The sequence below is a fragment of the Stomoxys calcitrans genome, chromosome 1, assembly GCF_963082655.1.
Source record: "Stomoxys calcitrans chromosome 1, idStoCalc2.1, whole genome shotgun sequence".
In the NCBI taxonomy this organism is placed as follows: Eukaryota; Metazoa; Arthropoda; class Insecta; order Diptera; family Muscidae; genus Stomoxys; species Stomoxys calcitrans.
In genome coordinates this window covers 143,172,328-143,646,911 of record NC_081552.1, presented here as the reverse complement: position 1 = coordinate 143,646,911, position 474,584 = coordinate 143,172,328, and the positions used below count along the sequence as shown (strand labels likewise).

Sequence of the window (474,584 nt, the reverse complement as noted above, 5' to 3'; positions counted from 1 at the left end):
CCACTCCGATTGAGGCACCTCCAAAAAATGGTTATTGAACGCTTTAATAACCTGGCGACGAAAATCGTTTACTATTTCTCACTGTGCGGAAATAGAAAGAAGCCATTGAGTGCCAAGTCGGGGCTGTATAGCGGATGACCCAACAATTCGACGTTTTGGTCGGTCAAAAACAGAACTGGTTTGAGCCGATGTGTGAGAGCTCGCATTGTCATAGTAAACAATGATTCGTCCAGTTTTGTTCGTTTTTCGAATTTCACCGAGGCAAACAAATTGCGGTGAACAGTCGCCACGTAACCAATTTTGCTGAAGGAAAAAATAGTGCTTCCTTCACGATCCAGCGAAGACCCACACGATCGATTGCTGTTTTGTTTCGGGCTCATACGTATAGATCCATGATTCGTCACCTATGACGATCTTATTAACGTCTTGTGAAACAGTGCGATCGTATCTTTTCACCAATCGACACGAGCCTTTTTTATGCCGGATCCAACGAGAAATTTACGGCCAGGTGTTCATGCAATACCGAATGTATGCTGGTGGGATAAATGTTCAGAGATGGCTCTAACTCACGGTATGCCGCATGACGATCTTGGATTGAATGGCATCAATGATCTCTGGTACAACGGCCGTTTTTGCATGACCTTCACGGTGCAATAGGATGGTGCTTCATCACCATAGAAACATTTAAGTTAATCAATGCACTTTTGTCGTAAACAAACACTGCAAACAGCACAAATGTTGGTTGTTCGTCAAAACATTCTGAGTGCATCTGGCAACACTTAGTATTGCCTAGGCCATACATATATTGGGTTGTCCAAAAAGTAATTGCGGATTTTTTAAAAGAAAGTAAATGCATTTTTAATAAAGCTTAATCAAATAATCAAAGCTTTAATCAAATATACTTTTTTACACTTTTTTTCTAAAGCAAGCTAAAAGTAACAGCTGATAACTGACAGAAGAAAGAATGCAATTACAGAGTCACAAGCTGTGAAAAAATTTGTCAACGCCGACTATATGAAAAATCCGCAATTACTTTTTGGGGTACCCAATATATAGCAACCCTAGTTTTTGATTTTATCAGCAGACTTTTAAATTAAATGCTGTGCACCGATTCATTTCAAAAAAAAAATTTTTTTTGACTACAAAAATGATACCGAATATTAGTATTAATTACTTTGAAGTAGAATAAATCGATGATGACGGTTTAGAATGTGTATCACCTAGTCAAAACGAGGTCCACGTAGCAGTAACCTCGCTGAAAAATACGCTGATTGGGCGTATGCATCAGCTCGTCTGCGCATTTTGGCTTGAAGAACGCATACCCGATGATTGGAACCTCAGCATACAAGATGTGCCAACTACAGAAGAATAAGTCTCCTCCACACCGCATATCAGATACTATCGAGCGTACTTTGGGCAAGATAAATGTCTAAAGTCACCATAGACCAGATATTTACACGGCGCCAAATTCTGGAAAAGACCCGAGAAGAACAAATCAACACCTACCATCTTTCCGTTGACTACAAAGCGCCAAATTATGGAAAAGACCCGAGAAGGATAAATCAACACCTACCATCTTTTCGTTGACTACAAAGCCGCCTTCGATAGCCCTATACGTTCAAAGGTATTTCAGGCCATGTCTGAGTTTGATATCCCTGCAAAACTGAGACGACTTTGCAACATGACGCTTGTTCAATACCAAACGAGGTTTCAGACAAGGAGACAGCCTATCGTGTGATCTCTTTAATATCCTGCTGGAGAAGATTATACGAGATGCAGCTGCGAATAGGCATGACACACCACTCACAAGAGAACACATGCTTCTCGCCTATGCCGATCGCAGCAGCCTTTGAAAGTAACGAAAGAGAATCAACGAAAGTGGATTTGGCAGTAAATTGATATAAGACAAAGTGTATCAGCCACTTTGTCTTTGTCAACTCCTACAAGGCCAAGTAAACCCGAGCAGGTTAAGTTCAAAGATGGGCTATATCGGACTATATCTTGATATAGCCCCCATATAGACCAATTCGCCGATTTAAGGTCTTAGGCCCATAAACGCCACATTTATTATCTGATTTTGCTGAAATTTGGGACTGTGAGTTGTGTTAGGCCCTTCGACATTCCTCTTCCATTTGGACCGATCCGATGACTTAAGGTCTTAGGCCCATGAAAGCCACATTTATTATCCGATTTTGCTGAAATTTGAGACAGAGAGTCGTGTTAGGCTCCTCGATGTCCTTCTTCAAATTGGCTCAGATCGGTCTAGATTTAAATATAGCTGCCATATAGACCGATCTCTCGATTTAAGGTCTTGGGCCCATAAAAGGCGTATTTATTATCCGATGTCGCCGAAATTTGGGCCAGTGAGTTGTATTAGGCCCCTCGACATCTTTCTTCAATTTGGCCCGGATCGGTTCAGATTTGGATATAGCTGTCATATAGACTGATCTCTCGATTTAAAGTCTTGGCCTCATAAAAACACGATTATAATCCGATTTCGCTGAAATTTGACACAGTGGCTTATGTTAGGCTTTTCGACATACGTGTCGTATATGGTTCAAATCGGTCTATATTTGGACTCAATGTCCGTGCGAATTTGATCCAAATCAAACCATATTTCGATATAGCTGCTATGGGGACATTAGTAATGCATTTTTCACCGGACTATGACGAAAGGTGATTTACATATATACCCGAGGTGGTGGGTATCCAAAGTTCGGCCCGTACGAACTCAACGCCTTTTAACTTGTTTTGTTTTGTTTTATTACATAGTGATCGCTTCCGTTGTAAATCGGTACATATACGTGATGAAAATATATCAAAATGTTTAAGAACTTATCCGTTAGGATCGTTATTTGTCAAATATTTTTGAAAAGGTTAAAACACACACAATACACAATTAGCGCGTACTGGCACCAATGTTCGGTCACCTACATGACCATTCTCGCAAAATGCCATCAGCATTTTTATACCCTACACCACCACTGTGGCACAGGGTATTGTAGATTTGTGCATTTGTTTGCAATGCTAAGAAGGAGAAGAGCTAGACCCATCGATAAGTATACGGATCGGCTTAGAATCACTTCCTGATTCGATTTAGCTATGTCCGTCTGTCTGTCTGTCCTTGTAGTCTTGTAATCAAGGTACAGGTCGCATTTGTTGTCCGATTTTCACAGCATTTTGCATAAGTCTCTTTTTTGGTTCAAGGACGAACGCAATTGGGCTGAAATTCTGCACGATGACTTTTACTATCACCTCCAGCCATGAAGTATGCTCCGAATCGGCCCGAAAGCTGATATAGGTCTCATATAGAGCGATATCTCGAATATGCTTCTTGAGCCTCTAGAGGACGCAAATCTTATCCAATACGGTTGAAATTTTGCACAATGGGTTTTCGTATGACCTCTAGCAGTTATTTTCAGTACAGTTCGAATAGGTTCATGACCTGATATCTTTGATGCAAACCGATCTCCCGATTTGACTACTTGAGCCTCAAGAATGTGCAATTCCTATCCTATATATATATATATATATATATATATATATATATATATACAATTTGGCCAAAATCGGTCCATAACCTGATGTAGGTCGCATAGACATCTTGAGCACCTACAATAAGCAATTCTTATTCAAGCATATACAAAATCCATCGGAATTTGTTCTTATGACATTCCGTTATTGAAAAATGCGATCCACAGCTACACCTGGGTGACCAGAACTAAAACATACAAAATGGTACTTTCTTTACGAACTGAGCTAATGAGCTCAAAAGTGGTATTAATTTATACCTTGATAATATATATTGGGTGACTTATTGATTTGTCCAATGCTTTGGTACTCTCTTTACAGAAGGGAATAGATTTCTGACATTTTATACGCAATTATTACAAAACTTTATAATCTTAAAAAATTAGTGACTACCTTGAAAGTTTTTGGAAGCCATACACTTAAAAAGGGGATCAAAAATGGGGATAGCGAAGCAGACCACCGTTTTCCACCAATAAGTGGGCCAAACTAAAGTTTATTAATTTTCTATACGCTCCCCCATGGGATGGGGCTATACTAACTTCATCATTCATTTTGTAAGACCTCGATACCGAAGTGTGTATATTTTCTTAGTCGCCGTGAGAATCTAACTATTCCGACAGTCTGTTGCCAACGACAAATTTTAAGCAAATACTTCTTATTGATAAAGGTCGGTTGGGATTGCCATGTCAACCGTTGTCCTGATTTGACTTCTTCAGGGCCTGCAGTGAGGTTATGTTATCTAGCACCCAGAAATCAGATTCGTGAATTCAAAAAATTTTTTACAACAGAACGCCGATGTTTCCACTTTTTTTTATCGAAAGTTATAAAACAAACCAACTTTTTGAAAAAATAAACTAGAAATAAAATGTATTGAACAAAGAATCTCCCAAAGCCGAAGAAATCGGTTTGAACATTTTTGAACAACATCTAAGTTGAGGATATGGTGAAGTAACATCACATGCGCAGCAAGGATGTGCACAAACATCTAAATTTTTTTCTTAAAACATGTAAATTTATGCAATTTCCAACGTTAATTTCAATGAAAATTTTCAAATAAGTTGTATGAAAGATTTTTCTCTATTTTATAGACGGCAAAATAATTTTTCAACAGTATACAAATTTAAGTCATATGATTAACGCAGTAAACGCTTTTAAAAAATTAAAAGTTTGTCGACTTTGTCCGTCATATGCTTGCATGCCTGTATTGTGTAACTAACACAGCAAATACCTATCTATTGGGTTGCCCAAAAAGTAATTGCGGATTTTTTAAAAGAAAGTAAATGCATTTTTGATAAAACTTAGAATGAATTTAAATCAAATATACTTTTTTACACTTTTTTTCTAAAGCAAGCTAAAAGAAACAGCTGATAACTGACAGAAGAAAGAATGCAATTACAGAGTCACAAGCTATGAAAAAATTTGTCAACGCCGACTATATGATTACTTTTTGGGCAACCCAATATTTTTGAAATGTTTTGTCAAGTGGGCTCATAGTATGCAGATCCACTTTCGTTGCCTAGTTTATGTTATTGCTACAGCTAAAGTTGGACCAGATTTTAGGATTTTTCCTTATTCGTAGGATTTTAACAATGAAAACGAGCCAAAGAGCCAAAACTTTAAAATAGAGGTGCTATCTTTGATCATGGTCATCAGTTTAAAATTTTCATTGCTGATTGATACTTATTTTATTTCATAGATGACTGTCCAATCAATATTTTTTGAAAAATTCTTATTTTAAACTTAGCACATCTTTACCCTTAAAAAATTAAACACTTAAAGACGCTCCTATTTGCAAGACTATTTTGCATCTTTAGCTACGGTTCACTGTTGTCTTGTGCCAAGATCAATTTCCGAAGTTTCCACGATATTTTGACCTTCATTTAAGATTTTTGTCTTTAATAACAAGACGCAAAGTTGAGGATTAATTAACCTGCCATTTAAAATAAAAATCCTTGATATGGAGGAAACTATTTTTTTTTTGCCACAGGGAATGCTTCCTTAAAAAGTTTTGGCCCATTGTGATACCAGTTTCCAGAGAGAGAGTGTGTGATATAAGTTTCCAGAGAAATGAGAATCTAAAGTGGAACTCCTTTTGACTCCCAGTGCGGGACACACACAGCAGATGTTCCATAGTTTCTTCCTCCTCGACGTCCTCACAGCTTCTGCAAAAGTCGTTTCTGGCAACCTTCAGTCTGTCAGCATGTTTTCCGATCAGACAGTGACCTGTGATGACGGACACAATGACTGAGACGTTTGATAGCAAAGCGGTAGACCTCGTCAAGTCTAAATTAGGCCACATAATTTTGGATTGCTCACAGCACCCCTTTATGACCAAAAATCATTCGTTGCCCTTCGAGTCTGATCCTGAAGGTTTTGCTTACATGTCGCTAGAGGCGCAGATTCCACTTGCCCTAGAATGTGTATGTGTAAGGTAGTTCATAGTCTCGCAAGCTTGTCCGCTTTACAAATCCCTGGGATATCACTGTGGCGCGGCACCCAGAACAGGTGAATATTGAACTCTACAGCGAGATCGCTGAGGAATCTGCGACAGTCGAGGGCGGCTTTTTAATTCAGAAATACGTTCTCCAGGTATTTAATGGCTATCTGGCTGCCTGAGAAAATATGTATGCCAGATGTCGTTATAAGATTATACCTTAGCCATTCCACCGCTTGATACACACTGCAGTGGTCGGGTAACCTTCTCGATATGACCAGTTCTAGCCTCTCCGAGTATACCCCAGTTTTTCAGAGAGCACCCCCACCCCAAAATTTGACCCATACGATACATATTTTTTATTTGAATACAAATATAAATACCGCTCAGGAATTGATTATGAGCATCTATATTTAATCTTTTCAATTGTATTGCAGATCAGGTTCAGCGTGAAATTTTTACCGTTGTTAAAAAAAGTAATTTTTAATTCTATTACAAATTTAAAATATAATCTTTTTAGTTTAACCCTTAGGAAACCAGTTCAATGAACTTAACAAATGCGACCCACGATGAGGGCGGTCAGGACGAACTAAACACCCGTTTACTTTCTAATGAACATATTATCCCCTCGGGGACGAAAAGTGGTCCGTTTCTACAACGAGTTACCCATTACATCGCCTTTATGGGAAACATAAGGATTGCATGATCGGTTTATTTGGGGGCAGGACTTAAGTGTTGTTTACTTAGCAAATTTCGCCTTAAGTGGAAAAAAATTAGACTTATAGAAGCTAAAGATAGGTGTAAATGGGGATAAGAGCTTATGGATGTTATATCTAAATATTATCCGAAATAGTCCATTTTAAATCCCCGATATACATCGAGAAAATACAGATGTGTAAAGTTTCAATCGAGCGGCTTTATTCGTAGAGCATTATTGTGTTTTCGACAGACAAGCATGGATAGCACAAGAATAGACAAGATTATCATCTTTCTATTTATTGAGCTAAATCGTTAAAGATCCCTCAACAGACGACTCGTATGGATTTCAACTTAAGGGTGATTTTTTTTAAGAGCTATAGAAAAGTTTTTCAAAAAAAAAACGCATAAAATTCAGAAAAATGCATGCATGCTTTATTTGAATCGATAGTACGGTTCATATACTTTAATATTTGAAGATTATTTCATGAAAATGTTGACCGTGATTGCGGCTCAAAAGGTCCATCCGCTTAGTCTAATTTCGGGATACTCTTTCCAACATTTCGGCCGGTATCTCACGAATAAATGCTTCAATGCTGTGTTCCAAAGCGTCAATTGAAACGGGCTTGTCTGTATAGACATGAGCGTGAAATAAAATGTTCACCGAACTCGGAATTTCAATAATTACATTGGAATTTCAATAATTCCATTGTTACGCATGCTATGTGGCATGTGACACCGTCTTGTTGAAACCACATGTCATGCAAGTCAAGCTCTTGCATTTTGGGCAAAAAAAAAAGTTGGATATCATCTCACGATAGCCTTAACCATTCGCAGTGAGGTTACGATTCGTAACATCTTTGAAGAAGTACGGTCCAATGATGCCACTAGCCCATAAACCGTACCAAACTGTGACTTTTTCTAGATGCATTGGTAGGTCTTGCAATGCTTCTGGCAGATCTTTACACCAAAATCGCCAATTCTGCTCATTTACGTACCCATTGAGCAAGAAATGAGCTTCGTCATATAATGGAAGAAGCGGGCGATGAACTTTCTTTACAGAGCACGCATTTTGATAATAAAAATCAATAATTTGCAAGCGTTGTTCGTTTGTAAGACAATTCATGGTAAAATTATAGACCAAACTGAAGATGTTTGTCTGGGAAACAAAACACGAAACGTGCGTGAGCTGTTTAAACCAGTGTTGCCAAAAAGATAAAAGCTAAAAACTCACCCTTTACATTAATGGAAATTGAAAATTTTCTGTTTAGCATAACATGAGTTCCACCCTAATGTTAATAGTAATGGCATACACCTTCACTTGGACGCGCTGATTTAAATCCACCCCAAAACAGCCATTGCAAAACATGAAACCCCCCAAAGCAGACAAAAGAAATCGATTTCATGGTCATTCATGTCTAATGCCTTAAACTTAATTTAATTTGTTGTCCTAATAATGTTTCAAGTCTCTTGTAGCGACTAGCAGCACTTCCACTGTGTCTTTTTGTCTTTTGTTTCCAACTCGGCGCGCTTGGTCGACATATAGTGCCAGTGTCTCCTGGAATGTATATCTCTTAGTAATTTCTTTTAGTTAGTTTGGTTTTTTTCGAAAGAAACAGTATAACATAGGTATATATATGTACATACATTTTATTTTACTGAGCATTCTAGCGTTCTACTTATGAATACGTAAGCTGCTATTTACTTATTATAAGTGTTATCAGTGATTGTGGTCATCATACAACAACAAGTGCCAAAAAATTTCATAAAAAGAGAAGCAAAGTGTGCCTAAAATAATAACACGGTAAGTTGTCATCGATTTGCGCATACATTTAGTCTTTTAAAAATAATTGAAAAAATTGAAAATTTGAAAAAAACCTATTCAATGGTTCGTTTATGTTTGTTTGAAGATATGATGTGTATCAAATTCTCCCCCGATCCTGTCTCATTCTGGTATTTCCTACTTCTCTTACGCTATTCTTAAACAATTTATTGTACAATTTTTTGTACAAATTAATTGCGAAATCAAGTATGTACGGTGGACGTTTCATTAAATTACACCTTGGTTTCTTAGATACTAAAAAAAGCGTACATACGACTTTGACTTTGAGATCGGTATTGTGGCTACCATTATAGCATTTTTCTGCATCTTTTTCTTACATTTTCGTTCCTTTTCGATCGGTTGGTATGACAGTGCACAACGGAATATTTCTTTTACGTAATCGATCTAACAAGCCTGTGACGCTGAAAGCCTGGGTTTGCATCCCAGCGAGAACAGAATAATTAAAGTGTTCAGCGGGGGCCATCCCATCCTAATGCTGACGACGTGAGGTACTTTGCCGTGTAAAAACATCTCCTCAAGTAGGTGTCGCCGTTCCCACTCGACTCCAAAAAAGGTCCTTAGCCTTGAATCGGATAGCACTGAATGTTCATGGGCAAACTAACATTTGCAAACGATCTAACATAGCCGTTTTTTAAGTAATATCAGCAAATAAAATTCGAAAGTCTGCAACAAGTGCGACAGGCGTTTTCGTTATTATGACACCAGGTTGAGTTCTAGTCTTATTCTTAGTGATTATTAGGTTGGGTTTATAAGTGCATCCGATGACAGACGGCCACATAAACCTAACCTTTTACTTAATGATACCTGCTTACTATATGCCAGAAATTTTATTTCTCCCTTCCGGGGAGAGAAAACAGTAAAAAGAGGGAACGCCGTTGTTGTGCTTCAGATATTTGTTTTTTTCTAAAAATACTATCTACACTCACGGTGCGCCTGAACCAACTTTAACTAAAAAGGCCTTACACCGGGAATATTATGTGAGATTCTGAAACGTCAATGTTCATAGACGAGAAAAAACATAAAACAAAACAAGTAAAAAGGCGTTAAGTTCGGCCGGGCCGAACTTTGGATACCCACCACCTCGGGTATATATGTAATCCAACTTTCATCAAAATCCGGTGAAAATTGCATACCTTATGTTCCATAGCAGTTATATCGAAATATTTTCCGATTTGGAAAATATTGGATGTCGGAAAGCCCAACATAAGTCACTGTGTCAAATTTCAGTGAAATCGGATTATAAATGCGCCTTTTATGGGGCCAAGACTTTAAATCAAGATAAGGATCTACATGGCAGCTATATCCTAATCTGGACCGATGTGGGCCAAGTTGCAGAAAAATGTCAAAGAGCTTAATACAACTCACTGTCCCAAATTTCAGCAAAATCGCATAATAAATGTGGCTTTTATGGGCCTAAGACCCTAAATCGGTCTATAAGGCAGCTATATCCAAATCTGGACCGATCTGGGCCAAATTGACGAACGATGTCGAAGAACCTAATACAACTCACTGTCTCAAATTTCAGCAAAATCGGATAATAAATGTGGCTTTTATAGGCCTAAGACCCTAAATCGGAGGATCGGTCTATATGGCAGCTATATCCAAATCTGGACCGATCTGGGCCAAATTGACGAACGATGTCGAAGGGCCTAACACAACTCACTGTCTCAAATTTCAGCAAAATCGGATAATAAATGTGGCTTTTATAGGCCTAAGACCCTAAATCGGAGGATCGGTCTATATGGCAGCTATATCCAAATCTTGACCGATCTGGGCCAAATTGACGAACGATGTCGAAGAGCCTAATACACTGTCTCAAATTTCAGCAAAATCGGATAATAAATGTGGCTTTTATAGGCCTAACACCCTAAATCGGAGGATCGGTCTATATGGCAGCTATATCCAAATCTGGACCGATCTGGGCCAAATTGACGAATGATGTCGAAGAGCCTAACACAACTCACTGTCTCAAATTTCAGCAAAATCGGATAATAAATGTGGCTTTGTGACCCTAAATCAGTCGATCGGTCTTTGAACTTAACCTGCTAATGGACAAAACAAGAATCTGTGCAAAGTTTCAGCTCAATATCTCTATTTTTAAAGACTGCAGCGTGATTTGATTTATATGTATGTTATAGGGTCGGAAATGGATATTTCGATGTGGTGCAAACGAAATGACAAAATTAATACACCCACATCCATCGGTGGTGGGTTTAAAAATATGTGGAGAGATTTTTAAATAAATCCACTTTGAAAATTCGTGCCCACGAAGTACGATAAATTTTTATTTTTTGAAACGAACACTCAAATGATTTTTTCTGCGCTTTGTGGATAAAAGTATCCTTAAAAATAAATTCAACCCAAATTTTTTCACAAACATACGCAAAATACCCATTTCAGGCAAAATACCCATTTCGCCATTTTTATACCCACCACAGAAGGATGGGGGTATATTCATTTTGTCATTCCGTTTGCAACACATCGAAATATCCATTTCCGACCCTATAAAGTATATATATTCTTGATCAGCGTAAAAATCTAAAACGATCTAGACATGTCCGTCCGTCTGTCTGTTGAAATCACGCTACAGTCTTCAAAAATGGAGATATTGAGCTGAAATTTTGCACAGATTCTTTTTTGTCCATAAGCAGGTTAAGTTCGAAGATGAGCTATATCGGACTATATCTTGATATAGCCCCCATATAGACCGATCCGCCGATTTAGGGTCTTTGGCCCATAAAAGCCACATTTATTATCCGATTTTGCTGAAATTTGGGACAGTGACTTATGGTAGACCCTTCAATACCCTTCGTCAATTTGGTCCAGATTTGGATATAGCTGCCATATGGACCGATCCTCCGATTTAGGATCTTAGGCCAATAAAAGCCACATTTATTATCCGATTTTGATGAAATTTGGGACAGTGAGTTGTGTTAGGCCCTTCGACATCCTCCGTCAATTTGGCCCAGATCGGATCAGATTTGGATATAGCTGCCATATAGACCGATCCTCCGATTTAGGGTCTTAGGCCCATAAAAGCCACATTTAATATCCGATTTTACTGAAATTTAAGACAGTGAGTTGTGTTAGGCCCCTCGATCTCCTTTGTCAATTTGGTCCAGATCGGTCCAGATTTAGATATAGCTGCCATATAGACCGATCTCTCGATGATTTAAGGGTTTTTGCCCATAAAAGGCGCATTTATTATCCGACGTCGCCGAAATTTGGGACAGTGAGTTATATTTGGCCCTTCGACATCCTTCGTCAATTTGGCTCAGATCGGTCAAGATTTGGATATAGCTGCCATATAGACCAATCTCTCGGTTTTAGGTTTTGAGGCCAGAAAAAGCCCATTTATTGTCCGATGTCGCCTCAATTTGCGAAAGTGAGTTGTGTTGGGCCCTTTGACATCCTTTTTCAATTTCACTCAGATCGATCAAGATTTGGATATAGCTGCCATATAGACCGACATCTCGATTTAAATCTTGGTCCCAAAAAAGACGAATTTATAATCCGATTTAACTGAAATTTGACACATTGACATATGTTAGGCTTTTCGACATCCATTTTGTATATGGTTCAGATCGGTTTATTTTTAGATATAGCTACTAAAAAGACCAATATTTTGATATACATAATTGAACATTGACTTGTACTTATTAGTATTTGGTCAAAATCGGATCATATTTCGATATAACTGCTATCTGACAAAAGGTTTGCAAATTTCACTGGATTTTGACGAAAGGTGGTTTACATATATACCCGAGGTGGTGGGTATCCAAAGTTCGGTCCGGCCGAACTTAACGCCTTTTTACTTGTTTTTAAATTGGCCGTAAAAGCCACAAATATTGTTTGAGGGAACAAATTGTGTGCATGCGTTTGGGGGACATATGAAGTAATACAAACAAGTGAGAGCGTGCTCGGCCGAACCGAATTTCACATACCCTCCATCTTCTCTTTTTATGCAAACAAAGAATAATTAATAAGGACGGAGGAGGAGGAGGAGCTATATCAAGTTATAGTCCGATTCGGGGCTCAAGAGGCAAAATCGGGAGATCGGTTTTTATGGGAACTGCATCAAGCTATAGATCGATTCAGACTATATTGCACACGTATATTGAAGGCCATGGGAGAAGCCGTTGTACACAATTTGTGCCAAATCGGATGCGAATTGCGCTCTCTAGAGGCTCAAGAAGTCAAGATCCCAGATCGGTTTATATGGCAACTATATCAAGTTATGGACCGATTTGGACCATACTTAGCACAGTTGTTGGAAGTGATATCAAAACACATGTCAAATAGGACGAGAATTGCGCCCTCTAGAGGCTCAAAAAGTCAAGACCCAAGATCGGTTTATATGGCAGCTATATCAATACATAGACCGATTTGGCCCATTTACAATTCCAACCGACCTACACTAATAAGAAGTATTTGCGCAAAATTTCAAGCGGCTAGCTTGACATACAGACGAACGGACATGGCTATTTCGACTTAAAATGTCACCATGATCAAGAATATATGTACTTTATGGGCTGTTAGACGCATATTTCGAAATGTTACAAACAGAATGACGAAATAAGTAAACCCCCATCCTATAGTGGAGGGTATAAAAATAAAACATAAGCCCAAATGGGGGATCTGGGCTTTGCGTTTTGAAAACTCAAGGGTTTTCCCAATTTTTTAACAAAAAATTGCACATATTAAAGTGCATATAGCACTCGTTAAAGTTTCACTTATAACGCTCTTTACAAAAGAAGAAGAAAAAGTTGAGATATTTATCGATTTGGCCCATTTACAATGCCAACCGATCTACATTATTTGGAAGTATTTATGAAAAAATTCAGGCGGTTTACTTTACTTACTTTACTTTAATTGGCTATGACAGAATATTTGTTCCACCAGCCGAACGTAGAATAGCGTTCCAAGCGCCTCGATCGGAGATTTTAGAATGAGCGCAGAATCATTCTAAAATCTGTGACACCAAGTTTCGAGGTGTCTCGGGCTTTTGGTCTTCCCGGTTTGCTGGTACCACCGTGTTTGCCTTCAAAAGACTTCTTTGCTGGTGCCTCTTCATCCATTCTGACAACATGACCTCGCCAACGCATGCGTTCAACTATGCTGTCGTCGTCATACAGGTCGTGGTTCATACGTCGCCTATATTCTCCATTAATGCAAACTGGTCCATATATTTTACGAAGAATCTTTCTCTCAAATACTCCAAGCACTGCCTCATCTGCTCTCGGAATCATATAACAACACGAGTAGTATCAGTGTTTTGTATAGTGTAATCTTCGTCTGTCGAGAGGTGGCCTTGTTTCTAAACTGCTTACTTAGTCCAAAGTAGCATCTGTCTGCCAGTATTTTTCTTCGCTTAATCTCAAAACTGGTGTCATTCGTTTCGGTTACGACGGTGCCGAGGTAGATAAGATTACTGACTGTCTCACAGTTGTGGTTACCTATTTTCTCCATTTTTTTTTATCTGCTCGGTTATGCAAGCCTCTTTGGGAGTTGAAACCATCCATTTCGTCTTATCTCCATTTACTGCCAGACCCATTTTCACTGACTCTCTTTCGATTCTTTCAAAGGCTGCAGTTACTACCTCCGGTGACCGACCTATGATATCGATGTCGTCGGCATAGGCGAGTAGCATGTGTTCTCTTGTGATTCGTGTGTCATATCTATTCACATCTGCATCTCATATAATCTTCTCCAACAGGATATTGAAGAGATCACACAATAGGCTGTCCCCTTGTCTGAAACCTCGTTTGGTATTAAATGGTTCGGAGAGATTCGTTCCTATTCTTACTGCAGAGTCTTATGAATTTTGCAGGGATACCAAATTCAGACATGGCTTGAAATACCTTTGAACGTAAAGGAGTATCGAAGGCGGCTTTGTAGTCAACAAAGAGATGGCAGATGTTGATTTGTCCTTCTTGGGTCTTTTCCAGGATTTGGCGGATAGCTTTACTCCTTCGAAAGTTGGCATGCTTTCGACAGACAGACGAACGGACATGGCTGGTTAGACTTAAAATCTCATGACGGCCAAGAATATACATATTGTATATTATTTGTGGTGTCTTCGCATTGTTACAAACGGAATGGCGAAATTAGTATACCCCCTGTCTTGAGCTGGTTTTTACAAATATTCCAAAAGCAGAATGGACTACCCTGCTTTACTTTTGAAAATAATTTTGCGCTTTTTTGGCAAATAAATCCCGATATTTTACTATGTTATATAGGCTGTATATAAGGATTTCTGTTGTTCATTGACCTTTATTTAAATTGGACAAATAATATTTGTGGCATTGACATTAATAGCGAGAATTTGTTGAGCATATTTATACCTGATACAATCCGGCTTGAAGAAGTTTGCAATCCTTTTTTGAGGTAGGAAAATGGGATATATTGAGATATTTGTAAAGAAATCTTTATCTGCTAAAAAATTTGGAGTTTTCCGCTGTTTTCTTTTCATATCCCACTTGCGTCAGTCGATCAAATTCGTTTTACTATAATTCACAAACCATTTTGTGGATTCCTTGAATGCTTTTTCTCTATCAATACGGAGGTGGCTAATAAAGATTTTTTGTTTTTAAATCTTGTCATAGATTCAAGAGACTTGCTAAAATGTACCATAGCGGGTAAAATGGTCCACTTTAAACGGCAGTTTTGTAAACAGATAACGAAAATAGCTCAACTGTGAGTATGTGGTAAAGAGTCTTTAACAAACGCCAACATTTTAAAATATATTACGTTTTCCCCTATTTTGAACGATTTATACTTTTATGCAAAAACAAAAAAAACTAGCCACGTTCGATTCGGATTATTCCCTCCAAGTTCTCGAGAAGCCTAACCGAAATTTCAACGCGGGAAGACATCTATCTATCAAAAAGTCAGTCCGACAGGTTGAAAAGTGGGTGTAGATATTGATCCGCCCCATGCCACTCAGGACATACATCTAAGCCAGTAATCGGCTTGTTGTGCGCTATAAATACTAATAAAGTATCCTCGAAAAAGAAAATCTAATTGAGGAATTCCGAGCTACTTACAATATCCTTATTGTTTTCCATGCCACACCCATAAGTTGTTTCATGTCTGGTATTGTGTCGCCACCTAAGTACCGATGTCTGTTAGCCATGAAAGCCGGACAGTGACATAGGAAATGCTGAGTTTTTTGTTGTGCTAGTTTCTCTTCTATAGCGATTGCAGATTTCGGTGAATTATCAAAAATATAGTGGTCCAGACGACAAAAAAGAGCAAATAAGTTTAATCAATTAATCAGAGCAGTACCATAATGTCTATGAATGAGAACAGGGGCTTTCAGGAACATGCCTGAGTTCGGTTTCCATGTACTTTGGCTACGGCAATAAGAAATGCAGGAAAATCTAATTGCTGTAAAAATCGACTTTCGCCGCTTACATTAAACCGGATGGAATACAGAAAATTTCCAGATTCTCTCTTGCGAAAATAAGAGGTCGAAACACATGATTCCAATAAATTGTGACCTAGTGGTTTCCATTCGTGAAAATAACATTTATTGAAAATTCGGGAAGACATCTATTTATCAAAAAGACAGTCCGACAGGTTGAAAAGAGGGTGCAGATATTAATCAGCCCCACGCCACTATGGACATACATCTAAGCCAGTAATCGGCTTGTTGTGCGCTCTAAATACTAATAAAGTATCCTCGAAAAAGAGAATCTAATTGAGGAATTCCGTGCTACTTACAATATCCTTATTGTTTTCCATGCCACGCCCATAAGTTGTTTCATGTCTGGTTTTGTGTCGCCATCTAAGTACCGATGTCTGTTAGCCATGAAAGCCGGGCAGTGACATAGGAAATGCTCCAAAGTCTCATCATCTTTCCCACATGACCTGCACATGCTATCACTTGCCGCACCTATTTTGCATATGTGAGCTCGTAGTCCCATGTGTCCTGTTATGATACTGAAAGCTGCGTTGCAGACCTTGGTATTGAAGGAATTTTCTATTTTATGCACAATCTCGCTCAGGGCAGTCTCCACCGACATTCCCTATACATAAACGGGCGGTTTTTACTTGAGCCGTTTGCTGGATTTCGTACTCTTTATCATGGTATCCACGATACGTTTCATGGTTTTGAGTAGAGAGGACGCAAGGCTTATAGGTATGGAGGCCTTTGGTGTCGCATATCTTGCCTTAGCGGACTTAATAAATACCACTCTTGTCTCCTGCCAGGCTTTCGGAGTATATGCAAGTGCTAGGCACGCTGTGAAAATAGTGACCAGATGGGGCGCCAGATAGTCGGCCTCCTTTTGTAGTAACGCCGGAAGTATTCCAACAGGGTGACTTAAATGGTTTAAAGCTCCTCAAGGCTTCCTTTACCATAAATTCTGTAATGAAAAGCCTTCGATCTCCGTCAGTCCCGTCGTATCCTGCGGAAAATGCGTTATTATTAAAAGCCTCAACTTGTCCTCCGTTGTTGTCCTCAGTTTCGACATGGGTTTTTGAGAGAAACTTTTTCATCTTGGCGGCGTCATTAACTTTATCTACCTAATACACACCCCAATAAGCTTCACGCTTTTTTACGACGTGCTCTGTTTTAAAGTCTTCCGACATCTAACCCAATATTTCGAATCTCCCCGGTCATTCAGGTTTTTTCGTGGGCTGATATCCTTCTCGAAGAGGAAAGTGCAGTCGTAATCCTGTTAACGTTGTCGTCAATGTCTTCTATGCTTGGAAAACCTAAATTAAACCTAAATTCCGAATTTTGTCCAGTTGGTATTTAACACCTTACAGAAGCTAATCAGATTCGACGCTGGCCGTGCTATTCAAGACCTAATGTAGCAATGGTCTGAGAAGCAATGCTCCATGGAGACCCACCAATCCTGAACCTCATCGCTTAGGTTTTCCGAACACATTGTAACATCTTAAATCTCCTAGTAATCAACTCTGCGGAAAATATATAATTTACACTTTTTTGGCAAATAATACCAAATAACCAGTAGAAAATATAACTGGAGGTTCATAAATCTCCGTTCGTCATATGACATGTGGGCAAGGTCCACTTGAAGGCTGCACAATTTATTGACTCAACAAAGAAAAAAACAAAAAAATTTGGGAACAATTTTCTTTATTTCTCAACATAATTTCCTTTTAGCTTTACACACTTTTCCCAGCGATTTTTAATAGCTTTGATACCCCGATTGCAGTAAGAACTGTCTAGCACCTTAATATAGCCATCAACCGCAACTTACTGCTCTGGCAATTTTTTTTTTTTGAGGGAGCTAAATCTAGCGAATAATGTGGGGTTTTACCATTTCCGCCGCAGAAGTTGAGTTTTTTGCTGTGCTAGTTTCTCTTCTGTAGCGATCGCAGATTTCGGTGAATTATCGAATTTGGCTACGGCAACAAGAAATGCAGGAAAATCTAATTGCTTAAAAAATGGACTTTCGCCGCTTACATTAAACCGGATGGAATACTGAAATTTTCCAGATTCTCTCTTGCGAAAATAAGAGGTCGAAACACACGTTTCCAATAAATTGTGATCTAGTGGTTTCCATTCGTGAAAATAACATTTATTGAAAATTTTCAAATTATTAAAAACAATTAAGTTTACACAAAATTGCTGACTTAACGAAAGACACTTCGCATGTGGTGTAGGTCACTGCCTATACACAAAAACAGCACTGGCAGCATCAACCGTTGGGCGATCGCCGTGCGAAAAACAAAAGAGTTTTGCAAGAGATGTTTGTGTTTGTTGCTATTGGCATCGTTGGATGGGTTCGATTTGAATAAGGGAAGTACGATCTGATTTGTTTTCCATTGCACTTACGAATCAAGTCGTCTTAAAGAGCCCTGTTCAAATTCAGATGTGTGCTTTACAACCTACTCTAGTTGGGATGGTTGTAAAAGCACCATGATCCATTTGACATTTCCCGCTGATGATTTTTCTTGGTCGAAATTGAAATTGCGAATCGGGGGAAACCAGTTAAATGCTTCTAGCAGCAACACACTTTTGCTGACATTTGAATGTTTTTTTTTTTTGCTATACTATTTTTTTGAATAGAAAGAATTAAACAATGGTCTAAAGCCGGACAATATCCTGCAATGGAATCTCTACAAAATTAACATATTTTAAGAGCGTAGTGATACGTTGCATGAAAAATTTCAGACAAATTGGATTTCCAGGGGCTCAAGACTTCTAATCGGGATATCGGTTGATGTAAGGGCTTATAAGACTATTCACCGAATTAGGCCGATCTGGACCATACTTGTCACGACTGTTGGAAGTTGTTATAAAACACTATGAGTGTGTATATAATTTCAGCCCAAACGCATAAACATTGCGGCTTTCAGATGCCAAATCGGAAGATATGATTGTATGACAGCTAAATCAGACTATATACTGATTTGGACCATACTTGCCACGATTGTTGCAAGTCGTAACAGAACACTATGTGCACAAATTTCAGTCCATTGGGGTATTAATTGCAGCTTCTAGGAGCAGCTCAAGAAATCAAGTCAAAGTATCACTTTATATGGGAGCTTTATCCAAATCTAAACCCGATATGTCTCATATACAATGCCCTACGACCTACATCTGTGCTATATTTCTAGTAGTTAGCTTTACGCGTTCAACAGCGGACGGCTGTTGAACCGATGCCGGCGATCAATGTCTTAACTTAGGTTAATCTTCTTAGAACATGTCAAACTATTTAACTACGATCATTTTTCGATATTTATAACAGAACTTCGGTCTAAACGCTCCATAAACACAGTTCTTTTTTCACCAAATTATCGCATTTGAAAAAGTAGGAGAAAGGTGTTTCCAGAAAAAAGTGAATGTCTCCGTGAAAGAAAAAGTTTTAAATGAATTTTTAAAATGGAAGTTTTAGAGCAAGGGAAAAGCTTTCTTTCCATGGAACTACATGTGCATATGGTGTAATTTGGATACTAACAATATTAGCTGAGGAATAATGCCAAATTTTGAATTATTTATATTTTTTGACAGCATGTCCATGAAGTTTTAACAACTCGCACAGACTGATACAGCGACCGTACATATATTGTTTGAAAGCCTCGGCCCTCTAGAATACGAAAATGTTGAAATTGACTGCAGTCGTTCGCAGCTGCATGTGTAGTATTCGATTTAGTGACTTAACCTCAATGTGAGAACTAACTAAATATTGAGTTGGTACATGAGTTTAGCTTTAGTAATTCTCTTAAAATGGCAGTAAATGTTATAAAATTTTTGTTATTTCATGAAGTATTCATAAGTATGATACAATTTATTTCGAGTCGTAGATAATTTTTGGTTAGCTGTAGCCTGAGTTTAACCATTTCGTACTATTTTTGTGACATCTTGGGAATTTCAATGAGTCAGCGAGGCAGCTCTTTTTCATATATAAAACTCTTTCCTAAAATAGGGTCGACATCGTATATTTGCATTTTATGTTATCCAACTTCAAACCTAATTTACTTACTTTCTTTCATTCCTTCTTGAATTGAGACTTTAGCATCAATAGCTATATTTAGGTCTTCATAGAACTTTTTTCATTGTTAACAGCATCAAATCAGAATATTACAACATTGCCGTAAACAAAGTTTTAATGTCACATTTAAATCTGCTGCCTGAACAGTGAAAATTTTATGTTTTACATAACTGGTACTTCTCAGCGCTAAATAATAGTATTTTGTGCCAAATAGTACTTACTGGTACACAAACTGTAGTTTTTGGTATCAAATAGTACTTTTTGGTACCAAATAGTAGTTTTCTGTACCAAATAGTACAATTTGGTACCAAATAGTACTTTTTGGTACAAAACAGTACTATTTGGTACCAAATGCCACGATTTTCATACAAAATTTCTAGTGCTGCAGACCAATCCAAATGCAAATTTTGCCCATGAACATTCCACTAAGGAACAGGTGTGAGAAGTTTGTCACATATCAATGAGTGCAGTCCGATTCAAGTTTGAGCTCAATGATAAGGGGCCTCCTTTTTATAGCCGAGTCCGAACGGCGTGCCGCAGTGCGACACCATAGTACCTCACTAATGTTCCAGCATTAGGATGGGAAAACCACCGCTGAAATTTTTTTTCGGATAGTCTCGCCAGGATTCGAACCCAGGCGTTTAGCGTCATATACGGACATGCTAACCTCTGCGCTACGGTGGCCTCCTGCAGACCAATCCATAAAACCAATTTCAGATTTCCTGCTCCATCCGTTAAGTGTTATGGGAAAAATTACAATTCGAACAGGTGTACGAAAAATGGTACATTAGTACAAATAAAGATCTTTCTGGCCCATCTCAATTCGTAACAGCCTTCATGTAAAATTTCAAAATTCTTACTTTAACCGTTTTGTCGAGATGTTGCCTATTATTCCTAATTGAAAGATACGTATGCATATACTGTAGTACAGGTAAAACATATCCAATCATGCCCAAATTTTAATATTTTTTACCTTTGTACCAATGGCCCTTACTTATAAATTTGCAGTCGATAGCTTAACTATAACCTTCCCATACAAATGGAACCAGTGTGGGATGGCCGAATATGGCTAGATCGACTTAGAATGCCGAGACGATCAAGAATATATATACTTTATAGGATCAACATTTCGAGGTGTTACAAACGGAATGACTAGTGTACCCCCATCCGATGATGGTCTGTATACTACTACTACTAAATATCCTATGAACATTCCATTTTGGAACAGGGGATACGTATCTCATATCAATGAGTGCAGTCCGATTAATGTTTAAGCTCAATAATTAGTGCCCACCACTTGGTAGAGATGTTTTAACATGGCAGGATAGCTCGCAAATCTTAGTTAGGGGGTAACCACAGCCGAAAAATTTTCTGATGTTTACGCCGGGATTTGAACCCACGCTTTCGGCGTGATAGGCAGTCTCTATAAAAATGCTAATTTCTCTTTACTACATAAAAATCTGTTGAACAACAATAGAGTTTTTGCGAGACTCCTTTAAGTTGCCAGGCCCTGGTAATGTATTACCGGCTGAATTACAAGCTGTGTCTGACAGACTTGTTCCCTGGCTTAGGGAGATATACTCTGCTTGTATCAGAAAGGGCCTGGGATGGAAGAACACGAAGGTCATTTTCATTCCGAAAGCAGGAAGACCCTACCACACGAAGGCGAAAGATTTTCGTCCCATTAACAATATATTAATGTCTGATGACGTGGAAATTGCGGTTAGAGGTAAGTTTCCCAGCACTCTAAGAGATATACTTCAGGAAGCTCTACGTGCAACAGCATAATGGGCTACCGAAAGTGGTCTAAATCCGTGCAAGACAGAAGTAGTTCTTTTCAGCAGGAGATACAAGTTGCCTACAATGCCACCTGTCTCCTTGGGTGGAGAGAATGTTCCACTTACAGAAAGCGCAAAATACCTGGGTGTTTTGCTGGACAGGAAATTGGCAAGAAATGCAACTCTTGCCCTATACACTTGCAAGCGAGCCATTGGCAAAAGTTGGGGGTTTAGACCGCGTGTCATGCATTGAACAATACTGCAGGTGTCAAAACTATAATGCTGTATGGTGTTGTGGTCTGGTGGACGGCGCTTCAAAAGTCCACCTACTGCTTAACCGGATCCAAAGGATGGCATGTTTGTGCATAACAGCCTCACTGAGGACGACACCATCTGATGCACTGAATTTAATGCTACATCTTATGCCTCTGGACGTTGTGGCTACCCAGTTCGTTATAGAGAATATCGACTGTATTTAGAAGTAATTCATTGATGAACACGATTTTTTTACTAGGCTTTCCTACTTATATAGACCTTCACATCATCCGTATACATGTGGCCCTTACAAAATGAGAGCCGGTCTGGCAGATCGTTATGATATAAAGAAAATAGAATAGAGTCACTCCTCGAATAACAGGCAAAGGACTTGAAACATATGTCGTCGAAACCACGGATAGGGTACGATTGGAGAGATACGAAATGATTAAACGACCAGACGAAGGCGAGAAGCCAAACAGGTGTTTTAACTTTGCCGCCAACATATTTTGATCGAATTTATCGAATGGTCGAGAAGAACAAGCAGGTTCAATTCGTCATTCTCCAAGTTATTCCTAATATTCTCCACGACATCTTCTAGAGCGCTTATACAGCTACGTCCGGGTCGGAAACCTGACTGCTTCTCACATAAAAGAGAGTTTACGAAAACATCTGCCTTTACAATGCAAATGCAAATTTGCCCATGAACATTCCATTAAGGAACAAGGCAAACTTCTCACATATCAATGAGTGCAGTCCGATTCAAGTTTAAGCTCAATGATATACATTATTTTTTCAAATACTTTGGACAGAAAACACAAAATGGAAATAGGGCGAAACTCTCTGGAGTTCTTGGGTAAGGGTATAGCCTTACTGTACTTCCATGCCACCGGAAATGCACCCCTAGTCACCCCTGTTAAAAATGGGTAATGTGTGGCAAAACAGTGCCCTAAAAAAATGCCATCGAATCCAACTGCATATGATTTCACCTTTGAGAAACGAAATCACATCACTATGTTCTATACCCGAGAATTCAAAACTTTCACTGTGACGATCCTCAAAAGTCAAATCAAAATCATAGAAACTATGATCTATGGGGTGTGCTGGGATATATGTTAAGGTAGCATTGTCGTGAATGGCCTTCCAAGTCTTATCCGAACCAATCGCAGACGTGAAACGTCTGAGGTAGTAGTTGATTTTGGCAGATTTTATCAACCTAATAACACGAGATCTGTTTGAGCGATATTCCTTTCGTAGGTGCGGCATCCTAAAATGCTTCCATCTATGATAGGCAATGTTTGGGGTCTCAATGGCAACATGAATATCTGCTGAAAACAAGGTTTATTCTTCGAACAGATTCGTCTCATTCTGACCGGGAGCATAAGATCCTGGAGCAGGCACACATTTCTAGATAAAAAGTTCACCAGATCGTCTACCCATTCCATATGGAACAGCAAACTCCAATCGATGTCAGAGATTAAAGAAGACAAGGCTTCGTAGTCCAGACTATTAAAATCTCTCAATAAATAAGGCTCCTCCCTTCTAAGGATCTCAAAGTCGTAGGACAGAAAGATCAAATCAGAAGCACGATATGAACAATTGGTCTTACAAAGAAACATTAAAAATCTCACTGACAAAGAACAAATCTAGAAGGGTACTAGAACTGGACGAAAAATGCGTCGACATGGATATGTTGGATTGTAATAAGCCCAATGAAGTCATATGATCGGAGAAACTTGTTTCTAAAAGGATGTTGGAATTAAAATCACTTGCTATAATGACATCCTTGAAGCCAGCGGTGAGGTGTTCCACTATTTCCAAGAATGGTCGCATGTCAATGTTGTGTTTTGGCCTATAAACACAACCAAGTAACAGCTTCGTTTCCGTAGCAGATATTTCGATTAACACATATTCAATGGAGGCCACCGTAGCGCAGAGGTTAGCATGCCCGCCTATGACGCTGAACGCCTGGGTTCGAATCCTGGCGAGACCATCTGAAAAAATGTTCAGCGGTGGTTTTCCCCTCCTAATGCTGGAAACACTTGTGAGGTACTATGCCATGTAAAACTTCTCTCCAAAGAGGTGTCGCCGTTCGGACTCGGCTATAAAAAGGAGGCCCCTTATCATTGAGCTTAAATTTGAATCGGACTGCACTCATTGATATGTGAGAAGTTTGCCTCTGTTCCTTAATGGAATGTTCATGGGCAAATTTTGTATTTGCATATTCAATGCTATCATTAGCTTCTGATCTGGCACACAGGCAAGTCCGTAAACCGCTACGGACATAAATCGCTGTGCCACCTCCTTTGCGTAGTCTGTCAGCCTTAAACACCGTATACTCCTCAAGATTAATGAAAGAATCAGGAGTTGTCTCCTTCAGCCACGTCTCTAATACACAAATAGCACCCAAATCTGAATTCTCAAAAATAAATCAAAGTTCATCAATCCCATTATTAATGCTCTGGGCCTTAATGTGAAAAATCTTCAAACCACTTCGTTGCCCAGTCAGAACTTGAACTATTGGGTTGCCCAAAAAGTAATTGCGGATTTTTCATATAGTCGGCGTTGACAAATTTTTTCACAACTTGTGACTCTGTTATTGCTTTTTTTCTTCTGTCAGTTATCAGCTGTTACTTTTAGCTTGCTTTAGAAAAAAAGTGTAAAAAAAGTATATTTGATTAAAGTTCATTCAAAGTTTTATTAAAAATGCCTTTACTTTCTTTTTTTTTAAAAAATCCGCAATTAATTTTTGGGCAACCCAATATATTTGCCGTCAAGTCCAAAGTTGCCTGGTTAGCTAGGAGAGAATTGCAAATGAAAATTCTACCATCAGTATCGCTGCAGGGGAATAAATGATCGCAACTAATGTTATAAATGATGTAAAACTGAAGAGAGTGATGTAAAAAGTAAAATGTTAATATTTATTAGGTAAACAAGTTAAAAAAAGGAAACACCACAAAAAATGATTTAAAAATAGTTGTGAAGTTTGAAAAATGTATTATATAATCTCCAGTGAGTTTGAGAAATTTACTGCTCGAATTCTCACCGCTCGTGCGTGAATTCGTTATGGCGAAATCTATTGTAGGCGTCGGCATGTTCGATAACAATATAAAATAAGCTAATTAGTATACATTTTCGGTAAAGCCGAAAATAATCTCTCATACATATTATTAGCATACCAAGGCCGACACATGTGCTTGCGTGCTTATTAAGCTGTTATTACGAGCAGACATGTCAAATGAGCTGTCACTTTCTGTATTCATAAGACTTGTCTTATGTGCGTCAAATACGATTGAGCGCTCTCTAGTCGGCATGCATTCTCATATGTATTTTATTTTTGTATTAAATTTTTCGTACGTATCACACGGTGTGTACAGCTTTCAGAGTTGCTATTTTATAAGTTACATGTAACCAATGTAACCAATGCACACGGTCTGATTTGAATTCAAATCTAAGCAATATTCACAAAAGCTTTTCTTCCCAAGTGTCTATTTATCGTTGAGGCTAAATGGGACATACCATGTGTATGTCCCACGACTAGAGTTATGCTAATGAGCGGTTAGTACTTCGTCTTCAAAGGGTTAAGATCTGGTGCTGTTATGTTTCATTGGATTCCATTGCCGCCAGCCATGTTGCGTTTCTACACTAAATGTAAGCAAATCAAATATTTATGTTTGACAACAAATTTAATTAAGATAAACACTTTGTGAATAATGATGTTGTTGTTTTGCTGTATCCTGTCGAAACTCCTCAACGATTATGTTTAATTTTCCATATGTATGTATATATATATATATATTATGAACGGATTGCCAATTTAGTAGTATGTATACTGAATGCAACTGTATATACATACATATACATATATATCTCTCTAGATATGATATTTACACATCATATACTCGTATATAGGTGCGATGCAAGGCCGCTTCCGATTTCCTTTGAAGCCAGAAATGACAGCTCATGGATTATGTGAGCAAATATTTTATATCTTCTAATTAAAATCCTTACAGTAATCAGCTGGTAAAATCGCAAACGGCTTGGGAATTTTGCCTTTTTGCTACATTGGTTGTGGAAGGAATCCTGCTTTTGGAGATGTCATGTACATCGAAATTCTACCACCAATCGCACATAATAGAAGCATTAACAAGCATTCAGCGCATCAACCGAAATGTTCATTTCATATTTTGCAATTGCATTCGATTTACATTTGTTTTGTTTTAGTTTTATTTTAATGCAATTGGCCTTTTTTGTATTGTTTAACACTTTCGACGCTTTTTTCTGTTATTCTTTGTCTCTTAGATTTGAATTTGAATGGCTTGAGCTAAACTAATTTTATTCAAACTCGATGGATAGTAGAATCTGGAGAAGTATACGGTATATGAAGTCGTGGCACAAAATGCTGCACCCAAATTAAAATGCCTTTATTTTTTAAGTTGTATTCTTTTTCAAGTTATTAAATTAGAATTAGGTTTTGCGCATAGTTACTTGAGCATAGTAAGTCGTACTATTAATGAAAAGCGGAATACTTTCTTACGCATTTTCCAATATCGGTGTAAGAAAAATTGGGCTATTCGCGCTTCTCTCATACCTAGAAATATAATATGTCATTCTGTTTATATGAATGTCTGTCTCATATACAAGATTTTCGATATCGTTGTTGCTGCCAAACCCAGAAATAAAGATAGTTCTACCGAAATATCGTTAGGTCGTACAAATTTCGCCTGATGAAATTTAAGATGATATGCTAATTTTGCATTCCTAGTGTCCATAATGAATATGGTTAAAATAGATCTTTATTTGGTTTATACAGTTCTAAACGAAATTTAAGGAAGTAGCTCGTCCTCCTAATGCTGACGACATTTGTGAGGTAAATCTTCCCAAAGAGGTGTCGCACTGTGGCACGCCGTTCGGAATCCGCTATAAAAAGGAGGCCCCTTATCATTGAGCCTACACTTGAATCGAACACCACTCGTTGATATGTGAGAAGTTTGTCCCTGTTCGTTAATGGAATGTTCATGGGAAAATTGCTATGTTTAAGTGGTCCACGTGGCGACTTTAAATGCACCATTTCGAGTACATTTTGTCGGCAATAAGTCTATCTATTATGATATATGCATACTACAAAGAAACGCATACCCTCCATTATTTTCCATTTGATCCCAATAAGCAAAATACAATATTTTAATGCGGTCGGTTAACGAAATCCCGAGGCGTCTGGATGTATGAAAAATTAAAAAATTGTGTATGCATATGGAACTTATTATAAAATGTATAGTCCGACTCAGAAATTCCTCCTGATTCGGCTTAGCCGGGTCCTTCTGTCCGCATATCCTTTATGTGCCGCCTGTCCGTCGTTTTCTTTGTAATCAAGGTAGCTATTGCATTTGTTACTATATATATTTATGCCATCACGAAATTTTTCACATTTCACTTGTTTGGCCCAAAGACAAACGCTGTGAATTTTAGAAATAATCGGTTTAGATTTAGATATGTCGTCTATAGCTTCCATTTATAAATTTCGCCCCATTTATATTCATAAAGGCGTAGTTGCTGCAATTTCCAACCGATTTGGATGGAATGTTGTATTGTCCAACTCAAAGCCTCTATTGAATTTCGAATTTAGTTAATGCGATTGACATTTAAAGTATCCATGACAGCCTATACTGAGAGAAGATTTCTTCAAACATGTATTTGTGCTAGTTTTATAACCTTTTCTTTATAAGTATGTAATATGAACAATTGTATTACAATTGTATAAAAACTTCATAAATATTATGAAAATTTTCTATGAAGAACCAATGTATACCTATGAACCTTTAAAAAAAAAATTCACATGTTTATGAACGTTTTTTTTAACATGTAAAGAAAATGTTTATCATATTTATAATTTTTTTTTATTTTTATTTTTATACTCCATGAAGCATGTTTCATAAATTTTATAAAAGTTTCATGGGGAAGAATTGAAATATTTTTTCATAAATGTTATAACAAGATCATAAATATCACGAACATGTTTCCTTCTGTTTATTGTGATTGGTACCTTGTTGCGAAAACAAAGCACTAAATAACGGTTCCACATTTTATAGAAATCGCATGAGATGAAGATTTCGAAACGGGACTATGAGTCTTTGAGACAGTGCTTATGGGACTATAGGACAATACAGTATTTGAAACTTTTATTGAGGAGTACACCCCTCACAGAACTGAAGTATCCACTCTTCCTTAATGGAATGTTCATGGGAATTTTAGTATTTAGTAATATAACTTACTTTTTCGAATTTCACAAATGTGAAGCAGTGATTACCACAGATAAAAGGTTGGACCGATAGACAGGGCTAGGTCGTCTAAAAATTTCATGTTGATCAAAAATTTATAAACGTTGTAGGGCCGATAATATATATTTCGATGTATGATTGAAAGGGGTAAAGAGGATGTATTGCAGTTATTAAGTTCGATTTTAATCATATAAATGCCTCATTAGAACTCCTTCTGTACAATGATCGAATCTCAGGAATTCCTTACGAAGACTACTTAATATGTCTTAACTATTGCTGGTCTTTTAATTCTATACGCACGCTCAGCATAATTATGCACGCTTCATTCGACTATACTTCTCCATCCTTTCAAATCGCTCTGATATATGTCCTTTTCCAGTTGCAGCTTCTTTTTTCATGATTTAACATACAAATATATAGTTTTATCTTTTCGGTTGCAGTAAATATAAAATGACTGATATACATTTATACCTATATTTATGTGTGCATCATGCATGTGCGTTAACTAAGTTACATACTCTGTAATGTGCGGCTCACATGGCGTCGTAGTATGTATGAAAACTGAAAACTAGTATCTCCATGTATGTCCATGTGTCATTATGAGACGATCATTATTTTGATACACAGTGTCACGTCTCATTTTTCAAATCAAATCAAGCATCAAATAACATATTTATGTCCTTCATATATTGATTGATATTAAATATAAGGTACGACATGGAGAAATATTTAGATAAAAAGCACCAAGTCAATCAGATGCAAGAAAAGGCTTTTCTTTTGCAGCACTGTGTTGCCAGATGTCACATTTTGTAACATTTTCAATTACAAACACCTCTGTCTCCGTTGTGTTTACCATTTAATCAAATTCCTGCAAGTGCTATGAAAAGATTAAATTACTGGGCAATGCAGGCTACCAATTCTTTCATGTTTGCTACTTCGCATGTATTGCAAAAAATTTGTTTCGGAGTACGTTTAAAATCGTATAGTACGCTACGTTACGACTGCGCTATGCAGCTGTTTCAAAATGCGGAATTGTGCTGTTGTTCTCGAAAGTAGTTTGCCAGTTTTCCACCTCCTGGATGACACCTCTTTATGAAGAAGTTTAACATGGCAAATGTCATATAAATAGCCAAACATTAGTGAGAGGATTTTCGATAGGATTCGAACGCGTTCGGCCACATAGGCCATCATGATTGTCTCGGCGTCTCTGCTACGTAAACAGGACATACAAAGAAAATAAAAATCGGTTTCAATCACGAAATTAATTGATCCAATTAATTTTTTACTTGAAACTGCTTCAATCGCGAAAATGATAATACCAATCGCCCTTTTTTGAAGGAGTAATTGAAAAAATGTGCAACTTAAAACGTTGCACATTTAACCAAAAAAAAAAAACAAAAATTTAAATATTGAAAGTTTATTTAAAATCCGGTTCGTGGAACCGGCTGCCATGGGATTGGTAAAAAATTACCAAAATGTGGAACGTATGACCCTTTGAAATCTCCTTCCAGTTATATCGTACGGGACGATATGTAATATGATGTTTAAGTAAAATCCATTACAGGATGTGCAGACATTATAAAAGAAGAGTGTAGGGTCTAAGATAAATTTGTAACTCAAACATTTATTGATTCAATTAAAAAAATTATTGATTCAATCAATTGTTCAATTGAAAATTAAACAAAATTCAATCACGATTGTGTTTGAATTTTTTTCCTATTCAACTAAAAAGTTAATTGAATCAATTAATTTTTTAATAGAAAATTACAAAAAATTTCAATCACAATCAAAAAAATCGTATTCAATTAAAGAAACGTTATTGAAGTTTTTAATGGAAAACGAATTTACTTCCAATTAAATTTTTAGTTGAAACATTTTAAGGATTTTTTTCTGTGTACACAGAATTTAATTCAATCAGTTTTTAATTGAATATTATTTTTTTCTATTACAGTCGTGATTACAATTTTAGCCATTATAAAAATGTTTAATTGATTCAATTAATTTTAAAGACCCATATGGGACATATTGATTTCCCATTGATATTGAAGATCCATATGTCCTATATTTCGACAAATCTATAGCATAATCATGATAGCCGGTGCCAGATTAACCTCATGTATTCCTTTATCGGCCAAGCGCAGCAGCCTCAGTGGAGGCTGGGGAAGATTTTTTTGTTGTTGTTTTACACGGGTGTCCACGGACCTTTGTCCAAACAACCCACCTCAAGTTCATGTTCTAGGAGGTAAACATCTGTGTACCTTATAAAGAAATTAATTTGAATTTTCAAAAAAATTCAATCGTTTTTTAATTGATTAAATTAATTAATTAAAAAATTATTTGAAAATTTCAAAAAATCAATCATTTTTTTAAAATTGGATCAATTAAAAAATGAATTGAAATTTTAAAAAATTTCAATCATTTATTTAATTGAATATACAATTTTTTCAATTACTTTTCCAAAAACAGTGATTGACATTATCAATTTCTGGATTGAAGCAGTTTTAACTAAAAAATTAATTCGATCATTTACTTTCGCCATTGAAACTAACATTTATTTTTTTCTGTGTACGTTTGTTATAGCCACTACCGAGGGATGGGGGTATATTGATTTTGTCATTTCGTTTGCAACACATCGAAATATTCATATATATATATTCTTTATCGTCATAAAAATCTAAGACGATGGCCGTCTATCTCTTGAAACACCCATATAAACCGATCTGCCAATTTAAGGTTGTAGGCTCATTAAAGCCAATTCATTATCCGATTTCGCTGAAATTTTACACATAGAGTTTTGTTTTGCCTTCCAAGATTTACGTACGATCAAAAGCGGTTCATAGATTGATATAGCCCACATATAAATCGACCATCTGTTTCGACTTCTTGATCCTCTAAATTATTATTACCCGATTTGGCTGACGTTTTAAACGTCGTGTTTTTATATGACTTTCTGACAGCTCCTCTATATTTGAAAAGCAAAAATTCTTGAAAGAACTTGTCGAGTGCGATCCATGTTGGAGGGTGTACAAGATTCGGCCCGACTAAAATTGACGCGCTTTTTCTTAATGCTGTTATGCTATGCAATCGCTTAACCGAAAATACCGTTGAGTTGAAAAAGCGTTTACAGTCTAAATTTCCTTTTTATATGATACTGGTAACGCATAAGTTAAAAATTGTTTGCTATAGGACACTATCTTGATATAGAAAAGATTGCATCATAATAAAATTTGCGATAACATACATTATCATCTCTTTAATTAATACCTGTAGCTCTTTAATTAATATCTCTTTAATTAATACCTGCTTAAATGGAAATGGCTGATAAGTGTAACAAAATAGCAGTAATAATAGGAATAGACGCATTTTTAGTATATCACTTATCGGTTCGATATAAGCATTAAAATGGCAAACATTTTTTCCATATTCGGTTCTGATAGGGTTCTGTTAGAGAGACCTTTTGTAGTTTTTTTTGAGACATTTTGAAGCATTTTTGTTTGTTTTTTTTTTTAATATTTATTTGTAGGTATATACAATGGAGGCCATTGTAGTGCAGAGGATGTGCGCCTGGGCTCGTATCCTGGCGAGAATATCAGAAAAAACTTCTCTCCAAAAATGTGTCGCACTGCTGCACACCATTCGGACTCGTCTATAAAAAGGAGGTCCCTTATCATTGAGCTTAAAATTGAATCGGACAATACTCAACACTGAGAAGTTTGCCCCTGTTACTTAATGGAATGTTCATGGGTAAATTTGCCTTGGCAGTCCATAACCAACATCTAAAGGGCCAAAGGGGCTATGAGACGATTTTTGTATTTCTTATGACTTTCCCTATGTGTGTCAGTTGCGAATAGAGCGCGCTCTAATTGGTTTATATAGGAGCTATATCAGGTTCTTGGCCGATTTGGATCGCACTTGCCACAGCTGTTGGCAGTCATAACAGAAATTTCAGCCAAACAAGCTAAAAATTGTGACTTGTAAGGGCTCAAGTAATCAAATCGAAAGATCGGTTTATATAGGAGCTACATCAGGTTATAGACCGATTTGGACCCTACTTCAAATCGGTCTATAACCTGAGATCGGTTTATATGGGAGCTATATTGAAATCTAAACCGATATACCCCATTTGCAATCCCTAATGATCTACGTCAATAATAAGTATCAGTGCGAAATTTCAAGCGGATAGCTTTACGCGTTGGATCGCTATCGTGATTTCGACGGACGGACATGGCTAGATCGACTCAGAATGTCGAGACGATCAAGAATGTATATACTTTATGGGATCTCAGGTCAATATTTCGAGTTGTTACAAACGGAATGACTAGATTAGTAGACCCCCATCCTATGGTGGTGGGTACAAAAATTACACAATCATGTGTATAACTTTTAATATGCTAAATTTGACATTTCATATGAAAAATACATGTCGTCTGAAAGCACCTTAAACGTTGCCGGAATATTCATTAACACATTGTTCAAATACCTACTAAATTTCACATGCTTGCTAAGTTTGGCCGGGCCGAATCTTATATACCCTTCAACATGGGCGGCATTTGTCAAGTTTTCTGCCTGGTATCTCTCTATAGGCAAACAAAGGATATGGGATAAGAATTGTTATGCTATTGGAGCTATATCAGCTTATGGACCGATTCGGACCATACGTGGTTTGGTTATTGAAGACCATAGTATATCGAAATTGATTGACGTATACTGAAGGTAATAGGAGATTTTGTTGTGTAAAATTTCAGCCAAATCGGATAAGAATTGCGTCCTCTAGAGGTTCAAGAGTTATAGTCGGGTGACCGGTTTATATAGGAGCTTAATCAGGTTGTGAACCGACTAAGACATACTTGGCACAGTTGTTGGAAGCCAAAAAAAAAAAGACCTCATACAAAATTTCAGCCAAATCGAATAATAATTGCGCTCTCCAGTGGCTCAAGAAGTCAAGATCCAAGATCGGTTTATATCAACCATTCTTAGCATAGTTGTTGGAAACTGTACCGAAACACTTTAGAGAAAATTTCAGCCAAATCGGAAAATAGAGGCTCTAGAAGTAAAGAATTAAAGACCGCTTTATGCAGCAGCTATATTAGGTTATGGACCGATTCGAACCATACTTAGCACAGTTGTTGGAAGCTGTAACAGAATACTTCATAGAACAATTTCAGCCAAATCGGATTAAAATTGCGCCCTATAGCCCTTACCTGAAAAATTCTAAATAAAGTTATACCTGGTGGTAGCCTTAGAAGTGAAAGCATTGATTTCAGTAACAAACATTTATTTAATCTCGTTATAAAAGTCATACAAGTTCTCGCTTTTTCATGAAAGTAATATAAGTTGAAAATCCACCTTATAATAGACCGGGTTGGCATCACTGTTTTTCAATAATGGCAAATCCTTTCAATGCCAGTTTTGCCATAGCAAAATAATGATGTTTACTATTGAATATATGTCCTTGAACAACGCCAAGATTTAAGGCGCTAGTCAGTCCTACCACATTTATATTGAGATCGAAATACGCAGCGCCCGTTACAAAAAAAAGAAGAAGCCAAAAGTTTTTTTTTCAAATGAACCACTTCAGCTTTGGTATGAAAATTTCCGCAAATTATTAATTTTTTTAAAAATAGCGTATATCTTTTTCAATAAACGTACGTATATTAATATGGCCCATAATGTTTAGTACAACAAGAACATGAAATGCAAAAAGAAATGCAGAAATTTATTTCAATTACCCTATTCAACTATGAAAATGCCTGCTTTTAGTACGCAACGCCCGTTAATTTAATCAGAAAATGAAAGACGACAGTAGAACTCGCATTCTTGGCTAATTGCAATATAAAACAAGTAAAAAGGCGTTAAGTTCGGCCGGGCCGAACTTTGGATACCCACCACCTCGGGTATATATGTAAACCACCTTTCGTCAAAATCCGTTGAATATTGCATACCTTATGCCCCATAGCAGCTATATCGAAATATGTTCCGATTTGGATGAAATACTAATAAGTAAAAGTCATTGTTCAATTGTGTATAACAAAATAGTGGTCTTTTTAGTAGCTATATCCAAAAATAAACCGATATACGACACGGTTGTCGAAAAGCCTAACATAAGTCACTGTGTCAAATTTCAGTGAAATCGGATTATAAATGGGCCTTTTATGTGGCCAAGACTTTAAATCGAGAAATCGGTCTATATGGCAGCTATATCCAAATCTGGACCGATTTGGGCCAAGTTGTAGAAAAATATCGAAGAGCCTAACAAAACTCACTGTCCCAAATTTGGATATAGCTGCCATATGAACCGATCTGCCGATAAGGGGACTGAAACTCATAAAAGCTTTATTTATTATCCGATTTCGCTGAAATTTGAAACAGTGAGTGAGTTCTTCTGAGCCTCCCGATATCCGACCTTATTATTGTTCAGATCGGTTTATATTTGGATATAGCTGCCAAAAAGGCCAATATTTTGCTCTACAAAATTGAATAGTGACTTATATATATTAGACCACTCAATGTCCGCTCCGAATTCGGATGCTTAAGTTATCCAATTTTCACCGGATTGTGACGAAAAGGGGTTTACATACATACCCGACGTGGTGGGTATCCAAAGTTCGGCCCGGCCGAACTTAATGCCTGTTTACTTGTTGGATTTCTTTTAACTTTAGTTTGCTTAAACTATCGGCCCTGTTCGAAAAATGTTCTTTTGTTTAATGTTCGCACATAAAACTTAGAATGTAATTGTTTGGAAAATATACTTAAAACAACTTTTTTCGTTTTGGGAATTCGAAAAACGGAACAGGACTTTCAATCAAAAAAAGATAATAAAAAAAAAAATAAAAAAAAAGATAAAATAATAAAAAAAAGATATTTAAGATTAGTGTATGAGTTGAGTATTTTCCAATCAAGTGAGTGGGAGCATAAACAAAGAAAATCTATAGACTCAAATTCTCAGTCGTTTATATGTGTGAGTGCGCAAGGAACTTGGCCGACATGACACGAAGTACTTTTGAGTTATCTTCAGTAGCATTTTGACTTTCAAAGTCTATACCTTTCCTTTGACTGTGGTGGGAGTGTACATTTTGTCATGGCTCATCTCCGGAGAAAAGTTTCGTGTAATTCTGTTTAGAAAAATCATAATATTTTGTTAAAGTTTTACGCATCTGTTCCGAAAGCCAAACATAATACTCCGCTTTAAGCACGGAGTTGCAACGCCGAGACAAGTACGAATGTAGGCGTGCAAAAGCCGTTTGGATTTGTTGACGATAAGAAAATTCAGTATGTGGTTACCAAAGCTATTGGTTATTGATATTAATTATACCAGATGGACTGTGTTGTATGAAACTGAAAAATATGGCATGTCAATCAACTGATCTGTGAATTAACAAAAGGAAGAAAAAGATCGATATGTTAACTATGGAACTATGAGAAAAAAGGTATGAAACTAGTTCCCGCAGTTCCTTATTGGGATTAGTTCAAATGAACTAGTTCCATCCGAAACTATCCAACTCTACTATATTGGCAATGCCTACAACATTAATTTATAGTTCGTTAAAGGGAAAAAATTGCTCATATATTCGTATGTATATTTCAGGTAGATAATTTAAACTTAGTGGATTTGTTTGAATAGAGAACCACCACAGAGCTGTGTTTTAATTAGATTTACCTATGTCCATCTGTCTGTCCACGTAAATTTGTGTTCAATGTTCAGATTGGAATTTTCATCCGATCATTTTCAAATTTGGCACCGAAGTTTGCGAAGATAAAGCATTCTCTTATGACTGCGAAACAAAATGTAGAATTAAAGATCATGCAATTTTGTCGTAAACATAATACCAAAATTTTCTAGAAATGCTGCTTTTATGGGCTCAATATGAGATCGATCTTTATGACAGCTGTATTTTAATATGCTTCGATCTGGGCAACATCCGACAAAGGAGTGTGGAGATGTACCAAAGCTCACTGTTTCAAATTCCTTCGAAATCGGATGGAGAATGCTCCTTTTATGGGCTGAAGATCGGGAGATTGGCCTTTGTGGCAGCTATATCCAAATATGATCCGATCTAGGACACATTCGACCAAAATATGTAGAGGTTTGCCAAAACTCACTGCTAAAAACCTTATCGAAATTTGATGACAGTTATATCTAAGTGTGGTCCGATCTGGGCCACTGTTTTTAAAGATGTGTGGATGTATTTCAAAATTCACTGTTTCAAATTTCATCGATTTCAGGTACCCCTTATGGCGTTACTACACCATATCGGGAGGTGAGGAGATCGGTAAAATATTTTCTAGAACCAAAATTTGGCTCTGTCCTAGGCCTCTGGAATTCTATGATTCTAAAGAATTTTTAAAGATTTTTGACATTTTTTCTTATGACAAAATTTAATTTTTTTTAATGACGAAATTGCCTAGAGGCATGAATTTAATGAAACTTTCTCTCAAATTTCAAAAAAAAAATTAAATTTTTTAAGGACAAAATAAAATTCTGTGGACACAACTTTAATAACATGTTTTATAAATAAAAAGCAAATTTGTTCTAAAGTCACATCTATGAAAAATTGTTCTAACACAAAATGTTGTTAAGGCCCGAGCTCCACTAAACTATTGGGTTGCCAAAAAGGTAATTGTCGGTAATATAGTAGTAATATAGTCGGCGTTGACAAATTTTTTCAACGGCTTGTGACTCTGTAATTGCATTCTTTCTTCTGTCAGTTATCAGCTGTTACTTTTAGCTTGCTTTAGAAAAAAGTGCGCGAAATTTTGTTTACATTTGTTTGTTTGGCGTCAATTTTAATATGGGTACCACATTGAAAGAAATTCATTTAACAAACCGGTCAACGCTTGTGATATGCACCTAAAAAGAAGGTTATGCTGTCTGTTTGGTGGGATTGGCAGGGTGTGGTATATTTTGTGCTGCTTCCAAGAAACCAAACGATTAATTCGGATGTTTACTGTCAACAATTGGACAAATTGAATACAGCCATCAAGGAGAAGCGACCAGAATTGGTCAATCGTAAAGGTGTCATATTCCACCAGGACAACGCTAGACCGTACACATCTTTGGTCACTCGCCAAAAACTTAGTGAGCTTGGCTGGGAACATTTGATGCATCCGCCATATAGCCCTGACCTTGCACCATCAGACTACCATTTATTTCGATTTTTGCTGAACTCCTTAAATGGTAAAACTTTCGGCAATGATGAAGCTATAAGATCGCACTTGGTTCAGTTTTTTGCAGATAAAGGCCAGAAGTTTTATGAGCGTGGAATACTAAATTTGCCAGGAAGATGGCAAAAGGTTATCGAACAAAATGGCAATTATATATTTGATTAAAGTTCATTCTAAGCTTTATTAAAAATGCATTTACTTTCTTTTAAAAAATCCGCAATTACTTTTTAGGCAACCCAATATTTTTTCTTTTGACAAAATTTTAATAAATTTTTTCTTTAAATCAAATTTGAATAAAATTTTCTCTTTCGACGAAATGTCAGTGAAAATTCCTGTTAAAAAATGTTTCTAATGACAAATTGACAAAATTCAAAAAAAGAAAGTCGAAATTTCAACAAAATTTTTTAAAGACAACATTTCAATTAAACTTTTCTAAAAAAAATCATTAAAAACAAAATGTCAATATAACTTTTTCTATATACAAAATTTCAATAAAATTTTCTCTAAAGAGAAATTTTCAATTAAAATTTTTTAAGACCACATATCAAAACAAAAAAAAAATCATTTAAACCAAAATTCAATGAAATTTTTTTCCAACTATAAAACCTCAATGAATTTTTTTCTAAAGACAAAATTGAGCTGCCTGGTCCTCGAAATAAAAGACAACATTTTAGTTATCTTCTTAAAAACAAAATTTCAAGGAAATTGTTCAATGATAAAATTAGAGTAAATTTTTTTTGAAGACAACATTTCAATGAAAGAAAATCTTCAAATGAATTTTTTCTAAAGACAAAATCTTAATAAAATTTTTTTAAAGAGAAAATTTCAATGAAAATTTCTCTTAGAAAACATATCAGTGAAAAGATGAAATTTATCCCGGCCCACCCCGAAATTATTTTTTATAGACAAAATTTCAATATATTTTTTTTTCTTAATGCCATTGACTTGTTTCCAAAAAATTACAAATTTTGGCCATGAATATTCCATTCCACAGGAACAGGGCCAAATTTCGCACATATCAGTGGGTGCAGTCCGATTCAAGTTTTAAGCTCAATGATAAGGGGCCTCTTTTTTATAGTCGAGTCCGAATGGCGTGCCGACACCTCTTTGGAGAGAAGTTTTACATGGCATAGTACCTTACAAATGTTGCCAGCATTAGGAGCGGAAAATGTTTTCTAAAGACAAAAATTCAATGAAATTGTGCCAAGACAAAACCTTGCTCAGGCTTGGGCCTCAAATTATTTTTGTAACAACAACATTTTAATAAAATTTTTGGGAGGCCCTCGGGCCCGACCCCAACAAAATAATTTTGTCTAAAGAAAAAATTTTATTCAAATTTATTTTGAACCACAAATTTCAGTAACATTTTTTAAAATGACAAAATTTCATTTTAAAATTATTTTCATTAAGAACAAAATTGTAATGAAATTCTAAGTGAATTTTAATGATTTTTTTAAGAAAAAATGTCAGCGTAATATTCGTATTCTCTGATGACAAAACTTCAGTACGGGCCGAACACCCCTCGAAATTATTTTTTAAAGACAAAATTTCTTTAAAATGTTTTCTCAAGACAACATTTTTACATTTTTTCTAAATACAAAATTTTTATGAAAAAAATTTTATGTTATAACTAAATTTTAATGATTTTTTTATGGACTAAATTTCAGTAGGGTATTATAAAGTCGGTACCGCCCGACTTTTGCCTTTCCTTTTTGGTTTTTTTATGCTTATCTGTCCTTAACAACATTTTCCTAAAATTGTTTCCGTAGACAAATTTTAATCAATATATTAAAGACAAAATTTTAACCCATTACGCCTAACCCTCGATTTCATTGTCCGATTTTGATGAAATTTTATATATTCATAGTTTGGAGAATTTATATTGACGTAGCAATTTTTTTAAATATTTTGAATTTTAAAAATTTTTGCAAAAAAGCTGGATTTAATGATTTTGGCATAAAATGTCAAAGAATTAGGGATATTGTTGCCATACATTTATTTTTTATACCCTCCACCATAGGATGGGGGTATACTAATTTCGTCATTCTGTTTGTAGCTACTCGAAATATTCGTCTGAGACCCCATAAAGTACATGTATTCTTGATCGTCGTGACATCTTATGTCGATTTAGCCATGTCCGTCCGTCTGTCTGTCGAAAGCACGCTAACTTTCGAAGGAGTAAAGCTAGCCGCTTGAAATTTTGCACAAATACTTTTTATTAGTGTGGGTTGGTTGAGATTGTAAATGGGCCATATCGGTCCATGTTTTGATATAGCTGCCATATAAACCGATCTTGGGTCTCGACTTCTTGAGCCTCTAGAGGGCGCAATTCTTATTCGAATTGGCTGACATTTTACACAGGTCTCCAACATATAATTTAATTGTGGTAAGTTTGGTTCAAATCGGTTAATAACATGATATAGCTGCCATATAAACCGATCTTGAATCTTGACTTCTTGAGCCACTAGAGGGCGCAATTCTTATTCGAATTGGCTAACATTTTACACAGGTCTCCAACATATAATTTAATTGTGGTCGGAATCGGACCATATCTTGATGTCGCTCTAATAGCAGAGCAAATCTTTTCTTTTATCCTTTTTTTGCCTGTGAAGAGATGCCGGGAAAAGAACTCGACAATTGCGATCCATGGTAGAGGGTGCATAAAATTCGGCCCGGCCAAACTTATCACGCCTTTACTTATTTAATATAGAAACCATCAAATGCAACAAGGCATTAAAATGGATTCCAGAAATCTCACTCTTAAGAATTTTTTTCCTTTGATTTTTGGGATGTAAAAACTTGGCGACTTTCGAAGCCAATTTGCCTCCAAAACTCGCCGGGAAAAATTAATGTAACTGGTTTCAGTCGTCCACTTTGAGCCAAACTAAATTTCATTAAGATACCCCTTTCCATTGTGGTACAGGGTATTATAGATTTGTGAATTTGTTTGCAACGCTAAGGAGACGAAGTTGACCCATTGATAAGTATACCGATCGGCTTAGAATCACTTCCTGATTCGATTTAGCTATGTTCGTCTGCCTTTTGTTTTTGTAATCAAGGTACAGGTCGCATTTGTTTTCCGATTTTCACAAAGTTTCTCTTTTTCGGTTCAAGGACAAATGCTATTGATTTAGAAAAAAAATCGGTCCAGATTTAGATATAGCTCCCATATATAACTTTCATCCGATAAGGCTGTAGAAGGCACAATTTTGGTCCGATCTTTACCAAATTTGGCAATTTGAAGTTGCTTTTGTGATGTCCTAATATGTGTGAAAAATTTCATCAGAATTGGATCAGATTTATATATAGCTCCCATAAATATCTTTCATCCGATATGGTCTATTAAGGCTGTAGAAGGCACAATTTTGGTCCAATCTTTACCAAATTTGGCACGAAGTGCTTTTTTGACGTCCCAGTATGTGTGCAAAATTTCATCAGAATCGGATCAGATTTATATATAGCTCCCATATGTATCTTTCATCCGATATACCCTTTTAAGGCTGTAGTAGCCACAATTTTGGTCCCATCCTTGCAAAATCTATCCGTAATCTATTCTATTCGATATTTCAATAGGTGTGCAAAATTAAAGTCTGACTAAATTTGGATATAAGTGCTATAGATTAAAAGTATTACGTGGAATCGGTGGTGTAGGGTATTATATAGTCGGCACCGCCCGACATTTGCCTTTCCTTACTGGTTTTTATGTTGTGTCGTTAATGGGTTAATGCAATTTTTCTTTTCAAAGATACAATTTTTGTGATGGTTCTAAACGAAAAGTTATTAAAAGTTTCTTTATGCCAAAATCTTAATTGAATAATTTGACATAAAATAGTTGGCAAAGGAAGAACAATGTTTTTTTTTGTTACCGGCCTTCTTTTCCATCAGAAACAGATTTTCGATCGATTTTAATAAAGTTCGAAGAAGAATTTGGCGACATCATTTAAACAGAATTTAGATGGCTCTTCGTAAAAATTGGTCGAAATTTATTTTTTTAAATGTTTAACCATTATAGTTGCTTTTCAGTTTGTTTGCATACAATTTTATGGAAATAAAGGTCTTTAAAACCAATGAACCGATACAAACAATAACCTGTTAAAATCATAAAACTGAGGGCAAAAATAAGAGCAAATGAAAAAATTTCATTAAAATACTGAAGCCGTTTCGCCGTAACTTTGACTATAAAAGTAAGATATACGCAAAGACATCTACATTTTGAAGGCTCTGAAAGATGAGGATCGGCCAATAAATAGTGTGTTGTGCACAAAATTCAGTTCCGACTTTATGACCACCGCCGATGGGTCAGTTCCTGCACCCAGTAGCAACCAATTCCACAGTAACAGAAAAGTTTGGCAATTTTCGGTTTTGAAAAAAATGTGGGTGGGCCCCCAAAATAAAATCCTAGAGCTATATCCAAATCTGAACCGAGTTTTATTAAATTCAATAGCAATACGGAAAGTCATAAGGGAATCCTTTGTGCACATTTTCGTGTGAATCGGTTAACAAATAACCAAATTATTGCAATACTGGTGCAAATCGGACGAACATATATATGGGAGTTATATCTAAATCTGAACCGATTTCTAGAAATTCACTTATATGTCGAGACTTATAAGAGCATCGTGCAAAATTTCGTGAGAATCGGTTTCCAAATGACGATATAATTGCTATTTTAGTCAATTCCAATTTCAATAGGTTTCGTCTCTAGGCCCAAAAAATGCTTGTGCCAAATTTAAAGACCATCGGATGAAAATTGCGAACTGTACTTTGTACACAAATTATCATGGACAGACGGACAGAGAGGCGGACAAAGCTAAATCGAATCACTGATTCTAAATCGATCGGTATACTTATCATTGCGCTTATCTCTCTTCCTTCTAAGTGTTACAAACAAATTCACAAAATTATAAGACCACAGTACCACAGTAATAGTGGTGTAGGGTATACAATACCCTCTGGATAGTAAATGTTATAAATTGAATGGAAGTAAAACACGTGCGACTTCGTTTAATCAGGTATAACAAACAAGTGGCGCGATTTTTGTTTAAAGAAACAGAAAACCAACCATCCAACAACAAGTGATATAACATAAAACATACACTAGCAAATAAAGCCTACTAACGAGCAAAGCATAGATTGTTAAACCAATGACAGTCAACTTAACATTGCTCGATCATATAACACTTGGTATGCACAGTAGTTCCAACAGTATAATATATAAATCAAATTTTTCATAAAATAAAATTTTGATCAAATAAAAAATTTTCTAAGACAAAGTTTCAATGAAAAATCACACAATTTCTATGATGTGGTTTTTCAAAAACAAAACTTCAATCACATTTTTTGCTATATACAAACAAAATTTTTTTGTAAGAAAAAAAATTTATGAGATTTTTTGCAAATTTACAAAAAAAAAAAAAAAAAAAAACAAGACAAAGTTTATATTTTCATGAAAAAAATGTGACTAAAATTTGTTTCGAAAGAAACAAAAAACTTAATGTAGACTTGAAATAGATTTCCTTTATAGAACCGTAAAAAATCTATTTCAAATATACATTAAGTTTTTGAATAAGGCAGTTAAATTAAAACAAAAAAAAAAAATACAAAATTTACAAGTTTTGGATTTTTTTTATTTTCTTTAAAGTCTTTTATAGATAGCAATAGATCTATTGAGCATTACTTCCATGTAATTTTTCAATTTTAATGAAATTCAAAGGAGAACTTGAGCAGGCTGTAGGTATTTCTTTTATTTTTTAATTGTTTAACATTTATATTCTAAGTTTTTTTTTTGCAATATTTAACAAAAGTAAAAAATTGACACCAATTACTGAAGCCAAAGTGCCGAAATGTTTAGCAAAATGTTTGAATAGGTCGATCTTACTTAAAAACTAAGATATTCGCACAAAACCTTCACAGTTCAGCGCTTCTTTCATAACCAAATATCACCGCCGTTAGATCCCTTCCTGGACCCATTAGCGACTTCAATTTTCCATAAAAAATTGAGATATTTTTATCCATTTCACAGTTACAAAAGGATTTTGAGAATTTTTCGATTTTTAATCATAGTACAACACAAAATGAAACATTTGTATTTTTTTATCTGGATAGAAAAAATGACAGGCTTGGGTACAAAATGAGAAGCTTAGCACTTAAAAACTTTCACTTCTTTATCGCCAAAAATGGCCGAGGCCTAACTATCTCTACTACTGGTGTTTGAGAATGATTTTATAGTAGACTCACCAGTCCAAAGACCTCAGTTGCAAATTGCAAATTTTGCCCATTTACATTCCACTAAGGAACAGGGGCAAACGTCTCACATATCAATGAGTGCAGTCCGATTCAAGTTTATGCTCAATGAAAAGGGCCCTCCTTTTTATACCCGAGTCCGAATGGCGTGCCGCAGTGCGACACCTCTTTGGAGAGAAATTTTACATGGCATAGTACCTCACAAATGTTGCATTAGCATTAGGAGGGGAAAACCACCGCTGAACATTTTCTTCTGATGGTTTCGCCAGGATTTGAACCCAGGCGTTCAGCGTCATTGGCGGACATGCTAACCTCTGCGCTACGTTGGCCTCAGTTACATTGCCTCAAATGTGGAAACCATACATTTCGATTGAGGCCGTTGAATACCCTTGGGAACTTTTATAAAATCACCAGAATGTTATAAGTCGGTGTCTGTCAGTGTATCCATCAATCGAAACACACATAAATTAATCGGCTCGAACTTTTTGCACAAATACTTCTAATGTATGTTAGACGGTTTAAATTGTAAACGGAATGAAATCTTCATATTAAGTTCAATTATGATTTCTAGCACCAATGCCAAGTATGGCCCAAGTGCAGACAAATGAAGGTATGTTTAGAAGTGTTTTCAGACCCAAACGGTAAATCCATTATGATTATTTTCAATTGTTCCAAAGGTCACGAACATTCGATCAGTCGATAATCGAAAAACGACTAGTCATGTGCACACCCTATGGGTCAAACTGGTGTTCGAGTGAACTCAAGTTTTTGGTGGACTACTTACTTAAGCCTGAGGGAATCGTACATACCAATCAATCAATTTTAGAACAAAGAAATTAATAAAAGACAAGTCAAAAGTTCAGTCGGCCCGACATTCTGACATTCCCTCCAACATGGATCGCATGTGTCAAGTTCTTTGCACTGTTTCTCTTTGTAGGCTGAAATTTAAAAAGGTCAAGTAATGGATCCCACGATTTTTATACCCACCGCCGAAGGATGGGGGTATATTCATTTTGTCATTCAGTTTGCAACACATCGAAATATCCATTTCCGACCCTATAAAGTATATATATTGGGTTGCCCAAACAGTAATTGCGGATTTTTCATATAGTCGGCGTTGACAAATTTTTTCACAGCTTGTGACTCTGTAATTGCATTCTTTCTTCTGTCAGTTATCAGCTGTTACTTTTAGCTTGCTTTAGAAAAAAAGTGTAAACAAAGTATATTTGATTAAAGTTCATTCTTAGTTTTATTAAAAAAGCATTTTCTTTCTTTTAAAAATTCCGCAATTACTTTTACCCAATATATATATTCGTGATCAGCGTAAAAATCTAAGACGATCTAGCCATGTCCGCCCGTCTGACCGTCTTTCTGTTGAAATCACGCTACAGTCTTTAAAAATAGAGATATTGAGCTGAAACTTTGCACAGATTCAGGGTCTTAAGCCCATAAAAACCACATTTATTATCCGATTTTGCAGAAATTTGGGACAGTGAGTTGTGCTGGACCTGCGACATCCTACGTCAGTTTGGCCCAGATCGGTCCAAATTTGGATATAGCTGCCATAAAGACCGATCCTCCGATTTAGGGTCTTAGGCCCATAAAAGTCTCATTTATTATCCAATTTTGCTGAAATTTGGGACAGTGAGTTGTGTTAGGCCACACGACATCCTTCTTTAATTTGGCCCAGATCTGGATATAGCTGCTATAAAGACCGATCCTCCGATTTAGGGTCTTAGGCCCATAAAAGTCTCATTTATTATCCGATTTTACTGAAATTTGGAACAGTGAGTTGTGTTAGGCCACACGACATCCTTCTTTAATTTGGCCCAGATCTGGATATAGCTGCCATATAGACCGATATCTCGATTTAAATTCTTGGCTCCATAAAAGGCGCATTTAAAATCCGATTTCACTGAAATTTGACACAGTGACTTATGTTAGGCTTTTCGACATCTGCGTTGTATATGGTTCAGATCGGTTTAGTTTTAGATATAGCTACTTAAAAGATCAATTATACACAATTGAACAATGACTTGTACTTATTAGTATTTGGTCCAAATCGGAATATATTTCGATATAGCTGCTATGGGGCATAAGGTATTAATTTTTCCCCGGATTTTGATGAAAGATGGTTTACATGTATACCCGAGGTGGTGGATATCGAACGTTCGGGCCGGCCGAACTTAACGCCTTTTTACTTGTTTTTTATATCTCCGCCTGTAGGTGCTTAAGAAGTCAAATGCAAAGATACAATTATATAGGAGCTATTGTATATCAGCTATATCGTTTAGACACCATTCTGATTTCCACAGACGGACGGACATGGCTAGATCAGCTTTTAATGGCATGGCAATCAGGAATATATATATATATACACATTATAGGGTCTCAGATCGATATTTTGAGGTGTCCCAAACGATTTGATTTTTTTATACACCTTTCCAATGGTGAAAAAAATTTTCAGCGGTGCTTAACCTCCCCCCCCCCCTCAATTCTTGCAACATTTGTTAAGTACTTTGCCACGTAAAAACTTTTCCCCAAAGAGGTGTCGTTCTGCGGCACGCCGTTTGGACTCGACTATTAAAAGGAGGTCCCTTATCATTGAGCTTAAACTTGAATCCGACAGCACTCAGTGATATGTGAGAAGTTTGCCCTGTTCCTTAAATGGAACGTTCATGGGCAAATTTGCATTTGCATCCTAAATTCATTTTTTCCGATTTCGCTGAAATTGGGGACAGTGAGTAGTTTAAGGCTTCCCGACGTCTGACCCAAATGTGCTTCAGATCGGTCTTTATTTAAATATAGCTGCGATAGCGCAGAGGTTACCATGTCCGCCTATGACGCTGAAAACCTGGGTTCGAATCCTGGCGAGACCATCAGAAAAAATTTTTCAGTGGTGGTTTTCCACTCCTAATGCCGACATCATTGGTGAGGTACTATGCCATATAAAACTTCTCTCTAAAGAGGTGTCGCACTGCGGCACGTCGTTCGGACTCGGCTATAAAAAGGAGGTTCCTTATCACTGAGCTTAAACTTGAATCGGACTGCACTCATTGATATGTATGAAGTTTGCCCTCGTTCCTTAGTGGAATGTTCATGTTCAAAATTTGCATTTGCCATAAAAACCGATCTCCCGATTAAGGGTCTGAAGCCCATAAAAGCTTTATTTTTCAACCGATTTCGCTGAAATTTGAAACAGTAGTTTTACCCCTCATAACATAGGATGCAAATATGGTTGAGATCGGACTATATTTTGGTATATCTGTCATATAGACAGATATATTTATTACCCGATTACGCTGAAATTTGAAACAGTGGGTTATTTTATGCCTCCCGACATCTGACCTGAATGTGGATCAAATCGGACTATATTTAGATATAGCTGCCATATAGACCGATCTCCCGATTGAGGATCTGAAGTCCGACTCAAATAGGGTTCAGATCGGACTGTATTTAGATATAGCTGTCATATAGACCGATATGACGGTTAAGGGTCTGAAGCTCATAAAAGCTTTATTTTTTACACGATTTTGTGGAAATTTTAAATACAAAATTCAACAGTGGCCACTCAATGTCCGTGCCGAATTTGGATGCATAATTTATTTAATTTTCACCGTATTGTGACGAATAGGGGTTTACATATATACCCGAGGTGGTGGGTATCCATAGTTCGGCCCGGCTTTTAATTGTTTGAGCAATTTTTTAAAATGACATTTTCTAAAAAAAGTCAGGAGGCCATTGAAAATTTGTATTTGTATTCTGTATATCAATTAAATATTTGATTAATCTGGTCCCATGCCATGACGCAGAGTAATGAGGCAATGAATTTTGGCATATGAATCTACAAAGTACATTGTAGTCTATAGATAATTGTCAAGGGGCAAGAGTAATACCCAATATACTGTTTTAAGTTGTATAAATGGATTGGTTATGTATACGGTGGAGATGCACACATAAATGTAGGTACGAAACGCATTTAATAATTGATAATTTTCCATTAGTATGTATGTATGTATGTATGAATGTAGTCTCGAAATACTCTCTATAGAAGTACTCTAAACAAACTTCTATTATTTCTATGTAAAACTGTAACACTAACATGTTCTACTCCGTGTAATGCTCGCCGTTTTGTGTATATCTAATGCTACTGATCCAAACAATACCAAACCGTATCGAACCGAAACAAATCAAACTTCCCATACCGCTTGTAATGCCCGTTACTACTTCTACCGCTTCTGTCGCATTGTGGTCGTTGTAATTGCTTTGCAACCGTTGTTGTTGCATTGGTAACTGCGCAACTTTGGTTACTAACGTCATGTTTAAATTTGTGATTGGACATATTATCGAAACGCCCGTAGAGCACTTCAGCATTCAGAATGTAAAGCCTTATACATACACTACTAGTATTACAAAGAATTTAATTGAATCTAAAAAGTTGCCTGAAGAAATGGTAGAAACTAGGCAAAGCAGTCGCACAGAATATTTTCAAACAACTAAAGACACTCCCTCATTTACAGAAATGAGTGAAAGTAGTCAGGAGAAGTTGCCGGATTTGGCTCGACCTGTCAGCGTGGAAAGCAAAAGTGCAAACGTATCATCAGAAATCGCAGGCGCAACAACGATAATTACAAACAGATCTCGGGAGACTGATTCGGCGTTGAGTGATAGGAAGTATTTGGAACAGATAATGGGTTGTGGTGGTGTGAAGAGAAAAATCAAGGAGCTGGAAACTCAGGGAGTAGGAAATGTCGCTGCTTCAGCTACTACAAATAAGGTTGGCAGCTCAGAGCCAGATGCAGGCGCTTCCGTTAAGGATGCCATCCATGCCATGGAAGAGAAAATCGGCAGCACAACAGTGGAGGCAATTCCGTTTGCTGTGAGAAAACGTGATTCCCTGCGAACCGATTGCGATCTACCTGCATTGGAAAAATCAATCCTCAGTGAGATGGATGTGCAGTTGACTCAACTGACGAGCGTGGAGCCGCCGGTTGTGGTTGTGAAACAGTCGCCTATCAAAGCAATGGAGAAACAATTTGAGCATTTACAAAGCATTGATGAAGCTGTTTGCGAAAAGATATGCCAAAAGAAAAAGGCATTCGAAGTTGCTGAGGAACATATGACAACAGTCAGTTCACATGAGGACGGTGGCAAAGACGATGCGAAAGACCATGCGCATATCGACATGGAATCAATGCCTAAGGTCAAGGAGGTGGTAGAGTCCTTTGAGAAGAAGAAGCCAAGTTCTCTTAACCTGGAGGCAACACCGTTTAGTCCAAGGAAAAGAGAAAAACGGAACAGTGGGGATGTGGATTTGGCAGCTGTGGAGAGAACTATTTTAACTGAAGCTGACATTATCTTAAACAGCCTAGCCCTTAAAGATCCCAAGGAGACGGCGCACAAAGCACCGACTCTCCAAAGTCCCCTTGAAAGTAATGTGACTCCCGTAGAAGAAGCTTGCGAAGTTATTTGTTCCAAACGTAGAATAAGCGAATTAGCAAAACTTTTTGAAAGACAAAATCAAACTCAGGAACATGATGCTAGTGATGCTAGGTCTGATAGAAAACATAGTGATAGCAAAGAAACCGTAACAGAGAAGACTGCTCATGAGAGTCAATTAAAGGAGACTTTAACTTCCACAATTAGTATTAGTAAGCTTTTAGATAATAGGAACAGAGCAACACAACACACCTCATTAAGTTTACACGATCCCGAAGGGTTCCATAGCAAAACACATTTTACAGTTAGCAAGGACACTTGGGATAACAAGGCTAGCTTATCTGAGAGTGACCAACAAGAATATCTTGAAATTTGCGAAATAACAACCGACGGATTTGCTAATGTCACAAACTTAGCGGAGACAGACAGAACAACTAGCAAGAAAATTGCATTGATAGACCGTTCCACTTTAAGTAAAACAGCCGTTGAAAAATTTTCCTATGTAGAACAGCAGCCCCACGAGACACGTCTTTCAGAAGATATGAAAGACAGGACCTCGTCATCAATCTATGAAGATGTCGTTATAGTTCAAACCCACTCTTCTAAAGTTCGCGACAAGAGGGGAATAAGCTCACAGAAAGCTACATCAGAAACACCTAGACAGCCTACTGACAGGGATGCGTCCGTTGCAATCGATATAAAATTGTGCCCTCTGTCAGACGAAATGAAACCAACAGATTTGGACAAATCCAAATTTGAAAGTCATACTGCAATTGACCCTAAAAGCACATCTGCAATTCCTGGGAACTTTCCCAATAGTGGGGAATTTTCAGACGAAATAGGTACAATTCCACCTAAATTCGACATATCCCGACAGTCTGTCGATAGAAATTTTTCCGGGCTGAGTACCACCAAAACTAAAATTATCACTACAATTGACCAAAAGTCGGCTTCAACAATCTGCGAAAGTGACATCGACTTAAGAGATTGCAGCGAGGTACTCACCTACCATTCAAATGTCCCATGTAAGGAAGAGAAAGCTCCTATCGAGCATTTTTCAGCAATGTCCCGTCAGATTTCTGGCATGGTTACTTCTGAACAAGACGTGACCAGAGAAAAAATTTTTACGACAATTGACAGGAAAGTGACTAATCGATCAAATATTGTGCACCATCAGTTTACAGATGTTCGGAAGCACGTTGTTGACGTTCCTTCCGAGCAGCATTCTGATAGGACGATCACCAGTGATAAGCTCTTACAGGAAATTGACGAAAAACCTTCATCTCTGGCAGACGATAAGAAACAAACGCAAGAGACAACTTCTGTTGCAACAAACAAAAAATTACCATCAGAGACTACTGCCCATTCTGAAGACGCAAGTAGACACTTTACTGATATTCAAGACAAGACAGAAAGTCCACTACCATTGCATATACAATATGCCAAAAGTGATGTCCATGCCTTGGATAAACGGATAGGCGTTCAAGAAGAAGAAGGAGAAAAAATAACGAATCTACAGTATTTTGGCAAAGATCTTTCCAAATTGGATGCCACCCCAGAAAAACTTACCCTCTTAATTGATCAAAAATCTATATATAAGCCAGACACTAGCAAAATCACAAGTCCAACAGAGTACGCTTCAGAAGCTGGAATGGAGATTTCATCCACTTTCCCTCCACTTTTAGAAAAAGATATCATGAAACTTGACTCCATCGAAGGCAAAGACTATAAATCAGTTGACCAAAAGTCCATATCTACGACTCAACAGGGTATTGCACATTCGAAAGACTTTACTGACTTTGCACAGCCTACGGATGTAAAAGACAAGAAAACTCAAATTGAAATGGAAGCTCCCAATAGAGAAATGGATCGTATAACAAAAAAAAAACAAGAAGAAACCACACTTTCTAGCACCGATAATGTGACAAAACGGCAAGAAGACGAAATATTTCGACAATATTCCGATGGAGATTTTTCCGTAGGGAATAAATATTTGAGGGAAGATGCAATTAAAGCCGAACCTTCTTCAGAAATACATGGGCAATACTATGGTCGAAGTGTTTTTGGATTGGAGGGCGTAGCGGGACACATTGAAATGAAATTTTACCCACAAACTACCCACAAAAGGGAAGAGAGTAATGCCCCCCTTAGCAATTTAGGATTTTTTACAACGTATGACACGATAGAAGTAAAGTCAATGGAACCACGTTCCGAATCTTTGGGACAAAATAGTGCAAGTGAGATAGCTGGGCTCGTCCCCATCAAAAAAGGTCATACAACATTCGATACAAAGTCTGTAGTGGCGAAGAGTGAAAAAGATGTCCTTCTTGAACCGGTGAAAGTTGTCAGGGATAGAACATTTGCGACAATTGACGGATTGTCGTATTCCACATCTACAAAAAACATCAGTCATCTTGATGATGGGAGAAAAGAGACAAAAGTTTTACACAAGGAAGAAAAAAGCTCTATGTGCTTTGATTTAGGCGAAAATAAAGAAGCAAGGACGTTCGAAGGCACAAGTGCAGATTCAGATGATCATTACAAGAGAGAAACGAATTTGATCTCTTCAGAAATACTTCGAAAGTATTTTGATGACACAGCTTTTGACAGCAAAACTGTTGAAGACAGAAGTTTTGCGTCTAAAGCAATTAGTCAAAAATCTGCATTTGCTTCGGAAGCAGAAGAAATAGTACAAACAAGTTTGAGAAAAGAACGCACCTTAAGTAAGTATGAAGGAAGCACCCTTAAATATTCTGAGATGGAAACGTTATCTACGGAGTTGAATATTGGCTCTGAAACGCATCAGGCTTTGCAAGACTTCATTCGCAAAGAACCATCCCAAATAGTTTTACCTACAACTACCCACCAGGATTCGGAAAAAGAAGACCCATCCGAAATAAGGCTGTTTGAGGGAAGTAAACAGGATAGCAATATATCTCTGATATCAACAACAACTTCAGAAATGCAAAGAGATGTGAAACCGATTGCAGCAAAGCACGAGGAGAGCGTTTCTCGTGGAATAACTTCGCGGGTCAATGAAACCTTAGATCGATTGACATCGATATCTAATGAAACGAAATCGTCTTTGCTTATAGCCAAGCCTCAATTTGAGGGGAATTCTGAAGCAACCCCCGCTTATAAAACTGATAAATATTTGCCTTTAGATGAAAATAGTTCTCTCCAGGTTCAGACCTCTTCACCTAGACCGACTGAGATTGTGGATATCAAGTGTTCTGAGAAGACAAAAACTTCAGTTAAATTAAGAGATGTCAAATCACCATTGGAGCTATTTGATGGTGAAGATACTAAAGATTCACCCAAAGACAGTGAACCTGAAGAAGTGCTGAAAATTACTGACAAACCAAAATCTTCGGTTAGTGTTAAACCTTCGGAACAGCCAAGTTCTTTCGCTGTTTTAACCGAACCTGAACAATCAGAAATCTCTAAAAGCGAATCAGATGATGATGGTGATAAGGAAATGTCCGATTTAGGAAGCAAACTGTCCTTCCCCGACCCTTCTTTCCGTAAATTGCCTGAAGTTTCTGATAGGAAATTTTCTGACAAACCAAAAACCACTGTCAAGAGCATAACTGGACTATCTCCTCTAAAAACACTTGATTCTGAAGAGACCAAGCCTTTTAATGAAGTGAAGCCTACTCAAGAATCACCAAAAGTCGGTGACCCAGGAGAAGTGCTCAAAACTACTGACATACCAAAATCACCGGCTAGTGTTAAACCTACGGAACAGTCATGTTCTCTCACTATTTCTCCCACACCTAAAAAATCAGAAATCTCTGACGGCGAATCAGATGATGAAAGTAGCAAGGAAATGTCCGATCCAAGAAGAAAACCGCCCGTCTCTGACCCCTATTCCCATAAACTACCTGAAGTTTCTGAAAGAAAAATTTCTGACAAACCAAAAATTCCTGTTGAGAATATTACTGGACTATCTCCTCAAAAGACATTTGATTCCGAAGAGACCAAGCCTACTTACGAAGTGAAGCCTACTCAAGAATCAACAAAATTCGGTGAAAATGGAGAAATGTTCCAAACTACTCACAAACCAAAATCTCCGGTTAGTGTCAAATCTACGGAACAGCCAAGTTCTCTCACTATTTCTCCCAAACATGACCAATCAGAAATCTCTGAAAGCGATTCAGATGATGATAGTTGTAAGGAAATGCCCACTCCAAGAAGAACGATGTCCTACCACGACCCATCTTCCCGTAAATTGCCGGAAGTTTCTGATAAGCAAATTTCGGGTAAACCAAAAACCCCTGTTGAGAATATAACTGGACTATCGCCTCAAAAGACAATTGATTCTGAAGAGACCAAGCCCTTTGATGAAGTGATGGCTACTCAAGATTCACACAAAAACAGTGAACCTGTAGAAGTGCTCAAAACTACTGACAAACCAAAATCGCCGGTTAGTGTTAAACCTACGGAACAACCAAGTTCTTTCACTATTTTACCCGAACCTGAACAATCAGAAATCTCTGAAAGCGAATCACACGATGATGGTATTAAGGAAACGCCCGATTCAAGAAACAAACTGTCCTTCCCCGACCCTTCTTCCCGTAAATTGCCGGAAGTTTCTGATAGAAAACTTTCTGACAAACCAAAAACACCTGTTGAGAGCATTACTGGACTATCTCTTCTAAAAACACTTGATTCTGAAGAGACCAAGCCTTTCAATGAAGTGAAGCCTACTCAAGAATCACCCAAAGTTGGAGACCCAGGAGAAGTGCTTAAAACTACTGACACACCCAAATCTCCTGCTAGTATTAAACCTACGGAACAGCCAAGTTCTATCACTATTTATCCCAAACATGAACAATCAGAAATCTCTGACGGCGAATCAGATGATGAAAGTAGCAAGGAAATGTCCGATCCAAGAAGAAAACTGTCCTTCCCCGACCCTCCTTCCCATAAATTGCCTGAAGTTTCTGATAGGAAACTTTCTGACAAACCAAAAACCCCTCTTGAGAATATTACTGGACTATCTCCTCTTAAGACACGCGATTCTGAAGAGACCAAGCCCTTTGATGAAGTGAAGCCTACTCAAGATTCACCCAAAGACGGTGAGTCTGTAGAAGGGCTCAAATCTACTGAGAAAACAAAATCTCCGGCTAGTGTTAAACCTACGGAACAGCCAAGTTCTCTCACTATTTCTTCCAAATCTGAACAATCAGAAATCTCTGAATCAGATGATGAGAGTAGCAAGGAAATACCCGATTCAGGAAGCAAACTGTTCTTCCACGACCCCTCTTCCCGTAAATTGCCGGAAGTTTCTAATAGAAAACTTTCTGATAAACCAAAAACACCTGTTGAGAGCATTACTGGACTATCTCTTCTAAAAACGATTGATTCTGAAGAGACCAAGCCTTTAAATGAAGTGAAGCCTACTCAAGAATCACCCAAAGTTGGTGACCCAGGAGAAGTGCTTAAAACTACTGACACACCCAAATCTCCTGCTAGTATTAAACCTACGGAACATCCAAGTTCTCTCACTATTTATCCCAAACATGAACAATCAGAAATCTCTGACGGCGAATCAGATGATGAAAGTAGCAAGGAAATGTCCGATCCAAGAAGAAAACTGTCCTTCCCCGACCCTCCTTCCCATAAATTGCCTGAAGTTTCTGATAGGAAACTTTCTGACAAACCAAAAACCCCTCTTGAGAATATTACTGGACTATCTCCTCTTAAGACACGCGATTCTGAAGAGACCAAGCCCTTTGATGAAGTGAAGCCTACTCAAGATTCACCCAAAGACGGTGAGTCTGTAGAAGGGCTCAAATCTACTGAGAAACCAAAATCTCCGGCTAGTGTTAAACCTACGGAACAGCCAAGTTCTCTCACTATTTCTTCCAAATCTGAACAATCAGAAATCTCTGAATCAGATGATGAGAGTAGCAAGGAAATGCCCGATCCAAGAAGTAAACTGTCCTTCCCCGACCCTTCTTCCCGTAAATTGTCTGAAGTTTCTGATAGGAAATTTTCTGACAAACTAAAAACCCCTGTTGAAAATATTACTGGACTATCTCCTCAAAAGACATTTATTTCTGAAGAGATCAATCCTTTTGATGGAGCGAAGCCTACTCAAGATTTACGCAAAGACGATGAACCAGGAGAAGTGATCCCAGTTTCTGACAAACGAAAATCTACGGCTAGTATTAAACCTACGGAACAGCCAAGTTCTCTAACTATTTCTCCCAAATCTGAACAATCAGAAATCTCGAAAGGCGAATCAGATGATGATAGTTGTAAGGAAATGCCCGATCCACGAAGAAAACTGTCCTTCTCCGACCCTTCTTCCCGTAAATTGCCTGAAGTTTCTGATAGGAATATTACTGACAAACCAAAACCCCATGTTAAAAATATTACTGGACTATCTCCTCAAAAGACGCTTGGTTCTGGAGAGATCAATCCTTTTGATGAAGTGAAGCCTACTCAAGATTCACCCAAAGACGGTGAACCAGGAGAAGTGCTCAAAACTACTGACATACCAAAATCTCCGGCTAGTGTTAAACCTACGGAACAGCCAAGTTCTCTCACTATTTCTCCCAAATCTGAACAATCAGAAATCTCTGAATCAGATGATGAAAGTAGCAAGGAAATGCCCGATCCAAGAAGTAAACTGTCCTTCCCCGACCCTTCTTCCCGTAAATTGTCTGAAGTTTCTGATAGGAAAATTTCTGACAAACCAAAAACCCCTGTTGAAAATATTACTGGACTATCTCCTCAAAAGACATTTATTTCTGAAGAGATCAATCCTTTTGATGAAGCGAAGCCTACTCAAGATTTACCCAAAGACGATGAACCAGGAGAAGTGATCTCAGTTTCTGACAAACCAAAATCTCCGGCTTGTGTTAAACCTACGGAACAGCCAAGTTCTCTCACTGTTTATCCCAAATCTGAACAATCAGAAATCTCAGAAGGCGAATCAGATGATGATAGTAGTAAGGACATGCCCGATTCAAGAATAAAACTGTCCTTCCCCGACCCTTCTTCCCATAAATTGTCTGAAGTTTCTGATAGGAAACTTTCTGACAAACCAAAAACCCCTGTTGAAAATATTACTGCACTATCTCCACAAAAGACATTTATTTCTGAAGAGATCAATCCTTTTGATGAAGCGAAGCCTACTCAAGATTTACCCAAAGACGATGAACCAGGAGAAGTGATCACAGTTTCTGACAAACCAAAATTTCCGGATAGTGTTAAACCTACGGAACAGCCAAGTTCTCTCACTATTTCTTCCAGACCTGAACAATCACAAATCTCTGCAGGTGAATCAGATGATGATATTAGTAAGGAAATACCCGATCCAAGAAGCAAACTGTCCTTCCCCGAACCTCCTTCCCATAAATTGCCTGAAGTTTCTGATAGGAAACTTTCTGACAAACCAAAAACCCCTGTTGAGAATATAACTGGACTATCTCCTCAAAAGACATTTGATTCTGAAGAGACCAAGCCTTTTGATGAAGTGAAGCCTACTCAAGATTCACCCAAAGATGGCGAGTCTGTAGAAGGGCTTAAATCGTCTGACAAACCCAAATCTCCTGCTAGTATTAAACCTACGGAACAGCCAAGTTCTCTCACTATTTCTCCCAAATCTGAACAATCAGAAATCTCAGAAGGCGAATCAGATGATGATAGTAGTAAGGACATGCCAGATCCAAGAAGAAAACTGTCCTTCCCCGACCCTTCTTCCCGTAAATTGTCTGAAGTTTCTGATAGGAAAATTTCTGACAAACCAAAAACCCCTGTTGAGAATATAACTGGACTATCTCCTCAAAAGACATTTGATTCTGAAGAGACCAAGCCTTTTGATGAAGTGAAGCCTACTCAAGATTTACTCAAAGATGGTGAGTCTGTAGAAGGGCTCAAATCGTCTGACAAACCCAAATCTCCTGCTAGTATTAAACCTACGGAACAGCCAAGTTCTCTCACTATTTCTCCCAAACATGAACAATCAGAAATCTCTGAATCAGATGATGAAAGTAGCAAGAAAATGTCCGATCCAAGAAGTAAACTGTCCTTCCCGGACCCTTCTTCCCGTAAATTGTCTGAAGTTTCTGATAGGAAAATTTCTGACAAACCAAAAACCCCTGTTGAAAATATTACTGCACTATCTCCACAAAAGACATTTATTTCTGAAGAGATCAGTCCTTTTGATGAAGCGAAGCCTACTCAAGATTTACCCAAAGACGATGAACCAGGAGAAGTGATCCCAGTTTCTGACAAACCAAAATCTCCGGATAGTGTTAAACCTACTGAACAGCCAAGTTCTCTCACTATTTCTTCCAGACCTGAACAATCACAAATCTCTGCAGGTGAATCAGATGATGATAGTAGTAAGGAAATACCCGATCCAAGAAGCAAACTGTCCTTCCCCGAACCTTCTTCCCATAAATTGCCTGAAGTTTCTGATAGGAAACTTTCTGACAAACCAAAAACCCCTGTTGAGAATATAACTGGACTATCTCCTCAAAAGACATTTGATTCTGAAGAGACCAAGCCTTTTGATGAAGTGAAGCCTACTCAAGATTCACCCAAAGATGGCGAGTCTGTAGAAGGGCTCAAATCGTCTGACAAACCCAAATCTCCTGCTAGTATTAAACCTACGGAACAGCCAAGTTCTCTCACTATTTCTCCCAAATCTGAACAACCAGAAATCTCTGAATCAGATGATGAGAGTAGCAAGGAAATGCCCGATCCAAGAAGTAAACTGTCGTTCCCCGACCCTTCTTCCCGTAAATTGTCTGAAGTTTCTGATAGGAAAATTTCTGACAAACCAAAAACCCCTGTTGAAAATATTACTGGACTATCTCCTCAAAAGACATTTATTTCTGAAGAGATCAATCCTTTCGATGAAGCGAAGCCTACTCAAGATTTACCCAAAGACGATGAACCAGGAGAAGTGCTCAAAACTACTGACAAACCAAAATCTCCGGCTAGTGTTAAACCTACGGAACAGCCAAGTTCTCTCACTATTTCTCCCAAATCTGAACAATCAGAAATCTCTGAATCAGATGATGAGAGTAGCAAGGAAATGACTGATCCAAGAAGTAAACTGTCCTTCCCCGACCCTTCTTCCCGTAAATTGTCTGATGTTTCTGATAGGAAAATTTCTGACAAACCAAAAACCCCTGTTGAAAATATTACTGGACTATCTCCTCAAAAGACATTTATTTCTGAAGAGATCAATCCTTTTGATGAAGCGAAGCCTACTCAAGATTTACCCAAAGACGATGAACCAGGAGAAGTGATCTCAGTTTCTGACAAACCAAAATCTATGGCTAGTGTTAAACCTACGGAACAGCCAAGTTCTCTCATTGTTTATCCCAAATCTGAACAATCAGAAATCTCAGAAGGCGAATCAGATGATGAGAGTAGCAAGGAAATGCCCGATCCAAGAAGAAAAGTGTCCTTCCCCGACCCTCCTTCCCATAAATTGCCTGAAGTTTTTGATAGGAAAATTTCTGACAAACCAAAAACCCCTGTTGAAAATATTACTGCACTATCTCCTCAAAAGACATTTATTTCTGAAGAGATCAATCCTTTTGAAGAAGCGAAGCCTACTCAAGATTTACCCAAAGACGATGAACCAGGAGAAATGATCCCAGTTTCTGACAAACCAAAATCTATGGCTAGTGTTAAACCTACAGAACAGCCAAGTTCTCTCACTATTTATCCCAAATCTGAACAATCAGAAATCTCAGAAGGCGAATCAGATGAAGATAGTAGCAAGAAAATGTCCGATCCAAGAAGTAAACTGTCCTTCGCGGACCCTTCTTCCCGTAAATTGTTTGAAGTTTCTGATAGGAAAATTTCTGACAAACCAAAAACCCCTGTTGAGAATATAACTGGACTATCTCCTCAAAAGACATTTGATTCTGAAGAGACCAAGCCTTTTGATGAAGTGAAGCCTACTCAAGATTTACTCAAAGATGGTGAGTCTGTAGAAGGGCTCAAATCGTCTGACAAACCCAAATCTCCTGCTAGTATTAAACCTACGGAACAGCCAAGTTCTCTCACTATTTCTCCCAAACATGAACAATCAGAAATCTCTGAATCAGATGATGAGAGTAGCAAGGACATGCCCGATTCAAGAATAAAACTGTCCTTCCCCGAACCTTCTTCCCGTAAATTGTCTGAAGTTTCTGATAGGAAAATTTCTGACAAACCAAAAACCCCTGTTGAAAATATTACTGCACTATCTCCACAAAAGACATTTATTTCTGAAGAGATCAGTCCTTTTGATGAAGCGAAGCCTACTCAAGATTTACCCAAAGACGATGAACCAGGAGAAGTGATCCCAGTTTCTGACAAACCAAAATCTCCGGATAGTGTTAAACCTACTGAACAGCCAAGTTCTCTCACTATTTCTTCCAGACCTGAACAATCACAAATCTCTGCAGGTGAATCAGATGATGATAGTAGTAAGGAAATACCCGATCCAAGAAGCAAACTGTCCTTCCCCGAACCTCCTTCCCATAAATTGCCTGAAGTTTCTGATAGGAAACTTTCTGACAAACCAAAAACCCCTGTTGAGAATATAACTGGACTATCTCCTCAAAAGATATTTGATTCTGAAGAGACCAAGCCTTTTGATGAAGTGAAGCCTACTCAAGATTCACCCAAAGATGGCGAGTCTGTAGAAGGGCTCAAATCGTCTGACAAACCCAAATCTCCTGCTAGTATTAAACCTACGGAACAGCCAAGTTCTCTCACTATTTCTCCCAAACATGAACAATCAGAAATCTCTGAATCAGATGATGAGAGTAGCAAGGAAATGCCCGATCCAAGAAGTAAACTGTCGTTCCCCGACCCTTCTTCCCGTAAATTGTCTGAAGTTTCTGATAGGAAAATTTCTGACAAACCAAAAACCCCTGTTGAAAATATTACTGGACTATCTCCTCAAAAGACATTTATTTCTGAAGAGATCAATCCTTTCGATGAAGCGAAGCCTACTCAAGATTTACCCAAAGACGATGAACCAGGAGAAGTGCTCAAAACTACTGACAAACCAAAATCTCCGGCTAGTGTTAAACCTACGGAACAGCCAAGTTCTCTCACTATTTCTCCCAAATCTGAACAATCAGAAATCTCTGAATCAGATGATGAGAGTAGCAAGGAAATGACTGATCCAAGAAGTAAACTGTCCTTCCCCGACCCTCCTTCCCATAAATTGTCTGATGTTTCTGATAGGAAAATTTCTGACAAACCAAAAACCCCTGTTGAAAATATTACTGGACTATCTCCTCAAAAGACATTTATTTCTGAAGAGATCAATCCTTTTGATGAAGCGAAGCCTACTCAAGATTTACCCAAAGACGATGAACCAGGAGAAGTGATCTCAGTTTCTGACAAACCAAAATCTATGGCTAGTGTTAAACCTACGGAACAGCCAAGTTCTCTCACTATTTTTTCCAGACCTGAACAATCACAAATCTCTGCAGGTGAATCAGATGATGAGAGTAGTAAGGAAATAGCCGATCCAAGAAGCAAACTGTCCTTCCCCGAACCTCCTTCCCATAAATTGCCTGATGTTTCTGATGGGAAACTTTCTGACAAACTAAAAACCCCTGTTGAGAATATAACTGGACTATCTCCTCAAAAGACATTTGATTCTGAAGAGACCAAGCGCTTTGATGAAGTGAAGCCTACCCAAGATTCACCCAAAGATGGCGAGTCTGTAAAAGAGCTCAAAACGTCTGACAAACCAAAATCTCCTGCTAGTATTAAACCTACGGAACAGCCAAGTTCTCTCACCATTTCTCCCAAACATGAACAATCAGAAATCTCTGAAAGCAAATCAGATGATGATGGTAGTAAGAAACTGCCCGATCCAAGAAGAAAACTGTCCTTCCCCGACCCTTCTTCCCATAAATTGTCTGAAGTTTCTGATTGGAAATTATTTCGAATTATTTCTGAAGAGATCAATCCTTTTGATGAAGTGAAGCCTACTCAAGATTCACCCAAAGACGGTGAACCAGGAGAAGTGCTCAAAACTACTGACAAACCAAAATCTCCGGCTAGTGTTAAACCTACGGAACAGCCAAGTTCTCTCATTATTTCTCCCAAATCTGAACAATCAGATGATGAGAGTAGCAAGGAAATGCCCGATCCAAGAAGTAAACTGTCCTTCCCCGACCCTTCTTCCCGTAAATTGTCTGAAGTTTCTGATAGGAAAATTTCTGACAAACCAAAAACCCCTGTTGAAAATATTACTGGACTATCTCCTCAAAAGACATTTATTTCTGAAGAGATCAATCCTTTTGATGAAGCGAAGCCTACTCAAGATCTACCCAAAGACGATGAACCAGGAGAAGTGATCCCAGTTTCTGACAAACCAAAATCTATGGCTAGTGTTAAACCTACGGAACAGCCAAGTTCTCTCACTGTTTATCCCAAATCTAAACAATCAGAAGTCTCAGAAGGCGAATCAGATGAAGATAGTAGTAATTACATGCCCGATCCAAGAAGCAAACTGTCCTTCCCCGACCCTTCTTCCCATAAATTGTCTGAAGTTTCTGATAGGAAACTTTCTGACAAACCAAAAACCCCTGTTGAAAATATTACTGCACTATCTCCTCAAAAGACATTTATTTCTGAAGAGATCAATCCTTTTGATGAAGCGAAGCCTACTCAAGATTTACCCAAAGACGAAGAACCAGGAGAAGTGATCACAGTTTCTGACAAACCAAAATCTCCGGATAGTGTTAAACTTACGGAACAGTCAAATTCTCTCACTATTTCTTCCAGACCTGAACAATCACAAATCTCTGCAGGTGAATCAGATGATGATAGTAGTAAGGAAATACCCGATCCAAGAAGCAGACTGTCCTTCCCCGAACCTCCTGCCCATAAATTGCCTGAAGTTTCCGATAGGAAACTTTCTGAAAAACCAAAAACCCCTGTTGAGAATATAACTGGACTATCTCCTCAAAAGACATTTGATTCTGAAGAGACCAAGCCTTTTGATGAAGTGAAGCCTACTCAAGATTTACTCAAAGATGGCGAGTCTGTAGAAGGGCTCAAATCGCCTGACAAACCCAAATCTCCTGCTAGTATTAAACCTACGGAACAGCCAAGTTTTCTCACTATTTCTCCCAAACATGAACAATCAGAAATCTCTGAATCAGATGATGAGAGTAGCAAGGAAATGCCCGATCCAAGAAGAAAACTGTCCTTCTTCGACCCTCATTCCCATAAATTGCCTGAAGTTTCTGATAGGAAAATTACTGACAAACCAAAAACCCATGTTAAAAATATTACTGGACTATCTCCTCAAAAGACACTTGGTTCTGGAGAGATCAATCCTTTTGATGAAGCGAAGCCTACTCAAGATTTACCCAAAGACGATGAACCAGGAGAAGTGATCCCAGATTCTGACAAACCAAAATCTATGGCTAGTGTTAAACCTACGGAACAGCCAAGTTCTCTCACTGTTTATCCCAAATCTGAACAATCAGAAATCTCAGAAGGCGAATCAGATGATGAGAGTAGTAAGGACATGCCCTATCCAAGAAGAAAACTGTCCTTCCCCGACCCTTCTTCCCATAAATTGTCTGAAGTTTTTGATAGGAAACTTTCTGACAAACCAAAAACCCCTGTTGAAAATATTACTGCACTATCTCCTCAAAAGACATTTATTTCTGAAGAGATCAATCCTTTTGATGAAGTGAAGCCTACTCAAGATTCACCCAAAGACGGTGAACCAGGAGAAGTGCTCAAAACTACTGACAAACCAAAATCTCCGGCTAGTGTTAAACCTACGGAACAGCCAAGTTCTCTCACTATTTCTCCCAAATCTGAACAATCAGAAATCTCTGAATCAGATGATAAGAGTAGCAAGGAAATGCCCGATCCAAGAAGTAAACTGTCCTTCCCCGACCCTTCTTCCCGTAAATTGTCTGAAGTTTCTGATAGGAAACTTTCTGACAAACCAAAAACCCCTGTTGAAAATATTACTGGACTATCTCCTCAAAAGACATTTATTTCTGAAGAGATCAATCCTTTTGATGAAGCGAAGCCTACTCAAGATTTACCCAAAGACGATGAACCAGGAGAAGTGATCTCAGTTTCTGACAAACCAAAATCTCCGGCTTGTGTTAAACCTACGGAACAGCCAAGTTCTCTCACTGTTTATCCCAAATCTGAACAATCAGAAATCTCAGAAGGCGAATCAGATGATGATAGCAGTAAGGACATGCCCGATTCAAGAATAAAACTGTCCTTCCCCGACCCTTCTTCCCATAAATTGTCTGAAGTTTCTGATAGGAAACTTTCTGACAAACCAAAAACCCCTGTTGAAAATATTACTGCACTATCTCCACAAAAGACATTTATTTCTGAAGAGATCAATCCTTTTGATGAAGCGAAGCCTACTCAAGATTTACCCAAAGACGAAGAACCAGGAGAAGTGATCACAGTTTCTGACAAACCAAAATCTCCGGATAGTGTTAAACCTACGGAACAGTCAAATTCTCTCACTATTTCTTCCAGACCTGAACAATCACAAATCTCTGCAGGTGAATCAGATGATGATAGTAGTAAGGAAATACCCGATCCAAGAAGCAGACTGTCCTTCCCCGAACCTCCTGCCCATAAATTGCCTGAAGTTTCCGATAGGAAACTTTCTGAAAAACCAAAAACCCCTGTTGAGAATATAACTGGACTATCTCCTCAAAAGACATTTGATTCTGAAGAGACCAAGCCTTTTGATGAAGTGAAGCCTACTCAAGATTTACTCAAAGATGGCGAGTCTGTAGAAGGGCTCAAATCGCCTGACAAACCCAAATCTCCTGCTAGTATTAAACCTACGGAACAGCCAAGTTTTCTCACTATTTCTCCCAAACATGAACAATCAGAAATCTCTGAATCAGATGATGAGAGTAGCAAGGAAATGCCCGATCCAAGAAGAAAACTGTCCTTCTTCGACCCTCATTCCCATAAATTGCCTGAAGTTTCTGATAGGAAAATTACTGACAAACCAAAAACCCATGTTAAAAATATTACTGGACTATCTCCTCAAAAGACACTTGGTTCTGGAGAGATCAATCCTTTTGATGAAGCGAAGCCTACTCAAGATTTACCCAAAGACGATGAACCAGGAGAAATGATCCCAGTTTCTGACAAACCAAAATCTCCGGCTAGCGTTAAACCTGCGCAACAGCTAAGTTCTCTCACTATTTCTCCCAAACCTGAACAATCACAAATCTCTGAAAGCGAATCAGATGATGATAGTAGTAACGAAATGCTCGATCCAAGAAGAAAACTGTCCTTCCCCGACCCTCCTTCCCATAAATTGCCTGAAGTTTCTGATAGGAAACTTTCTGACAAATCAGAAACCCATGTTAAAAATATTACTGGACTATCTCCTCAAAAGACACTTGGACCTGGAGAGATTAATCCTTTTGATGAAGTGAGGCTTACTCAGGATTCACCCAAAGACGATGAACCAAGAGAATTGCTCAAAACTACTGACAAACAAAAATCTCCGTCTAGCGTTAAACCTGCGGATCAGCCAAGTTCTCTCACTATTTCTCCCAAACCTGAACAATCACAAATCTCTGAAAGCGAATCAGATGATGATAGTAGTAACGAAATGCTCGATCCAAGAAGAAAACTGTCCTTCCCCGACCCCCCTTCCCATAAATTGCCTGAAGTTTCTGATAGGAAACTTTCTGACAAACCAAAATCCACTGTTAAAAATATTAGTGGACTATCTCCTCAAAAGACACTTGATTCTGAAGAGACCAAGCCTTTTGATGAAGTGAAGCCTACCCAAGATTCACCCAAATACGGTGAACCAGGAGAAGTGCTCAAAATTACTGACAAACCAAAATCTCCGGCTAGTGTTAACCCTACGCAACAGCCAAGTTCACTCACTATTTCTCCCAGACCTGAACAATCAGAAATCTCTGCAGGTGAATCAGATGATGATAGTAGTAAGGAAATACCCAATCCAAGAAGTAAACTGTCCTTCCCGGACCCTTCTTCCCATAAATTGCCTGAAGTTTCTGATGGGAAACTTTCTGACAAACCAAAAACCACTGTTGAAAATATTACTGGACTATCTCCTCAAAGGACACTTGATTCTGAAGAGACTAAGCCCTTTGATGAGGTGAAGCCTACTCAAGATTCACCGAAGGACGGCGAGTCTGTAGAAGGGCTCAAATCGACTGACAAACCAAATTCTGCGGCTAGTGGTAAACCTACGGAACAGCCAAGTTCTCTCACTATATCTCCCAGACCTGAACAAACAGAAATCTCTGAAGGTGAATCAGATGATGATAGTAGTAAGGAAATACCCGATCCAAGAAGTAAACTGTTCTTCCCGGACCCTTCTTCCCATAAATTGCTTGAAGTTTCTGATGGGAAACTTTCTGACAAACCAAAAACCACTGTTGAAAATATTACTGGACTATCTCCTCAAAAGACATTTATTTCTGAAGAGATCAATCCTTTTGATGAAGTGAAGCCTACTCAAGATTCACCCAAAGACGATGAACCAGGAGAAGTGGTTACAGTTTCTGACAAACCAAAATCTCCGGCTAGTGTTAAACCTACGGAACAGCCAAGTTCTCTCACTATTTCTTCCAGATCTGAAAAATCAGAAATCTCTGCAGGTGAATCAGATGATGATAGTAGTAAGGAAATACCCGATCCAAGAAGCAAACTGTCCTTCCCCGAACCTCCTTCCCATAAATTGCCTGAAGTTTCTGATAGGAAACTTTCTGACAAACCAAAAACCCCTGTTGAGAATGTAACTGGACTATCTCCTCAAAAGACATTTGATTCTGAAGAGACCAAGCCTTTTGATGAAGTGAAGCCTAGTCAAGATTCACCCAAAGATGGCAAGTGTGTAGAAGGGCTCAAATCGTCTGACAAACCCAAATCTCCTGCTAATGTTAAACCTACGGAACAGCCAAGTTCTCTCACTTTTTCTCCCAAATCTGAACAATCAGAAATCTCTGAATCAGATGAGGAGAGTAGCAAGGAAATGCCCGATCCAAAAAGAAAAGTGTCCTTCCCCGACCCTCCTTCCCATAAATTGCCTGAAGTTTCTGATAGGAAAATTATTGACAAACCAAAAACCCATGTTAAAAATATTACTGGAATATCTCCTCGAAAGACATTTGATTCTGAAGAGACCAATCCCTTTGATGAGATGAAGCCTACTAAAGATTCACCCAAAGATGGCGAGTCTGTAAAAGGGCTCAAATCGTCTGACAAACCAAAATCTCCTGCTAGTATTAAACCTACGGAACAGCCAAGTTCTCTCACTATTTCTCCCAAATCTAAACAATCAGAAATCTCTGAATCAGATGATGAGAGTAGCAAGGAAATGCCCGATCCAAGAAGAAAACTGTCCTTCCCCGACCCTCCTTCCCATAAATTGCCTGAAGTTTCTGATAGGAAAATTACTGACAAACCGAAACCCCATGTTAAAAATATTACTGGACTATCTCCTCAAAAGACACTTGATTCTGAAGAGACCAAGCCTTTTGATGAAGTGAAGCCTACCCAAGATTCACCCAAATACGGTGAACCAGGAGAAGTGATCACAGTTTCTGACAAACCAAACTCTCCGGCTAGTGTTAACCCTACGCAACAGCCAAGTTCACTCACTATTTCTCCCAGACCTGAACAATTAGATTTCTCTGAAAGCGAATCAGAAGATGTTAGTAGTAAGGAAATGCTCGATTCTAGTACTAAACTGTCCTTCCCCGTTCCTTCTTCCCATAAATTGCCTGAAGTTTCTGATAGGAAACTTTTTGACAAACCAGAAACCCCTTTTGAAAACATAACCGGATTAACTCCTCAAAAGACACTTGGTTCTGAAAAGACCAAGCCTTTTGATGAAGTGAAGCCTACTCAAGATTCACCCAAATACGGTGAACCAGGAGAAGTAATCACAGTTTCTGACAAACCAAAATCTCCGGCTAGTGTTAAACCTACGGGACAACCAAGTTCTTTCGCTATTCGTCCCAAACCTGAACAATCAAAAATCTCCGAAAGCGAATCAGATTATGATAGTAGTAAGGGACTGCTCGATCCAAGAAGAAAACTGTCCTTCCCCGACCCTTCTCCTCATAAATTACCTGAAGTTTCTGAAAAATCAAAAACCACTGTTGAGAATATTACTGGACTATCGCATCAAAAGTCACTTGATTATGAAGACATCAAGCCTTATGATGTAGTGAAGCCTATTCAAGATTCACCCAAAGATGGTGAACCAGGAGAAGTGATCACAGTTTCTGACAAACTAAAATCTCCGGCTAGTGTTAAACCTGCGGAACATCCAAGCTCTCTCACTATTTCTCCCAAACCTGAACAATCAGAAATCTCTGAAAGCGAATCAGATGATGATGGTAGTAAGAAACTGCCCGATCCAAGAAGAAAACTGACCTCCTCCGACCCTTCTTCCTATCAATTGCCTGAAGTTTCTGATAGGAATATTTCTGACAAACCAAAAACCCCTGTTGAGAATAGTACTGGACTATCTCCTCAGGAAACACTTGATTCTGAAGAGACCAAGCCTTTTGATGAAGTAAAGCCTACTATTGGATCACCCAAAGACGGTGAGTCTGTAGGAGGGCTCAAAATTACTAACAAACCAAAATCTCCGACTGGTTTTAAACCTACGGAACATCCAAGTTCTCTCACTATTTCTCCCAAACCTGAACAATTAAAAATCTCTGAGAGCGAATCAGATGATGATGGTAGTAAGAAACTGCCCGATCTAAGAAGAAAACTGTCCTTCCCCGATCCCTCTTCCCATAAATTGCCTGAAGTTTCTGATAGGAAACTTTCTGACAAACCAAAAACCCCTGTTGAATATTGTACTGGACTATCTCCTCAAAAGACATTTATTTCTGAAGAGACCAAGCCTTTTGATGAAGTGAAGCCTAAACAAGATTCACCTAAATACGATGAACCAGGAGAAGTGCTCAAAACTATTGACAAACCAAAATCTCCGGCTAGTGTTAACCCTACGCAACAGCCAATTTCACTCATTATTTCTCCCAGACCTGAACAATCAGAAATTTCTGAAGTCGAATCAGATGATGATAGTAGTAAGAAAATGCTCGATCAAAGAAGTAAACTGTCCTTCCCCATTCCTTCTTCCCATAAATTGCCTCAAGATTCTGATAGGAAACTTTCTGACAAACCAAAAATGCCTGTTGAATATATTTCTGGATTATCTCCTCAAAAGACACTTGATTCTGAAGAGACCAAGCCTTTTGATGAAGTGAAGCCTACTCAAGATTCACCCAAATACGGTGAACCAGGAGAAGTGATCACAGTTGCTGACAAACCAAAATCTCCGGCTAGTGTTAACCCCACGCAACAGCCAAGTTCACTCACTATTTCTCCCAGACCTGAGCAATCAGATTACTCTGAAGGCGAATCAGAAGATGATAGTAGTAAAGAAATGCCCGATCCTAGAAGTAAACTGTCCTTCCCCATTCCTTCTTCACATAAATTACCTGAAGTGTCTGACAAACCAAAAACCACTGCTGAGAATATTACTGGACTATCGCCTCAAAATACACTTGATTATGAAGACACCAAGCCTTATGATGTAGTGAAGCCTACTCAAGATTCATCCAAAGATAGTGAACCAGGAGAAGTGATCACAGTTTCTGACAAACCAAAATCTCCGGCTAGCGTTAACCCTACGCAACAGCCAAGTTCACTCACTATTTCTCCCAGACCTGAACAATCAGAAATTTCTGAGGGCGAATCAGAAGATGATAGTAGTAAAGAAATGCCCGATCCTAGAAGTAAACTGTCCTTCCCCGTTCCTTCTTCACATAAATTACCTGAAGTGTCTGACAAACCAAAAAGCACTGCTGAGAATATTACTGGATTATCTCCGCAAAAGACACTTGGTTCTGAAGAGACCAAGTCTTTTGATGCAGTGAAGCCTTCTAAAGATTCGCCCAAAGACGGTGAACCAGGAGAAGTGATCACAGTTTCTGACAAACCAAACTCTCCGGCTAGTGTTAACCCTATGCAACAGCCGAGTTCACTCACTATTTCTCCCAGACCTGAACAATCAGAAATTTCTGAGGGCGAATCAGAAGATGATAGTAGTAAAGAAATGCCCGATCCTAGAAGTAAATTGTCCTTCCCCGACCCTTCTTCCCATAAATTACCAGAAGTTTCTGACAAATCAAAAACCACTGTTGAGATTATTACTGGACTATCGCCTCAAAAGACACTTGATTATGAAGATACCAAGCCTTATGATGTAGTGAAGCCTATTCAAGATTCATCCAAAGATGGTGAACCAGGAGAAGTGATCATAGTTTCTGACAAACTAAAATCTCCGGCTAGTATTAAACCTACGGAACAGCCAAGTTCTCTCATTATTTCTCCCAAACCCGAACAATCAGAAAGCTCCGAAGGCGAATCAGATGATGAAAGTAGTAAGGAACTGCTCGATCCAAGAAGAAAACTGTCCTTCCCCGATCCTTCTTCTCAAAAATTACCTGAAGTTTCTGAAAAATCAAAAACCTCTGTTGAGAATATTACTGGACTATCGCCTCAAAAGACACTTGATTATGAAGACACCAAACCTTATGATGTAGTGAAGCCTATTCAAGATTCACCCAAAGAAGGTGAACCAGGAGAAGTGATCACAGTTTCTGGCAAACTAAAATCTCCGGCTAGTGTTAAACCTGTGGAACATCCAAGTTCTCTCACTATTTCTCCCAAACCTGAACAATCAGAAATCTCTGAAAGCGAATCAGATGATGATGGTAGTAAGAAACTGCCCGATCCAAGAAGAAAACTGTCCTTCCCCGACCTCTCTTCCCATAAATTGCCTGGAGTATCTGATAGGAAACTTTCTGGCAAACCAAAAACCCCTGTTGAGTATATGACTGGATTATCTCCGCAAAAGACACTTGGTTCTGAAGAGACCAAGCCTTTTGATGCAGTGAAGCCTTCTAAAGACTCACCCAAAGATGGTGAACCAGGAGAAGTGATCACAGTTTCTGACAAACCGAAATCACCGGCTAGTATTAAACCTACGGAACAGCCAAGTTCTCTCACTATTTCTCCCAAACCTGAACAATCAGAAAACTCCGAAGGCGAATCAGATGATGATAGTAGTAAGGAACTGCTCGATCCAAGAAGAAAACTGACCTCCTCCGACCCTTCTTCCTATCAATTGCCTGAAGTTTCTGATAGGAAACTTTCTGACAAACCAAAAACCCCTGTTGAGAATAGCACTGGACTATCTCCTCAGGAAACACTTGGTTCTGAAGAGACCAAGCCTTTTGATACAGTAAAGCCTACTCAAGATTCACCCAAAGACGGTGAACCTGGAGAAGTGCTCCATACTACTGACAAACCAATACCTCCAGCTAGTCTTAAAACTACAAAACAGCCAAGTTCACTCACTATTTCTCCCAAACCTGAACAATCAGAAAACTCCGAAGGCGAATCAGATGATGATAGTAGTAAGGAAATGCCCGATCCAAGAAGAAAACTGTCCTTCCCCGACCCCTCTTCCCATAAATTGCCTGAAGTTTCTGATAGGAAACTTTCTGACAAACCAGAAACGACTGTTGAAAATATGACTGGATTATCTTCGCAAAAGACACTTGGTTCTGAAGAGACTAAGCCTTTTGATGCAGTAAATCCTACTCAAGACTCACCCAAAGACGGCGAACCAAGAGGAGTGCTCAAAACTACTGACAAACTAAAGTCTCTGGCTAGTGTTAAACCTACGGAACAGCCAAGTTCTCTCACTGTTTCTCCCATACTTGAACAATCAGAAATTTTCGAAAGCGAATCAGATGATGATAGTAGTAAGGAAATGCCCGATCTAAGAAGAAAACTGTCCTTGCCCCACCCTTCTTCCCATAAATTGCCTGAAGTTTCTGATAGGAAACTTTCTGACAAACAAAAAACCCCTGTTGAGTATAGTACTGGACTATCTCCTCAAACGACACTTGGTTCTGAAGAGACCAAGCCTTTTGATGAAGTGAAGCCTACTGCTGGATCACTCAGAGACAGTGAGTCTGAAGAAGGGCTCAAAACTACTGACAAACCAAAATCTCCGGCTAGTGTTAAGCCAACGGGATATCCAAGTTCCCTCACTATTTCTCCCAAACCTGATCAATCAGAAATCTCTGAAAGCGAATCGGATGATGATAGAAGTAACGACATGCACGATCCAAAAAGAAAACTGTCCTTGCCCGACCCTTCTTCCCATAAATTGCCTGAAGTTTCTGATAGGAAACTTTCTGACAAACCAAAAACCCCTGTTGAGAATATTACTGGACTATCTCCTCAAACGACACTTGATACTGAAGAGACCAAGCCTTTTGATGCAGTGAAGCCTATTAAAGATTCACCCAAAGATGGTGAACCAAGAGGAGTGCTCAAATTTACTAACGAACTGAAATCTCCGGCTAGTCTTAAACCTACGAAACAGCCAAGTTCTCTCACTATTTCTACCAAACTTGGACAATCAGAAATCTCTGAAGGCGAATCAGATGATGATAGTAGTAAGGAAATGCCCGATCGAAAAAGAAAACTGTCCTTCCCCGACCTTTCTTCCCATAAATTGCCTGAAGTTTCTGATAGGAAACTTTCTGACAAACCAAGAACGCCTGTTGAAAATATTACTGGACTATCTCCTCAAAAGACACTTGATTCTGAAGAGACCAAGCCTTTTGATGAAGTGAAGCTTACTGATGGATCACCGAAGGACTGTGAGTCTGTAGAAATGCTCAAAACTACTGACGAACCAAAATCTCCGACTGGTGTTATACCTACGGAAAAGCCAAGTTCTCTCACTATTTCTCCCAAACCTGAACAATCAGAAATCTCTGAAAGCGAATCAGATTATGATGGTAGTAAGAAACTGCCCGATCCAGGAACAAAACTGTCTTTCCCCGATCCTTCTTCCTATAAATTTCTTGAAGTTTCTGATATGAAGCTTTCTGACAAACCAAAAACGACTGTTGAATATATGACTGGACTATCTCCTCAGGAAACACTTGATTCTGAAGAGACAAAGCCTTTTGATGCAGTGAAGCCTATTAAAGATTCACCCAAAGATGGTGAACCAAGAGGAGTGCTCAAATTAACTGACGAACTAAAATCTCCGGGCAGTGTTAAACCTACGAAACAGCCAAAATCTCTCACTACTTCTCCCAAACCTGAACAATCAGAAATCTCTGAAAGCGAATCAGATGATGATAGTAGTAAGGAAATGCCCGATCGAAGAAGCCTGAACAATAAGAAAAAAATATCTGTAGGCGAATCAGATGATGATAGTAGTAAGGAAATGACCGATCCTAGAAGCAAACTGTCCTTCCCCGACCCTTCCTCCCATAAATTGCCTGAAGTTTCTGATAGGAAACTTTCTGACAAACAAAAAACCCCTGTTGAGAACACTACTGGACTATCTCGTCAAACGACACTTGATTTTGAAGAGACCAAGCCTTTTGATGCAGTGAAGCCTACTCAAGATTCACCCAAAGATGGCGAGTCTGTAAAAGGGCTCAAATCGTCTGACAAACCAAAATCTCCTGCTAGTATTAAACCTACGGAACAGCCAAGTTCTCTCACTATTTCTCCCAAACATGAGCAATCAGAAATCTCTGAATCAGATGAGGAGAGTAGCAAGGAAATGCCCGATCCAAAAAGAAAAGTGTCCTTCCCCGACCCTCCTTCCCATAAATTGCCTGAAGTTTCTGATAGGAAAATTATTGACAAACCAAAAACCCATGTTAAAAATATTACTGGAATATCTCCTCGAAAGACATTTGATTCTGAAGAGACCAATCCCTTTGATGAGATGAAGCCTACTCAAGATTCACCGAAGGACGGCGAGTCTGTAGAAGGGCTCAAATCGACTGACAAACAAAAATCTACGGCTAGTGTTAAACCTACGGAACAGCCAAGTTCTCTCACTATTTCTCCCAAATCTAAACAATCAGAAATCTCTGAATCAGATGATGAGATTAGCAAGGAAATGCCCGATCCAAGAAGAAAACTGTCCTTCCCCGACCCTCCTTCCCATAAATTGCCTGAAGTTTCTGATAGGAAAATTACTGGCAAACCGAAAACACATGTTAAAAATATTACTGGACTATCTCCTCAAAAGACACTTGATTCTGAAGAGACCAAGCCTTTTGATGAAGTGAAGCCTACCCAAGATTCACCCAAATACGGTGAACCAGGAGAAGTGATCACAGTTTCTGACAAACCAAACTCTCCGGCTAGTGTTAACCCTACGCAACAGCCAAGTTCACTCACTATTTCTCCCAGACCTGAACAATTAGATTTCTCTGAAAGCGAATCAGATGATAATAGTAGTAAGGAACTGCTCGATCCAAGAAGAAAACTGTCCTTCCCCGACCCTTCTCCTCATAAATTACCTGAAGTTTCTGACAAACCAAAAACCACTGTTGAGAATATTACTGGACTATCGCCTCAAAAGACACTTGATTATGAAGACACCAAGCCTTTTGATGTAGTGAAGCCTACTCAAGATTCACCCAAAGATGGTGAACCAGGAGAAGTGATCACAGTTTCTGACAAACCAAAATCCCCTGCTAGTGTTAAACCTACGGAACAGCCAAAGTCTCTCACTATTTGTCCCAAACCTGAACAACTAGAAATCTCCGATAGCGAATCAGATGATGATAGTAGTAACGACATGCACGATCCAAAAAGAAAACTGTCCTTGCCCGACCCTTCTTCCCATAAATTGCCTGAAGTTTCTGATAGGAAACTTTCTGACAAACAAAAAACCCCTGTTGAGAATATTACTGGACTATCTCCTCAAATGACACTTGATACTGAAGAGACCAAGCCTTTTGATGCAGTGAAGCCTATTAAAGATTCACCCAAAGATGGTGAACCAAGAGGAGTGCTCAAATTTACTAACGAACTGAAATCTCCGGCTAGTCTTAAACCTACGAAACAGCCAAGTTCTCTCACTATTTCTACCAAACCTGGACAATCAGAAATCTCTGAAGGCGAATCAGATGATGATAGTAGTAAGGAAATGCCCGATCGAAGAAGAAAACTGTCCTACCCCGACCCTTCTTCCTATCAATTGCCTGAAGTTTCTGATAGGAAAATTTCCGACAAACCAAAAACCCCTGTTGAGTATAGTACTGGACTATCTCCTCAGGAGACACTTGATTCTGAAGAGACCAAGCCTTTTGATGAAGTGAAGACTACTGATGCATCACTCAAAGACGGTGAATCTGTAGGAGGGCTCAAAATTACTGACAAACCAAAATCTCCGACTGGTGTTAAACCTACGGAACAGCCAAGTTCTCTCACTATTTCTCCCAAACCTGAACAATCAGAAATCTATGAAAGCGAATCAGATGATGATGGTAGTAAGAAACTGCCCGATCCAAGAAGAAAACTGTCCTACCCCGACCCTTCTTCCCATAAATTGCGTGAAGTTTGTGATAGGAAAATTTCTGACAAAACAAAAACCCCTGTTGAGCATAGTACTGGACTATCTCCTCAAAAAACACTTGATTCTGAAAAGACCAAGCCCATTGATGAAGGAAATCCTACTCAAGGGTCAACCAAAGTCGGTGAATCTGTAGAAATGCTCCAAACTACTGACAAACCAAAATCTCCTGCTAGTGTTAAACCTACGGAACAGCCAAGTTCTTTTACTATTCATCCCAAACCTGAACAATCAGAAATCGCCGAAAGCGAATCAGATGATGATAGTAGTATGGAAATGCCCGATCCAAGAAGAAAACTGTCCTTCCCCGACCCTTCTTCCTATCAATTGCCTGAAGTTTCTGATAGGAAAATTTCTGACAAACCAAAAACCCCTATTGAGTTTAGTACTGGACTATCTCCTCAGGAGACACTTGATTCTGAAGAGACCAAGCCTTTTGATGAAGTGGAGCCTACTCATGGATCACCCAAAGACGGTGACTCTGTAGGAGGGCTCAAAACTACTGACAAACCAAAATCTCCGACTGGTGTTAAACCTACGGAACAGCCAAGTTCTCTCACTATTTCTCCCAAACCTGAACAATCAGAAAACTCTGAAAGCAAATCAGATGATGATGGTAGTAAGAAACTGCCCGATCCACGAAGAAAACTGTCCTTCCCCGACCCTTCTTCCTATCAATTGCCTGAAGTTTCTGATAGGAAACTTTCTGACAAACCAAAAACCCCTGTTGAGTATATGACTGGATTATCTCCGCAAAATACACTTTGTTCTGAAGAGACCAAGCCTTTTGATTCAGTGAAACCTACTCAAGATTCACCCAAAGACGGTGAACCAAGAAGAGTGCTCAAAACTACTGACAAACCAAAATCTCCGGCTGGTGTTAAACCTACGGAACAGTTAAGTTCTTTCACTATCTCTCCCAAACCTGAACAATCAGAAATCTCTGAAAGCGAATCAGATTATGATAGTAGTAACGAAATGCTCGATCAAAAAAGAAAACCTACGGAACAGTCAAGTTCTTTCACTATCTCTCCCAAACCTGAACAATCAGAAATCACTGGGAGCGAATCAGATGATGATAGTAGTAATGAAATGCTCGATCAAAAAAGAAAACTGTCCTTGCCCGACAATTCTTCCCATAAATTGCCTGAAGTTTCTGATAAGAAAATTTCTGACAAACCAAAAACGGCTGTTGAGTATGGTACTGGACTATCTCCTCATGAGACACTTGATTCTGAAGAGACCAAGCCTTTTGATGAAGTGGAGCCTACTGATGGATCACCCAAAGACGGTGACTCTGTAGGAGGGCTCAAAATTACTGACAAACCAAAATCTCCGATTGGTGTTAAACCTACGGAACAGTTAAGTTCTTTCACTATCGCTCCCAAACCTGAACAATCAGAAATCTCTGAGAGAGAATCAGATGATGATGGTAGTAAGAAACTGCCCGATCCAAGAAGAAAACTGTCCTTCCCCGACCCTTCTTCCCATAAATTGCCTGAAGTCTCTGATAGGAAACTTTCTGACAAACCGAAAACCCCTATTGAGGATACTACTGGAATGTCTTCTCTAAAGACCCTTGATTTTGATGCGACCAAGCCTCTTGATGAAGTGAAGCCTACTTATGGATCACCCAGAGACGGTGTGTCTGTGGAAGGGATCAAAACTACTGACAAACCAAAATCTCCGGCTAGTGTTAAACCTACGGAACAGCCAAAGTCTCTCACTATTTCTCCCAAGCCTGAACAACTAGAAATCTCTGATAGCGAATCAGATGATGATAGTAGAAAAGAAATGCCCGATCCACGAAGAAAACTGTCCTTCCCCGACCCTTCTTTCCATAAATTGCCTGAAGTTTCTGATAGGAAACTTACGGAGAAACTAAAAACCCCTGTTGAGAACATAACCGGATTATCTCCTCAAAAGACACTTGATTCTGAAGAGACCAAGCCCATTGATGAAGTGAAGCCTAGTAAAGATTCACCCAAAGTTGGTGAACCTGGAGAAGTGCTCGAAACCACTCACAAACCAAAATCTCCGGCTGGTGTTAAACCTACGGAACAGTTAAGTTCTTTCACTATCGCTCCCAAACCTGAAAAATCAGAAATCTCAGAAGGCGAATCAGATACTGATAGTAGTAACGACATGCTCGATTCAAAAAGAAAACTGTCCCTGCCCGACCCTTCCTCCCATAAATTGCCTGAAGTTTCTGATAGGAAACTTACTGACAAACAAAAAACCCCTGTTGAGAATATTACTGGACTATCTCCTCAAACGACACTTGATTCTGAAGAGACCAAGCCTTTTGATGCAGTGAAGCCTATTAAAGATTCACCCAAAGTTGGTGAACCTGGAGAAGTGTTCCAAACCACTGACAAACCAAAATCTCCGGCAGGTGTTAAACCTACGGAACAGTTAAGTTCTTTCACTATCGCTCCCAAACCTGAACAATCAGAAATCTCTGAAGGCGAATCAGATGATGATAGTAGTAAGGAAATGACCGATCCTAGAAGCAAACTGTCCTTCCCCGACCCTTCCTCCCATAAATTGCCTGAAGTCTCTGATAGGAAACTTTCTGACAAACAAAAAACCCCTGTTGAGAACATTACTGGACTATCTCCTCAAACGACACTTGATTCTGAAGAGACCAAGCCTTTTGATGAAGTGAAGCCTACTAAAGATTCACCCAAAGTTGGTGAACCTGGAGAAGTGCTCCAAAGCACTGACAAACCAAAATCTCCTGCTAGTGTTAAACCTACGGAACAGCCAAAGTCTCTCACTATTTGTCCCAAACCTGAACAACTAGAAATCTCTGATAGCGAATCAGATGATGATAGTAGAAAGGAAATGCCCGATCCAAAAAGAAAACTGTCCTTCCCCGAACCTTCTTTCCATAAATTGCCTGAAGTTTGTGATAGGAAACTTACTGAAACCCCTGTTGAGAATATAACCGGATTATCTCCTCAAAAGACACTTGATTCAGAAGAGACCAAGCCCTTTGATGAAGTAAGGCTTATTCAAAAGTCACCCAAAGACGGTGAACCTGGAGAAATGCTCCAAACTACTGAAAAACCAAAATCTCCGGGTAGTGTTAAACCTACGGAACAGCCAGGTTCTCTCACTATTGCTCCCAAACCTACACAATCAGAAATCTCTGAAAGCAAATCAGTTGATGATAGTTGTAAGGAAATGCCCGATCCAAAAAGAAAACTGTCCTTCCCCGACCCATCCTCCCATAAACTGCCTGAAGTTTCTGATGGGAAATTTTCTGACAAACCAAAAACCCCTATTGAAAATGTTACTGGGATATCTCCTCTTAAGACACTCGATTCTGAAGAGACCAAGCCTTGTGATGCAGGGAAGCCCACTCAAGGATCACTTAAAGATGGTGAACCAAGAGTAGCGCTCAAAACTACTGACAAATCAATACCTCCGGCTAGTGTTAAACCTACGAAACAGTTAAGTTCTCTCGCTATTTCTCCTAAATCGGAACAATCAGAAATCTCTGAAAGCAAACCAGACGATGATAGTAGTAAGGAAATGCCCGATCCACGAAGAAAACTGTCCTTCCTCGACCCTTCTTCCCAACAATTGCCTGAAGTTTCTGATAGGAATATTTCTGACAAACCAAAAACCCCTGTTGAGTATAGTACTGGACTATCTCCTAAAAAGACACTTGATTCTGAAGAGACCAATCCCTTTGAGGAAGTGAAGCCTACTCAAGATTCACACAAAATCGGTGAACCTGGAGAAGTGCTCCAAACTACTGACAAACTACAATCTCCGGCTAGTGTTAATCCTACGGAACAGCCAAGTTCTCTCCTCATTTCTCCCAATATTGAACATTCAGAAATCTCTGAAAGCGAATCAGATGATGATATTATTAAGGATATGCCCGATCCGAAAAGAAAACTGCCCTTACGCGTCTCTTCTTCCCATAAATTGCCTGAAGTTTCTGATAGGAAAATTTCTGACAAACCAAAAACCCCTGTTGAGTATATTACTGGACTATCTCCTCTTAAGACACTCGATTCTGAAGAGACCAAGCCTTGTGATGCAGTGAAGCCCACTCAAGAATCACCTAAAGACGGTGAACCAAGAGAAGTGCTCAAATCTACTGACAAACCAAAATCTCCGGCTAGTTTGAAACCTACGGAACAGCCAAGTTCTCTCACTATCGCTCCCAAACCTGAACAATCAGAAATCTCAGAAGGCGAATCAGATACTGATAGTAGCAAGAAAATGCCCGATCCAAGAAGAAAACTGTCCTTCCCCGACCCTTCTGCCCATAAATTGCTTGCAATTTCTGATAGAAAACTTTCTGACAATCCAAAAACCCCTGTTAAGAATATTGCTGAACTATCTCCTCAAAAGACACTTGATTCTGAAGAGACCAAGCCCTTTGAGGAAGTGAAGCCTACTCAAGATTCACCCAAAGTTGGTGAACCTGGAGAAGTGCTCCAAACTACTGACAAATTAAAATATCCGGCTAGTGTTAAACCTACGGAACAGCCAAGTTCTCTCACTATTGTTCCCGAACCTGAACAATCAGATATCTCTGAAAGCAAATCAGATGATGATAGTAGAAAGGAATTGGCCGATCCAAGAAGAAAAGTGTTCTTCCCCGACCCATTTTCGCGTAAATTGCCTGAAGTTTTTGATGGGAAACTTTCTGACAAACCAAAATCCCCTGTTGGGTATAGCACTGGAATATCTCCTCAAAAGACACTCGATTCTGAAGAGACCAAGCCTTGTGATGCAGTGAAGCCCACTCAAGAATCACCTAAAGACGGTGAACCAAGAGAAGTGCTCAAATCTACTGACAAACAAATACCTCCGCCTAGTGTTAAATCTACGGAACAGCCAAGTTCTTTCAATATTTCTCCTAAACCTGAACAATCAGAAATCTCTGAAAGTGAATCAGATGATGATGGTAGTATGCAAATATCCGATTCAGGAAGCAAACTCTTCTTCCCCGACCCCTCTTCAAGTAAATTGCCCGAAGTTTCTGATAGGAAACTTACTGACAAGCCAAAAACTCCTGTTGAGAATATTGCTGAACTATCTCCACAAAAGACACTAGATTCTGAAGAGACCAAGACTTTTGATGAAGTGAAGCCTACTCAAGATTCACCCAAAGTCTGTGAACCTGGAGAAGCGCTCAAAACTACTGAAAAACCAAAATCTCCGGTTAGTGTTAAACCTTCGGAACAGACAAGTTCTTTCTCTATTTCTCTCACACCTGAACAATCAGAAATCTCTGACGGCGAATCTGATGATGATAGTAGTAAGGAAATGGGCGATTCAAGAAGAAAACTGTCCTTCCCCGACCCATCTTTCCGTAAATTACTTGAAGTTTCTGATAGGAAACTTTCTGACAAACCAGAAACCCCTGTTCAGAAGACACTAGATTCTAAAGAGACCAAGCCTTTTGATGAAGTGAGGCATACCGATGGATCACTCGAAGACTGTGAGTCTGTAAAAGGACTCAAAACTACTGACAAATCAAAATCTCTGGCTAGTGTTAAACCAACAGAACAGCCAAGTTCTCTGTCTATTCCTCCCAAACCTGAACAATCAGAAATCTCTGAAGGCGAATCAGATGATGACAGTAGTAAGGAAATGCCCGATCCAAAAATAGAACTGTCCTTCCCCGACCCATCTTCGCGTAAATTGCTTGAAGTTTCCGATGGGAAACATTCTGACAAACCAAACACCCCTTTTGAAAATATTACTGGAATATTCCCTCTTAAGACACTCGATTCTGAAGAGATCAAGCCTTGTGATGCAGTTAAACCCACTCAAGAATCACCCAAAGTTGGTGAACCTGGAGAAGTGCTCCAAACCACTGACAAACCAATACCTCCGGCTAGTGTTAAAGTTACGGAACAGCCAAGTTCTCTCGCTATTTTTCCTAAATCTGAACCATCAGAAATCTCTGAAAGCAAATTAGACGATTATAGTAGTAAGGAAATGCCCGATTTAAGAAGAAAACTGTCCTTCCCCGACCCTTCTTCCCATAAATTGCCTGCAAATTCTGATAGAAATCTTTCTGACAATCCAAAAACCCTTGTTGAGAATATTACTGAACTATCTCCTCAAACGACACTTGATTCTGAAGAGACCAATCCCTTTGAGGAAGTGAAACCTACTCAAGATTCACCCAAAGTCGGTGAACCTGGAGAAGTGCTCAAAACTACTGACAAACCAAAATCTCCGGCTAGTGTTAAAAATACGGAACAGCCAAGTTCTCTCACTATTGCTCCCAAACCTGAACAATCAGAAATCTCAGAAGGCGAATCAGATGATGATAGTAGTAAGGAAATGCCCGATCCAAGAAGAAAACTGTCCTTCCCCGACCCATCTTCGCGTAAATTGCCTGAAGTTTGTGATGGGAAACTTTCTGGCAAACCAAAAACCCCTGTTGAGAATATTACTGGAATATCTCCTCTTAAGACACTCGATTCTATAGATATCAAGCCTTGTGATGCAGTGAAGCCCACTCAAGAATCACCCAAAGACGGTGAACCAAGAGAAGTGCTCAAAACTACTGATAAACCAATACCTCCGGCTAGTGTTAAACCTATGGAACAGACAAGTTCTCTCGCTATTTCTCCTAAACCTGAACAATCAGAAATCTCTGAAAGCGAATCAGATGATGATGGTAGTATGGAAATATCCGATTCAGGAAGCAAACTGTGCTTCCCCGACCCCTCTTCAAGTAAATTGCCCGAAGTTTCTGATAGGAAACTTACTGACAAGCCAAAAACTCCTGTTGAGAATATTGCTGAACTATCTCCTCAGAAGACACTATATTCTGAAGAGACCAAGCCTTTTGATGAAGTGAAGCATACCGATGGATCACCCGAAGACTGTGAATCTGTAAAAGGACTCAAAACTACTGACAAAACAAAATCTTTGGCTAGTGTTAAACCAACGGAACAGCCAAGTTCTCTGTCTATTCCTCCCAAACCTGAACAATCAGAAATCTCTGAAAGCGAATCAGATGATGACAGTAGTAAGGAAATGCCCGATCCAAAAAGAGAACTGTCCTTCCCCGACCCATCTTCGCGTAAATTGCCTGAAGTTTCCGATGGGAAACTTTCTGACAAACCAAGCACCCCTTTTGAAAATATTACTGGAATATCTCCTCTTAAGACACTCGATTCTGAAGAGACCAAGCCTTTTGATGAAGTGAAGACTACTGATGCATCACTCAGAGACTGTGAGTCTGTAGAAATGCTCAAAACTACTGACAAACCAATACCTCCGGCTAGTGTTAAACCTACGGAACAGCCAAGTTCTCTCACAATTTCTCCCAAACCTGAACAATCAGAAGTTTTTGAGCGTGAGTCTGTTGATGATGGTTGTATGGAAATGCCCAATCCAAGAAGCACAATGTCCCTCCGCGACCCTTTTTCCCATAAATTGCCTGAAGTTTCTGAAAGGAAACTTTCTGACAAACCGAAAATCCCTGTTGAGAATATTATTGGACTATCTCTGCAAAAGACACTTGATTCTGAAGAGACCAAGCCTACTCATGGTTCACCCAAAGACGGTGAACCAGGAGATGTGCTCCAAACTACTGACAAACCAAAATCTCCGACTAGTGTTAAACTCAGGGAAGAGCCAAGTTCTCTCACTATTTCTCCCAGGCCTGAAGAATCGAAGTTTTGTGAAAGTGAATCACCTTTCTCTAAACCATCTTCCGTTAAATCGGCGGAAGTTGCTGACATGAAGCATACTAAAAAACCAGATTCTTATATCGAGATGAAAGCTGAATTATCTGCTCAAATGCCAATTGAACCGAAAAATAGACATGAAAAACCAACCGCTGATTTAAAATCTAAGCCTTTTTCTCTTGAGCAGACTCATGCTCTTGATTTTAAACAACCAGACAAATCGACTACCACAGATCGCGGTGGAGATTCTCGTGGTGTTGCTTATTTTGTTAACTTTACGGAAAATGACACTTTAAAATCACAGCGACAAAGCAAGGTAAGTTTAAGCTCCAGGATGACTAAAAAAACAACTGCTTTGGATAGGGAGACTAGCAACACTCATTCAGTTAGGAACTCTAGTTTAAATAGATCTAAAGTAAGCACCAACAAGGCTGCTGGTAGCGAAAAACCAAAAGATAAACGACCCTCAAAGACTCCTGTAAAAGACAAATTAAATCAGGACATGAAAACCAAGACTGGTAGGGGAACCAAAAGCTCAACCACTCAAGAACGGGTTATTACAGATACGACAAGGATTTCGGCCTTAAATAATCAAATACGTTTGGAAAGAACATTGAGTCCATTGCCTAAGCAGACCTTTTCTGAGTCCATTGATTCCAATAGTCGTAGCGCTACTCCTAGGTCTCGCATCAGAACAGATATTACACGAGTTCCCCAAAACCAAACCTTACGATCCTTCAGTCCACCACCAAATCATGCAAAGACTAATTACTCCTCCATAACAAGCGTGTATGCGTACAACAGGAGAACACAGACCTCGTCAACGCGCATTAAAAAGACAACTGAGAACATTATTAGTTCCAGAAGTTCCACTCCCAATGACGACTCCCAGCGAAGGCGATTAAGAACGCCGGTCCAATCCTCGGCAATGCATCACTACATGCAACCCACTATTGCCCACAGCAGACGATATGAAAGTTTAAATCGCGCCGAAAGCAACATTAGCTTGGATGACAAGTCCTCAACTAGGTCACCAAGTGCGACTCACTCCTCAAGAGTCACTTCACATATCAAAACACGATCGGAAAGACTTTACTATCAATCGAGTAGACACAGCTCCAGCAAAGAATCCGTCCAAAGTAGCATTTCAAAGACCAGGGAGGAAAAGAGTGCTCCCGAGAAAAAACGGCTTGCGATCACATCTAAGCAGAAGGTCACTATGAAAAATTCGAAAGGCACCGATAAGCTGAAGCACGAGACCAAATCTACTAAAGCCTTCTCTCCCTCCGTCATATATTCAAAAGATGCGTCTCAGAACACAGTAAGTTTGGAAAGAAAATCCTTATTCTCGAAGCAGAAGTCCAAGAGTATACCAGATAGTAATCGTCTAAAGGAAATCGAAAGTTCAACTCCTCGAAAAATGGCTAAAAGCGCAGCGTCCAAGGTTCCAGTCCGGCTTTCAACTCAAAAAAGCTCCCTTGCAGATGACAATAAAAAGAAAAAAACTGTGACTCGCCCTGAACAACGCCAAACACCTGGCTTAAAGCCGAAAGGCGGCGGCGCCGAACACACGGAAAAAGCAAGTGGTGCAGTCGATGTAAAAGTGCAGAAAAAGATTAAAAATACAGTTAACCAAGCAAGCACAACAAAATCGACGTTTAATGCCAGCTTTTCGAGGTCGATTCAAGTGCGGAAAACAGCCGCAACTGTAACCGCTACAACAAGAAGAGATACTCAGTCTGCAAACAAGTCGGAGAAGGATCTTCTCAATATTAGACTAACGGAAAAGAAGTCCACTGTCCATGCAGCCACGACAAAAGTTTCCACCGTCAGGCTGCACCGGGAACCAATTGCAACGACTTTGGTGAGCACTGTCATCGTAAACGACGACAACGATTCCGAGAGCAATGCCCGTTCGATGCGATCAAACGAGAGCACCAAAAGTTCAAGCTCCTCCGCAGGAAGCCGCAAAGTTTTAACCAGCGAAGTGTTTACTAAAACTTGCGGGCCCGACAAACCATTTGAAGTAATTTACCGCCAGCCCGATGTAGATTATATGAGTATAATGCGTCCCCAATCTGTAGAGCAACGTTGCGTTTACGAGCACGATGTTAGCTTCATAGATACCACCGATTCAAGTTTGTCCGATTCCGTGGCTTTGCCGATATTTACCTCGGACCAAGACCGACTGTGTATGGCTAGTCCGGGCTCACCCAAACCAACGAGAAGTCCATTTGCCCTGATTGAGGAGACGTTGCGGAAACAACAAGCTGGAGGTTTCGCATTAGACCCCACTCTACAAAGGCAATTCGAAGCGGTTGACATGTTGACGTCAGCTTCAGGAAGTCCTCTGCCCACTACTGCAGATGAGCCAACGAAAAAAGGTAAACTACAAAAACTTTGCACTCCTTATTTTATTTCATTATTCCATAAACACACACGTACAATTCGGTAAGTATTAGGAAGAGCGTTAATGTTGACGCTGACCCCGATTTATATCCTCGCCTAATGTAACAGAATTTGATACACACATTCTTCAACCAGTCGAGAAATAGGTCATCTTTGTTTAGGTCAATGAATGTCTTCCTTAGTTTCAAGCACTGTTGAGATGTTGTTAACTTTGATTGAAGCATTTGCAGGGAACTTTCATAGCTGTCGAACTTAATATAATTTAACTATTTTTAAACACAATCTTTACTAATTACATATTTTTCAAAAACGCACACAGAAACACATATACACCCAAAAACACAGCAACTTTAAAGCTATTCAACAGATCCAATATGTCCACAAACGTGCCAATTATATCAGTGACGCCGCACCACCATACTTCATCATCATCTTCTGACTCGGATTCCGATTCGTCGAACTCTCATGACAATGACATGGACTACTCTACGAGGTTGGGAAACACTACGGATGTGGAAGACTTCGATAGCCAGGCCGATATATCGCTGCCTCCGTCCAGAAGATCTTCAACAAACGGTCTGAGGCATATACAACAAGATTTGACTGATGTGGAAGACTATGATGCGTCCGATTCGGAGGGCGAAGTAGAGGTTTTTCCAGAGCTTAAGTTGTCGCTGGAAGAGTTCCTATCACAAGGCACTCAATGCCACCAAACAATCACCAATGGCATAAAAGAGAGAGTAGAACGACGCTCTGGCAACTTTCTTAAGGCTCAGAATCTTACCCACGCCAATGACTATCTAACTGATTGTGAAGATTATAACACTGATTCGGAGTTAGAGAACGAAGCAGTTAAGTCGGTGTGTGTCGACTTGAATGAGGCATTTGTTGACCAAGGACGTGTAAATATTGCCGATGCTACAGGTACACCGAACAGTATCGATGGCTCGGATGAGAACGACGAGGACGTCTCAATTGCAAGTAACATAAGCGATTTGCATTTTGAGGAGGCTGGGGGGGCATGTGGCCCACTGGCGCAAGCTTTATCTGAAGATGAACTCTTAGAACTTTCTGGCGATGAAGAAATCTGCCACATTGCAGTTTCTGATTCAGAATCTAAAGATGACGATGAGAATATATCGGAGGACGATATACTGAGCAATTCATCTGCACCACCTCTTGATGTCACATTCGTTAAGCCCTTGAGTCCTCTAAAGCGTTCCAGTGCTAAGTTAGAATGTCCCTCCACTGCTTCCAATTGTGCGAAGAGTTGCATGTTCCTCGAAGTGCAAAGAGATAAAGAAGAAGTGCTAACCGATATAGAACAGCTGGACGAAAACAACGACGAAGACAGCTATGACGATGATGACAATCCAATACCACAAGCTGTTATTTTAGCTGTAGGTGATGATGGTGGCTGCCAAACCGATTGCGAGGATATCTCATATGATGATTTGTCGAACCCAGAATCCTGTGCACATGAAGGAGTTTTGACAGTTGATGCAAAAGTTTTGCCCCAGCCTCAACGGGAAGTGATCCTACTGCAAGAGGATAAATACGGAGATACTACTACCAGTGTCATGCCCATGAGCGAGCAACATAAATTTGGAATCAACTCTTGTGTTAGAGAGGAGTGTGTTACAGACTCAGAAGAGTTTTCATATGCCGCTGACGATGAGCAGGCCGATGTGTCCGCAGAGGAGCCAATAAATCCCCCAACTAACGTTCTAGTCGAATCCGATGTGACGGTGTCGAATGAACAAATGAAACCTCACATCAGCAAACGCCTCGGAATACAATCCAATAATGAATCCGTAACCGATGTTGAAGAATTCTACATGGATGGTACAAATATTCGCAAAAAGAAGCCCAAAACCCGTGTCATAAGTAAGGGAAAGTCTAAGTATTTAGACATTCCCAAGGCCCCAGAAGATGGCGGTACTGATGTAGAAGACATCGAGCTATCGGAAGCCGAATTGCCTCCCGAACTGAAATACTCGCCCTTGCACAGCCTCAATGATGGTGCATCTTCCATCCAAGTCGATAAAACGACTGATGTCGAAGAACTCACTGCTGACGATGACCTATCGTCAACTTCTGAATCTGATTTGCCTCAGATTAACAGAATCGCGTCAAATCTAAGGGACTACGATTCCTGCAGTTCACATGTGGTCACCGCTTTCGAAACCTGTGCTTCGGTACCATCCGGTTTAAAGAACAAGAAACCTACACCTACCACCACTACTTTCAACATTGCCACACCACAACAACAACACACCGATACCGAGGATGTACAACTTCCCTCCGACGCTGAAGACTACTGTCCACCTGAGTTACCCTCTACTTGCCTTCCAAATGAGTTGCATGAACTGCTAAATGCCGGATGTACCACAGTGCACGAAAAGTGCCAAAACAGTTTCAATGTCGATGGCGAGAGACTACATATCAAGGGTATGGTTCGTGAAGCTCATACAGACGTTGAATATGTAGAATCTGATGAATCGGCCGCTAGAGGCAGCAAGTAAAGCGTCATGCAACACCTTCAACTCTTTCTAAAATTCAACATCTACAATTCTTTCCAAAAGTCAGATATAACTCTCATTTCTATTCTATCAATCAGACATACATCAACAATTTTGTAAGTAATTAACATAAACATTCTTCTAAATTCCCCACTATTCCCACAAAACATTTACAAAACTAAAAGCATAACAGCGCATCAGCGTTCGTCACTTGCAACTTGCCAGTTCCAATAGTGTTACTATACGTTTTGTTACGTTTTTGTACTAACCAATATCAACTAATCAATAACTACTAACCGCAACGCACACGTACATATGTATGTATAACTACGTGGTTCGTTAATACTTGATTCGAAAGTACTAACTCCACTTCCATCCAACCCAACCCTTATTCCTGGCTAAATTAATTAGTACCAATAATTGTAAAGGATTGTATTACATACGTATACACACACACACACACACACACACACACCCGAACACACAAATCAGTCTTTGGATATCTGGCAACAATACAATTCAAATGTTGTGCTCTGACTTAATGTACATGACTTAATTTCATTCAATTTCTTATTTTAATTTTTATTTATATCTAGTGGCCATTACAACGTAATACATACACACACACAAACACATGTGTATTTGTGTTTAACCACATATATAATTCGCTCCCATCTACTCTTTAGCTCTAGTAAATAATTCCTTTTTTCTTTTTTGATTTGTCCGTTTACATTACAGAAACAATTCAAGAATATATACCAGAACCCCAGATTGTATCGATCGAATCGGTTACACGCCAAGGTACGTACGTATATATGCATACATAAACACCACCCACACATAGACATTTAAGCTCATCATCCTTTTTATGGTTTCGTAACTTTTCATTTCGGCTATTGCTTTTTGTTCTCCTCATATTTTTATGTCACCTTTCAGCAGCAATGTTATCTCACGGCGTGATATTTAGAGCAGTGGTGCACAAAAATAAAATTTCCTTTACGCTAGCATTCATGCTCAAATCACACGTACACTGATGATCTTCGTTTCGTCGTTGTTGAGACAGCAACGGGTGAACATGTGCACGGGTGTACGAAGCTTTTTCATGTTTTCTTTTTAATACCCTCCACCATAGGATGGGGCTATACCAATGTCGTCATTCCGTTTGTAACTCCTCGAAATACTCGTGTAAGTTCCCATAAAGTATATATATTCTTGATCGTCAAGACATTTTAAGTCGATCTAGCCATGTTCTTCCGTCTGTCCGTCCATCTGACTGTCGAAAGTACGCTAACTTTCGAAGGAGTCAAGCTAGCCGCCATGAACCAACTTAGGGGCGTGGCATGGAAAACAATTAAGGATTTTGTAAATAGCAGGGAATTCCTAACTTATATTTTCATTTCCGAGGTTACTTTTTATTGCATTTAGAGCGCACAACAAGCCGATTACTGGTTTAGTTGTATGTCCATAGTGCCATGGGGCGGATTAACATCCACACCCTCTCTTCAACCTAACCTAAAGCTAGCCGCTTAAAATTTTGCGCAAATACTTCCTATTAGTGTAGGTCGGTTGGGATTGTAAATGGGCTATATCGGACCATGTTTTGATGTAGCTGCCACATAAACCGATCTTGGATCTTGACTCCTTAACTCCTCCTTAGGACGCAATTCTTATCTGATTTGACTACAATTTTGCATGAAGTGTTTTGTTCTGATTTCCAACAACTATTCTAAGTATGGTTGAAATCGATCCATAACCTGGTATAGCTGCCACATAGATCGATCTTGGATCTTGACTCCTTAAGCCACTAGAGGACGCAATTCTTTGATGATTTGACTGAAATTTTGCATGAAGGGTTTTGTTATGATTTCCAAAAACTATTCCAAGTATGGTTGAAATCGGTCCATAAATTGATATAGCTGTCATATAAACCGATCTGGGGTCTTGACTTCTTGAACCTCTAGAGGGCGCAATTAATATTCGATTTGGCTGAAATTTTGTACAATGACTTCTCCCATGACCCTCAACATCTGTGTCAAATATGGTCTGAATCGGTCTATAGCATGATACATCACCCATATAAACCGATCTCCCTATTTTACTTCTTGAGCCCCTAAAGGGCTCTTATTGGAATTGGCTGAAATTTTACACAATGACATCTACTACGGTCTCCAACATTTAATTCAATTAATCGGACCATAACTTGATATAGCTCCGATTGCATAGCAATTCTTTTATTTTATCCTTTGTTTGTCTAAAAAGAAATACCAGGAAAAAACTCGACTAATGCAATCCATGGTGGAGGGTATATAACTTAGCACACTTTTACTTGTTAATGAATATGTTTTCTGATTTAACGCTAGACAAGAAAGGAAAACTTTTCAAGGTCACTAATTACTATGCCTATGATTAAAATTTGGCAAACGTTTAGACAAATAAATAATTTTTTAATGATAGAGAGAATAATGAAAATTTGAAGAGAGGTTTTCACACATACAGTCTCATTTTCATTTTGTGCACCACTGATTTAGAGATTTTCGTCTACACATGTCATAGTGCTTTCTAAAAAAAAAACAGCAACAACATTAACACCAAATAGAAGACATTGTTTCATGTTGATCTTAGCCTATATTTCGTTTGTGAACTAATTTGAGCTAAGTTAACTCCCACATAACGGAAAAAAATTTTCAAATATTAACAAAATACAGAATACTTTAAATAAAATTTGCCTACGAACAAATTGCATTAAGAATCAATGGTTGCTATCCGATTCAAGTTTAAGCTCATTGATGGCGGACCTCCTTTTTATTATAGTTGAGTTCGAGCGGCGCACACTGGGGTAGAATTGAAAAAAAAACTATTACAAAATATGTCATTTCAGAAAGGATAACCCTTTGAAATGTGAAATGGTTCGAGTTGAGGTGTTATCGAGGTCATATTCACAATTTGAAGGTGCTCCGGGCGCATCCTGTTAAGGCTACCATATCTTCATTATTCATATGGCAAAATGGTATTAAGAACTAGGTAAATCGGTACTTTTTGTAGCCAAAAGATGAACTTTTTACTGACTGACATAAAATCGGACCCGTTGTCAAAAGTAGTAGGCTTATCTCCATAAATGTATTTTTTTTTACATAGAAATCATCAAAAGAGTTTCAAGAAATGTCACTTCCAAGAATTTTTGGAAAATTTTCGTTTGAATTTTCGAGGCATAAAAAATTTCCGACTTTCTACAAACCAATTTTCCCCCAAAACATGACCTGCTTGACGGGGACATTTAATTTAACTATTTTCATTCGTCCACTTTATGCTAGCCCTTTTTTTCCCAACTCGAACTAAAATTTGTCTATTTTTCTACCGGCATAACATAATTTTTGTAAACATAATTACATGAAATTTTTTGTACAAACTCAATCTTACCTTCATACTACATTAAAGTTAGTTGGTTTTAAGTGCTCTTTTAAACGATTGGCAATAAAAAGGTTTTTATTTATTTCACATGTTTTTATCTATACTTTTTTATATGGAGTTTGACAGATTTTCGCAAGAAAAGAGGAACAGAATACCAACCCTTAAAGAACGCCGGGGTATTGATAAGGGGAGATCCCTTGTTACAGCCGAGTCTCGGACTATAGCTAAAGATAGCTCTAACAGACCCCATTGTGCATTAGATTGCTTTTAAACTAGGAATAATATATCTCTTACCTCTTCCAAACCTGGTCCCAAAACAATTACATTTCGTCAACAGTACTACAATAATATTAAGCAAATAGTTTAGAAATATGAAATGATTTTTCTAATGCTGATAAGTTATACTAGTGCCAATTAGAGTATTCAGAATCTTTAAGTATTCAAGATATATGAAATAAAGGGTGATTTTTTAAGAGCTATAGGAAAGTTAAAGAAACACAACACATAAAAAAAATCATGAAATCTTTATTTGAATGGATAGTACGGTCCATATAATTTAATGTTTGCAAATGTCCACAAAGTCCAATTTTGGCATACTTTTTCAAACATTTCGGCCGGTGTCTCACGAATAAATGCTACAATGTTATCTTCGAATACCTCAATTGAAGTGGGCTTGTCTGCATAGACATGAGCTTTACTTTACTTTAATTGGCCACGACCGAACATTTGTTCCACTAGCCGAACATAGAATAGCGTTCCAAGCGCCTAGATCTTCTGCGCTCATTCTAAAATCTTTGACACCAAGTTTGGAGGCGTCTCCCACCACTTGATTCTTCCATTGGGCTTTTGGTCAACCCGGTTTGCGTGTACCACTGTGTTTGCCTTCAAAAGACTTCTTTGCTGGAGCTTCTTCATCCATTCTGACAACATGACCTAGCCAACGCAGCCGTTGTATTTTGATGCGTGTAACTATGCTATCGTCGTCATACAGCTCATACAGCTCGTGGTTCATACGTCGCCTATATTTTCCATTAACGCTAACTGGCCATATAATTTACGAAGAATCTTTCTCTAAAATACTCTAAGCATCTGCTTTTACAAGTACCCATGCTTCAGGACCATATAACAACACGGGTAGTATCAGTGTCTTGTATGGTGAAATGTAGTGGAATCTTCGTCTGTCGAGAGGTGGCCTTGTTTCTAAACTGCTTACTTAGTCCAAAGTAGCATCTGTTTGCCAGTATTATTCTTCGCTTTATCTGAAAACTGGTGTAATTCGTTTCGGTTACGGTGGTGCCGAGGTAGATAAAGTTACTGACTATCTCAAAGTTGTGGTTCCCAACTTTATCTGCTCGGGTGTACAAAGTGAAACCATCCATTTCATCTTATCTCAATTTAAGACGAAATTGACTCTTTTCTGATTCTTTCAAAGGCTGCAGTTACCGACCTATGATGTCGATTTCATCGGCATAGGCGAGTGGCATGTGTTCTCTTGTGATTAGTGTGCCATATTTACATCTCTATAATGCATCTTGTATAATCTTCTCCAGCAGGATATTAAAGAGATCACACGATAGGCTGTCTCTATCTATCTCATTGACTTTAGGTTTTAATCTTTCACACAGTACGCTCAAGAGTATCTTGTATGCGATGGGGTGGAGACTTATTCCTCTATAGTTGGCACATTCCGTCTTGTTTCCTTACTTGTGTGCGGGACATAGTATGCTGAGGTTCCAATCATCGGGTATGCGTTCTCCTAGCCAGATTGCACAGATAAGCTGATGCATACGCCTTATGGTCGTGTCGCCACCGGTTTTAAATAGTTCAGCGGGTAACCCATCGGCTCGTGCTGCCTTGTTGTTGTTTAGTTGGGTCACTGCTACCTGGACATTCTGACTAGGAGGTAAACATTCTATACTTTCAACATTGAATGGTTTTGCGGTATCCTCTTCGACGCCAACATCGGACACTAGCAGGGTAAAATGTTCTTTCCATATCCTCAGCATGTTACCTGTGTCAGTTACCAGATTTCCTTCTTTGTGTCTGCAGGAGGATGTGCCTGCAACAAAGCCATCGGTTTGATGTTTAATTCCTTGGTAGAATTTCTGAACTTCATTCTGACTCCTGTACATCTCAATTCGCTCACATTCACATCTTTCCATTTCCTTTTTCTTTTTTGCGGAATAGACGTTTCTCCTCTCTCCTTTTCTCCCGATACCTTTCTTTCATCTGACGCGTTTCTACTGATTGCAGGGTTGCTCTATATGCCGCTTTCTTGACTTCAGTAACATGTCGACACTCTTGGTCGTACCTTGGGTTTCTTGGAGCAGGCTTCCGGTACCCAAGTACGGATTTCGCGGCATTTTCCACGGAGTGAGCAATAGTTTGCCACTGCGCCAATATATCATCGGATTCAGTCGAGTGGAGCATACCGCTGCCATCTGTTGTGTTTGCAGCTTTTCAATGTCCTGCTTGCGTGCAGTGTCAGATCGTACTTTAATCGCTATGTTCAAACGGGTGCGAACTTTGGCTGCAACAAGGTAATGATCCGATTCATCTGTTGTGTTTGCAGCTTTTCAATGTCCTGCTTGCGTGCAGTGTCAGATCGTTCTTTCCTCGCTATGTTCAAACGGGTGCGAACTTTGGCTGCAACAAGGTAATGATCCGAATCTATATTCGCTCCACGGATCGATCGCATATCTAACACGCTGGAGGAATGCCTTCCATTTATCACAACGTGATCAATTTGGCTCCTCGTGTTTAGACCGGGTGACAGCCAGCCAATAATCACCTTTTCTGGGTGCTGGGCCACAGAGATATCCCAGCGAATTGCAAAGCGGACCACCTTGCGATACTAGAAACTACCTTACACATTCTAGGGGAACTGGAATCTGTGGGTATGCTTCTGGTTCCAGGATCAGGCCCGGAGGGCAACGAATGATAAGGCGGGGCTGTGAGCATTCCAAAACTATGTGGCCCAATCTAGATTTGAAGAGATCTACCTCTCGTCATGACAGGTCACTGTCTAATCGGAAAACATGCTGACAGAGTGAAGGTTGCCAGTGAAGACTTTTGCGAAGCTGAGAGGACTTTGAGGAAGGAGAGACTGTAGAACATCTGGTCCGTGTGTGACTCGCACTGGCAGTCAGAAGGGTTCGAGTTTAGGTTCTCATTTTTTGAGAACTTGTCTGATTTAGCGGATGTGAACATTCGCAAAAGTTGGTTTTTCAGTTCAGCAACGATACGTCTTCAATATTTCAGCAGATTTTGTAAATTGAAATAGCGGAAAAAATGTCTGCTTTTCCATTTCCAGCGGACAAAATCTCTTGTGCTAGCGAACATTATTGCTATTTTGAATAACAACTTTCGTTGAGTGAAGTTATGGTTGTCATGAAGATTGATATCCTGATAAAACTTCTTGAGCTAATTTAAGACCAATTGTTTATCCAATTTAGCTGATATGGCTGCCTTGTAGACCGATTTCCCTATAAGACGTTTTAAGCTCTTTTGAGATGCATTTTTTAACCAAGCATTTTGTACATATTTGCACATAGGTACCATACAAATCACCATTGACATTGAACTTCTTAAGCTCACAAAATACGTATTTGTTACCCGGGTAAGAAATTCATAGTGGGTGATTTTATTGAGTTAAGTTTTCGGGTTGGCTGCACTGATGATAGTTGTGACCAAAAGTTAGTTGTGAAAGTAAAGATTATTCAGGGCTTAGAGATCGATGGGAACAGACTGCTTTGGAACGTACAAATAGACCATTTGAACCGGAAGTAAGTAATGAAGTAATTTTTTTGAAGTAAATGCCAAAGACCAATTCGTCGATTCCAATAAAAATTTTGAATATATGATGCAAATATGAATCGAAGCAAGAGGAAATCAAAACGAAGGATCATTTCATATGGAGGATATATCCAAATCTGAACCCATATGGCCAATTTGCAATCCCCAACAATCTACATTAATAAGAAGCAACTGTGCAAAATTTCAGACTTATGTCTTTATTCCTTCGACCACTATCGTGATTTCGACAGACGTAGCGACATGGTTAGGGCGACTTAGAATATCAAGATGAGCAAGAATATACATTTGCCATAACCACAGGAATCTGAAATACCTTAAACAAATTTTTAGGAATAGTAATGTAAATACATTAATTATTCCCTCAACCATAAGATGGGGCATACAATTTTGTCATTCCGTTTGTAGCGCCTCAAAATATTGATCTAAGATCCCATTAAGTAAATATATATTTGATCGTCTTAACATTCCAAGTTGTCGAAAGCACGCAAATTTTCGAAGGAGTAAAGCTAGGCACTTGAAATTTTGCAGCTACTTAGTACGACCTACTTAGTGTAGGTCAGTCGGTATTGTAATGGGTTCATGTTTGGATATAGCTGTCATATAAATCGATCTCGGATCTTGACTTCTAGAGCCTGTAGAGCGCGCTATTACTATCCGATTTGGTTGAAATCTCGCATATAATGCTTTGCCATAAATTCCAACAGCCATGGTTCCAATCGTTTCATAACCTGATATATGTTCCGCATGAACCGATCTCCTAGTTTGACTTCCTGAGGCCGCAATTGTTACTCGATTTGCCAGAAATTTTAGAGGTGGTATTTTTCTTTCCATAATTCTTCGAACATCTTCCAGCTCGAGATCAACATCAATACTTTCTACGAACTTATAAAAGTTTGAGCAAGTGTGTGTTATTACGCCATGTAACTTCATCAGCACCTTTGTCAAATTGATTGAGGTGCACTACATTCCCAAAGACTATTGAGAGCCCTATGTTAGGCTTTTCGACATGTGTGTCCTATATGGTTCAGATTGGTCTATATTTGGATATAGCTGCCAAAAAAACCAATATTGAACCAAAATTGAACAGTGAGCTGTATTTTTTAGACCACTCAACATCCGTGCCGAATTTGGTTCAAATCGGCCCATATTTTGATATAGCTGCTATGGGTACATAAATAATGAATTTCTCACCGGATTATGACGAAAGGTGTTTTACAAATATACCCAAGGTGGTGGGTATCCAAAGTTCGGTCCGGCCGAACTAAATGCCTTTTATTTTTTTCTCACTAATAGGGTGCCGTGCGAACTCTTACCAACATCATTAAGTGGGTCAAGCAGAATTCTTGAATACTAACGACCCAATAACACTTCATATATATACCACGGCTACCTTTGTTTTTAGGATTTGGTAGGAGGTTTTAGGTGTGACAATATGTTCGGAAAATCAAATCGATGTGGTTCAGGATTGGAGGGTTTCTCTCAAGAAACCCATGTCCAAACTGAAACGTTAGTAGACGACATGGGAGTGAGAGCAGGCACAACGGAAGACATGTTGAGGCTTTTGATGAAAACACATTTTCCACGGGATACGACGGGACTCGCCGAAATCTTGGAATAATGATGTTGATCGAGGGCTTATCATAACAGAATTTATGGGAAAGGAAGCCCTGAGGAGCTTCAAACCATTTAAGTCACCCAAACATGATGGAATATTTCCAATCCTTAGACCAGTACTGGGTGGACCAGGTCCTTAGAGACTGGATAAACCATATGCTAAGGAACAGGTTGATAAATTGCCGGTCCCATGACATAAATATAAGGGAGATAGTGGCACATGGCACGCCACAGGGGGGCATTTTATCGCCACTCCTATGAGTGACCACCATAAATAACCTATTACGAATGCTGACTGAGGAGGTATTTGAACCTGTCTGCTACACAGACGATGTTATAATAATTCTAAGGGTTAAGGACGCGAACTGCATTGCTGGTCGAAGGGCCGAAAGGGTATTGCAGATGGCATACGACTGGGCTAGACCTAGGGGTCTCAATGTTAACCCAGAGAAGACTGAAATCTGACTGATCACGACGAAGACGAAGGTAGGCCAATTTGACGCACCACGTATACTTAATAGAACGATTTCGATATTTGAAAAGGTGATATACTTAGGAGTTATCATGAACAGGAAACGGAATTGGAAGTGTCACAATCAGAGCATACCGAAAAGGCCCACAGATATTGGGTACTATGTGGATGGGTCGTAAGCTCGAAATGGGGCCTAAATCCGAGGATAGTCCACTGCTCTACGGAACATGATTAGACCAATACTTACTTACGCCTCAGTAGTTTGGTGGACTGCAATGGAAAAAAGTGCAAATCTTTGAATAACACAACGGGTTCAGGAAACATATTGCCTTAGCATAGGCGGAGCGATGAGAACCACGCCTACTAGGGCACTGGAGACTATTCTAGATATCCGATACCTGAGACAACACTTGAGTCTTGGACTGACGGAAGCATAGTATTGCCATCTGGAAGATCATGTTACACGGATGGATCAAAGCTAGGAGACAGATTGGGTCTGGAGATCAACATTCAGAACCCAGGGACTAAGATCTGTTATAGACTGTCTGACCGTAATACGGTCCAGAAGGCGGAGATCAGGGCGATCACGGAATGCGTGAGGTGGTGAGTGGCTAACGCGAGAACGTCGAGTATGAACATCTTTACGTACAGTAAAATGGCCATAAAGGAAATAACCAGGCCGGTAGGGTCACGAACAGTCTTGCAGTGTAAGAAGGAGATTAACGCTTTCTCTGAGGATGGCGCAATCCGTATCGTTTAGGTGCGGCCTTAACGGAGTAAGGGGGAATGAAGAGGTAGATGATTTGACAGTAAAGAACAGAGGACTGCCGTCAATAAACTCGGTTAACCTGAAGCCTCAGGGGCGACGCAGTCCGAGTTAAGGGCATGGGTGACGAACGCGCATGTTGAACACTGTTTAACAGCACAACAGTCGGTAGGACGGCGAAATTCCTATGGGGTGATCCGGATCGCGAAAGGACGAGGTAAAAGTAAAGTAGGAAGGAGATCAGTATTGCTTTTGGTATCATAACAGGACACAAAGGACTAGGAGCTCACTTATGCATAATCGGTGCGGCAAGTGATAGCATGTGGGGAAGATGATGAGACGTCGGAGCATTTCCCATGTCATTGCCCGGCTTTCGTGGCTAAAAAAAACAGTACTTAAGTGGGGACACAAGACCAGACATGAACAAACTTAGGGGAATTCTGTATAAAAACAGTTAAGGATTTTGTAACTAGCACGGAATTCCTAACTTAAAATTTTTTTTCGAGGTTACTTTTCAGTTTAGGTGTATGTCCATAGTGGCATTGGGCGGATTTATATACGCACCGTCTTTTCAACCTAACCTTACCATAGTTAAAAAATCAATTAGTCAAAACATTTGCAACTAAAATAAATGCCTCAATGCCAATTGAGTCCTTCAAAATTTGTTCGGGTTGCGAAAGGATTATTTGTGGTCCGATTTTTGAATTTGTTTCCTCGTGTTAGTGCTAGCCAATTTCTTTAAAAGAATATCTTTTATAGTGTACTAGCACCACACACCAAATTTCACTTGTCACACCTTTAAACCCGGAACCTATATGACCGGAATTTTGTATTGGTGTTGGAAGATATAAACTCACTTCACATATCAAAGTTGTCGGCTCAATCGCGTACGAATGGTGGCTTCTAGGAGCTCAAGAAGCCAAAACGAGGGATCGGTTTATATGGTGGGGATATATCTATTTATTGACCTATTTAGGCGGTATTTTGTGTGGGTATTGCAGGGAGCAAATGTACTTGACATGATAAATTTCAGCCAATTATTGAGGTTTTCAGGTGCCACAAAATTCAAATCGGGGTATCGGTGTATATGGGGGCTGTCTCTTTTTATGGTTCTATTTGAACGGGATTTTGTGTGGGTATAAAGTTACACATCACATGCCAAATTCCAACCAAATCGGATACAAATTTACCCTTTAAAATATCAAATCGGAGGATCTTCTTATATGAGAGTTATATTCAAATGTGAACCGATATAACTCATTTGCCATCCCCACGCCAACATCAATAAAAAGTATTTGTTCAAAGTTTCAATTGCTACATATTTGTGTTCTCGATAGAAGGACGTCCATGGTTAGAGTTTATATCACCATGGAGTTTATATCACTTGCCATTTATAACAGCTATGCTAAATGAATGAACTGCCGATAAGTTCGGCCGGTACGAACTTTGGATACAGGCCACCTCGGGTATATATGCAAACCACCTTTCATCAAAATCCGGTGAAAATTGCATACCTTATGTCCCATAGCAGTTATATCGAAACATGTTCCGATTTGAACCAAATACTAATAAGTACAAGTCATTGTTCAATTGTGTATAACAAAATATTGGTCTTTTTAGTAGATATATCTAAAAATAAACCGATCTGAACCAGTCACTGTGTCAAATTTCAGTGAAATCGGATTATAAATGCGTCTTTTATGGGGCCAAGACTTTAAATCGAGATATCTGTCTACATGGCAGCTATATCCAAATCTGGACTGATTTTGGCCAAGTTGCAGAAAAATGTCGAAGAGCCTTACACAACTCACTGTCCCAAATTTGGGCAAAATCGGACAATAAAGGCTCCTTTTATGGGCCCAAAACCTTAAATCGAGAGATTGGTCTATATCACAGCTATATTCAAAACTGGACCGATCTAGGCCAAATTGAAGAAGGACGCCGAAAAGCCTAACACAACCCACTGTCTCAAATTTCAGCGACATCAAACAATAAATGTGCCTTTTATGGCCCCCAAACCGCGAGATCGGTGTATATGGCAGCTATATCCAAATCTTTACCGATCTGTGTCATATTGCAGAGGTATGTCAAAGGGGCTTAACTTAACTCACTGTCCCAAATTTCGGCGACATCGGAAAATAAATGCGCCTTTTATGGGCCCAAAGCCTTAAATCAAGATCGGTCTATATGGCAGCTATATTCAAATCTGAACCGATCAGGGCCAAATTAAAGAAAGATGTGGAAGGGCCTAAGATAACTCACTGTCCTAAATTTCAGGAAAATCGGATAATAAATGTGGCTTTTATGGGCCTAAGACCCTAAATCGGAGGATCGGTTTATATGGCAGCTACATCCAAATCTGGACCGATCTGGGCCAAATTGGCGAAGGATGTTGAAGGTCCTAACACAACTCACTGTCCCAAATTTCAGCAAAATCGGATAATAAATGTGGCTTTTATGGACCTAAGACCCAAATCGGAGGATCGATCTAGACCAATCTGGGCCAATTGACGAAGGATGTCGAAGAGCCTTACACATTTCACTGTCCCAAATTTCAGCAAAATCGGATAATAAATGTGTCTTTTATGGGCCTAAGACCCTAAATCGAAGGATCGGTTTATATGGGGGCTATATCAAGATATAGTCCGATATAGCTCATCTTCAAACTTAACCTGCTTATGGACAAAAAAAAAAAAAACGAGTCTGTGCTAAGTTTCAGCTCAATATCTCTATTTTTAAAGACTGTAGCGTGATTTCAACAGACAGTCGGACGAACATGGCTAGATCGTATATATATACTTTATAGTGTCGAAAATGGATATTTGGATGTGTTGCGAACGGAATGACAAAATGAATATACTCCCATCCTTCGGTGGTGGATATAAAAAGCCAACTGAGTCATTTGATAGATACACGAAGTCAATGAACATAAATATTTGTTTAAATGAATGCAACATTTCATCTCAATTAATATAGGAGTCACAAACTTGTAAATTAGATTTCAGGTTTCTCACCTAGCCTACGTCAGCTAGCATTTCTTGTGGGAACAAATTTTTTGCTAAAGCTGCGTACAGGCCTTGATGTGTAAGGACATTACTTCAAAAGTTGAAAATGCTACCTCACATGTCGCTGTAATGGATGGTATGGGTTCCTGAGATATATTTTGAAACAAGATTGCCTTAATACCTCAAAAACAAATTCTATACTTTCAAAACATTTCTGATGAGACTATTTGCTTTATTCATTCAGCTTCATTCAGGCATTCAAGGAACGAGATATAATGACACATATACAGAGGTGGAAAAATGTTAATGTCGTTTTTTCGTAGTATTGACGTAGAACAATGAAAGTATGGATGCATTAGCTCAATTGTTAACAAAGTAACTCAAAACATTTTCCGTTCATGTTGTCTGTTTTATTTACACGAATGACGGCACAATTTACTTTCTTCTATTTGTCTTTTGTTTTTTTTTTTTTTTGAAAATTTATTTAGAAGTTTATAGATTTATTTGTCTATGCCATAGGTATATTTACTAACAGATGTACTAGCATTTTATTCATTACTCACATGCTCAATCACATATATCATATATTTTATTACTACACATATTACAGATCTGTTGTCGGTCACCTTTATCCACCACCAACCATCTCATCTACTCGTTGTTTGATACCTTTGCATTAAGAACCTCCTTTTCATTATTCCAAATGCCAGACTCAGTTTCAATTATTTCAATACATAAAAAGTTTGCTACATGTGCGAATCGGTAGGTTCCCCCAGAAATTAGGTTAGTCACAGGGCTTACCGTTATTTCGCCAAAAAAAAAACTAATTCTTGCAATGTTTGTTCTGTTTGCGCATTTTTCGCCGATATCACCGCCTTAAGGGCACAAGGACATTTTCTAGTAAAATTTATTTTTGTTGTTGTGATAAATCGCCAAGTGGCTGCCCATGAACATTCTATTAAGGAACAGGGGATACTTCTCTCATATCAATGAGTGCAGTCCGATTAAAGTTTAAGCCCAATAATAAGGGGCCTCCTTTTTATGCCGAGCCCGAAGGGCGTGCCGCATAGCTACACCACTTGATACAGAAGTTTTAATATGGCACGATACTTCACAAATGTAGCCAACATTAGTGAAAACCACCAACCACTGAATATTTTTTTTGATATTCACGCCTAGGTTTAACTCGAGGCGTTCGGCGTCATAGGCGGACATGCTAACCTTTGCGTGTTGAATCGACGCTGGGCTGTTGGCGTGCACCAGAGAGCTGCAACGAGTATGATTGTGTAGGCTTCATCATCTGTTTTGAAAAACGAGTAAAAATCAATCATGTGCACAAGTGAAACCAATCTATTCAACTCGCTCAGAACGTTACGAAAATCTTGTGATTCAAAAACGAAATGATTGAAGCACTAGGATCCAATCGAGCAACTCACATCTTGTTTTGGTTAGGAGCCTGTGAATGACTCTGTTGAACGGGGCGCTCAATTTAAAGGGTCGTGCTTGATATGATTTTTCTGATTGTTGCATTCGATTTGATTTTTTTAAAGTGCCAACGAACAAGTCTGATTGGAATCAAGCTACATAAATTGCCCTTCGCTTCCATAAATTAACAAAGATTTAGAAAAAAAAATCCTTTAATTTCATTTGGTTTTATGGCTTAATTCTAACATTATAAATTTAATTTCATTAAATTAATTAATAATTTAAAAATGTTACTTTTTCGATATATGGAACACCGAAGTCATTAAAAATACATATGAGCTTCCTTAGAATGTTTACGCTGGTTGACCACTCAAAATCCATTGAATGCATGTCACGTCTAGAAAATTTCGCTTAAAATAATTGTCCGTCCACACGTCGCTGATGCACTACTTGAACCGTCAGATTTAATAATGTCGGTCATTTTGGCTTCAAATAAAAAACCTCCGACCCTCGGGATTGTCAAACGGTGTGTAAATTCCACTTTCAACATTTTCAGCCACACTCTCAGAGTGAGTACTAACATTCATGTTCGATTACTAATGAAGTGATTCGAACTAAATGTTCAGTTCGAGCAAATACGAAAGCAATCACTTTTCGTTCATCCAGCCAAACAAAAGCATCAACATAAATCGAGACGCTGAACAAGTGTGCTTGAAAATTTGGCAACTCGCTGTAATTCTCCAGCGTACTCCTTTTATTTCACGTGGCCCCAAGCAAAAGAACTTGCAAGTTGATAAACTCTTCCAGAGGTTTAGGTTTAAGTGGCAGTCTGCCATCAGACTCAATTAGACGTTTTCGTCCATTGTGATACCACAGGAACAGAAGAAAGAAGATGCCTCGTAGTTCCTACCGTTGAACCATCCACATCGCTTTAAAAAGCCCAATAACTTGCGAATGTTCACATCCGCTAAATCAGACAGGTTCTCAAAAAGATGAGAACCTAAAGTGGAATTTCTTCTGACTGCTAGTGTGGGACACCCTCACAAAAGGTGTTCAATAGTTACTTCTTCTTTGATGTCTCTACAGCTTCTGCAAAAGTCGTTGCTGGCAACCTTCAGTCTGTCAGCATGTTTTTCGATTAGACAGTGGCCTGTCATGACGGACACAATGACTGAGACGTCTGTTCTAGCCAATGACAGCAAAGCAGTAGAACTCTTCAAGTCTAGATTAGGCCACATAGTTTTGGGAATGCTCACAGCCCCCTCTTCGTGACCACCTATCATTCGTTGTCCTTCGGGCCTGGTCCTGAAAACTTAGCTTACATGTTGCCAGAGGCATATCCAGAGATTCCAGTATCCCTGGAATGTGTAGGGTAGTTCTTAGTCTCGCAAGCTCGTCCGCTTTATAATTCGCTGGGATATCTCTGTGGCCCGGCACCCAGAACAGGTGAATCTTGAACTGTTTAGCCATCTCGTTCAGAGATTTGCGAAAGTCGAGGCGGTTTTTGTGTTCAGAAATACATTCTCCAGGTATTTAGTGGCTTCCCGGCTGTCTGAGAAGATATTTATGCCAATCGTTCTAATGACATTATATCTTCCTTAATTGCGAGAATCTCCGCTTGATACACACTGTAGTGGTCGGGTAACATTTTCGATATGACCAGTTCTAAATCTTTAGTGTACACCCCAAAGGACACATTTAGTCATTTAGTTTGGAACTATCCGTATAAAAGTCTATGTAACTTCTGTAACCAGGGATATCGTAGTTCCAATCGGTCCTATCAGGAATAGTGGTACAGTAATTTTTATGAAAAAGCGGCTCAGGTAGGTTGAAATCCACACTGCCTGGAACATATTGAATCAAGGATAACACAGTGTCCGTAGCGCCACATGGCCTATTAGGAAGCTCCCTTAACCTCACGGCAGTGGTCGCTGTAATTTGGGTAGCTACAATGTCCAGAGGCATAAGATGTGTCGTCCTCAGTGCAGCTGTGGTACAAACAAGCCTTCCTTTGGATCCGAATAAGTATTGAGCAGTAGGTGGACTTTTGAAGCGCCGTCCTCTAGACCACAACACCATATAGCATAATAGGTCTGACAACTGCAGTATATACTCAATGCATGACACGCGGACATAATCCCCAACTTTTGCCAATGGCTCTCTTGCAGGTGTATAGGGCAAGAGTTGCATTTCTGGCCCTTTCCAAAATGTTGAATTTAAAGTTCAATTTCCTGTCCAGCAAAACACCTAGGTATTTTGCGCTTCCTGTAAATGGAACATTCTCTCCTCCCAAGTTGCCATTGCAGGCAACTTGTATCTCATGCTGTAAAGAACTACTTCTGTCTTGCACGGATTTACACCTAGACCACTTTCTGTAACCCATTTCGCTGTTACACGTAGAGCATCCTGAAGTACATCTCTTAGAGTGCTGGGAAACTTTTCAATAATCGCAATGGCTACGCCATCAGACCACTTTTACATATTTTTCTTCCAGAGACAATAATATATTGTTAATGGCTATATTCCAAAGTAGAGGAGACAGTACACCTCATTGAGGCGTTCCACTTTAGATCCACAGATACCAAGCCTGCCATAATGCATCTTTTAGTAAGTAAGTTATTAATAAACTTTCTTAGGGTAAAGTTGATGCCTAGAAACTCCAAATTCTTCATGATTGACGTCGGTTTTACATTATTGAAAGCACCTTCAATGTCAAGAAAAGCTACCACTGTATATTCCTTGACGGCGAGAGAACCCTCTATGTAGCCGACTAGGTCGTGAAGGGCTGCTGGCGCGACAGGCGATCTCCAGGTATCTTTGCCCTTACATCCATCCCACCAGGGAACCAGTCTATCATCGCACAAAGGATTTTCGGCTCAGACACAATTTCCCTAATAACCTCCGACGAATGCATACCAGTGACAACCTCTTCTGGCGCCACTTTGTCCGTTGGAGAATTTCCCGGGAAATGTGTATCAACGAGTAGTTCTCGTGTTTCGTCACTTGGCATTGTTCATACATTCTCTGACTTCTAATATACCCCACCGTAAAAGGTCTCGAGAACGGACTCTTCCTTAGCCTAGAGGCCTCAGATGTATCCTCCACGGAGCTGCAGAATTCTATCCAGGATTTTTTCTGAGCTCGCACTTATATTTTCTTAGCTCAGCCATTTAGATGTCCCAATCATGTCATGCTCTTGTGGCTTTTGCTCTGTTGAAGAGTTTTTTACAGTTCTTCCTTAGACCAACCAGTTCTGGGGTCCATCATGACGGTCGCTGTTAGCCCCTTGGCTTGGCACTAGGACATGCTGACACTAACGAGTCATTCAGGGCCTTCGTGATCCGCTTGACCACTTCGTCTATATCCTCCGCCGTTTCCACTTCCTTTTCTGGTCTAGAAGGGATAGGCGTGCAGAATTTGTGCCGAAATTTATCCTAATCCGCCTTTCTTCTGTTTAGCGGAGGGACCACTTCTGCAGTATTTTCTCCCAGGCTGAAACTAATATAACGATGATTATATTAGAGAAGCTGTGATCATCCAACACATCCCAGTCGCATATTCTTCCACTTATATTTTCCGATACAAAGGTAATATCTAGTACCTCCTGCCTATTCCTGGTAATAAAGGTCGGTTTATCCCCTTTATTACAAATCGCCAGATTGCAACTTATAATATATTCAATAAGCAGCTCACCCCTTTTGTTGACATCCGAACTTCCCCATATCTGGCGATGTATATTAGCATCACTTTCTACAATGAGGCTATTCTTCTCTACAGAAGCGGCTTCAACCAGCGGCTTAAGGTTTGAAGGCGGGATCTCTGAATCGTGTACCATATAAAGGGATGCCAGCTAGTAATGAGACTTGTTAATATCATGGCTGGCTACAACTAAATCTTCAGTGCTAAGCGACGGAAGAAGAAAACCATTTAAACTACTCTTTGCAAGAATACAGGCTCTGTGTCTCCTATTCCCCGTACTCTTGAGATGTTTAAATCCCGGAATTCACAGTCCACGAACCATTCCAGAGAATCTCGTCAAATCCCCCTGCCATCAAGAGGACATTTAGTGCCGCCGAAGCGGTCTTACAATGGTGGAGATCTGTGGAAACCGGACCATAGTCAGGATTCAGAACTTCCAACACTGTTGTGTTAGCCTCGTCATCTGATTCCACCAGGAATTCGTTCTCACCATACTCGATAGAACTTGTCATTATGAGCTTCCATACGCATCGAGGGGCAGGTGTGGACGATTCCTACTTAGATGCTTCAATAGTTGCTACTGTCGAAGTACTTTTTAAATTCCGTGCTTCCCCGCTGGCGCACCATTTGAGCCCAGTCTAACTGGATGACCCACCCACACAGGGCTTGTCGGGTCCGTTTCGATGCCATCCCCTCCTGTCTCGATTGTGGCAGGGGATATTCAGTCTCCTGCAATCAGCCTGACTTTAGCGATGTGGTCGATAGTTCCTCAGGCAAGTGTTCAGCACCAACTGCTGAGTCGTCTACTGATTCCCCAACCCTACCGCTTCTATAGACCTTCAGTTTCAACTTGTTGAAACCGTAGGATACAACCCCTTCAGGCTTGTTGAGGTCTACGAGACAGCCGGAGTTTAGTACGAATACTGCATGTCTCCGGTCACCATCAGCCTCATTCAATCTACCAATCTTCCAGTCGGTGGTTGAAAGATTGGGATTACATTCCCTGAGGGAATCCTCGGTATCCAAGCATGCGCCATTGGTCGAGAAGGAATATCTTCCATCTTGATTAAATCTAGTGCTGCACCTGGCTAGATCTCACCAATCTTTTTTAGCACACAACCATACATTTCAGCCGGTACAAACTGGAGGAGACTCAGGAAATTCCGCAAGGACATCGGAGTATACTGACGACAGTCCATTGACTATTCCACTCCAATTATTCCTAGGTATGCAGCCCTGTTCTTCTCCCTTGTCGACAACTGCCATCATCAAACTGTCCTTAGCGACATTACCAAAGGTTCTTGGACCCATCCTACGGTGCAGTTCCCGAATCAAGATGTGTAATATTTGGGGTAGCCTGTGCAGCGAATCCCCGAGCCCAATTTAGGGAGTCTCTCTCCCTATTAGGATCATTCGCACCAATCCTCTCAACAAACCTGAGAGCGACACATCGCTCTATTCTATTCTATTATTACAACCTCTGAAAGAGCGTGTTGGTTTGCCGGGGAAGGCCCAAGGCCTAGGCAAATTATAGGCATGCGAAGAAAGAATAGGTTCGGCCTTGTCCTTAGGTGTCTTCGTCAAAAGCTCCTGCTGACCAGTCGTCTGTCGCCTAGTGGAGCCTGGAGCAGCCGCTCCACCAGTCGAGGTTTCAGTAGCAGGCAACATGCTACGGCCTGATACCATCATCGCAGCTGTTGGATCTTTGGAGTCCATTTTAAGCCTACTCCCGGGCTCTAGATCTGGGGACTGACGAAGATCATCAACCGCCTAATGGACCTGCATCGTAGCTATCCTTGAGTGACTTAAATTTTTCTTCCAAAAACAATGACCTACATTATTCTTGAGGAGCGACAAAACAAAATGTCCGCTTCACTGAACTGTTCAAACCAGAGATAACAATGTCCGGAAATTGTTTTCCTCAAAAGAGCAATGGTTTCGTTGCTTGTGTGGCACTTAGCGCCTTCTTATTGAAAGTAAACGTTGTGCAGATCAATACTCTCCAACTCCGACCATAGAATCATTAATCATCTTTTGATAGCGCAATCCATTCAGCGTAACTGTTGATAATTTTCATAAATGTAAGGCCCATAAAGCGCATCAAACACTTACACATTGAGGATGGAGAGGTTTGTCAACAATAATTTTTGGGTTCTCCGAGCCCCAGATGCCACAATTTTGCTGTATTGCGGTCCGACGAGGTGCTTTTAATATTTTCAATGCGTGTTGAGACATGTAAGTTCCATTTTTTTTTCAATGACGTAGTTTCTACTAGTCAAATGTCAAAGAATAATAGCTTCAAAAGTGGCAGCTACCGAAATACCGAGTGATTCAATATAACACCTCGTGTTGGAAAATCCGACGAAAACGTCATACGCTTGTATAAAACGCATAAGAAAATAGTGAACGTCATAAGCCTCGAGAAAACTCTGCCACTTTTTATGCTTCGACATCATATAATTTTATGAGATTGGTGCTATAGTGCCTAAATATGTAGACAAATCCACCTTGCGTAGCAGTATGTCCTCGTTAATATATTCACAAATACCAGCATAAGTGATCGGAACAACAGCTGAACATGTTTCTGATGATCTCGTCGCGATTTGAGCTCAGAGGTTTTCTGTTATAGACGATCCTTGTAACCTTTGGCCACCCCGGGCCATAATCATAAATTCACGAATGTTTGAAAGCGCTGGTTGCGAAAATTTTTTCAATCACACTGTCCAAGAAAATATTTTCTGTTTTTTTTTTTGTAAGGAACGGTTACAGTAAAGCCTAGTACTGACTTGGAGTTTTCGCGCGTTGACAAATGACAACGAACTTTTTTCAGATAAGCAGTACTAAGTTCTTTTTACGAAATGATTTCAACATGTTGCCAACAGCATTGTCAAATTTCGTATGTTTTAAGCGAACATGTACATTAAATGCAGCGAACAATTAAAATCACCCGTTTACAAAAATTGTTAGTTTCACAGATCGACGGACATAGCTACATAGATCGATAGAGAAAGAGTCAAGACGATAAAGAATATAAATACATATATATTTATCGAGTCGCAGATCAATATTTAGAGGTGTCACAAACGGAATAACTAGCTTTGTGTACCCCCCATCCTATGGTGGATCGTCTTGAGGTTTTATTTAAAAAAGATTTGTCCTACATAACATCATTTGCATATTGGATGGGTATTAGCCACAAACAAACCAATCCGCACCCATTTAAATCAACCCCCGCCTTATCGGCTCTCAACTCTGCGCAGAGCTATTTCTTGATTTTACGTCCATCTCGGCTGAAATGTGATTCGAGCATGGCGTTGAAGAAACTATATAGTCTATATAGTAGATGCATAAATGTAGCACACGTATGTGTGAGAGTATATGGATGATTTCATTCCATATAAACGGGGCAGGACAAATGAAATGCTTGGAGAGTGTGCAAAAGGCTCATTGCTATTTTGTATGCAAATTTACATATTTAACGTTTGTAGTAGTCAAAGTGAAACAGGATTTAATTTAAATATCCGAGCCTACTTTCCTTGGGCGAAGAAAGTGGAATGAGCAGTTGTTTGAGGGCGATGGGGAAAGTAGCGGAGTAGGGTGGTGACCAAAGCAGCTTTAAAAGAGATAAGAGGAGTTGAAACTTCAGACTTCACCCAAGAGCAAACGATGGACTGTATAAGATTTGTTGTGCAGAAAGCAAAAAAAAAAAAAAAAAAAAAAATAAGAGATTGACTCAAGTCGAGTTTTAGAGGTGTGGTTTATTCCAGATTTTGGGTGTTTTTTCTTACCGCCCACGTTACAAAATACAAGTGAGTTGACTTAGGCATAATACCCGCCAAGTCATAAGTATATAAATACTAAGTGATTTTCTAACTGTAAGTTAACTTCATATTCATATAACGTATGAATTCAAATGTTTGTTATACATATATAACTTTATAAAGAATCCAAATTACTCGTAAGTCTAAAGTTCACTTTAGCCAGCAGTCATCATTAAGATTGCGATGTAATGCTTCCACCCACGCCTTTATTTTAAATCTAACCATCGATGTTACTCCGATACGAACAAGTAAAGTGAAGTTAGATCATAAAATGCCAATTACACTAAAGTGGAGAAATTGAAATTCATATAACCAAACTGGGGGGAAACGGTGTAGGAGTCTGGCAATGAGGATTAATCGATTTCAGGAAGTTTCTCTTATGTTGGTATTAAATACTCTAAAAGATTTTTTCACTTGCACTGCTCCCATTTGCCATTGCCATTACCATGCATATGTATGTACATTTTAAGCGTTGAAACCAATTGAACAATATATTGAGAAAGAATATTTCTCTTAACAAATGAAAAAGACCATTATCGCGCAATAAATGTCACAAAAATGTGCGATTGTTTTTCAGGCACCATAACATATGATACTATCAATGATAAATATCGAAAGGAGCGTGAGGATAAAGACCATGGCAGCGATAACGATGATGATGACGATGGCGATCACAGTGTTGGTGATGACGATGATGAAGATGAGGATGAAGATGACCGCAATGGATCGGTTATTGATAAAGATTCGAATGTAGTAAAAGGTATACAGAAAACAACTCAGTTGGAGAATGTGCGACGCGAGGCAACAGTATTGGTCGATCGTGTCCTTGAAGAAAGTATCTACATTGTTAATGAACAGGAGGATCGCAATGACAGTGATCCGAGGAATGGTGATTCAAAAGAAACTGGCAACGTTTCCAGTGTCCAGTTGGGCTTAGCAACGTCCTCCATCAATGATGGCAACTACCGACAGGAATACAATTCTGAAAGTGAAAATTATGCCATAACTTGCGATATAGTAGGCGGTGTGGACGTTGTTAAGTCCCCCACCATTGAGTCAATGTCGGGAAAGTCTTTCGATGACAACTTGAGTTCTTCCGATGACCAGCAGCAACAACAATCGATTGGGCCACAGGAACCACCATCGCGGAGTGGTGATGATATTCGTGGCGCCAAAATAACAGTGCAAACATCTCAAACCAAAGGTAAATCTTACATATATGTCTTGGAACCGAGATTGTTGTTTTTGAAAAGTTCGTCAATATTCGTGATCGTTAGCGACTCGTGTCGTAGCAGCGGTAGTGTAAACCAGACCATTCCACTACAGTGGTGAAACATTAAGTTTAACATTTTCAGTACATTTGTTTTTGAGAACAAGTTTTTCTAAGAACAGTTATTTAGACCGAATGAAGTGCAGAGTGATACTTAGTAGATAAGTTTTATCCGGCTAAATACCTCACCAATGTCGCTAGTATTAGTATTACCCTCCAGCATAGGATGGGGTATACTAATTTCGGCATTCCGTTTGTAACGCATCGAAATATTGCTCTGAGATTCAACAAAGTGTATATATTCTTTCTTGATCGTTTTGACATTCTTAGTCCATGTAGCCATGTCCATCCGTCCGTCCGTCTGTCGAAAGAACGCTAACTTTCGAAAGAGTAAGGCTAGGTGCTTGAAATTTTGCATAAATACTTCTTATTAGTGCTGGTCGGTTGGGATTGTAAATGGGCCAATTTGGTCCATGTTTTGGTATAGCTGCCATATTAACCGATATCGGATGTTGACGTCTTCAGGCTCTAGAGGGCGCAATGCTTATCCGATTTGGCTGAAATTTTGCATGAACTGTTTTGTTCGAACTTCTAACAACTGTGACAAGTATGGTTCAAATCGGCTCTAACGTGATAAAAAAATGCAAAGTTTGCCCATGAACATTCCACTAAGGAACAGGGGCAAACTTCTCTCATATCAATGAGTGTATTCCGATTTAAGTTCAAAGCTCAATAATAAGGGGCCTCCTTTTTATAGCCGAGTCCGAACGGCGTGCCGCACCTCTTTAGAGAGAAGTTTTACATGGCATAGTACCTCACAAATGTTGCCAGCATTAGGAGGGGAAAACCACCGCAGAACTTTTTTTCTGATGGACTCGCCAAGATTCGAACCACGTCGTTCAGCGTCATAGGAGGACATGCTAACCTCTGCGCTACGGTGGCCTCCCCTAACGTGATAAAACTCCCATATAATCAGATCTCGGACCTTGACTTCGTGAGGGCACAATTGTTATTTGCTGAAATTTAGAATAAAGTGGTTTGTTTTGACCATCAATAACTGCGCCAAGCATGGCTCAAATCGATTCATAGCTTGATATAGCTTCAATATAAGCCGATCTCCCGATTGTACTTCTTGAGCCTCTAGAGAGAGCAATTCTTGTCTGATTTGGCTGAAATTTTGCACAGTGACTTCTTGCATGACCTTTAACTTACGAGTTAAATATGGCCTGAATCGATTCATATAAACAAATCTCCCAATATAGCGCTCAGTTTTTTTCCGATTAGGCTGAAATTTTACACAATGAATTCCACTTAGGTCTCCAACAGCCAAACCAAGTATGATCCCATATGGCTTGCTATAGCTGGCACAGCATAGCAAATCTCATCCATTATCCTTTGTTTGTCTATAAAGAGATATCGGCCAAAGAACTTGGCAAATGCGATCCATGATGGAGGGTATATAAGATTCGACCCGGCCGGATTAAGCACGCTTTTACTTGTTTTTTATGTTCTCGCCAGGGTTTCAACCCTTACGTGCGACGTTACAGGCGGACATTTTCTGTACCACGGTGACATCTTTTTGAATGTGATTGATCGAAAAAGAAGAATTGATTAGTAAATTGTCATGCCGGCTAAATTTTTAAATTACATAGCCTATTTATTTCGAAGAGTTTTGAAAAAGTGTACCCATGTCCTATATATTGTCGGCCTATGTTTGTTCCATACGCCATTTTATCTTATTATACCCTCCACCATAGAATGGGGGGTATACTAATTTCGTCATTCTGTTTGTAACTACTCGAAATATTCGTCGGAGACCCCATAAAGTATATATATTCTTGATCCTCGCGACGTTTTATGTCGATCTAGCCATGTCCGTCCGTCCGTCCGTCTGTCTGTCGAAAGCACGCTAACTTCCGAAGGAGTAAAGCTAGCCGCTTGAAATGTTGCACAAATACTTCTTATTAGTGTAGGTCGGTTAGTATTGTAAATGGGTCATATTGGTCTATGTTTTGATATAGCTGCCATATAAACCGATCTTGGGTCTTGACTTCTTGAGCCTCTAGAGTGCGCAATTCTTATCCGATTGGATTGAAATTTTGCACGACGTGTTTTTTTATGATACCCAACAACTGTGTCAAGTATGGATCAAATCGGCCCATAACCTTATATAGGTGCCATATAAACCGATCTTGGGTCTTGACTTCTTGAGCCTCTAGAGGGCGCAATTATTAACAACTGTGCTGAGTATGGTTCAAATCGGTTTTTAACCTGATATAGCTGCCATATAAACCGATCTGGGGTCTTGACTTCTTGTGCCTATATAGGACGCAATTGTTATCCAATTTGGCTGAAATTTAGCATGACGTGTTTTGTTATGACTTTCAACAACTGTGCTAAGAATAGTTCAAATCGGTTTATAACCTGATATAGCTGCGTTATAAACCGATCTGGGGTCTTGACTTCTTGAGCCACTAGAGGGCGCAGTTATTATCCGATTTAGCGGAAATTTTGTACAACGGCTTCTCTTGTGAACTTTAGCATACGTGTCGAAAATGGCATGAATCGGTTTATAGCCTAATGCAGCTCCCCTGTAAACCGATCTTCCTATTTTACTTCTTCAGTCCCTAAAGTGCGCAATTCTTACTAGATTTGGCTGAAATTTTACGCAATGACTTCTACTATGGTCTCCAATATTCAGTTCAATTATGGTCCGAAATGAACCATAACTGAATATTGTTCCAATAACATAGCGATTCTTTTCTTTTATGCTTTGTTTGCCTAAAAAGAGATACCGTGGCAAGAGCTCGACAAATGCGATCCATGGTGGAGGGTATATAAGATTCGGCCCGGCCGAACTTGGCACGCTTTTACTTGTTTGAGTTAGGATCACTTTCTAGGGTTTTAAGCTACGAACTTTGTGAATTTTCAATAATTTTTTACGTATCTCTCTTACTTTCCGAAATATAGAGATGTAAGTTTGTTGCATATCTACTTAAAAAAAAAATGTGATTTTATTCCATATCCAAAATTTCTGCACGTGGAACAAAATTACAATTATTTTTGACAAATCAATTTTTGGCAATAGTGCTGTCATGTTCCACGTGCTCAAGTTTTACTCACTCTATTTAAAAATGTAACTACAAGCAATAATAAAAAAAAAATTCATTGGAATAAATAATGCCAGATGGCGCTTATATTCGCCAATTTTTAATTTGAGATTTACTATACGGGTTTGAAAACAATGAGAAAGGAAAATAACAAGGTTTTGATTCTAGAAGAAGCCCCCCATAATGAATGCTATTGGATTTACCGAATGTGAAGTGTGACTAAACTAATGCAGCATTTCTTCATGCATTCATGTGTACCATAAAATTGCAATCAAGAATCCAGAACCTGAAGCAAGCAATTCTATTCTCTTTCTTGAAAATATTAGAAGTCACTCAAAAATTTGCTTTTGCCTGACCGCTCTAATATAGACGAAATCGATGGCATACATTCAGTTATCAATACGCATTTAACACATCTGGAGATATTTGATCACATCATCTTTTTGAGTTGTTATTAATGATAGATCTACCGAGAGAAGGCTTTCTATCAAATCAAATGATCTTTACGGCTTTTCTAAATTACTTGTATATAGTTTGCAGCCCACCACCGAACAACTCGTCTCGTCTCTCCTAGACTCGTCAAAATTCTTGTTAATTATGGTCCAGATCGATGGGTGTAGTGGCCGATAACACCGATCTCCCGATTTAGGGTCTGGAGCTCATTTATCACCCGATTTCTATGAAACGTGGAAATGTAAGATGTGTTGAATGCCTTTACAGTCGTGTTGAATATGGTTGAGACGGAACCTTATTTGGATATACATGTGTGCCATATACGGCGACACCCCAATTTAAGTTCTTGGGTCCATAACAGACGTATTCATTACGCCATTTCGCCGCAATTTGGATACGTGAATTGTATTAGACCTCTCGATAGCCGTGCCAAATATGGTCCACATTAGAACATATTTGGATATTGCTGTCATATAGACCGGTCTACCGATTAAAGATTCTTCGCCCATTAAAGGCTTGATACCCGAATTCGCCGAGGGCTTTATTAGGCAAATGGTTATCCTTGCCGCATATGATCTGTGTCGGGATCAAGTCTCCAAAGTTCGGCCCGACCGAATTAAAAAATTTTTTCTTGTTATATATTTTTTAAGAAAAATCCAATGTTTTTCACAATATAAACTCATTAATGAAAAAAAAAATAATTTTTTAATTAAATAATATTCTACAACGGAGGTGGAACACATCTCTAATGTAGAAAATTATATTAGATTAGCAAAACTTAGATGGGGAAAACAACGCAAAACTTCAGTTAAAGTCGGAGCAAAGAAAAACAAATCCATTTGCCATAATAAAGCTTTTACAAAATTAATGAGGAAAAAACAGTTCTGGTTCAGTAAAAAACACGATTTTCTTATGTCAAACAGAATAACGCAAAATATCCTTAAACAGAATAGAGGTTCCACTTATTGAATATGTTGAAAAACTTCGTATTCAATTTAGAATACTTTAATAATATATAAGACATGTATGTTAAATCATTCATGTAAATTATGTATTGTATTTTTGTATTTTATTATGATAAAACCCATACAAAAGACAATCTTATATATGAAAATGAATTTGTGTTTGTTTGTATGTATGTTCCGTATGGGCTCAAAACCAATTTTCTTGAAATTTTCACAGATGGTGCATAATGATCCCGTGGTGAAAATAGGGTACTACATTTTTTAATATCTGAAGGGGGAGCGGACCCTCTCCCATACCCTAATTTTCAGAAATGCCAGATCTCGGGGATGGATGGTACTGTTTAAGCGAAATTTTGCATGCTCTCTTATAGTACCTAAAAACAAAAAATTGGTATCCAAATTTCGGATGGGGTACCTAGGGGCTCAACCCGTCCCCCAAAACCTACCAAATATATATATATATAGACCATTCACGCCAATATGGGACTCAAATGAAAGGTATTTAAGAAAAAAAAAATGGAAGGCACTTGCGAGTAGATAACCAATCATATATTTAAATGAGAAAAAAAAGGTATTTGAGTGTAGAATACAAATGTGGGACCAAGTGTTTTGGGGGCCAATTTTTAAGCCAATGACAATGTGTGTTTCAAATAAATGATATTCGAGAGTATTGCAACATGCTGCTAATTTTGAGGTCTTAGAGCTTGGGGTCTCAAATGGAAAGTATTGGGGAGTAGAGCGTAAAATTGATACCCACTTTTAGGACTAATTTTCTGGGGGTCTACCCCTTCCCTATAACACCCCACAAGCAGTAACTATGGGGCTCAAATATAGGTATTTGAGATTAGAAAACGAACTTCATAACGAATTGTTAGGTCGAAGTGTTTGGGGATGCCTCATCCCATAAACTCCTCTCTAACCAATGCCAATATGGGGAATAAGTAAATGGTATTTGAGTGTAGAGTACGTTTTTTATATCAGCATTTTCTTAGCATGGCATTTCAGTAAAAGCTCTTTAATTGTCGAAAATTAATATTCTAAGTATAGTTTTGCTCCATATAAAGTAAAAGAAGGCGTAGCGGAGCGGGCCTGGTTCACTCGGGTGACATATAAAGCATGGGTTGGTGAATTGATAAGTACAATGAGTTCAACAAGTTTTCATTTAAATAGAACAAAAATTGGCAAAAATTTTTAACAATTTAAGCAAAGTTACTGATACGATATATAAATAAAAACAAGTAAAAAATCGGAGAAGAAAACTTTAAGAAAATTTAACAGTTTAATCAAAGTTACTGATAAAATAAATAAATAAAATTTTTTAAAAAAAACAAAACCAATAATTAATTAAAATGATTGTAAATCGAAGATTTGAACTGTCGTTCATTACTTATAATTTGAATACTATTGGGAAGATTATTCCAGAGACGTATAGCATTAACAAAGAACTGTTGTTGAAACACACGATATTGTTGACGTATTTGTATTACTTGTTTACCTGTTGTAGAGATGGCGAAACGCAATACAAAAGCCAGATATTATGGTTCATTGGTATAAATAATCTTGTGGATCATTTGCAATGATCTTAAGGTACGAGTTAAATGAGACGCCATATACTTGTCTGGCAAAGTGAAATACCCAGTCTTTCCCACGCAAACCAAAAATGTGTCTAACGACATCGTTAAAGGCTACGTGCAATTTGTTTCTATGAGTTACATCACTTTTCTCTTTCTGACTGCTAGTGCGGGAAACACACAGAGAAGGCATTCTATAGTCGTTACTGGCAACCAAGAGTTTGTCAACATATTTTCCGATTAGACCGTGACCTGTCATAACGGACACAATGACTGAGACGTCTGCAAAGCGGTAGACCTCTTCAAGTCTAGATTAGGCCACATAGTTTTGGAATGCTCACAGCCCACTCTTTGTGACCATCAATCATTCGTAGTCCATCGAGCCTAGTCCTGAATACTTAGCAGCTGTGCTAAGTAAAGTTAAAATCGGTTCATATCCTGATATAACACCCACATAAACGGAAACTGGTTTTGAACTTCTTGAGACTCTAGAGGGCACAATTATTATCCGATTTGTCTGAAATTTTGCATAAGGTGCCCAAGTATGGTCTAAATCTATATGTGCCCTTTAAACCGATCTCCCGATTGTACTTTTTGAGCCTCTAGAGAGGACAATTGCTATCCGATTTGGGTGAAATTTTGCATGAAGTGGTTTGTTTTGACTTCCAATAACTATGTCAAGTATGGTCTAAGTCGGTTCATAACCTAATATAGCTCCCATATAAACCGATCTCGGATCTTGACTTCTTCAGCCTCTAGAGATGTCAATTCTTATCCAATATGGCTGAAATTTCGTACAACGACGTGCCAAATATCGTTTGAATCGAATCGGTCTTCAACCAGATTTAGCTCCCATATAAACCGAACTTCCGATTTTACATCTTGAGCCCCTTTAGAGCGCAATTCTTATCCGATTTGGTTGAAATTTTGCACAATGATTTCTACTATGGTCTTCAACATCCAAACTAAGTATGGTCTGAATCGGTCCATAACCTGATATAGCTCCAATAGCATAGCAATTATTATGCATTATGCTTCGTTTGCCTATTAGGAGATATCGGGCAAATAACTTGACTAATGTAATCCATGATGGAGGGTATGTGAGATTCGGCCCGCCCGAAATTAAGATACTTTGACTTGTTAGCATCCAAAAAACGGAAACTTACCTATGTAGAAATCGCATATCATGGTCCCGAGCTTTGCCTCAAAACAAAATCTGTTGATAAAACCTATCGTATTTTATAATTTAAAAGTACGTTTATATTGGCCACTTATTCCGGATTTATGGTCTTTTCAAGATTTAAGTGCTAAATCCTTTATTTAATGGCAGCTTTACCCATACACATATAAGTCCGATTTTTTGCTGCATTTATTTTTAAATCCCAAATAAAACGGATTTCATGGCTGAATAATCGATAAAAGTACCAAATAATGCAGCTGCTGCGAGAATTGCAAAATTTGAGCACAATTGGAAGATGTTAACACGTGCTGCTGGGGCCTCAAAGTTTGGAAAATCTCATTTTTTGGGTATTTGGCGACTTTAGGGACTTTGGCGACCCATATCTCTGAAACGGCTAAACTTAATTGCCTGTGTCATACATCAAATGAAAAGCCATTATCATTTTAGCATTTTATATTCAATTAGGAAGAACGTTAGTAGAATTGAATTCGAGATAATGAAGCCAATGTCCCTAAATACGTGGAAGGTAACCCTTGTGCTGATAGTCAGTCTGTCGTTTTTATGTAATTAAGATAAAGATCGGAGTTTGGCATAAAAATGCGCCAATTTTGCATTTAAAACCTTTTCTTAATGCCTCCCCTTATGAAAATACAAAGAGATGATTATAAGTTGATGGCAAGTTTTTTTCAAAAAGTCGAAAAGTCTACTTTTTGCAAATGTCGACTTCCTGATAAGGTCAAAAAGTCGACTTTTACAAAAAAAAGACTTAAAGTCGACTTTTGCCATTTAGATAAAAGTCGAAAAGTCTAGAGTCGACCTTTCGTCCCAGTTTGGAATCCCTATTGGGTACCCACCACCATTGATTCTGCTAAAAATGTATACAAAATAAATTTAGTTGAAGAGCATAATTTTATTCTCATACTTATCTTCTGTCAAACCAGCAAAAATTAAAGCTTCTGCGAATCGAACAAGGATAGATCAAGGACAAGGGATCTTATTAGGCTATAGACTGCTTGGGACCGTATTTGGCACAGTTGATGGAAGTCATAACAGAACACCGCATGCAAAATGTCAGCCAAATCGGACAAAAATTGCGGCTTGTGAGGAGTCATGAAGTCAAATCGCGAGATCGGGGTCTATGGGAGCTATATCAGGTTATATACCGATTCGAATCGTACTTAACACAGTTGCTGGAAGTTTTACAGAACACTATATGCAAAATTTCAGCCAATTTGGATAAAAATTGCAGCTTCCAGGGGCTCAAGAAGTCAAATCGGGAAATCGGTTTATATGGGAGCTATATCAGGTTCTTGACATATTTGAACTGTACTTAACACAGTTTTCGGAAGTCATAACAGAACACTACATGCAAGGTTTCAGCCATATCAGACAAAAATTGGAGCATGTATGGGCTCAAGAAGTCAAATCGGGATATCGGTTTATATGGGAGCTATATCTAAATCTGAGTCGATGTGGCTCATTTGCATTCCCCAACGACCTACATCATTTATTAAGTATCTGTGCAAAATTTCAAGCGCCTAGCTTTATGCGTTCGACAGACGGACGGACGGACATGGCTAGATCGATTCAGAACGTCGAGACGATCAAGAATATATATACTTTATGGGGTCTTAGACGAATATTTCGAGGTGTTACAAACGGAATGACTAGATAAGTGAACCCCCATCCTATGGTGGTGGGTATAAAAAACACTATTCAATCCAAGACATGGCTTGATATATGTTATTCAGATTCTGCTCCATGGAAAACAAAAACGGTAGAGCAGTGATTTGCTGACTTCAAACATGGCCGCGCGGACACAGACAATAATCCACGCTCTGGTCACCTAAAAGATAAGGTCACACTATTAATAAGTGCACAAAATTGTTTTGGAAAACCGAAAAGTTAAGTTGCAGGGGTTAGCTGACATTGTGAAGATATCAAAGGAACACCTTTGTTTTAGATTGCAACAGCATTTGAGTATGAGAAGGCTGTGCTCAAAATGTGTACTGCGTTAGCACTCCAATGAAGAGGTTATTGCTGTAACTGAAGCATATTTTGAGGACAAAGACAAATCGTTCCACAACAAAAGTATTGAAATGTCAGAGAAATGCTGAATCGACTGTATCGTCCTCGACGGAAACTATGTTGATGATACAATTAAATGTTGATCAAAAAGGTATTTTTGTACCCTCCACCATAAGATGGGGGGTATACTATTTTCGTCATTCTGATTGTAACTACTCGAAATATTCGTCTGAGACCCCATAAAGTATATATATTCTTGATCGTCGTGAAATTTTATGTCGATCTAGCCATGTCCGTCCGTCCGTCCGTCTGTCTGTCGAAAGCACGCTAACATCCGAAGGAGTAAAGCTAGCCGCTTGAAATTTTGCACAAATACTTCTCATTCGTATAGGTTAGTTGGGATTGTAAATGGGCCATATCGGTCCATGTTTTGATATAGCTGCCATATAAACCGATCTTGGGTCTTGACTTCTTGAGCCTCTAGAGTGCGCATTTCTTATCCGATTGGGATGAAATTTTGCACGACGTGTTTTGTTATGATATCCAACAACTCTGGCAAGTATGGTTCAAATCGGTCCATAACCTGATATAGCTGCCATATAAACCGATCTTGGGTCTTGACTTCTTGAGCCTCTAGAAGGCGCAATCCTTATCCGATTGGAATGAAATTTTGCACGACGTGTTTCGTTATTATATCCAACAACTGTGCCAAATATGGTTCAAATCGGTCCATAACCTGATATAGCTGCCATATAAACCGATCTTGGGTCTTGACTTCTTGAGCCTCTAGAGGGCGCAATTCTTATCCGATTTGAATGAATTTTGGCACGTAGTATTTTGTTATGATATCCAACAACTGTGCCAAATATGGTTCAAATCGGTTCATAACCTGATATAGCTGTCATATAAACAGATCTGGGGACTTGACTTCTTGAGCTTCTAGAGGGCACAATTCCTATCCGATTTGGCTGAAATTTCGCAAGACGTTTTTTATTGTTACTTTCAACAACTATGTCAAATAAAGTACAAGTCGGTTCATAACCTGATATAGCTGCCATATAAACCGATCTGGGATCTTGACTTCTTGAGCATCTAGAGGTCGCAATTATTATCCGATTTGCCTGAAATTTTGTACGACGGATTTTTTCATGACCAACAACAAACGTGTTTATTATGGTCTGAATCGGTCCATAGCCTGATACAGCTCCCATATAAATCGATCTCTCTATTTTACTTTTTGAGCTCACAAAGAGCGCAATTCTTATTCGAATTGGCTGACATTTTACACAGGTTTCCAACATATAATTTAATTGTGGTCCAAACCGGACCATATCTCTCTAATAGCAGAGCAAATCTTTTCTTATATCCTGTTTTGCCTAAGAAGAGATGCCGGGAAAGAACTCGACAAATGCGATCCATGGTGGAGGGTATATAAGATTCGGCCCGGCCGAACTTAGCACGCTTTTACTTGTTTATTATCCTACGGACTTTTCAACCTATGTGTTACGTTGTTTTTGAACGAGCGTCAGTACAGTCAAAGTCTTTTGACTGTACTATTGCTACAACATTGAGTTTAAACTATCGCCACGAGTGCTGCCGAATTTTTCTTTGATTGAGATATATGTGATGGAAATCTTACAAAGTATTTTCTCTTAGCTGATATCGGTTATAAGAAGCAAAGATAAAAAAAAAAAACAAAACAAAAAAATCGATGACACAGTACACACACCGTAGGAATTTATTTTACCAATGCATAGAGTACATTATATTTCGTAGCTAATTTATATAATAAATCATATAGAATTACTATTCAAAATTGTCAAATATATGAACCGTACCATCCGAATGTCAATTAAGGTTTCTTCATCGTTATTATTTCTGTTTCTTACCACTATCTATGCTTTGATCGCTAAATTTACCAAATCGAACTGAACCATTACCGTAGTGAGTAGCTTCATAACTAACGTCGAAGAATCTGTGCCACAAGGCGAGGACTATGCTACGGACGAACGAAATGCCATGAGAACTCGTCGCATTGAGCACAAATTCGAAAAGATCTCATCGATGGTTGAGGACTTAGACATAGAAGCAGACAAATTTGACGAGCAATTTGGATCTGTTGTTGCAGAGGACGAAATTAGTAACTTGCAAGGCGAATTTTCTAAATTAAGCTGGGATGATAGTCTATCTCCCACAACCAATACATTGGCTGACGTTGGTCAAAGCACGCCAGACTGCGATTCTCTAGACTTTGTAGCAGGTATTCCCTATTCCATTCAAACATCAGCTAATCACATTTTGCTGTTCACACACCAACACATTCATCTGTATTGTAAACAACTACTGCGATGTTTTTATTTGTCGTTACTATCTTCAGTTTTCAAAAGGACCTTTTTAAACATTTTAATAAGTTTATGTACATTCGCCAACGAAATACCGCTTTTGATTCCTGGATTGGGTTTTAACTATCGTTCCGGGCATTACAAATGCCGTAAATTTTCATATTTTACAGTTAATTCAATTCTTTTTATAAAAGTCGGTGGTGTGCCATGTGAAAATGTATCTGCGCATTTGGCATTCCATGCGGAACAGAGAAGACATTTTGCAGTTAAAATTGAATTGATGGCATGCCTGTATTTATCGTAATATGTACCTATGACGCATGCATACACAAACATTACCATTCACACATACACTGAAAACAAGTTTGTCCTTATAAATGTAACAGAATGTATCGATGTCCAATATTACAACTTTTAAGAAAAAATTTGTGTGGTGCAAGCTTTTTACTTCATATAAGAGCATTTTTTTTTTCTTAAATTGCAATCTTAACTTTTCTTTCTATTGGGAAAGACATTTTTATAGTAGGTCAATATATTGCAGTTGTTTCTTAGAAAAAGAAACAGGAAAGCAAGCCGTTGATGACGTTTTCGTATAGTTGTCGCGAAAATAATGCTTAATATTTGAAGCAACATTGTGAACGATCATGCCACCAAGGAATATATAGATGACAGTATCCCTCATATATTCATTAACGACAATATTCCAAAATATTCTGCTTGCTTGTCTTCAATGACAAAATAGAGGAAAGGATCCAATAATTGTCATTGAAGAATTCATTTATTATAAAAAATATATTTATAACTAAGATAGAATATTTTATTAAATAAATTGTTTAATTTTTGTTGTCGCTTTGTTCAGGGGGAATTTTGTTAATGGCTGGTGTTAGTTTTTCGCATTAATAAATGCAGTTTTTGCACACATATCCAACGCCTCGCTTTGACGTCTTCTAATAAAACAACACAAACATATATGAACATTTACCTACGCGTAGGGAATCTTGTTGGATCTGTTGAGTAGAGCGGACGTTTTGCTATTTTACTCCGCAAGAATTTTCCTACTATTCGTAATAGGTCATTATTTTTGGAAGAAAAATTTAAGTCAATCAAGGATAGCTGCAATAGATGATCCATGACCATTAGGCGGTTGATGATCTGCGTCCGTTTCCAGAGGAGCGGCAGATCTAGAGCCCGGGAGTAGACTTAGAATGGACTCCAAAGACCCAACAGCTGCCGTGATGGTATCAGGCTGTAGCATGTTGTCTGTTACTGAAACCTCGATTGGTGGAGCGGCTGCTCCAGGCTCCACTAGCCGACAGACGACTGGTCAGCATGGGCTTTTGACGAAGACACCTGGTTCTAGTTTGCCTAGGCCATCGGCCTTTCCCGGCAAACCAACACGCTCTTTAAGGGGTTGGAATAATAGAAGACGCATCGCTCTCAGGTTTATTAAGAGGCTTGGTGCGAATGATCGTAAGACTCTCACTAATAGGGAGAGAGATTCCCTAAATTGACTCGATAATTCGCTGCACAGTCTACCCCGCTGCACAGGCTACGCAGTCAACCAAAAGGCTGCGATCACCTGGAGGGCATACCATGCATAAAAGAACTAGGACGTACAACAGTAAGATGGGTCCAAGAACCTTTGCTTATGTGGCTACGGACAGTTTGGTTATGGCAGTTGTCGACAAAGGAGAAGAACAGGGCTGCATACCTAAGAATAATTGGAGTGGCATAGTAAATGGACTGTCATCAGTATTCTCCGATGTCCTCGCGGAATTTCCTGGGTCTCCTCCAGTTTGTGACGATGCAGGCTGGTATAGGGGCCAATACAGTCTAATTGCCTTTGGGGATCAACGCTCAATTGAAGTGTATCGTTGTGCACTAAAAAAAAGTTTGGGGGAGATATTCCTTCTCAACCAATGGTGCATGCTTGCATACCAAGGATTCCCTCAGATCTTGAATTGATACTTGGAAGACTAAGGGAATGTAATTCCAATCTTTCAACCACCGACTGGAAGATTGATAAATTGGATGAGGCTGATGGTGACCGGATACATGCAGTATTCGTACCAAACTCGGGCTGCCTTGCAGATCTCAATAAATCTGATGGGGTTGCATCCTACGGATTCAACAATTTGAAACTGAAGTTCTATAGAAGCGGTGGGGTTGGGGAATCAGGAGACGACTTGTCAGTTGTTGCTGAGCACTTGCCTGAGGAACTATCGACCACATCGCTAAAGTCTGGCTGATTGCAGAAGACTGAAAATACCACTGCCACAATTGAGACAGGAGGGGATGGCATCGAAACGGGACCCGGCAAGCCCTGTGTGGGCTGGTGTCCAGATCTCTGGAGATCGCCTGTCGCAGCAACAGCATGCATATAGTAAAGGCAATTTTAATGAAACAGCCCTTCACGACCTAGTCGGCTATATAGAGGGATCTCTTGCTGTAAAACCGACGTCAATCATGAAGGAGATGGAGTTGGACCGCAAAAAAGTTTATTAATAACTTACTTACTAAATGATGCATTATGGCAGGCTTGGGGTCTGTGGATCTAAAAAGAGGGGTCAGCAGAGGAACCCCTCAAGGAGATGTACTGTCTCCTCTACTTTGGAATATAGCCATTAACAATATATTATTGTCACTGGAAGTAAAATATGTAAAAAAGGTCGCGTATGCTGATGACGTAGCAATTGCGGTTAGGGGAAAGTTTCCCAGCACTCTAAGGTATATACTTCAGGAAGCTCTACGTGCAACAGCAAAGTGGACTGTCGAAAGTGGTCTTGGTGTAAATCCGTGCAAGACAGAAGTAGTTCTTTTCAGCAGGAGATACAAGTTGGCTACAGTGGAACCTGTCTCGTTGGGTGGAGAGAATGTTCCATATACAGAAAGCGCAAAATACCTAGGTGTTTTGCTGGACAGAAAATTAAACTTCAAATCCAACATTTTGGAAAGGTCAAGAAAGGCAACTCTTGGCCTATACACCTGCAAGAGAGCCATCGGCACAAGTTGGGGGTTCAGACAGCGTGTCATGCACTGAGTATTTACTGCCGTTGTCAGACCTATAATGCTATATGGTGTTGTGGTCTGGTGGACGGCGCTTCGAAAGTCCACCTACTGCTCAATACTTAACCGGACCCAAAGGATGGCTTGTTTGTGCATCACAGTCGCACTGAGGACGACAGCATCTGATGCAATGAATTTAATGCTACATCTTATGCCTCTGGATATTGTGGCTACCCAAATTCCAGCGACCACTGCCGTGAGGTTAAGGGAGCTTTCTCATAGGTCATGTGACGGCTACGGACACACTGTGTTATTCTTGATACAATATCCGATTACACCCTACCTGTGTCGGTTTTTGATAAAAAGTACTGTACCACTATTTCTGATAGAACCGATTGGAACTACGATATCTCTGGTAACAGAAGTTACATAGACTTCTATAAGGATGGGGCGTACTCTAAAGATCTAGATCTGGTCATATTGAAAAGGTTAGCCGACCACTGCAGTGTGTATCAAACGAAGATGCTTACAATTAAGGAAGTGGTGGTATGGCTTAGATATAATGTCATTAAGACGGTTGGCATAAATATCTTCTCAAGCAACCATTAAATCCCTGGAGAACGTATTTCTGAACACGAAATCCGGCCTCGACTGCCGCAGATCTTTCAACGAGATGGCTGAACAGTTCAAAATTCACCTGCTCTGGGTGCCGGGCCACAGAGATATCCTAGAGAATTGTAAAGCGGATGAGCTTGCGTGACTAGGAACTACCCTACACATTCCAGGGATACTGGAATCGGTGGGTATGCCCCTAGCGACATGTAAGATAAGTTTTCAGTACCAGGCCCGAAGGACAACGAATGATAGATGGTCACAAAGAGGGGGCTTGCTGTCATTGGCTAGAACAGTGCTTTGCTTTGCTGTCATTAGCTAGAACAGACGTCTCAGTCATTGTGTCCGTCATAACAGGTCACTGTCTAATCGGAAACATGCTGACAGACTAAAGGTTGCCAGCAACGACTTTGGCAGAAGCTGTGAGGACATCAAAGAAGAAGAGACTATGGAACACCTTCTCTGTGTGTGTCCCGCACTAGCAGTCAGAAGGAGTTCCACTTTAGGTTCTCATTTCTTTGAGAACCTGTCTGGATTAGCGGATGTGAACGTTCGCAAGTTATTGGGCTTTTAAAAGCGATTTAGATGGTTCAGCGGTTGGAACTAGAAGGCATCTTCCTTCTTCTGTTCCTGTGGTATCACAATGGACGAAAACGTCTAAGTGAGTCTGATGGCAGGCTGCCACTTAAACCTAACCTAACCTACCTACGCGTAAAATTAAAAGCATACCTACCAAAAATTTCATTTAAAATATTTCCATATGTCTTTGCAATTTTGCCATCGACCTTGTTTTCTATTACAATGGCTCTCTCCAAAATTCGAGCAATATTTATGGGGCTGCTAAATAGAATTGTTCGTATTTTTAGATTTTTTTTTAAATGTGGTATTTAATGGTTGTTTTCTAAATACTTACTATCCCCATACACTTATCTGAACATAACTTCAGTTTCTTGAGGTCCTCATTTGATTTAATGCAAACTAGGATCGGATGTTCATTTCATTTATTATTCGCTTTCGCCTTATAAAAATAATATAACAAAAGTTCTGTTCTCGTCAGACATTGAAACTCAAATGACTTGTTCGCTTTCTATTTATAACATTTTTCTTTGTTTTAATATTTTGTACAGTTAGATTTCTTTTACCTTGATATACAGAACAAAGATGTTTTCTACGGAGTAAAGTGTTTTTCAATGAGAGAGAGAGAGAGAGAGAGAGAGAGAGAGAGAGAGAAAGAAAATTTATATTTTTTTGCGTTTTATGGTGAAGATTATTTTTATTTCATAATTCTCAGTTTATCTCTCTTACGAGACGAACTTAATGATCGAAGATTATTTTGCAATAGAAAAGTACCCAGCAGGCCGCAACGTCTTAAAAGAAGGGTGTATGACCATGTTAAATCGTTGAAGACATATAGCCGACAGCCCATACAAATCATTGAGGCATTTACATATAGTTGTCTCGAAAATCATTATGTCTCATGGCAATTCAAGTCACAGGTCTGTTACGATGTCCTTTAGTGATCGTCCATTTTCGAAGAAGCAAATAAGAAAAAATGTAAATTCAACCGATTGCCACAAAAATTGGCATATATAATTCTGTGATAGCTGTTTAAATTTTTGTTTAAAAATCAGTTCGGATTAATATCAACATTCTATGTATATACATATAAACATACATCCTTCTATTTGCCCTTTAGAGCCATATTTATTACAATTTGAACATATTTGCCTCAAATTTGAAACGGATTGTTTTTTAACCCATCTGAAAACCTTCGCCGACGTCCATCAAAATTTATTCAGAATACTACCGCATGTAATCTTTTAGCGGCAAAGTAAGTAAGGCGAAATCGCTATCACTGTAGCTATTCTATTTTAAACAGATATAAAAACAAAAACCAATGACTAGCCATAAATGTGGTCGTGGGAGTCAAAATACAAAAAAGTGGCCTATCAAGTAGTGCCATTTGCACTGTTAAATATTGGATTTTTCAATAAAAGAGGTACAAACGTGTTTTTTTTTAACAAAAAAAAAAAAGGTTGAAGATATCAATGAAATTCTTTATTTCTGTGAAAGTACGTTCGATGCCATTATGTATAAAACTAGAATTCTTTTGCATGGCCACCACGGGGACGCTTGCAGAAGTCCAGACGCTGATCCCAATTTTCGACGGCTTTAAGCATAAATCGGCTGATACTGCCGCAATGAAGCGTTCGATATTCGTGCGAAGTTCATCATTCGTCGCTGGCTTGTTAGCATAGACCATAGACTTGAAGTAGCATCAGAGGAAATAGTCTTACGGCGTCAAATTGCACGACTGAGGCGGCCCATCGACTGGACCATTTCGTGAGATAACACGTTTTCCAAACTTTGTTTCCAATAAATTGATTGTGACATTGGCTGTGTGGCTTGTGGCGCCGTCCTGTTGGAACCACATGTCTTCCGAGTCCATATCATCCAATTGGGAGCTATTCCTATCCACAATAGTTCCGGTCTTGATCTTAACTAAAAAATTACGGCCCAATGACGCCACCAGCCCATAAACCACACCAAACCGTAATTTTTTGGAGCTGCAATGAGTTTTTTCCATTTTATTTATCACAGCTGAGTCACACTCATCTAGTAATTTTAAGTTAATAATTAACAAGACTTAACTGTCACTTAAAATCTAGCATTTTATAATTGTTGAGACGCAATTCAGAAATTACACTCTATTATAATTATGTGTGTTTAAGGGGAATAAATCCATAGGAGTTGTCTTTTGAAGCCTTCTAGCAGAGTTCACGTATATCCTCAGTTTTTTGGCGTGGCTCTGTGCGGCGCAGGAGATCTCTTCCACTATTGTTTTCACTTTTAAGTCTCTGTGAAGATCGGCATTTCTAATATACCACGGTGCATTGACAATCGTGCGCAGGATTTTATTTTGTGTTTTTTCTACATTGGTCTTTGAAGCACAGCCCCAAAGCTGAATTCCATACTCCCATATGGGCTTGATCATTTGGTTGTATATCAGGAGTTTGTTCTTTATTGATACTCTCTGATACTCGACTAGCAGCCAATACAGTTTGCTATATTTCAATTTTATTTCTTGGTATTTCTTTTTTACATATTCCTTCCACCTGATTTTGGTATCAAGGGTCATTCCAAGATATTTGGCTGTGTTTGCATAAGGCATTTTTACATTGTTTAAACAATGTCAAATAATGACTCGTGGATTCCGTGTGAATTGCTTTCTGACCAATATCGCATATTTTGAATATTGACGAAGCCATTCGCCAGAAATGAGCCCTCTCAACGTTGAGGCCACTGACTCCGAATTTCGGTAGCAGATTTTAATAATTTCGACTCGTTGTTGGCTCGTATATCTTTCGATCATAAAATGGCAATTCTTACTGAGAGAAATGTCAAAGGAGCGGCAAAAATATGATGTCATTTGCTGTCCCTATCGCTCTACTTTTGAAGCGTCCCCGTTGAAAACCCCTGTGCGTCAGATTTTTTTGCACACTTGTGTTGGGAACATTTATTCTGTATCATTTATTTTACAAAGCTCAAGAAGACTTATGCAAAGACTAGCCGGCAATAAAAGTCTTTTTCCCAACTTATTTTCGTTGCCGTCACCATAAAACATGAAAGACGACCACCTTATTTGCGCAATCTTATTACCTTATTTCAAAGGAATTTTCCATTCCTTTGCAGCGATGCATAACACATTCCCTAAATCGGATTATGTCGAGTCTAAATCAAAATATTTATCGATTCGTTCATGGGTTGGAATATATTTTTGCCATGCCTAGAAAATGTCGGAAGTTTTAGAAAAGTTGGAAGCATTTTGTGCCGCTCAGACAACAGATAAAAAGTTGCGGACCTGTTTACATTTATTTCGACCTTTGGACCACTGTGCGACGTCCAATACTTAGGTAACAGTGTTTTATTTCGAATCTAAAAAAAAAAATGATTTCATACAATGAATGCTACAATTAAAGAAATGTCCATCATTGGTTCACAATTAATTTAGAGCACGTGAATTTAAGAGCAAAAGTGCTATGGGCCACCCATTCAACTTTCTGTTAGTGCAAATCGAAACGTTAACAAATCAAAGCAAAACGCAAAATAAGTATGACGAACACAGTCAGTATCTGTTACTGTATGGAAGAAAAAAATAATTTCACACTTATGATTTTAACTTAAAACATATAGAATTTATATCGAAAAAAAAACTAAGTTGATGATACCCAATCTCATGGCGGCCTTTGCAACTTTTATTCGAAAGTGACAGTTTCAACGACCATTGAGCTGTCACTGTGTATAGAAATGTTGTAGTTATGAGTCCAGCATCAATGGCAAACCCAAAGCGACTTTTTCATACAATTGAAATTGGAGGGCATTGTAGGATTGGTACAGAACGCATTATTTTGATTTCTCCCAATACCGTATAACATGCAGCGCCATATATAATATATACTATTTAAACTGCATTTCATACTTACACATGAACACATTCTCGTATGTACATATGTTGATTGCTCTCGCTGTGTTGGTATTTGTGCTTGAGGTATTGTTTGTTCTTTTTTTGTTTAGTTTTGATTGCATCCTTCCTTTTTTACACACATGTATAGCCGATGTAAATGCTGTCGTTTTTGCTATCGATATGATTTAATATAATTTCCTTCCTATACTTCTTCTTCTTGATCTCTTCAACTTCTTGTTTCACTTCACTACGACACTTTTTACGATGCTTTTCTTTTGTTCTCACAATCATTATTTTTTATAGAAACAGGTGGTGGTTTCTTGAAATCGACAGAAATCACACCCGTCCCACAACCGCCTTCGGCCCCAGTCACAGCCACAACAGAACCTACCGAGAGCACCCCCATAGAAACACCTTCAACTACAATGACATTTAAGGCAGATGCTGAAGCTGCTCCGAAGCCAAAGCCGCGCTGTGTTAAGGCGCCGTCGCCAGATATTGAAAGGGCTGAGCAGGACGAACGCGAAGTGAATAAAGCTATAGATGATTTAGTGTCTGTCCCAGTTCCAAAACCCCGATCCCAAATGAAACCTTCCGATTCTTATAGGAATCTTGTTGCCCTAGATGAAGCGTGTCCACCAGCGAAAGCCCTTCAGGAATTACATCAAACTGATAGTGTAAATGAGTGCATTGAGGAGTCATCGCATACCGAGGAAACCTCTGTTGACATCTCAGTTAGATCACAAAATATTGACAATGCAACAACAGCAACAACTACTGGTGCGACAACAACATCTGATGATCCGCAGACTGAATCACTAGATCCGCCGAGCGAGTTGCCCATCGATGGAGGAAATGCTGTCATTGGTGGGGGTGAACGCAAGACTAGTTTTTACATAGGGGAATCTAGCAATAATATTATCGTCAAAACAACTCCCACAAAGCTTAGTGTCGGCGATGATGATGAAGACGACAATGATAACTGTATTGATGATTCCGAGGGTCCTCTGCCTCATAAAATATCTGAACTTATTGCTGCTACTGATATTTCCCTAATGAAAGAGTTTTCGGTCGATTCCGAAGAAGACAATGACGTATTTAAGGAGTATGTCACAATTAAACCTACAGAAGAGCAAGGTGGAACTAGAATTCGGCGTCAAAGTTCAGAGACGCGCAACGATCTCTTGGAGGAAGATGTAGTAGCCAAGGAAGCTGTGGAAGAGGGCATCAAGGAATTTGAAGAGGATAACGCCAAGGAAACAAAAGGCTCGCCAGCACAGAATGCAACGATGGACAGTAATGGCGGTATGGATCAAGTTGATATTATATCAGCTGGTACTTCAGTGTCTCTAGAAAATGCAAAAGCTACAGAAAAGAACAAGTTCGAATTAGAAGAAGTAGCTGTCAAAAGACCAACTGAGTTGGATATATCTTTAGAGAAAAGTGAATGGGAGACGACTGAAAAGGAAATTCCTCCAACTGGAAAGAGTATACTTAAATACTCCCCCCAACAACAGGCACCAATTGCCTTAACCAAAGAAGAGGTCACTCAAGAGCTGGTAACCAAAACCCTCGACGAAGTGCAGGAGTCCCTGGAAGCAGCTAAAAACGAACTTAAATCTGTGCTCAACGATGGAAATTCAATAAAAGAGTCTCCTTCAGAGTTCGAATTTCGTTCATTTTCCCAAACTCTGTCGAGCAGTGCTGCATCCAATGTCCTTGAGAGGGACTTAAAAACGGGAAAAATCGTCGAAGAATGTATAGAACTGGTGGAAGCTCATGATATTTCATCCTTCATAGGCATACCGGAAGCGTTGCAGCCGCAACTAAACCCAATTGAGGGACTCTTCGACAGTAGTGTTCCAGAGAGTCTGGACCGAGCAGCAGCCATGATCCATTACGCCCACCATGAGTTAGAAAATGTTAAATCAGATATTGATAGAGACGATCGGGCTTCTTTGGGATTTATATCAACGGGAACCGACGAATGTCCCGAAGAGAATGCACCTAAGCAAGAACAGGCTTCCTTGGGTTTTGTTTCCAACGAGACAGTCGAAGAATTTAGCTCCATGGAAGATTACTTTCAGGAAACGCTGGCAAAAGCCGACACTATGCGAAATAAAGTGGAAGCTGACAAAGAAACGGCTGCGCAAGAAATTGTCTCTTTTCCAGAAATATCATCGGAATGTACTATAAAACCGTTTGATGACGTAATACATCGGGTCAAACCGAACACTAGTGATGTTGCGACCAATCGTTGGTCTGTGCCCGAGATCGATCAGTCGAGCTCCAGTGAAAGCTATTATAAAAGCCTGGAGAAAAGCGAAAGTCGTCCTCTGTCTACCGACGTTGACAATTTAACCACCCAGGGTACGTCGGAGTACAAAACTGCGGCAGAAGGTTCATCTACTTATCGCGAGACCACAGAATATATGAGTGCTGCAAGCACTTTAGACAGCTTGTCAGGCAAAACCATTAGCTCCCACGACAGCATGCGCAGTTTCGATTCGCATTCGGAGACATCTGCTAATTTGATAAGCATGGACAGTTCAGAGCTGACAGAGACCTTGGTCGCATCGTCCACAGATGATGTAGACGACCACCTGCGTGACTTGCTCGACGAGGACGACAGCGAAGAAAGTCTCGACCTGGAGGCGGCTGATTACGCTGTTACTGAAAGCAAAACAAATCAGCAATCCATGATGAAACGATCCCAAGAAATGATATTCAAGCCCAAATCGGAAGATACAATGACAGGTGTTTCCAATAATGAAGAAAGGTCGAAAGAAGGGCGCATTGAGAGCATACAAATTGAGGAATACGCAAAACCGAAAGAGGCCGAAAGAACTTGGGGGTTGACCTACCCAATGGAGGATGCCAAGTCTGAAGACATTAAAGAAACAGATGACATTCTACTGTACCATGGGGATGTCCGGCGGTCTATTGACGAGTCTAAATATGCTTCCAGTTTGGATGATGGCAGTGTACTTTCTGTCAGCATGTCCAGTGCTTCAAACATTGACACTGTTGTTGAAAACTTTGAAGACATAGCAGGATCCTTCGGAGCGTCTTCTTTAGCTGGTATCGAGGGTTTTGGTGCTTCTTCTTTGCCAGAGGAGACTACGTTCGTGTTGGACATGGATGGCAGTAGAGACCAGTCGCCACAAGAAACGAGTTCTATGTCACCGGCAGATGAACTGAATTTGAAACGCGGTCACAAGCGCACTGAAAGCACAGATGTATCTACTAATGAGGAGAAAAAGTTGCCCGAAAAGGAAGGCGTGGCTGTGGTAGGCGAGGGCAAGGAATCCGGCAGTGAATCTGATACGGATCCTTATGAAACGGAATACGCTCGACAGTTTCGCTCACCGACGGATCGAAAGTCGAAAAAAAAGAAGCAAGCCGCGGCGGAAATGGACCACAGTTTTGAAACAGAAAAGAGACCATTCACACCATCTCAGTTGGTGGCAGAAGTTATTGTTGAAGACGTTGCAACGGAGGAGCTCGAGGCTGAGGCCGCCATGGTTGAAGATCGGCGACCTTCTCAAAATATGTTGGACTACTCGAATATTCCAGACATCACAGTTACGGAAGACGTCCAACAAAAATCTCCAATTTTAGAAGAAGAAACGGATACATTTGAAGAGAAAATCCTTTACAAAGTTAAAACTCAGGAAGAATTACACAAGGTGACGGACGACAAGCCCATCTATCAAGAGCCCAAATCTGATGCCAAGGAAGACAGTTTCCAGAAGTTAGTTCAAGAACAGTATAAACAAAAATTAGCCGAATTAAAACAAGCCGAAATTGGAGACTCGGACTACGATGAACACAAAGCTCCGGATTCACCGGATTCCTTCGAAATGGTAGACCAGCCCGATATTTCTGACGACTTTGTTATCATCGAGGAAGTAGCTAAGGAGGCTAATGAAGATGATCTCGGCGGCAAGAGTATACGTATTCAACCCACAAAGTACGAATCGAAGCATGATGAAGAAGTTGAAAAAATGATTATTAAATCTGCCCCAGCCGATCCAATGTTAGGTTCCCAAATCTTCCGGGACGATTTGAATTTCGAGTTTGAAGAAAGTCCTCCTACTGCCAGCAGTGGAGGTACCGGAAGTGAAACACACGAGGAAAGTGATTCGGGCTCCGACTTGGCCGCAACTAACAAACGTTGGGTCGAAATGCAATTGACCGATAATCAACTACGCTACCCCTACGAGCTGACGGGTGGCGTTTTGGAAGACATTAAAGAGGAAGATGGTGAATTCGAAGTAGGAAGTAGTCGCATAAGTAGTTTCAAGGACTCTTTTTCAAGCACGCCCGAATATGATGCAATGGCTGCCCGTCGCTATTACAATCGTGGAGAGCACGACGATGTCTCCATGAGCAGTCTGCAGGAGTTTGAGTCGCTGGAGCAAGCCATTTCTTTGGAAAATCGCAATCGCACACATCAAGGCTCTACAGATTCCAGCAATGGCAGCTTCCAAAGACGATATCTGGTAAGACATAGCGGCAGCGGAGCTGGGCCTGGAGACGATATATCAGTTTCCAGCCTAAAGGAATTTGAGGGGCTGGAGAATGCATGCATCGAAGCCCATCTAATTGAGATCAAGGCCAAAGAAGAAGCAGCTCTGTTGTCACGTTCAGACGAGTCCAATAAGTCAAATGGCAGCGATCGTGAACCATCGGCTGACTCCAGCAATGTCGTTGTCTCCAAGGTGACCAGAACCGTTACGCACACTGAAGTACTGACAGGCTCCCAATCGCCAGACATTGAGACCCTATTGAAACAAAAGCTTCAGGAATGTGAACGAGTTCAAACTGCATCCAGAATTCCTCATGTTCTTGATGCCCAATTCAAAACTGACTCAGACAAGGGAAGTATTGACAGCTTGGAGATGAACAAAAGTCTCGATTTGGCATCTAGCAGTGCCGACGAGAGTTTCGATATATCTAAGGATGCTACAAAGTCCGATATAGATTCGCTAGAAGTAGACAAGCCCCACACTACCCGCGAAGATAGCTTTGAATCTACGGATATGCAACAAATGGACGATCTCATATCCAAGTTCGGCGTCACAATTGGAGATGGCCTAACAACCACCACCACCACAACCACAACCAGCACTGATGCCGATGGGCAGGAGCACACCACCGTGACAAAACGAGTCGTCACCACAACCACTTTAACAGCCAGCGGGCCAAGTTCGACCTCACTAGATCTGCAGCTGCCTCAGGCTCTGCCTAAAGATATTTCCGCCGATTCGTTAAACCAGATCAGCATCATGGACCATACCACAACGAGCTCAGCCGGCACTACAGCTACATACCAGACAAGTGCAGGCAATTCCCAAATGTCCGGCAGCGTCACAAGTTGTGCATCCAGCACTCTAATGGAGGACTCCACAACCAGTATCACAACATCAGGCCTCACAACTATACATTACTCGCCAGAGCAACACATATCCGTTCACAAAGAGGCCGATGCAATAACGCCCAAAACAGACGAACTCAAACGCTAAAGATTTTAAATGAGCGCAGGATTGATTATTTGATTCCAAATAATTTGTTTTAGTTTTTATACTTTGATAAACACTATTAGGTAAGATGGTTATCCTTATTTACATTTACATTTACCTACTTATGTATGCATTCGCTTAAAATATTTGCTAGTCCATCCCATCGTCCCTTTCGTTGTGCATTTGCAAATCCATTTTCAATTTCGAAAATCAATAACCATTTCCCCCGAAGCTTGTTGGTGTATTTGCTATAAATAACAAAAACCACTTACAATGAATTCTACAATCAGTCAGTGTTGTATTGTATGCAACAACGCCACAAAATCTTCTGGCGCATTCAACTTCAACAACAACAAAACATTGCAAAGCATTAGAACTCCCCTGCTCGAAATGTATTAGCTGTTTGTGGGTGTTAGGCCATTTGGCATACTCTGTCAAACGAAGAGGTTCCAATTTCTATTCACAATCGCATCATCAACAACAAACAAATCTAAAGCAATTACTGGGTCACAGGGCTCTAAGGGAAACATTCGATTTTGTTACTTAGAATTCGGACAATTTGAAGCGCGATGACGCAACTCTAGCCACATCGTATATACATATACATTCTTCATTCTTAACTGTTTAGCCACAGAATCTTCAATTTAGGTCACCTTTCCTTAACACACCCAAAATTTCTAATAATATTATGCCTGATGGCAGATATGGATTTTAGATATCATTTATACAATTTGGATCATTTGCATAAAATGTCGACTCTTGCGATAGCACCGGAGTAATTCATGAATGTTTTATTTATTTATCTATTTGCAGAATTCAAAAATTAGGAATTGCATTACAGAGCCTGATCATTTTTCTAATAGCGGAGAGGGCGGACAGAGTTGCTGCTGTAAGCTGATGTTCAACTATGCTGAATACCCTTACATCAATCATCCTTGGAAGTACCCGGCACATTAACAGTGAATAGAAAAGATTTCCTCCAGCTGGCACACCTTTTCAATGTCATAAAGTATCGCTTAGAACGCACCAGTTGCGTCAATCAGAACACACCATCGAATAAGGCGTGACGTACATGACGTACTAGCCCGAAGTATACACAACACTATCCAATACCTTTTAGTTTTTAAAACTTAATTGTATTTTCTCGAAAGTCGCATTGCCCCATTCACGACGTCCCTTCAGGCCGACTTTCAAAGGATATATGAAATAAAATTGCTTTAATTATTCTATTCGTCATAACCATATGAATGATAAGAAGGTACAGCCAGTATTATCTTCTTCTCAGGCGAGAACATTGAATGATCTCCACTAATATGCAAGTTCACACACACACAGGCACACACACATCATTCGTAGCTTTCATCGGAAATACTCGTATGCTTAGAAGGATATTTTACATCCAACCACAATTACCCACATTAATAAATCAATGACTTCACGGATGTGATCTCCTCCACATCAATGCTACATTAAGAGAAAAAAAAAACCAAATGTTTTTAACGTAATGTATTGTTTTCTTTTTTACTTATTAAAAAAAATAAATGTTTTAAAATTCGCTTACATTTGAAGATGATGAAAAATGCCTAGTCCCTTAAATATTCCCATTCATGTTGGTAAGGCACAGGGCCAACCACTTGAGAACCTAGTCTTTGGCGATCTTGATGAAAAAAGAGGACGGAGCGGATTTCTGCTCACAGTCCCATTGCAAAGTAAAACAAATGATCCAACCCAAATATTATTCATCATTATTATAACCATAAGAAAACTTAAGGCAAACAAAAACAAAACTCCACTTTTATTAGATGTACTATTTAATTACATTAAAAATTATATATATGAAAAAAAGGAAGAAAAATAAATATGAATTCATACACGAACATTTGAAAACGTAAATAAAACAACAGCCACGCATATATGATTAATCAAATAAATGCTTAATGAAAAATAATTGCCATACTTTGCACTTATTCGGAGCAATTTCAATGTCTACATTGAAATTGTCTGACTCTCCAATGAAAGGACCAAGAAGAGGTAAGTGATAAAGGCTAAGAAGACAATTCATGAGTACTATTAATTTTAATGCCCATCACCTTAGTATCGGGGGTGTACTATTCTAGTCATTCGCTTTAGAGGGCCTAAAAATATTAATCTGCGACCATAAAATGTACTAGCTGGACAGGGTGCGCTCCGGTGTGCCTACTTTCACTCTCTTTTTTTATCTGAGCCCTATACGGTCACGTCAGGAAAAAAGTTTTGTTTGGGGGTGCTGGTATTATATTGGTGGTCTTCTCCCAAATACCTTTCATTAGAGCCGTATATTGCTATGGTCGGTAAATATGTCCGGTATGGGGGCGTTTTTGAGAGTGAGGCGGATCCCCATATATCAGATTCGTGGTCTCAAATACCTTTAATTTCATTCCCATATTGTCATTATTGGCTTATATTCCATTTGGCTGGTGGCTTTGGAGGTGGGGCGGCCCTTAGATATCCCACCCATCTCCGAGATCTGGCGTTTTTGCAAACAGGGTAAGTTTGGATGTTAGATCTACTTCATTCTCTTGGATTTGGTGGTGGATTGGAGTAGACAAACACTTTGCCCCAAAGGTGAATATCAGATTCATACTCCACTCCCGAAAATCACATTGGATTGGATTGGTACATATTGTATTGCTATAGTCGGTATATATGTGTGGTATAGGGGGAGTTTATGAGGTGCGGCGTCGCTAAAACAATTGGCCATGAAACAGATATAGGTTTGAGCCCCTTTTTATCATAATCCACAAATATGTCCAGTTTGAGGGGTACACAGGGTAGGGCGGCCACTGAAAAAATATCAGCATCATGCTCTACTCTCAAATTACCTTAATTTGAATCCTAATTGCCATTGGTTTAGAGGAAGTTTATGGGTTGGCACGACTCCCAAACATTTGGCCTCAAACTTGGATATCAAATTCGTTTTCTTCTAACAAATACCTATGTTTTATCACCATATAAGGCAATCATGAGCGGTTTGAAGGGAGTTTAGAGGCGGATTTTGTTTGAGTCCCATAATGTCAATCATTTTGAAGGAGGCTATCAAGATATTCAGAACTAGGGGGTCTCGTTCAGATGCACACTAATTAAATTTTTTGAATTGGTTATCTATATTAAAAATCATATTTCAAAGCGACCACTTGGGATACTGCATTCTTAACGATCCGCAGGTCCTCCTGCTCCCCAGGTCCTCCTGCACCCAATTTGAACGTAAAAAGTGTACTCTACTACCAAAAACCTTTTATTTCTGTCCTATTCTATCCTGAACGGCCTTCGTATATTATTTCATATTGTTCTTAATTCCTTCTCTGTCCTCTAACACGACCTTTCATTTGAGTACAATATATTCTCGGTCATCCTACATGACAGTTTGGAGAGGGTCGGCATGGGGGAGGGTCCGCCCCGCCTTCGGATATCAAAAAATGTAGTTCACTATTTTCACCGGGGGCTTAAACTCTACCATCTCTGAAAATTTCAAGAGAATCGGTTCAGCCGTTTTTGAGTCTATACGGAACAGACAAACAAACAAACAAAGCGCAACAATTTCATGTTTATATTGTATAATAGACTAGCTGAATCGGGCCCGCCCCGCTGCGCCTTCTTTTACTTTATATGGAACAAAATTATTCTTTCAATAATTATTTTCAACAAAGAGCTTTAAGTGAAATACCATGCTACGAAAATAAAATATGTATATTGCAAAAGCTTACAATATAAATGCTTTTATCTGAATTCCGTATGATCTTTACTGGTCTATGAATTCGCTCGCAGGGTTAAGGGTCATTAACGTTTGGGTGTTAGATATACCCCATTATTAAAAGCCTTCATATTATCATGATGACCGATTAAAGGGTGTTTTCAGGGATGAGGTGGTCCCTTAGACTCTTGGCCCAGAAAAAAATATCAGCATCGTTCTCTTCTCTCAAATACCATTTATTTGAACCCCATATTGCCATTGGTTTAAGGGGAGTTTATGAGATAAGACGTCCTCATTTGTTGTTTGTGGGGTGTTTTAGGGAAGGAGTCGACCCCAAATACCTTTCATTTGAGCCCCACATTGACGTGGTTGGTAAATATCCCCGATTTAGGGAAGTTTTGCGGATTGGGGCGATTCTCCATACACTTATCCCTGAAAATATATCAGCATCGTGCTCTACTCTACTCTATCATTTATTTGTACCCCATATTGCCATTGGCCTCAAAATTGGATATCAAATTCGTTTTCTAATCTCAAATACCTTTCATTTAAAGCCCTTATTGCAAAAGTCAGCAAATATGTCCAGTTTAGGGTATGGGCTCTAAAAACTATCAATAACGAAATCCACTCTTAAGACCCGAAATTGTCATGGTGAGAAAATACGTTTTATTTGGGCGTTGTTACAGGGGTGGAACGTCCTCTAGGCAGTTGATATCAGATTCATGGTCTACTCCCAAATACCTTTCAGTTGATATCAGATTCGTGGTCTACTCCTAAATACCTTTCATTTGAGCCCCATATTTCCATAGTCGGCAAACATGACCAGTTTCGGAGGTGTTTTGGGGGATGGAGCGGTCGATCAGTGACTTGGCGCTGAAAATATATATCAGATTCGTGTTTTACTCTAAAATATTTCTTATTACAGCCCCATATTGGAATCGTCAGCAAATACGTCCACACTTTTTCCCGAATATTGATATCAGATTCGTGCTTTACTCTCAAAGACCCTCCATTTGAGCCCCATATTGCTATTGTAGTAAATTTGTCCTCTTTGGCGGTTGTTTTTGGAAGGGGGGGCCCCCATACACATGGTCCTACATTTGGATATCAGATTCGTATTCTACACTTAAACACCTTTTATTTGAGCCCCATGTTGTCATGATCAGTAAATAAGTCTTGTTTGGGGGGTGTTTTGCGGAAGGGGTGCACCCCCAGATCTTGGTCCCACATGTGACCTCTTTTATTTACAGTTTCTAGTATTTTACACACTTGTTGGGAAATAATGAGTTTTATTAAATTTTTGTTTTATTTATTAAAACATAATGTGTTTTGAAATTAAAAGCTGTCTATATGTCTATACAGAAAATTTTCATTTTCATTTCAATTTGAAAGACGATTAGTGTTAGACGTGTCAGAAAATATTTTATACGAAAAAAAAAAATAGAATTATTCGAAGATTTAATTGAGTAATTATTAAGGAGATAAAAGGATCACGAGCATACCACATCAATTTATTTTCAAATTTCGGACGACGAAATTAATTTTTCGACTAATTTTTATTTTCCTGTAGTTTGGGTAAGCATTTAATCTTTAAATATTGAAGTTCTTTCCTCTAAATTGCATCCCCGTTATTTTATCGCAGATCGCCGATTCCTCTGTGAATCGGCGCTGTCCACCAACAAAAGAAGAGGAAATCTCCAATCTCAAATTATCTGTATTGGTCCCAAATTGCCTTAGACATCAATCCCTTAATTATTATATAATCGGCCCCAAAGACCAATTGATGCCTTTTAAAGGCGGATATTGAGATTATTGATTCTACTAATATCAAGATCGAAGTCTTCTAATCGATGCTTTGATTGGAGCTCAAAGAAAGCAAAATTTTCTTAATTTGTCAAACGAAAATATCAAGACAGGAGTCTACCAATCGATAGTTTGATTAGAGCTCAATGAACCCAAAATTGACCTAAAATCCTGACTTGTCAAATCAATACATCAAATGCTAGAGTCTTCCCGTCCATAGTTTTATTGGAGCCCAATGGACACAGCATTTCCCTATTACCGAATTGTGTCAATTAAAGAATTCTGGGGATTCTCATTCTTTTTCAATTGGAGATAAAACAAGAATTATTTATAGTATATACATTTAGTTTATTTTTCCCATTATTACATTCAAAACAATTATTAAATTTATATGTTACTTTGATGCACGAGCAAAGCAAATTTGAAGCCTTAAATTTTATAACCACCCAGAACTATAGGAATTTCAAATCTCACGTCTGAAGGCCTAAGGACATCGTGGATATTAGCTGGTGAGTTTACATAATATTATTTAATTTGTTATGCTCATGTCACATTTTTATAATAACACAAATTCACGACACTTATCTTTGCTAAATGCTAGGTTTAGTTTTTATTTTTACGTAAACTATAGTTCTTTCTTTCAATATCATTCACTTTTAAAGATTACCTTTAATACAATCACTTTTTATTTGACTAAGTTTTATACCTTTAATTGCCACAAATCGATTACTATTATTTTTTGAATATATTATAACGATGTTTTAAATTTTTTTTTAATAACTCACAAAAGGTGAACTGTATGTCCATTAGTAGGAGATAAAATGGGCTGAAGGATTCGTCAGCATGGTTGGGTGGGTAGAGAATGGCAGTCAAATTACATCTAGACTGCTCCTGAGATCAGCTTCACTCTAATTTCTTCTACCCTTTATTTTTCTTTTATTTAATACCTTTACTATTCTTCTTTTCACTTACTATTCTTTTAAACTACCTTATTTTTACTTATATGGCAGCGAAACCAAGCCTACTTCCAACGGGAAAGAACCGCCCCAGGACTGAGCACGGCCGGCGGCGAGTAGGTAGCGACTCCCAGAGGAATTAGGGCCCAAGATGGTGGTTCATTACATTCTACTCTCAAATACCTCTCATTTGAGTCCCATATTGCCAAGGTCGGTAAATATGTTCGATTTAGGGGTGTTTTGGGGTTGGGGTGGTCCCCAAACACTTAGTCCGACAATTATATAGCAGATACGTTTTCTACTCTTAAATACCTTCAAATCAGTTAATAACCGGATATAGCTGCCATATAAACCGATCTGGGGTCTTGACTTCTTGAGCCTCTAGAGGTCGGAATTATTATCCGATTTGCCAGAGCAAATATTTTCTTTTATCCTTTTTTTGCCTAAGAAGAGATGGCGGGAAACGAACTCGACAAATCCGATCCATGGTGGAGGGTATATAAGATTCGGCCCTGCCGAACTTGGCACGCTTTTACTTATTATATAGAAGAAGATATAGAGTGCGCGAAATAAATATAAGTTCACCCCAACACATGGAGAAAAAAGTTAAAATTTTAGGAATTAAATACAATTTTTTTTTATTATTTATAAGTGTTTTAGTTATTTACAAAATTTTAACCGAAAGTTTTTAAATTTTTCAATAAAAATAACTTAAATATTTCAAATATACGGAAAACGGGTGCGAAATAATTATAGGCTAAGTTCGTTTTAGAGATTGGGCATGCAATTTTTACGAAAATTGACAAAAAGAAACACATTATTTCTGATTTGTTGACGATCAATGGATGTGATATTTGGTAAAATGTGGATTTAAATCTTTTTTTTCTTAGAAAAGCCCGAATACCTAGAAACCCTTTATTAGCGAAAGATAAAAAAAATTTAAGATTTTAGTTTTTTTTTTCGATTGTGAACATCTTCACCGACAGTATTAGGGCAGTATATAGGGCAATTACAACCAGGACGGTAAGGTCACGAACAGTCTTGCAGTGTTAGAAGGAGATTATCGCCTTCTCTGAAGATGGCAAAATCGGCATCGTTTGGGTGCCGGGCCATAACGGAGTAAGGGGAAATGAAAGGGGCAGACGACTTGGCGGTGAAGGCCAGAGGACTGCCGTCAATAAATTTGGTTAACCCGAAGCTCTTCGGGTCGACGCAGTCCCAGTTAAGGGAGTGGGCGACGAACGCGCATGCAACATTGTGGAACAGCGAAACGGTCGGTAGGACGGCGAAAATCCTATGGGGGATCCAGATCGTGAGAAGACGAAGCTATTACTGAAAAGAAACAAGAAGGAGGTCAGTATAGCTATTGGTATCATAAGGGACACATAGGACTACGAGCTAACTTATGTATGTAAAATCGGTGCGTCAAGTGATAACATGTGTAGGGCATGCGGGGAAGATGATGAGACATTGGAGCATTTCCTTTGTCATTGCCCGGCTTTCGCGTCTAACAGATACCGGCACTTAGGTGGAGACACAATACCAGACAAACAATAAAGGATTTTGTAAGTAGCACGGAATTCATAACTTAAAATTTTCGTTTTAGAGGTTACTTTATAGTTTTTAGAGCGTACAACAAGCGGATTACTAGCTTAGGTGTATGTCCATAGTGGCATGAGGCGGATTAATATCTGCACCCTCTTTTCAACCAAACGTAACCTAACCTAGATGTCAAACGTCTTTGAAATCGGACGATAGGGAGATCCGTAAATGTTTTTGAAAATTTCTTAAAATTGGGTTTAAATTGTAGTACAAGGTGGAGTACTTGGTGAACCCCGAAACTGTCGCAATGTCAAAACTCGATAATTATTTTGACAGATTTCATAAAAACTATTAGGAATAAGCAGAAATTTGGGTAGTGGTACGTCATGATTTGGGAAGCAAGCTACACCTGGCTCGGAATGCAACTAAAATAATCTCTGGGAATCATGAAGAAATGTTGGAAATATCGTTGTTGTAAAATGGTGAAACATTAGCAGCTTTCTTTCAAAAGTTTTGAAGTTTTGAATTGGCCTGCATGTAGTCCGGATATAAGTCCAAACGAAGTCGTAAAGGTAATCTTAGAACGAAAGGATTTTACCAATGGGAAGTAGAACGAATTCCTTCCGTGCGGAGTTCCAAGCTTCTTCTCCCATAGGACGCCTCCCCAGGTGGTGGATTGGAACCAACAAGTTAGCACAATCAGCGGGTGTCCCGCTTGCTCGGGTACGAATACGATCACGATGGGTTCGTGCAACAGGGTCGGCAGCGGATGAGCCAAAGGAAATGGGGGACGGTGGCGCTCGCAGATATTCAGAAGATTCACTATAAAAAAGCCCCACCTAGAGGGTCGCTGGCAGCCCCAGCACTAGATACCGATGTGATGGCCCAATCAGCCATCCATGTAAAAAAATAACGATTACAGAAACATAGAATGACAACCCCCCGATGACGGAAGCAGAACTCTCGCAGAAGCATCGAGACTTTACGAAGCCCAGAACAATATGTCACACTACAACCTAGACATCCTCGGTTTAAGTGAAGTACGATGGTTACCACTTAATTTTTTCAAGCCTTTTACTGACGCCGAAAGCAAAGCGAGCTCGTCTATCATACAATATTATATCTGAACGCATCATGACGGCAAAATTAAATTCAAAATTACGCAAAATATCGATTATACAATGCAAACAAAAAGCACAAAGTTCAACCTCTTAAACCCAAAAGACCCCGAAAGAGCGCGCGAATACAAAGCAACATTAACGGAGAAGAAGCAGCATGTACAGAGACGGCCACCTCTGTCATAGGTATTGCTCGACGATCTCAAAAACCATGGATAAACAACGAAACAATAGAGGAAATAAAAAACACCGAAAACGTCTACGCAATGGTCTGCTACGGGCAAAATCAAGTGTAACCAAAACCTCGGCCAGGACTGAATATCGCGCCTCCACCTTGCTGGTCAAGAGCCTAGTTCGCAGAGATAAGCGAATATATTTTAATATGCTGGCAGACCATACCGAAAATTCAGTTAATATTGAAACATGCGTGGTGTCTACGAGTCAATAAAACAAATGAGCGTTAACAATATACGGCCAACGGCAATAATAAAAGACGAGGACGGATCAGAATTAACATCACCCGAACAGCAATTAGAGCGATGGTGCGGTTTCGCTCCAAAGGACCAGCAACCGATGAAGTAAGCTCCGACCTTCTTAATCCCCCTTTGCGCAAAATCCCACGCTGGGATATATCTATGGCCCCACCCAGCTGCAAAAAAATTGAGGGCGTTCTGGTCTCACTTAAAAACGGCAAATCAGCCGGCCCTGATAATATACCTGCTTAACTGCTGCGGTATGGGGGACACCCCATAGCTCAAGCGATCACCCCAATAATCAGGGACGCCTGGGATACAAACGCTGTCCCCACGGTATAAAAGAAGGGGTAATGGTCACAATCCCAAAGAAGGGTGATCTCAACCAGCGTAAGAACTGGAGGGGGATACATTGCTAAACGCAATAAATAAGGTGATGGCAAGCCTTCTTCTGAAGCGTATTTCGCCTGCACTTGACAGCATTTTGAGGAAGGAACAGGCAGGTTTTCGACCAGGGCGTTCTTGTGCCGACCACATTAACTCCCTGCGCATAATCATTGAACAGTCTGCAGAATTTAATAGGGAGCCGACTTTTCGGGATCGACAAAGGAGTGAAGCAGGGTTGCATCCTGTCACCGACACATCCAGAACCAACTAATGCTTAGGCACCCTATGGACCCCCATTTATATATATTATATACATATTCTATCTGGACAGGGCCTACTCCGCTGTGCCTTCTTCTATTTATATAGAACAAAATTATCCTTTGAATATTTATTTTCTATAATTTAAGAGCTTATAGTGATATACCATGCTACGGAAATAGTATATGTATATCGCTTTACTAACAGTATAACAATATAAATGCATTTAGTCTATGAATTCGCTAGGATACTTAAGGGTCGTCTAAGTTTGGATGTTGGATGTTCTCCACTTAAAAAAAGCTTTATACTCTCATTGGGATGTTGGGAGTGGGAACTCCCTCAGGAAGGTGATATGTGGGTTTTGGGGTGGTGTGGACTAGGACCTTGAACCCTCTTTGGTGATGGTTTTGGGGAAGGGGCGTTGCCTCAAATACATGGTCCCACATTCGGATATCACATGGTAAAGGGTAGACCCCCAGAAAATTGGTCCTGAAAGTGGATATCAATTTCGATTTATGCTCCCCAATACCTTTAATTTGAGCCCCATATTGTTATGGTCTGAAATACCTTTCATTAAAACCACTTATTGGAAAATATGTCCGATTTGGGGTATGGGCCTTAAGAAATATCTTTATCGAGCTCTACACTCTTTAAGACCCAAATTGTCATGGTGAGTAAATACGTCCTATTTGGGGGTGGGACGTCACCAGACAGTTGGCCTCAAATGTCAATATCAGATTCGTGGTCTACTCTCAAATACCTTTCATTTAAGCCCCATATTTCTATAGTCCGCATACATGTCCTGTCTGGGGGGAGTTTTGGGGAATGAGGTGCCACTCAATGATTTGGCCCCGAAAATATATTTCAGATTCGTGTTCTACTTTAAAATATCTATTATTAATTATCATAATTTGGTATTAACTATCATAATTTGGTGGTGTTACCCTTTTTCCCGAATATTGATATCAGATTCATGCTTTTCTTCCAAAAACCTTTCATTTGCTGTCCATATTGCTATAGTCGTAAATTTGTCCCCTTTGGCGGTGTTTTTGGGAGGGGACACTTGGTCGCACATTTAGGTGTGTTTTGTGGGTTGGGGTGATCCCCCAAACACTTAGTCCCACATTTGGGTATCAGATTCGTATTGTACTCTTAAATACCTTTCATTTGAGTCCCATATTGTCGTGATTGGTCTATATATATATTTGGTAGGCTATGGGCTGGGGCGTCCCGGCTAGGTACCCCATCCCAAATTTGGATACCAAATTTTTGGTTAATATAAGAGAGCACACAAAATTTCGCTTAGAGTTTCTGAAAATAAGGGTAAGGGTCCGCCCCCCTTCAGATATCAAAAAATGAAGGACCCTATTTTCACCACGGGTCATTATGCACGATCTATGAACATTTCAAGAAAATCGGTTCAGCCGTTTTTGAACTAAACAAACAAACAAACACAAATTGATTTTTATATATAAGACTAGCTGGACATGGCGCGTTTCACTGTGCCTTCTTTCACTCTATTATTTTAGCTGAGCCCAATACTGGCACGGTTAGGAAAAGTCCTGTTTGGGGGTACTGCATTACGGTTATGACGGCCTTTCAGATATTTCGCCCCAATCTGGATATCATATTGGTGCTCAACTACCAAATTTCTTTCATTTGAGGCTTTTATTGCTATGGTCGGTAAAAATGTCCGGTATGGGACACTTTTTTGGAGGTGTGGTGCACCAGATTCGTGCACTATTGGTTTAAATTTCCATTCGGCCACCTTAAATAAGAATATATTAAATTTATATTTTTGGGTTATGATAAACAAACACAATTTCGCGTAAATCGCCCTACCAATCTCCGAGATCTGGCGTTTTTGAAAATACGTTAAGGGGAGGCTCCTCCCATTAAAGTTTGGATGTTAGATCTACTTCATTCTCTTGGTTTTTGATGGTGAATTGGAGTAGCCAAACCCTTTGCCCCGAAAGTGGATATCCGATTCATACTTTACCCCAAAAACCATATTGGAGCTACATATTGCTAGAGTCGGTATATATATGTGATTCAGGGGGAGTGTATGAGATGAGACCCCTTTTTGCCATAATCCACCAATATGTCCAGTTTGGGGGGTATTTGAGGTGGGGCGACCACCCTCGAACTTTGCCCTGAAAAAATATCAGTATCGTGCTCTAATGTTAAATACCTTTTATTTGAGCAGCAGTTGCAATTGGTTTAGAGGGAGTTTATGGGGTGAGACTACCCCCAAACACTTGGCCTCAAATTTGGATATCAAATTAGTTTTCTACTTTCAAATTACTTTTCTACTACGAATTCCTATTATTTATTTCCATAGTAGGCAAACATGGCCAGTTTGAAAGGAGTTTAGGGGGCGGACCCTGAAAGTGTACTCTACTACCAAAGACCTTTTATCGGCCTTCATATATTATTTTTAATTCCTTTTTTTTTGGGTAGGATAGGAGGAGGGGGATGCCCTCTGACAAATCCTTTCATTTGAGTATATTATATTCTCGGTCGTCCTACATGACAGTTTGGTGTTGTTTTTATTTTGAGTAGAGGGTCGCTCCTCCCGACGCTAGGACCCAAAAATAATTTATTTCAGTCCTTTATTGTTGCGATATACATGTCCTGCTGAATGGCTGGACGTGACCCAGATCCTTGAATCCTTTTATCGACATTAGATTCGAACTCTACTGACATAGACCTTTCTTTAATTCACAAGTCCTATTGAAGGGTATTTAGTGGGGGGCCTGTCCCAGACTCTATCCCCAATATGAATACCAGATTCGTAGTCAACTCCCAAAGACCTTTCATTTGATATCCATTTTGTGACGTTGGACATTCATGCCCGTGGATACCTTGGACCAAATTCTTATAACAGATGTGTACTCAACTTTCATTTGATATCCATATTATCCCAATTGGTAAATAAGCCCTGCTGGGGAGTTTTGGGGGTTGGGAGGCGCCTCAGATACCAAGGAATACATTTTTATGAGTTTTTAACTCTACTTTTAAAAACCTTTCATTTGATATCCATATTGTCCTAATTGCTAAATATGCCCTGCGGGGAGGTTTCGGGGGTAGGGAGGCCCCTCACACACCAAAGAATAAATTTTTATTTCAGATTTGTACTCTGCTTTTATTTACCTTTCATTTGATACCCATATTGCCCAAAGCGGTGAAAGAGTCCTGTTGGGGGGTCTGTTTAGGGGTGGGGGACTCCCCTGAACACTTTGGGCAAAATTTTTATAGCAAGTTCGTACTCTACTCTTAAATACCGTTCACTTGATACCCATATTGTCCCAATCGGTAAACATGCCCGTCCGGTGGGTTTTGGGATGGGGCGTCCCTCTAGGTTATTTGACCAAAAAATTTTATACCAATTTCGTGTTTTTGGGGTACCATAAGGTGGCATACAAAATTTTGCTTAAATCGGTGCACACATCCCCGAGATCTGGCGTTTTTGAGAATTGGGGTAAGAGGGAGGTGTCGTCTCAGGTATCCGATCGGAAACCTCTTCCCTTCCTTCCAGGTTTCCTATCGTCGCCTCGATTATACCGCGATGGTATGAGCTACTCCCATCCTCGATCCAATCTTCCATCGCCTCAAGTCTCTTAGCCGTAATGGCTGCCTCACATATAATCTGTATATCAATGGGTCGGATATGGAATAGTCTCCAGTGCCTTAGTGGTCTGTTTTCTGAACCTGTTGTGTGGTCCATATGTTGCACTTTTTCTCCATAGCAGTCCACCAAACTATTGAGGGGTAAGTAAGTATTGATCTAATCATGCTTCTGTAGAGTCAGTGGACTATTCTCGGATTCAGACCCCATTTCCAGCCTACGGCCCGTCTTCATAGTGCCCAATACTTGTGAGCCTTCTCAGTACGCTCCTGAATGTGACACTTCCAATTAAGTTTCCTATCCAAGATCACACCTAAGTATTTGAACTTGAACTTATCAGATACATCGCAATCGTTATATTGAGGAAACGTGGTGCATCAAATTGGCCCATTTTCGATTTCCTCGTAAACAGGCATATGTCAGTCTTCTCTGGGTTAAAATTGGATAACAGTTCGCTGGATGTCCTACTCTTTACCATGGTATTCACAATGCGTTCGGTTTTGAGTATAGATGAGGTATTGCTTATAGGCCTGTAGGCCTTTGTGTCGCATAACTTGCCTTGCCGGGCTTGGGAATAAACATCATCCTTGCCCCCTGCCAGGCTTTCGGAGTGTATGCAAATCCTAGACACGCTGTGAAAATAGTTGCCAGATAGTCGGCGTCCGGAAATATTCCATCAGGTTCGGGTGACTTAAATGGTTTGAAGCTCCTCAAGGCTTCCTTTGCCATAAATTCGTTTATGATAAACCTTCGATCCACCTCATTATTCCAAGATTCAGGTGTCTCCGTGAGTCCCGTCGTATCCTGTGGAAAATGCCTCAACAAGTCCTCCGTTGTTTCTGCTCTCACTCCCATGTCGTCTACTAACGTCTCAGTTTGGATATGGGTTTTTAAGAGAAACTTTTTCATCTTGGCGGCGTCGTGGACGATATCGACCTGTTCGCAGAAAAGCTTCTAGGAGGCACGTATTGCCGCTCTGGTAATCTTATTTTATTCCTTGAGACGTGTGGAATACACATCCCAATTTACTTCCGCTTTGTTACGACGTGCTCTGTTAAAAAGTCCTCTTTCCCAATATTGCGAATCTCTCCTGTCAATCTGGTTCTCTTGAGCTGACTCCACTAGTGCAGTTGTAATCCAGTTGACATTGTCGTCAATGTCTTCTATGCTTGGACAATCTAAATTATCTTGCCCAAGTCTTCTTCTGAGTATTCTTCCGAATTTTGTCTAGTTGGGTTTTAACTTAATCCGGAAGCTTATCGTATTCGGCGTTGGCTGTGCTTTTCTAAACCTAATGTAGCGATGGTGAGAGAAAGAGTGTTCCATGGAGACCCTCCAATCCTGAGCCACATAGATTAGATTTTCCGAACATATTGCCACATCTCTTACTCTCATCACTGATACTCCCACCCATGGCTTTGCACACCCATAACGAATGCTTAAGAAGAAAGTAAAAAAGCGTTAAGTTCGGCCGGGCCGAACTATGGATACCCACCACCTCTGGTAAATATGTAAACCATCTTTCTTCAAAATCCGGTGAAAAATGCATACCTTATGCCCCATAGCAGCTATATCGAAATATGTTCCGATTTGGACCAAATTCTAATAAGTATAATTCATTGTTCAATTGTGTATAACAAAATAGTGGTCTTTTTAGTAGCTACTATATCTAAAAATAAACCGATCTATCGACGTTAAATCGAAATATCGATCGACTTTAAATCGAAATATCGGTCCATATGGCAGCTACATCCAAATCTGGACCGATTTGGGCCAAGTTGAAGAAAAATGTCGAAGAGCCTAACACAACTCACTGTCCCAAATTTCGGCGAACTCGGACAATAAATGTGCGTTTTATGGCCCCAAACCCTTAAATCGAGAGATCGGTCTATATGACAGCCATAACCAAATCTGGACCGATCTGTGTCATATTGCAGAAGTATGTCAAGCAGCTTAACTTAACTGACTGTCCCAAATTGCGGCGACATCGGACAATAAATGCGCCTCTTATGGGCCCAAAGCCTTAAATCCAGAGATCGCTCTAAATGACAGCTATATCCAAATCTAGACCCATCTGAGCCAAATTGAAGAAGGATATCGAAGGGCCTTACACAACTCACTGTCCCGAATTTCAGCGAAATCGGATAATAAATGCGGCTTTTATGGTCCTAAGACCCTAAATCGGCGGATCGTTCTATATGGGGGCTATATCCAGATACGGCCCTGCTTATGGACAAAAAAAGAATCTGCGCAGACGGACGGACATGGCTGGATCGTCTTAGATTTTTACGCTGATCAAGAATATCTATATTCTATAGGGTCGGAAATGGATATTTCGATGTGTTGCAAACGGAATGACAAAATGAATATACCCCCATCCTACGGTGGTGGGTATAAAAAAACCAACCACAATTTGGTGTGTCTATGCTTCTTCTTGTTGTGATTGAAAATTAATTCCTCATTTTCATTGCTTTTCTTTAAGGAAAATTAATTTTCATATATATTCGTCGCTTCTCTGAAAAATATCTTTCGGTTGATGCCAATTTCATTAAAATCCATTCAACCGTTTGGCCGTAATATGTACTGGGTGATTTTTTTGAGGTTAGGATTTTCATGCATTAGTATTTGACAGATCACGTGGGATTTCAGACATGGTGTCAAAGAGAAAGATGCTCAGTATGCTTTGACATTTCATCATGAATAGACTTACTAACGAGCAACGCTTGCAAATCATTGAATTTTATTACCAAAATCAGTGTTCGGTTCGAAATGTGTTTCGCGCTTTACGTCCGATTTATGGTCTACATAATCGACCAAGTGAGCAAACAATTAATGCGATTGTGACCAAGTTTCGCACTCAGTTTACTTTATTGGACATTAAACCAACCACACGAATGCGTACAGTGCGTACAGAAGAGAATATTGCGTCTGTTTCTGAGAGTGTTGCTGAAGACCGTGAAAGACCGATTCGTCGCCGTTCGCAGCTATTGGGTTTGTGTTATTCGACCACATGGAAGATTTTACGCAAAGATCTTGGTGTAAAACCGTATAAAATACAGCTCGTGCAAGAACTGAAGCCGAACGATCTGCCACAACGTCGAATTTTCAGTGAATGGGCCCTAGAAAAGTTGGCAGAAAATCCGCTTTTTTATCGACAAATTTTGTTCAGCGATGAGGCTCATTTCTGGTTGAATGGCTACGTAAATAAGCAAAATTGCCGCATTTGGAGTGAAGAGCAACCAGAAGCCGTTCAAGAACTGCCCATGCATCCCGAAAAATGCACTGTTTGGTGTGGTTTGTACGCTGGTGGAATCATTGGACCGTATTTTTTCAAAGATGCTGTTGGACGCAACGTTACGGTGAATGGCGATCGCTATCGTTCGATGCTAACAAACTTTTTGTTGCCAAAAATGGAAGAACTGAACTTGGTTGACATGTGGTTTCAACAAGATGGCGCTACATGCCACACAGCTCGCGATTCTATGGCCATTTTGAGGGAAAACTTCGGAGAACAATTCATCTCAAGAAATGGACCGGTAAGTTGGCCACCAAGATCATGCGATTTGACGCCTTTAGACTATTTTTTGTGGGGCTACGTCAAGTCTAAAGTCTACAGAAATAAACCAGCAACTATTCCAGCTTTGGAAGACAACATTTCCGAAGAAATTCGGGCTATTCCGGCCGAAATGCTCGAAAAAGTTGCCCAAAATTGGACTTTCCGAATGGACCACCTAAGACGCAGCCGCGGTCAGCATTTAAATGAAATTATTTTCAAAAAGTAAATGTCATGGACCAATCTAACGTTTCAAATAAAGAACCGATGAGATTTTGCAAATTTTATGCGTTTTTTTTTTTTAAAGTTATCAAGCTCTTAACAAATCACTCTTTATCACAAAATCGACTTTATAAAACCTTGACCGTTAAGTAATATAATATTCTTGTCTCTGGAAGAAAAATGTGTAAAAGTGGTGGCGTAAGCTGATAACGTGGCAAAAGCGGTTAGGGAAAAGTTTCCCAGCACTCTAAGAGATATACGTCAGGAAGCTCTATGTGCAACAGGGAAGTGGGCTTCTGAAAAGGGTCTAGGCGTAAATCCGTGCAAGACAGAAGTAGTTCTTTTCAGCAGGAGATACAAGTTACCAACAGTATCCTTGGGAGAAGAAAATGTTTCATATACAGAAAGCGCAAAATACCTGAGTGTTATGTTGAACAGGAAATTGAACTTCATATCGAACATTTTGGAAAGGGCAAAAAAGCCCTTGGGGGGTTTAGACCGCGTGTCATGCGTTGGCTATATACTGCAGTTGTCAGACCTATAATGCTATATGGTATTGTGGTCTGGTGGACGGCGCTTCAAAATTCCACCTACTGCTCAATACTTAACCCGATCCTGATTTAATCTGATGCACTGAATTCAATACTATATCTAAAGCCTACATCTAATGAATTAATGGTATATTTAACTTAATGCCTACATCTAATGACATTTTAGCTAGATAAATTGCTGCGACCACTGCCGTGAGGCTAAGGGAGCTTTCATGTGGCGGCAACGGGCACTGTGTTGGTTCCAAAATAGACGGCCAGATGGGCTTTGGGGTGTATTCTAAAGATCTAAAACTGATCAAGCGGAGATCCTTGCAGTTATGGAAGTGGTGGAATAACTATGATTTAATGTCATAACGACGATTGGCGTAAATATTTTCTCGGATAGCCAGGCAGCCATTAAATCCCTGGAGAACGTATTTTTGAACACAAAAACCGCCCTCGACTGTCGCAGATCTTTCAACGAGATGTCTAAACAGTTCAAAATTCACCAGTTCAGGGTGCCGGGCCACATAGATATCCCAGGGAAGTATAAAGCAGACGAGCTTGCGAGACTAGGAACTACCTTATACACTCCAGGGACACTGGAATCTGTAGGTATGTTTCTAGCGACATGTAAGCTAAGTTTTCAGGACTATGCCCGAAGGACAACGAATGATAGATGGTCACAAAGAGGGGCTGTGAGCACTCCAAAACTATGAGGCCTCATCTAGACTTGAAGAGGTCTACTGCTTCACTCTCATTGGCTAGAATAGACGTCTCAGTCATTGTGTCCGTCATGACAGGTCACTGTCTAATCGGAAAACATGCTGACAGACTGAAGGTTGCCAGCAACGACTTTTGCAGAAGCTGTGAGGACATCGAAGAAGAAGAGACTATAAAACACCTTCTGGGTGCGTGTGTCTCGAACTGGCAGTCAAAAGGAGTTCCACTTTAGGTTCTCATTACTTTGAGAACCTGTCTGATTTAGCCGATGTGAACACTCGCAAATTGTTGGGCTTTTTAAAGCGATCTGGATGGTTCAACTTGGAGGCATCTTCCTTCTTCTGTACCTGTGGTATCACAATCGACGAAAACGTCTACAGAGTCTGATGGCAGACTGCTACTTAAAGCTCACCTAACCTAATTATTTCTACTACATAATGCAAATAAAACCTTACTTTCGTTTATACTCCTTATACCTGATATGTTAGTTTTCATCAAATAAGAAAAAGAGAATAGTTTTCAAGAAATACATGAATATGTCCATATTTATATGTAATTAATTAAGGGCTATCATACGATAAATTTGTGTGAAATTGGTATTAATTTCGAATTATGTCCAAAACATGTTGAAATTGGGTTCAGATATCACAATTTTTTCAAAATTTCAACTAGATTTTGGGTCACCCGCATATAACTAAAATAAGGAATTGTGTGTGCTAAACGGGACAGAAAAATCTTAAGGGTCAAATCATGTTCAATTTTACTACCATTTAGTTAAATTTTCATTCACTTGGCGTTAATTTTTTGAGTGCAAGTGCCATAGAATTCCTCAGAAGTCCCGCAAAATAGCGAAAGCGTGCACAGATGTGGGTTGTGTACATAAACTTATTTGATTTATTTTCATACTCTCCACAATAGGATGGGGTGTACTTATTTCGCCATTCTATTTGTAACTCCTCGAAATATTCGTCTAAGACCCCACAAAGTATATATATTCTTGATCGTCATGACATTTAAGTCGATCTAGTCCGTCCGTCTGTCAAAAGAACGCTAACTATCGAAGGAGTAAAGCTAGCCACTTGAAATTTTTTGCACAAATACTTCTTATTAGTGTACGTCGATTGGGATTGTAAATGGGCTATATCGGTCCATAACCCGATATAGCTGCCATATAAACCGATCTTGGATCTTGACTTGTTGAGCCACTAGAGGGCACAATTCTTATCCGATTTGGCTGAACTTTTGCATGAGGAGTTCTATTATGACTTCCAACAACTGTCTTGAGTATGGTTTAAATTGGTCCATAACCTGATATAGCTGCCATATAAACCGATCTTGGATCTTGTCTTCTTGAGCCACTAGAGGCCTCAATTCTTATCCGATTTTACTGAAATTTCGCATGACATGTTTTGTTATGACTTCTAATAACTGTGTCAAATATGGTTCAATTCGATCCATAACCTGATATAGCTGCCATATAAACCGATCTGGGATCTTGACTTCTTTAGCCTCCAGAGGGCGTAATTATTATCCTATTGGGAACGGCTTCTCCCATGACCTTCAACCTACGTGTCAAATATGGTCCGAATCGGTCTATAGCTTGATGCAGCTCCCTTATAAAGCGATCTCTCTATTTTATTTCTACATCATGAGCATTTCGTAAATTTATTTGACTGAATGAAAAATGCAATTCTGCAACAAATGTAAAACAAAGCAACCCGCAAAAATTAAACAAATTTTAACTTTGAAAAGCAAAAACACTACTCCAAGTGTGGCAACACCGAATAACACTCGGTTTCAAGCGTCAAAGATGACAATTTTTTTTAACTTTTCCGCGTCGGTTTTGTGGAATTTGCGCTTATTCTCTTTTGGCCTCTAGTACTGCCCCTATTTATAACCAAAAGTGGTAGGCTGATCTCAAATCTTGGTAGGTTTTTCCAACATACATATACGAAAATACCAAGTTAATTACTGAAACAATCGCCGGAAAAAACTCAAAACTAATTCACTTCAAGTCGTTTCTGTGTATTCGTAAGGATTGCAGAATATAAAACCATGGATGTTACTGTTACAAGGGGTCACTGCTTCCAATTTCAGGAAAAAGGGCGTAAGTTTGGGTATTGACTTTAACAGGTACGAGTGTTAAGGAATCTCTTCTAGATTTCATAAATCTGGGTAGGAAATGGGGGTTTTGTGTTTTTAATACGTTCAGTCGCACAACAGGCATATGTGGCAGCTGCATACAAATATGGCCAAGTCTGGCTCATACTCATGGTCCATTCAAGTCGAAAATGGGTAGTGAAAGCGCCTTTCTGGGTTCAAACTCTTAAATTGGGAGATCGCTCTATCCAAACTCGGTATGGTTGTTAATGGAAATCGGGACAGAAATACGACTTTATGAACCGAAGATTTCTCATGGGGAGATCAGTATAAAGGCTGTAGAGTGATTTCATCAAACAGAGGGACGGGTATGTTTAGATCCGCTATGAGTAACGACGATCTAGTGCTTTGTAGAGTTGAAAATGTATATACATAATTTGATTTGATGTGTTCAAAATGGAATCTCAAAATGGCCAACTGTTCGGCGGTGGCTAAAAATACACATTATACTACATTGTTGGCTTGTAGAACATTTCGTTGGTTTTGGTCTGGTTTGGTTGGATTTTTCTTAAATTTTGGGAGAAGATAATTTTCTGTTGTGGCAACACTGGGTATAGGTAGTATCTATTTTTATACACACCACCATGGGATGGGGGTATACTAATCTAATCATTCCGTTCGTAGCATCTCAAAATAATAGTCTTAGACCCCATGAAGCATATTTATTATTGATTGTCTCGACGTTCTAAGTCGATCAAGCCACGGTCGTCCGTCTGTAGAAATCACGATAGCGGTCAAACGCGAAAAGCTAGCCTCTTGAAGATTTGCACATATACTCATTATTAAAATAGATCGTTGGGGATAGCATAGGCGCCAACAACTGTGCCAAATACGGTCCAAGTCAGTGTATAATTTGACATAGCTCGGTTCCTAGATGCTTTAAGTTTTGCTGGTTTAACAGAAGTTTGGTACGTGGAGCAAAATGATGCCCTTCAACTAAATTTATTTTGTATAAATTATTGGCAGAACCCATGGTGGTGGGTTCCCAAGATTCGGCGCGGCCGAACTTAGCACGCTTTTACTTGTTCTATTTTACAATACCGATTGAATTAGAGCTAGTTTACCTCCGTTCAATGATTCACACTGGCATTTATGAATTCATATTAAGTACGTTGTGACTATTATATTTTTGATATTGAGAAATTGTTTTACAAATATTCTTTTAAATGTCGTTTGACCATTTGGGCCATTTTTGAATTTCTGCATAGAGAGCATCGCCCGGACTTAGGGTGGGCGACATTTGACGATGGCCAAACAGTTTGTAGTCTTCTTTCAGTTTTTGATCAGTTTGAAGTTTAACTATCAACGATTTTGCAGCATTTAAAGCCTCCAGACTGGGCAAGTTTTTGGTAAAGACTCCCATAAAAGCTATACTAATTGAACCAGCATTAATTCCTCTGGCTATGGCGCCTTGAAATCTCCATCCTCGACCTTCGTAAACATTGCCGTCGTTTCCCACAAGGTAATTGTAGGCGATATCATCATAGGCACCTTTGGTCATGTGAAAATTCTGAATTATGCGCATTTCTTGTGAGCACGCCTCCTAGAAAATCGTACAATAAAACATTTTTCCATGTCGAAAACCCTATTTTATCACAACATACCTTTCTACTGCACTCATTGCCGGCAGTGTGGGCCACTATTATTCTAGACACAGGCAATTCCAGCGGTGTCATTTCCGCGGTGGTCGGCTTTGCATTCCATTCCTTTCGAGTGACAATACTGGTCTCTCCTTTAATATCGCGAATAAAGCAAAACGTAGCAACGAGGCAAAGCCACAGGCATAATTTGCCTTTGAAAATCATTTTACGAGTTTGAAACGATTGTTGTGCTCAAAAGCTTATGAGGTCTGTCCGTTGGATCAGACTTTTATATGTACACAAATTTCACTCAACTACAGTGTCACCTAATAACATTGGAGATACTATTAGCAAATTTGTGTGTCGGTTTATATGATGGCTGTTACTATCTACCTATAAGGGCGATATTTTCATAATCGTTTCCTGGTTTTATACAGAGGTTTTCTGACACGATTTTTGTTAAATATCTAGTGGCGATTATCGCTGGATTTCTTTGTCCAGCTGAAACCAGGGTTTGAATTTGCAGCTATTTAGTGAGCCGATAAATGAGTATGCTGCAATACGCACATATTGCAAGGATACTCTTTGGCAATCAAAAATTGCTGAGTAACAGGTTGTGGCTATTGTGTGTGATGCTAGATGTTGCTTTTGGGTGGAGGTTCATTTTCTTACTGCCCTCGAAGTTATGATATGATCCAATATTCGTATCAAAGAGGCATAAGACAAACATTGCACAGCTCACACATTAGTGAGTAGGTGAAAGCATGTTACCTTTCTGTCGCTTAGCGGTCTGATGAAGCCTTGGTCAGCTTCGAAATCGCGATCTCCGTAGCCAGCCCAATGCATTTAAAGCACACCACTTTGCGCCTTAAATTTTTAACGGGTTTTTATTTAGCTTTTTATCCTAAATAGAAGCAAAATCAAAGCCTATTGGTTTCAGTTGGACAAATAAATCCAACAAAATTAAGAGTAGCGCAAAAAAAGATATCTAGTATATACAATAGCTTTAAAACTGGAGTTACTAAAAAGAGAGACCCAACAAAGCCTAACAAACAGGGACCCGACGACGGACCCATCACCGACTTCAAGATTCGGAAGACAAGGATAGGTAAAGATCCTAAAATTGAAACATTAGGCAGCGCAGCGATAGGAATCTCAATACGCTCTAACGAACAGGGAGCCGACGATGGTTCAATTACCTACTCCCAAGAAGCCAATTTACTTAAGATTTTGAAGACTAGTAAAGGCAAAGTTCCTAGTATTGAAACATCAGGCAGTACTGTGATTGGAAACACAATACGGCCTAACGAACAGGGACCCGACGATGGAACCATTGCCGACTTTATAAAGATTCGAAAGACAAGGATACGCAAAGAACCTAATACGATTACATCAGGCAGTGCAGTGACAGGAAAGTCAATGCAGTCTAATGAACAGGGAGCAGACGATGATGATCATCACCTACTCCAAAGATGCCCATTTAGTGGAGCACCAATGATTGAGGTAATCCAGATAAACCTCTACCGCAGCGAGACTGCTACACACGCTCTGATTGAGAAAATCAGCAAGGACAATATTCATATTGCCTTAATTCAGAAGCCATGGACGACACGGAACAAAGTTTCTGTACTGAACCATATCAACTATCAATTAATCTAAGCTAATAATGGTACTCGGCCGAGAAGCTGCGTTATTTGCCATACAAATTTAAATTATATATTTTCCCCAGATTTGCCAACGTCGGATGCAACAGTGGTGAGACAGGGAGACGATGGAGCATACCTGGCATCACTTTATCTGCCTTTCGACTCTCAGACACCGCCTCCCACATCGGAGCTGCAACGGCTGGTGAGGAAAGTAAAACTGAGAGGAAACGACGTACTAATAGGGTGCGATGCGAACTCTCACCACATTTCGTGGGGTAATACCAACAATAATAACCGGATCCAAGCCACGGCAGAGTTCTTGAATACTAATACGACCTAATAACACTTAATATTGGTAACACCGCTACCTTTGTTAATAGGATTAGGGAGGGGGACGATATGTTCGGAAAATTTAATCGATGAAGTTCAGGATTGGAGGGTCTCCATGGAACACTCTTACTCTGACCATTGTTACATTAAGTTTAGAATACCACGGCAAGTGCCGAATCCGATAAGCTTCCGGAATAAGTTGAAAACCAACTGGACAAAATTCGGCTCAAGGAATACCAGAGTCGAAAAATGTGCCTCCTGGAAGCTTTTCTGCGACCAGGTGGTTGGCATTGATGACGCCGGCAAGATGAAAAAGTTTCTCCCAAAAAGCCATGTTCAAACTGAAACTTTGGTATACGACATGTGATGTGAGAGCAGAAACAACGGAGGACATGTTGAGGCTTTTGATAAAAACGCATTTCCACAGGATACGAAGGGACTTACGGAGACACTGGAATCTTGGAAAAATGATGTTAATCGAAGGTTTTTCGTTACAGAATTTATGGTGAAGGAATCCTTGAGCAACTTCAAAACATTTAAGTCACCCGAACCTGATGGAATATTTCCGGCGTTACTACAGAAGGAGGCCGACTTTGTGGCGCCCCATCTGGCCAATATATTCAGAGCGTGTCTGGGACTTGCCAATACTCCGAAAGCCTGACAGGAGGCAAGGGTGGTATTTATACCCAAGCCCGGCATGGCAAGTTATGCGACACCAAAGAACTATAGACTTATAGGCGTTACGTCCTTTCTACTCAAAACCATGGAACGTATTGTTAAAACTATGATAAAGAGTAGGACATCCAGCGAACTGCTTAAATACAAACAGCATGTGCATGTCAAGGGGAGTTCGGTGGACATTGCCCTGGCGGTATGAATTAACATCGAGGGGCTTCAACGGACCGACACATTGATCCAATACTTAGACCAGTACCGGGTGGACCAGGTCCTTAGAGACTGTATAAGCCATATTCTATGGAAAGGTAGATAAATTGGGGCTCCCATGACATAAATATAAGGGAGAAAGTGGCAAAAGGCACGTCACATGGGACATTTTATCGCCACACTTATGGGTGACCCCCATAAATGACCTACAACAGGTTCAGAGAACATGTTGTCTTGGCATAGGCAGAGCGATGAGGACCACTCCTACTAGGGCAAGGGAAACCATTCTAGTTATTCGACCCATAGACATAAATGTTAAGTGTGAGTCAGTCATTACGGCTATGAGATTTAAGGCGATGGGAGAATGGATTGAGGATAGAAGCAGGTCATAACATAGCGGTATAATCGAGGCGACAGTAGGAAACATGGAAGGAATGGATGAGGTTTCCGATTCCATCGAATACCTGGGTCGACACTTGAGGTCGAATACGAGGAACTGCTGCCAGCGGCACAGTCATCGATTAACGTTACTCTAATATTGTCATCTGGAAGATCACGTTATACGAATGGATCATAGCTAGAGGTCAGAGTGGGCCTGGGGGTCTCCATAGAGAACCCAGGGACATAATATGATCCTGCAGGCAGAGATCCGGGCGACCACGGAATGCGTGAGATGGTGTAGTATTAACGCGAGGACGTCGAGTGTGTACATCTTTACGGACAGTAAAATTGATATAAGGGCAATAACAACCAGGACGGTAAGGTCACGAACGGTCTTGCATTGTAAAGAGGAGATTAACGCCTTCTCTGAGGATTGTACGTTCCGGATGGTTTGGGTGCCTGGCCCTAGCGGAGTAACCGGGAATGAGAAAGCAGATGATTTGGCAGTGAAGGCCAGCGAACTGCCGTCAATAAACTTGGTTAACCTGAAGTCTTTCGGGTCGACGCAGTCCGAGTGAAGGGTGTGGGCGATGAATGCGCATACAACGCTGTGGAACAGCGAAACGGTTGGTAGGACGGCGAAAATCCTATGGGGAGACTCAGATCGTGAGAAGACGAATGAGGTCAGTATAGCTCTCGGTATCGTAACGGGACACATAGGACAACGAGCTCACTTATGTAAAATCAGTGCGGCAAGTGATAGCATGTGGGGAAAATGATGAGATGTTGGAGCATTTCCTATGTCATTGCCCGCCCTTCGCTAACAGATACCGGCACTTAGGTGGGGACACAATACCAGACACGAACCAACTTAGGGGCGTGACATAGAAAACAATTAGAGATTTTGTAAGTACAATGGGATTCCTAACTTAGATTTTCTTTCACAAGCCGCTTACAGGCTTAGGTGTATGTCCATAGCGGCAAGGGACGGATTAACATCTGCACCCTCTTTTCAACCTTACCTGACCTAACCTAAAAAAAATGCAAAGATAGGCAATGTCAAACTTTATTCGGTCGACAGAGGCCTGGCCGTTTTTATACATTATACCACTGCTGTGGCATAGTGGGGGATTGAAAGAGAAGACGATTTGGCAGTGAAGACCTGAGTACTACCGTCAATAAACCGAAGCTGAATCCTTTCGGGTCGACGCAGTCCTAGTCCGAATAACGAAACGGTCGGTGGGACGACAAAAATCCTATGGGGAAATCCAGATTGTTTGAAGACGTGGCTATTGCTGAAAGCAACTAAGCTTGAGGTAGAACTACAGGCTCTCTAATGCAAAATCGATGCGTAAGTGATAGCATGTATAGGAAAAGGGGGGATGATGATGAGACGTTGGATCATTTGAAATGGAATTGAATTTTATTTAGGCCTGCACTACAAGACAAAGTCTTATAAATTACAGTACAGGTTTCTAATTTTAGTAGTACATTCGTCTTAATTTTATATAATGGGATTTTATATAATGCAAAAATGTACACTCATAGAAATTTGTTTGTAGAAACAGCAAATACGTTTGCTGAAACAGCAGAAAGTCTGCTAAACATGGAACAGTAGTAATTTCTTGCTAAAACAGCAAACATTTTCTGCTATTTTCAGATACAAAAAAGTTTAAAAGAGCTCAAAAATGTCGTAAATATTTCAAAAATGTTTATAATCTATATGGTTTTTAATTTTAACAAACATATAATTTAAAATTTTTTAAATGTTGTACAATTTGCTATTTTTCGATAGAATTTAAATAACAGCAGACAAAACTACTACTATTATATTTATGCTTTTAAACAATAAATGTACGCTTAAAATTGGCAAAATTATTTTTTTATGTATATCAAATACCTCAATCGTTGTTAAGAAGTTCAAAATTTTTTAATGAATTTATTCAAAATTTTAAAATGTCAATATCAGCAGATAGTGTTTGCTGGTATCATCAGACTAATTTTTCTGGGTGTACATACCCCATAAAACAGATACAATCAACCTTCACAAACAAGATAATAATCACGATTGAATAGAATTATAAACAATTTCTGAAGGAGGCAAATAGGTCATTGTCCGGCTTTCGCGGCTAACAGACATCGCCACTTAGATGGAAACACAATACTAAACATGACCCAACTTAGAAGCGTGGTATGGAAAACAATGAGGGATTTTGTAAATAACACGGAATTCGTGACCAAGACTTTTTTATACCCACCACCCAAGAATGGAATAACCGTTTGCACATCGAAATATCAATTTCCGACCCTATAATATATATATATATATATATTCGATCGTCTTAAAAATCTAAGACAAATTAGCCATGTCCGTCGGTCAGTCTGTTGAAATCACGCTACAGGCTTCAAAAATTAAACTTTGCACAGATTAAGATGGGTTACATCGGGCTATATCGTGACATAGCCCCACATTGACCGATCTTCCTATTTAAAGTTTTAGGCCTATTGAAACCACATTCATTATCGGATTTCGCTGAAATTTGGCACAATGTTTTGCGTTAGTCTTTGACATTTGTACTGAGTATGGTCAAGACCGGGCTATATTTGGAAATAGCTGTCATAAAAACTGATCTCGCGATTTAGGGTTTTGGGCCCATAAAAGGTGCATTTATTACCCGATTTCGCTGAAATTTGGCACAAGGATCTATGTTGGCTTTCCTAAATCTATATGGTTAAGATGGGTCTATATTTGGATATAGCTGCCATAAAGACCGATCTCTCGTTTTTAGTCCTTGGACCCATAAAAACAGTGTTTATTACCCTATTTCGCTGAGATGTGACACAGTGAGCTGTATTAGGCCCTACGACATCCGCATTCAATATGGCCCCCTTCGGTCTTTATTTGGATATTGCTGCTGAATAGAGCGATCTCCCGTTTTAATGTCTTGGGCCCATAAAAAGCCCACTTATTACCCGATTTCGCTGAATTTTGACTTGGTGACCTATGTTAGGCTTTTCGACATCCGTGTCCGACATCCAATATGGTAATTCTTTTTGAGTTTTACAAATAAAAGAGCCCTTAAAACACCAAAACTAAATTGTGCCCAATTTTTTACATAAAACTCCAAAATACCCCTTTCGGGCAAATATGGTTTCGAAATCGCCATTTTTAGTAAATTTGCTGTGAAGGCTGCATATATTGTTAGGTGGAAAACATTTTTTGCATGGGTTTAGGGGACATATGCAGTAAAAAAAACATGTGCCCAATTGGGGGATCTGGGCTTAGACATTTTTGAACTCGAGGGATTTTTCCAATTTTTTAATAAAAAATGCCTATTTTGAAGTATATATGTCACCAGTTTGAGTTGACATATCTTGTTCAAATGTCACTTAAATCGGCCCAGATTTAGATATAGCTGTCATATATGTATATCGTTAAATTTTCACCCCAAGAGCCACTGCAAGCGCATTGTTTGATCAATCTGAGAAGTTTGCTCGAAATCGGGTCAGAATTAGATGTAGCTCCCATATATATGTTCGTCAGATTTTGGGTAATTTGCAATAATGTTGTAATTTTTCAACCGTAGTTATTACAGTTTCAACATAATTGCTCGAAATTTGATAGGGATTGTCTGAAAACATCCGTTGAGGTCCATCAAAATTGGTTCAGAATTGGATATAGCTCCCACAATGTACTTATAGGTTAGGTGTAGGGTATTATACAGTCGCCACCGCCCGATTTTTGCGCACAACAAGCCGATTACAGGCTTAGGTGTACGTCCATAGTGGCATGGGATGGATTAATATCCGCACCCTCTTTTCAACCTAACCTAACAAAGTATAATATGTCATCGCCGGATAACTTTCGTAAATGAAAATATATTTCAAGCAGATGGGGGACTAAAATAGGGCGCCACCAAATAACTTCCCAAAACTGAAAATTGATTAAATCTCCAAAATTGGGAATTTATAACTCCCCAAAAATTCAAATGAGACAATAACCCAATGAATGAAACAAATCCCCAAATAGAAAATGAAATTGCCCCAACATTTTTGGGGGCGTATTTTATTTCCTTTTAAGGTTGACACAGATGTTCTACATGCCGTTCCCTTCGCATGCTATCACTTTCCGTACCAATTTTGCATAAGTGAGCTATGTATCCCGTTATGTAACCGAAAGCTATACTGAATTCCTTCATACTTCCTTTCAGTAATAATTGTAATCGTTGTTCATCACCCACGCCCCCAACTCGGACTGCGTCGAACCGAAAGGCTTCCGTTTCGGTTTATTGACTCTGGCCTTCACTGCCAAATCGTCTGCTCTTTCAATCCCCCTTACTGCGCTGTGGCCCGCCACCCAAACGATGCGGATCGTGCCATCCTCAGAGAAGGCGTTGATCTCCTTCTTACGCTCCAAGGCGGTTTGCGACCTTACCGTCTTGGTTGTTATTGCCGTGATGTCCTGTTTACTGTCCTATAGATGTTCGAAAGCCTCGCGTTAACACCACGCCACCTCACGCATTCCGTGATCGCCCGGATCTCCGCCTGCAGAACCGTATTATCAGGTCAGGCAGTCTAAAACAGATCTCAGTTCCTGGGTTCTCAACGTAGACCCCAGGCCCACTCTGACCTCTAGCTTGAATCTATATGTGTAGCATGATCTTCTAGATGAAAATACCTGAGTTCGGTCAATCCAAGACTGTGTAGCTGGCAGCAATGCCTCGCACCCGACCTCAAGTGTCGTTTCAGGTATCCGTTCGGAAATCTTTTCTATTCCTTCCTGGTTCTGGTCCTACGTCGTAAAAATTTTATCGCGATAGTATGACCTGCTCCTTTCCTCCATCCATTCTCCCATCGCCTTAAGTCGCATAGCCGCAGTGGCTGCCTCACACTTAATCTGTATGTCTATGAGTCGGATATCTAGAATAGTCTTGAGTGCTCTGGTGGGAAGTTTTTTAATTCTAAAGCAATCTTCAAGCGTATTCGCATTGTGGACTCAAAAAATTGCACAAAATCTCAGATTAATAAACCGTTTATAGTCATGCAGTATTCATTACGTCGACTCCGTTACGCCCCTGACCACTAATTACTTCACAATTCATTTCAGTAGATCCTCGCTCTTTGACGTTTTCAAACAAACTTAATGATCCCTTTTGGAACACGTATTGCTGTTGCTATGCGAAATATGTAATGGTTCTTCGATATCAATTTTTCAATTATTGCTTGTTATAACAAAATGAAATAACTGCCTAAAAATTAAGTTTGGGGATTTGTTTCATTTTTGAGATGGGGAGTTATTTCATAATGAAACAATGATAAGGGACCTCCTTTTTATAGCCGACCCCGAACGGCGGGCCGCAGCTGCGACACCTCTTTGGCATATTACCTAACAAATGTCGGCAGCATTTGGGGGATAACCACACCACTGCCTAATTTTTTTTTGTGATGTTCTCGCCAGGACTCGAACACATGCGTTCAGCGTCATAGGCGGACACGCTAACCTCTACGGTACGGTGGCCACAAAAAAAAAATAACTCCCCAAAAATAGTTGTTTTTGCTTTCTATAGAGCATTTTGGGGAGTTGTTGCATTTTCGATTTTGGGGGCTTATTTCATGGGGACTTATTTCATAGAGCCCAAAAAATAGTCACCCACCAGGTATTTCAATTTAATTATTTGGAAGGGTTAATTTTTCCAGCATTTATATAGTGGTTCTTACTTACTTATGTATAATGTCTCTATATGAACCTTTCTCTATGGAAATTAGCGATAGAACTGAAATCCTTGCTCCACCATTGCACGATGGAAACCCATAATGAAAAGTTTTTTTAACGTTTTCATAGCATTTCTGATTCTCGTTTTAGGTAAACACAAAATCAAAAACAAAAATGAAGATAATTTTCTCATTTCATGTTTTCAAAAAAAGAGAATTGAGCCCCAGGCTTCTGGAATGTCTAGGCAGGTCTGAAAAGAGGCCTTCTAAGGACATGAATTCTGCAGCAAGGATATTGCATAAACGTGGAAGTCTAGTATATTTATGAACCCTTAGGTAACTGTTGAGCACAATAAAATGGACTGTTGGAAGGTCCCATGGTTTCAAACAGATGTCCCATGGTTTCAAGGCTTCAGAGATTCTTGGAGAGCCGTACTCTTCTATTACTCTGAACTATCAGAGGTGTATTAATATCATTAAGTATGGATTTCAGTTACGAAGCGGAATAGGAGCTCAACTCCCCCCATTATAAGCTCCATGAGATTTTAGACTGAGTCTGTTTGCCATGATTTTTTTTTTCATTTTATATGTACACCCATTATTTTTAGTTGCGGGCATTGTTCAGTTACTGGTTCCTAAAATAAATGCTATCATTCTCCATCACTTGCGGATAAGAAACCAAGTAAGAAAGGGGGTTCCCTTATCATGACACATGCACAATTAAATGGTATTCTCTTAAAATGAATATGAGTACTCACATTTATGCACACAAATGTACGAAATTCTATTTTCATATGCATACGAGTACAACTAATGACAACAATTTACGTCAAAAAGGGTAAACATTAGGAAAAAGACCCAAATATGTCATTGCTTGCTCAGAACTAGTGCATGCGTTGGCGGTCATTACGTCATTACATTGGCGGACGGAATTTCCAGGGCATCCTATAAAATGGAGCCGTGTATAGCGGCCTAGCCAACTTGTACCGATGCAGCCTTTGAAATACTGGTGAAATATCGCCTGGATCAGCTCATTATATGGTCAAGAATGAATATATAACGTTCTCTACCAATGGCAAACGGATGGATATTGAAGGATCTTTCAGGTCCCGAATCCTTACTTGGGAGATTGGGGGAACTCAATCCCAATCTTTCAAGCAACTCACAGTGCAAAATTGTGGAAATAAGTCTGCCATTTTTAAACGGATGAAGGTATATTCAAGTTTTAAATAGTTATAGCTAAGGTTTTAACCAGATTACGTGCAAAATTTCAGGGCCCTAGAAGGCTCGAGGTCCCAATGGTGTGCCTTCAAATTAAGTCACCTCGGTTTTACAAAAGAACTAAGGCGAACATAAGAAATATGTAGAAGATAAGTGTTGGAGTGGGATAGTTACCTAAACCTCCCACTTGTGACTCGTTCGCGGATGACAGCAACCTCTGTCATTCATTTCCATTCGACCATAGGCCGAGTCTTCGAGAGATTGAAGACGGATTATGGACGTAACACTCTGCCAGGATTTGCTGGTCATTTCTAAGTGGGGTCGAATGAACAGAGTAGATTTTAATGCACGCAAAACGCAGTGCTGTCTGTTGTCCCACAAACGATTCACTGACACTTTACAATCGTCAATATATATCGACGGTGTATATATCAAGCATTCAGAGGCACTTGATGCTCTGGGCATGAAGATTCAATGTGATGTTCGTTGGTCAAAACATGTAATCGAAGTGTCGGAAGAAGCATTCATGTGCTTGGGCTTTCGTAAGCGGTGTGAGAAATATTTCATTGATCTTCTTCTGCTGATCTTCTAAATATCTACACTACGTACATCAGGCCGAAGATGGAATATAACTCGCATATATGGGCCGGAGCTCCAAAATCATCCTTGGAGCTACTTGAATGTGTCCAGAGGCGGGCGTTGGTGTTGATTGGAGATGGAAAGGGATCCAACTCTATTGTTTCCCTTGAACATCGTCGTAATGTAGGTTGTGTGGCGCTGTTCTATCGATTCTTCCACGGTGTGTGTTCTTCGGAAATCAGTCTTCTGATTCCTGACTTAAGGTTGTTTGTCAGAAATACAAGATTTTCTAGAAGCGCGCACCGGTTTGTAATCGATTGGCCAGCTGATCGAACCATGTACTATCGAGAGAATTCTTTTTCGCAATGACGGTTCATATGTGGAATCGAATTCCAGCGGATGTTTTTCCCGCTACATGCGAGATTCAGAAATTCAAAGCAAGTGTCAATAAACACTACTCCCTCTTTCCCCCCTGCTATCCTCTCCAACGCAATGCACTCCATACATAGGGGAAATCCTCTGCGTGTTGGTCGATTGAAAAAAATAGGCTATCAGCTGTATGGTATCACTGTGGAGTTACCTAAGGCTCCCACTTGTGACGATGTAGGCTGGTATCGGGCCGATACAAACTAATTGCTTTTGGGGATCAACGTTCAATTGAAATCTATCGTTGAGACCTAAAAAATGATTGGTGAGATTTGGCCAGGCGCAGCACTGGATTTAGCCAAGAAGGAAGATATTTCTTTTCGATCAATGGCACACGCATGGACATCAAGGATTCTCTCGGATCTTGAATTCATACTTGGAAGACTAAATGAATGTAATCCCAATCCTTCATTCACTGACTGGAAAATTGGTAGATTAGATTAGGCTGATGGCCGATCGGAGACATGCAGTAATCATGCTAAACTCCAGCTCTCTCGCAGACCTCAACCAATCTGAAAAGAGTTGTATCCCACGGATTCAACGAGTAGAAGTTAAAGGTCTATAGAAGCGGTGGGATTGGGGATTCAGGAGACGACGCAGCAGTTGTTGCTGAACATGTGTCTGAGGAACTATCGACCACATCGCTAAAGTCTGGCGGATTGCAGGAGACTGAAACGGGGTCCAACAAGACCTGTGTGGATGGTACATCCGGTTGGATTGGGTTTAAGTGTGCGCCAAAGGCAAGGACGAAACTGAAAGGGTACTTCGATAGCAGCAGCTAATGAAGCATTTAAGGCAGATTGTTCACACACAAGTGTCCAGTGTCCTGCGGGAAAGTGGGTCCACTGCTTTCTCGACTGCCCCTGGATGCGTAAGGAAAGAGGAAGAGCTCTTGGTGGACTCAGAAGACCAGGATAACGCAATAGTGGAGGAAAATCTGAATCCTGGCTATAGTCTTATATTGTAAAGCCGCTTCGGAGGCACTAAAGGTTCTTCTGGAACCATGGGCGTGTGGAGGAATGGTTCGTGGACTAGGTTAGGTTTCAGTGGCAGCCTGCCATCAGACTCACTTAGACGTTTGCGTCCATTGTAATACTACAGGAGAAGGAAGATGCCTTCTGGTTCCTACCGTTGAGCCATGCAGATCGCTTTGAAAGGGCCAACAACTTGCGAATGTTCACATCCACTAAATCAGACAAGTCCTCAAAGAAATGATTACCTAGACACAGATGTTCCAGGCTATACGAAATAAACCCCAATGAAATAACAAACAAAACAAGTAAAAGCGTGCTAAGTTCGGCCGGGCCGAATCTTATATACCCTCCACCATGGATCGCATCTGTCGAGTTCTTTTCCCGGCATCTCTTCTTAGGCAAAAAAGAATATGAGAAAAGATTTCCTCTGTTATTAGAGCGATATCAAGATATGGTATTGTGGTCCAACAATTAAATTACATGTTGGAGAACTGTGTAAAATGTCAGCCAATTCGAATAAGAATTGCACCCTTTGGGGGCTCAAGAAAATAGAGAGATCGATTTATATGGGAGCTGTATTGGGCTAATGACCGATTCAGATCATAATAAACACGACCTCTAGAAGCTCAAGAAGTCAAGACCCAAGATCGGTTTATATGGCAGCTATATCAGGTTATGGACCGATTTAAACCATACTTGGCACAGTTGTTGGATATCATAACAAAACACGTCGTGTAAAATTTTATTCCAATCGGATAAGAACTGCGCACTCTAGAGGCTCAAGAAGTCAAGACCCAAGATCGGTTTATATGGCAGCTATATCAGGTTATGGGCCGATTTGAACCATACTTGGCACAGTTGTTGGATATCAAAACAAAACACGTCGTGCAATATTTCATTCCAATCGGATAAGAATTGCGCACTCTAGAGGCTTACGAAGTCAAGACCCAAGATCGGTTTATATGGCAGATATATCAAAACATGGACCGATATGGCCCATTTACAATACCAACCGACCTACACTAATAAGAAGTATTTGTGCAAAATTTCAAGCGGCTAGCTCTACTCCTTCGGAAGTTAGCGTGCTTTCGACAGACAGACGGACGGACGGACGGACGGACGGACGGACAGACGGACGGACATGGCTAGATCGACATAGAATGTCGCGACGATCAAGAATATATATACTTTATGGGGTCTCAGACGAATATTTCGATTAGTTACAAACAGAATGACGAAAATAGTATACCCCCCATCTTATGGTGGAGGGTATAAAAAGTGAAATAAGTCCCAAAAAAAAAATTCATACATGTTTGGATTTATTGCATAGTGAAATAAGTTTAAAATTTTTGGGAACTATTTGACTTTTCTTGGGATTTACTTCGTTGTCTGGACACAAACACAGAATGTGTTCCATAGTCTGTTCTTCCTCGACGTCCAGCAAAGTCGTTACTTGCAACCTTCAGTATGTTTTCCGATCATACATTGACCTGTCATGACGGATACATTGAATGGGACGTCTGTTCTAGCCAGCGACAGCAGAGCGGTAGACTTCTTCAAGTCTAGATTAGTCCACATAGTTTTTTAGTGTTCACAACCCCTCCTTTGTGGCTATCTTTCATTCATTGCCTCTCGGGCATGATCCTGGAGACTTAGCTTACATGTTTCTTTGATTGCATGGATCTTCATCTGATATAAACTACAGTGGTCGGGTAACCTTCTCGATATGACCAACTATAGTCTTCAGAGTACACCCCAAAACACACCTGTTCGTCTGATTTGGAACCATCCGTACACAGATAAAAAATACAAAACCAGGTTTATTTAAGAAATTTGTACATTCAATTGAAAATTTTTGCCGAAATCGGTCCTGTATAGGAATTTGTATTGTTGATTAGGAATTTCGCTATCTGGATTTATGATAACCTCAAAATTCTAATTAAAGTTGTTATTAACTCCATAAACCATAAGACCCCAAAAAGTACATATATTCTTGATCGTCCTGACATTTTAAGTCGATCTAGTCATGTCCGTCCGTCCGTCAGTCTGTCTGTCGAAAGCACGCAAACTTTCGAAGGGGTAAAATACTTCTTGTTAGTGTAGGTCGGTTGGGATTATAAATGGGTCATATCGGTCCATGGTTTGATATAGCTGCCACATAAACCGATTTTGGATTTTGACTTCTTGAGCCACTGGCGGGAGCAATTCCTAACCGAATTGGCTTAAATTTTGCATGAGATGTTTTGTTATGACTTCCACCAACTGTGTCAAATGTGGTTCAAATCGGTCCATAACCTTATATAGCTGTCATATAAACCGATCTGGGATCTTGACTTCTTGAGCCTCTATAATGCGCAGTTATTTTTATCCGATTTAGCTGATATTTTGTACAACGGCTTCTTTCATGACCTTCAACATATGGTCTGGATTGGTCTATAGCCTGGTACAGCTCCCATGTTATATTCTTGAGCCCCTAAAGGGCGAATTGACTGATATTTTACAGAATGACTTCTTCTATGGTTTCCAACATTCAATTCAATTATGGTCCGAATCGGACAATAACTTGATATAGCTCCAATAGCATAGCAATTCTTTTCTTTTATCCTTTGTTTGCCTAAAATGAGATACCGGCAAAAGAACTTGACAAATGCGATCCATGGTGGAGAGTATATAAGATTCGGTCCGGTCGAACGGCACGCGATAACTACAAACATCACACAGGCTGGAACTTTTAGCTCCAATCTGTGTGATGTTCGTTTTTGTCACGAGAAACTTAGCTGAGAGCTACCAGGTGCGTCCACTAATACTCAAGGGTACGGGGAATGGGAGACACAGAGCCTGTATTCTTGCAAAGAGCAATTTAAATGTATTTCTTCTTGAGTCGCTAAACACTTAAGATTCAGTAGTAGCTAGTCTTGAAATTAAAAAGTCTCATTATGGCCGTTTTCCTAAGTTGTTGGTTAAAACCTCTCATGCAGAAAAAGAGCCTAATTGTGGGAAGTGATGCTAATGCACATCACTAGATATTGGGAAGGTCGGATATCAACGAAAGGGATGAGCTGCTTATCGAATATATTTAGGTTGTTTTTCCTAGGTAATGGACAAATAAAATACCCTATGTTTTGAATCAACACTAGAACTCATCCGAAGAAATTTAATATCAACAAAACAAAAAAAGTAATATTAATTATAAAAAAAATGTTTCTCGGAGTTAATTTGCTTAATGGGTAAATAAAATAAACCTGTTATAAGTTCAATCTGGCAATTTGTAATAATGGAAATAACCCGATCTTTATTTTTACCGGGAATAGGTACTAGCTGTTGCCTGTGAATAAGAAAATATCAGTAGAAGGATGTGTGACTGAGATGTGTTGGACGACCACAGGACATAGACATAATGGTCGAGCGAATCACGAAGACTCATAATGATTCCGCATGTCCTACTGCCAAACGAATGGGCTAACAGCGACCGCCATGGTGGACCCCAGAACTGATTGATCAAAGTAAGGGCTACAGAAAACCCTTCAACAGGACGAAAGCCACAAGGGCACCACACGATTGGGACGTCTATAAGGCTGAGCTATGAAAATACAAGAGCGAGCTGAAAAAGGCTCAGAACAAACCTGGGGTGGATTTCTGCTGCTTAGTGGACGATAAATCTGAGGCCCTTAGGCTAAGGAAGATCCTATCCTTGAAACCTATTTCGGTACGATACATTCAGAAGTCACAGAATGTATGGACAATGTCTAGTGAGGAGACACTGGAAATACTCGTTGATACACATCCCCGGGAAACTTTCCAACGGACAACGTGTCGCCAGAAGAGGTTTTCTCTGAATTGTGTCGGAGTAGAAAATCCTTTGGGCGTTTAAAAGTTTTGACTCATTTAAAACGCCAGGTCCTGAAGATGTATCTCCGATAAGCTGATGCCTTGGCTTAGGGAGATATGCTTTGCTTGTATCAGCATGTCGAACATGCCTGTGGGATGGCAGTATCTAAAGGTAGTTTCCATTCCGAAAACTGGGAAACTGTACCACACGAAGGCGAAGTAATTTCGTGCTATTGACCTTTCATCCTTTATGCTGAAGACTCTTGAGTATCTTGGAGATTGCCAGTTTCGGCAACATCATTCATGTAGTTAGGGTAAGTTTACTGAATCAGCCTTTACGACCAAGTCGCCTTCATAGAGGGATCTCTCGCTGACAAGGAATATACAATGGTAGCATTTCTTGACATTGAAGGTGCTTTCAACCATGTAAAACTGACGTCAATCATGAAGGAGCTGGAGTTTCTTGGCATCAATACTACTGTTTAATAACTTATTTTGGGATCTGTAGATGTAAAAAGATGGATCAGCTTAGGAACAGCTCAAGTAGTTGTACTTTCTCCTCTAATTTCGTATATAGCCATTAACAATATATTATTGCCTCCTGAAGAAAAAGGTGTAAAAGTGTATATTGCGGCCAGAGGAAAGATTCCAAGCGCTCTTAGATATACACTTCAGGAGGCTCTACGTACGACAGCGAAGTGGACTACCAAAAGTCGTATAAGCGTAAATCCGTCAAAGGCAGAAGTTCCTTTTAGCAGGAGATACAAGTTGCCTACAGTGGAACCTGTCTATTTGGGAGGAGATAATGTTCCATATACAGAAAGCGCAAAATACCTGGGTGTTTTGCTGGACAGGAAATTGAACTTCAAATCCAATATTTTGGAAAGGGCCAAAAAAAGGCAACCCTTGCCTATATACCTACAGGGAGCCACTTTTTGACAAAAAAGTACTGTACGACTATTCCTGATATAACCGATTGGAACTACGATATCCCTGGCAACAGAAGTTACATAAACTTCTATAAGGATGGTTCCAAACTAAACGAACAGGTGGGCTTGGGGGCGTACTCTAATGATCTAGAACTGGTCATATCGAAAAGGTTACCCGACCACTGCAATGTGTATCAAGCGGAGAAGGGGTGGAATGTCTAAGATATAATGTCATTACGACGATTGGCATAAATATCTCAGGCAGCCAGGCAGCCACTTAATTCCTGGGGAACGTATTTCACAAAAACAGCCCACGACTGTCGCAGATTTCTCAACGAGATGGCTGAACAGTTCAAAATTCACCTGTTCTGGGTGCCGGGCCACAGAGATATACCAGGGAATTCTAAAGCAGACGATCTTGCGAGACTAGGAAATACCTTACACATTCCAGGGATACTGGAATCTGTGGGTATGCCTCTAGCGGCATGTAAGCTAAGGATTTCAGGATCAGGCCCTAAGGACAACGAATGATAGATGGTCACAAAGAGCGGGCTGTGAGCATTCCAAAACTATGTGGCCTTATCTAGACTTGAAGAGGTCTACCGCTTTGCTGTCATTGGCTAGAACAGACGTCTCAGTCATTGTGTCCGTTATGACAGGTCACTGCCTAATCGGAAAAAATGCTGACAGACTGAAGTCTGCCAGCAACAACTTTTGCAGAAGCTGTGAGGACATAGAAGAAGAAGAGACTGTAAAACACCTTCTCGGTGTGTGTCTCGCACTAGCAGTCAGAAGGATTTCCACTTTAGGTGCGGATGTGACCATTCGCAAGTTGTTGGGCTTTTTAAAGCGATCTGGATGATTCTAGGAACTAGAAGCCATCTTCCTTCTTCTGTTCCTGTGGTATCACAATGGATGAAAACGTCTAAGTGAGTCTGATTGCAGGCTGCCACTTAACCTAACCTAAGTTTAGACTTAGGCCCCAATGTGAGCAATATTCCCATATTGCATCAATCATCGACTATTATTCCACAGGGAAGTCCGATAAAAGGACTATATCATATGTGTATATCAACAGCCTAATTTCAACATCCCCAATTCGAACACCCGTGGGTAAAACATTGTGAAGATCATTTAACAAAACTGGACTCAGTAAACACCCTTGGCTTACCTCCTGAGTGAGCTCAAAGGGCTCGGATGATGATAAGCCGTCCCATACCGGTATCGTAGTGTCGCCATAAATAAATAAGTCGCAATATATTTATGACCTTCGTAGTTTCGCGGTATCATGTTAAAAACGGCAGAGAAGTCAACAAAGAAAGCGTATGCGTTCTTTTTATTCATCCAGTTCAAATGGATAATACTTATATTAGATTGAATATGTTGTCGTTAGTCGAATAACCACTCTATCCACCAATTAATACGGTTCAACACTCCACCAGTAAATATAATAAATATCTTTTAAGCGTATCCAGTAAAGACAACCCTCTGTAGTTTGCCACTTCATTAATATCGCCCTTTTTGTGCTAAAGAACAATAACAGATCTACGGAAGGAGGATGGAAAAGTCTCGCGGAGGAAAATACAGTTCAGTAGATGTAAACCTTCCAGTAGAAATTGTGCAGCAGCGTATTTATAACATTCGAAAGGGATTCTATCAATACTCGGCGCCTTGGTACTTTTTTTATTCCCAAGTACAAATAACAGCTTATGCGTTAGACGCAACGCGCAGTTTATTTCGATGGACAGCGTCACAGTTAGCATTAATCTCACAACAACATAGCAGTTTTGAAAGGAGATAGCGATGGGCGATTCCATGCCGTATATTCCCGGAATGAAGTATTGAATCTTCCACATGACGCGAATCTTCCAGCTCCATAGCCCGTCTGGATATCACCAGGCACTTAGTCTTGGTGGGGTTCAACTGAAGGCCATTTACTCTGGCCCACTGGCTTACAAGACACAAGTTTTCCTTTAAGTCCCTAATGCAGGAAGTTAAGCCATTTAACGAGCTCGAAAAGCAAAGTTGGACATCATCTGCATAAATATGGGTAACACAACGTCTTGGCATATTGACAATATCATTAATATACAGTGAAAAAAGCAATGGTCCCAGCACTAACCCCTGGGGGACACCACGTGAACATGTCAAGTCACCAGAAGAGCAACCATTTACGGAAAGAGATTGTATCCTTTCGGACAGATATGATTCCATAAGTTTCGCCGCATAATGGCCGAAACCGAAGTAATTCCTAAGCTTTCAAATTAAAATATTATGGCATACTGTGTCAAAGGCTTTAGAATGATCTAGGAGAACTAGGAATGATATATTATTATTATCAATGGTAGAGCGAATATTCTCCATACTTATATGGCAGCTATATCAAATCATGGACCGATTTGGCCCATTTAAAATCCCAGCCGACCTACACTAATAAGAAGTATTTGTGCAAAAGTCGCGCCTAGCTTTACTCCTTCGAAAGTTAGCGTGCTTTCGATAGACGGATGGACGGGCGGACATGTCTAGATCGACTTAAAATGTCAAGGCGATCCAGAATATATATTTCGCATATTTCGAGGTGTTACAAACGGAATGACGAAATTAGTATACCCCCCATTCTATGGTGAAGGTTATAAAAATGGGATGAACATTTATCTCTTTTATCTTTGATAACATGAGTCTCACATGAAAAGAATATATCAAATTTGTTTACATACGTTAAGAAATTGTCAAAATTCGTTGTACCATTTAAGTTTGTAACATTGATTTATAGTACCTGACACACAACTGGTTGTTAGTTATTTGATGTAGAAGCGTTCAATGTGGTTGCGTTTTCGGCATCACTGTCCTTTAAGGCTACAAAAATACCATTATCCCATTCGTAAGATGCGAGAACGTGCGGAGTGTTGGTTTTTATTTGTTTTTCAATTTGCCGCAGGTAATATAGCTTATTTCGCTCATATACTGTAGTGACTCTTTGTATATATATATGTTGATTCATCTGTTATGTTGTAATTTCAACCAAAACCCACCCCTTCGTAATTAATAAATAATCAAACATAAAACAATTTAAAAGGAGACAAATGCAGCATTTATTTGTAAAAATAATAAGATTTTGTAGAATTTTCACTGTCGTAATGAGCGCAACTTTCCAAAAGCCTTTGCCAGCATCTTCCACTTTTATCCAAATATTGTTGTTGTAATTGCAGACCAAATGCACAACACATTCTTTCAAAAAAAAAAACTTTTTATTTCGTACAGATTGATTGAGTTGCTTGTAGTCAAAAAATATTTATTTTTCTTTCGGGTGTATTTATTCATATGTAAACAAGAAAAAAGGCGTTAAGTTCGGCCGGGCCGAACTTTGGATACCCACCACCTTGGGTATATATGTAAACCGCCTTCGCCAAAATCCGGTGAAAAATGCATACCTTATGCCCCATAGCAGCTATATCGAAATATATTCCGATTCGGACAAAATATTTACAAGTACAAGTCATTGTTCAATTGTGTATAGCAAAATATTGGTCTTTTTTAGTAGCTACATCTAAAAATATATCGATCTGAACCATATACGACACGGATGTCGAAAAGCCTAACATAAGTCACTATGCCAAATTTCAGTGAAATCGGATTATAAATGCGTCTTTTATGGGGCCAAGACTTTAACTCGAGATGTCGGTCTATATGGCAGCTATATTCGAATCTAGACCGATCTGGGCCAAATTAAGGAAGGATGTCGAAGGGCCTTACACAGCTCACTGTCCCAAATTTCGGTGACATCGGACAATAAATAGGCCTTTTATTGGCCCAAAGCCTTGAATCGAGAGATCGGTCTATATGGCAGCTATATCCAAAGTTGGACCGATTTGGGCCTAACACAACTAACTACCCCAAATTTTGGCAAAATCTGGCAATAAATAAGCCTTGTATAGGCGCAATACCTTTAATCGAGAGATCGGTCTATATGGCAGCTGTATCTAAATCTGGACCGATCTGAGCCAAATTAGAGATGGATGTCGGGTGGCCTAACACAACTCACTGTTCCAAATTTCAGCAAACTCGGACAATAAATGTGGCTTTTATGGGCCTAAGACCCTAAATCGGAGGATAGGTCTATATAGCAGCTATATCCAAATCTGGACTGATCTGGACCATATTGCAAAAGTATATCAAGGGGCTTAACGTTACTCACTGTCCCAAATTTCACCTAAATCGGATAATAAATGTGGCTCTTATGGGCCCTAGACCCTAAATCGGAGGATCGGTCTATATGACAGCTATATCCAAATCTGGACCGATCTGGGCCAAATTGATGAAGGATGTCTAAGGGCCTAACACAATTCACTGTCCCAAATTTCAGCCAAATCGGATAATAAATGTGGCTTTTATGGGCCTAAGACCCTAAATCGGCCATCGGTCTATATGGGGGCTACATCAAGATATAGTCCGATATAGCCCATCTTCGAACGTAACCTGCTTATGAACAAAAAATGACTCTGTGCAAAGTTTCAGCTCAATATCTCTATTTTTAAAGACTGTAGCGTGATTTCAACAGACAGACGGACGGACATGTCTAGACCGTCTTAGATTTTTACGCTGATCAAGAATATATATACTTTATAGGGTCGGAAATGGATATTTCGATGTGTTGAAAACGGAATGACAAAATGAATATGCCCCCATCCTTCGGTTGTGGGTATAGAAATACTTTCTTATGCATCCACAAACACTTTATATTTTTCCACCCAGAGTAAATACATGTGAGCAATATCACTAACACTAACAAACACTCAGTTACAATTAGAGGTTTGGCGATCGCGTTTATTTTGCGTAAGAAAATGACTTCTTGCACAGCGACTGTGGCTGTGCTTTCATTGGGCGTCCCGAAATGTAAATTTTCCCTAGATGAAAAACAAGTTATGACGAAACGAACACATTTCGGCTAATTTTTCCGTTTGTATTTTTATATGGAGTTTCAACGCGAAAACCGAATACAGTACCGGCCTAAACTTTGTTTTTATACCTATAAATAAATAAAATGTTTTTATACATATAAATAAATATACCCTATACTAAATGATAGGGGTATACTAATTTTGTCATTCTGTTTGTAACTACTCGAAATATTCGTCTGAGACCCCATAAAGTATATATTGTATATTCTTGACCGTCGTGACATTTTATGTCGATCTAGCCATGTCCGTCCGTCTGTCTGTCGAAAGCACGCTAACTTTCGAAGGAGTAAAGCTAGCCGCTTGAAATTTTGCACAAATACTTCTTATCAGTGTAGGTCGGTTGGGATTGTAAATGGGCCATATCGGTTCATGTTTTGATATAGCTGCCATATAAACCGGTATGATATTCAATGACTGTGCCAAGTATGGTTTAAATCGGTCAATAACCTTATATTGCTGCCATATTAACCAATCTTGAGCCTCTAGAGGGCTCAATTCTAATCCGATTGGAATGCAATTTTATACAACATGTTTTGTTGTGATATCAAACAACTGTGCGGAGTATGGTTCAAGTCGGTCAATAACCTGATATAGCTGCCATATAAACCGATCTTGGGTCTTGACTTCTTGAGCCTTTAAAGGGCGCAATTCTAATCCGATTGGAATGAAATTTTGCACGAAGTGTTTTGTTATGATATCTAACAACTGTGCCAAATAAGGTTTAAATCGGTTCGTAACCTGATATAGCTGCCATATAAACCGGTCTGGGATCTTGACTTCTTCTAGAGGTCGCAATTATTATCCGATTTGCCTGAAATTTTGTGCGACGGATCCCCTCATGAACATCAACATACGTGTTTATTATGGTCTGAATCGGTCTATTGCCTGATACAGCTCCCATATAAATCGATCTCTCTATTTTAATTCTTGAGCCCCTAAAGGGCGCAATTCTTTTTCGAATTGACTGACATTTTACACAGGTCTCCAACATATAATTTAATTATGGTCCGAACCGGACCACATCTTAATATCGCTCTAATAGGAGGGCAAATCTTTTCTTTTATCTTTTTTTTGCCTAAGAAGAGATGCCGGGAAAAGAACTCGACAAATGCGATACATGGTGAAGGGTATATAAGATTCGGCCCTGCCGAACTTAGCACGCTTTTACTTGTTATTAGGATAGTATTTTCTTCACGGAGTTGGTGCATCTGCACGTGTCAATTAGCTACATCTGACTTCTTGGCGACATCACTCCATTCAGCATCCAAAACTTTATTCAGCTTATCATCAAACACTGCCAACGAAAAAACATCGGCTGTCTCATTGATGTACTGCACTGTTGTTTGCGATTGCGATGAGTTAATGCTGCTAGAAGCACGAGAGTCCGCAGATAGTTCATATTTATCCATTGTTGACATCGTTTTTGTTATACCCTCCACCATAAGATGGGGGGTATACTAATTTCGTCATTCTGTTTGTAACTACTCGAAATATTCGTCTGAGACCCCATAAAGTATATATATTCTTGATCGTCGTGAAATTTTGTGTCGATCTAGGCATGTCCGTCCGTCCGTCCGTCTGTCTGTCGAAAGCACGCTAACTTCCGAAGGAGTAAAGCTAGCCGCTTGAAATGTTGCACAAATACTTCTTATTAGTGTAGGTCGGTTGGTATTGTAAATGGCCCATATCGGTCCATGTTTTGATATAGCTGCCATATAAACCGATCTTGGGTCTTGATTTCTTGAGCCTCTAGAGTGCGCAATTCTTATCCGATTGGAATGAAATTTTGCACAACGTGTTTTGTTATGATATCCAACAACTGTGCTAAGTATAGTTCAAATCGGTCCATAACCTGATATAGCTGCCATATAAACCGATCTGGGTCTTGACTTCTTGAGCCTCTAGCGTGCGCAATTCTTATCCGATCAGAATGAAATTTTGCACGACGTGTTTTGTTATGATATCCAACAACTGTGCCAAGTATGGTTAAAATCGGTCCATAACCTGATATAGCTGCCATATAAACCGATCTTGGGTCTTGACTTCTTGAGCCTCTAGAGTGCGCAATTCTTATCCAAATGGAATGGAATTTCGCACGACGTGTTTTGTTATGATACCCAATAACTGTGCCATGTATGGTTTAAATCGGTCCATAACCTGATATAGCTGCCATATAAACCGATCTTGGGTCTTGACTTCTTGAGCCTCTAGAGGGCACAATTCGTATCCGATTTGAATGAATTTTTGCACCAAGTATTTCGTTATGATATCCAACAACTGTGCCAAGTATGGTTCAAATCGGTTCATAACCTGATATAGGATATATAAACAGATCTGGGGATTTGACTTCTTGAGCTTCTAGAGGGCGCAATTCCTATCCGATTTGGCTGAAATTTTGCATGACGTATTTTATTTTTACTTTCAACAACTGTGTCAAATAAGGTTCAAATCGGTTCATAACCTGATATAGCTGCCATATAAACCGATCTGGGATCTTGACTTCTTGACCCCTAGAAGTCGCAATTATTATCCGATATGCCTGAAATTTTGTACGACGGATCCTCTCATGACCATCAACAAACGTGTTTATTATGGTCTGAATCGGTCTATAGCCCGATACAGATCCCATATAAATCGTTCTCTCTATTTTATTTCGTGAGCCCCAATGGGCGCAATTCTTATACGAATTGGCTGAAATTTTACACAGGTCTCCAACATATAATTTAATTGTGGTCCGAACCGGACCATATCTTGATATCGTTTTAATAGCAGAGCAACTCTTTCTTATATCCTTTTTTGCCTAAGAAGAGATGCCGGGAACGAACTCGACAAATGCGATCCATGGTGGAGGGTATATAAGATTCGGCCCGGCCGAACTTAGCACGCTTTTATTTTTTTTTTGCCTAAGAAGAGATGCCGGGAAAAGAACTCGACAAATGCGATCCATGGTGGAGGGCATATTAGATTCGGCCCGGCCGAACTTAGCACGCTTTTACTTGTTATGGTTTTCTCACCTTCCGTAGCAGAATGCTGTTTAGTTGTTTCTTTATGGTGGCAGCTGCGTATACCTCTGGTGATGTTTGGTTTATTGTTCGTTTTTTAGTCGCAGACATAGGTTATGTGCGCGAGCAATTAGTATTTTTTTTTTGATTTGCCTTTCACTTCACTATTTGTTTTGATTTGGTTCGGAAACCATAGTAGTAGTAGTAGAAGCCATTGTGTAAAATTTCAGCCAATTCGAGTATGAATTGCGCCCTTTAGAGGCTCAAGAAGTAAAATAGAGAGATCGGTTTATATGGGGGCTGTATCAGGTTATATACCGATTCGAACCATACTTGACACTTATGTTGATGGTCATGGGAGAAAGCGTTGTACAAAATTTCAGCCAAATCGGATTATAATTTCACCCACTGGATGCTCAAGAAGTCATGATACCAGATCGGTTTAAATAGCAGCTATATTAGGTTATGGTTTGAAATGAACCATATTTGACACATTTATTGGAAGTCGTTACAAAACACCTCATGCAAAATTTCAGTCAATTCGGATAAGAATTGCGGAATCTAGTGTTTCAAGAAGTCAAGATTCAAGATCGGTTTATATGGCAGCTTATAAGGTTATGGACCGATTTCAACCATACTCAGCACAGTTGCTTGAAGTCATAATAAAACACCTCATGGAAAATTTCAGCCGAATCGAACAATAATTGTGCCCTCCAGTGGCTCAAGAATTTTAGATCCGAGATCGGTTTATACAGAAGCTATATCAAAACATGGACCGATATAGCAAATTTACAATCCCAAACGACCTGCACTAATAAGAAGTATTTGTGCAAAATTTCAAGTGGCTAGCTTTACACCTTCGAAAGTTAGCGTGCTTTCGACAGACAGACAGACGGACGGACGGACATGGCTAGATCGACTTAAAATGTCATGACGATCTAGAATATATATACCCTATGGGGTCTCAGACGAATATTTCGAGGAATTACAAACAGAATGACGAAATTGTATACCTCTATCCTATGGTGGAGGGAGCTGGGAATTTTTGTAAACATGCAGTTTGACTCGTCGAATTTTAATGAGTTTTTAGTACATAACACTTAAGAAAATTATTATTCGCCAAATCTTTTCTTTGGAATGAAAAATTCAAATAGCAAATTTTAAAAGTTTTTAAATATTGATGACTTCGAACGCTAGTCAACAGCAACGGCTCTCGCTGTTACTCCGTGCGCCCACGGAAAAGCACAAATTTTTCACGGTTACTTTTATGAAACGGTACAAAAATCTCTATGAAAACTTATTGCTTTTATGAATATTTTTTCATAAGTAATGAGTGAATGTCGTACCGAATGAAATCAGCTATTTTTTTTTTGCTTCAAAATCTATTATCTAAAGAAAGCAATCACGAAAAAATGTGGCGAAAAAAGAACATAGCACCGGCCATAACAAGCAAAATAGTTATAGCGAAACTGACCAAACCTAAAAATGTCTAAAAAAGTCTGCCGTTTGAAAGCGGGTAGATATAACTCTTGGAAATCATGAATACTTATTATGCGCAAAATCTGAAGGCCTTAGGTGGTACGGGCACCTCTTGTCACGCCCCTAATCAAATCATGACTTGTGGTTCGATATTCAGTTTTTTGAAAACGACAATTTTGAATTTTGTAAATAAAACCGTCCTTATACAAAAAAACTTACTTTACTTTAATTGGCTATGACAGAATATTTCTTCCACTAGCCGAACGTAGAATAGCGTTCCTAGCGCCTCGATCTTCTGCGCTCATTCTAAAATCTCTGACACCAAGTTTCGAGGTGTCTCCCACAACTTGATCTTTCCATCGGGCTTTTGGTCTTCCCGGTTTGCGTGTACCACCGTGTTTGCCTTCAAAAGACTTCTTTGCTGGAGCTTCTTCATCCATTCTGACAACATGACCTAGCCAACACAGCCGTTGTATTTTGATGCGTGTAACTATGCTATCGTCGTCATACAGCTCGTGTTTCATACGTCGCCTATATTCTTCATTATCGCAAACTGGACCATATATTTTACGAAAAATCTTTCTCTCAAATACTCCAAGCACTGCCTCATCTGCTCTCGGAATCATATAACAGCACGGGTAGTATCAGTGTCTTGTATAGTGTAATCTTCGTCTGTCGAGAGGTGGCCTTGTTTCTAAACTGCTTACTTAGTCCAAAGTAGCATCTGTTTGCCAGTATTATTCTTCGCTTAAACTCAAAACTGGTGTCATTCGTTTCGGTTACGTCGGTGCCGAGGTAGATAAAGTTACTGACTGTCTCAAAGTTGTGGTTCCCAACTTTCTCCCTTTTCTTTATCTACTCGATTGTGCAAGGCTTTTTGGGAGTTGAAACCATCCATTTCTCCATTTACTGCCAGACCCATTTTCACTGACTCTCTTTCGATTCTTTCAAAGGCTGCAGTTACTACTTGCGGTGACCGACCTATGATGTCGATGTCGTCGGCATAGACGAGTAGCATGTTTTCTCTTGTGATTAGTGTGCCATATCTATTCACATCTGCATCTCGTACAGGATATTACAGGATCTGCATCTCAAACAGGATATTAAAGAGGTCACACGATAGGCTGTCTCCTTGTCTGAAACCTCGTTTGGTATTAAATGGTTCGGAGAGATTCTTTCCTATTCTTACTGAGGGACGCGTATCAGCAAGTGTCATTCTGCAGAGTCTTATTAATTTTGCAGGGATACCAAACTCAGGCATGGCTTGAAATACCTTTGAACGTAAAGGAGTATCGAAGGCGGCTCTTTAGTCAACAAAGAGATGGTAGGTGTTGATTTGTCCTTCTCGGGTCTTTTCCAGGATTTGGCGCAGTGTGAATATCTGGTCCAGGGTGGATTTACCAGGTCTAAAGCCGCACTGATAGGGCCCAATTATATCATAGACTTTAGGTTTTAATCCTTCACACAGTACGTTCGAGAGTATCTTGTATGCGATGGGTTGACACCCCTTTCTTGTGTACGGGACATAGTATGCTGAGGTTCCAATCATCGGGTATGCGTTCTTCTAGCCAGATTGCGCAGATAAGCTGATGCATACGCCTTATCAGCGTGTCGCCTCCGGTCTTAAATAGTTCAGCGGGTAACCCGTTGGCTCCTGCTGCCTTGTTGTTCTTTAGTCGGGTTACTGCTACTTGGACCTCATTCTGACTTGGAGGTAAACATTCTCTACCATCATCAGGGATTGGTTCTGCGTGTCCTCTTCGCCGCCAACATTGCCGCTGCCATTTGTTGTGTCTGCAGCTTTTCAATGTCCAGCTTCCGTGCAGTGTCAGATCGTACTTTCCTCGCCATGTTCAAACGGGTGCGAACCTTTGCTGCAACAAGGTAATGATCGGAATCTATATTCGCTCCACGGATCGACCGTACATCTAACACGCTGGAGTAATGCCTTCCTTCTATCACAACGTGATCAATTTGGTTTCTCGTGTTTTGATCGGGTGACAGTCATGTGGCTTTGTGGATATTTTTATGTTGAAATCAGGTGCTACTAACTACCATGTTTTTTGCCGCGGCGAAATCTATCAGCCTCAACCCATTACTGGACGTTATCTCGTGGAGGCTAAACTTTCCGACTGTTGGACCAAAAATGTCTTCCTTCCCTATTTTCGCATTAAAATCTCCCAGAACGATTTTAATATCATGGGCGGGGCAGCAGTCATATTCTCTCTTTAGGCGCACGTAGAAAATATCCTTGGTCTGCTCGTCTTTGTCTTCCGTCGGGGCATTGGCACTTATAAGGCTGATGTTGAAGAATTTGGCCTCTCATCCACCGAAGTAAAGCTGGAGACTAGGTGTTTCAGTCTCCGACTAACCACAAATCCGCAGCCATAGTATACGTGTTATGGCAGCTATAGTATAGTTCGTCACCGTTTGGTGTTGTAGTGACGCCATTCCCAGCCCATCGCACTTCCTGTAAGGCGGTTATATCTGCCTTGTACTTCTCTAATACATCCGCCAGCGCGTATACTGCACCTTCTCTATAAAGAGTGCGGACATTCCAGGTGCAGATCCGCAAATCATGGTCCTTTTTTCGTTTGCGTGGGTCGTCAACGTTGGGGGGGGTCCGTTTTTACTATTCCTTTGTTTTTCATAGTAGTTCTATGTTTTCCGGGGCGGGTTACTGGCCCAGCGCCCCAACAAGATGGGTTTGTGGGATTGCATGTATCCCTCGTTGTGGCGAGCCGCTTGCTCCAAGATCCGACACTCGCCGCCAGTCGCCTAACCTGGGAACAGACGCTGATGGTTATTTGAAGGCGCCAATAACTCGCCTTGTCATCTCGAGTATCATTGGCACTTAGTATTTAATTAAGAGCCAGTGCCACCTGACTCCTCACTGAGACTCTCCTCTCGAAAATCGCTGATTGCCCGCGGCCGCATTTGCAGTTACTCCTTATAAAAACGGAGCTTTCCACCATCCGCAACCTGTGGACGCGCCCGGTAGCTTTCAGCTAAGCTTCCCGTGATAACGATGGGCCCCACACAAGTCGGAGCTCAAAGTTCTAGCCTGTGAGGTGCGCATAGTCATCCCGTATCGGCCGGATATAGATATAGATATAGCTACTAAAAAGACCAATATTTTGTTATACATAATTGAACAATGAAGTACTTATTAGTATTTGGTCCAAATCGGAACATATTTCGATATAACGGATTTGGATGAAAGGTGTTTTTTTTTTTTTTTTTTTTTTTTTTTAAGTCCATAGATAATAAATACCCAGACTAATTACAATATATTTACAAATGTATTAACCTAAGAATTTAAAAATAAAATAATTCTCCTTTTTAAACTTTCTCGATTCTCAGATAGATCTATTAAATCTTTCAGTTGATTAAATTGATAACATAAGTGCCGAAAAGGATCGTTATTGGCATATCGAGGTTTTATAATAAGAAATGTTCAAAAGATCAAAATATCAGGTAGGTCTGATAGGAACGTTAAAGAAAATTCGACTCAAAAGAAAGCAGGAATCTATTTAGCCATGAATTAATTTAGTCAAACACGTAATTTTTAGCATGGTTCTACGACTTTTTAATGTAGGAAGCTTTATAAGATTTAATCGGTACTCATACGAAGGTAATGAACTTCTGTCTCACCCATTTCGACGGAGACAAAATAGTAGAAATTGTTTTTGAACTGCTCCAGGGTTTCATGAAGCCAAGAGCACTACGTGCTTTGTTTACAACCATTGAAGTATGTTGACGGAAGTTTAAGCGTTGATCTAGAAAAAATCCAAGGTCTTTAAAGCTATAGACTACTTCAAGTTGATTGGAACCCAAAAAGTAGCTATTCTTGAAAATGATATGTGTTTGCATTTGGAAATATTAAGTTCCATAAAGTTCTGGTTGCACCATTCGTAAAGAGTATCAAGGTCATACTGAAGATAACACTGTTCATCAGAGTCTCTGAAGATCTTTACATCATCTGCATACATCAAAATATTCGAGTGTTTTAAAGCAAAAGGGATCGTTTATGAACAAACAAAACAGCACAGGGCCAAGGTGACTACCCTGTGGAACACCTGAAGATACAACAATTGATTTGGAAACTGCAGTACCAAATTTAACTCTTTGAGTACGTCCAGTCAGATATAATCTGATCCACTTTAGTAAAGATGGACTGAAACCAATAAGATCTATTTTTCTTAACAGAAGGTTGTGGTTGACTTTATCAAATGCTTTACTAAAATCGGTATGTATAGTATCCGTTTGGTAGCGTTCCCTAAAGCCATCGTTGACTAAACAAGTAAATTCTAAAATATTTGTTATCGTCGATTTCGATTTCCGGAACCCATGTTGGTAGGCAGTCAATATAGAAGAGACTTGATGTGAAATAGTGTCAGTCTGAATTTTCTCTAATAGCTTCGGAATAGCATTCAAAATTAAAATGCCCCTATAATTAGATACCTCATTGCGATTTCAGGCTTTAAATAACGGTCTTATATAAGATTGCTTCCACAATTCCGGCAGATATCCATGCTTTAATGAACTGTTGAAAAGTGTACAAAGGGGATACGAAAGTTCGAGAGCGCAATACTTTTAAATGTTTGATGGAATTCCACCTGGACCGGGATTAAAAGTTATCTTCAGTGACCTTAAATTTTCAAGTACTACGTTTTCGCCAAAGCTGAATTGTTGATTGTGTATGGATATGTTCCACATAAATCATAATAATTATCTAAGTAGGTAGTGCTAAAAGTGGTTTACATATATACCCGAGGTGGTGGGTATCCAAAGTTCGGCCCGGCTGAACTTAACGCCTTTTTACTTGTTAGTTTTTAGAAGGCACAACAAGCCGATTACCGGCTTAGGTGTATGTCCATAGTGGCATGGGGTGGATTAATATCCGCACCCACTTATCATCCTAACCTAGCCTATAAAAAAAGTCAAACAATTTTTTTCTAAAGGCTTAAATTTAAAATTTTTTAAATTTCACTGAAAACTTTCTAACGACAACCTGACACTCGATTCCGTTGTTCGATTTTGATAAAATATTATATATTCATAATTTAGAGAATTTATATTGACGTAAAATTTTTTTTAATATTTTGAATTTTAAAAATTTTTGACATAAAATCCCTATGAATTGACAACAAACAAAATCATTTTTATATTATACTAGCTAACCCGGGCCCACTCCGCTTCGCCTTCTTTGACTTTATATGGAACAAAAGTTTCCTTGGTATATTTATTTTCGACAATTAAAGAGCTTTTAGTGACATACCATTCTACGAAAATAGTATATCGCTCGACTAACAATTTAACAATATAAGCGCCTTTGTCCGCCACTGGTTTAAGGGAGTTTACACGATGAGGCGTCCCCCAAACACATGGCCCAAAATAGGTTATCAAATTCGTTTTCTAATCTTAAATACCACACTCCTTTGCGGGGTCCTAAATTTGGATATCAAATTCGCATTCTACTCCCAAATACCTTTATTTGAGCTCCATTTTGCGATGGTCACTAAAAATTTGCTGCTTGTGGGGTATTTTGGGAAAGGGGTTGATCCCCAGAAAATTGGTCCCGAAAGTGGGTATCAATTCTTGCCCTACTCCCCAATACCTTTCATTTAATCTCCACATTGACATGGTCGGTAAATATGGCCGATTTAGGGGTGTTTTGGGGATTGGGGTGGTCCCCCAAACACTAAGCCCGGAAAATACGTCAGCAACGTGTTCTACATGACCATCAACATACGTATTTATTTGAGCTCCTGATAAAACACTCCATACTCTGTTCATAAACCACAAAAATATACAAATAAAAGGAATTCAACAAGTGGTACACCCTGTGTTTAATAATAATTATTTTCGAGTAACAGAAAGTGTTATGTGTTACAAACATTTGCAATTTATTGTTTTGTAAAATAAAAAGCAAAGACGAAATTACAAACAAGTAACATTACAAGAACAACGAGTGAGAAGCTTAAACACATAAGAGAACTGACTGTGAGAGTAAAAGAGAAGTGTCAAGCGAAACGTCAGATATAAATTGCGAAGTCGCTTAAACATAATTCACAATAGTAATTTGACCGTTAAATTTAAATTCTACAGTGGCTCAAAGCGAAAGTATTGTTTACCTTGTATCGTTCGGTAGTATTATTGGGTCTTTATAATTAAAACTCAAACCTTGCAACACCTATCACGGAATTGCTCAACCCCAATAAGAACAACTTTCTTCATCGTATTCAATACTTACACCGAGAAAAAAAAAAAAAAAAGATGAATACCCCAACAATGCCATCCCAATCTTCGAATCCAGACGATTTTGCAGGGTCCCTCGACCCTAATGAAAGCATCAGCATGGATTCCAAGGCAGTCAAGAGGAACCGTGATAGCGTGTTACACCGCACATTGGTTGGTAACATCACAAAGACACCAAGGCTCTCTGACTCTCCACTTCGCTTGATGCAGATATTGGATGACCGTTTTGAGAAGCTAAGCGGTAGAATCGAAGATCGTATGAAATCATTGTTAAAAGAATCTGAAAACCGAATCTTTAATGAACTGGACAAAAGATTATGCGAGTTACGTGCAGACATTGCTGATATCAGTGATAGAGTCACGAAACTAGAGACTGCAGTATGTGAAATCGATGTGCTCAAACTGGAATTAAAAGAGATCAAACTGCAAGTCTTACGTCAAGAAAATGCTCCGGTTACTGCAGATCTTCGTATAAATGGAATCCCTTTCAATGAAAATGAAAACCTATATAACATTTTCACAAAAATCTGCACAAGCTGTAATATTCCGACTCCAAAACTCAAATCTATACACCGGCTAAGAAACAGAAACAACACTAAAGAAAGAAATTCACCGGATGGAGTAATTATTGCTACATTGATGTCTCCGTATGACAAAAATTTCCTTTTGAAAGGACTATCTGAATTTCGGAAGAGAAACAATACCACCTTATCTCTCAACCTGATTGGATTTGACTCAACATGTCAGTTCTATATAAATGAAAACATTTCGAATTCAAATTATAGAATCTTACAAGATGCCCTCTCCCTAAAAAGAAAGAAACTTTTACACTCAGCTTACACTTTCAAAGGACTAGTGTATGTGAAGCGTGATCCCAGCGACGTTCCGGTATGCATTGAAAATTCTGATGCTTTAAATGGGTTTCGTCATACTAACCACACACAAAATTCTACTACTAACATCATCTCATAAACCACAACTAATCTCATGTCATTTATGTTATCCTATATTTAGTTCTTTTGCCATGCATTTCTTACATTTTTATTATAGTACCTTATCATTCATCAAAATTAATTTATCTTCACCCATAACATTTATCATCTTCCGAGTTGCTGAGGATTTAATTAAATCTTTTTACTTCTTTAAATATGACTGCTACAACTAATACTAGAGATACAACGGCGAATATGATCAGGATATTGTCTAGGCTACATAAGGGATTAAATATCTGTCATATTAATGCCCAACGCCTGAATAACAAGCTTTACGAATTCAAGATGATTTTTGAGAACTCTGATATTGATATAGTGTGTGTATCGGAGACATGGCTGAATCAATCAACACCTAATGCGTTTATTGATCTCTCAGGATATAGCGTGCATAGAGCTGATAGATTACGTCGTGGGGGCGGCACCGCTCTGTATGTGAGAAACTACCTGAATACTCAGTTATGTACAAAGTCTAACCCAGGTGGCCCAATTGAGTATGTTTTTGTTGAGGTGTCTGCTGCCGATACCAAGCTCCTAGTGGGGTGCGTTTATAGACCGAACAACCGTACGGATACGCGAGATTTTTTCTCTGTCCTTGAACCTCTCTCTCTTGCTTACTCAGACATTGTGGTTGCTGGGGACTTCAACTCTAATGTTTTACAGGACACGGGCTTGACGTTTGAAATGTCTTCCTTGGGGCTTTTGCCTGTCAATTCAACAATTCCCACGCATTTTTCCGCATCCTCCAGCACGCTTCTCGATCGATCTGTACTTTGTTAGTGACACTTCAAAAGTCCTCCTATACGACTAACTGTCAGCCTCATGTTTTTCGAACCATGACTTGATCTTTTTATGTTAAGAATTTGAGCTCACCAGGACTAGGGAAACTTATTCATATAGAGACTTTGCCCGTCTCGACCATGATTTTTTGCTTTCGAGTTCTGTGCTCATCGACTGGGATCTGATATTTCGTATAGAAACTATCGATGAACAAACTGACTTTCTACAGAGAAATATCCGTGACCTACAGGAACTTACGGTTCCACTAAAGACTAGAGAAGTGTCCTCCAGATCGAAACCGTGGTTCTCCCGGGATATTCGTTCGGCTATTCACGTGAGGAATATGTCGCATCGCAGGTGGAGACGTTTCAGGACGCCTGAGTTACATGATGCCTTTCGCTTAGCAAGAGACCATGTCAATAAGTTGATCAAGATAGCCAAGAAAGACTACTATTACAGATGCTTTACTTCTACAATAGGCTCCAAGAGAACGTGGAAGGTTATTCGAGACATAGGAATTGGGAAAGATACTAATAGATGTTCAACAAACTTGGACATCAATGGGCTTAACGATGCTTTTGTTAATGTCCCACAGATCCCAGTTGATTCCAATTTCTATGGCTTCAATGTCTCCCCCTCCCTCGATGACGACTCTGGTTTTGGCTTCAGCTGTATTGGTCCCACCGATGTCCTTGAGTGCGTCGCGACTGTAAAGTCTAACGCTGTCGGATCTGATGGCATTGATCCTAGATTTGTAAGACTCTTGCTCCCCCTTATTATTCCTCATGTAACCTATGTTTTCAATAGGATTTTGACCACGAGTTACTTTCCATTAGCGTGGAAACATGCCAAAGTCATCCCACTGCCTAAAAATTCCAAGGAATATAGACCAATTGCGATTCTTTGTTACTTGTCAAAGGTCTTTGAGAAATTGTTGTATTTGCAAATGTCGTCTTTTGTCAACGAGAACTCTTTGTTATATGTGAGACAGTCCGGATTTCGACCTTACCACAGCTGCGTAACTGCCTTGACAGAGGTCACTGAGAGGATCAGGGTCAATTTGGAGAATGACAAGATAAATTTCCTTGTTCCTCTTGACCATTCTAAGGCATTTGACACTGTGGATCATTCCTTGTTATGTGATAAGATGAGACATCTTTACAATTTTTCCTCTACGTCCGTTCGTCTTATTTTGTCGTACATGTCACACCGCACTCAGTCCGTCAGTTATAAGTCTCCTCTATCGGCACCTCTGCTTGTTTCAAAAGGTGTTCCTCAGGGATCAATTCTGGGTCCTCTTCTCTTTTCATTGTACAGTAACGACTTGGCGGGTCAATTGTCTTATTGTGAGGTACATATGTACGCTGACGATGTACAAATATATATCGGCAGTCCGAGGGATGAGATTGCTGAAAACATACGTCTGCTTAATCATGATCTGTCGAGAGTCAGCATGTGGACGAAAGCCAATGGCCTGCGTCTCAACCCTGTAAAGTCCAAGTGTGTGGTTATCAGAAACAGGCTGTCTCGTTTCTCATGTGATGTCGGTATATACATTAACGACTCTAGACTGGAAATCGTTCCTCATGCAAAGAACTTGGGCGTGGTTATTAACAGCACTCTGACTTGGAGTAATCATATCGACTCTGTCGTTGGTCAGGGATATTCAAAATTGCGTGCTCTCTGGGCCACTCAGTCGGTTACTCCGCTGCGGGTTAGGTCTCTCTTGGCAAAGACTTATCTTGTTCCTGGCATTCTCTACGGCTGTGAGTTGTTTGCTAATTGCGACTCGGTAAGTAGACGTAAGCTTAACACCTTTTTTAATAGCGTTACTCGTTATGTATTTGGCTTGAGACGGCGCGATTCCATCTCTGAATACTGTTTATCTCTGTATGGCGTCTCCTTACAGCAATTGTTGTTCCTAAGATCGCTTACTTTCCTGCATAAACTGATCTACACGCAGGCACCACAATATCTGTATGGATTTATTGATTTCGCCAGATCTACTAGAGGTAAAAAAAATCATTCCCAAAATGTATCGGAGGCTTGTTTCTGAATGGCATATGTTCATATTCGCTGTACGTCTCTGGAATTCTCTTCCTAACGATCTGCAATTACTCAGTAACTCGGCAAGACTTTGGAAACATTTTACTGCATTAAGTTGATGAATGTTAAGACTCATTTATATATATATTTTTATTCTTCTATACTTACCTTAAATTCTTTTTTTTCGGATCAACTAAGTCTACTAATTCCTCTTTAATTGATAAATTCACTTTTGTTTTTTTTTTTTCTTTTAAATTCAAATCTACAAAGCCACAATTGTTAGTTTTTTCCGTAAGTTATTCATTCAAAATCTGTGATGTATTGTGTAGCTATAGATTCTTAGTTTTAAGTGTTTACTATGTACAATTGTTGGAGATATTATCCGCACTTTAATTATAAGAATTTTATATTCTTGTTGTGCGGGTGTAAATAAATAAATTACAAAAAAAAATTACAAATTTACACAGGACTTCAACATATAGTTTAATTGTGGTCCAAAACGGACCATATCTTGATATCGCTCTAATAGGAGAGCAAATCTTTTCTTATATCCTTTTTTTGCCTAAGGAGAAATGCCGGGAAAAGAACTCCACAAATGCGATCCATGGTGGAGGGTACATAAGATTCGGCCCGGCCGAACTGAGCACGCTTTTACTCGTTTTAAGTTTTCTTCGTTTGATTCTTCCAAATACCTTTCCCACTTAAATTAGTCATACGTATTATGCCATCGGATACAATAGCGCAGGATGTGTTATCACCGTCGAGCTCCATCTACTTTGAGAGGCTATCAATTGAACATCCAGGTGTTATTGCAATATTTAATTGTAAATGGTGATTTTTTAGCTACTGTCTTCTTTTCAACACTGATTTGAACAGCTGATGCACGTTTCGTATTTTGCTTCACTGTCAAACATCTTCAGTTTATAATTTAACAATGAATAGTCTTCCAAACGAACAACGCATGCAAATTATTGAATTTTATTATCAAAATGCGTGCTCTGTTAAGAAAGTTCATCGCGCGCTTCTTCCATTGAGCGAAGCCAGAAGCATTGCAAGAGCTAACAATACAAAGTTTGGTGCGGTTAATAGGCTGGTGGCATCATTGGACCGTACTTCTTCAAAGATGATGCGAATCGTAACGTAACTGTGATTGGTGAGCGCTGTCGTGAGATGATATCCAACTTTTTTTTGCCCAAAATGCAAGAACTTGACTTGCAAGCCATGTGGTTTCAACTAGATGGTGCCACATGTCATACAGCATTTTTTTGGGCTATGTTACAGCTAATGTCTGTACAGATAAGCCTGCTTCAATTGACGCATTGGAAGACGACTTTGAAGCATTTATTCGTAAGAAACCGGCCGAAATGTTGGAAAGAGTATGCCAAAATTGGACTATGTGGATGGACAATTTAAGGCGCAGTCACGGTCAAACTTCAAACATAAAACTATATGGACAGTACTGTTGACTTAAATGAACATTTAATGCATCACCCTTTATAATAGCAGCATAAGATATATCTACTGCCTTGATATTCAAAGATTTGGCGAAATTATGTTTGCTGTCTGAAACCAAAAGTTTTTGGGTGATACATTTACGGTGGTTGAAGTTTCGGATTGTCCCTTGAACAATAGGCTGAATTAAGCATGTGGAAAAAATTGTACTATAACTTTTTCAGATATCACTGCTTACATATATCTGGAAACAAAAGTATTTTGCACTCCTTATCTAAGCAAAAGTTTTGTAAAATTTCTAGAGGCATATTAGAAAATTATTTTCTTCTTTTGTGTTAAATGCCGTAAAGTTTGTTTGCCAACATCATATTTTTCTGATAACAAACCAACGTAGATTTACTGTCATCTTATTCAGTTCTAATTTTTCTTGTGTTGAAAGAACGTTACGTTCTCTTTTTCTTGTAGTTGGAGCCTTTTTCGAACAAACACCATGACCGATTTACTTTCAATGACAGACTGAATGCTTTTAGATACTCAACTTTAACTCCAATTAAAAAGGGGAATCCCAGAATTTTACATCAAAAAATGTGAATGGAGCACGGATAATAGAGGAGGAAAGCACGGTTAATAGAGGTAGCATTCTTGAAGCATGGATGATAGAGGTTCAACTGTACAACAAGACACTAAAACCGATTCCAAAAATCTCACTCCTAAGAATTTTGAAAAAATTTTTTTGTTTGATTTTTGGGATACAAAAAATTGCCGACTTTCGACAAGCTAATTTTCCGCCAAAACACAACGAGAAAATTATTTTAACTGGTTTCAGTCGTCCACTTTACGCCAATCCAAATTTCATTAAGATACCTCTATCCTAACTCGAGCTAGAATTTTTCTAAAACAGCTCTATTCTTGGTTATTTTTCGTCGTTAATGGGTTAATGCAGTTTTTTAAAGACCTAATCGCAATGTAATTTTTTCAAAAGATAAAATTTTTTTGTAATTGCAAAACGTAGTTAAAATTTTATTTAAGGCAGAATCTTCATGGAATTTTTTCCAATAGAAAAAAATTTTTCCGAAAAACAAACATTTAACATTTTTTTTAACATATACAAACATCTCTATAACGAATACTTCTCTGCAGCGAATTGTTTTAAAAGCGCAAGTTGAAATTTTCACACAACCTTTTTTCATTGAAGTGCACACAAAAAAAGATGGAACAAAACGAAACTCCTTCAATGTTGATCATTAAAGCACTTGCATTATTAATGCACTTACTACGCCTAGTTTCTCGTATACGCAAGCGCCTTTGTGCTTGCTTTGCGGGTTCAAAAACAACCAAAGCAGCGATGCGTAAAATAGTACGAGTTTTAAATAACTTTTGCGACTAATTGAAACATTACGAAGAAAAAATATCAGTTAAAAAAAAATTGGTTAGTGATCGGAAGACAAAGAATTGCAAAACGTAAAGGTTTATCAATTTTTTTGTTAGTTTCTCTTTCGAGAGATCGGTGATGGGAGATTTTCTTTGCAAGTTGAAAAGGTTTATCCATTGAAGAGAAGTACCATATTATATCCATAGATAATGAAAGCTCTAAAAAAAGGAACCGAAACGCCTTGTGCAATTTACTGTATTCAGATGCTTTGCAGTGGAATCGAAAACACAAGTTAAAAATCTGCCGTTTGAGAACGGGTAAAGAGTTAACGGGACTATGTGCAAAATTTCAATGCCGTAAGTCGTCCGGGAGCCTCTCAGCAGGATATCGAAATTGGTCACCTCGGCATTCCGAAATCTTAATTTGTGCTTCGATTTCCAACATTTTTGCTGGAAAGTGCTCAAAAATCATTACAGAAAAGTCCGCTTGAGGTCTGCAATATCTCTTTTGGTCTCGGGAATTTTCGGCTTTTGTTTTTTTGCACCAAATAGTATTTGTAGCCTCCTCCAGAGCAAATTTAATAAAAAATTTAGATTTTGAAACCATCTTTGTCCGAATTGGGTATTTTAGTGAAAAACTTCAGGTAGTTGGATCTTGGAGCAAGCGGCTCGCCAAAACGAGGGATGCAATCCCACAAACCCATGTTGTTGGGGCGCTGGGCCAGTAACACGCCCCGGAAAACATAGAACTACTATGAAAAACAAAGGAATAGTAAAAACGGACCCCCCCCCAACGTTGACGACCCACGCAAACGAAAAAAGGACCATGATTTGCGGATCTGCACCTGGAATGTCCGCACTCTTAATAGAGAAGGTGCAGTAAACGCGCTGGCGGATGTATTAGAGAAGTACAAGGCAGATATAACCGCCTTACAGGAAGTGCGATGGACTGGGAATGGCGTCACTACAACACCAAACGGTGACGAACTATACTATAGCTGCCATAACACGTATACTATGGCTGCGGATTTGTGGTTAGTCGGAGACTGAAACACCTAGTCTCCAGCTTTACTTCGGTGGATGAGAGGCTAGCCACAATCCGCATAAAAGCCAAATTCTCCAACATCAGCCTTATAAGTGCCAATGCCCCGACGGAAGACAAAGACGAGCAGACCAAGGATATTTTCTACGTGCGCCTAAAGAGAGAATATGACTGCTGCCCCGCCCATGATATTAAAATCGTTCTGGGAGATTTTAATGCGAAAATAGGGAAGGAAGACATTTTTGGTCCAACAGTCGGAAAGTTTAGCCTCCACGAGATAACGTCCAGTAATGGGTTGAGGCTGATAGATTTCGCCGCGGCAAAAAACATGGTAGTTAGTAGCACCAGATTTCAACATAAAAATATCCACAAAGCCACATGACTGTCACCCGATCAATACACGAGAAACCAAATTGATCACGTTGTGATAGATGGAGGGCATTCATCCAGCGTATTAGATGTACGATCGATCCGTGGAGCGAATATAGATTCGGATCATTACCTTGTTGCAGCAAAGGTTCGCACCCGTTTGAACATAGCGAGGAAAGTACGATTTGACACTGCACGGAAGCTGGACATTGAAAAGCTGCAGACAAAACAAATGGCAGCGGCGTACTCCACTCCTTGTTACGATGATATAATGGCGCAGTGGCAAACAATTGCCCACTCCATGGAAAATGCCGCGAAATCCGTACTTGGGTACCGGAAGCCTCCTCCAGAATGAGGTCTAAGTAGCAGTAACCCGACTAAAGAACAACAAGGCAGCAGGAGCCGATGGGTTACCCGCTGAACTATTTAAGACCGGAGGCGACACGCTGATAAGGCGTATGCATCAGCTTATCTACGCAATCTGGCTAGAAGAACGCATACCCGATGATTGGAACCTCAGCATATTATGTCCCGTACACTAATCACAAGAGAGCACATGCTACTCGCCTATGCCTATGCCGACGATATCGATATCATAGGTCGGTCACCGGAAGTAGTAACTGCAGCCTTTGAAAGAACCGAAAGAGTGTCATTGAAAATGGGTCTGGCAGTAAATAGAGGTACGACGAAATGGATGGTTTCCACTCCCAAAAAGCCTTGCACAACCGAGCAGATAAAGAACATGGAGAAAGTTGGGAACCACAACTTGGAGATAGTCAGTAACCTTATCTACCTCGGCACCGCCGTAACCGAAACGAATGACACCAGTTTTGAGATAAAGCGAAGAATAATACTGGCAAACAGATGCTACTTTGGACTAAGTAAGCAGTTTAGAAACAAGGCCACATCTCGACAGAAGAAGACTACACTTTACACGACACTGACACTACCCGTGCTGTTATATGGTTCTGAAGCATGGGTACTTGTGGAGGCAGATGAGGCTGTGCTTGGAGTATTTGAGTGAAAGCTTCTTCGTAAAATATATGGACCAGTTGTTAACAGAGAATATAGGCGACGTATGAAGCACGAGCTGTATGACGACGATACTATAGTTACACGCGCCAAAATACAACGGTTGCGTTACAATGGCTGCGTTGGCTAGGTCATGTTGTCAGAATGGATGAAGAAGCTCCAGCAAAAAAGTCTTTTGAAGGCAAACACGGTGGTACACGCAAACCGGGAAGACCAAAAGCCCGATGGAAAGATCAAGTTGTGGGAGACACCTCGAAACTTGGTGTCAGAGATTTTAGAATGAGCGCAGAAGATCGAGGCGCTAGGAACGCTATTCTACGTTCGGCTAGTGGAAGAAATATTCTGTCATAGCCAATTAAAGTAAAGTAATATCTAAAAATAAACCGATCTGAACCATATACAACATGGATGTCGAAAAGCCTAACATATGTCATTGTGTCAAATTTCTGTTAAATCGGATTATAAATGCGCATTTTTTTGAGGCCAAGATTTTAAATCGAAATATCGGTCAATATGGCAGCTATATGCAAATTTTGATCGATCTAAACCAAATTGCATAAATATGTGGAGGGGCTTCACTTAACTCTCTGTCCCAAATTTCGGCAGCCTTCGGCCTTTTATGGGCCCAAAACATGAAATCGAGAGATCGGTCTATATGGCAGCTATATCCAAATCTGGACCGATCTGAGTCAAATTGAAGAAGGATGCCGAAGGGCCTAACACCACTCACTGCCCCAAATTTTGGCGACATCGGACAATAAATAGATCGGTCTATATGGCAGCTATATCCAAATCTGGACCGATCGGTGCCATATTGCAGAAGTATGCCAAGGAGCTTAACTTAGCACACTGTCCCAAATTTCGGCGACATCGGACAACAAATGCGCCTTTTATGGGCCCAAACCCTTAAATCGAGAGATCTGTCTATATGGCAGCTATGATCCGCTCAGGGCCAAATTGTACAAAAATGTCGAAGGGCCTAACACAACTCACCGTCGCAAATTTCAGCATAATCGGATAATAAATGTGGCTTTTATGGCCCTAAGACCCTAAATCGGAAGATCGGTCTATATGGCAGCTATATCCAAATCTGGACGAATCTGGGCCAAATTGACGAAGGATGTCTAAGGGCGTTACACAACTCAATGCCCCAAATTTCAGCAAAATCGGATAATAAATGTGGCTTTTATTCGCCTAAGTCCCTAAATAGGAGGATAGGTCTATATGGGGGCTATATCCAAATCTGAACCGATCTCAGCCAAATTGAGGAAGGATTTCGAAGGGCCTAACACAACTCACTGTCCCGAATTTCAGCGAAATCGGATAATAAATGTGGCTTTTATGGGCCTAAGACCCTAAATCGGCGGATCGGTCCATATGGGGGCTATATGAAGATATAGTCCAATATAGCCCATCTTCGAACTTAACCTGCTTATGGACAAAAAAAGAACCTGTGCAAAATTTCAGCTCAATATCTCTATTTTTAAAGACTGTAGGGTGATTTCAACAGACAGACGGACGGACGTGGCTAGATCGTCTTAGATTTTTACGCTGATCAAAAATATATATTCTTTATAGGGTCGGAAATGGAAATTTCGATGGTGGGTATAAAAAGTAATCTCGAAAAAGAACATTTTTAAAGTTAGAAATTCCGTTCTACTTACAAAATCCTTATTTGTTTTCTATACCACTCCCCGAAGTTAGTTTATGTCTAGTATCGTGTCCCCACCTAAGGTCACTCCTTCTTACTTCCTTTCAGTAATAGCCTCGTCCTCTCACGATCCGGATCACCCCATATGATTTTCGCCGTTCTACCCACTGTGTTGTCGCCCACGCCCTTAAATCGGACTGTGTCGACCCGAGAGGCTTCGGGTTAACCAAGTTTATCGACGGCAGTTCTCTGGCCCTCACTGCCAAATCGTCTGCCCTTTCATTCCCTCTTACTCCGTTATGGCCCGGCACCCAAACGATGCGGATTGTGCCAACCTCAGAGAAGGCGTTAATCTCCTTCTTACACTGCAAGACTTTTCGTGACTTTAACCTCCTGGTTGTTATTGCCCTTTTGGTCATTTTTTCTGCCCGTGTAACATGATCTTCCAGATGGCAATACTAGGGTTCCGTCAGTCCAAAACTGTGCCGTGCATGCGATCCAAGTATCGTCTCAGATCAGAAACCTCTTCGAAAAAATAATTTCGAGGAGGGTCTGCCCCGGGCTGAAGTTTTGTCATTACAAAATTTTACGCCAAATTGTCTGTAAAAAAATGTCAGGAAAAAGTATAGAACAAATTTTATTAAAATTTTGCTTTAAGTAAGAATTTCATTATAATTTTGTCCTTAGGTTAGGTTTAAGTGGCAGTCTGCCATCAGACTCACTTAGACGTTTTCATCCATTGTAATACCACAGGAACAGAAGAAGGAAGATGCCTTCTAGTTCCTAGAACCATCCAGATCGCTTTAAAAAGCCCAATAACTTGCGAAAGTTCACATCGGCTAAATCAGACAGGTTCTCAAAGGAATGAGAACCTAGAGTGGAACTCCTTCTAACTCCTAGTGCGGAACACACACACAGAAGGTGTTCTATAGTCTCTTGTTCCTCGATGTCTCTACAGCTTCTGCAAAAGTCGTTGCTGGCAACCTTCAGTCTGTCAACATGTTTTCCGATTAGGCAGTGACCTGTCATGACGGACACAATGATTGAGACGTCTGTTCTAGCCAATGACAGCAAAGCAGTAGACCTCTTCAAGTCTAGATGAGGCCACATAGTTTTGGAATGCTCATAGCCCCCTCTTTGTGATCATCTATCATTCGTTGCCCTTAGGGCCTAGTCCTGAAAACTTAGCTTACATGTCGCTGGAAGCATACCCACAGATTCCAGTGTCCCTGGAGTGTGTAAGGTAGTTCCTAGTCTCGCAAGCTCGTCTTCTTTATAATTCCCTGGGATATCTCTGTGGCCCGGCACCCAGAACAGGTGAATTTTGAACCGTTCAACCATCTCTTTGAGAGATCTGCGACAGTCGAGGGCGGTTTTTGTGGTCAGAAATACGTGCTCTTCAGGGATTTAATGGGTGCCTGACTGTCTGAGAAGATATTTATGATTACTGTCCTTATGACATTATATGTAAGCCATTCCACCACTTCCTTAATTGTAAGGATCTTCGTTTGATACATACTGTAGTGGTCGGGTGACCTCTTCGATATGACCAGTTATAGATCTTTAGAGTACACCACAAAGCCCACCTGGTCGTTTAGTTTGGAAACATCCGTGTAAAAGTCTATGTAACTTCTGTTACCAGGGATATCGTAGTTCCATTCGATTCTATCAGGAATAGGGTGCAATAATTTTTTTGAAAAAGCGGCTCAGGTAGGTTGTAATCCACACTGTCTGGAACATCAGATATTGTATCAAGGATAACACAGTGTCCGTAGCAGCCCCATGTCCAATGAGAAAGCTCCCTTAACCTCACGGCAGTGGTCGCTGCAATTTGGGTAGCCACAATATTCAGAGACATAAGATGAAGCACTAAATTCAGTGCATCAGATGGTGTGTTACTGAGTGCGGCTGTGATGCACAAACAAGTCATCCTTTAGATCCGGTTAAGTATTGAGCAGTAGGTGGTCTTTGATGTGCCGTCCACCAGACCACAACACCATACAGCATAATAGGTCTGACAACTGCAGTATATACCAAATGCATGACACGCGGTCTAAATCCCCAACTTTCGCCAATGGCTCTAGCAGGTGTATAGGGCAAGAGTTGCCTTTCTTACCGTTTCCAATATGTTGGATTTGAAGTTCAATTTCCTGTCCAGCAAAACACCCAGGTATTTTGGGCTTTTTGTAAATGGAACATTTTCTCCACCCAAGGAGACAGGTGCCACCTTGGACAACTTGTATCTCCTGCTGAAAAGAACTACTTCTGTCTTGCACGGATTTATACCTAGACCACTTTCAGTGGTCCACTTTGCTATTGCACGTAGAGCTTCCTGAAGTATGTCTCTTAGAGTGCTGGGAAACTTTCCCCTAACCGCAATTGCCACATCATCAGCATACGCGACCACTTTTACAACTTTTTTTCCAGACACAATAATATATTGTTAATGGCTATATTCCAAAGTAGAGGAGACAGTACACCTCCGTGAGGTGTTCCTCTGGTGACCCATCTTTTTAGATCCACAGATCCCAAGCCTGCCGTAATGCATCTTTTAGTAAGTAAGTTATTCGTAAACTTTCTTACGGTAGAATTGATGCCTACAAACTCCAACTCCTTCGAGATTGATGTCGGTTGAACATTATTGAAAGCATCATCAAAGTCAAGAAACGCTACCATCGTATATTTCTTGACAGCGAGAGAACCCTCTATGTAGCCGACTAGGTCGGGAAGGGCTGTTTCAGTCGGTTTGCCTTTACTTATGCATGCTGCTGCCGCAATCTCCAGGGATCTTTGTCCTAAGATATGTTTCTATCAAACTCTCAAGAGTCTTCAGCATAAAGGATGACAGACTACTAGCACGAAAATCTTTCCCCTTCGTGTGGTAGGGTTTTCCTGCTTTCGGAATGGAAATGACCTTCGTGTCCCTCCATCCCACAGGTATATATGACATTCTGATACAAGCAGAGTATACCTCCCTAAGCAAGGGAACCAGTCTATCAGACACAGCTTGTAATTCAACCGGTGATACATCATCCGGGCCTGGCGACTCAAAGGAGTCGAAACTTCTTATTGCCTAAAGGATTTTCGGCTCAGACACAATTTCCCAATGGCCTCCGGCGAATGCATACCAGTGATAACCTCTTCTGGCGCCACTTTGTCCGTTGGAGAATTTCCCGGAAAATGTGTATCAACGAGTAGTTCTAGTGTTTCCTCACTAGATATTATCCATACATTCTGTGACTTCTGGATATATCCCAACGTACTAGGACAGGACAGAATCTTCCTTAGCCTTGAGGTATCAGATGTATCCTCCACGGAGCTGCAGAATTCTACCCAGGAATTGTTCTGAGCCTTTCTAAGCTCGCCCTTATATTTTCTTAGCTCAGCCTTATAGTTGTCCCAATCGTGTGGTGCTCTTGTGGCTTTTGCTCTGTTTAAGAGTTTTCTGCAGTCCTTCTTTAGACCAATCAGCTCTGGGGTCCATCATGGCGGTCAGCGAGTCATTCAGGGTCTTCGTGATCCTCTTGACCACTATGTCTATATCCTCCGTAGTTTCCACTTCCTTTTCTAGTCTAGAAGGGATAGCGGTGCAGAATGTGTGGCGAAATCTATCCCAATCCGCCTTTCTTCTGTTAAGCCGAGGGACCACTACTCCAGTATTTTCCCAAAGGCTGAAACCAATATAACGATGATCAATCAGAGAAGCTGTGGTCATCCTTTTGTCCTTAAGAAAGATATTTTTAAGGCGGTCCTGGCCCCAGCAATATGTTGTTTTTTTAGAATATTCTGAATAAGAAATTTTGTCATTTATTGTCTACACAACTAGATAATAATCTTATAATTAAAGTGTAAATTTATTGTTATATAATATATCCAACTAAAGTAGGTTCTCAATAAATAAACTAGGTTATAATAAATAAAAAGTGGAATAAAACAATGTTTACAAATAAAAAGTGTTGAAAAAACAGCCGTATGTAATTGGGAATTTAACAAAACAAAACAAACAAATAAAAATAAATGCAAAAACAAAACAATTTAAACAATTTTTGAGAAAAATTGAATAAGCCGTTTTTTAAATGTAATCGTGTTGCTGATGCATTGAATATCGTGTGGTAGATTATTCCAAAGACGTATGTTGCTAATATAAAATAGTCGTTCAGACATAAGACTCCGTGTTCTAAAAGGTTTTAACTTTCTTTCTCTATCAGATTGGCAAATCTCAGTCTCTCAATGATCTGGTATTTAGAAGATTGTTGAAACTAAGTCCAAATAGAGAATCTACCTACATTTTGTGAAACGTGCTGACTCCTTTTCAAACCATACACATAACGGACTATCCTGTTAAAAGCTACATTCAATTTTCGGAGGCTCGAAGAATCACAATTCGAAAAAAGTTCATAACCATATATCAAACCTGGAACTAGGATAGATAATACATTCCCTGCGCATACAGACTGCCGTCTATCGCTTAGATACGACATAATCAGACTCGTTGCCGTTGATGTGAAGTTAAAAAAATTCCGTAGTTAAATTCATGTGATCAACCGTGTCGAAAGCTTTGGAGTGATCCAAAAGAACCGGAAAGCCAATTTTGTTCTCATCAATGTCCTTCCTGTTCGATTCAGCCATTTCAACCAACGCAGTAATGCAACTATGATCAGGGCGGAAACCGGACTGTCTTTCTGACAACAGGGACTCTTGGTGAAAATATACCAACATCTGTACATGAAGAATTTTCCCGAAAACCTTAGAGAAATAGCATAGAATTGATATCGGCCGATAATCAACGTTGGATTTGGGAATGGGGATAATCTTAGCATGCTTCCAAATAATAGGATACACACTGGAGCCCAAAATTGAATTAAACAGGTACGTAAAGTACGGTAGGAGATATGGAAGTAACATTCGTACAAATCTCGGATCAACTCCGTCCAAGCCAGTTGCATTTGACTTAACATGGACAAAACTCTCATAAACTTCCTCATGGCTAACACATCTAAACTCAAAAGGACTACGGGCATCAAAAACGAAAGCCGGCCCATCATCATCACTGTAAAATTGCGTGTCCGTTTGTTTATCGGGTATGCATACGAAGGTCTTCTTGAGTTCATCTAGATACCCATGGTATCGAGTGTTTGACTTGGGTTTACCCACTCCGATTCTCCGCTCCACTCCGCATTGATAAAACTGTTAACTTTCCTCCTGGCTTCACGGAATTCTTCTTTCAGCTCTGGAGACTTGAAACGCTACCATCTACTCTAAGTCAAGTCTCTATCATCATAGAGAAATGATTTCCGTAATGAAAGCTGTCAGCTGATCGACAGTTAAAAGTGTAAATATGTCATCCCAGTTCACCTGGAAGAACATACAAACTAAATGTTCATAATTCAAATTCACCGATAAGCGCCTTGATTCTTGATTTGAACCATGGCTTTGTTTTGGCCGAAGCCCTTTTATTCTGTATTGGAACTGTTGCATCATAGAGACGTAAAATGTCATCCCAGTTCACCTGGCAGACCATACCAACTAAATGTTCATAATTCAAATTACCGTAGTCACGATAAGGTAGGTCCTTCTCTTCCTTCTCCAAATCAAAATCGTAGGCGAGATAAATGAGATCATGCTTAGAGAAACATGGAACAGAAATCTAATCATACAATGATATCTTCAAAGAATTATTGACAAAGAAAAAATCTAAGAGTGTATTGACGGTTGACGTGAAATGTGTGGGGTTTATATTATTGGTGGCGAATAGGCCAAGTGTCAACATAGCATCGGTCAAAGCTGAATCTATAAGTATGTTTGAGTTAAAGTCCCCAGTGATTATAACATCACTATAACCCAGTGCTACGGACTCCAGTACAACCTGAAGCCCATGTATGTCAATCGTATTATTCGGACGGTATATACAACCAACTAAAACTTTCTCACGATCTGAAGATAGTTCAACAAACACGTCCCCGAATTCAGACTTTAAACGAATTCTAGCTTTCAGGTCTCATCTGACATAAATGGCAACACTACCTCCGCGATTTCCCCTGTCAGATCTGAACACAGTATATCCATTTAAGTTAACGAGACTGTCAGCTATGGAAGGACTAAGCCATGTTTCCGAAAGGCATATAATATCAATGCCTGATCCTTCAAAAATATATCCAAATTCATCAATCTTCCTTACCAGACCTTGAGAATTTATGTGGCATATCTTTAAACCATTTCTTTGCCTAGCCAATATTCGAACCAAGCTTTTTGTTCCGTCTATGGAATTTGTATTAACATATTTGCATCATTTATCAATGTTAAAAAATACATATAGAATTTCCTTTAAATATAAAAAAATATTACTGCAATTTTTTATTAAGAATAGGTTTAATTTCCATATTTTGTTAGCCAAAGAGACCTCCCCCCCTGCTACGTCCCTGATGGTAGCTATATATAAATCTGAACCAATTTGGATCAAATTACATACACATAGCAGGTGTCATAGAAAATTTGATAAAGTTCGGATGATAAATGCGCTTACAAACGCTCTAGAAGTGAAAATTGGCCACCACATATATATGAAGGCTATATCTAAATCTAAACCGATTTCGCGTGCCAAATTTCGTGAAAATCAGTTGATAAATGACAAAATAATTGCAATTTTAGTCCCAATTGGTCTAACATTTATATGGGAGCTATATCTAAATCTAAACCGATTTTAACCAATTTTTGTATTTTCTGTTGAGGCATAGCCCAAGAGTCATCTGTGCCAAATTTCAAGATTTTTATGAAAGTAAAACAAAATATTTTTCTTTCTTATAAAAATGCTTTAGTAGACGTCTAATATCAAATTTTAACGGCCAATAAAATAAGAAATCAATAAAAACAGTCTCCTGTAAAATTTGGATTTTGTCGTTTGCATCGTTTTCGCGGGAAGGGCTCGATATTATAACTTACATACATATCTTTTGTGGTTATTGCCTGATTTGCTTTGAGGTTCTTGCGTTGTAAAATCCCAACGGTTTAGATTGTCGACACAAAATTTTAACAGAAGTTGGAAATCGATCGAATTTTATTAAAAACTGAAAATATCCAAATGAAAAGTGTATATGATGGACATTTTTTTGGGTCGAATATTGAATCCATCTGTTCTCTGTTCACGAGAAAATTTCCACAATATATATATCTGTGGCTATGTAAATTGGAAATACACACTTACGTATTTTGCCAAATGCATTCAAATAAAAGATCTCTTTTTGTCTCTTGATAATTATAACTTTTAATGTAAACTATTTTTTGGGAAATGCTTAACGAACAATGAATTTACAAATATGAAGGGATGGACTTTGCTTCTTAAATGAGTGTACGAAATATTTCATAATCTACAATATTAACATAATGACAAACAAACGCATAGTCGCGTGTATATTCTGAAGCACATAACGTCTATTGCAATTGGCTTACTAGTGGGCGAGTCGATATGAAATATGTGGTTCTCAGGCCACATAGACAGGACAACCTAATAATCTAATTACCCGATACCAAAGTTGCTGATCAATCAAATGGATGGAGGCATCTACTTAAATTCTAATTAACCTATTCAATGCTCCGACCAATGTGGCCAATTCTGAAAACTTTCATATAAACCATCAGCTGAAGCTGCCGTCGATGCAGGGTCCAATTTATTTGCGCCCACAATTCTGTAATCCGGCGAAAGCTTATCCAGGCGTACACCTTCCTCGAGCAGCAGCTTAGTGACCTTGAGCTGCTTGTCTGAGGGTTTAGTTGTTTTGAATGATCCTATGTAGGCCAACGAAATGCTGTCATCGTTGTAACCCTTGATGGTTGAACCTCTGTTATCCCAACCGCGTCCTTCGTATACATTGCCATCGCCCCCTATCAGAAAGTTGTAGATAATGTCGTCTTGTCGTTGGGATTCAATGTTGAAGGTTTGAGTATTGCGCACCGTAAATGTACAGGCCGCCTGGAAGTATATATAAGTTAAAGAATTTTGTGGATTTTTGGGACTAATTGTAAGGGGGCCCATACAAACCTGCGTTTCGCAATTCGTAGTCTTGGTGTCAATTACTATGACTCGCGCAACGGGAGGATCGAGTTGTACCCACGGATTTATAGGTGGTTGAGCTAACCAGCCATCTCTAGGAACTATCCGGAGAATAGTACCCCCACCAAGGTTGTCTTGAGCTGTAAAAAATTAAAAAAATAAAATAAATCCATTGTTCTTTTTGGATTGAAGAGCAGTGTGTAGGCTGTAAAAAAATGTTTGTGTTCATGGAAATTCATAAATTCCAAAAGTGAGATTTAGATGTGCTATTAAGGGAAGCATAATTTTACTGATTTTAGTCTTACGTGATATGATAACGTACGTACGTTGAAAAAATTTATGTTAAGAAAAACATATAATCTGGCAAATGAGTAAAACAAAAAAATTGAAAATTAAAAAAAATTTTGTTCGTATTCATATAAATTTACAACCCTAGTAAAATTTTAAAAATTTTGGACAATTTGAGATCAAATTTTATCCAAATTTATATTATTGGATATATTTACGTTAGGTTAGGTTTAAGTGGCAGTCTGCCATCAGGCTCACTTAGACGCTTTCGTCTATTGTGATACCACAGGAACAGAAGAAGGAAGATGCCTTCTAGTTCTTACGGTTGAACCATCTAAATAGCTTCAAAAAGCCCAACAACTTGCGAGCGTTCACATCAGCTAAATTAGACAGGTTCTCAAAGAAATGAGAATCAAAAGTGGAATTCCTTCTGACTGCCACTGAAAGACACACACACACAGAAGGTGTTCTATAGTCTCTTCTTCTTCGATGCCCTCACAGCTTCTGCAAAAGTCGTTACTGGCAACCTTCAGTCTGTTAGCATGTTTTCCGAATGGACGGTGACCTGTCATGACGGACACAATGACTGAGACGTCTGTTCTTGCCACCGATAGCAAAGCGGTAGACCTCTTCAAGTCTTGATTAGGCCACATAGTTTTGTCATGCTCACAGCCCCCTCGTCCGCTTTACAATTCTGCTAAATCAGACAAGTTCTCAAAGAAATGATAGACTAAAGTGGAACTCCTTCTGACTGCCAGTGCCGGACACACACACTGCAGATATATATTATAGTCTCTTCTTGCTCAACATACTCACAATAGAAGTCGTTACTTGCAACCTTCAGTCTGTCAACATATTTTCCCATCAAACAGTGACTAGTCACAATGACGGAGACGTCTGTTGTAGTGAGCGACAGCAAAGCGTTAGAACTCTTCAAGTCTAGGTTTGGCCACATAATTTTGAAGTTTTCGCAATCCCCACTAATGGCTTAAGGATACATGTCGCAAGAACATAGCAACAAATTCCAATTCCCCTGGAATGTGTAAGATAGTTTCTTGTCCTGCAAACTCATCTTCTCTACAATTTCCTGGGATGTCTCTTCTATGAAAGATCTGCGGCAGTCGAGGGCGGTTTGAGTTCAGAGAAATTTAATGCCAATCGTCGTTATGATATTTTAGCCATTCCACCAGTTTATTGATTCCAAGTATCTCGGCTTGATACACTACTTGAAGACTTGAAGAGTTCTAACGCTTTGCTGTCGCTCACTACAACAGACGTCTCCGTCATTGTGACTAGTCACTGTTTGATGGGAAAATTTGTTGAAAGACTGAAGGTTGCAAGTAACGACTTCTATTGTGAGTATGTTGAGCAAAAAGAGACTATAATATATATCTGCAGTGTGTGTGTCCGGCACTGGCAGTCAGAAGGAGTTCCACTTTAGTCTATCATTTCTTTGAGAACTTGTCTGATTTAGCAGAATTGTAAAGCGGACGAGGGGGCTGTGAGCATGACAAAACTATGTGGCCTAATCAAGACTTGAAGAGGTCTACCGCTTTGCTATCGGTGGCAAGAACAGACGTCTCAGTCATTGTGTCCGTCATGACAGGTCACCGTCCATTCGGAAAACATGCTAACAGACTGAAGGTTGCCAGTAACGACTTTTGCAGAAGCTGTGAGGGCATCGAAGAAGAAGAGACTATAGAACACCTTCTGTGTGTGTGTGTCTTTCAGTGGCAGTCAGAAGGAATTCCACTTTTGATTCTCATTTCTTTGAGAACCTGTCTAATTTAGCTGATGTGAACGCTCGCAAGTTGTTGGGCTTTTTGAAGCTATTTAGATGGTTCAACCGTAAGAACTAGAAGGCATCTTCCTTCTTCTGTTCCTGTGGTATCACAATAGACGAAAGCGTCTAAGTGAGCCTGATGGCAGACTGCCACTTAAACCTAACCTAAGTGAGCCTGATGGCAGACTGCCACTTAAACCTAACCTAACGGAAATATATCCAATAATATAAATTTGGATAAAATTTGATCTCAAATTGTCCAAAATTTTTAAAATTTTACTAGGGTTGTAAATTTATATACCCCGAAACCCACCAGGTCGTCTGGAACCATCCGTACAGAAATCTGCGCACCTTCTATTGCCTGGTTTATTATAATTCTACTCGATTTTAATAGGAACTAGCTGACCCGGGCCCGCTCCGCTGCGCCTTCTTTTACTTTATATAGAACAAAAGTTTTCTTGGAATATTTATTTTCGACAATTAAAGAGCTTTTAGTGAAATACCATGCTACGAAAACAGTATATCGCTTGACTAACAGTTTAACAATACAAGTGCCTTTATCTGAATCCCATATGGTCTTTATTGGTCTGCGAATTTAAGATTGGATGTAAGGTGTACTCCATTCTTAAAATACTTTATGTCAGTCCGATATTCTCATGAAATCTGATTTAGGGGAGTTTTCGGGGGTGAGGTGGTCCCCCAGACACTAGGCCCTGAAAAAATATCAGCATCGTGCTCTTCTCTCAAATACCATTTATTTAAACCCCATATTGCCATTGGTTTAAGGGGAGTTTATGGGATGAGGCGTTCCCCAACCACATGGCCCCAAAATTGGTTATCAAATTCGTTTTCTAATCTAAATTTACTTTCATTTGAGCCACATATTGGCATGGTCGAAAAATTTTTACCCTCTGGGGGGTGTTTTGGCAAAGAGTTGATGCCCTTAATACATGGTCCTAAATTTGGATGTCAAATTCGTATTCTGCTCCCAAATTGCGATGGTCACTAAAATTGGTGTTTGTGGGGAATTTTAGGGAAGGGGTAGACCACCAGAAAATTGGTCCCGAAAGTGGGTATCAATTCTTACTCTATCCCCCAATACCTTTCATTTACGCTCCACATTGACATGGTCGGTAAATATGCCCAATTTAGGGATGTTTTGGGGATTGGAGTGGTCCCCCAAACACCAAGCCCGGAAAATATATCAGCAACATGCTCTATTCTCATATATCTATATATCATTTGTTTGAACCCCATATTCCCATTGGCCTAAAAATTGGCTATCAAATTGGATTTCTAATCTCATTTAAACTCCTTATTGCAAAAATCAGCAAATATGTCCTATGCCCCATACCGGGGCATTGACCCTAAAAACTATAAATATTTAGTTCCACTTCTTTAAGACCCAAATTGTCTTGGTGAGCAAATACGTCCTATTTGGGGGTTGTTATGGTGGTGGGACGTCCCCTAAACAGTTGGTCCCTAATTTTGATATCCGATACATGGTCTACTCCAAAATACTTTTAATTTGAGCCCCATATTTCCATAGTCGGCAAACATGACAGGCTTGGGGGTGTTTTTGGGATGGGCGGCCACTCAGTGAGTTGGCCTTGAAAATATATATCGGATTAGTGTTCCACTTTAAAAACCCTCTTATTTGAGCCTCATATCGCAATAGTTAGCAAATACTTACTACTTGGGTGGTGTTGTGGGGGTGGGGTGGCCCCATAGACATTTTTCCCGAATATTGATATCAAATTCGTGCTTTACTCGAAAAGACCTTTCATTTGAGCCCCATTTTGCTATGGTCGTAAATTTGTCCCCTTTGGGGGATGTTTTTGGTGAGAGGAAATCAGATTAGTATTCTACTCGCAGATACCTTTCATTTGAGTCCCATATTGCCATGGTCGGTAAATATGTCCGATTTAGGGGTGTTTTGGGTCTTGGGTTGGTCCCCCTAACACTTGGTCCGAAAATTGGATATCAGATACGTTTTCTTATCCTAAATATCTTTCATTTGAGTCCCATATTGTCGTGATTGGACTAAATATATGTTTGGTAGGTTTTAGGGTGGGGCGGCCCCCCTAGGTACCCCATCCAAAATTTGGATACCAAATTTTTATTTTTAGGGTACTAAATGAGAGCACACAATATTTCACTTAAAGCGCACCACCCATCTCCGAGATCTGGCGTTTCTGAAAATTATGGTAAGGGTGAGGGTCCGTTCCCCCTTCAAATATCAAATGCACCATCTGTGAAAATTTCAAGAAAATCGGTTCAGCCGTTTCTGAGTCTATAACACACAAACATACAAACAAACCTACGAACAAACACATATTGATTTTTGTATATAAGATTGATTGTTTACATGTTTTTCTCGTTCTGTTCCCGAAATCTCGAATCGGACTTTGACTGGACCCCATTAGAACACTTTTAAACTTGCCAAACTTAAGAATAAGATAATAAAGTTATTTAGGATTTTTTTTATGGTTTAAAAGTCTTCTAACCAAAGAAGAAACGCGGCTTGGTGTGTGTGGTTGGTGTGTGTTGCTATCTTTGGCTTTCCTTTTCCATTTGCATCTGCGCTCATTGAGCTCGTCTCGACAGAAAAACAAATAAAAGTTGTAAAATTTATTGATTTTCGCCCTAACAGGCAAAAAACTTGAAAAATTAGTTATTTAGGAAATATAGAAAGTCTGGTTCCTCTACCGATTTTTCCGGGTATTCAATTTCCAGTTCGGAATATAATACCGAAAATAATATTGCCTACCGTAATTAAAGGGTGATTTTTTTGAGGTTACGATTTTCATGCATTAGTATTTGACAGATCACGTGGGATTTCAGACATGGTGTCAAAGAGAAAGATGCTCAGTATGCTTTGACATTTCATCATGAATAGACTTACTAACGAGCAACGCTTGCAAATCATTGAATTTTATTACCAAAATCAGTGTTCGGTTCGAAATGTGTTCATTCACCGTAACGTTGCGTCCAACAGCATCTTTGAAAAAATACGGTCCAATGATTCCACCAGCGTACAAACCACACCAAACAGTGCATTTTTCGGGATGCATGGGCAGTTCTTGAACGGCTTCTGGTTGCTCTTCACTCCAAATGCGGCAATTTTGCTTATTTACGTAGCCATTCAACCAGAAATGAGCCTCATCGCTGAACAAAATTTGTCAAAATTTGAACACATTTCGAACCGAACACTGATTTTGGTAATAAAATTCAATGATTTGCAAGCGTTGCTCGTTAGTAAGTTTATTCATGATGAAATGTCAAAGCATACTGAGCATCTTTCTCTTTGACACCATGTCTGAAATCCCACGTGATCTGTCAAATACTAATGCATGAAAATCCTAACCTCAAAAAAATCACCCTTTATTTGTGCTTCATGAGGCAATTCAAATCCACGGAAGTTTTATAAATTTGTTAATTCGAAACAAAGGTGCTGTGTTCTTCCTAACACGCTTAAACACGGATCACTAACGGCTAAAGGACATAAAAAAAATATTTGCAAACTTTTGTGCTTCGACTTATTCTGATCAAATGTATGATATATATCCATACGAGATTCAACGCTCCTGTTTAATTAATATGCCTCGAGTAACTATTGATATCGTTTGTAAGAACTTGAGAACTCTGAAATGCTCTTTTAAACAAGGGCCTGATGGGATGCCGGCTAGTATACTTAGATTTTGCGCCCATTACGTTATATTTCCTTTTACTGAGATTTTCAATAGAACCTTAAAATTAGTACCTGAAGTATGAAAAAAATCTATGTATACTATTCCTCTATTTAAATCTGCAAAGTTAAGCGCTATCCTAAAAAGCGTTATATGAAAGATTGAAACTGATACCATCTCCCGTCAGGTTTCGTCAATTTACTCAGATGCCCAAGATGGGTTTCGCAAAGCTCGATCAACTGTTACAAATGTTTTACAGTAAGTAACTCTTGTTAATGATAGATTTAGGCAGAGGAAACAGACTGATGCTGTTTACACCGACTTTAGTAAGGCGTTCGATAAAGTCAATCATGGTCTACTTTTGTTTAACCTGGTTTAGATCGGGGTTTCACCTGTATTTTTTAATTGGGTTAATTCTTACTTATCTGCACGTGTTCAGAATGTATACTTCGGTGATACTTGGTGTTCCACAGTGCAGTCATCTGGGTCCAGTTCTTTTTATGAACGTTTATTAATTATTTACCTTGTGTTATTAAAAATTCTTAATGTATGCTGATGATGTCAAATTTTTCCAATCGTTCTGCGTTCCTTCTGAGGATTTGTTACAACTCGATCTTGATAACTTTTGTTTGTGGTGTAATGTATATTTAGTGCAACTAAATATCTTGAAATGTAAATTAATGTCTTTCTATAGAACGCAACACTTGTCAAAAGTTATCATCTTAATGGTCGTGAAATTAATATGGAAGAATCTTTCCTAGATCTTGGCATCCTCCTAGATCGTGAATAAATAAATCTCTTGGTACTCTTGAATTCATGAAAAGATGGAGTAAGGAATTTGATTTTGCTTCTGTTACTAGGAACTTATACATTTCTTTTGTCCGGAGTACACTTGAGAATGGGTCCGTTATTTGTGATCCGGTTTATACTATTCACAGTAATAAAATCAGAGTCTGTACAGAAACAATTTCTACTGTTTACCTTCGTAATAGTGGTTGGAATTATCAAACACTTCCTTCCTATTCGTTGAGATTAAATTTAACAACGCTTCCTACTCTCAGTAGCCGCAGGAAAATTTTAAACATCACATTCATCTCAAATACTTTATACGGGAAATTGAAGTCCGAATTTTTGTTGAGACGGCTTAATATTAACGTTCCTTCTAGAACAACGAGACATTTTCAACTGCTTAGTATTCAGTATCATCAAAGCTATTTTGCAAATAATGATCCTCTTCGTCGTATTTGTTTAGATATTATTAAGAACATATTAGCAATTTTTTATCTTACTAAAGACAGATATTCATTAAAAAGAAAAATTTTACTTCATTTTAACACTAATTGAATACCAATGTAGTTTGGGTATATGTATATTTGTATTAGTCTGTTAGGATATACTCATCTATAGACTTAATAATAATAATAAAAAAAATCCTTCTCAAAAAAAAAACCAAACTCGACATCGACTCTCGCGATTCGAATAATGTACAATACAGGGCCCCAGCTTTAACCAACAACTTAGAGAGCGCAGCTGGCTACTACTGAATCTTCAGTGGTGTGCGACGGAAGAAGAAATACAATTAGATTACTCTTTAGAGGCCACCGTAGCGCAGCGGTAAGCATGTCCGCCTATGACGCTGAAAGCCTGGCTTCGAATTCTGACGAGAATATGAGAAACAATTTTTCAGCTGTGGTTTCGGCTATAAAAAGGAGGCACTCTGGCTCAGGCTCTGTGTCTCCTATTCCCCGTACCCTTGAGTAATTGAAATCCAGGAATGCTTAGTACAAGAAGCAATCCTCTACACACCTTTAGTACCGCCGAAGCGGCCTTATAATAGTAGAGACTATTCTGCAGAGAACAGACCATAGTTGGGATTCAGATTTTTCACCACAGTGCCGTTAGCTTCGTCTGCCGAGTCCGCCAGGAATTCATTCTCACAAGATTCGTTCGATCTTGCCATGATGAGTTTCCTTACGCATCTCACTCTTCCTCAGAACGCTCGTCACTTACGGTGTGGACGACTCCTTCTTAGTTGTTGTTGTCATTCTAGCAGTGTGTTGTACACTGAGGCGGCAGTCCTTGCCGATGAAAGACTCCATCGGGCCAATCCGGTGCGTACAACCGGCTGCAATGGGATTGACTTCTTCTTAGATGCTTCTCCAGCTGCTGCTATCGAAGTTCCTTTTGAGTTCTATCCTTTCCCACATGTGGCATACACCTTGAGCTCAATCCAACTGGATGACCCGCCCAAAAGGGGCTTGTGGGGTCCCGTTTAAGTTTCACATGTGGTCGATAGTTCCTCAGACAAGTGTTCAGCAGCAACTGCTGAGTCGTCTCCTGATTCCTCAAGCTCACCGCTTCTATAGACCTTAAGCTTCAACTCTTCAAATCCGTAGGATATAACTCCTTCACACTGGTTGAAGTCTGCGAGAGTTTAGTACGAATACTGCATGTCTCCGATTGCCATCAGCGTTATCTAATCATCCAATCTTCCAGTCAGTGGATGAAAGTGCCTTAGTTCCACAAGGTTGGATTCAGGAGGGAACATACGTTTGCCATTGATCGAGAACAAATATCTTCCTTTTTGGTGAGAAATTTTTACATGGCATAATACCTCACTATGCCATAGGAGGGGAAAAATTATTTTCTGTTCTCGCCAGGATTCGAATCAAAGCGTTCAGCGTCGTGTGCGGACATGCTAACCTCTGCGCTACGGTGGCGTGGTTTATAACTACAAAATGGGAATAAAAGCAAATAAATAAAACCATAAGCATAATATTTACTAGGTCTCAGATGTTGTACTAGTTTCTATACCCTTCACCATAGGATGGGGCATGGAGCCACGGGACAGAGACGTGATTTTATCTATGGAAAAAAATTAAATTAAATTTATTCTACACACAAAATTTTAGTAAAACTTTTTTAAATGACCAAATTTATTATCTATAATATTCTAGAAGGACTGCATTTTGATCAGACCAGGACCGCCTTAAAATTATTTTTCTTAAGTACAAACTTTTAATTAAATTTTTTCCAAACAAATTTTAATGAATTTTTTTCTAAACAAATTTTAATGAAAAATTTAAGCGTAACATTTTTAAAGACAAAATTTTTCATAAGGACAAAATTTAATTGTTTTTGCATTACTTATATCTTATTTGCATATCTTATATATAAAAATCAATTTGTGTTTGTTTGTTTGTATGTTTGTGTGTTCCTTATAGAATCAGAAACGGCTGAACCGATTTTCTTGAAATTTTTACAGATCGTGCATAATGATCCCGTGGTGAAAAAAGGGTACTAAATTTTTTGATATCTGAAGAGGGGGCGAACCCTCCCCTTACCCTAATTTTCAGAAACGGCAGATCCCAGAGATCGGTGGTGCGATTTAAGCGAAATTATGTGTGTTCTCATATAGTACCCTAAAAATAAAAATGTGGTATCCAAATTTCGGATGGCGTACCTAGGGGTGTTGCCCCACCCTAAAACCTACCAAATATGGGACTCAAATGAAAGGTAATTAGGATAAGAAAACGTATCTGATATCCCATTGTCGGACCAAGTGTTAGGGGGACGACCCCAAGCCCCAAAACACCCCTAAATCGGACATATTTACCGACCATGGCAATATGGGACTCAAATGAAAGGTATTTGCGAGTAGAGTACGAATCTGATATCCAAATGTGGGACCACGTTTCTGGGGGTCGACCCCTTTCCCAAAACACCCCCAAACAGGACCATGGGAATATGGGGCTTAAATAAAAGGTATTTGAATGTAGAATTCGAATTTGATATCCAAATATAGGACCAAGTGTTTAGGGGGGCGCCCATCCCCAAAAAACATGCCCAAAGGGGACAAATTTACGACCATAGCAATATGGGGCTCAAATGAAAGGTCTTTTCGAGTAAAGCACGTATTTGAAATCAATATTCGGGAAAAGTGTCTATGGGGCCACAACACCACCCTAATAGTAAGTATTTTCTGACTATTGCAATATGAGGCTCAAATAAGAGGGTTTTTAAAGTGAAACACGAACCCGATATATATTTTCAAGGCCAACTCACTGAGTGGCCGCCCATCCCAAAAACACCCCCAAGCCGGTCATGTTTGCCGACTATGGAAATATGGGGCTCAAATCAAAGGTATGTGGGAGTAGACCACGTATCTGATATCAACATTAGGGGCCAACTGTCTAGCGGACGTCCTACCACCATAACAACCCCCAAATAGGACATATTTGCTCACCAAGACAATTTGGGTCTTAAAGAGATTGGAACTAAATATTCATAGTTTTTAGGGCCAATTCCCCAAACCGGACATATTTGCTGACTTTGCAATAAGGAGTTTAAATGAGATTAGAAAACGAATTTGATATCCAATTTTGAGGGCAATGGCAATATGGGGTTCAAATAAATGATATATAGATATATGAGAATAGAGCATGTTGCTGATTTATTTTCCGGGCTTAGTGTTTGTAGGAACATCCCAATCCCCAAAACACTCCTAAACCGGGCATATTTACCGACTATGTCAATGTGGAGCTTAAATGAAAGAAATTGGGGTTAGAGCAAGAATTGATATCCATTTTCGGGACCAATTTTCTGCGGGTCAACCCCTTTCCCAAAATACCCCACAAACAGCAATTTTTCACTGACTATCGCAATACGGTGCTCAAATAAAGGTATTTGGGAGCAGAATACGAATTTAATATCCAAATATGGGACCATGTCTTTAGGGCGTCACCCCTTTCCCAAAACACTCCCAAAGGGAAAAAATTGTTCGACCATGCCAATATGTGCTTTAAATGAAAGGTATTTGAGATTAGAAAACGAATTTGATAACCTATTTTGGGGCCATGTGTTTGGGAGACGCCTCATCCTGTAAACTTCTCTTAAGCCAATGGCAATATGGGGTTTAAATAAATGGTATTTAAGAGAAGAGCACGATGCTGATATTTTTTCAGGGCCAAGTATCTCGGGGACCTTTCCCCTGAAAGCACCACTAAATCAGACATCATGAGAATATCGTGCTGAAATGAGGTATTTTCGAATGGAGTAAACCTTACATCCAAACATAAATTCGTAGACCAATAAAGATCATTTGAGATTCAGATAAAGGCTCTTATATTGTTAAACTGTTAGTCAAGTTTGCATGGTATTTCACTAAAAGATATCTAATTGTCGAAAATAAATATTCCAAGGAAACTTTTGTTCCATATAAAGTAAAAGAAGGCGCAGCGGAGCGGCCCGGGTCAGCTTGTAATTTCAATAAAAAAGACTACATTGTAATGATTTTTTAAAAAGACTATTTTTCAGTGAAAAATTTTCTAGAGATACATTTTTGCCCAGCCAACCTCGAGATTATTTTAAAAAGCCAAAATTGAATTAAAATTTGCTCAAAGCATTTCGCGACACTACTTTTTGCTTAAACATTTCTAATTTTTTTTTCATCATGCTGTCTCTTCTGTCCCCAATAGAAACAAAAATAAAATGAAAAATCACAATGTACAATACAAAATGAAAATTTTTCTATGTAAAGATAAAATTTGAAAGGCATTTTTTTCCAAAAGGCTTTTTCCGGCTTTAGACCATTGTTTGATGCTTACTATTCAAAGAATAGTACAGCAAAAAACATTAAAAATCAGTAAAAGGGTGTTGTTGCTAGAAGCATTTGACTGGTTATCCCGTATCGCGATTACAATTTCGACCAAGAAATATCATCGTATTTATATTGACATAGTGATTTTTTTTAAAAATTTTTAACAACAATTAAAAAAAAAAAATTATTTCCAAAGCCACAATGTGTTTACAACAAAAAAATAATTTGTTCAAATATTTTTTAACATTTAGCGAAAAAAGGTGGATTACATGGACATAAAATAGTACCTGCTGGCTTATCGCCATAAATTTATTTTGTTGATATAGAAACCATCAACCATCCCCTTTATGCCAATTCAAATTTCAGTAAGATGACTCTGTCCTAGTTCGAGCTAAAACTTTTCTATGAGAGTTCCATTGTTGGATATTTTAAACCCATTCGTTTTTAATCGGTTAATGAAATTTTCGTTAAAGACCGAATCACCCATATTAACTTACACTTTAAAATAATTATTTCAAATGAAACCATTGTCACAATTGATGCGGAGCTCAAAGTGGGATAGGATCGAAATCTATCAGCCAATAGCAAGCAGCGTTCATTCTAGGGTGATTGTTTAGCTGTTATCTTTTTGGCAACACTGGTTTAAACAGCTCACTGTCAAACATCTTCAGTTTGGTCAATAAATTAAACATGAATCGTCTTACAAACGAACAAAGCTTGCAAATATTTGAATTTTATTATCAAAATCCGTGCACTGTTAAGAAAATTCATCGCGCTCTTCTTCCATTGACAGACGAAGCTCATTTTTGACTCAATGGGTACGTAAATAAGCAGAATTGTCGATTTTGGAGTGAAGATCAGCCAGAAGCGTTGCAAGAGCTACCAATTCATTTAGAACAAGTCACAGTTTAGTGCGGTTTATGGGCTGGTGGCATCATTGGGCCGTACTTCTTCAAAGATGATGCGAATCAAAACGTGGTAAACGCTACCGCTTTTTTTGCCCACAATGCAAGAGCTTGACTTGCATGACATGTGATTTCAACAAGACGGTGCCACATGCCACACAGTACGCGTAACTTATTGAGAGGCGAGTTCGGTGAACATTTCATTTCACGTTCGGGACCGGTTAGTTGGCCGTCTAGAACGTGTGATTTAACGCAATTAGACTATTTTTTGTGGGGCTATGTTAAAGCTATGTCGCATTGGAAGACATCATCGAAGCATTTATTCGTGAAATACCGGCCGAAATGCTGAAAGCAGTATTCCAAAATTGGACTTAGCGGATGGACCATTAGATGCGCAGTCACGGTCAACATTCGCATGAAATAATCTTCAAACATAATATTTTATATGGACCGTACTATCAATTCAAATAACGATTTCATGCATTTTTCTGAATTTTATGTGTTTTTTGTTTTTCGAAAAACTTTCCTATAGCTCTTAAAAATTCACCCTTTAATAGAAATTTATTAGCTCTGTAGGCTTTGGCCGTGGTGTTGCTGATACAGTTTAAAAATTACTTTTTGAATTATTGATTTTCTTCCAAAAATAACTTTTTATAATGAAAAGATCCCAATACCCACCATAAGCAAGGAAATGTATTAGAATAATATTAGTCGGCAGACTTTTATCTATGAGAGCAAGTTTTATATTACACTAACAGCTGTCGCTAGGCCATGTGTTATCAATTATTTATTTATTTCATCTATCGAGTAAAAATAAGTGGGCAAAGAAAGAAAAAGATTTAAAACTGCAATAACACGAAAATCTCTTCGTATATCTGATTTCTAGTTCTAATACCTTTTCTTATTTTATCTTCGTAAGTTAGGAAAACTTTAGGACTTAGGACAAAGACATGATGAAAATTATAGCCATATACGGCAATAGTTGAATGCAGTTTTTACCGGACATCTTTTCCATTAATAACGGATTTTCGATCGATTTTAATAAAGTTCGGAGAATAAATTACCGGCATCATATAACCAGAACGTAGATGGCTCGTCGTAAAAATTAGCCCAAAAAAATTTTTTTTTAAATGTTTAACATTTATTATTTCTTTTATATTTAAAATTAAGCAACTTATTTTTTCAATTTGTTTGCGTAAAAATGTCAAGCGACAACAATTTTCAAACAAAGTTTAAGGTATCTTTCCCAATTTCACAGCAGCAGAAGGATTTTGGCAATTTTCAATTTCGTACGAGGTGTTTTGCTTTGACTTCCAATAACTATGCTTATTATAGTCCAATAGCTGACCCGGGCCCGCCCCGCTGCGCCTTCTTTTACTTTATATGGAACAAAAGTTTCCTTGGAATATTTATTTTCGACAATTAAAGATCTTTTAGTGAAATACCATACTAACTTGACTAACAGTTTAACAATATAAATGCCTTTATCTGAATCCCATATGATCTTTATTGGTCTACGAATTTATGTTTGAATGTAAGGTGTACTCCATTCTTGAAATACTTCATTTCAGCCCGCTATTCTCATGATATCTGATTTAGGGGTGTTTTCGGGGGTGAATTGGTCCCCCAGACAATTGGCCCCGAAAAAATATCAGCATCGTGCTCTTCTGTCAAAAACCATTTATTTAAAGCCCATATTGCGATTGGCTTAAGAAGAGTTTACAGGATGAGGCGTCCCCCAAGCACATGGCCCCAAAATAGGTTATCAAATTCGTTTTCTAATTTAAAATACCTTTCATTTGAGCCACATATTGGCATGGTCGAACAATTTTTTCCCTTTGGGAGTGTTTTGGGAAAGGGGTGATGCCCTAAATACATGGTCCTACATTTGGATATTAAATTCGTATTCTACTCCCAAATACCTTTATTTGCGCACCGTATTGCGATGGTCAGTAAAAAATTGCTGTTTGTGGGGTATTTTGGGAAAGGGGTAGACCCCCAGAAAACTGGTCCCGGAAATGGGTATCAATTCTTGCTCTACCCCCCAATACCTTTCATTTAAGCTCCACATTGACATGGTCGGTAAATATGGCCATACTGCCATTGGCCTCAAAATTGGATATCAAATTCGCTTTCTAATCTCATTTAAACTCCTTATTGCGAATGTCAGCAAATATGTCCGGTTGGGGTATTGGCCCTAAAAACTATGAATATTTAGTTCCACTCTCTTTAAGACCCAAATTGTTTTGGTGAGCAAATACATTCTATTTGCGGGTTGTTATGGTGGTGGGACGTCCCCTAGACAGTTGGCCACTTATGTTGATATCAGATGCGTGGTCTACCCCCACATACCTTTAATTTCAGCCCCATATTTCCATAGTCGTCAAACATGACCGTCAAATATTGATATCAAATTCGTGCTTTACTCGCAAATACCTTTCATTTGAGCCCCATATTGCGATGGTCGCAAATTTGTCCCCTTTGGGCCTTTGTGGGATGTTTTTGGCGAGAGGCGGCCCCCAAATACTTGGTCCCATATTTGAATATCAGATTCGTAATCAACATTCAAATACCTTTTATTTAAGCCCCATATTCCCATGGCCAGTAAATAAGTCCAGTTTGGGGGGTGTTTTGGGAAAGGGGTCGACCCCCAGAAACGTGGTCCCACATTTGCATGTCAGATTCGTATTCTACTCGCAAATACCTTTCATTTGAGTCCCATATTGCCATGTACGGTAAAAATGTCCGATTTAGGTTTGTTTCGGGGCTTGGGGTGGTCCCCCTAGCGCTTGGTCCGACAATTGGATATCAGATATGTTTTCTTTCCTAAATACCTTTCATTTGAGTCCCATATTGTCCTGATTGGTCTAAATATATGTTTGGTAGGTTTTAGGTTTTTTATTTTTAGGGTACTATATGAGAGCACACAAAATTTCGCTTAAATCGCACCACCCATCTCCGAGATCTGGCGTTTCTGAAAATTAGGGTAAGGGTGAGGGTCTGCCCCCTCTTCAGATATCAAAAAATGCAGTACCCTATTTTCACAACGGGGTCATTATGCACCATCTGTGAAAATTTCAAGAAAATCGGTTCAGCCGTTTCTGAGTCTATAAGGAACCCACAAACATACAAACAAACACAAGTTGGTTTTTATATATAAGATATCAGTTTATTGCTTGCTATAGCAGCCATCAGGGAGGCAGCAATGATTTTATTTTGGGGGCCCACCTCACATTTCTTCAAAATCGAAAATTGCCAAAATTCTTGTTACTGTAAAATTTGGTGAAGATAACTCAATTTTTTTTCAATTGTGGTAGCTATGGGGTTCAGGAACAGACACATCGGCGGTGATATTTGGTCATAAAGTCAGAGATGAATTTTACACTGATTGCCCACACAGTGCAAATATCTTGCGGAAGACGTATTAATGGATTCGAACGCTACACAAGGGCAACGGCTCTTGCTGCTGCTCCGTGTGCCCAGGTTCGCATTAACGACGAAAAAGGCCCAAAAATAGAGCAGCCTTAAAAAAATTCTAACTCGAGTTAGGAAAGAGGTGACGTAATGAAATTTTCATTGGCGTAAAGTAGACAAGAAATCAGTTACAACAATTTTTCCCGTCATGTTTTGGGGGAAATTGACTTGTCAAAAGTCGGCAATTGTTTATATCCCAAAATTCAAACGAAAAATTTTCGCAATTTTCTTAGGAGTGAGATTTTTGGAATCCGTTTTAATGCCTTGTTGCATTTGATGGCTTCTATAAAAAAATGAATTGAGGGCAATAATCCTATTTTTTTGACAGCAACTTCTATTCTATGCCAAAATCATTAAATCCAGCTTTCTTCGCTAAATGGTCATAAATATTAAGAAAATGATTTTTTTTTTTTTTGTAGGAGATTGGGAAATTAAAATATTTTTTTTTTCAAAAATTTTTGAAATTCAAAGTACTTGAAAAAAGTTGCTTCGTCAATATAAATTCTCTAAATTATGAATGTACTAGCATATGCCCGGTCGTTTTGCTGTTCACCCAATATTAAGGTATAACTGTATCGCAATTTTAATAGCTTTAGCCTTATCCGTAAGGAAAGAATATTTTGAAAGTTTTATTGCCTAAATGTACGAATTAAAAAAAAAACTCCAGTCGGCCAATAAATACTGTCAAGTACTATTTTTTACGTTTTAGATAAATGTACAAATCTCAAAACAATCTTATGGTCATACGTTGCATAGTACCAAGATGTAGGTGTATTCCTAATTTTACAGATGTAACTCAGTCGGTAAATAAAGTACCAATTGTATGTTTTAGTACCAAAATAAACGAATACCCAAAAAAAACTTCTAGACGTAACTGTATTCCAAATTTCAGAACTGTAGCTCAATCCGAAAAGAAGGTACCATATTGTACGTTTTTGTACCAAAATGTGCGAATATCAACAACATCACTAAATAGTACCAATTACAGCACTTAAGTACTTTTTATTCCACTGCTCGTACGATTTCAACATTTCATATTTGGTACAACTTGTCGTATATTTGTCAAGGCATCTATCATTTTTAACAATTTTTTTTAATTTTACCCTTCTCCGTTCACTGTAAAAGTACTTTTCGGTACCAAAATGTATGACTTGTTAAAAAATCACATATTTCTTAGTAGAATAGACTTATTAAATTTCAGGGATCTAGTTCAAACCGAAAAGACAGTATTAAATGGTACCAAATACGGTACTAAACGTACGTTTCTTCCGTTAATTATTTTTCATATTTTTCTATCTACCCCTTTACTTCGCAGCAACAATCATTTAAGCAAAATTTCAAAGTTCTAGCTTTACTCGTTCGCCCTATGCCAAGATCTCCTATCTCGTACCTTTTTTTTAGTAAATTTTGTCCAAAAAGTACCAATCGGCAACCCAATTTATGTTGCCATAGTGTACTTAACTTCCAAAATTCAAAGCTCTAGCTCAATTAACAAACAAGGTACCAAAAAGTACCAATTGCTATAATAAACGTACCATTATTCCTACTTCCGGTACTATTTTGGGAAATATTTGTCGACACCTCTTTAATTAGAGCCGAAATCTTGATTCTAGCCCCATCCTTAACGTGCGAAGGTCACAAAACCCCGTCTTATCTCGCGGCTACGATCCAAGACCCATATTCGAGCCAAATTTCAGGACTCTAGCTTAAGCCGTTTGGGCTGGAAGTTGTTAAGTCAATCACGCGTCTCTTTTACATATAGAGATGCAAATTCATCAAAATGGGACAACGGAATCGAGGGTCAATCGTAGTGGGTTGAAATTTTGCCTTTAAAAATATTTATTGAAATTTCGCTGAAAATTAGTCCTCGAAAAAAAAAATCATTAAAAAAAAAATAAAATTTTATATTTAGAAAAAAATTTTAAAGAACTTTTGTCTTAAAAAAAAATTTCGAGTGGGGTCCGGCCCGTGCTGAAGTTTTGTCATAAGAGAATATTACGCTGAAATTTTGTCTCTTGAAAAATATCACTAAAATTTTTTAGAAAAAATTTCATTAAAATTGTGTTTTTACTAACAATTTCATTACAATTTTGTCCTTAAGAAAAATAATTTTAAGGCTGCCCTGGCCTCAGCAAAATATTATCTTTGTAGAATATTATAAATATAAACTTTTGTCATGACAAGTGAAATGGTGTTCGGCCGGGCCGAACTTTGAATACCCACCATCTCAGGTATATATGTAAACCAACTTTCGTCAAAATCCGGTGAAAAATGCATTCCTTGTGCCCCATAGCAGCTACATCGAAATATGTTCCGATATGGACCAAAGTTAATAAGTACAAGTCATTGTTCAACTGTGTATAACAAAATATTGATATTTTTAGTAGCCATATCTAAAAATAAACTGATCTGAATCATATACGACACGGATGTCGAAAAGCCTAACATAAGTCTCTGTGACAAGTTTCAGCGAAATCGGATTACAAATGTGCCTTTTATGTGGCCAAGACTTTAATTCGAGATATCGGTCTATATGTCAGCTATATCCAAATCTAGACCGTTTTGGGCCAAGTTGCAGAAAAATGTCGAAGAGCCCAACTCAACTCACTGTCCCAAATTTCGGCGAAATCGGACAATAAATGTAACTTTTATGGGCCCAAAACCTTAAATCGAGAGCCAAAAACCTTAAATCTAGAGATCGGTCTATATGGCAGCTATATTCAAATTTTTATCGATCTGTGCCATATTGCAGAAGTATTTCAAGGGGCTTAACTTAACTCACTGTCTCAAATTTCGGCGACATTGGACAATAAATGCGCCTTTTATGGACCCAAAGCCTTAAATCGAGAGATCGGGCTATATCCAAATCTGGACCGATCTTCGGCAAATCGAGGAAGGATGTTGAAGGGTCTAACACAACTCACTGTCCCAAATTTTTATGACCCTAAAACCCTAAATCGGCGGATCGGTCTATATGGAGGCTTTATCAAGATATAGTCCGATATAGCCCATCTTCGAACTTAACCAGCTTATGGACAAAAAAAAGAATCTGTGCAAAGTTTCAGCTCAATATCTCTATTTTTGGAGACTGTAGCGTGATATCAAAAGACAGACGGACAGACGGACGGACATGTCTAGATCGTCTTAGATTTTTACGCTGATCAAGAATATGTATACTTTATAGGGTCGGAAATGGATATTTCGATGTGTTGCAAACGGAATGACAACATGAATATACCCCCATCCTTCGGTGGTGGGTATAATAAAAAATTTTAATAAAAATTTTGTTTAGAATAAATTTAATTTAAATTTTTTCTTTAGACAAAATCTTGAGCCTGAAATTTTGCACGAAATCTTTTGTTTTGATTTCCAACTATTATGACAGGTATGGATTAAATCGGTTCATAACCTACTATAGCTCCCATATAAACCGATCTGCTGATTATACTTCTTTAGTCTATAAAGGGGCCAATTTGGCTGAAATTTTGTGCAACAACTTCTCCTATGGCCTTCAATCTGAATGCCAAATATGGTCTGAAAAGGTCTATAACCTGATATAGTTCCCATATAAACCGATTACCCGATGCGCCCTATGGGGCGCAATTCTTATCCGATTTGGCTGAAATTTTGCACATTGACATGCACTATGGTCTCCAACATCCACACCATGTATGTTCTGAATCATACCATAATCTGATATGGCTCCAATAGCATGGCAATTTTTATCCATTATCCTTTGTTTGTCTATAAAGAAATATCGGGCAATGAACTCGACAAATGCGATCCATGGTGGAGGGCATATAAGATTCGGCCCGGCCGAAATAAGCTCGCTTTAACTTGTTTTCATTCTGTCCCACTTAATTGACGAAGACTCATGAAGACACACTGGCAGAATTTGAAGTTTTATGATTAAATATACCAATTAATTTTATTAAAACTTTGGCGAGCTCGACTTCTTTTGTTCATAAAACTAATTAATTTTTTTGTTGGTTGAATATAAAAAAATATTTTGATACTTATCCTACATATTATTCGCAAAGAAATGTAATTGAGATTATAAATCGAATAGTGGCATGTGGGTGAGATGTTCTATGTGGTAGTACCCATTTTGCCAACAACTGACTCAACAGAAGAGTTTGTCCATAACATTCATTATATGTGAAATATTTTCTCGATCGATCGATCGATCGATCTTCAGACCTATGTCAACAAATTGTGTCTTCAATTCAATGCTACAAATTGTTGAGCATTAATTGTCTCGTTTTTTCTTGGAGTTTTTTTTTTCTGTAGTACACAGAAAAAATTAATTAAATGCCGTATTCGTAAAGACCGAACTAATGTATTAAGAATCGGACATAAATACGAAATCAGGTTTTATTGTTTAAAATGGAAAATAATTGTTTACATATTATGATAGTATAATGTGACTAATAATAACCATAAAAATAATATGACCAATAATAATCTTAATTGTATTGAGATGCACTGAAGCTTTTCTCAAACTTTTAGCCAATCAAATGCTAGAAGCTTTCTCAATAAATCACATGCATTTAGTGTTGGCTTGAAAGATTGTGCCTGAATCTTCAGTCTGTATGTTAGTGCAGGTTTTACATACACACATGACTAAATGGTAATCGATAGAAAATTCCAGATTTATATAACAGTTTCTAGGGTCCAGTGGTCCCACTTTCGAATTGCATTGTACAAAAACTTTCCGGGACTTCTGGTGGCACTTAATTGAAGGGCGCCATTTACGATGTAGTTGGACACCAATTTCTCGAGGCGAACGCCTTCCTCTAACAATTGGAGGCAGGCAGTTAGTTGAGCTTCGGTGGCCTTGTCTGAGTCAAAATTTCCTATGAATGCAATGCCAACACTATCATAGTTGTAGCCTCTTACAACTGCGCCTACATCATCCCACCCACGTCCAACATAGACACGACCATCGCCTCCAATAAGAAAGTTGTATCCGACATCGTACCATTTATAGGAATCCATGTGATAGTTCTGAATTTCTCGCACTCGATCGCTGCATATATCCTGCAAAATAAGGTGAAAAGGTAAGATGGCTAAAATCAAATTTTGTGCAGACACTATACATACTAGGGAGTCACATGTATTCGAAGCTGTGTGGGCAATTACCACTCGATGAAGCGGTAGCTCTTGTCGATCCATTTTACCACCTTGTGGACGACCCCTCCAAATGTCCCGCTCTATAAGACACAACTTTCCTTTGACACAGACCTCATCTTCAAATGTATCATCAATTACATCGCCAGAGATTAAATCTACAATATAATGACATAAATATACTCGTTGGACAATAAATAGCATAACGCTCCCTTAACTTAGTAGTTTTCACTTATTTGCTAGGAGCAAAGCCTACAAAAATGATCGAAATGTGTTATACTACCTTTCATTGCACACTAAATGATAGGGTTTGAGCAAAACCACGAAAAACTCCAGCCCGTTTCACTGCATTTAAGGCTCCTTGAATGACGTTCCTCTGATGTTTGGTAACATAACCGCCTTGTTATACTCTAGTAAACATTACGTAAATGTGAGAGAACATGACGGTTGTATTGTTTTGGCTTATCAGTACACATGCAAATGATTGGAGGCCACCGTAGCGCAGAGGTTAGCATGTCCGCCTATGACGCTGAACGCCTGGTGGTTTTCCCTCCTTATGCTGGCAACATTTTTGAGGTACTATGTATGATGCCATGTAAAACTTCTCTCCAAAGAGGTGTCGCACTGCGGCACGCCGTTCGGACTCGGCTATAAAAAGGAGGCCTCTTATCATTGAACATAAACTGGAATCGGACTGCACTCATTGCTATGTGAGAGTTTGCCCCTGTTCCTTAGTGGAATGTTCATGGGCAAAATATGCATTTTTGCAATTGATTACCGAAGGACTGCCGAACTGCTAAACGGTACATAAAATGCAGCAAAAACAATATTCTTCGTTCTTCGTTATTTAGTATTAGATGACTAAGTCTGAACGGATTTCAAATCTGTGCATTTGTATTTAGAAAACTATTTATTATATTCGATCATGTCTATGTGCATTTGCTTAATAATATGGACTAATCTCAAAATAGATTTAAACCGAAGCGAAAATCGGATGATACATTTGTTTAAATAAGGGAGCCGTACTTAACTCTGGATTGATTTCTTTCAATTCTAATATGCCTCTTTGTGGGCCTTCAATTTGTGTGCCACCATTGCAAACTAAAACACGATCATCTATCTGGCTTTTGAAAAAAAAAAAAAAAAAATGAAAAAAGTTTCTACATTGGCCTTTTAGAATTCACGGCCAGGTTTTCATCTTTCTTACAGTTAACATGCACGCAAAAAAATAAAACGTTTGTACTTTTTTCACCATAAACAAATCTGTTTTATTGGGGAAGTACTATTTATACCCAACACCAGGTACTATAACTTTGTACATTTGGAGAAGAGCTATGCCGATCGGCTTAGAATCACTTTCTGATTCGATTTAGCCATGTCCGTCTGTATGCCCATGTATTCTTGTGATCAAGGTACAAGTCGCATTTGTTGTCCGATTGACGAACGCTAGTGATGTAGATGTAGCACTCGTTTATATCATTCATCTGATAAGGTCTATTAAAGCTGCAGTAGCCACATTTTAAAACAGATCTTTTCAACATTTTACATGAGATGTTTTATTTGACGTCCCAATTCGTGTTCAAAATTTCATGCAAATGGGTGCAGAATCAGATGTAGCACTCATATACATATTTTTTATTTTGTATCTTAGCAACACTAAACTATTTGGCCAACAATTCGCATTGCACTTGTAACAATATGTCCAAGTACAAAACTCCCCAGCCAATGACCAATTAGAGCAGAAATACTGAAAACGTCCTATGATGATAGCAACAACATTGCGGTTAGAAAAGAAAAACCATCTACGTAGAAAAAGGTACCTCAATCAAAAGCTAAAGGTTATGATTAAAGCGAAAGTCAACATAAGAGAGCCAAAAAGTAGAAATCAGGATTCATCAGAACTGAAATAATTTGAAATGTCCAATCGAATGGTTTGAATGGGAGAAAACTCTCATATCAATCGGTAACAAATTCCAACATCGAGCAATACGCACAACGAAAGATTTTTCGTGCGACGAACAAGATATCCTAGCAATTACAATTTGGGTATTTCTAAACGAACGAGAATCATCCAAAGGTGATTCTCAAAGGAAACGCCAAGAAACTCTCTGATGAATTCTGTTATATGTTCACGCCTGCGAACATTAAATACAAATCTAACAATGTTATTCATAATAGGCCTTAACTTCCGAATGTTGCCCACCGCAGTACCAGACACAACCTTCAGACCATATCTAATAGTAGGCATCAACATAGCATAAGCCATTCGTTTCCTCACTCATAGAGGCTTATATATATTTGTAGAAATTACCTAAGCAAGACATAATACACTCTACTATGTACATGGTCAATATGAGCTCTAAAATTTAGGTTCTTATCAAGTACTAACCCCAGGCACTTGAGCTCATCAACAAGGCTAACCTCATTATTTTCCAACAATGAAAATCAATCATTTGATTTCCAAACAACAAGGCTTTAGTCTTTAACGGGTTCATTTTGAAGGCATTATCTCCCATCCATTGACTAAACAACGACTAATTCCAATCTCCAAAGCTTCATGCTTAAAAAAGCAGAACATCGTCTGCATATAAAACAAGTAAAAGCGAGCTAAATTCGGCCGGGCCGAATCTTATATACCCTCCACCACCGATTCAGACCATAATCAACACGTATGTTGATGGTCATGAGGTGATCCGTCGTACAAAATTACAGGCAAATCGGATAATAATTGCGACCTCTAGAGGCTCAAGAAGTCAAGAACCCAGATCGGTTTATATGGCAGCTATATCAGGTTATGAACCGATTTGAACTTTATTTGGCACAGTTGTTAGATATCATAAGAAAACACTTCGTGCAAAATTTCATTCCAGTCGGATTAGAATTGCGCCCTCTAGAGGCTCAAGAAGTCAAGCCCCAAGATCGGTTTATGTGACAGCTATATCAAAACATGGACCGATATGGCCCTTTTACAATCCCAGCCGACCTACACTAATAAAAAGTATTTGTGCAAAATTTCAAGCGGCTAGCTTTACTTTTTCGAAAGTTGGCGTGCTTTCGACAGACAGACGGACGGACGGACATGGCTAGATCGACATAAAATGTCACGACGATCAAGAATATATATACTTTATGGGATCTAAGACGAATATTTCGAGTAGTTACAAACAGAATGACGAAATTAGTATACCCCCATCCAATGGTGGAGAGTATAAAAATTCAGCATAGATCTAAGCATTCAGGCAAATCATTCATATATAAAAGAAATAGCTGAGGCCTCAAGACCGGACCGGAGGCAAGTGGGAGTATAGATGCTATTCAAGCCAACACATTGAGATCTATCACATAAAAAGGATAAAATAAGTCGGCATGCAGACCTACAAAAATTGAATTTCAAGCTAAGTTTCTCTCTTAAAATTTTAAAACAAATAGAATTAAAGGCTTTAGTTAAACCAAAATACAAATTATATGCAAATTGTTATTCATTCTTATGGAATCCGTATATATTTCGTCCGATATGGCCTTTAAAAGCAGTAGAAGCCACAATTTAGAACCGAAACCGAACCGAACCGAAATTTTACATGGATGTCTTATTTGACGTCCCAATACACAGAAAAAAATTGCAAAATGTCCAATTAATAATTTAATTGAAAATGAAATCATTTTTAATTAAAAAATTGATTGATTCAATCACTTTTTTAATCGAATGTGAATTTTATTCAATTATAGTCGTAATTGAAATTTTTGCCATTTTCAATTAAAATTTTAATTGATTCAATCATCAAATCTTAAACATTTTCCAAATATGGTGCTTAAGTAAATCAAATAAAAGGCTATTTTGTCCCCTACCAAATTAAAGCAAGGAGATTTCAAAGGCCACATGTCACACATTTCGACAAATCTATAGCAATGCCCTGGCAGCCGGTTCTATGTGCCGGATTTACCCAATGGTGTCCTTCATCGACCAAGGGCTACTGCCTCAGTGCAGAACATATGCCAACCACAAATTATACGAAAATTTCAATAATTTTTTATTTGGATCAACTAAAAAATTAATTGCAAATTTTTAACATTTTAATTATGTTTTAATTGAATATGCAAATTTTGTCAACTACTTTTCTAAAACGGTGATTGATATTATCACTTTCGTGATTGATGCAGTTTCAATTTAAACATTAATTGGATTAATTAATTTCGTGATTGAAACCGATATTTAGTTTCTTCTGTGTACGTGTGCAAAATTTCATCCAAATCGGTGTAGATTTAGATATAGCTCCCATCTTTTAGTCGACTAAAAGCATTCTCATTTTTGTCTGTATCTCTCTACCAAATTTTTGTACATTTGGGCACAATGATATCGGTATCATTCGGTATTAATTTCTTTTACCCTAAAATGATATATGAAACACGTTATTCGGATTTTCAACTAGTTTTTATACCCACCTCCATAGGATGGGGGTATACTTATCTAGTCATTCCGTTTGTAACACTTCGAAATATTCGTCTAAGACCCCTTAAAGTATATATATATTCTTGATCGTCACTGGTCATTTTGAATCGATCTAGCCATGACGGTCCGTCCGTCTGTTGAAATCATGATATAGTTCGAACGTGTAAACCTAGATGCTTGAAATTTTGCCGAGAAACATTAGCATCGATGTAGGTCGTTGGGGATTGCAAGTGGGCCATATCGGTTCAGATTTAGATATAGCTCCCATATAAACCGATCTCCCGATTTGAATTCTTGAGCCCTTGGAAGCCGCAATTTTTGTTCGATTTGGCTGAAATTTTCCCTGTAGTGTTTCGTTATGACTTCCAATATATGTGCCAAGTACGGCAAAAACAGTCTATAACTTGATATAGCTCCCATGTAAACCGGTCTCTCGATCATCCTTGTTCGGTTCCCTGAAGCTTTAATTTTTGCTAGTTTGACACAAGTTTGTTATGTAGAGCAAAATTATGCGCTACAACTTAATTTATTTTGTGTACATTTTTAGCAGAATCCAAGGTGGTGGGTTGTCAAGATTCGGCCCGGCCGAACTTAGCACGCCTTTACTTGTTCTTTATTTATAAATTAATTTAACGTCATGCTTATGCATATTCTTTTAATTGTTAAAATAGAATGTGGACATTGAAAATGATGCCAAGTTCAATTCAAATATTGCAACAAATTTAAAACTCAAAATTATACCAATTATAAACAGATCTCAGCAATTCAATCTTTTAGATTTTATTTGTATTTAATTCGATGCTACGATACACAATTATATTAAAAGCTATAAACAAAACAATAACTCCTAACGGGAATTGTTTTTTCGCACACTTAAATACCTACTTTGTTGTCAAACAATCTATGTATGTGTCTTACAAATACTTGTTGTGTACCTGGCACCTTTTTTATACCCTCCACTATAGGAGGGGGTATACTCATTTCGTCAATCCGTTTGAAACACCTCGAAATATGCGTCTAAGATATGGGGTCGTCATGACATTTTAAGTCGATCTAGCCAGATTTAGATATAGCCCCCTATTTGACTTCTTGAGCCCCTAAAAGCCTCAATTCTCATACGATTTCCTTGAAATTTGGATCAAAGACTTGAGTTATGACTTCCAACATCCATACCATATATGATCGGAATCGATTTATAAACAGGTATAGCCGGCATAGAAACCGATCCCAGGATTTGACTTCTTCAGCCCTTAGAAGTCTTAATGTTCACCAGATTTGGCTGTAATTTGGCCCAAACCCCTATCTTATGACTTGCAACATCAGTACCATAAGATAGGGGTTTGGGCCAATCAGTACCCCCTAAGTAACTATAACCGAATATGACTTTTTGAGTCCAAAATAATTCAAATGCAAACTCAGTTAATAAGGGTAAATTTTTAGCGGAATCCATGGTGGTGGCTACCCAATATTCGGCCCGGACGAACTTAGCACGGTTTTATTTGTTATTTAATTTCATTTGTAGATTTTTATGCCCACACACACACGTTTTGAAGAAGGATGACTGAACAGGGCTAAAGAAAGGAACGAGAATAAGATAGAGTGTAACGAGAACGAAATGGAGGAAATGTTAGTTATCCGATGAAAAATTCCCGAAAGCTTGAACTCTTTCATAATGCATTGGAATGGCCCGAACGCATTAAGGCTGATAAACGAGATTTGAGTGAACTGAAACAGTTAAGAGAGCGTGCCGTTTTAAAAACGATTCTACAAAAGGAACAGCAAAGAAAATCACGGTAAGAAGAAGACGATCTATTGTTAAGTTTACCGATCGACTTAGAATGTCCGTATGTCTGTCCGTCCATATTGACTAAGGTATGGGTCGCATTTGTTATCCGATAACCATCAAATTATCTTCATGTCCTTTTTTTTTTCTTGGCCCAAGTTCGAACCCTTTTGATTTTGAAAAAAATTGGTCCAGACTTAGATATAGCTCTCATGTATATCTTCCATCTGATAAGCACTGTTATGGCTACTTTTGGTCTGACGTTTACCAAATTGAGCATGAAGTGTTTGATTTGACGTCTAAATTTATGCGCATAATTTCATTGAAATGCGTCTTAAGAACGTTACTCCTAATTTTATTTTATACCTACATAAAAACATTTAAGACAGCTGATCGCAACTATAGAATGTATAATTCACGAAAATTTTTTTAGCGAAATCATGTCATTAACAATTGTTGAAGTGAAAAGAGACAAATTTGTGCAATAAAATGCTACTCAAAAAGTAATCCCGAAAATTATGTGTCCACTTCAACATCAAACCCAATGCTCCAAATTTGTGCATCCGAAAAAATAAAAAGTTAAAAATATTTCAGTTGATATATTTAGTTTACTCACCGTTGTTTCGAAAATTTCGCTTCTTCGTTGAGTATTTTGATGTTTTCGCGATTAGACACAATTCAAGAAATTACTGAATGATATATCATCTTGGGCCTATTTTGTTTTCATTATTTTTTAATGATATTCCATCCACTGTCACTTTCTCCCAAGTTCTTACGTATGCAGATGTTGTTAAACTCTTTAAAACCATTCAGAAGGATATAGATCAACAAAAGTTACAATCCGACCTTAATCTTATGGAATTGAACACAAAAAAATTTAAACAAAATTCGTTTTACAGATTGAATAATCTAATCAAAGACTTGGGACTGTGAAATCAATGAGAGATGTGCGCATGTTGATTTTTCACTCACGAGATTGAATTTTACTCACGCACGACATTTTTATGTCGACTCACGTTCACGCACGCTCCAGCATGACTCACGACACAATCACGATTCTCGAGGCACTCACGGGAAAATCCCGACTTACGCGGCACTCACGAGATAATCACGACTAATGAGCCAACCACTCATGACTGAGGAGGAAATCACGCCACTCATGACTCACGAGTAAATCAAGACTCACGATAAACTCACGGGTCACGATTAAACAAATATTATTCCATGAAGCGAATAACAATTTTTTTTTTCATGCGTCTCAAATCATACAGCATTTGAACGTACGAATATTAATTTATAAAATGTATCAGCCCTGCATAACCAGTTATTTGATCCCGTTCCGCTGTACCATCTTTCACTCTTTTGTTTTATCTGAGCCCTATACTTGCAAGGGCAGGAAAAAAAGTTCTGTTTTGGGGGTGCTAATACAGCCTTTCAGTGTGTATATCATATTGATGCTCTATTCCAAAATTTCTTTCACTTGGGCCTTATATTGCTATGGTCGGTAAATATGTCCGGTATAAGGGGGTTTTTGGCGGTGAGGTGGTACCCTATGTATCAGATTTGTGCTCTAGTCTTTCACCTTTCATTTGCGCCTAATATTGTCATTATTGGTTTAAATTTCCATTTGGCGGGCTTTGGAGGTGGAGCGGCCGCCTCTGTTTTTGACTTATTATAAACGCACCTAATTTCTCGTAATTCGTCCCATCCATCTCCGAGATCTGGCGCTTTTGAAAATAGGGTAAGGGATCCGCCCATTAAAATTTAGATCTACTTCATTCTTTAGGTTTTGGTGATTGATTGGAGTAGGCAAATCCTTTGCCCCGAATGTGTATATCAGATTCATACTCTACTCCCAAAAACCACATTTGAGCTACATATTGCTACAGTCTGTATATAAATGTGGTTTAGGGGGAGTGTATGAGACGAGACCCCTTTTTGCCATAATCCACCAATATGTCCAGCTTGAGGGGTGGGGCGACCACCCACACACTTAAAATAGCAGCAGCGTGCTCTAACGTCATTTTATTTGAGCAGCATTTGCAATTGATTTAGGGAGACTTTTTGGGGTGAGACGATCCCCAAACACTTGGCCTCAAAATTGGGTATCAAATTCGGCTTTCTACTATCATTTACCTGTTATTTATTACCATAGTAGGCAAACATGGCCGGTTTGAAGGGAGTTTAGGGGGCGGACCTGAAATAATATCAGCATCGCGTTAGAGCACGATTTTGTTTGGCCCTATAATGTCAAGCATTTTGAAGATGGCTACCACCATATTCAGGGCAACGGGTCCCATTCAGATCCATACTAATTAATTTATTTTTGTTTTGATTATCTACATTTAACATCATATTTCAAAGCTACCACCTGGGAAAGCACATTTTTAAAGATCCGCTGGTTCCCCTGTAGCTATCCCAATTTGACCGTAAAAAGAGTACTCTACTATGAAAGAACTTTTTTGGTGTCCTATTCTATCGAGATCGGCCTTCATATATTATTTTTAATTCCATTTTTTTGGGTAGGATAGGGGGAGGGGGATTGCCCTCTGACAAATCCTTTCATTTGAGTACAATATATTCTCGGTCGTCCTACATGACAGTTTGGTGTTGTTTTTATTGAGAGGAGAGGGTCGATCCCCCCGACTCTAAGACCCAAAAGACAATTTATTGGAGTTTGAGAAATACCTCTCATTTGATACCCTCATTGCCCAAAGCGGTAAAAGTGGCATTTGGGTGGGTGTTTTTGGGGGTGGGAGACCCCCCGACGCTAAGGGTGAAATTTGTATGCCAAGTTTGTACTCTACTATTAAATACTTTTCATTTGATATCCATATCCTGATTTTCTCGTGAGTCGTGAGCATGATTTCACTCACTCAAGCACGAAGAATTTGATCACGTGATCGAATTTGGATCGCACTCACGAATGACGTGACTCACTCGTGACACGACTACTCACGACTCATATGTGGAGCAGAGACCTGCATGAGACCCAAAATTTGGCAATCAAAAGCCAATTCGGCCAAAGCAATTGTCTGTATAGAATGCCACGTAACAACAAAGATAGCTAGAAAAGCACGTTTAAGGAATCGTTCAGTGGATGTGATTGTCAAATTGGTCGACGGATATGGTGTGTTGTATGCAAATGAACACCACTCAGATGAGTGCCGTATGAAGCCAAAGCAAGTAGAGGAATGAGACATCAAGTCTTGTTGATCAGCATAGATACACTCCTTTGTTTTTTTGTAAAGGGTGATTTTTTTAACTATTATCTTTTTGGCAACACTGGTTAAAAAAGCTCACGCACGTTTTGTGTTTTGTTTCACTGACAAATATCTAAAGTTTGGTCTACAATTTAACCATGAATCGTTTACAACCGAACAACGCTCGCAAATTATTGAATTTTATTATCAAAATGGGTGCTCTGTTAAGAAAGTTCATCGCGCGCTTCTTCCATTGAACGACGAAGCTCATTTTTGGCTCAATGGGTACGTAAATAAGCAGAATTGTCGATTTTGGAGTGAATATCGGCCAGAAGCATATATATACATCCCTTGTACGACCGATTCTGGAGTATAGTTCAATAATATGGTGCCATAATTATCAAATGCAATGCAATTCAATTGAGTCTGTGCAAAAATAGTTCGCGTTATTTTGCTTACGTGGACGTAACTGAACATTTATTACTTTACTAGCCTATAAGCAGAGATTAAATGTGATCAAATTGCCCACTTTGAAAGGTCGGCGTATTATTCTGAACCTCAATTTCATATTAAATGTACTACAATAAATAGAAACCTGAAGTCTGAGTTTCTATGGGACTAAATTTACTTAAATGTACCGCTGAGACCAACACAAAAATTTCCTTTCGTCATAATCAGGTGACAAATGCACAATTTATGCCCCAATAGCTGCTTTATCGAAATATGGTCCGATTTGTTCCAAATTCGGCACGGACTAATATATACCAGTCATGTATAACAAAATATTGGTCTTTTTGGTAGCTATATCGAAATATAGACCGATCTGAACCATATACGACACGGTCCCACATTCCGGACAATAAATGCGTCTTTTATGGGCCCAAGACCATAAATCGAGAGATCGATCTTTATGAACAATCAGCACGGATCTGGGCCAAACTGAAGAAGGTTGTCGAAGGCATTAATACAAATCACTGTCCCAAATTTCGGTGACATCGGGCAATAACCTCTTATAAGCCCAAAACCTTAAATCGAGAGAGCGGTTTATGTGGCAGCTACGTCCAAATCTGGACCGATCGAGGTCATATTAAAGAAGGATGTCAAGGGGCCTCACACAACTCACTGTTCCAAATTTCGGCGAAATTGAACAATATGCTTCATTTATGGGCCCAAAACCATAAATCGTTAGAGCGGTCTATAGGGCAGCTTCATCCAAATCTCGACTGATCGGGGCCAACTTTAAGAAGGATGGCGACTGGACCAACACAACTCACAGTCCCAAATTTCGGTGACACCGGACCATAAATGGGCCTTTAATGGGCCCAAGACCTTCAATCGAGAGATCTGTCTATATGGCAGCTATATCCAAATCTGGATCGATCGGTGCCATATTAAAGAAGGTTGTTGAGTGACCTAGCATAACTCACTGTTCCAAATTTCAGCAAAATCGGATAACAATTGTGGCTTTTATCGACCTAAGACCTTAAATCGGCGGATCCGTCTATAAGGGGGCTATATCAAGATATAGTCCGAAATAGCCCATCTTTTTATCCTGCCTATGGTCAAAAACAAGAATCTGTGCAAATTTCCTGCTCAATATCTCTGTCTTGAAAGGACTGTAGCGTGATTTCAACAGACAGACGGACATGGCTAGATCGTCTTAGATTTTTACGACGATGTGTTGCAAACGGAATGACCAAATTGAAAATACCCCCAATCCTTCGGTGGTGGGTATAAAAATTACCTTTAGTTGTTGTTCACACATATTGAGAAAATAAAAATTGCAGCATTGGTTCTATGAGCAATAAAACAAATATACGGTGGTATTTAAACCTATTCAACAGGAAGTACAGTCGGACCTCGATTATCCGGAATGCTCGCGCCCGGAGGCATTACGGATACTCGATTTTCCCGAATAATGGAGTAATAAACATTTTTATTGGTCTGAAATGTCATTAACCCATTAAATACGAATGGATAGAAAAATACCCAGGAATGGAGCTGTCATAGGAAAGAGGAAAGTTTTAGGAAAATGTTTTCGTTTGAAAAGATATTAATATTTATCGAAATCTTTCTTTTAGAAAAAATAATTTTGAGGATACCCTTGCCTGAACGACATTTTACCTTTAGACTATAATACATTGAAAATTTTTTTGTTTTTAGAAAAAGATGTCTTCCAAGTTTTATCTTCATAAAGAAAAAATTTGATTTTGTATTTTATTTCATGATTTTTCATTTTGTTTCTATTTGAGACAGAAAAGCATAAAAAACTTTATATATGTTTGAGCAAAACACAATGTCGCAAAACGCTTTTGACTTTTTAAAATTATTTTCAAGAAATCAAAAAAAAAAAAAAGTTTGGGGAACCAGATAAAAAATTTTACTTCAGAAATTCATATTTTTATGATAAAACTGTTTTTGAAGGAAAATTCGGTGCCATTTGCAAATATGAGCAATCTTGCAAAAGTGATCTGGCTTGGTTTTAATTAGTTCATATATATCGCGTGCGCACTGCATAACCAATTTGTTTCGTTTTTATACCCTTCACCACAACTGTGGAACATGGTGTATAAAATTTTTTATTATTCGGCCGGGCCAAACTTTGGATACGCATCCCCTCGGGTATATATGAAAACCGCCTTTCGGCAAAATCCGGTGAAAATTGGATAACTTATGCACCCAAATTTGACACGGATACTGAGTGCGCTAATAAATATAAGTCACTGTTGAATCTTGTATTTCAAATTTAAACAAAATCGGGTAATACATAAAGCTTTTAAGGGCTTCAGACCCTTAATCGGTACATAGGCCAATATGACAGCTATGTCTAAATACAGTCCGATTTTTACCATATTTGGGTCCCATAAACATTTCAAATTTCAGCAAAATCGGTTACAAAATATAGTTTTTATGGGCTTTAGACCCTTTATCTGGAGATCGGTCTGTATGGCAGCTATACCTAAATATAGTCCGATTTGATCCATATTTAAGTCAGATATCAGGAGGCTTAAGATAACCCTTTGTTTCCAAATTGGACAATAAATAAAGCTTTTATGGGCTTCAGAACCTTTATCGAAAGATCGGTCTATACGGCAGCTATATCTAAATATAGTCCCGGGGTCAAATGTCGGGTGATCGAAAACTACTCACAGTTTCAAATTTTAGCCGAATCGCATGAAAAATAAAGCATTTATGGGCATTAGACCCTTTATCGGAAAATCAGTTTATATAGCAGCTACATCTAAATATGGTCCGATTTGGCCCGCTCAAGAACTTAACCAGCGTGCATTAAAAAGACGTATCTGTGCCAAGTTTCAGATCAATATCTCAATTTTTGAAGGCTGTAGAGTGATTACAACAGACGGACGGACGGATAGACACACGTACATCGGTAAATTGTCTTAGAATTTTACGACGAAATTGATATTTCGATGTGTTGTAAACGGAATGACTAAATGCATATACCCCCTATCCTACGGTGTTGGGTATAATAATACAGTTTGTCTCTCCTTTACCTATCAGTGACTGCTTCACCATGACCTACCAAACAGCTTAATTGCACACACTTGCAAAATGGGCAGTTTCATAATCTCCATTATAATTGCTTTGTTTTCCCTATGTGTATGTCCATAGTGACATGATGCGGATTGTTATTATCCGCAAACTCTTTTCAACTTAGTTTTTCCCTTGAAATAAATGAATTCCATTTTCCACAAAATTTATGGCAACTTCAACGTCAGCCTTATGCCAATGAATTTGATTAGGCTTTTTAAACATTTGCAACCAGTCGTTAGAACTTTTACATTTCAAACTTATCTTCAACTTTGAGTGGAATATTTTAGCCTTTTCCTTTATCAATGTGCCTGTTACTGAAGTTCTCTTAAATCGTTCCTGACGACCATTCTCAAATTTCTAAGTCCACTTTTAGTTCTTCTGTGTTTTCTAAGGCTTTTAGGTTTCAATACCCACAAACAGGGTCACTTTCTGCACAAACAAATGCAAATTTGCCCATAAACATTCCATTAAGGAACAGGGACAAACTTCTCACATACCACTGAGTGCTGTCCGAAACAAGTTTAAGCTCAATGATAAGGGCTTCCCTTTTATAGCCGAGTCCGAACGTTTTTTTGGGGAGAAGCATTTATGGGCATTAGACCCTTTATCGGAATATCGGTCCATATAGCAGCTATATCCAGTTATAGTAGCTATACCCGATTTGGCCCGCTCATGAACTTATTCAGCGTGCATCAAGAATACGAATCTGTGCCAAATTTCAGCTCAATATCTAATATTTTTAAGCCTGTAGAGTGATAACAACAGACGGACGGACAGATGGACAGACGGATAGATGGACAGACACACGGACATCGATAAATCGTTGTAGAATTTTACGATGATCCGAAATATATATACTTTGTAGGGTCGAAAATTGATATATCGATGTGTTGCAAACGGAATGACTAAATGAATATATCCCCTATCCTACAGTGGTGGGTATAAAAATAAATAATTATTTTAAAATACAAATTAATATGAGTGATTCGGTCTTTATAGAAAATGTTATTACATACGAATGGCTCGAGCTAGGAATGAGGTGTCCTAATGAGATTTGGATTGGCGTAAAGTGGACGACTATAACTAGTAAAAACGATTTCCCCATGATGTGAGGTCATTTTTTGGGGAAATTGGCTTTTTACAAAATCCATATTTGTTTTCCATACCACTCCCCGAAGTTGGTTCATGTCTGTTATCATGTCCCCACCTGATTATCGATGTCTGTTAGCCGCGAAAGCCGGGCAATGACATAGGAAATGCTCCAATGTCTTATCATCTTCCCCACATGCCCTACACATGTTATCACTTGCCGCACTGATTTTGTATAAGTGAGCTCGTAGTTTTATGTGTCCCGTTATGACACCATATATATACGGTGAACTCTTGTTAAGAAAAGATTTAATTTACATTTTTTTTCTATAGACAAAATCATTATGGGGAGGGGGCTCGGATACACAGAAATATTTTTCAAGTTTGCAACATCTCGAAATATGCGTCTGAGACCCCATAAAGTATATATATATTCTTGATCGTAATGTCATTTTAAGTCGATCTACCCATGTCCGTTCGTCTGTCTGTCTAAGGCACGCAAACTTTCGAAGGAGTAAAGCTAGCCGCTTGAAATTTTGCACAAATGAGCCTTGAGCCTCTAGAGGGCGCAATTCTCGTCCGATTAGACTTAAATTTTGCAGGTGGTGTTTTGATATCACTTCCAAAAACTGCGCTAAGTATGATCCAAATCGGTCCATGTTTTTATAGATGCCATATAAACCGATCTTGGGTCTTGACTTCTTGAGCCTGTAGAGGGGGCAATTCTCGCCCGATTTGACTGAAATTTTGCACGTAGTGTTTTAGTATCACTTCCAGCCACTGTGTTTAGTATGATTCAAATCGGTTCATAATTTGGTATAGCTGTCATATAAACCGATCTTGGATCTTGACTTCTTGAGCCAATAGAGCGCTCAAATCTCATCCGATTTGGCTGAAATTTCTCATGAGGTGTTATGTTATGACTTCCAATAAATGTGCTAAGTATGGCGCAAATCGGTACATAGCCTGATATATCTGACATATAAACCGATCTGGGTTCTTGACTTCTTGAGCCTCCAGAGGGCGCAATTCTCATCCGATTTGGAAGAAATTTTGTACAACGGCTTCATTTATGACCTACAACATACGTGTCAAATATGGCCTGAATCGATCAATAGCATGATACAGCTCCCATATAAACCGATCTCCCGATTTTGTTGAATGAACTGAAATATAACATGATGACTTCTACAATGTTCAGCATTTATTTATGGTCCGAATCGGACTATAATAGCTCCAATAGCATAACAGTTATTATTCAATATTCTATGTTTGCCTAAAAAGAGATACTGCGCATAGAACTCGACATGCGATCCATGGTGGCAGGTATATAAGATTCGGCCCGGCTCAACTAAGCACGCTTGTACTTGTTTTATTTAATGAAAAAATTACAAAATGTTAACATCATACCGCAAGTAAAAAATGGCAGTTCCACACATGTTTAAGCCTTAGTTGTGGATTTATAAGAAAAGAAGACCAAGCGGTTTGTACATCTAGTAAAATTCCCAATGAAGGTAAAATCAGCTACAAGTTTTAGCATAATTTTGATATCCAGATGAGGAAAAAATAATAGGAACAACAGTTACTAAGAATAATATTGAACAAAAAGAGAAGAAAAATATGTTTACTTATGTAAAAGGCTGAGTCTGATTATTTGTAGACCTGTGAATTTAAACTTTAATGTTATGTTAAATCTTGTTTAATTCACGTATGCTCGTAATAGTGATATCTTCGGTGAATTCACTTTGAAAAAGTAATAGGGACTCTTATCAAAGTATAGTTATTACCTTCGAATTCCCTTCTATTTGTAACTCTAAATGTAGGAGGAGAGACTGAAAGGGTTAATGCTCATTCACATGGTTTATTGCAATATTCGTTTCGTAAGTGTGAGCATTAACTCCTAAAAATGGTAAGCTGAGTTCACACAATTGGAGAAGAGAAAAGTGTGACTACAAATATAAAAAAAAGAAATCATAAGGGAAATGTGAAATCTTTGCTTTTCTTTCTTTCTTTCTTTCTTTGCCTTCAGAGGTTTTCAATGAGGTTTATGCCTGATGATTGCGATGGGATTTCCACAATCAACACAGAAATCTCTTGAAACTAGAATTCCGCTAGTACTTTGAGTCGTTGACTTACATGAAATGCTACTTAAGTGGCATGTCTTCCTCGATAAATGAATGCATTTGATTCCTTAAGATATCTTCGTAATTCACATCACACATTTTGATCCCAATCAATAAAACGTAACTTTTGTCAGTCGGAACAAGCTAATTAATATAAGTTTTGTCGTACCAGACTACACTTTTTCTAATTTGAACGTTTTTGGTACTGCTTGGCAAATATGAATCAATTTTTTATACCCCCCACCATAAGATACTAATTTCGTCATTCCGTTTGTAACTACTCGAAATATTCGTCTGAGACCCCATAAAGTATATATATTCTTGATCGTCGCGACATTTTATGTCGATCTAGCCATGTCCGTCCGTCTGTCCGTCCGTCTGTCCGTCCGTCTGTCCGTCCGTCTGTCCGTCCGTCTGTCCGTCCGTCTGTCCGTCCGTCTGTCCGTCCGTCTGTCCGTCCGTCTGTCTGTCTGTCGAAAGCACGCTAACTTCCGAAGGAGTAAAGCTAGCCGCTTGAAATTTTGCACAAATACTTCTTATTAGTGTAGGTCGGTTGGTATTGTAAATGGGCCATATCGGTCCATGTTTTGATATAGCTGCCATATAAACCGATCTAGGGTCTTGACTTCTTGAGCCTCTATAGTGCGCAATTCTTATCCGATTGGAATGAAATTTTGCACGACGTGTTTTGTTATGATACCCAACAACTGTGCCAAGTATGGTTCAAATCGGTTCATAACCTGATATAGCTGCCATATAAACCGATCTTGGGTCTTGACTTCTTGAGCCTCTAGAAGGCGCAATTCTTATCCGATTTGGCTGAAATTTTGCATGACGTATTTTATTTTTACTTTTAACAACTGTGTCAAATAAGGTTCAAATCGGTTCATAACCTGATATAGCTGCCATATAAACCGATCTGGGATCTTGACTTCTTGACCCCTAGAGGTCGCAATTATTATCCGATATGCCTGAAATTTTGTACGACGGATCCTCTCATGACCATCAACATACGTGTTTATTATGTTCTGAATCGGTCTATAGCCCGATACAGATCCCATATAAATCGTTCTCTCTGTTTTACTTCGTGAGCCCCAATTGGCGCAATTCTTATACGAATTGGCTGAAATTTTACACAGGTCTCCAACATATAATTTAATTGTGGTCCGAACCGGACCATATCTTGATATCGTTTTAATAGCAGAGCAACTCTTTTCTTATATCCTTTTTAGCCTAAGAAGAGATGCCGGGAAAACAAGTCGACAAATGCGATCCATGGTGGAGGCTATATAAGATTCGGCCCGGCCGAACTTAGCACGCTTTTACTTGTTTTTTGTATATATTGTTTGCCCAACAACGGAGCTTTTCTTTGACTTCTAGCCATTAATCCTTCGTCTATATGACCGTTCTTCTAAAACTCCGTTGCAGTTCATTGGGGGAAAAACGAGGATTTGTTTTAGATCAGCGCACTGAACTTTGGCCAATCCAGTGTGAAATTTTCCGCCTCCTTTATCTATTTCCCAAAGAGGTTGTTAAATGAGTGTATAAATGTCTCGAAAAGTAAGTAAGATTGGTCAATTCCCCCGTGGTTTTTATGTTGGTTTTTGTTTTAATACAATCGGATATGTCGGACTCTATAGCATAAAATTTGTCTCTTCTGTTTCGTGAATTCTGCGAACCATTTTTAGGAGTTAATGCTTACATTTACTCTTACTCTTTTTGTTCAATATTATTGTTAGAAACTGTTGTCTCTTTTATCTGTTCCACCACTGTATTTGCAATTTTAGGTAAAATGTCAATTTCGAAGGGTTCTCTGCTTATAATATGGCAGCGAAAACTTGTCTTCCAAAAAATTGTTTGCTTTCATTAGGCTTTAACTTTAATCGGACAGCACTCTGTGATATGAGAGAAGTACCCCCTGTTCCTAATACAATAGAATGTTCATGCGATATATGAGAGAAGTATCTTCTGTTCCCTAGTGGAATGCTCATGGGAAATTTAGTATTTTTTAATTAGACAATCAACGCTATGGAATAAGTGAAAAGATAAGAATGTTTAAAGGAAAATTGTAGGGATAGTGGAATAATTTAGCCGAGATTTAAATATTTTCGAGGATAAGTAAAATGACTGGCTATATGAAAACCTTGATTGCATCAGACATTTCCAAAAAATTTTGGTGCAAGAAAAAGTGTTATTATCATGTTCTGCTCGTTATACGTTTAAACAAGCAAACACGTGTAATGTTCGGACGGGTCAAATCTTATATACCCTCCACCATGAATCGCATTTACCAAGTTCGTTGTCTGGTATATCTTTATAGGCAAACCAAGGACAATGAATAAATATTGCTATGCCATTGGAGCTATATCAGGTTATGAACTGATTTGGGGCATACTTGGTTTGGATGTTGATGACCATAGTAGATGCCATTGTGCAAATTCCAACCAAATGGGAGTTTCATCAGGTTATGGACCAATTGAGACCATATTTGGTACGTATGTTAAAGGTCACAGAAGAAATCATTGTACGAAATTTCAGCCAAATCGGATAAGAATTGAGCACTCTATGTCGGAGCTGTATCAAAACATGGACCGATATGACCCATTTAAAATCCCAAGCGCCTAGCATTACCCCTTTGACAGTTAGGGTGCTTTCTACCAAGAATATATACACTTTATGGGGTCTTAGACCAATATTTCGATGTGCTACAAACAAAATGACATTTGATACCCTCCACCATCTAATGGTGGTGACAGGTCTCCAAAAAGCTTATAAAGAAGAGAAGAAATCTGCATCTAATGTTCTATTGTTGTTGGACTCAAATGAAAGTATTGCTTCAAAATTTAAGTAAATTGAATGTTGGTGTCAGACAGACCATCAAAAATTTCCCCGAAAAAGCACTTAGTCTTTGTATTGATTGATAAAACACTAAACATTCATATTGCAATCCTATGCGAAGACACAAAATGTTAACATGTACCCAAGCTATGAGGCGTTTCCAATTGCTAAGAAAAATTGTAATCCGAGCGGAGTGTTGCTAAAAGAGAAAAACCTTTTTGCCACAACTTAAAAACAGACAACCCTATCTGGCAAAATTTTACCTTAAACAAAGCTTGAATAGCACGAAGCATTACCACCAATTTTAAGGCATCTAGTATCTCTAATTTTGACGACATTGATTTTATACAGCTCAAATGGCCGTTTCGACCACGGTGCGCTATCGTGATTTCTGCACACCGATGGATGGACGGGTAATACTCCTATCACGACGATCAAGAATATATACATACTAGCTGGACAGGGCCCGCTCAGCTACTTTATATGGAACTAAATTATCCTTTGAATACTTATTTTTGTCAATTAAAGAGCTTTGAGTGAAACACCATGCTACGAAAATAGTATATGTATATAGTTTAAGAAACAGTATAACAATATAAATGCCTTCATTATGATCATTATTCGTCTATGAATTCGCTCGTGTGGACCCGTAAGTGGGTATGAATTTCGTGCCCTACTCCCAAATATCTTTCATTTGAGCGCCAAATTGCCAAGATCAGTTGATATGTTTTGTGAGATGGTGAGGGTCAGGTGGTCTCCCAGACACTTAGCCCTAAAAAAATATTAGCATCGTGCTCTACCGTAAAAAAAACATTTTTTAAACCCCATATTGTCATTGGTTTAAGGGAGTTTATGATAACAGATTCGTGCTTTACTCCCAAAGACTTTTCATCTGAGCTCCACATTGCTATGGTCGTAAATTTGTTCCCTTTGGGGGGTGTTTTGGGGAAGGGGTGGACCCCTCAGAAACTTGGTCCCACATTTGGATATCAAATTCGTAATCTACTCGCAAATACCATTCATTTAAGTTCCATATTGACATTGTCAGTAAATATGTCCGGTTAGGGGGGTTTTGGGGGTTGGTGTGGACCCTCATACACTTGGTCCGACAATTGAATATCAAATACGTTTTCTACTCTTAAATACCTTTCATTTGAGTCCCATGATGTCGTGATTGGTGTATATATATATTTGGTGGGTTTTTGGGGGTGGGACGGCCCTCTAGGGGACCTTCTCACTTAAGCCCCACATTGACATGGTAGGTAAATATGTCCGATTTAGGGGTGTTTTGGGACACTTAGCCCTGGAAATATATCAGCATCTTGGTCTTCTCTCAAATATCAGTTATTTGAACCCCATATTGCCATTGGCCTCAAAATTGGATATCAACTACGTTTGCTAATCTCAAAAACCTTTTATTTAAAACCCTTACGGCAAAAGTCAGTAAATATGTCCGTTTTGAGGTATGGGCCCTAAAAACTATCAATATCGAATGTTAATATTACATTCGTAGTCTACTCCCAATTACCTTTCATTTGAGCCCCATATTTCCATAGCCGAAAAACATGACCGTTTTGGGGGCTGTTTTGAGAGATAGGGCGGCTACTCAGTGACTTGGCGCGGAAAATATATATCAGATTTTTGTTCCACTCTAAAATACCTCTTCTTGGAGCCCCACATTGCAATGGTCAGCAAATACGTCCTATTTGGTTGGTTATATGGGGTGGGGGTGGCCCATAAACACTTTTTCTCGAACATTGATATAAGATTCGTGCTTTACTCCCAAAGACTTTACATTTGAGCCCCATATTGCTATGGTCGTAAATTTGTCCTCTTTGGGGCGTGTTACGGGGAAGGGGTGGATCCCCAGAAACTTGGTCCCACATTTGGTAAATATGTCTCATTGTCAGTAAATATGTCCGATTTAGGGGGATTTTGGGGGGTTTGTGTGGTCGCCCAAACACTTGTTCCGACAATTGGATATCAGATACGTTATATACTCTTAAATACCTTTCATTTGAGTCCCATATTGTCGAGATTAGTGTATATATATATATATATGGTAGGTTTTGGGGGTGGGGCGGCCCCTAGGTACCCCATCCGAAATTTGGATACCAAATTTTTGTTTGTAGATTACTATAAGAGAGCACACAAAATTTTGGTTAAATCGCACCACCCATCTCCGAGATCTGGCGTTTCTGAAAATTGGGGTAAGGGGGAGGGTCCGCCCCACTTTAGATATCAAAAAATGTAGTACCCTATTTTCACCACTGGATCATTTGGTGGGTTGCACCATCTGTGAAAATTTCAAGAAAATCAGTTTAGCCGTTTCTGAGTCTATAAGGAATACACAAACAAACAAACAACCCTACAAACAAACTCAAATTGATTTTTTTATATAAGATATAAGAGATTGAAAATAACAGTAAACCAAATCTAGAAGCTTTCATTAGTAATAACTTTGAGACGCTGTTAAACCATCTATTGGCCGAATCCTAAAGCAGTAAGTCAAATTTAAAGTGTGATGCAAGGTGCAGAAATTTTTGACGGTATTTCACCATGAAAACCTGACAGCACTAAACTACGTTCACATCACATAATTCTCTCTTAGCTTGAACTGAATTTACTAAATCGGCTATTCAGATACATATACAGTCGAACTTCCCGCTAACGAATATAACTTGACAACACATTTTTTCACTCATTTTCAATTATATAATCTTCTCTATAACGAACATTTCCGTAACGAATTAGAGATGTGCGCGTGAGCGATTTTCCACTCACGCTTAAGAGAAAAAAATGTTACTCACGCATGAATTTTTTACGTCGACTCACATTCACGCGACTCACGAGACACTTACGAGTTAAGGTTAAACAAATATTTTATCCATGAAACGAATAATATATTTTTTTCATGCGTATCATCATACAACATTTTCCTCGTGATTAGTGTCGTGAGCATGATTGCACTCACTCACGCTCACGCACGATGGATTTTAATTCAATCGCGATCACGTGATTGGATTTAGATCTCACTCAGGAATCACGTGACGCACGAGTGATTCACGCTTGACACTACAACTCACGATTAATGTGCTCACCTCTATGTAATGATTTTTTTTAAAGGGCAAGTTGAAATGCTCACACTAGATAATCTCTCTATACTGAATTTTTGGCAAACCTTTGTTTTTATTAAAGTTCACATAAAAGAGAGGAACAAAACAAAAGTCAGCCTCAAAAAAAAAAAATGCATTAAATTGCGTTGCATTATCAACGCTATGCACTATGGGCCCAATGAGCACTTTTAGAGGCAACAAATCCTAGGAAGCAGATAGGACTCTAAAATTTTGCACCAGCGGCTGTGAGAGCATCAAAGCGACGCTGACAAAATTTGGAGTCTATATGATCTATGACACGCCTACTTTTAGCCGTGGACGTTAATTGACCTCCTTGCAATTGCTTTCTTGAGCTGCTACAGGGCGCAATTTTTATCCGATATGACTAAAATTGTGTATACCGACCTCTCCTAAGACCGCCAACATCCACGACAAATATGGTTCAAATCGGCCCATAACCTGATATAGCTCGCAAATAAACCGATCTCCCGACTACACTTCTTGAGACCTGGAGCAATGCCTATCCTAATGGGCTGAAATTTTGAAAGTAGTGTACTATTATTACAACAATCTTGCCATGTACGGGCCATATCGGTCTATAACCTGACAGCTCCCATACATATTTCTAAGGTTTGTACAGACTTGACAGACAAAATAATTGAAATTTTGTGCATTTTCAACAAATTATAATGTTGAGTAAGTTGTTAAAATACGTGTACTAACATGTAGCACACAAGGCCCTTAAGTACTTCCAAATACAGGTTCGAATCCCCCGGCCGGTCAAAAAATTTTATTTTGTTATTTTTTAAAAGTGGTTTTTATATATTTTTTAAAATCGAATTTTATTGAGACATTTATTACTGTGCAATAATGCTTAGTGTGTTATTTCAGCATGAATAAAGTGATGTCGGTTGGCTAGAGGATGCGTGCAAGACTGCCGGACATGAAATCATGAGTGCAAATCACGCGGCGGCAAAACTTACAAAATTGGATTTTAGGTTATTAGTAGAGAGAGAGAGAGGGAGTGGGACAGAAAAAACCTGAGAGCCACACCGAAGCTATGCAGCAAAGCACATGTGGTGGCTGGTTAAATCGCTCTTTGTTATCGTTATGGACATATTGTTGTTGTTGTTATATGTTGGCTCGCAAAGAGTGCCTTTCAACAACAAATTTGTACTTTGGGTTGTTGAAATTCAGAATAAATTGTTGCAGGAAAATTAACAAATTTCGTTGTGGTTTTTTTGACGAAAGTTGTTGTTTTTCAAATTATTTTTACTTGTGTGTATTCGTTAAGAGTGCAGAATTAAACCATGGATTTTAAGGGACCAAACACTGATACATAGCGTCTCACCGCTTTAAATTTTAGAAAAAAGGCCGTAAATTAAGTTGTTGACAGTAACTGGTACGAGTGTTAAGGGATCTCTTCCAAATTTTGTAAATTATGGGTAAGAAATGCGGTTTTTGTGCATTTAAAATTCACCTGTTCAATGTCTTCAATCGGAAAATAGGGCTACATGGCAGCTGCATACCAATATGTTCAGATCTGGTACATACTCAGATGTTAAGGGGTGTATGCAACTTATGGTGAAGGCGAAAATGGGTAGTAAAAGCGTATTTCTGCGTACAAACCTTTAAATCGAGAGATCGGTTTATCCAAACTCGGCACTGTTGTTCATTGAAATCGGGTCAATAATATACGACATTTACGAACTCAAGATTTCTTATCGGGATATCGGTATGAATGGTGCTACATCAAGATATAGGCATTAGAGTGATTTCATCAAACGACGATCTAGTATGCAAACTTTGTACGATTGGAAAAAAAATTGATGTATGATTGTTATAATTTGATGTGTTGGAAATGGAAAAGCCAACTCTGTGTATAGAAACATACACCACATTTTTGGCTTGTATGACATTTGGTAGGCTTAAGTGGAATTGGTTAGGATTTTACTTAAGATTTGGTAGGAAATAATTTTCTTGAGTGGCATCACTGGACACAACTTCAATAAATAAATATTTTTTCTAAATTTTAACGAAACTTTTTGCTCAGGCCCGGTCCCCTCTAAATAATTTTTTCTATACACAAAATTTTAATAAATTTTATCGGAGGACATAAGGAAATTAAATTTCCTTTAAGGAAAAAATTTCAATCAAATCTTATATATAAAATTCAATTTGTGTTTGTTTGTTTGTCGGTTTGTTTGTTTGTTCCGTATAGACTCAAAACCGATTACCTTGAAATTTTCACCGTTTGTGTAGGTTGATCTGAAAGGAAACATAGGCTATATAATTTTTTGATATCGGGAAGGGGGCGGACGCTCCCCTTACCCCAAAAGTACTACCCAAAAATAAATAGTGGGATTCAAATGAAAGGTAGTCAAGAATAGAATATGAATTTCATAATAAAAGTAAGGTCGCAAAGTAGGCCCCAAATCCCCTTAAAATAGGTTTATTTGACGATCATGACAATATGAGACTCCAATAAAAGGTATTCGGGAGTAGAGTAGATTACGAATATGGTCAGGAAGTTATCAATAAATTATATTGATAACGGAAGGATAACGGAACGGAATCAAAAGTTGGCAGATAAGGACAATATGGGTATCAAAAGAAAAGTATGCGGGAGTAGATAACGAATCTGGCATACAAATTCATGTCGAAGTATAGCGGGTCACCCCACCCCCACAAAAACGCCCAAAATGGGCACATTAGCCAATCACGGATATATAGGACTCGGTTTGTTTGTTCCGTATAGACTGAAAAACGGCAGAACCGATTTTCTCGAAATGTTCGCATATTTTGTAGGATGGTCTGGAAGGAAACATAGGCTATAAAAGGGGGAAGGACCCTCCCCCTTATGCCAAAAACACAACCCAAAGTCAAAAGTGGACCGATCGGGACAATATAAGTATCAAATAAAAGGTATTGGAAAGTAGAATACCAATATGGTATTAGAATTTGAATCTAAGTACCCTTCGGGCCGCCCCAACCCCAAAACTGCCCCAAACAGACATATTGGGCGTTCATTTCAATATAGTGCTCAAATGAAAGTTATTCGGGTGTAGATTTCGAATCAGGCATTTAAAATCAGATCGAAGTATAGGGGGTCAGGTGACCCCTCAAAAACGCCATTCTTAAAATGTTCATAGATTGTGTACGTTTGTCTGGAAGGAAACATAGGCTATATAATTTTTAGATATCGGGTGGAGGCGGACCCTCCCGTTTACCGCAAAAACGCCACTCTTATCCGAAAGTGGTCCGATGGGCACAATAAGAGTACCAAATGAAAGGTATTGGAGACCAGAACATGAATATGATATTAAAATTTGGGTTCAAGTACCCAAAAAAATTAAAGACAAAATTTAAAAAAAAAATCACTAAGACGAAATTTCAATAAAATCTTTCTAAAGACAAATTGTTAATAAATTTTTTCCCAAAGAAAAATAAAATATCTCTAAAAACGTAACTTCAATAATTTTTTTTGAGGAGAAAATTGTAGTAAAATTTTTTCTAAATTTGTGATTATTTTTAAAGAGAATATTTCAATTGAAATTTCTCTAAAGAAAACATATCGGTGAAAAATCCTATAAAGATATTATTTGGCCCGGCTTACCTCGAAATAATATTTTTAAAGGCAAAATTTCTTTTATTATTTTTTTTTATGTCAATGAAATATTTCCAGAGAACAACATTTTACATAGGATTGGGCTCCCTCAACATTTATTTCTAACGGCAACCTTTTAACAAGTTTTTTTATAGACAAAATTTCAATCAAATTTTTCTAACTTGTTATGCTATAACTTGTTTTTTCATCTAGGGAAAATTTTCATTTCACGACGCCCAAGAAGAGCACAATCGCAGTCGCTGCGCAACAAGTCGTTTTCTTATGTAACATAAACGCGATTGCCAAACTTCTAATTGTCACTAAGTTTTTGTTAGTGTAAGTGATCTTGCTCACATGTATTTATTCGGGGTGGAAAACAATTTGTATGTGTGAATGCATAAATAAGAAAGAATTTCTGTATAAATATTCTTCTAAAATAAATAAAAAATGGTTTTTTTCATAGCAAGCTATTGCAATAAATCTGTACGAAATAATAACGATTGTGAAAGCTAGTGTTTTGCTTTTGGTTTGCAATTACAACAACATTAGTTTGGAACAAGTGGAAGATGCTGATAAAGGCTTTCGGAAAGTTTTGCTTATATAACTTATACCAATGAAAATACTACAAAATTTAACCACATTTACAAATAAAAGCTGCATTTGCTTCTTTTTAAATAGTTTTGTTTTTCATTATTTTTCCTAAAAAAAACGTAGTACCAGACAATATCAACAGAGTTTTAAACTTCATACCCCAATTAAACATGATTATATAAGACTGTAAAATAATAACAATTAAATATTTAGCTGAGGGCCCAATGCCTTTTTTTTGTTCCTACTATCTTGAATTTGACAATTCTTCTCCATGTACTGTCTTGTATTGTTGTATTTTACTATAAGTTAAGTATAATTGAAATAAATAAATAATCAAATGTTTTCTAAGACAAAGATTCACTAAAAATTTACCTAAAGACAAAATTTTAAAAAATTGATTATAAGAAAATATTTTTATGAAATTTTTCTAAAAGCAAAATTTCATTAAAATTTTTGTACAAACTTAATTTCAACAAAAACAAAAATTCAATAAAAACAAAATTTTAATGAAATTTTTTCTAAAAACCAAAATATTACATAATTTTTATTTCAAGGAAGGATGTTTAAATTTTTTTAAGCAAATATTTTCAACAATTTCTTTGAAGAATTCTCAAAAAAAAATGTGTTCATATATGAAATTTTTCTTGAAAGACAAACATTAAAGAAAATTTTCGCTGTGATGAAAATTGAGCATTTTTTAAATGTTGACAAAGAAGTTTGAAAATTTCCAAAATTGGGAAATGTTTTCAATCAGGTGAGATATATATTGGGTTGCCAAAAAAGTAATTGCGGATTTTTCATATAGTCGGCGTTGACAAATTTTTTCACAGCTTGTGACTCTGTAATTGCATTCTTCCTTCTGCCAGTTATCAGCTGTTACTTTTAGCTTGCTTTAGAAAAAAGTGTAAAAAAGGTTTTTTGATTAAAGTTCATTCAAAGATTTATTAAAAATGCATTTACTTTCTTTTAAGAAATCCGCAATTACTTTTTGGACAACCCAATATTATACGCAATTAGTCAGCATACTTTCTAACATCTTCTTTGTTGTTTCTCCAAAAATTAGCAAAATATGGAAGCAATAGACACATTGAACAATAGTTGCATGCAATTTTTACCCTATCTATCCATCAAAAAAGATTTTCGGTAGATTTTAATTAAATTAAAGGATAACTTAAACACGCCATTGACATTTGCACGTCATGCTAAAAAGTACTTTTTTTTATAAAAATTGGCTATATATTTTTTTTTTGAAATATCTAAAAATTTTATATGCTTAACGTTTCCAGCTTGTGTGGGTGGTATTTTATGGAAACAAATGGCATTTAAAACCGCTTGCCGAGATCGGGAAATTAATATGTGCAAATATTATTACTAATTTGAGACAAATCAAAACTAGGGCAAATTATGAATTTTTCTATACTAAACAAATGTAAAAAATCGCCATCAAACTTCTAGCCAGTTCGCCTAAATCTCACTAATATATCTTCACAAAGATATCCAATAGGCAAGTAATATAAGCTTAGCTCTTGTTTTATGAGCAAATGTCACCGCCCATGAGTCCCTTCCTGGAACCTTAGCGACTACAATTTAATATTAAAACAAGTAAAAACGTGCTAAGTTCGGCCGGGCCGAATCTTATATACTCTCCACCATGGATCGCATTTGCCGAATCTCTTCTAAGGCAAAAAAAAAAAAAAATATGAAAAGTTTTGCTCTGCTATAAGAGCGATATCAAGATATGGTCCGGTATTACGTTTCGTCATAATCCCATGCAAAATTCATAATTTATGCCTTTATAGCAGCTATATTGAAATATGGTCCGATTTGGACCGAATTCGGCATGGACATGGAGTGGTCTAATAAGTGCAAATCATAGTTCAATTTTGTAGATCAAAATATTGGCTATATTCAAATATTGACCAATCTGAAAAATATACGACACAGATGTCGAAAAGCCTAACATTAGTCACTGTGTGTGTGTGTGTCGCAGAGAAGTCGGATTATAAAAACGACTTTTATGGGGCCAAGACTTTAAATCGAGAGATCGGTCTATATGGTAGCTATATCAAAATCTGAACCGATCAAGACAAAAATGAAGAAGGATGTCGAAGGGCCTAACACTATTCACTGTCTCAAATTTCGGCGAAAGCAGACGATAAATGCGTCTTCTTTTATGGGCTAAAGAACTTAAATCAAGAGATCGGTTTATATGACAGCTATATTCAAATCAGGACCTATCTGGGCCAAATTGAAGTGGAATGGCGAAGGCCCCAACACAACTCACTGTCCCAAATTTCGGCGACATCGGACAATAAATGCGTCTTTAATGGACCCAAAACCTTAAATCGAGAGACAAACAAATTAAGGTGCGGGTAACATTTCCAACAGTTGTACATAGTAAACACTTAAAGCTAAAAATCTGTAGCTATACAAAACATCCCAGATTTTGAATGAATAATTTACTAATGAAAAAAAACTAACATTTGTGGCTTTGTAGATTGGAATTTAAAAGAAAAAACATAAATGAATTTATCAATTAAAGAGGAATTAATAGACTTAGTTGATCCGAAAAAAAAGAAATTAAGGTAAGTATATAAGAATAAAAATAAATAAATGAGTCCTAACATTCATCAACTTAATGCAGTCAAATGTTTCCAAAGTCTGGTTTTAAATGTTGCCGAGTTACTGAGTAATTGCAGATCGTTAGGAAGTGAGTTCCAGAGACGTACAGCGAATATGAACATATGCCATTCAGAAAGAAGCCTCCAATAAGTGTTGGGAATGATTTTTTACCTCTAATAGATCTGGCGAAATCAATAAATCCATACAGATATTGTGGTTCCTGCGTGTAGATCACTTTATGCAGGAAAGTAAGCGACCTCAGGTACAACAAGTGCTGTAAGTAGACCCCATACAGGGATAAAGAGTATTCAGATATGGAGTCGCGCCGTCTCAAGCCAAACACATAACGAGTAACGCTATTAAAAAAGCTGTTTAGCTTACGTCTACTCACCGAGTCGCAATTAGCAAACAATAAGTCTTTGCCAAGAGAGACCTAACCCGCAGCGGAGTAACCGACTGAGTGGCCCAGAGAGCACGCAATTTTGAATATCCCTGAACAACGACAGAGTCGATATGATTACTTCAAGTCAGAGTGCGGTTAATAACCACGCCCAGGTTCTTTGCGCCAGGAACGATTTCCAATCTAGCGTCGTTAATGAATATACCGACATCCCATGAAAAACGAGACAGCCTGTTTCTGATAACAACACACTTGGACATTACAGGGTTGAGACACAGGCCAATGGCCTTCGCCCACGTGCTGACTCTTGACAGATCATGATTAAGCAGACGTATGTTTTTAGCAATCTCATCCCTCGGACTGCCGATGTATATCCGTACTTCGTCAGCGTACGTATGTACCTCACATTAAGACAAATTACGCCGAAAACGGACAATAAATGCGCCATTTATGTATGGGCCCAAAACCTTAAATCTAGAGATCAGTCTTTATGGCTGCTATGGCTCCAAATCTGAACCGATCTGGACCAAATTGAAGAGAAATGTCGAAAGGCCTAACACAACTCACTGTCCCAAATTTCAGCAAAATCGGATAATAAATTAGGCTTTATGGGCCTAAGACCTTTAATCGGGGGATCGGTCTATATGGGGGCTATATCAAGATATAATCCAATATCGCCCATCTTCGAACTTAACTGCCTGTGGACAAAAAAAGAAAAAAATATATATTTACTTTATAGGGTCGGAAATGAATATTTCGGTGTGTCATAAGGGAAATGACAAAATGAGTATACCACAATCAATCGGTGGTGGGTATAAAAAGCAGACTAGTGTTGCTTTATTATCTGCGGAAGCGGATTTTATCGCCCCGTCAGAAGCTTTTAAAGAAACCATTTGGATACGAAAATTATTGGAAAATGTGCATGTTAAACAAATTGCGCCAACTGTTATAGTCGAAGACAATCAATGCTGTCTACTTATCATAAAGGAAGAAAAGTTAAGCAATCGAACAAAGCACATAGACCCAAAAAGGAATTTCGTCACCTGCAATTATTGTCCCATTAAAAAAATGTTAGCAGACATAATGACGAAACCATTACCGGCTCAAGTTCTGGGAAACTTTAGATCATCCGTTGGAGTTGAATTCGATTGAGGAAGGATGTTGGAGAATAAATCTTATTCAAACTATTTCAAATTTATATACTTCATTATAGTTTAAAACTCTTTCTTAAACAAGTGTGCTTTGCCTTGGTCATATTTTCGTTTTACACTTTGAACATAAAGGGTGATTTTTTTGAGGTTAGGATTTTCATGCATTAGTATTTGACAGATCACGTGGGATTTCAGACATGGTGGCAAAGAGAAAGATGCTCAGTATGCTTTGACATTTCATCATGAATAGACTTACTAACGAGCAACGCTTGCAAATCATTGAATTTTATTACCAAAATCAGTGTTCGGTTCGAAATGTGTTCATTCGCCGTAACGTTGCGTCCAACAGCATCTTTGAAAAAATACGGTCCAATGATTCCACCAGCGTACAAACCACACCAAACAGTGCATTTTTCGGGATGCATGGGCAGTTCTTGAACGGCTTCTGGTTGCTCTTCACTCCAAATGCGGCAATTTTGCTTATTTACGTAGCCATTCAACCAGAAATGAGCCTCATCGCTGAATAAAATTTGTCAAAATTTGAACACATTTCGAACCGAACACTGATTTTGGTAATAAAATTCAATGATTTGCAAGCGTTGCTCGTTAGTAAGTCTATTCATGATGAAATGTCAAAGCATACTGAGCATCTTTCTCTTTGACACCATGTCTGAAATCCCACGTGATCTGTCAAATATTAATGCATGAAAATCCTAACCTCAAAAAAATCACCCTTTATAATTATTTGAATTTTGAAGCCCATAGCACATCGTAAGAAAGTCTTACAAGGATCGCAATACGTATGCAAAATTAAAGTCTGACTAGATTTGCAGATAAGTTCCATAGATTAAAAGTAGTACATAGACTCGGTGATTGAGGGTATCAAAGGGTGATTTTTTTAGCTATTATATTTTTGGCAATACTGGTTTAAACAGCTTACGCACGTTTCGTGTTTTGTTTCACTGTCAAACATCTTCAGCTTGGTCTATAACTTAATTATGAATCGTCTTACTTGATCGTTTGTAAATTATTGAATTTCATTATCAAATGGAGTGAAGATCAGCCAGAAGCATTGCAAGAGTTATCAATGCATCCAGAAAAAGTCACAGTTTGGTCCGTTTTATGGGCTGGTGGCATCATTGGACCGTACTTCTTCAATGATGATGCGAATCGTAACGTAACTGACGATGCCACATACCAAGCAGCACGCGTTATAATGAATACGAGTTCGGTGAATATTTTATTTTACGTTCGGGACCGGTCAATTGACCGCCAAGATTGTGCGATTTAACGCCTTTATACTATTTTTTTGTCTTGACGCTTCAATTGACGCATTGAAAGACAACATTGAAGCATATATTCGTGAGATACCGGCCGAAATATTGGGAAGAGAATGCCAAAATTGGGCTAAGCGGATGGACCATATGAGGCGCCGTCACGGTCAACATTTGCATGAAATAATCTTCAAACATTGTATTATATGGACAGTGTTATCAATTGAAATAAAGATTTCATGCATTTTATGTTGTTTTTCAAAATATTCTCCATTAAGATCTACACACTTTTGCATGCGTTTTATCCAATTGTCGAAGTACTTTTGTCACTCTGATTGAGGTATCTTCTTCAGGGTTATGCGTACGGGAATAAATAGAAGTCATTCGGTGCCAAGTTAGCCCTGGCGGCGGATAACTCATCAAATCGATGTTTTGAGTGCTAAAAAATGCAGTTGTTACGTATTTTTGGAGCATTTCTTTCGACCAATCGACACGAGCCTTTTTTTAAAAGATTGACAAATTGTGTGGGATCCAACGCGTACAAATTTTGTTGACGGTTATATGTTCATTCAATATTGAATGAACTCGTATGCTGGTCCCACTAAAGCCTAAGGTTGTCTAAATCTCACGAAATAACGATCTTGCGATATGAGTTGGCGCACAGCATCAACGACTCTTGATTTTGGACGACCTTCACGAAAATCGTCTTGGAGTGAACTATGGACCTCGGTTGAATTCACCATACCATCGATAAACAAGGGCCCTTGATGGAGCTTCATCGCCAAAAATTTATTTAAGTTCATTGATGTACTGTTGTTGAGTTAATCTACGTCGAAAGGTATGAAAACAAGCAAAAGCCCTCCACCATTGATCGCATTTGTCGAGTTCTTTCCCGGTATCTCTTTCTAGATAAACAAAGGTTAAAAGAAAACAATTGCTATGCTAATTGAATTGAGTGTTGGAGACCACAATAGAAGTCTATGTGTAAAATTTCAGCGAAATCGAATAAGAATTGGGACTTTTAGGGGCTCAAAAAGTAAAATATGGAGATCGGTTTATAGGGGATCTGTTTCAGGCTGAAAACCGCTTCAGACCATATTTGACACGTATATTGAAGGTCATGGCAGAAGCCGTTGTACATAATTTCAGTAAAATCGGATAATTATTACGCCCTCTTGAGGCTCAAGAAGTCAAGATCCCAGATCGGTTTATATGGCAGCTATATCAGGTTATGGACCGATTTACACCGTACTTGGCACAGTTGCTGGACGTCATAACGAAGCAAAATTTCAGCCAAATCGGATAGGAATTGCGCCCTCTAGAGGCTCAAGAAGTCAAGACCCCAGATCAGTTTATATGACAGCAATGTCAGGTTATGAACCGATTTGAACCATAATTGACACAGTGGTTGGAAACTACAACAAAACATCTCATGCTAAACTTTAGCCAAATCGGATAAGAATTGCGTCCTCTTGTGGCTCAAGAAGTCAAGATCCCAGATCGGTTTATATGGCAGCTATATCAAAACATGGACCGATATGGCCCATTTACAATCCCAACTGACCTACACTAATAAGAAGTATTTGTGCAAAATTTCAAGTGGATAGCTTTACTCCTTCGAAAGTTAGCGTGCTTTCGACAGACAAACGGATGGACATGGCTATATAGACTTAAAATATCATGACGATCAAGATTATATATACTTTATGGGGTCTTAGACGAATATTTCGAGAATGACGAAATTAGTATACCCCCATCCTATGGTGGAGGGTATAAAAATAAGATGAGACGTTGGAGTATTTCCTTTGTCACTGCCCGGCTTTGGTGTCCAACAGATACCGATACTTAGGTGAAGACCAACTTAGGGGATTGGTATTGAAAACAATTAAGGATTTTGTAAGTAGCACGAATTCCTTACTTCCCATTACTGTCTTAGGTGTATGTCCATAGTGGCATGGGGCGGATTAATATCTGCATCCTCTTTTCAACCTAACCTAACCTATAAAAAATAATCGCACGAAAATTTTCACGATTTCATTCCAATTTTGTGGGCGATATGAATCTCGTAAGTTACTTTAAACAACACAAACAGCGCTCCTATGTCAAAACGTTCTGAGTACGTATATCCTCGGAAATGTCAAGCTATACGATAGAGCTGTCAGTTGACAGATTGCAACACAAGGGGTATCCAATCCCGAAATAAAACAGGCAACCCTCGTATAATACAGACGTCATAAACTTAGTCAGGAAGCTAGTTTTCAACAGAATTGAAAAAACAAGTCATTGTTCAATTGTGTATAACAAAAATATTGGTCTTTTTATTAGTTATATCTAAAAATAAACCAATATGAACCATATACAACATGGATGTCGAAGGGCCTAACATAACTCACTGTCCCAATTTTCAGCAAAATCGGATAATAAATGTGGCTTTTATTGTCCTAAGACCCTAAATCGGAGGATCGGTCTATATGGAGGCTATATCAAGATATAGTCCGATATAGCCCATCTTCGAACTTAACCTGCTTATGGACAAAAAAAGAATCTGTGCAAAGTTTCAGCTCAATATCTCTATTTTTGAAGACTGTAGCGTGATTTCAACAGACAGACGGACGGACATGTCTAGATCGTCTTAGATTTTTACGCTGATCAAGAATATATATACTTTATAGGGTCGGAAATGGATATTTCGATGTGTTGCAAACGGAATGACAAAATGAATATACCCCCATCCTTCGGTGGTGGGTATAATAATTACGAAATCGTACAATTATATTTTAGCTTTTGTGAATTTATGAATGTGGCAACACTGGTGCATAGGTTAGAACGTGCTCCTAAAACGGAAAACGTACGAGTTTCACTCCTGACGAGAACATCAAACACATTTTTAAAATGTGTTTCTCTACCACCAGTACATACTGGCGGAATTGTGAATGTCTGAATATCTTAACGTGGTCAAGCTTCTCCAACAGGCAGAGCGCTGATTATAAATAGATTTAAAATAAAAATATTTCTATCATATTTAAAATTTTGAAATAATCATATAGGCGATAAAAAAAATCTAAAACAATGATATGATGTCGAAACTAAACTAGTAGAGGACCATAAAAAAACCGACATACAGACCATCTCTGGTGGCCAACCATTCCTAGCAAAACGCGATAAGAATTGAAGATAGTTGTAACATTTACAATAAAAAATTTATTAAGATCTTGCACATAACTTCATAAATAATTCCATTTACTATAATATGCCATTCAGTACTAAAATAAAACAGGGCTACTTTATTTGCCCCCAATTCATTGCAATTTGTTCAACAGTTTAACAGTTTTCTTCAAGTGTGTTTGAACTAGGCCGACCAAATCTGAATGTTCTTCTTCTTCTTAAAAAATCGGTTTCTTGCCGAGAATACCGACTTCTTGTGTGTACCAACCAATTCTGATGGTTGAAATAACTATCACTTTTTACGCCTAACAAATATCTCTAAAGACAATATCTTAATAGCAACTCCAAAGTCATCAAATAGAGTTTTTTTTAGGAAAATTTTGCAATAAAGACCATTTCAAGTTGAATTAATTATTAAAATTTTATCTTTAACTTTAGAAAAAATTTCGCTAAAATTTTATTCTCTAAACTAATCAAATTTTAAGCAAATTTTATTACAATTTGCTTTTAAAGAGAATTCAACTGAGTTTGCATTTAAATTACAACTTGTTCTTTGGAAAAAATTTCATCCAAATTTTTCTTGAGTGAAAATTGCATCAACATTTTGTATTAAAAACAAATGTAATCAATATTGTTTCATTTTGAGAATATTTTATTAAAATGTATCTTATGGATAGTTAATTATTAATTAGGAATATGCCTTTATCTAAAGGCTTTATTTAATTGAATTTATACCGGGTCTTTAAACGACGAAATCTTGCACTGGGTTTCTAAAAAAGCTCATTTTCTGAATACTTTGAAATCCAGTTGTAAGAAAAATACAGTTTCTTGATCACCCTAGTTTGAACACTAATACAAGGAAATATAATACAAAGGAAACTACGAGATTTTGATTTGTATGTTTGCCGACCAGTTGGGCCACTTTCGAATTATATAATACAAAGCATCTCCAGGACTTTCAGTGGCACTTAGTTGGCGGGCTCCATTGAGGATGTAATCAGGCACCAATTTCTTGAGACGAACGCCTTCGTCTAAGAGCAGCCGGCAAGCATTAAGTTGCGCTTCTGTGGGCTTATCTTTTACAAATGTTCCGATAAATGCAATACCAACACTATCGTAGTTGTAGCCCTTTACAACGGCACCCACATCGTCCCAACCCCGTCCCATATAGACACGCCCATCACTGCCTATGAGAAAGTTATAGCCAATGTCATCCCATTTGAAGGAGTCCATGTGGAAGTTTTGAATTTCGCGAACTCGATCGCTGCAAGTCTCCTGCGATGTAAGACAAAAAAAGTTACAAATACTATGCAAATCCAATACTGGCCACCCCATTCTACTTACTAGGGAATCACAAGGCGTAGAGGCTGTGTGAGCGATTACCACGCGATGTAATGGCAAGTTTTGCGGATCCAATTTCTTTTTTTGTTCACGGTGTCCCCAGGTCTCGCGGCTTATTAGACATAAATGACCCTCGCTGCACGGAATATCTACAAGGTAACAGAATTAATACATATTTAATGGATGTATTGTGAACCACTTAGCTCCTTAAGCTGAATGAAATGAGTGTTGTGCGTAAGTAGAATTCCCAGAACCATTTGAAGAAATGAGCCCTAAACTGTTGACATAGCTTTGCATTGGTCAAAAGTTGTGTTGTTCCATGCCAACGACTTTCTAAAGGCATTCTGAAGAAAAAGCAAACAGTTTGATGGGTCCATTTATATCAGAACTCAAATATAACTTCCAGCCATCGATGGAAATCTTATGACGACAGCAATTTGCAACATTCCAAACTTCTCTATGATTGCGGTTGTCTACATAAACTCAAACTATTCTAAACAAGTCTCGAAGAACAAGAATTTATTCTTATGGACCAATCCGCATGCGGGGAAATATTGTTAATGTTGTTACAGATACGTCATTGTTAAGCGTATTAAATGGAATCTGGAAGTGTGTTACAAAGAGAGGAATGACCCAAACCGAAGGAAAGGCGCAGAAGAATGATGTGTCGTGTAGAATAACTTAGTTTCATGTCGACACTTTAGCAACAGGACACGAACATCAGATTCTAATGAGAACTTCCAAGTTTTTATCTCAAAACTATAAATGAGTGGTTTCTAGCATTGAAATACCAAATATCTGAATTTATAACTTGCCTTAAACAAATAGGCAAATAAACAAACTCCGGCAATATTTTTTATATGGTTCAGCTTTGACTAAATCGTTCACTGAAGATCCCTGTAACTTGCAGTTGTTTAGTTCTACCGACGCACAACACTCACGATTTCATGAGGATGATTATTATAAAATTCAATTCAACTTATCTTTTGATTTTACACTGATGTTGAGTAGGTTGCCATCATGTTTAACCATTCTCCCAAAACCGTATAGTCGTCAAGTTTGCATTATCAAAAATAACAGCTACTCTTAATTCACTGGAGTTCTAAAATTTGCTCTCCTCAATAAAAAACCTTTTTTATTTTTTTTTAATTTTTTTTTTTTTTTGTTTTTATCACAAAACGAACAAAAAAAACATTGGTCATACTCGTATGAACAATGAGAGAAATATAATTTGACACTCTCTTTTATTAGAATTGATCAACACCGGTTCTAGTCTTTACTCGTCGACTTCAGAAATGCGTATTAACAATTTGAAAATAATTGTAGATCTGTTGTTTCCAAATGTTTGAGTTAGTTAGGCCTGAGGTCATTTAGAGGAAAAAAACAATTAGTTAATTTTTATTTTCGCCAATATTTCGAGAATCATCGTTTCAAAATGCAAATTTGCCCCTGAACATTTCACTTATCAATCAGTGCTGTCCGATACAAGTTTAAGTTCATTGATAAGGGACCCCCTTTTTATAGCCGGGTCCGAACATCGTGAAACAGTGCAACAACTCTTTGGGACGAAGTTTTTAACATCATCGTTTCACCTTATCAAATTTTTAAAATTAATTTAAGCTCGCGATGTCAGCGAAGAAGTAATATACAAGTGTCAAAAGGACGTAGGCAAGTTGAAGTTTTATAAATCATGGGAATCAGGGGATTAAGAATTGTGCGGTGCCAAAGATATGCATATCTTTCCACGTAGGCTCCGTAATGTTATAGTGGGAGTCTTCAATCAGTCTTCCTTATACATTTAACTTGTTGTCATATCACAGAAACAAGAGAATGAAGGTGCCTTCTAGGTACTATCGTCGTACAAGCCAAATCGCTTAAAAAAGCTTTATTATTCCATTAGATATTCTACAGTTCCTCTTCCTGCGGAACTCAGATACCTTTTTCATAATTGCAAGTGCAAATTTGCCCATGCAAACTTCTCACATATCAACGAGTGCTGCCCTATTCAAGTTTAACATCCAATAGCTTTTAATAGCTGAGTCCGAACGGCGCACAGTGGGGAATTTGACCTCAAAATGTAGTTTAAATCAACTGCGAGACCGATCTTCGTGAAATTCGGCATATATGTCTTTTGGGTGCAGAAAGAGAAAATTTCTAAATTTGAAGGAAATCGGTTCAGATTTAAATATATATCAACTTTGTGTTTTTGTTTTTTGAAATTTTCTGTAAAATTGATAATCAAGTTCGAGGTTTAGTTGTGGATGTTCAAGTTTTATTTATTCTCCCAACATTTCGCAATTTTCATGAATTGCAACTTTGACGGCGGGTTTTTTTTTTAATGCTAAATAAAATTACAACATAAACACACTTACTCTATGGTAGTTAGACTACCATCGTCAAAAGTGCAAAAATCAAGAGTGCAACAAAGACTTTTGACAACAGTAGTCAAACTACCATAGAGTAAGTGTGTTTGTGTTGTAATTATACACTACAAAAGAGGTAGACTCACTGATAAGTATACCGATCTATCTCCGTCCGTCTGTCCATGTTTATTTGTGTGCAAACTACAGGTAATTTTCATCCGATCGTCTTTGAGTTTGGCACAAGCAAATCGGTTCATATTTGGATGTAGCTTTCCCATATATATGTTCGTCCGATTTGGACTAAAATTGCAATTATATCGTCATTTGTTAACCGATTCTTACGAAATTTTGCACGAGGGGTTATCTTCTAAATCTCGGCATTACTGGTGAATTTCATAGAAACCGGCCAAGATTTAGATATAGCTAACATATATATGTTCGTCCGATTTGGACTAGAAACGCAATAATTTAGTCTTTTGAATTTGATAACCGATTCATACACACGAAAATCGGCACAAAGTATTCCCTTATGACTCCCGATATTGCTATTGATTTAATATAAATCCGTTCAGATTAAGACATATCTCCCATATATATGCACCTCCCCATTTTCTATTTTAAGACCTTTGCTAACCCATTTAGCAATCGATATTCTGAAAATTTGCAAAACGATTTACTCAATGGCTCCTACAATATGTACGGATTTTGATCGAAATTCTACATATCAAATTTAAGCAAATTTTAGATTCGACGACTTAACTTGCATATCCAATGTGGTGTAGAGTATTAAAAGGTCAGCATCGCCCGACATTAACCTGCCCTTATTTAATTTATTCTCTAAAAGATATACTTCAGGAGACTCTACGTGCAGTAGCAAAGTGGGCTACCGAAAGTGGTCTAGGTATAAATCCGTGCAAGACAGAAGTAGTTCTTTTCAGCAGGAGATACAAGTTGCCTACAGTGAAACCTGTCTCCTTGGGTGGAGAGAATGTCCCATTTACAGAAAGTGCAAAATATCAGAGTGTTTTGCTGGACAGGAAATTGAACTTCAAATCCAACATTTTGGAAAGGGCAAGCAAGGCCACTCTTGCCCTATACGCCTGCAAGACAGCCATTGTCAAAAGTTGGGGGTTTAGACCGCGTGTCATGCATTTGGTATATACTGCAGATGTCAGACCTGTAATGCTATATATATGTTATGTTCTGGTGGACGGCGCGGTGCTCAATAGTTAACCGGATCTAAAGGACGGCTTGTTTGTGCATCACAGCCGCACTGAGGACGACACCATCTGATGCTTAATGCTAAATCTTAAGCCTCTGGACATTATGGCTACCCAAACTATGTCGACCAATGCCGTGAGGTTAAGGGGCTTTCACATTGGTCTGATGTTCCAGGCAGTGTGGATTACTCCCAACCTGATCTGCTTTTTGATAAAAATTATTGTACCACTATTCCTAAAAGAACCGATTGGAACTACGATATCCCTGGTAACAGAAGTTACATAGACTGGTACGGATGGTTCCAAACTTGAGGACCAGGTGGGCTTTGGGTGTACTCTAAAGATCTAGAACTGGTTATATCGAAAAGATTACCCAGCCACTGCAGTGTGTATCAAGAGGAGATCCTTGTCATTAAGAAAGTGGTGGAATGGCTAAGATATAATGTCAGCCATTAAATCCCTGGAGGACGTTTTTTTGAACACAAAAACCGCCCTCGACTGTCGCATATCTCTCAACGAGATGGCTGAATAGTTCGAAATTCACCTGCTCTGGGTGCCGGGCCACAGAACTATCCCAGGGAATTGTGAAGCGGACGAGCTTGCAAGACTATGAACTACCCTACACATTCCGGGGATACTGGTATCAATCGGTATGCCTCTAGCGGCATGTAAGCTAAGTTTTCAGGACCAGACACGAAGGACAACGAATGATAGATGGTCACAAAGCGGAATGTGAGCATTCCAAAACTATGTGGCCTAATCTACACTTGAAGAGGTCGACTGCTTTGCTGTCATTGTCTAGAACAGACGTCTGAGTGATTGTGTCCATCACGACAGGCTGTCAGCAACGACTTTTGCAGAAGCTGTGAGGACATCGAAGAAGAAGAGACTATACTTCTGTGTGTGTGTCCCGCACAAGCAGTTAGAAGGAGTTCCACTTTAGGTTCTCATTTCTTTGAGAACCTGTCTGATTTAGCGGATGTGAAGATTCGCATGTTATTGGGCTTTTTAAATGGTTCAGCGGTAGGAACTGGAAGCATCTTCCTTCTTTTGTTCCTGTGGTATCACAATGGACGAAAACGTATAAGTGAGTCTGATGGCAGACTGCCACTTAAACCTAACCTAACCTAAGCTACTTGAATAATTTACCATTGAAAATAAAAACCCCGTTGAAGATGCAATCCATGGAAATTGTAAAACAATTTAACAGTTTAATGTGTTACGGGTGCATTTTTTTTTATTTATTTTTTTTACACTGTTTACAGTTAACTTTAGCTTTTGGATTTACATTTTTATACCCACCACCATAGAATAGGCGGTGTATTCATTTAGTCAATCCGTTTGCAACACATCGAAATATCCATTTCCGACCCAACAAAGTATATAAAAATATTTCCGATCGGCTAGAAATTCCAAGGCGATTTAACGATGTCCGTGTGTCTGTCCGCCAGTTGTTATCACGCTATAGTCTTTAAAAATATAGGTATTGAGTTGAAATTAAGGTAAGTTCTTGAATGGGCCAAATCGGACTAAATTTGGATATACCTGCCATATAGAGCGATCTGCCGATTAAGGGTCTTGAGACCTTAAAAGCTGCATTTATTACCAGATTTCCCTTAAACTGTGAGTTGTTTTAAGCCGTCAGTCATCACATCCCCGGATCGGACAATATTTAAATATTTCTGTGATTTAAACCCATCTGCCGATTGAGGGTGTTAAAAGCCGCAATTATTATGCGGTTTCCATAAAAAAATAGTTGATTAAAGCCTCCCAATATCGGACTCAAATGTGGTTCAGATCGGACTTTATTCAGATATACCTGCGATATATCTGCCTGCCGATCTGCCGATTAAGGGTCTTAAGCCCATAAAACCTGCATTTATTGCCCGATTTCGCTGGAACTTGACACAGTAACTTGCATTAAGCCTCCCGTCATCCCATCAGCATATGGTTTAGATCAGACTCTATTTGGATATAGCTGTCATATACACCGATCTTCCAATTTAGGGTCTTAATCGTATACAAAGCCGATGTGTTGCGCGATTTCGCTGAAACTGTGACTTGTATAAGAGTTATTAGGACCTGAATCAAATATGATCCAAACCACCCCCTTTTGCATATTACTATGGATGTGATTGTGGAGTCGTTATAAAAGAGGATGGTTAAATTAGCCATGTGATGGGTATTTAACACATATTTTTGCCTATTCAATTTAAATTAAAAATCTATTACACCTGCAAGCAGCAACCGATTGGAACAAAATTTGTCTCTGATGATGTCTGTGACGATACCTAAGATAAGATATACAGTGAATTTCAAGAATATCGGTTCAGATTTATGTATAAAGTTGATATTTCAAGAGCTATTCTTTAAATCTTTATTTGAATCGATAGTACGGTCCATATAATTGAGGATTATTTAATGCAAATGTTGACCGTGACTGCGCCTCAAATTGTCCATCTTAGTCCAATTTTGGCATACTCTTTTCAACGTTTCTGCCGGTATCTCACTAATAAATGCTTCAAAGTTTTCTTTCAATGTGTCAATTGATGCGGGCTTGTCTGTATATACCAGAGCTTTATCATAGTTCCACAAAAAATAGTCTACAGGCGTTAATTTGCACGATCTAGGCGGTCAATTGACCGGCCCCGAACGTGAAATGAAATTTTCACCAAACTCGCCTCTCAAAAAGTCCATTGTTACGCGTGCTGTGTGGCATGTGGCACCGTCTTGTTGAAACCACATATCATGAATGTCAAGCTCTTGCATTTTGGGCAAAAAAAAAAACGGTAGCGTTCACCATTCACAGTTACATTTCGATTCGCATTATCTTTGAAGAAGTACGGTCCAATGATACCACCAGCCCATAAACCGCACCAAACTGTAACTTTTTCTGGATGCATTGATAGCTCATGGAATGCTTCTGGCTGATCCTCCCTCCAAAATCGACAATTTATCTACCCATTAAACAAAAAATGAGCTTCGTCGCTCAATGGAAGAACCGCTTTCTTAACAGAGCACGCTTTTTGATAATAAAATTTTATAATTTGTAAGCGTTTTTCGTTTGTAAAACGATTCATGGATAAATTATAGATCAACTGAAGATGTTTGACAGTGAAACAAAACACGAAACGTGCGCGAGTTGTTTAAACCAGTGTTGCCAAAGAGATAAAATTCACCCTTTAGTTCCGATACATAAAGTTTTTGGGATATACTTTCAAAGTGATCCAACGTCAATATTTAACAACCCATCAGGCAAAAATTCAATAAAAACGTTGCCAAGGCGTTTTAGAAAATGTATAGGGTGTTTAAAAACAAGTAAAAAAGCGTTAAGTTCGGCCGGGCCGAATTTTGGATGCCCACCACCTCGGGTATATATGTAAACCACCTTTCGTCAAAATCCGATGAAAATTGCATACCGTATGTCCCACAGCAGTTATATCGAAATATGATCCGATTTGGACCAAATACTAATAAGTACAAGTTACTGTTCAATTGTGTATAACAAAATATTCGTCTTTTTAGTACCTATATCTAAAAATAAACCGATCTGAACCATATACAGCATGGATGTCGAAAAGCCTAATATAAGTTAATGTGTCAAATTTCAGTTAGATCGGATTATAAATGCGCCTTTTTTGGGGCCAAGAGTTTAAATCGAGATATCGGTCTATATGGCAGCAATATGCAAATCTTGAATGATCTAGACGAAATTGCAGAAATGTCGTGAGTGGACTACGAATATGACATAAAAAACGAGGTCGAAGTAATTGATAGTCGCCCTATCCCCGATAACCTCCCCAAATGGGAATACTACTCAATCATTGCTTGATGAAACTCAAATGATAGGCATTTGAGAGCAGAACCTTAAATCGAGAAATTGGTCTATATGGCAGCTATATCCAAATCTGATCCGATCATGGCCAAATTGAAGAAAGATGTCGAAGGGCCTAAGACAACTCACTGTCCCAAATTTCATCAAAATCGGATAATAAATGTGGCTTTTATGGGCCTAAGACCCAAAATCGGAGGATCGGACTATATGCCAGCTATAACCAAATCTGAACCGATCTAGGCCAAATTAACTAAGGAAGTCGAAGCGCCTAACACAACTCACTGTCCCAAATTTCAGCTAAATCGGATAATAAATGTGGCTTTTATGGGCCTAAGACCCCTAATCGGAGGACCGGTCTATATTGCAGCTATATCCAAATCTGGACCGATCTGAGCTAAATTGTCGAAGGATTTTGAAGGGCCTAAAATAAACGTGGCTTTTATGGGCCTAAGAACCTAAATCGACCGATCTGTCCATAAGGGGGCTATATCAAGATATAGTCCGATATAGCCCATTTTCAAACCTAACCAGCTTATGGACAAAAAAAGAATCTGTGCAAAATTTCAGCTCAATATCTCTATTTTTAAAGACTGTAGCGTGATTTCAACAAACAGGCGGACAGATATGGCTAGATCGTCTTGGATTTTTACGCTGATCAAGAATATATATACTTTATAGGGTAGGAAATGGATATTTCGATGTGTTGCAAACGGAATGACAAAATGAATATACCCCCATCCTTCGGTGGTGGATATAAAAAAAGACTAAATGATTACTATTTAATAGGTAGTCATATGGTACGGTGGTTGTCTATGAATGAGTACCATATGATCCAATCAAAGCGAGTAGCACTAACATTTGGCAGTCTTCAACTGAAATTGTTTGATCCAATTGGATTTATTTGATCCAATTAAAAACATGCCAACATGAACAGAGAGAGGGCAGAGTGGTAAAAATTAATCGTCAGCATGTATCTTTGTTATGACAACCTATCGGCCTTTGAATAAAGAAAAATAAAATATAGGAATATAGGAAGGATCTAAAAGCAAAAAAAAAAAATGGTATCAAATTCTAGGGTTGGATGCCTAGGAGAGCCGCCCACTCCCAAAACCCGGCTAACGGATTTATCGACCAACCACTACAATATGGGACTAAAATTAAAGTTATTTGAGAGTAGAAAACGAATCTGATATCCAATTGCGGAACTAAGTGTTTCGTGGGTCACCCCACCACTATAAAACCTCTCAAATCGGATATATTTACCGATCATGGCAATATGGATCATAAATGAAAAATCTTTGGGAAAAGAGCACGAAATTGAGTTTCACTTTTGGGACCAAGTGTCTGGGGGTCCACCACATCCCAAGAAGGACTTTTACTGAGTGTAGAAAAATCCATAGAAAAATTGGAATACATTTTCAACTACAATTACGCAGATATTTTCAAATTTAGAGTACTTCTCTCCAACATAGCATAATCGGGCGCAGCAGAGCGGGCCGGGCTTAGCTAGTTTATATATATAAATATGAATTTGTGTTTGTTTGTTTGTGGGTTTGTAAATTTGTTTGTTCCGTATAGACTCAAAAACATGCTAAACCGATTTCTTTGAAATCTTCACAGATTGTGGGTAGTGGTCCTGGAGCAGCAATAGGCTATATTAGTTTTTGATATCGCAAGGGCAGTTGTACATGGTTCAATAGTAAGAACTTTCGCCACCGCACCAAATATATAGACTGGTAAATTAGTTCTTTACCACAGAAAATCGTTTAATTTGGCAATTTGATTTGAAAAAAGGCTTAATTGTGGGTTTTTTATGGGTAGTCATATGGTATGGTGGTTGTCCATGAAAGTTTATTCATAGACAACCACCACATGATGATCCATTTTAAACGAGTAGAGTGGATCATCATGTGGTGACTCCATCTGGCAGTCTTCAATTGAATTTTGTTTGGTTGGAGGTTGTTTACACACTTACAGCGACATAAAAACAAAAAATTTGGTATCAAATTCTGGGGTGGGGTGCCTAGGAGGGAAAAATCCTCAGGAAAATTGGAATACATTTTCAACTACAATTACGCAGAAATTTCCAAATTTAGAGAATTCTTCTCCAACATAGCATGATCGGCCGCAGCAGAACGGGCCGGGTTCAACTAGTGCTAATATATAAATATCAAGCTACGGCGAAAACAACGACTCTATGACCGTACATAGAACGTAGCGCTGTATGACAATCATTTTATTGATGTCATCAGTATGTAGATTTGATTGCTCCATTGATTTTACATAAATCGAAGCTGACATGGCCTACTTTAAAGACCTTAAAAAAAAGTTTCGAAAAAACATCAATTAAAGTGAATAGTATTTTATAGTGCAGCGTGCTAAAATGTATTGTCTAACATGGATTTACATATATACTAACAAAGATTAAGAAAATAGAACTACATTTAATCTCAAATCACTAACTTAAGCTTTAATAATCTTTATTTGAAATATGTGCTCAATGGATGGGTAAAAATTGGCATGCATGCGATACAAACAGCGTAATACAAGGAATAGGTACTTTTTGTGGCATCGACTTATTTAAAAAATGCCAATGGAGCCAAAACGGGCAATCCGATCTGGAGAGGGATGTTGAAGGGCCTAACACAACTCACTGTCCCAAATTTCAGCAAAATCGGATCGGATAAATTTGGCTTTAAGGGCCTAAGACCTTTAATCAGGGGATCGGTCTATATGGGGGCTATATCAAGATATGGTCCGATATAGCACATCTTTGAACTTTTCCTGATTATGGAGAAATAAAGAATCTGTGCAAAGTTTCAGCTTTGAAACGGGAGGAGGGCTATAAACACTCGATACGATATCTGAAGAAAATGGAGACGTTAACGTAAAATACAAAAGTAAACGTTACTACTGAAACTGATACACGGAAGCGAGACTGCGAATGCAAGGTTTTCGTGCCCAGCAATAGGCCCAAAAAGGCGCACAACCGTGAGGTTGATAGATGCTGCTGCAAAAGCCACCAAGGGTAGTCAGAAAAATGTGCTCCCCAATAGTGGTGATAAGAGGCAGCATTCGGGAGAGATGCAGGCGGATAATCGGCGTCAGAACTAAAAGTGGCTATCCTTGATCGCAGCAATCCCGAAGACTAGCTATCAACTGAGAGATGGATGTTGATTGAGGAGAGGATTATCCGTCCGATGGCGTCAAATGCAGCAGGGCGTTGATTTCAAGTGTAATATCTCGAAAACTAGATGAGGAATTGTTTTATACCCACCACCGTCATTCCGTTTACAACACATCGAAATATTCATTTGTGACCCTATAAAGTACATATTTTTTTGAACGTCGCACAAATCTAAGACGACCTAGCCATGTCCGTCCATCTGTTTGTCGAAATCACGCTACAGTTTTTAAAAATAGAGATATTGAGCTGAAACTTTGTTTGTCTATAGGCAGGTTAAGTTAGAAGAAAGTCTCTATCGGACTATATTTTTATATAACCCCCATTTAAACCGATCTCCCGATTGAAAGTCTTAGGCCGATTAAAACCACATTTATTTTCCGATTTCGCTGAAATTGGGGACAGTGAGTTTTGTTAGGACTCGATATCTTTATTCAATACAACCCAGATCGGTACAGATTTGAATGTAGCTGCCATATATACCGATCTACTGATATAAGGTTTTAAACCCATAAAAAGTGAATTTATTAGCCGATTTTGCTTATATTTAGCACAATGAGTTGTGTTAGGGTCCTCGACATTCCTCTTCCATACAGCCCATATCAGTCCAGATTTGGATATATTTTAAAAGTGGTCTTGGATCCAATAAAATGTGTTTGTAATAAAATGTATTTCCAATAAAATGTATTTGTGCGATTTGGCTGAGATTTTGCTCGAGGGCTTGTGTTGTGATGTCCAAATCCGTACCAAGTTTGGGCCATATCGCTGTAGAACTGCATATAGCTTCAATGGACGTGGCAACTTGATTTTTTTCAAGGCATGTTTTAAATAAACATAAAAGGATAAACAGACGGAAACAATTTGCATTCAAAAATTGGGGTCGAAAGGGGTAAAGATCCATAAGTCTAACATTTCGGCAAATCTATATTAACACATCCTTGACATCCGCAAAATTTTGGAAAAACCCGCAGGGGTGTGTTTTGTTCCAGGAGTTTAACAAATGAGTGTTCCAGAACCTAAACATATGAGTACCAAGTTGCATTGAAATTAAGGGTGTGCCTCATACCGCGCGCTTTTTCAACGTTTTTAATTAAATTCTCAATTGGTCCAATAATTACAAATTTCCAAAAATTTCAATCAGTGTTTTAATGGGTTGAATTAAAAAAATTAATAAAAAATTTCCAAAATTTATAATCGTTTTTTCAATTGAATATGTCGGCAGTGCTTATTTCACGTGGTTTAAGCTGTATTATTGGAAATTTTGCCCATGAACATTCCACTAAGGAACATATCAACGAGTGCAGTCCGATTTAAGTTTTAAGCTCAATGATAAGGGGCCCTCTATTTCTAGCCGAGTCCGAACGGCGTGCCGCAGTGCGACACCTCTTTGTCTATATGGCAATTGTATCGAAATGTCATCAAAATCGTTTAATAATCTCACCTTTTATGATCGTAAAGTAGGAAGAACGATATATATATATATATATATATATATATATATATATATATATATATATATATATATATATATATATATCTGGACCGATTTGGGTCAAATCAAACAAGAATATGGAGGAACATCACATAATCTACTGTCCCAAATTTCAGCGAAATCGAACCAATACATGCGCTTTTTATGGACCCAATACCTTTGATTGAGAGATCGGTCTATATGGGGGCTATATCTTCGAACTTAACCTGTTTAAGGACACAAAAAGTATTTGCAAACGGAATGACAAAATACATTTACCCCTAATTGAAAACGGCACAAATTGTAATCACGATTGTAATTGAAAACAGGTAAAAGCGTGCTAAGTTCGGCCGGGCCGAATCTTGGAAACCTTCCACCATGGATTCTGCTAAAAATGTATACAAAATAAATTTAGTTGTAGGGGGCATAATTTTATTCTATATACCAAACTTCTGTCAAACCAGCAAAAATTAAAGCTTTTACGAACCGAACAAGAATGGTCGAGAGACCGGTTTGCATGGGAGCTATATCAGGTTATAGACCGATTCGGACCGCGCATGGTACAGTTGTTGTGAGTCATAACGGAACACTACATGCAAAATTGCAGCCAAATCGGACAAAATGTGCGGATTATAATGGCTCAAGAAGTCTAATCGGGACATCGATTTATGTAGGAGCTATATCTAAATCTGAACCGATATGACTCACTTGCAATCCCCAAAATTTCAAGCGGCTGGCTTTGCGCGTTCGATCGCTATTGTGATTTCGACAGACGGAAGGACGGACATGGCTATTTATATATATACTTTATGGGGTCTTAGACGAATATTTCGAGGTGTTACAAACGGAATGACTAGATTTTATACCCACCACCATAGGATGGGGGTGGGTATAAAAAATTCCTATTCAATTAAAAAATATGATTGAACGAATTAATTTTTTATTGAAAATTGCCTGAACATCAATCACTATCGCAATTTGAAATAAAACTGGATTCAATAAGAACAAGTAAAAAGACAAACCAAATTTCAGCCAAATCACATAAAAAATAAAGCATTAATGGGCATTAGACCCTTTAACGGAGAATCGGTCTATGTAGCAGCTACATCTAAATATGGTCCGATTTGGCCCGCTCAAGAACTTAACCAGCGTGCATTAAAAAGACGTGTCTGTGCCAAGTTTCAGATCAATATCTCAATTTTTGAAGGCTGTAGAGTGATTACAACAGACGGACGGAGGGATAGACACACGTACATCCTTAAATTGTCTTAGAATTTTACGACGATCCGAAATATATATACTTTGTAGGGTCGGAAATTGATATTTCGATGTGTTGCAAACGGAATGACTAAATGCATATACCCCCTATCCTAAGGTGGTGGGTTTAAAAATGATTGATTCAATTATTGTTTTAATTAAAAATATTTTTAATTTAAATAACATTTTTAATTGATTGAATATTTTCGTGAGATTTTTTCTATGCATGTACACAATATTGCGCAACAATGTAAGTGTGTGTGTGTGTGTTTGCCCATCGCTGGTCTTAACTTAAAAAAGTTTGATCGAAATTTGTTATACATAGTTCTCAATTATTTCAACGACTTTTTTGTTCTATATTAGAAGGGTAAATGGAAAATTCCATGTAGTAATCATTTAGAAACCAGAAAATGAGGAAGGTTAGTAGGAACTTTTTGGCAATATCATATCATCTGCAGTTTTAATTGTGAGTATGGTTTTAGGAGAGTTAAGGAATACCTATGGTTGAATTGATTGGAATATTCTTTCTCGATTCTTCGCTATTTCCGGATGCAATCTTACTTTTGTTGTCGGTTGACGCCTCGATCCCAGCAATGATGGCCACCACCACAAGTGCTATCACCGCACAAGAACCAGCGATTATGAGCTTTTTGCGCCTCAGAAAGTTTACGTTCGTAGCATCGGATGCTGCTGGTGTCGAATTAATATCTTTGGCTGTAAAGAAAATATACGCAAGAAATCCATTAGTTTGATCGGATATAAAGATGTGTACTTCGCAAATAGAAAGAGCTTTGGTGTGCTATCCATTAATTTTGTATACAATGATGTGTTAATGAAATTGTACAGGCCCAACGTGATTCAAATGATTCAAAGATTCACCAAAGCCTCAATTATAAACAAATAAGTTTTAATAATTTACGATGCGGCAACAACAGCGAACTGCCCACGCTTTCAGTGAAATTCAAAACAAACAAATCCAAGGTATCGATCGTATTTGCAATTTGTTTACATACATTGCTTTCAGTTTAATATGAGTGCTGAAATAGAATTGATCTAATGGTGTGCTAAAATTGTGGCACTCCGCAGCGCAATGAGAACGAACAGCAGCAATCTCCTCTTACGGAAAGTACGATTTTTGTTGTTTTAAATCAACTAAACAATTTGGTCCATTATGCTTCGCAATTTCTTCGACATAAATACAACCTACCAATGTACGACCTTTGAAGCCCTCGCACCTAAAGATTTTCACCCCTTACCAAGGGGTCGAAACGCGTCAAATCATGGCCGGTGTGTTGTATCTCCTGTGGCTTTCATTTTTCCATTGTATACAATTTTCGGTCATTAAGCTAATCTCGAAAGATAAACTAACACATCAATCATCAAGCTCGTCGTTTTCGTTTTCTAATAGAAATTTGTTTGTCAAAATAGCAAAATTATTGTTTAAACAACCCCAATTCAGCGCGAAGAATGGTCAACAGCAATAATACGCAAACATATTTTTTTAAATGGACCAAATCGGATAGTGTTCTGATATATGTGGATGATATGTAAATCGATCCCCGGATTGGACTAGGCAGTTTCCCAGTGGTGTTTTGGTTTGGTTTCAAAGGTTTTAAGGCTGCAATGTAAACCGATCTTCCGATTGAACTTCTTGAGTCTCTAGAGGTCGCATTTTTATTTCATTTGTCTGAAATGGGAACGTGGAATTTTTTCAGGACTTCTAGCAGTCATGACAAATATATTCCTTATTGGTCCATAACTTGATACAGCTCAATTTACAGGGGCAAAGAAAAGTCTACATAACCAACTCAAAAAACACATTTACAAAACGAAATTTTTGTAGAAACAATTTTTAGCGCCAAATGCCTCTAATCAAAAATTGTTAACCATGAAACAAGTGTTGCCAAAGAGATTACTGGGAATCTCTTTGGCAACAACAATCTTCAGTTTGGTCTTTAATTTAACCATGAATCGTCTTACAAATGAACAGCGCTTGCAAATTATAGAATTTAATATCAAAATGTGTGCTATGTTAAGAAAGTTCATCGCGAGTTTCTTCCATTTCTGGCTCTATGGGTACGTATATAACCAAAATTGCCAATTTTGGAGGGAAGATCAGCCAGAAGCATTGTAAGAGCTACCAATGCATCGAGAAAAGTCACAGTTTGGTGCGGCTAATGGGCTGGTGGCATCATTGCACCGTACTTCTTCAAAGATAATGCGAATCGAAACGTAACTGTGGTGAACGCTACCGTATTTTTTTTTTTTTTGCCCAAAATGCAAGAGCTTGACTTGTATGATGTGTGGTTTCAACAAGACGGTGCCACATGCCACACAGCACGCGTAACAATGGACTTATTGAGAGGCGAGTTCGGTGAACGTTTTATTTCACTTTCGGGACCGGTTAATTGGCCGTCTAGATCGTGCGATTGTTTGTGGGGCTATGTTAAAGCTATGACGCATTGGAAGACAACATTGAAGCATTTGTTCGTGAAATACCGGCCGAAATGTTGGAAAGAGTATGCCAAAATTGGACTAAGATGGACGGATGGACCATTTGAGGCGCAGTCACGGTCAACATTTGCATGAAATAATCTTCAAACATTCAATTATATGAAATAAAGATCTCATTTATTTTTATTTTCTTTACTATAGCTCATAAAAAATCACCCTTTACATGAAAAAGTCTTTCAAGTGACATGCCAATGCGATTCCTTGGTGGAAGGTGTAAAAGATCCAATTCGGTCGAACTTAATGAGCTTTAAACTTGTTTTTTGCTGGAATTAGTGAAGTGTTCAACAAGAAAATGTTTGTATTTTAATTTTGAGCGTATATAATGTACAATTGTTTCAAATGGTCAATAATAAAATAACTATTTTTATTCACAGTGGCGAAGAGTTTAGGTGAGTTTTGTCCGCATTTCAGTAAGTGTGATCTCTAGTATCTTCCGATTGAAGTACAAAAATTTGCGAATTTCTGACGGGCAAATTCCAGTCCCTGTCAAAACTGTAGCCCAAATCGCTATTTCCGAACTCTACGGAGGGTCCAGTTGAAAATTGACGCACACATCTTTATTACACAAGCCATTTAATTCCGTCTGTCTCCACCAACCCCTACGCTATCAATTGCTCAGCTGTTTCAAAGAAGACAAATATAATTGCAATATTTAATTTGCAATTATAAATTAAATAACAATTTGCATTTTGTCGCATCCTGTTTACAATGTAGACGGTCTACGACTACATCCACATCACCATTGTTTGCCCCTTTCAATATTTGACAACAACACAAAAACAAAACATTTTCGAACTCTTTTTCATTTAAGAGACAGGTTTACATGGGAGCAATATCAGGTTATAGACTGATTTGGGCTGTATTTGGCACAGTTGTTGAAAGTCGTAACAGAACATCGCATGCAAAATTTCAGCGTAATCGGAAAAAAATGCGGCTTCCAGAGGCTCTAGATGTCAAATCGGGAGATCGGTTTATATGGGAGCTATATCAGGTTATAGACTGATTCGGACCGTACTTTGCAGAGTTGTTGGAAGTCATAACGGGAACACCACATGCGAAATGTCAGCGAAATCGAATGAAAATTGCAGCTTCCAGGGGCTCAAGAAGTCAAATCGGGTGATCGGTTTATATGAGAGCTATCAGCCGAACCGGGCCCGTTCCGCTGCACCTTCTTTAACTCTCTTATATCATTTTAGGGTGGGCACACTTCGCCCTGAATGCGGATATCGAATTCGTGCCATTGTAGCCTGTGACGATGAACGCCTTAGAATCCTGGCGAGAACATCGAACAAAGCGGTGTTTATCCCCTCTTAATGTTGACAACATTTGCCATGCATGATCATGTAACAAATTTTCCCCCAAAGAGGACGCCGTTCGGCCTCGCCTATAAAAAGAGGTCCCTTATCATTGAGTTTAAACTTGAATCGGAAAGCACTCATTGATATGTGAGAATTTGCCTCTTCTCGGTTCCTGGTGGTAATGTTCTTCCTTAGGCCAATGTTCTAATTAGGGGAGGGATGGCACCTCAGACATTTCGACTCAAATATGGTTAAAAAAATTCGTGCTGCACTTCCAAATCCCTTTAATTTGAGCTGCATATTGCCATGGCCGGTAAATATGAACCGTTTAGAGGGTGTTTTGGGGCTGGGGCGGCCACCGGCACTTTGCTCTGAAAATAGATAGCAAATTCGTTCTTTATTCCCAACGGAAATAAAGTTCAGTTTAGGGGGTGCTTTAGGGCGTACCCCACAACACTTGGCTCCGAAATTGGATAGAAAATTCGTTTTATAATCTCAAATACCTTTCATTTGATACCCATATTGTCATAAAGGCTCAAATAACCCATTTGACGTATCTTTAGGAGGAAAAGCGCCACCTAGGCTTGAACGCAAATTTTAATGTCATATTCGTAATCTACTCCCTAACACCTTTCATGTCGCAATTTTTATCCGATCGCGTTCGACCTCTATCATGATATTGACAGACGAACGGACGGACATGGCTAGACCGAATCGGAACGTCGAGACGACACTTTATAGGGTCTTAGATGAATATTTCGAGGTGTTACAAACGGAATGACTGGATTAGAATATGGTGGTGGGTATAAACATTAAATATATTTTAGAAGTTGACAGTTCAATTTTAGTTTAACACTAACTAACAGTTGTTAAATAATGCTAAGTTATTGTGAAATGGAGGTTGTAAACATTTTAGTGACATACATCGAACTGAAATTTCAATTTTTTCTTTTAGATAGCTCATTTAGCACTAAGTTTCAGAAGAGGTATCGTTGCGTATCGCGTAAAATTACTAACACACCCTGGGTTCGGACTAATAATTATACCCTACAACGTTACTGTGGCACAGGGTATTATAACTTAGTGCATTTGTTTGTAACACCCAAAAGCAAGAGAGATAGACTCACTGATAAGTAAACCGATCGACGCAGAATCACTTTCTGATTCGATTTAGCTATGTCCGTCTGTTTGTCCGTCCGTCCATGTTAATTTGTGTACAAACTATAGGTCGCAATTTTCATCCGAGCATCTACAAACTTGGTGCAGGTATGTTCTTCGGCATAGAGACGAAGCCTATTGAAATTGGAAAAAATCGGATTAGATTTGTATATAGCTTCCATATATATGTTCATCCGATTTGCAGTAATAATGCAATAAAAAGGTCATTTGTGAATCGAAATTTCTCTCGAAATTTGGCAGGAAGGATTTTCTTAAGACTCTTGACATTACTGTTGAAGTTCATAGAAATCGGTTCAGATTTAGATATAGCTCCCGATTTTCACTCTTAGAGCCATTGCAAGCGCATTTATTGACCAATCTTTCCAAAATTTTATGCAACGCCTTCCTCGACGTCTACCAGAATATTTGAGAAGTTTGTTTGAAATCGGTTCAGATTTAGATACAGCTCCCATATATATGTTCGTCCGATTTGCAGTAATAATGGAATAAAATGATCACTTGTTAACTGATTCTCTCGAAATTTGGTGGGACTGATTTTCTTATGACTCTCGACATTACTGGCGAATTTCATAGAAATCGGTTCAGATTTAGATGTAGCTCTCATATATATTTATATCGCCCGATTTTCACTCCAAGTTTTTCTCTTGTGTCTCTGCTACTAGAGCGAAAGGATGAGTATTTGATCGTATAGACCAGTGATGGGCAAAACTATTCACACTGTTGCACATTACTGTGTACGTACACAATGTTAAAGAATGATTTAGAGCGTACTTGACTCAGTTGTTAGAAGTCATAGCAGAACACTACATGCAAAATTTCAACCAAATCGGACAAAAATTGTGGCTTCCAAGGGCTCAAGAAGTCAAATCGGGAGATCGATTTATAAGTATAAGTATCCCCGAACACCTACATCGATGTTGAGTATCTGTGCAAAATTTCAAGCGGCTAGCTTTACGCGTTCGACCTCCATCGTGATTGCGACAGACGGACGGACATAGCTAGATCGACGCAGACGTCGAGAGGATCAAGAATATAAATACTTTATGGGGTCTTAGACGAATATTTCGAGGTGTTACAAACGGAATGACTAGATTAGTATACCCCCATCCTATGGTGGTGGGTATAAAAATGCTGGTATGTGCAACGACAAAAATCATTAGAACAACAGTCACAAGAAAACCTCAACAAGAACTTTTTATGCACATATATTAATTGGTAAAACGCGATAAAGAACTATCCATCCTAAAGTAGTTATTTAAAGAACAAATTTTCGTCCATCGTATAAAGCGAACATGTTTTTTCACTGCTCCTGTTTTGTTTTCATTTATCTTGCAGTATATACAGTTGGAAATCTGTTAAAAAAAAAGTGAAAGTCTGTCGAGATAGCGTGCCTGCATCAAGAAAAAGTTGGGAGCAATTATTTAATTTTAATTTTTTCATTTCTCTGTGAATTTTACATTGTTTTGGCTGTTTGTACAAAACTGATGTTGCTACATTAAGTTTTGCTGTCAACATTTGGTAGCATTATTTTCTGTCACCATTTCTTACATATAACACTAATCAGTGCGACTATTCACCAATAGGTGGCGTTTTTTTTTTTTTTTATCAAAATTCGTTAAATTTGTTTGCCACAATGTCCTGTCCAATTTCGTCTTGCAAAACTAAGAAATTGGACGAACCAATGAGTTTATGCAGTCTTTGTATTGGATCATTACATTCTAAATGTGCTGAACTGACCGCACATAGTTTAAATAGGCTTGCCAGATGGTCGGGGTTATCCCGACTTTCTGTGGCAATGAAATTTTACACATAATGATGCGCATTTTCTTTGGTGCAATCATGTATATGTTTTTGACAAATTAGGTTTTTGACAAATTAGGAGTCTTTGAACCGTTTATAAAACATTACTCAGAGGTCTGCAAAGTGACAAAATATGGTCGCATTTCTTTTAGATATGGTAAAGCTAATCGCTAAATTTATTCCACCTTATTTCTTATATGATTTTTCAAACAGCTCGAAATCAGTTTAGTTCAATGCTTTCCATTCAAAGTAATGGATGGACAGCTGTGACGGATGGTAGCTCTCCAATCGTTTTCATAGAGCCTGTCGCCAAAGAAATTGCGACTTGCAATTGGGAAAATATTTTAGAAACTGCAAAGTTACATAAAGAACATTTTAACCAAGAATGTCTAAGAAATAAAGCTCCGCCCTTCTATTCGTTTGTTTGCAATAGTTTTTTTTTCTTTGTAATAAAAACTGAAATTCGACTTAAATTTTGTTTATTCCGAGAATCCCGACTTATACCGACCGTCAGTTTGCGTATTCCGATTTGGAGCTTTGGGGATCTGGCAAACCTAACTGCAATTTGAAGGTTCTCTCCTTTCTCCTAATCATAATTCACGTAAAAGGAAGAAATCAAAGACAAAAAATCTACTTATCAAACACCACTGAACAGTGCTACCGGAAGTAATTTTACTTCGCCAAATCCGAATACTGATTCTAATATAACTCAAGCAGAAAATTCAAATGCAATTTTAAAGAGAGCTGAACTAAATACTCTGAACAAAGTCAGTGCCTTCATAGTTGTCACACCTTCTGGTTCAAACACATTTCTAGGTTTTAATAATAAGTTATTTTCTCCTTTGAATTCTCATTCTCCTCAAAACTTCGTTAGCGAGACAACTGCATCGCTAAATTCTCCAAGGTCATTAAGGGTAATCTTTTGGATATAAAGGGTGATTTTTTTAAGAGCTATAGGAAAGCTTTTCAATAAAAAGCACATAAAATTCAGAAAAATGCATTAAATTTTTATTTGGATCGAAAGTATACGGCCCACATAACTTAAAGTTTGAAGATTATTTCACACAAATGTTGACCGAAACTGCGCCTGAAATGGTCCATCCGTTCATCTTAGTCCAATTTTGGCATACTTTTTCCAACATTTCGGCCGGTATCTCACGAATAAATGCTTCAATGTTGTATTCCAATGCGTCAATTGAAGCCGGCTTGTCTGCATAGATATGGGCTTTAACATAGCTACACAAAAAATAGTCTAAAGGCGTTAAATCGTGAAATAAAATGTTCACCGAAATCGCCTCTCAATAAGTCCATTTGTACGCGTGCTGTGTGGCATATGGCACCGTCTTGTTGAAACCACATGTCACGCACTTGCATTTTGGCCAAAAAAGTTGGATATCATCAAAAGATAGCACTCACCATTCACAGTTACGTTACGATTCGCATTATCTTTGAAGAAGTACGGTCCAATGTGGCCTCCAGCCCATAAACCGCACCAAACTAGACTTTTTGCGGATGCATTGCTAGCTCTTGGAATGGTTCTGGCTGATCTTTCCTCCAAAATCGACAATTCTGCTTATTTACGCACCCATTGAGTCAAAAATGAGTTTCCTCGGTTAATGGTAAAAGCGCGCGATGAACTTTCTTAACAGAGCACGCATTTCGATAATAACATTCAATAATTTGTAAGCGTTGTTCGATTATACGACGATTCATGGTTGTGTATGAGCTGTTTGAACCAGTGTTGCCAGAAAGATAAAAGCTAAAAAAATCACTCTTTATTACAAAGTAGAGTTTTACTAAATAAACGATAAGTGACAAGCACAAAATAGCTAACGCGAGAATTATTACTTGGGGGCTTCCATATCGCAGAGGTTATCGCGTCCGCACTGGCTATAAAAAGGAGGTTCCTTTTCATTGATCTTAAACTTGAATCAGGCAACACGCACTAATAAAAGCGAATTATCCTGATGTTCCTGGTGCTGCGTTTGAAAGAAAACGTATATTTTGCATTACATGTGGTACAATTTGGTCCTTGCCTTATGAAAAGAGTTTATGAAAAATAACTTTACTTCGACCACAGCAAAATAAGGAGACGGGAACATAAAATTTGGACCTCGTAAAATGCTAAAGATGTCCGTGTGTCTGTCCATCTGCCATTCTATCAGTTCTTACCACTGTTTTGCACAGATTCGAGCCATATTGGACTTTATTTGGGTATGGCTGTCGTTCTCCCTATTTAGAGTCTTTAGCCCATAAAATGCGCATTTATTACCCGATTTCGATGAAATTTAGAATAAGTTGTTTTAAGCCCCTGATGTCCGAATCGAATATGATCTAGATCGGACCACATTTAGATTTAGCTGTCCCGGATTGGTGGACTTAAGTCGATTTAAGACGCGTTTAATTGTTTTTCCAGAATTTCGAACACATCTGCTGTGTAAATCGCTCTGCCGCTTCAGTTTCGTATTCCAATCCCAAGCACCTGATGGTGGTGCAGCCTTCCTAAAAACGTTTCCCAAAAGACGCCGTTTAGACTCGGCTATAAAAAAGAGGTCCCTTGTTATTGAGCTTAAACTTGATTCGAACGGTACTCATTGATGAGTGAGAAGTTCGTCCCAGTCCCTTGCATTTTGCAGCCACCTCCTATCTTGACCCCAAATTTTGATATAGGTTTCGTTTTCTTCTCACAAATATCTTAATTTGAGATACATATTTTCCCATGGGTTCAGTTATGGTTGTGGTTGGTGTTTTATGGGTAAGGGAAAGGTTCGCCCCCTTCCAATATCAAAAACTTGTATCGCCTAATGTTGCTTCCATTGTGACAGGCTTCTGTACAGATTATTTGATCTAAATTGAACCTAGTTGGCATTATATATTCTGTTCTATAAAGCCTTTGAACATCGATAAAGCAATTTGCATAATTTTTACCCTACCCGGCTACTGTGGTACAGGGTAGTATAACCAAGTGCTTTTGTTTGTAACACTCAGAAGGAAGAGAGATAGACAGACCCATTGATAAGTATAGCGATCGACTCAGAATCACTTTCTGTTTCGATTTAGCTATGACCATCCGCCTGTCTGTCCATGTTTTTTTTTTCATCTGATCATCTTCAAATTTAGTACAGGCATGTTCTTCGGTCTAGAGACGAAGCCTATTGAAATTGGAAAAAATTAGTTCAGATTTGGATATAACTCCGATTTACAGTAATAATGCAATTAAATGGTCATTTGTTAAACGATTCCCTGGACATTTAGCAGGAAGAACTTCCTCGTGACTCTCGACATTACCAGTGAATTTCATGAAATCTGTTCAGATAGAGATATAGCTTTCAAATATATGCATCGAACGATTTGAACTGCTAGAGTTACAGCAAGCGTATTTAGTAACCAATCTTGCCACCGCTTTGCTCGACAACTACCACAATATCTGAGAAGTTTGATCGAAATCGTTTTTAATTTAGATAAAGCTCTCCCATATATATTTTCATCCAATTTTGAGAAATATTGCAATAAAATGCGCATGTGCTAAGCGATTCTCTGAAATGTTGGCAGGAGGGATTTCCTTATGACATTCAACATTACTGGTGAATTTTATAGAAATCGGCCCAGATTTAGATATAGCTACCATATATGTATATCGCCCCATTTTCACTCCAAGAGCCACTGCAAACATATTTATTGACCAATCTTGCCAAAATTTTGCACAACGCTTTCCTTGATGACTACCACAATATCCAAGAAGTTTCCTTGAAATCGGTTCAGTTTTAGATATAGCTCCCATATATATGTTCGCCCGATTTGCAGTAATAGTGCAATAAAATGGTCGCTTGTTAACCGATTCTTTCGAAATTTAGCAGGAAGGATTTTCTCTTGACTTAGCATATGGATATGCAAAACCTCAATAGCTTAAAACGATTTATATTAGGTTTAAAATCATTTGACTTAAATCGGGACTTCATAAAATCCGGTCTCTTGATATTATATAAAGTCCAAGTTGAACTCAGATGTAATAGTTAAATTTCAGTACAGATATATACACTGTTTCGAGACCTTGGTTGATCCTGACTTTTGGCCGCCAAGGGCAGGAATATTTATGTAAAAAGAAAATTCGTACAATACAAATACTACACATTTGCCTGAAGGTTCTGAAGATTTGCCAAAAAACTCGGCATTTCATCTTCTGATAAACAGTTATTTCAGATCTGTCATAATATAGGGGATCAAAAATCAAGTTATCTGGTCTGTATGATAGTTTTGAATTTGAATACAATGTAATAACATTCACGAAACTTGGCTTCATGAGAATGTTTTATATACTGAAATTTTATGTGATAAATATCAACTTTTTGGACGTGACCGTACAGTTGGCATACAAAATCTGGTGGAGGTGTCTTTATTGTAGCCTTGACTGAATACAGCGCAAATATCATAGATATCTTTTTTGATTCATCTATTGAATTCTTGACAGTTTTCATATGTTCGTATATTCCTTCTGGATCTTCTACTGAAGTATACAAAGCGTACTTAGCTAAAGCTTTAGCTAAGTACGCTTTGTGACTCAAAAATTTTAACATGTGCCCCATTAATTGTTACTGGAGACTTTAATCTACCATCTATTCAGTGGAAGAAAAATAATGATGAAAACTATTTTTTGCCCGTCACAAAAAAAACGGTCATGTTGCAGAATTTATTGAAACAATTTTGAACATTGGTTTATGCCAAATTAATAGAATTTTCAACGCTAATAATATAATGTTGGATTTACTTTTTACAACTGAACCTATGCAAACTTCGTTACAGAGAATAAGCGCTGTTACTAATCCAGAGGATGCATTTCACCCAACTATTTACGTTGATATCAGCCTTTCTACCTCATTCCTTTCTGGATGAGTCGATTGTTATATTTTATGATATTCTTAAGTGTTGTATTCGGAAATCTGTTCCTGTAGAATGTAATTTCAATGGCTATGGGCTACCTTGGAATAAAAACAAATAGAAAAAAATATACCACATAAAAAGTATTAGAAAAATAGTGCTATGATGAACTTTTGCAATAAAAATTCATACAACATATACTTATCAAATAAAACAAGCCAATTACAAGCAAACCATAGGTCTTTTTATATATTTGTAAATTCTAAACTCCAATCGAACACCATTCCAAAAGTTTTTAATTTGGATCCATTGAAGCGGGTGATGACCAATCAATCAGCAATATATTTGCAGACTTCTTCGACACTATCTTTTCACGGAGAACATATCACAAAGTTGTTGAACCCTCAAGCAATCTATACGGAAATAACACGATATCTGTTATGAATATTGCAGAACAGCTGATACTGTTCTGCAATATTCGAAAATATTTATAAATGTTCATACTATACAGGTCCAGATGGTATCCCTAAACTTCTTCAAAAATCATTACCGTAAATCGTATTCAACTTCAACGAATGTTTTGGAACTGATTGCTATTGTAAGCGAAGCATTTAGAATCCGTTTGCAAACTGGTGTTATATGCACTGATTTTAGTACGGCTCTTGATAAACTAAATCATAGTCTTCTATTACACAACCTACAACTGCTGACAGTTTCAATTCCATTGCTAACATGAATATCAAATTACCTTTCTAATCGCACTCAACCTGTAAAACTCAATAACTCTGTTTCTGAAACTATTGATGTTCGATCTGGAGTTCCACAAAGCAGTCATATTGTGCCAAAGTTGTTTTCATTAATTACTAATCATCTTCCATCCATTGCCACTTTTTCTCAAGTACAGATGATGTATGCAGATGATGTTTAACTCTTCAAAACCATTCAAACTGATTCAGATCTACTGAAATTACACTGCGACATTAACCGATTATACGACAGGTGTCGTCGGAAATCCTATGGAATTGATCATAAAAAACTTTGAGCATATATCGTTTTACGGATTGAATAATTTAACCACAAATAACTATAAAATTGGTTCGCCCCTTGAGACTATGGAATCAATCATGGATCTTGGGTTCTTATTACATGCAATGCTGAATCTCAACTTCATATTAAATATACTAAAACGAAGCACATTTACTTAAACGTACCGTTGAGACCAACACGAAATTTTTAACTTCTTCATATTGAAATTTTGCGAACAATGACTTTTTCCTGCGATTTTGTAATGAGTTTAATAAATATTGTAATAAGACTGATCCATGCGAAAAGCAAAATTCTTTAAAGAGGAAAATCATACTTTTGCTGAATGCGTAGTTATTTAGGTGTAGTTGTGTATATTGTGTATAGTCTAGTCTGTAAGGATTTAAATACATATTGACTTATAATGATATGAGAAAACAACCTATACCAGGTAATGTACGGATTTGAGCCATATTAAGTACAGTTGTTGGAAGTCATAACAAAACACCTCATGCAAAATTTCAACCAAATCGGATGAAACTTGCGCCCTATATCGGCTTAAGAAATCAAGATCGGTTTGTAAGGCAGCTTTTCCAGGTTATGAACCGATTTAAACCATAATTAGCACAGTTGTTGGAAGTGATGCCAAAACACCACGTGTTTGGATTGCAAGAATTGCGTCCTCTAAAAGCCGAAGAAGTTAAGACCTAAGATCAGTTTATATGGCAGCTTTATCAGGTTATGAACCGATTTAAACCATACTTAGCACAGTTGTTTAAAGTGATACCGGAACATCATGTGTAAAATTTCAGTCAAATCGAAAACTATGCCCTCTAGAGGCTCAATAAGGCAAGACCCAAGACCGGTTTATATGGCAGCTATATCAAAACATGGACCGATTTGGCCCATTTACAATCGCAACTGACCTACACTAATAAAAAGTATTTGTGCAAAATTTCAAGCGGCTAGCTTTACTCCTTCGAAAGTTAGCGTGCTTTCGACAGAAAGACAGACAGACGGACAGACGCACGGACATGGCTAGATCGACTTAAAATGTCATGAGGAGCAAGAATATATATATACTTTATGGGTCTTAGACTCATATTCCGAGGTGTTACAAACAGAATGACGACTTTAGTATATTCCCATCCTATGGTGGAGCGTATAAAAATGTGCGAAAACAACTACTCCTATAATTAGGTTTTGTTTTGTTTTATTTATAGCATAACAAATACAGCAGATCATACCTCAAAATCATAATGGATTTGTGCGAATGTTAAATGAACTTGGCATATGCAAAAACTCCGAGTATATCAAGAATGAAACGCATTGCCAAGGTAAAAAAAAACATTTATGTTTGACAATTCTTGCAAGAATTTATCGAAAAGAGACATGTACTTTCATAGCAAACAAAGTTCAACGTTTTTCACACCAGAAGTTTTCTTGACGAAAGTTACCTTTATATTTTTTGCTTGAAAATACCTTGAACTCAAGCCTTATATTGTATCGATGGGTATATATGTAACCGTTTCAGTGGGCTTGAGGGGTTTGTTTTTTTGGACGTTCCCCCCTGGTACTTCACCCAAAATTTAACGATCGGAATTGTATTTTTGGATTGTTATAAGAGTAGAAACAAAAAATTTACCTAAATTTCCTCTGTATATATGGAGGTATGCTATATAAACCTTACACCACTATTGGAACTTAGTGTATTTGTTTGTAAGAGCCAAAAGAAAATGCGATAACCCATTGATAAGCATGCGGCTCAACTTAGAAACACTTTCTGATTCGATTTAGTTATGTCTGTCTGTCTGTCCATGTTAATTTGTGTATAAACCAGGGCTGCGTTGGCGAGCAATTTTGACTCGACTCAGACTCCGAGCCCTTAAAAATGTTATATTTTTATATTCACAAGTGAGTCTGGCAGTAAATGGAGATAAAACAGAATGAATGGTATCAAACCAATAACGTCTTGTGCAGCCGAGCAGATAAAGAAAATGGAGAATGTTAGCAGCATTGAGATTGTGAGCAATTTTTTCTACACAGAAAAAATATCATGAAAATTTTTTCAATTAAAAATTTAATTGAAAATAAAAATGTTTTCAATTAAAAAAATTATTGAATCAACCATTATTTAATTGAATACATATTTGCTTTTTAATTACGATCATAATTGAAATTTAGGCAATTTTCAATTAGAAAGTTAAAAAATTCAATTATTTTCTCAATGAATTTAAAATTTTTTTCAATTACGAATGTGGTCAAAATGTTTGTCATTTTCAATTAAAAAATTCAATCGAATTCAATCATTTTTTTAGTTGAACCGAATTTTTTTTCAATTTCAATCATGATCGAAATTTTTGTTATTCTCAATTAAAAAATTAATAAATTCAATCATTTATTAATTGAATCTTAAAAAATGTTACGTATAAAATGTGACTTCTTTAGCATGGATCAAATTAAAACATAGTGTGATATATTACATGGGTGCTATGTCTAAAAGTAAACCGATTTCTATTATTTCTATTTAGTACAAATTTCCAGTGGCATTTAAGAATCCTAGGAGACACATTTTGTGAAGATCGGTGGAAATTTTTGCAATATAAGTTGAATCGGACAAACATGTATATGAGAACTATCTTATATATAACAAGTAAAGGCGTGCTAAGTTCGGCCGGGCCGAATCTTATATACCCTCCACCATTTGTCGAGTTCTTTTCCCGACATCTCTTCTTAGGCAAAAAATGATATAAGAAAAGATTTGCCCCGCTATTAGAGCGATATCAAGATATGATCCGGTTTAGACCACCATTAAATTATATGTTGGAGACCTGTGTAAAATGTCAGCCCCTTTGGGGCTCAAGAAGTAAAATAGTGAGATCGATTTATATGGGAGCTGTATCGGCCTATAGACCGATTCAGACCATAATAAATTCAATCATTTATTCATTTTCATCATTTTGAAATTTAATTTTTATGAACAAATACTTTTTTTTAAATTAATTAATTGCCTACAAAGTTCCTTTACAGTGTTCTGCTAATGGTAGTAACAGAGGACTGTTAAGTCAATGGTTTGTGTCTCCACTAGTTAAAGCCGGAATTTATCTTCACTCACATATAAACACGTATGTTGATGGTCATGAGAGGGTCCGTTGTACAAAATTTCAGGCAAATCGGATAATAATTGCGACCTCTAGAGGCTCAAAAAGTCAAGATCCCACATCGGTTTATATGGCAGCTATATCAAAACATGGACCGATATGGCCCATTTACAATACCAACCGACCTACAAGTATTTGTGCAAAATTTCAAGCGGCTAGCTTTACTCCTTCGGAAGTTTGCGTGCTTTCGACAGACACACGGACGGACGGACAGACGGACATGGCTAGATCGACATAAAATGTCGCGACGATCAACAATATATATACTTTATGGGGTCTTAGGCGAATATTCGAGTTGTTACAAACAGAATGACGAAATTAGTATACCCCCCATCCTATGGTGGAGGGTATAAAAATCAATTTGAGTTTTTTTGTAGGTTCGTTTGTTTGTATGTTTATGTGTTCCTTATAGACTCAGAAACGGCTGGACCGATTTTCTTGAAATTTTCACAGATGGTGCATAATGATCCCGTGGTGAAAATAGGGTACTACATTTTTTGATATCTGAAGGGGGGGCGGACCCTCCCCCTTACCCTAATTTTCAGAAACGCCAGATCTCGGAGATGGGTGGTGCGATTTAAGCGAAATTTTGTGTGCTCTCATATAGTAACCTAAAAATAAAAATTTGGTATCCAAATTTCGGATGGGGCACCTAGGGGGGGCCGCCCCACCCGACATGTTATCATGCTGAGGATATGGAAAGAACATTTTACCCAACTGCTAGTGTCCGATGTTGGCGGCGAAGAGGATACCGCAGAACTAATCCCTGATGATGTTATAGAATGTTCACCTCCTAGTCAGAATGAGGTCCAAGTAGCAGTGACCCGGCTAAAGAACAACAAGGCAGCAGTAGCTGACGGGTTACCTGCTGAACTATTTAAGACCGGAGGCGACACGCTCATAAGGCCGATGATTGGAACGTCAGCATACTATGTTCCGTACACAAGAAAGGAGGCAAGACGAAATGTAACAACTACAAAGGAACATCGCATACAAGATACACTTGAACTGTGTGATAGATTAAAACCTAAAGTCAATGACATGGTTGGGCCTTATCAATGCGGCTTTAGACCTGGACTCTGGTCCACACTGCGTTAAGTCCTGGAAAAGACCCGAGAAGGTCGAATCAACACCTACCATCTCTTTGTTTACTGCGAAGTCGCTTTCGATACCCCTTTACATTCAAAGGTATTTCAAGCCATGTCTGAGTTTCGTATCCCTGCAAAATTTATAAGACTCTGCAGGATGACACATGCTGATACGCGTCCCTCAGTAAGAATAGGCAAGAATCTCTCCGAACCATTTAATACCAAACGAGGTTTCAGACAAGGAGACGGCCTATCGTATGATCTCTTTAATATCCTGCTGGAGAAGATTATACGAGATGCAGATGTGAATAGATATGGTACACTAATCACAAGAGAACACATGCTACTCGCCTATGCCGACGACATCGACATCATAGGTCGGTTACTGGAAGTAGTAACTGCAGCCTTTGAAGAAACCGAAAGAGAGTCAGTGAAAATGGGTCTGGCAGTAAATGGAGATAAGACGAAAAGGATGGTTTCAACTACCAAAACGCTATGTATAACCGAGCAGATAAAGAAAATGGAGAAAGTTGGGATCCATAACTTTGAGACAGTCAGTAACTTTATCTACCTCGGTACCGCCGTAACTGAAACGAATGACACCAGTTTTGCGATGAAACGAAGAATAATACTGGCAAACAGATGCTACTTTGGACTAAGTAAGCAGTTTAAAAACAAGGCCACCTCACGACAGACGAAGATTACACTATACAAGACACTGATACTACCCGTGTTGTTGTATGGTTCTAAGGCATGGGTACTTGTGAAAGCAGATGAGGCAGTGCTTGGAGTATTTGAGAGAAAGATTCGTCATAAAATATGTGGACCCGTTTGCGTTAATGGAGAATAATGGCAACGTATGAACCACGAGCTGTATGACGACGATAGCATTGTTACACGCATCAAAATACAACGGCTGCGTGGGCTAGGTCATGTTGTCAGAATGGATGGTGAAGCTCCAGCAAAGAAGTCTTTTGAAGGCAAACATGGTGGTACATGCAAACCGGGAAGACCAAAAGCCCGATGGAAAGATCAAGTGGTGGGAGACACCTCGAAACTTGGTGTCAGAGATTTTAGAATGAGCGTAGAAGATCGAGGTGCGTGGAACGCTATTATACGTTCGGCTAGTGGAACAAATGTTCTGTCATAGCCAATTCAAGCAAGCTTTAGATGACATACTATACCCAATTTTAACGGCCAATAATAAATATATCAAAAGTTATTCAATAAAAATCGTTTCCTGTAAAATTTGGATTTTGTCGCTTACATCATTTCAGCGGGAAGGGCTCGATGTAGTCGGCACCGCCCGACTTTTACCATTCCTTACTTGTTGCTATCATATAGCGATTTCGTTATGAAACGCAATGTGTTTGGATGCACCCAAAAAATAAGTTTGGTAAATTGTTACGAAAATTAAAATTTTTTATTACAAAGTTTTGCTTTTATTGTAACCGTGTAACGTTTTGCTTCAATATATCAAACTGTAACCATAAACATAATAGTTTTTCAACGTAACTAACTGTGTTTATTGCAATCCCCTTAGGAGCTTCGTCTACGGTAAAAGGACGTTCCTTTTGTTGTAAACCAAAAACTCTTTAATTGCAAAAAAAGCTTCGATAACCGCAAACGATTATTCGTGAACTGGATCAATAATTTTTATCTTGTGTCTCTCCTACTAGAGACACAGGGTGAGTATTTGGCAAAAATACTCACTCTATTGCACATTACTTTGCACGTACACAAGAAAATAATTTCAAACAGACATATAGGCTTGCAAATAATTGTAATTATGTGCTCGTCACTGGTATAGACACATTCTCACATATATCACTTTTTTCTTTTTTGCTTTGACTGAGCAAAGAGCAGTCAATATACTGAGCAGCTCGGACGACAGATGGATGGTAAAGCTGGTATGGCAAATGACATAAATCATTAGAGCAACATACAAATTACTGCCAGGTACTAGAATTCCTAACGCAGATATCTTGTTTGGCAACAAAGTTGGTATTTAAATGAGCGAAAACAGCAACAACCATTTTTTTGCGTTATTTGCAGCTTGACGAATACAGCAGATAATAATACAAACTCATAGTGGAGTAGTGCGAAAATGAAAGGCTTTTTATATAATTGTGAATCATAACATCGAAATAAATCCAAATATACTCTGAAAGTGCTTGAATTACCAACTGAGTTCTCTTTATATTTCGAAAAAATTTGAGTTTGTATTATGTTACAACATTATATTGAACTTGGTTGGCATCCTTTTCAATGTGCACAATCCATTTTAAACGTTTGTCGTTAAATTGATTTATAAATAAAGAAAAACTAGTTGAAACCCCCAATAACATTAACATGTTCTATATGTCAAGAATGAAAGGTATTATCAGGGTAAACAACTTTATATGAGTCACAAATTCTTGTCTTCGCAAAAAATACAATTTACTATTATAGTAAACAAAGTCCAAAGTTTTTTAGAAAAGATGTTTACTTGGCGAACATTTCTTTTACGTCAAACGAGTTATATTTTTGCGTTGGGGTATGTAGACTTTTTTGTATGCGTCCCCGGACTATCGATGGGGTTAATTAAAAAAAATTTCCACAAAGGTTCTTGGCATAATAGATGAATTCGATCGAAATTGGTTCAAATTTAGAAAAAGCTCACCTATACACTCATAGGGGGGTTCTTACTCTTTCTTGTTAATATTATTGTTGGTTCCGCAATAGTTTCGAAATTTTATCAAAATGTTTGCAATTTGCGAATAGCAGGCTTACTACTGAATAGTCTGTATTTTTTTTTTTTTTTTTTTTTTTTTTGCTGAAAATATCTGCTTGTTAGAAAACATTTTTAAATACTATGCGCCAAGTTATTGACCAACTTTGCTTTGAAATGGTCAACAAACAAAAATTGTCTTACGTTTACATAGAACCTTTCTCTGAAGCGTTGTATTTTCTAAACAATTCAAACGATTTAAAATTTCCGAACAAAGCTTTTCCTGATATGCCAACTGTTTCCAAATTTTTTTCACATCTGAAACAGTGACTACATCATTTCGCTCTTCGATTCGACTGCTTGTACAAGCATCGCAAAGCCACTGAATGTTGTCGGACGATTTAATGAGTGCTAATTGGCTCCCGTTTAGACCAACACAAAAACCGTGGAATTTTTTCACGCACACACCACCACAGACGACATAGCAAATCTGTCCATGCGTTTCGATTATTTTTTTACACCTTTCGCAAATTTCCATTGGGTCTACTGTGCTCGAAGTGGATTCGCGTTATAACCATATACTTCCGATTGAACGCGTCTGAAACGACCAAGTTTTTTTGGAGTACTACAGGAACTGTTGCCACTGACCACCGTTGTTAAAGTGCTTTTGGATAATTCAATTTAATAAAGCGTTTAATTACCCGAGAGTTAATCAAAACAAATAGCCAAAAAAAAATCCCCCATTCCGAGTGCTGAGCAGAAACGTGGTATGGGTGATTAAATAGCATACCAAGTTCTGGGTTAATTTACTTTGCAAGCAGAACAATTCGTGCTCGAAAAATCCCCTCTGTCTATGGTATATACAAATGGCGTTTAAAAAAACTGAAGCTTTTGATTATCTCTTCAACGCAAATCAAGAGGGAAGGCTAAGGAAAGATTATGAATATGTTGGACTTAACTTAAAAATCAACTGCAGCTTCTGCGGCACAGGAGAAAAAGAAACATCGCAATTTAATGCAAAGCAGCGAAGTAGATCAATATCAGAGCCAAATATGGTGCCCAAGGGAGTTTCACAAGGCTCAATAATTGGTCTGCTCCTATTTTCGCTCTACGTGTTGCAAAACTCAACGAGGACCTGTCCTGTGTCTATAAGTGGGCTACAGCAAATTGTTTATTTCTGAACCCCCAGAAATCGAAAGTGATTGTTATTCACAAAATAAAAGATTTGGTTTGCGAGACCTGGATATCACTATAAATATAAACAGAAAACTGATTCTGTGTCTAGTGCTAAAAATTTAGGTGTAATTTTTAAGAGTTCTTTAACTTGGTAGCCGGTCAGAAATATGGATAACACACTCTTATACACCAATCGAAATTCGAACTCTATTAGCAAAGACATTTCTAATTCCTGGTCTGATCTATGGAAGATAACTTTCTTCAAACTGCGATTCACAAAACCAACGAAAAGTAAATGTAGTATTTAAGAGCATTATTAGTTATGTCTATGGTATAAGAAGGACTCAACATGTTTCTCACTTGGGTACTTCCCTTTACCGCTGTAGCTTCAACAATCTACTTAGAACTAAATCTCTACTATTCTTACATAAAATCATTTGGAAGCAAACACCTAAATGCCTCTATGACAAATTACAATAATATTTGCCCGATCTAAAAGGGGTAGGAAACTTGTGCCTTTTAGAAGAAGGAACCTATTATCTGGATGACAGTTTTATACGAGTACCATAAGTCTTTGGAATACTCTTCCTCACAATATCCAAAACCTCAACAATGCGTCAATTTAAAAAAAAAAGACTTTCTTCCATTTTTCTTCGATGTAAGCTCTTTTAAAATTTTCTTTTTTTTTAAACAATATAATTTTCTAACCTATTCTAAAGTTTATTTTAATTATTTTCTACAATGATATTCGAAAATGTCTATTCCGTTCAAAATTGTTTTTATACCCTCCACCATAGGTTGGTGGGTATACTAATTTCGTCATTCTGTTTGTAACTCCTCGAAATATTCGTCTAAGACCCCATAAAGTATATATATTCTTGATCGTCGTGACATTTTATGTCGATCTAGCCATGTCCGTCCGTCCGTCTGGCTGTCGAAAGCACGCTAACTTTCAAAGGAGTAAAGCTAGCCGCTTGAAATTTTGCACAAATTCTTCTTAGAAGTGTAGGTCGGTTAGGATTGTAAATGGGCTATATCGGTCCATGTTTTGATATAGCTGCCATATAAACCGATCTGGGATCTTGACTTCTTGAGCCGCTAGAGGGCACAATTCTTATCCGATTTGATTGAAATTTTGCATGAGGTGTTTTACTATGACCTCCAACAACTGTGCAGGATTGTAAATGGGCTATATCGGTCCATGTTTTGATAGAGCTGTCATATAAACCTACCTGGGGTCTTGACTTCTTGAGCGTTTAAAGGGCGCAAGTATTATCCGATTTGGCAGACATTTAGTACAATGGTCTCGCTCATGACCTTTAACATACGTGAGGAATATGGTATGAATCCATTTGTAGCCTATTACAGCTCCCCTATAAACCGATCTCCCTATTTTACTTCTTCAGCCCCTAAAGTGCGCAATTCTAACCAAATTTGGCTGTCATTTTACACAATGACTTTTACTATGGTCTCCAATATTCAATTCAATTATAGTCCGAAATGAACCATAGCTTGATATTGTTCCAATAACAATTTATTGGAACAATGATATTGTTCCAATAAATTCTTTTCGTTTATCCTTTGTTTGTCTAAAAAGAAATACTGTGGAAAGAGCTCGACAAATGCGATCCATGGTGGAGGGTATATAAGCTTCGTCCCGGCCGAACTTAGCACGCTTTTACTTGTTTTATTAAGCATTGTTGTTTTTATATTATACTAGCTGACCAGGGCCTGCTCCGCTACGCCTTCTTTTACTTTATATGGAACACAATTTTCCTTGGAATATTTAATTTCGACAAAGAGCTTGACTAACAGTTTAATTGGCAATATGGGGCCCCAAAATATGTTATCAAATTCGTTTTCTAATCTCAAATAACTTTCATTTGAGCCACATATTGGCATGGTCGAAAAAGTTTTACCCTTTGGGGAGTGTTTTGGGGTGATGCCCTAAATGCATGGTCCTACATTTGGATATCAAATTCGTATTCTACTCCCACATACCTTTATTTGAGCCGCATATTGCGATGGTCAGTAAAAAATTGTTGTTTGAGGGGTATTTTGGGAAAGGGGTAGACGCCCAGAAAATTGGTCTGATCTGGTGTTTCTGAAAATTAGGGTAAGAGGGAGGGTCCGCCCCCAATCAGATATCAAAAAATGTATTACCCTATTTTCACCACGGGGTCATTATGCACCATCTGTGAAAATTTCAAGAAAATCGGTTCAGCCGTTTCTGAGTCTATAAGGAACACACAAACATACAAAACAAAAAAATCTACAAACAAACACAAATTGATTTTTATATATAAGATGTATAAACAAGTAAGAGCGCGCTAAGTTCGGCCGGGCCGAATCTTATATTACCCTCTACCATGGATCGCATTTGTCGAGTTCTATGCGCAGTATCTCTTTTAAGGTAAACAATGAATATAGAATAAGAACTGTTATGCTATTGGAGCTATATCAAGTTATTGTCCGATACGGACCATAAATGAATTGTGAACACTATAGAAGTCATTGTGTAATATTTCAGTTCATTCGAATAAGAATTGCGCCTTGTAGGGGCTCAAGAAGCAAAATCGGGAGATCGGTTTATATGGGAGCTGTATCAAGCGATTGATTGATTCAGATCATATTTGACGCGTATGTTAAAGGTCATGAGAGAAGCCGCTGTACAAAATTTTTTCCAAATAGGATGAGAATTGCGCGCTCTATTGGCTCAAGGAAACAAGATCCAAGATCGGTTTATGTGACAGCTGTACCAGATTATGAACCGATTTGAATCATACTTAGCACAGTCATTGGAAGTCATAACAAAACATCTCGTGCCAAATTTTAGCCAAATCGGATGAGAATTGCGCTCTCTATAGGCTCAAGAATTCAAGATCCAAGATCGGTTTATATGACAGTTATACCAAATTATGAACCGATTTGAATCATACTTAGCACAGTTGTTTAAATACCAAAACACTACGTGCAAAATTTTAGTCAAATCGGACGAGAATTGCGTCCTCTGGAGGCTCAAGAAGTCAAAACCCAAGATCGGTTTATATGTTAGCTGTATCAAAATATGGACCGATTTGAATAATACTTAGAGCAGTTGTTGGAAATGATACCAAAACACCACATGCAAAATTGCAGTCAAATCGGATAAGAATTGCGCCCTCTAGAGGCTCAAGAAGTCAAGACCCAAGATCGGTTTATATGGCAACTATATCAAAACATGGACCGATTTGGCCCATTTACAATCCCAACCGACATACACTAATAAAAAGAATTTGTGCAAAATTTCAAGCGGCTACCTTCACTCCTTCGAAAGTTAGCGTGCTTTCGACAGACAGACGGACGAACGGACATGGCTAGATGGACTTAAAATATCTTTATCTATGAAATTCAACGGTAATCTCGAACGTCAAGATCCTTTCTGCCAAATTTCGAGGGAATCGGTTCACAAATGATCACATTATTGCAACATTAGTCCAAGTCGGACGAAAATAAATGTGTATGGAAGCTATATCCAAACCTGGACCGATTTTTTCCAATTTAAATTTTTCCAAATAAAAATAATGTATGTGCCTTTTTTGTAAAAGACGAAATCAACAGTTTCCGTTCCGGCTATTTGGAAAGATTGTGTAACCATGTCACTCCATTGCTAGATGGTAAAGAAGAAATACGAAGATTGGAGAGACCTCATAGTTAAGATCTACCGTTTCGCTAATAAATAATGGCAACTACTACTCACAACCAAATATTTTTAAACACTTGTAAATAACAAGGTTTGTAAATTAATTCGATCGGTATATTTATCAATGAGTGTATCACTCTTCTTTCTGGGTGTTGCAAACGAATGCACTTCGTTTTAATACCCAGTACCACAGTTGTAGTGTAGGGTATACAAATTTTATAGTTTAAATATTTTTGTTGAAACCTTTTTTATACCCACCACCGAAGGATGGGGGCATATTCATTTTGTCATTCAGTTTGCAACACATCGAAATATCCATTTCCGACCCTATAAAGTATATATATTCTCGATCAGCGTAAAAATCTAAGACGATCTAGACATCTCTGTCCGTCTGTCAGTTTATCTGTTGAAATCACGGTACAGTGTTTGCAGTGAGTTATGTTAGGCCCTTCGACATCCTTCGTCAATTTGGCTCACATCGGTCCAGAATTGGTTATAGCTGCCATATAGACCGATCCTTCGATTTAGGGTCTTAGGCCCATAAAAGCCATATTTATTATCCGATTTTGCTGAAACTTAGAACAGTGAGTTGTCTAGGCCCTTCGACATCTTCCTTCAATGGGACTGATCGGTTCAGATTTGGATATAGCTGCCATATAGACCGATTTCTCGATTTATGGTTTTGGGCCCATAAAAAGGGCATTTATTGTCCGATGTCGCCGAAATTTGGGACAGTGAGTCATGTTAAGCCCCTTGACATACTTACATACATACTGGCACAGATCGGTAAAGATTTGGATGTAGCTGCCATATAGAGCGATCTCTCGGTTTTAGGTTTTGGGGCCATGAAAGGCGCATTTATTGTCCAATGTCGCTGAAATTTGAGACAATGAGTTGTGTTAGGCCCTTTGACGTCCTTCTTCAATGTGGCCCACATCGGTCCAGATTTAAATATAGCTGCCATATAGACCGATCTTTCGATTTAAGGTTTTGGGCCCATAAAAGGCGCATTTACTGTCCGATTTCGCCTAAATTTGGGACAGTGCTTTGTGTTAGGCTCTTCGACATTTTTCTGCAACTTGTCCCAAATCGGTCCAGATTTGAATATAGCTGTCATGTAGATCGATATCTTGGCTCAGTGACTTATGTTAGGCTTTTCGACATCCGTGTCGTATATGGTTCAGATCGTTTTATTTTTAGATATAGCTACTAAAACGACCATAATTTTTGTTATACACAATTGAACAATGACTTGTACTTATTAGTAGTTGGTCCAAATCGGAACATATTGTGATATAACTGCTATGGGACACAAGGTGTGCAATTTTCACCGGATTTTGATGAAAGGTGGTTTACATTTATACCCGAGGTGGTGGGTATCCAAAGTTCGGCCCGGCCGAACTTAACGCCTTTTTACTTGTTTCTACTTTGTGCGGAATCGAGATAATTTTCTCGACTCCGAATTCGGGCAAATTTGCGGGATAATGGGTCTATCGCTCTTCCTTCTGGGTGTTACAAACAAGTGCACTACGTTTTAGAACCCTGTAGCACAGTTGTGGTGTACGGTATACAAATTTTATAATTTAAATATTTTCGTTGAAACCTTACTTTGTCCGGAGTCGGACGCGGTATAATTTTCTCGACTCTAACTTCGGGCAAAATTGGTTGACTCCTGGCCCTGGCAGCAAGAGGAACACACACACACAAATAGAAAAGATGAACATAGTTGAGTAGTGACGATAAAGGAAAAATTAAAACATTTTTAAAGGCATGAGTTAATCCTTATTCAATTTGGATTGGGTATATCTATCCTGAGTTTGATTAACGTTTGCTTATGCGCTATCCTATTCATTGTGATTGTGATTATCTCAGCCCTTCGAACATTTTGTGAAATGTTCACTTGTTGCCCGATTTTCAAAATGCTGTTGTTGTTGGGTAGCATTTGAATAAACCTACCCGAAATATACTTCGCTAATGTGTGGTGATGTGATAAACATCTTGAGTCTGATTAACGTTTGCTTATGCGGCCTGATTTTTTTCCTTTTTTTATTCACATGCGCCCTTAATCACGTGGTTAGGTTTCGACTCCCCTTACAAGGCATGAGCCTTGTGCAATTGTCACACAATGAATGCCTTACAGAGATATTGCGAGTCGCCGCCGCTCATAGATATCAAAAAAAGCCAACATTTCAGTTTAAAGTGGTGGAAGCAAGTAGATACTTCAAATATTGTTATAACGATAAGAACTGTTTACATTGTGCCGGCGGCAAAACAAACTCTATTGAAAGTAAAGGTAGGTCGACCATTGATATAACGATCAATTGCAATGCCGAGCGGTGGTTAACGCCCCTTATGCTGGCGACATTTGTGAAGTACTATGCCATGTAGAAACATCTCCCCAAAGAGGTGTTGCAGTGCGGCACGCCGTACGGACTCGGCTATAAAAAGGAGGCCCCTTATATTTAAGGGGTTTTAACTTGAATCGGACAGCACTCATTGAAATGTGAGAAGTTTGGCCCTGCGGTTTAATGGAATGTTCATGGGTAAATTTGCATTTTGCAAGCCGTACAAAAGCAAATCAACATAATATCATCAACTTACCATTTGTACGAGTAACACCGTCGTCATCCACAAATACGACGTTGTCTTTGCCGCCACCCTCGTTGCTCTTGTTCCGATTGTCGATGAGGAACTGTTGTATGGTCACAGGACCCTCGTAGAAATGCTTATCGCCAATGGTTACATCTGAGGAACTGCTAATGGCCACTTGGGGCCGAACGATTGGAACCTGTGATAACGAATGCGCCAAACCTAAGGAATCACCCAAATTTGTGAGAACGGCGAGCGGGGCAGGTGGTGGCGGTCCAATGACATTGGGCGTTATTTTTTGGTTAAGGACCGTTAGCCCCCTGTTGATTACAGGAATATCCGGGTGTTTTGGCGGGTAGGATACTTGGGTGCCAAGTTTCTTTATCACATAGTTTTTGTGCACGCCCTCCGCTTCACCGTTTTCATCCAATTCGCTATCGGAGTCAATGATACTTGAATCGATGCTGCGTATAGACATCGCAGGGGACTGATTGCAGTGGTGATGGGACGGCGGGTGCTTATTTGGTAGAGTGTCGGCGGATGACGACGAAATTATGGACGAGGGAGCTGGTGACGGGGCGCGTGATGGGTCATTAAACCTTGGCCCCAACGCCGATTTTTGCTCCTCCATCATTTCTGCACATCCATTTGCTATCACATTTTCAATTTCAATGGCATTTCGGTTGGAGGTATGTGGAGTTCTAGAATTGTTTTCGTCGCCCCTACCACTTTTTAAATGCTTCTCGATTTTTGCAAACTTATTGTCAAAAGGTCTATTGCAGCTCCTTCCCGTATGTTCTCGCTCGTTGGCGTCAGAATTGCTCCAGGCTTTTGGTTTGTTATTGTTTTTTGATTTGTTATCTCCGGAAACACTTGGTTTGCCCTTTGTTTTTAAATGGAGTTGGTGCTGCCACAATGGGTTCACAGTTACTTTTGTGGAAGAATGGGAGATGTTTTTTGGCTGTGGCCGTGGCAAGGGAGATGGGGGAGCTGTTGTGGCTGGGTTCTCGTTATCACTGCCGTGCACACCGGAGTCTGTGGAAGAAGTACAACTCGCCTCAGACCCCGCAAAATTGTCTATGTCAGATTTGTGGCTTGTCGCCGTTATCTCGGTGTTGCTTTCGTCAGATGATAATGATGAAGTCTTATCATCAGTTTGTATAAAATCATATTGTGAATCTCTTTGTTGACTTTGTTGTGTTTGTTCTTGTAGTTGTTGAATGTGATGAACATTTAAATGCATTTTTTCCATAGAAACTCGAAAACTGCCAAAATTGTCCTTGACACAAGATATATTGCTTTGCGATTAGAGGTAACGCCGTTCCGTTAGAAAATATTCTAAAAATAGAGATAAAAGAAAACAGGTCGATTAATTCAGGAAAAGGACGAAATGAATGTAGATTTGTTTTAATTTCATTCAGTAACTTCCGCCCCCGGAGAAATTAGTCTGCTGATATCAGCGAACGATGTTTGCTAATATTAAATTAAAAATGTTCAAATTTTCGATGAAACCATAAACAATTTTTTAACTTCTAAATAACAATTGAAGCATTTGCTATATTGTAATATAATTTTCTTCTAATTTTAATTTAATAACTACTATTATATTAGTAGTTATTTTGTGTAGTGTTATTTAAAATCGTTAAAAAAAAAGTCAAATTGCAGAAAATTGGGAAAAAATTTGGCGATACGCCTTTAAAATTAAAGGAAAAGATAAAATTTACAAAGTTTTTGCATCTTTTTACCATCTGAAAACAGCAGCAAATGTTTGCTGTTTTAGCAAAATACTACTGCTGTCCCAGACTTGTAGTTGCAGCAAACATTTTTGCGGTTTTCACTAACAAATTTCTCGGAGTGCACCAACATTCCATTTAGGTACAGTAGATACTACTCCATGGCCGCCTATGATGCTAAACGCCTGTGTTCGAATCCTGGCGAGACCATCTGAAAAAAATTTTCAGCGGTGTTTTTCCCCTCTTAATGCTGGCAACATTTGTGAGGTACCATGCCATGTGAAACTTCTCTCCAAAGAGGTGTCGCACTGCGGCACGCCGTTCGGACTCGGCTATTGATATGTGGAAAGATTGCTCTGTTCCTTTGTGGAATGTTCATGGGCAATATTTTGCATTTACAGATACTACTCCCGGTTAATTTTTGTTTCAACGAGTAAGGGACTGTCCATCGCTGAGTTACATAAAAAGAAAATATTAAAACAATTAATCACCTTGTGTAAAGAGTTGTTATAAAATCAATGCCATGCTTAATCTGAAAAATGTACGTATTTAGTTTTTATGTGTACAAAGGTCCACACTAAATACTTCATGAATAGATGATATAAGCCCTATTGTAACTGTTCCTAACGTTAGATGTTGGAGCATTTCCTATTTCCATTTCCTCATTGCCCGGCTATCGCGGCTTACAGACACCGGTACTTAAGTGGGAAAACGATACCAGACATGAACCAACTTATGGGAGTGGTATGGAAAACAATAAAGGTGTATGTCTGTATGACAAAAAGGTGTATGTCTGTAGTGGTATGGGGCAGATTAATATCTGCACCCTCTTTTCAACCTAACTTGACACTACTAACACTAGACTACTTGAGACACATTAAATTTTAATCAGTCGACTGTTTGATCAGACTTGGAGGAGTCGGGATGTTCTGAAATTGATCGATTGGACTATTTAAATGTGCACGCAAATGCAAATTTGCCCATCAACATTCCATTAAGGAACAGGGGCAAACTTCTCAACATATGAGTGCTGTCCGATACAAATTGAAGCTCAATGAAAAAGGGGCCTCCAAGAGAAGCAGCCGTTAAGCAGAACGGACGTGTTTTCATTTCGCTGCTCAAAGAAAAATATCGGTATGTCAGAATAGGTACTACCCTTTACGTAAGAATTTTAAAGCTCAAAATGGACTTCAAAGACCCAATAGCTGCGGGGGTGCCAACGGGCCGTAGTAAATTGTCCGCTTCTACTACGATATAGGTGTGGGTGCCTTGGCACGTGTAGTCGAGAGTAATGCTTCAAGCGCACAACCACCCAGTGGGAAAATGCGAATGTATTACATTTGGAATACGTAATGTAGTTCGTTATAGGATTGACGTTTCACAAGATATCTCAAAGAATACCAAGAATACATGGACATTTATTACCGAGTGCAATGCCATATCAAATGAAGTTGGAATGTTATTCTTCTTCATTTTTGAATTCCGTTATCTGTTGTTGCCTTCTTGTTCCGTCAAAAATCATACATGATTTAGTTTGCTTTGTATTGTGAAGAATAAAAGACGTTTCCAAGTAAAACAAAACAAAAGGCTGCTACTATATTCGTTTTTCATAGTTGAAAACACATTTTTCACGGTTACTTTTTTGAAGCACTACAAAAATCTCAATGAAAACATAATACTTTTAAGAAATTTTTTTCATAAGTAATGAGGAAAGACCTACTGAATGAAATCAGCAAGTTTTTTTGTTTCTATAAATCTATTATCTAAAAAAAGTAACCACGAAAAAATGTTGCGAAAAACGAACATAGTACCAGCCATAAATCAGACCGTTTTTGGACGGACATGTTTACCAATTGGCACAATATGAGTAAATGAAAGGTATTTAAGAGTAGAGTACAAATTTGCTGTAACAATTTTGCCCAAAGTGTTTGGGGGGGGGGGTCCCCCACCCCAAAAAACCGCGCAACAGGACACTTTCACCGCTTTGGGCAATATGGGTATCAAATGAAAGGTATTTAAAAGTAGAGTACAAATCTGACATAAAAATATATTTCTTGGTGTCTAAGGGGCCTCCTCACCTCACCTAACAAACCCCCTCTCAGGGCATATTAACCAATTAAGACAATATGGATATCAAATGAAAGGTATTTAAAAGTAGATTAAGAATCTTATATATAAAATTCAATTTGTGTTTGTTTGTTTGTCGGTTAGTTTGTTTGTTCCGTATAGACTCAAAAACGGCTGAACCGATTATCTTGAAATTTTCACAGATTTTTTTTGATATCGGGAGGGGGGCGGACCCTCCCCCTTACCCCAACAAAACTAACCAAAAATGAAAGTGAACCGATCGGGACAATATTGGATACAAATAAAAGGTTTTCAGGAGTAGAGTACGAACTTAATAATAAAAATTGGGTCCAAGTACTGGGGGCCGCCTTAACCGCAAAACACCATAAACAGGTTTATTGGACGAGGATGACAATATGGGACTCAAATGAAAGGTATTCGGGAGTAGATTACGAATATAGTCAGGAAGAAGGAATAGGCTTTATAATTTACTAATATTGGAAGAGGGCGGACCCTCCCCCGTTCCACCAAAAGCACCACCCAACATCAAAAGCGGACTGATAAGGACAAAATAGAAATGAAAGGTATTGAAGAGTGGAATACGAATATGGTATTAAAAATTGGGTCCAAGTACCCAGGAAGTCGCCCTAACCCCAAAACTTCAAAATGCGGACAAATTGATCGTCCTTATCAATATGGGGCTTAAATGAAAGCGATTCGGAAGTAGGTTACGAATCTGGCATACAAAATCAGATCAAAGTGTAGGGGATCAACCCTAAAAGTTGACTGATAGGCACTATAGGTACGAAAGGTATTGGAGACTAGAAAATTTATATCGTATTAAAATTTGGGTCCAAGAACCCAGCGGGCCGCCCCAACCCCAAAACTTCTCTAAACAGATATATTCGACGTTATGGCATAAAATATTTAGTCCAAGAAATGGGAGGTCGCCCCACCCCCAAATGGGCATATCAGCCGACCATGGCTATATGCGATTCAAATGAAAGATATTTGGGAGTTAATTAAAAATATGACATTAAAATTTGCGTTCAAGTCATATTGCCATAATTTTGACCCATTATGGCAATATGGAACTCAAATGAAAGGTATTTGAGAGTAGAAAACGAATTTGATATCCAATTCTGGTGGTACGCCCTAAATCACCCCCTAAACTGAATTTTATTTCCGACTATAGAAATATGGTGCTCAAATCAACGGTACTTGGGAGTAAAAATAGCAATATGGAGCTTAAATCAACGGTATTTGGGAGTAAAAACCAAGTCGATATCTTTTTTCAGGGCAAAGTACCGGTGGCCGCCCAGCTCCAAAACACCCTCCAAACGGTTCATAATTCCCGACCATGGCAATATGGGGCTCAAAGTAAAGGGATTTGGGAGTGGACAGGAATTTGATATCCATATATGAGTCGAAATATCTCCCCTAAAAAGCTCTTCTCATTACCTTAATTTCAAAAATACCCGATCTAGGAGATTGGTAATGTAATTCGTTCAAAATTTTTTGCACTCTAACAGTCACAAAAAAAAAATCTATTGTTGCGGACGGGTGCCGCGGGGCCGTCCAAAACCCGCCAAATGGATATATAGACCAATCACGACAGTAAAGAGCCATGTATTTAGGGAGCCGCCCCACCCCAAAACACCTCCCCATTATATAAAAGCTATTTGGGGTGAACATTTATTGATTTTCGGGAAATTTATATTCATTCTCGGGACAGAGACCCTGGGGTCCATCCCACCGTCAAACACAACTTATATACCGATCATGCCTTTATAGGACTCATATGGAGTGTTTTTGAGCACATAGCCAAGTGACTACCTCCGAAATATCCCCTAAACCCGAAATATTTACAAATACGCTAATATGGGACTCAAAAGAAAAGCATTTGGGAGTAGAGTACAAATTTGCCCAGGAACCAAACACATCAATGAGTGCTTTCCGATTCAAGTTGAGTTTATCAACGATAAGGGACTTTTTTTAATAGCCGAGTCCGAACGGCGTGCCGCAGTACGACACCTCTTTGGGGAAAATTTTTTACGTGACCATGCATGGCATGGAACCTCGCAAATGTCGCCAGCATTAAGAGGGAATAACCACCGCTTTTAGTTTTTTCCGAAGTTCTCGCCAGGTATGGAACGCAGGCGTTCAGCGTCATAGGCTGACATAGGCGAATACGATATACACATTCAGGGCGAAGTGTCCCCACCCTAAAAAGATATTAGAGAGTCAAATAAGGCGCAGCGGAGCGGGCCCTGTCCTACATATTCCTAAATTTAGTGCTACATTTTCCTAATTTTATCCAGAAATAACAAATTATGTTCCTAGAGCGCGATTTTTTTAATAAACTTTAATTGTTTTATTTTACCACTAAAAAGTTCGATATTTAAAAGATAAAGAAAATATAAAAGGAGTTCATATTGAAATACGTACATACATACCAACAAACTTCTCCTTAATTAGTATTTTTTTTTTTGCAGCTTATAAAAAAAAACAAATCATATTAAATTTTTAAAATTAAATTAAAAGTTTAAACCAGGTGATCTATATTGAAACCACGTTATCGTTTTTGAAAAAAAATTTAATCTCAAAATTTCATCAAAATCAGCCATTTTTAAGATATTGAAAATTTTTGAAAAAATCTTTGTTTTGGCAGATCTTTATAAAAAAGTGAAAATGTAAAAAAACGCACATGTTGGGCTAAAAGCCATATATAAAATCTCTTTGTTCCTTTTTGTACTTTTTTAATTTCACTTCAGTTTTATTCGCATTGTCTAAAAAAAATATAAAAATATGTTGTTTTTTTTTTTTTTTGAAAAACCACTTATTTCTCTCAAATGGCATCAAGGTGGCAACTTTATGTATATATTTCTCAAACCTCTTGTACGAACCTTCTATATGGAGTATCACTTTGTAATTAAGGGTGATTTTTTAGCTGTTTTGTTTTTGGCAACACCCACGTTTCGTGTTTTGTTTCACAGTCAAACATCTTCAGTTTGGTCTATAATTTAACCATTATGTGCGTGAAGATAAATTCCGAATTTAACTAAGCAGAGACACAAACCGTTATGTTAACAGAATGCGACAGAGAGTAACAGAAGTATTAACAGAGATCCACTGAGGGGTTAGCCGAGCTCTGTAAATACTTAACAGAACCAAAAAACAAGAGAAATTAATTAAATTTCTTATTTTTTTTTACCAATTTATGCAAATATTTGTAAGAGGAAAAAAACCATACCAAAATTTGGAATTTAATATCTGCTTTGAATCAAACACGCCAAATGAAATATCTATTACCATAGTACTGAACAAAATGGCAAATTTATAAAAAAAATATTCTGGACAGGATTATGACAAATGCTCCTGGAGGACATTTAAGAATTCTACAAGGTACTACGATACATCGTTGGAAAGATCACGATGTGTGCTTTCCAAAACATGTTTTTATTCGAAAGTCGAGCAGTTGGTTTTTTCAAATTCCCGTCTTTTTTAAAAAAATTTTCGAATAAATTCTGAACAGGATTAAGGCCAATGCTTCTGGAGGACATCTAAGAATTCTACAAGGTACTATCATACATCGTTGGAAAGGTCACGATGTGTGCTTCCCAAAACATGTCTTTATTTGAAAATTGAACAGTTGGCTTTTTCAAATTCCCGTCTTTTTTAAAAAATCCTGTCCATAATCCTGTTCAGAATTTTTCCGAAAATTTTTTAAGAAAGACAGGAATTTGAAAAAGCCAACTGTTCGATTTTCGAATAAAGACATGTTGTCTTAGATGTACTCCAGGAGCATTGTTCATAATCCTGTCCAGAATATTTTTTTTTTAAATTTCTCATTTTGCTCAGTACTATGGTAATAGATATTTCATTTGGCGTTTTTGATTCAAAGCATTGATATTAAACTCCAAATTTTGGTATGGTGTTTTTATTTTCTTCTTACAAATATTTGCAAAAATTGGTAATAAATAAGAAATTTAATTAATTTCTCTTGTTTTTTGGTTCGGTTAAGTATTTACAGAGCTCTGCTAACCCCTCAGTGGATCTCTGTTAATACTTCTGTTACTCTCTGTCGCACTCTGTTAACTAAACGGTTTGTGTCTCTGCTAGTTCAATTCAGAATTTATCTTCACGCACATTTAACCATTAATACAATCGAACAACGCTTGCAAATTATTTGATTTTGTTATCAGAATGCGTGCTCTGTTTGTGGGGCTATGTTAAAGCTCATGTCTATGCAGAGGGGCCCGCATCAATTGACGTATTGGAAGACAACATTGAAGCATTTATTCGTGAGATACCGGCTGAAATATTGGAAAGAGTGTGGCAAAATTGATCTAAGTGGAGGGATCATTTGGGGGGCATTCACGGTCAACATTTGCATGAAATAATGAAATTATATGGACCGTACTATCGATTCAAATAAAGATTTGATGCATCCATTTCAGAATTTTATAAGTGTTTTTTTTTTTAACTTTCCTATAGCTCTTAAAAAATCGCCCTTTCTAATTAGTTTTAAAGTATGTCATTAATCAAAACAAAGTAAGGCAAATAATTCGGTATGTATGTAAGAGGCAGAAAAAAACTATTCAAATTAAACCTACCCCTGACTGATAATTTGTTATAATTTTTAATAGAAACTGTTGTTTCTCTCCTTTTAGAAGTGTTTTCTGTTGGAATAAAACAAAAATATTTCAAAACTCCACTTTACTTTTGGCAAAAAAAAAAAAAAAAAAAAGGGTCATTGGAACCGTAGTGCAGTGTTCTGCGGAGGGAGATAAAGTTGGAACAGCAACGAAGAAAGCGCGCATGGCCCCTGTGTCTTCAACTTTTATGGAAGGTGATGGTGAAGAGGGTAAGGCGCCGCCCCTTATGCCAGAGTGGCAAGCAAGCTCAACTGAACTGACTTATGCAGTCATCGATATCAGTTGTGCATCCGGTAGGTTTCCACCAGATCATCGATCGCAAGAGGAGGTTTTTGTTAACAAACTGGGTTTCGATCATGTGCTGAATTTGGAAGGGCGTCCACACATAGAAATTATGAGCTACGAGTATAAAGGGACATCTTTACGCTGCGCTTTGCGTAGGCAAAAGGAATTGATACTGTCAGAAAGCTCGTTAGAAGTATCCACACTCCCTGGGGCGCAAAGCTCGACCTGGTGAGAAAGATGGACATCCCCAGCTAACGAAGGCGACTCCTTCATCAAAGGTAGGGGCGCCAAATTCGCGACGGTACGCATGATAGATGTCTTAAACAAGTAAAACCAAGGTTCGATCGCGTAGAAATGGAAGTCTTCCACAAGAACAAGAAGGAACTTTCCTTGCATCTGGCATTGAGCAAGTCTCATTGACAAATTTGGCTAAGACTAAAGGCACAGCGTACTACGGGGCCAATGCTGTTCTTGTCTAGGGAAAACTAAAATGGGCAAAAGTCATAATATTGAAATATCAGGCAGTGCAGTGACAGGAAACTCAATGCAGCCTAACGAACAGGGAGCCGACGATGGGACCATCACCTACTCCCAAGAAGCCCATTTACTTAAGATTTGGAAGACAAGGGCAGACAAAGATCCTAATTATACCCTATACTACTGTCGTGCAGAGTACTTTAACTAAGTGCATTTGTTTGTGGCAACCAGAAGGAAGAGAGCTAGACCCATTTATAAGTGTACCGATCGACTCATCATCTCATCTGTCTGTCCATTTTAAATTGTGAACAAAGTACAGGTCCCAATTTTCATTCAATTATCTTCGAACTTGGCACAGGTATTTTTATACCCTCCACCATTATATGGGGGTATACTAATTTCGTCATTCTGTTTGTAACTACCCGAAATATTCGTCTGAGACCCCATAAAGTATATATATTCTTGATCGTCGTGACATTTTATGTCGATCCAGCCATGTACGTCCGTTTGTCTGTCGAAAGCAGGCTAACTTTCGAAGGAGTAAAGCTAGCCGCTTTGAAATGTTGTGTATATCCACAGTGGCATGGGGCGGATTTATATCCGCACCCTCTTTTCAACCTCAACTAGTGGACCTCCTTTTTATAGCCGAGTCCGAACGGCGTAGCACAGGGCGACTTCTCTTTGTGGAGAAGTTTCTACATGTCTGCCATACCAAATGGTACATTGCCTCACAAGTATCGCCAGCATTAGGAGGGGATAATCATCGCTGAAAACTTTTCTGATGTTCTCGCCAGAATTCGATTCCAGGCGTTCAGCGTCATATGCGGACATGCTAAACTCTGTGCTACGATGGCCTCCACTGTAATATGCATAAACGGTATAAATAATGGTTAAAGTAGAAGAAAACTTACATTAGTATCATTAAATGCACGCTATCTCCAATTTTTTTATATTTGTGCAATTTTTTTGTACATTTTCTACAAATTGATCTCTTTTTCCGAAGTATGGCACTGTGGTACACTACGGTAACCTAACTTGGGCGACTGAATGATTTGTAGAAATTCGTAGTGGTGTACTAAAAACTACAAGCAGAAGCATTAAGCATGGAACGAAACAACTTATAATCGACTTTTGAAAAACGTTTAGAGTTTGAGAAAGAAAAAAAATATTCAAAAGCTATTCTTTTTTAACAGTATATGGAGTATGAAGGGCATATGACAGTTATCACAAGTTTTTGAAAATCTCACTAGGAGTGGGATAAAACATTCATGTATTGTTGCGTTTGGTACAACAACAAACAAAATATTTTAATTAGAAAGTTTTTCTTTTATTGTAACTGTGTAACGTTTCGCTTAAACATATCAAACGTTAGCCATAAACGTAGATTATTGAACGGTACCAACTTCGTTTTATGAAAACCCTTTAGCAGCTTCGCCTACGGTAAAAGGACCTTCTTTTGTTGTAAAACCGAAAACTCTTTAATTGTAACAAGCAAAAGCGTGCTAAGTTCGGCCGGGCCGAATCTTATATACCCTCCACCATGGATCGCATTTGTCGAGTTCTTTTCCCGGCATCTCTTCTTAGGCAAAAAAGGATATAAGAAAAGATTTGCTCTGCTATTAAAGCGATATCAAGATATGGTCCGGTTTGGACCACAATTAAATTATATGTTGGAGACCTGTGTAAAATGTCAGCCAATTCGAATAAGAATTGCGCCCTTTGGGGGCCCAAGAAGTAAAATAGAGAGATCGAATTATATGGGAGCTGTATCGGGCTATAGATCGAATCAGACCATAATAAACACGTATGTTGATGGTCATGAGAGGATCCGTCGTACAAAATTTCACGCAAATCGGATAATAATAGCGACCTCTAGAGGCTCAAGAAGTCAAGATCGCATATCGGTTTATATGACAGCTATATCAGGTTATGAACCGATTTGAACCATACTTGGCACAGATGTTGGATATCAAATTGCGCACTCTAGAGGATCAAGAAGTCAAGACCCAAGATCGGTTTATATGGCAGCTAAATCAGGTTATGAACCGATTTGAACCATACTTGGCACAGTTATTGAATATCATAAGAAAAAACGTCGTGCGAAAGTTCATTCGAATCGGATAAGAATTGCGCACTCTAGAGGCTCAAGAAGTCAAGACCCAAGATCAATTTATATGGCAGCTATATCAAAACATGGACCGTTATGGTCCATTTTCAATACCAACCGACCTTCACTAATAAAAGTATTCGTGCAAAATTTCAAGCGGCTAGCTTTACTCCTTCGGAAGTTAGCGTTGACAAATTTTTTCACAGCTTGTGACTCTATAATTGCATTCTTTCTTTTGTCAGTTATCAGCTGTTACTTTTAGCTTGCTTTAGAAAAAAAGTGTAAAAAAAGTATATTTGATTAAAGTTCATTCTAAGATTTATTAAAAATTCATTTACTTTCTTTTAAAAAATCCGCAATTACTTTTTAGGCAACCCAATAGTATACCCCCCATCCTATGGTGGAGGGTATAAAAATGCTTTGACAGCCGCAAACGATTATTCGTGTACCGGACCAAAAACTATTCTTTTACGTCTCTCCCACTATAGGAAAAGGGTGAGTATTTGAGCGTACAGACCAGAAACAAACACACTATTGCATTGTACGGACACAAGTATATAATCCCAAGCAATCCCATGGACTTGCAAATAATTGGAATTGTGTACTCGTCGTAGGTATAGACATAAAGGGTGATTTTTTTGAGGTTAGGATTTTCATGCATTAGTATTTGACAGATCACGTGGGATTTCAGACATGGTGTCAAAGAGAAAGATGCTCAGTATGCTTTGACATTTCATCATGAATAGACTTACTAACGAGCAACGCTTGCAAATCATTGAATTTTATTACCAAAATCAGTGTTCGGTTCGAAATGTGTTCATTCACCGTAACGTTGCGTCCAACAGCATCTTTGAAAAAATACGGTCCAATGATTCCACCAGCGTACAAACCACACCAAACAGTGCATTTTTCGGGATGCATGGGCAGTTCTTGAACGGCTTCTGGTTGCTCTTCACTCCAAATGCGGCAATTTTGCTTATTTACGTAGCCATTCAACCAGAAATGAGCCTCATCGCTGAACAAAATTTGTCAAAATTTGAACACATTTCGAACCGAACACTGATTTTGGTAATAAAATTCAATGATTTGCAAGCGTTGCTCGTTAGTAAGTCTATTCATGATGAAATGTCAAAGCATACTGAGCATCTTTCTCTTTGACACCATGTCTGAAATCCCACGTGATCTGTCAAATACTAATGCATGAAAATCCTAACCTCAAAAAAATCACCCTTTATTTTCGCACACAACATTTTTTTCTATTTATACCTTTCTGTGAAACAGGGTATTATAACTTAGTGTATTGTTTGAAACGCCCAGAACGAAGGGAGAGAGACCCATTGATAAGTATACAGATCGACTCAGAATCACTTTCTGATTCGTTTTAGCTATGTCCGTCTGTCTGTCCGTCTGTCCACGTTAATTTGTGTACAAACTACAGGTCGCAATTTTCATGCAATCGTCTTCAAACTTAGTACAGGCATGTTTTTCGGCTTAGACATGAAGCCTATTGAAATTGGAAAAAATCGGTTCAGATTTGGATATAGTTCCCACATATATGTTCGTCTGATTTGCAGTAATAATGCAATACAATGGTCATTTGTTAACTGATTCTCCCGAAATTTGCCAGGAGGGATTTTTTTATGACTCTCGACATTACTGCTGAATTTCATAGAAATCAGATTTAGATATAGCTTTCATGTATATATATCGCCCGATTTTCAATCCTGGAACCACTGCAAGCGCTTTTATTGACCAATCTTCTCAAAACTTTGTACAACGCTTTATTCGACGACTTCCACAATATAAATAAAGTTTAGATGAAATCGGTAAAGATATAGATATATCTCCCATACATATATATACATACGATTTTGAGAAATATTGCAATAAAGTTCACAAGAAGAATTTCTATGGCATATATGTGCCTTAGAAATTCTTCTTGTGATTTTTGGTAATATTATAAAGAAATATTCATCCCAAAGAAAGCTTTTACATGTGCGAAAAAACAACCCCTACAAGGGATGGATTTGTGCAAAAATGGAAGGCTTTTCATAAAATTGTGTATCATAACATCGATATAAATCCAAATATACTCTGAAACAGTTTGAGTTACCAACTGAGATTTGCTTATAATTGATAATAATTTGAGTTTCAATTATGCTACAACATTGAATCGAACTTAGCATCCTTTTCAATATACACAACATATTTTAAATTAGCAAGTAAAAGCGTACTAACTTCGGCCGAGTGATCGGATAAGAGTTGCGCCCTCTAGAGGCAAATTAAATATAATGGGGTGATCGGTTTATTTTGAGAGCTACACCCAGAAAAATTAGTCTGCTGATATCAACAAACACTGTCTGCTGACATTAAATTAAATATGTTAAACTTTTGAATAAATCTATTCAACTCTAAAACAACTATTAAGACATTTGCTATATATTATTAAAAAAAGCCAATGTTAGGTGTTAATATTTTGCTTAAAAGCATAGATAAAATAGTACGAGAGTTGCCTTTAAAATTTTGGGATTACAGAATACAAAAACAAATATAAATCATCGAAAATCGCTTTATTGTTTTTCAATATATTCGCCATTAAGATCTATACACCTTTGGCATGCGTTTGAACCAATTGTCGAAGCACTATTGCCACTCTGATTGTGGTGTCTCCAAAACATGCATTCTGAACGCATCAAACGTTTCTTCAGGTGTCGAAAAACGTTGACCTCTCATTTTATCTTTTACGTACGGGAATAACAAAAATGTCATTCGGTGCTAAGTCAGGACTATACGGCGGATGACGCATCAAATCAACGTTTCGAGTGCTCAGAAATGCAGTTGTTTCGTATTTTTGGAGCAATTCTTTCGACCAATCGACACGAGCCTTTTTGTTTTTTTGAGCGATTGACAAATTGTGTGGGATTTGCAATATCAGTTGGCGCACAACATCAATGAATTTAGGAATAACAACTGATTTTGGACCTCCTTCACGAAATTCGTCTTGAAGTGAACTCGGTTAAATTCGCCATACCATCGAAAGACCCTGGTCCTGATGGAGCTTCATCGCCAAAAATTTAATTGAGTTCATCGAAAGTTGTAAAGAAACTTGGCACGAAAATGTTCACGATATAATTCCATTTTTTGGGCGAGATGAATCATTTAAGTTACTGTAAATAACACAAATAGCGCTCGTATGTCAAAACGTTCTGAGTCCATATAACCTCAAAAATATCAAGCTTTACGATCAGTTGACAGATTGCAAGACAAGGGTTGTACAATCCCGCAATATAAAAGGCAACCCTCGTAGCATTTATTTTTTCTGCTTATATTGAAATTCGTTAAAAAATGAGAACATTGTCGAAAATTGAAAAATATGTGAGTTCTATGCTTGTAAAATTTAGAGATAAGATGAAATATTTTCTTTTTTTTTTTGGTAATATAGTTATGAATTTTTTAGCGTTTTTTAACTTTTTACCATTTGAAAACAGGAGAAAATGTTTGCTGTTTTAGCAACAAAGTACTGCTGTCCCATTTTCAGCAGACTTTCTGCTGTTACAGCAAACATTTTTGTTGTTTTTACTATCAAATTTCTCTTAGTGTATATCAGGTTATGTACAGATTCAGACCATTTTTGACACGTATGTTAGAGATCAGAAGAGCAGTGACTTTGCACAATTTCAGCCAAATCGGGTAAGAATTAGTACTAGAATGTTTATATGGGAGCTATATAATCGAATTGATAACTGAATTGATATATAATTCAGATCATATTTGGCACGTATATTTAAGGTCAAAGAGAAAGTCACTGTGCAAAATTTCAAATAAACTCAAAAAGTAAAATCGGGAGAATGGGTGCTATATCAAGGTTTGGACCGATTCAGACCATATTAAGCACATCTATGAGATATCATGGAAAACGTCAAAGTATTAAATTTCAGCCAAATCGGATAAGAATTGCGCTATCTAGAGACTCAAGAAATTTTACCTAAAAATCGGTTTATATCGGAGCTATATCTATCTCGCAGCTAAGCTTCTTGAAACCTCAAAGTTTCAGCCTGTGTGCTCACCAACATTGGCAAAAAGTATTTCTGCAAAATTTCAAGCTTAGCTTTACTCCTTCGAAAGTTAGCGTGCTTTCCACAGACGAACGTACATTGCGGAATCGACTTAAAAAGTCGTGGCGATCCAGAATATATATACTTTATGAGGTCTTAGACAAATATTTCGGTTTGTTACAAAGGGAATGACAATGTAAGAATACCCCCATCCTATGGTCGAGGGTATAAAAAGACTATTCATGTACAAAACCATGACTTTGAATTAATTTATAAAAAAAAAGAAATACTAAGTTTTAACTAGTTACTTGTTTTATATATCAAGAATGACATTTGTTACAAATGCTTTCAATATTTATCAAGTTATTCTAATATGCACTTTCACCGTAACAAAGTCCAACGATTTTCACAAAAGCAGTTTACTCGAAAATTTCATTTGTGTGAAACGAACAATTTTTATTCGTGTAGGATTAAGCGTTTTAGGAGGGAAAAATAAGTAAATTCGAGCTCAGTTCGGCATGGCAGAATTTTGGATACGCACTATTATGGGATAATGATTAAGACTTTTGAGGATTCAAAAATTCTTATCGGTATATCCGTTTAGAAGTCTATAAAAATTGAGATATGGAGCTGAAACTTTGCACAGATTCTTTTTTTGTTCATAAACAGGACAAAAAGATGAGCTTTATTGGACAATATCTTGATATAGCCCCCATATAGATCGATCCGCCGTCTTAGGCCCATGAAAGCCACATTTATAAAAAAATTTCGCCAAAATTTGGGACAGTGAGTTGTGTAAGGCCCTTCGACATCCTTCGTCAATTTGGCCCAGATCGGTCCAGATTTGGATATAGCTGTCATATAGACCGATCCGCCGAATTAAGGTCTTAGGCCCATAAAAGGCGGATTTATTGCGCAATTTTGCCAAAATTTAGGACAGTGAGTCGTGTTAGCCCCCTCGACATCCATCTTCAGATCCAGATTTCATCCTTCTTCAGATCCAGATTTTGATATAGCTGCCATATATCCCGATCTCTAGATTTAAGGTTTTGGGGGCCATAAAAGGCGCCTTAATAGCCCGAAAGTTGGGACAGTGAGTTGTGTTAAGCTCTTCGATATATTTTTGCAATTTCACCCAGATCACTTTAGATTTGGATATAGCTGCCATATAGGGCGTTCTATCGATTTAAGGTCTTGGGCCAATAAAAGGCACATTTATTGTCCGATGTCGCCAAAATTTGGGATAGTGAGTGTTAGAGACTTTGACATTCCTCTTTAATTTGGCCCAGATCGGTTCAGATTTGGATATAGCTGTCATATAGACCGATCTCTCGATTAAAGGTCTTGAACCCATTTATTTTGCGATTTCGCCGAAATTTTGGATAGTGAGTTGTGTTAAACCCCTCGATATTCCTCTTCAAGTTGATTCAGGTCGGTTCAGATTTGGATATAGCTGTCATATAGACTGATCTCTCGATTTAAGGTCTTGGGCCCATAAAAGGCGCATTTATTGTCCGACGTCGCTGAAATTTGGGGCAGTGAGTTGTGCTAAACCCATCGACATTCTCCTTCAATTTGGCTCAGATCGGTCTAGATTTGGATATAGCTGTCATATAGGGCATTCTATCGATTTAAGGTCTTGGGCCCATAAAAGGCACATTTATTAACCGATGTCGCCGAAATTTGGGACAGTGAGTTGTGTTAGGCTCCTCGACACCTTTCTTCAGTTTGGCCCGGATTCGGCTCAGATTTGGATATATCTGCCATATAGATCGATCTCTCGATTTAAAATCTTGGCCTCATAAAAACGCGTTTATAATCCGATTTCGATGACATTTGACACAGTGACTTATTTTAGGCTTTTCGACATCCGTGTCGTATTTGGTTAAAATCGGTCTATATTTGGATATAGCTACCAAAAAGACCACTGAGCGCCATCCGGAGCGTTGCACTATCGATGGAAATAGATTGTAGTTTTTCCCAATTAAATTGACATCAAACTGGCCCTTGGGGAACAGTTCAATAATTTTCTAATTATGTATTGCATTTATAGATAGTATTTATTATGCCTCTTAAACGAATAGAATGGGGCGTCCTTTGGTTTCCGGTTTTAATTTTTTTCCTCCCCAGCGAAAACAAAGAACTTGTGTTGAGACGACGCTGTAGTCGAGTTTTACACTCCGTACGGGTGTATGTTTACCTCTTATGTGTGTGGTGTTTTTGTGCTTAAGCAAATGTCATAACGTGAAGTGTTCTCAGTTGGTTAGTGATGTACATACATACATACATATGAATGTTGATAGGCATGATTATGAATGCACTTGCGAGAACGAACAATGAGAAAACAAAGACTTGTACAAGTTTGTTCATAATTTATTGTACAAATGTATGTAAGGTGTCGCCTGTTGCGTTCTTACCTCGCAGATATTAAAACTCCATCTTGGCTCTGTGCGGTTGTCTTCACTTTTAATTAATTCACAATTTCAATGAAATAAGCTTTGGCGTTCACACATACATATGTCTGTATGTATGTTTGTGGGTATGAAGCATTTGGATTTGCATAAATATTTGTTATTTTTATTATTATAATTTCTATTATACAATTATTTATTCACATAAATTAGATGTTTCGTATTTAATACTCTTTTGTCTGGTTTCTTTTTATTATTTTCTCCGTTGTAGAGGTTTCTCTTCTTACGCAGCAGCACCAGTTTTTTTTTTTTTTTTTTGAGCAAAAGCTCTAGCCTATTTTATTCTGACGGAAATTTAGTAAAGCTGCGCTTAGCTTCGCTTACTGTCGTCCATACTCGTAGTATGGATTTTCAATCATCAACAGACTTACTAGGAATTTCTTTTTTGTGCTTAATCACTTCATTTGAAACTATTTTTAATTGGTGTTTTATTTTCCACTGCACATTGTACAAACCGATACAGGTTGACACAAGCTTTTCTTTATATGTATGTGTGTTGTTTACTAGTAGATGACGTATGACGCGCGCACAGTGTGTGTTTTTTTAATGTAAACAAGCCGAATGCGGCGCAACATATTCAAGTTTCCGTAACTGCCAGCAATCAAAACGATACGTTCAAAAGATCCCGACCAACTAAACTCCCATCAACGGCATTTGGATTTGAATTTTGTGCTCTCTGCGGGGAATGTGATTCACCCAACTCAGCTAAACGAACATTGTTGCTAGTCAAAGAGATCGGGTGTCACTCTCTTTCGTTTCTGTGTGCAAAACCTCTCTTGGATTGACGTATTTTAAACTTTTCTGTTCACGACTGTGAGCGATCTCCTCGTCGAATTAAACGATGTAGGCACGTATTTGAATGTAAACCCATTATAAAATGTGACAAAGTAACAAATCAATAAATAGTCGTATAAAAAAAATTATAATAGCAACTAATCTATTGGAAGCAGGTTTTATATTTGACTGAATTTGAGGTTGATCTACAAAGAACAATACCAATACCTCGCCATATACTACTAAATATACATATTAAAAACGAATTTTGAAACGATTAAAGCCATATAATCGCTTTGACACATTTGCAAAGTACGCTTGTTCTCCTATACATTTCAATTGATTGATCTTACCAGTAATAGCTATTAGCAGTCCTTATTAAAATTTAACTTTTATTTTTATATATGTACATATACATATCAAGGAGTAGGTGTAATCAGAGTATTTACGGATTTTGCCCGTCAACGAAATTTTTTGCAAACAAACAAACTCAAAATAAATTTCACACCTTCTAGGCCTCCGCATACAATTGTAAATAAGCATATAGTTAAAGTCTGGGATGTTGGTTAAGTATCATGCGACGGTATGTGTAGAGCACTTCACATGTCAACGGCGGGATTTCGTGGTTTATAGATCCGACATTCCGATACCATGTGTCTGGAGTGGAAAAAAATTCTAAGATCCCAGTCGCATCCGAACGGCGAGCCACTTAGAAGTTTTTACTTCGCTGGGCACCTCACATATTGGTGAGAGGATAATTTAGGTTAGATGGCGGTCCTTGACAGACTCACTGAGGCTGGGTTTCTCATTTTCCCCTTACAATTTATCGTATCGATATTCTTCTCGTTAAAGGAATTTGCTTTTCTGCATATATACTTATTGCTTATCCTAACGGTAAACCTTAACCGGCAGATGGGTGCCGGTTAGTGATTTGTCGTTCCTATACATTACAGCTCCTTTTGGTTTACCGATTGCTGCGTAATATAAGGGTGTGTTCACCTACTTATCCTGTAACAATTTGCCGGTAAAAATTTGCAAAAAGTAAGCAACTTCTGCTGGGGAAAAAAACCTCCAGAAGACAATCGCAATGTTTAATTTACAAAACTCTCCAAATGTTTTTCACTCTCACACTCTCTATTATTGCAAAACAAGTAAAAGCGTGCTAAGTTCGGCCGGGCCGAATCTTATATACCCTCCACCATGGATCGCATTTGTCGAGTTCTTTTCCCGGCATCTCTTCTTAGGCAAAAAAGGACATAAGAAAAGATTTGCTCTGCTATTAGAGCGATATCAAGATATGGTCCGGTTTGGACCACAATTAAATTATATATTGGAGATCTGTGTAAAATGTCAGCCAATTCGAATTAGAATTGCGCCCTTTGGGGGCCCAAGAAGTAAAAAAGAGAGATCGATTTATATGGGAGCTGTATGTAAACTGTATGTATGTTGATGGTCATGAGAGGATCCGTCGTACAAAATTTCAGGCAAATCGGATAATAATTGCGACCTCTAGAGGCTCAAGAAGTCAAGATCGCAGATCGGTTTATATGGCAGCTATATCAGGTTATGAACCGATTTGAACCTTATTTGACACAGTTCTTGAAAGTAAGAATAAAATACGTCATGCAAAATTTCAGCCAATTCGGATAAGAATTGCGCCCTCTAGAAGATCAAGAAGTCAAGTCCCCAGATCTGTTTACATGACAGCTATTGGGTTGCCTAAAAAGTAATTGCGGATTTTTTAAAAGAAAGTAAATGCATTTTTAATAAAACTTAGAATGAACTTTAATCAAATATATAATTGCCATTTTGTTCGATAACCTTTTGCCATCTTCCTGGCAAATTTAGTATTCCACGCTCATAGAACTTCTGGCCTTTATCTGCAAAAAACTGAACCAAGTGCGATTTTATAGCCTCATCATTGCCGAAAGTTTTACCATTTAAGGAATTCTGCAAAGATCGAAATAAATGGTAGTCTGATAGTGCAAGGTCAGGGCTATATGGTGGATGCATCAAAAGTTCCCAGCCAAGCTCACTCAGTTTTTGGCGAGTGACCAAAGATGTGTGCGGTCTAGCGTTGTCCTGATGGAATATGACACCTTTACGATTGACCAATTCTGGTCGCTTCTCCTTGATGGCTGTATTCAATTTGTCCAATTGTTGACAGTAAACATCCGAATTAATCGTTTGGTTCCTTGGAAGCAGCTCAAAATATACCACACCCTTCCAATCCCACCAAACAGACAGCATAACCTTTTTTGGTGGATATCAGCCTTTGAAGTGATTTGAGCTAGTTCACCATGCTTGGACCATGATTGTTTTCGACTAACGTTGTTTTTAACAATCCATTTTTCATCTCCAGTTATGATTCGGTTTAAAAACGGATCGAATTCATTGCGTTTAAGGTGCATATCACAAGCGTTGATTCGGTTTGTTAAATGAATTTCCTTCAATACATGTGGTACCCATATTAAAATTGACGCCAAACAAACAAATGTAAACAAAATTTCGCACACTTTTTTTCTAAAGCAAGCTAAAAGTAACAGCTGATAACTGACAGAAGAAAGAATGCAATTACAGAGTCACAAGCCGTTGAAAAGGTTTGTCAACGCCGACTATATTACTACTATATTACCGACAACTACTTTTTGGGCAACCCAATATATCAGGTTATGAACCGATTTGAACCATACTTGGCATAACAAAACACGTCTTGCAAAATTTCATTCCAATCGGATGAGAATTGCGCACTCTAGAGGCTCAAGAAGTCAAGACCCAAGATCGGTTTATATGACAGCTATATCAAAACATGGACCGATATGGCCCGTTGACAATACCAACCGACCTACACCCGTTGACAATACCAACCGACCTACGGCTAGCTACTCCTTCGGAATTTAGCATGCTTTCGACAGACAGACGGACGAACAAAGCTAGATCGACATAAAATGTCGCGACGATCAGGAATATATATACTTTATGGGGTCTCAGACGAATATTTCGAGTAGTTACAAACAGAATGACGAAATTAGTATGCCCCCCATCCTATGGTGGAGGGTATAAAAAGATCGGCTTCCGTAAACGTTTGTGCAAATTTTTGAGTTCGTGTAGAACTCTCTAATTGCTGATAGATGCGTAATGTTGCCATATCTTCTAAATTACCTCAAAAGTATTCGAGAAATACAAATTTGCTAGAAGGAGGTTTACCACCATCTGTCCATCAAAATAAGCATGCTGTAATACATATTTTCGACTCTTTTCCGTTGAGTGAAAAATGCTCCAACACATACCCACTCAACTTCTCAAGGCTGTTATTTTTTAATATATTTGATTATCGACTCCAAAAGATCCGACACTCACTCTTCCGCCATTGCTCGAAATATGCCCTAATTTGAGGTTAAAAAATATGCCCTTTTTTTCTTTACACCCCGAAAAGCATGAAGTTAATAATCTTGCACCTCTTGGTAACTCCGATCACTGTATTGTATCAGCATCTTTTTCATATTTTGCTCTTCGTACTGCTTCCTCCCCCGCCACCAAAGCGTTCAACATTTATATACGAAAAATCACTTTGGGCTGAGCTCAACGAATTCTTTCAGCATTTTAATTGGAAACTGTGTGCTTTAGAACGATCATATAAATGCTTCAGATGAAATGATCGAGAAGATAATTTTAAACGGAATTAAGACATGTATTCGAGTTAAGACTATAATGTTTAAATCAGACGACAAAAGTTGGTTTAACCAGACATGCAGAGATGTTGTCAGATCGAAAGATGTGGCATTGAGGAACGGGTGCTTGGATAAGTATGCCAATACTGAACTAACTGCTACGTAAACAGGTAAGATTTTCTTGTGCCAAAGTGCTTTGACGTGAAAAATTCCTTAACGAATACCGTCTGCGTACTAAGGTCATTGCTCCTACGCAAGGAAGTAAGAGCTCTTGGTCGTTTGTAATAGGCTATAGGGTAGCTTTTTAAATATCCCAATTCTTGGTGATAAAACGTTCACTGACCCGGTTCGTTATCCTTGCTGGATAACAATCAACCACTCCCCACCACTCAACCACTAGCATCATGTCTCAGATATTTTTTCGAACTCATGGAGTAAGAAAGATCCTTGAAAATCTCCATGTAAATTAATCTCTGGGTCCGGATGTCATATCAAAACTCGTCTTGCGCAAGTGTTCTTTAATTGCTCGTCCATTACGCAAACTTTTCAAGCTTGCTTACCGCACGGTAGTCTTCCCGGGTCTGGCACGATGCACTACTAAAAAAACTTGCCTCTTTTGTAGTAGCTAATAGCTTCGTTCGGTTAATTTCGAGCTTTCTCAGAGATTGCACTATACCGTTCTTTTTAGATGTGTTCTCATCCAATGAGCATAAAATGACGCCAGGACTCTGTCCTTTCTTCTTCTCTATATCTTATTTTCATCAACGATCTGTTGAGTCAGACATCAAGACGAGATCAGATTATGGACGATAAACACCGCGAAGATTTGCTGGCCAGCCTCAATGCTATTAATTATCACACAAACGATTCGCTGACCCGTTACGATCATCTCTGTCTGTCAACGCACTGTGGTCAGACTTGTATGGAAAGAGCAGTCAAAAATACATTAAAGCCGCATTTATTACACGACTTCCATGAAATTTGAAACAATGATTTGTACTACGCAAATGATATCAGAACCGAATATGGTTCAAATCGGCCTATATTTCGTTACGTGTGTGACGACATAACACACGTCACACACGTGCAGCTGCCTTTTGTTCCGTGCTCCAAACTTTGATAATTAAAAACTTAAATACATCCGTTCGTACACCAAAAAAGTTCTTAAAGTATACAGCAGCGCCTGCTGAACACCCACTGACGAAGGCGGCTTGGAGGTTGCCTGTGATGTGAAGATTTTACACATTCTATTAATTTTTATCGCGAAAGGAAAATTATTTCTTCATTGGAATGTGAGTTCTTCTTCACTAACACAGACAAGGCAAAAGGTAAACATCAGCTGTACTATTCTATCATACTTGTCGAAAGGCTGTTAATCGATAACAAGTGCCAGCTGAAGTATTTTATCGTTATCGTCGATCATATGTTGTACTGTGTTGCCAGATGAATAGTAAGCGCACGTTATTATCAACATCACCAGATCAGGCAAATCATACACCGAAAAAATTTTCGCCGTGCCAAAGCATGAATTCTGACCACAAAGATGTTTTCTCATGGAGCAAGCTGGGGGATATGTTGGACGACAAATTGAAGGACGTTGCCAAGAAGGAGGATGTGGCTGCAATTAAGCAAGAAGTGGAAGACTTGAAAGTTGAAAACTCTAAGTTGAAAATCGAGGTAGAGAAGCTTACGAACCGAATTGAACAAATAGATAGACGAAGCAGGTCGGCAAATGTTGTGGTGAGTGGGCTTTCGTGTAAAAGCACCTTATCAGCTAAGAAGAGATTTGAAAAAATATGTAAAGATGATTTGAAAATGGAAGTTGATATCGTGAAAACAAGAATGTTATCGTCTGGCAAATCCTTTATCTTCTCTCTTGATACTTATGGACAAGCGCAGCGTGTAATCGATTCAAGGACAAAACTAAATGGAAAATCTATATATATACAAAAAGATTATACTGCCGTTGAACAGATGAATAGATACAATCTAAGAAAACTGTCTAAAGTACTATCCAGTAGCAAAAACAATATAAAACTTCGTCTAGGTGAATTCTGTATTTTCGTTGACGACATAAGATACACTTGGGGAGATGGTAAAATACTTGCACCTTCTCAACGTGAGGCAGATTATCTCAACAATATTCTAGCAGATACAGATTGTTCTTTTGAAGTTCACTGTCAAAAACCAGTTAATTCAAGTAATGTAAGCTCAGGTTCTTTCACACAATAGCAGTTTGATTCGTGCCATATACTATCTTATAATGTTTCAAATCTACAAAGTTGTCTCAATTCTGGTAATTTTGTAACTTTTTTAAATAATTTTGATGTTTTCCTTTTATTTGAAACACATGTAACTGCAAATAAACGATCAAACTTTTCGTCATACCTCAAAAACTACTACCTACACTGGGTGGACGCAATTAAAATGAATAGATTTGGTAGAGCAAGTGGAGGAGGCCTCTATGGATTCAAAAAAGAGTTAAAAATCTCACTCAAAGCTAACTTTATAACGTCATACTCTTATCCATTTCTATCTTTAAATATTTGCGGTAACACAGTCTATTTAATTCCCATCTACATAAACTGTACTAGCTGGAAGCATGAGGCTGAAAAATTTGACTCCTTTTTATTGGATCTTGGCCCAACAAACTTTTGCCTAATGGGAGATATGAATGCCAGAATTGGCAACGTCCAGATTTTAGACAACAACATGATTCGTGGTATTTCTCATATTAATTCCGTTAGAAAGTCCAAAGATATAACTACAAACTCTCGTGGGAAACAACTATTGAACATTGTTGAGAACATTGGCGGTATTATATTAAATGGTAGGATAGATGGCGACGTTGAGGGAGAATACAGTTTCTGCGGTGTAATGGGTAACTCTGTTATTGATTACTGTATCTGTTCCACTACTTTCATTCATTATGTCGAGAAACTTGTGATTCCCCCTAAACCATATTCTGACCACATGCCTTTGTGCCTTCAAATCAGAATTCCTAGGCTAATGGGCAGTGGAGGCGATAACAACATTCAACACCGTCTTTATTGGAAAGGAATATATAAAGCACAGTATGTACGAAAACTTAATTCCATGCTACTTGATCTAGGTCAAATAAATAGTTTACCTGTTGATGTTATGGTCGAGAGCATTTCCCGGGCAATTAGACAGGCTCATATCCACAGGAGGAATAGAAAATTTTTTGAACCTAGGCAAAGATGGTTTGATTGGTCTTGCTTCCGTGCACGGTCTGCTATGTACAGAAGGCTAAAATTGTACAAAAGAATGAATACGGAGAACAATAGGAGGCTCTATTACTCATCAAGGAAAAGTTTTCGAAGGCTGTGTAGTGAAAAGAAGTTGGAATATTTTAACAACAACTTGATGAGGTTAGACGAAGTAAAGTGTAGCAAGGAATGGTGGGAACTATCTAAATCATTAAGTACCAGTTCGAACAGCATGAAAGGAAACATTGATGCAAATGAGTTCAAACGATATTTCAGCTCGCTTTTGGATAAGTCTGGTCAATCCCAGGAAATTAGTTGGTGCATGCCGTTTTTCGTAGACCCGTTCTTAGATTCCCCTATTGAATATTATGAATTATATAATGTTATAAGGAAGTTGAAACCGAATAAGTCCCCAGGGCAGGATGGTATCCCTTATGAGTTCTACAGACATGCTCCCAGATGTTTCCTTCAAAAACTGTTATACGTTTTCAATCAAATCTTCCTTAAGGGAGACATACCAATCACATTCACTGAATCCATTCTGATTCCATTACACAAAAAAGGGGATGTAAACGTACCAAGCAACTACAGAGGCTTATCGCTTATTGACTCGGTTTGTAAAATTTTCAACTCTATTCTTTTGAATAGGATAACGAATTGGTTGTCAATGAATAGTATTTTGAATGAATTTCAGGCTGGCTTCAGAAAGGATTATTCTACGATTGACAACATTTTCAATTTAGTTAGCATTGTGAAGTTGAACCAGGCTAAAGGTAAGACCACTTATGCCTTTTTTGTTGATTTTTCCGCGGCTTTTGATCTTATCCCAAGAAACAGTCTGTTCTACAAACTCTCATCTTTAGGACTTTCAACGAAAATTGTATCGATAGTGACATTACTGTACAAGAATACTAAAAGCAGAGTATGGGATGGAAATACATACTCGGAATATTTTCCTGTAGAGTCGGGAGTGAAACAGGGATGTATTCTTAGCCCAGTTCTTTTTTCACTATATTTAAATGACTTACCCGATGCTCTAACTGGAGGAATAAATATCGCGAACACACACGTGAAGATACTACTCTATGCCGACGATATTGTGATCTTGTCTGATACACCTAAAGATTTACAGATTATGATTGACACTTTGCAGGAATATTGCAGTACATGGAGCTTAAAAGTAAACCTTACTAAGTCGAAAGTTATGGTTTTTAGAAAGAGTACTAGGATATCGTCCGGTCTTCGTTTCCGCTACAACGATGAAGATATAGAAATAGTTAACAGATATACTTATCTCGGTGTGGAAATCGCGTACAATTTGTCTTTCAAAGACCATTTAAAGAACAAATTATCGGCATCGAAAATTGCTATTAACTCCACGTGGTCGAAATATATAAATAACCCAAGAATCTCTCACGATAATAAATTAAAAATATTTGACTCTTGTTCAAAGTCTATCATGTGTTATGCTGCTCAAGTATGGGGTTACGAAAAATATGATGATGTTGAAAAGTTGTTTCGTTTTTTCATTAAAAAGATGTTTTACTTACCTAACAACACACCTAATTATATGTTGTATCTAGAATCCGGACTATACTCCTTATACTCCTCCACCCTTAAAACTCATTTTCTTTACATCAAGAGGGTACTTCAACTAGAAGTTAGTAGACTTCCTCGAATTCTAGCAGAGGAAATCCTTAAACTAAATATTTCCTGGGCAAAAGTGTGGTCGGAATTATGTCAGGATTTGAACTATCTGCCCGCCAACAATAGATTGCCCTTATGCGCCTATTGGAGGGAAATAATTGATGCCTTGAATGTAAAGGAACGATATAGTTTTGAATCGGCAGCCAGAAATTCTCAGTTTCACGATCTCTACCCATATCTTGATTATAATATGATCCCAACACTGACAGAGAATCTTTCTGCTCGTGCTACCAGCTTGATCATTAAAGCCAGAGGTGGATTGCTTGATCTGAATTCCAGGGCATTTCGAAGTAACACTACTGGCATATGTTCTATCTGTAACACAGATGAACCTGAAAATACTTTACATTTTATTGGAAAATGTCCTATTTTGAAAGAATTTAGGAAACTTTATTTTAACAAAATAAGTCTCGAAGAAAATGAAACATTAAACATACTAAATGGCACGAATCTTACCTCTCTGTACTCTTATTTAGAAAGCTGTATCAAATATAGAAAATTAATAATAAACTGTTTTGATGTTTGAAAATTATATAAATGATTAAATATTTTAACATGGCAAGCAGCATATGTGCTAAGCCATATATAGATTGTATGCTTAAGAATCAATATTATATACATGCATGTATTATTTTGTATTTCTTAATCAATCTATTAATAAATAATATAATAATAATAATATTTCGTTACGGCTGCCGTATAGACCGATCTGCCGATCTTGAGTCTTAAGCCCATAATTGCCGCATCCTTTAACCAATATTGCTGAAATTTGGAACGGTGAGGCTCCCCAGAATCTGAGTTGAAGATGGTTTATATCGAACATAGCTCCCATATAAACCAACCGTACCGGGAATGGCGTCACAACTAAACTATAGCTGTCATAACACGAGGCATGAATTTGGCTGTGGAATTGCGGTTGGTCAGAGACTGAAGCACTTTGCCGCGAAATCCGTACTTGAGTACCGAAAGCCTCTCCGAAGAAACCCATGGTACGACCAAGAATGTCGAGATGCTACTGAAGCCAAGAATGTGGCGTATAGAGCAACCCTGCAATCAGTAACAACGCGCCAGATGAAGGAGAGGTATCGGGAGAAAAGTCTATTCCGCAGAAAGAAAAAGGAAATGTAAAGGCGTAAGTGTAAGCGAATTGAGATGTACAGGAGTCAGAATGAAGTCCGGAAATTCTACCAAAGCATTAAACATCAAACCGATAGCTTTTGTGCAGGCACATCCTCCAGCAGAGACAAAGAAGGAAATCTGGTAACTGACACAGATAGCATGCAGAGGATATGGAAAGAACATTTTACCCAACTGCTGGTGTTTGACGATGGCGCCGAATAGGATACCGCAGATCCAATCCCTGATGATGGTATAGAATGTTTAACTACTAGTTAGAATGAGGTCCATGTAGCAGTGACCCGACTGAAGAACAACATGGCAGCAGGATCTGATGGGTTAGGTTAGGTAAGAGTGGCAGTTTATTTCCAAACAGACTTACTTAGACAACTTTAGTCCATTGGGTACCACAATAGCGACAGACCAGGCCCTGGTGGGAATCGAACCCACGACACTGCACTGGTAAACCGATCACGCTCACAACTCAGTTACTATTCATACTATATACTAACTATTTATGACCGGAGGCGACACGCTGATAAGGCACATGCATCACCATGTCTGCGCAATCTGGCTAGAAGAACGCATACCTGACGATTGGAACCTCACCATACTATGTCCCGTACACAAGAAAGAAACTACAGAGGAATAAGTCTCCTCTTCATCCCATACAAGATACTCTCGAGCGTATTGTGTGAAATGTTAAAACCTAAAGTCAATGAGATAATTGAGCCCTATCAATGCGGCTTTAGACCTAGTAAATGAACCCTCGACCAGATATTCACACTGCGCCAAATCCTGGAAAAGATCTGAGAAGGACAAATCAATACCTACCATCTCTTTGTTTGCTACAAAGCCGCTTTCGATACCCCTATACGTTCAAAGACATTTCAAGTCATGCCTGAGTTTGGAATGCCTGTAAAATGAATAGGACTACAGGATGACACTTGCTTATACATGGACCATTCAATACCAAACGAGGTTTTAGACAAGGAGACAGCCTATCGTGTGAACGAGATGCAGATGTGATATGGCACACTACTTACAAACCAACAAATGCTACTCGCCTATGCCGACGACATCGATATAATAGGTCAGCAACAGGAAGTAGTAAATGCAGCTTCTGAAAGAATCATTAGAGAGTCAGTGAAAATGGGTCTGGCAGTGAATGGAGATAATACGAAATGTATGGTTCCAACTCCGAAAACGCCTTGTGCAACCGATAAAGAAAATAGAGAAAGTTGGGAACCACAACTTTGATATAGTCAGCAACTTTATATACCTCGGCACTGCCGTAACCGAAACGATTGACACCAGTTTTGAAATAAATTGGAGAATAATTCTGGCACACAGGTGCATCTTCGGATTAAGTAAGCAGTCTGGGTTACCCGCTGAACGTCTGGGTTAAAAATTCTGGCGAGACCATGATAAAGTTTTTAGCGGTGGTAATCCCCTCCTTATGCTGGGGACATTTGTGAGGTACTATGCCATGTAAAAACTTCTCATCAAAAGACGTGTCGCACTGCGGCACGCCGTTCGGATTGCTATAAAAAGGATGTCCGAGCTTAAACTTGAATCGGACTGCACTCATTGATATGTGAGAAATTGTTTCCTGTTCCTTAATGGAATGTTCATGGGCAAATTTGCATTTGATAAGTTTAGAAACAAGGCCACCTCTTGGCAGACGAAGACACTATACAAGACACTGATACTACCCGTGCTGTTATATGGTTCTGTAGCGTGGGTACTTGTTAAAGCAGATGAAGCAGTGCTTGGAGTACTTGAGAGAAAGATTCTTCGTAAAACATATGGACCAGTTTGCGTTAATGGAAAATATTTTCTTCGTATGAACCACGAGCTGTTTGCGCTGTATGGCGACGATAGCGTAGTTACACGTATTAAAATACAACGGCTGCGTAGGTTAGCCGTGATGTTATCAGAATGGATGAAGAAACACAAGCGAGGAAGTCTTTTGAAGGCAAACTCGGTGGTACACACAAACCGGGACGACCAAAAGCCCGATGGAAAGATCAAGTGGTAGGAGACACCTCGAAACTTGGTGTCATTGATTATAAAATGAGCACAGAATATCGAGGCGTTTGGAGCGCTATTCAACGTTCGGCTAGTGTAAAAAATGTTCTGCCATACCCAATTAAAGTAAAGTAAGTAAGTATGGGGTTGTTAAAGAATCCACATTCATCCTTTTCAAAACTATAGGTAATCATGTATTCCAATTAGAACCATATGAATGACAAGGAAATAATTTTGAAAGTAGATTCCAATTATAAAAAAAAGTTATAAAAATTAGAAACCGGTAGGTCCGCCACCTTTACTTTTTTCAATACGTTACATAACCGAATGTTGATTTCAGAAGATTTTAACTTTTTTATTATCTATAAAATTCAACTTAATTTAAATGCAATATTGGACTTTTTAAAATTCTATTGGAAATATGTTTTTTTCCGAAATTTGGTATATATAGAGACAGTAGCTAGCCCGGTATGCTTCGCATCACCCGAACGTGGCTTTTAAGACTTAAATATTTCTTTAAATATTATGAAGCTGGACCAATCCAATGAAAACAGTGTGACAAGAATTTCAGAGCCGTTGCTCTTTCATGAATCTGCATTCGCATTTGTCATTTACTTTTAAAAATGTGACCTTTAGATACCATACCAGATATCATATGTCCCACAAGTACTTCCTGGATTAAACTTTCCTACAAAGTGTCTTCATTCGAGTCTATATAATCCTCGTCGGCTTGCATGTCCATTTATGCGGGTTTTTCGTGGGACCCCAGAGTCATTTGGATGTACTAGTCGCGGAGAAGAGCGGCAACTCGATTTTGATATTAAATTCGCACTCTTCTCTTTAATAACTTTTATTTAAATTCTATACATGTACATGTAATTTTGAGGGTTTTTTAGGGTGCCCCCACACCGTTCTACTCCATACACCCACACCCATAGACCCACTTTGTCCTAATTGGTCCACTTTTCAGTTATGGTGTTTTTTTTTTTTTGTGGTAGGAATATCTGTCCCCCTTTTGACACCAAAAAAAAACAACCTTTACAAACTACAATCTATACAAATTTCAAGAAAATAGTTTGAATCGCGTTTGAATTTATATGGAATAAAAACATACCAAATTATGCTACAATCTTGACCATATTCTGCAAAGATTTCGAGGGATCTAACACAACTCACTATTCCGTATTCCATCGAAATCGTATAATAACTGCTTCAGTTATGGGTTTAATACTGTAAATAGAGATATCAGGCCATATCCATTTAAACTATAATGGAAACTAATTCCAAGTAGTCATACATTCATAGAAAAAACTGCTGAAACAGCAGTTACATATGTCTGCTTTCCCATTTTCAGCGGACAGAAACTGCTGTATTTTTTTGTTGAAATCTGGTGCTACTAACTACCATGTGTTTGCCGCTGCGAAATCTATTAGTCTCAACCCATTATCGGACGTTATATCGTGGAGGCTAAACTTTCCGACTGTTGGACCAAAAATGTCTTCCTTTCTATCTTCGCATTAAAATCTCTCAGAGCGATTTTAATATCAGGGACGGGGCAGTGGTCGTATTCTCTCTCTAGGTGCTCGTAAAAAATATCCTTGGACTACTCGTCTTTGTCTTCCGTCACGGCATGGGTACAAATAAGGCGGATGTTCAAGAATTTGGCTTTTATGCGGATTGTGACTAGCCTCTCATCCACCGGAGTAAAGCTTGAGACAAGGTGTGTCAGTCTCCGATTAACCACAAATCCACAGCCAAATGCATGTCTCGTGTTATGACAGCTATAGTATAGTTCGTTGTTGTTGTTGTAACAGCCTTGCCGATGAAGGACTTCAATCAGGTCAATCCGGTACGTACAACCTTCTGCCTTGGGATTGAGTATAGTTCGTCATCATTTGGAGTTGTTGTGACGCCATTCTCAGTTTCATCGCACTTCCTGTAAGGGTAGGAATTCTATTCTGCTTTCGGAATAGTCGCGGATATCTTTAATTGTTCCGCAGGCGGTAATTGACAGTTATGATTTGTTCTTATTTTAATACCAAAAGACTTTCTTTATCTGCACTTTTGGTTTTATTACTATTATTTTTTTTTTTGCAAATAAATAAAATAACAAAAAGAAAAAACCAACCCTTGCCAACCAAACCAATAAAACAAAATTAATGCCGAATTATTTCAATTGAGTCTTGCAAAGGTATTGTCCCTATGTTTAACATGTCTTCATAGTTATGATAGCCGCAGGTACTTGAAGCCAAAGTTGTATGTCAGATTCGTACACTACTCCCAAAGATCTGTCATTCGAGTTTCGTATTGTCATCAAATTCGGGATTTGGAGGGTCGGATGTCCAAAAGTTAATTAAATTGATAGCATAGGTGCCGAAAAGGTTCATTATTGGCATAGTTGGTTTCATAAGAAGAAATTTTCAGGATCATTATTGGCATAGTTGGTTTTATAATAAGAATTTTCAAAATATCAAAATATCTGGTAGGTCTGACAGGAACGTTAAAGAAAAACCTAAAATAAAGCAGGAATCTATTTGACCATGAATTAATTTAATCAAAAACGTTATGTTTAACATGGTTCTACGACTTTTTAATGTAGGAAGCTTTATAATATTTAATCGGTACTCATACGAAGGTAATGAACTTCTGTCCCATTCATTTCGACGGAGACAAAATAATAGAAATTCTTTTTGAACCGATTCTATCATATCAGAATGAATATTTTAGTACGGATTCCGTACCACTGAACCATACTTGAGATTACTTCTGACTAGCGACGTATATAAGTTTTTCGTCTCAGAGAAATCGTTAAGTTCTTTACTCCAGCGTTTCATGATGCCAAGAGCACTACGTGCTTTGTTTTCAACCATTGAGATGTGTTGACGGAAGTTTAAGCGTTGGTCTAGAAGAAATCAAAGGTCTTTAAAGGTGTAGACTACTTCAAGTTGATTGGAACCCAAAAAGTAGCTAGTTTTAAGAGAGGTTATTCTTGAAAATAATATGTGTTTGCATTTGAATATATTAAGTTCCATAAAGTTCTGGTTGTACCATTCGTAACGAGTATCAAGGGCACACTGAAGATAACACTGTTCATCAGAATCTCTCGTTGATCTGAAGATCTTTACATCATCTGCATACATCAAAATATTCGAGTGCTTTAAAGTAAAAGGGGGATTTGGAAGAGGTAATTTTGGGATGGGGTGGCTCCCTAATATATGGCCCAAACGTAGGTTAATGTAACGTATTGTATCCAAAAACATTTCCCAATTTACAGTTTGGGGAGTGTTTTTGGGGTAAGATAATCTATGAAAATTTAAGGAAAATTGGTTAAGTCGTTTTCGTTATAAGCATTTTTACCATTGCCGTATTGCAGGAACCTACGGCTGCCTGCGACCTGCAGTAAAGGGGTATGTAGTCTATTACAAAATTATTATTAAAACCTAGATATCGGTCTATATGACAGCTATATCCAAATCTGGACCGATCTGGGCCAAATTGGCGAAGGATGTCGATGGTCCTAACACAATTCACTGTCCCGAATTTAAGCAAAATCGGATAATAAATGTGGCTTTTATGGGCCTTAGACCCTAAATCGGAGGATCGGTCTATATGGCAGCTATATCCAAATCTAGACCGATCTGAGCCAAATTGACGAAGGATGTCAAAGGGCCTAACACAACTCACTGTCCAAAATTTCAGCAAAATCGGATAATTTATGTGGCTTTTATGGGCCTAAGACCATCGGCGGATCGTTCTTTATGGGGGCTATATCAAGATGTAGTCCGATATAGCCCATCTTCGAACTTAACCTGCTTATGGACAAAAAAAAAGAATCTGTGCAAAGTTTCAGCTCAATATCTCTATTTTTAAAGACTGTAGCGTGATTTCAACAGACAGACGGACGGACATGTCTAGATCGTCTTAGATTTTTGCGCTGATCAAGAATATATATACTTTATAGGGTCGGAAATGGATATTTCGATGTGTTGCAAACGGAATGACAAAATGAATATACCCCCATCCTTCGGTGGTGGGTATAAAAAAAAATATGATGGTTGTAACAGGCAAACATAAATGATAGCCCAACATCCCACTGATCACGCGTGATGTGCGAAACAAAACAAAATTCAAGTGATGAAAAATAGCTACAACAAGTAAAAGCGTGCTAAGTTCTTATATAGCCTCCACCATGGATCGCATTTGTCGAGTTCTTTTCTCGGCATCTCTTCTTAGGCAAAAAAAAAGGATATAAGAAAAGATTTGCTCTGCTATTAGAGCGATATCAAGATATGGTCCGGTTTGAACCACAATTAAATTACATATTGGTGACCTGTATAAATGGTCAGCCAATTCGAATAAGAATTGCGCCCTTTGGGGGCTCAAGAAGTAAAATAGAGAGATCGATTTATATGGGAGCTGTATCGGGCTATAGACCGATTCAGACCATAATAAACACGTATGTTGATGGTCATGAGAGAATCCGTCGTACAAAATTTCAGGCAAATCGGATAATAATTGCGACCTCTGGAGGCTCAAGAAGTCAAGATCCCAGATCGGTTTATATGGCAGCTATATCAGGTTATGGACCGATTTGAACCATACTTGGCACAATTGTTGGATATTATAACAAAACACGTCGTGCAAAATTTCATTCCAATCGGATAAGAATTGCGCACTCTAGAGGCTCAAGAAATCAAGACCCAAGATCGGTTTATATGACAGCTATATCGGGTTATGAACCGATTTGAACCATATTTGGCACAGTTGTTGGATATCATAACAAAATACTACGTGCCAAAATTCATTCAAATTGGATAAGAATTGCGCACTCTAGAGGCTCAAGAAATCAAGACCCAAGATCAATTTATATGACAGCTATATAAGGCTATGGACCGATTTGAACCATACTTGGCACAGTTGTTGAATATCATAACGAAACACGTCGTGCAAAATTTCATTCCAATCGGATAAGAATTGCGCACTCTAGAGGCTCAAGAAGTCAAGACCCAAGATCGGTTTATATGGCAGCTATATCAGGTTATGTACCGATTTGAACCATACTTTGCACAGTTGTTGGATATAATAACGAAACACGTCGTGCAAAATTTCATTCGAAGCGGATAAGAATTGCGCACTCTAGAGGCTCAAGAAGTCAAGACCCAAGATCGGTTTATATGGCTGCTATATCAGGTTATGAACCGATTTGAACCATACTTGGCACAATTGTTGGATATCATATCAAAACACGTAGTGCAAAATTTCATCCCAATCGGATAAGAATTGCGCACTCTAGAACCTCAAGAAGTCAAGACCCAAGATAGGTTTATATGGCAGCTATATCAAAACATGGGCCGATATGGCCCATTTACAATACCAACCGACCTACACTAATAAGAAGTATTTGTGCAAAATTTCAAGCGGCTAGCTCTACTCCTTCGGAAGTTAGCGTGCTTTCGACGGACAGACGGACGGACATGGCTAGATCGACATAAAATTTCCTTTCGTCACAATGTGATGGATTGGATAACTTATGCACCCAAACTTGGCACGGACATTGAGTGGTCTTATATATGTAAGTCACTGTTGAATTTTGTATTTCAAATTTCAACAAAATCGGGTAATAAACAAAGCTTTTATAATCTTCAGACCCTTAACCGGTATATCGGTCTATAAGACAGCTATATCTAAATACAGTCCTATTTGTACCATATTTGGGTCGGATGAAATTGGATAAAAAGTGAAATTGGATAAAAAAAAATAATGCTTTTATGGGTTTCAGAACCTATATCGGGAGATCGTTCTATATGGCAGCTATATCTAAATATAGTCCGATCGAAACCATATTTGGGGCGGATGTCGGGAGACATAAAACTACTCACTGTTTCAAATTTCAGCGAAATCGGGTAATAAAGCAATATCTAAATATAGTCCGATTTCAACCATATTTGGGTCGGATGTTTGTAGGCCTAAAACTACTCACTGTTTTAAATTTTAGCAAAGTCGAGTTTTTATGGGCGCTACACCCTTTATCGGAAAATCGGTCTATATAGCAGCTATATCCAAATATGGTCCGATTTGGCCCGCTCATGAACTTAACCAGCGTGCATCAAAAAGAAGTATCTGTGCCAAATTTCAGCTCAATATCTCAATTTTTAAGCCTGTAGAGTGATTACAACAGACGGACGGATAGATGGACAGTCGGATAGACGGACAGACACACGGACATCGTTAATAGTCTTAGAATTTTACGACGATCGGAAATATATATACTTTGTAGGGTTGAAAATTGATATTTTGATGTGCTGTAAACGCAATGACTAAATGAATATACAGGGGGTATATCCTAGGGTGGCGGGTATAACAACAACACCCAACAATGAAAAATAGCAATAAAAAAAGGGATTTCGCATAATAAATAATAACATCCACCATCAAGCAAGGGACAAAAGGTTGATGTTGCATTGTGCACACTTGATGTTGTTGTACTTACTAACAACAAAGGATAGTAAGCAACAGATGATGTTGTGTTGGGTAGCCCAAAAATGGAAAAAATGTTAGCACATGAATAAGATTTTTACCAGTACAGAATCACATTCTGATTCGATTGAGTCATGTCCGTCTGTCCATGTTAATTTGTGTACAAACTACAGGTCGCAATTTTCATCCGATCATCTTCAAATTTGGTACAGACATGTTTATCGGGCTAGAGACGAAGCCTATTGAAATTAGAAAAAATCTGTTTAGATTTGGATATAGCTTGCATATATATGTTCGTCCGATTTACAGTAATAATGCAATAAAAAACCGATTCTCTTGCAATTTGGTACGAAGGATTTTCTCCTGACTCTCGACATTACTGGTGAATTTCATAGAAATCGGTTCAGATTTAGATATAGCTGCCATATATGTATATCGCCCGATTTTCAGTTCTAGAGCCACTGCAAGCGCATTAATTGACCAATCTTGCCAAAACGTTGTACAATGCTTTTCTCGATGACTTCCACAATATCTATAAAGTTCTCCATATATATGTTCGTCCGATTTTGGGAAATATTGCAATAAAGTGCTTATTTGGTAACCGGAGTTATTACAGTTTCAACATATTTGATACGGGTTGTTAATAACCCATCTGAAAACATACGCCGAGGTCCATCAAAATTGGTTCAGAATTGGATATAGCTCCCGTATTGTACTTATAGGGTAGGTGTAGGGTATTATACAGTCGGCACCGCCCGACTTTTGGACCTTCCTTACTGGATTTTCGTATGAAATAGCCATAGGTAACATTGTATTGTATTGTATTTGTATTTTTATTATGATAAAACCCATACAAAAGACAGTGTCTTATATAAAGCATGGGTTAGTAAATTGATAAATACAATGAGTTCAACAAGTTTTCATTTAAATAGAACAATAATTGGTACAAAATATTTAACAATTTAAGCAAAGTTACTGATACAATATTTAAGTTAAAAAAGGTTTAAACAAAACAAAAAGAAAAAGAAACTTTAAAGAAAATTTAACAATTTAATCAAAGTTACTAATAAAATAAATTAAAAAAAATAGTTATAAAAAAAACAAAACAAATAATTAATTAAAATGATTATAAATCAAAGATTTGAACTGTCGTTCATTACTTATAATTTAAATACTTTTGGGAAGATTATTCCAGAGACGTATAGCATTAACTAAGAACTGTTGTTCAGATACACGATATTGATGACGTATTTGTATTACTTGTTTACCTCTTGTAGAGTTAGCAAAACGCAAAACAGAAGCCAGATATGACGGTTCATTGGTATAAATTATCTTGTGGATCATTTGCAACAAGCGTATCTTAAGGAACGAGTTAAAAGAGACACCATATACTTGTCTGGCAAAGTCAGATACCCGGTCTCTTCTACGCAAACCAAAAATGTATCTAACGACATCGTTAAAGGCCACGTGCAATTTATTCCTATGAGTTACATCACAACCGTAAAAAACCTCGCAAGAGTATAATAGTTTCGGCAGAATAAATGTCCTAGCCAAAAGCATTCTTATTGACAAAGGGGTATACTGTCGACTCATATATAAGTTTCGTAAAACGCCGTAGGTCCTGCCCACTGTCATTCTGACATGATTCTTCTATGAAAGTCTATCATAAATCTCCAAACCAAGGTTTCTTGCAGATGAAACAATCTCAATAACATCGCCAGCTATGCGTATATTAACTGAGCAATCAAATTGATGAGCGACTTCAGCCACCCACCAATGGATACGATGTCATGTGTACAAGGAATCTGTTGATCAGATAATTCGTTTTCAGTAATATTTCACAAATTAAAATATTCCTTTCCAACATGGCTCTGGTCATTAGCTGGAATCCCTTTGGCAAGAAACATGCCCGGCCATAAAAAGCAAACATATATAATGGCATAAAATAAAAAGCAAAAAATGTTTTCATTTTAGTAGATATTTTTTTTTTTTCAATATTGTAGTAGACTTTTGTATTTAAAACAACAGGTTTGCAGTATGAAGTGTTTGCTAAAACAGCAGCACTATGTTTCCTGAAACAGCAGCAATGTCTGTTTTCAGCAAACCAAAGCTGTTGTCTTAGCAAACATTTTTGCTACATTGAAAAACAAATTTCGTTGAGTGTGCAGTCCGATAAAAGATTAAACTTAATGATAAGGGGCCTCCTTATTTATGCCGGGTATAATGGGTGTACCACTGACTGCCTTTGCTGGCATGTACGCAGGCACCTTTTTCGCGTCTAATCGCCACTGGGAAACTCTTCCAGACGCTTGGTGAGGGCACTACCACCGCTGAAAATATTTTCTGATATTCTCAACGGGATTTAGATGTATTTTTTATGAGTCAAAAACGAAGGGTACTGTTATATGACCAGCTTTCTGTATCTGGTTTCTTTAAATATGATTTAATTTTTCAAACAAACGCAATGTTGAAAATGTAAATCAATTTAAAACTTTCGTGATTTTAAGAATATTTATTTTGTTGAATTTAGCCAAATGATTTCTGAATCACCTGGAATCCAACATATCAACTGACAACTTTCGATGAGCAAGTATCTTTCATTCAAGAGCGGATTTTATCACTGGGCAATAACTGTGTTTCAATGCAATCTACTCTTATAAAATCATGGCTAGTGTCAATATAAACGAACTTAACGAACGTTTCGTTCAAATCGATCCTATGCAGCCAATTCCTGATGTAAACGAGCAACTGTTCCACTAATTGTATTGAAAATTCATTTACTTTTCGGTGTGTTGATGAGAATGGAGTATTCGAAAGCATCTTTAATATTAATTCCACGACCAAGGGATTAGATGATATTGATCCACCATCCTTTCTTCAGATAATACTGCCTTACTCAATCCCTAATATAACATTCATCTTAAACACTATACTAACTAAATCGATTTCCAACTGAGTGGAAAATCGCAAAGATTATACCTGTATCGAAACAAAATAAGGAGTACCGCCCAATACCCATACTGCCTTTCTAATCTGCTCTTGAGCAAATTATGTGTGATCAAATTGATACCGAAAGGAGAAGAGCTGCATCACTGCCCTGATTGAACTAATTAAGAATATCCGACAAAACATGGACATCAAAAGTGTCCTTTTTATACCCACCACCGAAGGACAGGAGTATATTGATTTTATCATTCCGTTTGCAACACATTGAAATATCCATTTCCGACCCTATAAGGTATATATTTTCTTGATCGTCGTAAAAATCTAAGACGACCTAGCCATGTCCGTCCGTCCGACCGTCTGTCTGTTAAATCTGATCTAATGCTGTAGGATCTGATCTAATTGATCCTAAATTTTTAAAAATAATATTTCCCCATATTTTGCCTTACATTTTTTATTTCTTTAACAATATTATATTAAGGAGCTGCTATCCACAATCCTGGAAACAGGCAAGAGTAGTCCCGGTACCGAAATATAATAAAGAATTTAGACCTATAGCCATACTTCCATATATTTCGAAGATATTTGAACATCTTTTGAACAAACAAATTTCGCAACATATTGCGGATAACTAACTTTTAACCAACCTCCAATCAGGATTCCGGCCGAAGCACAGTAGCGCTACTGAACTTTTGAAAATTGTTGAAGATATAGGAAGTAAAATTGATCGCAAGAAAATCACTTTTCTGGTTCTTTTAGATCATTCTAAGGCGTTTGACTCTGTTGATCCCAAAATTCTCTGTCTTAAACTAAATTTTTTTTTTAAATTTTCCGAATATTCAACAAAGCTGATTCATTCCTATCTTTCTAATCGTAGCCAATCTGTATCGGTTGAAAATCGTAATTCAAGATGCCTTTCAGTTTCACGAGGTGTCTCACAAGGTTCAATATTAGACCCTCTCCTTTTTTCTTTATACAGCAATGACCTTCCCAAACAGTTGCAGAGTTGTAGTATACATACATATGTATGCCGATGATGTTCAACTGTATATAAGCACGTCAGCTGAGAAAATAAATGATACCATAGATCATCTGAATAACGACTTTGACAATATTAATGCGTGGGAGAATACGAATGGCCTTTAATTGAAACCCTCGAATTCAAAATGCATAGCCATTTCCACAAATCGCACAATATTGCCGTTAAATATTAATATTGTAATTGATAGTTCTTGATGATAAATTATCATGAGCGAATCATATTAACTTCGCAGTTGGCAAGACGTATGGTGTATTAAGGACCATATATATGAATCGCTCGTATACTCCCATAGACATCAGAATGCTCTTGGCAAAAACATATATCGTGCCAAAACTTTTATAATCTAGTGAATTTTTTTTTAAATTGTGATACAGTTCTTAAAAATAAATTACATGTTACCTTTAATGATGTTTCTAGATATGTTTTTGGGTTGCGTAGGAGAGGTCGGATATCGGACTTTGCCAGACATCACTTTCGATGCATACCTTAAAATACGTTCGCTGCCGGCACTGCACAAAATAATATACACAAATAAGCCGTCTTATTTGTCTGCTATACTTCGTTATGCTAATTCTAGTAGAGGCAAACAAGTGATTCATATACAACAATAATATCGCATATTAGAGAAACAGTTTTTTATCAGTGCAATACGCCTCTGGAATACTCTTCCCAAAAATATCCAAACTTTAAGTAACGAAAAACAGTTAAGATCTTCGATTTTTAATCTTTTTAACATATTCAATCTTTTTCTAACCAATTTATGAACAATTATAATCAGTTTAACCATGTGTTATATAAGTTAAACAAAAATTTGAGCAAGTTTATTCATTTATTTAATTTAACCCCTTCGTTGATACACATTGTTGAAATGCGAAAATGCATATGTATTTAAATTTTACTATATAGTTATTCAGGGATCAATTCTAGGTCCTCTTCTCTTTTCATTGTACAGTAACGACTTGGCGAGTCAATTGTCTTATTGAGAGGTACATATGTGCGCTGACGATGTACAAATATATATCGGCAGTCCGAGGGATGAGATTGCTGAAAACATACGTCTGCTTAATCATGATCTGTCGAGAGTCAGCATGTGGACGAAAGCCAATGGCCTGCGTCTCAACCCTGTAAAGTCCAAGTGTGTTGTTATCTGAAACAGGCTGTCTCGTTTTTTATGTGATGTCGGTATATTCATTAACGACTCTAGGTTGGAAATCGTTCCTCATGCAAATACCTTGGGCGTGGTTATTAACAGTACTCTGACTTGGAGTAATCATTTCGACTCTGTCGTTGTTCAGGGATATTCAAAATTGCGTGTTCTCTGGGCCACTCAGTCGGTTACTCCGCTGCGAATTAGGTCTCTCTTGGCAAAGACTTATCTTGTTCCTGGCACTCTCTACGGCTGTGAGTTGTTTGCTAATTGCGACTCGGTGAGTAGACGTAAGCTAAACAGCTTTTTTAATAGCGTTACTCGTTATGTATTTGGCTTGAGACGGCGCGATTCCATCTCTGAATACTCTTCATCCCTGTATGGCGTCTCCTTACAGCACTTGTTGTACCTGAAATCGCTTACTTTCCTGCATAAAGTGATATACACGCAGGCACCACAATATCTGTATGGATTTATTGATTTCGCCAGACTTATTAGAGGTAAAAAATCATTCCCAAAATTTATCGGAGGCTTGTTTCTGAATGGCATATGTTCATATTCGCTGTACGTCTCTGGACCTCACTTCCTAACGATCTGCAATTACTCAGTAACTCGGCAACATTTAAAACCAGACTTTGGATTCATTTGACTGCATTAAGTTGATGAATGTTAAGACTCATTTATTTATTTTTATTCTTACATACTTACCTTAATTTCTTTTTTTTTCGGATCAACTATTGTAAGTCTATTAATTCCTCTTTAATTGATAAATTCATTTTTGTTTTTTTATTCTTTTATTCTTTTAAATTCAAATATACAAAGCCACAAATGTTAGTTTTTTTCCGTTAGTAAATTATTCATTTAAAATCTGTGATATATTGTATAGCTATAGATTCTTAGTTTTAAGTGTTTACTGTGTACAATTGTTGGAGATATTACCCGCACTTTAATTATAAGAATTTTATTTATATTCTTGTTGTGCGGGTGTAAATAAATAAATTACAAATTAGTTAATTATTTTATACAATTTATAAACTTTTATTATTTGATCCCTGAATTTTCATTGCTGCCTTCAATTTGTTAAAATTAAAATATATCACTTAATTTTTACTTTATAACTAAGTTGCAAATCAAAACTGTGCGATTACCTTACCCATACTTTAGTCTTTTGTATGGGTATTATCACAATAAAAATAAATTCAAAAAAAACATCACGCTACATTCCTTAAAACTAGAGGTATTGTAATGAAACTTTGCACAAATTCTGTTTTTGTCCATAAGCAGGTTAAGTTCAAATATGGGCTATATCGGACTATATCTTGCTATAGCCCCCATATAGACCGATCCGCCGATTTAAAAGCCACATTTATTATCCGATTTTGCTGAAATTTGGGAGAGTGAGTTGTGTTAGGCCCCTCGAAATCCCTCTTCAATTTGGCCCAGATCGGTTCAGATTTGGATATAGCTGCTATATAGATTGATCCCTTGATTTAAGGTCTTGGACCGATTTATTGTGCAATTTCGCCGAAATTTTGGATAGTGAGTTGTGTTAAGCCCCTCGATATCGCTCTTCAATTTGACCGAGATCAGTTCAGATTTGGATATAGCTGCCATATAGACCGATCTCTCGATTTAGGTTCTTGGGCCCATAAAATGCACATTTATTGTCCGATATCGCTGAAATTTGACACAGTAACTTATGTTAGGTTTTTTATACGATTCAAATCGGTCTACATTTAAATATAGCTACCAAAAAGACCAATATTTTGTTATACAACATTGAATAATGAATTGTTCTTATTAGACCACTCAATGTCCGTGCGATTTTGGTCCAAATCGTACAATATTTCGATATAGCTGCTATGGGGGCATAAATTAAGCACTTTCCATCCGACTTTGACGAAAGGTGGTTTACATATATTCCAGAGGTGGTGGGTATCCAAAGTTCGGCCGGCCGAACTTAACGCCTTTTAACTTGTTTATACAGAAATTCGATATTTTTGTATCGCAGCAAGTGATTGGTAAACAAGACATACGTTGAACATATTTTTAATTTTACGAATTAAATTGTTATTTAACAGAATAAATGTGCATTGACCAAGACACAAAAAAAAATCAAGAAAATTAGAAATGTGGAATTTATCGCTACATAAATTTTTTTTTTATTATTTTGAAGTTAAACAAATTAATAGAGACAAAATTTTCACTGAAATAGTGATATGCAGAAAAATTCCGTATGTTTTTCTATTCCTAACCTATTATTAATATTATCTTATTTTAATATTTTATTATCCATATGTAGATTATGTAGATTACTTAGGCGCTGAGAATGGAAGATAAGACATGTGGATCTTGATTTCTTGGAATTCCACGCAAAATGGTAAAATTGGTATTTATTTCGATTCATTTCAAATATGTATGTATATATAAATTATATTCTTTATAATACTCTTTACAGACGGTGCGTCGACAACGAAGAGAGGCTCAAAATAGAATCGACAGTTTTGCTTTTTTTTTGGAAACATGGGACCATTAAGAAATATATAAATACTAGCCGAACCGGGTCCGCTCCGCTGCGCCTTCTTTATCTGCCTTATATCTTTCTAGGGTGGGGACACTTCGCCCTGAATGCCGATATCGAATTCGTGCCATTGTAGCCTATGACGCTGAACGCGTTCGAATCCTGGCGAGAAAATCGGATAAAGCGTTGTTTATCCCCTCTTAATGTTGGCGACATTTGCGAGGTACAATGCCATGCATGGTCATTTAAAAATTTTCCCCATAGATGTGAAGAACTGCGAAATGCCGTTCGTTCTTCTTTAGGGTAATGTTCTCATTAGGGGAGGAATGGCACCTCAGACATATCGACTCAAATATGGATATCAAATTCGTGATGCAATTCCAAATCCCTTTAATTTGAGCCATGGCCGGTTAATGTGAACTGTTTGGAGGATGTTTTGGGGCTGTTAGATATCAAATTCGTTATTTATTCCCAACTGAATTGAAGTTAAGTTTAGGGGGTGCTTTAGGGCGTACCCCAAAACACTTGGCTCCAAAATTGGATACCAAATTCGATTTTTACTCTCAAATACCTTTCATTTGATTCCCATATTGTCATAATGGGTCAAAAAACGCATCCACCTAGATTTGAACGCAAATTTTTATGTCATATTCGTAATCGACTCCCTAATACCTTTCATTTGAGTCCCATATAGCCATGGTCGGCTAATATGCCTATTTGGGGTATTTGGGGGTGGACGACCTCCCATTACTTGGACCTAATGTATAATGCTATATATGTTTAATCTACAGCCTAATACTTTTTACTTGAGCCCCATATTGACATGAACTTCGAATATATCTGTTTAGAGGAGAGGGACGTGACCCCCTACACTTCGATTTAATTTTGTATGCCAGATTCGAAATCTATTCCCGAATACCTTTCATTTGAGCCCTTTTTGATTTGGGCCGGCCCGATGGGAGGGGAGGGATCGCCCCTCTTCCGATACCGACAAATTATATAGCCTATGTGTTCTTCCAGACCAACCTACACAATATGCGAAAACTTCGAGAAAATCGGTTCTGCCATTTTACAATCTATACGGAACAAACAAACTGAGTCCGATATATCCGTGATTGGCTAATGTGCCCATTTTGTGCGTTTCTGTGGGGGTGGGGTGAGCCGCTTTACTTCGACATGAATTTGTATGCCAGATTCCTTATCTAATCCCGCATACATTTCATTTGATACCCATATTGTCCTTATCGGTCGATTTTTGATTCTGGGTGGTGTTTTTGGGATAACGGTGAAGGGTCCGCCCCCTTCCGTGATCAATAATTTTATAAAACCTATTCCTACTTTCTCACCATATTTGTAATCTATTCCGAATACCTTTAATTTGAGTCCCATATTGTCGTGATCGTCAAATAAACCTATTTTAAGGGGCTTTAGGGCTGGGGCGGACCCCAGGGCTTGGACCCAACTTTTATTATGAAATTCGTACTCTACTCTTGAATACCTTTCATTTGAAACCCATATTGTCCCGATCGGTCCACTTTTATTTTTGGGTAGTACTTATTGAGCTTAAAACTTAAATCGGACTGCACTCATTGATATGTAAGAAGTTTGCCCCTGTTCCTTAGTGGAATGTTCATGGGCAAATTTTGCTTTTAGGGTAAGGGGGAGAGTCCGCCCCCCTACAGTTACCTTCCAGACCAACATATACATTCTGTGAAAATTTCAAGGTAATCGGTTCAGCCGTTTTTGAGTCTATACGGAACAAACAAACTAACCGACAAACAAACACAAATTTAGTTTTATATATAAGATTTTTTAGCAATATTTTTCATGTATTATATGCAATTAGCTGACCCGGGCCCGCTCCGCTGCGCCTTCTTTTACTGTATATAGAACAAAAGTTTCCTTGGAATATTTATTTTCGACAATTAGTGAAATACCATGCTACGAAAATAGTATATCGCTTGACTAACAGTTTAACATTATAAGTGCCTTTATCTGACTTCCATATGATTTTAATTGGTCTACGAATTTAAGTTTGGATGTAAGGTGTACTCCATTCTTAAAATACTTTATGTCAGCCCGACATTCTCATGAAGCCTGATTTAGGGGTGTTTTCGAGGGTGAGGTGGTCCCCCAGATACTTGGCCCTGAAAATATATCAGAATCGTGCTCTTCTCTTAAATACCATTTATTTAAACCCCATATTGCCATTGGCATGGCCCCAAAATTGGTTATCAAATCGTTTTCTAATCTAAAATAACTTTCATTTGAGCCACATATTGGCATGGTTGAAAAATTTTTACCCTTTGGGGGGTGTTTTGGGAAAGGGTTGATGTCCTTAATACATGGTCCTAAATTTGCATATCAAATTCGTATTATACTCCCAAATACGTTTATTTGAGCCCCATATTGGTCAGTAAAAAATTGCTGTTTGTGGGGTATTTTAGGAAAGGTGTAGACCCCAGAAAATTGATCCCAAAAGTGGGTATCAATTCTTGCTCTATCCCCCAATACCTTTCATTTACGCTCCACATTGACATGGTCGGTAAATATGCCCGATTTAGGGGTGTTTTGGGGATTGGGGTGGTCCCCCAAACACTAAGCCCGGGAAATATATCAGCAACATGCTCTATTCTCTTGTATCTATATATCATTTGTTTGAACCCCATATTGCCATTGGCCTTAAAATTGGCTATCAAATTCGTTTTCTAATCTCATTTAAACTCCTTATTGCTAAAGTCAGCAAATATGTCCGGTTTAGGGCATTGGCCCTAAAAACTATAAATATTTAGTTTCACCCCATTAAGACCCAAATTGTCTTGGTGAGCAAATACGTCCTATTTGGGCGTTGTTATGGTGGTGGGACGTCCCCTAGACAGTTGGTCCCTAATGTGTCCGATACATGGTCTACTCCCAAATACCTTTAATTTGTGCCCCATATTTCCATAGCCGGGAAACACGACCGGCATGGGGGGTGTTTTGCGGGATGGGCGGCCATTCAGCGAGTTGGCCTTGCAAATATATATCGGATTCGTGTTCTTGTTAAGGATATCCAAGAATCGATAAAAAAACGCAGAATATACAAAAATATTTGAACACGTCTTTATTGAATAGGCTTTACGAAGAGAATGAAAAAATCTGTATTATATTCAATATACATACATATTTTTTTCTACAATGAATGCAAAGCCTACATATAGGAAATATTATTTTAATAAACAAAGTTTTTCATTAGCAAGTAATTTCAACACTTCCCCTTAATGAAAAAATATTTATGTTTTTACTGCAATCCCAACTTCCCACTTAAATTTTGATTCTTCACCTTTGTTAGTGATTTTGTCAAAATATCGGCAGTGTTTTCATTGGATGAAACATATTTTAAGTCAAGCTTTCCTTCTTTATAAACATCCCTTATGTGATGCACTTTGATGTCAATATGCTTACTTCTTGAATGATAGACTGGATTTCTGACAAGCTGTTGGGACCCAATATTATCTCCATATAGTGTAATTGCATTTTTTACTAGTCTTGAAAATCCGATTTCGGTCAAAAGATTTCGGATATAGATTATTTCCTTAGCAGCTGAGGATAATGCCATATATTCTGCCTCAGTGCTACTCAGAGCAACGGTTTGCTGTTTCTTAGATTCGTACATTACAGCACCTCCGGCCAATATAAAGACGAAACCTGTGAAAGACTTCCTGTCATCTGATCCTCCTGCCCAGTCAGCATCAGCGAATCCATGCAATGGTTTACCACTACACTTGTATTGCAGGCTCAAATTGGAAGTTGCATTTAAATACCTCATGACATGGTGACATCCATTCAAATGCTCGATATGTGGATCATTGTTGAACTGTGATAATTTAGTAACGGCATGAAGTATATCTGGTCTAGTACAAAGTCCAATATACATCAAAGAACCTATAAGAGATTGAAACATTTTTGCATCAACCTTCTTACAATTACCACAACCATCTGTGCATTTCTTGAATTGTTGGCCAGGATCTAGAGGAGTGCTAACTTTTCTCACATTTTCCATGCGTGCTTCTTGCAGCAATTCTAAAATCATCTTTCTTTGCGAAACTTCCAAAGGTCCCGTTGGCGTCTTTCTCTTAACTTCCATCCCCAGAAAGTAGTCTATGGGTCCTTTATCCTTAATATCCAAATAGTGCCCAATCTTTGATTTAATTTTTTCTAATTCTTCCTCCTTTGAACTTGCAAGCAAAATATCATCTACGTACACAACGAGAATCACGATATTTGGTCCTTTGTTCAAAGTATAAACACAAGGATCTAGTGTGCACTGTTCGAACTCAACGTTCTTTAGAACTTCATTAAGCTTTTCGTTCCACTTCCTTCCAGATTGTTTAAGCCCATACAGAGCTTTCTGTAATTTGCATACCTTATGTGGAGCTTCGTTATTTTCAAACATTTCAGGTTGGTTCATATATATGTCAACATCAATTTCTTCGTTTAAATACGCCGTTGTAACATCTAGTTGATGTACGTACATCTTGAACTCTGCTGCTAAAGCCAGTAATAAACGAACTGTCGAGTATCGTGTTACAGGAGAAAAAGTTTCAGTGTAGTTTATTCCATATCTTTGACTACATCCTTTAGCGACCAATCTTGATTTATATCTTTCTATATTCCCGTTCTTATCATGTTTTAGCGCAAATACCCACTTACATTTGATAACAGGTTCATTTTCAGGCCTGTCGACAAGTTTCCAGGTGCCTTTTTGGATCATGGAATCATATTCCGCCTTCATTGATTCAAGCCATAGATCGCGGTCATTTCGGTGTTCGAGTTCATTAACTGATTTCGGAATTTCAACATTTTCATTTCTTATGAAGTTATTTTCAATCCGTCTTCCAGATCGTAAAACTTTTACATTTGCTTCACAAGTTCTTGTTTCTTCAATTGGTTGGTCTTCAGGCTCAACAGCAGATTCATGCATTATAACACTTTCCACTTGGTCAGTTTCTGGACTTTCATTTGCTTCCTCAATTGAATTATCCTGGATTTGCTGACTTGAATTAGATACAATAAGTACGGGCAGATTTTCTTCTTCAGTTGTTTTAAGGGTTTCAAATACATCACATTTTTCTTTTGTACTTTTCTGGGACTCTTCGAAGAATTTAACATCACGGCTTTTGTACATATTCTTCGTTTTTGGGTCAAATAAACGATACGCTTTCGATTCAGAACAGTACCCTACAAGTATGCATTCGAGCCCTTTTGCTCGAAATTTAGTGTTTCCAGGTCTCTTATTCAACCTGATTGCCTTACAGCCAAAAGTTTTAATATGAGCAACGGTAGGTTTCTTACCACTCCAGCGTTCCATAGGCGTTATTCCTTCCACGGCTACAGTTGGACTTCGATTTCTTAAATAAACTGATGTAGCAATCGCTTCGGCCCACAAAGACTCATCCAATCCAGATTCTATAAGAAGACATCGCGCCATCTCAACCACAGTTCTATTGGCTCTTTCTGCCACTCCATTCTGTTGAGGCGTATATTCGACCGTCAACTGTCGTTGAACTCCAAGTTTCTCGAGACATGTTGAATATTTGGTACTCAAATACTCACGACCATTGTCACTGCGGATTACTTTTAACTTTTTTCCGGTTTGTCGTTCTGCCATTGATAAAAAACTTACAAAGGCGTTATAGATATCTCCTTTGTGCTTCAAAAAATAGACAAACATCATCCTCGAGTAGTCGTCTATGAACAACGCAAAATATCGGGAACCACCAACAGATGTAACACTCATTGGTCCACATATGTCTGTATGCACTAATTCAAGGACATCTTTTGATGCTCTTCCGACCTTTTTTGGAAACGGTTCCGCATGAATTTTACCCTTACAGCAGACTGTGCATTCTAATTTTGGAGATACTTGTTTCAGATTTAAGCCATAGACCATATTTTGTTTTACCAGTTCCTTCAAACTTTGTATATTTAAGTGCCCATAACGTTTATGCCAAAGCGAGGTATCGTTATTTAGTAATTTGGCACACATTTGAGACTCATCCGTAGTTTGGTAGATGTAAAGTTGATCTTGCTTTCTTCCAATCAGCAAATCGGTGTCCCCATCTTGAACAATCACAACGTCTGTTTCGAAGTTCACAGACAGTTTTGCTTCCGTCAATTTTGCCACCGATAAAAAATTGAACTTTAGTTTTGGTACATACAGTACGTTACGCAAACATACGTTTTGATCATTTGTTTTCAAATATACTTGCCCGATTCCTTCAGAGTAAATATAGAAATTAGCTGCTAACTCGATTCTCTCCCGATGCTTTTTCAGCTCATGAAAAACTTTCTTGTCACAACTCATGTGACTGGTGCAACCGCTATCAAATACCCAGTAACTTCGAGGGTAGTTTTTACAATTTACTCCATTAAGCATTGCATTCGAGGTAGTACGTCCAGATTTACAATCGCGAGCCATGTGCCCTTTTTTACCGCAATTGTAGCACTTGAAATCTGGTTTTCGTTTTTCCGAATTCTTCTTTTTCCCTTTTGTTAAAAAAGCTTGTTCTTTGTGGCCTTCTGTGTAGACTTTACTTGCCCTTCTTTCATATTCCTCCATTAACTTGTTTTTTAGGGCCTCCAATGTTGGCAAAGAATCCCTGAATTCCATTGCGATTACGAAGTTTTCATAATCTTCGGACAAACTATCCAATAGGATAATCGACAAGAGTTCTTGGCTTATATTCACCTCAATTTCAGCTAATTTTTCGACTACATTATTGAAATTGGATTGATGTTCCGCCATAGTTTGATTTTCGGTCATCTTTGTCGCTAATAACTTGCGGAATAGATATATCATTCTAGCTGGTCCTTTGGGTTGAAATTTCTTTTCCAATGTTAGCCATGCGTCTCTCGAAGTTGGACAATTTTTCACCAAATTCAATTGCGACCTTTTCATACTTAACAGGATTGATGACAACGCCTTCTGGTCCTTATTTTCCCAGATTGTTCGTCCGGCATCATCGGTTGGTTTTACTGCGGCTCCACTTACGTAATCCCATAAATCCGCATGAATTAAAACAGACCGCATATGGATTTTCCATCCATCATAATTCGCTTCTTCAAGCTTTTCTATTTGAAAAATCGACGACATTTTAAACGATTTTCCTTTCCAACAAATGTTTTTATTTTCTATATTTGCAATTCACTTCGCGATTTTTATTAATCCTTTGATTCTGGGCCCATAACCTTTGTTAAGGATATCCAAGAATCGATAAAAAAACGCAGAATATACAAAAATATTTGAACACGTCTTTATTGAATAGGCTTTACGAAGAGAATGAAAAAATCTGTATTATATTCAATATACATACATATTTTTTTCTACAATGAATGCAAAGCCTACATATAGGAAATATTATTTTAATAAACAAAGTTTTTCATTAGCAAGTAATTTCAACAGTTCTATTCTAAAAACCCTCTTATTTGATCCTCATATCGCAATAAGGCTTACTATTTGGGTGGTGTTGTGGGGGTGGGGTGGCCCCATAGACACTTTTCCCAAATTCGTGCTTTACTCGAAAAGACCTTTCATTTGAGCCCCATATTGCTATGGTCGTATATTTGTCCCCTTTGGGGGATGTTTTTGGTGAGAGGCGGCCCCCTAAACACTTGGTCCCATATATGGATATCAGATTCTTATTCTACTTTCAAATGCCTTTTATTTAAGTCCCATATTCCCATGGTCAATAAATAAGTCCTGTTTGGGGGATGTTTTGGGGAACGGGTGGACCCCCAGAAAAGTGGTCCCACATATGGATATCAGATTCGTATTCTACTCGCAAATACCTATCATTTGAGTCCCATATTGCCATGGTCGGTAAATATGTCCGATTTAGGGGTTTTTTTGGGGCTTAGGTTGGTCCCCCTAACACTTGGTCCGACAATTGGATATCAGATACGTTTTCTTATCCTAAATATCTTTCATTTGAGTCCCATATTGTCGTGATTGGACTAAATATATGTTTGATAGGTTTTAGGGTGGGGCAGCCCCCATAGGTAACCCATTCGAAATTCCGAGACGAAATTTTTATTTTTAGGGTACTATATGAGACCACACAAAATTTCGCTTAAATCGCACCACCCATCTCCGAGATCTGGCTTTTCTGAAAAATAGGGTAAGGGGGAGGGTCCGCCCCCCTTCGGATATCAAAAAATTTAGTAGCCTATTTTCAACACGGGATCAGTATGCACCATCTGTGAAAATTTCAAGAAAATCGGTTCAGCCGTTTTTGAGTCTATAAGGAACAAAGAAACTCAAATTCATTTTTATATATAAGAAATTTAATGCAATGAAATAAAAAGTTTTTTATTAATGTGAAAAATATCAATTGCTTTTTCTTAAATTTAATGTAAAAATTTGTTCATTGAACACAGTTTTTCATTTTTTCTGTGTAGCATTTTCTATGTCATTGCTCAGCATTCGCGACTGACAGACAACGGTACTTGGGTGGGGACATGAACCAACTAAGGGGAGTGGTAGGGAAAACAATTACGGTTTTTTTAAGCAGCACAGAATTCCTAACTTAGATTTTCTTTTCGAGCTTACTTGTAAGTATTTAGAGCGTTCAACAAGCCGATTGCTGGCTTGGGTATATATCCATAATGGCATGGGGCGGATTAATATCCGCACCCTCTTTTCAAGTTAACCTAATCTTCATAGGGATCTTTGAGCACAATCTAGCAAAAAGTCGGAAATCGGACACAAATGGTGATTTGGAAGCACGAACAAATTTTCGAAATGCCGAGGTAACCAATTTTAGGGGCACCAAGAGGCACCCGGACCACCTCCAAATGGAAATTTTGCCCATGAACATTAAATTAAGGAACAGGGGAAAACTTCTCACATATCAATAACTGCAGTCCGATTCAAGTTAAAGCTCCATGATAAGGGAACTCCTTTTTATAGCCGACTTTTGATTCTGGGTGGTGTCCGAACGGCGTGCCCGGTCCACCTAGGGCATTCAAATTTTGCACATGATCTCTGTAACACCTCAGCTCTAACCAAGTTGAAAGCGATATCTATATCCGTTCCCATACGGCAGATTTTTCTACTAGTTTTTTTTTTCGATTCTATTCCACAGTACAACACAAAGTCCAACACAAAGCTCACCACTTATTCTGTTTCGACCTTAAGGCGCTTAGGAATGTTGTCTATGTCAATATTTTGTAAAAGCAACCTTAGACAGTATGAGATATATTGTTCAGACTTTATTGAGAGTAGAAGCAGCGTAAACTTTGATGTGGTTTAGTTGAAAACTTCAGCACATATATTTTTATACCAAATACAAATGTTTTCATATTGATTCATTTGTGTGCTGGTATTCACGCGATAGCCATATCACGTGTGCTATAAGTCTTGATAACAACAACATTTCGCACAAGTTTCGTTTTGATACAATTCATTCATACTCCACTTACTTCGCCTTTGCAGAAATGTTGCCATGATTTCATGCAATATCACTCATTCGTTTACATCATACTGAATTGCTGCTCTCAGTTTTTGTTAGATCGTTACTATTAATCATTCATCTTGTTTGCAAATCTAGCTTCGGCACGTGCAAATAAATGTTGATTTTGAACCTGTTTGAAAGCTCCAAAATGTTGCCAAATATCGTATGTGGCGATGTGGGCTAAAAAACAACTACAACATGTGGTGAAGTTCGATGAAAGACATTCACACATCAAACATACTGCTAGAAATGGTAGACTTGAGCCTAAGTTGTTGTTAATTAACACAAATGTAAGGACCACATTCGAGAAGAAATGCTGTAAGCTCGATGACACTTGTAGAAGGGAGAGCAGTTCAAGTGTAAGACGTCAAAACTCATACGATCGAATTGGTGAACATTATTAATTCTATGAACATATGTTACATGAAGTAATTTTTTGTTACCAATGATCAACATTATGGTATATTGCACATACATACATAGGTACACACAACACTACTGCTGTAAAAGATATTACAACTATGTGCATTGCTTGCAACGTCATCCCTACTTAATGATTTAGCCATGTCTGCTTGTCCAGGTTTTCTTGTGATCAAAGCTCAGGTCCATTCGACTTTTGTCTAAATTCTGTCATCCAATAATTGAGAAATTTGTTACTCAAATTAGCAAAAACTACAGATTTTGTCTGCTAAAAATGGGAAAGCACGCATATGGTTGTAATGTTAGTGAACATCTCGGCTCTTTTTACAAACGAATTCTGCTGTTTTAACTACAAAATCTGATACAAATAACGAGCACTGGTGAACAACAAGCAAATAAATTGTTCTGCATTAAGAGCGTACAAACAAAAAAAATCGGTTTCAATCACGAAAGTAATTGATTCAATTAATTTTTTAATTGAAACAACTTCAATCACAAAAATAATAAAATCGATAAAAGTTTTTGAGAAATGTGATTGAAAAGATTTTTTGCATTTTCAATTGACAACAAAAATTAATGAACATTTTGAAATTTCAAATTAATTTTTTAATTGATCTAATTAGAAAATAATTACAATTTTAAATTGATCCAATTAAAAAATTGTGGAAATTTTCGAAATTTCCAATTTAGTTTTTAATTGGCTCAATATATACTTTTTTTTTGAAAATATTTATTATATTCAAATTTTTGCGAATAGTACAGCGTACTCCCTCGATTTCGTTGCAACTTGTTACATATATGTTAAGCTCCTGGAACATGAATTTGACGTTTATGTTTGGGTTCATGATCACTTCTAGGGGTTTTCCAAAAAATTGCGCATGTCGAGGGTATGGTGATATATATTTGCCGAAGTGTCCTTAAAATACACTTCCTGTGTTATATGATGCTAAAATAGAAACAAGGCTACATTGCAGAAATGCAACGGAAAATATTGTTTCCCGAATTATAAAAAAGAGTAGCGAGGCGGTTTAGGTCTAGCTATTTACATATGCTAACAACAACAGTATTATTACAGAAAATTTTTGAATTACATCTATTGGGGAAGTAGCCAAAACAGAAAAACGCTTTTCTAGAACATGTTATAATTAGATAGGTGCTGAAAAAGCTCGTATGCCATTAATATGCATATTTTGATCATATTGTAAAGGGTGATTTTTTTGAGGTTAGGATTTTCATGCATTAATATTTGACAGATCACGTGGGATTTCAGACATGGTGTCAAAGAGATGCTCAGTATGCTTTGACATTTCATCATGAATAGACTTACTAACGAGTAACGCTTGCAAATCATTGAATTTTATTACCAAAATCAGTGTTCGGTTCGAAATGTGTTTCGCGCTTTACGTCCGATTTATGGTCTACATAATCGACCAAGTGAGCAAACAATTAATGCGATTGTGACCAAGTTTCGCACTCAGTTTACTTTATTGGACACTAAACCAACCACACGAATGCGTACAGTGCGTACAGAAGAGAATATTGCGTCTGTTTCTGAGAGTGTTGCTGAAGACCGTGAAATGTCGATTCGTCGCCGTTCGCAGCAATTGGGTTTGTGTTATTCGACCACATGGAAGATTTTACGCAAAGATCTTGGTGTAAAACCGTATAAAATACAGCTCGTGCAAGAACTGAAGCCGAACGATCTGCCACAACGTCGAATTTTCAGTGAATGGGCCCTAGAAAAGTTGGCAGAAAATCCGCTTTTTTATCGACAAATTTTGTTCAGCGATGAGGCTCATTTCTGGTTAAATGGCTACGTAAATAAGCAAAATTGTCGCATTTGGAGTGAAGAGCAACCAGAAGCCGTTCAAGAACTGCCCATGCATCCCGAAAAATGCACTGTTTGGTGTGGTTTGTACGCTGGTGGAATCATTGGACCGTATTTTTTCAAAGATGCTGTTGGACGCAACGTTACGGTGAATGGCGATCGCTATCGTTCGATGCTAACAAACTTTTTGTTGCCAAAAATGGAAGAACTGAACTTGGTTGACATGTGGTTTCAACAAGATGGCGCTACATGCCACACAGCTCGCGATTCTATGGCCATTTTGAGGGAAAACTTCGGAGAACAATTCATCTCAAGAAATGGACCGGTAAGTTGGCCACCAAGATCATGCGATTTGACGCCTTTAGACTATTTTTTGTGGGGCTACGTCAAGTCTAAAGTCTGCAGAAATAAGCCAGCAACTATTCCAGCTTTGGAAGACAACATTTCCGAAGAAATTCGGGCTATTCCGGCCGAAATGCTCGAAAAAGTTGCCCAAAATTGGACTTTCCGAATGGACCACCTAAGACGCAGCCGCGGTCAACATTTAAATGAAATTATCTTCAAAAAGTAAATGTCATGGACCAATCTAACGTTTCAAATAAAGAACCGATGAGATTTTGCAAATTTTATGCGTTTTTTTTTAAAAAAAAGTTATCAAGCTCTTAACAAATCACTCTTTATGTACATTTTATTCGATCTAAGAACATTTTCCACATTTTAACAATATTACACCATTTTTTTTTCTTTTGTTGTTTAATATAATTCCAATAGATACAGGGTGTTCCAATTACATTGTATTTTTATTTATTTGCTTTTTCGGCCAATATTTCGATTACTGCCGATTTCATGGCAATGGCATAATTTTACCATTATTAAATCTTTAACAAGTAAAAGCTTGGCCGGGCCGAATCTTATATACCCTCCTATTTTCCCTCTTTATAAGCAAACAAAGGATAATGGATAAGAATTGCTATGCTATGGAAGCTATACCAGGTTATAGACCGATTCGGGGCATACATTGTTGGAGACCATAGTAGGAGCCATTGTGCAAAATTTCTGCCAAATCGGGTAAGAATTGCGCCCTATTGGGACTCAAGAAGAAAAATCGGGATATCAGTTTATATGGGGGCTATATAGGGTTATGAACCGATTTGAACCATACTTACCACAGTGGTTGGAAGTTATAAAAAAACACCAAATATTGCGCACGCTTAAGGTTCAAGAAGTCAAGATCCAAGATAGGCAGCTATATCAAAACATGGACTGACATGACTGACCGACCCATTTACAATCCCAACTGACTTACACTAAGAGGAAGTATTTGTGCAAAATTTCATGCTCTTAGCCTAATCCTTCGAAAGTTACCGTGCTTTCTACAGACAGACAGATGGACGGACATGTCCAAATCGACTTGGAATGTCAAGACCATCAAGAATATATATATATATATATACTTTGTTGGGTCTGAGATCAATAGTTCTATGTGTTATAAACGGAAAGATCAAATTAGTATATCCTAGAGCTGGCAAATTATCGATTAACGCATTATTCGGTATTTCTGATAAAAAAATATCGATATATCACCTATATATCGAAAATATCACCTATATTTCAAACGATGATGAGAAGTAAAAATCTGAAGATCGATTTATATAAAGGCAATATCAATGCATAGACCCAATAAAACCAAATTTAACTAAGTCTGTCCAACAGACATAAGAGAAATCATTGGAAAAAAATTAAGCCCAATCGGATGATAATTGCGTCCTCTATGGGCGCAATGTATCTTAAAAGATACAATAGGTGTCGGATCGCTTATTTTTGTTAAATTTTACAAAAAACAAAAAAATACTTTGCCGATAGTATCGATAGGAAAAATATCAATCGATATTTAGACAAAAAGTAAAATATCGATAGTGCCATCGATATTTTGTCAACTCTAATATTCCCCCATCCTATGGTGTAGGTTATAATTTAAATACGCTCTTATTTCTAGGGCTATTCCACATCTTTAACTTAGGTAGACTGTTGTCTTGTCCCAAAGTCAATTTACTCACTTCCAACGATATTTTGACCTTCATTTTAGTTTATTATACCCTCCACCATATAGGATGGGGTTATACTAATTTCATCATTCTGTTTGTAACACCTCGGAATATGCATCTGAGACCCCATAAAGTATATATATTCTTGATCGTAATGTCATTTAAAGTCGATCAAGCCATGTCCGTCCGACTGTCCGGCCGTCTGTCTGTCGAAAGCACACTTACTTTCGAAGAATTAAAGTTAGCGCTTGAAATTTTGCATAAATACTTTTTATTAGTGTAAGCCGGCTGTGATTGTAAATGGGCCAAATCGATCTTGGATCTTGACTTCTTGAGCCTCTAGATTTGACCGAAATTTTGCATGTAGTGTTTTGGTATCACTTGCAACAACTGTGTTAAGTATGATTCAAATCGGTTCATAGTCAGGTATAGCTGTCATATAAACCGATTTGCATCTTGACTTCTTGAGCCAATAGAGCGCGCAATTCTTATCCAATTTGGCTGAAATTTTGCATGAGGTGTTTTGTTATGACTTCCAATAACTGCGCTAAGTAATGATAAAATCTGTACATTACCTGATATAACTGTTATATAAACCGATCTGGGATCTTGACTTCTTGAGCCTCTACATGGCGCAATTCTCATCCGATTTGGCAGAAATTTTGTACACCGGCCTTCAACATACATGTCTAATATGGTCTGAATCGATCAATATGGTCTGAATCGATCAATAGCTTGATATAACAAGGCGCAATTCTTATCCGAATGAACTGAAATATTACACAATGACTTCTACAATGTTCAGCATTCATTTATGGTCCGAATCGGACTATAACTTGATATAGCTCCAATAGCATAACAGTTCTAAAGAGATACCGCAAAAAAAAAAACTCGACAAATGCGATCCACTAAGGAGGGTATATAAAATTCGGCCCGGCCGAACTTAACACGCTCTTGCTTGTTGTCGTTAATCACAAGAAAAGGTATCTTTAACCAAAGGAATTGTGTCCTTAAAAAGTTTGTTTATCTTTGGCTCGAACATTTAACATTCGAAGGGCCAACCTGTCATTTTGACCGACTATTACATTTCATTCCAAATTCTTTTCGAAAATTTATGTAGCAAGTGTAGGTGTACTCTTTAGGTTTAACACAATTTTTCATTAAAAATTTTTTTACGGATATATGTATGTGAAAGACCAACCGGCCATTTTGACCCATTGTATAAAAAAGTACCAGTGTTCGCCAAATTTGATCAAAATACTACTAAAACCCAATTTACTGTGGAATATGGGAACCATGTGATCAAATGGGAGCGCATTTTAATTCCAAGTAACTGCATGTCTCCGAATAAATACACTGTAATCATTTGTTGTGATATATATACTTCATTTTGCTTTAATAAATGCGAGCCTTTGTAAGAATACATTTTTTACATGCATACTACCTGAATTTGCGCCCACATATACTTGGACATACATTTTAATGTCAAATTTTTAATTTACACTTAAATACCTTCGTTGCACATAAAGGAAAGTTTCGCCAATTCCAAGTAAACTTATTTTCTAAAAAACTTTTGACTTTGTTTGCGATAAAAGTAAATGTTTGTTTGCGATTAATTCTTGCAAGAATATGTGACAAATATTAAGTTTTTTCTGCCCTGACAATACCTTTAATTTTTGATATATGGAACATGTTATTTGGAGTTTCATATAGTTTTTCTTTGATTATTAATTACAATAACGACATGCTTAAAAAGAGTATAACATCGTGCAAAGGATGCCAAGTTCAACTTAATGCCATAACTTAATTTAAACTCAATTGTTTACCAACTATAAGCAGATCTCAGTTGGTAATTCAAACTCCTTCAGAGTTTATTTGCATTTATTTCGACGTTATGGTACACAATTTTTTTAATGATCTTCCAGTTTCGCAAAACTCCATTATGATTTTATATCATGATCCGCTGTATTCATCATGCTATAAATAACACAAGAAAAACTACTAATGGGAGTTGCAGTTTTCGCACATTAAAATGCCTACTTTGGAATGGATACTTCTATACTGGGTGAACATTACCAAACAATGCAGGTGCCTTAGAAATTGTTGTTGTTGTTTTTTTTTACCTGGCAGCCATTTTTGTGTTGCTCTAATGATTTTAGTCATTGGACATACCAGTATTTGCCTACCTTAGGCGAAACTTTAAAAATGGCACCTTTCTGAGTTTATCACTCAAAACAAGAAAGGAAAAATGTTGTGTGTGAGAACGTGTCTATATATAATTATTTGGAAGCCCGTGGACCTGGTTGGGACTATTTTCTTGTGTACGTACACAGTAATGTGCAATAGTGAGAGTATTTTTGTGCACTTGCACTTTTGAAATGGGGTATGTCCCCATTTCGATTTGAAAAAAATATATAGCTTATATAGCTTCTCCTTCCAGACCAACCCACACAACTAAGAAATTTTAAGAAAATCTGTTCAGCCGTTTTTGAGTTATACGGAATAAACAAATTTACAAACGCCTACAGAAGTAAACAAACAAAGTCATTTGCATATATATGGAAGATCTATATATTCATACCCCACATCACTACTGTGGTACAGAGTATAATAACTAAGTGCATTTCTTTGTAACACCCAAAGGGTAGAGAGCCAAGCCCATAGATAAGTATACCAATCGACTCAGAATTACTTTCTGATTCTAAATATTTAGATATGTCCATTTATCTGTCCGTTTCTACATGTTAATATGTGTACAAGTACAAATGGTAGTTTTCGTCCGATCGTCTTCAGATTTGGCACAGGCCTCTTTTTTGGCCTGGAGGCGAAGGCCATTGGAAATGAAAGAAATCGGTTCAGATTTGGATGTAGCTCCCATATATATATATATATGGATGCCAGCGTGGCACAGAGGTTAGCATGGCTGCCGATGAGGTTAGCACGAACGTCTGGGTTCAAACCCCGGCGTGAAGTGGTGTCGCTATGCGACACACCTTTCAGACTCATCATAAAAATGGAGACCCCTTATCATTCAACTTAAACTTTAATCGGACTGCACTCATTGATGTGAGAGAAGTATCCCCTAATGGAATATATATTCGTCAGGTTTGGACTAATATTGCAATAATGTGGTCATTTGTTTGCCGATTCTCACGAAATTTGTTCGCCAATTCTCACGAAGGGAGTTTCTTAGGAATCTCGATATTGCTGGTGAATTTGATGGAATTCATTTAAGATTTGGATATATGTGTTGCGCAGAGGTTAGTATGTCCGCCTATGACGCTGAAAGCCTAGGTTCGAATACTGGCGAAACCATCAGACCCCAATACTGAACGGCTGTGCAAACTGTTTCTACACGAACAACGTCGCCGTGCCAAAGTTATTGCTTCTAAAAGGGGAAGGAAGAGCTTCTGGTCATTTGTTAAAAGAGTTATGGGCTATTCGTCGGCTATCCCAACTCTTGTTAAAGATAATCAAATATTCACTGACCCGGTTGATAGGGCTAACCTGCTGGCTGAAATTTTCGCGTGGAATTCTTCAATGCTGGTTAGCTCTCAACCAATCCCCGCAATCAGGAATGTATCGAGCTCGATGCCTCAGATATATTTTCGAATGCGAAGAGTCAAAAGGGTCCTTGCGAATCTCGACATAAATAAATCGCCGGGCTTGGATGGCATATCGACACTTGCTCTATGTAAGTGTTCTTCGACACTTGCTTGTCCACCACGCAAACTTTTCAACCTTGATTACCTTGTTGTAAGATTGGAAACGTTCAACCGATAGCCAAGAAGGCTCAGACGAACAACCCTACGAATTACCGCTCCGCGCATTCCAAAGTTATGGAAAGCATAGTTAACCACCATCTTGTGAGGTATCTTGAGTTCAATGACCTCATCAGCGATAGACAGTATGGTTTCCGCAAAAATCGCTCGACGGGTGGCCTGATGGCATTTTTATCGGAACGTTGGAGTCGCCCTTTTCACCAGTTTGGTGAAAGCAAGGTCATGGCACTGAATTTCTCCAAAGCATTCGATAGAATCTGGCACAACCCATTTATATTAAAGCTGAACACCTTTGGAGTCGGTAATGACATCTCTCGTTTTGTAACGAGCTTTCTTGAGGACCATAGTATACAAGTTGTTGTAGAAGGGTTCTCATCAGATGAATACAATCTGAATGCAGGTGTACCGCAAGGCTCTGTCTCCGTCCGAACCAGACTTCGAACACAACCTACTCATTTGCGGATGACAGCAGCCTTTGTCATTCATACTCATTCGACAATAGACCAAATCTTCGGGAAACTGAAGACAGAAGGCGTATTATGGATGTGACACTCTGCCAGGACTTGCTGGCCATTTCCAAGTGGAGTCGAATGAACAGGCTAGTTTTTAATGCACACAAGACATAGTGTTGTTTGTTGTCACACAAACAATTCGCTAACTCAATCCAATCGTCAATATCTATCTACGATATAGATGTTGAATAGACAGATATTCTGGGCATGAAAATACAAAGTGATGTCCGTTGGTCAAACCATGTATTTGAAGTGTCCAAAAAACCATCCAAGTGTTTAGATTTTCTTAACCGGTGCAAGAATTACTTCACTCCCTCTGACCTGCTTAATATCTGCCGAAGATGGAATATAATTCACATGTATGGCCTGGAGCTTCTAAATCAGCCTTGGAATTTCTTAACCGCGTTCAGAGAAGAACGCTGGTGTTGATTGGAGATGGTAGGGTATCGAACTCTATTGTTTCCCTTGAGCATTGTCGTTATGTGGGTTGTGTGACGCTGTTCTATCGATACTTCCATGGTGTGTGCTTTAAAGATATTAGCCTTCTTATTCCCGAAGTAAGGATGTTCGTCAGAAATACTAGACTTTTTAGGAACTCACACCCGTTTGTTATCGATTTGCCTGCTGACCGGACCATGTACTATAGAGAGAATTCTATGTGAAATAGGCTTCCTGCCAATGTGAAATAGGCTTCCTGCCAATGACCTTCCACCTTTCTATGGCATCCAGAAATTTGAAACTAATGTCAAAAACACTACTCACTGCATTCTTGGGGGACATCCCCTGGTTGTTGTTGCTTGTTGGTTGAAAAAAAATTAAATATTTTCTTCCGATTTTGACTTATACTGCAATAATTTGGTTATTTGTTAACCGATCCTCACAAAAGGTTTCTTTTATGGCTTTCCCCACTGGTAATTTCGTAGAAAACTGTTCAGATTTACATATAACTCCCATATATAAGTATTTCCCCATTTTCCTTTTAAGGACCTTTACTAGCAGAAAGGTTAATAATCTTCTCAAAATATTGCACGACGATTTCCTCTATGATCCCCACAATATGTCCGGATCATGATCGAAAATCTATATTTCAAGTTTAAGCAAATTTTGTTTTCGACGACTTGCGCCCAGGAATAACTTCAGTTTTGTTAAAGGAATATAATTTTTAAAATAATGTTTCAATCTAAACAAGTTAAAAGGCGTTAAGTTCGGCCGGGCCGAACTTTGGATACCCACCACCTCGGGTACATATGTTAACTACCTTTCATCAAAGTCCGGTGAAAAATGCAGAATTTATGCCCCCATAGCAGATATATCGAAGTATGGTCCGGTTTGGACCAAATTCGCACGGACATTGAGTGGTCTAATAGCTACAATTCATTGTTCAATTTTGTAGAAAAAAATATTGGTCTTTTTGGTAGTTATATCTAAATATAGACCGATTTGAACCATATACGACACGGATGTCGAAAAGCCTAACATAAGTCACTGTGTCAAATTCCAGCGAAATCGGATTATAAACGGCCAAGTCTTTAAATCGGGATATCGATCTATATTACAGATTTATCCAAATCTGAACCAAGCTGGTCCATATTGAAGAAAGATGTCGAGGGGCCTAACACAGCGCACACTCCCAAATTTCTCGACCTTAAATCGAGAGATCGGTCTGTATCGCAGCTATATCCAAATCTAGACCGATATGGGCTAAATTGCCGACGAATGTTTATTTACTGCGAACCTACTTAAGTCGGATGTATTATATAACAATAAATCTACATTCTGATTATAAGATTATTATCTTGTTGTGTAGACAATAAATCCATAAATAAATATCGATGGTCTCAACACAACACACTGCCCCAAATTTCGGCGACTTCGGACAATAAAAGCGCCTTTTATGGGCCCAAGACCTTAAATCGAGAGATAGGTCTACATGGCAGCTATATCCAAATGGAAACCGATCTTGACCAAATTGCAGAAAGATGTCGAGGGGTCTAACACGACTAACTGTCACAAATTTCGGCAAAATCGCAAAATAAACGCACCTCTTATTAGCCTAAGACCTTAAATCGAGAGATCGGTCTATATGACAGCTATATCAAAATCTGAACCGATCTTGGCCAAATTGAAGAAGGATGTCGAAGGGCCTAACACAACTCACTGTCCCAAATTTCGGCGAAATCGCAAAATAAATGCGCCATTTATGGGCCTAAGACCTTAAATCGAGAGATCGGTCTATATGATATCCAAATCTGGACCGATCCGGGCCAAATTAAAGAGGGATGTCGGAGGGCCTAACACAACTCACTGTCCCAAATTTCAGCAAAATCGGATTTATTATCCGAAATTAAATCGGCGTATCGGTCTATATGGGGGCTACATCAAGATATAATCCGATATAGCCCACCTTCGAACTTAACCTACTTATGGACAACAAAGAATCTGTGCAAAGTTTCAGCTCAATATCTCTATTTTTGAAGACTATAGCGTGATTTCAACAGACAGACGGTCAGACGGACGGGCATGACCAAATCGTCTTAGATTTTTACCACGATCAAAAATATATATGCTTTATAGGGTCGGAATTGGAAATTTCGATGCGTCACAAACGGAATGACAAAATGAATATACCTATATATAATTTCCAGTTAAAACTCGAAACGTTATTTTGACCGGTTTGGTCTAAATATGTATATGATAGCTGTGTTCGGGTTGACATTTAGAAATTAGAGAACCTGCAAATTTCTACTGGGACTTTTTTGCCGCCAGAAACTTGCAACTTTGAACAGATGTTTTGTTAAGGTCAGCTGGTTTATGAAAAGCAGTCGTACATGAAAATACAAAAGCTAACGCCAAAATGGATCAAAAAGGCAGAGGTAAGTAAAATATATAAATATTTTTTATTGGTAACTAGCTGACCCGGGCCCGCTCCGCTGCGCCTTCTACAATATTACTTTATATGGAACAAAAGTTTCCTTGGAATATTTATTTTCGACAATTAAAAATCTTTTTGTGAAATACCATGCTACGAAAATAGTATATCGCTTGACTAACAGTTTAACAATATAAGTACCTTTATCTGAATCCCATATGATCTTTATTGGTCTACGAATTTAAGTTTGGATGTAAGGTGTACTCCATTCTTAATATACTTCATTTCAGCACGATATTCTCATGATGTCTGATTTAGTGGTGTTTTCGGGGGAGAGGTGGTCCCCCAGATACTTGGTCCTGAAAAAATATCAGCATCGTGCTCTTCTCTCAAATACCATTTATTTAAACCCCATATTGCCATTGGCTTAAGAGTAGTTTACAGGATGAGGCGTCCCCCAAGCACATGGCGCCAAAATAGGTTATCTAATTCGTTTTTTCTAATCTCAAATACCTTTCATTTGAGGCACATATTGACATTGTCGTAAAATTTTTTCCCTTTGGGGGTGTTTTGGGAAAGGGGTGATGCCCTAAATACATGGTCCTACATTTGGATATCAAATTCGTATTCTACTCCCAAATACCTTTATTTGAGCCCCATATTGCGATGGTCACTAAAAAATTTTTGGTTGTGGGGTATTTTGACCCCCAGAAAATTAGTCCCGAAAATGGGTATCAATTCTTGCTCTACCCCCCAATACCTTTCATTTAAGCTCCTCATTGACATGGTGGGTAAATATGCCCGATTTAGGGGTGTTTTGGCGATTGCGGTGGTCCCCCAAACACTAAGCCCGGAAAATCAGCAACATTTTATTTTCATTTATTTGAACCCCATATTGCCATTGCCCTTAAAATTGGATATCAAATTCGTTTTATAATCTCATTTAAACTCCTTATTGCAAAAGTCAGCAAATATGTCATGTGGTTACTGATGAGAGAAGGGAGATTGGGCTGTTTGACTCCCCCTTGCTCGTGTCCTTTTCAGGTTTCAGTAGCGTGATCAGACTGCCCATCTGGCAAACATCAGGTACTATAATAGTGTTCAGATAAGCTGAGGACAGTTGTAAGGTAATAGACTCCAGACAGATCTAGATTCTTCAGGATCAGTGTAGAGATTCTGTGTGGAACCAGCGCGTTGCGCGACTTGGCGTAGCTTCGTGCACGGTTGCTGTTGTTGTTGTAGCAGTGTGTTGTACACTGAAAGACTCCATAGAGCCAATGCGGTATGTACAACCGGATGCAAGCAAATAAAAAACCAACCAAAACAAAAATCAGCTCTTTTTCTGCAAATTTTCACTGGAAGTCGTTCGCGTACTTTTGATTGCAAATTTTTTAAAGAGAGTTAAATGGCTCTTAGTCTCCTACAAATTTTTACTGGCAAATTTTTAATTAAAATACGCAAACAGACCTAATAATTCTTGGTCTTGCTAGTGTTACTTTTTTCAGTGTGGGCTTTATGCCTATTAAAGTATCTCTTTGTAGCCTTTGGTACTTTTTTATACCCTCCACCATAGGATGGGGGGTATACTAATTTCGTCATTCTGTTTGTAACTACTCGAAACATTCGTCTGAGACCCCATAAAGTATATATATTCTTGATCGTCGTGACATTTTATGTCGATCTAGCCATGTCCGTCTGTCTGTCCGTTTGTCGAAAGCACGCTAACTTCCGAAGGAGTAAAGCTAGCCGCTTGAAATTTTGCACAAATACTTTTTATTAGTATAGGTCGGTTGGTATTGTAAATGGGCCATATCGGTCCATATTTTGATATAGCTGCCATATAAACCGATCTTGGATCTTGACTTCTTGAGCCTCTAGAGTGCGCAATTCTTATCTGATTGGAATGAAATTTTGCACGACGTGTTTCGGTTCATAACCTGATATAGCTGTCATATAAACCGATCTGGGATCTTGAATTCTTGAGTCTCTAGAGGTCACAATTATTATCCGAGTTGCCTGAAATTTTGTACGACGAATTCTCTCATGACCCTCAACATACGTGTTTATTATGGTCTGAATCGGTCTATAGGCCGATACAGCTCCATATGAATCGATCTCTCTATTTTACTTCTTCAGACCCCAAAGGGTGCAATTCTTATTCGAATTGGCTGACATTTTACACAGGTCTCCAACATATAATTAAATTGTGGTCCAAACCGGACCATATCTTGATATAGCTCTGATAGCAGAGTAAATCTTTCCTTATATCCTGTTTTGCCTAAGAAGAGATGCCGGGAAAAGAACTCGAAAATGCGATCATGGTGGAGGGTATATAAGATTCGGCCCGGCCAACTTAGCACGCTTTTCCTTGTTTAGTTTCAATCCGTTATTATTGACATTTTCTTATAAGAAATAATTACTTTAATAAACCGCTCATTCCTCTCAAACGCCTACAAAGAATAAACATTGCCATATGTTTTTGACAGCTACTTTGTTATATATGTGAAGTATGTAGTTTATTCAAGAAATATGTTTGGCGTTTAAGGTCTTTGTACACCAAAAGAAAAATTGATACCATATGGTATCAATGGTATTCAGAGATGCCGCCTTCAAACCTTAAATCGCTGGTTGAAGCCGCTTCTGTAGGGAAGAAGAGCCTCATTGTTGGAAGTGGTGGTAATGCACATCACCAGATATGAGGAAGTACGGATGTTAACGAAAGTTGACATCCGTACTTCCTCAATCCGTAAGTTGCAATTTGGCGATTTCTAATAAAGGGCCGACCTTTAGTACCAGGCACAGGCAGGAGGTACTAGATATTAACTTTGTATCGGAAGATATAAGTGGAAGAATATGCGACTGGGAAGTGTTGGATGACCACAGCTTCTCTGATCATCGTTATATTAGTTTCAGCATTGGGAAAATACTGAAGTAGTGGTCCCTCGGCTAATCAGAAGAAAGGCGGATTGGAATAAATTTCGGTACAAATTCTGCACCACTATCACTTCTAGACTAGAAAAGGAAGTGGAAATTATGGGGGTTTTGATATAGTGGGCAAGACGATCACGAAGGCCCTAGTCACGAACGTCCTAGTGCCAAGCCAAGGGGTAAACTGCGACCGCTATGGTGGACCCTAGAGCTGGTTGCTCTAAGGAAGGACTGCAGAAAACTCTTCAACAGAGCAAAAGCCACAAGAGCACCACACGACTGGGACATCTATAAGGCGGAGCTAAGAAAATATAAGGGCGAGCTTATAAAGACTCAATAATGCAGCTCCGTGGAGGATACATATGAGGCCTCTAGGCTAAGGAAGATTTTGTCCTCCAGACCTATTACGGTGGGGTATATTCAGAAGTCAGAGAATGTATGGAAAATGTCTAACGAGGAAATACTAGAACTACTCGTTGATACACATTTCCTGGGAAATTCTCCAACGGACAACGTGGCGCCAGAAGAGGTTGTCACTGCTATGCATTCGTCGGAGGTTATTAGGGAAATCGTGTCTGAGCCGAAAATCCTTTGGGCGATAAGAAGTTTTGACTCCTTTAAGTTGAAAGGCACTCTTGGCAAGCCAACATATGACAACAACAATATATCCATAAGCAAGGCAAAAAACCATCTAACCAACGCATGTGCTTTGCTTCGGGTGGTGATGTTTTTGTTTTCTTTGTTCGGCTCACGCTGCTATGTCTCGTTAATTTTAATGCTGCTCTCGGGGTTTTCCTCTGCCAATCTCTACTATTACTCTTAAAAACAAATTTTAATAACTTTGGTATTGAGAACTCGTGATCTTATGTTTGGTAGTCTTGCACGCATTCTTTAGCCTACCGACATAATCTTCTTTGTGATGAAATAAATGAATAAGTACCGGTACACAGTAAACGCTACTCTAGCTTTTTATGCCGAAATTTCTTAAATAAGTTTAATGAAAAAAATTTATTTTTTTTGGGCCGATCGGTGGACTCGCACCTTTGTTTGTAAGTCATGAATGGCATGGGAGTTTTGTGCTCTACATGTAAGTACTACTATTTTTACCAATATCTCAATTAAAGAATTTGTTGAAAGTCAACAAAATTTCAATAATTTTGTCTGTCAAGTATCTTGTAGAGACTTACTTACATACTTCAACAAAGAATGTCTTCGATTCAATGCTAAAATTCGTTGAGAATTTAAAGTTTCACATACAAATTTGGTAGTTGTTTTCTTCTACGAGTTATTTTTTTCTGTGCAGTAAAGGCAAATCCACTGAAACAGCCCTTCACGACCTAGTCGGCTGCATAAAGGGTGCTCTCTCTGTCAAGGAAAATACAATGGTAGCATTTCTTGACATTGAATGTAAAACCGACGTCAATCATGAAGGAGTTGGAGTTTCTAGGCAACAACTCTACAGTAAGAAAGTCTATTAATAATTAGCAGAGGAACAACTCAAAGAGGTCTCCTCTACTTTGTAATATAGCCATTATCAATATATTATTGTCTATGGAAGAAAAGCATGTAAAAGTGGTAGTGTATACTGATGACGTGGCAATTCCGTTTAGGGACTCTAAGAGAAAGCGCAAATACCCGGGTGTTTTGTTGGACAGGTAATTGAACTCCATATTCTTGCCCTAACACCTGCAAGGGATCCATTGGCAAGAGTTGGGGATTTAGACCGCGTATCATGCATTGTCAGACCTTTAATTCTATATGGTGTTGTGGTCTGGTTGACGGCGCTTCAAAATTTACCTGCTGCTCAATACTTAACCGGATTCAAAGGACGGCTTTATTGTGCATCATAGCCGCACTCAGGTCGACACCATTTGAAGCACTGAATGTAATGCTACATCTTATGCCTCTGGACATTGTGGCTAGACAAATTGCAGCGACCACTGCCGTGAGGTTAAGAGGGCTTTCTCATTGGTCATGTGTTATCCTTGATACAATGTCAGATTGTGCGATGTTCCAGGCAGTGTGAATTAAACCCTACCTGCCTAGCCAAATCAAACGGCCAAATCCCTGAAGAACGTATTTCTGAACACAAAAACCGCCCTCGACTGTCGCATATCTCTCAACGTGATGACTAAACAGTTCAAAATTCACCTGTTCCGGATGCCGGGACACAAAGACAGGTAATGACTGGTCGCTGTCTAATCGAAAAACATGCTGACAGACTGAAGGTTGCCAGCAACGACTTTTGCAGAATCTGTGAGGACAACAAAGATGAAGAGACTATAGAACACCTTCTGTGTGTGTGTCCCGCGCTAGCAGTCAGAAGGAGTTCCACTTTAGGTTCTCATTTCTTTGAGAACGTGTCTGATTCAGCGGATGTGAACATTCGCAAGTTATTGGGCGATAAAGCAATCTGGATGGTTCAACGGGAGGAACTGGAAGGCATATTACTTCTTCTGCTCCTGTGGTGTCACAATGGACGAAATCGTCTAAGTGAGTCTGATGGCAGACTGCCACATAAACCCCCCCCATAGGTATATACTCCATACGGCCTTAAACCAATATTTGAAAGTGTTACAAATGGAATATGAATATGAGCTAGGGGCTACATTTTTGGCAGCATCTGATATCAAATATCAAGTAAAAGCGTGCTAAGTTCGACCGGGCCGAATCTTATATACCCTCCACCATGGATCGCATTTGTCGAGTTCTTTGCGTAGTATCTCATTTTAGGCAAACAAAGAATAATGAATAAGAACTGTATATCAAGTTATAGTCCGATTCAGACTATAAATGAATTGAATGCTGAACATTGTAGAAGTCATATTGTAATATTTAAGTCCATTTGGATAAGAATTGCGCCTTGTAGGGGCTCAAGAAGCAAAATCGGGAGATCGGTTTAAATGGCAGCTGTATCAAGCTATAGATCGATTTCGACCATATTGCACACGTATGGAAGAAGCCGTTGCACAAAATGTGTGCTAAATCGGATGAGAATTGCGCCCTCTATAGAGTCTCAAGAAGTCAAGGACCCAGATCGGCTTGTATGGCAGCTATATCAGGGTATGTACCAATTTGCGCCATACTCATCACAGTTTTTGGAAGTCATATCAAAACACCTCATTTTAGCCAAATCGGACGAGAATTGCGCCCTTTAGAGGGTCATGAAGTCACGATCCAAGATCGATTTATATAGCACCAGGTTATACAGCGATTTGGACCATACTTCGCTCAAAGGTTGGAAGTGATATCAAAACAATACGTGCAAAATTTCAGTCTAATCGGACGAGAATTGCGCCCTCTAGAAGCTCATGAAGTCAAGACCCAAGATCGGTTTATATGGCAGCTTTGTCATACATGGAACGATTTGGTCCATTTACAATCCCAACCGACCTACTCTTATAGGAAGTATTTGTGCAAAATTTCGAGCGGCTTGCTTTACTCCTTCAAAAGTAAGCGTGCTTTCGACAGACAGACTGACGGACGGACGGACATGGCTAGTTCGACTTAAAATTAGACGCATATTTCGAGGTGTTTACAGAATGACGAAATTAGTATAACCCCATAAGTGTAATGATGTTACTATTTACGAGTATGTATTGCCAGATTTGTAATGGCTCGTACTATGTTCGTTTTTCACAGTTGAAAACACATGGTTTTCTCGATTGCTTTTTTACAACACTACAAAAATCTCAATGATAACATTAAACTTTTATTAAAATCGTTGCATAGTTATCGGGGGAAATCGGCAAGTTTTTATACCCTCCACCATAGGATGGGGGGTATACTAATTTCGTCATTCTGTTTGTAACTACGCGAAATATTCGTCTGAGACCCCATAAAGTATATATATTCTTGATCGTCGCGACATTTTATGTCGATCTAGGCATGTCCGTCTGTCTGTCCGTTTGTCGAAAGCACGCTAACTTCCGAAGGAGTAAAGCTAGCCGCTTGAAATTTTGCACAAATACTTTTTATTAGTATAGGTCGGTTGGAATTGTAAATGGGCCATATCGGTCCATATTTTGATATAGCTACCATATAAACCGATCTTGGGTCTTGACTTCTTGAGCATCTAGAGGGCGCAATTCTCATCCGATTTGACTGAAATTTTGCATAAAGTGTTTTAGTATCACTTCTAACTACTATGCTAAGTATGGTTCAAATCGGTCCATAACCTGGTATAGCTGTCATATAAACCGATCTGGGGTCTTAACTTCTTGAGCCTCTAGAGGGCGCAATTCTTATCCGATTAGAATGAAATTTTGCATCACGTGTTTTGTTATGATATCTATAAGTGTGTCAAGTATGGTTCAAATCGGTCCATAACCTGATATAGCTGCCATATAAACCGATCTTGGGTCTTGACTTCTTGAGCCTCTAGAGGTCGCAATTCTTATCCGATTGGAATGAAATTTTGCACGACGTGTTTTGTAATGATATCCAACAACTGTGTCAAATAAGGTTCAAATCGGTTCATAACCTGATATAGCTGTCATATAAACCGAACTTGGATCTTGACTTCTTGAGCCTCTAGAGGTCCCAATTATTATCCGATTTGCATGAAATTTTGTACGACGGATCCTCTCATGAATATCAACATACGTGTTTATTATGGTCTGAATCGGTCTATAGCCCGATACAGCTCCCATATAAATCGATTTTACTTCTTGAGCCCCCAAAGGACGCAATTCTTATTCGAATTGACTGACATTTTACACAGGTCTCCAACATATAATTTAATTGTGGTCTAAACCGGATCATATAGCTCTAATAGCAGAGCAAATCTTTTCTTATATCATTTTTTGCCTAAGAAGAGATGCCGGGAAAAGAACTCGACAAATGCGCTCCATGGTGGAGGGTACATAAGATTCGGCCCGGCCGAACTTTGCACGCTTTTACTTGTTACTTGTTTGCTTCAAAATCTTCCATCTAAAAAAAATAATCACAGAAAAATTGCGCGAAAAGGAAACATAGTACCACCGACAGCCTGGGAATCATTAGTGGAGGGTGCTTTAGGAACCGCATATACCCTTTGGACGGCGAGTGCAAATTGCTATCGAATGATAGAGGAGCTCTTTCTTCAATGAGCAGTAGTAGTTCGGAGCAGCGTGTATTCAGATATTTAAACAAAATAATTTCGCCTTGTTATAATGGTTTTCGTTTTCTTGGAAATAGTTTCTTTGGACATTGTGTACTTCTCTAATACATCCACCAGTGCGTATACTGCACCTTCTCTATAAAGAATGCGGACATTCCTGGTGCAGATCTGCAAATCATGGTCCGTTTTTCGTTTACGTGGGTCGTCAAAGTTGGGGGAGTCCGTTTTTACTATTCCTTTGCTTCTCATAGTAGTTCTCAGGCTTACTGTCCCAGCGCCCCAACCGCATGGGTTTTGTGGGATTGCACACGTATCCCTCGTTGTGGCGAGCCGCTTGCTCCAAGATCCGACGCTCGCCGCCAGCCGCCCCTAACCTGGGAACAGACGCTGATGTTGGCCATTGGTTATTTGAAGGCGCCAATAACTCGCCTTGTCATCTCGAGTATCATTGGTATCAGTATTTAATAAAGAGCCAGTGCCACCTGCCTCCTCACTGACACTCTCCTTTCGAAAATCGCTGACTGCCCGCGGCCGCATTTGTAGCTACTCCGCATAAAAACGGAGCTTTCCACCATCCGCAACTTGTGGACGCGCCCGGTAGCTTTCAGCTAAGCTTCCCGTGATAACGATGGGCACTACACAATTCGGAGCTCAAAGTTCTAGCCTGTGTGGTGCTCATAGTCATCCCGTATCGTCGTGACATTTTAAGTAGAACTAGCCATGTTCGCCCGTCTGTCCATCCGTCTGCCTGTAGAAAGCATCTTGACTTCTTGAGCTTCTGCAGCTCCATATCCGATTTGGGACAAACTTTGTACAACGGCTTCTCCCATGGCCTTCAATATACGTGTGCAATATGGTCTGAATCGATCTATAGCTTGATACAGCTCCCATAAAAACCGATCTTCCGATTTAGCTTCTTGAGCCCCGAATCGGTATATAAGATTCGGCCCGGCCGAACTTGGCACGCTTTTACTTGTTATACCCTACACCACTACTGTGGTACGGGGTATTATAACTTAGTGAATTTGTTTGTTACACCCAAAAGGAAGAGAGATAGACCCATTGATCAGTATACCGATCGACTCAGAATCACTTTCTGATTCGATTTAGCTATGTTCGTCTGTCTGTCCATGTTAATTTGTGTACAAAATACAGGTCGCAGTTTTCAGCCGATCGTCTTAAAATTTGGTACAGGCATGTTTTTCGGCTTAGAGACGAAGCCCACTAAATTTGGAAAAAATAGGTTCAGATTTAGAAATAGCTTCTATATATATGTTCGTCCGATTTTCAGTATTGGTTCAAAATTGGTTCAGAGTTGGATATGGCTCCCACATTGTATTTATAGGGTAGGTGTAGGGTATTATATAGTCGGCAACGCCCGTCTTTTGCCCTTCCTTAATGGTTTTCTATGATGGTGGAACACATGTCTGTTATAGATGTTGGTAAAATCAGCCATTTGTTTTTGACAGCTAATAACGTTAGTCGTGTTTTGGTGCGCTCTTCGTTTTATTACAATTCGAAAAAACGGATCAAAGAAACTGTATTAAGTTTTGCATTTCAAAGTTGTTTTGAGGGTTGGAAAATAGGGAAAAATTGGAAATTGGAAACAATATCTGAGGAGATTTACTTTGAAGAGGACAGGATAGTTATTGATGAATAAATAAATACTTTTTGAAACTTTTAAATTAACGGTTATTTTCTGACCAGTCATATTCCGCCTCTGCGAGGAAACCTATTTGTTTGGTTTTTCTAATATTTTGCTGGCATGTGCGCTGTCTACGCTTAAAATTATCTTACAATAACAACCTTAGTTTCTTTCCAAAAATCTTATCCTTCATTTTATTTCTTCTAAAAAATCCATCATATATTACGCAGCAGTCATTTTCAGCTAACAACGGACTTTTCTGCAGTAAGACTGCTGTGTTTGCTTTTTCAGCAGACTTTTTTCTATGAGTGCTCCACGATACGCCGCAAAAAAAATTGTATGTGAATTGTGGGACTTGTTTTTGATTTCGTGGTTGTGCTACGAATAATTTTTTGCTAAAACACACTTGCGGTCAGGAAGTTAGTTCTCCGTGGCTTTGCAAGATTCCAATTTGTACTCATATTTTTACGTTGATAGATCAAAAAACGTTGATAGATCATTTGTTGGTCTATCACGTACAGCAGGTCACTGTTAAGCCTTTGCCCAAGAATAACTTCAGAATTTTTTCAGTAGATCCTTGCTTTACGTCGTTTTGCTTGTCATAACAAATGAAATAACTTTCCAAAAATTTAATTTGGGGATTTATTTCATTTTTGAGATTGGGAAGTTATTTCATAATGAATAACTCCCCAAAAATGAATAGGAAACAAATCCCTAAAATATTAAATAACTTCCCAAAAATAGTTGTTTTTGCTCTCTATAGAGTATTTTGGGGACTTATTTCATTTTCGATTTTGGGGGGTTATTTTATGGGGACTTATTTCATAGAGCCGCCATTTCTATTTGCAGCCATACCCAAATATGGTCCGATCTAAACCTTACTTACTAAACTCACAGTTTTAAAAAAATATATATGTATATATATATATATATGTGTTGCCTAAAAAGTAATTGCGGATTTTTCATATAGTCGGCGTTGACAAATTTTTTCAACGGCTGGTGACTCTGTAATTGCATTCTTTCTTCTTTTAGTTATCAGCTGTTATCAGCTGCTTGCTTTAGAAAAAAAGTGCGCGAAATTTTGTTTACATTTGTTTGTTTGGCGTCAATTTTAATATGGAGCCCACAAAGGAGCATTTTCGTCATATTTTACTTTATTATTTCCGTAAAGGAAAAAACGCGGAGCAGGTTGCTAAAAAGTTGCGAGATATGTATGGTGATAAAGCCTTAAAAGGAAGACAGTGTCAAAATTGGTTTCGCAAATTCCGTTCTGGAGATTTTTCTCTTAAAGATGAGCCACGTTCAGGTCGGCCAAATGAAGTTGATGATGACCAAATCAAAGCATTAATCGAATTGGATCGTCATGTAACTGAGCGTGAGATAGGAGAGAAGTTAAATATACCAAAATCAACCGTTCATTATCACATAAAAAGTCTTGGACTGGTGAAAAAGCTTGATATTTGGGTACCACATGTGTCATATTCCACCAGGACAACGCTAGACCCCACACATCTTTGGTCACTCGCCAAAAACTGAGTGAGCTTGGCTGGGAAATTTTGATGCATCCACCATATAGCCCTGACCTTGCACCATCAGACTACCATTTATTTCGATCTTTGCAGAAATATTCGTCTAAGACCCCATGAAGTATATATATTTTTCGTCCTCATGACATATTAAGTTGATCCAGCTATGTTCGTCCGTCCATCTGTCTTCCTGTCTTACGAAAGCACTCTTTCTTTCGGAGAAGTAAAGCTAGGCGATTGTAATTTTGCACAAAAACTTCCTTTTCGTGTAGGTCAGATGGAATTGTAAATGGGCCTTATCGGTCCATATTTTGATATAGCTCCCATATAAACCGATCATTCTTATACAATTTGGGTGAAAGTTTCTACTATGACGTTTTTTTGACGTTCAATAGATGTGCCAAGTATGGTTCGAATCGGTCTAAAACCTTATATAGCTCAGATATAAACCAATCTCCCCATTATAGTTTTGAGCCTGTAGAGGGCACAATTCTTATCGGATAAGAAATCGGAAATTTTGCACCGTCACTTCTCCTATTATCTACAACACAAGTGCCAGGTATGGCCTGAGTTGGTCTAAAAGCCGCTATAGCTCCCATATGAACCGATCTCCCGATTATAGTTCTTGAGCATGAAAATCGCGCAGTTCTTATCCGATTAGAAATTTTGCTCAGTGATTTCTCCTATGATATACAACACAAGTGCCAAGTATAGAAAGACTCGGTCTAAAACCTCATTTAGCTCCCACATAAACCGATCTCCCGATTGTACTTCTTCAGCCTCCAAGGGCGCATTTCTTATCCGATTTGACAGAAAGTTTGCACAATGATATCTACTGTGGTCTCCAACATTCAAGCTAAGTATCGGTCCATAATCTCATATAGCTCCAATGGTATAGCAATTCAATGGATAGCCTATGTCCTTTGTTTGCTTATAAAGAGATAACGGGTAATGATCTTCACAAATGCGACCCATGGTGGAGGGTATATAAGCTTCGTCCCGGCCGATCTTAGAATGCTTTCACTTGTTTTATTCTAAATTGAGTTCGATTTTTTTTTCAACATACTCTAACCGATTTTTATACCCACCACCGAAGGATGGGGGTATATTCATTTTGTCATTCCGTTTGCAACACATCGAAATATCCATTTCCGACCCTATAAAGTATATATATTCTTGATCAGCGTAAAAATCTAAGACGATCTAGACATGTCCGTCCGTCTGTCTGTTGAAATCACGCTACAGTCTTCAAAAATAGAGATATTGAGCTGAAACTTTGCACAGATTCTTTTTTTGTCCATAAGCAGGTTAACTTCGAAGATGGGCCAAATCGGACAATATCTAGATATAGTCTCCATATAGACCGATCCTCCGATTTAGGGTCTTCGGCCCATAAAAGCCACATTTATTACCCGATTTTGATTAAATTTGGGACAGTGAGTTTTCTTAGGCCCTTAGACATCCTTCGCCAATTTGGCCCAGATCGGTCCAGTTTTGTATATAGCTGCCATATAGACCGATCATCCGATTTAGGGGCTTAGACCCATAAAAGCCACATTTATTATCCGATTTTGCTGAATTTTGGGAAAGTGAGTTGTCTTACGCCCTTCGACATCCTTCGCCTATTTGGCTCAGATCGGTCAAGTTTTGGATATAGCTGCCATATAGACCGATCCTCCGGTTTAGGGTCTTAGACCCATAAAAGCCACATTTATTATCCGATTTTGTAAATTTTGGGACAGTGAGTTGTCTTAGGTCCTTCGTCATCCTTTTTTAATTTAGCCCAGATCAGTCCAGTTTTGGATATAGCTGCCATATAGACCGATCCTCCGATTTAGGGTCTTAGACCCATAAAAATCACATTTATTATCCGATTTTGCTAAAATTTCGGACAGTGAGTTGCCTTAGGTCCTTCGACATCCTTTGTCAATCTGGCTAAGATCGGTTTAGATTTGGATATAGCTGCCATATAGACCGATCTCTCGATTTAAGGTTTTAAGCCCATAAAAGGCGCATTTATTGTCCGATGCCGCCGAAATTTGGGACAGTGAGGTGTGATAAAACTTTCGATATTATTTTTCAATTTGGCTCAGATAAGTCCAGATTTGGATAAAAAGCTGCAATATAGACCGATGTCTTGATTAATGGTTTTGGGGCCATAAAAGACGCATTTATTGTCCGATTTCGACGAAATTTGGGACAGCGACATGTATCTGCAACTTGGTCGAAATCGGTCCAGATTTGGATATAGCTGCCATATAGACCCATATCTCGATGAAAAGCCTTGGTCCAATAAAAGGCGCTTTTATAATCCGATTTCACTGAAATTTGACACAGTGACGTATGCTAGGCTTTCTGACGTCCGTGTCGTTTATGGTTCAGAGCGGTTTATTTTTAGATATAGCTACTAAAAAGAGCAAAATTTTGTTTTACACAGTTGAACAACGACTTGTACTTTTTAGTATTTGGTCCCAATCGGAACATATTTCTATATAGCTGCTAGGGGTCATAAGGTATACATTTTTCCCCGGATTTGACGAAAGGTGGTTTATATATATGCCCGAGGTGGTGGGTATCCAAAGTTCGGCACGGCCGAACTTAACGCCTTTTTACTTGTTGTTTTTGTTTCCTCAACGAGATATTTATTTAAAAGACTCACGTTTTTCCGCTAACTATAATATTTATAATAGAAACAGAGATTGCAGCCGGACAATATCAGATTGTATTTAAAAGGCTATTGGTTTCTCGACTTATAAATTTACGTCCTATCCATTCCTATATGATTTAAACCCGGAGGATAAGTTGGTCACTTCAGGATCTCGATATTTTGGCGTTAAATCCAAGATTTGACAAATACAAGTTTCCGAGAATGTTTTTGATTTTTATAAAATATTTCTTTAGAGCCCAATTATATGCTTCCGCATTTAATTTAGATGAATGAAATGGAAGCACAAGTGCTCTATAATAAGCAATGGCTCCGCACACCACAACTGTACATAACAGACTTTGCAAACGATTCATAATGATGTTTTCCTTCCAAAGATTATGGATGTAATAATTATTTGTATTATCACATCCATAATCCATTTTTTCGGCCCAAAAATATAACCTGCTAACACTCTTTGTCCATATCTTATTGACAAAGCAGAAAATCCAAGACGATCGAAACAAAAATGATATAGGCCCATAATTTCTGATTCGTATATCGTCCGTCGATCTGGATGTTCATGTTAATTTGCGTTCAAAGTACAGGCTGCAATTTTTATTCGACTTTCTTCAAATTTGGCAGAGGCAATTTTTTAGTCAAGAGCCGTAACCTATTGAAATTGGAAAAGATTGGTTCAGATTTGAATATGAAAATTTTCTCTTGATTTTTCCATTAATGAACAGGGGCAAACTTCGCACATATCATACTGCTGTCCGATTCATGTTTAATTAAGCCCAATGATAAAGGACCTCCTTTTTATAGCAGAATACGAACGGCGTGCGCACTATGGCACCGCCTTTGGAGAGAAGTTTTTGCATGGCAAAGTAACTCCCAAATGTCGTCAGTATTTAATCATTTTTTCTAATGATTTCGGATTTCGGCGTCATAGGCGGATATGCTGACCTCTGCGCCACGGTGGCCTCCAATTTGGATATAGGTAGCTCCCATTTATGTATATGTATCGCCCGATTTCCACTTATAGAGCCTTTGCAAACAGATTCATCAACCGATCTTCGCAAAATTTTGCAATATGCTTTCTTCTATGACTACCACAATATTAAGGGAATTTCATCGGAATCGGATCAGATATAGATACAGCTCCAATATATATTTTCGTCCGATTTTAACTAATAACGCAATATTTTGGTGATTTGTTATTATCACGAAATTGGGGACGAAGATTATTCTTATAACTCTTCTCATCACTGGGGAATATCATAGCAATCGATTCAGATTTAGATGTAGCTCCCATATATATGTTATCCCGATTTTTACGTTTTAGGTCTTTACAAATGCATTTATGAAGCGACTTTCTCAAATGCCCGACGATTGCCTCTATTTGAACGTCGTGTCGGCTGGTTATTGTTAGCCCATCGCCATATTATTTCGCAATTTCTTTGTTTAGATCAAAAGGAAGAAAATAAGGGCATGCGTTTCACACAAAGAAACTTTTTCTTTTGTAAAAATTCAAGAAGAACAAATAAAAGCGTGCTAAGCGTGCTAAAAAGTCATTATGCAAAATTGCAGTCAAATTGGATAATAATTGCATACTAGAGAGGCTCAAGAAGTCATATCGGGGCATCGGTTTAAACGACAGCTATATCGAAATATGGACCTATTTAGCCCATTTACAATCCCATCCGACCTGGACTTATAAGAAGCATTTGTGCAAAATCGAAAGCAGCTAGTTCTACTCTTTCGAAAGTTAGCAAGCTTTCGACAGACAGACAGATGGATGGACAGACGGACGGATAGGGCTAAACAGACTGAAAATATCAAGGCGACCAAACATATATATACTTTGTTCTATCTCGGAACATTATTTCGATGTGTTGCAAACGGAATGGCGATGTTAGTATAACCCCATTCTACGGTGGAGGGTGTAATTTACATTTTCTGTGAACGTGTAGTCGCAAAATATATATGTAGATGCCTACATAGAAAAATAAGTATTTCAATCAAAATATGGCGTAATAGATCTTTCGCCGATTATAACACTGTTGCGGGAAGTTTGAAAAATGAAATTCGTAGAAAAATTGCTTATAATTTACAGATTCATATTGGACACCATATTTCCCGATAAATAATTCTCGTCAAAGTGTTCTTGCACTTTACACTATATCTTCCCCTCATCGACCAATTAAATAACACCGATGTAATTTTAACTTTGAATTCCCAACTCAACGTATCTCTCTTCCAATGCTAACCTGGCTATCTCATCTATTCACATTGTGCCTACGTCTACCCCCCCTCTTTGGTAGTCAAAGAGCAACGCAAAACTAGAATTGAACTCGCGTTTTAACAACCACAATATACCAGCGACGATCAGCGATGGCTGGGTATTTCTCACACACCCAAAGAAACAAAAAACAACAACTGATAAACAATCAGCCTGCAAACTCGTTTCAAAACAAATGTATGGAAAACCCGAGCTTTTGGAATGCACTCGGCACACTTGTTTGCTAGTCTTTTTTGTTGTTGTATTAATGATGATCTCGTATGCCTCGCTTACATAGCCATAAGTAACTCTTTACATTCTCACAAAACGAGTTAATCGTAGTACCTTTTTTTAAGAGAATGGTGAAGAACAAAGTTTTTCTCGACCATGCAAAACGAGAGAGCTTTAGTTATGAGTAAAAAAATATTCGGACCAGGGCTACCAGAGATTTAATATCCAATACAGAAAATTTAATATTTTTTCATATTCGTAGGAATTTGCTTTAAAACACAACCCAATGAACAAAAAAAAACAGAATTTTAAAATAAAAATTACTTTACATTCGTTTCAAATTTCAATCGCTGATTGATTCTCTTTTTACTGCACTGATGACTGTCCAATTATTATTTTTCTAGATTTTTTTATACCCACCACCGAAGGATGGGGGTATATTCATTTGGTCATTCCGTTTGCAACACATCGAAATATCCATTTCCGACCCTATAAAGTATATATATTCTTGATCAGCATAAAAATCTAAGTCGATCTAGCCATGTCCGTCCGTCTGTCAGTTGAAATCACGCTGAAACTTTGCACATATTCTTTTTTTTGTCTATAAGCAGGTTAAGCTTAAAGATGGGCTATATCGGACTATATATTGATATAGCCCCCATATAGACATCTTTTTGTAATTTGCTCAAAATCGGTTCAGATTTGGATATAGCTGCCATATAGATCGATCTCTCGCTTTAAGGTCTTAAGGCCCATAAAAGGCGCATTTATTGTCCGATTTTGTCGAAATTTGGGACAGTGAGTTGTGTGAAGCCCATCGTCATTCTTCTTCAATTTGGCCCAGATCGGTCTAGATTTGGATAAATCTGCCATATAGACCGATCACTCGATTTAAGGTCTTGGGCCCGTAAAAGGCGCATTTATTGTGCGATTTTGGGACAGTGAGTTGTGTTAGGCCCCTTGACATACCTCTATAATTTGGCTAAGATCGGTCCAGAGTTGGAAATAGCTGCCATATAGACTTGTCTCTTGATTTAAGGTCTTGGGCCCATACAAGGCGCAAGAAATTTGGGACAGTGAGTTATGTTAGGCCCCTCGACATCTTTCTTCAATATGGCCCAGATTGGTTCAGATTTGGATAAATCTGTCATATAGACCGATATCCCGATTTAAAGACTTGGCCGTTTATAATCCGATTTCGCTGGAATTTGACACAGCGACTTATGTTAGGTTTTCGACATCCGTGTCGTATATGGTTCAAATCGGTCTATAGTTAGATATAGCTACCAAAAAGACCAATCTTTTTTCCAACAAAATTGAACAATGAATTGTAGTTATTAGACCACTCAATGTCCGTGCGAATTTGGTCCAAACCGGACCATATTTCGATATATCGGCTATGGGGGCATAAAGGTGGTTTACACATATACACGAGGTGGTGGGTATCCGAAGTTCAGCCCGGCCGAACTTAGCGCATGTTAACTTGTTTGAAAAATTAACGACAAGCAAACGAAATTATGGAGATATTGTTAAGAAACCAACATAATTCTGCAAATGAGGCAAACATTTTATCTTCTAGGGACCGTAGAAGACTAATTGGGATGTGAAATTTCAGCCAAAACGTACAACAACTACTGCTTCTAGAATTCAAATCAGGAGATCAGTTTATAGGAAGCGAAATCTAAAACGATTAGACCCAAATCTGAACCGGTAAGGCAATCCCCAACGACCGACATCAACAAGCGCCCTTTATAAGCTCAAGAATTATAATCGGGAAATCGGTTTATATGGGAGCTAATATATATCAGTTTATAAGCCTATTTGAACAGCAGTAGGCATAATAGTTGGAAGTCGAAAGAAAATGGTTCATGTAAAATATTAGTCAAATCCGATAATAATTGCGCACTCTAGAGGTTCAAGAAGTCAACATCCGAGATCGGTTTATATGGAAGATATATTAAGTTATGAACCGATTTCGACCATAATTGGCACAATTGTTGGAAGTCTAAACAAAACGACCTCTAGAGGCTCAAGAAGTCAAAATCGATTTATAGGCAGCTATATCAAAACGTGGATCGCTATGGCCCATTTACAATTCAAATCCAGTAAATAAAGGCAAAAGTCGGGCGGTGTCGACTGTATAATACCCTACACCTACACCAAGTACAATGTGGGAGCTATATCTTATTCGGAACCAATTTTGATGGACCTCGGTGGATGTTTTCAAATGGGTTACAAAGGGTGTTTTTTTTGAGGTTAGGATTTTCATGCATTAGTATTTGACAGATCACGTGGGATTTCAGACATGGTGTCAAAGAGAAAGATGCTCAGTATGCTTTGACATTTCATCATGAATAGACTTACTAACGAGTAACGCTTCAAATCATTGAATTTTATTACCAAAATCAGTGTTCGGTTCGAAATGTGTTTCGCGCTTTACGTCCGATTTATGGTCTACATAATCGACCAAGTGAGCAAACAATTAATGCGATTGTGACCAAGTTTCGCACTCAGTTTACTTTATTGGACATTAAACCAACCGCGTACAGTGCGTACAGAAGAGAATATTGCGTCTGTTTCTGAGAGTGTTGCTGAAGACCGTGAAATGTCGATTCGTCGCCGTTCGCAGCAATTGGGTTTGTGTTATTCGACCACATGGAAGATTTTACGCAAAGATCTTGGTGTAAAACCGTATAAAATACAGCTCGTGCAAGAACTGAAGCCGAACGATCTGCCACAACGTCGAATTTTCAGTGAATGGGCCCTAGAAAAGTTGGCAGAAAATCCGCTTTTTTATCGACAAATTTTGTTCAACGATGAGGCTCATTTCTGGTTGAATGGCTACGTAAATAAGCAAAATTGCCGCATTTGGAGTGAAGAGCAACCAGAAGCCGTTCAAGAACTGCCCATGCATCCCGAAAAATGCACTGTTTGGTGTGGTTTGTACGCTGGTGGAATCATTGGACCGTATTTTTTCAAAGATGCTGTTGGACGCAACGTTACGGTGAATGGCGATCGCTATCGTTCGATGCTAACAAACTTTTTGTTGCCAAAAATGGAACAACTGAACTTGGTTGACATGTGGTTTCAACAAGATGGCGCTACATGCCACACAGCTCGCGATTCTATGGCCATTTTGAGGGAAAACTTCGGAGAACAATTCATCTCAAGAAATGGACCGGTAAGTTGGCCACCAAGATCATGCGATTTGACGCCTTTAGACTATTTTTTGTGGGGCTACGTCAAGTCTAAAGTCTACAGAAATAGGCCAGCAACTATTCCAGCTTTGGAAGACAACATTTCCGAAGAAATTCGGGCTATTCCGGCCGAAATGCTCGAAAAAGTTGCCCAAAATTGGACTTTCCGAATGGACCACCTAAGACGCAGCCGCGGTCAACATTTAAATGAAATTATCTTCAAAAAGTAAATGTCATGGACCAATCTAACGTTTCAAATAAAGAACCGATGAGATTTTGCAAATTTTATGCGTTTTTTTTAAAAAAAAAGTTATCAAGCTCTTAACAAATCACTCTTTAAAACAATCCGTATTACATTTCGAGCAAATATGTTCAAACTGTAATACCTACGGTTGAAATATGGGAACATTATTGCACATTCCCCAAGTCGGACGACCATATCGTCCTCTAACCGCCAAAAAGATGTAGGTTAGATTAGGTTGGGTTGAAAAGAAGGTGCAGATATTAATCAGTCCCATGCCATTATGGACATACACCTAAGCCAGTAATCCGCTTGTTGTGCGCTCTAAAAACTATAAAGTATCCTCTAAAAAGAAAATTTTAAGTTAGGAATTCCGTTCTACTTACAAAATCCATAATTGTTTTCAATACCACTCCCCTAAGTTGGTTCATGTCTGGTATTGTCACTCCACCTAAGTGCCGGTATCTGTTAGAAGCGGAAATGCTCCAACTTCTCATCATCTTCCCCACATGCTATCACTTGCCGCACCGATTTTACATAAGTGAGCTCGTAGTCCTATGTGTCCCGTTATGATACTAGTAGCTATACTGACCTCCTTCTTGCTTCCTTTCAGTAATAGCCTCGTCTTCTCACGATCTGAATCCAACCATAGGATTTTCGCCGTCCTACCGACCGTTTCGCTGTTCCACAATGTTGCATGCGCATTCGTCGTCCACTCCCTTAACACGGACTGCGTCGACCCGAAAGGCCTCGGGTTAACCAAGTTTATTGACTACAATCCTCTGGCCATCACCGCCAAATCGTCTGCCCTTTCATTTCCCCTTACTCCGTTATGGCCCGGCACCCAAACAATGCGGATTTTGCCATCCTTAGAGAATGCGAAAAGATGTAAGTGCCAAAATCAAAACTGTACAGGAGAAGGTTTTTATTAAATAAATCATAGCATAGATTGAAATATGATTTTTACATATGGATCACTTCTTTGGCTGATGCATTTTTTTGGCACTTACACCTTTTTCGATGTCACTAAATGGCCTAGTTTTAAGTAATTTAGAGGTAAGTGCAATTAATTGAAATCTGAACAGAGAGTCATATTATACATCTGCACATTTATGCCGACTTTCGTCCATATCCGACCATATTTAGATATACTGTCGTATAGCTCATAAAAGCCACATTTATTACCCGATTCCTCTGAATTTTAGAACAATGTATTCTATAAAGCCTCGAGATATCCGGACCGATTATGGTCCAGATTAGACCATATTTGGATATAGCTACCATATAGACCAATCTCCCAATATATGGTCTTGGGCCCATAATGGGAGCATTTTTTATCCAATTTCGCTGAAATTTAGAAGGGAGATTTGTGTTAAGGTCCTCAACACACTTTCTAAATATGGTGAAGATCGGACTTTTTTTTATATAGAATGGGCCCAAATTGTACTTAATACCCGATATCAAGAAAATTTGAAACCCTCTAGGGTTTTGAGGTGTCAAGGTGATATAGATGTAGAAATGTATAAAGATTTATTGAATAAAATTCTTGCGTTATAAATATTGTTTTTTTATACCCTCCACCATACTAATTTCGTCATTCTGTTTGTAACTACTCTAAATATTCGTCTGAGACCCCATAAAGTATATATATTTCTGATCGTCGCGACATTTTATGTCGATTTAGCCATGTCCGTCCGTCTGTTTGTCGAAAGCACGCTAACTTCCGAAGGAGAAAAGCTAACCGCTTGAAATTTTGCACAAATACTTCTTATTAGTGTAGGTCGGTTGGTATTGTAAATGGGCCATATCGGTCCATGTTTTGATATAGCTGTCATATAAACCGATCGTGGGTCTTGACTTCTTGAGCCTCTATAGTGCGCAATTCTTATCAGATTGGGATGAAAGTTTGCACGACGTGTTTTGTTATGATATCCAACAACTGTGTCAAGTATGGTTCAAATCGGTTCATAACCTGATATAGCTGCCATATAAACCGATCTGGGGTCTTGACTTCTTGAGCCTCTAGAGTGCGCAATTCTTATCCGATTGGAATGAAATTTTGCAAGACGTATTTTATTCTTACTATCGACAACTGTGTCAAATAAGGTTTAAATCGGTTCATAACCTGATTTAGCTGCCATATAAACCGATCTGGGATTTTGATTTCTTGAGGCTCTAGAGGTCGCAATTATTATCCGATTTGCCTGAAATTTTGTGCGACGGACTCTCTCATGACCATCAACATACGTGTTTATTATGGTCTGAATTGGTCTATAGCCCGATACAGCTCCCATATAATTCGATCTCTCTATTTTAGTTCTTAAGCCCCCAATGGGCGCAATTCTTATTTACACAGGTCTCCAACATATAATTTAATTGTGGTCCAAACCGGACCATATCTTGATATCGCTCTAATAGCAGAGCTAATCTTTTCTTATATCCTTTTTTTGCCTATGAAGAGATGACGGGAAAAGAACTCGACAAATGCGATCCATGGTGGAGGGTATATAAGATTCGGCCCGGCCGAGCTTAGCACGATTTTACTTGTTTTTCAATCAAATTTAGCCTGGCCGATCTTAACGCATTTCTGCTTACTTATAATCGCAGAGTTAGAGTGGACTGAAGTGGCCGAAACTGAGCCGCTTCGCTTCGCTTCGTCCCATATATATAAAGGGTGATTTTTTTGAGGTTAGGATTTTCATGCATTAGTATTTGACAGATCACGTGGGATTTCAGACATGGTGTCAAAGAGAAAGATGCTCAGTATACTTTGACATTTCATCATGAATAGACTTACTAACGAGCAACGCTTGCAAATCATTGAATTTTATTACCAAAATCAGTGTTCGGTTCGAAATGTGTTCAAATTTTGACAAATTTTGTTCAGCGATGAGGCTCATTTCTGGTTGAATGGCTACGTAAATAAGCAAAATTGCCGCATTTGGAGTGAAGAGCAACCAGAAGCCGTTCAAGAACTGCCCATGCATCCCGAAAAATGCACTGTTTGGTGTGGTTTGTACGCTGGTGGAATCATTGGACCGTATTTTTTCAAAGATGCTGTTGGACGCAACGTTACGGTGAATGAACACATTTCGAACCGAACACTGATTTTGGTAATAAAATTCAATGATTTGCAAGCGTTGCTCGTTAGTAAGTCTATTCATGATGAAATGTCAAAGCATACTGAGCATCTTTCTCTTTGACACCATGTCTGAAATCCCACGTGATCTGTCAAATACTAATGCATGAAAATCCTAACCTCAAAAAAATTACCCTTTATCAAATCCGTAATATTCTCCCAAAGTCGTTTAACGTAAATCCCATATTTTCCAATCGACCCATAATTCCGTCTTGGGAGGTTTTTTGGGTGTCCCCAAATTTGGATACGACCTTCGTACTTTACTTCCAAACGCATTTTATTTGCATTCCATATTGTCCCGGATGACCAATATGGGCTTATTGGTGACCACTGTACTTCCAAAAACTTTAAATTTGGGTCAAATATTGTACCGGTCGGCTAATATTTCCCTTTGGCGATTTGTTCGATGTTGGGGCGCCCCTCAGATACCTAGCCCTACTTTTAAGCAACCGATTCGTACTCTACTTCTAAATATAAAACGTTTCATTTCATATGAAAACTTACATATTTATACCCTACACCACTTCTGTGGTACAGGGTATTATAACTTAGTGCATTTGTTTGTAACACCCAGAAGGAAGAGAGAGAGACCCATTGGTAAATATACCGATCGACTCAGAATCACTTTCTGATTCGATTTAGCCATGTCTGTCTGTCCGCCTGTCTGTCCATGTTAATTTGCTTACAAACTACAGGTCGCAATTATCATCCGATCAGCCTAGAGACAAAGCCTATTGAAATTGGAAAAAATCGGTTCAAATTTGGATATAGCTTCCATATATATGTTCGTCGGATTTGCAGTAATAATGCATTAAAATTGTCATTTGTTAACCGATTCTCTTGCAATTTAGTACGAAGGATTTTCTCTTGACTCTCGATATTACTGGCGAATTTCATAGAAATCGGTTCAGATTTCGATAACGCTGCCATATATGTTTATCGTACGATTTGCACTTCTAGAGCCACTGCAAACGCATAAATTGACCAATCTTGCCAAAACTTTGTACAACGCTTTTCTCGATGACTTCCACAATATCTATAAAGTTTAGTCCAAATCGGTTCAGATTTAGATATAGCTCCCATATATATGTTCGTCCGATTTTGGGAAATATTGCAATAAAGTGCTCATTTGTTAACCGTAGTTATTACAGTTTCAACATATTTGCTCTAAATTTGATACGGGTTGTTTAATATTCCAACTGAAAACATCCGCCGAGGCCCATCAAAACTGGTTCAGAATTGGATATAGCTCTCGCATTGTACTTATAGGGTAGGTGTAGGATATTATACAGTCGGCACCGCCGAACTTTTGCCCTTCCTTACTTGTTTTTTTTTTGGCAATTATGGCTTAACTTGTTTGAGGTACTTGTGTCGGGCGAAAATAATGTATTGGGTTGCCCAAAAAGTAATTGTCGGTAATATAGTAGTAATATAGTCAGCGTTGACAAATTTTTTCAACGACTTGTGACTCTATAATTGCATTCTTTCTTCTGTCAGTTATCAGCTGTTACTTTTAGCTTGCTTTAGAAAAAAAGTGCGCGAAATTTTGTTTACATTTGTTTGTTTGGCGTCAATTTTAATATGGGTACCACATGTATTGAAAGAAATTCATTTAACAAACCGAATCAACGCTTGTGATATGCACCGTTTTTAAAACGAATCATAACTGGAGATGAAAAATGGATTGTTTACAACAACGTTAGTCGAAAACGATCATGGTCCAAGCACGGTGAGCCAGTTTAAACCACTTCAAAGGCTGATATCCACCAAAAGAAGGTTATGCTGTCTGTTTGGTGGGATTGGAAGGGTGTGGTATATTTTGAGCTGCTTCCAAGGAACCAAACGATTAATTCGGATGTTTACTGTCAACAATTGGACAAATTGAATGCAGCCATCAAGGAGAAGCGACAAGAATTGGTCAATCGTAAAGGTGTCATATTCCACCAGGACAACGCTAGACCGCACACATCTTTGGTCACTCGCCAAAAACTGAGTGAGCTTGGCTGGGAACTTTTGATGCATCCACCATATAGCCTTGACCTTGCACCATCAGACTACCATTTATTTCGATCTTTGCAGAACTCCTTAAATGGTAAAACTTTCGGCAATGATGAGGCTATAAAATCGCACTTGGTACAGTTTTTTGCAGATAAAGGCCAGAAGTTCTATGAGCGTGGAATACTAAATTTGCCAGGAAGATGGCAAAAGGTTATCGAACAAAATGGCACTTTATTGCAAACATTTTCAAAATCGGACGTATATTTAGGTATGGAATCTCTATCTAAATCTAAACCGATTTCCACCAAACTTCTTAGATGCTGTGGTAGTCCTCGAAGAAAGCATTGTACAAAACTTTGAGAAGATTAGTCAATATATGGGCTTGCAGTGGCTCTAGGAGTGAAAATCGGGCGACATATAGAGAATGGGTGATTTTTTAGCTATTTTATTTCAAATTGTGTTCAGGGACGAAGCTGATTTGTGGCTCAATATTTGGCAGAATTGTCGATTTTGGAGTGAAAATCAGCCAGTCCCAGTCCCGGTCAACATTCGCATGAAATAACCTGCAAACGTTAAATAAGTGGACCGCACTATCGATTCAAATAATGATTTCAAGCATTTTTCTTTCTTTTAACTGTCGTGCATAATTTTTATGAAATGTCGGGGAATCCCGCATTTGGGAATCGCTTTAGAAAAATGAGTTGAACGGATAAAAAAGTGTATGAAAAACAAGTAAAAGCGTGCTCAGTTCGGCCGGGCCGAATCTTATATAACCTCCACCATGGATCGCATTTGTCGAGTTCTTTTCCCGGCATCTCTTCTTTTTAGGTAAACAAAGGATAAAAGAAAAGAATTGCTATGTTATTGCAACAATATCAAGTTGGCATGGTTCATTTCGGACGATAATTGAACTGAATATTTGAGAACATAGTAGAAGTCATTGTGCAAAATTTCAGCCATATCTAGTACGAATTGCGCCCTTTAGGAGCTGAAGAAGTTAAATAGGGAGATCAGTTTGTAGGGGAGCTGCATTCATGCCACTTTCGACACGTGTGTTAAAGGTCATAAGAGAAGCCGTTGTACAAAATTTCAGCTAAATCGGATAATAATTGCGCCCTCTAGTGGCTCAAGAAATCAAAACCCCAGATCGGTTTATATGGCAGCTATATCAGGTTATGGACCGATTTAAGCCATTCTTAATACAGTTGTTGGAAGTCATAACTAAACACGTCATGCAATATTTCAGCCAAATCGGATAGGAATTGATCCCTGTAGTGGCTCAAGAAGTCAAGACCCCAGTTCAGTTTGTATGGCGGCTATATCAGGTTATGGGCCGATTTGAACTATTCTTAGCACAGTTGTTGAAAGTCAAAACCAAATATCTCGTGCAAAATTTCAGTCAAATCGGATAATAATTGCGTCCTCAAGTGGCTCAAGAAGTCAAGACCCCACATCGGTTTATATGGCTGCTATATCAGGTTTTGGACCGATTTCAACCATACTCAGCACGGTTGTTGGAAGTCATAATAAAACACCTTATGCAAAATTTCAGCCAAATCGGATAAGAATTGTGCCTTGTAGCGGCTCAAGAAGTCAAGATCCCAGATCGGTTTATATGGCAGCTATATCGAAACGTGGACCGATATAGCCTATTTACAACTCCAACTGACCTACACTTATAAGAAGTATTTGTGCAAGATTTCAAGCGGCTAGGTTTACTCCTTCGAAAGTTAGCATGCTTTCGACAGACAGACGGATGGACGGACGGACATGGCTAGATCGACATAAAATGTTACGACGATCAAGAATATATATATATATGTACTTTATGGGGTCTTAGACTAATATTTCGAGGAGTTACAAACAGAATGACGAAATAAGCATACCCCCATCTTATGGTGGAGGGTATAAAAACTAGGGCGTAACTTCACAACATTCATATAATGAGAGGTAATGCGGCTGGAAATTTTAAGCTGACTGACTGATTTATATGCACATAAATAAAAAAAAAAGTATATGCACATAAAAAAAATGTTCCTGCGATTTGGTTTTATATGCATTAAATTGGTGTTTAAATATATGAGTTATTTGAGTTTCGATTTATGTCGCGAATTTTTGGAAGTCGAGATTTTTGTCGAGGTACTACTGTATTTTATCCAAGACAATAGTTGTAAAGTTTGGATTTTTGGTTCGTACCCTTCTATTAAAGTTCCTTAATATGAGTTGCATATTGTCCTGATCGGCCTGCATGCCCGTTAAAGGGGTTTTGTGGTTGGCTCCAAATACTTGACCCTAAATTAGGAGTTCTTTCATGTAAGTGCGTCATTGATTGGAGGAACTCATACACTTGGTTCGTAATATTGGTACTCTACTTTCAAACACATCTCATTAAAGTCCCATATTGTCGCGGTCGACATATATGTCGTTTTTTTTTTTTTTTGAGTCTAGCGGCTCCCCTGACACATGTTGTCTAAAATAAATAGCAGATTCAATCACCTTTTATTTGAGCCCCATATTGTCTGCGTCCGCTCACAAGTTCTTTTGGGGTTATTTTGGCCAAGAGAGAGAGAGAGAGAGCGGGAGGGTGTGTTTTGGGCGGGGTGGCAGCCTCAGACCCAACCCCTTATATTCATTTTCTTTTGGTTGGTGCTTTTGGGTTAACTGGAAGGGACCGCCCCTTTACCGATATTGAAAAAATTATGTATCCTATCACTCCTTGCAGATTATTCTACACAATCTGCGAAAACTTGAGGAAAAGCGACTCAACCATTTTCGAGTGTATGCACAATAAACAAATACACTATGGCTAAATGACTTACTTTATTAAATAAAAAGTACTGAAATGAAACATTTTCATAATTTACTTTTTGGATGTAATGTTTTTATTGTTGTTTGTTGCTTAAAACTATAAAAGAGAATATAATCACATGACGTCAACTCCTAGAACTAATTATTACAACTATCAAGGATGTAATTTGGATTTCTAAAGTGGATTATTTACATATTTGCATTCCAGGGATAGGGCAAGCCCAGTTCACTACCACATGGCGGATTATCATCCATACCACAGGGGTAAAAGTGGGGCCATTTCTTGATGATGCGGTAAACATTGGCTCCCGGACTTTTCGACGATTTTGTCTGCGAAGCAAAAACGAGGCATTTTAATGACGTCAATGCGATTGCAGACATTGCTTGAGGCATCGGTCAAACTCACCTGATTTTGGGCCACTAATTTGTAATTCAAGTCAATGAATTTATTGGTCAAGCCATGAGCCAACAAATACTGCGTTGCCTCCAATTGTTTCTCGTTTGGCTCGTAGCGACCGTAATCACCCATAAATGTTATTGCCAGCGAGCTGTTCGCATAGGTATTGGCCCAGTTCCAGCCGCGGCCAACATAGACATAGCCATCGGAGCCCACCTGCATTAACACAAAATAAAGAGGATGGTATTGGGCTATATTGGCATTTCCATTTTGGGAAATGGTTTATCGTGATTTCTGAAACAGACAATGACTTACATAAAAATTTGATTGAATGTCAACTAGACCTTTTTCGGCAATAGCTGAGTCTTGAATTGTGCGCATTTTTATCGAACATTTGTAAATATTGTAACAGGGCACCGACTGAACTCCAATGTGGGTAATCAATACATATGGTATGGGATGTTTAAGCGGCACACTCAGCTTGTTGGCCACCAAGTCGGATGCGCCCCACTGCATCCGATCGATCACCAAGTGTCCGTTTCCTAGATTCGGAACTAAATCACTCTAAATAATTTTAATAATGAAATTTCTCGGGTATCTGTAGGTCCTCTTACATGTATCGTGCTCATAGTTGTTGCTGAAGTAAATGGGACCCCGCGGCGTCTCGGGAGGCTTTCGTGTCAATTCGACGTAGACAATGACACCAGCTACAATTAGAACCAGGCTAATGAGAACTAGCAGGAGTTTGGATGTTGTAGTTACTTTCTGTGAAACCGAGTTTGATGTGTTACGACTCTGGTTGATTCCTAAAAATAGAGAAAAGTTTCATCAATTCTTTTACCACCTGGCATTTGGCTTAAAATTTTTAACAATTAGCTCAGTTTATATGTGGAATATTTGGAAGAAGTAGAACCACTGAATGTCTGAAGCTTCAAGAGGCTTAAGAATTCATATCGGAAATTTATTTATATGGGGGCTATACCATCTAAAGAATCTCCCTGGGCCGCATTTGGCGTGGGTGAAAATATTCTTTATTGATTCAAACGACCAAATTGTTTGAACGTATTGGGTTGTCCAAAAAGTAATTGCGGATTTTTCAGGTCGGCCAAATGAAGTTGATGATGACCAAATCAAAGCATTAATCGAATTGGATCGTCATGTAACTGAGCGTGATATAGGAGAGAAGTTAAATATACCAAAATCAACCGTTCATTATCACATAAAAAGTCTTGGACTGGTGAAAAAGCTTGATATTTGGGTACCACATGTATTGAAAGAAATTCATTTAACAAACCGAATCAACGCTTGTGATATGCATCTAAACGCAATGAATTCGATCCGTTTTTAAAACGAATCATAACTGGAGATGAAAAATGGATTGTTGACAACAACATTAGTCGAAAACGATGTTGAACCAGCTCAAACTACTTCAAAGGCTGATATCCACCAAAAGAAGGTTATGCTGTCTGTTTGGTGGGATTGGAAGGGTGTGGTATATTTTGAGCTGCTTCCAAGGAACCAAACGATTAATTCAGATGTTTACTGTCAACAATTGGACAAATTGAATACAGCCATCAAGGAGAAGCGACAAGAATTGGTCAATCGTAAAGGTGTCATATTCCACCAGGACAACGCTAGACCGCACACATCTTTGGTCACTCGCCAAAAACTGAGTGAGCTTGGCTGGGAACTTTTGATGCATCCACCATATAGCCCTGACCTTGCGCCATCAGACTACCATTTATTTCGATCTTTGCAGAACTCCTTAAGTGGTAAAACTTTCGGCAATGATGAAGCTATAAAATCGCACTTGGTTCAGTTTTTTGCAGATAAAGGCCAGAAGTTCTATGAGCGTGGAATACTAAATTTGCCAGGAAGATGGCCAAAAGGTTATTGAACAAAATGGCAATTATATATTTGATTAAAGTTCATTCGAAGTTTTATTAAAAATGCATTTACTTTGTTTTAAAAAATCCGCAATTACTTTTTGGGCAACCCAATAATCAAAACTGTTGCTCGCTTTTAGCACCGTTTGCGTTGCAAGCTGCATGAACGTGGTGAATTTTACAACATCGTATTCTCTGACGAAACAAATTCCCAATTTAGCGATTCGTTAACTCCCAAAATGATTGTGGCAAAGGGCGCACATGTGAGAGTTTGAACCTTCAAATGGCCAGCAGAAGTAATTTTCCAATTTTCCATCTACAGTGATGGGATAGGCGCTGTAACTGCCGATGGCCGCTCTTAAATTGCATTAGTTTCCTTAATTCGACTTAGTTTCGGGAAAACGTTTTGAAAGAAGCTATGCAGCCGTGTGCACGCCACCAATACTTGGCACTGTAACATAAGGCAAGTGTAAGCCAAGAAAGCCGGCTGATATCGGACCCGATACAAACTTATTGCTTTAGGATATCAACGGTGAGTTTAAATGTATCGTTGCGCCCTAAAGAAGATTGGCTAGATCTGGCCAGGCGCAGCACTGGATTTAGTCAAGAAGTAAGATATTCCTTCTCGACCAATGGCACACGCTTGAATACCAAAGATTTTCTCAGGTTCCGAATCCGAATCTAAAGGAATATAATCCCAACCTTCTAAGATTGATAGATTGGATGAGGATGATGGCGACCGGAGATATGCAGTATTCGTACTCAATTCCGACTATCTCGCAGACCTCAGAAAGTCTGGAGGAGTTGTATTCTACGGATTCAACAAGTTGAAACTGAAGGTGCATAGAGGCGGTGAGGTTGGGGAATCAAGAGAACATTTATCTGAGGAACTATCGACCACATTTTTAAAGTCTGGCGGATTATAGGATACTGAAAATCCGCATATCACGATCGCAACAGGGGGCGAAGGCGTCGAAACGGGACCCGACAAGTCCTGTGTCATACGGTTGAATTGAACTGAATAGGTACTTCGATAGCAGCAGCTAGTAAAGCATCTTAGGAGGGATCGTCCACAAAGTGTGTCCAACGTCCTGAGGAAGAGTGGGTCTACTGCTTTCTCAACTGCCCCTAGGTGCGTAAGGAAACTCATCATGACAAGAGCGAACAAACCTTTAAGGATGAACACCTAGCGGACTCAGAAGCCCCGTTTCTACTCCTTTAAGTCGGCAGGCCCTGATGATGTATCACCGGTTGAATTACAAACTGTGTCCGATAGACTGGCTCCTTGGCTTTGGGAGATATGCTCTGCATATATCAACATGTCCTGTATACCTGAGGGATGGAGGGACACAAAGGACATTTTGATTGCAAAAGCAGGAAAACCTTACCAAACGAAGGCTAAAGATTTTCGTCCTATTAGTCTGTCTGCTGAAGACTCTTGAGAAGTCGATAGAAACATATCTTAGGGCAAAGATCCCTGGAGATCACCTGTCTCGGCAACAACATGCATATAGTAAGGGCAAGTTCACTGAAACAGCGCTTCGCGACCTAGTCGCCTACATAAAGGGTACTCTCGCTGTCAAGGAATATTCAACGGTCAAGAAATGGCATTGAAGGCTCTCCCAATAATGCAAAACCAACGTCAATCATGAAGGAGTTGGAGTTTCTAGGAATCAACACTACCGTAAGAAAGTTTATTAATTACTTACTTACTGACATACATTACGGTAGGCTTGGGATCTGTAGATCTAAAAAGATGGGTCAGCAGAGGAACACCTCAATGGAATAAAGCCATTAACAATACTTATTGTCTCTGGAAGAAAAAGGTGTAAAAGTGATAACATATGCTGACGACGTGGCTATTGCGGTGAAGGGAACGTTTCCCAGCACTCTTAGAGATATACTTCAGGAAGCTCTTGGTGTGACAGCAAAGTGGACTTCTGAATGCGGTTTAGATGTAAATCCGAGCAAGTCAGAAGTAGTTGTTTACAACAAGAGATGCAAGTTACCTACGGTGGCATCTATCTCCTTGGAAAAGGGGTGTTTTGTTGCACAGAAAATTGAACTTAACATTTTGGAAATGGCAAGAAAGGTAACTCTTACCCTATACACCTATGCACTGGGTATATACTGCAGTTGTTAGACTTATAATGTCATATGATGTTGTAGTCTGGTGGATCGCGCTTCAAAAGTACTCAATAATCAGCCAGATCCAAAGAAAAGCTTGTTTGTGCATCAAAGCCATGCTTCACCTAATACCTCTGGACATCGTGGATGGACAAATTACTGCAACCACTGCTGTGAGGCTAAGAGAGCTTTCTCTTCGCTCATGTAGCGGCTATAAGCATTGTGTTATCCTTGAGACAATGCCCAATGTTTCACATTGCCTGAGCCAATTTTTGATGAAAGTCGTATAAAAAAGATCACCCACCACCTTAGTGTCTATCAAGGCAATAACGCCGATTGGCACAAATATCTTATCAGACAGCCAGGTAGCCATTCGAAATTCAAGAATTTCTCACGACTGTCGCAGATCTCTCAAGATATCCGAGAGAATTGTAAAGCAGACGAGCTTACGAGACTAGGAACTGTCTTACATATTCCAGAGGAACTGAAGTCTGTTGGTATGCCTCTAGCGACATGTAAGCTATGTCTTCAGGATCAGGCCCGAATGGCAGATAATCACAAAATTATGTGGCCTAATCTAGACTTAAAGAGGTCTACCGCTCTGCTGTCGCTGGCTAGAACGTATGTCGCAGTGATTGTGTTCGTCATGACAGGTAACTGTCTGATCGGAAAACATGCCATCAGACTGAATATTGGCACTAACGACTTCTGAGACTATAGAACATCTACTGTGTGTGTACCGCACTGGCAGTCGGAAGGAGTTCTAATTTAGATTTTAATTTTTTTGAGAAGTTGTCTGAATTAGCGGATGAGAGTTGTTGGGCTTTTGAAAGTGACCTGGATGGTTCAACGGTAGGAACTAGAAGGCATTTGTTTTCTCCTGTTTTTGTGGTATCACAATGGGCAAAAATATCTTTTTAAGGCTGATAGAAGACTGCCTGTTAATCCATACTTAACCTTGAGGAATAATAGGTAAAGGAAAACATTTTTATTTTCTTTGTTACAGGGATAACTACCAAACCGAAGAAAGCTGTGGACAATAATTTTGAAAACATTTTGATTTACATGCAGCTCGCATGCGCAATCTGCGGAGACACTACAGACAGTTATTTGTCGTTACGTATGCAAAATAACTATCACCGTACGCCCGCTTACATCATCGTTTTCTTTGTTTTTGTTAATCTGAACTAATATTAAGTTTGGCAAACATTTGTTTGGTCGCTATCCCTGTGGGAAATATATGGTGAATGTCAACCAAACACACATGAGCTTAAAGGCAGCTGTAGTAAGTCATAACAAGACACTCCGTGAAAAATTTCTATTGAATCAGATAATAAATTCAGAATCTAAGGGCTCAAGATGTCGAACCGTAGGACCACTTAATATGGAAGCTATATCCAAATCTGAATCGATATTGCCCATTTGCAATCCCAACGAACGATCAATCAGAAGTTTCTGTGAAAAATTTCGAGCGACTAGAGACAGACGGCTTAGATCGACTTAGAATGTCAAGAATAACTATACTTTATAGGGGTGGCAGATCAATTCTTGGATGGAGCAAAACAATTTTAGCACGGAGATGGATCACCTGGGATAAAGCCAGGGCTGCGAGTAGAGCACTATTGACTCGACTTGGACATCAGATAAAATTTTTTGACTTCGACTCCGGGCACTTAAAAATGCTTTGTTTTATACCCACCACCAAAAAAAGGGGGTTGGGTTCTCCAACCAAGGCATTATGGGTATCAAATGAAAGGTATTAGGGAGTAAAATACGAATATTTAAACACAAGCCTAGAAATTGACTCTGGGAGGGACCCATGGGGTCTTGAGGATTTTGATTTTGAACTCCCCTTATCGGCTTCATTAAATAATCCCCATGAAACAACACCCCAAAATCGAAAATGAAACAAGTCCCCAAAATGTTCTATAGAAAGCAAAAATAACTATTTTTGGGGAGTTATTTCGTTTTTTGGGGTTTTTTTTATATTAATTTTTGGGGAATTATTTCATTATAAAATAACTCCCCAACCTCAAAAACGAAACAAATCCCCAAACTAAGTTGTTGAGGAGTTATTTCATTTGTTATAACAAGCAAAACGTTGTAAAGCGAGGATCTATTGAAAAAATTGTGAAGTTATTCGTGGACAAAGGCTTAACAGTGACCTGCTGTACGTGATAGACCAACAAATGATCTATCAACGTTTTTTTTTTTGATCTATCAACGTAAGTCCTCTTATGAAGATGTGTTTAAATATGAGTGCAAATTAGAATCTTGCAAGGCCAGGGTGAATTAACTTCCTGACCGCAAGTGTGTTTTAGCAAAAATTATTCGGAGCACAACCACGAATGAGGAAGATTATATTATGGAACTGAAGGCTCTAAAAGCAATCAAAGGCAAGTTCCACAAGTCCGATAAAAAAAAACATATCGCTATATATTACTATATATCAAAGAAAATATTTTTGACATGAAGCCGAAGGTGTTTATTACGGATTTCGAGCAGGGTACGAAAAAGACCGTAATACAATTTATCCCCAAACTAGGTATTCCTTAACAATGCGTAGTTATAAATTGTTCATTTAACTGAGATTATGCCCTTCAACCCAATTTATTTTGTACAAATTTTTAGCAGAATCCATGGTAGTGGGTTTCCAAGATTCAGCCCGGCCGAACTTAACATGCTTTTACTTGTGCAAATTTGCAAATACTTTTTTTCTGTGATCACAATGAACAACAATAAATTTTCAGGGCACTCGCATTATGGATACAAAAAAGATTGCACTAAATCTCAGTTATAAACTATTTTTTATAATAAAGCTTCAAACAGATTAAATTATTTCTGATGATTGTGCATATAAATCGAATCATAAACCGATCTTGGGTCTTGACCTTTTGAGCCTCTAAAGTCCGCAAATCTTATCCGATTTGAATGAAATTTTGCACGACGTGTTCCGTTATTATATCCAATAACTGTGTCAAGTATGGTTCAAATCGGTTCATAACCTGATATAGCTGCCATATAAGCCGATCTTGGGTCTTGACTTCTTGAGCCTCTAGAGTGCGCAATACTTATCCGATTGGAATGAAATTTTGCACGACGTGTTTTGTTATGATATCCAACAACTGTGTTAAGTATGGTTCAAATCGGATCATAACCTGATATAGCTGCCATATGAACCGATCTTGGGTCTTGACTTCTTGAGACTCTAGAGTGCGCAATTCCTATCCTATTTGGCTGAAATTTAGCATGACGTATTTTATTCTTACTCTCAACAACTGTGTCAAATAAGGTTCAAATCGGTTCATAACCTGATTTAGCTGCCATATAAACCGATCTGGGATATTGACTTCTTAAGCCTTAAGAGGTCGCAATTATTATCCGATTTGCCTAAAATTTTCATCAACATACGTGTTTATTATGGTCTGAATTGGTCTATAGCCCGATACAGCTCCCATATAATTCGATCTCTCTATTTTAGTTCTTAAGCCCCCAATGGGCGCAATTCTTATTTACACAGGTCTCCAACATATAATATAATTGTGGCCCAAGCCGAACCATATCTTGATATCGCTCTAATAGCAGAGCAAATCTTTTCTTATATCCTTTTTTTGCCTATGAAGAGATGACGGGAAAAGAACTCGACAAATGCGATCCATGGTGGAGGGTATAAAAGATTCGGCCCGGCCGAGCTTAGCACGATTTTACTTGTTCTAATCTCAAATACCTTTCATTTGAACCACATATTGGCATGGTCGAAAAACCCTTTGGGGAGGAGTGATGCCCTCAATGCGTAGGACCCTACATTTGGATATCAAATTCGCATTCTACTCCCAAATACGTTTATTTGAGCCCCGTATTGCGATGGTCACTAAAAAATTGTTTTTTGAGGTGTATTTTGGGAAAGGGGTAGACCCCCAGAAAATTGGTCCCGAAAGTGGGTATCAATTCTTGCTCTACCCTCCAATACCTTTCATTTAAGCTCCACATTGACATGGTCGGTAAATATGCCCGTTTAAGGAGTGTTTTGGGGATTGGGGTGGTCCCCCAAACACTAAACCCGGAAAATATATCAGCAACGTGCTCTATTCTCATATATCTATATATCATTTATTTGAACCCCATATTGCCATTGCCCTCAAAATTGGGTATCAAATTCGTTTTCTAATCTCATTTAAACTCCTTATTGCAAAAGTCAGCTGCAAAAGTCAGCAAATGTGTCCGGTGTGGGGTATTGGCCCTAAAAACTATAAATATTTAGTTCCACTCTCTTTAAGACCCAAATTGCCTTGGTGAGCAAATACGTCCTATTTGGGGGTTGTTAATGTGGTGCGACGTCCGCTAGACAGTTGGCCCCTTATGTTGATATCAGATACGTGGTCTACTCCAACATACCTTTAATTTGAGCCCCATATATCCATAGTCGGCAAACATGACCGGCTTGGGGGAGTCTAGATATATGTTTGGCAGCTTTTAGGTTGGGACAGCCCCCCTAGGTACTTATTTTTAGGGTATTATATGAGAGCGCAAAAAATTTCGCTTAAATCGCACCACCCATCTCCGAGATCTGGCGTTTCCGAAAATTAGGGTAAGGGGGAGGGTCCGCCCCCCTTTAGATATTAAAAAAATGAGGTACCCTATTTTCATCAAGGGGGCATTATGCACCATCTGTGAAAATTTCAAGAAAATCGGTTCAGCCGCTTCTGAGTCTATAAGGAACACACGAACATACAAACAAACAAACAAACACAAATTGATATTTATATAAGATATATATCATAGCTTCCACTTTTGCCAAGCTAAAGTAATGAAACTACTCTTTTGTAGGATATGCCAAAATAACTGTTGCAACTTTTCTCTGCAGCATGGTTAACTCTAAAACTCACATATGTTCTAAAATGATTCCAATTCCAAGATGCAATCCGCTGGATTTGAATATGTTGTTTGCATGGGCAAAATGACAAATGTTGCTTTTTTACCGCACAAACACGTGCAAATTTCCAATATAGGCCAGTTTTGTTTCTAACCAGATGCCATTTCACAAGGACTTGACATTTGTGGAATTTGTATACCCTACACCACTACTGTGGTCCAGGGTATTATAACTTAGTGCATTTGTTTGTAACACCCAGAAGGAAGAGAGATAGACCCAATGATAAGTATACTGATCGACTCAGAATCACTTTCTGATTCGATTTAGAACAGGTCGCAGTTTTCATCCGATCGTCTTAAAATTTGATACAGTGATGTTTTTCGGCCTAGAGACGAAGCTTATTGAAATTGGAAAAAATCGGTTCAGATTTGGATATAGCTCTCATATATACGTTCGTCCGATTTGCAGTAATAATGCAATAAAATGGTCATTCTCTCGAAATTTGGAAAGAAGGATTTCTTATGACTCTCGATTTTACTGCCGAATTGCATAGAAATCGGTTTAGATTTGGATATAGCTCCCATATATATGTTTGTCCGATTTGCAGCAATCCTGAAATAAAATGATCGTATGTTAACCGATTCTTTCGAAATTTGGCGCTAAGGATTTTCTTATGACTCTCGATATTAATAGTGAATTTCATAGAAATCGGTCCAGATTTGGATATAGCTGTCACATATATGTTCGTTCGATTTGCAGTAATACAGCAATAAAATGGTCATTTGTTAGTCGATTAGGAAAGAACAATTTTCTTATGACTCTCTATATTACTTGTGAATTTCATAAAAATCGGTTCAGATTTGGATATAGCTCTCATATGTATATCGCACGATTTTCACGTCTAGTCCCACTGCAAGCGCATTTATTGACCAATCTCCCCAAAATTTTGTACAACGCTTTCGTCGAAGACTTTCACAATATCCAGAATGTTTGGTTGAAATCCGTTCATATTTAGGTATAGCTCCCATATATATGTTCGTCCGATTTTGTGAAATATTGCAATAAAATGCTAATTTATTAACCGATTCTCTCGAAATTTGTCATGAATTATTTTCTTATGACTCTTAATATTACTGGTGAATTTCATAGAAATTGTGTCAGGTTTAGATATAGCTACCATATATGTATACCATTGCAAGCGCATTTTTTGACCAATCATACCAAAATTGTGCACAATGCTTTTCGCAATAACTACCACAATATCTAAGAAGTTTGGTCAAAATCGATTTAGCTCCCATATATATGTTCTTCAGATTTTGGATAATTTGTTGTCATTTGTCAACCGCAGTTATTACATTTTAAACATATTTGCTTTGCTCGAAATTTGATAAAGGAGTTTTAGTACACATCTGAATACATCCGGCGAAGTCCATCACAATCACGATCAGCGCTGCCACTCAAAAAAAAATGATTTCCTACCAAAATTTGAGAAAAACTATAAAGTAACCTCTAACAAGTAAAAGCGTACAAAGTTCGGCCGGGCCGAATCTTATATACCCTCCACCATGGATCGCATTTGTCGAGTTCTTTTCCCGGCATCTCTTCTTAGGCAAAACAAGTAAGAAAGCGTTAAGTTCGGCCGGGCCGAACTTTGGATACCCACCACCTCGGGTATATATGTAAACCACATTTCGTCAAAATCCAGTGAAAAATGCATTCCTTTTGCCCCATAGCAGCTCTATAGATATTATCCGATTTAGACCAAATGCTTATAAGTACAAGTCATTGTTCAACCGAGAGATCGGTCTATTTGGCAGCTATATCCAAATCTGGACCGATCTGAGGCAAATTGAAGACAAATATCGAAGGGCCCAACACAAGTCATTGTCCCAAATTTCGGCGACATCGGACAATAAATGCGCTTTTAAATAGAGAGATCGGTCTATATGGCAGCTATATCCAAATCGGAACCGATCAGGGCCAAATAGAAGAAAGATGTCGAAGGGCCTAAGGCAAATCACTGTCCCAAATTTCAGCAAAATCGGATAATAAATGTGGCTTTTATGGGCCTAAGACCATAAATCAGAGGATCGGTCTATATGGCAGCTATATCCAAATTTGGACCGATCTGGGCCAAATTGACGAAGGATGTCGAAGAGCTCAACGCAACTCACTGTCTCAAATTTCAGCAAAATCGGATAATAAATGTGGCTTTTATGGGCCTAAGACCATAAATCGGAGGATCGGTCTATATGGCAGCTATATCCAAATTTGGACCGATCTGGACCAAATTGACGAAGGATGTCGAAGGGCTCAACGCAATTCACTGTCCCAAATTTCAGCAAAATCGGATAATAAATGTGGCTTTTATGGGCGTAAGACCATAAATCGGAGGATCAGTCTATATGGCGGCTATATCCAAATTTAGACTGATCTGAGCTAAATTGACGAAGGATGTCGAAGGGCTCAACGCAACTCACTGTCCCAAATTTCAGCAAAATCGGATAATAAATGTGGCTTTTATGGACGTAAGACCATAAATCGGAGGATCGGTCTATATGGCAGCTATATCCAAATCTGGACCGATCTGGGCCAAATTGACGAAGAATGTTGAAGGGCCCAACACAACTCACTGTGCCAAATTTCATCCAAGTCGGATATAAAATGTGGCTTTTATGGGCCTAAGACCCTAAATCGGAGGATCGGTCTATATGGCAGCTATATCCAAATCTGGACCGATCTGGGCCAAATTGACGAAGGATGTCGAAGGGCCCAACGCAACTCACTGTCCCAAATTACAGCAAAATCGGATAATAAATGTGGCTTTTATGGGCCTAAGACCCTAAATCGGCGGATCGGTCTATATGGGGGCTATATCAAGATATAGTCCCATATAGCCCATCTTCGAACTTAACCTGCTTATGAACAAAAAAAGAATCTGTGCAAAATTTCAGCTCAATATCTCAATTTTTAAAGACTGTAGCGTGATTTCAACAGACAGACGGACAGACGGACGGACATGTCTAGATCGTCTTAGATTTTCACGCTGATCAAGAATATATTTACTTTATAGGGTCGGAAATGGATATTTCGATGTGTTGCAAACGGAATGACAAAATGAATATACCCCCATCCTTCGGTGGTGGGTATAAAAAGGATATAAAAAAAGATTTGCTCTGCTATTAGAGCGATATCAGGATATGGTTCGGTTTGGACCACAATTAAATTTTATGTTGGCGACCTGTGTAAAATGTAAGCTAATTCGAATAAGAATTGCGCCCTTTGGGGGCTCAAGAAGTAAAATAGGCAGATCGATTCATATGGGAGCTGTATATAGACCGATTCAGACCATAATAAACATTGTATATATTGACGGTCATGAGAGGATCCGTCGTACAAAATTTCAGGCAAATCGGATAATAATTGCGACCTCTAGAGGCTCAAGAAGTCAAGATCCCAGATCGGTTTATATGGCAGCTATGTCAGGTTATGAACCGATATATATACTTGGCACAGTTGTTGGATATCATAATAAAATACTTCATGCAAAAATTCATTCAAATCGGATACGAATTGCGCCCTCTGGAAGCTCAAGAAGTCATGACCCAAGATCGGTTTATATGACAGCTATATCAGGTTATAGAACGATTTAAACCATACTTGGCACAGTTGTTGGATATCATAACAAAACACGTCGTGCAAAATTTCAGTCCAATCGGATAAGAATTGCGCCCTCTAGAGGCTCAAGAAGTCAAGACCCAGGATCGGTTTATATGGCAGCTATATCAGGTTATGAACCGATTTGAACCATACTCGGCACAGTTGTTGGATATCATAATAAAACACGTCGTGCAAAGTTTCATTCCAATCGGTTAAGAATTGCGCACTCTAGAGGCTCAAGAAGTCAAGACCCAATATCGGTTTATGTGGCAGCTATGGCTATGGCAAATCGGCTCAAAACATGGACCGATATGGCCCATTTACAATACCAACCGACCCACTCTAATAAAAAGTGTTTGTGCGGCTAGCTTTACTCCTTCGGAAGTTAGCGCGCTTTCGACAGACAGACGGACATGGCTAGATCGACATAAAATGTCGCGACGATCAAGAATATATATACTTTATGGGGTCTCAGACGAATATTTCCAGTAGTTATAAACAGAATGACGAAATTAGTATACCCCCCATCCTATGGAGGGTATAAAGAATTAAATAAAATAATCTATGTACATACAGATTGTTTCGTACTGTACATACGTGGCTAAGGTGATTAATGGGGGAACTTATTCCTAAACTGGGCTTTCAAACAGTTCAAAAACTGACGTTATTCAAAAAACCCATGCAAGTTTTTCAATATGGAAAAATTAAAAAGTGAAATTTTCACTTAAATATTTAAACGATGTTTGTGCTGTGATACAAAATTTTTTCTAAACATAAAATTTTAAGGAGATTCTTCCCAATTGCTCCATTTCAGTAAAGTATTTTCTTAAGACAAAATTTTAATGCAAAATTTTTGCAATCAAATCTTTTCAAAGACAAAATTTTAAAAATAGTTTTTCTAAGCACAAAAGTTCAAAGACATTTTTGAATACAATATTTCAAATAAACTTTTCATAGACAAAATTTTTATGTTATTTTTCTAAAATTTTGCTAAAGGACAACTGTAAATAAAATTATTTCTAAAGACATAATTTCGTTGAAATTTTTCCAAAAAAAAAAAACACATTTCAAGCAGATTTCTTCAATGAAGTTTTTTCTAAAGACGAAGTTTTGTAAACAAAACTACAATCAAATTCTTTCTAAGATCGAAATTTTATTTTTTTTTAATAAACTTTCAATGAATTAAAAATTTTAATGTATTTTTTTCTTAAGACACTATTTCAATGAAATTTTTCAAGAACAAAATTTAAAGAATTCTTTCTAACGACAAACTTGCAAAGAAAAATTTTCTAAAGACTAAATTTAATGATTTTCTTTTCATTGAATATAATTTATTTTTATTTTTTTTTTCTATTTTGTACGCCACATACAGTGCCATGCAAAAAAAATACGAATTCTTTTTCGCAATCATGAAAATATTCGCATATTTCGAATAGTGCATTATGTACCTACCAACTTTTAAATAGATTGTACTAACTACTTCTAAATTTCTCATGAACATTCCTTAAGGAACAGGCGATACTTCTCTCATTGATTTTTCCTTACGTATTTTAAGCTCAAAAATCCGCTCATCAAATCTGGGTATGATATGATATGATATTTTTATAAGAATCGGTTTTTGTTGAACTGAACAAATCAAGAGCAAGTCATTAATGGTTCGTGTAAGATGCACTATTTTTATACCCACCACCGAAGGATGGGGGTATATTCATTTTGTCATTCCATTTGCAACACATCGAAATATCCATTTCCGACCCTATAAAGTATATATATTCTTGATCAGCGTAAAAATCTAAGAAGATCTAGACATGTCCGTCCGTCTGTCTGTTGAAATCACGCTATAGTCTTTAAAAATACAGATATTGAGCTGAAACTTAGCACAAATTCTTTTTTATCTTCATATGCAGGTTAAGTTCGAAGATGGGCTATATCGAACTATATCTTGATGTAGCCCCCATATAGACCGATCCGCCGATTTAGGGTCTTAGGCCCATAAAAGCCACATTTATGTTCCGATTTTGCTGATATTTGAAACAGTGAGTTGTGTTAGGCTCTTTGACATCCTTCGTCAATTTGGCTCAGATCGTACCATACCGATATCTCGATTTAAGATCTTGGACCCATGAAAGGCGCATTCATTGTCCGATGTCACCAAAATTTGGGACAGTGAGTTATGTTAAGCCTCTCCACACACTTCTGCAATATGGCACAGATCGGTCCAGAGTTGGATATAGCTGCCATATAGACCGATATCTCGATTTAAGATTTTGGCGTCATAAATGGCGCATTTATTGTTCGATGTTGCCGAAATTTAGAACAGTGATTTGTGTTAGGTCCTTCGAAATCGTCCTTCAATTTGGCCCAGATCGGTTCAGATTTGAATATAGCTGCCATATAGATTGATTTCTCGATTTAAGGCTTTGGGGCCATAAAAGGCGAATTTATTGTCTGATTTCACCGAAATTTGGGACAGTGAGTTGTGTTAGGCTCTTCAAAATTTTTCTGCGACTTGGCCCAAATCGGTTCAGATTTGGATGGACCGGAATCTTGATTTAAAGTCTTGGGCCTATAAAAGGCGCATTTATAATCCGCTTTCACTGAAATTTGACACAGTGACTTATGTTAGGCTTTTCGACATCTGCGTCGTATATTATTCAGATTGGTTTAGTTTGAGATATAGCAACTTAAAAGATCAATATTTTGTTATACACAATTAAACAATGACTTATACTTATTAGTATTTGGTCCAAATCGCAACATATTTCGATAAAGCTGCTATGGGGCACAAGGTTTTCGCCTTTTTACTTGTTGGAGAAAGAAAAGAGACAAAATGTTAGAACCAAAAAAGCCTGCTGACTAATTGGTTGTAAAAAAGAATCTCACCTGATTGAAAAAATTTCCATATTTAAGAATATTTCCTCAACATTTTGGGAATTTGACTGATCATTTTCACCACAATACAATTTTTCCTACATACCGCTTAAGCGAATCACTATTGATAAAATTGCTCTATTGCAAAAGCCTTTCTACCAGAAAATTTGATTAAATGGCTTACTGCGTGTATATATTGAATGTATGGAAATGCAAAACGAACAACAATAAAAATTTTTATTTCCCAAATTCTTAGAGAAAATTGTGTTAAATGTTATTGAAGAGACATTTTCAATAAACAAACCAATTTTGTAATAACATTTTGTTTACAAAATCTCAAAATTTTTATCTTTAGAAAGAAAAATTGTACTGCAATTTGATCTATACAGAAAATTTAGTTTTTAGAAAAAATTTCATTGAAATATTGGTCTTAAAACATTTTTGAAAATTTTGTCTTTTGGAACATTCTTTAACCCTCCACCATAGGATGGGGGTATACTAATTTCGTCATTCTGTTTGTAACACCTCGAAATATTCGTCTGAGACCCCATAAAGTATATATATTCGTGATCGTCGCGACATTTTATGTCGATCTAGCCATGTCCGTCCGTCTGTCCGTCCGACCGTCCGTCCGTCTGTCTGTCGAAAGCACGCTAACTTTCGAAGGAGTAAAGCTAGCCGCTTGAAATTTTGCACAAATACTTTTCATAAGTGTAGGTCGGTTGGTATTGTAAATGGGCCTAATCGGTCCATGTTTTGATATAGCTGCCATATAAACCGATCTTGGGTCTTGATTTCTTGAGCCTCTACAGGGCGCAATTCCCGTCCGATTTAACTGAAATTTGGCACGTGGTGTCTCTGTATCACTTCCAACGACTGTGCTAAGCATGGTTTAAATCGGTCCATGCTTGGATATAGCTGCCATATAACCTGATCTGGGATCTTGACTTCTTGCGCCTCTAGAGGGCGCAATTCTCATCCGATTTGGCTGAAATTTTGTACAACGGCTTCTCTCATGATCTCGTGTCTAATATGGTCTGAATCGATCAATAGCTTGATACAGCTCCCATATAAACCGATCTCCCGAATTTGCTTCTTGAGCCCCTACAAGACGCGATTGTTATCAGAATGAACTGAAATATTACAATGTTCAGCATTCATTTATGGTCCGAATCGGACGCATAAATGAATGCTGTAACTCGTGGTTCATACGTCGCCTATATTCTTCGTTAACGCAAACTGGTCCATATATTTTTTGAAGAATCTTTCTCTCAAATACTCCAAGCACTGTCTCATCTGTTTTCACAAGTACCCTTGCTTCAGAACCATATAACAGCACGGGTAGTATCAGTGTCTTGTATAGTGTAACCTTCGTCTGTCGAGAGGTGACCTTGTTTCTAAACTTCTTACTTAGTCCAAAGTATCATCTGTTTGCCAGTATTATTCTTCGCTTATTCTCAAAACTGGTGTCATTCGTTTCGGTTACGGCGTTGCCGAGGTAGATAAAGTTACTTGCTATCTCAAAGTTGTGGTTACCAACTTTCTCCTTTTTCTTTATCTGCTGGGTTGTACAAGGCGTTTTGGGAGTTGAAACCATCCATTTTGTCTTATCTCAATTTACTGCCAGACCCATTTTCACTGACTCTCTTTCGATTCTTTCAAAGGCTGCAGTTACTACTTCCGGTGACTGACCTATCATGTCGATGTCGTCGGCATAGGCGAGTAGCATGTGTTCTCTCGCTTAATCTTCTCTAGCAAGATATTAAAGAGATCGCACGATAGGCTGTCTCCTTTTCTGAAACTTCGTTTGGTATTAAATGTTTCGGAGAGATTCTTTTCTAGTCTTACTGAGGGACGCATATCAGCAAGTGTCATCCTGCAGAGTCTTATTAATTTTGCAGGGATACCAAACTCAGACATGGCTTGAAATACCTTTGAACGTAAAGGAGTATCGAAAGCGGCTTTGTAGGAGACTTATCCCTCTGTAGTTGGCACATTTCGTCTTGTCTCCTTTCTTGTGTACGGGACATAGTATGCTGAGGTTCCAATCATCAGGTATGAGTTCTTCTAGCCAGATTACGTAGATTATTTGATGCATACGCCTTGTCAGGGTGTCGCCTCCCATAGCTCCCATATAAACCGATCTCCCGACTTGACTTCTTGAGCCCCTGGACATTACAATTTTGGTCCGATCTAGCTGAAATTTTGCATGTAGTGTTCTGTTATGACTTCCAACAACTGTGCTAGGTACAGTCCAAATCGGTTTATATCCTGGTATGGCTGATATATAAACTGATTTCGCGATTTGACTTCTGAGCGTCGCCAACAACTGTGGTAAGTACGGGCCAAATCGGTCTATAATCTGATATAGCTCCCATATAAACCGATCTCCCAATTTGATTTCTTGAACCCTTACAAGTCGTAAATATTGTCCGATTTGGCTGAAACTTTGCATGCGGTGTTCCGTTATGACTTCTAACAACTGTGCCTAATAGGGTCCAAATCTGTGTATAACCTGATATTGGTCTCATATAAACCGGTCTCTCGATCATTCCTGTTTTGATCCTAGAAGCTTTAATTTTTGCTGGTTTGACAGAAGTTTGGTATGTAGAATTAAATTATGCCTTTAACAAAATTTACTTTGTATACATTTTTAGCAGAATTCATGGTGGTGGGTTTCCAAGATTCCGCCGGGCGAACTTAGCACGCGTTTACCTGTTTATTTTCATACCCTCCACCATACACCCCCATGTATGAATTTCGTCATTTTGTTTGTAACTCCTCGAAATATTCGTCTAAGACCCCATAAAGTTTATTAAGTATATTCTTGATCGTCATGATTTTTTAAGTCGATCTAGCCATGTCCGTCCGTCTGTCTGTCGAAATCACGCTTTTCGCGTTTGAAGGTGTAAAGCTAGCCGCTTGAAATATTGCACAAATACTTCTTATTAGTGTAGGTCAGTTGGGGTTGTAAATGGGCCATATCGGTCAATTACCTAATATAGCTGCCATATAAACCGATCTTGAATCTTGACTTCTTGAGCCTCAAGAGGACCCAATTCTTGTGCGATTTAGCTGAAATTTTGCATGACGTGATTCGTTATGACTGTCAACAACTGTGTCAAATACGGTTGAAATCGGTCAATAACCTGATATAACTGTCATATAAACCGATCTGGGATCTTGACTTCTTGAGCCTCTTGAGGGCGCACTTCCCAGCAGCTTTGATTAAAATTTAGCATGGCGTGTTTCGTTATGACTTCCTATAACTGTGCTAAGTATGAATGAAATCGGTCAATAACCTGATATAACTGCCATGTAAACCGATCTGGGATCTTGACTTCTTGAGTCTCAGGTGGCGCAATTATTATCCGATTTAGCTGAAATTTTGTTCAACGACTTCTCCCATGGCCATAAATGCGTGTCAAATATGTTCTGAATCGCTCTTTAGCCTGATACAGCTTTCCTATAAACCGATCTCCCCATTTTACTGCTTGAGCCCCCAAAGAGAGCAACATTCAATTCAATTATAGTCTGAATCGGACGATAACTTGATATTAGCTTTAATAGCACAGCAATTATTTTCTTTTATCCTTTGTTTGCCTAAAAGGAGATACCGGGAAAAGAACTCGACAAATGCGATGCTTGGTGGAGGGTATAAAAGATTCGGCCCCGCCAAACGCACGCTTTTTCTTGTTAGTTAGTTTTAGTAGTTTTTAGTTTACCTGACGTACTTGATTTTACTAAAACTGACTATCATTAAGGAGATTAAAAAAATTTTCAATCTATGTTAACTTTACTGTAATATGTGAATATTATAATGGGACCTAAGGTAGAATAGAATTCGGATAAGATTTCTATATTAAATATCATCAAAGTCAAAATTTTATATACAATAGTTAAGCAAAACATTCATTTGAAAATTTGGTGGTTGGTAAACTGGGATCAGCTCATATTGGGCTCCTAAAAGTTGTAATTGTTATCCGATTTGACCCAATTGCAAAAACATGTTGTGTTTTTGTAGTAAGTATTAGCCAAATCGGTCGATAAGCTGTTATAGTTTCCATATAAGCCGATCTACCGATTAGTCTTTCACGGCCCCTAGAAGCTAAAATTTTTGCCTGATTTGGCAGAAATTTGGTACGTTAAGTACACAAGTTCCACAGATTCGGCCCGACCGAACTTAGCATGTCTTAACTTGTTAAAGTTTATAAAATAAGTTTCGTTTTGTTGCTCATAACTTAATTTCTCTCATTTTTGTACCCACCACAAAAACGTGGTGATATATTCATTTTGTCATTCTCTTGCAACATTTCCATTCCCGACCCTGTAAAGTATATAAATATATTCTTGGTCGTCGTAAGAATGTAAGACGATCCACACTCAGAAAAATGCTTTTCGTAATAACTTGTTTGTTACATAATACGCGTTAGTTCATGATCTTTACTCACGTGTAACTAAAAATTCGTACAGGATTAGAATCCCATGGCACCCGTTTGTACGCAGCTGATTGACCCTATGGAACCATTCATCGTGTTTTTTCGTCATGGGAGAGGCACATCCCGAAGAGCCTTCTTCGCAAGCTTCTGGTCCGTGCCGGTCCCTGGTTCTGTTCGGTTTGCCAGAACCGCCTCCATCATCGGCCGGTGTCAGTGAGGTGTAACCGGTGCCGACCTTGGTCTGGCCTCACATCACTACGGGAGTATAGTCATACTGAATATGTTGCAAGGTGCTGTGCGAATATAGCCAGCAGTGGGTCACAAGCGTCGTCTTCTGCATCCTCGTCGTCGGACTATGTGACCCCCCCGACCTCTCCCGTGCGGCAATATACGCAACAGCAGCATCCCAGCCCCAATATTGCCAGGCCAGTGTATAATTTTTGCAACTGAATTGCAACGGTCTCCGTGGCAAGATCGATGAGATTGTGAATTTTATGTGTCGGAAGAACATATTGATCGCAGCGATCCAGCAGACAAAGCTGACCAATACCTGCAGCTTAACAGTTGTCACGGATACACAGTTGTCACGGATTACACAGTTGTCACGGATACACCTCCATTCGCTCAAGGAATGGAAGGAAGGGGGATTGGGATTCGGAATACACCATTCCGTGCAATATAGACCCACCTATCCTGCGCCTGGAGTGCATGGGGGATAGCAGTCAGGTCCGGTACTGCCCAGATAGAGCTACATACCGCCGGTTGGTAGCTGTGTCACAATTAGTGGCCAAGCTTACAACCCCGACATAAGTGTGTCATTATCTGGCCATAATCGTCTGGTTCTAGGGGCTTTAATGTGCATCACATAAATGAGGATTCAGCGAGCTGAATCTGGAAATAAACAGGGTAGTCAACAAACATAAGCGGAATTTGTGGCTGGAACACTTGGAACAATGTAGATTAGGCCCCGATTTGGGCAAACTGAGGTCTACTGTTAAGACACTCTCGAACCCCGGTAGACGGGATGACAGGACCTCAGTCACTTTTGGTGACGTAACCGTGACGGATCCGAAAAGAACCGTCAATTTGTGCATCCCGAGAGTGACAAGGCAAGGAAGGAAGCCATTCCCCGTATCCCCCGTATCCGTGGTCTCCGAGCCGATGGACAGCCATCACAATTTACAGTGGGCGAAGTTACGAATGTCATCCGTGGCGCCAAATCATCCAAGGAGTTGGGCCCCGACGGATTCCCTACATTGGTGTTGAAGAATCTGGATTTACCAGTAGTCGAGTAACTTACTTCTGTCCTCAACCTATCTTTGAACACTCTTATAGTTCCCGATGTCTGGAAAATGGCAGAGGGATCCCGCTATTGAAGCCTGGAGGCACCGCAGAGTGAAACAGGGAGTTATCCAAGGTGGTGTGATATCTCCGGCACAGTTTAACCTCTACCTATCCTGCATTCCACCTCCTCCAGATGGCATAGAGATAGTATCATATGCGGACGATTGTACGATCATGGCATCAGCCTCCCACCCATTGATGACATCTGCGATAGGTTGAACGTCTACCTCGACGAACTTGCCTCATATCTCACTGCAAGAAATCTAAAGATATCTGCCACCAAATCCTCCATCCATAATGCCGCCCTTCAAACTGCGACGGGCTGTCTCCTCAGTTCTCATGTGGACCACCTCCATCAGGAGACAAAAATCCTACCAGTGCGAAGACATGGCTACATGCTGTCTAAAATTAACTTATTACAAGTAAAACAAACTCATCATGAGTATAGATAAAATAGTTTATAACTTATGTGGTATTAGTTATAAACTCTAACGAATTTCTTTGGGATAAGCAAGCACTTTACTTAACGTGGGTAAAAGCACTTTATAGTCGACGATACTTGTTATAAAAGGTATTACGGAAGGAACTATTTAAAAAAAATTGGATTTTTAGTTTTTTGAGTTCACAATGCTCCGAAGTAAGAACAATTTAATAACAGTTAGTTAATGTTGGTAGGACGGCGAAAATCCTATGGGGAGATCCAGATCGTAAGAAGACGAGGCTATTACTGAAAGGACGTAAGAAGGAGGTCAGTGTAGCTGAGACGTTGAATCATTTCCTATGCCATTTCGCGTCTAACAGATACCAGCACTTAGGTTGGTACACAATACCAGATGTGAACATCAGACAGTGGAACATCAGACGGTAGACTCAATACAGGCTAACGAACAGGGATTCGTAAGACTAGGATAGGCAAAGATCCGAATATTAAAACATCAAGTCACTGCCTGACGGGAAACTCAATGCTGTCTAAAGAACAGGGAGCAGACGATGAGACCATCACCCACTCCTAAGAGGCCCATGAAATGGTGGATTAATCATTGAGGCCATCCAGATAAACCTCCATTGGTGCGCGACCACAACTCATGCTCTGATGGAGAAAATCAGCAGGGGCAAGATTCATATTGCCTTAATCCAGGAGCCATGGACGACCCGGAACAAAGTTTCTGGACTGAACCATATCAACTACCAATTACTCTATGCTAACAATGGTACTTGGCCGAGAAGCTGCGTTATTTGCCATACTAATTTAAACTATATATTTTCCCTAGAGTTGTCAATGTGGCATGCAACAATGATGAGACAGGGAGACAGTGGAGCATACCTGGCATCACTTTATCTGCCTTTCGACTCTCCGACACCGTGACCAACGTCGGAGCTGCAACGGTTGGCGAGGAAAGCAAAACAGACAGGAAATGAGGTACTAATAGGCTGCGATGGGAACTCTCACCATATTTCGTGGGGTAGTACCAACATTAATAAGCGGGGTCAAGCCCTGGCAAAATTTTTGAATACAAACGACCTAATAACACTTAATATTGGTAATACCGCTACCTTTGTTAATAGGATTAGGGAGAAGATTTCGGAAAATCTAATCGATGAGGTTCAGGATTGGAGGTTAGGTTTTGAATAGCACGGCCAGCGCCGAATCCGACGACTAGTGGAGTCTTTCGAAAATAGTTGCCCTCTTTCAGAAAGGAAATCAAACCAAGGAAGATCCTGGATGCCCGGGGAGATTCCCAACATTGGGAAAGAGGTCCGCAGACTTTATAACAGAGCACGTCGTAAAAAAACGGAAGTGTATTGCAATGTGTACTATACACGGCACAAGGACTATAATAAGATTGCCAGAGCGGCAAAACGTGCCTCCTGGAAGCTTTTCTGCGACCAGGTCGATAGTTCTCTAGCCTCTAGAGGGCACAATTCTTGTCCGATTTGGCTGAAATTTTGCATGAGGTGCTTCATTATGACTTCCAACAACTGTGCTAAGTATGCTTTAAAACGGTTCATAACCTGATATAGCTGTCATATAAACCGATCTTGTATCTTGACTTCTTGGGCCACTAGATGGCGCAATTCTTATCCGATTTGACTGAAATTTTGCATGAGGTGTTTTTTTATGAATTCTAACAACTGTGCTAAGTATGCTTTAAAACGGTTCATAACCTGATATAGCTGTCATATAAACCGATCTTGTATCTTGACTTCTTGGGCCACTAGATGGCGCAATTCTTATCCGATTTGACTAAAATTTTGCATGAGGTGTTTTTTTATGAATTCTTACAACTGTGCTAAGTATGCTTTTAGTCGGTCCATAACCTGATATAGCTGTCATATAAACCGATCTTGAATCTTGAGCCGCTAGATTGCGCAATTCCTATCCGAATGGACTGAAATATTACCCAATGACTACTACTATGGTCTTCAACATTCAGTTTAAATATGGTCCGAATCGGACCATAACTTGATATAGCTACAATAGTAAACTAATTCTTTTCTTTTATCGTTTGTTTGCCTAAAAAGGGAAAAGAACTCGACAAATGTGATCTATATATAAGATATATAAGATTTAGCCCGGCCGAACTTCGCACGCTTTTACCTGTCTTCAATAATTTTACCTTTCAGTTCAATAGAAGTGAACTTATACTATACTAGCTGAACCGGACCCGCTCCGCTGCGCCTTCTTTTACTTTATATTGAACAAAAGTTTCCTTGGAATATTTATTTTCGAGAATAAAAGAGCTTTTAGTGAAATGCCATGCTATGAAAATAGTATATCGCTTGACAAACAATTCAACAATATAAGTGCCATTGTCCGAATCCCATATGAACTTTATTGGTCTACGAATGTAAGGTGTACTCTATGTAAGATGTGAGGATGTTAGGTGTACTCCATTCTTAAAATACTTTATTTCAGCCCGCTACTGTCATGATATCTGATTTAGGGGTGTTTTCGGGGGTGAGGTGGTCCTCCAGCCACTTGGCCCTGAAAAAATATCAGCATCGTGGTTTTCTTTCAAAAACCATTTATGTAAACCCCATATTACCATTGGTTTAGGGGAGTATACACGATGAGGCGTCCCCCAAACACATGGCTCAAAATAGGTTATCAAATTCGTTTTCTTATCTCAAATACCATATATTGGCATGGTCGAAAATTTTTTACCCTTTGCGGTGTGTTTTGGGGAAGGCGTGATTCCCTCAATACATAGGACCCTACATTCGGATATCAAATTCGTATTCTATTACCAAATGCCTTTATTTGAGCCCCATATTGCGATGGTCACTAAAAATTTGCTGTTTGTGGGGTATTTTGGGAAAGGAGTAGACCCCCAAAAAATTGGCCCCGAAAATGGGTATCAATTCTTGCTCTACCCCCCAATACCTTTCATTTAAGCTGCACATTGACATGGTCGGTAAATATGCCAGATTTAGGGGTGTTTTGGGGATTGGGGTGGTCCCCCAAACACTAAGCCCGGAAAATATATCAGCAACGTGCTCCATTCTCATATATCTATATAACAAGTATTTTTACCCCATATTGCCATTGGCCTAAAAATTGGCTATCAAATTCGCTTTCTAATCTCATTTAAACTCCTTATTGCAGCAAAAATGTCCGGTTTGGGGTATTGGCCCTAAAAACTATGAATATTTAGTTCCACTCTCTTGAAGACCCAAATTGTCTTGGTGAGCAAATACGTTCTATAAGGGGGTTGTTATGGTGGTGGGACGTATTTGGATATCAGATTCGTAATCTACTCGCAAATGCCTTTCATTTGAGTCCCATATTGCCATGGTCGGTAAATATGTCCGATTTAGGGATGTTTTGAGGCTTGGGGTGGTCCCCCTAGCACTTGGTCCGACAATTGGATATCATATACGTTTTCTTATCCTAAATTCCTTTCATTTGAATCCCAAATAGTCGTGATATGTCTAAATATATGTTTGGTAGGTTGTAGTTTGGGGCAGCCCCCCTAGGTACCCCATCCGAAATTTGGATACCAAATTTTTATTTTTAGGGTATTATATGAGAGCACACAAAATTTCGCTTAAATCGCACCACCCATCTCCGAGATCTGGCGTTTCTGAAAATTAGAGTAAGGGGGAGGGTCCGCCCCCCTTTAGATATTAAAAAAAAATTATTTAGTACCCTATTTTCACCACGGGGTCATTATGCATCATCTTTGAAAATTTCAAGAAAATCGGTTCAGCCGTTTCTGAGTCTATAAGGAGCGCACAAACATTTAAACAAACAAACAAACCTACAAACAAACACAAATTGATGTTTATATATAAGACTAGCCGAACCGGGCCCGCTCCGCTGCGCCTTCTTTATCTCTTTAATATCTTTTTAGTGTGGGGACACATCGCCCTGAATATGGATATCGAATTCGTGCCACTGTAGCCTATGTCCGCGTACGACGGTGAATGCCTGCGTTCTAATCCTGACGGGAACATCGGACAAATTTTAAAGCGGTGGTTATCCCCTCTTACGGCTGGCGACATTTGCCATGCATGGTCATGTAAAAAATTCTTCCCAAATAGGTGTCGCACTGCGGCACTCCATTCGGACTCGGATATAAAAAAGTCCCTTCAAATTCGTTTTCGATTGGTCTATAAACCCATCTGGCGGCACCCGACCCCAACAATAGAAGCCATGTTTTGTTTTGACTGTGAGAGTGAAAAAAAAAAATTAAAACAAATCGCATTAACAATCTCCTAGATCTGGTGTTTTTCAAAATTAGGGTAATGAGAAGTGCCTTTTAGGGGAGGGATGGTGCCTCAGATATCTCACATCAAATATGGATATCAAATTCGTGCTCCACTCTCAAATACCTTTATTTAGAGCCCCATATTGCCATGGTCGGCAATATGGGGCTCCTCTCCTCCTTCGTTTTGAGGATGGTGTTTTGTTTCAAATACCGTTGATTTAAGCTCTATATTGCCTTAATCGGAAATGAAGTTCAGTTTAGGGGTGCTTTAGGGCGTACCCCCAAACACTTGGTTAAACCAGTAAGGAAAGGCAAATGTCGGACGGTGCCGACTTAATAATACCCTAAACCTACCCTAATGGTACAAAGTGGGAGCTATGTCTAATTCTGAAACAATTTTGATGGACCTCGCCGGATGTTTTCAGATGGGTTGTCAAACAATCCGTATCACATTTCGAGCAAATATGTTCAAACTGTGATAACTACGGTTCACAAATGACAACATTATTGCAAATTACCCAAAATTTGACGAACATACATATGGGAGCTATATCTTATTCTAAATCGATTTCGAGCAAACTTCTCAGATAATGTGGTACTCGTCGAGAAAAGTGTTGTGCAAAATTGTGCCAAGATTGGCCAAAAAAATGCGATTGCAATGGCTCTAGAAGTGAATATCGGGCGATATTCATATATGACAGCTATAACTAAGTAAGAACCAATTTCTATGAAATTAATCTATAATGTCGAGAGTCAAGAGAAAATCCCTCTTGCCAAATTTCGAATACGAACATATATATGGGAGCTATATCCGAATCTGAACCGATTTCTATGAAATTCACTTGCAACGTTGGGAGTCGTAAGAAAATCCTTCCTGCCAAATTTTGAGAGAATCGGTTAACAAATGACCATTTTATTGCATTATTAATGCAAATCGGACGAACATATATATAGGAGCTATGTCTAAATCTAAACCAATTTCGAGCAAACTTAATAGACGTTGTGGAGCCACATATTGCTGAAGTCGGTATATATATGTAGTTCAGGGGGAGTGTACGAGATGAGACCCCTTTTTGCCATAATCCACAAATATGTCCAGTTTCAGGGGTATGTGGGGTGGGGCGACCACCCACGCATTTATCCTTGAAAAACATCAGTATCATGTTAAATTCTTCTTATTTGAGCAGAATTTGCAATTGGTTTAGAGGGAGTGTATGGGGTGAGATACACGCCCAAACACTTGGCCACAAAATAGAATATAAAAATTGTTTTCTACTATCAAATACCTATTACTTATTGCTATAGTAGGCAAACATGGCCGGTTTGAAGGGAGTTTAGGGGGCGAACCCCGAAATAATAACTCAGACACCAAGGAATACCTTTGTATGTCAGATTTGTACTCTGCTTTTAAATACCTTTCACTTGATACCCATATTGCCCAAAGCGGTGAAAGACCAAGTTCGTATTCTACTCTTATATACTTTCGTTTGATACCCCTATTCTCCCAATCGGTAAACATGTCTGTGCGATGGTGTTTTGGGGGGATGGGGAGGCCACTCAGACACCAAGGAATACATTTGTATGCCAGATTTGTACTCTACTTTTAAATACCTTTCATTTGATACCCATATTGCCCAAAGCGGTGAAAGAGCCCTGTTGGGTGAAATTTGTATACCAAGTTCGTACTCTACTCTTAAATACCTTTCATTGGACATCCATATTGTCCCAATAGGTAATCATGTCCCCCCGCACGGAAGGTGGGGAGGCCCCTCAGACATCAAGGAATAAATTTTTATTTCAGATTTGTATTCCGCTTTTATTTACCTTTCATTTGATACCCATATTGCCCAAAGCGGTGAAAGAGTCTTGTTAGGGTGTTTTTTGGGCGTGAATACTTTGGGCAAAATTTGTATACCAAGTTCGTACTCTACTCTTAAATACCTTGGGACAATATGGGTATCAAACCATATTGTCCCAATCGTACACATGTCCGTCCGGGAGGGTTTTTGGTTGGGGCGTCCACCCAGATTATTTGACCCCAAAATTGTATACCAATTTGGTGTTTTTTAGGGGTACTATAAGATGGCGTACAAAATTTCGCTTAAAGCGGTGTACGCATCTCCGAGATCTGGCGTTTTTGAAAATTGCGGTATGGAGGAGGGTCCGCCCCCCTTCGGATATCAAAAATTTAGCACCCCATTATCACCGGGGGCTTAAACTCTATCATCTGTGAAAATTTCATGAAAATCGGTTCAGCCGTTTTTGAGTCTATACGGAACAGACATATAAACTAACAAACAAACAAAGCGCAACGTACACAGATTTCATATTTGTTAATGGGAATATCCTTGGGTTAATTGCTAAATTACGGTACTCACTCTTATTATTTAATTTCAAAGGAGAATCGGTAACAGGATTATTAGAGCAATGCTGGAGCCGTTGACGCGTTTTTTCCGAATTGACCTTTAGAAGAAGTTTCATGGCAAAAAATTGTGAATAAAGGTATGACGGCGAAAGGCTTCGAAGCGTTCAAAATCTTCTGTAGCTTCTATAATTTTTTGTTTTTATTATTTTTATTTATGTTTTTTTTTTGTACACACCCGTAAAAGTTTAATGTCTTAAGAGAATATCAAATTACTATTAAAGCTGAAATGCGGGTACAGATGCTTGCGTTGCAACATGGTAAAATATCTGCACGTCTGTCCGTCAAATCGCGATAGTAGCTTTCTTTGTTGAAATTTTAGATCGTTTATTATAATCAGCGAGCCGTATGATAGCTGGTGGTCGAGTACATTGAACATTACTTCATTATTTTTAATTTTTTTATTTTTGTTTATATGGGAAATCGTCAAGGGGTGTGAAGAGGTATTTGCTTAGTGGATATACATATATTTTTTAGTTTGACGTAAAGCCACAAGTTCCTGTCTGTATGACGAATATTCGATGATACAAGCCGATGATGATGTGCTTTATAACCGTATTGCTAAGAATTCACTTCAACTAAATAAGGTTTCATATTCCAAACTCTGCAGTGTGTATGAATAATATTTGCCAATTAATTCACGTTGGTTTTCGATATCGAACTGGTATTTTTTCGTGGAGCATTTTACCGGTCACTTAGCGTGTTGTCATTGCGACAACTGTCGTGCGAACTAAGGCAAGTGCAGAACGCAAGCGAACAAAAGACACCCATCACTTGTTCGTTGACGACGACTGACAAAAGGGGCTCTGAGAGAAGTGGCGTTGGGCTTTGTTTTGCCTCCCGAACTAACGGTGACTAAGCCGGCAGCAATCAACCGCTCGCACACACTCTCACCTCACAGCTACGAACGTACTTAAAAATATTTATTTTTATCGTATTTGTATACCCTACACCACTACTGTGGTAAAGCGTGTTATAACCCGCTGGTGCAGGGAACTAGTTTTGTGCTAAAATTGCTACAATCTTGAAGTAAGCAGTACTAGTTCCCCATCTGTATACTTCCAATGTGTTCGAGTGGCGAATTTAACATGGGGTTGGCCGCTTTTGTAGTGAATTGACACCCTTTCGCTTCCTATTTGCAACAGACCAATACTAGTTGTTCGGTTATTTGACCTATTCTGCCACCGATCGAACTATGCTAACCCTAGTTTTAAATTAAGCTATTCCTGACAGATTACAGTGTAATAAGCGGAGATCATATTGCTAAAATGAACCCAATACAAAATACATCAAAAATATATTTACTTTTTAAATTGGTTTTATTTCTTTTTTAATATTATAAATGATGGCAAAGCAAGAAGAATTCAAAAAAAAAAAAAACTACTCAAAAATCATTAAAATTAGTCAATATTGACCAAAAATATTTAACTTTTTGGAATGACGCTTTTTTGTGTTGTATGGCTTTGCGCAATTGTGTCTCTGTTTGCGCCAATACATCACAAAACATTATGACAGACTGCATTCTTTGTTTGTTTTTCTTCTCGTTCCATTGACTCGCATTCCTATGGGTAAATATAGGTAGACCGAATGTTTCGCAGCAGGTCGATCCAACCCTTATACTGCTTGACTCACTACTTAGTGTATCGAAAAGAAACAGTTCAATTGTAATTTGCAAAGAACCAATTGCATATCGTCATTTGATGCTTTCAAAACCAGCGTTAACATAGCGCATTTGTTTGTAAAAGGTAGAAAGGAAGAATGGGTCTCCCCATTGATAAGTATAGGGATCGTCCCAGAATAACATTCTGATTCGGTTTAGCTATGTTCGTCTGTCTGTCCGTCTTAATTTGTGAACAAAGTACAGGTCGCAATTTTTATTCGACCATCTTCACATATGGCCCAGACAACTTTTTTGGCTTAAAGCTGACTATGCACCTCTAGCGAAATTTTCGGTTGCAGCCAAGACATTTATGTCGCCACTGACAGAGATGGTCTGTCGCTAACTTCGACCTATATGAAATAGATTTCTGACGTATAATACGTACATCTAAAACGTTATCAGCCTAGCCAAAACAACTAGTTTTTGACAGAGTTGAAAAATAGTTAGGAAATCGTAGATGGCAACACTGATTCAGTGACGTAGCCAGGGGGTGGGGCCCTCGGGCCCGAGCCCCCTCAAAATGATTTTTTCTATAGAAATAAAAAATTAAATTAAATATATTCTAAATACAAAATTTTAGTAAGTTTTTTTTTAAATAACAAAATTTAATATTTATAATATTTTACAGAGAGAAAGTTTTGATCAGACCAGGACCACCTTAAAATTATTTTTCTTTCAATTTTTATGAAATTTTTTCTAAACAAATTTTAATGAAATTTTTTCTGAAGACAAAATTTCAGCGTAATATTTTTAAAGACAAAACTTCACCACAGTTATTCCTAAAGACAAAATTGTAACAATTCAGCGTGATATTCTCATCAGCCCGCGTCCCAAAATTTCATTTAAATTTTTCCTAAAGGCAAAATTTCAATAACATTTTTTCTAGAAATTACATTTTAATGGTTTTTTTCTAAAAACTATATTTCAGTGATAAACTTTCTAAAGACGAACTTTGCGCCGCCTACCTCGAAATTATTTTATAAAGTCAAAATTTCTATAAAATTTATTGCATTTTACGACTCTACATTTTTATACTCTCCACCATAGGATGGGGGGTGTACTAATTTCGTCATTCTGCTTGTAACTACTCGAAATATTCGTCGGAGACCCCATAAAGTATATATATTCTTGATCGTCGGGACATTTTATGTCGATCTAGCCATGTCCGTCCGTCTGTCTGTCGGAAGCACGATAACTTCCGAAGGAGTAAAGCTAGCCGCTTGAAATTTTGCACAAATACTTCTTATTAGTGTAGGTCGGTTGGGATTGTAAATGGGCCATATCGGTCCACGTTTTGATATAGTTGCCATATAAACCGATCTTGGGTCTTGACTTCTTGAGCCTCTAGAGTGCGCAATTCTTATCCGATTGGAATGTAGTTTTGCACGACGTGTTTTGTTACGATATCCAACAACTGTGCCAAGTATGGTTCCAATCGGTCTATAACCCGATATAGCTGCCATATAAACCCATCTTGCGTCTTGAGTTCTTCAGCCTCGAGAGTGCGCAATTCTTATCCGATTGGAATGAAATTTTGCACGACGTGTTTTGTTATGACATCCAACAACTGTGTCAAGTATGGTTCAATTTGGTCCATTACCTGATATAGCTGTCATATAAACCGATCTTGGGTCTTAACTTCTTGAGTCTCTAGAGGGCGCAATTCTTAGCCGATTTGAATGAATTTTTGCACGCAGTATTTGTTATGATATCCAATAACTGTCCCAAGTATGGTTCAAATCGGTTCATAACCTGATATAGCTGTCACATAAACAGATCTGGGGACTTGACTTCTTGAGCTGCTAGAGGGCGCAATTCCTATCCGATTTGGCTGAAATTGTGCATGACGTATTTTATTCTTACTTTCAACAAGTGTGTCAAATAAGGTTCAAATCGGTTCATAACCTGCACAAATACTTCTTATTATTGTAGGTCAGTTGGTATTGGAAATGGGCCATATCGGTCCATGTTTTGATATAGCTGCCATATAAACCGATCTTGGGTCTTGACTTCTTGAGCCTCTAGAGTGCGCAATTCCTATCCGATTGGAATGAAATTTTGCGCGACGTGTTTTGTTATGATATCCAATAACTGTGCCAAGTACGGTTCAAATCGGTTCATAACCTGATATAGCTGTCATATAAACCGATCTGGGATCTTGACTTCTTGAGCCTCTTGAGGTCGCAATTATTCTCCGAGTTGCCTGAAATTCTGTACGACGGATTCTTTCATGACCCTCAACATACGTGTTTATTATGGTCTGAATCGGTCTATAGGCCGATACAGCTCCATATGAATCGATCTCTCTATTTTACTTCTTGCTGACATTTTACACAGGTCTCCAACATATAATTTAATTGTGGTCCAAACCGGACCATATCTTGATATCGCTCTAATAGCAGAGCAAATCTTTTCTTATATCCTTTTTTTGCCTAAGAAGAGATGCCGGGAAAAGAACTCGACAAATGCGATCCATGGTGGAGGGTATATAAGATTCGGCCCGGCCGAACTTAACACGCTTTTACTTGTTTTATTATAGAAACCATCAAATGCAACAAGACTCTGAAATGGATTCCAGAAATCTCACTGCTAAAAATGTTGAAAAAATATTTGTTGGATATTTTAAAATGTAAAAATTGCTTAATTTCGACATGCCCATTTTCCTTCCAAAAACTTGACATTATATAAGGTGCTTAATACCCACCTTAAGTAAGGAAATGAATTAAAATGATAATAGTCGGCAGACTTTTATCACCTACAGCGTAAAAATTAGCAGGTAAAGAAAGAAAATGTTTACAACTGGAATATTTCTGATTTCTAGTTCTACCACATTTTCTTATTTTATCTCCAATAATTTAGGGAAACTTTACGACTCATAAAGACACGATGCAAATTAAAGCCATATGCGGTAATATTTGGATGCAACTTTTACCGGACATCTTTTCCTTCAAAATCGGATTTTCGATCGATTTTAATAAAGTTCGGAGGAGAACATTACATTGGATTAATGAAGGTGGTCTCACGCGAACAACTGAAAGAATTCAGCCGGCCAGTTTGACGGCATTAATGTCAGTTCTGTGTTTACATTCTCAGCAAACTACTCCATTTTTTTGCACATTCTCTTTGTTTAAGTATCTCTTTCTCTCATTTAACTGGCATACGTACGCAAACGAGGGCGAGTTTCTTTGGTTTTGTTGAGAATAATGCCAATTTTGAAATGACATTTTGATGACGAGATGGCGGATTGCACCATATGATTTATGGTTGTTAAACAAATTAGACCATCTTTAATTGTTTCGCCATGGGAGGAGAAATATGCAGCATTGTTTAAGCAGACGTAGATGGCTCGTCGTAAAAATTGGTCAAAACTATTTTTTTTTGAAGTATTTATCATTTATTGTTCCTTAATTTTTTAATTTATTAGCGTAAAATTTTATGGGAATAAAACTATTTGACCCACACAAACAATAATCCGTTGAAATAAAAAACTAGCTTGAGATTAAATAAAAATAAGCGCAAAAGAAAAAATTTCATCATAATACTGACACTGGTTTGCCAGAACTATCACTATAAAACTAAGATACTCGCAAAGACGAGCACATTTTTAAAGCTTTGAAAGATTAGGATCGGCCTGATTCAGCTCTGACTTTAACCACATGATGGGCCATTTCCTGCAATTAGTAGCGACGACAATTTTCGAAAAAAGTTTGAGGTATCTTTAAAAATTTCACAGTAACATAACTATGTTGGCAATTTTCGATTTTGAAATATGGGTGGTGGGCCCCCCCTCCCCCTAAAATAAAATACTGGCTACGTCCCTGCACTGATGCATAGGTAGAACACAGATAAATTATATATAGATAAAGAATTTTAACTTCGCTCATTGGTGGTGGTGGTGGCGCTTGTAAATATAGATAAATAAGAATTATCTAAGATCATGCCGCAAGCAGAATTCTGCTCTCAATTGCTGCCAAATTTCGAGAGCACAAAATATCTCTGTTACTTCAATCCTCTTTGAGGTAGAACGAGCTCCTAAATCCTGGCGAGAACATCAATAACCTTTTTCACTGTTATTCGCTCCCACTAACACATACTGGCGGCAATTGTGAATATCTTAAGGTGGTCGAACTGCTCTGGATGGCAGAGCGCTGATTATAAATAGAGTAAAATGAAAACTTTTTTATTAAATTTTAAATTTTTAAAAAATTTATGTAGACGCTATAACAACAGCAACAACCATATAACTATAACAACAACAACAACTATAACTATAACAACAACAACAATGATACGTTGTCGAAACTAAACAAGAAGCGCAGCAATTTCGAGGTTTACGTTTTATACAAGTACTAGCTAGACAGGGCCCGCTCCGCTGTGCCTTCTTTCACTCTCCTATTTTTTCTGAGCCCTATACGGTCACGTCAGGAAATAAATCCTGTTTGTGGGTGCTGGTTCGGTCTTTCAGATATTTCGCGCCAATGTGGATATTATATTGGTGGTCTTCTCCAAAATACCTTTCATTAGAGCCGTATATTGCTATGGTCGGTATATATGTCTGGCATTAAAGTTTCGATGTTACCCCTAAGCTCAATGATAAGGGGCCTCGTTTTTATAGCCGAGTCCGAACGGTGTGCCGCAGTTCGACACCTCTTTGGAGAGAAGTTTTACATGGCATAGAATCTCAGAAATGTTGCCAGCATTAGCCTGTACTTACCAATGAAAAAATATCAGCATCGTGCTCTACTCTCAAATTTCTTTAATTTGAGCCCCAATTGCCATTGGTTTAGGGGGAGTTTATGGGTTGGCACGACCCCCAAATATTTGTACCTCAAACATGGATATCAAATTCGCTTTCTATTGTATTATCAAATACCTATTATCTATGGCCACAGTAAGCAATCATGACCGGTTTGAAGGGAGTGTAGAGGCGAACTCTGAGTTAATATCAGCATCGTGCTAGAGTACGAACTTGTTTGAGCCCCATAATGTCGAGCATTTTGAAGGAGGCTATCGGGTCGGAGGGTCTCGATCGGATTCACACCAATTATTATACCCTCCACCATAAGATGGGGGGTATACTAATTTCGTCATTCTGATTGTAACTACTCGAAATATTGGTCTGAGACCCCATAAAGTATATATATTCTTGATCGTCGTGAAATTTTATGTCGATCTAGCCATGTCCGTCCGTCCGTCTGTCTGTCGAAAGCACGCTAACTTCCGAAGGAGTAAAGCTAGCCGCTTGAAATTTTGCACAAATACTTCTTATTAGTGTAGGTCGGTTGGTATTGTAAATGGGCCATATCGGTCCATGTTTTGATATAGCTGCCATATAAACCGTTCTTGGGTCTTGACTTCTTGAGCTTCTAGAGTGCGCAATTCTTATCCGATTGGAATGAAATTTTGCACTACGTGTTTCGTTATTATATCCAACAACTGTGCCAAGTATGGTTCAAATCGGTCCATAACCTGATATAGCTGTCATATAAACCGATCTTGGGTCTTGACTTCTTGAGCTTGTAGAGTGCGCAATTCTTATCCGATTGGAATGAAATTTTGCACTACGTGTTTCGTTATTATATCCAACAACTGTGCCAAGTATGGTTCAAATCGGTCCATAACCTGATATAGCTGCCATATAAACCGATCTTGGGTCTTGACTTCTTGAGCTTCTAGAGTGCACAATTCTTATCCGATTGGAATGAAATTTTGCACTACGTGTTTTGTTATAATATCCAACAATTGTGCCAAGTATGGTTCAAATCGGTTCATAACCTGATATAGCTGCCATATAAACCGATCTTGGGTCTTGACTTCTTGAGCCTCTAGAGTGCGCAATTCTTATCCGATTGGAATGAAATTTTGCACGATGTGTTTCGTTATTATATCCAACAACTGTGCCAAGTATGGTTCAAATCGGCTCATAACCTGATATAGCTGCTATATAAACCGATCTTGGGTCTTGACTTCTTGAGTCTCTAGAGTGCGCAATTCTTATCCGATTGGAATGAAATTTTGCACGACGTGTTTCGTTATTATATCCAACAACTGTGCCAAGTATGGTTCAAATCGGTCCATAACCTGATATAGCTGCCATATAAACCGATCTGGGATCTTGACTTGTTGAGCCTCCAGAGGTCGCAATTATTATCCGATTTGCCTGAAATATTGTACGACGGATTCTCTCATGACCATTAACATACGTGTTTATTATGGTCTGAATCGGTCTATAGCCCGATACAGCTTCCATATAAATCGATCTCTCTATTTTACTTCTTGAGCCCACAAAGAGCGAAATTCTTATTCGAATTGGCTGACATTTTACACAGGTCTCCAACATATAATTTAATTGTGGTCCAAACCGGACCATATCTTAACATCGCTCTAATCGCAGAGCAAATCTTTTCTTATATCCTTTTTTTTTGCCTAAGAGGAGATGCCGGGAAAAGAACTCGACAAATGCGATCCATGGTGGAGGGTATATAAGATTCGGCCCGGCCGAACTTAGCACGCTTTTACTTGTTTTTTTTTGTGTATTGGATATGTACATTCAAAATCATATTTCGAAGCGACCACTTGGGATACTACATTCTTAAAGATCAACAGGTCCTCCTGTGTCCATCCCAATTTGAGGGTAAAACGTGTACTCTACTACTAAAGACCTTTTATATCCTGATCGACCTTCATATATTATTTCATATTATTTATATATTATTCTTAATTCTTTTTTTTTTTTTGCTAGGATAGTGGGAGGGGTATTGCCCTCTGACACGTCCTTTCATTTGAGTACAATATATTCTCGATCATCATATATGACAGTTTGGCGTTGCATTTATTAGAAGGAGAGGGTCGCCCCCCCGACGCTAAGAACTAAACCACAGTTTATTTGAGTCATTTATTATCGCGGTCTACTGTCCTACGGAACGGTAGGATGTTATCCAGATACTTGAATCCTTATACCAACATTAGATTCGAAATATACTGTCATATACCTTTCTTTTTATTGACATATTATCCCAATCGAACTACATGTCCTATTGAAGGGTATTTAGTGGGTGGACCGGTCCCAGACTCTGTCCTAATTGTGCATGCCAGATTCGTAGTCAAGTCTCAAAGACCTTTCATTCCAAACCCATTTTGTGACGTTGGACATGTATGCCCGTTTTGGGTGATTTTTGGATTGGGCAGGGCCCCTAGACACCTTCTACCTTGTTTGATACCCACATTGTCCCAATCGGTGGGTGGGGGGTGTTGCCTCTGACACCAAAAAATAATTTACTGTCTCCGATTTGTATTCTACTTTTGAATACCTTTTATTTGTCATATTGGTCATTTGCATTGCCCGATTGTCACTACTAGAGCCTTTGCATACGCATTTATCAACCAAGCTTCTCAAAAGTTTGCACCACGATTTCCTCTATGATTAACATAATATGCACCTGATTTCTTTCTGAATCGGTTCAGTCTTGGACACAGCTTCCAAATATACATGTTAGTCTGATTTGGAGTTTTTGAATTATTGAAATATTAATAATTTGGTCATTTGTTAACCGATGCTCACGAAATTTGGCACAAAAGATATCACTGGTGACTTTCCTAGAAATCGGTTCAGATTTAGATATAGCTCCTTTAGAAGTGTATCGCCCGATCTTCACTACTGAAGCCTTTGCACACGCATGGATCAAGCGACCTTCTCAAATGATTTCTCAATACGTTCAAATTTTGGTCGAAACTCTACAATTCAAATTTAAGCAAATTTTATATTCGACGACTTATCCGGCACACCCTATGCGGTGTAGAGTACTAAAAGTTTTGCTTTGCCCGACTTTAGCCCGTCCTTACTCGAACATCGAACTGAAGATACAATATGTATATGCATATATATGAAAAAAGTAGCATACCCCCGATGGTACACCCAATGTCAAGTAGTAACTGTATTTCAATTTTGAGAGCTGTAGCTCAATCTTTAAATGAAGTATCATTTTAGTACCTTAAAGCTGAGTATTCCGCTCAGCTTGTGGAATGAAGATAAAAACAAATCATAACTGTCAAATTCCGCTCACGGAACAATTAAAGATTTCAGCGACTATTCCGAAAGCAGAGTAGAATACCAACCTTAATGTACAAAAAATTCCTCTAAATGGCCGGAATATACTCTCAATGTGTACCTGTATCCCAATTTCCAGAGCTGTTTATCAGTCAGTTAAGAAAGAACCATTTAGCATATTTCGGTACTAAAATGTACAAATTTCAAAAAAAATCCTAAGTTGCCCGGTATACACTCTCAATGTGTACCGGCATCCCAAATTCCAGAGCTCTAGCTCAATACGCAAAGAAAGTACAAACTTGTACGTTTTAGTACCTTAATGTACGAATCTCAAAAAATCGTCTGGTCACCCGATACTTACTGACAAATAAACCTAATTCAAATCTACATTTAGTTATGTGAAAGAAAGAAAGATAACAAGGGGTACAATGGTATTCTCGAAAAGAAGAACCATAATACTTTCAAAGAAGCTCCAATTTGTGAGAGTAGATGGGGGTAATTCCGCCCTACCCGTTTGGTTAAAACCTGTATAGGTTATTCCCCAAACAAAGTTGGTTTATCTCATTTTAATTTATACACATTGTTTCTCTTAATGTGATTCAAATGCATTACCATTATGATTCTCTGGTTCGTTGAAACAGAAACAGTCTTAATCGACACAATGTTCAGTGTACACACATGTCTACAAGTTTAATGTGTTCACTTTTGTTTGGCAGAGAAATATACATACGTCGACGAAATGAAAGTCATTTGTAGGAATTTTTGTACCTCTGTCGAAGTCTTCGAAGTGATAGGTTAGGTTTAACTGGCAGTCTGCCATCAGACTCAATTAGACGTTTTCGTCCATTGTGATACCATAGGAGCAGAAGAAGGAAGGTGTCTTCTAGTTCCTACTGTTGAACTATCCAGATAGCTTCAAAAAACCCAATAAATTGTGGTCGCTGCAATTTGGGTAGCCACAATGTCCAGAGGCATAAGATGTAGCAGATGGTGTCGTCCTCAGTGCGGCTGTGATGCACAAACAAGCCATCCTCTGGATCCGGTTAAGTAGGTAGGTGGATTTTGAAGCGCGGTCTATCAGACCAGAACACCATACAGAATTATAGGTCTGACAACTGCAGTATATACCCAATGCATGACACGTGGTCTAAACCCTAAATTTTGTCAATGGCCCTCTTTCAGTTGTATAGGGCAAGAATGGCCTTTCTTGCCCTTTGCAAAATGTTGGATTTGAAGTTCAATTTCCTGTCCAGCAAAACACCCAGGTATTTTGAGCTTTCTGTAAATGGAACATTCTCTCCACCCATGGAGACAGGTTCCACGGTTCTCCAGCTGAAAAGAACTACTTCTGTCTTGCACGGATTTATACCTAGACCACTTTCGGTAGTCCACTTCGCTGTTGCACATAGAGCTTCCTACGTGACCACGTTTACAACTTTTTCTTGCAGAGAATATTATATTTTTATTGGCTATGTTCCAAAGTAGAGAAGACAGTACACCTCATTGAGGTGTTCCTCTGCTGACCCATCTTTTAAGATCCGTAGATCCCAAGCCTGCCGTAATGCATCTTTTAGTAAGTAAGTTATAAATAAACTTTCTTACGGTAGATTTGATCCTTGGAAACTCATACTCCTTCATGATTGACGTTGGTTGTACATTATTGAAAGCACCTTCAATGTCAAGATATGCTACCATTGGATATTCCTTGACAGAGAGAGAACACTCTATGTAGCCGATTAGGTCGTGTAGGGCTGTTTGAGTGGATTTGCCTTTACTATATGCATGCTGCTGCCGTAACAGGCGATCTCCACGGATCTTTGCCATAAGATATGTTTCTATCAACCTCTCAATAGTCTTCAGCATAAAGGATGACATACCAAACTCTTTCGCCATCGTGGACGAATATATCTCCCTAAGCCAAGGAACTAGTCTATCAGACACCGGTGTTACATCATCAGGGCCAGGTGACTTAAAGGAGTCGAAACTTCTTATCGCCCAAAGGATTTTCGGTTCAGACACAATTTTCCTAATAACCTCCGAGGAATGCATACCAGTGACAACTTCCTCTGGCACCACGTTGTCCGTTGTAGAATTTCCCGGGAAATGGGTGTCAACGAGTAGTTCTAGTGTTTCCTCACTAGACATTGTACATACATTCTCTGACTTCTGAATACACCACACCGTTATAGGTCTCGAGGACAGAATCTTCCTTAGTCTAGAGGCCTCAGATGTATCCTCTACTGAACTGCAGAATTCAACCCAGGATTGGTTCTGAGCCTTTCTCAGCTAGCCCCTATATTTTCTTAGCTCAGCCTTATAGAAGTCCCAATCGTGTGGTGCTCTTGTAGGTTTCACTCTATTGAAGAGATTTCTGCATTCCTTCCTTAGACCAAGCAGCTCTAGGGCCCACCATGGCGGTCGCTGTTTTGCCCCTGGCTTGGCACTAGGACAATTGTGCTAAGGTCGGCCGGGCTGAATCTGATATACCCTTTACCATGAATTGATGAATGATGAATTGCTATGTTATTGGAGCTATACCAAGTTACAAACCGATTGGGGCTATACTTAGTATGGCTGTTGAAGATCAAAATGGAAGATATTGTGGCAAATTTCAGCAAAATCGGATAAGCATTGTGCCCTCTAAATGCTCAAGAAGTGCAATCGAGAGATCGGTTTAAATGGGAGCTATATCAGGTTATGATCCGAGTTTGACCCTACTTCGCACAGTTGTTGGAAGTCAAAACATTTCGTGCAAAATTTCAGCCAAATCGTGCAAAATTGCGCCCTCTAGAGGCTCAAGAATGCAATATCCTAAATCGGTTTCTATAGGAACTACATCATTTTGTAACCCGATTGGACCATACTTAACAAAATTGATGGAAGTTAAAACGAAACACTTCATGCAAAATTTCTGCAAAATCGAATAATAATTGCGCGCTCAGCGGCTCAAGAATTCAAGATCAAAGCTCGGTTTATATGTCACCTTTATCAAACCAGCTACTAGCTTTACTCCGTCGAAGGTTAGCGTGCTTTTTATTTATTTACTAGCCGGGCCCGCTCCGCTGCGCCTTCTTTTACTTTATGTGGGACAAAAATTTCCTTGGAATATTTATTTTCGACAATTAAAGATCTGTTAGTGAAATACCATGCTACGAAAATATTGGGTTGCCCAAAAAGTAATTGTCGGTAATATAGTCGGCGTTGACAAATTTTTTCAACGGCTTGTGACTCCGTAATTGCATTCTTTCTTCTGTCAGTTATCAGCTGTTACTTTTAGCTTGCTTTAGAAAAAAAGTGCGCGAAATTTTGTTTACATTTGTTTGTTTGGCGTCAATTTTAATATGGGTACCACATGTATTGAAAGAAATTCATTTAACAAACCGAATCAACGCAATGAATTCGATCCGTTTTTAAAACGAATCATAACTGGAGATGAAAAATGGATTGTTTACAACAACGTTAGTCGAAAACGATCATGGTCCAAGCATGGTGAACCAGCTCAAACCACTTCAAAGGCTGATATCCACCAAAAGAAGGTTATGCTGTCTGTTTGGTGGGATTGGAAGGGTGTGGTATATTTTAAGATGCTTCCAAGGAACCAAACGATTAATTCGGATGTTTACTGTCAACAAATGGACAAATTGAATACAGCCATCAAGGAGAAGCGACCAGAATTGGTCAATCGTAAAGGTTCATATTCCACCTGGACAACGCTAGACCGCACACATCTTTGGTCACTCGCCAAAAACTGAGTGAGCTTGGCTGGGAACTTTTGATGCATCCACCATATAGCCCTGACCTTGACCCATCAGACTACCATTTATTTCGACCCATCTCCGAGATCTGGTGTTTCTGAAAATTAGGGTAAGGAGGAGGGTTCGCCCCCTTTAGATATTAAAAAAAATTTAGTACCCGATTTTCACCACGGGGTCATAATGCACCATCTGTGAAAATTTCAAGAAAATCGGTTCAGCCGTTTCTGAGTCCAAAAGGAACACACAAACATACAAACAAAAACAAATTGATTTTTATATATAAGATTAATCGAATCAGAAAGTGACTCTGAGTATACTTATCAATGGGTCTATCCCTTCCGGGTGTTACAAACAAATTCACTAAGTTATAATACTCTGTACCACAGTAATGGTTTTGGGTATAAAAAGTGAGAATTGATTTCCCCGTTTATAAGCTTCCAAACATGCAACGTCTATGCTCCAAAGTTGGTAAGTTAATCAATTTCAAACGGTCCACATAGTGCGGAAGATCGAAAAGACCACTTCAACCTAATCCTATTTTTGCGTAAATAAGAAATTGTTTTCTTTCAATATAGCACTGATAAATAGAACACCATACGATGGAAGCGTACTCGAGCATTGGCCTGACAAGAGAAGTAAACAGACATTTAGACAAGTATCATTGATCAAGGATCATTGAACTCCTTACACCATCTTTTGATGAAACCTAGAGTGGACGTTGATCTACTCACAACAAAATCAATATGAGCATCAAACTTCAGACTGCCATCAAGTAACACACCTAAATCATTAAATAGATCCACATTATCAAGTTTGTGTCCACCAATAAAATATGACGTCATCAAGGCAGACCTTCTGTAAAAAGTCATTTTCTTGATTTACTTAAGTTCAGAGTCATAGGATTCGTATCGCACCAATTTGCTAACTCGTTCAAATCTCTCTGGAGGATAGCGGAATCAAAGGCAGAAATAATAGGAGAAAAAAGCTTAACATCGTCGGCATACATAAAAATTCAGCAGATGCTAATGACGGATGGTAGATCACTAAGATACAGTTCGAATAGAATCGGACCTGAGGGACTCCATATGAGGCAAGGTATAAAATTCCTTTATAAACAACTTGTTGATTCCTATAGGATAAAAATGATAATACCCAGTTCAAAGATACCCGTGCCAATCACTCGTATGAGCGAGTGGATAGTGTAAAACACGAACGCAATGCGTCGTAGAAGAAGACAACCAGGTCGAGATATGTCGTTCAGCGAGGGCCAGAAGACGTGAGATCAGGTATTGCAAATAATCGAGAAGTGTTTGCGTGTGAAATTGTATCGATATAGAGTTTTCTTTCAATTTCTTTTTAATCGATAAGACGTATTGTCAATATTAATGGACGGCGTAGGCGTAGGATGATAGGTATCTTCAGAAGTTTGAGAGATATCAACGACTGGTGAGTTGGATCCAATTATTTATCACACACTTCAGACAAAGTATAAAAAAGTCTTCAAAACACCCAAATTAGAAGAAATAACTGAATTATTATTGCATTGAATTGTTTATAATCAAAAATCTTTTAAATGAAATTCGCCGGTCTACCTGTGGAAGACTTGGAGCTAGAAACTACCAGCACCAAGGCGGATGTACAAAAGTGGTTATTAGATGTATTTGAGCGCCGTAAAATTGGAATCAACGAATATGAGTTCGACAGTAAGGGTGATAAGAGGTGTTGCCAGCGGCGGGGAAGTTTCGAAAGTAGCTGTAAGTGGTGTGAGTTTCGCAGCGATGCTAACCGACATTAGTAAAATGATGGAAGAAAATTAAAAAAAAATTAATTTAAGACAATTCTAGAAAGATGGAAGAGAATATTAAGCGAATGATGGAAGACACTTCCAGAAAGATAGAAGAAAACTCTCGTAAGATGGAGGAGAATTCTAAAAAAATTATGGACGACACTTCCAGAAAGATGGAAGAATATTCTCGTAGGATGGAAGAAAAATTGGAAGAACTGGCTGAATTGGATGCAAAGTTAAGCGAAAATTCCTCAATTCTGAATGAGAAACTTCAGGAGATTTCTCAAATTATGGAAAGAAGAGTTGAAAATGTAAATGGCCAAATTAAGGAACTGGATAAGAAGTTCCTGACGTATGATAAAAAATTTCTGGACATAGAGAAGGAAAATGTCTGAACGGGAAATCAAAAGCAGCCCAGTGCTCGTTATCGTTATCAGCCTTACAAAAACTAAGTCTCCAGTGTTTGACAGATCAACAACCTTTGATGGCTTTAAGTTCCATTTTGAGACTGTAGCTGCGAGAAATTCGTGGAGAAACTACGATATGGCGATTGAACTTCTGCTTGCATTAAAGGGAAATGGCGCAGAGGTTATACAGAGTATCCAAGTGGCATGTAGAAACAATTATGAAGAAGTTATAACTGCATTTCAACGTAAGTTCGGGGAAGAACACAAGCAGAACAATGGAGTTGAGAGGACGAGTTCAGAAATCAAACAAAACGCTAAAGAATTTCGCAATAGAGATAGACTGATTGGTGTTACTGACATAGCCAGGGAAAAGCTATCCGTTGGCGGACCGTATGAAAATTGCGACTTTCGTCAATGGTATCCGGGTCCCAGAAATTAAATGTGCAAGATATGCGTCGCAGAAGGCTACGTTCGCCTAAACTGTGTCATTTGCGCTTGCACAAGAGACTGCAAGAATAATTGCAAAGCCTCCGATTCACAAGGTGCGTTAGTTGGATACCGAGTATGATGATTAAAATACTCTAATAGATTCAGTCAAAGAAGCAATGAAGCAAGCAATGAACGAATTTAAACAAGAACCAAGAATGTCCAAGATAAAATGCTACAATTGTGATAAAGTTGGGCACTGTCCAAGAATGTAGAGCGAAACGCAAACGTTCCAGATCGATATCGCTACCCCAACACAGGGTAGCAAAAGTGTGACTCAAAATTCATCAAACGAGTGACCTTTAAACTAAATCGAGGTTGTTCAACGGGGCATGAACCAATTTAACTGCAGCCGGTTACCTCAATGGCGACAGGCGTATCTTGACATTGGATACGGGCGCATCAAAATTTCTCATTAGAGCAGATATGGTTAAAGAAAGGATATTTCCGTTAAATGGAGCCAGATAACGTACGGTCACGGTGGAGCCCGCAACAGTCAAAGGCAAGGATGTTTTAAAGCCGACTATCGCAAACATGAGAAAATTGACGAATTCTGCGATGTTGGAATATGTACACGAGCCAAAGCAATATTAAATTTTAAAAAGCAGATCAGCAAATTCACCCTTTAAGGAAAAGAAGAATCTAGAGAATTACGGTAAAGGTTTCACAGGCAGTCTTTCTTCCTCTGAGAATAAGGCTAAACAATTGCTTCTTAAACACGTATCCGCTTTTGGGTTTACGAATGGAAATCGAGGAAGAACATCAGCAGTAAAACATGAAAATAAATAGAAACAAGTCCGATAAAACAGGTTCCAAGAAGTGTTTCCCTGGCAAAAATAGTCGAAATCCAGAAGCTAGTATGTGAAATGAAAGAAAGCGATATTTTGGAACCATCATCGAGTCCATGGTGCTCTCCAGTGGTACTGGTTAAAAAGAAAGAAGGAAACACTCAATTCTGTGTGAATTATAGAAAGCTTAACGATGTCACCAAAACGAACAGCTATCCACTCCCAAGAATTGATGACACACTGCACACCTTATCCGAGACAAAATGGTTCGGGTTCTGCTATTTCCCGGCTACCTTTGAGAGACTTATGGAGCGTGTGATGAAGGGGCATCGCTGGAGGTCTAGCTTGATATACCTGGACGAGATCATAGTAATGGGGAAAACCTTTGACGAGCATCTTAAGAACTTGAAGGATGTTCTACAGCAACTATCAGCTACCGACCTCAGACTTAATGCGAAAAAGTGCAACTTTTTCAAGCAAGAGGTAAATTATCTGGGACGTCATGTTACGGCGGAGTGTATATCAACGGGTGACGACAAAGTTCAGGCTGTGAGATATTAGCCGCGTTCCCGTAACATACGCGAACTACGCAGCTTTCTTGGTCTCTGTACTTACTAATGTTGATTCGTCCCAAATTTCGCCAGCACAGCTGCCAGCTTACACCAATTGACACAGAAAGGCCAAAGGTTTCAGTGGAGCGATACTCAAGAGGAATCATTCCAGAAACTGAAAGAACTACTATATACAGCCCATCTTTTGGCATATCCTGTTCATGGCAAGAAATTTGTTTTGGATACGGGCGAAAGAGCACATGGTGTCGGAGGTGTTATCGCAGCAAATCAACGGTCAAGAAAAAGTCATCGGATACTACAGCCGTACGTTAACTAAGCCTGAAAGGAATTACTGTGTAACGGGAAGTTGTAGAAGCCATAAGAACCACAAGTACCTTTATGTCCAACATTTTCTGCTATGGTCTGACTCGTTGGCTTGAGCGGCTTCAAAGCTACGATTTAAGAATTAAGCACAGAAAGGATGACAAACACGGAAATGCTGATGCCCAGTCAAGGCGACCATGCAACAGTGAATGCAGGCATTCCACAAAGGCTTAATCTAAGGAAATCCTCGTGGTTTTCAGGCTACTGAGGATTGGGCAGTAGAACAGCAAAAAGATTCATCCTAGACAAGATAATACTGGCAAAGGAAGAGGACAAAATATCAACCCAAAAGGAAATTGCACAGAAAGCCCTCTTCTGATATCATATTGGGCTCAATGGGACAGTCTTTTTCTGTTGTCTTTCCATTTTCGGTGTCTGTACCAGATTCCAAAATTAAGGCCCAAACGGATGACACCTAGGAATAACAAAAACATCCGAAAATATGAAACAACGATTCGACTGTGTTGGATGCCAGAAATCCATTGCCGAATGGGTATATAATGGCGAAAGGTGTGTGAAGGCTGAAGATCCAACACGAAAAAGTCGAGGTCACATGCAACAGTATAATTTGGAAGCTCCGTTTGAAAGGATAACAATGGACGCGGCTGGACCATTTCCAATTAGCGACTCAGGAAAGCGTTATGTCCTAGTGGTTGTGGACTATTTCAGCAAATGGTCAGAGGTTTTTGCCATCCCAAATCAAGAGGCAAAGACAAATGTGGATGTTTTCAGCAAAAATTGGATATGTCTCTACGGTGTCCCATCAGAGATTCATTCTGGACAGGGCAGAAATTTTGAATCTGCAATTTTTAAAGAAATGTGTGACACATATGGAATTAGGAAAATCAGGTTCAATCGCACCTTGAAAGAACCCCTAAGCAAAGTGTCAGAAAAACTGGGATGTATACATACCGAAATTTTTGTTGTCATATAAATCTGCGGTACACGATTCAACATCTCAGACGCCGGCCAAGATTTTATTTTAAAGCGAGTTAAAGTTGCCCGGTGGTTAGATTTTCGGTGGCAAGCCAGATTGTTTGAAAATGTCGTTGTTCAGGACACCTTTCGTGAGGTTCACGATTCAGTTCCTCATCGAATTAAAGTGGTTAGCAATCTGTTGAAGCCTTCTAAATAGGACAACTGGTGCCATTGTTAATCCACAACGAGGGTTTGTGTCTGAAATTGCAAACACATTGGGAAGGCTCCTACAAAATCATTAATCGATTTGTAAAGCAAATAAGTAGATCAATAAATCATTGTTTAAATGCAGTTATTTGCCGCAAGATATACACATATATAGCCCAAGATATAATTTTATGTAAGTAGATATATATAGCACATCTCTTTGGATATAATTCTATATAGAGCAGATATAATTATATCTGGTCCCAAGTCCAATTATATCTTCCAATATATATCGTTATATAAAGCATTAAATATTATTATATATAATTTGATAGGGCAGATCCATTTGGATCTAATTATATCCAACTTTATCTTATCCCAGATATATTTGCATACATCAATTTTTTTACTCGGGAAAACAAAATTTTGCTCAGACCAGGGCCGCCTTAAAATTATTTTTCTTAAGGATAAAACTGTAATAAAATTATTACTAAAAAAATTTACAATACATTTTTTTAAAAGACAAAATTTCAGCGAAGCCAAGGCCCGATCCCCTCAAAAGGCAAAAAAAGGATATAAGAAAAGATTTGCTTTGCTATTAGAGCGATATCAAGATATGGTCCGGTTTGGACTACAATTAAATTATATTTTGGCGACCTGCGTAAAATGTCAGCCAACTCGAATAAGAATTGCGCTCTTTGGGGGCTTAAGAAGTAAAATAGAGAGATCGATTTATATGGGAGCTGTATCGGGCTATAGACCAATTCAGACCATAATAAACACGTATGTTGATGGTCATGAGAGAGTCCGTCGCACAAAATTTCAGGCAAATCGGATAATAACTGCGACCTCTAGAGGCTCAATCAAAATCCCAGATCGGTTTATATGGCAGCTAAATCAGGTTATGAACCGATTTGAACCTTATTTGACACAGTTGTTGATAGTAAGAAAAAAATACGTCTTGCAAAATTTCATTCCAATCGGATAAGAATTGCGCACTCTAGAGGCTTAGGAAGTCAAGACCCAAGATCGGTTTATATGACAGCTATATCAGGTTATGAACCGACTTGTACCATACTCGGCACTGTTATAGAATATCATAACAAAACACGTCGTGCAAAATTTCATTCCAATCGGATAAGAATTGCGCACTCTAGAGGCTTACGAAGTCAAGACCCAAGATCGGTTGATATGGCAACTATATTAGGTTATGGACCGATTTGAACCATACTTGGCGCAGTTGTTGGATATCATAACAAAACACATCGTGCAAAATTTCATTCCAATTGGATAAGAATTGCGCCCTCTCGATGGTCGAGAAGTCAAGACCCAAGATCGGTTTACATGGCAGCTATATCAAAACATGGACCGATATGGCCCATTTACAATCTCAACCGACCTACACTAATAAGAAGTATTTGTGCAAATTTTCAAGCGGCTAGCTTGACTTCTTCGAAAGTTAGTGTGCTTTCGACAGACAGACGGACGGACATGGCTAGATCGATATAAAATTTCAAGACGATCAAGAATATATATGAAGGGTATAAAAAGATGGATCAGCAGAGGCACTCCTCAATAGGGTGTACTGTCTCCTCTACTTTGGAATATAGCCATTACCAATATATTATTGTCTCTGGAAGAAAAAGGTGTAAAAGTGATTTACAATACATTTTTTTAAAAGACAAAATTTCAGCGAAGCCAAGGCCCGATCCCCTCAAAAGGCAAAAAAAGGATATAAGAAAAGATTTGCTTTGCTATTAGAGCGATATCAAGATATGGTCCGGTTTGGACTACAATTAAATTATATTTTGGCGACCTGCGTAAAATGTCAGCCAACTCGAATAAGAATTGCGCTCTTTGGGGGCTTAAGAAGTAAAATAGAGAGATCGATTTATATGGGAGCTGTATCGGGCTATAGACCAATTCAGACCATAATAAACACGTATGTTGATGGTCATGAGAGAGTCCGTCGCACAAAATTTCAGGCAAATCGGATAATAACTGCGACCTCTAGAGGCTCAATCAAAATCCCAGATCGGTTTATATGGCAGCTAAATCAGGTTATGAACCGATTTGAACCTTATTTGACACAGTTGTTGATAGTAAGAATAAAATACGTCTTGCAAAATTTCATTCCAATCGGATAAGAATTGCGCACTCTAGAGGCTTAGGAAGTCAAGACCCAAGATCGGTTTATATGACAGCTATATCAGGTTATGAACCGACTTGTACCATACTCGGCACTGTTATAGAATATCATAACAAAACACGTCGTGCAAAATTTCATTCCAATCGGATAAGAATTGCGCACTCTAGAGGCTTACGAAGTCAAGACCCAAGATCGGTTGATATGGCAACTATATTAGGTTATGGACCGATTTGAACCATACTTGGCGCAGTTGTTGGATATCATAACAAAACACATCGTGCAAAATTTCATTCCAATTGGATAAGAATTGCGCCCTCTCGATGGTCGAGAAGTCAAGACCCAAGATCGGTTTACATGGCAGCTATATCAAAACATGGACCGATATGGCCCATTTACAATCTCAACCGACCTACACTAATAAGAAGTATTTGTGCAAATTTTCAAGCGGCTAGCTTGACTTCTTCGAAAGTTAGTGTGCTTTCGACAGACAGACGGACGGACATGGCTAGATCGATATAAAATTTCAAGACGATCAAGAATATATATGAAGGGTATAAAAAGATGGATCAGCAGAGGCACTCCTCAATAGGGTGTACTGTCTCCTCTACTTTGGAATATAGCCATTACCAATATATTATTGTCTCTGGAAGAAAAAGGTGTAAAAGTGATCGCGTATGCTGATGGTGTGATAATTGCAGTTAGGGGAAGTTTCCTAGCACTCTTTGAGATATACTTCAGAAAGTTCTACGTGCGACAGCGAATTTGGCTACCGATGGTCTAGGTATAAATCCGTGCAACACAGAAGTAGGTCTTTTCAGCAGGAGATATAAGTTACTTACAGTGGCATCTGTCTCCTTGGGAGGAGAGAATGTTCCATTTACTGAAAGCGTAAAATACCTGGGTGTTTGGCTAGAAAATCGCGTGGCATGCACTGGTTATATACTGCAGTTGTTAGTTGTTGTGTTCTGATGGACGGCGTTTGAATGACTCTGGACATCGTGGCTAGATAAATTGCTGCGACCACTGCTGTGAGACTAAGGGAGCTTTCCCTTTGGTCATCCGGCGCCTACGTACACTGTGAAATTCTTGATACAATGCCCGATTTCGAAGGCATTATGGATTACACACTGCCTGAGACTCTCATGGATAAAAAGTACTGTACCTCTATTCCTGATAGAATCTATTGGAACAACAATATCCCTGATAATAAAAGTTGCATAGACTTCTGCACGAATGACGATCCAGATGGATTTGGGGTGTACTCTGAAGAACTAAAGCGTGCAATATCGAGAAGAATACCCGACTACGGCAGTGTGTACCACGCGGAGATCTTTGCGATTAAAGAAGTGATGGAATGGCTAAGGACACACAGCTTACATGTTAGCATCAATCCTAGATCTGAAGGATTTGAGGCGGCTGCATCTACCGGAACGCACTTGAAGAAAGATATAGCCCACATATAGACCGATCCGCCGATTTAGGGTCTTAGGCCAATAAAAGCCACATTTATTATCCGATTTTGCTGAAATTTGGGACAATGATTTGTGCTTGGCTCTTCGACATCCTTCGTTAATTTGGCCCAGATCGGTTCAGATTTGGTTATAGCTGCCATATTGACCGATCCTCCGATTTAGGGTCTTAGGCCCACAAAAGCCACATTCATTTACTATTCGATTTTGCTGAAATTTGGCACAGTGAGTTATCTTAGGACCTTCGACATCTTTCTTCAATTTGACCCTGATCGGTTCAGATTTGGATATAGCTGCCATATAGACCGATTTCTCGTCTTAAGGATTTGGGCCATTAAAAGGCTCATTTATTGTCCGATGTCGCCGAAATTTGGGACAGTGAGTTAAGCCCCTTGACATACTTCTGCAATATGGGACAGATCGGTCCAGATTTGAATATAGCTGGCATATAGACCGATCACTCGGTTTTAGTTTTTGGGCCATGAAAGACGCATTTATTGTCCGATGTCGCTGAAATTTGAGACTGTGACTTATGTTAGGCTTTTCGATATCCGTGTCGTATAATACGAAGAAGGTCGGTTTATATTTAGATATAGCTACTGTACTTATTAGTATTTGGTCCAAATCGGAACATATTTCGATATAACTGCTATGGGACATAGGGCGTGTATTTTTCAAAGTTCGGCCCGGCCGAACTTAACGCCTTTTTACTTTTTTTTGTTTCTATTTGGAATAGAAAGAAAAATAAAAACCTTTTTCTAAAGAGTTTTCGGCAAAATGTGATTGCTGTTAATGCATTGGGCAGACTAACCAAGCTTCATCATCAGTCCGTTTTGCCCCAAAAAGATGACATGCTTCCACCTACTCACTCATTAGTCAGTTGTGCAATGGCAGAAGCATGCTTGCAAGCAGCATGCACGAACATTGAACCATTCAAGGGTACCTTTCTTCGAGCGCAGCAAGAAAGGTAAACCTCCAACCGCCATGATCTCTAACTCAAAATGGACTAATGATGAAGCTTGGATAGCTTCGAAATCGCGATCTCCACAGCCTGCCCAATACATTAAAAGCAACCACATTTTACCTAAAACTTTTATTTATTTTTTGAAATATGTATTTAACAATTATAGTTGCTTAATGTTTTCAGTTTGTTTGCATACTGGAGTTAATGGAAATAGAAGTCATTTAAAACCAATTGACCGAAACAAACAAAAACCTGTTGAAATCATAAAACTAGTTTGATTGCAAATTTACTTTTTTTTGTTTCTATTTGGAATAGAAAGCAAAATAAAAACCTTTTTCTAAAGAGTTTTCGGCAAAATGTGATTGCTGTTAATGCATTGGGCAGACTAACCAAGCTTCATCATCAGTCCGTTTTGCCCCAAAAAGATGACATGCTTCCACCTACTCACTCATTAGTCAGTTGTGCAATGGCAGAAGCATGCTTGCAAGCAGCATGCACGAACATTGAACCATTCAAGGGTACCTTTCTTCGAGCGCAGCAAGAAAGGTAAACCTCCAACCGCCATGATCTCTAACTCAAAATGGACTAATGATGAAGCTTTGATAGCTTCGAAATCGCGATCTCCACAGCCTGCCCAATACATTAAAAGCAACCACATTTTACCTAAAACTTTTATTTATTTTTTGAAATATGTATTTAACAATTATAGTTGCTTAATGTTTTCAGTTTGTTTGCATACTGGAGTTAATGGAAATAGAAGTCATTTAAAACCAATTGACCGAAACAAACAAAAACCTGTTGAAATCATAAAACTAGTTTGATTGCAAATTAAAATGAGCGCAAAAGAAGAAATTTCATCAATATACTGAAGCTGATTCGCTGAAACTAAGTTATTCTCAAACACAATTACATTTTGAAGGATTTGAAATATTAGGATTGGAATAATAGGACTATAAATAGTATTTATGGAAGTAGTATAAAATTTAGCTCTGACTTCATGACCAAATGTCATCTCCGATGGGCCAGTTGCTGCAAACAGAACGACGATAATTGTCAATATAGGATCAGCGTATTCCAACTTTGTCATTCTGTCCGTAACACATCAATATATAAGTCTATGATCCTATACAATTTCTATATATTGTTTGGATCGTCATGATATATTAAGTCGATCCAGCCATGTCCCCCAATTGTGAAGTTTGTCACAAGAAAGTCTTTTTTACAAAAGAGCATACAAATCTGTATACGCTCATATACATTTGTTTTCCACTTATTTCATTCAAACCACTAGAGTAATTTGGACTTAAATACATATAACTGTGCTGTAGGATATAAAAGGATCGGCTTCGCCTCCACTGCAAAGCTGTACTACAAAGATATTGATATTGGGTTGCCCAAAAAGTAATTGCGGATTTTTTAAATGAAAGTAAATGCATTTTTAATAAAGCTTAGAATGAACTTTAATCAAATATACTTTTTTTACACTTTTTTCTAAAGCAAGCTAAAAGTAACAGCTGATAACTGACAGAAGAAAGAATGCAATTACAGAGTCACAGCCGTTGAAAAAATTTGTCAACGCCGACTATATGAAAAATCCGCAATTACTTTTTGGGCAACCCAATATCATTAAACATGTCAAGTATTTTCCTCATCCCAATTTCGTTTTCTTCTGATGGTATGAAAAATTTTGTTTCTGTGGAATATTTCACTGTTCGCTACTGCACACAACCATCTTTTAATGAGAAGATCGACAGAACACAAACTATTGTAGTAGTGGAAATGCCATTATTGAATAGTAGTTTTTTATGCATTCGTTTAAAAGCTCTTAATTACGGAGCTTTTTCGAAGAAATGGCATGAAATGTTTGTCAGTAATAAAAAAAAAACCCACAGAAAATGGGCAATCTACACTCACCGTCTGCAGATGCATTATCGAGTATTCTATTGGAATAATAAAGACATCAATACGCATAACGGTATGGCATATCGCATTGGTTTACAGATAAGAGTATGATAAAAATGTCATTACTCTCGATTACTCACAAGCAATTGTAAATGACAAAAGTATAAATAAACATCAATGGATGTGTGTTTGTGTACAGCGTGATAATATCCGAGGGTTTACCTACCTACTTTCCGAAATCTTAATGGAGTAATGATGTCTACGAACACTGATACCTTACAATGGGCACTGTACAATATGATTTTTATGGTTGTAACATTCGTATCATTATCAGATCGCCGGTTAGAAGCAATACAATTCTCGAATAATTAATAGTAATATGGATTCACAAAACTACAGTCGCAAACTCGAGCCAGAAAATTAGGAAATTCGTTTGTGCTTCTGTCAATAAAATAATCGGGAGTGCTTGTTTCTTCTCGGAGCTGTAACACCCTCCACCTTGGGCTTGGGGCATTCCGTTTGTAACTCATCGAAATATTGAGCTGAGACCCAACAAAGTATATATATTCTTGATTGTCTAGACATACCAAGTCGACCTTTTCATGTCCATCCGTTCGCCTGCCGTCTGTCGAAATCACGACGGAAGTCGAAAGAATAGAGAAATCGGCTTGGAATTTTGTCCATATACTCCTTATTGTTGTTGGTCGTGGGGTTTGCAATGGGTATTTCAGTTCAAATTTGGATATAGCTTACATATAAAATAGTCCTTCTACTTGACTTAGTGGGTCCCTAAAAACCGCAATTATCATCTGACTTGGCTTTCTTTAATGACTTCTCAATCGATATGGCCCATTTGCAATTCGACCGCTATCGAGATATCGACAGACGGACAATGCTAGATCGACTAAGAATGTCGCAAATCAATATTTCGAGGCGCTACAATAGGTATGACTAAATTAGTATACCCCCCATTATATGGTAATGGGTATAAACAGGTAAAAACGTTCTAAGTTCGTCCGGGCCGAAATTTGAGAATTTTCGAACATAGTTGAAGGACATCATACCATACATACTACCAAATCCTATAACAATCGCTGCTTCCAGGGGCTCATTATGTCAAATCGAGGGTTAGGTTTATATAGGAGCTAAATCAGGTTATAACCGCACTAAGCACGGTTATTGGAAGTTGTAACAGAACACTGCCTGCAGCCAAATCCACTCCCAGGGGATCAAAACATCTGTGCATACAAGCTATCGTGATTTCGGCAGACGGACATATATAGGGACGGACGGACATAGCTAGATCGACTCAGATTGCCGAGTTGATCAAGAATATATGCACTTTGTGGCGCTGTATATCAATATTTAGAGGTGTTACAAATGGAATGACTAGATTGGTATACCCCCATACTATGATGGTGGGTATTTTATATTGGGTTGCCCAAAAAGCAATTGTCGGTAATATAGTAGTAATATAGTCGGCGTTGACAAATTTTTTCAACGGCTTGTGACTCTGTAATTGCATTCTTTCTTCTGTCAGTTATCAGCTGTTACTTTTAGCTTGCTTTAGAAAAAAAGTGCGCGAAATTTTGTTTACATTTGTTTGTTTGGCGTCAATTTAATATGGGTACCACATGTATTGAAAGAAATTCATTTAACAAACCGAATCAACGCTTGTGATATGCTCCTTAAACGCAATGAATTCGATCCGTTTTTAAAACGAATCATAACTGGAGATGAAAAATGGATTGTTTACAACAACGTTAGTCGAAAACGATCACGGTCCAAGCATGGTGAACCAGCTCAAACCACTTCAAAGGCTGATATCCACCAAAAGAAGGTTATGCTGTCTGTTTGGTGGGATTGGAAGGGTGTGGTATATTTTGAGCTGCTTCCAAGGAACCAAACGATTAATTCGGATGTTTACTGTCAACAATTGGACAAATTGAATACAGCCATCAAGGAGAAGCGACCAGAATTGGTCGATCGTACAGGTGTCATATTCCACCAGGACAACGCTAGACCGCACACATCTTTGGTCACTCGCCAAAAACTGAGTGAGCTTGGCTGGGAACTTTTGATGCATCCACCATATAGCCCTGACCTTGACCCATCAGATTACCATTTATTTCGATCTTTCCAGAACTCCTTAAATGGTAAAACTTTCGGCAATGATGAGGCTATTAAATCGCACTTGGTTCAGTTTTTTGCAGATAAAGGCCAGAAGTTCTATGAGCGTGGAATACTAAATTTGCCAGGAAGATGGCAAAAGGTTATCGAACAAAATGGCAATTATATATTTGATTAAAGTTCATTCTAAGTTTTATTAAAAATGCATTTACTTTCTTTTAAAAAATCCGCAATTACTTTTTAGGCAACCCAATATATCCTCTATCAAAGCATTTTTGTTTGAACCTTTGAGTGGAGCGGACGCCGTTTTATTTTGCTCCGGAGGAATATTCTGTAACTCGTAATAGGAAGTTATTTTTCGGAAAATATATATAAGCACTTAAAGATAGCTACGATAGTGTTCTCCATTAGGCGCTTGATGATCTGGAGTCGGCAAAGAATGGACTCCAAAAACTCAACAGCTGCGGCGGTGGTATCAGCCCGTAGCATGTTGTCTACTACTGAGACCTCGACCGGTGGAGCGGCTGCACCAGGCTCCACTAGATGATAGATGACTGATAAGAATGGGCTTTTGACGAAGACACCCGGATCGAGTCTTAAGGACAAGGCCGAACCTATTTTATGTTCACATGCCTTTAATTTGCCTACACTGATAAAAAAAAGTAGAGTTGGGTAGTTCCGAATGGAACTAGTTCATTGGAACTTATCCAAGTAAGGAACTGCTGCAACTAGTTCCATCTCTTTCCTTCTTATAGTTGCATAGTTCAATTTTTGCATGTATACTTTCTTTTGTTTCCTTTTGTTAATTTGTAGACCATCTGATTGACATGCCATATTTTTCAGCTTCATACATCAACTAAATTAAAGCGTCAACTTTTATAATGAACAACAACTGTGTACGTTGCGATTTAGGTAAAAGAAAAATAAATAAAAACACGTGGTGGCATCCACATTTCATTTTTTCTTATTGTCAACAAATCTAATTTGTTTGATGCGCTTCGATTCGATTTTTTCAGCATCAAGACTTAATACTTTTTTAAAACAAAGTACAAAAAATTAATTTTAAATTTAATTACATATACAGTCGGAATGTTTGTATCTGTATGTACAGTTGAAAACACTCATTTCAAGGTTCAAAACAAAATTCAAAGCTTTTTTTGTTTTGTATAAAGGAATCATAAAAGGGTATCGCAAATGAAAAAGGAGCTAAGGAACTAAGAAAAGGAACTAGTTCCTTCTGTGGAACGGAACTAAAAGGAGCGATCACTAAAAGGAACTAAAATGCCCGCCTCTAAAAAAGATCCTTCCGATGGCAGGAAGATTTGACGTGGTTATTGTCATGGATCCACGAGTATGCGATAGAATGGTTCTTTGACTAAAAATTCCAGGATTTAAACTACTTGCACAGAATAGTCTAAATGTTTTTCTTCATCCTTCGCTAAGCACTGAAGATTCAGTACTGGCTACTACTGAATTTTCTTGAAATTAATAAGTCTCATTTCTGGCTGTCTTCTCTATATATGGCATCCGATTCTGAGATGCCGCCTTCATACCTTAAGTTTATCGCTGAAACCGCTCCTGCAGGGAAAAAGAGCCTCATTGTAGGAAGTGATGATACTGCACATTACAAAATATGGGGAAGTTCGGATATCAACTAAAGGGGTGAGCTGATTATTGAATAAAAATATTACAAGTTGCAATTTGGCGATTTGAACTAAGATTTGAAACTTTATTACCAGGAACAGGCAGAAGGTAGTAGATGTGACCTTTGTATCGGAAGATATAAGCGATATGCGATTGGGAAAATTTGGATAACCACAGCTTCTCTCATCATCATTTCATTTGTTTCAGCCTTGGCGAAAACACTGCATAAGTGGTTCCTCGGCTAAAGAGAAGAAAGGCCGATTGGAATAAACTTCGGCACACATTCTGCACGACTGCGAAGGACATATACATAATGGTCAAGTAGACCACGAGGCCCTGAATAACTCGCTTGTGTCAGCCTGTCCTAGTGCCGCACCAAGGGGAAACAGCGACCGCTATAGTGGACTTCGAAACTGGTTGTTCTTAGGAAGAAAACTGCAGAAAACTCTTCAGCAGGGCGAAAGCCACAAGAGCACCACACGATTGGGACATCTATAAGGCAGAGGCAAGAAAATACAAGGCGAGCTGAAAAACGCTCAGAACAAATCCTGGGTGGAATTCTCCATCCAACTGAGGCATCTAAGCTAAGGAAGGGGATACAATTGAGGCCTCTAGGCTAAGGAAGATCCTATCCTTGAGTCCAATTACGGTAGGATATATTTAGAAGCCGTATAAAGTATGGACAATGTCTAGTAAGGAAACACAAGAACTAGTCGTTGATACATATTTTCCGGAAATTCTTCAACGGACAACGTGGCGCCAGAAAAGGTTGACACTGGTATGCATTCGTCGGAGATTATTATAGAAATTGTGTCTGAACAGAAAATCTTTGAGCAATAAGAAAATTCGTCGCCAGGCAATGATGACGTATCACCGGTTGCATTACAAGCTGTGTTTGATAGACTAGTTCCTTGGCTAAGGGATGGGGGGACACAAATTCATTTTCATTCCGAAAGCAGGAAAATCTTACTAAACGAAGGCTAAAGGGTTTCGTCCTATTAGTCTTTCATCCTTCATATCACAAGGCAAAGATCCCTGGAGATTGCCTGTCTCGGCATCAGCATGCATATAGTACTAAACTGAAACAGTCTTCACGACCTCATCGGCTACATAGAGGGTTCTCTCGCTGTCAAGGAATATACAATGGTAGCATTTCTTGACATTGAAGGTGCTTTCAATTATGTAAAACCGACGTCAATCACGAAGGAGTTGGAGTTTCTAGGCATCAGCTCTGCTGTTAGTAGGTATATAAGTAACCTATTACTAAAAGATGCATTATGACAGGCTTGCTCCTGAGGATCTAAAAAGTTGAGTCAGCAGAGGAACACCTCAAGGATGTGTACTGTCTCCTCTACTTTGGAATATAGCCATTAACAAAATATTAAGATTAGAGAAATGTGTACTTCAGGAAGCTCTATGTGTTACCGAAAGTGGTCTAGGCGTATATCCGTGCAAAACAGAAGTAGTTCTTTTCAGCAGCTGTCTACTTGGGAGGAGGAAAGGTTCTATTTACTGATAGCGCAATAAACCTTGGTGTTTTGCTGGACAAGAGCTGCAGGTGGCAAAAGTTGAGGGTTTAGACCTGTGCTTCAAAAGTCTACCTGCTATTTCGTACTAAACCGGATCCAAGGGATGGGCTATTTTGTGCATCACAGCTGCGCTGAGGACGGCACGATCTGATGTATTGAATTTAATTTTACACCTAATGCCTCTGGACATTATGACGCTACGATTACTGCTGTGAGGTCATGCGTCGCCTACGGACACTGTGTTATCGTTGATACCATGCCCGATATCCCAGGCTGGATTACACACTTCCTGAGTTGTTTTTCGATAAAAAGTACTGTATCACTTTTCTTGATAGGACCCATTGAAACGACAATATCCCTGATAATAGAAGTTGCATAGACTTATTTTTGTTTGGTTTTAAACTAGACGACCGAGTGGGCATTCAGGTGTTCTCTGAAAAGCTAGGACTGATCATTTCAAGAAATTCACACGCCCACTGCAGTGTCTATCAAGCGGAGAGCCTTGATTGGATGTAATGTCATAACGACAACTAGCATAAGTATCTTCTCAGACAGCCAGGCAGTCATTAAATCCCTGGACAATGCATTTCTGAATTTAAAAACCGCCTTCGACTGTCACAGATTTCTCAACGATATAGCTTAACACTTCAAAATTCACCACTTCTGGGTGCCTGGCCACAGAGATATCCCAGGGAAGTATAGAGCAGATGGTAACAAATAGGGGGATGTGAGCATTCCAAAACAATGTGGCCTAATCTAGACTTGAAGAGGTCTACCGCTTTGGTGTCACTGGACGTCTCAGTCATTGTGTCCGTCATGACAGGTCACTGTCTGATCGGAAAACATGCTGACAGACTGAAGGTTGCCAGTAATTATTTTCGCTAAAGCTGTGAGGACGTCAACGAAGAAGAGACTATAGAACATCTGATGTGTGTGTGTCTTGCACTATCAGTCAGAAGAAGTTCCACTTTAGGTTATCATTTCTTTGAGAACTTGACTGATTTAGCGGGTGTGGACATTCGCAAGTTGTTGGGCTTTTTAAAGCGAACTGGATGGTTCAACGGTAGGAACTAGAAGGTATCTTCCATCTCTTGTTCCTGTGGTATCACAATGGACGAAAACGTCTAAGTGAGTTTGATGGCAGTTTGCCATTTAAACCTAACCTAACCATATCATAGCTGAGTATTAGTTTCATCATTCTGTTTGTAAAACATCAAAATAATTATCTGAGACACAAAAAATGATGTATATTCTTGATCGTCTTGACATTCTAAATCGATTTAGTCTGTCGAAAGTATGCAAACTTTCGAACGGGTAAAGCTAGCTGCTTGAAATTTTGCACAAATATTTCCAACTAGTATAGGTTGGTTGGGATTGTAAATGGGCTATATTGGTCCGTCAATGTTTTGATCTAGCAGCAATATAAACTGATCTCGGATTTTGACTTCTCGAGCCTCTAGAGGACGCAATTCTTACCCGATTTGGCTGAAATTTTGTATATAAATCGATCGCCCGATATTTCTTCTTGAACCTTTAGAGCCACAATTGTTGCCCGATTCAGCTGAAAGTTTAAGTGTAATATTTTTTAGTCTTTGAATAGTCATGACAAGTATTGTGCATATTGCTCCTTAACTTCATGTATCTTATTTATAACAAGTAAAAGCGTGCTAAGTTCGGCCGGGCCGAATCTTATATACCCTCTTATATACCAAATGGATAAGAAAAGATTTGCTCTGCTATTAGAGCTATATCAAGATATGGTCCGGTTTGAACCACAATTAAATTATATGTTGGAGACCTGTGTAAAATGTCAGCCAATTCGAATAAGAATTGCGCCCTTTGGGGGCTCAAGAAGTAAAATAGAGAGATCGATTTATATGGGAGCTGTGTCGGGCTACACACCGATTCAGACAATAATAAACACGTATGTTGATGGTCATAAGAGAATCCGTCGAACAAAATTTCAGGCAAATCGGATAATAATTACGACTTCCAGGGGCTCAAGAAGTCAAGAACTCAGATCGGTTTATATGGCAGCTAAATCAGGTTATGAACATTTGAACCTTATTTGACATAGTGGTTGAAAGTAAGAATAAAATACGTCTTGCAAAATTTCAGCCAAATCGGATAGGAATTGCGCCTTCTAGAAGCTCAAGAAGTCAAGTCCCCAGATCTGTTTATATGACAGCTATATCAGGTTATGAACCGATTTAAACCATACTTGGGACAGTTGTTTGATATCATAACAAAATACTACGTGCAAAATTTCATCCAAATCGGATAAGAACTCCGCACTTCAGAGGCTCAAGAAGTCAAGACCCAAGATCGGTTTATATGGCAGCTATATCGGTTATGAACCGATTTGAACCATACTTGGCACAGTTGTTGGATATCATAACAAAATCAAAATATGGACCAATAAGAAGTATTTGTGCAAAATTTCAAGCGGCTAGCTTTACTCCTTCGGAAGTTAGCATGCTTTCGACAGACAGACGGACGGACAGACGGACGGACGGACAGACAGACGGACGGACGGACAGACGGACGGACATGGCTAGATCGATATACAATTTCGCGACGATCAAGAATACATATACTTTATTTGGTCTTAGACGAATATTTCGAGTAGTTACAAACAATGACGAAATTAGTATACCCCCATCCTATGGTGGAGGGTATAAAAATCAATTTGTGTTTGTTTGTAGGTTTGTTTGTTTGTTTGTGTGTTCCTTATAGACTCAGAAACGGCTGAACCGATTTTCTTGAAATTTTCACAGATGGTGCATAATGACTCCGTGGTGAAAATAGGGTACTACATTTTTTGATATCTGAAGGGGCGGCGGACCCTCCCCCTTACCCTAATTTTCAAAAACGCCAGATCTCGGAGGTTGGTGGTACGAGTCAAGCGTAATTTTGTGTGCTTTCATATGGTACCCTAAAAATAAAAATGTGGTATCCAAATTTCGGATGGGGTACCTAGGTGGGCTGTCCCACCCTAAAACCTACCAAACATATATTTAGACCGATCACGACAATATGGGACTCAAATGAAAGGTATTTAGGATAAGAAAACGTATCTGATATCCAATTGTCGGACCAAGTGTTAGGGGGACCAACCCAAGCCCCAAACACCCCTTAATCGGACATATTTACCGATCATGACAATATGGGACTCAAATGAAAGGTATTTGCGAGTAGAATACGAAAATGATATCCAACTGTGGGACCACGTTTCTGGGGGTCCGCCTCTTCCCCAAAACACCCCCAAACTGGACTTATTTGCTGACCATGGGAATATGGGGCTTAAATAAAAGGTATTTGAATGTAGAATATGAATCTGTTATCCAACTATGGAACCAAGTGTTTGGGGGGCCGCCTCTTACCAAAAACATCCCCCAAAGGGGATAAATTTACGACCATAGCTCAAATGAAAGGTCTTTGGGAGTGAAGCATGAATCTGATATCAATATTCGGGAAATGTGTCCATGGGGCCACACCACCGCCACAACACCACCCAAATAGGAAGTATTTGCTGACTATTGCAATATGAGGCTCAAATAAGAGGGTTTTTAAAGTGGAAAACGAATCCGATATATATTTGCAAGGCCCACTCACTGAGTGGCCGCCCATTCCCCAAAATACCCCCCAAGCCGGTCACGTTTGCCGACTATGGAAATATGGGGCTCAAATTAAGGGTATGTGGGAGTATACCACGTATCTGATATCAACATTAGGGGTCTAGCGGACGTCCCACCACCATAACAACCCCAAATAGGACGTATTTGCTCACCAAGACAATTTGGGTCTTAAAGAGAGTGGATCTTAATATTCATAGTTTTTAGGGCCAATACCCCAAACCGGACATATTTGCTGACTTTTGCAATAAGGAATTTAAATGAGATTACAAAACGAATTTGATATCCAATTTTGAGGCCAATGGCAATATGGGGTAAAAATAAATGATATATAGTTATATGAGAATAGAGTACGTTATTGATATATTTTCCGGGCTTAGTGTTTGTTGGACCACCACAATCCCCAAAACACCCCTAAATCGGGCATATTTATCGACCATGTCAATGTGCAGCTTAAATGAAAGGTATTGGGGGGTAGAGCAGGAATTAATACCCATTTTCGGGACCAATTTTCTGGGGGTATACTCCTTTCCCAAAATACCCCACAAACAGCAATTTTTTACTGACCATCGCAGTATGGGTATTTTTACCAAAGGGGTAAAAATTTTTCGACCATGCCAATATGTAGCTCAAATGAAAGTTATTTGAGATTAGAGAACTAATTTGATAACCTATTTTGGTGTCATGAGTTTGGGGGACGCCTCATCGTTTAAACTCTCCTAAACCAATGGCAATATGGGGTTTAAATAAATGGTATTTGAAAGAAGAGCACGATGCTGATATTTTTTCGGGGCCAATTGTCTGGGGGACCAACTCACCCCCGAAAACACCCCTAAATCAGATATCATCTCATATCGGGCTGAAATGAAGTTTTTTAAGAATGGAGTACACTTTACATCCAATCTTAAATTCGTAGACCAATAAAGATCATATGAGATTCAGATAACGGCACTTATATTGTTAAACTGTTAGTCAAGCGATATACTATTTTCGTAGCATGGTATTTCACTAAAAGCTTTTTATTTGTCCAAAAAAAAAAATTTCCAAGGGAAATTTTGTTCCATATAAAGTAAAAGAAGGCGCAGCGTAGCGGGCCCTGGTCAGCTATTTGGCTTATAAAAAAAAAATATTTTCGGTTATAGAGAGGTTTTTATTTTTTGTAAATAGACTAAGAATATATTTATTTATGAATTCCAATTTTTTTCTGCTTTGAATGCCCGTGAAAAAATATGCATATGGCTAGATCTAATTATATCTGGCGTCATATAAAATTGGATTCGCATAATGGTTATATTTTATTGGATAAAGCTGACACAATTTGACACCAGTATGTCTGTCAAATTTGTCCCAGATATAAACCGATCCAATTATATATAATAAAATCTAACTGGATTAGATTATATGTAGTTTCATCTATAATTGGATTTTAAGATATGTCTACGGTTTTTAGCCATTAAAAGCAGGAAAAAGATTTGAATTCATAAATAAATGTATTCTATATATTTGCATTGCCAGCTTTTTATTAAAAATAAGTACTCTACAATTTTTCTCAGGAATGACACGATCAATTTCTGCTTTTCAGAAATGTATTATTGGATTCTGTTTTATTCAATACCAACACTGACAGATATTTTGCTACATGAATTCTATCAGAATTGGACATTTTCAGTTATTTCCCTCAATAGTTTACTACAAAAACAAATAGATCGTTCAACCTTAAATGCGACGGTTTTGTTGTTCTAAGATGTGTTTTTTTTAATGTGCAGTTATTGCATGGTGACTTATGTATTACGCTCCGGGGTCCTTTATGGACTGCATCTGCATTTCCTTTTAAATTCCATTATGGATTTTTAGCAAAAAGCGCCCATGGAAAAAAACTAGAAATAATAAATCAGCTTACTAAAAATAAACAACCTTAATAAGCGGATTATTTTATTGCCAGGTGCAATCTGATATTACCATTGGAAAGCTTTTCATTTTCATTTCATTTGTGTTTTTTACAGTGACTTGAAAAAAGACAAAAAATGGCATTAACTCGTAAAAATGTTCGTGCGACTATTTTTCACAACTTTCGACGTGGAGCATCACGACAAGAGTGCATTGACGAACTTAAATCTCCATATGGCAATGAAGCACCATCCGTAGCACTGTGAAAAACTGGTTTAATGAATTCAGTCGTGGCCGACGCACAGTGGGACGGGAAAAAAATAAGTGGAAGGCTGCCATTTTGGCCGCCATTTTGATAGAGATATCTTCATGAAATCTGAGGCTGGTCTCTTACTTTGTTACTTGTGAAATCATTTCGGAACTGATTTAAATTTTTTTAACTGAAAGCTAATAAAATTCAATGTTTTTTTGTCGCGACATATGCTAAGGTCCGATTCTTCAGTCTAAAGTTGGCATTTTTTTGTAAAAAAAGGTAATTTCATTGTTTCGTCTCTATACAGAAAACTTGGGTCAGAACTATCAATTTTGCTTAATGTACTGTAAAGAAGACTTAATGTAGATGCGTTTTAAGTGTAATTGTTATGCCCTCCACCATAGGATGGGGGTATACTAATTTCGTCATTCTGTTTGTAACTACTCGAAATATTAGTCTGGGACCCCATAAAGTATATATATTCTTGATCGTCGTGACATTTTATGTCGATCTAGCCGTGTCCGTCCGTCCGTCTGTCTGTCGAAAGCATGCTAACTTTCGAAGGAGTAAAGCTAGCCGCTTGAAATTTTGCACAAATACTTCTTATTAGTGTAGGACGGCTGGGATTGTAAATGGGCCATATCGGTCCATGTTTTGATATAGCTGCCATATAAACCGATCTTTGGTCTTGACTTCTTGAGTCTCTAGAGGGCGCAATTCTGGTTCGATTAGACTTGAAACTGTGCCATGTATGGTTCAAATCGGTTCATAGCCAGATATAGCTGTCATATAAACCGATCTTGGGTCTTGGCTTCTTGAACCTCTAGAGCGCGCATTTCTTATCCGATTTGGCTGAAATTTTGCATGACGTATTTTATTTTAACTTTCAACAACTGTGTTAAATAAGGTTCAAAATGGTTCATAACCTGATGTAGCTGCCATATAAACCGATCTTGGGTCTTGACTTCTTGAGCCCCTAGAGGGCGCAATTCAGATCCGTTCCGAATGAGTCTTTGCACGAAATATTTTGCTATGATATCCAACAACTGTGCCAAGTATGGTTCAAATCGGTCCATAACCTGATATAACTGTCATATAAACAAATGTGTGAACCTGACTTCTTGAGCTTCTAGAGAGCGCAATTCCTATCCGATTTGGCCGAAATTTTGCATGACGTAGTTTATTCTTACTTCCAACAACTGTGTCAAATAAGGTTCAAATCGGCTCATAACCTGATGTAGCTGCCATATAAACCGATCTTGGGTCTTGACTTCTGGAGCCTCTAGAGTGCGCAATTCTTATCCCATTGGAATGAAATTTTGCACGACGTGTTTTGTGATGATATCCAACGACTGTGCCATGTATGGTTCAAATCGGTACATAACCTGATATAGCTGTCATATAAACCGATCTTGGGTCTAGACTTCTTGAGCCTCTAGAGTGCGCAATTCTTATCCGATTTGGCTGAAATTTTTGCATGACGTAGTTTATTCTTACTTTCAACAACTGTGTCAAATAAGGTTCAAATCGGCTCATAACCTGATGTAGCTGCCATATAAACTGATCTTGGGTCTTGACTTCTGGAGCCTCTAGAGTGCGTAATTCTTATCCCATTGGATTGAAATTTTGCACGACGTGTTTTGTGATGATATCCAACGACTGTGCCATGTATGGTTCAAATCGGTCCATAACCTGATATAGCTGTCATATAAACCGATCTTGGGTCTAGACTTCTTGAACCTCTAGAGTGCGCAATTCTTATCCGATTTGGCTGAAATTTTGCATGACGTAGTTTATTCTTACTTTCAACAACTGTGTCAAATAAGGTTCAAATCGGCTCATAACCTGATGTAGCTGTCATATAAATCGCTCTTGGGTCTTGAGCCCCTAGAAGGCGCAATTATTATTCGATTTGAATCAATTTTTGTGCGACGGATGCTCTGATGACCACCAACATTCGTGTTTATTATGGTCTGAATCGGTCTATAGCCCGATACAGCTCCCATATAAATCGATCTCTCCATTTTACTTCTTGAGCCCCCAAAGGGCGCAATTCTTATTCGAATTGGTCACCAATATGTAATTTAATTGTGGTTCAAACCGGACCATATCTTGATATCGCTCTAATAGCAGAGCAAATCTTTTCTTGAATCCTTTTTTGCCTAAGAAGAGATGCCGGCAAAGAACTCGACAAATGCGATCCATGGCGAAGGGTATATAAGATTCGGGCCGGCCGAACTTAGCACACTTTTACTTGTTATAAATTGTGTTAACTGTAATAGGAGATCGCAAAGTACAATATTGGTATTTTTTAACAAAAAAAACAATTGGAAAACCCCCTTAAGTTCTCAATAAGCAAAGCTGAGACCGCCAACTTTATAATATGTTCTCATTGCCCCAAGTAATAACTAACTGCATGCAAAAAATATTTTGCACTATCCAAGGATTGAGGTCTCCACTTACATTTTACTAAAAAATAGCAATTTCGCAAACATCTTTCCCTAGTGTGGGGATTTTGGGTGTTTTCATCAAGGAATGTGGCCAAAATTTGTACTCATTTTTTTAAAAAGATATTTATCTACAAAATTTTTTAAAAATTAGAACGATATCTTTAGTAGTTTTGGTTTCATGATATGTTCAATTTGGAATTTATTTTTCACAAAAGTGTATTTTTTGGCCTCATTTTGAGTTTTACCCAAATAATAGGACTAAAATTTAACCATTTGTTTAAATTGTTTGCATTACTGTAGCACATGTCTTGACCTTTCCAGAAACGTATCATTTACGCAATGTGCGCACCTTGGCCATTGTGGCATTCATTTATGACAGAAAAGTTGTCGAGTCGAAATTATAACTGTGAACCAAGGGATGCAGTTTGTGCATTACTTATATGTTTGCAATATAAAATTATTGACCTACGGTCCGAAGTTAAGAAAAGATGTTTAAAAACATCCTCATTCTAGGATTCTCTGGACAATTTCCGAGAATGGAACTGTTGCAAGTGTCAAAAATCACTATTTCTTGCCTCTTGAGGTTCTTCTGTGAGTTCTTCTAAGGGAAGAATATTATTTTGGACAATGATTTGACCATGATGGCATACCTTGTGAAGTCTAGGTGTCATTTGTTTCCAAGGATATAAATTTGTATACAGGTTTGAAACTTCCGAACTAAATATATGCCAAATTTCTCTGCATTAGTTTTGTGTATGCTATTAGTTTCCACTAATATTATGAACGGAAATCACTCGTATTGACGAAATATTGATTAAAATAAGTAACATCATTTTAATGGCAATCAATAGCAAACATACTGAGCAATCCAATCTTTAAACTATGAAATTGTCTTATAATATAAATTTTTTAAAGTATTGAATTGTAGTTACCCCTGAAATGTACTGTATATACTTTATTTGAATCAAATGAACTATAATTTAAATTCTCCAACTTTGATCGGATTGTAATAGAGTTGAATAACAAAAGTCATTTGGCACTAACAAAACAACATGGAATTGAAACATTAACTGCTAATTTCATGAATTCCCTTCTCTTTCACTTTAACTCCCTCTAAATCTACCACACCAACCCTTTTACCTCAATAATCCAATATTGTAACTTTTACTGAAATTACTCTGCCTTTTGTTTATTTTATTCTTCTGCGTCTTCTGTGGGTTTTCTACGCTTGTTATTCTCCAATCCTGAGGAACAACAAGCATCTACGTACATATATACAGTCCACTAATCACTGGAGTGTTGCAACTTGTCTTTACCATCATCATCTTCGTTCACCTCCATATTATATTTTATTGGAAGACTTCCCCCAAACCTCTTCACATACCTGAAACATGGAGTTGCACTAGGCCACCCGATATCCGAACCTCGTATGGTTCATATTTGGATATAGCTGCCATATAGACCGATCTGCAAATCTGGGATCTTAAGCCATAAAATCCTCACTTTTTACCTGATTTCCTTGAAGTTTTAAACTGCGACTTATATACACTTCTCGGTACCTGAACCGAATATTATCCAAATCGGCTCATACTTGGACATTTATATACATATAGTAGGTTTTTAATCAAATAGGATAATAAATATATTGGGTTAGATATTGCTTCCGGTGTATGCTTAAGAAGAAAAGTTGGATGATCTGATCTCAGCCGGGCCGAATCTTATATACCCTCCACCGTGGATCGCATTTGTCGAGTTTTTTCCCAGCATCTCTTCTTAGGCAAAAAAAGGATAAAAGAAAAGATTTGCTCCGCTATTAGAGCGATATCAAGATATGGTCCGGTTCGGACCACAATTAAATTATATATCGGAGACCTGTGTAAAATGTCAACCAAATGTCAAATGTCAACTTTGGGGGCTCAAGAAGTAAACTTCAGTGATCGATTTATATGGGAGCTGTATCAGGCTATAGACCGATTCAGACCATAATAAACACGTATGTTGATGGTCATGAGAGGATCCGTCGTACAATTTCAGGCAAATCGGATAATAATTGCGACCTCTAGAGGCTCAAGAAGTCAAGATCCCAGATCGGTTTATAAGGCAGCTATATCAGGTTATGGACCGATTTGAACCTTATTTGGTACAGTTCTTGAAAGCCATAAAAAATACGTCGTGCAAAATTTCAGCCAAATCGGATAGGAATTGCGCCCTCTAGAAGCTCAAGAAGTCAAGACCCCAGATCGGTTTATATGGCAGCTATATCAGGTTATAGACCGATTTGAACCTAATTAAGCACAGTTGTTGGAAGTCATAGCGAAACACGTCGTGCAAAATTTCATTCCAATCGGATAAGAATTCCGCTATCTAGAAGCTCAAGAAGTCAAGACCCAAGATCGGTTTATATGGCAGCTATATCAAAACATGGACCGATATGGCCCATTTACAATCCCAACCGACCTACACTAATAAGAAGTATTTTCGACAGACAGATGGACGGACATGACTAGATCGACATAAAATGTCACGACGATCAAGAATATATATACTTTATGGGGTCTCAGACGAATATTTCAAGTAGTTACAAACAGAATTAATTAGTATACCCCTATCCTATGGTAGAGGGTATACAAATCGGTGGGTGGGTTTATATGAGAGTTGTAGTTGTTAGGAAAAATTATGCAAAATTTTACCCAAATTTGATAAGCATTTCGCCTTCTAGGGGATCTTGAGTACAATCGGGAGATCGGTTTATAGGTGGGCTATAATGTTGGAAGTTATAAAAGAAACCGGTTTGCAAAATTTCGACCAAATCGAATTAGGCTCCAGAAATCAATTCAGGAGATCTGTTTATATAGGGGCCTTACAAGGATATAGCCCGATATAGACGGTGATCAAGAATACATATAACCGGAGTTGAATATTGTTGGATGTTGTAAACACAATGACAAAATTAATGTATCACTTCACATGGCACAGTATGTACGAGAAGAATTTTTAAAATAATTAATTTTTAAAAGCAAATGAGCGGGAGGGGAGCGTAGAGCGGAGCGGAATAAAAATTGGCGAGGTGAAGCGGAAAAATTTTTGCCGGAGCGGAAAATGGTACCCACTCCGATACCCTAGTTCTTGTCCCCTTATCTCCTTTAAGGCAAACAAAGGATAAAATAAAAGAATTGCTATGCTATTGGAGCCATATCAAGTTATGGTCCGATCCGGACCATAATAGATCTGAATGTTGGAGACAAGAATAGATGCCATTGTGTAGAATTTCGGCCAATTCGAATTAGAATTGCCAACTTTAGGTGCTCATGAATATCGGGATATCGGTTTTAGGGGAGCTTTATCAGACTATATACCGATTCAGACCACATTTGATGCGTATGTTGAAGGTCATGGAAGAAGCCGCTGTACAAAATTTCCGCCAAATCGGATAATAATTGCCCCCTCTAGAAGCTCAAGAAGTCAAGATCTCAGATATGTTTATATGCCAGCTATATCAGGTTATAGATTGACAGTTCTGGCAAGTCATATCAAAACACATCGTGTAAAATTTCAGCCAAATCGGATAATAATTGCGCCCTCTAGAGCCTCAAGAAGTCAAGGTCCCTGATCGGTTTATATGGCAGCTATATAAAAACATGGACCGATATGGCCCATTCACATTCCCAACTGACCTATATTTATAAGAAGTATTTATGCAAAATTTCACGCGGCTAGCTTTACTCCTTCGAAAGTTAGCGTGCTTTCACCAACAGACGGACCGGCATGGCTAGATCGACTTAAAATGCCATGACAAGCAAGCATACTTCATGGGATCTTAGACAATTTTTACAAACGGAATGGCGAAATTAGTGGAGAATATAAAAAAATGCATCCAAATATCATTTTGAAAAATAAGGATCGGCCTGCAAATAGTGTGTTGGCAAGCAGTACAAAATTTAGTTCTGACTTTATGATCAAACATCACCGCCGAAGGGTGAGCTCCTGCAACCAGTAGCGACCACAATTTTCAACAAAAAATTTTAAGGTATCGACACCAATTTTGCAGTAACAGAAAAATGTTTCTATTTTGAAAAAATTAGGAGTGAGGAGAGTGAAAATAAATATGCATAACAATGGCCCAACCCTTGGAAAATACGAAATAACTTCTAAACGAGCAATGCTATCTACCTGAAAGTTTTGATATAGGTACCTCGTAAAGCCATATTCCAATGTGACTTTTATTGCCTTAAAGGGCAAAACGTACCCGGTTTGGTTGTAAGGATTTTCTATTCTATTTCATATTCCGAAGAACTCGGCGAATGGTATCCTAGTGTAGAGTATACAATAAGGATCAGACATATCTGTTGTTTTATTACGGAATGATTCGTAGAATTCAAAGCAAAGCCGAAAAAAGGTTTATAAAATTAAGGAAAATAATAAAACCAAAAGACATTATTAAGTATAGGGTGATTTTTTTGAGGTTAGGATTTTCATGCATTAGTATTTGACAGATCACGTGGGATTTCAGACATGGTGTCAAAGAGAAAGATGCTCAGTATGCTTTGACATTTCATCATGAATAGACTTACTAACGAGCAACGCTTGCAAATCATTGAATTTTATTACCAAAATCAGTGTTCGGTTCGAAATGTGTTCATTCACCGTAACGTTGCGTCCAACAGCATCTTTGAAAAAATACGGTCCAATGATTCCACCAGCGTACAAACCACACCAAACAGTGCATTTTTCGGGATGCATGGGCAGTTCTTGAACGGCTTCTGGTTGCTCTTCACTCCAAATGCGGCAATTTTGCTTATTTACGTAGCCATTCAACCAGAAATGAGCCTCATCGCTGAACGGTGAATGAACACATTTCGAACCGAACACTGATTTTGGTAATAAAATTCAATGATTTGCAAGCGTTGCTCGTTAGTAAGTCTATTCATGATGAAATGTCAAAGCATACTGAGCATCTTTCTCTTTGACACCATGTCTGAAATCCCACGTGATCTGTCAAATACTAATGCATGAAAATCCTAACCTCAAAAAAATCACCCTTTATAAATAAATCCATTACGTAAAGCAAATATAGATCAAATCAAAGATTTTCTTTGAGTGATGTAAAAAATATCTTCAATAAAAGTCTTTAATTTGGCAACGATATGCCTATAGATAGAAAATTACATAACAGTCACTACTATTGTTTTGCAGTTTTTTTTTTTTCTCAAGCAACGCGAGTCTTCTGTTTCTTTCGATCCTTTTGTATCTATGTTAGATGAACTGTTGAAATGAACAGGTAACATACCACCACCATTGGCCTGCAAAGAACGTGCTTCCACTGTTGCATCCATGTACTGATAAATCGTAACGGGACCCTGGTACTGGGTCATTGGCCCGATCACCACATCACTAGAATTTGACAAGTTGACCACTGATGAGGGCTGTACACTGGGATTTGTGAATATGCTTTGGGGTATAGCTGTCGGCAGCGATGTGGCATTTGAACTCTGGTGCGATCCAGCACGGCCAGTTAAATTCCAAAGAGCATTATTTGCCGGAATATTTGCGTAGGCGTTTGAATCCGAACTATTTCTTTGTTCGTACATTGCTGTTCACAACCCGTCGCTAGAAATTCTCAGAATGCACTAAACTCGTCACAATTGTTATGGCAATGGTCGCGGTATTGCAAACGTAATTTTTTTTTTTTAATTTCCATGTATCAAATAACACACGATCGCGACTTGCCCATAGGTTTTTTGCTTTTCACACAGCGTTCTATAAACGAATTGCCATTGATCATCAACCGGCTTCACTGCGATCACAATTCCTACTGGAAAGTGCAGTTCATTTTCAGCCAGCGACGTTTCTTAATCTCAATATGGGAGAGTTAAGCTAGAACGATGATTCAATTGAGAGTGGTTTCTCTTTCAGTTCGCATCAGTAATTCTTTCCTCTGCAGTGTTTGTCCGCGAGCGAAATGGCGACGTAAGAAATGGAAAAAAAACCTGAATGAACTTCGTCGTTGTGGCTATCGATCGGCTAGGGGCTGGGGGCTTCACACACACCAACAAGCAAAATCATTAGAGTCGTTTTACAAATATGTACAGTCAATCGAATAAATTTACGCACACTTCATTTATTCAACAAAAAAGCAGCTTCAAATGAAGATGATGTAAAATTTCTTAGTATGACTCTTTCTGCTTTGCTGAATCACATATTCCTTTAGCCAAAACGTATAA

At 38.6% G+C, this 474,584-nt stretch overlaps 6 protein-coding genes and 1 long non-coding RNA gene across 16 annotated transcripts; 4 read left to right on the top strand and 3 right to left on the bottom strand.

Annotated features, from left to right (window-relative positions):
• The first annotated feature begins 8,162 nt into the window (after positions 1 to 8,162).
• LOC106087781 (uncharacterized) lies at positions 8,163 to 87,342 on the top strand. The gene is made up of 2 exons (XM_013252953.2): positions 8,163 to 8,465; positions 85,024 to 87,342. The coding sequence occupies exon 2, from the start codon at positions 85,079 to 85,081 to the stop codon at positions 87,227 to 87,229; it is 2,151 nt and encodes a 716-aa protein (XP_013108407.1). The 5' UTR covers positions 8,163 to 8,465; positions 85,024 to 85,078; the 3' UTR covers positions 87,230 to 87,342.
• On the top strand, positions 48,010 to 73,124 carry LOC106087777 (titin-like). The gene is made up of 3 exons (XM_059367344.1): positions 48,010 to 57,001; positions 57,113 to 73,007; positions 73,115 to 73,124. Exons 1-3 carry the CDS (start codon positions 48,010 to 48,012, stop codon positions 73,122 to 73,124), a joined length of 24,897 nt encoding a protein of 8,298 aa, XP_059223327.1.
• LOC106087778 (titin) lies at positions 73,149 to 137,727 on the top strand. 3 transcript variants are annotated; one of them, XM_059364595.1, is made up of 6 exons: positions 73,149 to 84,679; positions 87,965 to 88,027; positions 109,830 to 110,456; positions 121,775 to 122,089; positions 130,558 to 135,862; positions 136,593 to 137,727. In XM_059364595.1, the coding sequence occupies exons 1-5, from the start codon at positions 73,150 to 73,152 to the stop codon at positions 135,780 to 135,782; spliced, it is 17,760 nt and encodes a 5,919-aa protein (XP_059220578.1). In that variant the 5' UTR covers position 73,149; the 3' UTR covers positions 135,783 to 135,862; positions 136,593 to 137,727. The 3 variants fall into 3 exon arrangements, with proteins under 3 accessions (XP_059220578.1, XP_059220598.1, XP_059220637.1); XM_059364615.1 differs by lacking the exon at positions 121,775 to 122,089; XM_059364654.1 differs by lacking the exons at positions 109,830 to 110,456; positions 121,775 to 122,089.
• Positions 137,728 to 140,888: 3,161 nt separating this feature from the next.
• Positions 140,889 to 236,738, top strand: LOC106087785 (uncharacterized). Its single transcript, XR_009396514.1, has 3 exons — positions 140,889 to 141,084; positions 141,152 to 141,821; positions 236,670 to 236,738. It is a non-coding gene; the product is annotated as an uncharacterized LOC106087785 (long non-coding RNA).
• LOC106087784 (peptidoglycan-recognition protein SD) lies at positions 157,952 to 158,720 on the bottom strand. The gene is made up of 2 exons (XM_013252954.2): positions 158,467 to 158,720; positions 157,952 to 158,405 (listed from the first exon to the last, which is right to left on the bottom strand). Exons 1-2 carry the CDS (start codon positions 158,665 to 158,667, stop codon positions 158,025 to 158,027), a joined length of 582 nt encoding a protein of 193 aa, XP_013108408.1. The 5' UTR covers positions 158,668 to 158,720; the 3' UTR covers positions 157,952 to 158,024.
• Positions 209,359 to 326,069, bottom strand: LOC106088838 (peptidoglycan-recognition protein LC). 6 transcript variants are annotated; one of them, XM_013254532.2, is made up of 5 exons: positions 325,230 to 326,031; positions 307,443 to 308,768; positions 280,834 to 281,049; positions 209,821 to 209,972; positions 209,359 to 209,751 (listed from the first exon to the last, which is right to left on the bottom strand). In XM_013254532.2, the coding sequence occupies exons 2-5, from the start codon at positions 308,680 to 308,682 to the stop codon at positions 209,368 to 209,370; spliced, it is 1,992 nt and encodes a 663-aa protein (XP_013109986.2). In that variant the 5' UTR covers positions 308,683 to 308,768; positions 325,230 to 326,031; the 3' UTR covers positions 209,359 to 209,367. The 6 variants fall into 6 exon arrangements, with proteins under 6 accessions (XP_013109986.2, XP_013109989.2, XP_013109984.2 ...); XM_013254535.2 differs by having other exon boundaries at positions 280,897 to 281,049; positions 325,230 to 326,026; XM_013254530.2 differs by lacking the exons at positions 209,359 to 209,751; positions 209,821 to 209,972 and adding exons at positions 229,913 to 230,610; positions 230,674 to 230,858 and having other exon boundaries at positions 325,230 to 326,058.
• Positions 326,070 to 400,682: 74,613 nt separating this feature from the next.
• On the bottom strand, positions 400,683 to 474,171 carry LOC106088839 (peptidoglycan-recognition protein LA). Of its 3 annotated transcripts, none has more exons than XM_013254537.1 (5): positions 473,651 to 474,171; positions 401,643 to 401,834; positions 401,344 to 401,582; positions 401,038 to 401,244; positions 400,683 to 400,961 (listed from the first exon to the last, which is right to left on the bottom strand). In XM_013254537.1, exons 1-5 carry the CDS (start codon positions 473,949 to 473,951, stop codon positions 400,821 to 400,823), a joined length of 1,080 nt encoding a protein of 359 aa, XP_013109991.1. In that variant the 5' UTR covers positions 473,952 to 474,171; the 3' UTR covers positions 400,683 to 400,820. The 3 variants fall into 3 exon arrangements, with proteins under 3 accessions (XP_013109991.1, XP_013109992.1, XP_013109993.1); XM_013254538.2 differs by lacking the exon at positions 473,651 to 474,171 and adding an exon at positions 429,319 to 430,159; XM_013254539.2 differs by lacking the exon at positions 473,651 to 474,171 and having other exon boundaries at positions 401,344 to 401,592; positions 401,643 to 401,759.
• Positions 474,172 to 474,584: the final 413 nt, after the last annotated feature.

What these genes read in the sequence shown, in the direction of transcription:
- LOC106087781 (XM_013252953.2), top strand. Translation starts at nt 85,079, where the DNA reads ATGTCCACAAACGTGCCAATTATATCAGTGACGCCGCACCACCATACT.
- LOC106087784 (XM_013252954.2), bottom strand. Translation starts at nt 158,667, where the DNA reads ATGATTTTCAAAGGCAAATTATGCCTGTGGCTTTGCCTCGTTGCTACG. An exon ending in GCAATGAGTGCAGTAGAAAG is followed by an intron (nt 158,406 to 158,466) that starts GTATGTTGTGAT and finishes ACGATTTTCTAG; the next exon opens with GAGGCGTGCTCACAAGAAAT.
- LOC106088838 (XM_013254530.2), bottom strand. Translation starts at nt 308,682, where the DNA reads ATGGAAAAAATGCATTTAAATGTTCATCACATTCAACAACTACAAGAA. An exon ending in TCCAATCAATTCAACCATAG is followed by an intron (nt 230,859 to 280,833) that starts GTATTCCTTAAC and finishes ATTATATTGTAG; the next exon opens with ATTTAATCTCTGGCGATGTA. An exon ending in CGAATACATGTGACTCCCTA is followed by an intron (nt 230,611 to 230,673) that starts GTATGTATAGTG and finishes CTTATTTTGCAG; the next exon opens with GATATATGCAGCGATCGAGT.
- LOC106087777 (XM_059367344.1), top strand. Translation starts at nt 48,010, where the DNA reads ATGTTTAAATTTGTGATTGGACATATTATCGAAACGCCCGTAGAGCAC. An exon ending in TCAAGATTTACTCAAAGATG is followed by an intron (nt 57,002 to 57,112) that starts GTGAGTCTGTAG and finishes ATGAACAATCAG; the next exon opens with AAATCTCTGAATCAGATGAT.
- LOC106087778 (XM_059364595.1), top strand. Translation starts at nt 73,150, where the DNA reads ATGCCCGATCCAAGAAGAAAACTGTCCTTCCCCGACCCTCCTTCCCAT. An exon ending in GCAAACATCTCAAACCAAAG is followed by an intron (nt 110,457 to 121,774) that starts GTAAATCTTACA and finishes CCATTACCGTAG; the next exon opens with TGAGTAGCTTCATAACTAAC. An exon ending in TTCTCTAGACTTTGTAGCAG is followed by an intron (nt 122,090 to 130,557) that starts GTATTCCCTATT and finishes TATTTTTTATAG; the next exon opens with AAACAGGTGGTGGTTTCTTG.
- LOC106088839 (XM_013254537.1), bottom strand. Translation starts at nt 473,951, where the DNA reads ATGTACGAACAAAGAAATAGTTCGGATTCAAACGCCTACGCAAATATT. An exon ending in TTTGCAGGCCAATGGTGGTG is followed by an intron (nt 401,835 to 473,650) that starts GTATGTTACCTG and finishes CTCTATTTTTAG; the next exon opens with GAATCAACCAGAGTCGTAAC. An exon ending in AATTAGTGGCCCAAAATCAG is followed by an intron (nt 400,962 to 401,037) that starts GTGAGTTTGACC and finishes TTTGCTTCGCAG; the next exon opens with ACAAAATCGTCGAAAAGTCC.